The sequence below is a fragment of the Jaculus jaculus genome, chromosome 10 (genome assembly GCF_020740685.1).
Source record: "Jaculus jaculus isolate mJacJac1 chromosome 10, mJacJac1.mat.Y.cur, whole genome shotgun sequence".
In the NCBI taxonomy this organism is placed as follows: Eukaryota; Metazoa; Chordata; class Mammalia; order Rodentia; family Dipodidae; genus Jaculus; species Jaculus jaculus.
In genome coordinates, this window is record NC_059111.1 from 23,321,759 (window position 1) to 23,898,474 (window position 576,716).

Consider the following 576,716-nt stretch of genomic DNA (forward strand, 5'->3'; position numbering starts at 1 on the left):
GACACACAGAGAAAATAGGCGCGTAAGGGTCCCCAGCCACTGCAGACAAGCTCCAGATGCCACTCCACTGTGCACCTGGCTTTCCTTGGGTACTGGGGAGTCACACCTGGGCCGTGAGGTTTTGCAGGCAAGAACCTTAGCCACGGCATCACTTTTTCGGCCCCAAACTCACCTTTTAAGCTCTAGACAATCAGTAGAGGGGCTTGCTGTGGTGGTTTGATTCAGGTGTCCCCCATAAACTTAGGTGTTCTGAATACTAGGACCCCAGCTGATGGAGATTTGGGAATGAATGCTTCCTGGAGGGAGTGTATTCTTGGGGGCGGGCTTATGGGTGTTATAGCCAGTTTCCCCTTCCCAGTGTTTGGCACACCCTCCTGTCCCTGTTGTCCACCTTATGTTGGCCAGGGGGTGATGTCCACCCTCTGCTCATGCCATCGTTTCCCCCTGCCATCATGGAGCTTCCCCCTTGAGTCTGTAAGCCAAAATAAACCTCCCCCCCCCCAAAAGCTGTTCTTGGTCAGGTGATTTCTGCCAGCAATGCAAACCTGACTGCAACACTTGCTTAGCATCTATGTGCTGCGTCTCAAATGAGCATGCCATGAGACCTTTGATTCCCTGTCCCTCCCAGCTCCCGCAGCCTGCCCTCCTCCAGGCTCTCAGTGCTCGGTCCCTCCCTCCCACCTCTAGCCCATCTTTTTTTATTTATTTATTTATTTATTTATTTGAGAGTGACAGACACAGAGAGAAGGACAGATAGAGGGAGAGAGTGAGAATGGGCGCGCCAGGGCTTCCAGCCTCTGCAAACGAACTCCAGATGCGTGCGCCCCCTTGTGCATCTGGCTAACGTGGGACCTGGGGAACCGAGCCTCGAACTGGGGTCCTTAGGCTTCACAGGCAAGCGCTTAACCGCTAAGCCATCTCTCCAGCCCCTAGCCCATCTTTTATCTTTCTCATTCTTTTACTAGACTAGCTTTATTCCGTTCAACAAACTTCCTTGATTCCTCACTGCTGTAGCCTTAGGAAGAACCACGCCACCTCTAGCAGCCACAACTGCCACTGGCCTTCTTGTTGGTGTCAGCTCTCTACTATACGCACTTACTCTTTGGAGAGAAGCCACAAAAGTTATTTATTTATTTATTTTGGTTTCTCGAGGTAGGGTTTCACTCTAGTCTAGGCTGACTTGGAATTCACTCTGTCTCAGGGTGCCCTTGAACTCACAGCGATCTTCCTACTTCTGCCTCCCGAGTGCTGGGATTAAAGGCGTGCACCACCACGCCCAGTTTATTCATTTAATTTTGAGGTAGGGTTTCGCTTCAGCCCAGGTTGGAGTGACCCAAAACTCACTCCAGCTCCAGGCTGGCATCAAACTCAACATAATCCTCCTACCTCAGTCTCCTGAGTGCTGAGATTAAAGGTGTGCACCACCATGCCTGGCCTTTTCTTTCTTTCTTTTTTTTACATAAGATTTTTTTCCCTTCCTTTTCTTTTCTTTCCCCCTTCTTCCCTTTCTCTTTTTTCTCTTTCTGTTTCTCTCTCCCTTTTCTCCTCTCTCCTTTCCTTTACTTGGTGTTGGAGTTAAACCCACAGCCTGGAACATGCTAAGCAGAGATTTTGACCACTTAGCTACATCCTCTAGCCCCCAGTTTAAGTCTACAAATTGGATTGTATCAATTTCATCTTTGAAATCTTTAGCAGATTCTCCTGCACTAGAGAAACATCCCCCCATCTTAGGATGACCCATGTGACTTTCCTTCTCCCTCCCTCGCTCTTGCCATTCTTTGTTCAAGCTATTTTTGTTTTGCCTCATGTAGTCCAGGCTGGCCTTGAACTCGAACTTGCTACGTACCTGAGGCCATCCTTGGATGCCCCATCCTCTTGCTGGCATGTCCCAAGGGCTAGAGCTCTACAAGCGTTTGCTGCCACACCCAGCTTCCCTTTTCTTTCAGTTTCTCTAAAGCAGAAACAGAAGCTGCCTTCACATTCTTTCCCTGACTTCACCCAAGTCCCCTCGCGTTTTATTAAGGACCATCCTGCTGCTAGCTCATGGGAGCCTTCGCTGACCCCACAATCTAAAGCAAGTCTCTTACTCCCTGCCAACATGCTCTTGTATACGACCATTCTTCCTGCATTTGATTCCCCGCGGAAGTACTGTATCAACGTCTATGTTTTTAAAGTTTTTTAATTATTCATTTGAAAGGAGGGAGAGAGCACCAAAGCCTCAAGCCACAAACAAACTCCAGACGTATGCACCACCTTGTGCATGCTGGGAATTGAACCTGGGTCCCTTTAGCTTTGCAGGCAAGAGCCTTAATGGCTAAGCCATCACTCTAGCCCCTCAACTTCTATTTTAGTCACACTTCTCCCACTAGATAGTAAGTGCCATGAAAGCAGGAATAACTGTTCCACTTTATTCCCAGGGTCTGTCCTGGAGGGTGACATATATTAGCTGAGCAAACCAATGTAACTGACTGTGTAAGGATAGCTGTCTAAAACATTTACGCTGCCTTCTCTCTGCACTGGACTTGACTGGGCAGCCTCGGAGTTACTGGAAATTGCTCCAGCATCACTCCCTGAGGGTTGAGAGAAACCAAGCAAGGGCTTCTCCACTTTGCTCCATCTCCGTTGCAGGCTCTTCTTCCCTCTTTGTTTGCTCAGCTTCCTAAGCAGCCTGTGTCCACACCACCCTGAATTCAGGAATACTGACCCTAAAGATCACAAATATGGGTGGGGAACAATTACGTCCTGATTTTTCTCAAACTGCTAATAGAAAACTTACCACCACCAATAGAATCAGTTTGTTCCTTCCTTCTCCTCTTTGTCTTTGATAATTTTTCTTTGCAATTTTTTTTTTTCTTTTTCTTTTTTCAAGGTAGGGTCTCCTTCTAGCTCAGGCTGATCTGGAATTCACTATTCTCAGGGGCTTGAACTCATGGCAATCCTCCTACCTCTGCCTCCTGGGTGCTGGGATTAAAGGCATGTGCCACCACACCCGGAAATTTTGTAATATTTTATTTATTTACTTGCGACAGGCAGATAGAAAGAACGGGCATACCAGGGACTCTAGCCACTCCAAGGAATGAACTCCAGACACACGTGACACTTTGTGCATCTGAATTTACACGGGTGCTGGGGAATTGAACCCGGTCCTTGGGCTTTTCAGGCAAGCGCCTTAACTGCTGAGCCGTCTCTCCAGCCCCTTTTCAAATTTTTATTATTCGTGTACATGTCCACATGCCACAGTGTGTGTGTGGTCAGAAAACAACCAAGGTGTTTGTAGTCCACCTTGTTTGAGAAAGGGTGTCTTGCTGCTGCAAACAAACAGCCAATCTACCTAGGAGCTCTGGACTGTCTTAGGGGCACTGGGATCACAGACATATATACTATTTTGCATCTGGCTTGTGTAGGCGCTGGAAAATTGAACTCAGGCTGGCAAGCTTTTTTTTTTTAATTATTTATTTATTTATTTGAGAGCGACAGACACAGAGAGAAAGACAGATAGAGGGAGGGAGAGAGAATGGGCGCGCCAGGGCTTCCAGCCTCTGCAAACGAACTCCAGACGCGTGCGCCCCCTTGTGCATCTGGCTAACGTGGGACCTGGGGAACCGAGCCTCGAACCGGGGTCCTTAGGCTTCACAGGCAAGCGCTTAACCGCTAAACCATCTCTCCAGCCCCTGGCAAGCTTTTTAAGCAAGCCTCTTAAACTGCTGAGCCACCTACCCTGCCCGTCTGCTCCATTCCTACTTCTTTCTTTCAGCCCTGGGGGCCCAAGCCAGTGTTCCCACACACTCCAGGCAGGTGTCCTATGACTGAACTTCGTCCCTAGACTTCTTGTTTTTTTTTTGTTTTTTTTGTTTTCTTTTCCTTCAGTAACCATTATAGCAGATGTTAAAATATCATTCATGGTTATTCTTTTAGGGGCAGGGGAGATGGCTCAGCAGCTTGCAAAGCCTGCTGGCCTGGGTTTGATTCTTCAGTACTCATATAGGGCCAGATGCATGCATCTGCAGTTTGTTTGCAGTGGCAAGAGGTCCTGATATGCCAAATACCCACACACTCACTTTTGCAAATAAATATTTTAAAAAATTAAATTTGAGTTATTATTGGAGTTGTAACTAGATCACTTTATTTATTTATTTATACAGGGACTCCTATAGCCCTGGTTGGCCTTGACTTCACTAGGTAGCTCAGGCTGGCTTTGAACTCCTGATCCTCCTGGGTGCAAGGATTATAGGCATCATGCTCATCTTAAATCGTGTTACTTGCTGCTCCTTGTTAGTAAGCACAAATATGCCTATATAGCACATTTTGAATATTTTGGTATCTGTATCTTAATATGGTAGATTTCCTTTGAAACTTTGTGTTTGAAATCCTTACTCTTAGAAGTGTTGGCCCATAGCCTTGATTAGATTGCCAGAGGGATTCATGGCAGAAAAAACACCAAGAACCTCTGGGCTAGATTTTAATTTATTTGCATGCAAAGAGAGATTAAAGAGAGACAGACAGAGAGAATGGGTATGCCAGGGCCTTCAGTTGCTGCAGGTGAACTCCAATTTTTGTTCATATTTCTAGTTTTTGAAAACAGCTGGGATGCCCTTTCCTCTACTACTATAAAAGGAAAACCCCTTAGCATGGAATTTAAGGTCCATTTATAATCACTTCACGGTCTTGTTTGTTTGCAACGCTGGGGAAGAACCTGGGGCCTCACACATGCTAGGCAAGTGCTCTACCACTTAGCTACCCATCAGATTTCTAGCTTCTTTTAGAGAACTATTCAAAATGTTATCCTAGTAAAGCCCTCTTTTGACCTCCCTGCAGCACCACCACCGAACCCTTCCTTTGTGTGTCCCACAATGCTTTGCTCACAGCTGTGTGATCACTTATCAGACCCATTGTCGAAGCTTTTCTATCTTTTTTTATTGTTGTACTGTGATTTAGCTCCCTGAGGAGAGAGGATTCCTCAACTTTCCACTCAAAGCCCATAGTAAGTGCTTGGAAATGTTCGAATGAATGGCTATGTTGAAAATGCTCATTCTCCTGAGGGGTGAGTAAAATCCATAATGACCACATTAGTCTGTCCTTAAAAAACAAAAGAAGCAAAATAAAAAACCCAAGAACTTCTTCTGATAAATATAACATAAGCCGACTTAAAAAAAAAAGTCTGCCAGCTTTAAGAAAAAAAATAGGAGGTTATCATCTCACATTCCACTGCCTGGGCTCAGCTGCCTTGAAGGGGGCAAAACCTCCACAGCAGCCCATTTGCCTAGAGGATAAACCTCTTGGCTGTATCACTGATGTCTTCTCACATTACCCTTCTTTGAATGATGCCAAGTGTATTTCTGGCCAGTCTCCTAGGCAGATGCTTTCCATTACTTACATAGGATTTTTCTAGCCATCAGATTGGGATATGATTTTTTTTTTCTAGAACTCCAGACACGTGCACCCCCTTGTGCATCTGGCTAACGTGGGTCCTGGGAGTCGAGCCTCGAACCAGGTTCCTGAGGCTTCACAGGCAAGCGCTTAACCGCTAAGCCATCTCTCCAGCCCTGGGGTATGATTTTTATATCCTACAACATTCAGCTGCTTTGGGCCAAACTTAAACAAATGCAGATGCAAGGCTTAAAACATTTCTTTTCCTAAGGAGCTTGAAGAATTAAAAAAGGAGACCATTCCTTAATTTCATAGTTCAACGAGCAGCTTGAGTAACTGAGCCTACGTGCATGTATGCACTAAGCATGGAAGGAATGTCAGCAAACAGCGACCTGGACTTAGAATCTTAGAAACCACAGGCTTTTAAGAGCTGAAAGGAATTTTTAACTGATACCAGGGAGATTCAAATTTGCTGCTCAGGGCTAACCTCAGATCTAGCTAGTCTGAAACCCCTTTTGTTGTTATTTTTTATTTATTTATTACAGAGAGAGGGGGAGGGAGAGAATGGGCGTGTCAGGGCTTCCAGCCATTGCAGTGGAACTCCAGACACATACGCCACCTTGTGCATCTGGCTCATGTGGGTACTGAGGAATCAAACCTGGGTTCTTAGGTTTTGAAAGCAAATGCTTTAACCACTGAGCTATCTCTCCAGCCCTTACTATTTTTGAAGACAGGAAAGATCTCACCATGTAACCCAGGCTGGTCTGGAACCTGAGGCCCTTCTGTCTCTGTCTCATCAGAGCTAGGAAAACAGGCATGCACCAACAACCCTAACTAAAACAGGACTTTGTGTGTGTGTGTGTGTGTGTGTGTGTGTGTGTCTGAGTGTGGAGGGTGGGGAGCAGGGTCTCATGGAACCCAGGCTGGTCTGGAACTTGCTTTGTAGCCAAAGATGACCTTAAACTCCTGATCCCACTACCTTGAAATTACAGGCATGACCCACCACATCCAGTTTATGTGGTGTTAGGGATTGAACCCAGGGCTTCATGTCTGCCAGACAAGCATTCTACCAACTGAGCTATATCTCCAGTCCTCAAAATCCATTTTAACACGGTGAGTCAAATGTCAAAGTCTGAGAATCAGACGTGTTATGACCCTAGGGAGCACCATTCAGACAGGTCATGGTGAGTGGCACCTCTGGAGTCCTGTGACGTGCTGTCCCTGGTTTAGAAAAGTCACTTCTCTCTGGCTCTCATTTTCCTGTCTGCTATAAGGAGACAGCGACGCTTGTCTCTCAGCTGCTATGCTGCTAGGCAACCACTCTACTGACTGAGCAGTACCCACAGCTTCAAAACAAAAATCTCCATCTTGCCTGGCGTGGTGACGCACGCCTTTAATCCCAGCACTTGGGAGGCAGAGGCAGGAGGATCTCCATGAGTCCAAGGCCACCCTGAGACTACATAGGGAATTCCAGGTCAGCCTTGGCTAGAGTGAGACCCTACCTCGAAAACAAAACAACAAAAAAGTCTTGACCTTGGGGCTGGAGAAGTAGCTCAGTGGATAAGGTGCTTGTCTGCAAAGCCTAACGACGGGTTAGATTATCCATGTAAAACCAGACACACAAAGTGGCACTTGTGTCTGCCATTCCTTTGCACTAGCTGGAAGCCCTGGCGTGCCCATTCTCCCTGTCATTCTTCTATCTCTCTCTGCTTGAAAATCAACAGAGAAATAAAAATATTAAAAAAGATCTCTTAAAAAGATCTTGGGCTGGAGAGATTGCTTAGCGGTTAAGGAGTTTGCCTGCAAAGCCTAAAGACCCAGGTTTAATTCTCCCGTGCCCACGTAAATCAGATGCACAAGGTGGTGCATGTTTCTGGAGTTTGTTTGCAGCCACTGGAGGCCCTGGCATGCCCATCTTTTTCTCTCAAATAAATAAATAAAAATAAAATATTAAAGAAATCCTTTTTTTTTCTGCTTTTTTGAGGTAGGGTCTTACCCTAGCCCAGGCTGACCTGGAATTCGCTATGTAGTCTCAGGGTGGCCTTGAACTCACAGTGATCTTCCTACCTCTGCCTCCCGAGTGCTGGGATTTAAAGATGTGTGCCACCACGCCTGGCATTTTAAAAAAAATCTTGATTTTCCTCCATGAAACCATTAATCTCAGAGCTCCTTGCCCATCCCCCTCTCTCCTTTACCACCCCATGAAAATCAACAGATCTAGCCAACTTGGCTCCTTCCCTGAGCACTAGCCCACACTTCCAAAATGCCCTCCTTCCATTGGGCAAGTCACCAAGCCCCAAGGGCGTGGGGATAAAAGCCCAGGTGCCATTCTTCCTCTTTCTGGCCCTCCTTCCTGAAGGTGTGTTTCTCCGTCTCTTTCTGTACCTGTATCTCCACCTCTCTCCGAGACACACACACACCTCTCAGCTTGCTTCCAGCTTCACACTGCGCTCCCCTGCCTTCCTAACCCACTGCCAAACGCTGCCACTTCCAGGCTGGAAGCGATGTAATGTAATCCACCACTGAATTCCCGGTTCTTGCCTTTCCTGGTCCTAAAGTACCCTACATGGGAGACAGGAGATGCCATCCTCCTCCACAGCAAGCACTGTGTGCTGCCAGCTGCAGTCCCTCCCCCACTCTCCGCCCCTCCTCTCTTCTACCACCCAGCTCTGAGCGGTTAATAACAATAATGATCTCTAATAACCCACATACTGGCCCCAGAACCTCTATATTCCAACCTTCCAACAAGATGCCACCTTGAGCCATTTCTTCAGTTGCTCAAAACAAAAAATTACCAGGCGTGATGGCACACGCCTTTAATCTCAGTACTTGGGAGGCAGAGGTAGGGTTGCTGTGAGCTCGGGGCTAGCCTGAGACTATCAGCCTGGGCTAGAGCAAGACCCTATCTCAAAAAACAAAACAAAACAAAAATATTCCAGTGTGTGTGAGTATGCAGCCGGACCAGCGCTGGGGATCAAACCCAGGGCCTTCTGCATGCTAGGCAAAGTGTTCTACTAGTGAGCCATTCCCCCAAATGGAATCATTCTTTATTCCTTTTCTTTCATTGTTCACTCATTTCATTGTTCTCTGGTTAACTTTGGTCCATTATATTGCTCACATGTATCCGGGAACCCTTAGCTCTTTCCCTTTTCAAAACTGCCGCTGCTTTAGGCCATGGTGCTGTTACTTCTCACTGGACTCGAGTCAGTCTTCCAACGCGTCTCGATTCTTCTCTTGCTTCCCAAAAGTTCTCTACGCAGCCTTCAGATTCTTGACTCTGTCACGCGCCTGTGTGGAAATCTCTTCATATTGCACTTAGCGATGTTTAAGCCCTTCCCCACTCCTTACAGGGCTCTACATGACCCGCTTACGGCTTCCTTCTTGCCCCTCACTGACTGCCCCTGTCCCACCAGCTTTTCCCTTCTTCTAAGCCCAGAGTCCTTACCTGTCTCAGGATGGTGGCCTTCCTATTTTTTTCAATCCTTCATGGGACTGGCTCCTTCAGATCAATCTGGTCTTTCTCCAAAAGGTTTTTCAGGATGTTTCCTTTACCCCAGTTCACACCGTTTCTTCTATTTGCCAAGTGGCCGAGATAAGCCTGCTAGGTAACTTTATAGAGCCTCTCCCTCCTTAGCAGCATGCAGACTCCACAGGGACTGGAACTGTTCCTGACACATTCAACCAACATTATGAATAGGTCTAATTATGTTTATTTTTATTTATTTGAGAGAGTCAGAGAAATAGGCAGATAGAGAGAATGGGTGCGCTAGGGCTAATAGTCAGTGAAAAAGAACTCCAGATGCAGGTGGCAACTTGGGCATCTGGCTTACATGGGTACTGGGGAATCAAATATGGGTCCATAGACTTCATAGGCAAGCGCCTTAATTGCTTAGCCATCTCTCCAGCCTGGATAGGTCTAATTCTAGTTCTCAGACCCACCACACTAGCTGATTTTTGAACTCATACCAGTCTCAAAGAGCCCAGTGAGGTAGCACACACTTGTAATCCTAGTAGTGCTTGGGAGGCAGAGGCAAGAGGCTCAGGAGTTTTACGGTTATCCTTGAAACATAGTGAGTTCTAAGCCAGTCAAAGTTACATGAGACTCTGTTTCAAGCATGTCCCTCCCCCCCCAAAAAAAATCTTGAAGAAAACCCTCTGGAAGAGTTGTAGTTATGGTGGAATATGGAGCCAGAACTATAGGGTATAAATTCTTTCCCTATCTGTTTGTAGTTGTAAAACTAAGCAAACTAGTTATTCCTGAGCCTTCGTTTACTTAGTGGGTACAGTAGTCTTATTCTATAAAGTTGTGGTAGGATGAAATGAATCTTAATATTAAAAAATAGGCCAGGTATGGTGGCGCAAACCTTTAATCCATGCACTCGGGATGCAGAGGTAGGAGCATCACTGTGAGTTTGAGGCCAGTCTGGGACTAGAGAGTGAGTTCCAGGTCAGCCTGGGCTAGAGTGAGAATGTATCTAAAAAACAACACAACACACACACACACACACCCCAACCAATAAAAACTAGAACAGAGTCTGTCATTGTGACACATACCTTTAGTCCCAGCACTCCAGAAGCTGAGGTAGGAGGATTTTAGTGAACTTGAGGCCAGCCTGGGGCTACAGAGTGAGATTGTAAGGTCCAGGTAGATTAAGAAAAAAAATGTAGAACAGAGTACTTGACCTACAATTTTTTTTTTTCTTCTTCCTTTTTGAGGTAGAGTCTCATTCTAGCTCAGGATGACCTTGAACTCACAGTGATCTTCCTACCTCTGTCTCCTGAGTGTTGGGATTGAAGGTGTGTGCCACCACCATCAGAATAGAGTGTCTTCCACAAATTGTAAGTTTATAAATTTTGTTAGTCCACATACAAACTCTACAGTTCTCACTTTGGCAGCACATATATTGGGCTTGGAACAATATAGTGAAAGTTAACATGGCTCTTGTGCAAGGATGACACATGAATTTGTGAATCATTCTGTATTTCAAACAAAACAAACTACAGAGGCCTGGGAGTATAGCTCAATAACAGAGACTGCCTAACATGCTTGAGGCCCTGGGTTTATTCTCCAGCACTGTATTACATTCCGGACCAAGTCCTTACTAGTTGAGATACTAATTCTCCTGGCACTTAGGTCTACTACTCCCACACCTTTTTTTTGAGGTCAGGTCTCACTGTAGCTCAGGCTGTCTTGAAATTCACTCTGTAGTATCAGGGTGGCCTTGAACTCACAGCGATTCTCCTACCTCTGCCTCCGGAGTGCTGGGATTAAAGGTGTGTGCCACCATGCCCTTTTTGAACATTGGGAAAAACCAGCTCATTAGGTGACATTCAAGCAACTCTCTTATTCCTCGGGGGTGGGGGGGAGTTTGTTTTACCTCAATGAAAAAAACTCAAGTTACCTTATCCTAGAACTAGGAAACCTTGTTCTTTATTTTGTTTTAAATTTATTTATTTGAGAAAGGGAGACAGAGAGTGAGTATGGGCGTGCTAGGACCTCCTGTGACTACAAATGAACTCCAGACTCATATAGCACTTTGTGCATCTGGATTCATGTGGGTACTGGGGAATCAAACCCAAGCCATCAGTCTTTAACCACTGAGCCATCTCTCTGGCCCCAAACCATGTTTTACAGACATTTCTGTAGTTATAGATAGTAAACTGAAGTGAAATAGATTGGAGCTGGTTATAAAGAACTGTGCCTCTTAGGTGTTGGACAGGGTGCTGGAGATTCAAATGTGAAAACATTGACACCCAAATTTCTATCTTCCCACGGATCCAGTATTCTGGGTGACTTACTAAACTCCTCCTGGGAAATCTGCATTGCCTGTTCTGAATTTCCCAGCACCATCCCTATACCCTTGGGACACCTCTGTTCTTCCTTTTCCTACAATACTGCTTCTGGCAAGTTTCTCCCTGTGGCCACATATTCCCATGAAATGGCTTGTAGATGAGTGGATGGATATTAGCATTCTCATCTGATCTTTCAGACTCCCGATCCCTATCTTTTTTATGAGCTAGCATGTGAACTAGTGTTTACAGATAAAGTACGCATCTGAGAGCAGGTTATGAGAGAAAGATAAATAAACAACGCATAGAAAAAGCCCCTGACTTGGAACTCTCATTGCCAGGCAGGAAATTCTTTCACAGGGCAGGAAGTAGCCACAGCTTTTCTGCCAACCAATAATACTTCAACATCTCCATCCTCAGGGAAAGATTATCCTGGTGTTGTTTTAATACAGCAGATGCAGACAGTTAGAGGAAGGGCACACACATCTAGGGCAAGTATTACCACCTGTTTGTGTTGACTTTTACTAAACAAGCCTGGTCACCAGCTGTTGCAGCATGGGGCGGAGCTAAGGTGTGTACAGGAAACGCCAACTCAGGCTGAAATTCTTTGCTTTCCAGCTGTTTGGAAAAATAAAATGCCAAGGAAGTACACAGTCATTTTCAAATGTCCGAGAGGCAACAGAGAGGGTATCCCATTCATCAATATATGAAAATCTCTGCAGCCTCCCCCATGTTCCTTCCTCCTTGAAAACTCGTATTACTGAGGCTGTAATGTCGATACAGTGATGATATTTCTCAGTATCTCCAATACCTAGGGGCTGGGTTCTGGCCACATTGGGTGAAAGTTGAGTGTGATTTCCAGGGAAGACTCTTGGAAATCTGTGCGTGTCCTTTTTGTCCTTGCTTTCTTTCCATGCTGCCAGGAATTTCAACGTGATGGCTGTTGGCCAAGTATCTATATTGGTCACAAAGTGACCTTGAAAAAGATACCATGTTGTGTGTGGTACAGGCAGGAGCTTCCATGCTAGCCATGGACTGGCTAATTTTGGCCTATTTTTCTATGAGACACACACTTTTAAGCCATTGCTGATTTGGGTTTCTGTTAAATATAGTCAAACCAAATCCTAATACAGTGAAGATTCTTGGAACTTCATATCCTCTAAAGTGTGGTGGTTTCTATCACCTCATTCTTTTTTATTTTAAAAATTTTATTTTTATTTCTTTATTTTTGTGTGTGTGTGTGTGTGTGTGTGTGTGTGGGAGAGAGAGAGAGAGAGAGAGAGAGAGAGAGAGGGAGGGAGGGAGAGAGAGAAAAATGGCACACCAGGGCCTCTAGCCACTGCAAACAAACTCCAGATGCATGTACCACTTTGTGTATTTGGCTTACATGGGCTCTGGGGAATTGAACCTGGGTCCTTAGGCTTCCAAGGCAAGTTCCTTAACTGCTAAGCCATCTGTCCAGCTACATCTGATTCTTTTTTTAAAAAATTATTTATTGAGAGAGAGAGAGAGAGAGCACTAGATGCATGCACTATTTTGTGCATCTGGCTTACATGGGCCCTATGGAATTGAACCCGGGTCCTTTGCCTTTGCAGGCAAGCGCTTTAACTGCTAGCCATCTCTCCAGTTCAATGGTGATTCTTTTTCTTTTTCTCTTTTTGGTTTTTTGAGGTAGGGTCTCACTCTAGCCCAGGCTGACCTGGAATTCACTATGTAGTCTCAGGGTGGCCTTGAACTCTCAGTGATCCTCCTACCTCTGCCTCCATGCACCCCATGTCAAGCTGGTGTTTATTTTTCAAAGCAACTTATTTCTTCTGTCAGAAGATCAACTATCAAGGGACATTAGAGTTACTGACTTTAAAAACATCCTTCTAGTTGCCTCCCTCCATGAATGCCTTCACATAAAACAAATTAGAGCTCACTATTGTTCTAACATACATTGAAAGAGCTGAATTGCCAAACAGGTAAAGACACATTTTGAATAAGCAATTTGTAAAATGAATGTGTTATTTTAAAAGCCTAACAGACTTGATTAATGTAGAGTTGATGAAGTCTTTAAGAGGAAAAAGCAGAAGTAGGACTTTTTTCCTTACACTCCAAGTAAAAAAGCACTATGTGGATTCAACATAGAAAAGTTTTAATGAGACAAATGTCAAGCAAGCAGATCAACTTCTTAAAAAAATAACAGCAACAAAAAAATCTAGAAGTTTAATTACAAAACACCTATACAGAAAACTTGGCATTTCAACAGTTCCAAACACATGTACACAGTATTTCTTTTTCTAAAACGTGTCAGAAATAAAACACCTTGTCCCCCTCTCCTCAGCTGCTCCTGTGTTTAAATAAAAAGAAAGGAATCTGTAACACTGAATAGGCAACAGCTTATTTCTACCCCCAATATTACTTTTCTCAATTGATAATTTTCATACTTGAACATAATTTGATCATAATCCTCATCTAAGCAATAGCTTATTTCTGGAGAAGCATTTGTAAGTGTAGTAACATCTATGAACTTACTGGGAAATAAGTTCTTCAACAGCCTTGACCTCACTTATAACCTCGTCACTGAGCACAGAGCAAAGAGGCGGCGGCACAATCCTGCTCTGCAGAATCTGCACAGGGCTGGGGCAGCTGGATCCCAGGTACCAAGGAGTCAGGTGTGGAGCTGGTGGAAATGCCAGCATTTGAAAGCAATTTACTGCTTTTGTGACAATGGCCCTCTTGCCATCTTGCATTTTGGCTCTGAAATGTGTTTAGTCAAGGTAAGTATCTGATCTAGTCAGGGGAATGATGAACTTTGGACAAAGTCAGTCTTTTCTGGCCACAAAACCAGTGCTACCCAAGCTGCACAAGAGGGAGAAACAGCAAGAGCAGGGAAAGGAAGGAAGGAAGGACAGGAAGCATCTGGCAGGACGCAGACACAGACTTCCATCTAGAAGCAGCTTGGATGTCCTTCTGCCACAGACAGTGAGTTCTAGCTTGGCCTTAGCAGGCAAATGTCCTAAGAGAAGTGGCAGAAACAGCCGATGAGATAAGGGAAATAGGAAAATACAGAGGCAGTGGAGCTGGCTAGTTTTATAGCAACAGATAAGAGGGTCATATTCTAAAGTAGTGGTATGTGGTTTCAGTGCATAGAGATTTGCCATGTTCACATGAGACATTAAAAACAGCTTTTTGTTGTCATTGTTACTATTTCCTTTGGACTAACTACCAACGCATGGCAGATCACAGGGCTGAGAGACAGGATGTGCAGCCACATGACAGGGGCTCTGGCTCGCACCTTGGCTTCTAGGCACATTGTGAGAGGGGGCCATGCTTCATCCCCTTACCTTTGGTGGCCTGGTGCCTAGATAATGGGCTTAGCATGCTCTGCTTTGGTTCCCAAAGATCTTAGCTGTTACCTTTAGCCTTGTGCTGTAGAGTGCAGAGGAGAGAATGAGAACTCCTTCACTTTTGCTGATAAATAAAAATCCTCTAAGGGGAGGGGAGGAAGGGAAGTATTTGTTTTCTTTTTCACATAGATTCACCAGTTAGTGACTACAGAAGACAAAGCATACGAGAATTGCTCTGTGTCCTGTCAGCTCAAGAGACTATGTCCAATGGTGCCTACACTATACTAATCTGAACACAGAACCTGTTCATCTAAAGACAAGGAGGCCCGTCTGTTTCCTCTTAGGCTAAACTTTGGACTTTTTTCAAAGTGTACTACACTTGCTTCCTCCTTTTTACCAATGACCTTTTCCTCAGCAAAGTGCTCCACAAGACACTGCCAACAGATGGGGACAGAAGAGCCTTGCTGTGGCTGGGACTCTGAGTATGAGCAGGAGCAATGATCGGAGAACAGCAGGTAGGACTAGGGAGGAAGGAGAGAGCATTCTCCTTCAGGGTGGCAATCACGGAGCCTGCTGAGGGCTGGCACCCACTGAGTACCACGTGGGCCAGGGAACACAGTCTTGCTCCACAGGGCACTGTCAACAAGAAGCTCCTTTCTTTGGAGTCACAGCAGGGCAATGATGGGAGAAGACTGGGCCCATCCAATGAGAGAATTCTCCTTCAGAGTCCTGCTGAGTAATGGAGCCCAGAGGTCAGAAAATGGAGATGTATAATTTGGAGGGGATGAAGGGAAGAAAAAAAATCACCCCCAAAGGCATTTTAAAAAGCGATCTCTCGGTAAGAAAACTGGAGCCTCACTGATAAAAGGTCCAATCAGAACTGTAACAATGAAGCCTTCCACTCTGCTGTGGAGAAGATGAGAGTCTCAGGGTCACCGAGGTCAGCAGAGTGCACGTGGGTCCACTCCAGCAGAAATGGAAATGAGGAAACTGCAGGCTTGGGAGAGGGGATGTACACTTCCAAAGCTTCACAAAGGACAGTCCCATAACAGGTTCATATACATGCGCCTTCACTGCTCCTTCATCCGGCTTCCTGGGGTGAAGGCATTTCACTTACTGACAATTCTGTCACCAGGATCTGCAGTCCTTCTATGCCACACTCAGTTCAAATTTCCATGGATGGCTTCTCATTCCACACAAGTGAAAACATTATGGAACATCTTGGAGTTCTAAGATCTGTAAAAGTTGGGGGCGGGGGAGTAAGATACCAACTTTAATCCCAGCACTTGGCAGGCAGAGGTAGGAGGATCACTTACAGTTCAAGGCCACCTTGAGACTACATAGTGAGTTCCAGGTCAGCCTGGACTACAGTGAGACCCTACCTCAAAAAGCAAACAAACAAAAAGATACAAAAAGATAACAACTACTGACCAGAAGGGATATTAGGGTCATTAATTAAAAAAAATGCTTTGCTTTATTTTTGAAAGGATTATATAGCAAGGAACAGGGCATATGTAAGATAAAAAGCTCATAAAGCTGCAAGCAGGCACCACTGACATTTGTCAGGTAACACTTGAAATGTGGCCCTGCGCCAGTTCTGAGAGGTAAGAAATCGGCAGCTAACTTCAAAATGCAGTAGTCAGGGACAAATCTGACTTTAGTCCCTACAATCAATGCATGATCAATCAAAACCAGTTCTTCTCAAGCAGAAATCCAAGGATATCTATCTGTGTAGAAATATGTATTAATACATGAGTGGCCATCTATTAACAAATATCATAACTGCTACTTTATTATATTTAAAATATATTGAACTTGGTAGTCCAATGTGTATTTTGAAAAAAGAATTTTTTTCAATACTATTTTTCTCATGAAAATCTCACAGCTTAGTTGTAGATTATGTGAGAAAAGATGATCATTTTGGTCAGAATGATATTTGGTAATGGTAACTTGTTCATTATTTGTTACTGTTGAAATGTGTATTTTTCATTTAAGCTTTTACAGTTGACTATTTTGATTTGTTTTATGCCTTCAGTTTAAATTATTTCAGGATTGTTTTGATATGTTTAATTAATGATGTGATAATCATTCAGGATGGAAATGTTACCCTCTCCATAAAAGATATATGTATAACATATATGATCAAGATTTTTTCTGACATTGGCAAAATGCAATTACATAAAGATTATTATTATTTTGTTTTTATTTATGTGACACAGAGAGAGAGAGAGAGAGAATGGGCATGCCAGGGCCTCTAGCCACTGCCAATGATGCATGTGCCCCCTTGTGCATCTGGCTAACATGGGTCCTGGGGAATCGAACCTGGGTCCTTTGGCTTTGCAGGCAAACACCTTAACCACTAAGCCATCCCTCCAGCCTGTGATTATTATTATTATTATTTTTGAAGCAGGGTCTCACTCTAGCCCAGGCTGACCTAGAACTCACTCTGCAGTCCTAGGCTGGCTTCAAACTCACAGTGATCCTCTTTCTTCTGCCTCCTGAGTGCTGATATTATAGACATGTACCACTTTGAGGTACTGGGAATTAGACCCAGGACTTTGTGTATGCTAGGCAAGCACTCTACTAACTGAACTACATCCCAGCTCAGATTTTCCTCAGTCTTCAAACAGCCAAATTATTTGGTTCAACAGGAATTGGATAATACAATTCAATAGTTATATGTAAAAGTGGTTACCTTTCAAAATAACCACCATGGGGCTGGAGAGATGGCTTAGCAGTTAAGCCTGTGAAGTGCTTGCCTGTGAAGCCTAAGGACCCCAGTTCGAGGCTCAATTCCCCAGGTCCCACATTAGCCAGATGCACAAGGGGGCGCACGCATCTGGAGTTCGTTTGCAGAGGCTGGAAGCCCTGGCGCGCCCATTCTCTCTCTCCCTCTATCTGTCTGTGTCTGTCGCTCTCAAATAAATAAATAAATAAATAAATAAATATAACCACCATGGCTTCCTCCAGGGTTCACATGGGTCTGAGTACTAACACAAACAAGACAACAGCTAGGATAATTTTTCATTGTGTTTCTATCAAAATATTTTAAAATGGGCTGGTCAAAATTTTGTAACATAATTACTATACTGTGGCTTCCCCCCCCCCCCATTTAATACTTTTTTTGCAAGGGTTTCAGTGTTTTTGCCCTATCCAACCCCCTGTCTTATTGCGAGCATGTTTTGGAAGGTACTGAATGACAGTTTAGACATGTTTCAGCCCTAACTTCTGAACCCATCCGCCTAGGCACTGTCACTCGAGATGCCTACGTCGCTGGGACTCAGCTTCTTCCTGTACAAAATGGCGAATGCTGAGGGCCCCTCACAGTTGTTAGGCTCCTCTAAGACTTTCAGGCTATTAGCTCCACTTCACTCACTGGCTTCTGACAGTGGAATGAAACCTTTGCCAAGCTCATGTCAGAGTAATTAATTGCACCATGAATGCTAGGGACATCAGGCCTAGCTGTCTGTACATATTTGTATAATAAGGCCAAACTAGTATTAATCTTAGTCTTTATAACTGTTTCATTTGACAGTTGGGAAGGAGTATAAGGAAATGCCTACTCTTAGTTATGTTTGCATGGTAGACTGTAACAATGCGCAGTAACATAACAATTCACATTTTCAGGTAATTTTATCAAGGACAACACAGTTTTTGTTAAAATTGAAGTTTGCCAAACACTCTTCAGGGAGCGGACACTACAGATTCATGTCGTCATGACGGAAAGCTTTAGCAGAGTCTTCCTGGCAGGTACTCAGAATGGAAACTACTTCTAGTTCCACACTCTTAGTCACTGCCCTATTCCTCACATGGGGTTATCAGTTACTGCTGTTTTCACAGTCTTCTACAGGGTCTCCAAGCTCTCCCTTTTCAAGACTACAAGAGTACTAACTGAAAACACTATGAAAAAATGAGGACTGTGAGATCCTGGAAATCCCAGCCTAGAATTACAAGCTGTTCCCTTCATAAGCAGCAGCAGCAGCGGCGGCGGCGGCAGCGGCGGCGGCAGCAGCGGCAGTGGCGGCGGCGGCAGCAGCAGCAGCAATGCTAGCTCTTCATTCTGCAGGGAGTCCAGCTAGCTTATAGTCCATTCCATCTGGCTACTGACTAGAAGGACAGTAATCCTGACCCCATCGAAGAATGGCTGAAGCTTAAATATAATGAACTGTCTTTTACAGTTATCATCCAAGACCACAAACAAGAAGGATAAAGATTTTTACCTTTGTCTCTGCTAGCAGATGCTGCCTTATTATTTAAAGAATCATAGGTTTCCTTTTCTTTTTCTTATTTTCCTTTTTGGTTTTTCAAGGTAGGGTCTTGCTCTGGTCCAGGCTGACTGTGAATTAACTACGTAGTCTCAGGGTGGCCTCGAACTCACGGCGATCCTCCTACCTCTGCCTCCTGAGTGCTGGGATTAAAGGCGTGGACCACCATACCTGGCTTTTTTTTTTTTTTTTTTAAGGTAGGGTCTCATGCGATCCCAGACTGACCTAGAATTCACTATGTAGTTTCAGGGTAGCCTTGAACTCATGGCAGCCCTCTTACCTCTGCCTTTCAAGTGCTGGGATTAAAGGTGTGCCACACTTGGTGTAATTTTTTTTTAGGTATTCAAAATCAAGGCATGACTGTTTCACTATACAGTTTAGTTTACATCAACAATTAACATACAACAGTCAATCTGTTATTGAGTGGTGAGAACACTTCTTGCTTAGGTAGGCTTAAATATATATAAAAGGCTTCAGTGACTACTTATAAATTATCATTGATATTCACTTGGGAAAAGAAAGATTACCAAGTAAATGATACTTGTTTTGTTCTGAGAACACTTTGGGGGTGATTTCTTCTAAAGTTTCCATGCAGTATTCAAAACCCATTTTGGAAACACCTGAAAATAAGCAATAAAGGTAGAGCCGAGGTCCAAGTTCTTTCCATTAAACCATTCTAACACATGCATGACAATAAGTGTCACGGGCTGGAGAGATGGCTTAGTGGTTAAGGTGCTTGTTGGCAAAGCCAAAGGACCCAGGTTCAATTTCCCACTACCAATGTTAAGGCCAGATGCACACGGTGGTGCATGTGTCTGAGGTTCATTTGCAATGGCTAGAGACCCTGGTGTGGCCATTCTCTCTCTGCCTCTCTCTTTTTTATTTTTTAAAAAAGTCTTGGGGCTGGAAAGATGGCTCTGTGGTTAAGATGCTTGCTTGAGAAGCCTAAGTACCCAGGTTTGATTCCCTAAGACCCATGTAAGCCAGATGTACAAGGTGGCGCATGCGACTGGATTTCGTTTGCAGTAGCTGGAGGCCCTGGTGTGCCCATTCTCTCGGTCTACCTCTTCCTGTCTCTCTCTCTTAAATAAGTAAATAATTTTAAAAAAGTCTTGATTTGCTAATATTATTATTATTATTCTGGATTTTTTTTTTTTTTTTGGTTTTTTGAGGTAGGGTCTCACTCTAGCCCAGGCTGACCTGGAACTCACTATGTAGTCTCAGGGTGGCCTCGAACTCATGGCGATCCTCCTACTTCCACCTCCCAAGTGCTGGGATTAAAGGTGTGCGCTACCACGCCTGGCTTTATTCTGGATTTTTAAAAGTAGGGTCTCACTCTATAGCCCAGGTTGGCCTTGAACTCATAGTGATCCTCCTACCTCTGTCTCTTGAGTGCCAGGATTAAAGGCGTGAACCACCATACCAGCTTTTTTTTTTTTTTTGGATTGTTTTCTAATATTATTTTGAAAGATTTGTAGCTACCATATAATAGAAATCTTAATCAAATCTCCACTTCCCTTCCTTAGTATAATTTCAGGTTTCAGTGGTCTCAATGGACTGAGGACATCTTACTTTTGAAGAAGGATAGCTGGTAAGTACCCTATCAGTGAGCACTCACCAGTGCCTAACGATCAAGCCTGTTCACAACCTCTCGAACTGTAGCTATGAAGTTTTCATTGTCTTGGGGATTAGCTAAAATAATACTGTGCAGTCTGTTCATATAGGAGTCAATGGTGTCCACCGTTGGTGTCTCTCCACTTCCTGAAGTGAGATAAGAAGACAGAGTAAGAGGCTTCCCATTCAGTTCATTATAAGACATTTAAGGGAATGTACACCAGAAGAAACTGGGACTAATGGGATTTGCTCCATAGAAATTTTAATTTCATAGGAGAGACTTAAACCCCAAGAAATGAAACTAATCCATACTCTAGGAGCACATGAGCTATAAGCAGAATATATGAACAGCTGCATTATCAGGAAGGTAGAGATGGTTAGTTTTCTGCTGTGACTATCATCCAATGAAAGTGCCTATAAGAAATACTAGTGATGCTATCCTTCACATTAACACACAGACATAAGGCAAGTGTACGTAAGAGAAAGTGCTTGCCTTAGGACTTGTTAGTTTCTATTGTTGTGACCATCAAATTAAAGTTTAACGGAAAGAAAAATAGGTTATATTTTTTAAAAATTGGACATAAATTTATATGACCAGAAAGCCTGAAATTTGGGAAACTTTTAGCCAGTATGGACATTATTACCTAACCCATAGAAATTTTCGAGAGGAATAGCTTTTGATTTTCCTCCTTAGAGAGAGTTCAGCTTCCCCAGAGTAACACTAATACAGCATCCCACCCGCCTTCCTGCCACTGAATGTGTGTGGGCAGGATGGCGACATTACCAGGCAGGGGCATGCTCGCAAAGCTGTTGGTCAACACCTGCCGCAGGGTCTCCAGGTGCTGCTGCAGGACGGTGTTGCGGCTCCGCTCCTGAATCACATCCACCTCCAGCTTCTCCACTGCTGTGCGCATGCTCTCCACGTGCTTTTGCAGGGCTGCATTCCTTTCCTCAAACTCCATGTTGGATTTGCGAAGCTGGCGGAGCTCTGCCTCACGAGCTGAGGACACATGCCCCCCAGAACACATGCATCAAGAGAAAGAGCCTCTGAGGAGTCCAGTGACTCTTCTAAGGAAGTTCGTTTAGCTCTCTCTCATTAGCTACCTCCTCATCTCCCAATTCTCATTACAGCACTCCAGATAGCAATTTCAGCAATGAAACGCCTGGCTCCCCAGAGCTATTTTAATTCTTAAAGAAACACACTCTGTACATACAATGATAACAACAGTGGCAATTCTCAGCATTTTTTGTTAAGACTCTGTTTTTGAAATTGTGCAGTGAGAAGCCTGAAGGGCTTCAAGGGGATCTTAGAAGATTAGCCAAGAACAGCTACGGGTACCTAGCTGTATTGCAATGGATCAGTTTTGCAATTTCTTCCTTTAGATTTTTGACTCCCATAAACGTTCATTTGCACAAAGGGTTCCAACCAGGCTACCCATCTAACAGTAACTGTGTTAGTGATTCACATACTTTTTTTTTCTTTCTTTCTTTTTTTAACCAGAGACCAAAGAAGTTCTGACAACACTAGCCTAGCTGGTCTTTTAATGCCTGCCTTTATCAGACAGAGTGAGACAGAAACAGTTATTCGTTTTCCAGACTAGTGCTAGGGAGGGCTATCACTGTCACTGCTTTTTTTTTTTCCTTTTCTTTTCAGGTAGGGTCTAACTCTGTACCAGGTTGATCTGGAACTCACTCTGTAGCTCAGGCTGGTCTCAAACTCACAGCTACCCTCCTACCTCAGTCTCCCAAGGTGGCAAGGTGGCAAGGCTCCCTTGGTGGCAAGGCTGGCTGCCACTGGTTCTGAGTAATAAACTCCTCCTGAGAACTAAATCCCCTGCCAGAGACCCAAGGAACACAAAAAGCGCTGCAAGTCACCTTTACTGTGGTTCAGGAATTCTTCTGTAAATATAGGAATGTCAAAAACAGACCGTTCCTTTACCTCTGCTTCTTTCTGTGAATCAAGAACAAAAGTTAACTCTTAGAATTCAATGACGCATTGGAGGTGCACTGATCTTGTCTTCCTTAGCAAAGCAGCTGGTGATCAGGAGTCCATCCAGGGGATCATTCTCCTTCCTGTAACTGAACTTGCAGAGAGCAAAGCAGGGCAAATACTTAGTTCTTAGGTGCATGTATGGCTGCTGAGTAGTGAGAAACCTTACAATGTCCCTAGATACATTGCTCGAATGGAGAGTTTGGAAGTCATTTCTTAGTCCTGGGTTTTAAATAGTCAATAGCATACAGTTGTGGGAGTGGCTGGGTCAGGAATTGAGAAACATTTTTTTCAGTCATTTCTATTGGTTATGCATTTAAAGATAGGACTAGGTAATATAAACTTTCAGAGTGAACAATAAGAATCTGAAGCAGAGATCTATCAGCCATGAGCAATAATAATGGTATTCCATTGGTATTTCTATTTATATATGAAGGGACAGTCTATCTTTAGGGTTCAGGTAGACATTTTTTTTCTGACACAGAAAAAACAAACAAACCCAAGTAAGAAATAGCCAAGCTCTATAAATGAGAAAGCTAAGAATTATATGAGATAGGAAAGCATAACAGAGCCTAAACTTAATCCACCAACAAACCATTAAGATAAGAAAGCCTTACAAAACCATAGCAAAATACATTCAACAATGATCTTTAAGGACAAAATCACGATTTCAAGATTCTTTGGCTGCCAATTCTGAATTTGAATTTGAAGTTGAAAGTATAATGAATATAAATTATAGATATCTTGGCATAGTGTTCAAAATTTTGCATAACATAAAGAGAACAGTGGGAACTGAGTACTGAAGAAACTACCAGTGGAATATGAAGATTCTGAAACCTCTGTAATAGGAAAAGCAGTAAAGAAAATAACTAGAAATCATTTCTATAAAATTATCTCTAAGGCTAGAGATAAAATGTATCTTTTCTAGTTTTTGTTTTGTTTTGTTTTTTTGAGGTAGGGTTTCACTCTAGCTCAGGCTGACCTGGAATTCACTATGTAGTCTCAGGGTGGCCTTGAACTCGTGGCGATCCTCCTACCTCCACCTCCCGAGTGCTGGGATTAAAGGTGTGCACCACCACGCCTGGCAAATTTTTTCTAGTTTTTAATCTTTGACTACAAACATGATTTGTGCCCAGTAGAAGGGTTAACTAGTCACAGCCTGTGAAGGAATCCCTACAGTGATGACCCTTTTCACACTGGGGTCTGTCTAGGAAGCGGGGTGAGCTGTGTGAATTGCCTGTTGATGGCAACAGATCAAGATAAGGCATTCAGGATGAAAATCTGGTGGTACAGATTTGTAGCTGCAACACTTGTGAGAGGAACCCTGTCCCAAACAACAATAATAAGTAACAAAACAAACCAATCCCCCCAAAAACAACACATAGAAATTTGAAAACCTATGTATTTGTCTGAGGCCCATTTCAGAGCACTTATTTCACCCCATCTTTTTTTTCCCTAGTGAAAGAAAGCAAAAGCTCTCCAAACAATTTAGAAATAAACAAACAAAAAAAAAATCAAAATTATCATCAAATGCCCCAAGTTTCAACATGTATGGCTATACCACAAGACAGTGTCTAGTGAATTTCAATGAGAACTAATATATGAGCAAGAAAGGTTGGTTCTGGAACCCTAGCCACAGATCCCAGTAGCTGATTATAGATGACTAGCTTGCCATATGTTTCAACTCTGGAACCAGGAGGCTATAAGAGGATAGGAAACTCTTGGCTCACAATCCCAACATGCACAAAGTACAAGAGGTCCAGTTTGCAGTCCTTAAGTAACTTAGGACAGCCTTTTAACTTTAGTGATCCTACTTGTTCAAGCCTCCTACTTAACTGCGCAGGCACCTCGCCATGGGCTCCAGTGTCTGCCAGCCAGGGGTAAGAGGTGCCTGGCTCCCATTACCATGGCACAAAGAGCCTTCTGCAAGGTTTGGACTTTCTTGGATTGAGAATTCCATTCTCTTCTTTGCCAGAACAGTTCAAACCCAACTCATTATGTAAGGGCAAAGGCTAGCAGCATACAGGTGTATTATATACTGCCCCTTGATATAGATTCTTTAGTACAACATAAGAAACATTAAAGCAATTAAACAAAATTCAGTCTCTCAACGCAACGGAGAAATTCTACTTAGCGGAAGAGTGGTAATAAGAACCATCGGCACTCTTCCATTACTGAGTACATTACTCGGCGTGGAGAGGATCTCCCGGGGGCTCGGATATACTTAAGCTGCTCCGATGATGGCTCAAGGGATTAAAATCATAAGGATTTGATTACCTCCTCATTGAAAGGGTCTAATTTGTTCAGGCTGAGTGTCATTTTGTCATTTTTCATGAATTAAAGGAGAAACAAAATTATTGTATCTATTTTAGCCTCACATGAGTTGTAGACACTTTCTTGAGTAACACTTACTGACTCCTGAGCCCAGAGAGGTAGCTTTTGGTTTGACAGGACAAAAATGCTTTTCATGTTATTTTTTCATTCTATATATTGAGCAGAGGACAAAAGAATAGTGTCTTTTATACTGAAGCTGCTTCCTGTGATCTAGGTTCAGGGCCAGCATGTCAGAGCATATGATGTCTCTCTCAAGTGCCCTTTACTTGGGGACCACTCTTGACTATTTTGGGCTAGGCTGCAGGGCCTCAGTGCTATGCACAATGGCTTCTAGGAGAATATTCTGCCAGGTCTCAGTACACCATCCATACCTGCTGGGTAGCAATGACGTAGGGATTCAAGTTCCTTTTAGAAATGCAACCAGTTTCTTTACTAGGCAGCAACTGAATAATTTGTCTTCACTAGCAACAGATTTTCCTGACATCTCAGGCATTTTCATTTTCAAACTGTTTATTCTATAAAGGGCATTGTGCTGCAGAGAGAGTCTGATGGGGATGCAGAAAACCTAGGTGTTAACCACACTTCTGCCTCTAACTTAATCTGATAAGCGACTCTTGAGTAAACTCTTTCCCATCTCAGGCAAGTCAACTCCCTCACTGACAAAATAAACTGGATGGGTTCAATTTCCCAGTTGTCTATGTAAAGCTATGGGCATTTGTGTGCAGTGGCAAGAGGCCCTGCCATGACTTCTACCTCATGCAAATAAATAAGTAGAAAAGAATCCAAATCAACAAGCTGACAAGTTGAGAAGAATTCTACAGCCTTAGTATTCTAAGATGCACTTGAAATCTGTTCTATTATAGTTCTCCTTTCACTCCTTATGCAGGAAATAAATATGTTCTTAAATCTATAATGTTGGAAGTATTTTGCAAAACATTTTGTTGTATTAACTTACTCATAGTTGTATTCAAAAAACCCCCATAACACCTGGGGCCTCTTAAAGCACAGCTCCAGTTTTCCCTTCTATCAGGCCTTCTGTGGCTACTTTTCACTTATAGTGCTCTCTTATTTTTCTGAATAAGAAGTCCTGTATATATATAAAAAAATCGCTGTGTAACAGTTTTTAAAAAACCCTTAACGGATGGAGAGATGGCTTAGCAGTTAAAGGTGCCTGTTTTCAAAGCCTGCTGACCAGGATTTGACTCTCCAGTACCCACGTAAAGACAGATGCACAAAGTGGCACATGCATCTGGAATTCATTTGCAGCAGCAAAAGGCCCTGGTGTGCCTCAACTCTCTCTTGCAAATAAACATGTTTTTATAAAAACACTTAAAAGGGCCAGGCATGGTGGTACATGCCTTTAATCCCAGTACTCTGTGAGGCAGAGGTAGGAGGATCACCATGACTTCAAGGCCACCCTGAGACTACACAGTGAATTCTAGGTCAGCCTGAGCTAGAGTGAAACCCTATCACAAAAAAACCAAAAAGAAAAGAAACAAACAAGCAAGGAAGCAAACAAACAAACAAACAAAAAAACAACCCTTGAAAACTTTCCAATCAGTTCTCTTATATTGCAATGTTTTGAAACTACCTAGTTTAGGAAGAACATTATTCAATGAAAAATCGAAAATTGACAAAAGTGAGGAAATTAACTGGGTAAACAACCTGACTATAAGATTTACAGATTTTATATTTACATTTTAGAAGCTACTTCTAATTCTTTACCTACTCATCTTTCTTCCCCACTACAGAGAGAGAGGCAGATAGAGAACTGGTGTGTCAGGGCCTTTAGCCACTGCAAATGAACTCTAGATGCATGTGCCACTTTGTGCAACTAGCTTTGCGCGGGTCCTGGGGAATCAAATCTGGGTCTTTTGGCTTTGCTGGGAAGTGCCTTAACCACTGAGCCATCTCTTCAGTCCTAGAAAAGTAAGTTTTTATGGAATATCTCCTCCATGCAAGAGCATCATGCTGGGTGGTACAAGGTTGGATAAAAAAGTGGAAACAAGAACTGGAGAGATGGCTCAGTGGTTAAGGCACTTGTTGGAAAAGCCAAAGGATCTAGATTCAATTCTCCAGGTCTCACATAAGCCAGCTGCACAAGGTGGTGCATGAATCTGGAGTTCATTTGCAGTGGCTAGAGGCCCTGGCATGCCCATTCTCTATCTACCTCTTTCTCTCTAATAACTAACTGTGGTTTGATTCAGGTGTCCTCTATAAACTTGAATACTAGGTTCCCAGATGATGGAGATTTGGGAATTAACACCTCTTGGAGGCAGTGTATTGTTGGAGGCGGGCTTAAGGGTATCATAGCTAGTGTCCCCTTGCCGGTGTTTGGCACACTCTCCTGTTGCTTTGGGCTGCTATTGTTCACCTTATGTGGGCCAGGGGGTGATGTCCATCCTCTGTTCATGCCATTGTTTACCCCTGCCATCATGGAGCTTCCCTTTGAGTCTGTAAGCCAAACTAAATCCATTTACCCCCCAAACTGCTCTTGGTTGGTTGATTCTGCCAGCAATGCAAACCTGACTGCAACAGTAATGTTGGTACTGAGAATGGCGTTGCTGCTAGACACCTGACTTGTGGCTTTGGCCTTTTGGAGCTGATTTCAAAAACAATGTGGGAGGATTTGAAATCTTGGCCTAAGAGATGCCTTGTGGTCCTGTAAGTACAGCTTGATGGACTATTCTGGTCAGAGGTGAAAGGCCTGAATGCAGTTAAGAACTATGGACTGTGAGGCTTGGCTTGTGAGGGTAAGGAAGAGCTTTGCTTGGACTGGGCTAGAAGCAGTTTGTGTGAGAGGCTTGCTGTTATGTCCATGTCCTAAGTACTTGTGCAGGGTTGCTTTGCGTAGAAATGGGACTGGTGTGAGCAGAGGGATATGGTACAGAAGTGAAATCTTTGGGCTGAAACTTCTGCCATTCAGCTTCAATTATATGAGAGATTACAACCTTTGAGATGGGACAGCTGACCTGCACTGAGACAACAGGAAGAATGTAAACTCTTTTGAAGGGGCCTGAGTGCTCAGAGTGTCCTGTTCGTCAAAGTCTGCTTTATTCCCCCTGGATTAACAAACTTGGCACCCTAACTGGTATTGTGGAGTATTAAGAAATGCAGGAGAGGGTCACTGAATTTACAACATGATCTTGTGTTTTGCAAATGGCCATGGGCAGTGTGAAGCAGGTTTGATGGATGCCTGTGTGGAGACCTGATGGAGCCATGAGGATGGACTGTGGGTTGCAGTGGGGACCCAGTGGAGATGCCGGGACCATGAGATGGATGCTAAGGAAAGTTGCCAACCCCGGACAAAGTTTTCCAGGACTGTGAGTAGCCTAGCTGGAGGGGTGGAATTGGAACTCCAGAAACTTATTGCTGGTTAGAATTATCAGACTTGGAGACTTGTCATTGACTAGAGTTGTTGGACTTGGATCTACAGAGTTTTTTGTTTGCCCTGTTTAAATCTTGTATTCGTTGAATATTTATCTGCTATGCCCAATGCCATCTTTTGCAGTATGAATGTTTATTCTGTGCCACTATGGGTTGTTTTTTTTTGGGGGGGTAGATTTTTTTGTACTATGGCTCCGTTCAAATATATTGGATTATAGGAATGTTTGAATAACACTGGGATTGATAAAAAACTACGGGGACATTTAAAATTGGACTGAATGTATTACATTTTACATCATGGATGGTTACCAGTTTATGGGGGCCAGAGGCGGAATGTGGTGGTTTGATTCGGGTGTCCCTCATAAACTTAGGTGCTCTGAATGCTTCCTAGCTGATGGAGATTACTGCAACAGGTACTGTAGCAAGTTTCCCCTTGCCAGTGTTTGGCATACCTTCCTGTTGCTATTATCCACCTTATGTTGCCAGGAGGTGATGTCCACCCTCAGCTCATGCTATAGTTCTGCCCTGCCATCATGGAGCTGCCCCGCATGTCTGCAAGCCAAAATAAACCTTTTTTTCCCCAAAAGCTGCTCTTGGTCAGGTGATTTCTGCCAGCAATGCGAACCTGACTGCAACACTAACTAAATAAAAATATTTCTTGCTGGGCGTGGTGGTGCATGCCTTTAATCCCAGCACTCAGAAGGTAGAGGTAGGAGGGTCACTGTGAGTTCAAGGCTACCCTGAGACTACAGAGTGAATTCCAGGTCAGCTGGACTAGAGTGAAACCCTACCTCGAAAAACAAAACAAAACAAACAAACAAACAAAATTCTTCAAAAAAGTGGAAAGTAGGCCAGGCACGGTGGCATACACCTGTTGGGCCTTGAGAGGCCCGGACGTGAGGCCTAGTGGAACTTCCTGAGCCTAGCTAAAGTTTGGCGACCTGTCTCTGGCCAGCTAGGACTCAGCAGGACACCTAATGGCCTCAGGCCTGCTACTTCTGCATTGGAAGTTGGAGTTCTCTCTCGTGCGCTTAGAACCAATCATCTCAAAAGTCACAGTATGCTATTGGCCCTTACATCTCACCCTATCCTAAAATCCCCACCCTTGTTCTCAAAGCTATATAAGCACCTGCCTGTTACAATAAAGTGAGTTCCTGCTTCGACAAGACTACCGCCTCGGTGGGTCGACACCCTCCCTCCTCCTCAACCCCTTCGGAGGAACCAGCGGGCCTGGTCCTTCCTCAGCACTCCCTGCTGGGGGAGCCCAGCATACACCTTTAATCCTAGCACTTGGGAGGCAGAGGCAGGTGGATTGCACTGAGTTCGAGGCCACCCTAAGACTACGTAGTGAATTCCAGGTCAACCTGAGCTAGAATGAGACCCTATCTTGAAAAACCAAAATAAAATAAAATAAAAGTGGAAGCTAGACCAGGTACGTCCTCAGAGGTCATACATAATCCAAGAATGTGAATGTTAGCAAGTACTTGGAAGAATCCGAACACCACGTTAGATCAGCTACTTGTATGAAAGAAGTGTAGCCCATGGTGTGTGTCAGAGGAAATTGGAGGAAAGAAGAAAGTTTGGAGGATGTAAAACTTAAATAGAATTTGAAAGATAACTAGGATTTTGAGGCAGAAATAGGTGGGAGATGAAAAGTATGAGGGAAAGTAGTCTCACGAAAATAACACTAGGAACACAGGTGCGTGGTGGAGAGCAGAGCACTTGGAGGACAGTAAATAGTGAAGGCGTTTGAGGCGCTGGAATGAGAAGTACAGATCCTGACTGCGGATTTTGAATGCGTTTTGGTAATGAGCAGTAAGTAGCAACTGACATTTTTTGGGGGTGTATTGGTGGGGTGTGGGTGTGCGTGCATGTGTGCTCACGCACATGGAGGCCAGAAGTGATGTAGGGTATTTTCCTCAATTACTCTGTATTTATTATATTGTTATTATTTTTCTCTTTTTTAGAAGCAGGGTCTTACTAGCTCCTGACCTTGATTACACTCTCTAGTCCCAGGCTGACCTCAACCTCACAGTGATCCTCCTACCTCTGCCTCCCAAGTGCTGGGATTCTAAAGGCATGTGCTACCATGCCTGGCTTGCACCTTATTATTTCTTTATTTATTAGTACCTTTTTTTTTTTTTTTGGTTCTTCGAGGTAGGGTCTCACTCTAGCTCAGGCTGACCTGGAACTCACTATGTAGTCTCAGGGTAGCCTCAAACTCATGATGATCCTCCTACCTCTGCCTCCCAAGTGCTGGGATTAAAGGCGTGAGCCACCATGCCTGGCTTTACCTTATTATTATTATTTTTAGGAAGGTTCTTTCACTAGTTTTAGTGAACACTGATTCAGCTAGATTAGCTAGCCAGCAAATCCTGGGAATCCTTCTGTCTCTGTCTCCCCAGGACCCAGACATATACCATCTTAATGGAATTTTATGAGCCAGTTATAGTGGCACACACCTTTATAATCCTGGCACTTGAGAGGCAGAGGTAAGAGGATTGTTGTGAATTCAAGGTCAACCTGGGACTGGGACTGCATAGTGAATTCCAGATCAGTCAGGGCTAGAGTGAGACCCTACCTTGAAAAAAATAATCAAAACTGAAAGAAAATAAAAAATTAAATCAACTGGCATTTTATGAGTGTAGGGAGTCTGAACTCAGATCCTTAACTTGTGCAGTAAGGCAGCAAGTGCTTTACCAATGAGTCATCTCCCTAGCTCTGTCACTGACATTCTTTCTCTCTCTCTCTCTTTTTTTTTTTGTTTTTTTTGGAGGTAGGGTCTTACTCTACCCCAGGCTGACCTAGAATTTACTATGTAGTCTCTCAAACTCACTGCCACCCACCTACTTCTGCCTCCCAAGTGCTGGGATTAAAGGCATGCACTACCATGCCTGGCTTATTATTATTTTAAATATTTTATTTTTATTTATTTGAGAGTGAGAAAGAATGAGAATGGACGCTCCAAGGTCTTTAGCCACTGCAAATGATCTCCAGATGCATAAGCCAATTTGTGCATCTGGCTTATGTGGGCCCTGAAGAATCAAACTTGGGTCCTTTGGCTTTGCAGGCAAGCACCTTAACCACTAAGCCATCTCTAAAGCTTTTTTTGAGGTAAGGTCTAGTCCAGGCTGATCTGGAATTCACTATGTAGTCCCAGGCTGGCCTCAAACTCACAGTAATCTTTCTACCTCAGCCTCCCGAGTGCTAGGATTAAAGGTGTACATGACCAAGCCCAGTTGGCTGTCACTGAAATTTTAAAGTGTGAGTTGACCACATTTAATTTTCTTACAACCCTATGTGAGTAGTAGACTTGTGTCTTAGACACACATGGGAACACAGGCTAAATCCTATCCACAGGGTTGAAGCAAATGAAGGTAGAAGCCAGTAGATAAACATGTGAGGGAAAGGAGCTAGTGGAATGGGGCTTCTGTCATTCGTGCTTTATTGGCATTATAGTTGAACGGATTTAGCCAAATGATGGAGTCCCTAAATAACACCTTTCTGAAAGTGAGACAGCAGTATTTGTTGATGATAAACTATGGCCAAGTTGTAGCCTCTAGCTGGTTCTCATTTTTGTACCTTATTCTGAATTCCAACCATTTTTGGCATTTAAAGCCAAAAAATTCTTAGCCCACAGAACAGACTGGGGTTAGGGATTGTAGTTCAAAGACAGATTAACGACAGAAGTGTCTGCCATATGTTAAGAACTTCTGAGCCAAAGCAACTCACCCAAACGGAATTATGAAATAAGAAAGACTGTGCCATTCATAAAAAAGTAACAGCATTTCAAAGAGCAATATTATTATATATGTGATATGTAGACAGAAGGCTAATTACCTCATGATCATGAGTAGCCTGTCGGGCTGCATCTAAAAATATAAAATAAAGAAAACATTTACTTGAAATATGAAACAATAACAAAACCCAAGTATATCACTATGCCAACTATGAAACCTGCTAGAGAGTATGGACTCTTACAAAATGTGGTATTTTGACTCATGGCCTTATTAATTATTCAGAGAACAAGGGCTAAAGGAACCCCACACCTACTGAATACACATTCAGCACCAGAGAACAACACCCATAGTTCGTACCTTTGAGAGAACAGGGTAGGAGCGTAGGCATGAAATACATACCAAAGGCTGTTTGCACAACACCATGGTTTTAGCAGCCTGAATGCCTAAGTGTGGGGAAGATGCCATAACTAAGGAAGACAGACTAGTGTGGGTGGCATGCCTTTGGCAGAGCTTCCTGAAGAAGGGGAACTTGAAGGAGACTTGTGAGGGTGTGATAAACCATCTAAACAGGGGGAAAAAAAAACCATGAAGACATGGATTTTGTCTATTTTGTTCAAGGCTATATCCTTAATACCCAAGGAAAGCCTGGAATTAGTAGAAGATGGTCAATAATTGGTTTTTGTTTCACTTTGTCATTATTGTTACGCGGTTGTGTGAGCTCTTACAAGGCACCATGTGCTCGCTCAGCTGGGGTGGCAGGAGCAGAAAGCAGGTGTTCCACTCCATCACTCTTCCACCCATTCTTGTTTGAGCTGGGCTTTCTTATTGACCATGGAACTTCCTGTTTTTTCATAAGCTTCATTTCTAGGACTCTGCCTGCACCCCCCCTCCCCCCAGCACTGGGGTTACAGGCATACGAGTGGCTGTTTAGCAGGGGCTCTGGAGATTCAAACACATTAGGGCAGTCTCAAGCCCCAGTGTTTACGCGGGAAGCACACTTAACTGCTGAGTCACCTCTCCAGCCCTATTTTTGAACTTATGTGTGGTAGTTTTAAGAAGAGGTTCTCAGAGGCTGGGAGCAGTAGCAGGTACATTGCTTATCATTTGTTAGAGGCTTAAACTAGGAATTAGGAAAAGAGTAGCAAATAACAACCAGTAGTTATAGTGCATGAGCCAAACTGTTGAGCCTGGATATGGAAACCCAGTCAAAATACACAAATGACCACAATGTGACTAGAATAAAATTTAAGGTGATATCTCTAAGTGAATACAAGATAGCAGAGAGACGACAGAAACACATCTTTTTCTTTTTTTTTCTTTCAGTTTTTCGAGGTAAGGTTTCACTTTCTCAGGCGGATCTGGAATTCACTATGGAGTCTCAGGGTGTCCTCGAACTCACAGTGCTCTTCCTACCTCTGCCTCCCGAGTGCTGGGATTAAAGGTGTGCACCACCATGCCTGGCTAGAAACACATCTTTTGTATTTGCCACTTTAAAAGACGACTTCATGGCACTGCACCAAGCATGGAAAACCACATTGATTTTAGTCATGATACCTTGTCGATGAGATTTGCCTTTCTGACGATCCTGGGCTTTCCTGCTGAAGACCTTGTAGGCCTCAGTTTTTTGATACTGCTCCAGTTCCTTCATGTAACGCTCCTTATCTCTGTCTGCTTCATCTAGGTAGCGCTAGGAAAGAAATGTGGGATTATTATCGAGGAACTGAGATCTTATTTAGGTAAAAATACAAAATATCTATTTGAAGGTAATAGAAAAACCAGAACATAGAAATACATAGGAATATGCTGTAGGGGAGAATCAGAAAAGCAGTCCTATCTATGAAATAAAATCTCTCAACTATAAAAGAGTGATTCTCATTTTCCAGATTATGCATTGCCTTTCCTAGTTTAGTGAAGATAAGCTCTATTGGGATCACTGTGATAAAAAATTCATGACGGTGATTACAGTTATTCCCTTAACCTTACAGACACAATTCCAGATGGTCACTAGTCTTTAGGAGGTCTGCATCCCATATAGGCACAGTTTCTTCCCAGGGGAAAGGGAAAGAGTATATAACTTTGTTTCTCTATCCCCAACCAATTTTTGAGGGAATGATCTCATACATCAATTGACCTTTTAAGAGCCAGAAGAGTGGAGCATTAAAGCTGGGAAACACAGAAAGAGTGACCTCATCCTATAGGCCTAAAAACGGACTACTCAGAGAGCTATATCCATATGCCTTGATTGTTTTGTGCTATTAATTATTTAAGAAAAGCCCATTGATCTACCAGGATTATTTTGCTTAATGTCTTGTCTATTTCATTCATCAAATTAGGTATAAGAAGGTATATAGATATTGCTTTATAATGCACACAACCAGAGTCAGAGGTTTTGTTAAAAGCCCTGTCCCACACAGAACAAATGTAAGATATACCCAGTAGGACAGATCTGGGACAATTAAATACCAAAATAATTAAGATGAAAAACAATGGATGAAAGAAAGTCATAAGGGCTGGGCATGGCAGCACATGCCTTTGATCCCAGCTCTCAGAAGGCAGAGGTGGAGGACTGCTGTGAGTTTGAAGCTAGCCTGGGACTACAGAGTAGGTTCTAGGTCATCCTGGGCTACAGTGAGAGCAATAGATATAAATGATTTGTGACCATAATAATAATAAACAGATAACACATATGCAAAAGGAGGGGGAAGGAGAGCTCTTACTTAAGTTTGAAAATTAAGGGCTAGCTAGTAAATGTGCGAGGAGGGCTGGAACTGGAAAAATTTACTCCCCCCCCCCCCCCAGATAGGGTTTCATTCTCGAGCCCAGGCTGACCTGGAATTCACTCTGTAGTCTCAGGCTGGCCTCGAACTCACAGTGATCCTCCTACCTTTGCATCCCGAGTGCAGAAATGAATGATATTTTATCAAAAGTAAAACAGAACCCAAAAGGTATCACGGTGCTGAGAAGAAGTGACAGAGCACTGAAACATCTCTATCACACCTTCCAAGGTTCAGAGTCCATTGAGGAAGAGGTGGCAGAAAAAATGCAAGAGCCAAAGGAAGGGTAGGACTCCTTACAATGCAATTGTTCAGGCTGAAATGGCCTCAATATCCTTGACCTCGCAGTGCCTGGTACTACCTTCACAAGACCTTCATAATAGGCGGAAAAGATGATAACATCAAAATAAAAGAGACTGATTGAGGGGGGAGGGGATATGATGTAGAGTGGATTTGTGAAGGGGAAAGTAGAGGGAATTATCATGGTTTATTGTCTATAATCATGGAAGCTGTCAATAAAAGAAAGGGGGAGAGCAGAGTTGGGGAGGGAGAGGGATTATATTCTTTAAAAGTATACAGTTTGGGGCTGGGAAGAGATGGCTAGCAGTTTAAGATGTTTGTTTATAAGCTTGCCAACCCAAATTCAATGCTTCCCAGCACCCACATAAAGTCAGATACAAAGTGACACATGTGTTTATAATCCTAAAATGCCTACATTAATAGGAGGCAGATCCAGGAGAATCTTGAAATTTACAGATTAGCTACTCTGGCATACATAGAGGTAAAATAAAAAGAAATTGTCTCAAAGAAGGTGGAAGGTGAGAACAGATACCTTCAGTTTGTCCTCTAACTTCTAAATGCATGCCATGACATGTGTGCACACACTAACTGTTATAAAAGGAATGATGTTTATTTCAATATATGGGTGTAGATTACAATATTGTGTTAATATAAAATTATGAACTTGTTAACTATATAAGAGAGTATCACTATTTTCAGAAAATATACATTAAAGTACTCTAGGGGCAAAGGGTCAGGATATATGTAACCTTATGTGATTCAGAAAGAAACTGAGAAAGGAAGAGAGAAGAGGAGAGAGGGTATATGAGAGCACAGGGGCAAAGGTGAGTGCATATGCACATGGAGGGGTGGGCACAGATATTACTAACAGCTGCAGTTGCATAAAGGTACCTGGATGTTCTCTGTACTGTTTTTTTTTTAATATTTTATTTATTTATTTAACTCATTTATGTGCAGAGACAGAGAGACTGGGAGCACCAGGGTGTCTAGTTACTGCAAACAAACTCCAGATGCATGTACCACTTTGTACATCTGGGCTTTACATGAGTACTGGGGAATCGAACTTGAGTAGTCAGGCTTTGCAGGAAAGTGCCTTAACCACTGAGCCATCTCTCCAGTCCATGCACTGTTTTTGTTTGCAACTTTTTGTGCATTTGAAATTGCTTCTAGCTAAAAAGTTGATAAAACCAGGGCTGAGGGCATAGCTCTTGTTTACATGCATAAGGTTTTAGGTTTGAACCCCTCAGTATCACAAAACAAACAAATCCCCTAATGTTCACAGCTCAATCTTACTGGGCACCCACTGGTGTTTCTAGAATAAACACAAAGCCTCTGTCCTACACAACCAACCATGGTTATCACTAGAGAGAACCTTTGTTATTTTGCTTCTAGTTTACATACTTTTGTTATTATCTAACATTTAAACAATCAGCATGCATTAATTTTAAATAATAAGAAATAGTAATCATCTAGTATGTTCAGCCTATGATCCCATAAAGTCAAAACAATGGGTGGTATAAACTGCTTTCCATTAGCTTGCTACCACAAACACAAGGCTTCAAATTGAAACTTAATCTAATCTCTTTGAATATATTCGAAATCAATTAATTCCTGAGAGAGTATTTTTCAATTTGGTTTTAGTTTGTGTTGAATCCATTTTAAAGATTGTAAGTCATAAAAGAATTCCAGACATAAAAACCATAGATCTTTCAGATGCTGGGAAGTGGGGGGGGGGTGTCTTTTAACCCCAAAGCCAATCATTACTATCATTACTTTGCTTTAGTGGCCTTTCACCCAGAACAGGGCTATCTTGTCCTTAGTCCCCTACAAACTCTCTAATGAATGGATTTGTTTCAGTTTGGCAATAGGGTTAGTTTCTGTCTTAGAAGAAAGAGAATTCAAGTAGTTATTGCTTTATTTTCTGTAATGGGTTAAATTTTCCAGTGCTCTAGTTAAAAAATTCATTAAAGCAATAAAATCTTTTTCTTAAACAAAATTCTTATGTGAGCTGTAGAGTATTATCAAATGATTTTTTCCTCATTTTTATTCATGACTTTTCATTTAGCTTAGTGGAATAAATTACCTTGATAGATTTCTTAACAGTGAACCACTTTTCAAAATAATCCTCTGTGAACTCAGTATACATATCAAATAAAAGTGGAGCTGCTTTGGATGGGGAGGGTCCTAGAGGCCCTCCTGCTTCCACCCCTAAAGTAAATCCAGGGACAGTTTCTACCTCACAGTGCTAGAAAAAGGAATAGAAGGACCCTGCTATTCTATTGATCTATGCACTGTGACAAAACTGAAGAGCCAGCCGTCATCATCTTTGCTTTTCTGACAGAAAGTATTTTTTGAGATATAATCCAATGCATGCAAAGGACCAGGAACAAAAACTATCACCTGCTTTTCCTCAGGAGGAAGTTTACTCCATTCATTGCCCAACATCCGTGTGATTTCAGGAAATGGGACTTCTGGTCTCTTTGCTCGAAGCTGTTCTCGCCGCTCATTCATGAACCGAACATATCCGGTAAGGGGAGATTTGGGTGCATTGCTGTCTCGAAGAGGTTTCTTTCTTTTTCTCCCTTTCGACCAACCTCCTCGTTTACTTCTTTGCTATAAAACAAAGCAAAATAAAAAACAAAAACCAAACAACAGTCCGCCAAATAATCCAACAACAACAACAACAAGAATAAACAGAACATCAGAAGAGGAAGAGCGCTGCGCTCTCCTGTGGCCCTAGGTAGTCGAAGCTTTGCAGATGTGCCGCTGCAACGAGTGGCTCCCCTGCGAAGTAAGAAGGGAGGTCGGGTGGGTCATCTGCACATGCTTTTCAGCCATCACGGTGCCAACTGGGGTCCTAAAGGGCTATCTATTTTCATTCTTTTCTTTTGGTATTTCTGAGGCAGGGTCTCATTCTAGCCCAGGCTGATCTGGAACTCATTCCGTAGTCCCAGGCTGGCCTAGAACTCAGTGATCCTCCTACTTCTGCCTCCCGAGTGCTAGGATCAAAGGTGTGCACCACCACACCTGCTTACTTTTTGTTTTATGACAGGGGACTTTAAGTAGCCCAGGGTGGTCTCAAATTCAGTGATCCTTGTGCCCCAGCCTCCTGAGTGCAGACATTATAGGCATGAACCACCACTCCTGGTACATAAAGAACTTTTCAGTACTAATTCCAAAAGATGAGAATAAGGGGTGCCACGACCAAGCGAGCTTTGGCTTTCCTATGCTCTTTCTGATAAAGAATATTCTAAATGAGATTCAGCCATGCACAGCACTGTTCCAGAGATGCAGATGGGACAGTGGGTCAGAAGAAGATACTGTCACATGCACTGAGTGAAAGAAGAGACAAGCTGCAGCCCAATGACTAAAAATAATGCATGAGGTTGCTCTTCATTGATACCAATGTCCAGTTTATTTTACACAGCAAACGGCAGAGGCATTTAAATTGGTATTTAAGTCTTAGGAAAATTTCAATAACATATCCAAATGAAGAATAGTTCTTTGGCTTGATGATTTGGTCCCTAATATGTGTATTTTACAAATAGAGAGGTCTTTATATGTTGAATTGTTAGTTAGGTGAAAGATTAAGTCAGTTTTTAAAATGCTGGTGTTTAACCATAGCCTTTCTTCTTGATAAGGAGATCTAAGCACACCATATTTCTGCTCCATAATTTAACAAATACAAATAGCCTATTGAATGTTTTAGGCATATAAAAATTCTTATTTTAGAAGAGACTCCCCCCCTCCACCAAGATAGGGTCTCACTCTAGTCCAGACTGACCTGGAATTCACTACATAGTATCAGGCTAGCCTCAAACTCACAATGATCCTCCTACCTTAGCCTCCCAAGTGATGGGATTAAAGATGTGTGCCACCACACCTGGCTTAGAAGAGATTTTTTAAAAAGGACAAAACAGGGCTAGAGAGATGGCTTAGCAGTTAAGGTGCTTGGCTGCGAAGCCTAAGTCCCTTAACTGCAGTGGCTAGAGGTCCTTGTGCGACTATTCTCTTTCTCCCTCTGCCTCTTCCTCAAATAAATAAATGAAAATAATAACTTTAAAAAATGTATTTTATTTACTTGAGAAAGAGAGAAAGAATGGGCACACCAGGGCATCCAGCCACTGCAAATGAACCCCAGACACATGTGGCCCCTTGTGCATCTGGCTCACAAGGATCCTGGAGAATCGAACCGGGATCCTTTGGCTTTGCAGGCAAATGCCTTAACCACTAAGCCACCTCTCCATCCCCAAAATAAGATTTTTTTTTTAAAGGGCTGGAAAGATGGCTCAGCCATTAAGGTACTTGCCTTCAACACTGAAGGACCTGGGTCCAGTACCCACATAAAGCCAGATGCACAAGGTGGCACATGCATCTAGAGTTTGTTCCTTGCAGTGGCTAGAGGCCCTGGCATGCCCATTCTCTATCTGCCTCTCTTTCTCAAATAAATAAATAAATAAAATATATTTAAAAAAGGATGGGATGGAGAGATAGCTTAGTGGTTACAGCACTTGCCTATGAAGCCTAAGGACCCATGTTTAGCTCCCCATTCCCACGTTAAGCCAGGCGCACAAAGTGATACATGAGCAAAGTTATGTGTGCACACAAGGTGGCAATCTGTTTTTCATTAAAAACAAGAAAAAAACCCAAAAAAGCCAAAAAGGACAAAACAAGCCAGGTGTGGCGATGCACACCTTTAATCCTAGCATTTGGGAGGCAGAAGTAGGAGGATTGCTGTTGAGTTCCAGGCCATCCAGAGACTACATAGTGAATTCCAGGTCAGCATATAAATTGATTTGATAATTCTCCATTTAGCAAACAGTATATTAAATATTAGCTTTTTGGGGGGTAAACTTATTCACATTAACCTATTGAGGGGCTTAGGGATATAGCTTAGTGGAAAAGTGTGTGCTTAGTATGCCTGAAGACCTGGGTTGAATCCACAGTACCACACATACATAAGCAATCAAAGCTACTGGACTGGGGAGTTGGATCATCAATTAAAAAAGTGCTTGTGGGGCTGGAGAGATGGCTTAGTGGTTAAGGCGTTTGCCTGCAAAGCCAAAGGATCCTGGTTTGACTCTCTAGGACCCACGTAAGCCAGAGCACAGGGGGGCACGTGCATCTGGAGTTTGTTTGCAGTGGCTAGAGGCCCTGGCATACCCATTCTCTTTCTCTTTCTCTCAAATAAATAAATAAATAAATAAATAAAATATTTAAAAAACTTTTTTTCCATTATTTTTTTTTAGTATTTATTTATTTATTTATTTGAGAGCAACAGACACAGAGAGAAAGACAGATAGAGGGAGAGAGAGAGAATGGGCGCGCCAGGGCTTCCAGCCACTGCAAACGAACTCCAGACGCGTGCGCCCCCTTGTGCATCTGGCTAACGTGGGACCTGGGGAACTGAGCCTCGAACCGAGGTCCATAGGCTTCACAGGCGAGCGCTTAACCGCTAAGCCATCTCTCCAGCCCTTAAAAAACTTTTATAAAAGGTGCTTGCTTGCAAATAAAGCTATTAAGGACTTTAAAAAGCTTTAAGCATTCATTATTGTCATTAAGAATGTTAATGGGATAGTTGAACTAGTCTTTTCATATAGAAGAATGTCAAAAATCAACAGTACTAGTCTCTTCTGTCTTAAAACTGTATTTTAAATGCATACAATGTGATCAGTCATTTGTAAGCAAGACTGGAAGTCCAACAAGAGCGCGTGGCTGCTCACATTCATACTGAGTGAGATTTTGTGTGATTTAGAGATGACCGTCCCACGGGAAGGTGAAGGAATCTGGAAGTGAATCCTCTGGGTACAGATGGCTCTGTGATACAGGGCTTGGTGAGTAGCATGTGCCCACGAATTAGGGCATGAGGACTTAGTTATTAGTTATTTAATTATATTATCCATTCACTCATAAAGCAAGCATTTGCTGAAGCCGGATATTGTGGGCATGCCTATAATCCTAGTACTTGGGAGATGGAGGCAGGAGAATTAGGAATTCAATACCAGCCTTAGCGACATAGCAAATCTGAGGCCATGAGGGCTGCATGAGATGGTCTTGAAATAACAAAATGAACAAACAAGCATTTCTGACATCTAATAGGAGGTAGCTACATTTTTTTTGGGTGGAGGAAAGAAATTCTACCTGTTTCTAAGCCAATAAAACCATAACTATGGGTCTATGAGAAACAAAAAATATGTAACAGAAAACTAAGGCAGGTACCAGCTGAGGAACACAGAAGCCAGATGATAAACAGCCCAATCAGCACCTCCTTTGCAGCCTGTGTTTGCTTAGAAGACTTCAGCTTACCTCATCTTCATGCCTCTGCTCACTGCCTTCTGCAGCATTTGAAGACTCATTCTGAAGCAACTGACCCTGGGAGAGATCTTCCACAAACTCTGGATTGTTGGTGGACGGTGTGGCTCCACTTCCATAGGGAACCTCCGTGTGTGTTAACCTGAGGTAACAGGCAGAAGGGCAAAAGTTCATTGTGGACAGCAGCAAAAGCTTCTCTTGCTTACCAGGTTTAAGACAAATTTCCCTGCTAGCCAAAGCACATGCAGTACTTGAATTCATTCCATCACTGCAACCTGTGTAAATTATAAACGTCCCCACAAACATTCTGGAATGTTAAAAAAAAATTGGTTTGTGTGTTATTAAACCACACCAGTTCCTTGCAGTATGTCCCACAGATACCTGGAAATGTGGTCTGAGAGACAGAGTAAAAAGGGTGACACATACCCCCACCCCCACATTTGGATGCAAGGGAACAATCGGCAGTGCCAGATATTCTCCTGATCAACAGTGGGAAGAAAAGTCATGATGGAACATGGATGGCTGACACTATTTTAGGAGCAAGAGTCAGAGATGCTCAGAAATGAAACTGAAGAATTAGAACAATAATGTGACAGATAAGGCAGGGGAGGCTTTAAGCCGTTTGTGTATGCAGACAGTTTTTTAAAAAGACTGTGCTAAGTTTTGGTATCTGAAGGTCGCTGTCAACTTCAGGGCATATAGCTTTAATGGAATTATGGGATTAAATACCAGATTACAGTGGATGGAACAATGAATGAAATCAGATGTGGTAAATTAAATTTCTACATGAGAGAAATTATGCTTTTCTGATCCTTTCTAGGAAACATCAGTAATTTTGAGTAGTTCCTACAGTTTTTAGTTTTTTAAATAAGAGTATGTTTTTAAATAAAAACTATGAAATTAACACAAATCATGTTCTTTAAAATGAAATGCCATTGGAGATCTAGTTTGATTATTTTCCAAACATTTCAATCAATTTGAGTATATTAGGCTACTTGTTTTAAAAAAATTTTTTTTTGTTTATTCTTATTTATTTGAGAGCGACAGAGAGTGAAAGAGGCAGAGAGAGAGAGAGACAGAGAGGGAGAGAATATCGACGCGCCAGGGCTTCCAGACACTGCAAACGAACTCCAGATGCGAGTGCCTCCTTGTGCATCTGGCTAACATGGGTCCTGGGGAATCGAGCCGTGAACCGGGGTCCTTAGGCTTCACAGGCAAGCACTTAACTGCTAAGCCATCTCTCCAGCCCAGACTACTTGTTCTTTTACTGTAACTTTCATTTTAACTATACTATAAATTTTTAAAAACCTTTTATTGACAGTTCCTATACATATTCATAATATGCCCTGCATCTTTTTTTTTTTTTTTTTTTTTGAGGTAGGGTTTCACTCTAACCCAGGCTGACCTAGAACTCACTCTATAGTTCCAGGCTGGCCTTCAACTCACTGTGATCCTTCCACCTCTGCTTGCTGAGTGCTGGGATAAAAGGCATGCACTACCATGCCTGGCATCAATTTTTCAAAAAATATGTTTATTCTTTATTTGCATTTGCAAGCAGAGAAGGGAGGGCAGAGAGAGCAAGCCAGGGCCTCTTGCTCCTGCAAAGGAACTCCAGATGCATGTACCACTTTGTGCATCTGGCTTTCAAGCAAGCACCTTAAGCAGTTGCTCAGCCATCTCTCCCCACCATCATCAATTTTTTTTTTTTTTGGTTTTTCGAGGTAGGGTCTTACTCTGGCTCAGGCTGACCTGGAATTCACTATATAGTCTCAGGATGGCCTTGAACTCTGGGCGATCCTCCTACCTCTGCCTCCCGAGTGCTGGGATTAAAGGCGTGCGCCACCACGCCCAGCTCATCATTTTTTAAGTTCCTAACTTTTATACATTTTTTCTTTCAGTAAAATATCCAAGTCATGTTTGGGAGGAGTGGCAATCCTATCAGTACCCAAAGGGAGTATGCAGAGGCGCATACTTCTTCCAAAGCCAACAAACCTTCCATTTCTATCCTTGACTTCATTTTCTTGGATACTCAAGGACTGCAGCAATTCTGTCTTTCCTGGCATCACCAGTTCTTTCTTTCTACAGGATTAGCATCTACAGATACTGGAGTATTATTACTCTTACTTTTAAGCAAAATGAAACAAAATGAAGATACTGTCTCCATCTTACTTCTAGTTAAGGTCTTTATTTTCTTTCCCCTTCCTTTTACTCTATAGCAAAAGTCCTGGAAAGAAGTGCTTATACTTACAGACTTAAATTTCTCTCTTCCTAACTTCCTAAAGCCATGTCACAGGAGATTGGAGCTTACAACTCTTTACCTACCTACCTACCTACCTACCTACCTACCTACCTACCTACCTACCTATCTATCTATCTATCTATCTATCTATCTATCTATCTATCTATCTATCTATCTATCTATCTTATCTAGGCCACCAGTGAGCTTCCTGCTAAATCCAGTCATTTCTCAGTTCTCATCCAATCTACCAGAAGAACCTGACTCGGTTTTCCTTTTTCTCCTCTTCCTGGGCATACTGTTGACTCTGCTTCCAGCACTCTGTAAGCCTTTGCTTCTTCTGTTACCTCTTACCTACTCACTTTGGCCTTATCAGATTCCTCCTCTGCTGTCCTCTAAATGCTAGATGCTTCCAGAGCTCAGGCTTTTCATGGTTTTTTGTTCTTCCTTTCTGTGCAAGTGCCAAATGCCTTGGTGATTTTACAGCCTCATGGTTTTACATGTTAGCTACATGCTGATGGTCTCAACTTTTTCCTTCTCATCTAACCTCCCCTAACTTCAGAATGGGGCCAAACTCCTTGACAGCTCTGCTTCAATCTTCAGGAAGTCCCTCAGATTTAGAATCTCTCACCTGAGCTTCCTTCACTTTACTCCCTAGCACTTAATGCAGCTCCATTTCTCCAGTTATTTAGGCTGAGACTTTGGAACTAAATGTCTTTGCTGTTTTCTCTTTTACATTATTCACTTGGTCTTTTAGGCAAATCCTGTTCTATTTATCTTCAAAACAAATCTAGAGTCCTATACTTTTATTAAAAAAATTATTTATTTATTTATTTGAGAACAAGGGAGAGGGAAGGAGAGAGAGAGAAAGAGAGAGAATAGGCACATCAGGGACTCCAGATGCATGCGTCTCCTTGTGCATCTGGCTTAAGTGGGTCCTGGATAAGTGAACTGGGGTCCTTTGGCTTTGCAGGCAAACACCTTAACCACTAAGCCATCTCTCCAGCCCCTAGAATCCTATACTTCTTACCATCTCCATTTCCATTTCTTAGAAACACACTCCAATGAGGTGTTTTCTCCATTATTCCACCAAAAATAATTAAAAAATAATTCTTGTCCAAGTGACAGATGATGTTCTTCATGTCATCATCTCTCATCTGAATTACTTTTTTTTTTTTTTTTTTGGTTTTTTCGAGGTAGGGTCTCACTCTGGTCCAGGCTGACCTGGAATTAACTCTGTAGTCTCAGGGTGGCCTTGAACTCATGGCGATCCTCCTACCTCTGCCTCCCGAGTGCTGGGATTAAAGGCGTGCGCCACCACGTCCGGTGTTAAAATTACTTTTGATAGCTCCCTAAGTGTTCTTCCTCCAGTCCTAGATCCCTTCAGTCTATGGGCAACACAAGACTTGGAGGGATCCTATTAAGAAATAATTCAAGGGCTAGAGAGAGATGGCTTAGAAGTTAAGTCATTTGCCTGCAAAGCCAAAGGACCCAGGTTTGTTTCCCCAGGACCAGCCAGATGCACAAGGGGCACATGCGTCTGGAGTTCATTTGCAGTGGCTAGAGGCCCTGGCATGCCCATTCACTCGTTATCTGACTCTCTTCTCTCTACCTCTCTCTGCTTGCTAATAAATAATTTGTTTTTTTAAACAGAAGCTGCCTGGCATGTGTGGTGACTCTACCTCGGGGGGGGGGGGGGAGAAAGAATTCAAGTTGGACATAGTAGTGCACTAGTGCCGACCTATAATCCCAGCACTTGGGAAGCTGAGGTAGAAGGATCATCATGAATTTGAAGCTAGGTTGGGGCTATAGAAGAGTGAATTCCAGGTCAGCCTGGGCTACAGTGAGATCCTGCCTTGACTCACATACCAAAGTGGAGCAAAACAAAAACTCAAATAAAATGAAATAAGTCAGAACACGTTATGCTGCTCAAATTCTTTCAGTGGGGCCGGAGAGATGGTTAGTGGTTAAGGCCTGCGAAGCTGAAGGACTCAGGTTTGATTCCCCAGGACCCATGTAAGCCAGATGCACAAGGTGGCACATGCATCTGGACTTCTTTTGCAGTGACTAGAGGCCATGCCACACCCATATTCTCTTTCTCCTCTTAAACAAACAAACAAACAAACAAAAAACCCTGGCATGGTGGTGCATGCCTTTAATCCCAGTACTTTGAAGGCAAGAGGTAGGAGGATTGCTATGAGTTCCAGCCCACCCTGATACTACAGTTGTGACTTCCAGGTTAGCCTGGGCTAGAGCAAGACCCTCCTTCAAAAAACAAAAACAAGGGCCGGAGAGATGGCTTAGCAATTAAGCGCTTGCCTATGAAGCCTAAGGACCCCGGTTCGAGGCTCGGTTCCCCAGGTCCCACGTTAGCCAGATGCACAAGGGGGCGCACACGTCTGGAGTTCGTTTGCAGAGGTTGGAAGCCCTGGCGCACCCATTCTCTTTCTCCCTCTCTGTGTCTGTCGCTCTCAAATAAATAAATTAAAAAAAAATTAAAAAAAAAAAGAATACGAAAATAAAACAAAACAAAAATGCTCCAATGCTTTGCTCCCTCTCTTGGAAGTAAAAGATAAAGGACCTCAGAGGCCCTGCATGGTCTAGAGCCTCAGTACTCAAAACATGGGCAGTAACTGGGAGCTTGTTAGAAACAGATCCTTTGGACCTAATTCGTAATCTGTGTTTCAATAAGCTCTCTGGGCAGTTCATAGGCACACTAACGTACTGCCCCTCATCCTGGAACCTGCTGCTCTCCTCACACTATCCTTCTGGGAGAAACACCCTGACCTCAGGGCTTCTGCTTTGACTACTTCCTCTGCCTAGAAAAGCCTTCCATAGACATTTCCTTTGGGGGTGGGGTTATGACTCAGATCACCTTCTCATGAAATGTTTTCTGGGCCATGCTCTAAAACTGCATCCTCAAACCCTTCCAATTTCTCTTCCCTACTTTCTTTTTAAAAAATTATCATTTAAATGCTGGGCATGGTGGTGCATGCCTTTAATCCCAGCACTCAGGAGGCAGAGGTCGGAGGATTGCTGTGAGTTTGAGGCCACCCTGAGACTTCATCGTAAATTCCAGGTCAGCCTGAGCTACAGTGAGACCCTACCTCAAAAAAAAAAAACAAAAAAACAAAACCCAAAAAACCCAAAACAAAAAAAAATTAATTAATGTGTGTGTGTGTGTGTGTGTGTGAGAGAGAGAGAGAGAGAGAGAGAGAGAGAGAGAGAGAGAGAGAGAGACAGAGACAGAGAGAAAGAGAGAGACAGAGAGAGAGAGGGGGAGAAAATGGGCACACCAAGGCCTCCAACCACTGCAAATGAAATCCAAACACATGTGTTACCTTGTGCATCTGGCTTATGTGGGTACTGGGGAATCAAGCCTGGGTCCTTAGGCTTCCCAGGCAAGTGCCTTAATCACTAAGGCATCTCTCCAGCCCTTAAGATTTTTTATTAGCATAACGATATAGGTCAGGAGCAAGGTAGTCTTTTCTCTTTTGGGTAGTTAGCTAGAAACTGGTCCACTGAAACATGGATGCTAACTCACCTGTCCTGGAGAACTAAACCCTTGTCTGATGCCATCCAAAATGGCTGCAATCAACAACTCCTCAGCAACAGCGAGCTTCCTTCTTTCTCAGCTTAGCACACCTGTGGGCTGGCTCTTCCTGAGTCAGTCTTTTGAGTACACCAACCAATCAGGTCCTTTCCTTCTGCACTTGAGTCTGCTGATGAGGCTCATCCTAACAGGGTGTTTGATCCATATAAATGAGCCTGATCGTGTGTGTGTGAGCCTCTCTTGGTCTCATGGCACCCCCTTGGCACTTGGCACCTTCCCGCTCTCTTAGCTTGCTCTTTCCCTATGTGAGGAGGATCTTCCCAGTCTCCCCTCTTGATTTCTTTTTGTCTGGGTGATTTCCTGCTTTCCTACAGTTGTGATCTTAAGCTCTGAGAACCTTACTTTCTCTTAGTACTACTCTCTGACCCCCTGTGCAAGGGGGATCTTTGGACTTGGGCACTGCTGCTTTGTTTGGCTTTCCACATAAGAATTCTTTCTGGAGATGTGAGGGATTCTCTGTCTCCCCTCCTGCTTCCCAGCAGGGCTGGGAAGGGGGAGAATTTCTCTGGGCTTGGGTCTCCATGCTATCCTTCCTTCTGAATCCTAACTCTCCCCCAAATAAGCCTTGTAATTCATAATTTCCCTTCTTTGAATCTGTGTTTTCAATTCTTGATAATTTGGACAAGGACTCGAAGTTGGGGTTTATGGGCCTAGAATCTCCTGCATCTTTATGAAGATCTAATCCCCCCAGGACTCTTGCATTAATACAAAGAATTAGGTTTCATTATGGTGCTTTCAAATTTTTTTTGTTTCCCTTCCCCCTATCCTCATGTTCAGCCTCTGTTTTGCTTTCGTACCATATGTCTACAGTTCTTATCAATGTGTTTTCCTTATTTATCCCGTTCTGGGTCCCATCTTCCCATTAGAAACTGAGCTCTAAAAGGACAAAAGGAGGTTCTGTGGTAGCAAAGGCATGTAACCCCAGCACTTGGTTTGCAGAAGCAGAACTGCTGCATGAGGCCAGCTTGCTTGTTCCCTTCTTGTTGCTGGTACAAAGCACCTGATCAAAGGAGCTGGTGGGAGGACAGGGTTGATTGTGGTTTACGGACTCCATGATGGCAGGGGAAAACTTGGCCTGAGCATCACTTCTGCTGCAGCAGGTTATGAGCAAGATGAAGTTGGCTATAATAACCCTGCCTCCCCCAAACAAATCTCCTCCAGCAAGGGTCCAATTCTCAAACTGTTGTCAGCTGGTTATCAAGCAATTAGAACACACGAGTTTATGGTGGATACCTAGTTCAAACCACCACATTGCTCTACACAACAAATTCCAAGCCAGCCTGGGCTACATGGTGAGATCTTGTCTGAAAAGAAACAAACTCCCCCCCCCCCCCAGCAAATAAAATGAAATTCATTTCTTTGACTTAGTTTGTTCTATTTTCTAACCACCGCTTTAGTTCTAATGCCTCAAACATGGTCTGGTACACATAAATTCTAAAAGTTTTCCTAAATGAACTAGACTTAGTAATGAAGCAGGCTTTGGAAAGTCTTACATAACAGTTTCATTCATCTAAGTAGTTGTGGTGGTTTGATTCAGGTGTCCCCATAAACTTAGGTGTTCTGAATGCTATGTTCCCAGCTAATGGAGATTTGGGAATTACTGTCTCCTAGAGGCAGTGTATTGTTGGGGGCGGGCTTGTGGGTGTTATAGCAGGTATCCCCTTGTCAGCATCTGGCACACTCTCCTGTTGCTGTTGTCCACCTTATGTAGGCCAGGGGTTGATGTCCACTCTCTGCTCATGCCACTGCTTTCCCCTACCATTGTGGAGCTTCCCCTCGAGTCTGTAAGCCAAAATAAACCTCTTTTTCTCACAAGCTGTTCTTGGTTGGGTGATTTTTACCAGCAATGCGAACCTGACTATAACAGTAGTGAAGTAAGAATTGAATGTGAGGGAAGGACACAAAATTACAGAGTGTAGGTTATTTTCTTAAAGTACTCTAAAGAATTTTAAGATAATTTACCTTGGGCTAGAGAGATGGTTTAGTGCTTAAGATGCTTGCCTGCGTGCCCATGTTCAACTCTCTAGGTCCCATGTAAGCCAGATGCACAAGGTGACAGTGTGCAAGGTTTCACAAGTACACAAGGTGGTGTATGCATCTGGAGTTCAAATGTAGTGGCTGAGGCCTTGGTGTACCAATTCTCTCTCTCTCATAAAAAATTATATTAGGGATTAGGTAGCATTATAATTTAGCAGTAAATATATTCATTCTTTGGCAAGCAGCTTCTAAATTCCTAGACAAGACAAAAATTTAGTGGAACAGAGGTTTTCAAGGTAAGAGGCAGATATGCTTCTATTAAGTCTTTTCTATATAAACATTTTTTTAAACTTTATTTTTATTTATTTATTTGAGAGGGGGGGAGAAGGGAGAGAGAGAATGGGTGCACCAGGGCCTCCGGCTACTGCAAATGAACTCCAGATGCATGTGCCCCCTTGTGCATCTGGCTTACGTGGGTCCTGGAGAGTCGAACCGGGATCCTTTGGGTTTGCAGGCAAACACCTTAACCGCTATGCCACCTCTCTAGCCCTTAACTCATTTCTATATTCCTTTACATGTTTGTCCAAAGGCCCAACAAACAGAGGTGGGGAAAACACAGGGACCAGAAGTCAGCTAAAGCTCTGAAGCACCTTGACCAAATAACCATATTAAAAAAATCTGACTTTTGAGAAAGATTATTTTAATAACTGTGACAATATGAAAAGAAAATGCACTTGATTTTTAGAGCCAGCTCTGCGGCAGGCAATTTCTTTGCTAGTCCCACAGTGCTGTTGTACCGGTTCATGGAATCAGACACTGGAGACAGCTAAAAACACATTACCAAGTGGTTCACAATGGCTCTCGCTCTCTTTGAAATGCACAAGTACTCTTATGGTATGAAACTGCCTTGTTAGCACCTCATACTTGGTCAGAGGCTTTGTTCTGAAGGCTGTGCAAAAGTCCAGTGTCCCAAAGCAGCTGCTTACCCTGTTGTAGCCAGATCATTACTCTCTTTGGAACCATCTTCATCTGCAAAAAGAGGCTGCAGGGTGGAACTAGTCATCAAGCTTTCCATCTCCCTGAAGAGATAATAATAAAAAAATTAATGGCTTAATTACTTCTAGTTCAAGTCCGACTAATTTAAGAGCTAGCCTTCCTTATCTTTATCACATTGTAGCCGAAGAAAAAGTGACCTAAATATTTATTTTCTTGACTTGGACTCGGTGGTTAATGAGCTTTTTAACTCTGGTCTTATCAACCAACCAAACTAAAAACAAGTTCTGTTTTAGCAAGTGGAACACAGTTTGGAAAACTCCTTTTTAAATTTTTATTTATTTATTTGAGAGAGAGAGGGAGAGAGAATGGGCATGACGGGGCCTCTAGCCACTGCAAACAAACTCCAGACCCATGCAACACCTTGTGCATCTGGCTTATGTGGGTACTGGGAATTGAACCTAGGTCTTTTGGCACTGCAGGCAAACGTCTTAAGCACTAAGCCATCTCTCCAGCCTTGAAAAATCCTTTTTATTCAGCTTCAAAAGTTTCGGCTGGGCATGGTGGTGCACACCTTTAATCCCAGCACTAGGGAGACAGAGGTAGGAAGATTGCCAAGAGTTCAAGGCCATCCTGAGACTAACTACATAGTGAATTCCAGGTCAGTCTGAGCTAGTGTGAGACCCTACCTCGAAAAACAAAACAAAACAAAAAAGTATTTGTTTAGAAATTGTTAAGCAGAGTAACCCAGTAGCACTGTAATCCTGAGTAATGTATCTAACCTCTTTAAGCTGCAGTTCCACCATCATAGACACAGACAAAATTGCTGACTTAACCTATAGGGTTGTTGAGGGGGATTAAACCGAAAGCACTTCATAAACAGAGACCCCCTGCTTTGAGCGTTACTCTATGCAGCATTGCTATTATAGCATTACTAGTTCTCAGTCCCACATGAATCATGCCTGGATTAAATGGTGACAAACTGAGCTCACCAAGAGGAAATAATGCAAAGGAAGAAGAGGACGGAAGGCATACTGATGTGGTCATGAGTCAAAGCAGCCACACTTCCAGGTCAGAAATATGCTCCACTTAACTGTCGTAACCAATAGCAGAAATAGCATACACCTGGGTACAGGAAACAGCTAAGCTTAATTGAAGAAAACAAATAAATCATGAGAACCCGAGGTTATCCAACTGAAAGGATGAAAGGACAAAGTGACAAAGAGAGTAATTTCATTTAGCATATCACTGTGACAAAGATTTTTCTTTTTCAAGGTTTACCACGAAGGGCTTCACCCCATATAGCTAAAAGCAGCAGCATCCCATTCATCATGAAAGTGATAGTCACACAAAACATTCAATAGTGATCCAAATATCAGGCACTTAAGTGGAACTGCAAAGCACTCAAGAGAAAGGCCCTCAATCAACGGGCAAGTTGAGGAGTAAATGATGGGATTCACTGAGGAGGCCCTTGGCAGTCCTCTCGGCGCTGTGGTTAAGGAGCGGGAGTGAGGGGCGATGAAAGGCCAACCCAGCAGCCACCCTGGGCTCACGTTCATCCTACTCCGGGAAACAGGAAGAAATAGCAGGTGACACCTATGTGCAACCTCAGTGTTCAGTGAATTGGTTTAGTTCCCCAAAGCTAACACGGCTGGCTGGCTCATGTCTCCTCTTGCAAGCAGGGAGAGAGAAAGAAAGGGAGGAGGGGTGTGATCAGGACCTCAAGCCACTGCAAATAAACTCCAGATGCATGCACCACTTTTTGCATAGTGGGGAAATCAAACCTGGGTTTGTTAGGCATTGCAGGCAAGTGCCTTAACTGCTGAGTCATCTCTCCAGCCCCCAATGTTTATTTTAACCAAAAGAAAACAACAACAACAACAAAACTATCAGATACCATACACCTAACTTTTGTGAGCAAACATTCATGTAGTCAGGTATATGCTCCCAAACCACTGTTTCTTTCCAAAAGTGTCCCTAGAAGTCATGGGCTTTCAAGAACCTTATGATTCAGCATTTGAAACTCTTGTCATTTCCCCCACCTCTCAAAAGGTGATAAATTATCTGGTAGAAGATAAATGAAGTATCTTTTCATTCACCATGTCAACATGGCCCTCTTCAAGTGTTCCCCAGATATCTACAGTCATTTTTGAAATGTAGGGAGACAGCTGGATAATACAACCTTAACAACATATAAACAAATCATATAAACAAAGGAAGTTCAGAGAACATGCATTTCTTCTCCACCCCCCCAAGTTTGTTTTACTCAACCCATATGGCTTCAGATGCATTTTCTCAGTGTTAGTGAGCAGTCAGGCCCATAAGAAATGAGTAATAAAGTGGGTGGAAGATGAAGGGGCCAAGATCAACAAAAGAAGGAAATGAAGAAAAGTCCAGTGAAACCCAAAGGCCTCTAAAGTAGTTCAGTAAGTTGGAAAATAAAACGATTCCCAAGAACATGGCTTGAAGCCCACGAGAATGAGCTTTCATCTGGTCCATGAGAGGGTGATTCAAACTGAATCATGGCTACTAAGCCACTGAATGCCAAAAGCCCTTCAAGTGCAGCATCTGTGCCTGATAATGTCCCAGTACAGAGGTCACACTGAACTTTGAAATCCCATACAAAGCATTTAAGAAATTTAATGAATGCTACTCTGGGAGGGGAAAAGAACTTTGTACAAAGGCAAAGCAACTATACAAATTTGCTTCACTGCAGTTTACATAAATATCATGCAAACTTCCTTACAGAGGAGACTTACTAAGGGCTCTGGCTATAGGCTTCAAAAATGGTATTACTGGGGCTGAAGAGAAAGCTCAGCAGTTAAGGGGCTTGCCTGCTAACCCTAACAACCCAGGATTGATTCTCCAGTACCCATGTAAAGCCAGATGCCCTCACATACCCATTTCTCTCTCTGTCCCCATCTCGCTCTGCTTACAAATTTAAATATTTTAAAAAATGATATTACCAGTGAGTGTCCCGAGGGGCCCCTACCCACTTTCAGTGACTCTTGAATTTTTGTGTTTATTTTTCCTTATTTATTTGAGAGAGAGAGAAAAAGAGAGAGAATGGGCGCACCATGGCCTCCAGTCACTGCAAATGAACTCCAGATGCATATGCTACCTTGTGCATCTGGCTTACATGGGTACTGGGGAATTGAGCCCTGAACTGGGGTCCTTAGGCTCCACAGGCAAGTGCTTAACTGCTAAGACATTTCTCCAACCCCACTTTCAGTGACTCTTAAGAGAAGCACTCACCCATGCTCTCAGGCACGTCTGTCTTTTCTTTCTGAATGCCCTTTTAAAATCTCATGCTTAAGTGTATATTAAAATATCTTTAGGGCTGGAGAGATGGCTTAGCGGTTAAGCGCTTGCCTGTGAAGCCTAAGGACCCTGGTTCGAGGCTCCGTTCCCCAGGACCCACATTAGCCAAATGCACAAGGGGGCGCACACATCTGGAGTTCATTTGCAGTGGCCATTCTGTCTCTCTCTCTCTCTCTCCGTCTGTTGCTCTCAATAAATAAATAAAAAAATAAAATATCTTTAATAAGACACCAACTTGGATTATAAAATGTGATATGACTTTGAGCTTCACAGTTTCTTATTTATTTGACAGAGAAATAGAGGCAGGTAGAGACAGAGAACAGGCACACAGCGCCTCCAGTCACCTAGGTCCTTGGGCTTTGTAGGCAAATGCCTTAAATACTAGACCATCTCTCTAGTGTTTTCTTTCTTGAGACAGGGTCCCATGTAGACCAGGCTGGCCTCTGTGTGCTATGTAGCCAAGGATTATCTTGACCTCCTGATCCTCTTGCATCTACCTCTCACGTGCTGGGATTACAAGTATGGCCACCACACTTGTCTTGAAGCTTACATTTTGAACCAGAGTCTGAATCTTAGTTTTGGAAGTGTATTAATCCAGCATTCAGGAGGCAGTGATAGGAGGCTTGCTGTGAGTTCAAGGCCAGCCTGAGACTCCCTAGTGAATTCCAAGTCAGCCTGGACTACAGTGACAACCTACCTCACCCCCTCCAAAAAAAAAAAGATTATAGGGAAACCTATTTATTAAGCAAATGTTCATTGGCTATCTACAATTCTAGGTTTTTTGTTTTGCTTTGTTTTTTGTTTTTCAAGGGAGGATTTCAGTCTAGCCCAGGCTGACCTGGAATTCACTATGTAGTCTCAGGGTGGCCTTGAACTCATGGCTATTCTCCTACCTCTGCCTTCCAAGTGCTGGGATTAAAGGTGTGCGTCACCATGCCCGGCTCTGTTCTAGGTATTTCTATACACTGGGGATATGATATAGCAGTGGTTCTAACAGGTTAACAATCCCAACTTTTTGGAGTTCACAGTGTACTGGGACAGACAGAGCAAAACTGTTCAAATATAATGAATAATGATACATAATGACAACCACTAAGAAAAAGAGAAAGCAGCATGGAAAAAAGGTTAGGAAGAGTTCAAGGCCTATGCTCGGGGTGACTGGAGGAGGAGGCAAACAGCTGAACTGAGACAATGACAAAGCAATAATCTCAGAAGAAGAATCCTCAGACCACATCAAATTTTGAAGGATTTTGGCTTTTGTTCTAAGATGAGAAGCTACTAGAAGACTAAGTAGATAAGGCGTGGGGTCTAGCATTTTCATAGGATCCCTCTGGCTGCAGACAAGTGGAAGGAGAGATTATGTGAGATGCTTTTGAAAGGATTCAGCAGAAAGATATTAGTAGTTTAGGATGGAATGCTGGCAGCATAAGGCTTGTGAAATAGATTCTTGAATATTGTGATGGTAGACTCAGCTTCTAAGCTCAAAATAACTAAAAATAATAGGGACAAAATCTACAAACTGTGGCCTGCACACTCATTAACTTTACCTTGTTAATCTGATTATTAATAAAGGGAGGGTTATACTGAAAATATACTACTTGCAATTAAAAAAAATTATTTGTGTGTGTGTGTGTGTGTGCGCGTGCACGTGCGCACACACACAAGGATCTCTTGCCACTGCAATTGAATGCATGTCTGGCTTTATGTGGGTGACTAGGGAGTTAAAACCCAGGCCATCAGACTTTGCAAGCACACTCCTTTAACTGCTAGCTATCTGCCCAAGCCCATTACTTGAGAGAAAACAGGTTTTTTTTTTTTCTGTCACAAACAATCTACAAATCACAAATTTTCAACAAACATTTGTTGATTTCACTTACCATGTAATCAAGTCTGTGCTTGGTATCAAACAGTGAGTAACTCTACTTCACAGAATTTTGTGTATATTTTTGATTTATTTTTATTTGCAAGGAGAGAGAAAATATGTACTTGCCAGGGCCTCTGGCCACTGCAACCAAACTCCAGATGCATGCATCACTCTGTGAATCTGGCTTTATGTGGGTATTGGGGAATCAAAGCCAGGCAGTCATACCTTGCAACCAAGGCCTTAACTACTGACCCATCTCTCCAGGCTTGAGATGATGTTCTTAGAAAACAGAACACAGAGACTGGAGAGATGGCTCAATAGTAAAAGTGCTTGTATGCAAAAGCTGAAAGCCTAGATTCGATTTCCCAGTTCCCACATAAAGCCAGATGAACAGAGTGGTGCATGCATTTGGAGATCACATGCAGTGGGCAGGAGGCCACAGTATACTTGGCAGTGATGTCTCCTTCTCCTGGGGTCTTAGGATAGGGCCCTGCTAGCGTGTTGTTAGTACTGTGGGAGGCTGCCCATGCCCCAGTGGTACTAGGCTGTGAGATGCCCTTTGCAATTGCTGGATTTCCAGAGCCTCTGCGTTGGCTGCCAGCATCCTTACCTTCTTTTTAAAATTTTTATTTATTTATTTAGTTGAGAGAGAGGGAGAGAGACAGGGAAAGAGGCAGAGGGGGGGGTTGGGGGGGAAGAGAGAGAGAATGGGTGCATCAGGGCCTCCAGTCACTGCAAACGAATTCTAGATGCATATGCCCTCTTGTACATCTGGCTTACGTGGGTCCTAGGGAATAGAACCAGGGTCTTTTGGATTTGCAGGCAAATGCCTTAACCACTAGGCCATCTCTCCAGCCCCACCCTCACCTTTTAAATCTGCCATCTTTATGATTCTTCAAAGTAAAGATTTCATGAACTTTTGAATCAGTTATTTTCTCAAAAACCACAGGAAGCTGGGCATGGTAGCACATGCCTTTATTCCTAGCACTTGGGAGGCAGAGGTAAAAGGATTGCTATGAGTTCAAGGCCAGCCTGGGACTAGAGTGTCAAAAAAGCAAACAACCACTCCCCACAAAAGCAAACCCATAATGGCACTAGATAATCAAAAGAAATTGTTCAACATTTAGGTTTCATTTCCCACAGGAGGATAACTGCACATGCCTCCCACCCCAGTGGAAGTCTAAGGAGAGTTGTTACTATTAGGACACAAAATGTACTGGGAGGAAATACTCCCTCAAACCTAAAGAAACAAATAGTGCATTAAAAATTTTTGTTTATTTATTTGCACACAGAGTGTGTGCACTAGGGCCTCTTGCAGCTGCAAACAAACACCTGCCACTTGAACAAAGTGTTTGTATCAACTTTATTTATGGCACTGTGATAACACAGAGGAAATAAAGCAAACATACAAATAACTCTTTAGGAGCTGGAGAGATGGCTTGCCTGTGAAGCCTAAGGACTCATGTTCAACTCTCCAGGTCCCATGTAAGCTAAACACAGTGATGCAAGCATGAAAGACACACATAAGCAAAAGGGTCTTGAGTTTGATTGCAGTGGCTGGACACCCTGGCGTGCCAATTCTCCACCCTCCTTGCACTTAAAAAAAAAAAAGCCAGTCTGTTGGGCTTGCCTCAGAAAAACTCTTTTGCCAAAACAAAATGTATCTTTTTACAAGCAAGGTGTCTTGAGGGCTCCTCCACTTACCTGGCCATACCCCTGCCAGTATTTTATTCCAATTGTTGATGGATTTTTATTTGGCTATTTTACAGTGCCAGTTGGCCCCAAGCTGCTTGTTCTACACAGCCTATCTAAGATTCTTTTTTAATTTTTTGGTTTTTTAAAGGTAGGGTCTCTCTCTGGCCCAGGCTGTCCTAGAATGCACTATGTGGTCTCAGGGTGGCCTCCAACTTATAGCAATTCTCCTACCTCTGCCTCCTGAGTGCTAGGATTAAAGGCATGTGCCACCATGCCCAGCTTAAGATTGCTTTTTTTCAAAGTTATTTTTATTTATTTCAGAGAGAGAGAAAGAAAATGAGAGATGGGGGAATGGTACACCAGGGGCTCTTGCCACTGCAAATGAACTCCAGATGCATGTGCCACTTTGCGCAGCTGGCTTTATTTACATGGGTATTGGGAAATTGAACTAAGGCTATCAGGCTTTGTAAACAAGCATCTTTAACTACAGAGCCATCTCTCTAGTCCCTAAGCACTGTCTTTATTAGTAAATGAGGAGAAGAGGAACTTGGACCAATGCAAGAACTAAGAGTTAAGGTGATCCAATAAAACCTGGCATTACTTCCTCAGTGAAAGCACTTTCCTCTTTCCTGGGACACTGACACTCTGTGAAGCAGTGAAAAGGTGGGTGTGTATACAGGGGACGGGTGCTGGTCTACCCATATTCTCGTTAGAAGAACATGTGATACTGATACATACATTTCCCCCCTCTCTTTCTGGTGGTGAGGGTGAGGGCGAGGAACCCAGGGCCCCCCAGAACACTAGGCAAACTCTGCTCTATCACTGAGCAATACCCTAAGTCTCCATACGAGGCATTTTTAATGGCATTCATTTGTATATATGGAATGAAGAGCCAAGCTTGTTTTAATTACTAAGTATAGAAAGTCTATGTTCTTTTTTGGTGAAGGACATATAGTTTTCACTCCCTTTTGGCCATTCTCAAGAAGGGCTTGTCAGGATAGGGAGTTTAAAGCTAGGTGTGTAAGTATGTAACCACAGCACTCAGTAGGTGGAGGATACGGTTATACTGCAGGAGGAAGGACTACACAGGAATTCTGAATAAGGTGGGGAGGACTGTACAATACATCTAACATCAACCTCTGGCCTTCTCTCTCTCTCACACACACAAACACACACACATGTGCTCCACACACATCACACATACACATGCAAAAAGGGCTGAGAGGGCTGGGGAGATGGCTCAGTGGTTAACAGTGCTTGCTTGTAAAGCACAAAGTGGTATATGTGTCTGAAGTTCATTTGCAGTGGCAAGTGGACCTGGTTCACCCAAACTTCAGCTCTACCTCTCTCTCTGCTTGCAAATATAAAAAATTTCACTGACAATTTTCATATATGTACATAACATATTTTGATCATAATCTTGCACTTTACCTTATATTGTCCTTCCTCTCTCTGCTCTTTTAAAATATTTTTATTTATTTGTGAAAGCAAGAGAGAGTGAGAGAGTGAGAGAGAGAAAGACAGTGTGTGTGTCAGGGTGACACTGGGTGTGCTCTTCAGTCGCTCCTCACCTTACTCTTTCAGGCAGGGTCTCTTGCATAACATATAGGTCACTCTTTCAGCTGCACTAGACAGAAACAACAGCAATTTCCTGTCTCCATCTCCCAGCTTTGGGATTCTAGGCATACACCACACCGGCTAACATTTTACGTGGGTATATTGTTTTTCCTGGCCCCTTTCTCTTCCTCCTAGACTTCTTTCTTGCCTTCCTTCCTTAAACTTTCCAGCTGCCTCACTATGTACTTTCACCATGAAATTCACTCAAAGTGATGAGACAAAGTAACCATGAACTGGAACCTGTGAAACCACAAGCCAAAAGAAATTTTTCCTACTTTAATTTGGTTTTTCTCAGTTTTTTTTTTTTGGGGGGGTCATATCAATGAAAAGCTAACAAATATCAAATCTATGGAAGAAGTAAATACAATGAAACAAAAAAAGAACAACCAACTCATGTTATGGTTTATAATCTAGTTAGGGACAGGCAAACAGCTACAAAGTTTGTGGGAGGGCGGTAGTGGCTGATGTGGTAAAGGTATATACTTAAGTATATGAAAACATCAGGGATGGGATACAGCTAAATTCAATGACTGAGGTAACCAGCTATGATAACCACTAATTAGCATAGTACATTTATAGTACCTTTACAGGAGAAGTGAAAGACACAGAAAACAATAGCTGAGTTTATACCTGAGAAGGAGCAACTAGCTTAGCATACTTAAATGTTAAAAATTCATTCCATGCCAAGGTAGACAGTTCCAAAAACAATATGATTCAATGTTGGAGTCTTAGGAAAGCAATACATAAGAAGCATGCCTTTAATTCCAGCACTCGGGAGGCAGAGGTAGGAGGATTGCCATGAGTTCAAGGCCAGCCTGAGACTACATAGTGAATTCCAGGTCAGCCTGGGCTAGAGCGAGACCCTATCTTGGAAAAATAAAATAAAATAAAAAAGCAGAAGCAATAAAGGGCCTAAATAAAAATGTAAGTAGTTAGTAGTTCTAGGACAAGGGTCCTTATAGGTTCAAGGAACACTGCTTCTCTGTTTCCTTACGCCTTATCAAACTTTAGTGAGCTCAAATCTGTAGTGGTAAACACTAAAAAGGTGAGAGGAATGCTTTTGTTTTTGCAAATATGCAGTATACTTAAAATCTTTTACATTTACCTGGGCGTGGTGGTGCACACCTTTAATCCCAGCACTTGGGAGGCAGAGGTAGGAGGATTGCAGTGAGTTCAAGGCCACCCTGAGACTATGTAGTGAATTCTAGGTCAGCCTGGGCTAGAGTGAAGCCCTACCTCAAAAAAAACTTTTACACTTTTAAAAACCAGTGAAGAGGTTGAGGATGTAGCTCAGTTGGTAGTGCCTGCTTAGCATGTACATACACGAGGCCCTGTCTCTATACAACCAACCAAACAAAAAACAAACCCCTCTCACAAGAACCAAAGCCAAAGCAAAGAAACAAGTCCCCCCAAACCCAAAGGACATTGGGTAACAGGGGAATTTTCTCAGCCCAAAGTTGAAGACAAAAATAAATAAGTGAGGGCTGGAGAGATGGCTTAGCGGTTAAGGTACTTGCATGAGAAGCCTAAGGACCCAGGTTTGATTCCCCAGTACTCATATAATCCAGGTGGTGCACGCATCTGGAGTTTGTCTGCAGTGGCTGGAGGCCTTGGTGGGCCCTATCTACATATCTGCCCCTTCCTGTCTTCACCTCAATCTCTCTCAAGTAAATAAACACAACATTTAAAAATAAATAAATGAATAAGCAACCACTACCACCTTGGCTGCAAGGAGGCCAAGAAAGCAGTTTGTTGTCTTCATATTGTGAACAATAAAAGGAAATTCCTCACAAAAGAAACAGGTACAACTGTGATGGGCTTAACAGTGTAAAAAGAAAGAAATTTAAAAATACTGAATTATTCTGGCTATATTGTGCTTTTCACTTATAAAGATGACAGTGCTCATGACTTTAGAAAGTTACCAAATAGCCACAGAAGTCAAATTTGATGTATTAAAAGCGGCTGGGGACCAGTTTCCTAGAAATATTTTTCCACTAATAACTTGTTCAACCTATGGCCTGCCTCACTTTTTCCCCACAGCCCACTATGGTCCTGGGGATGAGTGGTTAGATGAAACCTCCTTGGTTCCTCCATTAAACTATGGCAAGATCAGAACCCAGAGAACTAGAACTTGCAGCTTTGTTTTGCTCTGTTTTTTTTTTCCCCCACATTAAACACACCCATCTGCCTGTGTTAACAAGGTCTTATGCCATGAACAGAAATCTAGTTTGCATCAGAGAGACCCCTCAAATGAAAACTGGGCTAATCTCTACTCGTTTTACCTCAAAGGGATATTGTGAAGATGAAATAAAATATTCTATATGTTCTGCAAACAAGAACACCAAAGCTATTTTTGTCTTACAAAGTCTCCAATAAAATATTTATGAGCTAGTATATCATACAGATATATAGGAAAAAAGATTGGAAAAAGATGCCAAAATGTTCAAAGCTAGTTATGAGTATGGAATTATTATTTTTGCTTCAATGCTTCAATTTTCAGAAATATGCTACTTTACCCAAAGTGGAAAGACAGGCATGGGGGTTTATGCCTGGAACCCCAGCACTGAGAAATCTGAAGGGTTGCTGTGAGTTCAAGGACCATGGGATAGGAAATGTGAAACTCTGTTTAGCAACCCTACCCCCCCCTCAAAAAAAAAAAAAAAAAAAAAAAAAAAAAAAAAAACCCTACCATCATCAAGAATCAGATTTTGGACTAGAGAGATGGCTTGGTGGATAAAGTGTTTGCTATGCAGGTTTGAGTACCTGGGTATGGGTTCCCAGAATTTATGTAAAGCCAGATGTGTGCTGCAGCATGAGCATCTGGGATCCCAGTGCACCTATGGTAAAAAGGGGGCCAGAGACAGGAGAATTGCTCAGATGCATGAGGGACGCTAGCCTGGGGAACGCAGTGGTGAACAATGAGAGAACCTGCCTCAAAACAAGGTGGAGGGCTGGAGAAATGGCTCAGTGGTTAGGCGTTTGCCTGCAAAGCCTAACAACCAGGTTTGATTTTCCAGTACCCATGTAAAGCCAGATGTATAAAATGGTACATATATCTGGAGTTCAGTTGCAGTGGCTGGAGGCCCTGGCACTCCCATTCTTTCTGTCTCTCTTCTATCTCTGCTTGCAAGTAAATAAATAATTGAAGAAACAAACAAACAAGGTGGAAGGTGAAGACTGCAGTCCTCTAACCTCCAAACATGTGCCATGGCATGTGTGTGCCCACACTCACAAACATGAACATGTACACGTGTAAAAAGAGAATCAGATATTTTAAGGAAATTATTATTTGCTGTGTATGTGTGGGTATGCAAGTGCCACAGCACAGGTGTGGGGATCAGAGAACAACCTCAAGGATTCTGTGTTCTCCTTCTACCTGCTTTGAGGCAGAGTCTCTTGCTGTTGCAAACCAATGCCGGTCTAGTTGACCTGCAAGGTTTGGATTCTCCTGGCTTTGCCTGTCATTGTTGTAAGCATATTGGGATCACAGACACATGAGCCACTTTGCATCAGACTTTACATGGATGCTGGGAATCAAACTCAGGATGGTAGGCTTTACAAGCAAATACCTTTAATCACTTAGCCATACCCCAGCTCCATATCATAGACTTTTTTAAAAAAAATTAATTTCACATTCAATATGGAAATAAAGTTTAAAAATATGAGTACACACAGGAGGAGGCAGGAGGACTTAGTTTCAAGACAGCACAAGCTGCATAGCAAGGCCCTGTCTCACAGAACACAACACAGCAACCAAAACCAGAAGACCTCACATCCAACTAAAATCTCCTTTGATTAGATTCTACAATGCCCCTCAGGAAATACTCTTATGTTGGAGTATCTTTCTCAAGAAAATTTATTTATTTGGGAGGGGGAGAGGATATAAGAATGGGTACACCAGGGTCTTAAGCCGTTGCAAACTCCAGATACAAGCACCATCTTGTGCATCTGGCTTATGTGGGTCCTGGGGAATCGAACCTGGGTCCTTTAACTTTGCAGGCAAGTGCCTTAACTGCTAAGCCATCTCTCCAGCCCAGAAGTTTCTAGATTATTGCAAAAGAAGTCTCACTGATAAATTTCTATACTGTTTGCCCATCATTCTCTCTTAAGTTAGTCCTATAGAGTAGAGGACAGTAAATATGTGCAGTAGGTAAAGAGTCAGCATAGTTTATAAAGAAAGAAGACCAGGGCTGGGGAGTTAGCTCAGTGGTTAAGAGTACTTGCTGAACAAGCACGAGGATCTGAGGGCCTTAAATCACATGAGTTTGCGAGTCCAATTCAATATCCCACACCTGCATCAACATCTGGGTGAGGATGCTGTAACACCAGTCCTGCAGAAGATAATCACTGGTGCTTGCTGACAGGGGTGGGAAGGCAGGGTGGTAGTGAAAATGCAGCTCTGGACTGAGTGAGAGACTGTGTCTCAAGAAAACAGATGAGTGAGCAGAAGGCACCCAATATCTTTCTCTGGCCTCTGTACATGTGCATAACTGCACACACACACACACACACACACACACACACACACACACACACACACACATACGCTACATAAACATCCTATCACATTCCATATCACACATACTCTTCACACAAAAGACATTTTTGGGGGCGAGGTAGGGTCCACTCTATCCCAGGCTGACCTCTATCTCAGGCCAGCCTCAAACTCATAGTGATCCTCCTTAACTCTGCCTCCTGAGTGCTGGGATTAAAGGCATGTGCCACAATGCCTGGCAAAAAAACAAACTTAAAAAAAAGACAAATCCTATTTTAAAAATTCAGTTAAACTTTACACTCATTCTTCTTTCTTTGTTTTCTTTTCTTTTTGAGGTAGAGTCTCATTCTAGGTCCAAGCTATCCTGGAACTTACTTTGTTCAGTCCAGGCTGGCCTTGAACTCTCATGGCAATCCACCTACCAAACATCCTGAATGCTGGGAATAAAGGTGTGAGCAATCACACTTGGCTTTTATGCTCAATTTTTATAAATTGCATATTTAATTTTATAAAAGTTAATGCTTTAAATTATAGGAGATCAGGAAAACAATAAAGGGATAAAAATACTGTGACGTTTAATTCCTTCTCCACTAACTGGCAATATGATGAAAAATTTCCCTTATTGGTTAGAAATAAATGATTAGCTCAATTTATATCATTTAACTCACAGATGAAAATACATTGAAATTACCATATAAATCCTCATGTACTTATGGGAAAACAGACCATGACAATTAAGTTGGGATTTCCTTAAGAGATTAAATTTAAAAAAATAGAAACAGCTGAGGTTGATAAATGAACATTCGTATTTCACTGGGAGGAAAAATATCTTTAGAAATCAGCTGTTTTCCTTCTTGCTACTATACTTTAAGACAAATCTCCAATATAATATATTTGATTTCTCTAGAGATCCATTGTTATGTCTTTACTTTCAGAAATTTGGCTCCAAATTGCTTTGCATGAAAAAGAAAAGCTATTGGTTCTCTTAAGCTTAGCATCACAATGCTTTCTCACAGACACATCTTCTGGAGTCATTTATCTTTGCTACAAAGTCTCTCCATATATCTAATTGGCTTTGGGTATTTAGTAATATCAGAATATCTAAAAGATGACTGGGCTGGGCGTGGTGGCGCACGACTTTAATCCCAGCACTCTGGAGGCAGAGGTGAGGATCACCGTGAATTTGAGGCTACCCTGAGACTACATAGTGAATTACAGGTCAGCCTGGGCCAGATTGAGATCCTACCTTGAAAAACCGAAGGCGGCGGGGGGGGGGGGGGGGGTGGGAGGGGGGAGGGGGAGAACAACTGGGGTTGAAATGATGGCTCAGTGGATAAAGCACTTGCCATTAAAGCCTGAGCACCAAGAGTTTGATCCCCCGACCTTAGGTAAAAAGCTGAAAACCACTGGCAGGCTTCTGGAATGCCAGCATGTTGACAGTGAGATGAGAAGTGGAGCCAGGAGAAATTTCCCGAATGCTCAGAAGCTCACGGCTGTATAGTTAAGAATGGGGAGAATGAGAAACACCTCAAAAATGGGATGGGAAGTAAGGACTGATCTGCAAGTTGTTTTCTCACCTACACATGTTCAGTGTGGTGGGCATGGGGCATATGTAAATATACATGAAGAGTATTTTAGACAAAACTGGGGCCTGGGGAGATAGTTCAGTTAGTAAGTGCCTGCCTTGCCCACATGAGGACTTGACTTTGATTTCCAGAACCCAGGTGTAGTGGCATGTGCTTCTAATTCCAGAACTGGGGAGGCAGAAAAGTTGGCTGGCATGCCAGGGTAACTTAATTGGCAAACTTCAGGCCAATGAGAGATCCTGTCTCAAGAAAACAAAACAAAACAAACAAACAAAAACAACAAAAAAAGGGTGAATGGTATTCCTGAGAAATGACACCCAAGACTGTCCTCTAGCCTCTATGTGCATGCACATACGCAAACATGTGCATAAAGAGGACAAACCTGACCTGGGGCTGGAGAGATGGCTCAGTAGTTATAGCGCTTGCCTACAAAGCCGAACAACTTGAGTTCAATTCCTTAGTACCTACCTAAAGCCAGATGCAAAGTGGCACATGCATCTGGAGTTCATTTGCAGTGGCTAGATACCCTGGGGTGCCCATTCTCTCACTCTTTCTCTGTTTGTAAATAAATAAATAAATGAAATATATCAAAAGAGTGGCTTCAAAATTCTCTCACTTAAAAAAAGGACAAAAGTGAGCCGGCCATAGTGGCTCACACCTTTAATCTCAGCATTGGGGAGACTGAGATGGAACAATTTCTGTCACTTCAAGACCAGCTGGGGCTACAGAATGAGTTCCAGGTCATCCTGGGCTACAGTAAGATCCTTCCTCAAAAACAAAAAACAAAAAACAAAACAAAACAAAAAAAAAAAACAAAACAAAAAGGACGAAACTGTAAATTACAATCAAGATTCAGCAACTGTTAGCACCAGGGGAAAATGCCTACCTGTGGTTTTCAATAACAAATTCACTTAAAATTTGGCAGGAAAAACAAAGCAATTTGAGCTTTTGGTAAAGGGCTATATACAATATAAAACTATTGGGAGGGAAGCAACATGATCCTCAAGACTGAACTGAAGTCAGGAAATCGAATTCTCCTTTTCTTTCCCCCGCTTTTGTTTTGTGCCTCTTCCCACTGCTGCTTGGGGTTTCTGGTTTCTCCTGGCTGTAGCTCCCATTGCCACAGGCACACTGGGATTACAGATGTGTGTGTCACTTTGCATCTGGCTTTACATAGGTGCTGTGTGAACCTGGCAGGCTTGAAAGCAAGTGCCTTTAACTACTAAGCAATTTCTCCAGCCCCAGGAAACCTAGTTCTTCATGTAGGACAACTAGCTATGGCTTGTGGGCTCACTAAACCAAGTTTCTCAGCTGCTAATGGACAAAATCAATTCTAAATTTGTTTAGGTGTAAAATACACAGAGTGTTATGAAATAGTTCATCTCATTTGATGACATGAACTAGAAACAGTTTTACAAGTAGGCAGAAAATAGAAATAAAATAAAAACACAACCGCAATTATATATGTACACACTACTGCAGGATCTTCTAAGCACAGCGTACAGCTCTGAATTCCTCTACTTACTCACTTATCTCATTGGGAGGCATAGTACTGAAGGTTGTGGAGTCAGACTGCCTGGCTTCAACTCCCATCTTATTAGCTGTGAAACTCTGGCAAGTTAAAATCTCTAAACCAAACTTTCCACATCTATAAAGGAGGAGAGCAATAGAAAATACTATAGCAGTGATTTAAAGAGGCAACCCACGTGATGAATGAAAGAGGCCATATGTTGTCATCACATAGTAAAAGCCCCAAAGATGACGATAGTAATAACATCAAACATTTTTCCTTTATGAAGCAACACTGTACCAAACTCTAAATAAGAATTTTACATGTATTTTACCATTTAATGCTCACAACCACCAAGTGAAATATCTGCTATCATTAGTGCCTATATTATAATGAACAAGCTGAGCTGCAGAGAGGTAAATATGCCAACTGTGATAGTCACTGTGGCTACTTATAAATGCTTTTAGTTTTCCTTTCAGGAACCTAGTGGACTGTAGTTCCTTAATCCATCAGTTACATTCTTATTGCTGGAACATAATACACAACCAGAGCAGCTTATGGAAGGAAAAGGGTTTAATTCAGTTTATGGCTTTGAGGGGAAGTTTCATCATGGTGGGGAAAGCATGGCAGGAGCAGAGAGCAAGGTGTCACATCAGCTACAAGGAAGCTGTAAGAACGAGCTACTCAGCACTAGCAAGGCCAGTCTCTAGAGACCCACCTTCTCCAGCACAGCTCCACCTCCCTAAGGCTCTATCAGCTGGGGACCAAGACTGAGGCTTAATCACAAACACTTGAAACTATGGGGAACACTTCACATGTACTCATCCCACCATCTCAATGTGGGGTGAATGATTTTGTTATCTCAAAGCTATATCCAATAAAACTGGCACAACATATGACTCTTCTGGGCAGAAGCTCTGAATCTTTATGTAATTTCCTGTGCTGCCTGCTCCTTAATACAGTGATCATCAAAGTATACTCATCTCAAAGGAGTTTGCGGCAGCATGGTTGCCAAAGTGACCTAAGTAGCATACCTCTCTATTGACCCACTTTGGGCACACAGCATAAATAAGAAAAAAAAAAAAAAAAAACCAAGTAAAAAACCACAAACCTACACAATTAATACATTTCAGTTTTAGTAGTATTATCTACTTATTAGTAGCTATTTCCAAAAAAATGTAAGAGTTATGGGAGAAAACAGCACAATTCTATCGAATGACTCCCAGGAGGCAGGAGGGCAGAGGTAGGAGGATCACCATGAGTTCGAGGCCACCCTGAGACTACATAGTGAATTCCAGGTCAGCCTGAGCTAGAGTGAGACCCTACCTCGAAAAACAAACAAAATGTTTCCTTATAAGATGACTGAAAAAAATGAATAGGTAAACCATAAATTGAGGTTGTATTTATAATACACATAGATAGTAAAGATTCATAATCCTTAGAATATACAAAGGATGCCTGAAGTCAGGAAGACAGATGACTCAATCAAAAGGGATATGAAAGCCTGGTGTGGTGGTGCACACCTTTAATCCCAGCACTCGGGAGGCAGAGGCAGGAGAATTGCTGGGAGTTCAAGGCCACCCCAAGTCTTCATAGTCAATTCCAGGTCAGCCTGGACTAGAGTGAAACCCTACCCGGGGGGGAGGGGAGGGAGAAGGAATATGGGACTGGAGAGATGGCTTAGTGGTTAAGGGGCTTGGTTAGGAACCTGGTTCAATTCCTCAGTCCTCAGGTAAAGCCAGATGTCGCCTGGTGCTACAGAGTTGAGTTCCAGGTCATCTTGGGCTAGAGTGAGACACTACTTCAAAAACAAGCAAACGAAAATATTTATCAATGTACTTTGCTTACATTCATCCCCCACTGCCCTCTTTCCACTCTCGTCAAATAATTTTATTTCTGCTTTTGTCTTATGTATATCTATCTTTAAGTTCAAATTTCACGTGAGGGAAAAAATGTGATTATGTCTTTCTTCTCTCTCATTATCCTCTCTTGTTACCCTTCCTCCTTCCACTAGTAACATTCCTTCTGCCAAATACTATCATTTTACTTTCATGTCTCATTAATTTTTTTCTTTTTAAATCTAGATTCCGCATATGAGAGAAAATACGTTACATTTGTCTTTCTGAGTCTGGGTTTTGTTGTTTTAATATGACGATCTCCAGTTCCATCCATTTTCTTGCAAATGCCATAATTTCATTCCTTACAGAGGAATAAAGTTCCACTGTGTACACATACCATTTTCTTTATCCACTCATCTATTAATGTACATTGAGGCTGATTCCACACCTTGGCCTCTGTGACTATTGCTGCAATACATATGGATGTGCAGGTATCTCGTATGTTGGTTTTGATTTCTTGAGGCATATAAACAGGGGTAGTACTGCTGGATCATATAGTAATTTCATTTCTAGGTTTTTGAGAAACCTCCGTACTGATTTCTGCATCACTGGGAAATCCAAAAGTCTTTACAGAATCCAAGTTTAGTAAATATAAATAAGATTTTCACAACTTCTAACAGTTTATACTATCATTTTCTCTCTTTTGCTCTTCTCCTTTCTCTCCCTCCCCTCATTCCCTTCTTTTCCTTCTCCTCTCTCTCCCCGTGTATCTCATGTGTTCTAAACTGGCCTTAAATTTGCTACAGAGGAAGGATGACTCTAATCTTCCTGCCTCCACCTCCCAAGTGCCGGGATTACAGTAGTGCGCCACCATGCCTCATTTATGTGACGCTGGAGACTGAACCCAGGGCTTTGGACATGCTAGGCAAGCACTCAACCAAATGAGCTACATTCTCAGCCCTACTGGGAAACAATAATTGAAACAGAATTAACTCAATGTTATTGATAACATGATTATACAGAGTAAATCTTGATTATGAGTGTAAAATGTATTCATGTCATGACTCTGGGGAAGTTTTGAGGCAGAATATGTAGTAAGAATGAAAAGGGAAACCGGGTGTGGTGGCGCACGCCTTTGATCCCAGCACTCAGGTGGCAGAGGTAGGAGGATGAGGATCACCTTGAGTTCGAGGCCACCCTGAGACTCCATAGTGAATTCCAGGTCAGCCTGGGCTAGAGTGAGACCCCACTTCAAAAAAAAGGAAAACTTGCTTGTGGTAGTGATACACTCTTGCATGGCTATGCTAAAAGAAAAGGTGTTACAAAATCATATTATGTTTTACAGACTGAACTTTCCAGTCTTCAAGTGACTTTATTTTTTATATGTTTTTATTCATTTATTTGTGAGAGAGAAAGTGGGGGAGAGAATGGGTGTGCCAGGGCATCCAGTCACTGCAAACAAATTCCAAATGCATGTGCCTCCTTGTGCATCTGACTTACGTGGGTTCTGGAGAATTGAACTGGGATCCTTTGGCTTTGCAGACAAGCGCCTTAACCACTAAGCCATCTCTCCAGCCCTTTATTTTATTTGGTATGAGACAATGTTGCCCTCCAGGGCTTACAGTTACTGCAATTTAACTCCAGATGCATGTCACCTTGTGTGCATGTGTCACCTTGTGTGTCTGGCTTATGTGGGTTCTGAGGAGTTGAACCTGAGTCCTTAGGCTTTGCAGGCAAGTGCTTTCACCACTAAGCCTTCTCTCCAGCCCCCAAAGGACATTAAAAAATATTTTATTTTTACTTATTTGACAAAGAAAGAGGGAGAAAGGGTGAGAGAATGGGTGCACCAGGGCCTCTAGTGCAAATGAACTCCAGACACATGTGCCCCCTTGTGCATCTGGCTAACGTGGGCTGTCGGGAATCGAACCTGGGTCCTTTGGCCTTATAGGCAAATGCCTTAACCACTAAAGCATCCTTGTAGCCCCAAATGACATTTTTAATCGTTCCTCTAGTTTCTTTTTCTTTCTTTTTTGGCTTTTTGAGGTAGGGTGTTGCTCTAGCCTAGGTTCACCTGGAATTCACTTCCTAGCCTCACGGTGGTCTTGAACTCACAGTGATACTCCTACTTCTGCCTTTTGAGTACAGGGGTTAAAGGTGTGTGCCACCACACCTGGCTTCATTCCTCTAGGTTCTACCTGGCATTTGATGTTGTACAAAACTCTTTCTACAAATTTGTTTCCTACTACTTCCTGCATGCCCGGAAGTATATTTATACTTCCTATATATACTATTGTTCCTTTTATCTCTTTAGTCATTTTTTTCTGCTCTTGCTCGTCTTCTACTTGTTTTCCTAGTAATCTCTTTCAGTTACAATGGTTTTTTTAAAAAAATATATTTTATTTATTTATTTGAGAGTGACAGAGAGAGAAAGAGGCAGATAGAGAGAGACAGAATGGATGCGTCAGGGCCTTCAACCACTGCAAACGAACTCCAGACGGGTGCGCCCCCTTGTGTATCTGGCTAATGTGGGTTCTGGGGAATCGAGCCTCAAGTTGGATCCTTAGGCTTCACAGGCAAGCGCTTAACTGCTAAGCCATCTCTCCAGCCCCAGTTACAATGTACAATTTGTTTTGATGACATTTAAACCTAGCTCTTTTAAATTCTGGGCCTGTATTTCATGTGAACACGATTCCTTGATGTGCCACATGCAACTTGCACATAAAAAGCTGAATACATATTCTTTTAAAATCGGTTCTATTTCTCAACTTCTCTAGGTCAGTTGAGGGTTTTCTTTCTTTCACTAAGGGCAAAATCCTAAGTGTTTTTTTCAACACTTCCTCCACCTTAACCCATCATAACTAATCCCTCACCAAGCTCAGCTGACTGTTTCCTTTTCAAGGTTCTCATTATTACTGTCGGAATTAAATAGCTAAAGCCTTTTGTTTAACTTGCCCTGATTACTCTAACAGCCTGTCCTTCCAGCCTCCAATTTGTTTTCACACAGCTGCCAGTGACCATATTAAAATACCAATGTAATTATGGATGTCACCCCTTGTTTAAAATCATGGTAAACTGCCTTCATGAGACTTTTTTTTTTTTTTTGCAATGGGGCCTCCGACATACTAGGCAAATGTTCCACCACTGAGTTACAACCATCTAGCACCATTCTCCTTTTATTTTTTTAAACTTTTTATTCTTAGCCAGGGTCTCATTAAGTGTGCAGGCTGGCCCTGAAAATGCTATCCCGCCTGCCTCAGCCTCCTGAGTAGTTGAGATTATAATCCTGTGCCACCAAGACCAATGTATCCATGGGATTCTTCTTTTAATTTCTCTGTTTAAAAGTATAAGTGGGCTGGAGAGATGGCTTAGAGGTTAAGCGCTTGCCTGTGAAGCCTAAGGACATGGGTTCGAGGCTCAATTCCCCAGGACCCACATTAGCCAGATGCACAAAGGGGTGCACGCATCTAGAGTTCGTTTGCAGTGGCTGGAGGCCCTGGCACGCCCATTCTCTCTCTCCCTGCCTCTTTCTGTCTGTTGCTCTCAAATAAATAAATAAAAATAAACAAAAAATTAAAAAATAAAAATATAAGTAAATGTTACTGTTGATACGAATGTTTAATTATGAATTATTTTAAAATATTTTTATTTATTTGAGCATGGGTGTGCCAGGGCCTCTTGCTACTATAAGAGACACACGTGCTATTTTGTGCATCTGGTAATATGTGGGTACTGGGGAATTTAATCTAGGCTTTTAGGGTTTGCTAGCAAGCAACTTTAACTATTGGGTCATCTCCCCAGTCCTGAATGTTTTATAACAAAGAATTCATCATGTGAATAAACAACAAACAAATTTGGTCCCAAAGTAATGAATGACCACTCATAAATTAGATTTAGGATCTTAAAAAGGGAAGAGGTAGGAGCTAGAGAGATGGCTTAGTGGTTAAGGCATCTGCCTGCAAAGCCAAATTCTCCAGGACCCACCTAAGCCATATGTACAAGGGGGCACATGCATCTGGACTTTGTTTGCAGTGGCTAGAGGCCCTGGTATGCCCATTCCCTCTTTCACTCTCTCTGCCTCTTCCTCTCTCTTAAATAAATAAATAAAATAAATAAAAAAATAAATATTTTTTAAAGGGAGAGGTGCTGGGCATGGTGGTACGTGCCTCTAATCCCAGCACTCAGGAAACAGAGGTAGGAGTATTGCTGTGAGTTCGAGGCCACCCTGAAACTCCATAGTGAATTCCAGGTCAGCCTAGGATAGAGTGAGACCCTACCTCGAAAAACCAAAAAAAAAAAAGGAGGGGGGAGGGGAGGTGACTTCTAGGTAAGATGGCAGCATAGGAGCCACACCAAAGCACCCGGGGGAAGGGGGAGGATAAGCAGAGAAACAACAAAATAATCTCTTCTACCAAAATGTGAAGGAGTATAATCACAACAGAGAAGGAGGAGAGACCTAGAGCTTCTAGAGACTACAGAAGCAGGCAGAAGTGGCTCCAGGAGTAGGCTGCACACCTGCCAGGTTCTACCAGAATTGCAGGAGAAGCCAGGTGAGATTTTCCATACACACCAGCCTCCTCACAAACTCAAGAAACCTGAAGACAACAGCAGGGGCCAGCTGAGTGGCTCATGAGGAAGAGGATCATGGGGACCAGCTACTCAGCTTGGGTACAACCTCAGGCACCCTCCATAGCCTCCACTTCCCCAGCGGCCAGCACTAGCAAGCACCAGAGACCTGGGGAAGGGAACTCAGCTACCCAGCACCCAACACAGGCAATCAGAGCAGCCACCAACCCAGCCAGCCTACCTGAGCCCACAGGACAATAAAGAGGGATCCAAGTGGATACACCACATAGCTGCAACCAAAGCCATTCCAAAAGGTAACAGGGCCTACTTACACCAGGTTAGTACCCACTGACAAAGCCTGGTATATAGGCCTACACTGGAAGTGCTAATCACCCCTTCCATGTCAGAGCAAGTTACGTGTTAAATCTGATGGATGGTCAGATTTCCCATTCTTAAATAAGCTATATTTGGGGGTTGTCATTTGTTGCTTCCTGATTTATAGTGCCTGTGCCTCTTCTTCTGTCATTGTTGCCACCCGGCCACAGGTTGATGTGGAACCCATTACAAACCAGAAATTTCAGCTTTCCAGTTGACAGGATTAAGGATGTGGGGCAACACACATTCATAGGGACTTTGACGCTGTTGGATGATCTGTTTGTTTTAATACCCACTCTTACATAAATACTCCATGTGGTTTTGATTGATCAAATGATGTATATATTGATCAGTTGAATTTTAGAATTTTGTATTTTGCTATACCCAGCCTAACTAGAAAATATGCACAGCAGCAAACCCAACAGCTAGGGTCACTTCTGCTGTTACTCTGAGAGTCATTTAAGAGACACATCTGACACCTTTTACCCGGAAGGTAAATAATGTCAGATTTATACATCTAAAAATACTGCAGATAATTAGAAACCCAAGCATCAAATTTACCCAAGATGCAAATATCTCTACATTATAATACAAGGAACACAAAATATCAAGACAATATAGTTCCACCAAAAATTGTAAGTCTACCAGAAATGGCCTATAGTGAGACTGATTTAGCTGAAATGCCTGAGAAAGATTTCAAAAGAATGATTATAACTATGTTCAAAGAAATCAAAGAGGAAATCAAAGGAACCAAAGAAGACACAGAAAGCCAATTTAATTAAAGAAGGAGGTCAATATAAGACATTAGTAAGAAAATACAAATACTGAAGAAAAACCAATCAGAAATACTAGCAATGAAAAACAGAGTAAGTCAAATAAAAAAACTCTGAATAAAGCCTCACCAACTGAATGGGTAAAGGAGACAACAGAATATCTAAACTAGAAGACCATGTGTCAGATCTAATATAGTCCAACAAAGAGAAAGGCAAGCTAATATGAAGGTATGGATGGGAATTTCAAGATTATCTGGGATACTGTGAAAAGATCAAACATAAGAATCCAGGGTATAGTAGGAGAATAATTTCACTCTAAAGGCATAGTAGGTGTTTTCAACAAAATCACAAAAGAAAATTTCTTCTAAATTGGGAAAGAGATGCCAATGTAGATACAGGAAGCTTTTAGAACACCAAACAGACAAAACCTGGGAAGAACCTCTCCTTGCCATGTTATAATTAAATTACCAAACACCCAAACCAAAGAAAATATATTGAAAGCAGTTAGAAAAAGTAAATTACTTATAAAGGCAAGACCATCAAGATAACAGCAGATAACTCAACACAAACTTTAAAAGCCAGAGAGCCTGAAATGATGTATTATACCAAGTTCTGAAAGATAACAATTGTCAACCAACAATACTTTATCCAGAGAAGTTATCCATACAAATTGATGGAGAAATAAGGACATTCTACAACAAAAATAGGCTTAAGGAATATATGACCACTAAGGCAGTTCTACAGAAAATACCTGAAGGGATCCTCTACGCTGAAAAGAAAGCAAAGCACACACATGAGGAAACAGGAAGAAATAAACCATACTCAAATAACAGTTAATACAAGAAAGTAAAACAGAATGCAATACAAAACAAAGAGAATGGTGAGAATATACATGCCTTTCAGTAGTAACTCTTAATAACAATGGCCTCAATGCCCTAACCAAAAGATACAGGCTTGCAGATATGATTAAAAGTCAGGATCCCCCCAAAAAAAGAAAAAAAAAAAAGTCAGGATCCTTCTGTTTGTTGTCAACTAGAAACTCACTTCTCCATAAAAGACAGATACTATCTTAGGATGAGAGGATGGAAAACAAATGGACCTAACAGATATCTATAGAACATTCCATCCAAATGCTTCAGAATAAACATTTTTCTCAGCAGCACATGGATCATTCTTCAAAATAGACCATATATTATGACAGAAAGCAAATCTTAACAAATACAGGAAAACTGAAATAATTCCTTTAACTCTAACTGATCACAACAGGATTAAATTACAAATCAGCAACAAGAAAAAGTACAGAGCATATGCAAAATCATGGAAACGAAACATTGCATTACTGAATGATAAATGGGTTATTGAAGAAATCAAGAAGATACAAAAATTCATGGAATCAAATGATAATGAATACACAACATACCAAAACCTTTGGGACACAATGAAGGCAGTCCTAAGAGGGAAATTTATAGCTTTAAGTGCCTGTATTAAGAAATAAGAAAGAGCCGGGCGTGGTGGCACACGCCTTTAATCCCAGCACTTGGGAGGCAGAGGTAGGAGGATTGCCATGAGTTCGAGGCCACCCTGAGACTCCAGAGTTAATTCCAGGTCAGCCTGGCCCAGAGTGAGACCCTACCTCGAAAAACCAAAAAAAAAAAAAAAAAAAAAAAAAAAAGAAATAAGAAAGGTTGTAGGTAAACAACTTAATGCTTCACCTTAAGGCCTTGGAAAAAGAAGAACAAGGCAAACCAAAATTCAGTAGATGGGAAGAAATAATTAAGCTGCACAGCATACAGCCCTTTGGGAGACAGAAGTCATCAGCAGTGAAAACAGCGGGCACTGCAAGCCTCAAGTCTGGCCAGCTAGGCCAAATGAACAAATGGGTGTAATAGTGGCATGTCTGTTATGGGGGAAAACAACTGCTCTTTAATTGGACTGGAGGCCCACTCTATGGGAGGGAATACATGCCTGGTACTGAAAACCTAATCAAAAGCCTATGGTGGGTGTGGTGGTTTGAATAGAATAGATGGCCCCCAATATATTCAGTTTTTTATTGCTTGTAGTCTGCATCTGTAGCCACCTGGCTGGAGGTAATGTCACTGGGTGGATCTTAAGGTGTGGTGGTGGGTTTCAGATTTCAACTTAAAGATATTCAAAGTGTGCTGTGCTATGTGGCTTTTGGCTTTTACTTCTCTCTCTCTCTCCACCTAATCCTGTGAAGGCAGGCCAGCTTCTTCTGCCATTTATGGAACTTTCCCGGGATCTGTAGGCTTCAATAAATATCCCTTCCTCCATAACTGTGCCTGGTCTGGAAGTTCATCTCAGTGAATCTGAAGCTGTCTGATAAAGTGGGGGAGGTTATGAGCTCAGGCATGTAACACCTGCTCCTGTCTGGCTAAATGCATATATTATGTTCACCAAACTGCCCTGTAAGTTGTAGCACTTTCCTCAACGTTCATACCCATATACCCATCCATATCATAACGCTACTCTCACTTCTGGTTAGAGAAGCTTCTCTTTCCAGATGGCGGTGACCACTAGGATGACCCAAAAGGCACCGTGGTGCTGAGAAGAAGTAATGGAGGAATGTTCAGTGCTGAAACATCTCTATCACACCTTCCAAGGCTCAGGGTCCATTGTAAAAGAGGTGGTAGAAAGAATGTAAGGGTAGGACTGCTTATAATGCAATTGTTCAAACAGAAACTGGCCTCAATATTCTTGACCTGGCAGTGCGTAGAACTACCTTTACAAGACCCTCATAATAGGAGGAAAAGATAATGACATCAAACTAAAAAGACAGTAACAAAGAGAGAGAAGGGATATGATAAAGTGTGGATTTGTACAGGGGAAAGTGGGGGAGGGGATTAACATGGTTTATTGTCTGTAAGTGTGGAAACTGTCAATAAAAAGGTTAAAAACGGGAGGTGTGAGGGAGTGACAGAGTTTGAAGGAGAGAGATCGAGATCTTGACACATTGAAACAAAACATAACAAAGTTTATAGCAATATATCAACACTAAATCTTCTCACAGTGCATTCACATCTTTGGAATCTTTTATGCTTGAGTAAAGTATCTTACTTATAAACTTGTCCCTTTTGGAAGTAAGATCCAGCTGATTGTTATAATACTAATATGAATATAATAATAAAAAGGGTTAGCCATCATTCTTTTTTTATTTTGTTTTTTGAGGTAGGGTCTCACTTTAGTCCAGGCTGGCCTGGGATTCACTATGGAGTCTCAGGGTGGCCTCGAACTCATGGTGACCCTCCTACCTCTGCCTCCTGCGTGCTGGGATTAAAGGTGTGCACTACCACTCCTGGCTTTTTAAATTTATTTTATTTTATTTTATTTTATTTTATTGCTGGCCATCATTTTTACAAAATAGTAAAATAGATCGAATAGCTTCTGTCTAGGAAAGAACCCAGTTATTAAGACAAGAAGTAATAAGTGAATACCATATCATAATATTTAATATTTAATTTATAAAACCAATTACATGGAGTTTTACTCTAATATTTCAAACTAGGAACATTACTTTCCACAGTCTCATAGCTAATACATGTTTTAGGTCTCTACATTACCAGATTATCAGTCAGAAGTTATTTCTAGTCTCTTTTACAACTCATTCTCTTTATTTTTTTTCCTTCTTTTTTTTATTATTTATTTAATTATGCAGGTAGAGAGAAAGAATGGGCACACCAGGGCCTTCAGACACTGCAAATGAACTCCAGATGCATGCACCATCTTGTGCATTTTGCTTATGTGGGTCCTGGGGTATCGAACCTGGGTCCTTTAGCTTTGTAGGCAAGTGCCTTAACTGCTAAGCAATCTCTCCAGCTCTATTATATTCATTTTTTGCAGCCGAGAGAGAGGAGAGAGAGAATGAGAACGGGTGCACCAGGGCTTCTAGCTACTGCAAATAAGCTCCAAGATGCATGAGTCACTTTGTGCATCCGACTTTACGTGGGCACTGGGGAATTGAATCCAGGTCGTTAAGCTTTGCAGACAAGTGCCTTAACCGCTGAGCCATCTCTCCAGCCCTCTTCCTTCTTTTTTGAGGTAGGGTCTCACTCTAGCCCAAGCTGACCTGGAATTCATTATGTAGTCTCAGGCTGGCCTTGAGCTCATGGCAATCCTCTTACCTCTGCCTCCCAAGTGCTGGGATTAAAGGTGTGTGCCACCATGTTGGCTTCTCTCCCAACCCTGTTAATTGTAATATCTATCTTATTCCTGAATACCTCTCTTGTCATCAAATTGCAAGATCTCTTGAGAGTTAATGACATTCAATACTCTCATACATGCATTATCAAGTAAAGTTAGGAAAGTTGTAAAATAGGGTCCCATGATACTATTTATGTCTCAATTTTTCTCCCACTGACTTCCATACATGTTAGTTCTAATGTAAAGTGGATTGATTGAAGTTTTGGTTGATGTGATGCTTGAAAGACTAAAGAACAGAGTATAGAAAAGACTGTTATAAGCTATAGCAGAGTTGACCAACAGCTACAATTCATCATTATTAGAAATATTTACCAAGTACCAAACAACAAACATAAACCCCAGTTAAATGTTGCATCTGCCAGGTGAAATGCATGCCTTTCTTGCCTTTAAGGGAGAAAAACAAACAAATAAACAAACAAACAAACAAGCTAACTAACAATCCTAGAATTCACTATGTAGTTTCACTCACAGTGATCCTCTCACCTCTGCCTTTCAAGTACAATTTAACTATTAATTTAAGTATATGGGAGATAAAAGTTTCCAGAGTCATTACAGTTCATAAAATAATGCATTGACATATCTACTTGCTCTATTTAAATAGTCTTATCTTTGAACTCAACTATCATACTGGATGCCAATCAACTGTTAATGGTATATTACCTTTGATATATAAACATTTTTGCCAACCATTGTTTAACCACTGGCTAGGCATTTTCTAATTTTTAATAATATGGATGCAATTATACCAATTAATAATAATTAATAATTATTATATTAATTATTTTCTAATTTTTAATAACACGGATGCAATTATAACAATTATAATAATTAACAATAATTATAATAATTATATTAATAATTATACCAATTAATAATAATTAATAATGCATTCTTTACAAAAAGAAATGTAACTCTGTGAATGTGGACATAGGTATAGAAAGGTTATAAAAATATACCCACTCTTTGCAAGTAACGCTGATGTTAAGAGAAAACTGCTAAAACAAATAAGAAAAGATACATAATTAGTAAAGGCTGAAAGCTAGAAAAGAAATAATTGACTCAACTCTTTCTATGTACAATAAGTGAATCTATATGCTATCTTCAGTATCATGTATTGCTAGAGAAAGATTTTAATTAAACACCAGGGAGAAAAAAAAAATCTGCAACTCAGAATAATGTAAGTAAGTTTGTTTTGCTAGGAAATAAATGATTAGCAGACAGCTCTGTATTTCTGGCAAAATAAAGCTACTATTTCCCTTTTTGAGAAATGGACATAAAATCCACTCTGTTATGCTTACTGAAAAAAGTTCCTATGGGCTGGAGAGATGGCTTAGAGGTGAAGGTACTTTCCTGTAAAGCCTAAGGACCGAGGTTCGATTTTCCAGTACCCAGACGCACAAAGTGTTACATGCATCTGGAGTTCATTTGTAGTGGTTGGAGGCCCTGCCATGCCCATCCTCACTATCTGCCTCTTTCTCTTTAAATAAATAAAAATACAATATTGAAAAAAAAAGCATTTTAAAGAAGTTTCTGTCTAGAGAGATGGCTTAGCAGTTAAGATATGCCTGCAAAGCCAAAGGACCTAGGTTTGATTCCCCTGGGTCTACATAAACCAGATGAGGTGGCCCATGTGTCTGGAATTTGTTTGCAGTAGCTGGAGCTCTAGAGCACCCATTCTTTCTTTCTCTCCCTTTTTCATTCTCTCAAATGAATAAATAAATAAGTAATATTTTTTTTAAAAGTTCCTAGAGCCAGGCTTGGAGGTATGTGCCTTTCATCTAAGAGGCTGAGGTAGGAGGATCATTGTGAGTTTGAGGATAGCCTGGGAATGCAGAGTAAGTTCCTGGTCAGCTTGGGTTAGAATGAGACCCTGGAGACCCTACCTTGAAAAAATTCCCTAAGTCTCTAAATTGGTAATTGACTTAGTTAAAAAAAAAAACAAAACCAAACAGTGCTCTACTCTCTCTACAACCCAAATGCAATATATTCATATAATACTATAGTCCTCGAGAAGGAACTTCACCAGCTCTAGTCAGTGCTCTATATTTTAAAAACCCACAGAAAGGGCTGGCGAGATTGCTTAGAGGTTAAGGCATTTGCCTGCAAAGCCAAAGGTCCTCGGTTCAATTCCCCAGTACCCACATAAACCAGATGCATAAGGTGGTGCATACATCTGGAGTTTGTTTGCATTGGCTGGAGGCCCTGGTGCACCAATTCTCTGTCTCTTTCTCTCTCAAATAAATAAATAAAATTAAAAAAAAAAAAAAAACCAAACAAGCTGGGTGTAGTGGCGCATACCTTTAATTCCAGCACTTGGGAGGCAGAGGTAGGAGGACTGCCATGAGTTTGAGGCCACTCTAAGACTACATAGTGAATTCCAGGTCAGTCTGAGCTACAGTGAAACCCTTACCCTGAGGGTGGGAGGCAAGATAAAACAAAAAATAAGGTCTCAGGTATAAAAAATATCTGTCATATATTTTATCATGTAAGTCATATATGAAGATATTAGTATATGAAATGTGGTCATTTATGCTTTATTTCAATTAACAGGTATGCCATGTACTTATAATGGTAGCACAATGGTGTATTTTTGTCTAAAGCAGCTAAAACTCTATGCACAAATAATATTGTCAATCACAAAGGCAAGCAAATGCAATTATACGTAACACCTTTCCTTTATGGAGCCACAGCATTTTGTAAAACATTGAATTCTAGAAAAAAAGGACAAATTGCTTGGCCAACACTACCACTGAGAATTCTCTGTCTTTCGTTTTCAAGAGCTCCAACCTAAGAAATGTGGGCAAGTGCACATTCCTCTGTGGGGGCTTAAATAAAACTCGCCCACATTGCCAATTTAGCTTAGCACTGCTAAGGTCTGGCTGATCATCAAAAACTGTCTCCAGGCATACAGCGATTATTCAGTGCTTTTCTCAAGAGAGTGGTTTTGAAAGGACCAAACTAGAGGAAATAAGCAATCTCTTCATGTTCCCAGGGCACAGGACACACCTACAAAATGCTCACAAATGCACAGTTTCAGGTGCCATGATATTTTCTTATTTTTCATGTATTTTCTACACACATAATATATATCTTAACATGGTTAAGACACCTGCAATATAATGGTAAATGGATAGTCTTTGCACTCATGAAAAAATTACATTTTGAGGTGTAAGACATTAAGTTCATATACCAATAAGCAAAATTTAAACTTGTGAAAAATCCTATGAAGGGAAAGACTACAGAAAGCTATACATAACAATGGGAGATGTAATTCAGATGAGGCCTAATACATCACTGATTTACTAGGTGCAGCCCATGGCAAGAAACAAGCTTATCAGACCCGAGGTGAGGGAGGAGTTGGCGCTCTGGAGAAAAATGAACTGGAGTGGCAAGAAGTTGAGAGAGGAGAGAGGAGAGAGGAAAGAGGAGAGAGGAGAGAGAAGAGAGGAGAGAGGAGAGCGCGTGAGCCATGAGCCAAGTCTCTGCAGACATGAAGCTATGGTAAAGACCTGAATTTTTCCTAGAGTACAGAAGAAAATGTGAGAAATTTTAAGCAAGAACTCTAAGAAGGAGTATGACATGATACTTTCACTTTTATTTTCTTGAGGCAGGGCTAACCTAGAATTCACTCTTTAGCCCAGAGCCAGCCCCAAACTCACTGATCTCCCAACCTCAGCCTCCACAGTGCTGGGATTATAGGTGTGAGTGACCATATCCTGCATAGTTTGCTTTCTAAAGGATCATTCTGACTTTGGGGTGAAGAATGATGTGTAAGAACGCATATATTTAAGACCACTGGGAAGCTGTAGCAACAGCATGATGCTGACTTAGAATCAAAAGGATGGGTTTGAGATATTTAAGAAGTGGAATCAGGGGCTGGAGAGATGGCTCAGCAGTTAACAGTACTTGTTTGTAAAGCCTGATAGCCCAAGTTCAATTCCCCAGTATTCCCCAGTGTGCATGAGAAGTCTCAAGAATGGTACCAAGATTTTTAATTGAGAAATCAGTAGTTTGAGATGCTAAAATTAGGGGAAAAAGACCCAAGAGTTTAAAATTAGATATGTTCATGTTAACAAAATGGATATCAAATGTTAAAGTTGGAAACCATGTAATATAGGACCCTAGAAGAAATGTTTGGGATGGGGATAGTTTAGGCACTTTCACTAGGCATGGCAGGAAATCCTTTCAATCAGGCATAGCAGGCATGATGTAGGGAGAAGTAGATTAAGAAAGAGGATCCTGTCTTGAGGAATGTAAGAGTAATTAGATGGATAGAGAAAGAGCTTGCAAAGGTGGCCCAGGTGACATAATTTGTAGGCAGAGCAGCAGAAGTAATGTTATACTACTTCCAGGGGGCAGAAAGACACATCCAAATGCTAAGATTAGAATGAGACTGTGAAAGATAGGAAAGCAAAGGGAGAAATGATTTTTAAAAATGTACTTATTTTGTGTGTGAGTGTTGGTGCACACGTGCCATGGTGCACACACGAAGATTGGAGGAAGACCCTCAGGTCAGTCCTCGCCTTCCACCTCATTTGAGGCAGGGTCTCTTGTTCACTGTTCTCTTCACAAGCTTCTGGGAACACTGTTGAACAAGGTATATTCTGAGAAATTAGTAGCAATAGGAATTGTCACTGTGTGAGCATAACACATGAATTTACACAGATCTATATGGTACACCTCATTATACTTCTCCCTCCTAGGATGGGTAGAGATTATATATATATACACAGACATACATACATACATACATACACACACACACATCTACATATACATATATATATATATGTATATAGATAGATAGATAGATGTGTGTGTGATATACAAATTTTATAATATATTTATGGTACATAAAAGCCCTTAGTTGAAGGCCAGGTGTGATGGCGCATGCCTTTAATCCCAGCACTTGGGAGGCAGAGGTAAGAAGATCACTGTGAGTTCAAGGCCAGACTGAGATTACATAGTGAATTCCAGATCAGCTTGGGCTAGAGTGAGACCCTACCTCAAAAAAAAAAAAAAAAAAAAAAAAAGAAGTCCTTAGTTGATGGAGATGTTATATAGTATGTGATTAAATATCTGATACCATTCATATTAGACTCAAAGTTACTATATAAAAAGATGACTTTATGGCACTTGCAGCCCTTTCTATCATCAAATAAATCTCATTGCCCAAAGGCAGTTGCTTTTCTCTTTTTAAAAAATATTTTAGGGCTGGAGAGATGCCTTAGCGGTTAAGCTCTTACCTGTGAAGCCTAAGGACCCCAGTTCGAGGCTCGGTTCCCCAGGTCCCACGTTAGCCAGATGCACAAGGGGGTGCATGCGTCTGGAGTTCGTTTGCAGAGGCTGGAAGCCCTGGCGCGCCCATTCTCTCTCTCTCCCTCTACCTGTCTTTCTCTCTGTGTTTGTCGCTCTCAAATAAATAAAGTAAAAATTTAAAAAAATATTAAAAAAATATTTTATTTTAGAGCCGGGTGTGGTGGTGCACGCCTTTAATCCCAGCACTCGGGAGACAGAGGTAGGAGGAGGATCACTGTGAGTTTGAGGCCACCCTGAGACTACATAGTGAATTCCAGGTCAGCCTGGGCTAGATTGAGACCCTACCTTGAAAAACAAAGCAAAACAAAACAAAACAAAATTTATTTATGTGTGAGAAAGAAACAGGGAGGGAGAGAGAGAGAATGGGTGCACCAGGGCCTCTAGTCACAGCAAAGGAACTCCAGGAGTATGTACCATCTTGTGCACCTGGCTTTTCTACCAGTACCTTCTTTCCTTAACCCTTTGCTCCTATCATAAATTTTGGAACAGTATACATAGGATCATCAGACAGGAACAAAGATTTTTGAAAATGTGGATTTGAGCAGGGCATAGTGGCACAGTCCTTTGTCCCAGCACTTGAGGAGAGCCTGTGACTACAGAATGAGTTCCAGGTGTGCTTAAGCTAGAACAAGACCCTCCTCTTAAACACTGGGAAGTTAGCTCAGTGGATAAAGGCACTTGATTGCAAATCCTGACATGACTACCTGTGTTTAGTTCCCCAATATGCATATAAAGCAAATGCACAAAGTGGCACATGTGTCTGGAGTTTATTTTCAGCAGCAAGAGGCCCTAAAGTGCCCATCTCTCAAATAAATAAATAAATAATTTTTTTTAAAAGAAAAAAAAAGTGGGCTCAATTCTACCAAAACCTCCCTCTTTAGATACTAGAACTTCACCAGTAAAAAATACCCACCAAGCAACTTCTGGATAAGATGGCTGCAACAGAGTCACACCAATCCAGCATAGGGAGGGATTTCAGCAAAACCACAGCAAAATACACTCTTCATGCAAAAAGTGAGGGTGTATAGGTTGTTATCAGCCACAGGAGAGAAGCAGGAGAGAATAAGATATATAAGAAAGGAGGAAACCAGGCCAGAATCTTATTGAGGTGCCTGTAGACCTGGACCTGATCTGCATGGATGTGCTGCAGGAGCAGAGACCAAACAAGGGGATTTTGCCACCTCAAGAAAGTCAAGAAACCTGCAGGGGAGACAGTAGAGACTGGATGAGGCGCTGCTGAAGGGGACACGGGTGGGACCAGCTGAGCAGTTCCAGTACAACTCCAGGCTTCCTGCACTCTCCCGTCCCCCAACCATTCGAACCATGAACCTCTAGAGGACACATTCAGCTCCTGACAGCAGGGCATTCAGCACAGCTAATGAGAACACCAGATTTAAAGCACAACACCAAGGGATCGAGGTGAGCACTCAGCATTGGTGAGATTTGAAACACCCCAAAAGGCAAAGAGGCCTACTGACAAAAAATCAGGTACATAGGCCAGGGAAGTGCTAATCTCTCTTTCCATGTCAGGGCAGGTTATGGGTTACGTATTCATGGTTGGCTTTACCATTCTCAAGTACGCTGTATTTGGAGGTTGACTATGGTTGCCTTTGATGCTTTCAGATTCACAGGGCCTTTGTCTTTTTCTTCTGTCATTATTGGGGGCAGGATCTGATTCAGACCCAGGCTGAACTAGAACTCATTTCAGAACAGAAATCTCAACCTCCCAGCTGACAGGATTAAGGGTATACAGCAACACTCACCCTTAGGATTTTTGGCTTTATAAGGTTATCTGTTTGTTTTAGTCCCCACACTTGCACACTCTGTGCTGGTTTTTACGGAATATTGCCCAGTTGAATTTTAGAATTCACCAGTAAATTGCTCCACCTCACCCACTAGAATACTTGAATAACAGGCAAACTCAACACCTAGGATTACTTCTGTGGTTGGAGTGAAGTATGAGAGCTACTCTTGGCATCTTAAACTCATACTCTGCAGGTACATAAGGTTGGATTTCCAGTTCTAAAAGCACTGCAGATAAATTTGAAAACCCAAGCATCAAATCAAATCAGGATGCAAAAACTGCAATATTATAATACAAGAAATACAAAGAATCAAGACAATAGAATCCCACCAAAAATTATACATCCATCAGAAATGGCCCCCAATGAGACTGTTTTAGATGAAATGCCTGACAAAGATTTAAAAAATGATTTTATCTATACTCAAAGAAATCGAAGAAGAAATCAAAGGGATCAAAGAAGAAAACAAAGGAATTTAAAAAGACGACAAAGTCTGAAGAAATTACAAGAGAACACAGGGAACCAGTTTAATGAAATAAGGCGGTCATTACAAGACATGAGTAAGGAAACAGAAATACTGAAGAAAAACCAGGCAGAAATTCTAGCACTGAAAAACACAGTTATTCAAATAAAAAAAAAAAAAAAAACTCTGTGCAAAGTCTCACCAGTAGAATCGATGAAGGAAGAACAGAATATCTAGACTAGAAGACCTCATAGAGTGGCAGACCTCATAGAGTCCAACAAAGAGAAAGACAGCTAATAAGAAGGTATGAATGGGAATTTCAAGATACCCAGGATACTATGAAGATATCAAACATAAGAATTCAGGGTATAGTAGGAGAAGAATTTTTTTTTTTTTTTTTTTTTTTTTTCGAGGTAGGGTCTCACTCTGGTCCAGGCTGACCTGGAGTTAACTCTGTAGTCTCAGGGTGGCCTTGAACTCACAGTGATCCTCTTACCTCTGCCTCCCGAGTGCTGGGATTAAAGGCGTGCGCCACCACGCCCAGCAAGGAGAAGAATTTTAATCCAGAGGCTTAGTAGGCATTTTCAACAAAATCACATTAGAAAAATTTCCCCAAATAGGGAAAGAAATGCCAATGCATATAGGAAGCTTTTAGAGACCAAACAGACAAAACCTGAAAAGAACCTCTCCTTGCCATGTTATAATTAAACTACTAAACATGCAAACCAAAGAAAATATATTGAAACTAGTTGGAGAGAAAAAGCAAGTCAAGTATAAAGGCAAGCCCATCAGGATCACAGCAGATTACTCAACACAAACTTTAAAAGCCAGAAGGGCTTGGAATGATGCATTCCAAGTTCTGAAAGATAACAACTGTCAACAAAGAATACTTCATCCTGCAAAGCTATCTATTCAAATTGAAGGAGAAATAAAACAGGCTAAAGAAATTTATGACAACTAAGCCAGCTCTACAGAAAATACTTGAAGGAATTCACACTGAGGAGAAAGCAAAGCACACACATGAGGAAATAAGAAAAAATAAACCACACTCAAATAACAGTTAAAACAAGAGAGTAAAGGGAAATAGGAAGCACTACAAAACAAGAAGAATGGCAAGAATAAACACATACCTTTCAATAATAACTCTTACTATCAATGGGCTCAATGCCCCAACCAAAAGACACAGGCTTGAAGACTGGATTAAAAGGCAGGATCCTGCTGTTTGTTGCCTCCAGAAAACTCATCTCTCAATAAAAGTCAGACAGTCTTAGGGTGAAAGGATGGAAAACGGTATTTCAAGTAAACAAGAAGAGGTTGCTATCCTAATATCTGACAGGATAGACTTCAAACCAACATTAGTGAGGAAAGATGAAGAAGGTCACTTTATACTTTTATTTGATTAAAGGAACACTCCAACAGCAGGACATTAAAATCATAAACGTATATGTACTTAACATATGGACTCCCAATTTCATCAAACAAACACTATTATACTTAAGGTCACAGATAACACCAAACAATTGTAGTGGGTGACTTCAATGCCCCACACTCATCAACTGAAAGGTCATCCTGGCAAAAAACAGAGAGACACCTAGATTAAGTGATGTCATGGAACAAATGGAGCTAACAAATACCTATAGAACATTCCATCCAAATGCTGCAGAATGCACATTTTTCTTAGCATCACGTTGTTCTTCAAAATAGACCATATATTATTAGAACACAAAGCAAATCTTAACAAATACAGAAAAATGTAAATAATCCCAGGTACTCTATCTGACCACAATGGGATTAAACTACAAATCAGCAACAAGAAAGACTACAGAGCATAGAGAAATCCTTGGAGACTAAACAGTATACTATTGAATGATGATGGGTCATTGAAGAAATCAAAAAGGAAATCAATGAATTAATAGAATCGGGGCTGGAGAGATGGCTTAGCGGTTAAACGCTTGCCTGTGAAGCCTAAGGACCCCGGTTCGAGGCTCGGTTCCCCAGGTCCCACGTTAGCCAGATGCACAAGGGGGCGCACGCGTCTGGAGTTCGTTTGCAGAGGCTGGAAGCCCTGGCGCGCCCATTCTCTCTCTCTCCCTCTCTCTGTCCTTCTCTCTGTGTCTGTCACTCTCAAATAAAAAAAAAAAAAAAATAGAATCAAATGATGATGAGAACACAACATACCAAAAACCTTTGGGGCACAATGAAGGCAGTCCTAAGAGGGAAATTTATAGCTCTAAGTGACTATATTAAGAGATTAGAGGGGCTGGAGAGATGGTTTAGCAGTTAAACGCTTGCCTGTGAAGCCTAAGGACCCCAGATCAAGGCTCGATTCCCCAGGACCCACATTAGCCAGATGTACAAGGGGGCGCATGCGTCTGGAGTTAGTTTGCAGTGGCTGGAAACCCTGGCATGCCCATTCTCTCTCTCTCTTTCTTCCTCTCTCTCTCTCTCTGTCACTCTCAAATAAATAAAAATGAACAGAAAAATTAAAAAAAAAAAAAAAAGAAATTAGAGGCACTGGGCATGGTGATGCACGCCTTTAATCCTAGCACTCGGGAGGCAGAGGTAGAAGGATTGTCGTGAGTTCAAGGCCACCCTGAGACTCCATAGTGAATTCTAGGTCAGTCTGGACCAGAGTGAGACCCTACCTCAAAAAAAAAAAAAAAAAGAAAGAAAGAAAGAAATTAGAGAGGACTGGAGAAATGGCTTGGCAGTTACAGCATTTGCCTGTGAAGCCTAAGGATCGGGGTCTGATTCCCCAGGACCCACATAAGCCAGATGCAATAGGGGGCACAAATGTCTGGAGTTTGTGGGCAGTGGCTAGAGGCCCTGGCATGCCCATTTTCTCTTTCTCTCTATCTGACTCTTTCTCTGTCATAAATAAATAAATATTAAAAAAAAAAGAAATTAGAGAGTTCACAAGTAAACAATTTAGTTCTTCACCTTAAGGCCTTGAAAAAATAAGAACAAGTCAAACCAAAAATCAGTAGATGGGAAGAAATAATAAAGATTAGGGTGGAAGTTAATGAAATAGAAACTGAAAAAAAACCAAAAAAACAAAAAAACAACCCAATGCATCAATGAAACAAAGAGCTGGTTCTTTGAAAGGATAAACAAGATTGATAAACCCTTAGCAAATCTGACCAGAAGAGAAAAGAGACAAAAATTAATAAAATCAGGGTTGAAAAAGGCACCATTACAACAGATACCAAAGAAATTGAGAAAATCATAAGGACAAACCTATAGTTAACATAATACTAAGTGGGGAAAAACTGGAAGCTTTTCTGCTAAATTCAGGAATAAGACAAGTGTGTCCACTGTCTTGTCTGTAGTACTAGAAGTCCTAGCTATAGCAATAAGGCAAAAGACACTCATAAAAGGGATACAAATTGGAAAGGAAGAGATCAAATTATCATTATTTGCAGGTGATATGATTCTATTCATAAAGGACCCTAAAGACTACCAGCAAACTCTTAGAGCTGATAAATACTTTTAACAACATCACAGCAGGATACAAAATATACAACTAAACCGGGTGTTGTGTAGCACGCCTTTAATCCCAGCACTCAGGAGGCAAGGTAGGAGGATTTCTGAGGGTTCAAGGCCACGCTGAGACTACTGAGTGAATTCCAGGTCAGCCTGAGCTAGAGTGAGACCCTACCTCGAAAAACAAAAACAAACAAACAAAAAAAAAAAAACAAAAACAAAATATACACATAGAAATCAGTAGCTTTCCTATATACTAACAACAAAAATGCGTAGGATGAAATCAGGGAATATCTCCCATTCACAATTGCCTCAAAAAATAAAATAAAAAATAAAATAGGGCTGGAGGGCTGGCTTAGTGGTTAAGGCATTTGCCTGAAAAGCCAAAGGACCCAGGTTCGATTCTCCAGGATCCATGTAAGCCAGATGCACAAGGTGGTGCATGCATCTGGAGTTTGTTTGCAGTGGCTGGAGACCCTGGCACGGCCATTTTCTCTGTGTCTGTCTGTCTGTCTCTCTCTGACTCTCAAATAAATAAAATTTAAAGAAAAAATAAAGTACCTTGGAATAAACCTAAGCAAGGAAGGAAGGATGTCTACAATGAAAACATTAATACACTCAAGGAAAAAATTGCAGAAGACACTAGGAAATGGAAAGACATCCCATGTTCTTTGATTGGAAGAATCAATATTGTGAAAATGTCAATCTTACCAAAAGTAATCTACACATTTAATGTAATCCCATTAAAATTCCAAGGGCATTCTTCACAGAAATAGAGAAAACAATCCTAAAATTCATTTGGAAGCACAAAAGCCCCTCAAATAGCCAAAACAATTTTGAGCAACAAAAATATGGCTGGTGGTATCACCATACCCGATTTTAAGCTATATCACAAAGCCATAGTAACAAAAACAGCATGGTACTGGCCTAAAGACAGACACATAGATCAATGGAACAGAATAGAGGATCCAGATGTTAATCCAAGTAGCTACAGCCGTCTGATTTTTGACAAAAATGCCAAAAGTATTCATTGGAGAAAAGACAGTCTCTTCAACAAGTGATTCTGGGAAAATTAGATATCTATATGTAGAAGGATGAAAATAGATCCTTGCCTTTCTCCGTGCACAAGAATCAAGTCCAAATGGATCAGGGACCTTAATATGAGACCTGAAACAAACTGCTAGAAGAAAAGGTAGGGGAAACCCTTCAACATATTGACATAGGCAATGACTTTCTGAAAATAATCCCCATTGCTCAGGAAATAAAACCACTAATCAACCACTGTGATCTCATGAAGTTGCAAAGCTTTTGTACAGCAAAGGACACTGTGAATAGAGAAAAGAGACAACCTACAGAATGGGAGAAAATCTTTGCCAGATATATATCTGATAGAAGGTTAATAACCAGAATATACAAAGAACTCAAAAAACAAAACAAAAAGAAATCAAACAACCCAATTAAAAAATGGACTATGAAACTAAATAGAGAGTTCTCAAAGGAAGAAAAACAGATGGCATATAAACATCTAAAAAAAGTGTTCTATATCCTTAGTCACCAGGGAAACACAAATTAAAACTACATTGAGATTCTATCTCACTCTTGTCAGAATGGCTACCATCAAGAAAACAAGTAATAGTAACTGCCGGCGAGGATGTGGAAAAAGGGGGAACCCTCCTACACTGTTGGTGGGAAGGTAGTCTGGTGCAGACATTGCAGAAATTAGAGTGGAGGTTCTTGAGACAGCTAAAAATAGATTTATCATATGATCCAGCTATAGTACTCCTAGGCATATATCCTAATGACTCTTCTCACTATTGTAGAGATATGTTTATTGCTACTCTATTCACAATAGCTAGGAAATGGAACCAGCCTAGATATCCCTCAATAGATGAATGGATAATAAAGATGTGGTATATTTATACAATGGAATTCTATTCAGCGATAAAAGAAAAATGAAATCATGATATTTGAAGGGATATGGATGTAACCTGAAAGGATTATACTAAGTGAGGTAACCTAGGCCCAGAAAGCCAAATGTCACATGTTCTCTCTCATATGTGGATCCTAGCTACAAACGTTTAGACTTGTGGATGAGCTGGAACCAAAAATCAGTAGCAGAGGCCAGTAAATTAGAAAAAGACTATAAGGGCCAGGCATGGTGGTGTATGCCTTTAATCCTAGCACTCAGGAGGCAGAGGTAGGAGGAGCACAGTGAGTTGGAGGCCAGCTTCAGATTACATAGTGAATTCCAGGTCAGCCTAGACTAGAGTGAAACCCTACCTTGAAAAACAAAACAAAACAAAAGAGAGAGAGAGACTATAAAGGAGGGAGGAGAGGGAAGGACTTTAGGGGATGGTACTGTGTATATGTAAGTAGAAGAACAAATTACAGGGAGTGGAATAGCCTAAGTGAGGGCAGGGGAAGAGACTGAGTAAGAGAAGGTCAATAAAAATTCAAGATATTCTGAATAAGACATATGAAAGCCTACTTTTTTGGGTAATGGCACATCCAGCAGTCATAGATTGCTACTAGAAAATTTTTAGTGCCAGGGATAGGATACTTCCAGTGAGTTGTTGGTCAAGGAGGTCACTGTTGCCTTCAAAAACATTATAGGCTATTGCTAAGGTGCTTGGTTTCCCAAGAGTAACAGAGGGTAAGACCCTACTGCTGAAGACTTCACATGCCTGGGTGGCAAAGTCACTGAGAAATCAAGCTGGGGCTGAGCTGAAAACCTTGCTGTAGACCAGCCAACTAAAAGATGGAAAACGCTGCACTGCATGCAGCCCTATCGGAGACAGAAGTCATCAGCGGTAAAATGAGTGGACACTTGAAGCCTTAAGCTTGGCCAACCAGGCCAAATGACTGAACAGGTGCAATAATGGCATGTCTGCTCTCTAACTGGACTGGAGGCCTGCTCTATTGGAGGGAGCACATGCCTGGTATTGAAAACCTAATCAAAAGCCTATGGCAGGGCAGGTCATGAGCCTTAGGGGTACAAAGCCTGTTCTTGTATGGTTAAATGCATATATTACTCTCACCAAACTGCCCTGAAAGCACTACACTCAATGTTCATATTCATATGTTAATGCTACTCTCACTGTTAGAGAAGCTTCTTTTTTCAGATAGTGGTGACCACTGGGATGACCCCAAAGGCAATATAGTGCTGAGAAGAAGTGACAGAGGAGTGTCCAGCACTAAAACATCTCTATCATACCCTCCAAGGTTCAGGGTCCATTGTGGAAGAGGTGGTAGAAAGAATGTAAGAGCCAAAGGAAGGGTGCCACTCCTTACAATGCAACTGTCCAGACAGAAATTGGCCTCGATATCCACAACCTTGCAGTGCCTAGCAATACCTTCATAATAGGAGAAAAAAATGACAACATCGAATTAAAAGAGAGACTCATGGAGAACAGGAGGGGATATGGAGAGTGGAGTTGTGAAAGGGAAAGTGGAAGATAAGAGGGAATTATCATGGTTTATTGTTGAAAGTATAGACATTGTCAATAAAAAATTAAAAAAATTTCTCCCAACTAAAACACCACCACCACCACCCATCAGGAGGCTGGGGATGTAGGTCAGCTGAGAGAATGCTTACCTAGCATGCACAAAGCCTTGGATTTGATCCCAGCACTGCATAAACAGGTGGTGGTGCATGCCTGTGATTCTAGCATTCTTAGGTGGAACACCAGAAGTTCAAGGTCATCCGTGGCTACATACTGAGTTTGAGTTCAGCTTCTGCTGCATTAGACTTTGTCACCAAAACAAACAAACAAAAAAAAATCCAAACAAGAAAAAAACCAATATCTTTTATAATTGTTCCGTATGTATATAGGTAAGTCAGTGTCTGCTTGGGAAGTTCCATTTCAGATTCCTTTTCCAGGTTCCATTAGATTGCAGTTTTTTATTATAGATGGAAAATGAAGTATAATCATCACTGGCTTGAGGAGATTTGCATTCAAATCCTTCATTACTTGTTGGTTAAGAGACTTTGGGCCTATGACCTAAGTTTTCTAAGCTTCAACCTTTTTTACATGCAAAATGCCAATTAGAATTAAGGTAAAATGTGAAAGGCAGGAGTGGTGGCTTGTCATTCTAGCACTCAGGAGGCTGAGGCAGGAGGAGGAATTTCAAGGCTAGCCTTGAGCACCTATTAAGAGTCTGGAGGAGGGCTGGAGAGATGGCTTAGTGGTTAAGAGCTTGCCTGTGAAGCCTGAGGACCCCAGTTCGAGGCTCGATTCCCCAGTACCCACGTTCGCCAGATGCACAAGGGGGCGCACGCATCTGGAGTTCGTTTGCAGAGGCTGGAAGCCCTGGCGCTCCCACTCTCTCTCTCTCTGTCTATTTGCCCCCCCCCTCTCTGTCACTCTCAAATAAATAAATAAAAATGAACAAAAAAAAAAGTCTGGAGGAGTGGGGTGAGAAGATTGCTCAGTGGTATTGTGCTTTGCCTAGCATGTGTGAAAACCTCAATTTCTCCTACCCTGTCACCCCCCAAAAAGTCAGGAACCAGAGTGAAGACTAATTAGCCAAACGTTTTCTGCTGGTAAACTGTGTGGTAAACATATTTATTGTTGGTATCAGCAAAAATTACCATAAAGAGGGCTGGGGAGATACTCAGTAAAGTGCTTGAATGAGGATCGACCTTCCATGTCCAGAGCCATGAAAATACAGGTGTGGTGTCACATTTGTAATAAAATAAAAATAAAATAAATAAATAAATAAATAAAATAAAAAGTGATGGGGAGGTAGAGACAGGCTGACTCCTAGGGCTTGCTGGCTAGCCAATCTAGCCTAATTAGGCGAGTTCCAGGCTAGTGAGAGACCCTTCTCAAAAAGGAGAACAAGAAGTAGGGGCGTGGTGGCACACACCTTTAATCCCAACACTCAGGAGGCAGAGGTAGGTGGATCACTATGAGTTCAAGGACAGCTTTGGACTACAGAGTGAGTTCCAGATCAGCCTTGGCTAGAGTAAGACCACACCTTGAAAAACCAAAAAGAAAAAAGGGGGGGGGGGTCAGGGGTCGGGCCTTGTAAAATACTTGCTAGCAAGCATGAGCATCTAAGTGTCATTCTCAGGGGATTGGATGTGCCTGTAATCCCAGAGCCAGGGAGGCAGAGAGAGGGAATCCCTGGGGTTCACCGGTCAGCTCTAGGTTCAGTGAGAGACCCAGTCTCAAAGAATAAAAGTGGAAGGAGATCAAGGAAGATATCAGATGTTTAGCTCTGACCTACATACACACATCACACATGTACCCACAGATGAGACAACATCCACATGAACACATATACATGTACCCATGCTACAAATGTACAAAGTTGGACAGCACCTGAAGAACGACTCTTAAGGTTATCCTCTGGCCTCCATACACATGCACACCATCCCCCCACATGTGAAAGAATACACTGCTGGCCCCACATAGTGGTGCACTCCTTTAATCCTACCACTTGGGAGGCACAGCTAGGAGGACTATCATGAGTTTAAGGCTACCCCGTGACTACACTGTGAATTCCAGGTCAACCTGGGTTAGAGTGAAAGCCTACATTGAGACCTCCCATCCCCCACACAAAAAGTTTTTTTTAAAACGAGCACTGTTGGAAATACTACTGAGCCATATGTTAAGTTTTATCACTGCTATGACAAACACTTAATGAGAACAACTTAAAGCAGGAAAACTTTAGTGTGGCTTATGGTCTACGATGGCTTCCTCTAATGGCTCTTGCTTGGGCCCGTGTGCTTGGGAAGAGTATCAGGGCAACAGGAGCGTAGGGAAGTAGAAACTTTTCATTTCATGGCAGACAGGAAGCACAGGGAGTGGCTGGGAACCAGACATAACCTTTAAAGGCATGCTCCTAGTGACCTACTTCTTTCTGCCAACTAGTCCTCATTTCCTAAAGCTTCCAGAATCTCCCAAAATAGCGCCACCAGCTAGAAGGCAAGCATTCCACAATGTGTAGCACTTGCTATTTAAAGCACAGTCCTATTTAGTAACTAAAACAGAATGGTATAGGCACAAAATAGGCATGCAAACCAATGGAATATAATATAAATCAATGCAGTGACAAACGTGATTCTCTACAAAGATAGGGAAGGGGAGAAACTGGGTATCTACAACTACAAGACTGAAATTAGATTCTTATTTTCCTCAATACCCAAATCAACTTAAAATGGATCAAAGACCTTGAATATTTAAAACTACCAAAGAAAAACATGGTGCTTACTTTTTTTTTATTTTAATTTGGGAGCGACAGACACAGAGAGAAAGACAGATAGAGGGAGAGAGAGAGAGAATGGGTGCGCCAGGGCTTCCAGCCTCTGCAAACGAACTCCAGATGCGTGCGCCCCCTTGTGCATCTGGCTAACGTGGGACCTGGGGAACCGAGCCTCGAACTGGGGTCCTTAGGCTTCACAGGTAAGTGCTTAACCGCTAAGCCATCTCTCCAGCCCAAATATAATTTTTTTTTTTAAAAAAACTTTTGCACAGCCAAAAGAATTATCAGAGTGACAGGTCATTTTACAGGGGTGAGAAAATTTGCTACTTACTCTCTGATGTGATTAACATAAGAGTATATAAATGACTTCAAAAAAGTACAAGAACAAATATTCTAATCAATACATGGGCAAATGAACCAAACAATTTTCAAAAGAAGTACAAATGTTCAATAAATACATGAAAAGTTCCTATGTTTAGTCATCAGGGAAATGCAAATCAAACTACACTGAGATGTCAGCTCACTCTAGCCAGCATGTGTATGGAGACCACAAACAAATGCTAGTGAGGGTGCAGCTGAAAACTGGATCCTTATAAGGTGTTGATAGGAATGTACATTAGTGTACCCACTAAAGAAATCTGTAAGGAGGGTCCTCAAAAGACTAAAAATAGAAATAGCATATGATTCTGCTAGACCAATCCTGGGTATATAGCTGAAGGAATCTAAGTCAAAAGATTCCTACAAATCCCTGTTTGTTGTGGCACTCCTGACAATAACCATGTCAGGTACCCAGTCTAGGTGCCAATCAGTGGATGAATAGATAAAGAAAATGTGGCATATGTACACACTGGAGTATTCAGCCCTAAAGAAAAAAATCCTCCCGGAGATCATTATGCAAGCAAAAGCCAGATTTAGAAAGAAAAGTATCACGTGTTTTCTCTCACATGTGGAGTTTGAGAAGGTTGGGGAAGGAAATATGAAAGTAGCAGGGGGACTATTAGGAAAGAAGATCAGGAGAGGGAGATACTGGCAGGTAACGAGGATAATATGATTAAAATGTTTTATGCATGTCAAATGATAAGATATATTTGGTGTGTTCAAACAGTAGAGAGTACATCTACTATCACAATCACTTATGAACTGACCTTCCCATCCTACCCCTACTCAAACACCTGAAGTTACAAGTTACTTTAAAAAAAATTTTTAATTTTTATTTATTTATTTGAAAGTGACAGAGAGAGAGAGAGAGAGAGAGAGAGAGAGAGAGAGAGAGAGAGGGGGGGGGGGAGGGAGGGAGAGAGAGAGAAAGAGGCAAATAGAGAGAGAATGGGCACGCCAGGGCCTCCAGCCACTGCAAATGAACTCCAGATGTGTGTGCCCCCTTGTGCATCTGCTTAACGTGGGTCCTGGGAAATTGAGCCTTGAACCAGAGTCCTCAGGCTTCAGGCAAGTGCTTAACCGCTAAGCCATCTCTCCAGCCCACAAGTTACTTTTTTTTTTTTTTTCTCCCAATTAAGCTGCCAGCAAGGATCAGTTCCCAGAATGAAAGTTTTATTTACTCTCTCATTCTACAGATATTGAGTGTCTAATGAATGCTGGCCACAGTGCTTTATGCTGAGCATGAGTTCTGTACAGAAGTTCTATATTAATTTCATCATACCTCAAGTGCCACTTGAACTCCATAAATATTAACTGAATAACTATGATGTGAGTAGAACTGTTCCAAGCTGCATATGACCCAGAGAAGAATATATTATCTGTAGCCTTTTCTGAGAGGACACATAAACTCGGTATGTAATAATAAAAATAAACAACAGCGGGCATTAAATACAGTAAGAAATACCTGGGAGGTCAATAGAAAACACACATGGTTTTAGAGAGTGGAAAGAGACAAGGAGAGGCACCAGAAATTTCTTGAAGAAATCTCTTGAAGGTGGTATTTGAGAAATGAACTCAAGGGTGGCATTTTGACAGATGGCAGATTCCTAGGAGAAGAGGAAGAAGTATATCAGGCAGAAGATTAACATGAGCAAGTGAGAGGCTGGTGTAGCACAGCATTCTTTCTCAGAGATCACCCAGTTTTGATTGTGTACATGGGTGATGAAATACATGGTCACAGTGAGAAGGGGCTTAGTACATAAGAAAGCAAGTTGAAAGTTTTTCTGGAACAATTCAATGACTCCTTGTTTCTTTAAACGTTCCTACTATGTGTATTTTGTTAAGTGGCTGCAGACATTAGTGATTTCTCCCCCCCCCCCAAAAAAAGTAAACTTTGACAACCTAGTGAGCATGTTGAAGGTTATATAAATGAGCCCACCATGTTATTTCATACTTTTGGGAGGCACAATCCCAATAGCCTGAAAGGGCTAAATAATAGCATTTATTCAGTTTATAGCATCAGATGATTTACATAGAATACATGTTCCACCAAAGAACTCCACTTAGATTTAAGGAAACTGACGCTTAGGGAGGTTAAGTAATCTCTTAAGATTATGAAGTTCATCAACTATAAAGACCAGTTTTGAACCTGGGCCTGATACCCTATTTTGTCTACTTGTTTACACAGTACAAAGAAAACTAAAAATGGCAAGATCACAATGCATGTGTCAATGAAGGAGACCTTCCAAAGTGGTTTTAGAATGGCTTAGAGATCAAGATCAAGAGAGATCAAATTTAGGGCTGCATCTTGAGCTGGTCTGAGCAGTGATCATAACACAGATCTGACCGGAATACCAAGGGAGTCAAATTCCAGTTTGGAGTCACTGACCAGGAAGCAAACTCCAAGAGAATATGGATATTTGTCTGTATTTACTGTGCTCAAAGTCCCTAGAGCATGATTGGCACACAGTACGCACTCGATTTTTGTTGAAATCATGAAAAAAATCATCAGAGGAATTCTCATTTGAATACTTTTGAAAATTCATAAAGACCAAAGTAATAATACATTTAAAACTGCATAAGCTGTTAAGGTGCTCCCTTTAACCTTCAAGTGTATGGCAAAAAGCAAAACACCACCACCACCACCAAAACACTAAGTAAAACAGCAAGTTATGAAACATTTGTGTGATATTACAAAGAAAGGTGGGTCAATGAATAAAAAGAGACTCTGGCATTAGTATTAGCATCTCTTTGAATAATCAAATTTTCAATGAGATGGACTCCAGAATTTTTTTTTGTTTTGAGGCTTAGCCTCACACTTTAGCTCAGGCTGACCTGAAACTTACTCTGTAGCCCAGGCTGGCCTCAAAATCACAGTGATACTCTTACCTAAAGGAATGTGCCACCACACCCGGCTAGGACTATAGAATTTTTTTTTTTTTTTTTTTTGAATTTTGAGATAGGGTCTCACTCTGTAGTCCAGGCTGACCTGGAATTTACTATGTAGTCTCAGGGTGGCCTCGAACTCACAGTGACCCTCCTACCTCTGCTTCCCAAGTGCTGGGATTAAAGGTGTGTGCCACCACAGCTGTCAGGACTACAGAATTTTGACCTACTGTTTTAAGGCTTCAAACTGCTGTGAACAGTAAATCCAACAACTGCTTTAGGAAAAGAAAAATTCTAAAACAGAATCAACAATTTCTTTATATGGTGAGTAATGGAGAGAAAATCTAAACTTCATTAGCTAAAAAAAGAAACAACATATATTTACAAAAGGCTTTATTTCCCCAACTTTAACATCAGAACATTAAAAAAAGATGCAACAAAAAGGATTAAGGGGGAAAAAATCATTTGGAAGACGGTAAGCCTCTTTAGAGAAACACTTAAAGAAAGACAAGAACAGGTTCCACAGGCTTTTCTCTTTTTCACAAGCTTTTCTAATATTTCTTTGATGGAACCAATGAATAGCTGTCACTTATCACAAAACAACTTACAGATATGTTACTTTATATATTGCTTTCTTCTCAACTGGCAGTTCTTCAAGCTGCTCAAGTCTTTCAGCTTCATTTTTTAAAAAATTTCTACTATGCTGCATGTGTTCCACTGAGTATCTTAAAGACCAATTTAATAAACTCCTTTGTTTTTCAAAACCATTTCCAAAAAGCAGTGCTATTATACCTCAATCAATATTTCACCATCATTCTCTCTCTCACTTAATCTTCACAGACTTTAACAAGTTTAAGTACTATAGCTTAATTTTTAGGGTGACCAAAACATATTTTCTAGTATACTGCATTAATACAGAATATAGTGAATACCTTCTCTCTAGTCAATACCTGTTTGGTACAGCATGCATTCTTTTATTAATTAATGACCAAATAGGCATTATTTTGTTGAACAGAAATTTTGTTGTATTTGAAAAAAATAGCTGGGGCTAGACAGATGTCTTAGTGGTTAAAGCACTTGCCAGCAAAGCCTAAGGATCCAAGTTTGATTTCCCAGAACCCACATAAACCAGATGTACAGGATGGCGCATTCAACTGGAGTTCGTTTGCAGTGGCTGGAGGCCCTGATACGCCCATTCTCTCTTTATCTGCCTCTTCCTCTCCCTCAAATAAATAAATAAAACATTTTAAAAAGAAAGAAAGAAAACAGCTGATTTCTGAGTCTTACACTTTTTTGTGGTGAAAGGGATGAAACCCAGGGGCTCTCATGTGAGATAAGTTTTCTATCACTAGGTTACATTTCTACCCCAATTTTCTCCTTTCAATTTCCCTTTTCTCTCCCCTTCTCCCATCCCCTCCTCTTTCTTTTTTAAATTTTATATTTTTTACTTTTTTTTTTGAGGTAGGGTCCCTAAACTGAGGCTGACCTGGAATTAACTATGTAATCTCAGGGTGGCCTCGAACTCACAGCGATCCTCCTACTTCTGCCTCCCGAGCGCTGGAATTAAAGGTGTGCACCACCACACCTGGCTTACATTTTTATTATTCATTTGTAAGGGGGGGGAGAGAGAGTAGGGAAAGGAGGGAGGGAGGAATTAGGCAATGCCAGGGCCTTTTGCCACTGTAAACAAAACTCTAGACACATGTGCCACTTTATGCATCTGGCTTTTACATGGGTACTGTGGAAACAAACCCAGGCCGTTATTTTTTTAAGCAAGCACCTGAGTTCCTCCTTTTTTTATTCTTCTGTTTTGCAGTGCTGGGGATCAAACTCAGGGTCTCATCCCTACACTTTAAATTGATGAATGAGTTTTTTGAAAAAAAATTTTGTTTTTTTGAGGTAACGTCTCACTCTAGCCCAGGCTGACCTACAATTCGCTATGTTGTCTCAGGCTGGCCCTGAACTCAGAGCAATTCTCCTACCTCTGCCTCCCAAGTACTGGCTTTTTCTCCAAACTCTCCACCCCACCAAAGGTGGGGTTTCACTCTAGCCCATCCTAACCTAGAATTCACTCTGTAGTCTCAGGATGGCCTTGAACACATGGTGAGCCTCTTACTGCGGCCTCCCAAGTGCTAGGATTAAAGGCATGTACCCCCAAGCCGGGCTACAATATTCCTTTTAAAAATACTTTATTTAGGGCTAGAGAGATGGCTTAGCAGTTAAGGCACTTGCCTACAAAGCCTAAGGACCCAAGTTTGATCCACCCATACCCATGTAAGCCAGGTGCACAAGTCGGAGCATGCGTTCATTTGCAGTGGCTAGAAGCCTTGGCACACCTATTCTCTCTCTCTCTCAAATAAAAGAAAAAAATTATTTAATTTTATTTGCGAGAGACAGACAAGAGAGAAGGAGGCAGACAGAGAAGGAATAAGCACACCTGGGCTTCCTGCCACTGCAAATGGACTCCAGACATATGCCGCTTTGTGTATCTGGCTTTATGTGGGTACTGGGGAAATGAACTTGCGTCATTGGGCTTTGCAAGCAAGTGCCTTTAACTGCTGAGCCATTTCTCCAGCTCAAAGCTTTTTTTTTGTTTTTTTTTTTTGACACAGGGTCTCACTCTAGCCCATTCACTATGTAGTCCCATGCTGGCCTCAAACTCATAGAGATCCTCCTACCTCTGCTTACTGAGTGCTGGGATTAAAGGTCTATGCCCCTATGCCTGGCCTTACAATATTCTTTCTTTAAAAATTTTTGAGACAGAGAGCGAGCGAGCGAGTGAGCAAGCGCATGCCAGGGCCACTAGTCACTGCAAACGAACTCCAGACACATGTGTCACCCAGTGCATCTGGCTTATGTGGGACCTGGAGAATTGAACCTGCATCCTTAGGCTTCTTAGGCAAGCACCTTAACCGCTAAGACATCTCTGCAGCCCACAATCTTCTTAAACTCTAAACCAGAGGCATCTGTAGTTTGTAGTAGGTGGAGGTCATGGTATGCTCATTACCTCTGTCTCCTCTCTTTGCTTGCAAATAAATAAATAAAAATATTTTAAAAACTCTCTAAATCAAATTGTGTTTTAAAAGACTTAGAATTAAAACAATTGCAAACTCTGAGACTAGATTAAGTAACAATTTGATGGACCTTATTTAAAATATTTTTAAAGACATTGCTATTGATAGTCTAATCTTACAAAAAATGGTTGAGATTTCACATAGCAACTGCAAAAAGACTGATTTCTTTAGCAAATATACACCCATGTATTGTCTTGCTTGATAAGAGCATCCAAGGAATCAAAATTGTTCATTATCACCTCCAATACAGCTTCTAACAAAAAACGGAGAATACTGGAAAACAGAAAGTTCTATCCTATTCATCCTGTTTCTTGTGAGCATTTCCCCCTTAAAATGTGAGCGAACCTCATAATCTTTGTGCCATGCTTTAAACCACAAGGAACAAATGAAATTAAATTACAAGAGGAGAAAATGTAGTAAAATACATCTTTCACAAATGCTGAACAGAAGCTATATGGAAAAAAATTTTAAGGCAGATGAAGTTCTTCTCCTGCATGGGACAAAAATCTTTGGTCCCAAAGCCAGAGGTCTAAGAAAGATACCAATTATATCAAATTTGAGTACTCCAGTATATTTTCCGTTTGCAAAAAAAAAAAAAAAAAATTAAATGAGAATGCCTCCGTAATTTATGTGAAATATTCAATCCTCTAATAAACCACCTCCATCGCATGCCTAGGCAGAGAACGCTATTAAGGATGAACTTAAAGGAGAGGGGCCAGAGTCACATTACAAAGTTGCAAAGTGTTTCAAATTCTTTGAAGAAAGCATTGAGACAATTTTGCAGGGGGAGAAAATTTCCATCTTACCCTTGAAAACAGAACACAATTCTAACTGTGGGCTGGTGATCAACACAACTTGGCAGCTTAACCTCACTTTCTGATATGAGGAACACATCCTCAAAGCTGTAAGACATCCATCTCTGCAAATGGCACAAGGTAACACCTTTTTTTTTTTCTTTCCTGGCCCTCATCAGCACGGGAAATGGGTTGCACACCCCAAAACCATCCTCCTACCCGCCTCCCCCCTTACTACCCACAGGAAGTGAGTTATGTTTCCCCCTCCCCTATGACGGTATTTCTCCCTTCCCCCCAACCGGAAGTGAGTTGCCCCCATTCAGTCGGCTTCAAAAACCAAGACAGATCAATAACGGCAGCAAAACACAGGGATGATGATGTTCAAGGGGACGAAGGACATCTCGACGGTGGCCACCCCCAAGTTCGCCTTGCTTACTGACCTGCTGACGACAGGGGCAGGCGGGGGCCTGGGGCCTAATGAAAGTCCCTTGGACTGAGGACAATTCCCTCAGCCCCTCTCAATCGCCTTCACTCTTCGCACTCCGTCGTGTCACAGCTCGACAGAAATTCCTCCGCAGCACCTTATTTTGGTGTCCTTTGTCTTTCCGCAGTTGCCTGGACACCCGTAGATGGGCAACTTCTTCTCATAGCGGTAACATCTAGAAGTGCTCCGGTGAGGAGAAAAGTGAAGTCTTATGCCGGACACCTTCAGAAAAAAAAAATAATAATAAAAATGAAGGGATTATTTTGTTCCTCTGCGGCGAGAGACTACGTGAGTACGCAAGGTGAGAACCCAATTTTCGCAGAGGTTCCTGGGAGATGTAGTTTTCTTTATTTATTGCTGAAGCTCACGGAAATTAGTGGGACTTAAATTGGTGATTCGTGTATACCGGAGTCTTTAACACACTTATTCTGTACTCCGAGGCCGGCTCACGTGGACGGGATTCGGCTTCCACAAGGACCAAAGCTTTGCTGCCGTGTTTCCTACCCTAGTGCTTAATTGGACCCAAATTGCGCCTCACGCGGGCCCAAGGTCCCGCTCTGACCCCGCCCACTTGCCTTGGCCCCGCCCTTCAGCCAATCAGATGCTCTCTAGGTTTCGTCCTCCGGATGTCGGCACGCAAAGAGGCGGGGCCTCCAAGTAACTCCTCCCCTCGGAGGGTGCTGAGGGGCGATCTGGGAGAAGGCCGCGGCGTGTGTGTGTGTGCGCGCGCGGCGCGCGCTCTCGATCCTCAAGGAGCGAAGCGGGCGAGGGTGCGCGCTCGGCGGGACGGCGCGCCGCCGGGCTGGGAGGAGCGGGCAGGCTGGTGGGCTGGACGGGCGGCGAGCTGCGAGCGGCCGGGAGCGCGCCGTGGACTCGGCGGCCGCCAGTAGTTAGTTAGTTGTGTCAGTTGCTCGGCGGCGGTCGCGGTCACCGGTGAAGAGGACGGGACGGAGCAGGCGATGGTGGTCACCGCAGCGGCGGGTGCGCCCCTCAGGTAATGAGGAGCGGGGGGTAGGGTTGCTTGCGTCCCCCCCATCCCCGGTCCGGTCCCTTTTCCACGCGCACCGGCTTATGGGGGACCAGGGTCGCGGTGAGGTGAGAAACGCGAACCTGGGGCGGGGGAGTCTGGGCGGGGTGCCACCGCGGGGTTCCTTCCCCTCCCCACAACCCGCCTCGTCCCCGGCGCCCCGGTGTGCGTCCTGCCCGGCGCGGGTTCTAAGCGCCCCGGCCACCCCGCGCCCCGCCGGCGCCGCGCGCCCCTCCGTGCTCCCTGCTGGCCCCGGGCGCCCCCTCCCTTGACGGCGATGGCCCCGGTGGCGCGGCGCCCCCCAGAGGAGGGAAAGTTGGAACCTGGAGGCGAGCGACTCCCCTCCGGGCTCGGCTGGGAGGCGACCCGGGGAAAGCGTAGCTCGGACGCTTGGGACGCTGGGGAGACTGGAGCAGGAAGGGCTTCGCTCGCTCGGGCTGTGTCTATAGGGTCATCCGGCTCCCAGCCCCGGGGACATCCGAGCCGGGTGCAGCCTCGGCCCGCCCGCGGCGTCAGACGTTGGAACCCGGGGCTGTCTGCTCCGGCTGGTGATTCCTCCGACACCCCCCTCCCCACTCCCCATCCACCCCGACGTGCGTGCGGGCTTTGCTAGGTGGGTTGTGGGGTTTGAGATGCGGAGTTCGTTTGTTTCCTCTTTGCCTTTGACTCGTGGGTTCTCGCAACTTTTCTTTTCCTCCTTCGAAGAGGTCTTGCTGTCTGAACCCTGGCCCCCCTCCCCTTTTCCCCTGTCTTACGCACCATCGGTCGGAGAGCTTCAGAGGGCTCCCTTAAATGTTACTTACTTCTCAGGTCTGCTTTTTTAAGACCCAGATTTAGGAAGCAGAGCTGAGGAATGGAGTTATTGGAAGGTTGTTGAAGGATGGAGATGAGTTAGAGGAAAAGTATGATTTCATCTTTATTGGCCTTACCATAGAAAACCTAATACGTTTTTTCCCCTTGTCTCTGTTGGATGTGGTAAGATGATAGTTTGAATTAAATACTTGGAGACTTACATAAAAGACTATCTTTAGGTCATTGGATGATGTACATGAACTGCTTTTTCCACCTGAATTGCAGTTCCTTTGAGTATCCTGTCTTGGGGCCTACCTGCTGATTTTTCTCTTTCCAGCCAGTTTTTTTCCCCCTTCCTCCTGATAAATGAAGTGTGTAGTTAAAAGAGCCCATCTTGCTCTCTGTAATGTGAAAGTGGAAAAAAAAAAAAAAAAGCCCAAACTTGAATTATCCACAGGGGTAAAACTTTCCATGAGCAATCTTGGATACTAACTTCATGATGGCTTCTTTTGTAATCTCAGAGCTTTCTAGATCGCTCAGTTCACTGACTACCCTAATTACTTTCTGAAGTGCCTGGTACTTCTCTTTGGTGACTCGTTCAGTAAACTATAATTGCAGGTAAGGTACATTTTCTTGACTTCAAAGATAGGAGCTAATAGTCTTATCACAGAGATTAACAGTTAGCATTGGAAGCAGAATTTGTACCCCTGCTAGTGAGTTTTGGCAATGACCAACTCAGAAACTATGTGAAAAAACAAACATCCCTTTCAGAGGGTTAAGAGGAGGAAATATTTTATCATGTCTTTATTTTATTTTAGTTTTTTTTTTTTTTCTTTTTTTTTTCCCTCCAAGGTAAGGTCTCATTCTAACCCAGGCTGACCTAGAACTCTGGTCCCAGCCCTGGCCTCAAACTGAAGGCAGTCCTCCTTCCTCCGCCCCCTGAATGCTGGATCAAACGATTTTCTTTAAAGCTTTTTGATGTGTGGTCCTCCTTTCTCTCATATATGTTTGGCTGGTTTCCAAGGTTGGAAGAGAAATGTTTCGGTGAAAGGAAAAGATAAGATTGCTTTGAAAAGTTATGATACTATGACGATTCATTTTGCCTAGTAATAGTGCAGAGGAACTTCCACGGTAATGTTTGTACCCCATTAACATTCTGTCCGATTTCATTTTTAAGAGTCTATCCTGAGGCTCATAAAGAAGTAATGCCACTTCATAACTGTTTCCTGACAATCACATTAAAAAATGTGTTCCTGAAATGCATTATATGGGTACTCGAGTAAACATTTATCTTTGTACATTTATGGTAATGTAAATATTTGAGTCTGAGCACTTAAAAACTTTTATTTGCTTATTTGCATACATGGTTTTTAACATCTAGCAATGCCAGCCATATTTGCCAAATAAGTATCAGCCATAAATTCATGCTTTGGCACATTGCATATAATAACTCTTCTAAATTACTCCATGGTGAAGCATCATGAGATTAGCATTTGCTTCATGAGAGAGATTTGTTGTTGTTTTGAACCATAATGATGTGCTGTTTAAGTGGAACAGGTGCTGGGCTCTGGCTGGTTGTGGTGCAACCCGCCAAATCATACTCTTTCGTTGGATGGCTTGTTTGAGCAATTTAGGAAGCAGGCTGTGGCCCCTTGCATGCCAACTGTGCGTTCAAGGCTCTGTATCACTTTTGCAAATCCCTGTTTTTCTTTTTCTTTTCTTTTCTTTTTTTTTACCATAAGAGGGAGGGGCAGGTAATGAGCTTCATTTTCTCACATCCCAATCTTACGGTGATCCTTACTTTCTCTATAACTCAGTCTTTTCATTATTAGAGTAATGGTTACATTGAGGCTCCGTCCCCACTGGTTGGTTTTCCTTGGAAAATTAGAACTTATAGTACCCTCCAGGCTAGAAATAGGTAGTTCACTGATACATGGTAAATGTTTGAGTGCCTTTTAAGTGCCAGGCTGATGGTAGGACTTGCAGTAGATATAGAGTGATACCTCTTTTTGCCAGGAGCTCCCACTTTAGGAGAGATGGCTGATAACCAGTAATTACAGTATGATGTGCTATATGGCAGGATATGACAGGTAGGTGCACAGGTGCCTATGAATGGAAGTACAGAGGAGGGTTTGTGACTCAGACTTGTACTCTTGGTGCTGGAGGATGTCCTGGAATCTCAGCTAATCTTGACTAATACGTGAGCTATTTAGGTTTAGAAAAAGGGAAGTGCATTTTTACACTAGTGTTATTAAAAAACAAATCACAAATTTTAGTCATATGTGTAATTAAAAATTTCTGGTAATTCTATTTTAAACAGTACAAAGTTAAAAACATTTTTAAAAAGTAAAAAGTAAGGGGCTAGATGGATGTTTCAGCGGTTAAGGCACTTGCCTGCAAAACATAATGACCCGCATATGATTCTCCAGTACTGACATAAAGCCAGATGCATAGAGTGGCACATGCATCTAGAGTTCATTTGCAGTGGCAGGAGGCCCTGGCACACCCATTCTCTCTGTCTCTATCTCTCCATGTGTGCAAATAAATAAAAATATTTAAAAAGTGAAATCTATAATATAAAATCAGCATATTTAAAATAGTTTCAACATGTGACCAGTACAAAACAGTAAAATTGAGATATTTGGCACTGCCTTTTTCATTCTAAGTCTTCAGAGCCTGGTGTGTATTTTAGACTTGTAGCACATTTCAGTATGGAGTAGCTAAATTTATGTATTCAGTAGCCACACACTGATAGCACAGCTTTAGACTTGGGGTACATGAACAAGCTGAATCACCAATTGTGAACCAAGCTTGGGAATTTTTTTGTAATATTTTATTTTTATCTATTTGTGTGTGTGAGAGAGAGAAATAGGCAGATAGACACACACACACACACACACACACACACACACACAATGGGTGTGCCAGGGCCTCTAGCTGCTACAAACAAACTCCAGACACATGTACCACTTTATGCATCTGGTCTATGTAGGTTCTGGGGAATTGAACCTGGGTCCTTTGGCTTTGCAGACAAGCACTAAGCCATCTCTCCAGCCCAAGCTTGGAAATTTTAACTTTGTCTTGAAGGCTATGAAGATTTATTTATTTATTAAAGCCATGCTGTTGTAGAATTGGATTTGTGTTTTAGTCCTGTCATTTTGGCAGAGCTAGGTTTGCAAGTGGCAGAAGTAGAAGCAAGACCAGCTAAAAAGCTCTTCCTGGCGAAAAACGATGAGGGTTATAGAGAAAGAAGGGGTGGCTATAGGAGTCATTTCAGAAGGATTGTCAGGGGCCAGGTGTGGTGGCGCACGCTTTTAATCCCAGCACTCGGGAGGCAGAGGTAGAAGGATCACTGTGAGTTCGAGGCCACTCTGAGACTACATAGTGAGTTCCAGGTCAGCTTGGGCTAGAGTGACACTCTACCTTGAAAAACCAAGAAAAAAAAAAAGGATTGTCAGCAGGATTGGGTAAAGGGATTACAGAACTGAGCAAAGCTGGAGATGTAGGATGACTCCTCCATTTGTGTTGTGAGCTGGTAGGTGGACAGGGCAGCAGCTAGGGGAAATCACCCGTGTACCAGATAGACCAAGAATGGATAAAGGAAACTATGGCTGGTTTATCAGGGAGCTGAGGGAGTAGGTTATTCCAAGGACTGGTTGTCACCTTGTATCAGGCCGTGAAAAGGACAAGTAAGATAAGGACTGAAGGAAGTCTCTGAGACTTGGCAATTAAGCTATATTAATGTAACAAGCTAGAGCAGTGAGCTACGTCTGTAATGCATTGAGGAAGTTGAAGAGTGTATGTCAACTAAACGTATAGCTAATTGACAGGAACCAGTACTTTCTTTCATTTTTCTTTTTCAGAGAAGTAACCCTTTATTTCCATATTTTCCAAATAAAGCTGCCTTTTTGGTTGCCTTCTGGTGATTAGTCAGAGACCGAATCCCACATCCTCCGCTCCCTCCTCCAACTCTTCCTTGCGTTCCACCTTGGCTGGGGCCATGGAGGCAGCGGGAGCAGCAGTAGTGGTGGCAGCCATGGGGGCAGCGGCCACAAATGCCGATGATCAGCCAGAAAGGCCTGACCTTCTCAGCAAGTGGGAAGGTGTGCTCAGTCTCCACGAACAAAGCCAGGACCCACTTGTACCACTGACAATAGAATGAGGCATTAAGGCAACAGCCGGGCAACTGATTTGCAGACATACAGTGGCAACATTGCAGACACCCTCCAAGAAGCGAGAGTGCAGGGTATCCTCTGTGATGTCAAGCACTTCGGGGTTGTAGATGCTGCCATTGTCAAACACCTGCTGGATGATCAGCCCAAGGGAGAAGGGGGGATGTTCAGCGTGCTGGGCAGGGTGACCTCGCTGGCTCCCACTTTGTCTCCAGTCTTGATGAGCTGCACATCACTCAGCATTTCAATGGTGCCCCTGGAGATTTTGGTGGTTGTGCCTAAAGCCTGAAAGAAGGAAGTCTTCTCAGGCCCCAGACTGATGTTTGGGCTGGCACAGTGACTTCGCAGGGGGCAATGGCACCAGCACGGGCGGCAGCTGACACCTTACTGGCCAGCAGCATGTCCCTGATCTCAGTGAGGTCCCTCTTGGTGAACACAAAACCCACATTCCCCCAATACGAGAGCTGGGTTGTTCTCCAGGTGCTCTTGGGTGGCCTTTGTGTCTCTTGGTGTTCTTTCTCAGGGAGGTGTGCGGACCTGCTGCATCTGCATGGAGCCCACATTGTCTGCTCCCACGACGAAGCATTTTGGATAATCATCCAAGAGTTGGATGACCTTATGAAAGTAGTTGGAATTCCAGGTTGTCCTGTCTTTCCTGGGCATCACAGTCAGAGATTGTCATGTTTGGTTTAGAGATGATGTCACTCTAATGAGGATGCCTGGCAAGAGAGCTGTTTTTCTTTCTTTCTTTTTTTTTGGGGGGGTTTCAAGGTAGGGTCTCACTGTAGCCCAGGCTGACCTGGAATCCACTATGTATTCTCAGGGTGGCCTTGAACTCACAGCGATCCTCTTACCTCTGCCTCCGGAGTGCTGGGATTAAAGGCATGCTCCACCACCACACCGCTCTTTCTTTTTTTTCTTTCTTTCCTTTTTTTTTTTTTTTTTGTTTTTTTTTGTTTTTTCAAGGTAGATATCAGGCTGACCTGGAATTAACTCTGTATTCTTAGAGTGACCTTGAACTCACACAGCAATCCTCCTACTTCTGCCTCCCGAGTGAGGGGATTAAAGGCGTGCACTACCAAACCTGGCTTCTGTTTTTCTTTTTTGAAATGGGTCTCATGTATAACCCAGGCTGGCCTTTGATTTGCTATGTAGCCAAAGCTGATTTTGCACTACTGATCTCCTGCCTCTGTTTCCAAAGACCTGGGATTATCAGTGTGTGCAACCATGCCCTGGAAATACCGTATAAAGGGAGATGATGGGATTTAGAGAAGTTTGCCTTAAAATAATTGTAAATGGAGAGGGTCTTGGCATGCTTATATGGAATTGGACAGAACCAATGGAGAGAAGAAATCAAATGAGGGGAGAGAGGGGATAGGAAAGATGATAAAGGGAGACGGAAGAGGGATGGGAGAAAGTGAGCATGAGCAATTGGGTACAGGTAGAGAAATTGGTCTTGAGTGGGAAGTAGATATGTATATATATTTTTCTTTTTCTTTTGGTTTTTCAAGGTAGGGTCTCACTCTAGTGCTAGCTGACCTGGAATTCACTCTGTAGTCTCAGGTTAGTTTTGAACGCACAGCAGTCCTCCTACTTCTGCCTCCTGAGTACTGGGATTAAAGGCATATGCCACCATGCCCAGCTAGTAATAATTTTTTAGTAAGCAGGAAAAGAAGAGAAGGTGAATGGCAAAGTGAATAGGTCCGAATCTAATAGGGAGTTGATGACATATCTTCTATCATGTTTTTAAAAAAAATATTTATTTGCAAGCAGAGGGATACAGAGAGAGAATGGGCACACCAGAATGTTACATTATTAAGTTGTCAGGTCTCCTTATCTCTCGTATTATATGACATTTTCTTGATCTTTTATCTTTTATGACCTGGATATTTTTAGAGACTTTTGGCCAGGTATTTTTTAGATGTTCTTCAATTTAGGATTTAAGTTTGCCTTGTGTTTTATTTTTAAAATACTTAATTTATTATTTATTTGCAAGGAAAAAGAGGGGGGAGAGAAAGAGAATGAAAATGAGAATGAATGGGCACAGCAGGGCCTCTTGCTACATGCAGCACACAAATACCACATGTATGCTCCACTTTGTGTATCTGGCTTTACATGGGTACTGGGGAAGTGAACCCAGGCTATTAGGCTTTGCAAGCAAAATATCTTTGACTTTTGAGCCATTTTTCCAGCCCTGCCCTGTGTTTTCTCATGATTAGACTGGGATTATGAAGTGTTGGGAAAAAAAAAACACACAGGTCAAGTGCCCTTATCAAATCATACACAAGGCACATTATATCAAATAACTGTTGATCACTTTGTGAAGGTGGTTTCTGCTAGGGTTCTTAATTGTAATGTTACTGTTTGTCCTTTCTGATCTCTGGCCATGAGAAGTAAGTGACTATGTCTAGCCGACAAGCAAAGGGAAGGCACCTGCGCTTCGCTCCTTAGAGGGAGAAGCTCGGTGGTAGAGTGCTTGGCTAGCATGCATGAGGCCCAGGGTACCATCCCTGCTCCCACATGAATGAATAAACTAATTTAAAGAAGACAAGAAAAGACTGTGAACATATCTTAAAAATAAGCACAGCTGATACTTTGGGAGAGATACTTTGAGACTTTGCCAATATCCTTTTTCTGCCCACTAATTCTTGTATTTATCAGATCTTGCTTGTGATCATTATTGCTATAGTGTTGTACAAGTAGTTTTGTATTTCGTTCATTCTTAATTTATTAGCTGGAGTTCTTCTGTAGAGAAGGTTTGTCCTTCATCTGTCTGTAATTATTTTTATCAATAAAAATTCATGAGCATTTTGTACTTATGATTATAATTTAAAACCATCATTATTCAAATTATTCTGACTTTGGCCTTTGGGAGCTCTTTTAGGTTGACCTCTATGTCCTTTTGATATGCTCCTAGCTTTGTGTATGCATGTGAATATTTAAATACTTCCTGAACTACTAGAAACTTCAGGCGCATCTTGTTTTTCTGCCTTTACCTTAGAATCAATCATTTCTTTAAAGAAACTTATTTTTCTTTTGGATAATTGTATTTAGAAGCTAAGATCTGAATACTAGGTATAATCATTGCTATGGAATGTCACTGCTTCTAAGTCTGTCTGTCCGTCTTTAGAGGCAGGGTCTCACTGTAGCCTAGGCTGACTTGGAACTCAGTACTACAGGCTAAACTAGAACTCATGGTTGATTCTCCTACCTTAGCCTCCCTGAGTGCTAGAACCTAAAGGCATGAGCCAGCACATCTGGTTTAATTTTTTGCTTTTTATGAGGCAGAATCTCACTTTAGCTCAGAATTTAGAACTCTAGCCCAGGCGTCTGTACCCATAACAACCCTTCTGCTTCAGTTTCCCAAGTGCTGGAATTACAGGCATGATCCACTATTGCAGTCAGCTTTATGTTGCTGGCAAAAAATGCCCGACCAAGAGCAGCTTGTGGGAGGAAAGGTTTTGTTTTGGTTTATAGACTTGAGGGTAAGCTCTATGATGGCAGGGAAAAACATGGCATGAACAGAGACTGGATGTCACTTCCTGGCCAATATCAGGTAGACAACAGCAGCAGGAAACTGTGCAAAACACTGGTAAGAGGAAGCTGGCTATAACCCCTATAAGCACCACCCCCATAATACATTACTTCTAGGAGGCTCCAATTCCCAAATTGCTACCAGCTGGGGACCTAGCATTCAGAACACATAAATTTATGGGGAACATCTGAATCAAACCGCCACAGCCACCATGCCCAGCTTCATACCTATTTCTCTGATGCTAAGTGTGTTTTGAACCTAAAGGACTGGTGTATGAGTGAAAGGAGAGAAGTAAAGGATAACTCCAAGGATTTTGACAAGCCAGAGATGGCTTGGAGGATAGAGTTAAAGATGGTTCTGGGAAGGGCAGAGATTGTTTCTGGGGGGTGTCCAGGTGTTCTGTTCCAGACTTGTAAAGTTTTTGCCATGCTTAATGACGTACTAATGGAGATGCCAACTTAGCAGTTGAACTTATGAATCTAAAATTCAAACAATGGGCTAGGTTGGATATAGATTAGATAACCTGAGGTATTAGTATAGCTGGAGTAAAGAAAAGGCTCAAGGACCTTATTCATGAATAATTTTCATCAGAGATGAAGAGGAGCAGTTTGTTAGAGTAGTCACCATATCCATCATTAATGAACCTTTACTCAGTACTTAATATTTGTAAGGTACTGAAATATGTCTCTTAAGTAAAATTAAAACCTTGGATGAAGTAGCAATAGAAGGGAAATACCAGATACTAGTAGAGACATGAAGTACTAGTGAAGCATATTAGAGGAATAGACAAGAAATGATAAGCTCCAACATTTGCCAGCTACATTTAAATGTTGTTGTAAGCATGTGAGTTGAGAAATGTGTCAGGGTTTCATTCATGCATTAATAAAATACCAGCCAGCGAAAGTGTGTATGTGATGTGTGTGTGCATGCATGTGCATATATGGTGCCCTGTGTGCTTATCTGGAGCTGGGTGTGGTCTCTTGCAGCAGCTGTTCTTTTTTGTGCTAGAGTCTTAGTAATTTTTTTTCTGGTGATTCTCAGAACTCTGCTTTCTTATAAGGTGGATTACAGATTTGTGTGACCATGTCCAGCTGTTTAAGTGGGTCCTGGGGATCAAATTTGAGTGTCTGTCAGGCCTCCTCAGGCCCTCTTACGCTTGCTCAGAGAGCGCTCTTAAGCACTGAGCCATCTCTCCAGTCCCTCTATAATATTTTGACCTTGGTTTCTTAGGTTGCTTCTGCTATTTTTCCCCTTCCATTTTAAGGCAGTGGGTTGATAATTTTGCCTGTAGCCACTGACTACCAATAAAGCCACTCAGTATACTGGTTTAGAGTGTTTCTGTTACATTGATTTTAACTTTTGGCTGTCTGCCACTTTTTCTAGCCAACAGAATCTGATTTAAGACTGCACACAATCAAATGTCATCATGAAAAATCAACCACCTTTAGTGGGTATGCTCATTAATTTTAAAACATTTAAGCTCTTGTTATAGGTGGTCTTAGACATCTACTGTTTACCATCGAGTATTAAAGTAAAACCTACAACCTAAATTTAGAATTTTAAAACTAATTTAAACATATAACCTAATAAACTGAAGTTTTAGTAAAAGAAATTATAATTTCAGTTCCTTTGTACTAAAGAATTGTCAGTTTCTAAGAGGTGGTATAGCCTGAAGCAGGCAAATGGTTATCTAGTAATTATTTAGATGTTAGTCACTCTAAAGGAACTGTAAGAAGAGTCAGGGATTTATATACTGTGTAAGACAGGGGGCAGGTAATCACAGGATTGCATTCTCACTTCTGTCATTGAATGGTAGGCTAAGTTGTTACTCATTTTTATATCCAGGATGTTAGATTTATTGGTTGTGAGAAACCTGATATACTTATGTGCTGCATGGAATGAATCCTTGTGTTGAGTGCAAAGACTGTTAGCTTAGTTTCTAGCACATAGTAGATCCTCAAATGTTTGTTGGATGAAGGGTTCTCATAAGATACTTGACCCTTATTAAAGAAGACATGAAGATTTAGTTAGCTTGTTCAAGAGAGAACACAAGACACTAAAAATTTTAGGTGTCTGAGTCAGACTCAGGTCAAAATAAAATAGATCTGTATACTTTGTACACATTTTAGGCTAACCCATACAATACTATTATGTAGATAAATGATTACCATCTTTGAAGAACCTGACCTCCAGAAGTAGTAAAGAATTTTGGTTTGAGAGTCAAACTGCCTGGATTTGAATCTTTGGTTCAGCTATTTTCTTAGTGACTTCAAGTTTTTAAAATATACTCCAACTTTCTCATATATAAAGTGAGGATAATATTTATAAGTTTTTATGGGGCTATGAGATGAAATTAGAATATATTTCACATACCGAATCATAAATACTTGGCATATAAGAGTTTACTTAATCTAAACTGTTATTCTAAAAATGCTAGAGATTGTTATCTTAGTTTTTCATTTTCTAGAAAATCACATACATAGTGTTAATTGACAAATAACCTGATGGGATACAAATATGCCTGTTTATTCCTATTGATGTATTGGGCTATGAGTAATTGCTGTAGTCAGGTTAACATTGCTGGCAGGAAACACCTGACCAAGACCAGCTTGTGGGAAAAAAGGTTTATTTTGGCTTATAGACTTGAGGGGAAAACGATGGCATGAGCAGAGAGAGGGTGGACATTACCGTCTGGCCAACATCAGATGGACAACAGCAACTGTGCCAAACACCCATAAGCCCGCCCCCAACAATACACTGTCTTCCAGGAGGCTTTAATTTCCAAATTGCCATCAGCTGGAGGCCTAACATTCAGAACACCTACGTTTATGGGGGCACCTGAGTCAAGCCACCACAGTAAAGCATATTTTACTTTTTGGTCTCTCAACTTTCCCTCTCTAGTTTATTTAGTAGATTGCTATTGAATGTTTAACTGTGGGCTCTCCTGAACATACTTCTTTCTGAGTAAGCACAGCATTGTAGTAAAGGGTGTGGATGGATTCTGGACTCAAGTTGTCTGGGGTTAATGCTCATCTTGCCACACATACAAGCTGTGTGACCTTGGGAAAATCACTTGCCTTTCCTATACCTCTGTTTTTTCGCTGTCACTCAAAGGCTCAGAGGGCTTTTAATAAGCTAATATATTTGAAAGGCTTAGAATGATGGTGGAGGTAAAGTTAGTATCGTGTTAGAAATATTACACTTAAAAATAAACAAAACTAGCATTTTGGGGGCTGGAGAGATGGATCAGTGGATTATGTGCTTACTTGTAAAGCCTAAACGCCTGGGTTTGATTCCCCAGTACCAGTGAAAAACGCCTCTCTCATTCTCTGCTTGCAGATAAAAATATTATTCAAAGCCGGGCGTGGTGGTGCATGCCTTTAATCCCAGCACTTGGGAAGCAGAGGTAGGAGGATTGCTGAGAGTTCGAGGCCACCCTGAGACTACGTAGTTAATTCCAGGTCAGCCTGGACCAGAGTGAGACCCTACCTCGAAAAACAAAAAACAAAACAAAACAAAAACATACTATTAAAAACTAGCATTTCCACATGAGGTTGGCAAGAGCTCTACACATTGTTTAAAGTTAGTGCTCCTACCTTTGTGTGTGTGTGTGTGTGTGTGTGTGTGTGTGTGTGTGTGTGTGCGCGCGCGCGCGTGGTTTTTCAAGGTAGGGTCTTGCTCTAGCCCAGGCTGATCTGGAATTCCCTGTGTAGTCCTTGAACTCATGGCAACCCTCCTACCTCTGCCTCCTGAGTGCTGGGATTAAAGGTGTGTGCCACCATGCTCAGCCTAAATAAATAAATAATTTTTTTTTGGTAGGGTCTCACTTTATCCCAGGCTGGAATTTACTATGTAATCTCAGGGTGGCCTCAAACTCTAGGTGGTCCTCCTACTTTTGCCTCCCAAGTGCTAGGATTAAAGGCATGTGCTACCATACCTGGCCCCCACCTTAATTTTTAAAGTAGATTTGTTTACCTTTCTTACAAGGGAAGATGCCTGGGTATAACTCTTAAGTAGCTTTACATAATAATCTGGAAAATGAGGAAGTGTCTTCTGTACAGGTGTGGGGCAGTCAGTTTGGAATTTATCTGGGTATGCTGTAGGTGTAACTGTGGGAGTTTGTGTGAAAGAAGATTTAAGGTATTTGAAAAGCAATCGAAAGTATTTTGTTAATGCCAGTTGGCTTTTAAAGTTATTTTTGCAGCAGTATCCCAGACTTGTTTTGCCTTTTGGGGACTGGTTGCACCATAATGCTAAACCTTTGAACTAAATATTTCAAGAAAACTGCTGTATGTTAATTCAACTATTGGTTCCTAAGTTTAAAAAGCTTGCTGATTTCCAGAGTGAACAAGGAAGTTCATGTGATGAGTGATGAAAGGGAGAGAGGAGAAACCTGTAATTTGATAATCTTTTCTCATCTATGCAGCATAAGAACACATTTAAATGGTTTCTTTTATATACCTTTCCATACAATTGTAGGTTGTGGAATGAAAACATCTGAGTCTGTAAACCTTACCATCTGCAGCATAGAATTAATCTATAGATGCAGTAATTTGTAATTTAGGGAGTTGAAATTTTGAGTTTGTTAACTTTGTGTATTTTTAATTAAACTATGCAAGTAACATTTGAATTCTATTATAAACACAATTTGTACTTTTCTTGTCAATTTTGCATTCTAAATGTCTAGTTAAAAATTTTTTCATTTGGAAGCCAGGCGTGGTGGCACATGCCTTTAATCCTAGCACTTGGGAGGCAGAGGTAGGAGGATCGCTGTGAGTTCAAGGCCACCCTGAGAAGACAGAGTGACTTCCAGGTCAGCGTGAGCCAGAGTGAGACCCTACCTCGAAAAACAAAAAACAAACAAATAAAAAAATCATTTGGGAAAGGCTATGTTTTGTATTCTTTTGCAAAAGGCAACTACAGGACTTTACAAATGAGTGAATGCTAATCCTCTCTTATCTCTTGTGAGTCTGCATTTTTATGAATCTGCTATCTGACTAAGAAACTCTTCTACTGTACTGTGACTTCCTTCTAATTCTCTGTCCTTTTTTTGGGCTGAAGATCTGAAGTGTACTATGTGTACCCTTTGCCTGTGCTGCTGGCTGTGCTTCCATCTGTCCTGTTTCTGCTATTTGTGGACATTGGAACCTACTTCAGAAGCCTTCTAGCATGGACCAAAGTTCAGGGGGTCTCCAGGAATCCTTCAGGCCGTACATGCCAGATTGGGACTGCAGAGTCATCCAGCCTCATGGGCTGAGTAGCTGCGGGGCCTCTGATTCTCCAGCCTGCAGGCAGCTATTGTTGGATTGCCCAGTCTATATCTTGTAAGATCTTGTAAGCTAATCAGTAAATTTCCCATTCCTGTTCTTCCAGAGAGGAACCATGCAGGTTGTAGGAGTGGTTCTAGAGAATCAGAACTATAAGGATGAATTTCTCCGGTGGGCTCACTGTTATCTGTAGCTGGCTCTCCAACTCTAGATCTCCTGGGCACTGATAGAGGTATTTGATTATCCTCTTGTGAGGAGTAAGAAATTGAGTAACTCTGCGTATATAAAAACTTCCGAATATTTGTGGAAAAGTTAGAAGTACCATGTTGGATGGTAGCCTCTAGTATCTCCAGATTAAGTAAAAAGGGAAAATAATAAGCTCAGGATGAAATTTCCTGGTTCCAGGTGTGCATAAATGAGTTAAAGGTTTCCAAGTCCCCTGGAAGAGATGCTTCTGTTCAGCAGCCCTAGAGCTCAAGTTGCAGAAAACCAAACCCAAGCTCTCATTACTTACATACAACACAAGTTCAAGCCTCGGTCTCAAAAAATGTCTGCGCTTAAAATGGGGATGTGGATTGGAAAAGAGTGGGAGTCCTGTGATATAGGGTGGAGATTTGTGGGAGGGCCCTGATGAAGCTGAGTCCCTGATCCCAGTGGAAGTAGCCTCTCATCCTTAACAGCAGTTTTCCCCATCCCACCCCTGGCTGTGTTATTCTCCCCCTTGCCTGAGGGAATTAATCCTGCATTGTCTGTGAAATTGGCATTGACCTTCCCTGGAAGTTCCAAGGAAGACTATGTTGATGCCTCAGTGCCCTCCTATGTTCTGGGCCTATGACCAGACTTAAGGCTAAGTAGGCCCCTCCAGGTGAGGTAGAAAGTGTGACACACATGGCAGTGTGATGCACCCCTAAAGAACTTCATGAATTTTAAGAGTGTGAGAAGATGGTGGAGGAAGGAACAAAACACTACTAGATCATGATGATTTTATTGATATTGACACACTGAGCAGAGATTCTAGGTTTAATAATACTTTGCTGCTCAATTAAATTAATTAATTGTACAATTAACACATGTGTTAAGAGTTTGATTGTCTGGCTGAAGTATGGGTCAAAAGATAGTCTACTGTGAATGAACTGGAGCTGCTTGATGTCCTTTGGCTTAATGTTGGTGAAAGGATTGAAAGGCTCCTGGAAATTGGAATGCTGCAGTGAATTTACCATGCAGAACCTAATCTTCCACAGTGGGAGGTCACTAAGACTATAAAGAAACAGATTTGTGAGAACAGCAGCATGCTAGAGGAGCCCAGTCATTGCTTTTCTATGTAATGCAGACCTTACAGTGGGAAAGTTGGATGATCTGTATGCAGTGGTCTAACTAGATCCTAGAGTAACAATGGACCTAATTGCAGTACTGAATGGCCAAAGGTGTAGTGTGTGCACTTAACCTAATGGATATCATAGGCAAAGTGATCGTACTCTTATAGACCTTTGGTATTGGCCAATTAATCATAGTGTCCCCAAAAGTGAAATAGATAGGAAGCCTACTACAAAGTTCTTCCTCGATTTGTATAAGCAGAAAAGTTTCAGAGTGCACGAACAAAAAAGTGCTTTGATTCATAGCAACAGAGAATTATGGCCCCTTAACCAGTCTTCAGACTTGAGCCAGTTTACAGACCCAGTACCCCTCGAATGAAGGTGAGGCCAGGTCCCCTTATGGAATGATTCTACAATTCCAGAAAGTTTTAATATTACTCTCTCTCCCATCCTTCTCCAAAGGGACCTACAGCCTTTTACTAGGGTAACTATACATTGGGGAAAAGGAAACAGTCAGACCTTTTTGAGACCTACGAGATAATGGTTTTTAATTGACATTGAGTTGATTCTAGGACTCCCCAAACAACATCATTGGCCCACCAGTAAAAGGAGGGGCTTGTGGATGTCACTTGAACAATGGAGTTTTAGCCAAGCTCAGATTCATAGTAGGTCCACTGAGTCTTTGAACTCATCCTGTAGTTTCTTCCCCAGTCCTAGAGTGTCCGTACTTAGAATAGGTGAAAGTTGCAGAATCCTCACATGGGTTCCCTGACGTGTGGAATGAGGGCTATTAAAGTTGGAAAAGCCAAATGGAAGCCATTAGAGTTGCCTGTACCAGGGAAATAGTGAACCTAAAACAGTATCCCAACCCTAAAAAGATTGCAGAGTTTAGCGCTTTTATAAAAGACTTGAATTATGCACGAGTGGTGGCTCCCTCTACACTTCCCTTTAATTCTCCTATATTTGGCCTATTCAGAAGATAGACAGATCATGGAGAATAACCATTGATTATCAGAAATGTAATCAAGTAGTGACTCCAATTGCAGCTGCTGTACCAGATATGGTTTCCTTCCTTGAGCAGATTAACACATTTCCTGATACAGCTATTGATATGGAAAACCTTTCTTCTCCATACCTGACTATGAAGACCACCAGAAGCAATTTGCTTTCAGCTAGGCCGTAATATGTCTTTATTGCTTTACCTCAACATTATATTAATTCTCTAAACCTATGTCATAACTTAATTTGTAGGGATCTTCATCACCTGCCCCTCCTATAAGGTACCACGTTGGTCCATTATAGTGATGATGATACCCTAAGTGCACCAAGGGAGCAGGAGGCAGTGTTCACTCACCAAGGTTGACCTGGCTATAGCTGCTGCTGGGTGCCAGATCTGCCACCAACAGAGACCAGCACTGAGCCCCCAATATGGCTCCATTCTCTGGGGTAACCTGCTGGCAGGTTGACTACATTGGACAACTTCCATCATGGAGAGGGTAATGTTTTCTCCCTACTGTAATAGACATTTATTCTTGGTATAGATGTAGTTTTCTTATATATAATGCATCTGCCAAAATACCATCTGTGGACTTATAGAACACCTTGCCCACCATTATGGTATTCCACACAGCATTGCTTCTGACCAAGGAACTCATTTCACAGCCAAAGAAGTGTGGCAGTGTTTTCATGTTCTTCAAATTCACTGGTTTTACTATGTTCCTACCATCCTGAACAGCTGGTGTGATAGAACAGTGGAATGGTCTTTTAAAGAAAAGGTTATTGAGCCAGATAGGTGATAATATCCTAGAGGGATGGGACAGGGTTCTCCAAAAGTCTCCAAATGTTGCCCAAATCAGCACCCAGTGTCTGGTACTGTTTGTCTTATAGTCAGGATTCATTAGTCCAGGAACCAGGTGGCAAAAGTGGAAATGATACCACTCACCATCACTCCAAGTTACCTTCTACCCAAAGTTTTGCTTCCTATTCCCATAGTCTTGTGTGCTGCTAGTCTTGGTTTCAGAGGAAGGACTGCTTCTATCTAAAGGCACTCACACAAACATTTTCATTGAACTGGAGTCTAAGACTTCCCTCTGGTCACTTTGGGCTCCTAGTGCCCTTAAGTCAAGAAAGGGGATACAGGGCTGGAGAGATGGCTCAGCAGTTAAAGGCACTTGCTTGCAAAGTCTAATGGCCTGAGTTTGATCCCCCATTACCTCCATAAGACCAGATGTACAAAGTGTGTTTGGAGTTCATTTGCAGTGGCAAAAAGTCCTGCCAAGCCCATTCCTTGTCTTCCTGCTTGCAAATAAATAACTAAATAATTTTTTTTTTTTTAAGAAAGTAGTTGCCAGATGTGATGGTGCATGCCTTTAATCCCAGCTTTAGGGAGGCATCGTAGTGAGCTTGAGGCCACCCTGAGACTACAGAGTGATTTCCAGGTCAGCCTGGGCTAAAGTGAGACCCTACCTCAAAAAACACACACACACACTGGTGGGCTGGAGAGATGGCTTAGTGATTAATGTGCTTGTCTGCAAATCCAGAGGACCCAAGTTTGATTCCTCAGGACCCATGTAAGCCAGATACACAAGGTGACACCTGCGTCTAGAGTTCATTTGCAGTGGCTGGAGGCCCTTGCTCACCCATTTTTTTCTCTCTCTCTGCCTCTTTCTTTCTCAAATAAATATTAAATAATTAGATAAATATTTTATTAAAAAGCAGTTCCAGTGCTAATGGGTATGATTGGTCTAGAATACCAGGGTGAAACTGGACTGCTCCTTCACATTGGAGGTAGGGAAGATGATGTTTGGAGTGCAGGAGATCCTTTGGGGTGCCTCTGGGTGTTAACATGACCTGTCATCAAGGTTTGTGGAAAACTACAACCACCCAATCAAGGCAGGGTGATAAATAGCATAGAGTTTTCAGGAATGAATGTGTGGGTCAAGAAGAAAGACCTGCTGAGGTGTTTGAGGAGGGAGGAGACAATACAGACTGGGTAGTAGAAGCAGGTAGTTAGTTCCAAATGCCTGTGAAGGCCATGTTACCACTTACAGAAATGAAGATTGCATGAGTGTGTCTGTCACGTTAAGAGTGATTATGTATATGTGCACATAAGATACCTTTGCTTTTTTTCCTGGTTTCCTCACTATCTAATCAATGAGTTAAGATACTATTAGTAGCTAAGTGTTGTTAAACTGTATATTTATGTTATTGGGTATTAGAGACAAAGCATTCCTTAAGAGACTTTGCTGTGTATTTATGGGGAAAGCATAGTGTTTCTGGTTATATGTTGGACAGTTTTATCATGTTAAGCAGATTTATGGCCTTGTTATCTTCATTTGGAACTTAAGCCAGACAATAAGAGAACTTGGTTTGGTGTCAGGTTGACCAGGGATGGACTTGTGATGGTCACACTCTGCTATCAACTTGATCAGATTATGAATCACATAATAGAAACACCACCTTGGGCAGGTCTGTAAGGTCATTTCCGGAAGGATTGATGGCATTAGGGACGTCCTCCACAGTGGTTGGTCTTTCCAGTGGTGAACTATAAAGATGATCCAAGAGAACAGTGGGGGTTTTTTGCCTGACTGCCTATTCTGCTCACTGGTGAGCACATCTACCCTGTTGGTGGCATCCTTTGTGCATACTGGAACCCATTTTCATGAGCCTTCCAGTGTGGACTGGAGACCAGCAGCTCTCCAGTATTCCTCTAGGCTATGAGTGCCAGATGGGGTCTGCTGAGACATCCAGCCTTGTGGACTGAGTAGCTAGTGGGCTCTCTGCTTCTCCTACCTGCAGATGGCTATTGTTCACTGCCTGCCCACTCTGAATCCTTTAAACTAATTCAATAAGTCCCTAATATGTATTCTTTCTCGCAATTCACTTCCTCCAGAAAATCTTGACCAATACAGACATTACATATTATAGCACACATCTTTTATTTTATTTTATTTTTCAAAGGTAGGGTCTCACTCTAGCCCAAGCTGACCTGAAAGTCATTATGGAGTCTCAGGGTGGCCTCGAACTCACAGTGATCCTCCTACCTCTGCCTTCTGGTGGAGCTGCCTTATTTGATAGAGTGCTTGCTTCTCATGTACTACATAAACCAGGTATTGTGGCACACACCTATAATCCCAACACTTCAGAGGTTGAGGCAAGAGGGTTAGACATTAAGTCATCCTTGGTATATAGTGAGCTCAAGGCCAACCTGATATACGTGACAGAGAGAGAAAGAGAGATAGATAAGTAGATGAGAGGAGGGGGAGAGGAACAAGCAGGAAGAGAGGAGAGAAAGATGCCTGGCATGTAGCAAAGCCCATACATATTATTGAATATTCAATATCTGAACAGCTCGTCCCAAAGACTGAATGAAGCTTTACTGCACATGTCTGCTTTGGAGCAAGAGCGTATACTCCTATTTATCTGTGAGGCTGTGTGGTTTCTGTGTAGCTCCATACCAGCGACCTGGTACTGTGCTGCCTCATGAATGGTGTCACTTGCCAGAGTTACAGAGAGGATTTAGCTTTCTCTGCTACTCAGACACAGGGAGAAAGGTCATGAATGAAGTTTTCTAAGCCTTTGGGATGGGGATCTTTAACTGAATTTTTGGTGGGGCGTGGAGACTGTTACTGTCCTAGCAAGCCCTTTGTGTTCATCCTACAGAGGTAAAAGTTACCTTTTTTTTTTTTTTTCCTTTGGTTTTTTGAGGTAGGGTCTCATTCTAGTCCAGGCTGACCTGGAATTCACTATGTAGTCTCAGGCTGGCCTAGTACTCATGGCGATCCTCCTACCTCTGCCTCCCAAGTGTTGGGATTAAAGGTGTGTGCCACCACGCCCACCTAAAAGTTACCTTTTTGGTTGCAGGTATTTGTTGGAGTTGACCTGTAGTATGAGGCCTTGGTCCTGAGAAAGTTGAGAGTCAGTTTATTGTCTTGTTTAAGAATATGGGATCTGCCAGTATACCTCCTTATTGAAATTTTAGCACTGCCATTTCTCTTATGTGTAATCATTAGCACATTGCTTCTTTGTTTCTCAGTTAACTCATCTATCAAATGGAGATAAAATACCTAATTAATAGTATAATTTTTGAATTAGTGCAGGCAAAAGTCTTAGAATGTGTCTTGTGTAATTCTTCAATGAATATTAATGTTTTTTTATTTGATAGAAAAAAAATCATACCGGTTTTTTCTTCATTGTGATACTAGGGATTATGCTCAGGGCCTCACACATGCTAAGCAAGCCCTCTACCACTGAGCCGTATACATATATGTCCCTACCCCTCATACTCTCTTCTTAGTGTGTTTGTGTATGTGAGAGCGGGCATGCTGGGTGGAGCTCATAGGACACAACCTGGGATGTCACCTTGCCTTCTACCTTGCTTTGAGGCAGGGTCTGTCATCCACCATTCACCGCTGCATTGGCCAGGCTAGCTGCCCTGTGGGTTTCTGGGGTTGAGGATCTTCTGTCTCTGCCTCCCATCTTGCCATAGGTGAGCTGGGATTACCAATGTCCTCTTTAAAGTCTGACTTTATGAGAGTGCTGGGGCTCTGAACTCTGCTACTTATGCCACCACTTCAGGGTTTTATTTACTGAGCCATTTCTCTAGCCCCTTAAGCCTCTGTTTTATCATTTTCATTCGAATCCATTTTCCTAAGAAAGCCCAGGAAAGTATTAAGAATGCGTGTGATGAACTGGGAGTTTCATGTAGGTCTGTCTGCATCCATGGAGATCTGTTGTACCCGTAATGGCTCATGGCGTCAGCTTCTGATGCCCTCATCTATCACTTTGTGTCAGGTGGAAAACAGGTTGAGAACCTTTGCCCCGAAGAGCTCTCATTATCTTCAAAGCAGGCATGCTCAATTTGCCAGTCATAATTTTTAATATTTGAAAATTCCAGAATTGCTACTTATGAAACATCACCTTTATTGTAACTCTTTACTGCTGGAACTTTGTGTATGAATAGACAAGATTGGATGCATTCAGCGTGGTATGGCTGTAGACTGAGTCTGAATAGAATGTAGTAAGTGTAACCTTCACTGATAGCCTGTAACCTGATAACAGCCAAGGCTTTATTCTAAGGCATACAAAGATACGGGAACACAGTATGCTTTGAAGTTTGACTTTCCTGGCTTTGTATTATAGCTGCTTTCTGTCCAGATTGTGTTGGCTAGATTTTCTTTATATACTCCCCTTAATAACTCCTACAGTAAAGAAATGTAGCTTATACTAATGCCCTTGAATTGAGGATAGAGGTAAGAAGTGCCTTTTGTTTGAGCAGCATAATTCTCAGCTGTCATGAGTTCATTTTTTTCTTAGCATTCAAAATTTATGCATAACCATCAGATATCAAATACTGTTTACCAGTTGGATTTATTTGTTTTCTTTTAATTTGAAAGGGTAATAGGGTACGTTATAGGATGGTATTATCTCCCATTTATAGATGAGGAAACTGGGGCTCCAAAGATTAAATCATTTGCCTGACAGTATAAGCTATTTAGTGAGTCACAAAATTGATTAACTTCACAGCTTTTCCCAGTTGTTGTTTTTTTTTTTTTAATTAAAAGTCACAGGCCTAGGGTGTAGGTTAGTGGTAGAACATTTGCCTAGCATGTACAATGCCCTCATTTGATGCTCAAAAACAAAAACAAAAAAACTGAATCTCAAAATTAGAGTCAAAATTTTTCCTAGAAAATCTTATAAAGGTATGATTGAAAAAGAATAAGCAGGGCTGGAGAGATGGCTTAGCAGCTAAAATGCTTGCCCGTGAGGCCTGTGGACGCGTGTTCTACTCTCCAGGTCCCACATAAGCCAAACACACAAGGTGATGCAAGTGCATAAGATCACACATATGCAGAAGGTGGCATATGTGTCTGGAGTTTGATTGCACTGGCTGAAGGCCCTGCTATGCCAATTCTCTCTCTCTCTCATTAAAAAAAAATACAAAAAAGAATAAGAATAGGCAAATGAAGTCACACAAGTAGAAGATTAAATTAATAAATGTAGACCAACCAAAAAAGAATAGAAATAGCAGAAAATATTCAGGCCCCTTTGGTATTGAAGCAATTCATAGAAGACTTGTATGATGAAAGATGATGATTATTTTTTGAATTTTATTTGAGTGAGAGTGTGAGACAGTGGGTCCTCCAGGGCCTGTAGCCACTGCAGACAAACTCCAGATGCATGTGCCACCTTGTGCATTTGGCTTATATGGGTACTGGGGAATCGAACCTGGGTCCTTAGGCTTAGCAGGCAAGTGCCTTAACTGCTAAGTTATCTCTCCAGCACAATGATGATGATGATTATGATAGTGTGCAGTTTTAACTTGGATTATTGGTCTGACAAAATTCGACCAAAAGCCAGGTGTGGTGGCGCACACCTTTAATCCAGGCAGAGGTAGGAGGATTGCTGTGAGTTCGAGGCCACCCTGAGACTTTGTAGTGAATTCCAGGTCAGCTTGGGCTAGAACAAGACTCTACCTCAAAAAAAAAAAAAAAAAAAAGGGTGAGGGGGGAGAAGGTGAGCAGAGTACCAGCATTCCTCTCTGCTTCCTGAGGGTAGGTACCACGTGACCACTGCATCATACTCCTACTGCCATAACTTCCCCACCATGAGGAACTGTACCCTCTCACTGTGAGCTGCAAGAAACCCTTCTTTCCTTAAGTTGTTTTTGTCAAAAAAAAAAATTGGGGGCGTGGGGAAGTAGTTTCAAGCTGGCCTTGAGTTTACAGTGATCCTCCTACCTTGCCCCCAGTGCTGGAATTAAAGGCATGCACCACCATGCCAGGCTCTCCTCTTTATTTAGTGTGAGACCCTAACCCCTGGAATGGTCTTACCCACATTCAAAGAGGGCCTTCTCTCAGTTAAATCTTTCTGAAAACACTCTTATAAGACACACCCAGAGGTGTTTCTATTGTGATTGTAAATGCAGTCAATTAACAGTGAAGATTAACCACCACACTAGGTAACTCGGAATTTATGCCAAAATTATCTAGAAGATAGGACAAAGAGGATCTAAGTGGTGGAAGGAGAAGTGTAAAAATAGAAATTTTAGGTATATTTAACAGAAAACAGTGTTCAAGATGTGGTACTAAGTGGTGATTTAATGTCAATTTAGTTAAAAGAAGGTTAATTGCAAGTATTCTTTGATGCAGGAAAAAGAGGTTCCTGGTTTGTTGCCATAGTATTAAATTATATCTTTCTAGAAATACAGTTCCAATGTGAAGCTTCCATCTATATTTGTACTGTTTTAGTGTGTGTGTGGTGTGGGGGGTGTTGGCTGGCAAGGAGGTAAACACTGATTAACTGCTCTGTCTGAAGAAGTGTTCAGATAGAGGATTCATTAGTTATATGTTAGTATGTCTAGTATGTCATATCAAAACTTAGCTGCTGCCGGGCGTGGTGGCGCACGCCTTTAATCCCAGCACTCGGGAGGCAGAGATAGGAGGATCGCTGAGAGTTCGAGGCCACCCTGAGACTACATAGTGAATTCCAGGTCAGCCTGAGCCAGAGTGAGACCCTACCTTGAAAAACCAAAAAACAAAACAAAACAAAAAAACTTAGCTGCTGCTTAGAAATCTCATCTTGATGTCTTAACATTTCATATGTTTGATCCCTTATAAAAGGCTGGAGAGATGGCTTAGCGGTTAAGGCATTTGCCTGCAAAGCTAAAGGACCTCGGTTCAATTCTCCAGGACCCATGTAAACGAGATACACAAGGTGGCACATGCATCTGGAATTCATTTTCAGTGGCTGGAGGCCCTGGTGTGCCCATTCTCTCTCTGTTGGTCCGCCTCTCTCTCAAATTAAAAAAAATAATAATAATAAGGCACCTTTAATTTACCTGTGATATAGCAACACATAATGCATATTAAGTGTAAACTAGTCCACTTGCTAACATTAGTCATAGCAGGGTAACACTGGCCTTGTTTCCCTTCCTGATCCATTAGCTCTCTTCTCACTTAGGGACTTCTCTGTCATGAAGACCATCATCTGCATAGTTACCTTGGCATCGGGATGCTGAAGTCACTTTTCATTCATTGCTACTTGACTTTCATAGTTCATTTCATTTCATTTATTTTCCTATGAAAGAAAAGATAATTAGTGCTTACTTTGGGGGAAATTTCTCATAAGTCTCCTCAAGAACTTTGTAAGGCATTTCTCTGTGTGATTAGTACCTTTTCGTTGCTACTTCAATTTAGTCATTTAACTTTATTTTATTTTTTTCATTTTGGCTTTTCAAGGTAAGGTCTTGCTCTAGCCCAGGCTGACCTGGAATTCTCTATGTAATCTCAGGGTAGTTTTGAACTCACAGCAGTCTTCCCACCTGTGCCTCCAGAATGCTGGGATTAAAGGCGTGCGCCATCACACTTGACTTAACTTTAATTTTTTAAAATATTTTTTCATTTAAGAGAAAAGGGAGAGAGAGAGAGAGAGGTATAGAATGAGAATGAAAATGAGAGAGAGATATAGAATGAGAATGAAAGTGAATGGGTGTGCCAGGGTAGTTGAACTCCATATGCATGCACCACTCAGTGCATCTAGCTTTGTGTGTACTAGAAAATTGAACCCAGGACCAGCAGGCTTTGCAAGCCACTGCTGAGCTATCTCTTCAGTCCTTTAACCTTAAGTTTGCTACCAGGTGTACTGACAAATTCACTTTCTGTGGTTTTTTTTTTTTTTTTTTTTTTTTTTTTGGTTTTTCGAGGTACGGTCTCACTCTAGCTCAGGCTGACCTGGAATTCACTATGGAGTCTCAGGGTGCCCTTGAACTCATGGTGATCCTCCTCACTCTGCCTCCAGAGTGCTGGGATTAAAGGCGTGTGCCACCACACCCAACACAAATTGACTTCCTATTGGAGCAATAGTAGTTCTCTTTTCTCTTCCTCTCCTTCCCTCTCCCTTACATTCTTCTCCTCTCCTCCCTACTTCTTTTGAGGCAGGGTCTTACTGTAGCCCAGGCTAACCTTTAACTTATTCTAGTGCATGCTAGTCTCAAATTCACTTGAGTATTGGGATTACAGGCTTGAGCTGCCATACCTGACTTGTTGCTTGCTTGCTTTTTTTGTTGTTGTTGTTGCTTTGTTTTGTTTTTTGAGGCAGGGTCTTATATAGCCCAGACTGGCCTCAGACTTACTTTGTAACGAAGGATGGCTCTGAACTCCTGTATTCTTGCCTCCTGGGTGTGGGCCACCACACGTAGCACAGCAGTTCTTTGTTTTGCAGCAGGGTCTCACTCTATGTAGCCCAGGTTGCTCCAAAACTCACTGTGTAGTCCCAGCTGTCCTCAAACTCACAGCAGCCTCCTACCTCAGCCTCCCGAGTGCTAGAAATAAAGGTGTGTTCCCACCATGCTTGACTGCCATAGTTCATTTTTAAGAGATACACACAGTAAGCAGGGTTGGCGTAAGAGGAATTGAAGACATAGCTATTAACAGGTGATAAAATCACCTTCCATATGTGGTTAATTTGAATATGAACAACAAATCTATCTGTTTTGTCTTAAAGTGGTTTGACGACAAATAATTTGTAACCTGCTGTGAGGAGATTTCTATTTATGAAATCATTTTAGAAGAAAGGTAATGGTGTTTTATACCCAAATAATAAGGCATCTTATAAGTTGCCATTTTGAAAGTGTGTTGATTATTTTTTCAGTGAATAAAGTATTTTATAATTTATTAATATAACTTAAGGAGGACAAATGTTTTTGTAGAAAAGGTCGTCAGGAATATAAGACCTTAATGGCAATTTTCTTCTGGGATATACAGGAAATGGGAGATGATTTCTCTTACAAGTTTATTTTATGCTAAAAACACAAAGAGTTCTGAAGAGCATTTAGAATTTTTAAAAATTTATTTGTCTGCATTTTGTTCAGAGTTAATAAGCTTATTAGTACAAATATGTTCATTGAAATACTTGGGTAAACCTGGCATGATGTCACATCAACACTTGGGAGGTTGAGATGAGGATTGCTATGAGTTTGAGGCCAGCCTGGGCTACCTAGTGAGACCCTGTCTCAAAAAACCAAAACCAAACCAAAGTGAAATAAAACTTTGGTAGAGCTCCCTTTCCATCTGCTGAATTCTAATCCATTTCTGTTGGGCAACAAACTGTGTGTCTTCTTAGCTGAGAAGTTAACTTTGATGAGTTTGCAGTTCAGTAGGACTGCCAGAGTGGTGTGGTGGAGGGTTCTCTTTCATTCGGAGTGACATGATGGATGCGTGGCCCTGGGACATTGGGGAAGGGTACACATCTCTCTTGACTTCTGTTTCTACACTGTAAAATAAGGGATTTTGAACAATGACCCTTGTAGCTTGGAGGTTGTTATTTGTGATGCTACCAAAATTCCTTCTGAGCTGTTTTCTTGGAGAGGTGTTTGTTCTATAACCCTTTCTAATCTTTTACTTGATTCCACTTCTGCTGTGTGTGTGAATAAAACTTCCTAATGTTTCTGAATTTATGATTTTTCTCCTCTCTGATTGAAGTTTAAATGTCATAGAGAGATAATGAACCTAAAACTGTTATCTTACTAGCCTTGTGCATCCAGTAGCATTTACCTTTGGGCTAGGGTTGTTTCTAAACAAAATTATTAAAATTCAAATGCTGTTGAAGTCTTCAAAACACTTTGCTTTATGTAGCCATTCTTAGGAATACCTGGGATAGTCATTCTAATGTATAATCAGGTAGTTAAGCGTATACATGCTGAACCTTACTACCTGTGTAAGGATATTATCTGGCTGTGCTACTTTCTAATTTTGTGATCCTGGCCAACTTACAAGTACCTTTCTCATAGAGTGTTTAAGGAATATAGTCTTGGCCTATAGTCTTTTATATATTTAGCTGCTATTACTATTTTTACATTCTAGGGGCAGACCCTGTAGTATCTCCTTTATTATAATAATATGAGTATAGCTCCATCATAATCCTTATGATTGAGGCACAGAGAGGTTAATTAATTGGCACAAGGCCACATAGAAAATGGGTGCTAGAGTTACGGTTCATATTAGGTATTTCTGACTTATTCTGGAGCCCAGGCTTTCCTACATTTATGCTCCTCTAAGCCCAGTCCTTTGGAAATTCTAAATGTTAACTAGTTAGGAGGCAGTTAGTATGAGAAGACCAGAGGCTCAGGCGACAGCTTAATAAGTGTTTCTACCATCACCAAGATGAAATGATCTGACCAGCCCTCCCCTACTTAAAAAATATTTTATTTCATTTTATTTATTTGAGAGAGAGAGAGAGAAAGAGGGAGAGAGAAAAAAAATGGGCATGTCAGAGCCTTCAGCTACTATGAACAAACCTCAGATGCATGTGCCACATTGTCCATCTGGCGTATGTGGGTCCTAGAGAATCGAACCTAGGTCCTTTGGCTTTGCAGGCAAATGCCTTAACTGCTAAGCTCTCTCTCCAGCCCCTACTTTTTTTCCTTCTCTTTTTTGTTTTTTCAAGGTAGAGTTTCACTGTAGTTCAGGCTGACCTGGAGTTCACTATGTAGTCTCAGGGTGGCCTCAAACTCAGGGTGATCCTCCTACCTCTGCCTCCTGAGTGCTAGGATTAAAGGCATGTACCACCACGCCTGGCTTCACTTGTATTTATTTGCTGTTTAATAGATGTGCCTTTTATGCTTTAGGGTTTTCTATGCATATTTTTGTACAATGTGACTGTTTTGTTTTGTTTTGTTTTGTTTTGTTTTGTTTTGTTTTGTTTTGTTTTGAGGTAGGGTCTCACTCTAGCTCAGGCTGACCTGAGATTCTTAGGGTGGCCTTGAACTCATGGTAAACCTCCTACCTCTGCCTCCTGAGTGCTGGGATTAAAGATGTGCACCACCACGCCCTGCACAATATGACTTTAAAAAGTAAATTTATGTGTATGTATGGGCACATGAGCCACAACACATGTTCACAGGTGAGAGGAGTTGTCTGTGCTCCCCCTTCTTTGAGACAAGGTCTCTTTTTGTAAATGAGTCAGGCCCATGAGCTTCAGATTATCCTGGTCCTCCACTGTGGCATGCTGGGATCACAGATGTCAGGCTTTTTACGTGGGTGGCTGAGGAATTGCTTTAAAGGCAAGTAAGCACTTTGTGAGCCATCTTCCCAGTCCCCAGTGTGACTTTCTATTGTCTGTTCCTTCTGCAGAGAAGCAGCTTTGGCACCAGTTCAGAGGTACTTTTCCTTATGACGTTGGCCTTAGGAAATACCTGAGCTGTGCTGAGGTGGGGAAGACTTTTGCAGATCTACTTTCTTGATTTGCGATTGTGAAAAGTCATTGCCATGAAGGTATTAACCTGAGCACACACAGGGCTATATTTATTCATTGGATATTTATTAGCTGTCTTAGGCATATTGACATTTTGCTCTGGAACTTAGTCTTTGGAATTTTCACTTGAAAATTCCAAAAATGACTTTATGGGAAATAGTATCTTGACAATGTAACATGAGTTATTTTCTATTTACAAAATGTAAAAAGTAAATTTATTTTAGTCACCTTTAGGCACTTTTGTTTTTCACTTGAAAAATCCTTTGGCGGAAACAATAGTATGCAAATAGACTTCAGTCATTACTCAACCTCCTTATGACAGTACCATGCTGAGTAATAGTAATTAGGGTGGTGCTGGGCAAGACATACTGCATTTGAAGTCCCACAGTTCACTTCACTTGCGTTGTTGAGTGAACTCTACTTTGTTTAGTAGTTCAGGAAAGTACATTATGTTGATAAGTGTTATAAATATTCAAAAGTTAATTGCAAGAATCTGTAATAAACTACAAATGCAGCTTTTTTCATTCCATGGATGAACAGTAAAGACAATGGTAAGGGAATTATATCCAAGTTATTTTGAAAAAGTCGGAGTTGACATATATTTTGGTAAAGAGCCAGGCGGTTTGTGTCACAACTCTGTCAATATAGAGCAAAAGCACTTGTAGACAGCACATGTAATAACTCCTTTTTATTTGTGGGGACAATATTTCTAAAACACTTAATGGATATCTAGAGCCATGGATAGACCTGAGCTCCATACCACAGTTTCTCATTTGATGAATACAAATAGCCAGCATCACTGTCTACTTCAGGGCCCTGTGAAAGTAAAATAAAGGTTACTGGAACAAAGTGCTGTGATGCTTCAGCCAATCTGAGTACTGCCGTGACCCCTGCATGACTGAGGGGCGGGGCAGCATATGCGGTGAGGATACAGAGCGAAGGGTAAGAGGAGTGGGAAGATGTGAGACTCCATCACGATACTCGGAACAGTACACAATTTCAAATTTATGAGTTGGCTTAATTTTGGAAATTTTCTTTAATCTCATCTGTGATTGACTAGTGACTGAAACTGTAGGAACCCAAACTGCAGATACAAGAGGACTGCTCTAAGTGGGCATTATCATTTAAATGAACTCTACTTAAGTAGGCCTGCTTTGAGACCCTGAATGAATCCTGGGTAGGGTTCAGTAATAGCAGTTAGCATACATGTTTATGACAATAGTTGTTTAAACTTCTAGCAAAACTGGTTACAAGTTATAAAGTTGGCACCATAGTGTTCACATGAGAATAAAAGGGGTGATTTGACTTATCACAACTATTAAGGACACTTCCACAAGGAGTTATTGCCAAAATGAAATAATTGTACTTCCACTATATGCTTAAGAATCTTGCCTACTGTATTATTAATTTGGGAGCTATTATTTGCTTGGCTATACGTACCAATCTGCGATTTTCTTTGTATGTTTCAAAATGATAAATGAGGGGGTCTAGAGAGAGAGTTTAGCATTAAGCCACTTGTCTGCAATGTCTAATGACCTGGGTTTGATTCCCCAGTACCCACGTAAGGCCAGATACACAAAGTGGCACATACATCTGGAGTTCAATGCAGTGGCTAGAGGCCCTGGCACACCCATTCTCTCTCATGGCCTCTGTCTCCTAAATAAATAAATAAAATATTTAAAAAACAAAACCAAGATGATAAATGAAAATGCAGTACCACTCAAAGGAGGAACTACTCAGTATTTCAGTAGTCATTTGCCAAATCAAATTTTGGGTTGAGTTTCTGTTTTTAACTGATATCCTGACTTAAGTTTGCCAAAACCTGATTGCATTTGGAAGAAGAATGCATTGTTACTATTTCCTCTGCATAAGATCATCTAGAACAGGTGGCTGGCATCAGGTGAACAGTGAAGATAAAGGACAAAAAAACAGTATTTGTGAGTTTGTAATTTTCATTTTTTACTAAATTTCAGATCTGCTTAGATATTATTTTTGTTCATTTTGATTTAATTTATTTTCTATTTTCCTCATTGGTCCTCAAATAAACAAGAGACAATCTTGAGGTTGCTAACATTTTTATTATTGCAGTAAATTATTTTGTTAGAATTTCACTTGATTCAGGCTGACTACTGATTTTCTTTACAGTGTTTGCATTATAATGTTGAATTGTTTTATCTTTAAAAAACAAGTCCTCTCTATGTGGCCCAGGCTGGCTTTAAACCCACCATATAGCTCAGAATAGCTTTGAACTTCTGATCCTCCTTCCTCAGTCTTCTGGGTGCTTGGATTATAGGCATCATCTCTTCTACTGACTCTTATGTGTAATTCTAAGTGTGGTCTTGTTAAAGCGTAGTTAGATGCTAGAGATGGAATTATTTAGCTAAGGTATACCAAACAGTTTAGAAAATACTTTTAAGTAGTTGTATTTATAACTGTTGTATCTTATAGCTTAAGAAATTAGATGGGTTAAAGCAAGGCCTACATTGAGTATTTTAAACTACTGTTTAAAACTTTTATGCTTTTTGTAAAAAATATCTTCATTTGTATGTGTGTGTTCCTCTTAAGTACCAAGATCACTGATAGGAGCCATCATGCCCAGCAGTTGTTTCAAGTTTTAACTATGATATTTCTTCTCAAAGTAGGTACAGTGGTTTTATTCAGGTGTCCCCATAAATGTAGGTGTTCTGAAAGAATGCAGCTAAGACACATGTAACAGTAACTTAAATGTTAACTTATATATTTTGAAACTATATTCATATACCAGTTTGTAGATGATCAAAAAGTAGAAAAAGTGAAATCAGTCTGTGGATGGGTTGGTAGTGCATAACTGTAATCTCAGCACTCAAGAAGCTGAGCCAGGTAGATCACTGTGAGTTAGAGGCCAGTCTGAGCTACATCGTGAGACCCTGTCTCAAATGAAACAAAAAAGTTCATATCATTACTTTAAATAGAGGATGATATCTACACTACTAAGAAACACCTACTGTTGCAGTCAGGTTTGCGTTGCTGGCAGAAATCACCCGACCAAGAACAGCTTTTGGGAAAAAGGATTTATTTTGGCTTACAGACTCAAAGGGAAGCTCCATGATGTCAAGGGAAAAAACAATGGCATGAGCAGAGGGTGGACATCACCCCTGACCAACGTAAGGTGGCAATAGCAACAGGGTTGTGACAAACACTAGCTAGAGGGAGCTGGCTATAACACCCATAAGCCCGCCCCTAACAATACTCTGCCTCCCAAATCTCCATCAGCTGGGAACCTAGCAGATTCATGAAAATTCACTTTTGGGGTCAGATGAACCCATGGAGCCCTACCTGGCAAATCTGTACATTTCATGCCTGTCTCCCTTGCAGTGGAGTCTTACTGATTCTGGAGCTTGCTGTTTGCAAGCAAGCCTTGGAAATTTTCTAGTCTTATGCTTCCCGCAGGACGAGTTGCAGATGTTTGTGGCCACACCAACCTGTTTACATGGGTTCTAGAGATTCTCACTCTGCCAGTCTCAGGCCTTCATGCTTATTCACAAAGTATACTTAACTGCTGAGCCATCGCTCCAATCCAGCATTAATTAATTAATTATTTTTTTAAGATTTATTTATTTGAGAGTGACAGAGAGAGAAAGAGGCAGATAGAGAACGAGAGAGAGAATGGGCGCACCAGGGCCTCCAGCCACTGCAAATGAACTCCAGACACATGCATCCCCTTTTGCATCTGCCTAACATGGGTCCTGGGGAATCGAGCCTCGAACCGGAGTCTTTAGGCTTCACAGGCAAGCGCTTAAACGCTAAGCCACCTCTCCAGCCCTATTCTATTTATTTATTCACTTATTTATGAGAGAGTGAGAGAGCAAGCACCTTTAGCCACTGAGCCATCTGTACAGCCCTAATTTCTTAATACTTGAGCAGTGGCGTTATTATTATTTTTACATTTTCTTCTCGAGCTCTTAAGAAGAGAGTCACATTTTCTTGTGACATTGGGTTGCATGGAGATTACTAATTTAAGGACTTTGGAGAAGGACTGCTAGAGAGTTGCCTTGGTGGACATTCTTAAATCTTGAGTTTCTATTTAAAATACCTAATACTGAACTACTTCTATTTCATTGGAGAAAATGTTTGTATTATCTCTTGTTGCAGTCAGGTTCACATTGCTGGTAGAAATCTCCCAACCAAGAGCAGTTTGTGGAGAAAAATGTTTATTTTGGCTTACAGGCTGGAGGGGGAATATCCATGATGGCAGGGAAAACGATGGCATGAGCAGAGGGTGGACATCACCCCCTGACCAACATAAGGTGGACAATAGGAACAGGACAGTGTGCCAAATACTGGTAAGGGGAAACACCTATAAGCCTGCCCCCAGAAATACACTGCCTCCAGGAGGCGTTAATTCTCAAATCTCCATCAGCTGGGAACCTAGCATTTAGAACCCCTAAGTTTATGGGGGACACCTGAATCAAACCCCCACACCTCTGTTTTCAGTACTGCTATAAGTTGCCTTTTTTCTTCCTGTTACCTATCCGAACAGTTAATTCATTGCTAATAAAACTTGTAGTTTTATTAGAGAGGCCTGCAGTCCTTCTAAGCAAGCTTCAGTTGAGCAAATAGAGTTCTTTAAAAGCAAAGCAATTAAAGATAGCCTCAGCTGAGTACAGTTGTTTCCTGCAGTCAAGGGAAGATGAGGTGGAGGAAGCATAATCCTTGGACTGAAGCAGTCCATGTTCCTGCCAACATGCTTCTGCTTGGCTAGGGACGTGCCCATGATGATTGTGTTTGCTGTGAGTGGCCGGTGATTGAGTCCACAGTTTTTCTTGGTAGCAAAGTTTGGGAGACTTTTTGTAGTTTGACACAGATTTGATCTTCAGTATTCAGTAATTCAAATGTATCTTTATTTGTTTTAACCTCTGCTTGATATTTTAGCATGCCAATTTTCTAGGGCCAAGGAACTGTCAGTTTTAAAGATACTTTTATTTGCAAGCCGAGACAGAGAGAATGGGCACATCAGGGCCTTCCGCCACTGCATACGAACTCCAGATACATGTGCTTCTTTGTGCATCTGGCTTTATGTAGGTACTTAGGAATCAAACCCAGGTTGTTAGGCTTTGCAGGCAAGTGCCTTAAGCACTGAGCCATTTCTCCAGTCCAGAAATGGCATTAATAATTTTAAAATGCAAACATAACAAGCTAATTAGATGTGATTTGTTATTGTATAAATGATAACCTGATAGAGTAATATTTCAGGTAGTTACAAAAGTCCTTCTTTAGAGCCGAATGTGGTGGTGCGTGCCTTTAATCCCAGCACTCCAGAGGCAGGATCACTGTGAGTTCCAGGGCCACCCTGAGACTACATAGTGAACTCCAGGTCAGCCTGGACTAGAGTGAGAAAAAAAAAAACCCAAAAAACAAAAAACAAAGTCCTTACTCTAGAGCAGGGTGTGGTGGCGCACACCTTTAATCCCAGCACTCGGGAGGTAGAGGTAGGAGGATCACCATGAATTCGAGGCCACCCTGAGACTACATAGTGAATTCTAGGTCAGCAACCTGGGCTAGAGTGAAACCCTACCTTGAAAAAAAAAAACAAAAAAAAAAAACAAAATTCCTTATTCTATTAGAATCAAGAATTTCTGTGAAGCATTTTATTTAGCTTCTGCTTATATCTCACATTTTCTAATACGTGCCAGAGAGATGTAGCTTGTTTGTCTTAGAATTTGTTGTAGAAATGAGATGCTTCATCAGAAGTGAAATCAAAAATATAAATTATTTACTTGCTTAATTTTTATGGCCAATACATAATGCTACCATGTAGAATTAGTGCATTCCTTAGAAGCTTATAGTTTTAGGAACTACAACAGGAGGGCAGGTTTTTCTTTCTAAAGTCATGTCTAACATAATAGCATATTCAAATTCAAATTTGATATAATGCAAGGAAGTCACCCTCAATTTTAGCTTGCCTAGTCCTCTAGGCAGTGTTGTGCTAGGAAAAGCTGTATCTTGTATATATAGCCTGTAAGAATCAGCTGGTAAGAACACTTGCTGTGCAAGCATAGGACCTGAGTTCAGTCCCCAGTATCCACGAACTGTGTTGGTCATTTAAGCCTGCAAACCCTGTTCTGTGGAGACCAGAGAATCACTGGTTATTTTGACTAAAAATAGCAGCTCTGGGTTCCTTGAGACTCCATCTGAAGAGAAGGGCCGAAGAATGGAGGAGGATACTTGACATATCCTCTGGCTTATGTGCCTATGTGCACGTACACCACATACACAAAAACAAAGATTTGACTCATTTTTTTTTATGAGAAAGAGATAATGAGGGTGAGTTAATAGGATGGGTATGCCGGGGCCTCCTGCCACTACAAACTCCAGATGCATGGACCACTTTGTGTGCATGGCTTTATGTGGGTACTGGGGTATTGAACCCAGGCTATCAGGTTTTACAAGCAAGCACCTTTAACCACCGAGTCATTGTAGTCCTGCATTATTTAAATGGTCATCTAAGTTTCTAATTTAACAGTTGTCCCCCTTCCCTCACACATCAGAATGGTCTTACTTAATTCACCTTAAATAAATACATGTTGCTTTTTTAAAAATTTATTTATTTATTTGAGAGCGACAGACACAGAGAGAAAAACAGATAGAGGGAGAGACAGAGAATGGGCGTGCCAGGGCTTCCAGCCTCTGCAAACGAACTCCAGACGCGTGCGCCCCCTTGTGCATCTGGCTAACGTGGGACCTGGGGAACCGAGCCTCGAACCGGTGTCCTTAGGCTTCACAGGCAAGCGCTTAACCGCTAAGCCATCTCTCCAGCCCACATGTTGCTTTTTGAACCAGAGATTTTTGTCGTCATATAGAATTTTGTATTAGCATAGTATGCAGCACAACTTGGTTTTACAAACATGAATGTTGGCTGAATGGGACAGGGTTGAAATTTGATCAGATTCTGCTGTTGCTGTGCTTCCCTTCTATTGTTAGTTTAGAAGCTTAGTATTGGGCTTTTTGAAACTCTACAGCATGACTGAAAGATGAATTTTCTACTAAAAGTAAGTAGCTTCAGAAAATTATTATATCACCTTTTGTAAATTCAAAATTATTATTTATTTTTTATCATTAAGGTTATATATTCATTCTTTCTGCAATGCACTTGCTCCGTTATGGCTTTTTTAATGATTCTCTTATCCCTTTAGGAATGTTCCGGGTGACTTGATTTTAATGCTATATATATTTTATTGATGATTTTGAAAATAATTATCATATATTATTGAGTATTCAATAAATTATAAAGATAACTTAAATTCTGATTTTTACATACTCAGTAAATTTCTGTGATTAGAAAATTCTCTCATGGTGTTCTATTTATAATTAATATGGTAAGTAAATCTAATTAAAAGTATTTGAAGCCCTTAGCAAAATCTGTAATTAGACATGCCGCTTATAATTAACTGACTTCTCATTATTGCCCTTTCCTTCGCTTGAATTAATCACTGTATTCCTCTTTAGTGCTACCTGTTTTTCTGACCAAGACACTGACTAGAGTTCTACGTTCACTGTGGATTGTTATGGAGGCTGGTTTCAAAGAAACTTAATTTTAAAACATCATTTAAAAACCAAAATAATAAAGCCGACTGGTGGTGCATGCCTTTAATCCCAGTACTCGAGAGGCAGAGGTAGGAGGATTGCCATGAGTTTGAAGCCACCCTGAGACTGCATAGTGAATTCTAGGAGAGCCTGAACTAGAAGTGAAATACTACCTCGAAAACCAAAAAACCAGCCAAACAAAAAAACTAAAATACTCTATAAAGTAGGACATGGAAGATTTTTGTCTCATTATCAAATTAAGCATTTTTTAAAATTTTTATTTATCTGAGAGAGAGAGAGAGAGAGAGAGAGAGAGAGAGAGAGAGAGAAAATGGATGCCTTAGGGCCTCCAGCCACTGCAAACGAACTCCAGATGCATGTGCATTTGGTTTACGTGGGCATTGGGGAATTGAGCCTCGAACTGGGGTCCTTAGGTTTCATAGGCAAGCGCTTTACCATTAAGCCATCTCTCCAGCCCAACTATTTTTTTTTAAATCAGAGGCTGAAGACAAACATAAAATAAGGCAGACATGACTTCCTTTGGTAGTGCCTAAAGACCTGGAATTTTCTTTCAAGTTTGGTGATTATATAATGTTGAAATCATTCCTGTGGACATTGGGTCTTTGGAATGACTGATAGGTCTTCATTTTGTCTGACAAAGTACTAGAGGTTTACTATAAGCTAGGTCTAACCCTAACCCTCATCTTTGTAATGCAAAGTAGCAAGAGTGATATTTAGAGTATTTATCAGTTAGTACTACATAAGCATCAGCCAGGCAAGATAACCAGAGTACTGGGTCTTGAAGGATCCTTCCAGTCTTTTTTCTGTGTCAATTATTCCAGTTTGTTTGCTGGTTTTCGCTAGTGGAGAGTATGAGGCAGTGACGACTGACTACATTACAGAAGTATTTGGGTACTTCAGTATATTGCTTCACAATGGGCTGTAGTGTGCCGTCTTAATAACTCTGCGTGGAGGTGTTCAGTCACTGCCTGTAGAGAGCTTATAGGTCTCGATAAGAAATAATTATAATTCAGCTTGAGAAGTACTTAATGGGAGAGTATAAAAAGTATATAGGGTTGGAACGGGCATGGTGGTGCATGCCTTTAATCCCAGTACTTGCTTTGCAGAGGTAAGGGGATCCTTGTGAGTTTGAGGACAGCCTGGGACCACAGAGTAAGTTCGAGGTCAGCCTGGGCTAGAGTGAAACCCTGCCTCCATAAAACAAACAAACAAGTACGTTATTTGCTATATGAGAGAAAATGGAGTTCATCATGTTAAGCAAAATAAACCAGACTTAAGCAAATACTGCAGGTTTTCTTTCATATGCAGAATCTAGGTTTTAAATAAAAGGAATTGAAGGTAGAAAGGGCACTCACTGTTTAGGTAGAGGAATGGACTAAGGGGTGAGGGCACTGGGGCAAGAGAGATTAAAGGGGGATGTGAATGCAGTCAAAGTATATGCACATGTGAAAATGTTTTTGTACCATTAATAACTAATGAAAAAGTTTTTAAAAGTTTGCAGCAACTGAAGACCTTGGCACACCCGTTCTCTCTCTCTCTGCCAGGCACAATGGTGCACACCTTTAATCCCAGTGCTCGGGAAGCAGAGGTAGAAAGTAGGAGGATCACTGTGAGTTTAAGGCCAGCCTGAGACTACAACAACATAGTGAATTCCAGAGTAGCCTGGGCTGGAGGGAGAGACTGCCTCAAAAAAAAAAGTTAAAATAGAAAAAAAGTACATAGGGCAAGGATTATGTGATCTTTTGGGGAAGACAAGATAAGATTTCTTTTGTTGGTAGGAATTTGCCAGGTAAGCATTTTGGAAGGGATTCTTAACCGATTGGTGGCGGGTGTAGGGTGGGGATGGGCAGAAAGGCAGGTGGCCAAGAGAACTAGAGTGCATGGCCGCTAAAGAGCTGTAAGAGCTGTAGCTGAACAAGGTCTCTTTAGCCTGACACTAGCTTTTTAAGTCGGGTGCATATAATGGTATTTTATTTTATTTTGGTGGTTCTTTGAGATTTTTTTTTCTGTTTGGTTGTTTTGGGTGAGTGTGTGTCTGAATGTGTGTGCATGCACACAAACATGCTGTGTCCATTTGATATATACGGGTGTATGTGCATACTGGTGTGGAGGCCAGAGGAGGACATTGAGTATTGTCTTCTACCTTACTTCCTTGAGACAGAATCTTTCTCTGAACTTAGAGCTTCTGCTGTTAGACTGGCTGACTAGTGAGCCCAGAGAATCCTATTTCTGCCCCCCCTCCTCAGCAGTGTAATTACAGGCACATACTCCCCTGTTTTTATGTTGGTGGTTGGACTTAAACTCTAGGCCTCCTGTGTAATGGTTACATGGATTGTGAACTTGACTGGACCTAGAATCTCCTGTGATTAGGTAAGCCTGTGAGCATGCCTGTGAAGGATTATCTTGATTGGGTTAATTGCATTGGGAAAACCCACCTTAACTGTTGGCACTATTTCTTGGGCTGTAGTCTTGAACCATATAAAAAGCAGAAAACTAGCTGAGAATCCGCATTCATTGCTCTCTGCTTCCTCACTGTGGGCTGAATGTGACCAGCTCTGCTTCAGGTTCTTGCTACTGTGCCTTCCCCACTGATGTACTATAACCCAGAAATGTAAACCAAAGTCAGCTCTTCCTGTATTAAACTGATTCTTGTCAGATATTTTGTTCCAGCAACAGGAAAGTAACTAATACATCATGCTAGCGCAGCAGGTGCCCTTACCCATTGAGCCATCTCTCCAGCCTGTCATATTTTTTTTTTTTTTTTTTAGTTTTTCGAGGTAGAGTCTCACTCTGGTCCAGGCTGACCTGGAATTAACTATGTCATCTCAGGGTGGCCTTGAACTCATGGCAATCCTCCTACCTCTGCCTCCCGAGTGCTGGGATTAAAGGCGTGCGCCACCACGCCCGGCCTGTCATATATTTTTTAATAACTTCCCTTTGCATAGAGAACTGTTAGTTTCTTCAACTGCATCTAAATTATTTTAGACATGGGAAAAGAAGGAGGGAGTGTGGGAATTTGTTATAGTTCAGGGTTATACTAAGCATTGATGGAGCAAGAGTGCAATTAAAACCTTTCTTCTGATTCACTGAGAGGCTTCTAATGAGCAAACAGATTAAAACAGATTGAAGATGCTAGTTGTTTTTAATGACACAAAACTGTTGCCTGTGAGGCTTTTTGGCTGACACCATGAAACTAATTTTGCTTAATGGCTGTGGAGGCCTACAAATTCAAATGTGCAGCAAATGCCATAAACAACTGGCCTGTCAGATTCTGGTTGCCTGTCATCTTTTACCTGAATAGTAGCTTTTGTTTCCAGATTGTCAGGAGCAGATATGTGAACCCCTTCACGATTATATCTGTACATGCTTTATAATTTAATTCAAAGCCATCTAAATATAGCAGATCAACAGTGGTACAGAATAAGTGCTGCTTCTTATCTTTGTGGAATTAGAGAACGCATGTATGCATATCTCTTGCCATTTCAGAGAGCTCTTAACTGTGTCAGGCACTTGTGGTGGTGTAGGCTCTGATGTATTGTCAGAATTGACTCCTATCTTTGAAATACAAAGTAGAGAATACATTTTCTCTGTACTGTTTTATTTATTTATTTATTGTTATTTTTATTTATTTATTTGAGAGTGACATAGAGAAAGAGGCAGAGAGAGAGAGAATGGGCACAACAGGGCTTCCAGCCACTGCAAATGATCTCCAGATGTGTGCGCCCCTTGCGCACCTGGCTAACGTGGGTCCTAGGGAATTGAGCCTGGAACTGGGGTCCTTAGGCTTCACAGGCAAGCGCTTAACCACTAAGCCATCTCTCCAGCCTTATACTGTTTTCTTTTTTATTTATTTATTTGAGAGTGACAGACACAGAGAGAAAGACAGATAGAGGCAGAGAGAGAATGGGTGCGCCAGGGCTTCCAGCCTCTGCAAACAAACTCCAGACGCGTGCGCCCCCTTGTGCATCTGGTAACGTGGGACCTGGGGAACCGAGCCTTGAACCGGGGTCCTTAGGCTTCACAGGCAAGCGCTTAACCGCTAAGCCATCTCTCCAGCCCTATACTGTTTTCTTAATGAATGATTTGAAAGCATCCTTTCTGTGCTGTGAATTGTGTAGAACACAAAGGTGAATAGTGTTTTCTGGATATCAAATTCTGATTTTTCACCCATAAGATATACTTAGTGAAAATGATTGGCTTGGTGTGTGTTTGTATCTGGTGTTAAAGGTCACACTAAAGATTTGTATTACTTTCTTTTTTTTTTTAAATAAAGAGCTGTTACCTTCCTGAGGCTCTGCTCTTTTTTTTTTTTTTTTGTTTATTTTTATTTATTTATTTGTGAGCAACAGACAGAGAGAGAAAGAGAGAGAATGGGCGCGCCAAGGGCTTCCAGCCACTGCAAACGAACTCCAGACATGTGCGCCCCCTGTGCATCTGGCTAATGTGGATCCTGCAGAATCAAGCCTCGAACTGAGGTCCTTAGGCGTCACAGGCAAGCCCTTAACCTCTAAGCCATCTCTCCAGCCCTTGTGTTACTTTCTTTTTTGTTTTTTAATTGGCCATTTTGTCTTTGTGTTTTATTTTGAAAGTATTTATATTATATGGATATTTATGTTCAAACTGGTAGTTTAATATAATTAGTGCGTCTGAGATTTCAGTAGTTCTTTTTTAAATTTTTTTTATTAATTAGTTTTGTATTCAGCAAATACATTCAGTTTGGTACCATTATTAGGTTCATCCGTGACCTACCCCCTCCCCTTGGCCCCTCCTTGTTGAGGTATATGGATCATGCATTATGGAGTTAGCCCACAGTTAGGGGTAAAATAAATGTCTCTGCATATCATGACCCAACATGTGGCTCTGACATTTTTTCTGCCCCCTCTTCTGCAAAATTTCCCTGAGCCATGTTGGGTTCATTTTTGGTCTGCTTCAGTGATGAGGTATTGGGTGCCTCTGGGTCTCTGGCTCTCTGATTTGGTAGGAGTTGATTTTTCTCTGTGTTGATCTATTTCCCCCTTGTGCTGGTTTCCCATTTCACCAGGAAAACAGCACCCTTGCTTGTTTCGCCAATTTTTCTTAGTTTCAGCCGGGGCCTTTTTGAGGTATGATGGGGTGGCTCTTTCCTTAGGATCTACATCTATCGGAAAAAGAGAAGCAGATTCTCCAACAGAGAGGACAAATGAGATAAACCTTACTTTTTTTAATAGAGAATTTAATAGGTATAGGCCCTCTTGTGGCCCATGATTGATGGTAGCTTGATAATGGAGAGTGAGCTTATGTTTGGATATGGTTCTGACTTGTTTCCCAGCTCCAGCTATAGGTCCCATACCACTGAGGGGATCAGTTAGCCAAATCAAGAGCATTTGGTTCCCCACTATGGCTTTGTGCCACTATTGCACTTGTGTGGGCATCACAATAGGTTATTTGCTGCTAAGTAGGTTAGACCATGAGTTGCTTGGACAGATATTGGTCATTTTCCCACAGTTGCCCATGTGGCACCTTCTGGCACTAGACGTGCTGACTGTCTGGGGACTGACTCTCTTCCAACTTCCAGCCATGCCATTCCATTTTCAGTGTCAACCACATAAGGTGTCTTCAGCAGTAGGGTCTTACCACTAACCTTTGGTGGGTCATCAAGTACTCTGACAGAAATCTGTCTGTCTTTTAGGAAACCTTGTAGGTATCTGATCAAAAGCTCATTGTGGAAGATAGCCCCATGCTGGTACTGGGTGTTACAGGTCAGTGCCCACTAAGAAAAGGAGGAAAAAAGATAACTAATATACAAGAGCTAGAGAGAAGGGGTGGAGGAGGGAAGGAGAGGGAGGGCAGGAAGCTGTAGAAGATTAAGGTTAGTCTTCATCATACCCTCTCCAGTGTCTTGTGGTTCAGGGGTTCACTCTAAGGGCCTGATGAAGGTTCAGCCATTTGGTCTGCCTTTTCGGAAGTAGAATTTTGTGGTGCCATTGCCGCTTGTGTTCCTTTCTAATAGTGTATATTTGTTTCAAAGATGATTTGGAATCAGATACACTGCTGTTGCACCACAAGGCCGGTCTCATTGATGGTTTGGAAAAGAATGGTTTAAGTTTTCTGATAGCTTCATTCTTATAACACTATCAACTAATGCTGTTTATCTTTTATTTATTATTATGCTAAGTAATAAAAATGTTTTCAGTGAAGTTTATATTATATTCCAATATCATTAGTTAAGCATGTACTAAATAGCATGTATTAGGTGGTAGATTTGGAGTGAACAGACCATCAGCTGTTGCATTTGGTAGAATAACAGTACTCAGTAAAAAGGAAACCAGAAAAGCACTAGGGAGATGACGCACTCAGTATAATGCTCACCCTGAAAGCATGAGGACCCGAGTTCAGATCCCTAGCACCGGCTGGCCTCGAACTCCTGATCCTCTTGCCTCTGCCTCTGCCTCTTCAGCAATATCCTACTGGCGTGCACCACCACAACCAGCCATTCTGAGACTACGTAGTTAATTCCAGTTCAGCCTGAGCCAGAGTGAGACCCTACCTCAGAAAGCAAAAAAACAAACAAACAACAACAACAAAAAAAACAGATCCCCAGCACCCATGTAAAATCTAGGCCCGTTCATGATATTGAATAATAAGGTCCAACGTCAACATTTAACCTCCGCATACATACACAAAATTTACACACATACACACTCAAAAATAATAAAAAGCAAATTATAAAACATACACCCTTAATAATTAGCATGTGAAAAGTTTTAGCTGTCATGGTGTACTTAATGTTTTGAAGACAATAATTCACTTAAATGTATAGAATTTGTTTTGTTTGCAGGTGTGTTGCATTTCTGTGGTCCTAAAGGTGACCTGAAATTTTACCAGAAGTAGCTAATGCACTTTGAATACTAATGACTTAGTACATTAAAGCTGTGGGTTTTGGTAACTTGTAATTCAGTATCATGAGTGGACAAAGGACCTTAGTAATGAAAGGTTTTCTGAGGCCCTTCTAGTTCAATGGGAGAGCACATGCTAAGATATTCTGGGTTCAATCCCTACCACCAAAAGAAAAAGAAAGCAGAAGTATCATCTATCATCATATCATATGTTTAGAGCCAAATCTAGTTAAAAAAAAAATAAAAAAGAGGCAGTGAGACTCCCTGTTATGCTTTTGTATTCTTACTCATTTCATTTCTTTTTTTTTTTTCCAACAGATTGAATTATTTTTTTTTATTTTTTTTTTAATTTAATTTATTAGTTTTCTTTTCAGTAAATACAGGCAGTTTGGTACCATTATTTAGGCTCATCTGTGATCTACCCCCTCCCATTAGACCCTCCTTATTATTGAAAATGGGTCGTGCATTGTGGAGTTAGCCCCCAGTTATTAGTATGATAAATGTCTCTGAAAATCATGACCCAACATGTAACTCTGACATTCTTTCCGCCCCCTCTTCCGCAAGATTTCCCTGAGCCATGTTGGGTTCATTTTTGGTCTGCTTCAGTGCTGAGGTGTTGGGGGCCTCTGAGGCTCTGGCTCTCTGATTTGGTAGGAGTTGATTTTTCTCTGCATTGATCTCCTTCCCCTTTGTGCTGGTATCCAGTTCACAGGAAAACATCACCCTTGCTTATTTCGCCAGTTGTCCTTAGTTTCAGTACTCATTTCTTTTCTATTGACTGAAATGCCCCTTTTTTTCTTCACTCTGTTCTTTCTTTCTTTCTTTGTTTATGGGGGGGGGGAGGGAGAGGCAGAGAGAGAGAATGGGCGCACCAGGGCCTCCATCCACTGCAAATGAACTCCAGATGCATGCACCCTCTTGTGTATCTGGTTTATGTGGGTCCTGGGGAATCAAACCAGGCTCCTTAGGCTTCACAGGCTAATGCCTTAACTGCTAAACTACTTCTCCAGCCCTTCACTGTGGTTTTTAATATCTTACTGACTCACACACTTGCCCAGAGTTGTACCCAAGCATTTCTCTCTGAGGTGATATTTTGCTCCTTGTTACAACCTTCAGGATATTTTTACTTTTTTGTGAGTACTTAAACTGTGCTGCTTCCTATTGGGTGATAATCATGGATATTGATTTGAACCATGAGGAATTTGGATAGGTGGAGATGAAAGTATATGTAAGAGACTGCACTATTAACCAAGGTTAAAGAGAAGGCAAGGTTCCTTTTTTGGAATGCTAAATTGATTAATTTCCTTCGTGTGTAGAATATGTGAATAGAGAGATGTAGCTGGGAAAATAGGACATGGCCCTTGAGAGTGAACTGGTGAAACAAGTAGGATGAAGACCAGCGCTTACTTTGTTTAGTTGGTCATTTATATATAGCAAGGGACTCAGCACACAGCTGGAGAAGAACACACTCGCTCTTCCATTCCTCCCTTTAATTGCTGGAGTACTCAATTTAAAAAGAAAGGAGCCAGTGTGGTTTTGGCATAGAAAGCGCATTGGGTCCAGGAGCAATAAATCTGGAAGACTGAAATCTCTGGACCCTACCTCTTTTGTACTATGATGGGGAGTAGACATGGTCTTAGAGTTTCCTTCCAGTTCAAATATACAGTCTGGCCATGGTCTACTTCCAAGTCTCTGGAGCAGAGCCACCACCAAGAACTGTTTTATCTGTTTCTAAATTATGTACTTCAGAGGGCAGCAAAAAAAAAAAAAAATTTTTTTTTTTTTGGTACAAAAGCCATATAATGTTTGAAGCTTTGTGGCCATAGGATATCTCCATTGCATATTCTCATTTGTTATAGTGTTTTAAATATAGATAGATAGATGGATGGATGGATGGATGGATGGATGGATGGATGGATGGATGGATGGATGGGTAATTAGGTAGGTAGGTAGGTAGGTAGGTAGGTAGATAGATAGATAGATAGATAGATAGATAGATAGATAGATAGATAGATAGATAGATAGATAATTCTTAGCTCACAGTACAAACAGAAACAGGCCATGGGATGGATTTGGTCTTCAGACTGCAGTTTGGTTCCCAATTTAGGGCTATGGTGCCAACTAAATTGTACGATTTAAGAACTAAATGGTCTGGAGAAATGGCTCAGTGGTTAAAGCTGATTGCTTGCAAAGCCTGATGGCCAGGGTTCAGTTCCCAATATCCACATAAAGCCAGATGCACAAAGTGGTGCTTTGTCTGGAGTTCATTTGTAGTGGCAGGAAGCCATGGTGTGCTTATTCTCTCTCTCTCAAATAAATAAATTATTTTTAAAAAAGAAACTAAAACTTGTTTGATGGTGCTGTTTTTCAATGTTTGTGTTTTCATGGTCTGCTCATGGGTAATATTTTCCAATACTTACAGAGACTTCTCCATTCTCTTTGTTACAGCCTTGTATTTCACGGTGTCTTCCATTAATAAGTCCCTTGAAAACTTCCTAACGTATGATACCATCTTAGTAGCTGTACCCTGGCTAACACACTTTGTTCTAGCCTTAATGGTTTATTTGTATTTTACCATGAATTATGAACAATTTAATACTTTTTGGATTTAACAAAGTTCAAACATTAAACTTGAGAAATAGTTCTAGTATGGTTGTAATTAAATATAGTGATTTAATTTCATTGCTCATTGGTTTAAAGCCATTTCTGGTTCTACATATATTCATCTTTTTTATTCATACACATTCTTATAATAAATCAGGTATGCCAATTTTCTTATCATGAGAAATTAGCCGTCCCCAATACTTTGAATTACTATGCTCAGTGCTAAAACAAATATTTCCATAATATATATGTATATATATAATAAAATATATATTTATGAGGATAAACTACCACTTATTAATGATATACATCTGGCATTTCCATTTGTGTAATCCAATATTTTGTTTGTGTACATAATCTTTTTTTTTTCAAGTCAATATCTCACTCTAGCCCAGGCTAACCTGGTACTCACTCTTATAGTCCCAGGCTGGTCTCAAACTCAAGGTGATCCTCCTACCTCTGTCTGCCAAGTACATGGCTCTATTTTATATTTTTATATATTAATTTGTGAGCAAAGGAAAAGAGTGAGGGAGAGATGGGCATGCCAGGGCCTTCTGCCACTGTAAATGAACTCCAGACATATGGATCGCTTTGTGCATCTGGCTTTATGTGTACTGGGTACTGAGGTATCAAACCCAGGTTGGCAGGCTTTGCAAGCAAGCCCCTTTAACCACTGAGCCATTGCCCCAGCTCAACCAGTATTTCTTGCTTTTCTTTACTTTATTCCTACTCTGTTTATCACTTTACATGTTTCACTTATACTTTTCTACAATTTCATAGAATTTTATACACTTTTATATTTTTTTTCCTTTAAAAAATTTTTTTTCAAGGTAGGGTCTCACTCTAGCTCAGGCTGACCTGGAATTCACTATGTTGTCTCAGGGTGGCCTCGAACTCACAGTGATCCTCCTACATCTGCCTCCCAAGTGCTGGGATTAAAGGCATGCACCCCCATGCCCAGCTCTACTTTTACATTTTAGAAAACGTTTTTATTTATTTATTTGCAAGGAGAGAGAGACAGACAGACAGACAGACAGACAGACAGAGACAGAGAATGGGTGCACTAGGGCTTCTAGCCACTGGAAATGAACTCCAGATGTATGTGCTACATTGTATATCTGTTTCTGTATGGGTACTGGGGAATTGAATCTGGGTCATTAGGTTTTACAGGTAAGTACCCTAACCTCTGAGCCATCTCTCCAGTCCCCACTTTTACATTTTAAATATTTTTCACATTTTCAGAATCTTTTTAAAAAATATTTTATTTATGTATTTATTTGAGAGAGACAGAAAGAGGCAGAGAGTGTTGTAAAATCTTTTAATCCTTTTAAGAAATGCTCAAGACTCATCAACTTATAAGTAGATGGCCATCAATGCATACAATCCTGATAAGCATATTCACATATTATAATACACTTAAAATATTTGATATATTCAGTTAAATACTGTAGAAAATTTAGGCTTATTTTCAGAAGTATTAGGTTCACAAATAATCATTAATGTAAAGAGGTCTTATAGTCACACCTGTCAGTTGTCATTGTAAACATTATAAATGGACAGAAGTGGTTGCAGTGATGCTTGGCTCCTTGAGTCTGGGGAAAATGCACTCAAGGGCAGATGCATTCTTCTACCACACAAGCTGCTATTTGTTCATGAAGGGTGCAATAAGTACTGAATGAATAAATTATTCAAACCTCCAACTGATTCTGGGCTTTACTGGGTCCTACTAAAATACCAACAAGTAAGACCTTAAAATATATAATCACAACATTTTGAAAACACAGAACTTATGGGAAATATAAAATTACATATATAATCTTTATGCAAAGTAAAGAACTATTAACTTTCTATTTCTATGCAAATATATATATTTTACACAATTCAGTTACTCAGATTTTTTTTCTGTCATTGAGAAATTTTACTTTCTTTTAAAATTAATTCCGCTTGGGCTATAGAGGTGGCTTAGTGGTTAAGGCACTTGTCTGCAGAGCCAAAGGACCCAGGTTTGGTTCCTCAGGATCCACATAAGCCAGATGCACAAGGTGGCACACACATCAAGTTCGTTTCAGGGGCTGGAGACCCTGGCGTGCCCATTCTCTTATCTATCTGCCCCCTCACAATATTGATTCTTCCAATCCAAGAACAAGGAATGTCTTTCCTTTTCCTAGTGTCCTCTGCAATTTCTGTTTGGAGTGTGTTAAAATTTTCATTGTAGAGATCCTTCACTTCCTTGGTTATGTTTTTTCCAAGATACTTTATTTATTTATTTATTTATTTATTTATTTATTTATTTATTTATTTTTGAGGCTGTTGTGAATGGGAGAGATTCCCTGATTATATCCTTAGCATGTTTGTTATTAGCATATAGAAAAGCTACTGATTTCTGCCTGTATATTTTGTATCTTGCTACATTGCTAAATTCAGTTATCAGCTCTAATAGTTTCCTGGTAGTCTTTAGGGTATATAATTAAAAAAAAATTTTTTTTCCCTATTTATTAGCGAAAGAGAGAAGGAAAGAGGCAGGTAGAGATAAAGAGAGAGAATGGGCACGCCAGAGCATCCAGCCACTGCAAACGAACTCCAGACACGTGGGCCACTTTGTACATCTGGCTTACACGGGTCCTGGAGAATTGAACCTGGGTTCTTTGGCAAGTGCCTTAATTGCTAAGTCATCTCTCCAGCCCTAGGGTATATAATTTTTACCCTAATCTTGATCATTTCTTCCCATCTACTGATTTTGGTTTGCTTTTTTCTTCTTTTCCTAAGGCCTTAAGGTGAAGCATTAAGTTGTTTACTTGCAACCCTTCTTAATATAGGCACCTAAAACTGTAAATTTCCTCTTAGGACTGCCTTCATTATGTCTCAAAGGTTTTGTTCTGTTGTGTTCTCATTTTCATTTGATTCTATGAAGGAGGGAGAGAGAATGGGCACATCAGGGCCTCCAGCCACTGCAAATGAACTCTAGATGTGTGTGCCCCTTGTGCATCTGGCTAATATGGGTCCTAGGGAATTGAACCTGGGTCTTTTTGCTTTGCAGGCAAACACCTTAACCACTAAGCCATCCCTCTAGCCCTGTTCTTGTTATTATTTTTCAAGGTAGGGTTTCATTCTAGCCCAGGCTAACCTGATATTCACTATGTAGTCTCAGGGTGGCCTCCTATTTCTGCCTGGGATTAAAGGCATGTGCCACCACGCCTGGCTTGTAAGACTTTTTTTTTTTTTTTTTTTTTTTTTTTAAAGACTTTGCCTCTTGCTTAGGCTTTATAAATGTGTTAATGGCTTACCTATACATTTCCTGGTTTTCTGATTTTGTATGTATATGTAACATTGTTGGTCAGTATAGTAGTATAAGGCATGTAGACTTTTAGAAAAATCTTTTTTGAAGATTTGATCTTGTGAAGCAAACTGACTTCTGTTAATAGAAGTTTTGATAATTTTTTAAATTTCAAGACTCATTGTTAGCATTGAATAATTAGGGTAGGAATATAGTTCATTAAGTAGCACTTGTTTAGCATGTGTGAGGCCCTGGGTTGTTTAATCCTGCCAGCACTAAGAAAAACAATTTAATCTCAGGCAATTGAAAGTCTAGCATAAGTTCTTTTTCTTTTTCAGTTTTATTTATCTATGTATTTGAGAGAGGGTAGAAGATAGAGAAAAAAAGGGGGCATACCAGGGTCTTTAGCTATTACAAACAAACTCCAGATACATCCTCCACCTTGTGCATCTGGTTTGCATTGGTACTAGGAAATCGAACCTGGATTCTTAGGCTTTGTAGGCAAGAGCCTTAACCACTAAGCAATCTCTCCACCATTGTTTCTTTGTCTTTGATATAGGGTCTCATGTAGCCTAGACTTCCTTCAAACTTAGGATCTTCCTGCCTCTGCTTCCCAAGGACTAGGATTACAGATATACACCATAGTATCTGGTGATACAGTTCTTAATTTTTGATATTGGGCATGCTCCTAAACAATTTGAACTCAAAAAATTAAAGGTTAAATACTTAAGTTAGGATTTTTATATTAAAACGAATCAAAGTCCTGACTCAGATTTAGTTATATTCACCATGTTCTTTTTCTTTCTTCATTACAGGTATCTACCTAAGCTGGGTCTTATGCTGTAGATGTTTCTTTGTGGGTTGTCTGAGGTGAGATCTTTTATGAATGCATTTGCTTCTTTAAATATATTTTATAAGAAGAATGATTTGCTTCTGAAAAATTTATTTAAAATTGTTTAAAGATGCTAGTGTCTTTTCCTGAGTGTTTTAATAGAAAACAAAACTTCATCATGAAGCTGCATATTAGCTTGCTTACAATTATTTGAAAGAAATAAATCTGGTTCAAGTGGTACTGCTTTTGAAAAATTGACTTTATTTATTGACAATTTTACATGCTTATGTAATATATTTTGACCCTATTTACTTCCCACTACCACCTTCTCTAGTTCCCCCTTCCACTCCTGCTAAACATCTTCCAAACTGTTCCCACTTCTAGTTTGATTTGTTTTTTTACTTTACAATTGTTTTTATTTATTGACAATTTTATACATGAGTAAGATGTATTTTTGTAATGCTATCTTCGCTTACCTTCCCTTGTCCTATCTCTCCGGCTGAATACTCTTCCTTCCAAGTATTCTTACTCCATCTAGATGTCTTTTCATTTTCTGGTGACCCACTGAGTTTAATAAGGGTTGTTTGCATGAACATGGATGTGGGTTATTTACCAGAGCATTGGCAACGTACCAGTGGCTACCCCATAGGAAGAAAACATCTTCCCCTCCCCGAGTACCTGTTAATTGCCATTATTTCCTCAGGGAGGGGTGAGGGCCTCCCAATTTCCTGCACCATCCATGAGAGAATGCTGATGGGCCCAATTTTGTGCAGAGAGCCATAGTCACTGTGAATATATGTATGCAGTGGCCATGTCACATCCAGAATGCAGTTCCACAGCATTCCTCCCCATTCTCTGGTTCTTACGTTCTTTCTGTCCCCTTTTCTGTAATGTTCTCTGAGCCTTGAGGGTTAAGTCCATGTCCAGCTTAATCCTGAGCACTCAGCAGTCACTTATTTACAGCACGTTTTTAAAACTCCCCGGTAGTCACTGGCCATTGCAAAAACAAAGCTGTTCTGTCCGAAGGTGAGAACCTATGAGCATACACGTAATTGTTTTGAAGGCAGTTTGATGATTACAACATATCCAGTTAGCTATATGACAGTAGGAACTTCCTTCCTTCCTTGGGCCTATAACCTTTCCCAGCTGCAGGCTTTTGACTAGGTTTTTTAGTACCAGGCATCAATTCTCTTCCTGTGAAGTGGGCTTCAAATCTAATCAGAAAGCAGTTGGTTATACCCCCCTAACACTCAAGCTCAAGCTACTTTGTATATCTTTCTCCTGAGAGAAAGTTGCCTTAGGAGGAGGCACTCCTCAGGATACAGGTGCTCAGTCTTGAGGGTTACTTTGGAGAAGAGGGTTGTGAAGCAACAGCCAGGGGAGGTTAGTTTGTAGCCAAAGTTTTTCTCAGAACCTGGTTGTTTTCCTGATGACCTGAGGTCATGTTTTTAATCATGTCCATATGGGGCCAGGTTGTGTGCAAATGGGTACTAGGACACAAAGAAAGCAAAATAGAACCTTGGTGTTTCTTTCTCTGGTCTTTCTTCTGTGTGCTGGGCTGGTTCTTATCTCAGGCCACAGCCACTCTTCCATACCTGCCAAATCAAAATGAGTCCTAGTGACCGTGGTGTGTTCCCACAGATCTCCGTTTCTCTTGTGTAACTTCTTCAGGGATGATGATTCTGTGAAGGAATCAGCAGTTGTGCTGATATAGTATCTTTGCAGGTACTGGAGCCAGTGTAAACTTCCTGGGCCTTCTGACTTCTTTTGAAATTACTGTTATTGTTTTATGATTTCCCAACTAGATGGGTTCACAACTCCTCTGTCCTTTCTAAGACTTTTGTTCTAGGTTTAAAGCCTTCTTTAGAAGCCATACAGAGGTTTAGGCTAGCTTTAGCAAAAGATCTTATAGACTCTTGGATTGTTTATTGGTGGTTCTCTGAATGTTCATCTAGTCAAGGTTGATTTTGGGTTAGGTAGGGTCAGAAGTCTCTTTTGTTCAATTCCGAGAGGTTTTGTGACTTAAAAATGGCTCCTCTGCTGCTTAATAATATCATTTCAATATCTAACTCTTCTAACTTTAAGTCATTCTTTGCCCAGAACTGGTTCATGAATTTTTTAAGTCTTTATTACATCTAGATAAATTTGTGTTCTACATATAATAACTATATTAGTACTATATTAAAATTCTTGAATTTACTTACATCAAAGAAACTTGCTGTACCAGCAAAAGGTATTTATTTTGTTCTGCTTATTGCCTATCTTATCTGTCTGCCCCCATCCAAGGATTCAATTTACCACTGCATTCTACCTTCAGTTACAAATTCCAGTTCTTTACTTATTTTCCTTTGTGTGTGTGTGTGCTTTAAGAGGGAAGTCCCTTTTTTTAGCCCTGGCATAGGGCCTTCCACATTTACGACTGAGTAGGTGTTCTTTAATTGTTGGGTTTGAATAATTTTGGTGATTTGAATATAAAATTCCCTTGGCTCATGTGTTTGAATATTTAACCTCCAGCTAGTGGCTCTGTTTAGGAAGGATGTGAACCTTTAGAAGGTAGAACCTTGCTTGGGGAAGTGGGCCACTGAGGACAGGTCTTGACAATTTTGAACTCAGCCCCATTGCTGTTTGCCTTCTGCTCCTGCCTGCTGGGGTGACTATGGCTCCTCATTCCAGCCTTCCATGCCTTCTCCACCATGGTGAACACTACTGTCTGGAGTTATAAACCAAATTCCACACTTTTCATTCTGTAAGTTGCTTCTGGTCAGGTATTTGTTCCTAGCAATGAGAAGTAACACACAGAAAATTGACACCAAAAGAGGGATTGTTGATGTACTTAGCTTGACCATGTGCTTCTTAGTCTTTGAGAACTGGTTTACAGGAGGAGGCCATTCTGGTAGAAGTTTGAAAGACAAGAAAGTTAAAAAGAAATGTGCACTGTGTAGGCTCAGCTTGTGAGGTTTCAGAGAAGGCTAAGGACTTCACTGAGAACTGGGCTAGAGGCTGTCCGTGTGGTATTTTGACAAAGAAACAGGCTGTATCCCATGTGTGCCTGAGAACGTGTGTGAAATTGAAGTTAAAATAATGGATTCATGTGTTTGACAGGAGAAATTTCAAGGCAGAAAAACACTGAGTTTGTGCTATTGCTTCTCTTACCTGCTGTTATTCAGATCTATGATGGAAGAGCAGAAAGATATTAAAAAAGTGAAGCTTGACATAAAAAGATATGTGGTCAAATTTGAAGTCCAAGGAGCAGAGGCTATAGCCACTTATATTGTAATTGCAAAGGGAATTGATTACACTATTAAAGAGAAACCTACTCTGCCCTGGAACAACAGGAAAGATGTTCTGAGGGTAAGGTCCAATCTATTGAATGCTCACTGTGGTAAGCACGTGAATTTTTTTCAGAAGAAAAGGCCTGAAGAGAGAATGCTAAAGGAATTCCCTGTTCCCTGTGGTCAGCATATAGAGGTTGCTACTACTGTTGCCCAAGGCTAGACTTCATCCTAGTCTTAGAACAGAAGTTGGCAGCATTTCCCACATGATACTGATTTTGGAGGCATGAAAAATGCAAGATGAATGGGTCATGAAGTATTTCACCCTGATGCCAGAGAGCCTGTGGGGCTAAGCAACATAAGGTAGGGTCAGAGACCCTACAGAGAGGCCTTGAGAGGCATGAAGCTATAAAGGTAAATCCTAGTTACAATGGATACCCCAGGATGTTGGGGGTGCCAAGACCATGGGATAAGTTGTGGGCTCAGGGTAGATCCGGCCTATGAGAGAGATATTAAAGGTGACTTAAAGAGGAGCAGACAAAAATCCTTAAGGACATCTAGATTTAATGAACAGTTACATAAAAAGGTACTGGGAAGATCAAAGAGGAGAAGCCATGGGAGAAGCTGGTCACAAAGACTTTTATGTAACACCCTTGGTTTCATGTGATCCCAGGGCCAGATTTCCCATTCTGCACCTTGAATTTGACTTTTCTCTTAAGTATTCTCTGCCAGGAGAGATTGTGGATGAGAAATAGTTCTATTTTGGAATCCAGCACTTGCTGGCTCTCATAGTTCCTCTTAATTGTGCTTGAAAACAAGTAGTTCATTCTTTAGCTCATCTCCATCTATACAACCATACATGTAAAAGAAATCAGTTTGTACTTTGGACATTTTGCTTGGAAAATACCTTAGCAAGAAATAATAGTTCACTGCCAACATCTTTTGTTCTTATTTCATCACACAGACAATAGTTTGCCTTTTCTCTTTCCTTTCTTTCATAGGGTAGTTCCTGATATGCATTGGATAGGATTATAGCTAATAAGCAAGACCTCTAGGCTATAAGGGTTTGCACAAGGAGTTAAGATGTTTTTACTTCAAACAGAGTTTAAAGGCTTATATCTGGGACAGGAGTAAGAGGTCATACATGCTTAGGTTGCAGGCATGTTTTGTTGCTATTTAAACATTCTTTGAAAATATCTTCATATACAAGGAATATTGAACCTGTGTTTGGCAACCTCAGCATGTTACCTGTGTTCGAATTCTTGATTCTCAACTGGCAAGAGATTGGTGTGAGGGTCTCTTTTTCCTTCCTGCGTCCCCTTAATTTTCCATGTCTTTTTATCCTGCCTTAAAATGAGGACAGAAGGGCTAGGGAGATGGTAGAATAGGTACAGGTTTGTGATGCAAGCATGAGTTCCTGAGAGGGCCTTGTTTGCTCTGAGTTCAATTCCCCAGCACCCCTGTATGCAGCTAGACATGACCACACACTCCTGTAACCCCCTGTCCTATGGGAAACGGACACCAGAGAATTTCTGAGGCTCACTGGTCAGCTAGTCAGGTTGAAAACAGCAGCTCCATGTTCAGTGAGAAACTGTCTCAAGGAAGCATACAGATGAGTGATAATGGAGGAGGATACCTGTGGTAGTTAGAATGTGATACTGGAAATGTATGGGTCCATAGACTCAGAGTTTCATTAAAATTAAATGTGTAACTTGGGTCTCCAGCTGGAGGATATGTCAACAGGGCTGGTGGGGCGGTGGGGGGTGGATCCTGGAGCCCACCCCTAAGGTGTGTGTGTTTGGTGGTCAATCTTCATTCCAGCCCAAAGGTGTGACAAGAACATTTTGAGCTCTGGTGGTTGTATGCTTGCTGGCTTGTGGTGTTTGCTGCTGTTGGTGGTTTCTCTCTGCTTAGAGCTATTGAAGGGAGCCAGCTTCTTCAGCCACTGATGGAACTTCCCCTGGGTCTGTAAGCTGAAATAAGCCCCTTCCTCTCATAAACTCTGTCTCCTTGGAAGTTCATCCCAGCAACATGAAGCTGACTACAATATACAGCATTCTCCTTTGGCCTCCAGATGCATGCACACGTGAAGTGTACATCTGTACATATGTACATATACCACATCAGCCATGACATGCAAAAAGAAAAGTAGGGAGAGAAAAAAGTGTCCTACTAATGTAAATGATTTTATGTGGAAGACAAATAGCCTCCTTTGGTATGTGTGTGTTGTTTAAAGTGCCTGCCTTAGACCAGCCATTCTCCTATGCATGAAAACTGATACAAAGACTGGTGGAGCAAAAGTAAAATGGATTTCTGTGTTGGCCTTTGCTTATTTACAGCTAACTCTTTCTAAAGGTCTTGTTCAGCATACACGATTAATACTTGGCATGTCTTTGTCCCAAAGTAACGTGCAAACAGAGGAGCTGCTTCTTTGTGGCTGATCGGGGTGCTATTAAAAAGCAGTGCCTGTGTTTCCTGCTTCTATGCCTACAGCTGGATGGAATTAGCCTGAATGGGCCCATGGTCTTCTTTGTCATTAGCCAACTGGTGCTTGCCTACAGTGATTTTCTTACTGACTCTATTTAATGTGAGGATAATGCATCTCTGTATGTTAATGAGGAAAGCAGTACAATACAGCACCTCATTTTATTTTTCTTTTGGAGATAGGTTCTTAGGAAGCCTCAGTTGTTCTCAGACTTATCTGTGTAGCCAGGGATAACCTCGAACTTCTGATCATCCCGCCTCCACTTTCCAAGTGGTGTGATTTTATACGTGAACCACCATGCCCGGTTTACAGTGCTGGCAGTTGAATCAGGTTCTCATGCATGCTAGGTAAGCCCTCCAACAGCTAAGCTACATCTCTGGTTTTTGTTCTTAACCATGCTGTCACCAAGATTTGTTTGACATACCTATCCTTACTTTGATTTTTCTAATACATTGGTTCTGACTGTTGATTATCTTTCTTTGTAAGGAAAATATTCTTTATCTGTCAAAGAATTATTTCCTATCTTGAACATTAAAAGAAATAAAAAGGCTGGGAGAAATGGTTCAGCAGTTAAAGGTGCTTGCTTGCACAGCCTACTAGCACAGGTTCAGCTCCCCATAGCCATGTAAAACCAGACTTGCGAAGTGGCTCATAAGTTTGGAGTTTGTTTGCAGGGGCAAGCAGTCCTGGTGCATCCATTCTTTCTTTCTCCACTAAAAAGCATACATATTTTAAAATTTTACGCTTGAGGTCAGTAGTGTATATCATAAGTAACCTTAGGTTTCTAGGCACCAATAATCCAGCTGTGTACAAATATGATATAAAATTATTAGTTCCAAATTTTAACATCTCTGTGTACCTAAAATTTATGTGTGTGTGATGTGTGTTCAGGTGCATGAATGTTATGAGGTGTATATGCGTATCAGGACAACTTTCAGGTCAGTCCTCATTTTGAGGCAGAGTCTTTTGTTCTGGCTACTGCTGTTGTCAGCTGCTGCGCTTTCCAGGAGTCTCTGCTTCCCATCTCTTGTTGCATCCAGCTTTTTAACATGGGGTCTGGGGATCTACCTCCAGTATTCAGGCTGCAGTGGCAAGTGCTTTCTCCACTGTGCTAGCTCCCCAGCCCCTATTTTTTAAAATTACAAATGTATTACTTTCGTCCTGGAGAGATGGCTCATTGGGTAAGAATGCTCGCAGCACAAGCATGGGCTGGAGGGCCTGATTGACCTTGTGCTTTCCCATGTAAACAGCTAGGCATGGCCCCGTATCCCTTTAACCTCAGTCCTGTAGGGAGCCAAGACCAGAGAATCACTGAGGCTCATGAAAATGGCAACTTCAGGCTTGGGAGATAACTCTGTGGTTGAAAGTGCTTGCTTGCTAAGCCTGCCGGCTTGGGTTTGATTCCCCAGTACCCATGTAAAGCCTGCCACAGAAAGTGGGACAGGCGCTGACATACACACACACACATACGCAAAAACCTGTGAATAAAACTTAATTAAATACAAACAAATGATAGATCTGGATCTGGGGGGGGCGTTGTCTCAAAGGCAGTATTTGTGGATGAACATTAGAGGTAAATACTTAATATTCTCCTCTGGCCTCTGAGGACCCTGCACATCCATCTGCATACAAGTATGCTCACCTTCTCTAGTTTAAAGTTAAAAATAATATATATACGTTTTATACACAGCCCCCATCACTCCTCAACACCTCCCCTGTAAACCTAGTGGTGTGTACACTGTAGGGAGACCTATTCTGGAAATAGACTCAGGTGTCAGTTGGACAGGTTGTTCCTGAGCCCCAGGGAGGAGGAGAGTAATCTCTGGAAGTGAGACCCAGTAAGGCATTTCCTATTGGTGCTCCTCACTGCTCCCTACTTGAGGAGAGGTGTGGTCACAGAGGACCATGTTCTCTACCTTGCTCTCTTAAGTAGTGCTTTTCACTACATTTGTTTTGTTTTGTTTTCAAGGCAGGGTCTTAGCCCAGGCTGACCTGGACCTCACTCTGTAGCCCCAAACTGGCCTCAAACTCACATTGATCCTCCTACTTCAGCCTTCTGAGTGCTGGGATTAAAGGTGTGTGCCACCATGCCCAGTACTTTTAACATATATGTATATTTTGGTTTTCCAAGGTAGGGTCTCACTCAAGCTCAGGCTGACCTGAAATTCACTATGTAGTCTCAGGTTGGCCTCGAACTCATGGTGATCCTCCTACCTCTGCCTCCTGGGTGCTGGAATTAAAGGCGTGTGCCACCATGCCTGGCTTTTAATAATAATTTAATAGGTCTGCCAGACTTGATTCTTTTCAATTTGTCTTTTGGTTGTATGAACAGAAGGACTTCTCTAAAACTCTACTGTTTTCATCCCCTTGCTTAAAATCTTTGCCTCACATTTTCATTAAGTTCAACTACTCATGTGGCTTTTTTTTTTTTTTTTTTTTTTTTGAGGTAGGGTCTCACTTTTGCTCAGTCTGACCTGGAATTTACTATGTAGTCTCAGGCTGGCCTTGAACTCATGGCAATCTTCCTACCTCTGCCTCCCAAGTGCTGGGTTTAAAGGCGTGCGTCACCACCCCTGGATGTTCACTTGGCCTTTTGAGAGTTTTCTGTGTTGTACTGTGAGTACCAACTTTTTCATCCTTACCTATTTTTCAGGCCTTTAAAAAAAAAAAATACTGACAAATTTATATGTCATAGCCAGGCGTGATGGTGCATGCCTTTAATCCCAGCATTTGGGAGGCAGAGTTATGAGGATCACCAGGAGTTCAAGGCTACCCTGAGACTACATAGTCAGCCTGGGCCAGAGTGAAACCCTAACTCAAAACACCCCCCCCCAAAAAAAAATTGCTTGTCATCCTTGTGCAGGGGCCATGCTAATCTTCTCTAGATCGTCCCAATTTTAGTATATGTGCTGCTGAAGTGAGCACCAGGCTCTTTTTTTGACAGATCAGGTAATTGTTCCTACCTGGACAGCTTTGCACACACATCAAGCAGGTGTATATATTCTTAACATTGTTCACATGCAGTCTTACAAAAAATGTGACCATTATTTAAATCCTGTATTGTTCAGTTGGCAAGTTTCCACTTGAATTCTTTTCTTTTAATCACTTTTCCAATCTACCTGTCCCTTCAGCTGTATAATAGTACAGCATTTGCAAAATAATTATTTTATGAAACTCATCTTAACTAAGGACAAGAACTGATTAACCTATTTGCAGAAGAGTTGTCTTGAAAATTCTGTGCATGAAAGAAAGAAATGACAATTTAAGAAGGCTTGATTAAATAATTTTAAAGTATATGAGTATTAGTGCCATTAATGATAGAAATAATGGTCTTTTTGATTATGATAAAATATCCAGTAACTCAGTACTTGAGCTATCCTGTTGAAATAATCTATGAACAACAGAATTAAAATGATTCTTCTTACCTTGTACTAAGCCAATATTAATTGAGGCTTTAGTTTGGGAAAAAGGTCTAAAAATCTTTTCTTTGGAAACTTAATTTATTATGAATGTTTTTGTGTTAAGCTGATTGATTCTGTCAAAAATAAAAGGATGGAAGCATCTTTAAGACTAAAGCATCTGTAAGACTAAAAATTATTAACTGAATAAAAAAATGACTGCTGCCTAAAACCTGTTTCTTTATATTAGTCAGGTTATGAGTAAGAAAAACTTTCAGTCTGGTTTTTTGAGAATTTTAATGTATGTACATACTATAATTTGATCACAATTCCCATCATATTGTCTTCTTTTTGTCTCCCTTCCCACACTGGTCCACTAAACCTCCTTTAAAAATTGTTTTTATTGACAACTTCCATAATTGTAAACAATAATTCACGGTAATTCCCTCCTTCCTCCACTTTCCCCTTTGCAACTCCACTCTCCATCACACCCCTTCCCCTCTCAATCAATCTCTCTTGTATTTTGATGTCATGATCTTTTCCTCCTATTATGATGGTCTTGTATAGGTAGTGTCAGGCACTGTGAGGTCATGAATATCCAAGCCATTTTGTGTCTGGAGGAGCATGTTGTAAAGAGTCTTCCCTTCCTTTGGCTCTTACATTCTTTCCTCCACCTCTTCCACAATGAACCACCTGAGCCCTTGAAGGTGTGATAGAGATATTTCAATGCAGAGCACTCCTCTGTTACTTCTCAGCACCTTGGTGCCTTCTGAGTATCCCAAGGTCACCACCACCCGAAAAGAGAAGCTTCTCTAACCAAAGTGAGAGTAACATTAATATATGGGTATGAACATTAAGAGAAGTGCTTCCCTGGGCTATTTGGTGAGCATAGTATATACATTTAGCCAGATAACCAGCAGATATTATATCCCTAGGGCTCATGACTATCTCTTTTGTAGGTTTTCAGTATCAGGGATATAGTCCCCTTTTTTTTGAAATAGTCCTTCTATTTTGATGTCTTGTGCTTTTTGTCCTCCTCTAGCATCTGTGTGACGTTTGTGGGTCAATATTGTACAGGTCTTGCAACAACATTCACTCTGAGGTCATGAGCATGCACCAGTCAGTTCATGTCTGGAGTACAGTACTCCAAAATACTCTCCACCCTGTGGCTCTTTCATTCTTTCCATCCCTTCTCCATCTCTCCAGTGGATGGAGTTCCACTCTCCATCTCTATTTTAAGAGACACACAGTGTAAGTGTCATAGGTTTTAGTCATAGTTATAATTAATTGGGCTAGCTGATCTTGGGACCTTAGACTTTTTTCATGAGCCAAATTAATTATCTTACCATGGAGATCAGTTGGAACAGATAATGTGAAAGTACTGTATGAAAGATATTTCACAATTAGAACTTAAGCAAGATCTTAGCCCCCTTTCCTGTCATCTTTTTAATTCCAAGCTCAAGCAAACTGCTTGAGCTTTTGCATATAGGTAAATATCATTTATATTAACTTCTAACAACTCCTAACAATACCACATTTTTCTGTTTTCTATCACATGCTTACCTTCAGTCTTTTTGTATTGTTTTTAATAATTTTTATTTCAGAGACAGACAAGTATGAAGGCAGACGGAACAAGAGTGCGTATGAGCATGCCAGGGCCTCCTGCCCCTATAAACAAACTCCAGATGCATGCACTACTTAGTAATCTGGCTTTACCTGGGTACTGGGGAATCAAACCCAGGCCACCGGGCTTTGCAAGCAAGTACCTTTAACTGCTGAGCCATCTCTCTAGCCCCATTCTCCTTGTTGACACCTGGATTATCAAGTAATAAGACTGGATTCCATTGATCTTCACTTAGGTTGTTTCTTTTTTAAAAAAAATAATTTATTTTTTTTGAGAGAGAAGCAGATAGAGAGAGAATGGGCACACTAGGGCCTCTAGCCACTGCAAACGAACTCCAGATGCATGTGTCACATTGTGCATCTATCTTTACGTGGGTACTGGGGAATTGATCCTGGGTTCTTTGGCTTTGCTGGCAAGTGCCTTAACTGCTAAGGCATCTCTCCATCACCTCATTCCCCCCTATTTTGTTTCATTTAATAATTACTGTGAATCTTGTGTGGCAGGAGGTATTGGTCTCATTTTACTGATGAGGAAAACCTGGGACTCAGAGAGTTTGTATATTCCAGTTCAGTTTTCTAGAGACAGTGTTCTTTTGAAAAGCAAGGGGCTTATGTGAGGGCACATCAGCGTGTACCTCAGCTAAAGCAAGCTTTTAGGCTGGCCATGGTAGTGCACGCCTTTCGTCCTAGCACAAGTAGGAGGGTTGTCATGAGTTCGAGGCCACCCTCAGACTACATAGAGAATTTCAAGTCAGCCTCGGCTAGAGACCCTATCTCAAAACAAAACAAAACAAAAAACCCAAGCTTTTGATCCCCATTGGTTTTCTTTCTTTCTTCCTTCCTTTTTTTTTTCCCCCCATCAGACTGGCTAGAGTCTTAACTGCTGTTGTGGAGAGAATGTATATGTTCAATAGCAATAAGCATAATTTGGGTTTTTTGAGTGTGTGTGCATATGGGTACAATGCACATGTGTGTGTATAGAGGCCACAGATTGATGTTGGATATCTTCTTCAGTTGCTTTCCACCTTATTTTTTAAGACAAAATATCCTTCACTGACCCCAAAGCTCACTGATTGAGCTGGACTAGCTAGCCCTTCAGCTTCAGTGATCCCCTGTCTCTGCCTCCCCAGTACTAGGGTTATAGATACAAGCTGCCACACGTAGCATTTACATGGGTGCTGGGATCTGAGCTCAGTCCTCATGCTTGGCAAGCACTACTGACTGAACCAAATCTTCAGCCACCATAATTCCGAATTTTTTTTTTTTTTCGAGGTAGGGTCTCAGTCTGGTCTAGGCTGACCTGGAATTCACTATGTAGTCTCAGGGTGGCCTTGAACTCATTGTGATCCTCCTACCTCTGCCTCCCGCTGCCCACCACACCCAACAAATTCTGAAATTTTAACATTACATCACCATTACAAAATGTCTTGTGAGTGTTATGTAACACATGGAGAATATCTGGGCGTCTTTCAAAACTGAAAAATATAGTTTGTCTTTCAAATAAAATGAGCTAATTCTTTTTCCCATTTTCAATGTTTATTTCTTCAGTTAGCATACAAAGTAATGGGTTTCATTGTGCCATTTTCATACATATGTGCTGTACTTTATACTAATTTTGTCCTCAAGCTAATTCTTTTTTAATAGGCATGCTTTATTTTTAACACATAGCATCATTTATTATAGATGCTTGTGAATCTAAAGTGTGTTTTGTGCTTGTTAAAGAAGGGAAGCAGACCAACTTGCTTAATTTTTTTTTCCATTTAAAAATCCTACAAGAGGGCTGGGGAAATGGGTCAGTGGACAAAGCACTTGCTTATAATTTTTATTTAGTTGAGAGAGAGTGAGTGTGGTGCTTGTTATCCTAGCGTGCCTCGGTTGAGAAAGGAGTGGAGGCAGCTGACTCCCCTGGAGTCTTGCCGCAGTGAACATGGAAACCAGAGACTTTCCTCGAGGTGGAAGGAAAAGACTGACACCTGCACTTGTCCTCCAGTCTTCACCTGTGCGCTGGGGCAACCGTGTGCCCGCCCCCACACCACCCTTGCCAAGTATGGTGATGCATGTCTACAGTCCCATCCAGGAGGCAGAGGATGAATTTGAGACTAACTTGGGGTACATAGCAAGACCTGTTTGAAAACAAAATAGTCCATTTTGTTTTGAAATTTTTAGAAAAATGTTAAACATGGAATTTTCCTGTAATTTTCTTTGTTTTTATGGCATATGTTATTTATATTAAATTAAAAAATATCTTGGCTGAAGAAATGGCTCAGTGGTTTAGGGTCATGCCTGCAAAGTCCAAAGGCCTGGGTTCAATTCCCCAGTACCTATGTAAAGCCAGATGCACAGTGGTGTGTGCATCTGGAGTTTGTTTTCAAGCAGCAGGAAGCCCTCTTTTCCTCCTTCCATCCCTCTATTGCGAATAAATAAAATAATTTTTTTTTAATCTCTATGCTGGGTGTGGCAGGGAGGCAGAGGCAGGAGAATCACCATGAATTTGAGACCAGCCTGGAGCTACAGTGAGTTCCAGGTCAGCCTGGGGTAGAGTAAGACCCTACCTAGAAAATAAAATAAAATTCTCTAGACTCTCTGAAAAGTAGGTCAAGCAACAATTGGGACAAATGCATCCTGAACCATTCATTTCAATCTGGGTTTCATTCATGATGCTTTGCTTCAGCATGTCCTATTATGAAACTCAGCCAGTGTTAAGGCACACAGGCCTGGATACTGATCTTAGAATGCTGTTGTTTTTGGTATGAATCCCAGCACTGATTCGTCCAGGACTGTCATACATATCTGTTCTGAAATGTCTGTCCTGGCATTATTTCTTTTTTTCTTTTTTAAATTTTTATTTATTTATTTGAGAGCAACATACACAGAGAGAAAGACAGGTAGAGGGAGAGAGAGAGAATGGGCGCGCCAGGGCTTCCAGCCTCTGCAAACGAACTCCAGACGCGTGCGCCCCCTTGTGCATCTGGCTAACGTGGGACCTGGGGAACCGAGCCTTGAACCGGAGTCCTTAGGCTTCACAGGCAAGCGCTTAAGCGCTAAGCCATCTCTCCAGCCCCTGGCATTATTTCTTAACTGATTTTTTTTGTTGTTGAAAGTTTCCATCTAAAATCAAATTCCTATAAATAGTTTATTGGTCATAGTTATATTTTTAATTTTCCAAGTGATGACTTTGAGATAGCTATATTACTTTGAGATCTTATTTGAAGTTGTTCTTATAAAACACTGAGGTTCATAAACCTTTTCTTGCCAACTTACTGTCAATTTCTATACTCCAACCCTCCTTATTATATGACTGTGCTTTTTTTTCTTAGTACCTAATCACTACTTGATACTTATTTCATGTTCATCTCCTATGGACACAAAGGACAGTCTGTTTTTTTTTTTTTTTCTAAAAGATATTTATTTATTTAAGAGAGAGAAAGAGAGGAAGAGAGAAAGAGAGAGAGAGAGAGAGAGAAAGGAAGGAAGGAAGGAAGGAAGGAAGGAAGGAAGGAAGGAAGGAAGGAAGGGTGTGCCAGAGCCACCCTGTGCATCCACCTTTACGTGGGTACTGGGGAATTTAACCTGGGTCCTTTGGCTTTACTGGCAAGCACCTTAACTGTTAAGCCATCCTTCCAGCCTGACAGTCTATTTCTTTTAAGCAATATTTTTATTTATTTAATTTATTTATTAGACAAAGAATGGGTATGCCAGGGCCTCCAGCCATTGCAAACAGACTCTAGGCACATATGCCACCTTGTACATCTGGATTCCGTGGTTCTGGGAAATTGAACTTGGGTCCTTAGGCTTCTCAGGCAAGCACCTTAACCATTAAGCCATCTCTCCAGCCCCTGACAGTTTATTTTATGTGCTGCTGCTGTAGTAGTGATCCTAGAAAATATTTGTTGAATAACCAAATGAAAAAATAAATACATTTTCTATTGAATACTAACAAATATTTGTCCTTTGTCCATTCTTTCCTTCCTTTGCTAGGAAATACATTCTATTTTTTTTTTTTTTTTTCAGCCACTGTTAATGTACTCTTGACATTTTTCTCCTTCTTTGCTGTTCTGTCCCCAGTAGGGCTTTGTTGGAGGAAGGGAAATTCCTTGTAATTCTTAAGCTGTTGAGCTGTGGCTGTTTCAATCTGTCTATTGCTTACCAGGTGGGTGTTGGAGCTGGTACAAGCTAGTCACAAAAGCAATTAATAGACAGGAAAACAGACTCCCAGCATCTGCTTCAGTCTTGCTTGAGTTGGCCCCTTCCGCAAGGGATCATCACTGTCAGCTGAACAAAATGAAATTCCCTTCTTACAGACATTTTTCTGTAGATTTATAGAATAGAAACAAATTGTTAGTTTACAAAATGAATTAAAATGTGCCAACAGAATAGAACAGAATAATGTCCTGCTGCTGCAACTTGAATTCTGAGTCAAGTCAAGGCAGCAACATCTATTTTCAGGAGATAGGATATTGAAGCTGGGCCACTCTGGGTTGTATTGAAACGCTAATGTTATGTCAAAAGGGTAGATTTAATAACATTTATCAGCACTGGTAAAGAAAATGGCAATTGCATAAAATACAGTTTTGACCCTCAGAGCTTTGGTTTATGTCATAGTCCTTGAATCTTTACTTCTTCAGTTAACATATGGAAAGGGGAAGACATTTTTAAACATCTTATTGAGAGTTTTAAAATATGTATATAATGGATTTTGATCAAACCCCTTCCCATCACACTTTTGTACCCTCTTCCCTATATCCCTTCCACTGAACCTCTTTGATGTCTTTCTTTTCTTTCTTCTCTTTATCCTCTCCCTGCTCTTCCTGACTTCCTTCCTTCCTTTCTGTCTTTCTTTGTTATCTATGATGATATGTCGATGGAACCAATATTATTTCAGTAACCAGCACCACTGTGAGCTCATGAATGCAACAGCCACCTCTGTCTGGCACACAATATTCCAAAGCACTCCTCACCATCTTCTGCTCTTACATTCTTTGTGCCCCATCTTCTGCAGTGTTTCCTGAGCATTGGCAGGTGTGATAGGGATGTCTCCTTTAATGCTGAGCATTTAACAGTCACTTCTGAGCACTTTGATGAGTTTTGAATCTCCCCAGTAGTCACCACCATTGTGAAGAGTCTCTGATCAAAAGTGAGAGTAGCGCTGGGCGTGGTGGCTCACGCCTTTAATCCCAGCACTCGGGAGCCAGAGGTGGGAGGATCACCGTGAGTTCGAGGCCACCCTGAGACTCCATAGTGAATTCCAGGTCAGCCTGGGCTACGGTGAGACCCTACCTCGAAAAGCCAAAAAAAAAAAAAAAAAGTGAGAGTAGCACTACTATAGGAGCATAAGCATTAAGAGGGCAATTTGATAGGCACAACATAGCTATCCATCTCGTTAGACAGCAGTAGCAGCTTATCCTCTAGGGCCTGTGGCTTGGAAGGCCTCTAGTACCCACTTTTACTAGAACTAAAAATTCAGTGCTAGGATCTGCGTATGAGAGAGAACATGCAGCATTTATCTTTCTATACCTGGGTTGCCTCTCTTAATATAACATTTTTCAGATCTATCATTTTCTTGCAAATTTCAGTTTTCTGTATTGCTGAATAAAAATCCATTGTGAATATGTACCACATCTTCATTACCTATGCATCAGTTGCTGGCTATCTGTTGATTCTATTTCCTAGCTTCTGTGAATAGAGCAGCAATAAACATGGTGAACAGGTATTTCTATAGTAAAGTTATGAGTCCTTAGGGTATATGTCTACCAGTGGTGTATAGGTGGGTCATATGGTGGATCTATTTTGAACTTTTTAATAAATCTTCGCACTGATTTCCATAGTGGCTGCACCACTTTACTCCCACCAACAGTGGATAAGGGTTCTTCCCCTACATCCTTGTAGCATTTGTTGTCATTTGATTTTGATTTTTTTTTTTTTTGGGGGGGGGGTAGGGTCTTGCTGTAGACAAGGCTGACCTGGAATTCACTATGTAATCTCAGGTTGGCTGGCCTTGAACTCACAGTGATCTTCCTACCTTTGCCTCCAGAGTGCTGGGGTTAAATGTCTGTGCCACCACACCTGGTTGATATTTTAATGATAGCTATTTTGACTGGAGTGAGATGTAATGTCAAAGTACTTTTAATTTTGCATTTCCCCAATGATGAAAAATCTTGGACACTGGTCATTTGTACTTAACCCTTTGAGAACTCTTGGTTCAGTTCCCATAGCTCATTTTTATTGGATTTTTTTCTTGCTTAGTTTTTGGAGTTCCATATATATTCTAGAGATTAATCCTCTGTCAGATATATAGCTGGCAAAGATTTTTTTCCACATTCTATAGGTTTCTCTTCATTCAATTGACAGAAGTTCCTTAGCTGTACAATAGCTTTTTAGTTTCATGAGGTCCTCTATGTTGTTTGTCTTATTTCATGGGCTACCAGAATCCTATTAGGACATTCCTAACTAAAACCTATGTCTTGAGGCGTTCTTCCTGCTTTTTTCTCTAGTCACTTCAAGGTTTCAGGTCTTACATTGGGGTTCTTGATTTGGAGTTATTTCTTTGCGCATAGTGAGATAAAGGTCTGGTTTCAGTCTTCTGCCAAGGTGGTATCCAGTTTCCTCAGCAACATTTATTGAAAATGCTATCCTTTCTCCAATGTGTGTTTTTGTCTTCTTTGTCAAAAGTCAAGTGGCCTTGGTTGAATGAGTATGGGAAGGCATTTGTTTAAAAAGGTATTTATTTATTTCCAAGGAGAGAGAGGGGAGAGGGTAAGAAAGGATATGAATGAACATGAATGGGCACGCCAGGGCTTCTAGTGCTGCAGAGGAACTCCAGATGCACATGCCACTTTGTGCATCTGGCTTTAAATGGGTACTGGGGAAGTAAACCTGGATTGTTAGGGTTTTCAGGCAATCACCTTAACTGCTGAGCCATCCCCTCCAGCCCCTCTGAAGACATTTTTGAATGAAGGCTACTTAATCTCTTTTGCATTTCAGTCTTCCAGTTTTTACCTCAATCAATATGGATTGATTTTGTAATGCTAGATCCTAATTATTGTTATGTGCCATAATCAAAGTATAGATGTAGGTTTTAAAATGTACTTAAATGAGTTTTATATATTGGCTTGCATTGCATATTGACTTACCCTTCAGTGATATCAAATATGGTGGTGATCTGCCTTGATCATTTTTGTTATGTTTCATTTGACATGATTTCTAGTCTGAGCTAGTAATAAAATATGCTTCCTCTGAAAGCTGATCTAGTCAACTAGTCAATATCCTTTTTTTCCCATCCCTTTAGAACTTTCAACTTTCATGTCTTTCATGAAGCTCATATGCCATTAAATTCTACTTTAAGTATTTTATTACAAAAATTAAGAGAAACGCAATGCAAAGTGAGGGTAATAAATTCTCTTTTTTTGGCATGTGTGTGATGTATGATGTGCACACATGTGACATGTCAGTAAAGGATATCATGTGTCCATTCGCTTTTGCTCCCCACCTTATTTCCCTGTGGCAGTCTCTCACTGAGCCTGGAGTTTGCTGTTTTTCAGTTAGACTGGCTGACCAGCAAGCCCCAACGATCCTTCTTTCTTTACCCCATGGAAGCTGAGATTATAGGCATTTGCAGCTGTGCTCAGCTTTTAATGTGAGCACTACGGATCAAAATCAGGTCTTCATGTTTGTTTATCAAGCGCTCATACCCACTGAGCCATCTCCTCAGAAATCTGTCATCAGAAGCAGTAGTCTAATGAAGAACAAAAATCATGTAATACCCTCAATTGGTTCAGAAATTTGTCAAGAGTTAACATCTGTTCATGATAATTATCAAACTAGGGATAAAAGAAAACTACTTCAGCCAATAAAAACCATTCATGCTAGGTGTGGCAGCATGTGCTATTTTTTATAAAATTTATTTATTTATTTATTTATTTATTTGAGAGAGAAAGGCAGCTACAGAGAGAGAGGGAGGGAGAGAATGGATGCACCAAAGCTTCCAGCTGCTACAATTGAACTCCAGAGGCATGAACCACTTTGTGCATCTGGCTTATGTGGATACAGGGGAATTGAACCTGGGACCTTGGGCTTCACAAGCAAGTGCCTTACCCACTAAGCTCTCTCTCCTGCCCTGCATGTGCTTTTAATCCCAGCACTGAAGAGGAAGATCCCAGAGACTTGCTCACTGACTAGTCTAGCTGACAGATTCAATGAGAAACCCTGTCTCAAAAAATAGAGTGGAGAGTGACTGATTCGAAGACACCTGTTGATGACTGATGGTCCTCATGCTTATGTGTACATATGTGCATGTTTCCCCACCCACAAGTGTACCCTCCACACAAGTGTGCCTACACATACATGCAAACATGAGTACACACACATACACATGCAAAATAATTTGGACCCTTAGACTGTATACAAAACTTTGCTCAACATAGCCTGAATATAATATAAGAAGTAAAATTATAAAACTTAGAAGAATACAGATGAAAAACCTAATGACATTGGATTTGGCAATTTCTTGGCTATTACACTAAAACAACAGGCAAAAAAAGGAAAATGAATGTTAGACTTGCTCAAAATGAATAACTTTTACATCCAAGGAAACTATCAATAGTGTAAAATGGCAACCTAGAAAATGAGAGAACATACTTGCAAATCATATATCTAATGAAGAATTGGTATCTAGATTACATAAAGCACATTAAGCATGTTTGGAAGTCTTACATTAGTAGTGTTGAGTGTGTCGTGTATGCAGATGGGTGCTTTTTGATATGATGGGATGTAAAAACAGTTACTCAGAAGATGCTGGCAGCTGGAGAGTATTTGTTGCTTACCGTTGTAACCCCCTGGCTAATGATAAGCTACGGCCTGCTGCCATTTCACAGCATCATGAGTGAGTATCATCCCATCTCTCAGTCATTTAGGGAAGATAACAATTGTAAATCCAATTTATGCTGAATGTATCACTTTTACACCACTGTACAATTAAAAAATTAATTCAAACCATCATAAGTCAGGGGCTGGATTACATGCATGTCTTTGCTTACTTTTAAAACTCAACATTACTTTTGAGATTTAATTTTTTGTTTAAGCCATACAGAGAGCCATACTTGATGTTTTAAGTGTAAGCACTAAGGAGCCTGAGGTAGGAAAATCACCATGAGTTTGAGGCCATCCCAAGGTAGAATGAGATTCTGCTACAAACCTACCAACCATAAAGAGAATGTTTATTTTTTATTTATTTCCATTATTACTTTATTATGTATTATTATTATTGCATGTGTGTGTGTTAGCATGTATGCACCCATGAAATGTTCATGCCTGTAGTGTGGTGTACTTCCCTGTTTTGGCCTGAAGGGAATGCCAGTGTTCTGATCTAACCCTCTTCTGCCTGTTCTTATTTGAGCTGGGGTCTTACTTATCCTAGAACTTGCTCCCTTCCCCTTTTTTCCCTTGAGCCACGGCAATTCCATTTTTTGTTTCCTATGGGACGGAGTTGCCAACACACGTGTGTGCCCATACCCAACTGTTTATGTGAGTCCTAGCGCTGGAACCCTTAGGCCTTCTCAAGCCATATGCTTGCACAGGAAATGCTCTTAGCTGGTAAACCCATCTCTCTAGCATGAGAGGACGTTTATTTTAAGGTAGTTTAGTGGTAAAAAAAAAATAAATTGCACTAAATACTGATTTTTTTATTGCCACAGATATTCAGGATTCTTACAGTAACAGCAATAGAAAAATCCATGGTTTTCTCTGGAATCTCCTTTGATTTACTTCTGACCTGACAGTTAATTATGTGATTTTTTTTTTTTTTTTAATTTTTGAAGTGAGGCATTACTGTAGTTCAGGCTGGTCTTGAACTCATGTTGATCCTCCCACTTCAGCCTTCTAATTGCTAGGATTATAGGTATGAGCTACCATGCCCAATGGAATTTTTTTTAAGATTTATTTTTATTTGTTTGTTAGAGACAGAGAGAGGGAGAAAATGGGCATGCAGGGTCTCTAGCCACTGCAAACAAACTCCAGATGCATGCACCACCTTGTGCATCTGGTTTATGTGGGACCAGGAGAATTGAACCTGGATCCTTAGGCTTCACAGGCAAGTGCCTTAACCACTAAGCCATCTCTCCAGCCCTGGAATTTTTTTTAAAAGAGGCTTTATTATATTGATGTCAGAGAGAGATTTTCAGTTTTATGTTTTTATTATTATTCTATGTGTACTCAATTGGGATTAGATTATTTTGTAGTATTCCATGGCTACTACCTTTTAAGGATAAGCAGTAAAAGCTTAGAAAGACTAAATTATTTCACATATTCCTCTAGTTGGAGAGCATACCCTTTTCCCTTTTGGTGTTCAAGTTACATGTTTTCTGTACCATAAGCATCAGTTTTTGAGAGAGAGCATCATTTCTAGATTAAATTAGATGTTCTGTGTAATTCCTTTTATGTGAAGAAAGTCATTTGGAATGGAGAGCACTGGACCTAATCTTTTTTTTTTTTTTTTTTTTTTTTTTTTTTTGGTGTTTCAGCATAGGGTTTCACTCTAGCCTAGGCTGACCTGGGATTTACTATGTAGTCTCAGGTTGGCCTTGAACTCACAGTGATCCTCCTAACTCTGCCTCCCAAATGCTGGGTTTAAAGGCATGCCCCATATTTATGAGGGTGAATGCAGCATGGCTTATCCAGTAAAAGAGAAGCTGTCATTGTCTTTGGCAAATTTTTAAATCATTTTTTTTTGTTTTGGTCAGATCTGTCACATAGAGTATTATAGTCTTTGGAGAAGGCTACTTCCACTGTTGTCTGCTTGTTAGCTGTCCATGGTAACTTGTCAGTACAGATTAAATGCTTATTGCTCACTTTATGAACTTGCACTGCTGTTTTTGAGTGTAGCAACAAACAAAAACCTTGAATCTCTACCATTCTATACTTTTCAAAGATAATGACCTCCTCCTCTACCAAGACAATTACTATAGGCTTTGGAAAGCTGTGCGGTAGTTCTTCTGAGTTTTATCTATCAAACCTGTGAAATATTTATTTATATTATAAAGTACTGTTGGTACATTCAGATGTCATCCTTGATTGCTTTCCACATTTCATTCTTTTCCCCTCAACTATTACTTTATTTTTATTTCCTGTGTTTAAGTTACATGGAAAAAGGCAACCAAGCAGTTCTGCCTCATTTCAGAAAGTTTCCATGAACACCAATTATGTGGTAACCAGTGGTGACATCTTTGAGTCAATACTGACAAGGAGGGTTCGGCTATGCTGCTACAGTTCATCTCCCCCAGGAACACGGCCTCCTGGCCACACAGGCTACACTAACCCTGAGCTTCAGTGCGTGGCACAGACTCCGATCTAGCCTCCGAAGCTCTCAAGTTAAGTGAGATAACTGGGTTTAGAAAATGTTTAAAATGGGGCTGGAGAGATGGCTTAGCGATGAAGGTGTTTGCCTGCAAAGCCAACGGATCCCTGTTGGACTCTCCAGGACCTGCATAAGCCACATGCACAAGGTGATGCATGCATCTGGAGGCTCTGGCACACCCTTTTTCTCTCTCTCTCTCAAATAAAAAATGTTTAAAATGAAACCCAGGTAAGTTTCAAAATCATGCTCCTTTAAAAAAAAAATTATTTATTTATTTATTTATTTATTTGATAGCGACAGAGAGAGAGAGAAAGGGCACGCCAGGGCCTCCAGCCACTGCAAACGAACTTCAGATGCGTGCGCCCCCTTGTGCATCTGGCTAATGTGGGTCTTGGGGAATTGAGCCTTGAACTGGCTCACAGGCAAGCACGTAACCGCTATGCCATCTCTCCAGCCCCAAATCATGCTCTTAACATATTGTCTATTCAAAATTTACATCCAGCACATTCTGGAATCACATGGCCTTCCTTATAAAGTTGGCTGTCTTCAGTGGAAAACTCAGAGATCCAACCCAATGTGCTACTGCAATTTTTGCAGTTCACATCTCAAGCCGTGGCTGCCAGTGAGCATGACCTGATCTTGAACTTCACTGTACTTCAGTCTGTTGGCTACCTTGTTAAAAAGAAATACTCAGCCAGTGGTACCTGTGAACCAAGTGACATGAGTTCTAAACCATTGTTTTGGATTGTGTGCACAAGAAAACAGACAAGAACCACCAGTATGATGAAGGAAAATTCTGCCATTTTGAAAGCTGACTTCTAAAAACCCTGAGCAGTGGGCAGTAAGACTTCTGCTGTGAGCAGCTGTTGCTCTTCAGCTAGGTTGGCCCCATTTACTGAGAGAGGGCTTCCTGCTGGACTAGAGCTCACCAATTAAGCTAGACTAGTCAGCCAGTGAGCCCCCAGGAGCTTGTGTCCACCTCCCCAGCACTGAAATTAGAGGTGCACGCCGTGATGCCCAGCAAGACCTGTACTCCTCTGCCCTTTCGGGAAATCTGTCGTCTTTTCCTCTAAGAACTTGGCACTTGCTGTACAGTCTTTCAGGGCAGCTTTCTTTGTGTCACTGTTAATTCTTCCTTTTCTCTTCTTTTTTTTCTGAGGTAGGGTCTCACTGTAGCCCAGACTGACCTGGAATTTACTATGCAGTCCCACGGCTATTTTGCTTTCTAAAATTAAAGCATGTATTAATTGATCCTTCAGGAAGCTGTTGTCATCACACCTATCCTGGTAGAAGATTCCCTGGGAAGGAATGATGTTAATGTGGCATTTCTTTCTTTTAAAAGAAGTGCTTTTTATTTGCAGGGGCATGGGGTAGAGAGAAAACACACACTAGGGCCTCTTGCCATTGCAAATGAACTCCAAACACATATGTCACTTTGTACATCTGGCTTTATGTGGGTACTGGGAAATGGATCCAGGGCCTATAGGGATTGCAAGCAGGTGACTTTAACCACTGAGTCATCTCCCAGCCCAGCATTTATTTCTTACACTTCAATGATTGTAGTGGGGGATGGTGAAGTACTAATAAGTACCTTTGAATTGGTGAGGGTAGAAATTGTGAAATATTACCTATAAGCATTGATTAAAAATAATAAGCTATATAATATATAGTCCTAATAATAGCAAATAGTGTTGGAGAAAATAGCAGAATAAGTATGGCTTCCAAACTTCACACTTTTAACTTCCCATTAAAAATAGTAGTAAAAGCTGGGCATGGTGGCACACGCCTTTAATCCCAGCACTTGGGAGGCAGAGGTAGGAGGATCACTGTGAGTTCGAGGCCACCCTGAGACTACATAGAGAATTCCAGGTCAGCCTGAGCTAAAGTGAGACCCTACCTCATAAAAAAAAAAAAAAATTAATAAAATAAAATAGTAGTAGAGAGCTGGGCATGATGGCGCACACCTTTAATCCCAGCACTAGGGAGGCAGAGGTAGGAGGATTGCTATGAGTTTGAGGCCACCCTGAGACTACAGCGTGAATTCCAGGACAACCAGGAAAAAAATAGCAGTAGGAGGCTGGAGGAATGGCTTAGCGGTTAAGGCATTTGCCTGCAAAGCCAAAGGACCCAGGTTCAATTCCTCAGGACCCATGTTAGCCAGATGCCCAAGGGGGCGCATGCATCTGGAGTTCTTTTGCAGTGGCTGGTGGCCCTGGCGTGCCCATTTTCTCTCTCTCTCTCTCTCTCTCTCTCTCTCTCTCTCTCTCTCTCTCTCAAATAAATAAGCAAAAATGAAAGATTTTTTAAAATAGTACTAGAAAATGGGCATGGTGGTACCATTAGTCCCAGCATTTGGGAGGCTAGATAGAAGGATCACCATGAGTTTAAGGCTAGCCTGGGACTATAGAGGAGTGAATTCTAGGTCAATCTGGACTAGGATTGAGACACTGCCTCAGAAAACCAAAATAAAAACCAGTAGATATCTGTGGATCCTAAATCAAATAAAACCCACAAATCTGCCCCCCCCAAACATACATGTGTACTAGAAACTATATTTGGTACTGCTCACCAGCAAGCCTAGAATAACTGCTAGGCAGCATTGTTGATGGGCCTAGGGTGAGAGATCCATTCTGAGAAAGCATCTTTAACCTGAGCAAAGCTCTTGGCTTATGGCCCTGAAAGGCATAGTACTTAAGCTGTATTCTTGCTTCTCAGACCAGAAAAATTGGTGCTTTATGAATACTGCTCATTGATCCAGAGTTTATTATAGCACCTCCCCAGAAAGAAGCCTATCTAAAACATGTCGCCTTGTCCCCCAGTTCCCAGTTACCCCTGCCTCCAATCCAGACTAAACTGCTAGATTTCCCTAGTAATAATCAGTTGAGGTTTTGGTTGTTATAGCAGATCATTAAGTTGTCGTCAGAGCTGTGCAAGCTGAGTATGAGCAATGAAAAGAGCAGTCTTAAGATTCTGAATGCATGAAAACCAGAGCTGCCAAATTGAACTCTGTATTAGAAAGCTGCCGAAAGACAAATTTGTGAAATCTTTTCCAAACTATAAAGGCTAAAGATGAGGGAATGATAATAAGATAAAGGAAGATAGGAGACTTAATGTAAAATTAGTAGCAATATCAGAAAGGAATAGAGCCCATGCACTGAATGGAAGAAAACATTGCTGACCTTAAATTATCACAATGAAATATGAAAATATTTCCTGATGAATTGTTCAAAGTCATAGGCATTTCTATTAGAGGGAATTTGAAAGGACCTAAATTTTGAAGGCATTAGAGAGAGCCAACCCATAAAATCTCACATGAAAGAAAAGCCTCCTGGGTCTTAAGTAGCGAAAATGTTGAATAGAATATCCAAGTGTCTTCTAGAATAAAGGATAGTCAGGACTTGAAAGACTTTATGGTTGAGTATAGTCACCATTTGAAGATATGATTACCTTAAAATCTAAGGAGATTATTTGGAAGCCTGTTTGAACTAAGTTATCTAGTTCACTATGATCTAAATATACTAAAATCAGCATTTTTCAACATTGAAGCAATAAATAGATGCTACAATGGAAAAAAAGAAATTTTTTAAAGGGTGTAGCTGGTTTTTTAATTAATTATTTATTTATTTGAGAGCGACAGACAGAGAAAGAGGCAGATAGAGGAAAGAATGGGTGCACCAGGGCCTCCAGCCACTGCGAACGAACTCCAGATGCATGCGCCCCCTTGTACATCTGGCTAACGTGGGTCCTGGGGAATCGAGCCTCGAGCTGGGGTCCTTAGGCTTCACAGGCAAGTGCATAACCATTAAGCCATCTCTCCATCCCAGAAAAAATTTTAAAGTATTTAGGAACAAATAAAAATGTGCTGAAAATTAAAAAAAAAAAAGGGGGCTGGAGAGATGGCTTAGCGGTTAAGCACTTGCCTGTGAAGCCTAAGGACCCCGGTTCGAGGCTCGGTTCCCCAGGTCCCACGTTAGCCAGATGCACAAGGGGGCGCACGCGTCTGGAGTTCGTTTGCAGAGGCTGGAAGCCCTGGCGCACCCATTCTCTCTCTCTCCCTCTATCTGTTTTTCTCTCTGTGTCTGTCACTCTCAAATAAATAAATAAATAAATAAATAAAAATTAAAAAAAAAAGTGCTGGAGCCGGGCGTGGTGGTGTTCACCTTTACCCAGCACTCAGGAGGCAGAGGTTAGGAGGGCTACTGTGAGTTCAAGGCCATCCTGAGATTACATAGTGAATTCCAGGTCAGTCTGAGCTTAAGTGAGATCCTACCTTGAAAAAACTAATAAGTAAGGAAATGAATGAAATGCTGAAATAGTTTCTAAAAAACTCAATTTTGAAGCCTGGTGTGATGGTGCATGCCTTTAATCCCAGCACTGGGGTGGCAAGGTTATAGGGATCACTGTGAATTCAAGACCAGCCTGGGACTACAGAGCAAGTTCCAGGTTAGCCTGAGCTAGGGTGAGACCCTACCCTGTAAATAAAAAAAGCACTTTAATTTTGGGCTGCCAAGATGGATCAGGAGCTAAAAGTGCTTGCTTGTAGAATCTGATGGTTTGGGTTCAGTTACCCAGTACGCATGTAAAGCCAGATGCACAAGATGGCACATGTGTCTTGAGTTCCTTCTGGCACAATCAACCATCCTTCAGCCTCCCTTCCTCCTTCCTCCTTTCTTCTTCTCTTCCTTTTACCCTCTTATTCCTGTAGGAAATAAATAATTTTAAAACTGCTTTTTGAAGAAAGCCCAATATTATATGGTTTCTCCCCAAATTTACAAACTTAAATACAATTTCAGCCAAAATACTAATTAAAATTTGAAGGGGGCAGATAGAGAGATGGGGGAAGGGAGAATGGGCACATCAGGGCCTCTTAGCTACTGCAAATGAACGCATGTGCCACCTTGTGCATCTGGCTTACGTGAGTACTAGGGAATCAAACTTGGGTCCCCAGGCTTTGCAGGCAACACCTTAACCACCAAGTCAAGAGTTAAAAGTTCTAACTTTTAAAATTTATTAGGAACTTTAGTATATGAACATTGTAACTAGGTTATGTTCCAATTCAAAAAGAAGTGGGGTAGGAAAGGGAAATTGATTTAGAATAAGTTTAAAAGATTTTTCTGTTTTTGTAAGTAGAGTTTCACTCTAGCCCAGGCGGACCTGGAACTCACTCTGTAGCCTCAGGCTGGCTTTCCTCCTACATCAGCCTCCCAAGTGCTGGGATTAAACTGTGTGCTACCATACTCAGCCCAATTGAGAAATTTTGGAGAAATAGATTTATGAAGTTAGAATTTTAATTCAATGTATTAGAAGAATTTTTAAACTTGCTATAATTAAAACCATACGAAAATTATTAAGGATGGAACAAATTAGGGTTCTGAAAATGGATTTATCACTGTGTGGCAATGAAACCATTTCATTGAGAGTAATGAATTACTGAGCAAATAGTGCTAGGAATATTGGTTTCGAAATTACAGGAATATAAAAGTAGTAGTATACTTCATTCTACAAATTAAGATTTAAGATGTATATAGTAATGAAATATTTTAAATTGGAATAAAAGCTCAAGAAAATACATGTGTGAATATGTAGTCAAGTTGTATATTTTCTTTCTCCCTCTCTGTCTGTATTGGTACTGGGGTCATGGAGCTGTACTTCCAGCCTTTTCCTGTTATTAACATTCAAGGAAATATTCTTGGTACATAAACATATATAGCTATTAGTGAAAAGAAATATATAAACAAGTATAACAAAACACTCAGCATTCTATTCAGCTAGAAACCACTGGTTGTATATGGGAAGACTTTTAAATGTAAAAGTACACGTAAGAAGGGATTGATCTGGTGTCGAAATACCATTAATATAATTAAAAGGCATATTTCAAATATGAAGAAATATTTATGCTTTGTGACAAAATTTAGCCCCTTAATATATAAAGGACTTATATATATCAATAAGTAAACAAACACCTGAGTACAGAAGTGGGCCATCATGACTACACAGTTCATTAAGAAAAACAGAGGAAAAAGCCAGTAAGAGTGGGAAATCATTGTTGATCTCATGAGGAAGCAAAGAAATTGAAAGTAAAATAATGGGGTACCTTTTTAATAGCAAAGCCTTTTAAAATGATAATCCTGGAAATGGGAGAGTATTTGGAAACCTGTCACTGTCTTTAGCTACTAAAATATATATTATCAGCTACTAAAATGTATATTTTCCTCCAGCTTTTCTATTTTAAAAATTAAAAAAGAAGACAAGCACACATTACTATATTACAAGGCACTTTAAAAAATATTTATTTAGGGCTGGAGAGATGGCTTAGCGGTTAAGCGCTTGCCTGTGAAGCTTAAGGACCCCGGTTCGAGGCTCGGTTCCCCAGGTCCCACGTTAGCCAGATGCACAAGGGGGCGCACGCGTCTGGAGTTCGTTTGCAGAGGCTGGAGGCCCTGGCGCACCCACTCTCTCTCTCTCTCCCTCTGTCTTTCTCTCTGTGTCTATCGCTCTCAAATAAATAAATAAATAATTTTAAAAAATATTTATTTATTTATTTATTTGAGAGTGGTTATGTGTTCTGCTGTGTGTGTATGGATGTTCCAGGGCCTCTTGTTACTGCAGACAAGCTCTAGATGCATACTTCTCTTTGTTTTTCTGGCCTTATGTGGGTCTGGGGGGGGGGACACCCAGATCAGCAGGCTTTGAAAACAAGTGCTTTTAAGTACCCCATCTTCCCAGTCCAGTGACTATGGATTTCTTTTTAGTTCTACACACACACACACATACACACACACACACACACCATCAGCTCTTCATGTTTTGGTTAAAAAAGAAAAGATTCAAATACTCATTATTAGCAAGGAGTAAAGTAATATGTTACCCTAGTGTTGTAATGAATTTTGATACAGCCATACTTGGCAATTTAGAAAAATATGTTTAAAAGCATTGATAATGTAATTACCCTTTGAGAGTTTTACCTTAATTTATTCTAGAGAAAATACTGGTTGGGCAAGAAGGCATGCCAGTAAATACAAAGATTTTTATAGTATTGCATATTTAGGAACACCTAAATATTCAAAATATAAAATAGGTAGAATATACTATAGTATATATTTATAGTGGCATGCTTTGCAACAATTACCAATGCTTTACAAGATAACATTAAATGACAAGAACTGAGTATTGAGTTTCGCATACACTCTGATCCCAGTTATTCATACAAAGAATACTCACACAAGAATACTTAGTTCCTAAGTTCCTGCAGTACCCTGGGCATTGTTGTAGGACCTAGAGAAGCGAGGAAAAATAAAGCTGGCCATTTGTTTGCTTCCATGAGCTTACATTTTAGTCACAAAGAGAAAGCAATAAACAAGTAACTTGTCAATGGGTCATAAGTGCTGTGGAAACAAAAAGTAACACAGTAATGCTGATAAAAGTATACCAAGGGAGGGCTGAGGATAAGATCGCTACTTTACTTTATAAGGTAGGTCGTAGAAGGCTCTGCCAAATGGCATTTGATTAGAGACTTGAACCAAAAAGCTAGCGTGAAGAAAGCCATATTGCTCTCTAAGGGAAGAGCTTTCCCTATGTTCCATCAGGAGGTTGGAGGTCAGTTTAGCTGGCACAGATAAATCAGAGGGAAGAGTTTGTAGGAAATAGGCTTAGCTTGGAGGTAAAAATTAAGGACCTTAATGGGACGTAAGCACTTTGGCTTTTACTCTGTGGTGAGATGAGAAGCCACTGGGATTTAGCGGAGAGGATTGATATATGACTAACGTTTTCTAAGATTGTTTGGCTGTTTGGAACATGATGGACTGGAGAGCAGCAGGAATTTGGAAGCATGGAGGTAAACTTGTATCTTGTACCTTGTCGAGAGATATGGCAGCATGACCAGTGAGGAGAAGTGATTTGATTCTGGATTTGCATCTCATATACATAGTCTTATTTGAGGAAATAATTAAAGTAACAGTAACATGTTAATAGCTATCAACATGTTGGGATTGCTGATGATTTGTGGGGGGTTTTTTGTACATGAATATAGTGTAATTTGATTAAAAGCCCCTCCTATTACCTTCCTTTGTTTCCCTCTCCCTCATTCTACTGAACCTTCTTTCCAGCTAGCTCTTCTATTTTTATTTCTTTCTTTTTTTTTTTTTTTTGTCCCTCCTCATCCATGCTGAAATGTTGATGGGCTCAATATGGTGCAGGTCTTGTGAATATAAAGATAGCTGACAGCTGCTGCTTTGATATCATGAATGTCAAGGCCCCTTCATGTGTGGAAGACAGTGTCTCAAAGTACTTCTCCCTGTCTTCTGGCTTTTAGTTTCTTTCTGCCTTCTCTTATACAAGATTCCCTGGACCTTGGGGAGTATGCTAGAGATATCTCATTTAGCATTAAGCATAAAACAGCCACTTATTCTCAGCTCTGGTGAATTTTGAGTCTTCCCTAGTATCTACCTCCTTTTGTGAAAAAGGCTTCTCAGGCCCATAGTGAGAACAGCACTGATCTGTGGGCATAACATAAATAGGAATTTTCTGAGGCAATTGGATGAGCATATAATATATCCATTTAGTCAAAGGACAGTAGTAGCTTCTCCTAGTACTATTCATGGAAATCGAAAAATTAATATTAAAAATTCATGTGACTTGTGTTTTTAATTTTTTAAATAACTATTTTAAAAATCAGAAAAGTGGGGCATGGTTCATGCCTTTAGTTCTAGCACTCAGGAGGTCAAGGTAGGAGGATTGGGACTACACAGTGAATACCAGGTCACCCTGGGCTAGAGTGAGACCCTACTTTGAAAAACAAACAAACAAAAAATAAAGATAAACAAGGGCTGGGGAGATTGATCAGTGGTTAAAGATGCTTGTTTGCAAAGTCTGCTGGCCAGGGGTTCCATTTCACAATACCCACTTTAAGCCAGATGTTCATCTGGTGTGTTTTTGTAGCAGCAAGAGACTGTGGTGCACCTGTGCACTTTTGCCCTCACACACATGTATGCTCACACAAATAAAGATATTTTATAAAATCAAGTAATTTCTGCTCCTACATTTTTTCTGATATCAAACTATTTAATGTGTTTAAAATTCAAGAATTTTCTTTCTTACAATGTTATTCATTCTTTCCTATGTTGTAATGCAGAGAGTAGTCCCAGACCTAAGGTTAGAGCCAAAATGTTAGTTAGCAAATTAATGAAACTGATTGAAGCAGGAAATTGTATTTGTATTTATTTATTCATTTACCTTATTTTATTTACTTATTAAACCAGAGAACTATATCCAGCATTTCCCTATCATGTTTGTTTCCTCTGTGCTTTAGCTAAACCTGCCTTATTACATCATTGATATATATGTGACTGAAAAATACATTTTGATTTATTTGTTCTGCCTTACTTAACTCATCACTAGTGCAGAATAACTTTATGAAAAGTTACTAGTAATAGTTCAAAAGAATGGTCATTCCAGGTCATCCTTACTAATAAAAGTGAATTGTGTTATATCGATTGTTAGAAAGTTTTGGTAAATTTCATTACAATGAACTGTGGTTTTCTTCTCTGACTTTGCTCTGGTTTGCTTGATTATACAGAACAGAACATTGTCAAAACCAACTCATCCCAGCCCTGATGAGATACTTGCAAGGTGTGCTGGCTGACAGGGAGGTGTGGAAGAAAAGTAGGCTGTAAGTCAGCCTTGGCTGGAGAGCATCTGGATTGTTTGGGTTTCTAAACAGCAAATAAAGAAAACCCTTTGTTTATCTCAGGTCATGAAAACACAGCCTGAGTGTTCTATTAGCTAAAACCAGCGGTAGAGAGTCCTGTCATAGCAGCTAGGAAGTAGAGGTTCTGGGGTTGTGCTTTGGAAAAATCCTCTGCAGGTAGATTTAAGGGTCACCGTGGTCAAGATGAAATTTTCTTGTTTCACTTTGCATTTTGTTTTCAAACCGTGCTTTACAAATAAATTACAGATTTGTAATGGTACTTGTTATATAAACAACAAAATTATTTCATGGCCTGTTGGCTATACTTTAGTCCATTAATGAAAAATAAATGTGATTTGTTTCTTTTTCATGAAACTAAGTTTCTTGTGTTACATTTTTGACTGAAGAAATTTCACACATGACCTGCTTTACCCATCATCTGTATCCTCTGTGCTGACCTCCCAAGCAGCCTGCATGGTGAATCCATGCTTTCTCTGGGACTTGCCTGCCTGATTCTGATTGGCAGCCTTCCAGTGGTCCAGAACAAGTGTTTTGTTGTCTCTATCTGAACATTTTAACTGAAAACAATTCCTGTGTTTCAAAACCAGCTGACTGTCCACAATACCAGTGCTTTCCCAATTTCTTAGTTATTTCTGTGAATTGTGTATCGCACTGTGCAAAGAATCCTTTTTGGTACCACAGAGACTGGATCGAGTCTCAGCACAGGCACTGCCAAGCCGTCAGAGCCTCTGTGTCCTTAGCAGTAAAACACCTAATTCAACACTTCTTGTGCTGTACCTCAAGCACAATGGCTAGTGTGTGGCAGTAAGTCTGATATTCTTCTGTTTCTTTTCTTTTGTATTTAAATTTTTTCTATTTTGGTAGTTTTCTTACCATTTAAGGTAACCCAAGTTTATGGTGAATGAGAAGGATGTCAGCTACATGATGCCAGAGCTCCTATTTAAAAATAAAATTTTTACAATATTTGTTTCAAATATTTTATTTTTGTTTATTTATTTATTTGACAGAGAAAGAGGGAGGGGGGAAGGGAGAGAATGGGCATGCCAGGGCCTCCAGCCACTGCAAACAAACTCCAGATGCGTGTGCACCCCCTTGTGCATCTGGCTAACGTGGGTCCTTGACCGCTAAGCCATCCCTCCAGCCCCCAAAATGTTTTTTAGAGATATGGTCTTATGTAGCCTAGCGAAACTCATGTAGTTGAGGATGACCTTAGCCTTCTGAACATCCTTCCTTTACCACTTGAATACTGGGATTACAAGTGTGTGTACTGCCATGCCTAGTTTTATGTGGTACCTAGGACTTTGTGAATGCTAGGCAGGTACTCTGTCAACTGAGCTATATCCCCAGCTCTTAAACTCTTTTTAAATATCTTTTTTTTTTTTGGTATAATTTTGTAGTTTATTAAAAATGTATAAATGTGCCAAAAATTATGGAATATTTATCTGGCTAGAGTCTTGTATGTGTGTGTGTTATCTTTACTCCTCACAACTACATAGGTAGGTAACATTTGTATGTTTTTTCTTTTAATAAAAAATCTAAGAGTTTTGGGCTGGAGAGATGGCTTGGCGGTTAAGCGCTTGCCTGTCAAGCCTAAGGACCCTGGTTCGAGGCTTGATTCCCCAGGACCCATGTGAGCCAGATGCGCAAGGGGGCACACATCTGGAGTTCCTTTGCAGTGGCTAGAGGCCCTGGCTATCTATCTGCCTCTTTCTCTCTCTGTCTGTTGCTCTCAAATAAATTAAATAAATAAATAAATAAATAAATAAATAAATCTAAGAGTTTAATGCCATGGGTGGGAGAGTAAAAGCAGGTAAGGGGGTAGAGAAATGGGAAAGAGGAGGAAGAGAAGGAAAATTAAAGCCCAGTGAATGTACTAATAAAGAATTAAAAATGCATAAATGTGAGAAAAGTAGTTAAGAGATAGAATATAAGCTCCTTCAAAAAAAGAAGAAATTGAGGATCATATCAAGAATGCTTCTTTCTTTTTTTGGAGGGGGTTGTCAGAGTTTCATTCTACCCCAGGCTGACTTGTAACTCACTTTGGAGCCCAGGCTGGCCTCAAACTCATTACCTCAGTCTCCCAAGTGTTGGAAGTATAGGTATGAGCCACCACTCCCAGCTTAAGAAAGCTTTTTAAAAATGTGTACTAATGGATCAATCAGTAGATTAAAGTCCATTTGGTACCTTGTAAAGTAGTCTTATGCCAGGTTACTGGAGAATTACAATTCCATTATTAAATTAGAGCGAGTTCCATTGGGACTAGATGGTAGTGGTCTTAGGATTGTGATATCAGAGCATCCTTGAAGTAAAAGTGAACTGTTGCTGTTTGAAGTTACTGTGACCAATGTATGTTTCTTTTTTCTTTCTTCTTCTGTAATGTGCTTATTAGTTTTTAATCTTCCAAGCATGAATACATTCCTTAATTTTAATCATTTTGTCTTTGCCTTTTGTAGTAATATTGTATTCTGTAGTGACTGATTATATCAAAATGGAAAATCTAGCATTTATATTGATTTAAAAAATATTTAGTATAGTGTGTAGTTTTTCAGAGTTCACATAAAAGAATCCAACTCAATATATACTCAGTTTTTCTTTTCTATTAAATATATATGGTAATAGGCTTTGTATTTTATTATTGTTGGCATTATGTTCCACTAAAGCTTAATATTGGTCAGTATCATATATATTTCTATATGCTATAAAAATGAATCTCTTTCATAATTATTTAACCCTTACTTATATAAAATATAGGTAATAGTAATAAAATAATAATAAAATAACATAGGTAAGGGACATAAAAAAAGCAGTGGGTTGGACAAAACTGGAATTTCAGATCATCATTCATCTTAAAAATTGAGAAAATTTGATTAGTATAGTACTAAAGGAAATTATTTCAAAAATCTCACAAATACTTTTAAAAAACCAGTTCCAACATAGAAAGATAGCACTTCCTCCTGAGATTTTTGTTGTTTTTGTTGTTTCTCCAGGGTTTCACTCTAGCCTAGGTGGACGTGAAATTCACTTTGTAGTCTCAGGGTGGCTTTGAACTCTTGGCAATCCTCCTACCTTTGCCTCCCAAGTGCTGGATTAAAGGTGTGCACCACCATGCCCGGCCTCCTGAGCATTTTAATTTACCAAGGAGACATAAACTTTACAAGGAGATTAACTACTTCTGGCTTTTCAGTGGCCTTGTCACTACTTCTTTTTCTCCTCTATATAAAGTGTTTGACAGCTTCTCTTCATCTGATTGCCATAGTAAGAGTGATTTCAGAGAATGTACTGTAGCTGACTTTTGTTTTCCATTTTATCTTCAGATTTTATTGTATATTGCACTTAGGAACTCAATTCAATTTGATACATCATTGCTTGGCTCCAAATGATTTCATAAACAGTAAGGGAACAATATTTCAGTGCTTTTCTACATGTATTATAGATATGATATTAGAAATTATTTTTAGCCACTATGAAAAGCAGCATGAAAATATACTATAGATTTAAAGAGAGAGAGAAATATACTATAGATTGATTTATTAATACATGTGCTGAGCAAAATTTATTGAACTCACATTCTATCATCAAATATTAGAAGTACAGTGATAAATAACATGATTTCTGCCCTTAAAGATCTCAGTATCGCCGGGCGTGGTGGCACACGCCTTCAATCCCAGCACTCGGGAGGCAGAGGTAGGAGGATCGCTGTGAGTTCCAGGCTACCCTGAGGCTCCATAGTGAATTACAGGTCAGTCTGGGCCAGAGTGAGACCCTACCTCGAAAAGCCAAAAAAAAAAAAAAAAGATCTCAGTATCTACCTTTCAAGTCTTGAATTTGGCTACAAAGAAATAAGAGGCTCAACTAGCTATCTTAGATAAGGTGGTCTAACTTCCAGTTATAAAAACTGAACTACAGAAGAAAGCACCAATTGTTGGAGTGGATATTCTATTTTATTTTATCTAAGAAACCTTGGAAATAAAATTCTAGTAAGCATGGAACTGATCCTTTCTAGAGGGTTTTGTCATGATGATTAAATATTTTTTATAAACATTTCTGTATGGCCTGCTGTCTGCAAGCCTTGTGCTCAATACTGGGGATAGAAAATTTATCATAGTATTTTATCTTTGAAGAGGCATGTGTGTGTCTGTGTGTACATATACATAACAGTACACTGATGGACATAGACATTTTATTATAATTTTGTTTCAAGTTATTTCTGTTGCTGACATTTTCTTTAGAGAATAAAGAGACTAAGGTCAGGAGTTTTCTTGGTAGCAGTAAGACTAAGGGGAAAAAGGAGAGAAACTAGGATCATGAGGCCAAATTCATGGTTGTTGAGAGAGACCTTCCATGATGAATCTTTCACAAGCCCTTTATTAATATTCCATGATACTTTAGCAATTACAATGGCAAGAAAAACCAATTCATATACAGTGGGAATCATAAGAATATATTTTTATTATGTATGTATGTATGTATGTATGAGCACATATGCCACACAGCATGTTGTGGAGGTCAGAGGACAACTTTTCAAGGTGTCTGTGCTCTACCTTCTTTGAGACAGGGTCTCTTTATGCTGGCCCCCTTGCTTTGGATCCTGCTGCCTCTGCCTTTCATTTTTATGGCCAGTGGGATCACAGAAGCATACTCCACTTTGCATCCAGCTTTATGTGGGTGCTGGGGAATTGAACCCAGGCCAGAAGGCTTTTGAAATAAGTGCTTTTAACTGCTGAGTCATCTCCCTCGCCCATGAATATTTCCATTGCAAGAAGGCATTTTGGAATTCAGGATAGTATAGTTTTATGTTGGCTCTGCCTTGTTACTTAACCTTAACAATCTTTTCTGTTAGATAGAAACAGCTTCTCTTTTGCAAAGAAAGTGAACACACAATAATAAAGATCATGCATAGTGATACTGCACTAATGGCAGTCAGTTTGCTGTGCTCTGATTGAGTGTGTTGTTATTTGAGTATAGGAAGGCCTGTGTCATGAAGAAAGAAATAAGTATTTGAGAGTGATTGATGATGCATAGAATTACAGAGGTTTATATCCAGTATTTGTATTTTGTATGTTGGCTAGTTGAAGTGATTAATATCTTTTCTTATTTTTAAAAACATCTTAAAAAGTGAAACACTCCAAGAATTTTTATCTCCATGTTCCAGGTCTGTCTGTTAGCTGAAGTATAACTTCCTATTAGTATCATAAGCAGTATCCTCCTACACTTTTTTTGTGCACTCAACAAAGGTTTCCTGTCTGGCAGTTATAGCCAATTTTGGCTTCCTTCAACTTTATTTATTTATTTATTTTTTTGGAACTTTAAAAATTAGTTGGCTATTTCATAGATAATGATTTGTTACTAAGGTGCACAGATTTATTTCCTTATATAGAGATTTTATTCAATAATTTAGCTAAGTTAAAATTAAAATATTTTTTAAATTTTTATTTATTTATTTGACAGAGAGAAAGAAGCAGAGAGAGAAAGAGAGAGAGTGAGTGAGAAAGAGAATGGGTGTGCAGGGCCTCCAGCAGCTGCAAATGAACTCTAGATGCATGCTCCACCTTATGCATCTGGCTTACGTGGGCCCTGGGGAATCGAACCTGGGTCCTTTGGCTTTGTAGATAAGCACCTTAGCCACTAAGACATTCCTCTAGCCCAAATTAAAATATTTTTAAAGCATTCAAAAATAAAAACAAAGCTTTGAGTTTCACAAGCAGTGCATGGTTTGTTTTGTAAAACCTGTTTGAGTAAACTATTGTTAACCTTCTATTTGTCAGAATTTTACAGTTTTATAGACACCCCTTTTCTGTAAGAGTAATTATGTGATATTATGTGTGGGTAGGAGAGGAATTTAAAGAATAAATCTACTTTATTTTATATAACAGGTTATACACTATTGTTCCCTCACCCCAACTCCCATTACCCTGGGGGCCCTCCTCAGTGGGGTTGTGGTAGTCACTGTGAGGTCATGAGCACCTCAGTGAGTCCCTGTGGACATTACACACTTAACTGTTCAACATCTTTAGACATCAGAGAAATGCAAATAAAAGCAACTCTCAGATTTCACCTAACTCCAGGCAGGATGGCATACATCAAAAAGTCAAAGGACAACAAATGCTAGTGAGGCTGAAGGGGAAGAGGAGCCCTTCCTCGCTGCTGGTGGGAGTTCAAACTGGCACAACCACTATGAAACTCATTATGGAGACTCCTGAGAAAGATGGCAGTAGATCTACCATTTGACACAGCTATACCGCTCCTGGGCATGCTCCCTAAGGACTCCACTCTTTGCTGCAGATACTTGCTCAACCGTGTTTGTGTCAGTTCTGTTAACAGCGCAGATGTAATTGATGAATGAAGAACAAAGATGTGTTACAGATACACAATGGAGTACTACACAGTGTAAGGAACCATGAGATAATGAAATTGGCAGAAAAATTGATGGAGTTGGGAAAAAAAATCATTCTCAGTGAGGTCACACAGACACAGAAAGACAAATGCTGCATGTACTCTCTCAAAAAGAGATGCCTACTGGAATTTAGTGGAGATGAGTTCAAATGGTAACTAAAGGCAAGAATATGGGCATGACGCTAGAGTGAAACTAGCTGGACAAGAATAAGTCTGATTTATCTGAGAAATGAAATTCTAACCAGTTGTAATGGGTAATCTCATTTGTCAATTTGTCAAGATTTAGATTCACCTTGGAAACATATCTCTGGGCCTCTCCCTGAGGGATTTTCTAGATTAGGTGAATTGAGGTGGGAAGACCCACTTGAAAAAGTGGGTGATACCATTTCATGAGCTGGGGGTCCTGGGCTATATGAAAAGGAGAAAGTTAGAGGAGTGCCAGCATTTATAGACTGTGGATTCAACGCGATCAGCTGCTACCGCTCCTGCCGCCTTGCCTTCCCCACCATGATGGACTGTATCCCTTTAAACTATATGCTACAATAGACCCTTCTTTCCTTCAGTTAATTTTGTTTAATATTTGTTACAGCAATGAGAAAAGTAACTAATTTTCGGGTTGCTAGTCAGGGTGGCTGTTAAAGTTTAGAGTGGCCAAGCATGGTGGCGTACACCTTTAATCCCAGAATTTGGGAGGCACAGGTAAGAGGATCACTGTGAGTTCTAGGCCACCCTGAACCACATAGTGAATTCCAGGTCAGCCTGAGCTAGAGTGAGACCCTTCCTTGAAAAACAAAAAACAAACAAACCAACAAAAAATTTTAGAGTGTAGTAGCACAGTGATTAGGATTATTGTCACAGCTGATGATTACAAGATTATTAGTCTTGGTTCTACTTCAAGGCTTGGTTAAACTTTCCGTTTTGTTTTTATAGTTTTAAATATTTTGTTAATTAGTTAATTTGAGAGAGAGAGAGAGGTAGATAGGGAAAGAATAGGTGTGCCAGGGCCTCCAGCCACTGCAAACGAACTCCAGATGCATGTTGCACCTTGTGCATCTGGCTAATGTGAGTCCTGGGGAATCGAACATAAGATAGGGAAAGAATAGGTGTGCCAGGGCCTCCAGCCACTGCAAACGAACTCCAGATGCATGTTGCACCTTGTGCATCTGGCTAATGTGAGTCCTGGCGAATCGAACTTAGATCCTTTGGTTTTACAGGCAAGTGCCTTAACTGCTAAGCCATCTCTCCAGCCCAAAACTTTCCTTTTTGAATGGTTTTAAGCTTACGGTTTTGGTATCTTCAGAAAGCTTATGTAATATTGACTACATTGTTAGGTGATTTGCAGTATAGGGAGGCAAATACCACCTCTGGTGGGTAGTAAATGGCTTGGAGGGTACATTTGAGGAGGAGTTCGTACAATCCCAAGGTGTAAAGGGAGGGAATAGATTTGTGTTGCTTGTGCCCATGTTTAATAAATTGATAAGGAAACTTTAGAATAAGCAGTCCCACTTGTAAACTCATGATACATTTTTTGTTAAATTTTATTTGTTTGTACACACATGTGTGTATGGACATTCCAGGGTCTCTTGCACTGCAAGCAAACACCAAACAGATGGTCACTTTTTGCATTTTGTTTTACATGGGTGCTAAGCCAGCAGGCTTTACCAGCAAGCATTTTTAACCACTGAGCCGTTTCCTTAGCCCTCATGATTCATTCCTTTTTAAAATATATTTTATTTATTTATTGACACAGAGAGAGAGAATGGGCATGCCAGGGCCTCCACTGTAGACAAACTCCAGACATATGTGCCCCTTGTGCATCTGGCTAATGTGGGTCCTTTGGCTTTGTAGGCAAATGCCTTATCCACTAAGCCAATCTCTCCAGCCCTCATGATTTCATTCTTAACCATATTCGACTTAAGAAAAAAAAAAATCATCCTTCCTGTTCCAAAACTTCCACCAGGAGGTTCATTACCTGGCTGAGATACCATCCTACTGGGCAACACAGATCTGTTAGAAATTCCCTCCTATGGTATCACTTTACTTCACATCTGTTTAGTCTTGGCCTTGAACATTCATGAAATCTTAATTTACATAAGGAGTTTCTGGCAAGGGTAAGTTTTGATGTTCCTTTTTAAATGTTTTGTTTATTTGCTAGGACAGATACACACACACACACACACACACACACACACACACACACACACACACACACAGAGAGAGCGAGAGAGAGAGAGAGGAGAGAGAGAGTCAGACAGACAGACAGTGGGTATGCCAGAACAAACTCTGGGTGAATGTGAAATGTTGTGTGTCTGGCTTTATATGGGTAGTGGGGAATTGAACCCGCACTGGCAGGCTTTTCCCTGGGCCAGTGGCTATTCAACACTTTTAACCTCTGAGCCATCTCCCCACCCTATGTTTTTTTATGTCATTATCCTGCCTTTCTTACTCATTAAAAAAACAAACAAACAAACAAAAAAAAAACCTTCAAAATAGGCATAAAAAATTCAAAATAGAGCAGAGTTCTTTCCTGTATACTTTTTACCCAGGTTTTTTTTTGTTTGTTTTTGGTTTTTCAAGATAGGGTCTCACTGTGGTTCAGGCTGACCTGGAATTCATTATGTAGTCTCAGGGTGGCCTCAAACTCTGGGATCCTCCTACCTCTGCCTCCCAAGTGCTGGGATTAAAGGCATGCACCACCATAGCTGGCCTCTTTTGTTTTTTGTGTTTGAGATAGGGTCTCACTCTAGCCCAGGCCAGCCTGGAATTCCCTGTGTAGTCTCTGGGTGGCCTCAAACTCATGGTGATCCTTCTATACCTCTGCCTCCCAGAGTGCTGGGATTAAAGGCCTGTGCCACCATGCCCAGCTTCCAGTTTTGTTTTGTTTTGTTTTGTTTTGTTGTTTCAATCAATGATAATGTCCTACAAAATCATTAAATTAACATTGGCATGCATATTATGTTGTTCAGATATCACCCACTTCCTCTTTATCTTCCTCCTTTCTTCTCTCTTTCCCCCTCTTTGCATTTGTAATTTTGCCTATGGAGGTTTATCTAATTGTCAGAACAAACAAGATTCTTAACTGTTTTATACTCACAAAGATCTCCTCATGCTCTTCCCTCTTTATAATTTCATTATGTATATTCCGTGTGCTTTCATTCAGACATATTTTGTTCAAATTTTAAAGAAATTTTAGGCTGGAGAAATGGGCCAGGGGCTGAAGACACTTGTTTGCAAAGCCTGCCAATCTGGATTCAGTTGCTCAGTACTCATGAAAAGCCAGACACACAAAGTGGCACCTGAGTCTGGAGTTCCTTTGCAGCGACAGGAGGCCCTAGATATTCATTCTCATTCTCTCTCAAATAACTAAAAATTTGCTTTTATTTATTTGCAAACAGAGAGAGAGACAGACAGAGAGAATAGGTGCACCCTGACTTTAGGTGGCTTTAAGTGGGTACTGGGGAATTGAACTCAGAAAGAATTTTTTTTCAGAAAGAATTTTTTTAAAAAGTATTTTATTTATTTATTTGAGAGAGAGAGAATGAGAGAGAGAGAGAGAGAGAGAGAGAGAGAGAAAGAATGGGTGTGCCATGGCCTCTAGCCACTGCAAAGGAAGTCCAGACGCATGCACCCCCTTGTGCATCTGGCTTATGTGGGTCCTAGAGAATTGAACCAGAATCCTTTGGCTTTGCAGGCAAATGCCTTAACGGCTAATCCATCGCTCCGGCCCTCAGAAAGAATTTTTAACTTTTTGTTTTTGTTCCTTATTAATATATGTGCTTAGTTTTGGTAAAGCCTTCCCCTTCCTCCTTGAAATGTTAACTTTGATTGTATATGTTTTAATGCTAATTGATTTTCTATATTAACACATATTTTATTATTATTTTCTGTTTATATAAATAATTCAGAGTCTGGGGAGACAGCTTAGTCAGTAAAGTTCTTACTGTACAAGCATGAAGACCTGAGTTTGGATGCACAGCACTCACATAAAAGCTGGGCATGGTGGTCATGCCTGTCACCCCAGCACTGAGAAGGCAGACAGTGGGAGGCCTAATGGCCAACTAGTCTAGCCGAGTCAGAGAGCTCCAGGTTTAGTGAGGGGTCCCTACCTCAAAAAATACAGTGGAGAAGGATTGAGGGAGACTTCTGTTGTACACTTTGATTTCTGTACATATGCACACAAATGTGTAGGCAGATCACACATGTGCACTCTAATGTATACTGATTAAAAATGGAAAGATGGCAATATATGTTAAAGGTGAAAGCCTACTGAAATCTTCCCTCAGAGTTGATTGCTATGAACTGTTAGGTGTTTTTGCTATTTGTGAACACCTTGTAAGCTTTTGTTATTCATTATTGAAACAAAAATAGGGAGCTGAGCTGTGTGTGGTGGTACATGCCTTTAATACCTGCATTCTTGAGACAGAGGTAGGAGGATTACCATGAGTTTGAGGCCACCCTCAGACTACTTAGTGAATTCCAGGTAGCCTGGGCTAAAGTGAGACCCTACTACTAAAAAAAAAAAAAAAAAAAAAGAGAGAGAGAGAGAGAGAGAAGGAAAAAGAAATAGGAGGTGGCGCAATGGCTTAGCAGTTAAGGCACTGGCCTGTAAAGCCAAAGGATGGAGGTTCAATAACCCAGGACCCATGTAAACCAGATGCACAAGGTGGCACATGTGTCTGGAGTTCCTTTGCAGTGGCTGGAGGCCCTGAGACGCCTATTCTCTCTCTAACCACCCCCCTCTCTCAAATAAAAATAAATAAATAAAAAATAGGGATTTGCTGTGTACATCATTTTTGCATCTTGCTTTTTTAACATCTTAAACATTTTACACAATTCCATGTGTGGTTTTTGCGTGCTTGTTTTGTGAACCAGTGAGTTTTATTAGGGTTGCTTGCATGCACATAGATGGGAATTGTTTATTAGAGGGTTGATAGCTTACAGTGGCTACATCATTGAAGAAAATGACTGCCACCCCCTCAGCAACCATTCACCCCTACTATCTACATGTAGTTTAAAAAAATATTTTCTTTTATTTGAGATAGAGGCAGACAGAGGGGGAGAGAAAGGATGGGCATGCCACGGTTTCCTGCTACTGCAGACTAGCTCTAGACACATGAACCACTTTTTGTATCTGGCTTTACATTGGTACTGGGGAATTGAACTTGAGCCATTCTGCTTTACAAGCAAATGTGTTTTAATTGCTAATCCCTCTCTCCAGCCCTGCATATAGTGAATTTTTTAAAATATTTGTATTTATTTGCAATCAGAGAGAGAGAGAGAGAGAGAGAGAGACAGAAGAGACACAGAGAGAGAGGGCATGCCAGCCTCTACCCACTGCAGACGAATATGAGACACATGCACCACCTTGTGCATCACACCCGGATCACTGGGCTTTGTAGGCAAGTGCCTTAACCCCTGAGCAATCTCTCCAGCCCCTACGTATAGTTTTAATAGCTGCATAATCACTTTATTACTTACATGTATTCATTTGTTCAATTACCAATTGTTGAATGTCTACTGTGTTTACAGTACCATGCTGAGAAAACGATGATGAATAATATATCATGCTTACATTTTAGTAGGAAATCATTCATTCATAATGATTAATTTTCAATTGATAATTTGATTACTAATGTGGTAAACACTAGGGAAGAGCTGTCAGTGCTTGGTCTGGGAACCTAGAAGGGTTTCCCCAAAAGGTAGCTTTTGAAGTAAAATCTAAGCATGCTTATGTGTGCACTCAGAAAAGGGTAATGAAGGAGTTGTATGTAGATGTTGCAGTCAGGTTTGCAAGGCTGGTAGAAATCACCCACAGCAGCTTGTGGGAAAAAGAGATTTTTGCTTACAGGCTCAAGGGGAAGCTCCATGATGGCAGGGAAAATGATGGCATGAGCAGAGGGTGGACATCACCCCCTGGACAACAATAGGTGGACAATATCAACAGGAGACTGTGTCCAACACTGGCATGGGGAAACTGGCAAGAAAACCCAGAAGCCTGCCCCCAACAAAACTCCCTCCAGGAGGCTTTAATTCCCAAATCGCCATCAGCTGGGAACCTAGCATGCCGAACACCGAGGTTTATGGGGATCACCTGAATCAAGCCATCAAAGTAGATGAGCAGATATATACACACAGCTGGAAGGCTACATATTTGCAATCATCTTTATTTATGGGAATTGGCATCAAACAAACTTTTGAGTCTATGTTTTCTAAAATAAAATTAACCGAGATATATTTATGTAACTAAAAATAAAAGCTATAAACCTACTGGATATATGACTATACATGTCATTAGAGGGAAACAAGAGATTAAATATGTCTCTGGTATTAATAGCTTGGTAGCTTTACAACCAGATAGTCTTCCAGATAACAGACCAAACCTGTCTCTTTCTAACTTTTATGCACTGCCTTTGTTTCTTAGCACTGTGTGGAGTGACAACTGAGATTTTTTTTTAGTTTTATTTATTTATTTATTAAATTTTATTTTATTTTTTATCTTTTCACAATTTTTATTAACATTTTCCATGATTACAAAAAATATCCCATGGTAATACCCTCCCTCCCCCCCGCACTTTCCCCTTTGAAATTACATTGTCCATCATATTAGCTCCCCGTCTCAATCACTCTATTTACATATATACAATACCAGCCTACTAAGTACCCACCTCCCTTCCTTTCTCTTCCCTTTATATCTCCTTTTTAACTTACTGGCCTCTGCTACTAAGTATTTTCCTTCTCACGCAGAAGCCCAATCATCCGTAGCTAGGATCCACATATGAGGGAGAACATGTGGCGCTTGGCTTTCTGGGCCTGGGTTGCCTCACTTAGTATAATCCTTTCCAGATCCATCCATTTTTCTGCAAATTTTGTAACTTCATTTTTCTTTACCGCTGAGTAGAACTCCATTGTATAAATGTGCCACATCTTCATTATCCACTCATCAGTTGAGGGACATCTAGGCTGGTTCCATTTCCCAGCTATTATAAATTGAGCAGCAATAAACAAGGTTGAGCACATACTTATAAGGAAATGAGATGAGTCCTTTGGATAGATGCCTAGGAGTGCTATAGCTGGGTCATATGGTAGATCAATCTTTAGCTGTTTTAGGAACCTCCACACTGATTTCCAGAATGGCTGGATCAGATTGCATTTCCACCAGCAGTGTAGAAGGGTTCCTCTTTTTCCACATCCCCGCCAACATTTATGATCATTTGTTTTCATGATGGTGGCCAATCTGACAGAAGTGAGATGGAATCTCAATGTAGTTTTAATCTGCATTTCCCTGATGACTAGTGATGTAGAACTTTTTTTAGATGCTTATATGCCATTCGTAATTCTTCCTTTGAGAATGCTCTATATAGCGCCATAGCCCATGTTTTGATTGGCTTATTTGGTTCCTTATTATTGAACTTTTTGAGTTCTTTGTATATCCTAGATATTAATCCTCTATCAGATGGTGAAGATTTTTTCCCATTCTGTAGGTTGCCTCTTTGCTTTATTCACTGTGTCCTTTGCAGTGCAAAATCTTTGTAATTTCATGAGGTCCCAGTGATTAATCTGTGGTTTTATTGCCTGAGCAATTGGGGTTGTATTCAGAAAGTCTTTGCCAAGACCAATATGTTGAAGGATTTCCCCTACTTTTTCCTCTAGCAGTTTCAGAGTTTCAGGTCTGATGTTAAGGTCTTTAATCCATTTGGACTTAATTCTTGTGCATGGAGAGAGAGAAGAATCTATTTTCTCCTTTTACAGATATATATCCAGTTTTCAAAACACCATTTGCTGAAGAGGCTGTCTCTTCTCCAATGAGTATTTTTGGCATTTTTATCGAATATCAGGTGGCTATAGCTACCTGGACTTACATCTGGGTCCTTTATTCTGTTCCACTGATCTACATGTCTGTTTTTGTGCCAGTACCACGCTGTTTTTGTTACTATGGCTCTGTAGTACAGGTTAAAATCAGGTATGGTGATACCACCAGCCTTATTTTTGTTGCTCAGTATTATTTTAGATATTCGAGGTTTTTTATGATTCCAAATGAATTTTTGAATTGTTTTTTCTATTTCCATGAAGAATGCTTTTGGAATTGTGATAGGGATTGCATTAAATGTGTAGATTGGGCTGGAGAGATGGCTTAGCGGTTGAGCGCTTGCCTGTGAAGCCTAAGGACCCCGGTTCAAGGCTCGATTCCCCAGGACCCGCGTTAGCCAGATGCACAACGGGGTGCATGCGTCTGGAGTTCGTTTGCAGTGGCTGGAAGCCCTGGCGTGCCCACTCGCCTCTCTCTCTTTCTCTGCCTCTTTCTCTCTCTGCCTGTCACTCTCAAATAAATAAATAAAAATTTAAAAAAATAAGATAAAAAAATGTGTAGATTTCTTTTGGTAAGATTGCTATTTTCACAATATTGATTCTTCTAATCCAGGAACAAGGGATGTTTTTCCTCTTTCTAGTGTCTTCTGTAATTTCTCGCTTGAGAGTTTTAAAGTTCTCCTTGTAGAGATTCTTTAATTCCTTGGTTAGGTTTATTCCAAGGTACTTTATTTTTTTTAATACAATTGTGAATGGAAGTAATTCTCTGATTTCATCCTCTGTGCTTGTTGTTAGCATATATGAAGGCTACTGATTTCTGTGTATTTATTTGTATCCTGCTACATGGCTGTAGGTTTTGATCAGCTCTAACAGTTTGCTACTAGAGTCTTTAGGGTTCTTTATGTATAGAATCATGTCATCTGCAAATAATGATAACTTGATCTCTTCCTTTCCAATTTGTATCCCTTTTATGTGTGACTCTTGCCTTATTGCTATGGCTAAGACTTCCAGAACTATATTAAATAAAAGTGGGGACAGTGGACACCCTTGTCTTATTCCTCATTTTAGTGGAAAAGCTTCCAGTTTTTCCCCATTTAGTAATATGTTGGCTGTAGGCTTGTCATAAATAGCTTTTATTATATTGAGATATGTTCCTTCTATTCCCAGTCTCTGTAGGACTTTTATCATGAAGGGATGTTGGATTTTTCAAATGCTTTCTCTGCATCTAATGAGATGATCATGTGATTTTTGTCCCTCAATCCGTTTGTATAATGTATTGCATTTATAGATTTGTGTATATTGAACCATCCCTGCATCTCTGGGATAAAACCTACTTGGTCAGGGTGAATGATCTTTCTGATATATTCTTGTATTCTGTTTGCCAATATTTTGTTGAGAAGTTTTGCATCTATGTTCATGAGGGAGATTGGTCTGTAATTTTCTTTTTTTTTGTTCTATCTTTGCCTGGTTTTGGTATCAAGGTGATGCTGGCTTCATAGAAGGAATTTGGTAGAATTCTTTCTTTTTCTATTTCTTGGAAAAAGCTTAAGAAGCAATGGTGTTAGCTCTTCCTTGAAGGTCTGGTAAAATTCAGCAGTGAATCCATGTGGGCCTGGGCTTTTTTAAGTTGGGTGATTATTGATAACTGTTCAGATCTCTGTGCTTGTTATAGGTCTATTTAAGTGATTAATCTCATCTTGATTTAATTTAGGTAAGTCATATAGATCAAGGAAATCATCCATTTCTTTCAGATTTTCATACTTGTGGAGTATATGCTTTTATAGTATGTCCCTATGGTTTTTTGAATTTCTCTGAAATCTGTTACCATTTTCATCTCTAATTTTATTAATTTGTGTCTTTTCTCTCTTTCTTTTGGTCAGAATTTCTAAGGGTTTATCAATCTTGTTTATCCTTTCAAAGAACCAACTCTACAACTGAGATTTTTGAAGACAGCCACCATCTTTCTCTAAGGATAGACATAGTTTTTCATATATCATGGCTTAATGTTCTTGTTTTTTAATGGCTTAAAGTTCTTTAATCTCATTTGGATACATAAAGCTATAAATTTTAATTTTCTTGATTTCTCACCACTGTGTCCTTGGCTGTTAGTATGATGATAGTGAATTTAAATCAAATACATGAATAGATTTAAATGACAAACCAAAAGTACTTCAGTGCAAATTAGCTGAGAGAACTTAATTAAATATTTGATATTTGACTCAAAATCAAAGCAAGCTATTTACTTTTTTAGTGGGCCAAATGAGGTAAGGCTAGAGGATAGTTGGGTGATAGAAAGTGATTACTTATCTGCCTCATGGCCACTTCTTTTTTGCAGCATTACATTTGCATATTATTATCATTTTCAATCTATAATCAACTACTCAATTTTTTCCAACCCACCACATGTAGGTTATTGGTTTATTTCTTTATTGGGAGGGGGCCATAGAGTTGTTTTCTTTTCTGGAAAGCACAGTTTTTGTTATGACATATAATTTGTGGTGGCAGCCTCATGTGTCATTCCTCCTGTCTGTGCAGAAGTACAAATTTACCACTTGCTTCTTGAATTAGAGTCAAGGATAGTGTCAGCCGCTGAACTTTGTATGAACTACAAAGCCTTGGGCAATTTGTCAGGGTTTTCTAAAGCTTTGCCTTTAACTTTCACCTTTCTCTAGGGTACAACCCTTATAAGTGAGAGAACAGTGCTCTATTTTTAATCATGATACACTCTGCTTCCATTATGATCTTTTACTAATTTAATCCTATATGACTGAAGTCAAATGAAAATTATAAAATGTCTTTACAAGTAACTTATTTCCAGCGAAAGTTAGAAAAGGATCTGAGGACTTAGTTCAGAATTAGAGTGCTTGCCTAGCATGTTTGCATCCCTGGGTTCAGTCCCAGTGCTGCAGGCACCAAGCACACTGCAGCAGGACTAGTCTCCTCTACTTGATGTTTCGTTTTCACTGTGCTTCTGAAACGCAGACATTCTCATTGGAATTTATTATCTTTTCAAAGAGTGGCCTTTTCTAGGTTCCTATTTTTCTTTGATCTTTGTTTCTTAAAATGTAAAACTTGAGGCTGGTACAATTCTTAAGCCTCCCATGTGTAAGCTGGATGTAAATAGTGGTACAAATTTATGGTGTTTATAGCAGCAAAAGGCCTTGGCATACATGCATGCTTGTGTGCACACACACCAGATATAAATGAATAAAAACAATACAGTGGGCCTGAGGATATGGCTAGTGGTTAAAGGCACCTGCTTGCAAAGCTTGCTGACCCAGGTTTGATTTCCCAGTATCCATATGAAGCCAGGTGCACAAAGTAGTGGTCACATGAATCTGGAGTTTGTTTGCAGTGGCAAGGGACCCTGGTGCTCACATGCTCACACACTCACACACTCTTCCTCTCTCTTTCTTCCCCCTCTTTTTCTAGCAAATAAATAAAGTATAAACATGTAAAACTTTTGTATGATGTCATCTTGTTACCTCACTTTTGAGCAGAACTTCATCTACTTCAATAATTTAGCTACCCTCTTGCACTGTGACATTTGTTGAAAGGTATATAACCAGCAAAGATCCTTGTGTAGCATAAATAAGCATTTAATTAAGGGGTAATGCCAATGGTACCAGAGTATGTGAAGTGAAACAGAGAAGCTTAATCAGCCACAAAAGCTATTTACTGCTTCGTAAACCTCAGTGCCCAATATCATAAACACTGCCATTTTAGGAGTTCAGAAAAGCAATGAAATACCCCAACTGTTTTTTCTCTACTGTTAAAGGGCTGAAGGTTTTCCTTCTCACAGAACTTGTGATGAAGCTGTTATTTGGGAGCAGCATACACAACTGAAATTTATTAACTGCTTTGTGATCAGTGGGACTTAAATTCAAACGAGAAATACTGAAAATGAATCAAAGTGGACCAGGCTTATCTCTAATAAGTGACGTTATATTCTTAACAATAGGTTATATAATATCATCCATGGTAAGGCATGGGTTAATACTTGCTTTCCATACATTAACTTTAATCTTTATAGCATTCTGGTAAACTTGATTGGTTTCAGTTTTACAAATGAGGATAGAACCTGGGAGTGATTAAGTCAAATAGATGTGCTGTGTTTTTCCAATACCTCTGATATCAAATGAAAAATTACATTAAAATAGCCACTTTAAATATTTGGCCAAATTCATGTTAACACTTGAAATGTTAAATTGTATCATAACAGTCCTTAAATTTTAAAAAAATTTTTATTTATTTATTTGAGAGTGACAGACACAGATAGAGGGAGAGAGAGAGAATGGGCGTGTTAGGGCCTCCAGCCTCTGCAAACTCCAGACGCGTGCACCCCCTTGTGCATCTGGCTAACGTGGGACCTGGGGAACCGAGCCTCAAACCGGGGTCCTTAGGCTTCACAGGCAAGCGCTTAACCGCTAAGCCATCTCTCCAGCCCCAATCCTTAAAGTTTTAACATTTATTTTATGTTCAACATTTATTAATTAGTTACTATATCCCTAGCAGTCATTAGATATTATGAATTAAGAGGATCTCATATTCATCTTTGGGTTTACAAACTGAATACTCCAGTCTTTGTACAAATTTCAAGAGCGGAATCATAGAGCAACATTCCCATTCCAGTATTTTTATTTTATTTTGTATTTTTATCTTTTAAAAATCAGTACCAAAGCTTTTGGTAGGCAGGTTGATGAATGAGACCCAATGTGCCTGTGGTAGTAGTTGTCAAGATATCTCTTGGCCAAAGAATGGCCAGATACCAAAGGTGAGTATGCTAGAAGTGTTCCGAATGACTGATGGCAATTGCTGGTTCTTTGCATTCTCAGCCTCCTTGTAGTCTGAGCTGACACCAACTGGAATGCTCCAGTTCTCACAACCTTGTGTAGGATGGCAAAGGTGCTGGCTCTAACCCTCTGCTGTCAATCCTGCACGAGTCCAACCTCATGCCTGGATGTCACTGGACCCTCCAGTTGTCCTCTGTTGACACCACCCCCACGGCAGGCCTGGACACCGAGCTCCAGGCTGCATGGGCCCCGGGCTCCAGCCATTCTCCATGGTGCCATGAGGAAGAGGGCTATTTTTGTTTCTGCGGTAGGGTCTAACCCAGGCTGACCTGGAATGCACCGTATAGTCTCAGGTTGGCCTCGAACTCACAGTGTTCCTCCCACCTCTGTCTCCCAAGTGCTGGGATTAAAGGCATGTGTCACCACCCCTTCATTCCAATACATTTTATTTTAGAAAGAGAGAGAGAGAAAGAATTGGTGCATCAAGGCCTCCCCAGCCACAGCAATTGAACTCTAGACATTTGTGCCACCTAGTGGGCATGTGTGGCCTTGTGCTTGCCTCACCTTTGTGTGTTGGTCTTACTTGGGATCTGGAGGGTCAAACGTGGGTCCTTCAGCTTTGCAGGCAAGCACATACACTCTCTCACTCCCTGCCACTGCAAATGACTCCAAGTGCATGTAACACTGTGCATCTGGGTTTATTTGGATACTGCGAATCAAACCTTGTCTGGAAACTTTATAAGCACCTTTAATATTTCTCAATCTCTCTCTCTCTCTCTCTCTAGGCCTCTCTCTTCTCTCTGTCTCTCTCAGACTAATTAAATAAATAAAATATTTCTTTTAAAAGAAAAGGGCATGATGGTTAGTGATTCCTGAATAATAAAAAATAATTTTTTGCCTGGCATGGTGGCACACGCCTTTAATCCCAGCACTCAGGAGACAAAAGTAGGATTGCCATGAATTTGAGGCCTCCCACCATAGTGAATCCCAGGTCTGCCTGGGCTAGAGTGAGACCCTACCTCGACCCTCCCCCATATAAATAAACAAAATAAAAAATTTTGGCTAGGCATGGTGGTACATGCCTTTAATTCCAGCACTCAAGAGTCCCCAATAGTCCCCACTCAAGAGGCCAAGGTTAGAGGATCATTGTGCATTAGAGGCCAGCCTGAGACTACATAGTGAATTCCAGGTCAGCCGGGGCTAAAGTAAGACCCTATCTTGAAAAATCAAAAACCATTATAATAATTTTTAATAAAAACAATTTTTATTTTCATTTGTCATTTTTTCCTTGGTTTTGACTAAAGAAATATGAGGAACAGGCTGGAGAGATGGCTTAGCGGTTAAGCGCTTGCCTGTGAAGCCTAAGGACCTCAGTTTGAGGCTTGATTCCCCAGGACCCATGTAAGCCAGATACACAAGGGGGTGCATGCGTCTGGTGTTCATTTGTAATGACTGGAGACTCTGAAGCAACCATTCTCTCTCTCTCTCTCTCTCTCTCTCTCCCCTCCCTCCCTCCCTCTTTCTCTCTGTCTCTCTTTCAAATAAATAAAAATAAAGCAAATTTTTTTAAAAACTGAAGAAATAGAAATATCTAATGTAGACTGTAGAAAATATTTTAGGTAGAGCATATGGGACTTTTACTTCTGAAGGTTCCTTTGTAAAGGCACTTAATTTCTGAAGAGACTTATGTACATGTCACCTCTATTATGTATAGTGTCGTGTGAAGACAGCAGATTTAATAAAAAGCCTTAAGCGGAGATGATGCTGACAGTAGAACTTGTAAGCTCAGATTTATTCACACGCTCTCTTTTAATGGCCTTATTAACTGAAGTGAATTTGATAGGTAAAGCATGAAGTTATGGAGTGTTTGGAAGGGGGATGCCTTTAGTTGGCTGTTATGATGATATATTTCAACCTTGAAACTGAGCCTTGATAACAGAGGGAAGGAGCTCACACACGAGAAAACGCCAGAGAGGCAAAATAACTATCTACTCTATAAAAGGAATGGTTGAGCAGTTCAAAATGCAAATGTCAAATTCTATCATACAAGTCATTTCCTGGGATTGTAAATGGTCAAAACTATTCCCAGTGTCATAGGACAGTATTTGGTGTCTACCATTTAGCTTTTGGGTAGTTCCACCCAGGATATAGACTCGTAGATGAACCAAATGGTTTATGAAAAATCTTGCAAATCATCAGAAAAGGATGAAAGGTATCTTCAGAATTTCCATGGTTAAATCCAAGAGAGACTTGAAACACATGAGGTATGACTATTTCCTTTTATCCCTTTAAAATGTAACAGTGTTTGCCTAACATTTACACAGTTTTGTGTTTGCTCCGCAGTACCACCACCCATATACACAGAAAGAAACATTGGGGGTTGGGAATATGGTTCAGTGATTAACGGAACTTGTTTGCAAAGCCTTGTGGCCCAGTTCCCTATAACCCTCATAGAGCTGCATGCAAAAAGTAGTGTGTGCTTCTTGCGTTCTTTTGCAGTGACAGGAAACCCTGGCACCCCTTCCCCATGTACAGGTAAATAAATATTTTAAAAATAATAAAATTAGTCTTCTTTCAGCATCTTTTTTTTTTTTTTTTTTTTACTTATTTGACAGCGACAGGCAGAGAAGAGAGAATGGGCACACCAGGGCCTCCAGCTACTGCAAATGAACTCCAGACGCGTGCGCCATCTTGTGCATCTGGCTTTCATGGGTCCTGGGGAATCGAGCCTCAAACTGGGGTCCTTAAGCTTCATAGGCAAGCACTTAGCGACTAAGCAATCTCTCCAGCCCCTCAGCATCTTTCTTAAAATGCTTAAGAAAAACAGGATCAGGATGCAAAAAATCAAGATGGGTGCCATGGCTCATACCTGTAATTCTAGCACATGGGAGGCTGAGGCAGGAAGATTGCCATGAGTTTCAGGCTAACCTAGACTTATAGTGAGCTCTAGGCTAGTCCAGGCTACAGAGTAAAATGACTAAGCAAAGATGTTCATATGAATACCATTACCAAGAGAAAAGAAAGCTAGTGGTAATTTATGTACTAGTTTTTGCTAATAAGAATAATTAACAGTGGGGTTTTGTATGGTGGCACATACCTTTCATCCCAGCACTCAGGAGGCAGAGGTATGAGGATCCCTAAGTTGTAGGCCAGCCTGAGACTACATAGTGAATTCCAGATCAGCAAATTAGCAGTATACATACACATATATACTGAGGTAGTTAGGGTAGATTATTTCTAAGTTTCTTGTTATAAAATTCCTGCAATTCCCTTATAACACTATTCTCCTTGTCACCTACTCACTCTCTATTTCCCTCTGTTCATTAGGAAGATTAGTTTCAGAAAATGGTGATCAATTAATGTGGTGGTTTGAGTCAGATATTCCCCATAAATTCCTGTGTATTCAATGCTTGTCCTAGCTGGTCCCTAGCTGGTGGCAGTTTGTCAGCCTCACTGGAGGAGATGTGTTTCTGAGGGCAGGCTCAGGGTATTAAAACCAGTTCCCCTTTCTCAGAGTTTGGCTAACTACCTTGCTGCTGTCTTCCACCTGCTGAGGCAGAGGTGATGTCCAGTCTCTGCTTGGGCCATGTTTTCCCCTGCCATCATGAAGCTTCCCCGTGAGACTGTAAGCCAAAACAAAACTTCTCTTCTGTTAGCTACTTTTGGTCAGGTGGTTTTGTCCCAGCAACAGTTAAGTACCTTTTCCTTTATCCTGACTAGGAACTTTAAAAAAAATTTTTTTTTGTTTATTTTTATTTATTTGAGAGCATCAGAGAAAGAGGGAGAGCAAATGGACACACCAGGGCCTCCAGCCACTATAAATGAACTCCAGACACGTGCACCCCCCTGGTGCATCTGGCTAATGTGGGTCCTGGGGAATCAAGCCTCAAACCGGGGTCCTTAGGCTTCACAGGCAAGCGCTTAACCACTAAGCCATCTCTCCAGCCCATATCCTGGCTAGGAACTTTTTGTAGCTCCTTATTACATATAAAATTTTGTCTCTTGGCTGGGGAGATGGCTCAGAGTATAAATACTTGCTGTTCAAGCCTGAATACCCAAGAAGATTAGGTGATTTCTAAATGACAGTCTGTAACCTTTATTTATTATTATTATTATTATTATTATTATTTGTTTTGTTTTTCGAGGTATGGTCTCACTCTGGTCCAGGCTGACCTGGAATTAACTATGTAGTCTCAGAGTGGCCTCGAACTCTCAGCAATCCTCCTACCTCTGCCTCCCAAGTGCTGGGATTAAAGGTGTGTGCCACCACACCCGACTTAGTCTAACTCTTTGATCTCAGAAAGTACTATTTACAATAGCATCTTGGGCTAGAGAGATGATTTAGCACTTAAGACACTTGACTGTGAAACCTGAGGATGCAGGTTTGATCTCTTTCCAGATCCCACATAAGCCAGATGCACAAAGGTGAGGCAAGGTTGGATATGCCTACTAGGTAGCACAAGTGTGCAGTTCAATTGCAATGGCTGAGGCTGTGGCATGCCAATTCTTTTGTTCTGTCTGTCTTTCTCTCTCTCCCTCTCCCTCTCTCTCTCTCTCTCTCTCTTATTCTCTTATTCTTCTGTCTCTCCACTCTCTTCTGTCTCTTGCTCTCTCTAAAAAATGCCATAGCACTCTAAAATAAAATATATTTTTTAAACATTTTTATTTATTTATTTGACAGAGAAAAAGAGTGGGGGAGAGAGAGAATGGGTGCGCCAGGGCCTCAGCCACTGCAATCACACTCCAGACACATGTGCCATCTTGTGTGCAACCTGTATGCATGTGTCACCTTGTGAGTCTGGCTTATGTGGGTTCTGGGGAGCTGAACCTGGGTCCTTAGGCTTTATAGGTGAGTGCCTAAACCGCTAAGCCATCTCTCCAGCCCTAAAATAAAATATTTAACTGTAATAAGTCCAAGAAAAATATATGTGGCTTATAGGAGGAGAAGTCCAAAGCTCTGATAAAACAAAAGTCTGCAGTCTTATTAGAGTGAGACTTCATGCTCTTGGAGCGAGAGACTCAATATTGTTTTGGTTTTGGTTCTTTTCAGGTGATCTACAAATCCAACACAGTTCCATTTAAAATCTCATCATGGTAGTTTGTAGATGTGAACACACTGATTCTGAAGTTTATATAGAAAGCAGGAAACAAAAGGAACGATAACCAATAAAATAGTGAAGAAAGTAGACTAGCTTAAGATAAGGCACAGTAATGAATACATTGTGGTATTGGTAACAGAAGGCACATAGATTAACAAAACAGTCCAAAATACATCCATACAAGTATAATCACATGATTTTTAGCAAAATAGAGTGCAGAAAGGATAGTCCTTTCAATAAACAATGATGCCGAAATTGGTTGCTCATATGAAAAACAGTGAATCTAGCCATAGGTCATACAATTTATAGAATAATCCAAAGTAGATCATAGGCAAAGTGTAAAATGCAAAATTATAAAGCTTGTTGAAGAAAACAGAAACTCTGAATGACTTTTTGTTTGGTGATGAGTTTGAAAATACAGTATCAGTTAACCTAAACTAGAAAATCTGTCACTGACATTCTCAGAGATTTGTTTCTTTCCATGGTGATTCTAAATCCTGGCAAGTTGACAACCAGAGATTAACCATCCCAAATCCAAATCCATACATGAAAAGAAAGCTGGATAAATTGGGGCTTAGTCAAAACTTTTGCTCTGCAACATTAAGAGAAAGAACAGACAAGCCACAGATGGAGAGGAAATGTTTACAGAGCACCTGTCTTAGAAAGACTGGGCATCCAAACTGTACCCTGCACTCCAAGAGAAGATGTAAAACAGCCAGATAAGCATACAAAAAGATGTTAAGCACCACAAGCCATTAGGAATTACAAATTAATGGTAAGACATCAACTACTGACCCTTAGAGGAGCTAAAATGCCAGCTACTGGCAAAGCTAGATTTTGGTGAGGATGTGGCGCAGCAGGAACTCACATTCCTTGCTGGTGTAACGGCTAATTGGCCGGTGTTTGGAAGTCAGTGGCAATTTTCTTACAAAACTAAAAACTCTATTTGCATTTTTCCAACTAATTAAAAAGTTTCTATCTACACAAAACTAGCATACAAATGCCTATATTAAGTTTATTCATTTTCAAAAATCGGAAGTAGATGTCTTTAGTAGGTGGATTGATGTAAACTGGTGTATGCATGTACGACATATATACATACAATAGTTGTTCCCAAAAAGAAATGTTATGAAGTCTTGAAAAGATATTGGTACATTTTAAATATGTATATTGCTGGAAATGCTAGTCTGAGAATGCCAGATAAATTCAATAATATGGCTTGCTAGAAAAGAGAGCAGATGGGGGCTGTAGAGATGCTCAGTGGTTAAAGGCACTTGTTTACAAAGCCTGATGGCCCAGGTTCAGGTCTCCAGTACCCACATAAAGCCAGTTGCACAAACTGATACGTGTATCTATAGTTCATTTGCAATGGCAAGAGGCCCAGATGTATCCATTCTTACTCCCTGCTTACAAATAAGTAGGTAAAACTATTTTTTAAAAAGAAAGGACAGAGTCAGATGAGAACCATGCAGCCACAAGCCAAGGCAGTCCTCTAGCTATCAAGAGCCCATGAGTTAAAGAACGTTCTTCTCGTGACCTTCTGAGGGACTATAGCTGATCTTAGACTTCTCTCCTTTTTTACTGTACAATGATACATTTGTGTGTGCCGTGTCTGAGTATGTGTGTGATGAATGTGTGTGTACAGGTGCACATGTGTGCATATGTAAACCAGATGTCAGTGTCAGGTGTCTTCCTCCATTGCTTCTTACTGTATTTTTAAGATGGAGTCTCTCACTGAACCCAGAACTCACAAAATCAACTCGATTAGCTAACCAGCAACCCCCAGTAACACCCTGTCTCAGCATTCCCAGCCCTGGGGTTAAATACCGGTGATTTTTAATGCCAAGCTTTAAACAAAAAAGAATCTCATTGAGTATTTTCATACCTGTACATACATAATGTATTTTGATTATAATCCCTCTGTTACTTTCTTTCCATTCTCCTGCCCCCCCCCTTACATAAACCTCTTCTTCTTTCTAATTAGCCCCTCTTCTACTTTGATTTTTTTTTTTTTGCCTCCTCTGCCGTTCACGACCAAACATCAGTAGGCTCAATATTGTGCGGGTCTTGTGCAGGTAAGGACAGGCACTGTGAAGTCATGAATGTAACAGTCACTTCATGTCAGGAAGATAATGTTCTATGGGACTGCTCCCCATCCTCTTCATTCATTCATTCTGCCCCTTCTTTTGAGATGTGCACTGAGCCTTGGAGGGAGGCTGATAATAGATGTCTCATCCAGGGCTGAGCATTCAGTAGTCACTTATTCTCAGTACTTGGATGAGGCTTGAATCTCCCAGTAGTCACCTTTTTACTTGGGTGAGAGGCACCCAAGCTTTAGGTACTCATGCTTGCACTACAAGCACTACACCAACCGAGCCATCTCTATAGCCCCATTTTTTTTTTTATTTTCTAAGGCATTAAAATTTTATTAATTTGTTAGAGCATTCATAGTAAAACTAATACAGTCATCATAAACAAGGAAGGCATGAGAAACTGTCACATCTAAGAGGACCCTAGAGAGACAGACTGTAATTACTAAATGTAAGTTTTCTTCTTAAGAAAACAACCATCAGGAGAAAACCTAGAAGATTTAAATGAATGTGTGCTTTAGTAATAATGTGTTTATGTTGCTTTATCAAATGTGACAAAGGTATATTAATGTTAATAGGGGATTTCGGTTGCAGGGCACATGGAAGTACTTTATTTTATTTTCACTACTTGTTTAAACATCTAAAACTCTCATAAAATGAAATACTATTAAAGAAAGACAGGAGGAGCTGGGTGTGGTGGCGCACGCCTTTAATCCTAGCACTCAAGAGGCAGAAGTAGGAGGATCGCTGTGAGTTCAAGGCCACCCTGAGACTACATAATAAAATTTCATTCAGGTCAGCCTGGGCTAGAGCGAGATCCTACCTTGAAAAAAATGGAAGGAAGAGAGGAAGGGAGGCTGGAGAGATGGCCAAGCAGTCAAGGTAATTGCTTGCAAAGCCAAAGGGCCTGGGTTTGGTTCCCCAGTACCCACATAAAGCCAGATGCACAAGGAAGCACATGCATCAAGAATTTGCTTGCAATGGCTTAGAGACCCTGGTGTACCAGCTTTCTCTCTTTGCCTGCCCCTTCCCTCTCTCAAAAAATAAATAAATAATTTAAAAATATTAAAAAGAAAGGAAAGCCATGTGTCATGGCTCACACATTTAATCCCACCACTCAGGAGGCAGAGGTGGGAAGATGAGTTCAAGGCCACCCTGAGACTACATAATGAATTCCAGATCATCCTGGGCTAGAACAAGACTCTACCTTGAAAAACCAAATAAACAAATAAATGGAAAAGGTGTGGGTGTGTGCTTGTATGTAGCAGCCAGAGGATAACTATGGGCATTGTTTCTCAGGAGGGACTGCGTACCTTTTTTTAGAGATCACTCATTAGGCTAGATATGCTGTCCAGCTAGTGAGCTTCAGGGATCTGCCTTATCTCTGCCTCCCCAATGCTAGGGTTACACACCAGACTTTTTTTGGGGGGGTTCCTGGAGGTTGAACTCAGGTCCTTGTGCTTGCAAAGCAAGTTTTTTACTATTTCCCCAGCCCCCAAAGCACTTCCCTGAGTAATAAAACTAACCCAGAATATTCAAGCCCCAGAAAGCACAGGTTTCATTACTTTGGTAATTTTGTACTGGCAAAAGTACTTCTCTCTTCCCTCAGCAGTCAGCCTTATTGGCTAAGGCAAATGAGACTATTGAGAAAATGGTCACATCCTGAAAACTAGAAAAAAAAATGAGGGCAAACAGAAAAATCAGTGTAAGTTATCCATTCTCAATAAAGTAGCTTTTTTTGTTTCTTTTCTACTGCCATTTCTTCTGGAATAATCCTAAAAGTTTTTAAATGGGTCCCACAAAACTGTTTGTGCTCCATCTTGGTGAAATATAACTGATTCTAGAACTGAAGAAGGGAGCAAAAGATAAGAAGTACTGGATTTATTTTCCTATATCTGAAAGTAGGGAAGAGCTCAAAGGAAGAGGGGTTTACATCTAAATGATACAAAAGCCATCTTTATGAGCCACTCATTGGCCAATTCTTTGAGCATTAAAAACATATCAAATTAAAAACATATCAAACTCACTGAATAAAACAGGAATCAATGAGTCCATAGTAATGGAATATATTGTAGGGGGAAAAGGAATAATGAAATTAGAAAAATTATTTGGAAACCATTGTATTACTAGTTTATACATGAAATATCAGTAAGTGCTAAAATTAATGAGCAGAAGTGTGATGATGGATGTGAAGCAGGATGGCCTGTTCACATAGTCGGGAATTTTCACCTCACAGAGGAAATTATGAAGGAAAGAGGAAGCGTTTGACAGGGAAGGGACCCAGCAGATGTTCCTAGAGTCAGGAGACAAACTGCAGTGAAAGGCTGCAAGGTAAGGAGAATGGTATCACTTCTGGGATTATTCTCCTTATAAATGCATGACCAACATCTAATCTTGAAGAAAGGCTAAAGATTTCCAGTTGATGATTCTCACTCCCCTCTATTCCCCCTCCCCTCCTGCCTGCTAATTCCAGGTGTCATGAGAAAAAGACTGCAAGCTATGATATACTTATGTGATGCTTAAACACTTAGAAGGCTCACAGAAGTCAAAAGAGTGATTCTGTTTGGGGAAGGAGTACAGCAATATTGGGAAGGGGCCCAAGGGAACCTTCTGGGATGATGGAATTGTCCTGTATCTTGATTTGGATGTTTATGTGTGCATATGCACATATATGCATAAAAAGTGTCAGAAACTTACCAAAAAGAAAAGAATTCTGATTAAAGTTACCCAGACTGTAAGCTTTCTACTTAAAAAGAGAATAAAAATTTAAGGACCGCTCCTGGTTTTTGTTTGTTTGTTTGTTTTGCTCCAGGTTTAAGGAGACTACAGAAACATAACAGCTAAATGAAACTCATAATACTTAACCAGATCCTTTTCCACAAAAGACATTAGGAAGGTAATTGGTGACACTTCAGTGGGGCATGTAAATTACAGGAAAGTAACATATCATTGTTAATGTGTTAATTTTGGTGGCCATTATCTTGGTTTGTTGAGAGTATCTTTATTAGAAGGGTTATAAGCCTAAGCCTTTGGGGGTGATGGAACACACCAGCAATTTACTCTCAAATGGATCAATATGAAATTTTTTTTAACTTCATATGAATTCTTTATGTTCTTTGCTGTTTATTTAAACTGATTTTGAAAGTTTTAGGAGGCCGAGGAGAGGGTTAAGTGGATATAATCCCAGCCCTAGGGAGGCCGAGACCAAACGCCCAGGGCAAACTGTCTAGCTAGACTAGCTGAATCTGGGAGCTGTGGGCTCACCTGTGTGCACACACTTACGAGCGAGCATGCACTACATACAACATATACTTGCAGAAACTTTTTAAAAGCCATTATGAATTGAGAGAATGACAGGAGATCATTAAATAGCTGATTATTTGAAGACACCCAGACTTTGAGGAAAATTGAAGACATTAATGGAAAATACTAAGATAATTTTTTAAAAAGTCAATTTTGAAGCAATTGTGAAGGAATTTTGTAAGAACAACTTACCGATTACCTTTGGAACTTTATATTGGGTGAAATTTGGGAGCTGCTGGTTTTTGCTGGCCTGTTGCATTGTCCAAGGCGAAATGGGAAGTGTAGGCTCTTTCCTGGGCCCCACCGACATGGTTGGGTTAGAGGAGGAAGGGATACAGGGTGCCAGCCCACACCATTTTACACCCTTCTCAGGTTCCACTGTTCAGTGGGGTCCTTGCTAATGCCAGGGAACCCGGGGGAGGGAGTTTTTGGCAGCATGGAAGGAACTTGACTTTGAAATGATACATTATTTGAGGAGACACTGCCAGTGTTGAAGAAGAGAAATCACGAGTTAAAATTTATAGAAAAGTCCAAGGATACATTTTCCTACCTTCACCTAATATCTTCATCTTGATATCTCAAGATACAGAGATTACAAGTTTCATGTTGATTTGTAAAGGACCATTCAAGCCATTATATTCCTATCTATTAATCAGAGTCTAGGTAAGAATTGTGATAAAGGATAGTTATTGGTTCTTCTCACAGTTGAAATTAAGGATGCCAAACAAAAAATTATAGGACTTTTTTCAGAAGTAATTAATATGGGGGCTAGAGGGATAGATCAGAGGTTAATGGTGCTTCCTTGCAAAGCATCCAGGCTGGGGTTTAATTCTCCAGTACCCATGTACAGCCAGATGTGCAAAGTGGCATGTGTGTTTGAATTTTGCATGCAGTGACTGGAGTCTCTTGTGTGCCCATTCACAATATTGTGTGTTTACTCTCTCTCACACACATACACACTTTCTCAACAAGTAAATGAATAAATAAAATTATTTCTTTAGAAAGAAATAATTAATATGACTAGAGAGCAAACAGGTTGTTTGCTGTGACCTGACCTAAAATACCAACATTACTGGGATTTTCTTACTAGAGAAACTACAGGCAATGACTATAAATCAAAACTGTAACTGTGCTCCATAGTAGGTTTGTTCTGCTAAAACTCAACATAGGTAGAATTGATCACAATTGGTAACAACAGTATGATGTTAGTCTATTGAACATGGCCGGGTTTTCTTTTCTTTTCCTTTTTTGTTTTGACAGCGTTTTGCCACTGCAGTGGCCGTGTGAACCTTCTGTTCCAGTGCTTCACTTAAAGGCATGTGCAGCCATATCAGGTTGGCTGAGATGTTTTTTAATTTAAAACTTGAAAGCCTAGGACATAGCAATAAAAATAAACTACTTCTGTGAAACTATGTGATTAATAATGTCTTAAAGATTTTTTTTTAAAACACAGTGTTTTATGTTCTTTGGATGACTGACAAATCGATTAAAGTATCTAGAACACAGTAGAGTCAGTAAATATTTGGAATGCAATAATGTTGAATAGTCTAAAGATTGGCATTGTTTTCTTATTCAGAAAGAAATAAGTGTTTTGTCCATATTATTGAAGTCTTAATCTCTCCTCAGTAAAGAATTTGGGATATGGTATAAGACTCAAATTAATTGTGAAATCACATAGGGGGGAAGGAACCTAACAATCTTTAAACAGTAAGATCAATTTAATTTTTCTTTGCCACAATTTTAAAAAGTGTAAGCTATACTATCATTGCAGTGACTACTGCCAATTTGAAGAGACTTAGACTTTTAAAATCTATTGCCATTAGAAAAACTCGCATTGTCTTATTGCATGAACCATTCTTGGGGAAATTAGAACAAAAGTCTACTCACCCCAGATAGGGCACTAATGACATACCAAAGAAATGATTATACCCAAGTCTAGCTTGGTGAACTCATAAGTTTATTGGGTTGCTTACAGAAGCATGAGTGACCCACAGATAAGTCCATCTTAGCCTAGGTGGTAACTTTTCCATGGTTGGGCAGATGGAGACCCCTGCCCCAACTTCAGTTAAACTTTTACCTCTTCTAGACTAACACTTCCTGCGAACATATTCAGCACTAATACATATAGCTGGAAGGGGGCAATAAAAATGAATGGCCGGACTCTCAAGTGATGGTCTAATGACCCTCCCTTACCTCCTCCTGTGAGGGAACATCAACAGTCTCAGTGCTGAGGGTCTCTTGAAGTAATCACGTCTGCTCTGATTAAGATGGTTGATGGCTGTTAAGCTTATACTCCACAACACATCCATATCTGGTTGCAATAGGAGAGAGTGATTGACATGGTATGTTGCCCAGTTTACATGTTCAACTCATAGAAGAAATTATTTTTAGCTTAGAAATTTTTTATATTATTAGATTTTCCATAGCTGCTAGAAAAATTGGAAACAGAATTCCTCTTCTGATTGATTTTCTTTTTACTCAAGCTAATCTCTCCAACCCCACCCAGGTCAATATTGTGAGAAGATTGGTTCATCTGAGCTTGTAAGATCTGGAATCTTTCTTCAGTTTACCCAACCAGATGTACAAATATCTTGGTTAAAGGAAATAACAATTGATTCAAGTCATGTAATCTTATCTTATAGAAGTAGAAGTCTGAAATGTGATAAAGAACATGACAGATTTTTCTGTTTTTCCAGGAAGGAGAAGCTAGCACTGTACTTAAATTTTATCTATGGATTCTTTGAGTTTTAGCTAGATTACCTATTTTAAAGCTCTTGTAATTGAAGCTAAGTGTGATGGCAAGTGCTTGTAATCTTAGCACTTGTGAGATGGAGGCAGGAGTTCAAAGCCAGCTTTGGTTATGTAGCAAGTTGGAGGCAGCCTTGGCTACTTGAGACTATCTAGTAAAAATAGAACATCTCAGATGGGTTTGGTGGTGCACACCTTTAATCCCAGCACTTGGGAGGCAGAGGTAGGAGGATTGCCATGAGTCTGAGGCCAGCCTGAGACTACATAGTGAACTCCAGGTCAGCCTGGGCTAGAGCAAGACCCTACTGTGAAAAACCAAAACAAACAAACAACCCAAAAATCTTTGTCCAGGATTGTGATTAAGTAATGGTAAGCATAATTTGGGTACAATGCCTCAAATCGATAACCTTGCCATATTGTTTTTATTTAAATGAATAGATGAAGAAAAAGTGGCAGTCTTTAATTGTTAAATGTTTCATAAATCAATAACTATAAGATTTGTAAAAATATCTAAACCAAAAATTTCTTTTAATAATCTAAATTCAATCTACTTATTTTCCTTTCAAATAATAATTACTTGAAATTTAGCACAGATAGAAAGTGGATGCCAACAGTAATTAAAATTTTTGGTATAACTGCTGTTAATTCATTTGGTTATAATACAGTAGTGTTTATCAGATTACAGTTAACAAAGCATAGATTCTGTGAATCCAGTGGATTTTGTCCTTTATAAAACAGTATCATTGAAACTTCAAAAATTTTTCATTTGAGAACTTTTATTTATTAGCATATTACAAATTGGTCTTATTTCCATCGAGTTACACTCTTCGGTTCCCTCTCTCCTGCCCCCATCCCCCTGAGGGCCCTCCTCAGCTGGGTTATCAGTAGTCATGGTGGGATTATGAATGTACCATTTAGTCCGGGGAGGCAGGAGCACAAGGAACAATGCCTCAGAGTACAATCATTAGAACTTTTGAACTTAGAAAACCTAGTAGAGTTTTTCCAACGTACTCAGATTTCATGTACCTATAGAGTTTCTATATGGTACAGAGAGTTCCTTGTGAGAACTATTTTCACTTGCTTGATCAGCACCAGGGACAGGGTGATGGACTTCTTCCACGGAGGATGAGCTGTGAGGTCTATTGACATGACACAGGCTCCAGTGAAGAGGATACATGCTTCCGTGTACTGCGGACACAGGCATGTGAGAAATACGGCTTTACGATTTCAGCTTTAGAGTGAGTGTGGATATTTGGAAGTTTATTTATTTTTTTTTTAATTTTTTATTTATTTATTTGAGAGCGACAGACACAGAGAGAAAGACAGATAGAGGGAGAGAGAGAGAATGGGCGTGCCAGGGCTTCCAGCCACTGCAAACGAACTCCAGACACGTGCACCCCCTTGCGCATCTGGCTAACGTGGGACCTGGGGAACCGAGCCTCGAACCGGGGTCCTTAGGCTTCACAGGCAAGCGCTTAACCGCTAAGCCATCTCTCCAGCCCGGAAGTTTACTTTTAATATTAGAAGCAATGAAAATGCTGTCAGTATCACTATTAAATACATGCTTTTTTTGGTGAATGGCAGTAATAATTCCCCATAGCATCTATCAAGTAGGTAAGAACATTCTGGGTATATTTTAAAGTCTTAATTTTAGCAAATTTAATTTGATATCCTAACCAGGAACATCAGGGGAGTGTAGTCTGGTCTTTCAGATCTGCATTAAAAAATATTTTATTATATTTATTTTGGAGAGAGACAGTCATCATGCCTGAGCCTCCTGCTGCAAACAACTCCAGATGCATGCATTACTTTGTACTTCTGGCTTTATGTGGATTCTGGAAAACCAAACCTGGGCCAACAGGCTTTGCAGACAAGTCCTTTAACCCCAGAGGCATTTCTCAGCCTCCTTGTTTTGTTATTCCTTGATACTTCTGGTTAAGTCTAATTTTGGCATTTGGACCAAGTTGGCATTTTGATTTTGATAGTGACTGATCCGGAGTGTTTTCTGGGCTGTAGTACTTGTACTTGAACCAAGATTCAGAGGCTTTGTGTATATGTGAGCACAAGTCCTTCATTTTCTGTACTCCTTTGTAATATCATCATTTTTCAGTTGTAAGAAGACAAATATGGGCCTCTTAAAATAAAAGGTTTTCTCAGAGCCATTCTATCATCTGTTAAACTAGATAAGGATTAAATTTGCTCTCCAGCTTTTCAGAAATCTTTATACGAGAAAGGTAACTCATATGGCAAAGAAAAATTGTCATCCTTAACTCATTCTTTTTTGTTTGTTTATTTGTTTTTATTTATTTATTTGAGAGCGACAGACAGACAGAAAGAGGCAGATAGACAGAGAGAAAAAATGGGTGCGCCAGGGCCTCTAGCCACTGTATACAAACTCCAGATGCATGTGCCTCATTGTGCATCTGGCTAATGTGGGTCCTGGGAATTGAGTCTTGAACCAGGGTCCTTAGTCTTCATAGCAAGTGCCTAACTGCTAAGCCACCTCTCCAGCCCCTTAACTCATTCTTTTCCCCCACTAATCTATTCCATCTATTCCCTATCTCTATTTTGCTGAGTACTGAACTCAAGGCCTCACACATAATAGGTAAATACTTTTACCACTTAGCTATATCTCCAGGCCTTTTTTTTTGGGGGGGGGGGGGTAGGAGAGGGAGGGAGAGAATTGGCACACCAGGGTCTCCAACCACTGTAGTCAAACTCGAGACACGTGTGCTGCCTTGTGCACATGTGTGACCTTGCACACTTGCATCACCTTGTGCTTCTGGCTTATGTGGGATCTGGAGAGTCAAATGGGGGTCCTTAGGCTTAACAGGCAAGCAACTTAGCCGCTAAGCCATCTCTCTAGCCTTCCTTTTAGTTTTTAATAAGAAAACTTTTTTTAATGTTTCAAAGAATATGCTGGAGTGATGGCTCAGCAGTTAAAGGCACTTGCTTGCATACCCTGATGGTTCAGATTCAGTTAGTATCCAAGTAAAGCCAGATGCACAAAGTGACACATGCATCTGGAGTTCATTGATAATGGCAGGAGGCCCTTGTGTGCCGATTCTTTTTTTTCCTCTCTTTTTCTCTCTCTCATATATAAATATTTTAAAAATATATCAAAAGGCAATAAGTTTATATATTTTCTTTCCATGTGCAAAGTTAGATATTTTAAATAACCCTTTATTATCACCTATAATTTTTTCACTTAGAACTTTTAATTTTATAAATATTAGCACATTAACCAATACCCCAAATTTTCTTTATAGGAAAAAGATTCACTGTTCATGTTTTAACCAATGAAGGTATATATTCAGCTAAAGCAGGAAGAGAAGCAAGCATTCTCTATTTCTCCTCCTGTTTTCAAAACAAAAAGCTATATAGTTGAAACTGTGTAGATATTGCTATAACCATAAGTTCATTTCTATTGTTCTGACATTTCTTACTCTTGTTGAAATGTAAGATCCTTTTACAGACATAACTGTAAGGTAGTAAGTCTGATCCACTCTGGGATTTTTCAGTTCTGCTTATGACCTCATGATACTTTATGTACTGCTGTGCTGGGATTTACCAGCCTACAGTCTCCAGGCCGTTTTGTATTAAGATGAGTTCATTTAGACATTAAATCATTTTATGGTAACCTACACAGAGAACAGTTTCTGATTAAATGAATGAGAATATATGGTGAGTCCTTAATGATGAGGTTAAGGTTGTTGAATGTCTGAGGAATAAGAGTTAATTAAATGGACTTGACCGAGAACTATATTATTCTTGAAAGCATCTGTTGTCTGCAGATCAAGTGAAGGTAAAGATGCCTCAGTTTTCACTCTAGTACTCTAAAAGAGACTTTTGATTTAGAACCATCATCTGTTTTCCTTAGCACTTGCTACTGTTAATGTTGTACACACCATGCTTATTTTAATAAAACACCCTTTCAGATGAAGAGATGCATAGCTTAGTTAAATTTGGAGAACAGGCCATTGAGATCATTTATGGAAATAGTTCTGACTACCAGTGTGGCCTGTGTATGAGCCGTAAAGTCACCCTGAGAGTTTTTCAGTCAAGGATGTTAAAGCCAGTACTTGTGCTGTTTGATTTTGCACTTGATTTAACCTGGAAGTCCTTTAGAGCATTGGCCTACGTTAGTACTTTTCATTCTTTTGTGGCTATTATTAATTGATGAATTTGGACTTCACAGTTCTATTAGTTGATTTTTTTTGTTTTTCATGTCCTGCTTTCAAACTGTGTGTATGTGCAGTGCATGTGTCTGGGGGGGGGGGATGTCACAACAAGACACTCATTTTATTTGGTAAAGCATTCTTTTTCTTAGTGAATTGTAGATATAAGGTACATTTAGTTTAGTTCCCCATAGCAATGAAAGAACAAAGCTCAAAATCCAAAATTTATCTAGCCACGATCTAGTGTCCAGCACCCACTGTTGGTTTTAATAACGTTTAATTAGTAATTCATATTATTGTGGGGCTGGAGGGATGGCTTAGCAGTTAAAGTGTTTGCCTACAAAGCCAAAGGACCCAGGTTCTATTCCCCAGGACCTATGTTAGCCAGATGCACAAGGGAGCACACACATCTGGAATTCATTTGCAGTGGTTGGAAGCCCTGGTGCGCCCATTCTGTCTCCCTCTCTCCCTCTTTCACTGTCAAATAAATAAAAAGTAAAATAATTCATATTATTGGTTATGTGAGATACTTTACATAGACTACATAAGAACTTCAAGTTTCCTTTCAGGACTTAAAAGCCATTGTTTTTACAGGACCTGTGCTTATAGCATTTTACACGCTTCATGTTTATTCATATTATTTATATTTCCTTTAGTAAAACAACCTCAGGAAATAAACATTGTCTTTTATGTAGGGTGAGATTCAGTGAGATTGAATGCCTTGTATAGACATAATTTCAGACCTCTTGATTCTTTGTTAATACTCCATCTAGTATTCTACAGAGAAAGTAGTAATCATTATTATTTCATGGTAATAGATGTCAAACTACTATAACAGCAACAATCCCCTATTTATTTATTTATTATTTTTATTTTTTTGTTGTTTTTCAAGGTAGGGTCTCGCTCTAGCCCAGGCTGACCTGGAGTTCACTAGGTAGTCTCAGAGTGGCCTCAAACTCAGTGATCCTCCTACCCCTGCCTCCCCCAAGTGCTGGGATTAAAGGCATACGCCACCATGCTCAGCTGATAATCCCCTATTTATATAGCACTAACAATAAAATAAAACCTGTATTTAAAAGAAAATTAGGAAAGAAATGGAGTTCTCAAGATGTTTTGCATATTAGTTTCCTTTGTTAAACTCATACATTCCTTAGATACAACCCGCCTCTGTGTAGATACTAGACTGGTAGCGAAAGGACAGAAACAGTCTCAGCCCTTGAAGAGATGAGACCATCAAGACACTGTTGACTTACCCTATGGGTGTTAATAATGAGATACTAGCCAGGTTTGCTGCAGACTTCAGCAAATAGTCTTTATTTTTACTATTAAAAGGGTAGTCCTGTGATTGGTACTGTCTTTTTTCCTACCATGAATTTAGAGTTAATGCCCAAGTCTACAGCACATAGCTTTGAAGTAACATCTCCACATACAATAACTAAAAGAACAGAGCCTTGGACTTGATGACCCTCTTAAGCATTTTTGCTAAGCCTATACTGCCTGCCACTGTGCATTTATATGGGGGAACACTGTTTTTGTCACCCATAAGTCTGACTTTCAATTAAACATAGTGTGTCTGCCTCACTAAGGTGTTTTTTTTTTACTTTTTATAGTGAAAATTTAATATTCATTAGAATAGATAATGGCATATTGATATTCTTGTACTTTCTTAGTAATTATAACTAAATTTAATAGCTCTGTATTTGAACTTTGAACATACTGGGAAAAAGAGTGACAGAATTGGTCAGTGATGAAGACTATGAGGAAAGGCTCCACAGAGGTAACTTGAGCATTACAGAGAAAGGAAAAACAAGAAGAAAACAATAGACAAACCTTTGGAATCCCATGTGGGAAGACTAACATCTAAAGGGTTATTTTAAAACATGGTCTAGCTCTATAGCTGGAATATAGGCTTTATCAAAACAAGTGTTAGTTAGTAAATTTGTATACAGATGTGGTTTGGGGTCAAATCATAAATGGTTATATGTGCCATACCAAGAAATTTGAAATTACCATATGGGTACAAGGAAGTAAGGATTGTGGTTAGGTTAGGGTTTTAGGAAGAAAACACTGACAGTAATATAGCCCATGATTTTAGAGCATTGGAAAGAGGATGAAGACAGAACTGTGCCAGTGGTCCAAATGGCAGCAGGCCCTAGTTGGTAACTTTAGTAGGGAAAGATAGCTAAGAGATATTTCAGGGAGAGAATTATATGATTTAGTGCCTATCTTGGATATGGAGAAATGAAAGAGCACAGAATATCTTGAGTGGGTGTAATGATGCTTTTAGGTTGGAAGTGTTACTATGACACCAGATAGAGGCATCTAGTATAGCCATGAGTCTCACACTAGAGAGTTCTACAACTCATCATTCCTTCCAGGTATGTCATATGTCAGATATTCATATATGCCTGACATATCCATGCACAGTTGGGTCTCATCATTCAGAGTCCATGCTTGCAAGTTCACCTATCTACTGGAATTTATTTGTAATCCTCAAATCAGTATTTGTGGTACTTGGAATTAGAAACATGCAAAGAGGCAGAAAATTCATGTCACCTACATAACAGTCTCTGCTACGTTCAAACAAGATGACATTCTGCCTTCTTTTTGAGTTCTTATACTGTAAATAAATATCCTTTTTGCAGTCCATGTAATGCCATGTGTTCATGCCTTTGTGTGCTTTATGTTGGTGAGTTTGCTGTTTAAAATGGCACCCAAAGGGTTGTGCTAAGTGCAGTGTAATGTTCCTAAGTAAAGAAACCTATGGTATATCTTATGGAGGAAATACATATATTGAGCAACTGTTGCGCAGATTTTTTTCCTCTCTATACATGTCCATGAATAGTTTCAAAAGCATGAGTTAGGCCATTGGCTATGAGTTCAGTGTCAATGAATCAATCAGCCTTACATATTAAATGAGACATCTTTAAACAGCAATCCACATAAAACAAGTTTATATATTGATTAGTTGATGAAAGTGTGATCAGAGGCTCATAGAATTCCAACCCTCTTGTTTCCTTTTCCCAGAAGCACTGGTTCAGTGTTACTGCCATAAATGACAAGGATCAACTATGGGTATATAAAATACTTTCTTTTATAAGTAATTCTTACATTTGTACATTGTAAATAGGAGTCCTAATTTATCCTTGAGATTGTAGTCACAAGAAATAGGTAACTTTTTTGGTGTGTGTGTGTGTGCATGTAGAGGCCAGAGAGCATCCTTAATTGTGACATTCCTCAGGAATGCCATCCACCTCTTTTGAAACAGAGTATCTCATTGACCCAGAGTTTGCTAACTAAGCTGAACTGGCTGGCCGGTGAGTCCCAGAAATCTGTCTGTCAGTGCCTCCCCAGTGCTGGGATTATGACTGTGCCACCATGCTGGCTTTTTTTGCATGGGTTCTGGGGATGGAACTCAGGTCTGCATGCTTGATTTGTAAACACTTTACTGAATGAACCATCTCACCCAGCTCTTGGTAACTCTTTTTTTTTTTTTTTTTTTTTTTTTGGTTTTTCGAGGAAGGATCTCACTCTAGCCCAGGCTGACCTGGAATTCACTATGGAGTCTCAGGGTAACTCTTTTCTTAATGAAAAGCAAATGCATATAAAAATAGTTTGCTGTTTACCTTAGGTTGGTGATTGCATATACTTAGGTCGGGGGTTTTCATAAAATAGAGTATTGAAGAAATATGGGTGACATTAACTGACAGCATCTAAATGATGATCTGCATCGTGCTTGAACACAACATGATCATCATTGTTACATAGGTGCACTGCCAGTTTCTTTTGTGCCTCATGTTACCTTCTTTAGCAAGCGTAAAATATTATTAATCCTTCTTCTCTTAGTGAGATTTATTTGATAATGGTGTTTATGTGCGAGGAGATTTTCTAATCAAGTACTAGTATGTCTGCATTCACATCTGTCAATTGGCTTAAATGCAATAGCTCAGAAGGATTTTTTTAACCTGTCATTCACGAATGCTGGTTCGTATCAGTATGGGTATTTTAAAATGACAGGTATTATGTGAGAATGAGAATTTTCCATACGTCCTGACATGCTATCAGTGTTGTATTAAAAGTTAACATTCAGCTTTGTATCTCATTTCTATCTTCTACAAAGTTGGAAGCAGGAGATTGGCATATAGAGAGTCAAGGGCAAGAAGTCATAACCCCACACAATGACTTTTATGCTCCAGAGTGATCCTGTGTTTGGTGGACTTGTGATCCTGCATTTGTGCTTGATGCCTCCTCATCACCTTTTTGTTGCTATAAAAGAAGTGTCTCACATTTCCTTACACAGCTGTACAATTACATGTTTAATGTAAAAAACGACACATTTAGAGATGCTTGGGGTGGCTGATTTGTCTGACTTAAGGTTTATGGTAAATACTATCTGTTTTTTATTGCAAGCAGTAGATTTTATATCTAAGAGTGGTTATGAAAATACTTGTTTCTTTATTTTTGCTAGCTGACTTTAATCTTCGTCCTTCATAAGTAATACTTTGAAGATCTGTTTTTCTGTACTATGGCCAATGTATTTGAGGATTAAATAGTCTTTATATATAACTCACATTAATGTAATACAATCATTATATGGTATTATAATTAATGACAGTTAATATATTATTATAATCATTATATTAATATTGATTTAATATATAAAGGCTTTAATTTTTGACTACTTATCTCTCTTTTTTTCTCCTTTCAGTTTTTCAAGGTAGAGTCTTACTGTAGTCCAGGCTGACCTGGAATTCACTATGTTGTCTCAGGGTGGCCTTGAATCCACCTACCTCTGCCTCCCGAGTGCTGGGATTAAAGGCGTGTGCCACAACACCTGGCTTGACTACTTATTTCTGTAAAGAAATTATTAAAACACTAACATTTATTCATCAATTAATCTAGTAATATTAAATCAAGTACTTTTCTCAGAGTTTATTTGATTATATAGTAATTTGGGGTTTTTGTTATTTTTTCAAGGTAGTATCTTGCTCTTTAGTCCAGGGTGGTCTTGAACTCACAGCGATCCACCTGCTTCTGCCTCTCAAGTATCGGGACTAAAGGCATATACCACCATGCCCAGCTTGATTTTTATTTCTCTATCTCTACAACCTGGTTTCTGTGTCAGGGTACTTTCTAAAAATGATTTAAGTTCTTAAAGAATATATGGAAGTTTGAGAAACTCTGATCTCTTTTTTTTTTTTTTTTTTAAGACCAATAGCTTTATTAGGAAAAGAAGGATGACTGTTGTATCTTAGCTATAGGATCTCGAAATTCCTGTCATCATTTTCTGGAAGACTTGACTCCTTTCTTTGCATCTTGGTTACTCATCAAATACTAAGTGTAACATACAGGATTCTGATCTTGTTTTTTTCTTTTTTAGTTATTTGAGAGAGAAACAGAAGCAGGCAGGCAGAAAGAAAGAGAGTATGGTACTCTAGGGTCACTGTCACTGCAAACTCCTGACACATGTCCCACTTTGTACATCTGCCTACATGCAGGTACTGGGGTAGTGAATCTAAGGGTGGGAATATGGGAAATATGGAGGTGCCAATTTCTGTGTATATATATCTGCGCATGTTGTGCTCTATGTGATCTCAACATCCAGAAAGAAAAATAATTTCACCTGATTTTCAGCTTCATTTCTGAACTGGCTATTGTAAACTTTAACATAATGATGGAATTATAGAGACATATACATTCGTTTTCCTCTTTAAGGTGAACTTAACAATGAAATGACTCCAGTGTTGCTCAGGACATCACTTATGTTAGTATTATTTTCAAAAGAATGGGTTGCTTTATACTTTAATAAGTAGAGGTAGAGGAAATAAATAAGAACTACAGGATCTGCTGGCCTACATTTTTAAGACCATTTCATAACTAGCTGCTCTTTTGTTTGGATTTAGAAAAAAATAGTATCAATCAAGTATAAGTCTTTGTGATGCTAATTCAATTTTTGGTTAGCATCTATATATGCCACCCTTATCTTTCTTTTCCTCTTGAAGTAAAAAGATTGGATGATTTCTATAAATATTCAAAAGTTATTCTGCTGTATGCAGTTGAGTATTGTTGAACTAGATAATCATTAGCTCTTGGATCTTTATATTTGTTATGCAAAAGCTCTCTCCAAAAAATTAAAAAAAAAAAACAAAGACCATCAACTATAGTTTGTTTTCTTTGAATACTGAATAAATTTCCATTTAAAGTTATATGAACTATTTTGTTAGCTTAGCTTGTTCTTATCTATCAACAGGGCATTTTAGTATCAGATTTGTAGTCTGAAATGTTGCTGATCTGAATATCTTATATAGGAATAATTGTAAAAAAATCAGGCAATCAAAGTGTATAGTTTTATATTCTGGTCTATTCTTGCTCTTGTAGATCCAGTAGATTTGGACAACTGCATAATAATATGTATGTATCATATAATGTCATGTGAAGTATGCTCACTGACATAAAAATACTCAGTGTTCTGTTTATTCATCCCTCCCTTCCCCCAGTTCTTGTGGCAACCTACTGATCTTTTTAATGTTTTCACAGCTTGACCTTTCCAGAATGTTAGATGTTTGGAGTCAAATAATATGTAACCCACTCAGATTGACTTCTTGGTTCCAATTTTAGCTATTATGAGCAAAGGTATTTTTGATCTTTTTTTAACTTTCTTATTGACAAACTCTGTACATACAGACAATGTACCATGGTCATAATCTCCTCCCACTGCATTTTCTTCCCCCCTCCTGAGTTCCCCCTTAAGTCCCCCCCTTTTTCCATTTAGTCTCTCTTCTATTTTGATGTCATCATTTCTCCCCTCCTATTACACAGGTCTTGTGTAGATAGCATTCAGCCACTGTGAGGTCATGAATACTGTGGCCACTTTATATGTGGAAGGCAGTATTGTAAACACTCCTCTCCTTCTTTAGGTACTTAAATTCTTTCTGCCACCTCTTCTACACTGGTCCCTGAGCTTTGGAGGGTGTGATAGAGATATCTCACTTAGCAATGAACACGCCACTGTCACTTTGGTGAGTTTTGAGCTACCCCATTAGTCACCATCATCTGAAAAGAGAAATTTCTCTAATCACAAGTGAGAGTAGCATTAATAGGTGTGCATAAACATAAGTATTTAGAGGGCATTTTTTTGGACATACTATATGCATTTAGCCAGACAACAGCAGTAGTTAGTCTCTGTTGTAGTCCAGTTCGCCTTGCTGGTAGAAATCACCCAACCAAGAGCAGTTTCTGGGAAAAAGAGATTTATTTTGGCTTACAGGCTTGAGGGGAAGCTCCGCGATGGCAGGGGAAAATGATGGCATGAGCAAAGGATGGACATCACCCCCTGGCCAACATATGGTGGACCACAGCAACAGGAGCGTGTGCCAAACACTGGCATGGAAACTGGCTATAAAGCCCATAAGCCCGCCCCCAACAGTACACTCCCTCCAGGAGGCATTAATTCCCAAATATCCATCAGCTGGGAACCTAGCATTCACAACACCTAAGTTTATGGGGGACACCTGAATCAAACCACCACATTCCGCCCCTGGCCCCCATATACTGATAATCATACATGATTTAAAATGAGATGAATGCATTGCATTTTACAAGTCCCCATAGTTTTTATCAATCCCAAATATGTTCATACATCCCCATAGTCCAGGATCTTTTAACTGAGCCATAATACCAAAAATTAACCTCAAAAAACCCATAATGACACAGAATAAATATTCATACTGCAAAAGATGGCATTGGGCATAGCAAAGAAACATTCAACCAATACAAGATTTAAACAACCGGGACAAACAAACTCTGTAGCTTCAGGTCCAGCAACTCTAGCCAGTGACAGATCTCCAAGTTCAATAATTCTAACCAGCAACAAGTCTCTGGCATTCCAATTCCGCCCCTCCAGCTAGGCTACTCACAGTCCTGGGAAACTTCATCAGGGCCGGCAGCTCCTTGGCAGCCATCTCATGGTCCCGGCATCTCCACTGGGTCTCCACTGCAAGCCATGGTTCATCCTTATGGCCCCATGGGGACTCTATGCAGGCAATCAGCAAACCCACTTCACACTACCCATGGCCATTTCCAAAACACAAGACCGTGTTGCAAACTCAATGACCCTCTTTCCAGCATTTCTTATACTCCACAATACCAGGTAGGGTACCAATTTGTTAATCCAGGGGGTATTAAAGCAGACTTTGAAGAACAGGACTCCTTGAGCACTCAGGCCCCTTCAAAAGAGTCGACATTCTTCTTGTTGCCCCAGCGCAGGTCAGCTAGCCCAGTCTCTTAGGATGTAATCTCTCAGTTGCAGCTGAATGGGCAACAGTTCACCCAAAGATTTTTCTTTCTGTTCCATATCCCTCTGCACACACCAGTTCATTTCTAAGCAAAGCAACCCTGCACAACTTCTCAGGACATGGGCATAAGAGCAAGCTTCTCACACAAACTGCTAGCCCAGTCCAGGCAAAGCTCTTTCTCACCCTCATAAGCCAAACCTCACAGTCCATAGTTCTTACTGCATTCAGGTCTTGCAGCTCAGACCAGAACAGTCCATCAAGCTGTAGTTACAGCACTGCAAGGCATCTCTTAGGCCAAAGTTTCAACTCCTTCCACTTTCCTCTTGAAAATCAGCTCCAAAAGGCCAAAGCCACACAGTCAGGTTCTAGCAGCAACCCCACTCCTGGTACCACTTTACTGTTGTAGTCCGGTTTGCCTTGCTGGTAGAAATCACCCAACCAAGAGCAGTTTCTGGGAAAAAGAGATTTATTTTGGCTTACAGGCTTGAGGGGAAGCTCCGCGATGGCAGGGGAAAACGATGGCATGAGCAGAGAATGGACATCACCCCCTGGCCAACATATGGTGGACCACAGCAACAGGAGCGTGTGCCAAACACTGGCATGGGGAAACTGGCTGTAAAGCCCATAAGCCCGCCCCCAACAGTACACTCCCTCCAGGAGGCATTAATTCCCAAATATCCATCAGCTGGGAACCTAGTATTCACAACACCTAAGTTTATGGGGGACACCTGAATCAAACCACCACAGTCTCCTACCTTCCAAGGCTAATATCCTCCTTGATCATGATGCTTTGATTAGGTTTACAGTACCAGGCATGGATTCCCTCCCATGGAGTGGACCTTAAGTACAGTCAGAGAGCAGTTGGTTTCCCCGTAACAGATACACCACCATCGTACTATTTGGTACATTAGGCCTGGCTGGCCAGCCCTAAGAACTTGCAGGGTCCACTGCTGGTTACCATTGATGACTTTTTCCCCCACCAGGATCACGACAGCTAGTCAACAGGGAGGGCCTTCCAGCTCAGCTCCTGCCTGATTTTTTTAGTGAGCTGCAGCCCAAGCGTGTGGTGTCTTCAGGAATAGGGCCTTACTCTAGTTTAGGTGGGCAACCAAGAACCTTGGCAATACTTTGCAATGTTTTGGGAGCATTAGGGGCCCCCCTAACCAACCTAGCCTAGGCACTGAAATTTTTTTGTAACAATCTCTGGCTTCTAGGTTATTAATTTTTTTAGGGAAGGAAAATTTTTTACTTATGGATAGAAGACATTAATAATGAGTGCCTTAAAAAAGCCACTGTAAACCAACTCCAACTCCAGACAGATGTACCACCTTGAGCATCTGACTTACGTGGATACTGGGGAATTGAACTTGGGTCTTTAGTCTTCACAGGCAAGAAGCACCTTAAACGCTAAGCCATCTCTCCAGCCCCGACTTTTTACTTTTATATTTTATATTTTATATTTTTTTATTTTTTTTTATAAGTTCACAGGAAGTTATAAATATAACACAAAGAAATCCTGTCATTGGGCTGGAGAGATGGCTTAGCAGTTGAGATGCTTGCCTGGGAAGCCTGAGGACCTAAGTTCAATTTCCCAGGACCCATGTAAGCCAGGTGCACAATGTGGTGCATACATCTGGAGTTGGTTTACAGTGACTAAAGGCCCTGGCAAGCTCATTTTCTCTCTCTATCTGCCTCTCTCTCTCAAATGAATAATTTTGTTTTAAATCCAATCATTGAGTTCTATTATACCTTATGTAACTTATAGAATAATATCAAAGCCAGGAAACTAATATTGATATAAATGATTATATAGTGTTGTAGCAGTCATGGTACAGCATTATTACATCACTGCCATGTTATTTCATGAATTATATCTTCATAAAGCAGTATCCTACCATATCAACAGGGAATACTGTATAGAACATCCCCACACACACAAAGTGAATGTGTAAAGCCGAAGAAAATACCAAACTATAAATAGTGTGACAAGAGCTACTCACCATGTGACTTTCTCAATAAAAATTTATTTATTTAAGAGAGAGAAAGAGACAGATAGAGAGAGAATGGGTATGCCAGGGCCTCTAGCTACTGCAAATGAACTCCAGATGTATGTGCTGCTTTGTGCATTTGGCTTAGCATGGGTCCTGGGGAATTGAACCCGGGTCCTTTGGCTCTGCAGGCAAGTGTCTTAACCACTAAGCCATCTCTATAGCCCCACCATGTGACTTTTCACCATTTTACTGCAAGTGTTTTATGGCTTCTCTTAGTTGAATGGAGACAGTCACCTGTGTCATCCCTTTCATCTCTTGACAGTTTGTCTTTTCTTGTTCAGTCTGGCTACAGGTTTACTAATGGTTTCTCAATTAACATGTTTTAGCTTATTAATTTTTCTGGGTTTTTTTTCAGGTATTTACTTTGATTTCTGCTTGTTATTTTATTGTCACCTACTTTTGTTTAGTTGTCTCTTTTTTTTTTTTCCCCTACCTACCTATGGTAGAAACATAGATAATTGCTTCTGGACTTTGTACTCCCTAATGAAAGCATAGAAAACTAGAAATGTGAAAGCACGGTTTTAGCAACTTCTTGCAAATTTTGTATGTTAGATTTTCACTGAGCTCATAATATTTTCTAATGTCTTTTGTGATTCCTTATTTATTCCATAGACCATTTTAGGAGTGTATTGTTTTATCTAACTATTTGGGAACTTTCTGGTATCTTTTATTGATTTCTACTTTAATTCTGTTGTGATAGGAGAATGCACCACACATACTTTCAGTGCTTTGAATTTGTAGACTTACTCCTAGTTCAGCTGGTTGTCTTGATAAAAGCTCCATGGACATTGCCTAAGTTCCCGAGTGCACTCTGAGTCTCAGTTCATCTGCTCGGGTCTTCATCCATGCTTTTGTGGTACTTGTTCTTTCAGTCAACTGCTGTTGTGTTTGTTTTTCTGCCATTTCTACCAGGTTTTGCTTCATATATTTTGTACCAATGTGTCTCTCACAATTAGGATTGTAGGGTCTGGGCTGGGTGTGGTGGCGCATGCCTTTAATCCCAGTACTCGGGAGGCAGAGGTTCACCGTGAGTTCAATGCCACCCAGAGACTACGTAGTAAATTCCAGGTCAGCCTGGGATAGAGCGAGACCCTACCTCAAAAAACCAAAAAAAAAAAAAAAAAAAAAAGATTCTAGGGTCTGGAAAGATGGCTCAGTAAGTAAAGCTATTGCCACAAAAAACTTAAGATATAAGTTCAGACCCTCATCACTCACATAAGCGTTGGGGAAGCATGGCACCCTACCTGTAATCCCAGAGCTCTGTAGAAGAGACAGGATCCCCAAGACGAGCTGGCAAGAGATGGTCTCAATAAGTCAGGTAGAGAGTGATTGAGGAAGTCACCCAGCTTTGACCTCTGGCTTCCCCATGAATGTGCACAAATATGTACTCTCATGTGGAACACACATGTATCACACATTTGCAGGAAAAAAAAAATGCAGCCTTATGCCTTTCTACTTTTAACTCTTTTTCCTTATTTTTTAAGTGTGAAACATTATTTTTTATGAACCTTGCTTTTTTTTTTATTCTTTCTTTCTTTCTTTTTGGTTTTTTTTTTTTCTTTTTCTTTTTTTCTTTTTTTAAGGTAGGGCCTCACTCTGGCCCAGGCTGATCTGGAATTCACTATGTAGTCTCAGGGTGGCCTCAAACTCATGATGATATTCCTATCTCTGCCTTCCAAGTGCTGAGATTAAAGGTGTGTGCCACCACACCTGGCTGAGCCTTGCTTTTTGATATGTCTCATTCATTCATTGTGAGACATCTTTGTTTTATAGCTCAGACTGGTCTCAAATTCAAGGGCCTCCTTTTTCTGCCTCCCAAATATTTTTTTTTTCTTTTTCTTTTTTTTTTTAATTTTTTTTTAATTTTTTTATTTTTTTTAAAATTTTTATTTATTTATTTTTTAATTTATTTATTTGAGAGCGACAGACACAGAGAGAAAGACAGATAGAGGGAGAGAGAGGGAATGGGCACGCCAGGGCTTCCAGCCTCTGCAAACGAACTCCAGATGCGTGTGCCCCCTTGTGCATCTGGCTAACGTGGGACCTGGGGAACCGAGCCTCGAACCGGGGTCCTTAGGCTTCACAGGCAAGCGCTTAACCGCTAAGCCATCTCTCCAGCCCTGCCTCCCAAATATTTGTATGCAAGCATGTACCACCATGACCCACTTACATGTCTGTTAAATGGAATATTTGTGACTGGGAATGTAGCTTAGTGGTAGGATACTTGCCTTGCATGTACCAGTCTTTGTCTTTATTTCTAGCACCAAACAAAAAATATCATAATGTATTGGTACGGTTTGCATAAGTCTGTCTCCTTGCCATCACTTGTATTCTGTTAGCCTTTCTTTGAATTATGTTTAAGATTCCATCTAATTTCTTCTTTAGGCTTATTTAGGCCCCATTGGCTTATTATTATTTGTTCTATTAGTTTAATTCTTGCTGTGTGAATATACTATTCTTCTTTAACCTACAAGACACTATTAAATGGTATTAAACACTTCTATGCAAGGTAAGACTTTTACAATAATGTTCTTTTTTTTTTTTATAAGAATGTCTTAGTTTTGGGGCTGGAGAGATGGCTTAGTGATTAAGGTGCTTGCCTGCAAAGCTAAAGGACCTCGGTTTGATTCCCCAGAACCCACAAGCCAGATGTACAAGGGGCACATGCACCTGGAGTTCATTTACAGGGCTGGGGGCCCTGGTGCGCCCATTCTCTCTCTCTCTCTCTACCTGCCTATTTCTGTATCTCTCTCTCTCAAATAAATAAATAAAAATGAAATGAAAGAATGTCTCTGTTTTGTTTTCTCTCTTATCATCATTTTTGGTAAATTATGTTACTTTATCTTCATGTTCACTACTGTCTTTTTTTTTCTTCGGCATGTAAACTATTGTAAACTATCTAGTCTGGTTTTAAACATTATAATCTTTATATCTAGAAATTTTGTTTTGAAAATCCTTCATTTCACTACTCACCATATCTCTGCTTTATTCATATCCTTAACTATGTAGAGAGCACAACAAAAATAGCCCTTTTAATGTCTTTGCCTGCTAATTCCATCATGTCTGCCATTTCTTTCTCCAGACTGATACTTTTCTGGTGTTGAATTTCATTTTTCCTGCTTCTTAGAATGTTGGGTTATTTTTTAATTAAGTGACAAATACTTGTAAATTTTCTATTCTTGCATTCTTAATTAATTTTAGTTCTTTAAAGAGGATTGGGACTTTTTCCTAAAAGACAGTTTTGCTGGTTACATATTAGTTTTTTCCTTTCTAGGCTTAGCTTACTTTAAGACGTACGTGCAGCACTTTTGGGATCTTAGCTGACAACCTGTGCATTCGGTGAAGTTTCTCCTTTCTTACTAGAGGAACTTGGTGAACTTCTGATCCAGTTTCACCTTTGAGAATCATTTATGTTACAACAATCTGGTTACTTTTGTCCTTAAAATTTTTTCTCTGTCCTCTAGAAGTTTTACCCTCCTTATACACAAGTATCTATGCAGCTAAACACTCAAGAGAGCCCTTATTCAAATTAAGACAACTCTTTCCATCCTCTCTGGAATGCTGCTCCAGAAGTGACCACCTTGGGAGTGCATCTTTTTCCTCTGTCTCAAGTCAACAAGACTGCTCAGCTTTACTTGAGTTCTTCTTCACATGCTGCAGTGGTAAATTGCTTCCTGACTAAGAACTGTTTATTTCCTTTTCCTCCACATTTACAGTCCAGGTCTGCCCGTTTCTGAAAATAGACCTTTCCTATATTTTGTATTGTGCTGTGGTTGTTTTCAATGGAAGGATCATTTTGGGCTTATTCATGGTCAAAGGCAGAAGTTAAACCATTCTAGAATGAGTTTTAATGCAACCTTCAAAAAATTCAGAAACTCTTAAAATTATTTTTCCTACCATTTAACCGTTTATTTGTTTTCCCTAAATATTATTTTAAATAGCTTGCATCTTCTGTGCAAAGTATTTGTTTTTCAATTCAAAGAACCCTTAGCAGATTCTAAATCAGAAACTGATCAAAAGAAAATGATGTTATCATACCTAGTGAACTTTATACGTCAAGAAAAATGATTTCTTGAGAATATAAGAATTATGTCAGGGAAAATAATTTTCAATATAAAAATTATTTAATGTTTTCATTAGAAACATCAAAGTAGGGCTGGAGAGATGCCTTAGCAGTTAAGCGCTTGCCTGTGAAGCCTAAGGACCCCGGTTCAAGGCTCGGTTCCCCAGGTCCCACGTTAGCCAGATGCACAAGGGGCCGCACACATCTGGAGTTCGTTTGCAGAGGCTGGAAGCCCTGGCGCGCCCATTCTCTCTCTCTTCCTCTATCTGTCTTTTTCTCTGTGTCTGTCACTCACAAAAATAAATAAATAAAAATTTTTAAAAAAAGAAACATCAAAGTATAAAATACTAGTGAGTAAGCAACAAAATGATCTGTTTACTCTTGTTTTTTTAAAAAAATATACATTCTATGGTATCAGTGGATAGTCATGTTGAATTTAATTTAATTTATATCAGGAATTGGCAAACATTAGTTGTAAAGGACCATTAAATAGTGTCTATTAAGATTTTGTAGGCATTTAACCTACTGACATATCCCAGCTTCTCTGCTTTGTCCTTCCGTGGTACAAAGGCAACCACAGACAGCATATAAACAAATGAGCTCGTTGGGTTCTGGTGAAACTTTATTTCTAGACAATGAAATTTAAATCTCATATAATTTTCATGTCTCAAAATATTTTTCTTTTGATTTTTTCACAACTGTTTAAAAATATATAAACTATTCTTAGCTCACAGAACATAAATAAACAGGTGGCAGGTTGGATTGGGCTCATGGGTCAGCTTGACAACCCCTGCACTGTATGATTAAAAGCTCCCAGCAAACAAAAAAAGCTCCCAGTAAGCTTTTGGATTCTTAGATCACTGGATTTATTTTTACTTGAAGTTATTCTCTGTGATCATGTTAAGTAACAAAGCAGACAAGATTCTATTGTGTAAAAGGTTATATCAGAAACTGGCTGTGATGGTATGCACCTATATAGTCTCAGCTTACTCAAGAGGCTAAAGTGGGAGAATAGCTTAAGCAGAAGAGAATGATACCTACCAACGTGGTATAGTGAGACCCCATCTCAACAAAAAACAGGGGAAATCCATCAGAGATATTCTTAGTCAGGAGGAGATGAGGAACTAGCACCTAGATTATTGTAACTGCCTACTTGCACCTTTCTCTTTGAAGCCTGAAAGGCTAAATGTTTTCCTCCCTATCCAAAATTAGCACTCATCTATATATCATAAATTTAGATATTTTATAATAAAGTTGGACTAATTTTAATGAACAGAAAGTTCCTCCAATCATATATCATTTTCAACCTTATACTTACAGCTTAGAAGATTTTGAATTTTTTAACCCTTAGTTTCCAGTCTTGGACTAAAAAGCCTTCTTTCCAACTGTGGAGTAACACATAAATGTGAGTGGCCGTATACTGGGTACTCTCCTGCATTTTGTGGAGTCTTCCAATACATCCCATCTGCAAAAAAAAAAAAAAGGCATCATTTTTTCCATGTGTAGAGAAAAAATAAAAAAGAAAAGAAAAAGGAATTAGTGCCAGGTGCACACATCTCTAAGCTTAGCACTAAGGCTGGAGGATTGAGAGTTTTCTCTCTCAATTCTGACTCAAACTATAAATGAATGGAAAGTCAACACTCAAAGAAAAATTTCACTGTTCGTAAAGATGCTAGAATATTAAATAATTGTTATTTCATTATTGCCATGACCAAATCATACGTTTAAAACCAGGCCAATTTAGAGAAAGGGAGTGGTATAGTACTTAAGAAACTTCTCCCACATTATTCTCATTGTTTCAATAGTTTAGAAACTTTCTGTGACCATTATAAGCTCATTTCTATCTTTATTTTCTGTTTCTTTGCATATTTAAGTTTCTTTTTAAAAAAATATTTTATTGGGCTTAGCAGTTAAGCACTTGCCTGTGAAGCCTGAGGACCCTGGTTCGAGGCTCGATTCCCCAGGACCCACATTAGCCAGATGCACAAGGGGTCATACGCGCCTGGAGTTTGTTTGCAGAGGCTGGAGGCCCTGGCGTGCCCATTCTCTCTCTCTCTCAGTCTCTTTCTCTCTGTGTGTCTGTCGCTCTCAAATAAATAAACAATAAATTTAAAAATATTATATGTTTAAATATATAAATTTATGAATATATATGAGAGAGCAACAGAAGGAGACAGAAATAGTATGGGCACATCAAGGCCTCCTGCCACTGCAAATAAACTAGATGCATGCACCACTTTGTGTATCTGGCTTTACTTCAGAAATCTAACCCTGGACATCAGGCTTTACAAACAAGTGCCAGATGCACAAGGTGGCACACGCATCTGGAGTTCATTTGCAGTGGCTAAGGCCCTGGCAGGCCAATTTTCTCTCTCTCATAAAAAGATGCAGTACATTGAATGTTATTGCAAGGTTTTGACTTGCTTGATTCACTATTATAACTTTAAGTAAACTGTGATATTGTAAGAATGCCTGCTGTCATTCTTAGAATGTCACCCTCCCTCTGTACAGAAAGGTATAGAGTAATTAAATGAAAATATTGAGAAATAATTAAAATATTAAATATCTATAAGTATTAAAATATTTAACTGAAATTAAGGCAAGAAAGAAACAAAATAAACCAGAAAAGAGCACAAACAACTGAAATAGAAAACATCCAAGTGATACTTTGAACCTAGTCTTTTTAGTAGTTGCATGAACTATATACGGACTATACTTTCTGTTTAAGAATCAGAATCTGCCAGGCGTGGTGGCGCACGCCTTTAATCCCAGCACTCAGGAGGCAGAGGTAGGAGGATCGCCATGAGTTCAAGGCCACCCTGAGACTACAGAGTTAATTCCAGGTCAGCCTGGACCAGAGTGAGACCCTACCTCGAAAAACCAAAAAAAAAAGAATCAGAATCTTTCAGACTGGATAAAAAATTAAGATACCAACTAAATCTTGTCTGCAAACCAGGCATTTAAAATGTAAGATTTAATTAAAGCATTTATATCTTTTTATATTTTATACTTTGAGCTTTCAATGACTCTATTCTCCTCAAATCAGAGAATCAAATGTTTGGCACATTTTGGAAGTGCTTAAGGCAGGTAGGGCAGATTGAATAAAAAGAATATAATTAGAACATCATATTGGAGGTCGCATTGCAATATGAGTTCTTTTTTCAGGTTTTAGTAGCCATACCTGCCTTTGGGAAATTACTTTTCTGATATTTTGTACTTTCCTAGGTTATTAATATTTGTATACTCATGTATAGTATTTCCATATTCAAATTTAAAACTAAAAAAGCCGTAAGGTACATTTTTTTTTTCTTTTCTAAAGACATGGTGGAAACAGACTAATTACTTCTGTCACTGATCTTCAGATGTATATTGGAGAATCTTTTTGTTTGGCATGCCTTCATACTGTACTTAATACTTTTCCAATGATACAGTGCTGTGAACACTAACAACATTGTAAGAGTAGCAGTTGTGTTGAATTTAGATATTATTTGATATCTACAAAAAAACCTTTCATTTTAAAAGTGCTTTTTTGTTACCTTAAAATATTGAAGGATTTGATCCTATACCATGTTAGCACAGTCAGGGATTGTTTTATAGAAGTAATATCTTTCACATTTTAATTAATTTTCTGAGTATTATTCTTTTGCGTTGTACAGAAACAAATGGGGGTCCAGCATGGTGACGTATGCCTTTAATCCCAGCACTCCACTGGGGAGGCTGAGGTAGAAGGATCACTGTGAGTTAAAGGCCAGACTGAGATACATCATAGTAAACTCCAGGTCAGCCTGGGCTAGAATGAGACCTTACCTCAAAAAACCAAAAATTCAAATTTAAAAAATGAGGATCTGACCAGTTTTGAACTCTTAATTTGGGAGAATTATCTTTAGCCAGTTAATAAATATATTTTATACTTAAACTAAAATTGCAAGTTGCTAATCACATATTTGCATTTGGAGATAACTTTTTTAAAATATATTTTTATTTATTTATTTGAAAAAGAGAGAAAGAGGCAGGGGGTGGGGGGAGAATGGGCACACCAGGGCCTCCAGCCACTGCAAACTAACTCCAGATGCTTGCGTCACCTTGTACATCTGGCTTATATGGGTCCTGGGAAATTGTACCTTTGTCCTTAGGCTTTTCAGGCAAGCACCTTAATTGCTAAGCCATCTCTCCAGCCCTGGAGATAACTTTTGATACTGTACAGAGACTGCCAAAGTTAGACTTAGTGGCCTTTAGAATTATATTTACGTAAAGTACAATTTATTGATTTCCCATTCAGTTAGTGTCCATATGCTTCTAACAAAATGAATCTATAAGGACAACGAAATGAAGTTTAAAAAAATCTCTCTGAGCCAGGGAATAGTGGCGCATGCCTTTAATCAATCCTAGCACTCAGGAGGCAGAGGTAGGAGGATTGCCATGAGTTCAAGGCCAGCCTGAGACTACACAGTAAGTTCCAGGTCAGCATGCTCTACAGTGAAGCCCAACCTTCAAAAACAAAAACAAAACAAAAATCTCTGTGGGCTGGAGAGATGGCTTAGCAGTTAAGACGCTTGCCTGACAAGTGTAAGGACCCTGATTCGATTCCCCAGTGCCCATGTAAGCCACATGCACAGGGTGGCACATGTATCTGGAGTTTGTTTTCAATAGCTGGAGGGCCTGGCATGCCCATTCTCTCTTTATCTCTTCTCCTTCATAAATAAATATTTTTTTAAAATCTTTTGTGTCATCAATGTTATTTTTCTTGGACAAATGTTTTTTAGGTATCCCAGGGAAGTTCTTGAATATGTGAGGTTGTATCTGTCTTCACTTAAAGAAAATAGTGAATTAAATTAATTATAACTCCTGACTGATGGTAAAATTAGGACTATCTAAAGGGAAAGAAAATACCCAGTGTAGTTAAGATCACTTCCCACCATATATATATTGTGTTTTTTTTTTGTTTTCTTGTAGCAAATATTGCTCCCTTCAGCATACAAGGAATGAGAAGCAAGGAAAAAAGGACAGTCATCTTAGGAAGAGTCAAAGCTATTTGAAATTGTAAAGAAATGTAATAGGATCTACTAAACTGCCTTCTTACCAGAATGAGTGAAGTGCTTCACATTTAAATGGTAAGCAGAATTCTATCATTTTGCTTCTACCAAGAACTTTAGATGATTTGAAAGGATTTATTTTTAAGTTTTAATGTTTACCTTAACAACTGCCAAATGGTTGAAAAACAACTGCTAATTTTATAGTTTAGCATTGCTAGGCTTACTTTTTTCCCCCCCTCCAACTTCTTTTTAAAAACATTTGTATTTATTTATATGGGAAAAAGAGAGAGGGAAAGAATGGGCATGCCAGTGCCATTTGCCTTTACAAAAGAACTCATGCACAACTTTGTACATCTGGCTTTACATGGGTACTGAGGAATTGAACCTAGGCCAACAGTCATTTCCCCAGCCTTCATCCAACTTCTTAACTTTGAAACATAATCTTATTTGAGAAAGAATATGATATATACTTTAAAAAATAAACAAAATAAACCCGGTATTGTGGTGCATACCTACAACCCCACCACTTGGAGGTGAAGGCAAGAGGCTCAAAAGTTCAAGGTCATCCGGGGTGTATAGTGAATGCAAGGCCATCCTGTCCTCTGTCTGTCTCAAAGAAACAAAAACTTAATGTAATCATTATTCAGCAAACTTGATCTTAGGTCAAAATTATTTCAATGCATGTTTTACAAAGATTCAAATAATTATAATTTTATGGAATCCTAGTGAACAATTACTTTTATGTAATGGTATCATTCATTTGATTTTAAGGGATAATCATGTGTTTGCTTGAGTCACTATGTAATACTAAGTAGTAAATTGATATAATTGCCCTAATCTACTCCCTTGCTATAAAATTAAGTCATTTGAAAACTTAATCAAATTATGGTTTTATCTAGTAGTCCTGATGATTCTAAGGAATACAGGACTTGTTTTGAGGAAATATTTAAGTCAATATGTATAGTACAGAATAAATCATATGCCAGTGAATGAAGGATCTAATTACTGATTCCTGTACTTATATAAACATTTATAAGAATATCCTCACAGTGGGCTGGAGAGATGGCTTAGTGGTTAAGCGCTTGCCTGTGAAGCCTAAGGACCCCGGTTCGAGGCTCAGTTCCCCAGGTCCCACGTTAGCCAGATGCACAAGGGGGCGCACGCGTCTGGAGTTCGTTTGCAGTGGCTGGAAGCCCTGGCGCGCCCATTCTCTCTCCCTCTCCCTCTACCAGTCTTTCTCTCTGTGTCTGTCGCTCTCAAATAAATAAATAAATAATTTTTTTTAAAAAAAAAAAGAATATCCTCACAGTGATTTAAAATTCTCTATATTTTGGTTAAGCCTCCTTGTATAATTAGAGCTTTTCTATGACCTTGTCACTGACAGTATGGCCACGTTTAGCCCTTTTGAAATGTCCAGTTAATTCTTTATAGTCAACCATTTAAGAAAACTTAGTTTGTATAAGAAACTTCTGAAATAGAACAAATTAAAATGCTGAATGTTCACTTATTCGGGTGTAATATAGAATGCCTTCAGATTTCTGTGTCATCACTGCTAATTCTGTAAGTTGACTGCATTTAATTATATCTGACTCTTTAATCCTTATAGATTTAGCTTCATTACAGAACAAAACCCATACAGTATTGTTAGATATTTTACTGTAATCTTTTTACCATATTTCATAGAATTCCTAATATCATTTAAATCCATCTCCCAATGCATTTTGGTAACTACATAGGATCATTGAAATCCATAGGTAGTATGTTTTTCTAATCATTAATTTCCATGTTTTAAACTTCTGGATTTGTTCTCAGGGTTAAAATATTACAAAGGAAAATATATTACAAAGGAGCAATTAAAACCTTACCACTCTACAAAATAAAGCCAAAGAACCACCTTATTTATTTCATTTAGCCCAGTTCAGAAGTCATGTGGCTCAGCAGCTAAATGTGCTTGCTTGCAAAGCCTGATGACCGAGATTTAATTCCTCAGTACCTACTGAAAGCCACGTGCACAAAGTGGTATATGTATCTGGAGTTCATTTGCTATAGCAGGAGGCCCAACTCACCCATCACTTTCTCTTTCTCTCTATCTCTCACGCTCCCTCTCCCCCAAATAAACAAAAATGTTTCAAACAAAACAAAACATTGGAGGGCTGAAGAAATGGCTCAGCAGTTAAGGCACTTACCTATAAAGCTTAACAACTCAAGTTTAACTTCCCCAGTACTGACATAAAGCCAAATGTACAAAGTGCTGCATGCGTCTGTAGTTAATTTGCAACAGCTAGGCCCTGGCATGCCTATTCTGTCTGTTTCTCTTTGTGTCTGTGTGTCTGTCTCTCTCTGCTTGCAAATAATCATTTTCTTAAAAAAAAATTAGAAGCCAGAGGATGGTGGGCAAATATACACAATGTGTAAATAGGTGTCTCTATATATGATGAAATTATTTTGGAGAAGTATGAATAATATTTTATGGGAAAAGGAAAGTCTTCAACAAATGATCCCAGGATACGATGTTTATTGGGAAAGCACTGTCTATAATGCAAAGAATAAACTTGAACTTGTAACTCATGCCATAAACAAAATTAGCTCAAAAGGGGTTAAGGACTTAAGAGCTAAAACTTTAAAACTCATAGATGGTTAGTTAGGATAAAGGTTTTATGACATTGGATTTGACAACACTATCTGGATATGACAGCAGAGGCATAAATGACAAAAAAAAAACTATACAAATTGGATTTTGTGAAAAATTTATCAAAAATAACTGCTGAGCTTTGGGGATGGCTCAGTGGTTAAGAGCACTTGCCACTTAAGGACGAAGGATAACTACCAGCCAGGTGTGCAGGTGCACACATTTAATCCCAGTGCTCAGGAGGCAGAGGTAGGAGGATTGCCTGGAGTTTGAGTTCAAGGTCAGCCTGGAGCGACAAAGTGAGTTCTAGTTCATACTGGGCTAGAGTGAGATGCTGCCCCCCTCCCAAAAAGATACTGAAACTTATGAAATGAGAGAGAAAAAAAGTATTTGTTAATCATATACCTATAAACAATATCCAAAATTATATACATAACAGGAAAAGAAAAGTAGACAAAAAAATCTTGATTCAAAAATGGTTAAATTAGTTAAGTAGTAATTTTTTAAGACAGACAGACAGACACACACACACACACACACACACACACACACACACACGCACACGGCATAGTGGTGCTCACCTTTAATCCCAGCACTCAGTTAGGCAGTGGTAGGAGGATCACTGAGCTCAAGGTCAATCTGACACCACAGAGTGAATGTCTGGTCAGCCTTGGCGCTAGACATACATATGTGTGTGTGAGCACATGCACATACTCATGCACAAACATGCTAAAATGATGAGGGAGTTATAAGTGAAAATGTCATTGAGATTCTGCTTGACACTCACTAGAAAGGTTTCTATCAATAAAATAGAAAATAGTGTTGATGGGAATATGGGAGAATTGGAATCTTTGTAAACTATAGGTGGGAATGTAAAATAGAACAGCAGCTATGGAAAGCAATATAGAAGTTTCTTACAAAATTAAAAGGTGCATTATATTAAACTTCTATAATTCCACTTCTGAGTATATGATCTATAGAACTGAAAATGGGGTCTCAAAGAAATATTTGTACATCATTTTCATAGTAGCCTTGTCCCAGTGGCTAAAGTGTGGAGTCAACTTAAGTCTCCATTGACTAACACGCAAAATAGGTTATCTGTGTGATGATATGGCATTCATCCTGAAAAAGGAATGATTCAGAAATATACTACAACATGGGTGAAGTTAAAGATATTTATTCTCATTGAATTAAATGCGTAACAAATACTGTGTGATTTAAATTATGTGAAGTTCATAAAAAAGCATAGAGACAGAAAGTATATTTGTAGTTTCCAGAGGCTGAAGTGAAAGGGGAATGGGAAATTTTTAAAGCAATAGCATTCTGATGTTATAAAAGATGAGAGTTCTGGAGATGCATAGTGGTAATAATTGCACAACATAGTGAATATTACTGCTTCCTAAACCCTTAAAATAGCCCTCAAGATGATAAGTCCTAGCCTCTTATACCAAGATTTTTAAAACTTAGGTAAAATATATGAGGCATGTATAATTATGTATTTATTATTATTTTAATTAAGGACATTTGGGAAGAATGTTTACCAGAATGTCAAAAATGTTGCATAGCAGGTCTCAGGTCAATTATTTATGCTGTTGTAAAATACTTTTCCATTTGTTTCACATATACGTATATACATTTGGTATGTATGCATGTGTTTGTATCTGTGTTGACACATATGTGAACATGTAGAGGCCAGAAGTCGATGTTTAGGTCTTCCTTAATCACACTCTACTTATTTTTGAGGCCATCTCACTGAATCTGAAGCCCACCGATTCAGTTAGACTAGCTAGTCAGCAGCTTTAGGGATCTTCCTGCCTCCTTCTCCCAGCACTAGGATTACAGGCATGCATCACTGTACCCAGCTTTTACATGGGTGCTGGATATTTGAACTCAGGTCCTCTGAGTCATCTCCCCAGCCTTATAGAATTTTTAAAATATTTGCATCCTTGCTGGCTTGTGCTTTTTGTTTATTTATTGGTTGGGTTTGAGGGTGTTTTTCTTTGTTTTGTTTTGTTTTGTTTTTGTATGGGGGAGGACAGGGTCTCATTCTAGCCCTAGGCTGACCCAGAACTTACTGTCTAGCTCCAGGCTGGCCTCCAACTCATGGCAATCCTCCTAACTGAGCAGCTCCAGTAATAGGATTATAGTCTTAAGCTGCCCATGCCTGGCTTTAATCTTGTGGGGGTTTTGCTTGTTTTTTTCTTTTGTTGTTGCTTTATTTTAGAGAGATACAGAGAGAGGGACAGTTGGTATGCCAGGGCCTCAGCCACTGCAGTTGAACTCCAGATGCTTGCTCCATCTAGTGGGCATACATGACCTTGCACTTGGCCTCACCTTTATGCATCTGGCTTACATGGGATCTGGAGAATCAAACATAGGTCCTTAGGCTTCGTAGGCAAGCACCTTAACCACTAAGCCATCTCTCCAGCCTTAGCTTGTGTGTTTTTTTTTTTAAATTTTTTCTTTATTTATTTGACAGCGACAGACACAAAGAGAAAGACAGATAGAGGGAGAGAGAAAGAATGGGCACGCCAGCCTCTGCAAATGAACTCCAGACGCATGCGCCCCCTTGTGCATCTGGCTAATGTGGGACCTGGGGAACTGAGCCTCGAACCGGGGTCCTTAGGCTTCACAGGCAAGCGCTTAACCGCTAAGCCATCTCTCCAGCCCAGCTTGTGTTTTTTAACATTAGATAACTATTGTTAATTTTATTTCATGCACACATATATATGATAAAAAAGCAGGTGATGTTCTGCCATGACTTTTGGAGATATGCTGCATGTTATGGCTTTGTCCTTGCTACTCAACCTACCACCGTTTTGTTAAACCTGTGTTATGCTTTGAAAGGATGTGTTCCTTAGTTTCTCAAATGCATTTCTATGACTTTTGTTGGAAAACAACCATTTCTGTGGGCTTATAGCTACTCTGACATAAATTTTTAAACATTCTTTGCTGCTGGGATAATTGCAGCAGAAATACTTTCTGGTAGGGTAAATGACCAAGAACTGAAATGTATCATGGTATGAATTCCTTCTATATACTTGTATTCTCTGCAAGATAATGCAAGCAGTACTGTGTAGTAAGAATCCAGTCATGGGCTGGAGAGACGGCCTAGCAGTTAAGCACTTGCCTGTGAAGCCTAAGGACCCCGGTTCGAGGCTGGGTTCCCCAGGTCCCACGTTAGCCAGATGCACAAGGGGGCGCACGCGTCTGTAGTTTGTTTGCAGAGGTTGGAAGCCCTGGCGCACCCATTCTCACACTCCCTCTATCTGTCTTTCTCTCTGTGTCTGTCGTTCTCAAATAAATAAATTTAAAAAAAAAAATTAAAAAAAAAAAGAATCCAGTCATGCCAGGCGTGGTGGCGCACGCCTTTAATCCCAGCACTCGGGAGGCAGAAGTAGGAGGATCACCGTGAGTTCAAGGCCACCTTGAGACTCCATAGTGAATTCCAGGTCAGCCTGGGCTAGAATGAGACCCTACCTCAAAAAACCAAAAACAAACAAACAAAAAAAAAAATCCAGTCATGATATATGGGAAGAGTTCACATCTGAAAACACCATGGCAGGAAGACCCAGAGCAGGGATGTTTATTGGGACTGTTTCTGAGGGTTTTGTTTTCGGTGATGGTAGTTGTATTTATTGTTTACTTGTTTATTTTTTTTAAGTGGCATCACTTAGTGCCTAGTCCTATTAAGGAGTGCTAGAAGAAGAGGTTGAGCCTGTAGCAGTTGTGAGGAGTTGATTGCTACGAGTGCTGAGACCATGTTTTTACCCTGATTCATTATGCCCACTGTAATTAGCAGGAAATGTTTTAAGTTCATTCCAATCAGCCAGAATATCACTAAATACTTGAGTGATTGAAGATAATAATAAATGCAGGTGTCCTCATTTGTTTCTAGAAGGGGATTCACTCTCTCTGTTCTTAGAAAATGAAAAATTGGAAATTTGCAAAAGTGCTCCTAATAGACACTCCACCAATTTCCAATCCTACCAGAACTTCTGTGCGGAAGTAACTGTCCCTGTATAGTTGCAACTGAATACTGCAGGAAAAAACAGCATTATCATTCTGGTTTGTACCTTTCAAAGATTAACATTTTTGGCACATGGCCTTAGGAAATCTTATCTAAAACTGCCAAATTATAAAAATGAAAGGAAACTTATCACTGAAGAAACTCATTTTTCTTGGAGTCAGGCCTAGCTTTTGTTTTTTCCACTGGTTTGGCATATAAAAAGGAAAGAAAACAAAACATTCTGGTTCTTTAGCATGCTGTGGTGATTTATGATAGGCAATTGCATACCTTGTGCTAAAGAACTGTTGAAAAGAGTACAAGACACAAATCCTTTGTTTTGGTGCAAAGAGGGAAATGCAGTGAGTGTCTTCTTTTCCAAGACACATTTCTTCTCTGTTCCATTGTGTATTGGCCAAGGATGGAAACCCACCAGGACTCCAGAAAATTTATACAATCTCTTCAAATTATCAGGCAAGTTTTAAAAAGAATATGACCAGCCACAGTGAGATACCACTTTACTTCATACTCACAAAGGTGGCATAAAGACAGTTCAGTTTTCCTTCCTTTTGACATGTCAGACTCTTAGAAGAAAGCAACAGAAAATAAGAAGTATTGGCAATAACATAAAGAAATTGGAGCTTTGTGTATTGTTAGTGGGAATGCGAAATGTTTGCCTCATTGTGAGAAACATTGGTGATTCATCAAGAAGGTAAATGTAAAATTACCATATGACATAGTAGTTCCAATTGTAGGTATACATCTAAAAGTATTGAAAACAGGGTCTCAACAAAAAACCTTGGACACAAATGTTAGAGCTATACTGTTTATCACAGATAAAAGTAGCCTAGGCTAGCCTCAAAGTCACTCTGAAGTTGAGTGACCTTTACCTCCCGAGTGTACCACTATGCCCTGTTTTACAATGTGATGCTGGGAATTAAACTCGGGGATTCATGAATGCTAGGCAAGCACTCTACCAACTGAACTCTATTCCCCAGCTGTGGTGGTTTAAGTGTAAAAATGTCCCCATAGACTCATGTGTTTGTAATTGTCTCATATTTAATCCCTACCTGGTGAAGCCTTTGGAAGATGGAGGCTTGCAGAAGGAGGTGTGTCACAAGGGCCAGGTCTTGGGATCCAGCTCTACTTGTCAGTACTAATGTGTTCACTCTTGGTGCTTCCTCTCTGCTGATGTGACAAAGTGTGATACTAGCTCTCTGGTTCTAGCAATCTCTCCCCACCATGATGAAACTTCCTTTGTAGTTGTAAGCAGAAATAAACCTCTTCCTGCCATAAACTGCTTCTAGTTGGCTTTTTGTCCCATCAACAAAATGGTAGCTGCAACAGAAAATTGGTACAGTGAAGTGGTGCCATAGCTGTGTAAACTTTACCATGCGGTTTTTAGTTGTTTTGAGCTGGTTTGTGGGAAGAATGTGGAAGGATTTGGAACTCTGGATTAGAGAAGCTTTTACAATGCTATAAGCAGAGCTAAATGCACCATTTAGGCGACAGTTTGAAAGACCAAAATGCAGAGAAAAGATTGGACTGTGGAGGCTTGGCTTATGAGGTTTCAAAGGGGAAGTAGGACTATCAGGAACTGGGCTACAGGAAGTTTGTGTGTGTTTTGGCAGAAAAGCTAGTTGTGTTCTGTTTGGGTCATGAGAACTTGAGCAAAGTTCAACTTAGAAGTAATGGAATGGTATGATTCCTGGAGGGAAATGCAGAGTGGAAGGACATGAAGGAAGTGTGGGCATGTTTCAGGCCCAGGCCCAGGGATGGAGCCCCTGAAGCTGCAGCTGTTCCAGAGATTGCCCTAAGCAGATTCTTTTGACCACAAGGGCCCTGAGGGAAGAATCCTGGAGCAGTTTCCTGCTCCTCAGTCTTGTTTATCCCTACAGGATTTAAAGGTCTGGCAGCATCACTCATCTGGAACTGACTTTTCGAAGCATTAAGATGTTGGAAATGTATGTTCGTGAAGTGTACAGTGGTTCTGGGGAGCCACGGAGGCTGAGCAGTGTGAGATAGTGTCAAAGTCCCTGCCAGGAGGCTCTGAAAGGCCCCAGGCTGATGGAGATGCTGCGACCATGGGCCAGCACCAAGGAAAGTTGCAGGCTGAGGTGGATTTGGGAAGCATGTAGTACAGCTGGAAAGGCAGTTCCCCAAACCTTTTGGAGCCCAATGGATTTTGTGAGGAAAGAAAAAGGAACAAAAGTCATTAAAAGAAAGAAAACAAAAGCAATAAAATAAGTGTAAAAAAGAAGTTGGTTCTTTGAAAAGATAATACCCTTTTAAATGGCCAAGAAAAAAAGGCCATAAATTATAAATGTCAGAAATAAATAAGGGAATATTACTACACATCTAACAAATATGAAAAAGATAATAAAGGAATAGTATTAACAAAATATTATGCCTATAAATTTGAAACCTTAGAAGGAAACATTTTAGTTAATAAAGTTAATAAAGCTTAATCAAGAAATAATATATAATTTAAATAGCCTTTTATGTATTAAAAAAATTAAAACTGGGATTTAAAATTTCCTGGTAAAGAAAACCCCAGGCCCAGGTACCTTTAACTAGAAATCCAAATCAACAAAATGCTTACTACGAGTTCTATACAAGTTCTACCAGCAAATGAAAGATTTTCCACTCATTATGTAAAGTCAGTATTATAGCAGGATAACTTAAAAGAGATTCAAGGGAGTAAACTAAAGTTAGAGGCTCAAAAATCCTCCAGAAAGTATTAACAAACCAAAGCAAGCAACAAGTACAAATAACAGTGTGTCATGTCAAAGTGGGCTTTATCCTAAGAACATGGGTCATTTCAGTCTTCAGAATGAATCATTGCAGTTCTGCATCTCAACAGAATACAAGAACATTTACTCTATCTGAATGATTTTTATTAGCCATTTGAGCTGGACTTGGTGGTGCACGCCTTTAATCCCAGCACTTGGGAGACAGGTAGAAGGATCGCCGTGAGTTCCAGGCCACCCTGAGACTACGTAGGGAATTCTAGGTTAGCCTGGGCTAGAGTGAGACCCAACCTCAATAATAATAACAATAATAATTGATACTTCCAGACATGGTGGCTCATGCCTGTAATCCCTGCACTTGGGAAACAGAGGCAGGAGGTTTGGATAAGCCTGGGCTACATAGTTATAGGTAAATCTTGGCTACCCTGTTTCAGTAATGATGATGATGATGATATTTGCTGCTGCTATTGTAAAGTATTGCATCATTCCTAATAGAAAAGAATCTCAGGAAACTAGGAATAGAAATTCCATAACCTGGTAAAGAGCAAAAATAAATATCCTATCATCCTTTGAAATGAAAACACTGAATGCTTTCTTTCTAAAATTGGGAACAAAGGAAAGATGTCATAGTCAGTTTAGTAAGACAAGAAAAGAAAGTAAGAGGAATATGCAGATTGAACAGGAAGAAGTAAAGGACTGTGCCATTTGCAAGTTAAGTCATTTTCTATATAGAAAAAAATTAGAAGATCTAACCCCCAAACCTACAAGTAATAATAAATGAGGTAACAAAGTCATAGAATTCAAAATCATTATACTGTATTTCTGCTTGTCACTAATTAGAAACTGAAATTTAAAAAATACCATTTATAATAGTGCTTTGAAATATATGAGATATTTAGTATAAATCAAAATGTGCACTGTCTGTGCTGAAAACCTACAGGCATGATGGAAGAGATCAGAGGCGCTCCTGATGGGTAAAGACACTGTGCTCATCTGTTGGAATGGGCCATATTGTTAAGTGTTGAGTCTAAAATCACTCTTGCATGACTAAAATCTTAGTAGGAATTGTTTTGGAGTAGTCAAAAAGCTGAATTTTTGTATTTATTTATTTCCTTGTGCATGTTAGGAAAGTACTGTACCACTAAGCTATATACCTAACCCTCTTTTCACTTTTTATTTTGAGACAGGGTCTCACTAAGTCGTCCAAGAGTTAAAGTTGCTATCCTTCTGTCTTAACTTTCCTTGTAGCATGACTTAATTGGCCTGAGCCATCAGGCCCATCTAACAAGCTGATTGTACAATTTATTTGGAGAGTTGAACATGGTGGCATTTGATTGTAATCTCAGTGCTTGGGAGACAAAAGCAGGGGGATCAGGAGTTCAAAGCCATCTTGAGCTACATGAGATCCTGTGTGTATGTGCATTATATATACAGTCATGCATACATATACACATATAATATGCATACTATAGTATATATAATAGTAAAAATTAAAATAAAACAAATTTTGGAATGATATAGGAACTAGGAAAGAGTGAACAATTTTGAATAATAACTAAGTTGGAGAACTCACACTACCTGATTCAAGAACTGCTGGAAAACTACTATAATCAAATAGTATATTATTGTTTAAAAGATAGCTTCCTAGAAAAGAATAAACCATCTACACATACACAGAATTAATTTTTAGCAAAGATGTAGAAATAATCCAATGAAAAAGATGCCTTTTCAACAAATGGTACAGGAATAGTTAGCCATGCATTTAAATACAAAAAGAGGGCTGGAAGGATTGCTTAGTGGTTAAGGCATTTGCTTGCAAAGCCAAAGGACCCAGGTTCGATTCCCCAGGACCCATATTAGCCAGATGCACAAGGTGGCGCAAGTGTCTGGACTTCATTTTCAGTGGCTGGATGCCCTGGTGCGCCCATTCTCTGTCTCTGTATTCCTCTTTCTCTCTGTCAAGTCAAGGAAGAGAAAGGGAGAGATAAAAAAGATAGAAAGAAAGAAAGATAGATCAGATCTTTGGTATAGGCCTTGGAAAAATAAATGAGGTAGGGAGGACAACAGATAGGAGGAGATTGACTGTAGAAAAGTCTGCAAGGTGAATTGAATATCAAAGTGATAGGAGGATATATTGCACAATAGTTAAATCTTTCTACTAAAGAGCCCCACACATTGCAGAAAATGTACATACATTTTAAATGAATACTCTACTTATTAAGCATCTTAGTCCACTCATGGAGTACTGTGAACAATGGCCATTATATAGACCATACCAGGAAATCCATGCATGAACAATAACACAATAGAAATAAACACTACCTTAGGGCTGTCAGGAGTACTCCAAGGAGGGAGTATTGAACACCACAGTCTCTGCTCATCCTTACTAGGCTTCCCTAACCAGCCAGCCAGCCTTGCCCTGAATGTTGTGAGTATAGTGAAGACTTGAGAACTGGGGTATTCTCAGCATTGAAGAATGTTCAGTTTGATTGAGTTCAGTTGATCCACTGCCCTTTAGGTGACCTTGATAAATTGTTAATTTGATAGCTAAACTCCATTGTAGTGCTACTTCAACTTGCATCTGTGATAATGCCCTCGGATCCAGTGGTACACTAATGGAAGTGGATGCGGCTTCCTTTTATCCTTCCTTTTGGCTGCTGTTTGAATCAAATAGACTTTTCCTTGCCTATAGTTTTTAGCCATTCTACACAAACCTTCACAAAGAAACCAGTAAGGATTTTTCCCAAAGACTACCAAGACTGTAGGAATGAATAAAATTTTTCTCTCATAAAGGGGCCTCCATCATCCATGTGTGCAGAAAATGGCCGTAGCAGTTGCATGTGATCTCTTTAGCCAAGCTTCTGGGGTTTCTGATGCACCTCTCTTTGAGGAATTCGCTGCTACTTGTACTCACACTTTCCTTAAAGGCAGCAGTGCTGTTCTCCCTATCTTCTGTCACGTAGCAAGAGCGTTGGCAGAAACTGCTTTTCCATAAAAAGAACTGTGCCACCTACTCTTCAAATGCCACTGATCAAGAAACCCATTGATTGATTTTTTCCTGGGGAATAAATTAGGCTGTCCCCTGAGAATGGAAAGAAAAAAAATAGTGGGATGTAAAGATTGAAGATGACTGTGTGTTAAAAAGGAAATGTTTAGGCAGTTGCCATGGAAACAACATGTAGGCATTAAAAACAGGTGCTTATGTCTCTGTATTTGTCAAATATGAATCAGATATGGGTTGCATTTAATCTCTTTCTCAGCCTAATTTTAGTTTGGCACATATGCTCATATCAAATATGTTCCTGCTTTAATATATTTGCTTAATGTTTGCAATAGTGGTATAATACATGGACTGCCATGCTTAAAGTGATATACTTGAGACACAGAAATAAATTTAGAGAAGCAGCCTTAGCAAATAATTCCTCAAAAAATAAATGCCAGTCTCAGTACAGTGCCCACTACTGGACTTTCCTGTGACTTTCATAATTAATGGAACTCAGTATTTATGTCAATCAAAATGTATTTGTAGTATTGGATCTAATTGATACTGGCTAATTCTTTTTAAGTGCTATCAAAGACTCAAAAGACATAGTTTGATGGTCTATTTTTTAAATTATTAAATATTTTCATCTTAGAGAGGAAAAAGTATGGGCATGCCAGGGCCTCCTGCTGATGCAAAGGAACTCCAGACACATGAGCCACCTTGCACATGTGGGTACTGGAGCCTCAGACCCAGGCCATCAAGCTCTGCATGCAAATGCCTTCAAACCACGGAGCCTTCTTTCCAGTACTTGATGGTCTCTTGTTTATTGTATGTGAATTTATTAAGAGGAGTAAGGCCCACAGTTCTGCATGATTATTGAATTTTTTAAAATCAGAAGCAGCAGTTGTTTTTAATTTCATGATTTATAAGCAAGGCAGGATAGAAATCCAAGAGGATATCTTGATTTTTAAGACTTCTCTGAATGTGACAGAAAATTTCTGAGAACTTTTTTATAACTAATTACAAAGGTGTAATATAGAAAATGCAATCCCTGGGTTGGAGAGATGATTCATGGTTAAGGTGCTTGCCAAAAAAAGCCTAATGATCTGGGTTTGGATTCCCTAGTACCCTCATAAAACCAGATGCACAAAGTGACAAATGCATTTGGAGTTCATTTGCAGTGGCTGGAGGCCTTCTCATGCCCATTCTCTCTGTCTTTCTTCTTGCTCTCTCTCTCTCTGTTTGCAAATAAATAAATACATAAATAACGTTTTTAAAAAACAAGGAAAATGTTATCCCTACCTGAAACCACTGCCTTTTAATAGGTACAGTAAGAAGAAAACTAGAATATGCTGCTTTTATGGGAAACTGGGTACAACTCACTTGTCTCTATTACCTTATCCTTTCACACCCACTTTGCTGGTCCCTCAGAGCCCATCAGTTCATCACTCTGTGTATTTTCCCGCCTAGATTCCCTCACATACATATACTTAGAAAGCGGATGGCTTACAGGCATTGATACAGAGCTACTAATTCATAAATGTACTAGAAATTTACTGAGTCCAGAGAGTTGTACAGATTAAATACTGGGAAAGGGGCTAATCAGAGAAAGTTATTCAGAGAAGGTAAATGTTTTTAAATTATTAAATTATTATATTTATTGAGAGAAATACAGAGCTAAGAAAAGGTACTCACGGGTTAGAGATCCCATGTGGAGGGCCTGGAAAAACTGTAGAAAATTCAAGGAGTTCCTGCCATGTAGGGAGCTAGAGGGGATAAAGAACCCACATGGAGAGTAAGGGCAAGAGGGGTGCTCCCCTCAGCTCAACCAGCTAGGCCTGGGCTCACCCACAGCTGGAAATTCCAAAGTGAGAGAGCCTGCCCTCCCCTTGCAAAGGTATTTATAACCTTATAGTGGTGGCTTGTCCTCCGGCTCAGGTGAACCAGAGGGACAGCTTGGCTGGTCAGGGCTAGAGGCTGTCTCAGGAAGAGGCTAGCCCTGCCACCAAGTTCTGGGTGCTGAACTTGACCAACTGCAGTGTCTTATGAAAGGTATCCCTCCTAGGAGTGGCCCTGGTTATTTGTGTAGAAACAAGTCTAGGGAACTAGGCAAGAGATACGAAGTCAGTTTATCTTTGATTTCTAGCAAGTGCAGACTTTCCTGCATTTTTCTTACTTGCATGGGTCCAGTCACCCTTACTATAGCCCCTTCTCATTCCCCCCTCTCATGAGAAGACACTCTAGCTGCTGTTAGAGGACAGCGTGATGACGTTAGATCCTGACTACATCCAGCTGAATAGGGGTGTAGAAATATGGCAGTTAAAGAGTCTCTGAGAGACGGGAACTAAGCTATCTCTCCAGCCCTGTATTTGAGGTTTTTGATAAATATATTCAAAGTACTCTAGAAAAAAGGTTTACTCTTAAATTCTGACTTAAAACTCACCTCCTCTAGAAATAAGAGGCAGAGAGAGTATTTTTAATATTTTTATTTATTTATTTGGGAGATAGAGAAAGAGAAGAAATGGGCACACCAGAGCCTCTAGCCACTGCAAACAAGCTTCAGACACATGTGCCATCTTGTGCATCTGGCTTATGTGTTTCCTGGGGAATCGAACCTGGGTCCTTTGGCTTTGCAGGCAAGTGCCTTAACCACTAAGCCATCTCTCCAGCCCCCAACTTTATTTCTTATATAAGCAATATACTAAAGAAAGATGAAAGCTTTAAAAAAATACTTTTAGGCTGGACGTGTGGTGCACGCCTTTAATCCCAGCACTCAGGGGGCAGAGGTAGTAGGATCACTGTGAGTTTGTGGCCACCCTGAGACTACAGAGTGAATTCCAGGTCAGCCTGGGCTAGAGTGAGACCCTACCTCAAAAAGCCAAAATAAATAAATAAATAAATAAATAAACTTTTAGGAGCTGGAGAGATGACTTAGTGGTTAAGGCGCTTGCCTACAAAGCCAAAGGACCCAGGTTTGATTCCCCAGGACCCACATAAGCCAGATGCACAAGATGGCACATGTGTTTGAAGCTTGACTGAAGTGGCTAGAGGCCCTGGCATGCCCATTCTCTCTCTCTCTCTCTCTCCCTCTTTCTCTCTTTCTCTCTCTCTTAAATAAAAATAAAGTTAAGAAGAAAAACAAAGAAATAGAGTTGATGTTATATTGACCTTGCATCCTAAACTATTTAAATTATAATTGCAAGTAGGTACTTTATTATGAGATTGGGATTTTACGGTACACAGTTGTGTCATATACAAATGGCACCATGTCATTACTTTCCAATCCACGTTTTTTATTTCTTTTCTTGCTGCTTACACTGTTCAGGATTTGAGGGATATGTACCATGGGAACCATGGGGATGTACTCGCCCTTGTCTTGCTCCTCCTTTAGCAGGGAGAAGGCATACAGTCTTTCAATATTAAGTACAATGCTACCCTTGAATCATATGGAAGAAATTTCTCTTCTTTCATTTATTATTATTGTTATTTTGTTTTGGTTTTCAAGGCAAGGTTTTGCTCTAGCCCAGGCTGACCTGGAATTCACTATATAGTCTTACGATGGCCTTGAACTCATGGAGAGCCTCCTAACTCTGCATCCTGAGTGCTTGGACTAAAGGTGTGCACCACCACGCCTGGCCAGAAATTTCCTTTTGTTCCTAGTTTTCTGATCATTTTCATCATGCTGGATGTTAGACTAAAACTTCTGTGTCAGTTTGTATCATGGATTTTCTTCATTGAACTCTTAATATACTGAACTATATAGGATAATTATTTAATTTTGAATTTATATTCCTGACATGAACCTCACTTGGCTATGATACATTATGCCTTTTATATATAATGAACATCTCATGGGGAAATTTTGTGTTTATATTTGAGAGATTTATTCTACAGCTTTTTTTTTTCAATACTGTTTGCCTGTCATAATAGCATTAGGGCAAAACAGATTTCATAAAATGCAGAAAGCTTTTATGGAAGCTTTTTTTTCTTTTATGTTTTTATAGCATAGATTTCCAGAATTGGTGTAATTTCTTCTTTAAAAATTGGGGAAAATTGTCTGTGAAACCACATTTGGTCCTGGAGTAAGTGTGCATGTTTAAAAACATTACTGTGAATATTTATTTTAAAAAATAGTTCTTGGGCTGAGTTATAGCTCAGTTAATAGAGTGCTTGCTTAGCTTACATGAAGCCATAGGTTTGATCCCCAGCACCCGATAGAATCATGCAATGTGTGTGTTTGATTGATTGATTAAAAACAAAACAAAACAAAAAACAGGTCTTACAATGTAGCCCAGACTAACTGGTCTCAAATTAGCAACGCTTCTGTCTATGCCTCCCAAGTGCTGAGATTATAAGCATACGCAGTACATCCAGCTAAAATTTTGCTGTTGTATAGTAGTTTTAAGTTCACTGTAAAGTTAAAAGGATGACATACAGATTTCTTGTTTGCTCTTTGCCTCAACATATACACTGCCTGCCTCATTACTGTCACCATCCCCCACCACAGTGGTACATGTGATGTACTTACAGTTGATGAACGTGTATTCATTGTCATAACTACTCAAACACTATAAGCTTATATTAGGGGTTTGCTCCTGGTATATATTCTGTGGGCTTAAACAAATGTATAAGGACATATGTACCATGACAACATCATAGAGTTTTCATTGGCCTATCGTATCCACCTTTTTATCTTCCTCTCTCTTGAATAGCTGATGCCCACTGATATTTTGATGATCTTCATAGTTTTTCCTTCTCCAGAAAAGTTATCATGTAATATGGAGACTTTTCAAGTGGCTTCTACCACTTTATGTAATATGCAATTAAGTTTTCTCTACATCTTTTCATGGCTTAATGGCCCATATCTTTTTAGGACTCAGTAACATTCCAATGTCTCAATGTTTCATAGTTTATCCATTCATCTCAGGAACCTTGGGGTTGCTTCCATGTTTTGGCATTTATGAACATGGCTGCTATCACCATGCTCAGGGTTTTGTGTAGACATTAGCCTTCAACTTTGGATACATAGTAAGGTGCCTTGTTGCTGTAGCATATGGTAAGAGTATATGTAGTTTTGCAGACTTTCAAAAGAGTGTATGTAGAAACTTCCAGATTGTCTTCCAGTTGTGGCTATTTTGTATTTCTATCAGCAATGAAAATGGGTATCTGCTGTTCCACATAGTTTCTAGTATTTTGTGTCCTAAGAATGATGTTAAGAACTATAGGTGTTCTAACAAGTGTGGATTGCACCTTCCTGTTTTACTGTCTACTTCCCTGGTGACCTATGACATGGACAATCATTTAGATCATACTTTATTTGCCATGTGTATCAAGGTATTTGTTCCATTTTTTAGAATCAGGTTATATTCTTTTTCTCAGGAGTTAAAAATCCTTTGTATATTTTGAATAGTAGTCCTATTTTAAATACATATTTACAAATATTCTACCAGTGTGTAGCCTTTGTTCTTGCTCTCTTCACAGTGTCTTTTCTGAGTAGTTTTTAATTATTAATGAAGTCAGTTTATCAGATTTTTCTGCCATGGCGCATACCTTTGGTGTCACAGTCTAACAGGCTATCACTAAACCCACGATGTAAACTGTACTTTCTACATTACATGATTGGGCTATTGTAGTTTTGCAGTTGACATTTAGCTCAGTGACTCCTCTTGAATTAATTTTTATGAAGTATGGAAGGTCTGTGTCTAGATTTACTGTTTTGCATGTTACAGCTATTCCATCACCAGAGATTGAAAAGAACATATTTTCTCAATTTTATAGCTTTTTTTCCTGTGTTGATGATTGTGTCTTGATGAGTGAGTATTTGTGGGTTCCCAGTTCTATTCCATTGATCTGTTTATCTTTTTAAATTTTTATTTATTTATTTATTTTGCTAATTCAACTGTCTTGGTTTCCATAGCCTTTAAGTAAGTCTTGGATTCTTAAGTCTACCCTCCAACATTGTTCCCCTTCGATATTATGTTGGCTAATTTGGCTCTTTGCTTCCCCATTAAAAAAAAAAAAAAAAAAACCTTTAGAATAAGTTTATTAACAATAACTTTCTGGAATTTTTATTAGGTAATCTGTAAAGTTGGGTGTAAATCATACCCATAAACTGAATATCCTTCATTTATTTAGTTCTTTTTTATGTTTCTTTAGTCATCATTTTATAGTTTTCCTTTTCTACCTTGGGAAAGTTTTGATGTTTTTATCCATTTTGTCAAATTTAAGTTTTTAGAGTTTTTAATGTTCCCTTTTTACTTTTTGCTCAGTATCTTCAAGATCTGTGGTGCTATCACTCATTTCTCTGATGTTGGTGATCTATGTCTTATTCCAGTCAGTCTCACTAAAGACTTATCAAGTTTATTAATGTTGTCAAAGAACCAACTTTAGATTTCATTTGTCTTTCTGTTTCCTGCTTAAGTTGTTTCTGCCCTAATACATAAGGTTTCCTTCCCTTTGATTTACTTTGTCATTTTGTCATTAAATCATAAGGGCTCCTTGTATATTCTGGATAGCAATTTGTTATCACATATGTGATTTTAAATATTTTCTTTTCTATAAGTTCTTTTTACTTTTTTATAGTGGCCTTTTGTGGGCTAAAGTTGTTAATTTTGTGGTTTCCAAAATACATTTTTTATGGCTACTATTGTGTTTTGTGCTTTATCTGAGTGTGCTGTTGCCAAATCTAGCTCTATGGTGCTTTCCCATGTATTTTTGTTTTTCTAGAGGTTTTATGGTTTTAGGATTTGATCCGTTTTTAGTTAATTGTGTATGATATAAAAGTGAAGTCCAGTTTCATTCCTTTACATGTGGATATTTGGTATATGTTGAGAAACTATTATCTTCCTACCGAATGGGCTTGGCATCATTGTTACCATTCTATTGACGGTAACTGACTGGATTCATCTCTTTAGATTCTCAATTCAAGTCCATATGATTATTTTTAAGTTTATCACTACATATTTATGTATTACATACATAAATAGGACTTTTGGAACTTTCTTTAAAAGTCCTCTCTTTTTTAAAGTATTTTATTATTTTATTTTATTTATTTGCAAGCAGAGAGACAGAGATAGAAAGAACAGAGACAGACACAGAGGGAATGGGCACACCAGGGCCTCCAGCCACTGCAAATGAACTCCAGCTGCATGTGCGTATGCATCTGGCTTACGTAGGTACTGGGGAATCAAACTTGGGTCCTTTGGCTTCATAGGCAAGCACAGTAACCACTAAGCCATCTCTCTAGCCCTGAACTGTTTTTTTTTTTTTTTAAAGAATGTTTTGGTTATTTTGTATCCCTAGATCTAATATGAATTTTACACTGAGCTTGTTAATTCTGCATAAATAGCAGCTGCAGTTTTGACGACAGTTACATTGACTCAATGGATCTGTTTAAAGAAATTTCCATATTAATTATATTGTCTTCCAATTTATGGGCATAGGACATTTTCCTGTTATGTTTCTTTCATCACTGCTTGCTTATCTCTTGTCTTTCTGGCTACATCCATTCTTATTGGAGAAAGGTAACTCATTGTGTTTTGTTGGTGGTGGTGGTGATGGTGATGTCTTCATTGTGTTTGGTTTGGTTTGGTTTTGAAATTCTCTCACTAAGTAGATCAAGCTGGCCTAGAACTTTCTATGTGGCCCAGGCTGGCCTTGAATTTGTAATCTTCCTGCCTCCACTTCCTAAGTGCTTGGATTACAAGTACACACCAACACCTGACTTATTGTGGATCTTGCTTACAGTTCCCTGACAATTAGTGTTATCAAATTTTGTGTATATTTCTGGTGACCATTTGTATGACTTTTTACTTGGGGGCAGGGTGGTCGAAATTGAAGCTACGGCCTTGGGGATGCTACATGTTCCCTGCCACTGAGTTATACCAGCCCTGCATGCCTTGTTTTAAGAAATGTCTGTTTTGCTGTATCTCTGGGTTTGTGTGTGTATAGATATGTATTATGCATGTCCATGTATATATAGTCATACATGGGTGTGCATGGCACCCATACATGTGTATCCACGTGAATATGCAGGCCGGAGGACAACCTGGTTTGTCAATCCTCAGGAACACCATCAATCTCCTTTTAAGACAGAGTCTGTCATTGGCTTCTAGTTTACTGATCAGGCTAGACTGGCTGGCATCTGAGCCAGGTCTCCAGCCTCTTCACTGCTTTTAAGATTAGTTTATGTAGGTTTTACTCTTAAGTTTTTGGAGTTTCATATATGTTCTGAATATTAGTCCTTGTTTGATATATAATTTGCAAATATTTTCTCCCATTCTGTAGGTTGTATCTTTATTCTGATTGCTTCCTTTGCTGTGCAAATCTTTTTTTTTTTTTTTTTTTTTTTTTTTTTTTTTCCTTTGGGTAGGGTCTCACTCTGGCCCAGGCTGACCTGAAATTAACTATGTACTCTCAAGGTGGCCTCAAACTCACGGCAATCCTCTTCCCCCTCCCTCCCGAGTGCTGGGGTTAAAGGCATGTGCTACCACGCCCAGCTTTGCAAAGCTTTTTAATTTGATTGTTTTGTAGTTTTTAGCATATAATCTTGAGCCTCCTTGTTTTGAAAGTGTTTTATTTTTTCCTTATGCTAATATAAATGAAAATATTTTCTTAATTTCCTTTGCAAGTTATTCCTTGTTTATGTATAGACATCAGCTGATTTTTGTATGTTGATTGTGTCTTGCAATTTTGCTCTTCCCTTGCTCTAATTTTTATTTGTATATGGGTGTGTTCTATAGAATTTTCTATGAGCCCGTGACATATGAGTAAGGCTACTCCTTCCTGTCTAATATGTTTGCATTTTTAATGTTTTCCCTTTGGTTGGTTTGCTGTGGCTAGAACAACCAGGGCAGTGTTGGTAGGAATGGTGAAAGTAAGAATCCTTTATCTTACTCCTGGCTTTTAGTGAAAACTTTTATCTGCAGAGTTTTCACAGATGCCTTTATCATGTTTCACTGCCACCCTTAAGATCTGAGAGTTCACTACTCTCTATCTTTTCCTTCATTTGATATTGTTGAATGCTATCTTACTGGGATTTTAACTTGGATGTCCCTGGTGATTAAATGCACCAAACACCATTCTGTGTGACATGTAGGGAGGCGCAGTTCACTTACTCTGAAAATTAGGGTCAGGTAATTCACCATGTAAAAGAATATTCAATTCAGCTGAAATCAGCTCCTTTAAGTGTTTAATTTAGCCCACTAAATTAAGTTGTGGTTAATTTTACTATTATTGCAGCTATGGATTTACTTTTATAATAAAGGTCTGAAAAATAGAGCTCTATTATATATTTCATATGATTATTAATAATTTATAAATGCTTACATATTGTTAAAGGAACAGGAGAAATTTTTTCTAGTGTTGAAATGGTGAAGCATTACAGCTATATTTAGAAATGAGTTAAAATTTTTAAAGTATTTATTTGATGTACTTATCAAAATTTATTTATTTCATTTATATATTTTGGGGGGGTTGAGGTAGGGTCTCACTCTAGCTGAGGCTGACCTGGAATTCACTATGTAGTCTCAGGCTGGCCTCGAATTCACAGCGATACTTTTACCTCTGCCTCCCGAGGGCTGGGATTAAAAGGCGTGCACCACCACGCCCAGCTTCAAAATTTGTATTTTGTGGAGTGGCATACTAGTGTTTCTCAATAATGCAAATGATGAAGATACAAACATTTACTTGCTAGCAAATGGGCTTCACTGTGCTAATGGTCTAAGCATCCCTAAAAATGAAACTATGTCTAGCTGCACATAATTAGGATTGAATTGTTTCATGCATGGGCGATTATGAAGTTTCTGAAATTTCTGGGATGGACAGCCCTATAGCTATTCTGCTCATTTCCTGTGACTTAAGTGTTCATCTGTTTCTCAAAATATTCAAATAGGTACAAACAAGCATATAATCACATAGCTATTACTATGAACTTTCATTCTCAGATTTGGAAATGTACTATTAAGGAGAGTATTCTTTTGACACATGGTTTGAAAAAAAATTACTTTTTGGTTTTGTTTTTTGAGGCAGGGCCTTACCTATGTCAGGGCTGGCCTGTGTAGCTAAGAATGACTTTGAACCTCTGGTGCTCCTGCTTCCACCTCTGGGAGTCCAGCTGTGCGCCTCCGAGCCTGGTGTGTTAAGCAGTATTATCAGGGCTTCCTCGTGCTTTACCCACTGAGCCGTTCCCCAGCTCTCTATCTCCTTCATTGCCATGTGTGTGGGGTTTTTTGTTGTTGTTGCTGTTGTTTTTGTCTCCTTACTTACAAATAAACAGCTTTAAAAGAGCTTGAGTGAGGGCTGGAGAGATAGATGGCTTAGCAGTTAAGGCGCTTGCCTGTGAAGCCTAAGAACCCAGGTTTGATTCCCCAGCACCCACATAAGCCAGATGCACTAGATGCTCATGCATCTGGAGTTCATTTGAATGGCTCTGGTGCAAAAAAAAAAAAAAAAAAATTCTCTCTCAAATAAAATAAAATAAAGCATTTTAATAAAAAGAAAGAGCTTGAGTGATACTACAGTCTCTTAATATTTCCTCCAATTGCAGCTAAAGAAGCTAAAGCCCAAGAATGTAAAAACAAAACTCATCGCAGAATTGGTGATGTAGGTCTGCAATCCGGTACGTGGGAGGTAGAGGCAGAAGGGTCAGAGGAGGTCAAGGTCATCCGGTGCTACACAACAAACTTAAGGACGGCTTGGACTGCATGAGACCTTGTCCCCAAAAACAGGGCTGGGGAGATGGCTTAGTGGTAAAAGAAGCTTGTTTGCAAAGCCTGCTGGCCTGGGTTTATTCCCTAGTACTTATGTAAATCCAAAAGCACAAAGTGGCAGTTTGTGTACAGCTGTAAGAGACCCTGACACACCCATTCTCTCTTCCTCTCAACTAAAGTCACAGCTAGTGAATGGTGATTTTTAACTCGTCTGATCCCAAAACATGTAGTTTTTAATTATACTAATGTTTCTCACCATACTCCAGTTAAAAATAGGGGCTGAGGAAGTGCTTGCCACCAAGTGAACGTAGGACCTGAGCTTATATCCCCTATACCCATGGGCATGGCAACACACATCTGTGATCCTGGCACTGTAAAGGCCAGGACAGGAGGACTCCTAGGCCTCCCCAGCTGGCCAGGTTAGCTAAGTCAGTGAATCCCAAGTTCAGTGAGAGACTGTCTTCAATATTAAGATGGAGAGCAACTGAGGAAGACACTCGGCACCAACCATTGGCCTACACACATGCACGCATGCACACGCACTAAAAAAAACAGAATTTCTGGAGTTAGAGAAAGAAATTTAGTCAATATATACATCTAGTGTCAGAAACTACAAACAGACAGTACCTACTAGTATGAAATCATACTTCAATAGAAATGAAAGTATAGAAAAGCAGACATTTTTCTTTAAAAAATATATGTAATATCATCCAGTTATCTCAGCAAAACATAGCTGTTTGAAACTTCCTACACAAGATGGTATGTTGAAAACTTACTGTAGCCCACCCCCATTACTACTTCACACTGCTAAAAATAGTCCTGTTCTCCAACAAATACATAGTATCAAAGACAGCTGTGATAGAAAGAAAAAAAAAAAAAACATGAAAAACACCAGAAAAAGGTACTGGGATGCTGATAAGAACTATAAACTAAACTATGCTTAATAGCAGGGTGCCTCATGTCTACCCTGGAGGACAAGAAGCCTGAGGACAGCCTCATGCGCTAGCCTCACGCGCTAGCCTCTCCTCAGGGGTCAACACCAACCATGTCTTTTCCAGACAAGATCTCTCATTAGCCCAGAGTTCACCAGTTAGGGTAGCCTGGCCTGCCAGCAAACTTTAGGGATCCTCCTGTCTTTGCCTCCCTATCCCTGAGATTACAAGGCAAGCCACCATCCCTAGCATTCTAATAAGTACTGAGGAACAAACTCCTCATGCATCTAAGGCAAGCACTTCACAGACTGAGTCATTTCCCTGGCGCTCTCTTCCCTTCCTTTTCTATTTGCCTACAAATTGACTTTTTCAGATAATTAGTAGAACAGTGCTCTGTAGCCAAAGTGCTTCTGTATTTCTTACAGTGTTCCAGCCCTTTTACATGCTTAGGGCTTTCATGCTGATTAAAAAAAATGGAAGACTTAATGCATACCTGCAAGATATGCAGTAAATCAAGTGCAGTCCTGATACTGCCCATCATTTTTGTCAATGACAGGCCACATGTCCAGTAGTAGTTCCATATGGTTATATTGCCTAGTGATGCCTGTTTTTTATTAAGTACACTTTATGATGTTCACACAACAAAGTACCTTCTAACACATTACTCAAAATGTAGCCCTGTCATTAAGTAATGCATGGCTGGTTTACCAAATGACAAATTCCTACTACATTACCCTGCTTTTCTTTTCCAACCTGGTAATAATAAGTTCTTATTCTACTCCTCAAACTGTTGCTGTGATCACCCTCCTCATCCTCTCCCTCCTCACTTTCTGACTCCTTTTATTTTTTTGCAATGCTAGGATTTAAACCCAGTTCCTCATGCATGCTAGGCAAGCATTCTGCCACGGAAATATACCTTTAGCCCTCTAAACAGCTTCTTAAAAATAAACGTGCTGACAGTTCTGTATTACACTGACTGGCGTAGAATCTATGTGGATATAACCCAGGTGTTTGTATTTTTAAAAATCCCAGATACTTGCAAAAAGCACTAAAGGTTGAGCACTACTGCAGTACAGAAAACAGGAAGATGGATTTTACAGTTATATATATCTGAGTCTGGAGTTCACATCCAGCACAATATAGGCACATGGCCCAAACTTAGGCCAGTAGTCCAGGTCATCTATTTGAACTTCACCTTCCTTGTCGGTAGAATAGGAATGTTGATTCTTTCTAAAGGAGTGAGGGAGTCAAGGAAGATAATAGATAGAAAGGGCTTTGGTGTACTGTAGGTGGTGGCCCTTGTTATTCTGTGGCATGAAGGAAGCCTCCATTTCCATCTACAAAAGTGAAGCTTCACGCCTTTAATCCCAGCACTCGGGAGGCAGAGGTAGGAGGATCGCCATGAGTTCAAGGCCACCCTGAGATGACAGAGTTAATTCCAGGTCAGCCTGAACCAGAGTGAGACCCTACCTTGAAAAACCAAAAAAAAAAAAAAAAAAAAAAGTGAAGCTTTTTTTTTAAAATATATTTTATTTTTTTATTTGAGAGCGACAGACACAGAGAGAAAGACAGATAGAGGAAGAGAGAGAGAGAATGGGCGCGCCAGGGCTTCCAGCCTCTGCAAACGAACTCCAGACGCATGCGCCCCCTTGTGCATCTGGCTAACATGGGACCTGGGGAACCGAGCCTCGAACCGGGGTCCTTAGGCTTCACAGGCAAGCGCTTAACCGCTAAGCCATCTCTCCAGCCCCAAAAGTAAAGCTTCTTATGTGCTCCTTTTCTACATCTAAAAGAACATTTATGCAGAACTTCCTACAGGTACCTTTTCTTTAAACCGGCTTACTTTGGTCTTAGAATTTGCCCTGAGGTTTACATTTGGACTACTCAGAAAACAATGGCAAAGAAAGTAGGTGGCATCTTGGTCTTCAGTCCACTGGAGTAGTTAATTATTTTTGGCTTCAGTTTCAAAATTATTGGCTTGAGAGCAGGTTTATGGTATTGTCATGAATTTAGGACATTGGGTTTTGTCAGTGGAAGAGAGTTTTTTGTTTTACTTGGAGTATCTTTAGAATATGTAACTAGCAATGTATTGCAAAAAAAAAAAATTAAAAGAGAAGTTACTATTCTGTTTCCTGCTAATGATCTTTCCTATTTCTATAACATTACTTACATATTCTTTTATTTTCAGTCATTGTGAACTCAAAACAGAGTTTTGATTTTTTTTCTTCAAGTTTAATTACTTAAAGCATAATGCGAAGCATAAATATGTAATTTACTTAAATGAACTTTTTTTCGAGTTAAGGTCTCACTTTAGCCTAGGCTGACCTGGAATTCACTATGCAGTCTGAGGCTGACCTCGAACTCACTGCAGTTCTCCTACCTCTGCCTCCTGCATGCTAGAATTAAAGGTGGGCACCACCATGCCCAGCTAAATGAACTTTTTAACCTAACATTTACTAAGGTCATGGCTGGTTGCATTCTCTCATGAAATGAGTATAGTGAGTATATTAAATGCTTTGAATGTTAACATTACAAGTGTTAGAGATTATATAGCATCATGCTTGTGATGTCACAAGTGTCACCCTTTTAACTTTTTTATTTCTAGGATTGATCTATATATGCTTTACATACACAGATCGTCCCTAACCTAAAAACACCAAATCTGAAATACTCCAAACTCTAAAACTTTGAACTCAGATGTAATGTCAATTTTTGGAAAATTCTAGAAATTGAAACTTTATTCATGTATATAATTATCTAAAATATTACATATAACTACCTTCAGGCTGTGGGCATAATGTATGAAACATAAATGAATTTTGTGTTTAAACTTGGGTCCCATCTTCAAGTTATTACATATGTATATGCAAATATTCCAGACTTTTTATCCTACCATCAAAATCTGAAATCTGAGATTTACTTCAGATAAGAGATATTCAACCTGCATGTATAAAGTCTTATTTTTTTAAACCTAGGCTCCAGTTGCACTACCACATATTTCTGGGCTAGAATGCTATAGAAACTTACATGCCACAACCAATTTTATGGGGAACCAAAAGCAAATAAGGTTATATATAGATAATCACCTATATCTTAAAAGATCTTGCCAAGCAGTTGGAACCTTGGCATTATGATTTATCTGTACAACTCTTCTAGTATGATACCACCAGCCAATGAATTATATTGTCAACTATGTGAATTTACTAAAGAAACAGACTGTCTTAGAGTATAATGTAGTTAAGGAAATAATGTGGAGACACATGTAATACAATTCCAGGGTTATAGTCACGCATTAACAGAGGCAGTATGTAAACTGATGCTTGAGTGTTACATCTCTGGAATCACATTGCATGCCCCTAATCCCAGCTCCTCTAACTCAGTGACCCTGGGTAAATTCCTTCAAAGTAGAATGAATTAAGCTGAGCGTGGTGGCACACACCTTTAATCCCAGCACTAGGGAGGCAGAGGTAGGAGGAACACCATGAGTTCGAGGCCACCCTGTGAATACATAGTGAATTCCAGATCAGCCTGAGCTAGAGTGAGACACTACCTCAAAAAAAAATATTATTAATATGAAGTTTGGAGAATTTTGCAGCCAGAATCCAAGAAACTTGGGGCTCACATGCTTAAAAATAGGGAGCCACTGTGAATTTTTGGAAAGATAAGGAACTGAGGAACATTGTTTTATTGGCAGTGAATGCAGTGGGATGGCCTAGTGGCAAAGACTGCAGCCAGAGGACTGCCTGAGCAGTGTAGGGGTGAAAGGTGCGGCCATGTAAGTGGAAAGATGGACTGGACAAGACAAAAAAAAAAAAAAAATGACTCTGAGGGGGGAAAAAAAATCACTCAGATTTCTTAGGATGCCTTTAAAAACCCCTTCCCCTACAAATAGCATAATTCAGCAAAATCTTAGAAAATGCTGGCATAGCAGCTCAGTGGAAATTTCCTGTTAGTGCTGTCAGAAATTATAAACTCTGGGGACTCCAGCTGATAATGTGTGCATTTACTTACAGCTTCCTTTGCCCCATTGTACCCTAGAGCACCACAGGAAATATTGGCTTATCCCCGTAGGAAATTATCTCTATGGGGCATGCTTACTGAACTGAATGTCTTTGTTTAGAACTAATTGACCCATCTAAAAAAGCACTTTTTGTTTTTAGAGCTAGCTCAGATTAGTCACTTTACCAATCTGATATGTCAGACACAAATCAGCACTTACGCTGGAGGAGAAAGTGCAATGTACTAGTTTAAAAAAAATACAATGAAGAACTAGTCTAAACATTGAATTGTATCACTATTCCCAGCATTATGTTAGCTGAATGAACCACTTTTTTTCTCTGTCCTGATTGTTGGAGAGTATATGTAAGGCTGTTTACAAGGTTATAAAGTGGAGACGATTCTGTTTACAAGGTTATAAAGTGGAGACGATTGGAGTTAAAAATGGAATTAGAAACCAGACTATATCTTAGTCTCTTGATCTGAATTTTTTCTTTGGTCAGATTCATTAAGGTAAAAAGAAAAAAAAATACTTTAAAAGCAAGAAAATGACTAAAATTGAGAAAATTTCCTCAAGGTATGCCCAAAGGATAATTTTTAAAAAATATTTATTTATTTATTTGAGAAAAAGAGGCAGGAAGAGAGAATAGCCACACCACAGCCTTTAGCCATTGCAAATGAACTCCAGACACATGCGCCAACTTGTACATCTGGCTTATATGGGCACTGGGGAATCGAACCTGGGTCCTTTGGCTTCACAAGCAAGTACCTTAAATGCTAAGCCATCTCTCTAGTCTAAAGGATAATTTTTTTAAATATTTTTATTTGTTTGCAAGCAGAGTGGGAGAAGATGGTACTCTAGGGCTTCCTGCCACTCCACATGAACTCCAAATCATGTGCCACTTTGTGCATCGAGCTTTCTGTGGGTACTGGAGATTCATATTCATTTTGCAAGCAAGTGCCTTTAACCACTAACTCTCTAGCCCCCAAAAGATAGATTTTTGATGCAGTTTTCATTGTTCATAATGGGTGTTTTTAAATAAACCTAGCAAATGTAAATAATAAATATGTAAAACAAACCAGAGCTATTGAACCAGTCTGTGTTTTAGTATACATATCTAAGCTTGATAAGCAGTAATTTTTTAAAATTTATTTTTGGTGTTCAGTATTGAGCAGGGTCTTGACCGTGCTAAGCACTTGTACATGTGGTAACCTACATTTCTAGCTCAGTGACTTTAATTATAATTAAGCTAATAGTGACTAAATGATGACCAACATTGACCTGAGATAGAAATTAACCTATAGCCATAAGTGGCCTCTGGGAATATCAGGTACATTTATTCATTTCTATCATTTGGTTAATAATATGAGTTGTTAATGTTGGCTTTTACTTCTCTTGCTTCCATTCTTTTATTCTAACCTGGAAAGAACCTGGCTTCACCTCCTACCATTCACTGTCTCTTCCTTAGCTTCCATTCAAGTATCAACAACAAACCAACCGAACAAACAAACAAGCTGTAGCAGATGCCTCGTCAGAATACTCCATTAGAATGATTAGGGTCTAGGTTTGTTCTGTGGTGATGAAATGCATCTGTAAGCAAGGGTTGTCCTCACCCAAATTCAAGTGTTTTCCTTATGATTTAACTACCACAGCATACAACTTGGGTATTACCTTATGAAACATTTATTACCCATTGGCTTCCATATGCATGTTCATACATGTGTACCCACACAAATACAAACATATACATACATAGAAAATAAAATAATAAAACCAAAAAAGAACAATTATGTAAACTTTTTACTTCTCATAGTCCAACAACCAGCAGCATCAGTAGAGCCTTGTGAACTTGTTAGGAATATAGTATTCTGGTCTTCTCTAGAGCCTTATACCTGATCCTCCTGCCTCCACCTCCCAAGTAGTGGAGGAACATGCCACTATGCTTAGCTAAAGAGTTGGTTTTGGTACATATAGCACCTGGCTCCACACTCTGTATTTGACTATTTGCCTATAAAATTCACTATTTGTGTCCTTCAGTTTGTTATTTTGAAGGATTTCATACTTACTTTTTCTATGGCAAAGAAAATTAGCTCTGGCAAACCTGTCTCTTTAGTGGTAACTGTGCTTTGTTTGAGAGTTGCAGTGATATGCCCAGAGGAACCTCTCCTTGCTTCTCTTTAAGAAAATTGAGTCACTGAGATCAGTTCATTAACAGATTTCTTACTTTCTTACGGAGCGTGGGTTTTAGAGTAGGATCTGGACTGTGTGACCTTGGGCATGCTACTTAGTTTCTTTGACCTTTAATTTCATAGTCTATAAAGCCAAAATAAACCAAAATTCTCTTAGACTGCAAAATGGTAAAGTCATTTGAATAATTACTATGTAGCAATAATGTCTGTTAATGGTCTAATATGCTACATGACAGAAGACATTTAACACTGGATAGCTAACACCACTGCCACTGAATGGGTGAAGCAAGCGTGAAAACTACTCAGGCTCCTCAGTGCCAGGCATTCATTAGTACGAAGCTAGCAAAGAAAAATGCAAATTGTTTTGAGTTTTAGTTTCTTTGAGATAGAGTCTTGCTATGAAGCCTAAGCTGGCCATGCCTGTCTCAGCCTGCTACACACTGGTGACTTTATTTCTGTGAAAGAAAATTAAAGATTAAAAACATGCTTTTATCTGGGTGCCATGGTGCATGCCTTTAATCCCAGCACTTGGGAGCCAGAGGTAGGAGGATTGCCTTGGCGTTTGAGGCCAGCCTGGAACTATAAATTGAGATCCAGGTCAGCCTGGGCTAGAATAAGATGACACCTTAAAAAATTTTTTTAAACTTTGTGTTTTACTTCATGTTTAAACAAATTGTTTGATCCTTTGAAAGATTTCTTAAAGAACATTAGAGTCCATGTGATTCAGAAAAGATTACATTTTAGATTCCCAACTTTACAGTTTTTAAATATTTTATTTGTTTATAAGCAGAGAGACAGACAGACAGACAAAGAGAATGGGTGCACCAGGGCTTCTAGCCACTGTAAATGAACTCCAGATGTATATGCCATTTTGTGCATCTGGCTTTACATGGGTCCTGGGGAATTGAACTTGGATCATTAAGCTTTGAAGGCAAGTGCTATTTCTCCAGCTCCCAACTTTAGTTTTTTTTTTTTTTTAATTTATTTATTTGCGTACGACAGACACAGAGAGAAAGTCAGACAGAGGGAGAAAGAGAGAATGGGCGCGCCAGGGCTTCCAGCCTCTGCAAACGAACTCCAGACGCGTGCGCCCCCTTGTGCATCTGGCTAACGTGGGACCTGGGGAACCGAGCCTCGAACTGGGGTCCTTAGGCTTCACAGCAAGCGCTTAACCGCTAAGCCATCTATCCAGCCCCCAACTTTAGTTTTTTAAAGGCATTGATCTGTTCTATTTTCTTGCCTGGATTTCCTGGGCTGACACATGCTAAAATACTGGCACCTGCTTGCATCTTCTTGCTAACTACTGTGATACAGGGGTAGCATAGCTGCATCTTGAAGAGTACAACATAGAATTGGCATTGTAATGTTAAGCTTGGGAAAGCCAGCATTTCTGCATTTACTTACCTTTTCAGGTAGCTCCTTTGATTTGGCCCGCACCTACTACAGGTTTTCAAAGAACTGTTTTATTTGCTGCCAGAACCCTTTACAATACTTTACAGTACATCCTGGGATGCAGGCATATAGGATATAGTGGATCTCCCCCCTTTCTCTGTCACAGTTGCTAGTTTTCTTATAGTGGGCATAAAATGCTTTCTCAGTGAGGTGCTTCATAGCAGAGATTCTTTCCAGGAGCACATGCATTCTGGAATAACCTATTAGTCTATGATATCAGTGACAATTCTAGCTGATGGAGTACTCATCTGTTAAAAAAATTCTCTCATGTCCTTGGGTTTAGCTGTGCAGATCCTCACTGTCATCTGTTTTACTTCAAAGCTAATTGAAATCACCCAGCCTATATTTCAAAATATCTGCACATATTACCAACCACCGGGCTGTTTGAAAATGATGGAGACATTTACTGTAGAACCTGGTTAATGCACTGCCTTCTCTCCTCTGGAGAACAGATCTTGTGTAGGTCACACATAGTCTTTCTTCAGTATCAGGCTGCAACAGGGCAGTCATTTGAGGCCCTCAAACTCATAATAACTTGATGTAATTCCTCCCAAATGAATGGCCATGTATTAGATGTTCAAAATGATTTTGCTGTTACCACTCAGGATTTTGCAAAGATAGCAAGGTTTATGGATGACCATCACATCTAGAATATCTACAGTTCGTTGCACTGAATAAAGGACATATCCAACTGTGTATAGTATATCAATGTTTCCTCTGATTATTGAAGCAAGAAATATTAAATGAACAAATGTATTTAGGGTGGAAAATTTGGAAAATATGTATTTTCATTTAACATTTTCCTACTAATATTTCAGTCTTTATTTATTTATTAGTTTTTCAAAGTAGGGTTTCACGCTAGTCCAGGCTGACCTGGAATTCACTGTGTCATCTCAGGGTGACCTTGAATTTATGGCGATCCTCCAACCTCTGCCTCCCAAGTACTGGAATTAAAGGTATGCCTAGCATATTTCATTCTTCTAAGTGTATTTTATATATTTATTTATTTGAGAGAGGGAAAGAGGCAGAGAGAGAGAGTGGGTATGCCAGGGTCTGTAGCCACTGCAAACAAACTCCAGACTCATGCACCCCCTTAGGCATCTGGTTTACTTAGGTCCTGGAAAATCAAACCAGGATCCTTTGGCTTTGCAGGCAAACACCTTAACTGCTAAGCCATATCTCCAGCCCTATTTCAGTCTTTAAAAAAATATTTTATTTATTTATTTGAAAGAGAGCAAGCAAGCGCAAGTGCCAGGGTCTCCAGCCGCTGCAAATGAACTCCAGATACATGCACCACCTTGTGCATCTGGCTTACATGGGTCCTGGGGAGTTGAACTGAGGTCCTCTGGCTTTGCAGACAAGCTCCTTAACCACTAATCCATCTATCCAACCCTATTTCAGTCTTTTGTTTCAATGTGTTTTTGAGGAAGGGTTTCACTCTAGCCCAGGGTGACCTGGAATTCACTATGTAGTCTCAAGGTGGCCTCAAACTCATGGTGATCCTCCTACCTCTGAGGCAGAGGTGCTGGGATTAAAAGCATGCACCACCATGCCTGGCTAAAAACTTGACCTTTTATTGTCTCCTTAGAAGTGTATAGAATATTGTGGGCCAGGCACAGGTAGGAGGAGATAGTAAGCTGGTTCCTCAGTGTTGTTTAGTTTGAATTTCTAGTTTATGTGTAATGCAATAATTATTCTTCCTGAGAGGTTTATGGTGAATTTTTTATATATCTATCAGTTCTAATCATACATTAGGAAAAGGTGCATATCCCCTATTTGAATAATATATTCTAGGTGATAATAGGCAACACTGTGTTGCAGTTATTTTTGTTGTTGTTGAGGGGGTTTTGTTTTGAGGCAGGATCTCATCCTAGTACAGGCTGACCTCAAGCTCACAGCTATCCTTCTACCTCTTCCTCAACAGTGCTGGGATTAAAGGGATGAGCCATTGTGCCCAGCTAAGGATTGCAGCTTTTTAGAGTCATTATGCCTCAGTAAAAGTTTCAGGTTTTTAAAAAATCTGCCTTGTGCGTGCATGCATATGTGTGTACAAGTATGGGCATGCCACAGTGTGCATGTAGAGATCAGGGGACAACCTCAGGTGCTAACCCTTGCCTTCCACTTTGAGGCGGGGTTCCTGCAGCATTCCCCAGATCAACTGGCCCAGGAGCTTTTCAGGTCTCCAACTCCCATCTCACCATAGGTGTGCTGGGATTATAGACATGCTGCCAAGCCTGGTTCTTATGCAGATGCTGCAGATTTGAACTCCAGTACTCCCACTTGCAAGGCCAGGGCTTTATTCACTGAACCAGCCCCCCAGCCCCAAAAGTTGTGACTTTTAAACCAATCATACTTAAATGCATAGTACATTTTTATTATTCATCTCTCTAAAACCAAAGAATTTTACCAAGATCTGTATCAGCTTTGTTCCCAGATTTCAACTTCACAATCATTTCACGAAAAAGCACAACTTTCATCCAATTTTCATGTTAGTCATGGCAGTCTTTTCTCTCTACCATCTCCCATCTTTCCTTGTAATGCTGCCTATTGAATCCAGGTCCTCCTCCTTCTTTAGAAATCAAAAATTTTATTTTACTTTTGTCATGCTTAACTTGCTAACTTCTATGAAAATGGTCATTCAAAAAGAAAATAAGGGTTGAAGAGATGGCTTAGTGGTTAGGGTGCTTGCCTGTGAAGCCTAAGGTCCCAGCTTTGATTCCCCAGTGCCCATGTAATCTAGATGCAACATGGGGTTGCATGTGTCTGGAATTCATTTGCAGTGGCTGGAGGCCTTGGTGTACACATGTTTCTCTCTCGCTCTCACTCTCACGCTCATAAATGAATAAAAAAAGAATTTAACAATTGTAAAAACAAAATATTTCCTATTAATACTGAATGTTCATATATACAATAAGAACAGGACAGAGCTCTAGTAAAAGCACTAAGTTTATAGGCTTAGGTTAGCTAGTGAAGGGAAGTGCTTTGGCGGTAATGAGCACTGTTTAAGTGCTTTGCATTGGTTTTTATGGTTTTACTCTTGTGGTAATGATAGCTTGAAAGTCACCGCCAGTTGTATAGGATCTCAATCAAAATCAATTTTAGTCTTTTTCCAGTCTTCACAGCGCAGACCTGTGGTGCGTGTGAACACTGATGGGGCTGTAGTATGGACAGTTAGTTGTGTAAGAAGATTTGCTTAATCACAGCTTTGCATTCTACTGGAAAGTAGATTTGGAAAATAAGGTTAATTTTAATGTCTTACTATATAGGTATATTCTGACTAAAGAGCACTTATATAGTATCTGGCTATCAAAGTCCTTTTAGCCACAATCTATAATTTCCATAACCAAATGAATCTGGCTTATATATAGAAAGACAAATTTTATATTGCTTTTTATAAAATAACCCCCAGTATTTAATAGACAATGAGTATACTCCCTATCACATAGTAGCAGTTTTTAATCTTGAGATAAGTTATTGAAGGATTTTAGGATCATCCATCAGTCATATGCTGGATCATCTCACTTCCGTTTCCTCTGCCATCAGCCTAGTTAGGACTTCATTGCCTCCCACCTGCACGTCTAGAAATGCCTCCTCATTAATGTCCAGTTGTTACTCATATTGCAGCTCATATATACAGTACTCATAGATTAATCTCAATCTAAAATGTAAGTATGATTACTTTATCCTACCTAAAATTTATCTTTGATTGGCCATATTCCTAGATCTTGCTAGCATTCAACACTTTGCAAGATTTAATCCTAACCTAGCATTGCAGTGTTATTTCCCACCTCACTACATCTCATTGTACATATGACTCCTTACCTTCAGACCTTTCTTTCAAATAGCCCTTTACATCTAACATTTATCTCTTCCTACGATTCCACACTTACTTGAAGCCAAACTTATTGCAGTCTGTTCACTATTGCATGGGTGCAATATTACATATGTTAAAACTTATAGCCTTTATGGTCTTGTGAACCAAGAAAGGGAAACTAGAAAATTGTGGTTGCTTAAGAGAATGTGGCTTGTAAGAATTACTGACTCATTCTTAAGTCTTACATGCTCAGAATAGACTCAGAGCACTCTGACTAAAAGCAAAACATCTGCTACATGAGGGGGGAAAATGAATGTTTGCAGTTAAAGCTTAAAATTACCTATTGAAACATTTCTCACTGGAGAAAAATAACCGATCAAGAATCTCTACAACTCAGGATAAAATCCAAAATTGAGGCTGGAGAGGTAGTTCAGTGGGTAAGACCTCTTGCTATGCAAGCATGAAAAACTGAAAACAGCTCTTCAGCACCCAAGTAAAAAGCCAGGCACGGCTGTGCATACACTTGTAATCCCTGTGTTGAATTGGATGGAGACATGAGGGTTGGAGGTGCTTTTCTGGTCAGCCAGTTTAGCTCAAAAAATGGTGTGAATTCTAGGTTCCATGTCTCAAGGGGATAAGGTGGGAAAGCAATAGAAGACACCCTGTGGTCTCTGGCCTCCACATGTGCATAGGCACATACAAATACACTACACACACACACACATCACTTTCACAGAAAAATCCAAAATTACTTGACATACAAATAACCAAGAAAATTGAACTGTTGAAAGATGATCAATCTATTCTAACCCCAAGGTGAACAAGGTGTCAGAATTAACGAATAGATAGTATAGATGTCAGGAAAATAAACAAAAGCATGTTTTGGTGCATGAAAATCTCAGCATAAAAATGAAGTCTTGGGCTGGAGAGATAGCTTAGCAGTTAAGGTGCTTGCTTGCCAGCAAAGCCCAAGGATCCAGGTTTGATTCACCAAAACCCATATAAGCTAGATGCACAAGGCAGCACATGCATCTAGAGTTTGTTTGTAATGGCTGGAGGCCCTGGCATACCCATTGCCTCTCCTATCTGACTCTCTCTCTCAAATAAATAAATAAAAATTTTTAAATGTATAAAAATATATTTTAAAAAGAAAAATGAAGTCTTAATATGAAAATGGAACCAAAAATAAACTGGGACCAGGCGTGGTAGCGCACACCTTTAATCCCAGCACTCGGGAGGCAGAGGTAGGAGGATCGCCGTGAGTTCAAGGCCACCCTGAGACTACAGAGTTAATTCCAGGTCAGCCTGGACCAGAGTGAGACCGTACCTTGAGAAACAAAAAAACAAAAAACAAAAAAACACCAAACTGGGCATTCTAGAACTAAAAAATACTAATTCTGAACTGAGTGATTTAACAGGAAAAAGTAAGTAGTCTCAAATTACTCAAAGTATAAACAAAAATGAAAAAGGGATACACACACATATATATATATGAATTCAGAGATCAATTAGATGGCATTTAATGGTCAAATTACATGGAACTGAATATCAAAAGGAAGGAGAGAATGAAACAGAGTCAGCAGTTAAATAATACTTGAATTTCTCCCATATTTGATGAATGGTAACAATTTGCAAATATAAAATGCTAATTAAACCAAGCCAAATAAATACACAAGGAGACCCACATAAGCCGCATAATAGTCAAATGTTGAAAACCAAAAAGAACATGTCTTGAATGCACCAAAAAAAAATGACATGTTTATATACAAAGGAACTGTTTAATCTGATTAATGGTTGGCTTCTCTTGAGAAACCTTTGAGGGTCAAGGAGAGTAGAACAGCAACTTTCCAGTGTTGGCCAAAGTAAACTGTCAACCAAGGGAAAATACTGCTCAAGGATGGTAACAAAATAAAGGCATTTTCAGATCGAAAAAACTGAAAATAATTTGATACCATCAGAATAACACTACATACACACAAAAAAAAAAAAAAAAAAAAAAAAAAACAAAGTAAAGGGAGGCTCCTTGGGCTGAAGATAATGATTCTAGATGGAAAGTTGAACCTTTAATAAAGGAATGAAGAACATAAGAAATGCTAAATAATTGGGTAAAAGTCAGTGACTTCTTTTTAAACCCTTTTCCTCTTAATTTATTGCTACTTGGTATCATTGTGTAAAACCACAAAATTACATCATCTTTTGGGATTTATCCTGTGGCAGAGTCATATATGCCTATAAGATTAAATACTGTTACTTTATGTGAAATAATCCATAACTAGAAACATCCTGCAAATCCTTAAGGATACATATTATAATCCCTAGGGGTAGCTATTACAAAAAGAATGTGAACTATGATAGATAATAATTCAGTGGAAAAATGAAACTTAGATTCAACAGGAACACAAAACAAACATAATATGTTTTGCTCAGTAACTCAGGGACTGCTTCAGAAGGTATGAAGCAGGATTAAAGAGCAAAATACTTCCATTATCATACTTGATTTTAGCATGATGGTTTTGTCAATCAAAGAAACATATAGATTTTCTGAACAACATTGTCCACAACCTAGCCTTAATTGATGGTTACAGACCTTTACACCAAATAATGCCAGAATACACACATGGTACATTTATCAGAATATAGTCTAACCTATGCCAAAAAAACAAGTCTGAAATATAGAAAAATTGAATCATAGGGATAGTTTTTAAAAAATTTTTTGTTCATTTATTTATTTATTTATTTGAGAGTGACAGAGACAGAAAGAGGCAGAGAGAGAGAGAAAGAGAGAGAGCATGGGCGCGCCAGGGCCTCCAGCCACCGCAAACAAACTCCAGATGCGTGCGCCCCCTTGTGCATCTGGCTTATGTGGGTCCTGGGGAATCGAGCCTTGAACCGGGGTCCTTAGACTTCACAGGCAAGCACTTAACCGCTAAGCCATCTCTCCAACCCAGGGATAGTTTTTTAACCATGGTTAGATTAAAATAGAAATTAGTAGCAAGACAATGAAAAGTATAACTTATTATTTATACTGTATATGTCAGAACTCACAAGATAATTAAATATTTTAAATTGATAATGAAAATCTAACATCAGAATTTTTATTTTTTGTGGGTTTTTTTCCTCAATTTTTATTAACATTTTCCATGATTATAAAAAATATCCCATGGTAATACCCTCCCCCCCCTTTCCCCTTTGAAATTCCATTCTCCATCATATCCCCTCCCCATCTCAATCAGTCTCTCTTTATTTTGATATCATGACCTTTTCCTCCTGTTATGATGGTCTTGTGTAGGTAGTGTCAGGCACTGTGAGGTCATGGATATGCGGGCCATTTTGTGTCTGGAGGAGCATGTTGTAAGGAGTCCTACCCTTCCTTTGGCTCTTACATTCTTTCCACCACCTCTTCCACATGAGACCCTGAGCCTTGGAAGGTGTGATCGAGATGTTACTCAGTACTCCAGTCACTTCTTTGCAGCACTATTGATACCTTCTGAGTCATCCCAAGGTCACTGCCATCTATCAGAATTTTTAGAATGTGCAAAAGTTGTGGCCAGAAAGAAATGTGTTTTTAAAAGCGTGTATTATAGAAGAGTAAAGTTTTCAGTCATGATCTAATTGATGAGCTGATGCTAAAATTCATATTAAAATACATAAGGACTAGAAACCTCAAAACAACACTGAAAAGAACAAAGTTGTAGGAGTTTGTACCATCTAATTTTAACACTTACTATGAGGTAATCTAGACAGTATCATACAGGGTAAAGAGGAATAAACAGATCAGTATAAAAGAAAAGAGGGGACTGGAGAGATGGGTTAACAGTTAAGTGCTTGCCTGTGAAGCCTAATGACCCCATTTGAAGCTCAATTCCCCAGGACCCACGTTAGCCAGATGCACAAAGGGGCACATGCACCTAGAGTCCGTTTGCAGTGGCTGGAGGCCCTGGCGTGCCCATTCTCTCTCTATATATATATCTGCCTCTTTCTGTCTCTCTCTCTGTTGCTGTCAAATAAATAAATAAAAGTAAACAAAAAATTTAAAAGAAAAGAGGGTCCTCGGGCTGGAGAGATGGCTTAGCGGTTAAGCACTTACCTTTGAAGCCTAAGGACCCCAGTTCGAGGCTCGGTTCCCCAGGTCCCACGTTAGCCAGATGCACAAGGGGGCGCACGCGTCTGGAGTTCGTTTGCAGAGGCTGGAAGCCCTGGCGTGCCCATTCTTTCTCTCTCCCTCTATCTGTCTTTCTCTCTGTGTCTGTTGCTCTCAAATAAATAAATAAATAATTTAAAAAAAAAAATTTTAAAAAAGAAAAGAGGGTCCAGAAATAGACCCACTCCTATATGGTCAGTTTATTCAATTGTCTAAACAAGATGCCACAATGCAATATAGGGTATCAGAACAATCAGCAATTTGGACAGAGACAGACAGGCACTATGTGAGGAAGTTGTGGGGAGGGGGGCCAATCTGTGCATTTACCTCACTAAAAAAAAAATTAACTCAAAGTAGATGATAAATCTAAATGTAAGGAGCTAAAATCAGAAAATATAAAAGTGTTAGTGACCTTCAGTTTGTTGCTGAAGATTTTTAAATCAGACACAAAGGCACAAAATCTTTTTTTTAATATAGCTCATAAATCATCTGGGTCAGAGATCAACAGACTCTATTGTGGGCTAAAAGTAACCTGTCCTCTTGTTCTTGTAAGTGATGGTAAAGGGAGAAAGGGCTGAGAATCGTGGGCATATGCTGCATGTTCATTTATTACATGTAGTCTATAGCTACTTTCGAACCATGGCAGAGTTGAGTATGGTGACCTCATAGCCTGCAAAGCCTATATTTATAGCTATCCTTTTAGAAAAAAAATGTTTGCCAATCCCCAGCCTAAGCTTCTGTTTTAACAAACTGAAAATGGAAAAACAAATTCAACTCAAACCAAACAGAAGGAAACAATTGCAGAAATTAATTAAATCAAATTGGTAAGATGAAAAAAATAAAGACCAAAAGCTGGTTCTTTAGGGGAAATTTTTAAGAGAGAAAACACAAGTTACCATTTAAAAAGAGACATTATTGAAGACTCTCCTGACATTGAAAGGATAGTAGGGAAAAATAGTCACATACTTAAAATGATTCATTTTATAATGATGTTAAAAGCGATATACCAGACATGGTGGTGCACACCGTGAATCCCAGCACTTGGGAGGCAGAGGTGGGAGGATCGCTATGAGTTAGAGGCCACCCTGAGATGACATAGTGAATTCCAGGTCAACCTGGGCTAGAATGAGACCTTGAAAAACAAATAAACAACAACAAAAAAGCAGTATATATTCTGGGCTGGAGAGATGGCTTAGCAGTTATGGCACTTGCCTGCAAAGCCCAAGGACCCAGTTCAGTTCCCCAGTACCCACATAAGCTAGATGTACAAGGTGGCACAGGTGTCTGGAGTTTGTTTGCAGTGACCAGAGGCTCTGGCATGCTCATTCTCTCTCTCCCTCAAGATAAATAAATAAAATATTAAAAATGATACATGGGGCTGGAAAGATAGCTTAGCAGTCAAGGCACTTGGCCTGCAAAGCCTAAGGATCCAGGTTCAGTTCCCCAGTACCCATGTAAAGCCAGATGCACAAGGTGGCTCATGTGTCTGGAGTTTGTTTGCAGTGGCTAGAGGGCCTAGCCTGCCCATTCTCTCTCTGTCTTTCTCTGTCTGCCTCTCTCTGTGTACATCTCTCAAATAAATAAAATTTTAAAATCTTTACAAAAAGTACACATTCAATAATAACTACCCTGTGAATACTGAAACTTGAACTTTTTCCACCTCTAGAAATATTTGGTGTGGTGCTGTCATGATTTTGGGCAGTGTATCCAATGCAAAGGGGCACAGGGACACTTTTCTGAATGAAGGAATTATTCTACCCCTTAATTGTTGTTTTTACACCTACATACAGGTAACAAAAGCAGCAAATTTTTATTATATGTAAATAATGATTGGATAAACATCATTTAAGCCCAGGCTTATGGCTCCTCCTTATAAAATCTTCCTTTATTCTTGCTGCTAGAAGCAATATTTCATTTCTCTGAATTCCCAGAACTCTATTCTAGAAATCTTAGGATTCTGCTTATCATTTTCTATGTTTTGTTATTTGTATATTTACAGTCCTTTGCCAGATAGTAGGAACTGTCTCTCATTTTACCCTAGTTTCCCCAAAGCCTAATTTTTACATGTCCTATTCCTTTTTCTCAAAAACATAGGTCAGGCGGGCATGGTGGCGCTTGCCTTTATCCCTAATACTTGGGAGGCAGAGGTAGGTGGATTGCCATGAGTTCAAGCCTGCTCTAAGACTACATAGTGAATTCCAGGTCAGCCTGGGCTAGAACAGACCCTCAGGAGATTGCTCAGTGGGTAAAGCACTTGCTGCACAAGCCTGATGACCTGAGTTTAGATTTTCAGAACGTACATAAAGCCAGGCACAACAGCGCACATCTGTAATCCCAGAGCACGTGTGCTAAGATGGGAGGCGGAGACAGAGTCATTGGAAGCTTGCAGGCCAGCTAGCCTGACCTGTGCAGCAGGAAACAGCATGAAACCCTGCCTCAAGTAAGGAGGAAGGCAAGGACCAACACCACAGGTTGTCCTCAGATCTCCATGAGAATGCCCACACACATGCACGCACAGATTTAAAAAAAAAAAATTGTAGATACAGGATAGATCATCATTGTGTTTCAGTGTTAACGGGGCGCAACTATGCTGCTGTAGAAACAGATTCAGCATAGAGAATTGCGATCTCCGGGTGGGGAAGATGGCCCACTGGGTAAAGCACCTTCTGAGCAAGTGTGAGAACTGCAGCTCAGCTCCTCAGCACTGCAGTAGATGCCAGGTGGGTGTGATGATGGCCTGCCTATAATCCCAGTGTTTGAAGACATAGGGGATGCTGAGGGTAAGCTTAGCTAGCTAGACTAGCCACAAGCAAGCTCTGAATTCAAGTGAAAGGCCTTACCTCAGTAAATAAAGAAATAATGTGGAGAACAATCAAGGAAGACACCCGTGTCAACCTCTGGCCTCCACATGCACATGCACCCACACACACTCATGCATACATACAAGCATGCACATATACACATATATACACAAAAAGCAGTTTAAGCATATATGTCCTTTTATATAGTTTCCTGTTGCTGATAAAAAAAAATTTAACTTGATTTTTGCTGATACTGAGCTCTACCAACTATTCTGTGGATCATTATGTAAGGGACTTTTGGGTAAATAACTCAGGTTGGTTTTTTACCACGAACTAGAAATGCTCTCTGATTAGATGCTTCTTTTATTAGTCTATAAGAAGCCAGGCTTCTAACAAAAATGAATTGATTAATTCAATGATTTATTTATTACCCTTTTACTGAATTTTTAAGATACTAGTACCCTTGTTTATTACTTACAGTGATCTATATACAAGTGCAGAGGTTAGTGAAAGAAACAGATGCCTAAGATAACCCTTGTTTAGTCTCCACTGCATTAGAAAAAGCTGGATTGACTCTATCAAGTTTTCTTATGAGTTTCTCTGAATATGCCTATATCCTACAATGTTGGTTCCAGAAGAGACAAAATTGTATAGTACCAGAATTGATACTGTTATAAAAATTTAGGAGCCTGATTTATCTTTTGGCTCCAACTTGGAACTCTTCCACTTCCCTGTGGAAAGTACCTATAAACAAGACCAACTTTTCATTTCCTTGAAAGAAGCTTTGAGTCTGAAGGACTTGAACAAATATTTAGTATACACCCTATAGTTCTATACTAAAGAAATAGTGAATCTGAAAGCATTATGAAATAAGAAAAACAATACAAAGAGAACCTTGGAGACAAAAGCCAGGATTAAAGTCCCAGCTAAGCCACAAGTTTACTCCAACAGTGAAACCTTGGAGAGAATATTTACTTTCCCAGAATCTAATTAAGAAATCTTTCTTCATTACTTTTATTTTTTTGGTGGGGGCGAGGGTTTCAAGGTAGAGTCTCACTGTAGCCCAGGCTGACCTGGAATTCACTCTGTATTCTCAGGGTGACCTCGAACTTAAGGCGATCCTCCTACCTCTGCCTCCAAGTGCTGGGATTAAAGGCGTGCGCCACCACACCTGGCTCATGAATTTACTTTTAAAATTCAGTAATTGTACATTTAGTTCTTGCAGCATCTTCATACCCAATGCTAGCTCTTCTCCAGACTGGATCATAAGAGAAACATGGCTTAGTGATTAGAGGTGCAATTCTAATTAGGTGTGATGGTACACCCCTCTAATTCCAGCATTCCATAGGTGGAAGCAGGAGGGATCACAAGTTCAAGGCTAGTGGAACTAGATAGCAAGTGCCAGGACAGCCAAGGATACAGTGAGAACCTCAATACTGTCTCTCAAAAGAGGTACATACTCTTGGTAAGATGAGGAACTGAAGTAATATTAATGAGTAAATGTTTTATAAAAACAACTAGAGGGCTGGAGAAATGGCTTAGCAGCTAAGCACTTGCCTGTGAAGCCTAAGGACCTTGGTTCGAGGCTCGGTTCCCCAGGTCCCACGTTAGCCAGTTGCACAAGGGGGCGCACGCGTCTGGAGTTCGTTTGCAGAGGCTGGAGGCCCTGGCGCGCCCATTCTCTCTCTGTCTTTCTCTCTGTGTCTGTCGCTCTCAAATAAATAAATAAAAAATTAAAAAAAAAAAACTAGAGAAGGAAACTTTTATATTACTTTTGGCCTTAAGCATAGTTTCATTGTCTGTTTTAACACTCTTGCTTGACGCATCTCTTCGAAAACAGACTGTCTTAATACAGGCAGTTATCACTGCAATTTTGACCTTTTTAAAATTTTTATTTATTTATTTATTTATTTATTTATTTATTTATTTATTTATTTATTTGCAAGCAGAGAGAAATAGAAGAGAGGCATACCGAGAATGGGCACGCCAGGGCCTCTAGCCACTGCAAATGAACTCCAGATGCATGTGCCCCTTGTGCATCTGGCTTACATGGGTCCTGGAGAATTGAACCTGGGTCCTTTGGCTTTGCAGGCAAACACCTTAACCACTAAGCCATTTCTCCAGCCCAGTTTTGACTTGTTCAGTTGTGCCAAAACTGTTAACTTTTCTTTTTTTTTTTTTTTAAACACAGTTTCACTATATAGCTTAGGCTGGTCTTCAACTCACAATCCTCCTCCCTTAGCCTCCCAAATGCTAGAACTATAGTGAAGAGGTTGGAGTGAAGGGAGCTGTTTCCAGAGAGGGGTAAAGTCCTTGGGGAGAATTGCATCATTGCCTTTTGCTTTGCCCACACTTGGCTAGTCAGCAGGAGGTCCTAGCAGCACTGTGAGGTGAGTGCAAGGACCAGGCAGCTCGCAGTTGGGAAAGCACAGGTGGAGACCGTGTGGCACTTACTCACGCTGAAGGTAGGCACTCTAGCTGGGCTTGCCACTCACACTGCATGTACCTGATCTAAGTTGCAGATAGATATGTTTTCTATTTATTTGTTTGTTTGAAATCGGGTCTCTGTCTGTCCCTCCTTCCTCAGCCTCTCAAGTGCTGGGATTATAGACTCACAGGCTCACACCATGCCCATCTGGAAGAGGTAGGTTTTTAATCACATTTACTTTAGGCAACCCCAACAGACTAGCCTTCTTTTTTGTGGGGGGGGGGGGCGAGAAAGAAAGATAATTGGCATGCTAGAATTGGCCACCGCAGTCGATGTGTGTACCCCTTGTGTGCATGTGTGATCCTGTGTTCTTGCTTCACTTTGTGCATCTGGCTTATATAGGACCTGCAGAGTTGAACCTGAGTCCTTAGGCTTCTCAGGCAAGTGCTTTAACCACTAAGCCATCTCTCCAGCCTCAAAACTGTTAACTTTTCAACAAGCAAGAAATGCAACCAAATTCTGAGCACCAAGGAGCTCCTTTTCCTATCCATGCCCCTTAATTTCCCATGTTTTCTATCTTGCTTCCATTTGAAGCCATCTTTTCCTGAAAGATAAAGACATAATTTAACAACAGAATCAAGTCATGACATTACAGTAGATGTGACCATAAAACAAATAACACAGAATGCTTATATTTCTCGTAACTTTAATGCTAGATGTTTAAATGAAAACTTCTTGTGTCTGTGGAAACTAAGTTAGAGGCAGATGATTTTTTTTTCCCCAAGGTAGGGTCTCTCTCTAGCCCAGGCTGACCTGGAATTCACTATGTACTCTCAGGGTGGCCTCAAACTCTCAGCGATCCTCCTACCTCTGCCTCACAAGTGTAGATGCAGATTTTTGAAAAATAATTTCACTATATTGCATTAGTATAAACATAAATAAATATAAGGTTACCACTGTGTTTGTTTGTTTTTCGAAGTAGGGTTTCACTCTAGCCCAGGCTGACTTGGAGTTCACTCTGTAGTCTCAGGGTGGCCTTCAATTTATGGTAATCCTTTATGGTAATCCTCCTACCTCTGCCTCCTGAGTTTTGAGATTAAAGGCCTGTGCCACCACGCCCAGCTCTAAGGTTACCACTTGTATCACTTATTCAGTACTATTCGATTATCCTGTTTGACCTGTGAAACAGAGCTAGTTACTCCTGCTACATGGGGAAAGTACAGGTAATCAAGGATTCCTAAGGCAGGGTAAGTATCAAAGCTCAGACTGAACCCTATTCATTATTAGTTTCTTATTGTTGCTATAACAAATTACCACAGACTTAGTGGTTTAAAACAACACAGATTTATTGCTTCACAATGAGGCTAGAATAAAGATTTGGTAGGTTGTGCTCTTCTGAAAGCTCATCCTATCTAGTAAATAAAGGATCCTTGAGGCAGAAGGAACATGTGACTTTACCACAGTTTTGTAGCTGTTTAGCTAGAAAGGAATCTTTTAACCTAGAAAGTTTCTACAAGATTATTTTTCAATAACATTTTTATCAATATTATGAATTTGATGCTAATATAGGTTTATTGCCTCCATATTTCTAGATAATCAGACTTGAATTAAGCCCAAATTAGACTTGATTCAATGCCCTTACCATCTGTTAGCTTGTTTGATAGTTTCTGGTATAAAGGACACCTTTTCCTGAAGGGTTGAAGAAATAAGCTTAGGATAAAATGGATGCAATGTCTTGACCTCAGTCAGGTACTTTGAACAATGTCTTAACTGGGGCTGGAGAGATGGCTTAATGGTTAAGGTGCGTGCCTGCAAAGCCAAAGGACCCAGGTTCAATTCCCTAGAACTCACAGAAGCCAGCTGTACAAGGTGGCACATGCATCTGGAGTTCATTTGCAGTGGCTGAAGGCTCTGGTGCACCAATTCTGTCTCTTTCTGTCTCTCAAATAAATAAATAAATGTCTTATTGATTGACTTTAGACACAATAGTTGAAGGTATATAGAAATCTTAGACTTTTCTAAATATTTATCATATGCAGTTTTAAAATTTTATATTAAAAATACATAAAGGCAGGGACTGGGTAGGAGGTTTAGTAAAGTGCTTAATTTAAGCATGAGGACCTGAGTTCCTTCCCCAGAACCCATGGAAATATGCTAAGTGTGGTGGTACATGCTTGAAATCCTAGCACTGGAGAGGTAGAGACAGGAGGATCTCTAAGGCTTACTGGCTAGTCAGTCTAGCCAATTAGTGAGCTTCAGGCCAATAAGAGAAACTGTCTCAAAAGGAAAGGAAAAGAAAAGGTATATGACATTCGTGAGGAACAATGTGCAAGGTTGTTCTGTGGCCTCCATAGGCACACATATGCACGTGTACATTCACCCACACAAGTACACTCACACACAAATATATATGTACATTTTTTAAAAGACATAAAAGGGTGGTCATAGACTAAATCTTGTAAATATTTTAGATCTGGTATCAATTTATTGCCCTCTTTTTTTCTGATTTTTTGAGTTAGGTTATCGTTCTAGTCCAAGCTGACCTGGAATTGACTATGTATTCTCAGGGTGGCCTCGAACTCTCAGCAATCCTCCTGCCTCTGCCGCCAGAGTACTGAGATTAACAGCATGTGCCACCATGCCCAGCTAACTTATTGCCTTTTATAGGTCTTTTTTAACACTTACTTCATATCTATCCATCATGCCAGTAGGCAGTTTAATCTATACTGCAAACTTTTGTAGACAACCTTATCCTTATTTTCAAAACTAGCAACAATATATAATATCCTTCAAAATGAATAATAATTAAAAGGAACCCTTTAGGTAATTTATAGCTTTGTTTGTTTTTGAGATAGGTTAAGGTAATTTATAGCTTTGTTTGTTTTTGAGATAGGTTATTACTTTATAGCTTCAGGCTGGCCAGGAATTTATAGTGTAGCCTAATCTCAGCCTTCCAAGTGCAGGGATTACAGGTATAAGCTACCATGCTCACTTGGTTATATATTTGATAGCTTCTGAACAACATAGTAATAGGCAAGGTGACAATCTTATCATTTCATAACTGCTTCTTTTCTTAGGCCATGCCTTCAGTCTTTCACCAGTTAGTTTTATACAGCTAAGTGTTCCTATCATACTATAACAAGGTATTTTGGGGAGACCTCAATCAGAAGGAGTTGGACCCCCCCCAAAAAAAGCACAGTATTTTTATACACTAGACTTTTACCATTTCAGGAGCCGTACTTTTTTAACTCTTTATTAACAGCCTCCTTACATTCAGACAATATACCATGATCATAATCCCCTCTCTGCCTTCCCCTCTCTCCCTCTGAATCTCCCCTCCACTGAATCACTTCTCCTTTCCAAATAGTCTTTGTTTTGATGTCATAATTTTTTTATTATTTTGTTTTAAATAGCAGGGTTTTGTTTGGTTGGTTTTTAGTCATTTCCTAGCTTTGCACAAAGGATAATGTATTTTCCCTATGATATTTTGCCTAGACTCCAGTTATCCTAGTTAGTGTAAGCATCTTCTAAGAAGAATGTAAGAGAAAATGAGTATGGTATGTAACCATGACAATCATCACACTGAGAGAACCTTGCTGGCCAGTCTGATATAAGTTCTATTGAAATAATATTGACTAGAGGTGTCGTTTTCCCAGAAATACTAATGGCTGTAACCAGGGGAGTGCCCAAGTACAGAATGGAATAGGAAGTACTGAGATGAGGAACCAGAGAAGACCTGTGAGGGCCGTCAGAGAGTTTAGAAACAGCATGATTCAGCAGAGTTGAATGGGACTATTTAGTGAGTCAGCCCTGGGTTCACATTCCATCCTGCTACTCACAAGCTGTATAGCACTGGGCAAGGAATTTAATATTCTCAATCCTTCACTACATCATGTTCTGTAATGGCAACTATTCCTGCCCCTCATTATTCTTGTGTAAATTACAGATGTGGCATCTAGTACTGCTGGAAACACAGTAAATAGTAGTTACAAAGATGAAAGCCATAGACTGAACTTGATAGGCAGAGTTTGCTTAACAATAGATTTTTCTCACCAACTCTGTTTCACATCTTAGCAGGAGGAGCGTGGTACCTGATTTCAGGGTGGTGTAGATCCATTTGTAGCCCAACCTGGCCCCAGTTCTACACTGAGCCTGGAGCTAAGGAGGAGCAGTGTGAGTCTGCACAGGAGAACTCAAAGCTTAGATGGAATTAGAAAACATAGTACCTTGCTTTGAACCCCATCAAGCCTGCACATTCTCCTCTAGCAACCCGACCACCACCAGGGGCTCCTTTCATGGATTCTACTGTTGCAGGAAGAACTCCTCCCCATCTGGTCAGTCACTCACCAAAAGTCCTTTGGGAATCAAATGCCATTTTAAATGTTGGGGGGGAAAATTGTTTTTTACAAGCTTGATGGCTAGGTATGGTGGCCACTCCTATAATCCCAGCACATAAGAGGATGAGGCAGGAGAATTGCTGTGAGTTTAAGGCCAGCCTTGGTACATGGTGCATTCAAGGCCAGCCCTGTCTCAACTCTGTCTTCCACCTTAAAAAAGAAAAATTTGTGCTTTCTTTTATAAACCCAAATAGTCTTACTACTATATAGTGCTGCTTTAGCTATGGGTATTCTGTGCTTATAGCTAACCAGTAAGTCTTCAAGGATCAGCTATATGTGTGGTCTTGTGTTGGTATTTATCTGTAGGCTTTATTTCTAAGAAGAGTTTTCAATTCACTGCAAAAGTGAACGTACTGGAGCCGGGCATGGTGGCGCATGTCTTTAATCCCAGCACTTGGGAGGCATAGGTAGGAGGATCGCCTTGAGTTCAAGCCCACCCTGAGACTACATAGTGAATTCCAGGTCAGCCTGGGCCAGAGTGAGACCCTACCTCAGAAAACAAAACAAAAACTGAATGTACTGATTTTCTTCTTATAACACCTTACCCTCCCTGTCACATACGTACTGTCTCCTGAGAAATCAAAATTCTACACACTAGGATGGTACTTTTGTTAGTAAACCGACATTGGCACCTTACCGTTCAAAATCCACAGTTTATTCTGTGTTACGTAGTCTGTGAATTTTGACAAATGTATAACACCATGTATGCACCACTCATCGTAATAGTGTGTAGAATAGTGTCACTACACTAAAATTGACTTCTCCCTCACTGAATAAATAAATAAAAATTTATGTTCTCAGGGCTGGAGAAATGGCTTAGTGGTTAAGGCTCTTGCCTGCAATGCCTAGGAACCCAGGTTCAATTCTCCAGTACCCACATAAGCCAGATCTACATGGTGATGCATGTGTCTGGAGTTCATTTGCAATGGCTAGAGGCCCTGGCACACCCATTCTCTCTTCCTCTATCTGCCCCTCTCTCTTTCTCAAATAAATAAATAATAATAAAGTATTTTTAATACATTTTTTAAAAAGTATGTTCTCCATGATTTTTCAATATATAGTGTATGGCCCCTTCAGATTAGTTTCCTTCACTTCACAATGTGCATCTAAACTTCTTCAGTGTCTTTTCATGGCTTGATTACTTATTTTTACCACTAAAAATATTCCATCACATAAGTGCTGTGATTTGAATGTGATTGGATTCATTCTGAGGGAATAGATTAGTGTGTAGCTATAAAGTGGATTAGCTCCTTCGTACCCGTCCCCCGTGTCCTCTGCACGCACTTGCTTGCAGCTGCTGTGTGCACTCTTACCATGTGTTCTAACTGCTCTGGTGAGATGCAGCATGAGGCTCTCACCAGATACAGGACCCAAACCTAACTTCTGTTTCCAGAACTGGGAAATGGATAAACACACCTCTTTAGAAATTCCCCAGGCTCAGGTATTCTGTTGTGGCAATAGATTCCTAAAACAGTGGATATAGCACAGTCTATTTATCCCTTGACCTACTGAAGGACATCTTCTTTGCTATAAGTTCTGGCAACTATGAGTAGAGAGCTACCATAGACATGTGTGTAGGCTTTCTTTACACATGAGCTTTCAACATTTCAGGAAGCTATCAAGATTGATGGATTTTATGTTAAAATGGTATTTCTTTTTTGGTTTTTGGTTTTTGGTTTGGTTTTTCATGGTAGGGTCTCACTATAGCCCAGGCTGACCTGGAATTCACTGTGGAGTCTCAGGGTAGCCTCGAACTTGTGGCGATCCTCCTACCTCTGCCTCCTGAGTACTGGGATTAGAGGTGTGCGCCACCATGCCCAGCTTGGCGTTTCTTTTTTTTGTAAATATTTTATTTATTTATTTATTTATTTGAAAGAGAGAGACAAAGAGGCACAGTAAGAGAGAAAGAGAATGGGCGCACAAGGGTCTCTAGCCTCTGCGAATGAACTCCAGATGCATGTGGCCATCTTGTGCATTTGGCTTTATGTGGATACTGGGGAATCGAACCTGGGTCCTTTGGCTTTGCTGGGAAGAACCATAACTGCCAAGCCATCTCTCCAGTTCATGTTTTCTTTTGTAAGTAAATTGCCAAACTATCTTTCAAAGTCACTAGATTATTGTTGCATTCCCAGTAGGAAAGAATGAGTTTCTGTCACATCACATCTTTGCCAACATTGACTTCAGTATTTTGGATTAGCCAGTCTAGTAGGTATGTAGTACTGTCTTCATGTTGTAATTTGTAATTCCCTAGTGACAGATGCTGTAGCATTTTCTTACGCTTATTGGCCAGCCATCGATTTCTTCATTAGCCCTCTCTTCAGATCTTTTGCCCATTTTTTAAGTTGAGTTACTTGTGTTCTTACATTGAGAGGTTAGAATTCTTTGTAAATTTTGGATAACACTCTTTTATCATATATGTCTTTGGCAAATTTTCCTACCAGTATGTATTTTATGTTCTAAGCCTCTTCATAGTATCTTTTACTGGGCAATATTTTTTTAATTAATTTATTATTTTTAACTTTTAATTAACAACTTCCATAAATATAGATAGAATACCATAATCCCTTCCCACCACCCTCTGTTTTCCCTCTCCCAAATCCCCTCTCCATGAGTCCTATATTTCCAACTAGTTTCTTGTCTAATTTAATGTCATTTTTCCCCTCTTATTATGCAGGTCTTGTGTAGGTAGTGTCAGCTACTGTGAATACTGTGAGGTCATGAATATCAAGGCCACTTTGTATCTGGAAGACAATATTGGAAAGAATACTTCCCCTTCTTTTGGTTCTTACATTCTTTCTGCCGCCTCTTCCGCAGTGGTTCCTGAGCCTTAGAAGGTGTGATAGAGATGTCTCACTCCCTGCTGAACCCTCCACTGTCATTTCTCAACACTAGAGTGAGTTTTCAGTTACCCCACTGGTCACCACCATCTGAAAAGAGAAGTTTCTCTAATCAAAAGTGAGAGTAGCATTAACTATGGGCACAAACATAAGTCTTTGGAGGGCAATTTGGTGGGCTAATATACGCATTTACCCAGACAATAATAGTGGTTTTCCCATAGGGGTCTCCTAGCCATGGGCTTTTGATTAGGTTGTCAGAACCGTCAGGAATTCTGTCCTGTGGAGTGGGCCTCAAATCCAATCAGAGGGTAATTGCTTTCCCCTATAACAGACATGTCACCATTGTACCCGTTGTTACATGTGGCCTGGCTGGCCAGCTTTGCTTGCAAGGTCCACTGCTGGTTAAGACTGCTGATGACTTCTCTCCCCAGCAGGCTGCATGGCTCTTTCCAGTGTCCTGACAGCTAGTCGGCAGGGTGGAGGCTTCCAGCTCAGCTCAGCTTGATTTCTCAGTGACCTGCAGCCCACACATGTGGGGTCTTAATTCCCTCCATTCCCATTACCCCCTCTCAAACCCACCTTCCATAGAATTCCCTCCCCCTATCAATTAATCTTCTCTTACTTTGATATCATCATCTTTTTCTCCCATTATGAAGGTCTTGTGTAGGTAGTTTCAGGCACTGTAAGGTCATGGATCTTTTTTAACATATATATTTAGCTAGCAAAGGGATAGGTTTCCATATGGCTTATTTATAATTACTCAATTTTGATTAACCCTCCCCCCTTCTCTCCTCCATTCCCTCCCCTGACCCCATTTAGACCATTTCACACCCCCCATTCTGTCCCTGTACTTGCATATCTATTTTACTCTTCCCTTAAGCCTTTCCTTCTTCCTCCTCTCTAATAATAGTTTTATGTTAATGAAGTCCAGTTCATCAGTTTTTGGCTTTTATGGATCATGCCTTTGATATTATAGCTCGTAAGTGATCACTAGGCCTGAGACAATTAGATTTTCTCTTGTGTTATCTTCTAGCTGCCTTAACAGTTTGCATCTTACACTTAAGTCGCTGACTCACTCAGGTTATTAATTTTTATGAGATTATAAGATGTGTATCTAGATCTTTTTTACATGAGGATGTAGTTATTCCAGCACCATTTGTTGAAGATAGTATTTTCTTCACTGTGTTGCCTTTCCTCCTTGTCAGACATCAGTTGACTATGTTTGTGTGGATCTATCATTTCTTGACTCTTGTTTTCCACTGGCCTGCTTATTTGTTCTTTTGCCAGTACTACACTATCTTGACAGCTATAGCTTCACAGCAAGTTTCGGTGTCCAGAAATGTCAGTTCTCCAGATTGGCTCTTCAGAATTGGGTTTGTTCTTGATTTTAGTTCCACAGACTTACGCTCTGTAGTGTAAGGTAAAAGTTCCATTGTATTCTGCTTTTGCCCATCTAAAGATTGGGTGCCAATAATTTTCCCCTTGTGCTAGGAATAAAGTCCCCGGGGCATTGCACATACTTTCCAAGCAAGGGACCACCACTGGGCCCCAATTAAGTTACTTCTTCATAATTCTTATAGCCATTTCCTAGATTTCTATCATTGCCATATGCTGCATATATTCCATTTTTAAAGTTGGCGGGACACACATGTGGAAGTCAGAGGACAACTTTGAGGTGTCTGCACTCTACTTTCTTTGAGACAGAGTCTCTTGCTACTGCAAACGCCTTCCAGACTTGCTGGCCCATGAGCTTCAGATTCTACTGGCTCTGCTTCCCAGTGTTGTAGGTATTTGGGATCACGGTTGCATACACCACTTTTCATCTAGCTTTTGCATGGGCACTGAGGAACCAAACAGGCTTTTTGTAAGCAACCACCTTGAACTACTGAGCCATCTTATCTCTATAGCTCCGTATGCTCCATGTATGTATTCTTTAAAAAGCTCACAAGTAAGGTCTGGAGGCTAGGGAGATGGTTCAGCATTGAAAGGTGCTTGCTTGCAAAGCCTACAGGCCCATGTTCAATTTGTCAGACCTACTTAAAGCCTGAAGCACCCTTCTTTCCCTTCCTTCCATCTATCTCAAATAAATAAGTAAAAATATTTTTAAAGTATGGTTTTGTGGCCCTAGACCTAGTGAATCAGAATCTACATGTTTACAAGATACCCAGGTGCTTGGCAGGCAGAGTAAAGTTTAAGAAGTATACTACTTAAAAATACCAACCTTTGAGCCAGGCATGGTGGTGCATGCCTTTAATCCTGGCACTTGGGAGGTATAGGTAGGTGAATCACTGTGAATTCAAGACCCTCCTGGAACTACAAAGTGAGATCCAGGTCATCCTGGGCTAGAGTGAGACCCTACCTTGAACTTACCACCACCCCCCAAAAAAGTTTTGACTATTTTTTTTATTTTTATTTATTTTATTTATTTGAGAGCGATAGACACAGAGAGAAAGACAGAGGGAGAGAGAGAGTGGGTGCGCCAGGGCCTCCAGCCTCTGCAAACGAACTCCAGACGCGTGCGCCCCCTTGTGCATCTGGCTAACGTGGGACCTGGGGAACCGAGCCTCGAACCGGGGTCCTTAGGCTTCACAGACAAGTGCTTAACCGCTAAGCCATCTCTCCAGCCCAAAAGCTTTAACTATTAATCTGCATAGTGCTTTCAGGTTTCACAAAACGTCACAATTTGAGAACTACATTCAGGATTTGAAAGATTTTTCACTTATTTTGAGAACCTGCTCTATTTTAGAACTACTGGTCAGACAATTACAGGATAAGTGATAAAAGTGAATAAAGTACATGCTCAGTGGAAGCTTTATTTGATTGTTTCATGCCTGAAAAAAAATTCTGGCAAGGTTAAATGTGTTTCATATCATTCTGCTTGGTATTGAAATGGTTCCATTTCTTGGGCTAGAGAGATTGCTTAGCAGTTAAGGCACATGCCTAAAAATTATGATGGTAATTTCCTCCTATTACCCTTCCCAAAGCCACCTTCCATTGAATCTCTTCTTTCCATTTACTCTCTCTTCTATTTGGATGTCATTTCCCACCCCCTCTTTTATGAAGGTCTCATGTAGGTAGTGTCAGGCACTATGAGGTCATGAATATCAAGGCCATTTTGTGTCTGGAAGACAGCATTGGAAGTCTTTCCTTTGGTTTTTACATTTCTGCCATCTCTTCAACAATAGTTCCTGAGCCTTGAGGAGTGTGATAGAGATGTCTCCATGTTGAACACTCTACTGAGGAGACAGTCTTAACCAGCTTTCACCACTGTCTATCAAACGTTAAGATTAACCTCAGATTTTATTGTATAATTTAGTAAGGTTTTGCTTTTTAATAATACTGCTTCCCTATTTTCAGACATACTTTATTTTATTATTTGCAAGCAGAGAGAGATAGAGAGGAGATAGAGAAAAAAATGGGTGCACCAGGACCTCTAGCCACCACAGTGAACTTCAGATGCATGTGCCCCCTTATATATCTGGCTTATGTGGTACTAGGGAATTGAACCTGGGTCCTTTGGCTTTGCAGGCAAGTGCCTTAGCAGCTAAGCCATACCTCCAGCCCCTGCTGTTTTTTTTTTTTTAATAGAAAAATGTCTCCCTGTGATCAGTTAAGGCTCTTTATAGAGTTGAAAGTACTTTATGGAGTGGAGTATATTCTAAATATTGTCATTTCATCATTTTGTATATTATCAGAGAAAAACTAATTCAGAATCTGCTCATATTAATATATTCATGGCCCTTTTCCAAAAATTTCAAGCACTTTGGAAGTGGCCTAACATTTAGCCAAAGGCAAAAATGACTAATTCAGAGTTTCATCTTAAAGACAGAAGCACTCCAACCCTATCTGTGTTAGATGTCATCCTTAAATCACACAGCTCCCTTGGTATATATGATTCATCTGCTTGTTGTCAGGATTAGTGTATTTTTTTACTCCCATGTTACTTAACCAGGTAAGGCTTTCATATTAATGCAGTCTTCTGGTTAGAGTTGCCTGTGACTTGTGAATGGATGCTGTTTTCTTGCAGGTATTGATATTGAGCTGTTTTCATCCTCTGTAAGAGCCAAAGAAAGGGTAAGACTCTTACAGTGCTATCTTCCAGACACAAAATGGCCTTGATGTTCATGACTTCATAGTGCCTGACACTACCTACGCAGGACCTTTCTAAAATGGGGGGGGGGGGGTGGCATCCAAATAAAAGAGAGAGTAAATAGAAAGAAGAAGAGATTCAATGGAGGGTGCATCATGTTTTCTGGTTTTTGGTTTGTTTGCTTGCTTGCTTTTTTATAGATTTGTGAAGTATTAATCAATTATGTCTTTTTGCAGTTAAGCTACATGTTATTTTTCAGAGTAGATGGAAGTTGTCTTGGTCTACTTAAGGTGTTATAAATCTTTGCTTTTCCCCTAGTTAGGGTTCTCAGTCTTTCAGTGTGGTTCCTCCAAGTGCTTAAACTTCAATTTATGGTTGGTTTTAGTATCTTACTTCTTAGAACATGAAATTCTTTTTCTTTTTTGTCTTTCTACAATGTCAGAATTTATTGAACAACAATAAATTCATAAGCTACAACAGTAGCTGTTACTCACTGGGTACTCCTGTTTCACTCATGGTTACTGGTAAATGTGGGTTCTTTTATACGATTCCATTCTTAATTACTGATTGTTATCAGTCATATTACACCTAGCATACAGGTGACGGAATGGCTTAGCCCCAGTGAAAGGGGTCTCACTGAAGGCCCTGGCAAAGAGCTGATATTAAGGCAAAGAAAGTCACCGTGGTAACATACAAGCCCAGTCACAGAGCTGTTCCGAGTGGCTTCTCAAGGGAGAGATTAGCTGAAGGCAGAGTGGAGAGCATAAGATTCTTATTAAAAAAAACAAAAAAACTACCTGTCTGCTGAACACTCTACCCACAAAATATTAACTTGTCTAGAAAAACTGGAGAGATGGTTCAGTGGTGAAAGGCACTTGCTTGTAAAGTCTGATGGCCTGGGTTCACAGTACCCCAGTATCCACATATAGCTGGACACACACAGTGGCACATGAGCCTGGAGTTCCTTGGCAGTGGCAGAATGTCGTGCCCATTCTCTCTCTCTTTCTCTCTCTCTCTCTCTCTCTCTGTCTTTCTCAAATAGTTTAGCATGACCAAAATTTTAAAAATGTAACAAATTTTATTAAACCATACTAATAGAAATTTTAAAAAAGATTTTCAAGATTATTTATTGAGTAAAATGCCTGTTTTTTGTTTTGTTTTTGTTACTTTTGTGTTGAAATTAATTAAGTTCTGTTTGATTAATGTTTAAGTTCTACCTCCTGAACTTAGCAAGAGCCTAAGGAAAAGAATAAAATAAAAAAGGCCTTTGCCCCAAGAAGGTTATTCTGGTCTTTTAACCACATTTTAAAAAATATTTTATTTATGTATTTGCACACAGAGAGAGGGGGGGAGAGAGAGAGAAAAAAATGAGCCAGTCAGGGCCACTATAAAGGAACTCCAGGTGCCTGGGCCACTTTGTGCATCTGCCTTTATGTGAGTATTGGGGAATTACCCAGGTTGGTAGGCTTTGTAAGCAAGTGCTGTAACCACTGAGCAATCTCTCCAACCCCGTGACTACACTTTTTGTTGTTTTTATTATTGTCATACCCTCTTCTAAGGATTCTTTTTTGTTGAGGTAGGTTCTCACTCTGGTCCAGGCTGACCTGGAATTAACTATGGAGTCTCAGGGTGGCCTCGAACTCACGGCAATCCTCCTACCACTGCCTCCCGAGTGCTGGGATTAAAGGAGTGCGCCACCATGCCCAGCTTTAAGGATTCTTTTTAATAATATTTTCATTTTAAGTAATAACCATTGCCATACATTACAAATATGCATCAGTTTCTCAAAATTCTTCCTTCTAGGTTTATTTTTAGAAGGCAAAATATATTGTACATTTTAAAGGTGTACCCCTAAATCATACTTTTTGTTGTAGTCCTTCAGTTCTCCAAAAATAACACATTTAGTCGTCTTCTTAGTTTAGGTTTTTCTTCCAGTGGGCTTTTCAGGGAGTAAATTTTGCCTCCCATTTTGTTATTGTCTGAGAGAGAAAATGAGTACGAGGTAGTGTTTGCTGTGCACTAGGCAGGCTTGCCTCACAGCTCTCCTTTCTTCTCCTTCCTCCATGTTTTCCCTTGCTGCCTCCTTTCCTGATCTGCCACCTGATTTTCATTGCATTTAGGCAAATCCAAAAGCATTATTTCCTGTAAACCTACAGAGATTTGGGCAATTTTCTGCTACTAGAATTGGTTTGAAATTGTAGTGATCCAAGAATATAAAATAGTCTGGTGAGTATGAGAAAACAAATAACATTTTAGTATTTCTTAAGTCCTAGTAGTATTTGAAATCTCTCAATAGGTTGTACATTTCTGCCCAATGCTAACAGTGTCTGAGGAACACCTGGATTCCATTATGCTTTGTTAATCCAACCCTTCAGTTAGCAAGCAGTGTACCAACCCCTCACAGCCTTCACTAGAGGAAAGTAGTATTCAGAGCTCTATTTGACCTGTCCCTTTAAAAAGCATCCTTGATGAGATTGTAAGAGCTTCTCTGTAGCAGAAAAACTGTAGCCCCCATGTTTAGCTGGCTTTTCCTTACGAAGGTTAAACAGATTAGAGAGGATAGCAGGGCTCTTGGCTGCTTAACATGAAATATCGAGTGATCCAGAGGGAAACACAAGACTGATGGTATTGCTGCTGCAAATAATTGCCCGAGACACTTGTGAGCCATGCACAGTAAATCTATGCCTTCGTGGGCGCAGATTCCAGGGTGCTTCCTCAGGATGAAGCACCGGCAACACATGTCTAATAGGTGCATTCATTTTAATACGCTCATTCATTGAATAGTCCTGATTAATTAGTACATGTCACCATCTGGTACTTAGTGAGACTATTCATTTTTAAAATGTTGAAATTGCAGGGAATGGTGCACACCAATTAAAACCATTTTAGCTGGATTGTGTTGGTATAAAGTGTTCGTGTAGGAGGACTTCATTGGAATTCAGCTTGCATCTAAGGGGACACACACCAGCCTGAAGTCAATTAGAACAAAGGAAGTCAAGAGAGGGGAAATGAAAGAAGAGCTGTCCTTTTTATGAATGTATCTGTACCTGTAGTAGCCTTTCCCTTTTGAGTTTCCCCTCATTTTCCTTGACTGCCCGCCCACATTTTGGTTTATTCTGAACTTCTCTTTCTTCATCTCCTGCCTTCTTTTCTTTATCTTTTCGTTGTTGTTGCTCCCCTACTACCTCATCTCCTCCCCAGCTCAGTCACATATTAAAAAGGAAAATTAAGTGAATAAGTTTATGTTGACATAGTAAAATCTTGACTCTCTGTGTATCTTGAGAAATTGAGCTCCACTTAGCCAAATTTTCTGGATAGCTACGTTTGAGATCTTTAAGAATTAAAACATTTTTGAGCTGGACACACAATGATGCAAGCGTGCAAGGTCATCCATGTGCACAAGGAGAGTTTGATTGCAGTGGCTAGAGGCCCTGACATACCAATTCTCTCTCTCTCCCCCTCTCTAGTTGTCACATGAGAAAAACAAGGGGGCAGTCTGTTGGGCTTGCCTCGAAAAAAAAAAATTAAGACATTTTAACTAGAATAGTCATTTGGTGCTGCCATGACATGATTTCTTTTGTGCAGAGTATGATTTGGGATGTTTTTGTCCTATATACTAGATTTGCTGTAATGAGTATTTTTACAACCAAATAAATTTTATTTAAATTTTAACAAAAATTTATTTTATTTAAATGTAAATAATTTATATTTAAATAATAAAGGTATTTATATGAAAGTGTTTCAAAATATATTTTTGTTTTTGTTAAACATGGGGCACTCATCATAATTTAACTTTTTTTTATTTTTGGTTTTTTGAGGTAGGGTCTCACTGTAGCCCAGGCTGACCTGGTATTCACTAGGGAGTCTCAGGGTGGCCTTGAACTTACGGCATTCCTCCTACCTCTGCCTTCCCAGTGCTGGGATTAAAGGCATGCGCCACCACACCCAGCAATTTAACATTTTTTATCTTGCTATTGTTAGTGTCAACATCAACCAATGCTCTTCTACAATATAGTTATGCCTTTAAGGAACATAGAGCTGTCTACTCAAAGCTGAAATGCTTTTTTGAGTTCTTAAGTTGGGTTTTTCATTTTCCTTTCTCCCTCTTTGCTGTCAGGTATTGACTTTTCACTTCCATTTGTGTGAATGCTTCTGCCTTCTAAGTTAGTTTGATCTGTGAAAGCAGATAGCAAAGCAGCATTTATTTATCTGCTAAAGAAACACACAGTGCCAAAGATGAGTGAGAAATGTCTCCCACCTTCAAGGAATTAAGATTAATGAGGAAGGGAGCATACAAACAGCCAAAAATCCCATGCATTAGATAGCTGGAGAAATGAACAGTTAATTCTGAGAAAGGATGTGAGCCTTCACAGGGAACTGACATTTGACTGGGTCTGTACAATTCTCAACAGTTGTTACATGAGTGGACTTGCTTTTTCAGAAATGGAAAGATAGAGGTTAGCGAGATAGCTCCGTGGGTAAGAGTGCCTGCCATGCAAGTGGGAGAATCTGAGAAGGCTTGATTCCCTTACACACGTGTGTGTGTGCACACACACAGACAGCATGGCCATACATGCCTGTAATCCCAGTCCTGTGGGGAGTAGAGATAGGAAAATTGTTGGTGCTCGGAGTTCTGTCAGTCTGACTGAAAATGGCAGCTCTGGGTTCAGTAGATGACTCTGTCTCAAGGAAATACACTGATAAGCAATAGAGAAGGGTACCTGACGTTCTCCTCTGGCCTCTAGAGGCCCATGCACAGGGTGCACACTTCTGCACACACACATACTGTATATATACACACACATGCACAGAAAAATAGTGTTATGATGAACATTTGTTATAGTTTATTGTAAAGAGCTTAAGTGTATTATATAAACAAAGGGACGTCAGTGGTTTATGAAGAAAATAGAGTTGAGCTTTTAAAATTTTCATTCTCTCAGTATTTCATACAAAAAACAATAACAATAAAATACAGGACCCATGTGACTGTGGGGGCAGGGGACTGAACATGTTTTGGATGAAAGATAATTAGTTCTCTGTGGAGAGGTCTACTACTCAGCTAGACACCAAAGTCTGGAGCGTCAGCAGAAAGGAGCCTGAGACTGCAAAATCATTTCACCTCTAATGTTTGAGAGTAGACAAGATCACAGAGATGTTAGAAAGAGTCATTTTGTTTTGATTTTGATCAAACCTAGGGCATCATGTATGTTAGGCAAGGCAAAAACCACTGAGCCACTTCCTCAACACTCCCCTCTGGTTTTTTAGCTGTTTATTGAAAACTTCTGTACAAATAAACAAAATACCATTATCATTCCTCTCCCAACACCCTTCCTCCTTCCCTTCTGGAATCCTCTCCCCACATACACACACACACACTCTGAATCATTTTTCTTCCCAGCTAGTCTGTCTTCAATTTTGGTGTCATCATGTTCCCCCGCCTATTATACAGACCTTGTGTAGGTAGTGTTAGTCATTGTGAGGTCGTGAATATCGAGGACACTGTGTCTGGAAGAGTTCTGCAGAGCACTCCTACCCTTCCGTTAGCTCTTACGTTCTCTTTCTGCCACCTCTTCCACAATGGCCCCTAAGCTTTGAAGGGTGTGGTAGAGATGTCTCACTTAGTGGTGAACACTCCACTGTCACTTGTTCCCAGCACTTTGGTTAGTTTTGAGTCACCCCAGTGATTACCACCATCTGAAAAGAGAAGTTTCTCTAACCAAAAGTGAGAATAGCATCAATTATGGGCATAAACATAAGTATTTAGAGGGCAGTTTGGTGGATATAATATATGAATTTAGCCAGACAACACTAGTAGTTTCCCCCTTAGGGCGTATGATCTTCCAAGCCATAGGCTTTTGAAATATTCTTTTAAAAAAAAATTTTCATTCATTTATTTATTTACGAGCGAGTGAGAGCGAGCGAATGTGCATACCAGGGCCTCTAGCCACTGCAAATAAACTCCAAATGTATGCGCTACTTTGTGTGTCTGGCTTTACATGGATACTGGGGAATCGAATCTGGGTCCTTAGACTTTGCAGGCAAGTGCCTTAATCACTAAGCCATCTATCCAGCCCTGAAATATTCTCTTAATGCATTTTAAAGCTACTATTAATTGTATCAATTATAAAAAATAATTCTTACATATATACGTATATATTCAGACAGGTCCTGTATATTCCTCCACCAGAAAAGGCTAGCTTGTTATTGTACTTCCATTTAAGCAAAATCAGTAAATCTGTGTTTCTTCAAAGTATTATATAACTCAGACTTTCTTTCATTCATTCAGAAATATCTCTTGTCTTTAAAAGCCTAAATTATAAATATTTTATACTATGTATTGCTTAACTCTTTTATAGCTAAGGAAAGTAAAATTTAGTTTAATTGGAAAAGTAATACTTCTTACTTAAGGCACAAGTCTCTGGATAATGATGCCTCCAGAAATGGCAGTCACAATGACATTGCTTTCTCTCTGATTATGTTGCTATAAACATGTAAGTGAGATTTTTTTTCATAGAATAATTGACTTTTCATATTTTCCTTCCTGATTTCATTTTCCTCCTTCTCTTTATTCCTTTCTCTTCTCTTTCTTACTCCTTTTTATTTAATCTAGAGGTAACCTTTCTTCTCAAATAACTGTGACTCTCTAATTAGCATTCAGCCCAGCTTTCTTCACTTGACAGTTGGCTTTGAGGTTGGGAGCAGTGGAGAATTAGGGGCCAAGCAAGGCAGCTTCTCTCTCTACTTCAGCACTTCGGTACACCCCTCAGTCAGGGGGCTCTGACTTGGGCTGGGCAGGATGCAGGATCATGTTTCATTTGCCACATAATATCCACTCCCTGCACACTCAGAAGCATAACGTGGGGGTAGCCCGTGAGCTAAATATGTGCCCATCAATTTATACCTGTTCTGGGAAGGTGTGAGTATGCCTACTTTTTAGTACTTTTTCATTTGTTGTCAAACTCCACAATGGTGGACCGTGCTGTTGCTGCTGACAGACCTTTAGAATGGCAATGCGTATGTCTAAACTAGCTTCCAGTTGTCATGGATAGCTGACTTGCACTATTTCTGTATTACATGCATTCAGCTATCCTGTTTCTGTCATTTATTAGTTAAGTGGCCTTGGGCAAGTCCCAGTTTATTACTCATAAAAGTAGGCTAAGTAATACTGTGTATATCACAGGAATTTTAAAAAAAATAATTAGTCTTCATGGGTAAAGTGTCTCAAATAGTTTCTGGTACTTACTAGAATTCATAGAGCGTGTTCTTATATCTAGTGGGTATTTTTTTTTCAAGCAATTCAAGAGATGCCAAAATAAAAATGACATGGCCCTGTCTTCCTAGGACTTAGATAATTACAGTGCAGTGCAAGAGTATAATAATGTTTCTTACGTAGTCTGAAAAGCTTCAGCACAGAGTAAACTTGAACTGGAATATGAAGGATAAATAATTTTGCCAACCAAAACAGCATTAGAAGAAGGAAACAGAGTGTGAAGAAACGAAAACTGTGGAAGATTATGGAGTTCTGGGTTACTATTCAATAATATTTTAACTTCTCTGATACATAGCTTCAAGGGCTTAGAGGACATTCTGGAACTTCAATCTTAAAACTTCTAATCCTTACCAACTTCTAATCAGGAGTAATGCCGGTTCCTTAGTGAGCTTAACCTTAAAAACTGAGCTGGGGGCTGGAGAGATGGCTTAGCGGTTAAGCGCTTGCCTGTGAAGCCTAAGGACCCCGGTTCGAGGCTCGGTTCCCCAGGTCCCACATTAGCCAGATGCACAAGGGGGCGCACGCGTCTGGAGTTCGTTTGCAGAGGCTGGAAGCCCTGGCGTGCCCATTCTCTCTCTGTCTTTCTCTCTGTGTCTGTCACTCTCAAATAAAAAAAAAAAAAAAAAAAAAAAACTGAGTGGGAACTGAGCAGCGCTGCTGGGCTATGGCACACTTGCTGTAGGACTGTTCTTGCCCCGAGATGACTACCTCTGACAGGACCAGTAATTATTACAGCAAACCCATGGTCAGAACACATGGGAGGGCTTGGGCTGCTCCTCTCTTGCAAGGGGGTGTCCGTTAAGTTTTCAGAACAAGGCAGCCTTCACTTGGGTTTGTTCTTTAGATAAGAGAACCTTATGTCTTAAGATCTTACCTCCCCTAGCATTTCTGCTTGTGTGCAGAATGAAAGCTGTGTTTTATCTCCTAGGAAGCCTCTTCCTACAGCTTTGCTCTCACTTCCTCTCCCCTCCCTGTCAGCCATGTGCTGAAGGTTTTGGCAACTGGTAGTGGTGCCAGGTCAGCAGTTCTCACTGCGGAAGAAGGAAAGGTGGAGAACAATGACATGGGATACTTGTCACATTTTCCTTTACTTTAAAAAAATATATATATGTAAGTGAGCCACATGTTCCATTACATAAGCCAAATGAGAACCTTCCCTTAGATATATATTTACTGTGGCATCCTGGAGATTGACTGCTATGTGGGATGACATCTGGACAATAGCTCGCCAATGTGTGTCCTTAAACGTCCATGTACAGCAATGAGGATTCTTGACTCTGCCACCATGGAAATATGACAGCTTTAATAGAGAAACTAATGGCCTTGGGGAGTTACAAGACTGGGGAAGGAGCTTAACAATCCATTCCCCATTCTCCTTTATCACTAACAGATTTTTCTCTGGGTGCCTTTAGGGAATGCTCTCTGTATGGTATCTAATAGACCACCTACACAGCCCATCTTCACAGGCAGGACTTATATCCATCTTTAGGAACTCTAGCTCTTCTTGCTGACCAGTTTATTTCAAGATTGAAATCTCTTGGTTGTTTTATACCAAATCTGCGTGAAACTGTTGGACTAAAGCAAACTAAATATCATTGTGCAGCAGCAAAAAAAGTCAAAGGCAGGTTCTTAAGAGGCTGTCACAATTTGAGGTGAAATCAGCTACTCTTGAATAGCTTTATCTGAAGTTGGAAGGGTTTGGTCCTGAACACTGTCAGACATGAAATGGGTTTCTAGATCATGGGATCATGGGTAGCTTCTGGGGACAGCTTCAGCCACTAAACTCTCACAAAGACCATTTCATGTGGGGATTTGCTTTAAGATTATAAGGTCTATGGAAGCAAATGAGTTTTTCTTTAACCAAACATTTCATTTGGGTGCTCTGAATCAGACCTGTTCTGGCAGGTATGTAGACATCAGCAGAGAGACATTTCTTATTTTGTAGGCATAGCTTTGGTAGCTAGAACTTTCTGTTTGGGGAGTATCATTGTTGAGCAGGTAAAGCTGCTAGGTAGCATCCATTGTCATTGAAGTCATTCCCCACAGGCAGTAAAGTCGAAGGATTGCTCTTTGGACAGACCTGCATGTGGCACCACTTCTTCTTCCAAGAGCCTGCTGCAAGTGGATATGGTTGTGGCAGTGCCTTTAACTGCACATCTTTGTCTCCAAACATAATTAGTGTTTCAAATAAAGTCTTCAAAGTTCAGGTTTTGTGGCTTAGACAGCAGCTCCATCTGGTGCTTGCTAAAGGTGCATGCTCAGTTCATCTCTTAGTTTTATGATAACATGAATACAGATGTACATAGAACTTGAAAAGGAAAGGCAATTCCAAGATGGGTTTCTGTTGCACACAATACTGACATAAGCTAATTGTGTTCTTAATGAATCTCATTTGGCAATTTTGCTGATAATGTGATATCTGCTCATCAACGCAGTAGCTGTCTTTTGACTGAGTTTATTCTTATGCTTAAAGTGGGGAATTATTTTTCATATATATTAATCTTGGAAAAAGAAAACATGCTATACTATTTACAAAGAACAAAACATATCTTGGTAGGGGTAGGATAACAGTCAACAAGATATTGGCACGTGATATCTTCATTATTCAGTGCCATATAGTGCAATGTACATAGGGTAGGGTTTTTTTAAATATATTTTATTTATTTGAGAGAGAGAGCATGGGAATGCCAGAGCCACCACAGCAAACAAACTATAGACAGATGCTCCACTTTGTGCATCTGGCTTTATGTGGGTACTGGGAAACTGAACCCAGGCCATCAGGGTTTGCAAGCAAACTCCTCTAACCACTTAGCAATCTCTTTAGCCCAATAGGGTAGATTAAAATAAATTCTTGATGACTGGCAGGAACTGCCTCAAACTGTTTATAGAAATGACTTTTGAATAATACAAAATTTCTGTTTTACTTATGCTTTCTGAATTTCTCCACTTAGTCTATAGTAAACAAAAGAAGTAACTAAGGAAAGAAAAAATAGCAAAATTAAAATAAGCTGGGCGTAGTGGCACAAACCTTTAGTCCCAGCACTTGGGAGGCAGAGATAGGAGGATCGCCATGAGTTCAAGGCCAGCCTGAGACTACATAGTGAATTCCAGGTCAGCCTAGGCTAGAGTGAGACCCTACCTTGAAAAAAACAATAAATAAAATGAAATAAAACAAAACATACAGAGGACAAGCTATACCCTGAAGTTTCAACTCTGGGTCTCTTATTTGCTGTGTAAACTTAGGAAAGTCATTTCCTCTTTAGGGCTTCAAGTCCCTTGTCAATAAGATAAAAGGACTGAACTAGGGCCTTCACACAGTTTTAGCGTTCTAGAATTTGTAATTATCCCCTTTTTTCCTGTCTTTCCAGCCTCTCCCTCTTTTTATGTTCCCCCAACATTATCATTCAATATTATTTACTTTCTCCTATCATTTTTTAAATTATTCTTTCATTTCATTTGCAAGCAGAGAGAGAAGAAAGAGACAGGAAGAGAGATGGGGAAGGGAGGGAGGGAGAGGAAGAGAATGGGCACACCAGAGCCTCTAGCCACTGCAGACAAACTCCAGACACATGCGCTGCTTTGAGGTTACTGAGGAATGGAACTCAAGATGTTAAGGCAAATACCTTAACTATAGAGCCATCTCTCCAACCCTTTCCTATCTTAAAATGAAGAAATTCTTTCTCTCAGTTCTTTCATTCTTTAATTTCCCACTTAAAAATTTCAAGAAGTTATCCACCATTTTTTTGCCACCTGTTCTTCAATTGGCTGCAGTCTAGATTCATTCCATCCTTATAACTCCACCTCATTTTCCACTAATTCTCAGCATGGTTGTCTACTCCCTTATTCAGTGACATTCCCTTCTCTGGTTTCTGTCTTTTCACATGGTCACTTGCTGGGGTGGGGGTGGGGGGTCGGTGGCCAAAATGTAGCTGGGTTCTTCTTGCTGGTACCCCACCAAGAGCTCCTCCCTAGCTCCAGTCTCTGTAATGCTTTATATTTTCTTCTTAGCCTAGGTATTTCTCTGATAGTAATTCCTAAACAGATGAAACTGAAGACTTCTCTTCTGTGTTCCAAGCTCCTAAAATCAGCTCTGCCTACTCTATTATCGGCATGCTCACAAAATTTGGATTGATAACCATCCCACACGAGTTGTGTAGTGTTGTAGTGTTGGTTGTCGGACTCAGTAAAGGACCCCACACATCACTGGAATGCATAAGCCCTAAATCTCAGGGTCTCTTGTTCTCTCCAGAGTTCAATCATTCTTTCGTCTACCTGCCCTTATGTGAATCCGTTTCCTAACCCAGATTCTAATCAGATCTCAACATGTCCACAGCAGCTCTTTAAGCAGTCCTTTACGTCTTGTTCCCCCTTCCAAAGTCCAGTTTTCTGTCTAGCCAAAACTGTCTTATAAGTCAGGTTTATTGAAGCTTAATTTACATATAGTAAAAATCTACCTTTCTGGTATACAGTTTTATGAGTTTTGACAGATGTGAGCAGTTGTGTAATTACCACCACACATTTGGAATATTACCAGTTTTTGTCTATAAATCTTTGGAAACTAGTTTTAGTATAAAACAGAAGTTTTCATTATCTTTGGTAAATACCTAAGAATGAGATTAAGCACAAAAGCAAGTTGATGTTTAACTTTGTAAGAAACTGCCAAACTGTTTCCCAAAGTGCCCGAATCATACAACTTCCCACAATTGTTCTGTGTGCTCACTAGCCCCTTCTACTGTAATTTCATTTTTGTTTTAATCATGCTAGTCAGTGCATAGTGATACCTTGTTGTGGCAGTAAGAGTGGCATTTCCATATGACAAATGATCTTTAGTCTTTCATATGTATATATATACTCCACATATCTTTTTAAGCTTATTGACAATTGTCATACATGTACATGATGTTTTGTTCATAATCCCCTCATATTACCTTTTTTAAAAATTTTTTCTTATTTTTATTTATTTGAGAGCGACAGGGCAGAGAGAGAGAGGCTGATAGATAGAGAATAGGCGCGTCAGGGCCTCCAGCCACTGCAGATGAACTCCAGATGCATGTGCCCCTTGTGCATCTGGCTTACACGGGTACTGGGGAATCAAGCCTTGAAGCGGGGTTCTTAGGCTCCACAGGCAAGTGCTTAGCCACTAAGCCATCTCTCCAGCCCCATATTACCTTTTTTTAAGTTTATGGTTTTCTTCATTTTTATTTATTTATTTCTATTTATTTATTTGAGAAAGAAAGAGGAAGAAAAAGAGAGAATGGGTGCTCCAGGGCATCTGGCCACTGCAAACAAACTCCAGACACATGTGCCACTTGTGCATCTGGTTTGTATGAGTTCCAGTGAATTGAACTTGGGTCCTTTGACTTTGCAGGCAAATGCCTTAACTGCTAAGCCATCTCTCCAGCCCCCATTACCTTATTTTGTCCCCTATACCAATTCCACTGATCCCTTCCTTCTAACTAGCTTGTTTTTGTTTGTTTTTTTTTTAATCCTTCATCATCCATGACAACATGTTAATGGACCCAATATGTACAGTTAACAACTGCTGTGAGGTCATGAATGCAAGTCATTTTGTGTCCTGAAGGCAGCATTCTAAACCACCTCCCCACCTATTAGCACTTGTGCTTTTTCTGCTACCTCTTTTACATTTTCCTATGAGCCTTAGAAGGCTTCATAGAGATGTTTCATTTAATGGTGAGCCTGCAGCTATGCTCTGTTCTCAGCACTTAGACAAGTTTTGAGTCTCCGTAGTAGTCATGAGTCACCACCATCTGCAAAAACAAGCTTCTCTGACCAAAAGTAAGAGCAGCACTAATCTATGGGAATAACAATTTTATGGGCATAGTATATTTAGCCACAACAGTAGTAGCTTTCCATTTCCCTACCCCCAGGGGCTGTGACCTTCCCAGCCATAGAATTTTGGCTAGGTTTATAGTACCAGGCATGAATCCCCTCCAATGGAGTAGGCCTAAAATTCAGTCAGAAAGCAATTGGTTGTCTCCATACCAGTCCAGTCATACCACTATTACAACAGCCCATGTATCTTTAGTTAAGTACTTCATATACCTATTTTTGTTTTCACTGATGTATTTGATTTCTTTTTCATTGTTTTTTTTTAAGCTATGAAAGCTCTTTGTATATTCTAGATACAAAATCTCTTATGGAATAAAATGTACTTGGCAAACGATTTTTCTCCTCACCTGTCTTGACTTCACTATCATCAGCAGAACAACTGTTTTTATGTTAAAAGCCTGCACGTGCTCATATGTGTGTATGCATACTTGTGTTTTGAACCTGCAGCACTGTGTGTGTTAGATAAGCATCCTCTCACTGAGGTACACATCTCCAGCCCAACATTTTAAATTTTTAAAATTTATTTAAAGGGAGGCAAAAAGTGGGACATGCCAGGGCCTCCACATGCTGCAAATGAACTGCAGATCTATGCACCACTTTGGGCATCTGGCTTTATGTGGGTACTGGGGAATCAAACCTAGGTCATTAAGCTTTGCCGGCCAGCATCTACTAAGCAACTACTAAGCCATCTCTTCAACCCCAACATTTTTTTGTTTTGTTTTGTTTTGTTTTGTTTTGTTTTGTTTTGTTTTGTTTTGTTTTTCGAGGTAGGGTCTCACTCTGGTCCAGGCTGAACTATATATTCTCAGGGTGGCCTTGAACTCACAGTGATCCTCCTACGTATGCCCCCCAAGTGCTGGGATTAAAGGTGTGCGCCACCACGCCCGGCTAACATTTTTAATTTTGATGAAGTCTAAATAATCTGGGTTTTTTTTCATACTTTTGGTATTATATCTTTAAACTTTTCTCAATCTGACATCACAAAAATTTCTTTCCTTTACTTTCTCCTTTCCTCCTTCCTTTTCTTTCTTTATGTGCGGTGGGGGGGAGGGCACTAAACCCAAGACCTCAGGCATGCTAGGCAAGTACTCTATTGCTGAGTTACACTCTCCAGCCCGGATTTTCTTCTTATATTCTACTAACTTTTATAGCTTTGCATTTTGTATTGTCTATGATTCACCTTGAGTTAATTTTTTATGATAGTGTGAGGTATAGGTTGAAGCTCATTTTGTTGCCTACAGATAACCAACTTTTGTTAACATTGTTAACTTTTTAGAGACCACATTGTCTGTACCTACTTGTGTGGGTCTATTGATGATTTCTATTATTCACTGTTCTGTTCTGATCTGTGACAGGGGTCAACACCGAACTGTGTCTATAAAGAACTAGATAATAAAGCCGGGCGTGGTGGCGCACGCCTTTAATCCCAGCACTTTGGAGGCAGAGGTAGGAGGATCGCTGTGAGTTCGAGGCCACCCTGAGATTCCATAGTGAATTCCAGGTCAGCCTGGGCTAGAGTGAAACCTTACCTCGAAAAACCAAAAAAAAAAAAAAAAGGGAGGGGGGAAGAACTAGATAATAAATATTTTAGATTTTATAGACCAAAAGACCAAGTTAGATATATTATTTAGGTACTTAAGAGAGAGAACATTTCTATCAAAAAAAAACTTTTTTTTTTTTTTTTTGGTTATTTGAGGTAGGGTCTCACTCTCTAGCCCAAGCTGACCTGAAATTCACTATGTAGTCCCAGGTTGATCTCAAACTCCCAGTAATCCACCTACCACTGCCTCCCAAGTGCTGGGATTAAAGGTGTGCACTGCCTGGCTTCTACAAAATTTTAATGAAAATCAAAATATAATGAAATGGCATTTTTGTAACACATGTCATATAATAAGAAGGGCACTCATTTTTAGAAGATGGGTAACATTTTGCTTAATTTTCATTCAAAGTTAATGTTTCCTTATCAAAATTATTTACAAATACTCATTTATTACTGTGCAACCTGTACTGAAGAGACATATAACTAGCTTTGAAAATGCCTTTCACACAGATGATGCAGTGTACCAGTGTACACCCTGCAGTTTGTAGGGTGCTAAGAAGTGCTACAAAGCAGGCTCTGTCATAACTGCTCATGTCCATCGTAGCACAAGTCAGCCATCAACCATTCGTAAACAAGTGACTGTATTTCACACTTCAGTACAGCTTCCTTTGTAGGCACTAAAATTTGAAGTTCAGATAATTTTCATTTGTCACAAAATATTCTTTTGATATTGGAAAGTGTCAAAAGCATCCTTAGCTTAGGATACAAAGACCAAGGCAAGCTAGATTTGCCTCCTGGCTGTAATTTGCTTACCCACTTACTCATCCCCCATTCCACACTGTAACCATTCACTTTGCCTGGCAGTCAGAGAGATTGGAGTCCTCCAACTTTTTCTGAACATTTTTTGGCTTTTCTAGTTCCTTTATCTTTCCCTACAAATTTTAGAATTAACATTGAACTCTACAAAAAAATTCTTCCTCTGATTTTGACATTTTATTTAAATCTGTGAGGCAATTTGGGAAGTTTTCCCCAGTATAGGTTTTCGGTTTTGCACATATTTTGTTAAATTAATACCTAAATATTTTATGTTTTTTTTATTAGAGCTGTCTTTTAAAAATGAAAATTGGATCATGTATATTCCCCTGTTTAGAACCCTTCAGTGGCTTCCCTCTGCTCTTGGGAAAAGCTCTGGTCATGTATCTGTGTGTGCATGTATGTGCATACATGTGGAGCCTGAGGACAACCTCAGATGTCATTCCTCTGGAACACTGTCCCCCCATTTCTTTTTGTTTTCTTCTCTCCCTTTCTTTCTCTCCCTTCTTTCCTTTCTTTCCAAAGACAGACAGAGAGAGACAGAGAAAGAGAATGAGCATGCCAGGGCCTCTTGCCACAGCAAACAAACTCCAAATGCATGTGCCACTTTGTGCATTTGGCTTTATGTGGGTACTGCAAAATTGAACCCAGAATGTAAGGCATTGCAAACAAGAGCTTTAACCACTGAGCCATCTCTCCAACCACTACCTTTTTATTGTTTTCATTTTATTTATTTTATTTTTATTAGTTATGTATATAGTGTGTATACAGCCATGATGGTACCATCTTTAGCCTTCTCCCAGTAATACCCCATGGGGATTATGGGCCTTGCATTGTGGGGTTGGCCATCAGTTATAGGAGAGAGGCAATGTCTCTGTGCATAATATCCCAATTTATGGCTCTAACAATCTTTCTGCCCCTCCCCTGTGAATTTCCCTGAGCAATATTGGGTTCATTTTAGGTCTGTTTCAGTGACGAGGTCTTGGGAGTCTCTGTGTCTCTGGATATCTGATTTGGTAGGAGATGAGTATTCTCTGTGTCTGTCTCCTTCACCCTTGTGCTGATACCAGGTTCACTGAGAAAGCAGCTCTTGCTCATTTCCTCACTAACTGTCGCTTCAGCTGGTGCCCTGGTGAGGTGCAATGGGCTGATTCTCTCCTCAGGTTCTGCATCCATCTTAAGGGTCTTGCTTTTCCTTCCCTGTGAGGTGAGGCAAGGTTAGGCGGATGCCATCTTGACCAAAAGTCACCTTTTTAATTTTTTTTTTAATTTATTTGTAAGGAAAAGAGAGAATGAGAACACCAGGGCCTCTTGCCACTACACATGAACTCCAGATGCATGTGCTACTTGATGTACCTGGCGTTACATGGATGCTAGGGAATTGAGCCTGGGCCACCAGGCTTTGTAAACAAGTGTGTTGATTTTTTTTTTTTCTTTTTCTTTTGTTTCTTTTTTAGTTTGTCAAGGTAGGTGGCCTCGAACTCATAGCGATCCTCCCACCTTTGCCTCCCGAGTGCTGGGATTAAAGGCATGTACCACCATGCCCAGAAACTGGCCTTTTTTTTTTTTTTTTTTAATGAGAGAGAGTGAGTGAGAGAATTGTCACACCAGGACCTCAAGCCACTATAACTGAACTCCAGATGTATGTGCCACCTTATGCACATGTGTGACTAGACTAGATGCCAGCAAGCCCCAGGACCCCACCTGTGTTCACCTTCCCAGCACTGAGATTACAAGTGCATGCCACCACAGCTGGCATTTTTAAATGGGTTCTGGAGATTAAACTTGGGTCCTCATGTTTACAAGGCAAGCACTTTGCTTACTGAGCGATCTCCCCATCCCATTTTCTATAGCCTTTAAAAGCCTAAAAGGTCCATATAATCTGGTCCCTTCTCTCTTCAAGGATATTTTATGATACTATTATCCTCATTCACAATATTCAAGCCTGAAAGTAGGAGGAATGACTTTATCTGCTACGGGATATAATTTTTAGAATAACTGAAAGAGTATATAAATATTTTTAGACAATTAAAGAATATATATTAACCTCCTGAGTTACTAAACTATGTAGACTTGGTCTCTTAAGTCTGTAATTCTACTACAGAAGAATACTTTGTAAGTACTGACTTCATTTATGCACATTAGCTATAGAAAATATTTTCATTCCTTAGAAACATTCTGAAACTGAGCCAAAAAGGCTATTTAAAAAAAAATCTTTTGGGGGCTGGAGAGATGGCTTAGCGGTTAAACGCTTGCCTGTGAAGCCTAAGGACCCAGGTTTGATTCACCAGGACCCATATAAGCCAGATGTACATGGTGGCACATGCTTCTGGAGTTTGTTTGCAGTGGCTGGAGGCTCTGGCATGCCCATTCTCTCCCTCCCTCCCTCCCTCCCTCTCTTCCTCCCTCTCTCTGGTTGCAAATAAATAAAAGATTTTTTTCTTTTTTTTTAATTTTATTTATTTATTTATTTGAGAGCAACAGACACAGAGAGAAAGACAGATAGAGGGAGAGAGAGAGAATGGGCGCGTCAGGGCTTCCAGCCTCTGCAAACGAACTCCAGACGCATGCGCCCCCTTGTGCATCTGGCTAATGTGGGACCTGGGGAACCGAGCCATCTCTCCAGTCCCAAGGCTGGGTTTTCGACAAATTTACTTTTTTTTTACTTTCAACTGGTTATAATATTCCAAGTAGAAGCATAGGACTGTAGTGGTGAACCGTGGGAAAACCTGTAGCTTTGAACCCAAGACAAGAGAGCATCACAATTTCATTGTTTTAAACATGTGCACGCTGACATTTAAGAATCAATGTTCTAGGTAAAAGAAAGTCGCAAGCTAGTTTAACAAGATGATCACATTAGAATGTTACGAAATTAAATCTGATGGTGGTGTAGAGCAGTAGAATCACCTGAGATTGAAATGCAAGTTCAGTAGGTCTAGGGTTGGACTTAGGCTAACTGCATTTCTAAAAGTTCCAGATGAAGCTGATTTGCTTATCTGAGAGCTTCACCTGAAGAAGCAAAGAGAATGGAGAATAGGTTAGAATGGGGTGAGACTCCAGCATGTAGTTCAGCTAATAACCCATCCAGTAACCTAGGCAAGAGGTAGTATCTAAGCAACTAAGTGTCTGGTGACAGCAAGAATGGGTTCCAGTGAAATGTAATGGAAAAAAAAAATGACAAGACTAACCTTTAGGAAGTTAGTAAGATTCAGAATTTGAATTTAAAGGGGGGAAAGTATTGAGAATGGTCTGAAGGTTAAAGCCTGGCTGTCTAGATGGATGTTGCTGACATTAACTGAAAAATGTAAGAGAGCTGTGGAGAGGGCTAGTGGCAAAGTGTTCCCCTGGCATGTACAAGGCCCTGGGTTTAATACCCAATACTGTAGAGAGAAAATAAAGAGATTTATATAGGTTACTTGAGCTATGAAAGAGCACTGGTTAGAAGAGATAAGTTGTTTTTACTATTTATTCATTTATTTGCAAGCAGAGAGAGAGACAGAGAGAATGAGTGCACCAAGGCCTCCAGCTGCTACAAACGAACTCCATATGCATGCATCACATTGTGCATCTGGCTTTACATGAGTACTGGAGAATTGAACCTGGATCATTAGGTTTTGCAGGCAAGCACTTTAACTGCTGAGCTATCTCTCTATTTCGAGAGAAATAAGGTTTTTGAGTTGAGAAGTGGGGTAGGCAGAGGAGGGTTTGTTTTGAATGTATTGAATTTGAAGAGTCTATTAAGTATCTTAACATTTCAAAGGATGGGTGGAAAAAAAGGACCCCATAAGAGACTAAGAAATGTTAAAGAGATTGCTTGTCAGAGAAAGAACAGTATCAAAGGCATTTCCAAGGGTCTGGGAGTGTAGCTCAGTGGTAGAAGATTGCTGAGGAGCATGTATGTTACCAGATTTTCTCCCCTAGCAAAACACATACACACAGGCTTTTCCAAGAGAGGAGAGGAAGACCGTGATGTCATGGCCACAGAGACATCAAGCTAAAAACGACATATGATTCACAAAGAGTACATAAACTTGTAAGTTAAAGGCTTAACTTTTCCAGATGCTAAATGGCTAAAGGAAAAGTATAAAGCCCCCAGATTAGATAATCTCAGTCTTTTAAGGAAAAAATTAGGAGTAAAGCCAATTTTTAAAGTCACTCATAAATAAACTTCACAATGCTTTTTCCATTCATATATTTTTCTCTTTCCTGACCCCCCACACAGATTGATCATACTTAGAAGAGCTGCTATAACAGCATAAGGGAGGTGAAAACTAACAGATGAAAGTTTTGCTATGCACTGAAGAAAAAGCATTGTCTGTGAAGTCTCTATTTAAAGATGTCTGCTTGTAACACCTTTACTGAACACGTTTGGAAACCTGGTGAATGCAAGAATTGCTTCAAACCTAAAAGCTTGCACCAGCTTCCTGCAGATTCTGAGAAAGCACCCATCACCCATGGTAATGTGAAAACTAATGCCAATCACAGCAACAACCACCGTGTCAGGAACACCGGAAACTTCCGGCCTCCTGTGGCTAAAAAACCCACTATAGCTGTGAAGCCCACTATGATGGTAGCAGATGGGCAAAGTGTATGTGGTGAGCTTAGCATCCAAGAACACTGTGAGAACAAACCTGTCATCATGGGATGGAACCGAAACAGGACTGCTTTGAGCCAGAAATCACTTAACAATAATAATGAAGATGATATTGAAGGATTTAGCCATGGCCCTAAGCAGTATGGCAATAATGATAGTGCAAAGAAGATATCAAATAACAATAATGGACTAACTGAAGTGTTAAAGGAGATAGCAGGCCTGAATACCACTCCTCAAAGAGGAAATGAAACAGACTCCAAGGAAACGTTCTTGGGAAGAATAAATGACTGCTACAAACGATCACTGGAAAGAAAGATTCCACCAAGCTGCATGATGGGTGGTGTGAAGGATACTCAGGGCAAGCATGTTATTCTGAGCGGGAGCACAGAGGTAATCAGTAACGAAGGGGGACGGTTCTGCTACCCAGAGTTCTCTAGTGGCGAGGAGAGTGAGGAAGACGTGCTTTTCAGTAACGTGGAGGAGGAGCATGAGAGCTGGGATGAGAGTGACGAAGAGCTGCTGGCCATGGAGATTCGCATGAGAGGGCAACCTCGCTTTGCTAACTTTAGGGCAAACACTCTATCGCCTGTTCGATTCTTTGTGGGCAAAAAGTGGAATACCATCCCCCTTCGGAACAAGTCTTTGCAGAGAATCTGTGCTGTAGACTATGATGACAGCTATGATGAAATCCTGAATGGTTATGAAGAAAATTCTGTGGTTTCCTGTGGTCAAGGAAGTGTTCAGAGTGTGGTGTCATCTGACTCCACATCACCAGACTCTTCTTTCACAGAAGAGTCACGTTCCGAAACAGCCAGCAGTGTACCACAGAAGCTTTGTGATGGAGCGGTGTCTCCTGGTAACCCAGGAGACTCTACGGACATGAAGGAAATTGAGTCCAATTATGAAAGTCTCCCTGGTAATAATCAGGAGGACTCCTCACAGACTTCCAAAAGCTCAGCAAAAGTCCCAGAGACACACAAAGCAGTCCTTGCTCTCCGATTAGAAGAGAAGGATGGCAAGATTGCTGTACAAACGGAAAAACAGGAAAGCAAGGCCTCCACAGACATTGCTGGGCAATCAGTAACTATTAACCTCGTCCCTGTGGAAGAACAAGCAAAACCCTACCGCGTTGTCAATCTGGAACAGCCACTGTGCAAGCCATATACGGTTGTGGATGTGTCAGCGGCCATGGCCAGTGAGCACCTTGGGGGCTCTATTAGCAGCCCCAAGATAAGAAGCTCATCTTCTACTCCAAACTCTCCAGTGACATCACCTGCACTGACATCAGGACAAATAAGTGCCCATTTCCAAAAATCTAGTGCAGTCCGATACCAGGAAGTATGGACTTCCAGCACCAGTCCACGACAGAAGATCCCCAAAGTAGAATTAATTACCGGTGGAATTGGACCAAATGTCCCTCCAAGGAGAAGCTGTCACAAATCAGCACCAACTTCACCAACAGCTACAAACATTTCTTCCAAAACTATCCCTGTGAAGTCACCTAACTTGTCTGAAATAAAATTTAATAGTTACAACAACGCTGGTATGCCACCTTTTCCAATTATCATTCATGATGAGCCATCCTATGCTCGGAGCTCCAAAAATGCTATCAAAGTCCCCATTGTTATTAATCCAAATGCATATGACAATCTAGCCATTTACAAAAGCTTCCTGGGTACAAGTGGAGAACTCTCGGTGAAGGAAAAAACCACAAGTGTAATAAGCCATACTTATGAAGAGATAGAAACAGAAAGCAAAGTGCCTGATACCACCACTCCCAGACCCGCTGACTGTCCCCAAACCAAAGGATTTTCTAATAGTATAGAGCATAAAAGGGGCTCAGTGGCTCAGAAGGTTCAAGAGTTTAACAATTGTATCAACAGAGGTCAGTCTTCCCCACAGAGGAGCTATAGTTCCAGCCACAGCTCGCCAACCAAGATCCAGAGGCCCACCCAAGAACCTGTGGCCAAGGCAGAGGGCATGCTGGAGACTCAGGCAGGGGCCAGCAGTGGCAGCACGCGGGAAAAAGCGAGCACTGTGCTTTGTCAGATTGTGGCGTCTATTCAGCCTCCCCAGTCTCCTCCAGAAACGTCTCAGTCTGGACCTAAGGCCTGCAGTGTGGAAGAACTTTATGCCATTCCTCCAGATGCTGATGCAGCAAAGAGCACGCCTAAGAGTACACCAGCCCGGCCCAAATCGCTCTTTACTTGTCAGCCTCGTGGGGAAGCAGAAGGCCAGCAGACCGCAGAAAGTCCTTCCTCAAAAGTACACAAAGATCCGCTCACAAAGCCAGTCACTTCCCCTAACTCCAAGTCAGTGACCAGCCCCCAAGGTGAGCCCCCACCTCCCTTTCCCCCGCCACGCTCCACCTCCTCCCCTTACCATGCGAGTAACCTTCTGCAGAGGCATTTCACCAACTGGACCAAGCCGACCAGCCCTACCAGAGCCACAGAAGCCGAAGCTGTTCTGCACTCTGAAGGCAGCAGGCGGGCAGCTGATGCGAAGCCTAAGCGTTGGATATCATTTAAAAGTTTCTTCCGCCGCCGGAAAACAGATGAGGAGGAAGACAAAGAGAAAGAGAGGGAGAAAGGGAAACTGGTGGGCCTGGATGGCACCGTCATCCACATGCTGCCTCCTCCCCCAGTCCAGCGCCATCACTGGTTCACAGAGGCAAAGGGAGATTCCAGGGAGAAGCCTGCCATTGTGTTCATGTACAGGTGTGACGCTGACCAAGGCCAGCTCAGTGCAGAACAGAGCAAGGCTGGGGCAGGCCAAGCAGCAGTCACAGAGAAGGGAAGAACAGAGGACGTGTCCCCACCAGACTCAGAAGAAAAGAAAAGTAGCCATTCTTCTCCATCACAGGTTCCTGAAAAAGTTCACAGGTATGTAACAGAAACTAGTAGAATATGGGAAATGTTTTAAAGTACATTTTCAGGTGCCAAGTTTTTTATATTTTTTAGATTGCACAAGAGCCTTTTCTGTTTGTAAGTAGCACTTTGTGGCCATCATCCATCTTTGTAACTACATCCCAAGATTAGAATATTATTAAAGTGATCTTACTGCATTGAACAAAGTTTATGGCCTTGGATCCCTCACTAAAGTCGTACATTGCATTCTGGTAAATGCAGAGGAGCTTTAACATAGAAAAGTAAATCCATAGCACTGTAATCACAATAAATAATATGTTCTGAAATGCTGTGGTGGTATGAGGAAGAAGCAGAATCAAATGAATGCTCTTTCCCTCACTGTAAATGAAATAAAATTGTTGAAGCAATTCCTTGTGGCTTTTACCAAGGTGTTATCCCATAAGGATTACTTAATTTTAAGGGGATACTTGGTCTTTTTATTGCTTTTTTTTTTTTTTTTTTTGGCCTTTCAAATGTTGTGGGGAAGAGTGGGAAGTAGAGAGCAAGCAGTTTATAGATTTTTAAAACATGTATGAGAATAAGAGAAATGGGTTATTGAAAATGAGACCAAGTGGTATAGTGCCCAGTTCACCTAGGCAGATTGTATACCTCTGTGATTTCTCTAAGCATTAGTTTTAATATCTTAATAACAATTTTTTGATCACATACTCTGTGCTTGGTACATCCCACATGTTTTTATTAGATACTGCTAAAGCCATATAAATGGGCTATATTCATTAGGTGAAGAAACTAAAAATCAGAAGAATTAGCTAGCCAGGTGTGGTGACACACACCTTTAATCCCAGCACTCAGGAGGCAGAAGTAGGAGGATCACAGTGAGTTCCAGGCCAGCCTGAGAGTACATAGTAAATTCTAGGCCTACTTGGGCTACAGTGAAACCCTCCCTTGAAAAAAAGAGTTAGGGCTGGAAAAATGAATCACTGGATAAGAGTGCTTCCCACATAAGCATGAGGGCCTGAGACTGACTGCCTGAGTTCAATTCCCCAGCACCCACATAAACAGCTTGGCACAGCCACACACATCTGTAACCCTAGTCCTATGGGGATCAGAGACCAGAGAATCATTGAGGCACACAAAAATAGTAAGCTCCAAAATCAGTGAGAGATTCCATCTCAAGAAATCATACAGATTAACGATAGGAAGGACACCCTCTGGCTTCTATGTGTACATGTGTGGTGACAGGTTCTTGCACAATCAAGTATGTCACCTGAGTTGACCAGAGTTGCAAGGTTAGTGTTTGTCACAGTTAGAATTTACATTCTGATCTGGTCCTAGAGATGGTTTTCTTCCTAAAATGTCATTTAAAAAATATTATTTTTTATTTATTTATTTGACAGAGAAAGAGGCAGACAGAGAGAGAGAGAGAGAGAGAGAGAGAATGGGCACAACCAGGGCCTCCAGCCACTGCACATGAACTCCAGACATGTGCCCCCTTGTGCATCTGGCTTGCGTGGGTCCTGGCGAATCGAACCTAGGTCCTTTCGCTTTGCAGGCAAACACCTTCACTGCTAAGCCACCCCTCCAGCCCCTAAAATGTCACTTTTTTGGTTTTTCAAGGTAAGGTCTCGCTCTAACCCAGTTTGACCTGGAACTGACTATATAGTCTCAGGGTAGCCTTGAACTCTCAGTGATCCTCCTACCTCTGCCTCCCGAGTGCTCAGATTAAAGGTGTGCACTACCACTGCCTGGCTCAAAAATGTCACATTATTAATGAGCTCAAAAGTCAAACAAAGTACCTGGGGGGGGGTTCAGCCCCAGAACTATTCCCCCCCCAAAAAATCTATATTTACTTTCATTTATATAAACATTTATGTTTTAGGAACCTAAATTTTCTTTTCTCATTTCTGTTATAAGTAAAGTCAACTGCCCATTAAACAAGAAGTGTTTATCCCAAATTTATGACTAGTAGGATTTCCTTATACTCTATTTTATTCTTTTTAAAAATATTTTATTAATTAATTTATTTATTTGAAAGAGAGAAGAAGAGGCAGATGGAGAGAGAGAATGGGCATGCCAGGACCTCCAGTTACTGCAAACAAACTCCAGACACATGTGCCACCTTGTACATCTGGCCTATATGGGTACTGGGGAATGGAACATGGATTCACAGGCAAATGCCTCAACTGCTAAGCCATCTCTCCAGGTCCAAAATTTCAAGTTCATCTTTTTTTGAGGTATAGTCTCACTTTAACCCAGGCTGACCTGAAATTCACTATATAGTCTCAGGCTAATCTCAAACTCACAGCGATCTTCCTGCCTCTGCCTCCCAAGTGCTGGGATTAAAGGTGTGCACCACCATGCCTGGCTCTTTTTTTTTCTTTTTTTTGTATGTGTATGTATGTGTTGTGTGTGCATGTGTGGTTGGGGGGAATGCATACATACAGACCAGAGATTGATGTTCCCTTCCACAATCACTTGTCACATTATTTACTGTAGTCTCAGGATAGCCTCGAACTCATGGCAATCCTGCCTCTGCCTCCCGAGTGCTGGGATTAAAGGCGTGTGCCACCACACCCAGCAGGAACTCTCGCTTGAACCCAAAGCTTGCTGATTCTAGCTAGTCAGCTTGCCTCCATCCCTTCCAGGATATGCTGTCTCCACCTTCTGAACAGTAGAATTACAGACAGGCTACTCCCCAACTTACATTTTTGTGGGTGCTGAGGACTTAAACTCCAGTCCTCACACTTGCATAGCAAGTGCTTTATCCAGTTCATTTTATTCTTAAACAGGGCTGGGACTTGAGTTCTGTATTTTTCTAATAATGAGTTGGCCTTCTCACTGGCATAGACACCAGCCTTTGATTGATGTGGCAGATTCTCTTACCAGTTTTTGTCAGAAAAGTATAAAGAAAAATGAAGAGAGTATTTCATACCTTTACTTTTCCTAGTAAAAGTCTTATAGATGTAAAATGAGCTTGGTACATATCTCCAAATGGTTATCAAAATGCTAGCAAGTCCTTGTTTTCTTTAACTCCGTATAATAACAAAGTAACTGGAGTAGTGTTAATGCATTCCTGGAACAATAGTCTTCTTGGTAGTTGAATGTTGTATTCCACTTGTAATGTTCTCATTGATAGAATGTTGTACCTTAGTAGTAATAAAATGTAAGTATTGTAGGTCAGGGCTTATTTAGAAAAGAGGCAATTTAAGTAGCACATGGCTAGAATCACCTAGGAGGAAATGAAAGATAGATCTTGCAGATCAATAAGTGGCTTTGCTCCTGTCTGGCTCTGGTAGATTTATTCACACTCTGGCAGTCAGAACCAAGGAATGATATGGCCACTCTGCTGTAGCATGCATCTCCTTCCTTTAGCTGTATACCAATGTATGTGGGCTTGAGGCAACCCAGGCCGTGGGCATGGCAGACCCCTTCCTAGTGAGCATCTATTTTCACAGATTTAATAATACATGAGCCAATTATACCCATTAAAAAGTTTATCAATTTCAATTTCATTCTCCCCCCGCTTTTTTTTAGGAAGGGTCTTGCTCTATCCCAGGCTGGCCTTGAAGTCACAATGATCCTTCTACCTCAGCCTCCCAATGCTGAGAGTAAAGGTATGCACCACCATGCCCAGCACCAATTTCTTTATTTAAAAAAAACACTGCAAATCCAAATGACGCAGATGACTTGCTGCATTGATCCTAAGATTTAGCTGTTTTACAGCTTTCTGGAGAGCTATTAAAACAGACCACCAGGGTCTACTGCAGGTTCTAATGCAGTTGGTGTGAGGTTCTAATGCAGTTGGTGTGAGGTGTATCCTGTTATGTGTACATCCAACAGGCTGATGGTGCTGGTTCCTGGAGCACACGTTAGAACCACTGGTCTCAACCATGCACTATGATTTAGGTATTAAGCCATTCTCCTCTAGGTTATTTTTAGCATTATAAAAAGTTTAAAACATGAATATGCATATTAAAAATATACTCCATTTGCTGTTTAAATAATTACCTCATTTATTTGGATATGCCATTGGTATTTACTTGAAGCAACTTTGAGAGAAAAAACATTGCAATCAAATGTCAACGTTTATTTTTCTGGCTTGATGACATTGTGATCATTAAATTACAATCCCATGCTTGGGAACACATTGCTGAAAGAAATGAAACTACAGTTTTTTCTGTAAATAAATGAAGATGCCAAATCTAAACTGTCTGTAAGGAATAAGAATGAAAAATGCCAGACTGGAAGCTAAACTCCGGGCCCTGAAAAATGAGAGATTTCACAGAGCCTTTCATTATGGAGTTAAATTATTTTTAACACTTATATGACTGTGCCAAAGACATAAATTGACTATGCACCATTTTGGCCTTGGAACAAGTAGGAAGAAAAACATAGCTGGAAAAATGGACTTACGTTTGATTTCAGCTATCTGGTCCTTCAATGTACTGAGCCACAATGATACTTATCACATAGAACTATTGTGAAGATTCCATGAGAGGACATAAAATAGGCTAAGCCCAGCAGCTGGTATATTGGATGTTTAGAAATCTCAGTAGCTCTTCTGTCCTTCTGTCTTCAGTGTGATAAATCATAGATCTATATAATAATGCAGAAGCACAAAACACAGAGTAATTAAATCAGTGTAAAAAAGACCTCTCATTTGTAATTTTAGCACTCAGCAAGCTGAGGTAGGAGGGTTGGGAGACCATCCTTCGCTATACAGTGGGACAACATCTTAAAAAAAAAATAGTAAAGTGGAAGAAAAATGGAAAGAAGGGGCTGGACCTGGTGGCAAAGACCCATTCTCTCTCTATTTGCCTCTCACACTCAAATAAATAAATAAAATATTTTATTTTTAGAAAGGTAGACAGTGCCTGAGGAATGACACCTAAGATTGCTCCCCTTTTCTTCACATTCACACACGTGCATACAGGGCTGAACTCACAGAAGGGGAGAGTAGAATGGTGATTATCCACAGCTACAATGCTAGAAGAATGGGGAAAGAGGAGAGATGGTGGTCAGAGGTACAAGGTTTCCATTAGGATGAATACACTTTAGTGATCCATTGTACAGTGAGATGGCTATAGTTAATGTATTATGTATTTCAAAATTAATGAAAAAGTTATTTTAAACCTCATTAAAAAATAATAGGAGGGCTGGAGAGATGGCTTAGCAGTTAAGCACTTGCCTGTCAAGCCTAAGGACCCCGGTTCAAGGCTTGATTCCCCAGGACCCACGTTAGCCAGATGCACAAGGGGCGCATGTGTCTGGAGGTCCTTTGCAGTGGCTAGAGGCCCTGGTGTACCCATTTTGTATTTGCCTCTTTCTCTCTGTCTGTTGCTCTCAAATAAATAAATAACAAAAAATTTAAAAAATAATAATAATAATAGGAGCTGGAGCGATGGCTCATCAGGTAAGAGTGCTTACTGCACAAGCATGGGGGCGGGGTGTAACAGAGGTTGCCTGAGTTCGATTCTCCATAATCAGCTGGGTGTTGTCATGTACCTCTATAACCTCAGTGCTATGGGGAGCAGCAGAGATCAAAATTGTTTGGGGTTCACAAAAAGAACAAGCTCTGCAATCAATGAAAGACTCTATCTCAAGGAAACACACAGGTGAGCACTGGAGGGAACATGCACATCTGCACACACATGTGCATACACCACACATACCACACTATACCCATGCAAAAAAAGTGGATCCGGTGAGGAACACAGTAATTAGCTTTGATTAAATCTTTCTATATCTGCATATGTCAGTGTACACACATACCACATTGTGCCTCATAAATATGTACAATTATTTGTCAAAAATAAAACTGGGTCTGGAGAGGTGGCTCCACAGTTAAGGTGCTTGCCTGCAATGCCTAAGGACCTGGGTTTGATTCCCCAGTACTCATGTAAAGCCAGATGCACAAAGTGGTACATGCATCCAGATGGAGTTCTTTTCAGGGATTAGAGGCCTGGGCATACCCATTCTCCCCTGTCTTGCTCTGTGTTTGTCAAATGAATAAATAAATAAATAGTTCAGTGATTCATAAAATATGACCATATGTGGGCTAGAAAGATGGCTGTATGGTTAAAGGTACTTGCTTGTAAAGTCTACCAGCCTAGATTTGATTCCCCAGTACCCATATAAGGCCACATATACAAAGTGGCACGTGTGTCTGGAGTTTGTTTGCAGTGGCAGGAATCCCTGGTGTGCCCATTATCTCTTTCCTGTCTCTCAAATAAAGAAACAATTTTTCAGCTGGGCGTGGTGGCGCACGCCTTTAATCCCAGCACTTGGGAGGCAGAGGTAGGAGGATCGCCATGAGTTCGAGGCCACCCTGAGACACCATAGTGAATTCCAGGTCAGCCTGGGCTAGAGTGAGACCCTACCTCGAAAAACAAAACAAAAAAAAAAAATTCAAAATGGTTTTTATTCATTAAGATACATATGTATATATTCTAATGTGACCATACAAAGATCACTATTTTCATAATACTACCACTGTAGTTTGGTCTTGAACCCACTCCAAAAGTCCCATGTGTTTAAAGGTTAGTGACCAGCCTGTGGTGCTCCTGAGAGGTATGGATAGAACCTTAAAAATATGTGGCCTATTGAAAGGAAGGTAGCTCACTGGGGAGCATGCCCTGGAAGGGAATACTGAGACCTCAGCCCCTCCTTCTTCCTTACTGTTTGCTTCCTGGCCACTAAGAGGCTAGCAGCTTCCTTTCCTACAAACTTTACATTATGGTATATTCTATGTCACCACAGGCTGAAGGACGACATTGGCAAGTCACTAAAATTTCTGAACTGTAACCCAGAGTAAGTCTTTCCTCCTTTTAAGGTAATTATCTTGGGATTTCACAGAGATACAAACCTAATCAACAGAAATTTTTTTTTCACTTTGTTGACCTTTGAGCTGGTTATACAAAAATAATTTTGAGTAAAATTGCTTGCACCATAGTCAACTCAGAGCCAGATTGTACTAGGAGGTTAAAAGGAAAAATTACTTATGCTTAAGTATGTCCTTAATGGAGTAATAATTTTTTGAAGTCTTAACTCTTGATTACCTGTGACCATAGTCAGCTTCACATTGTTGGGATGCACTTCCAAATCAGGCACAAGTTTCTGGGGGAATGGGATTTATTAAAGCTTACAGATCCACAGGAAGTTCCATAATGGCAAAAAAGAGAAAACCCATCACAGCACCATAAGCAAGCACACTCTAGGAACTCCAGGCAGAGCTCAAGCACTCTGCGTATCTTCAGTCCGAAATTCGGATCCATCCCCAGACACCTTAGGGTAGATCCCCAGGATCCACCCACAGTGATGCCTCTTCCAGCCAGGAAGCTGGAAATCCAAGAAGCTTCAACAAAACTGAATCTATTGGGGGACATCTATTCAAACTACCACACCTACCTTTGTTTTTCTTTTTTAATGTTTTATTTACTTATTTGCAAGCAGAGAGAGAGAGAGAGAGAAGGAGAATGGGCGTGGGGCATGCCAGGGCCTCTGGCCACTGCAAATGAACTCTAGATGCATGCGCCACTTTGTGCATCTGGCTTTATATGGGTCCTGGGGATGCAAACCTGGGTTGTTAGGTTTTGCAAACAAACAGTTCAACAGCTGAGCCGTCTCTCCAGCCCTAGGTTTTGTTTTTAATCTAAGTGATGAAATGGGAAGTACACATATACATTTCAGTCACATGCCAAAGGTCATACTTGTCATAAGAGAAAACACTTGTGAGCCAGTGTGAGTTGCAATGTCTGAGTTAGATGCTTAGCCCCTTCTTTCACTGGCCACCACTGAAAGCACAGCTGGTAGACCAACTGTTAAACAGGGAATAAAGCAAGCCTATTAATTCCAGAGAAACAAATTATGTTTGCTGTCAGGAATAAAGTACAAGATTTCAGACAGAATTTGTATATGATGGTAACCCTGGCAGCTCCCTAATCCTTAAAAACATTTGCCTGATGAGATTGGTAGTAAAGAAAGGGTTTTTTATATATATATATATACATATAGCCTATAGTGGAATGTATCAAGATTTGGTGGATCTGCATAACTTAGCAAACATAACTTCCGATGATCACCTGTATAATATGACAAAATTGTGCCTGAGATCCAAACTGTAAGGTGAATCTGTAGATTTTGATGTATCAACTACATATAAAAAGTTCATTAATATGGTTTCTGATCCCAATTTCTTTATTAGGTATTTAGAGAGAGAGAATGGGCATGCCAGGCCTTCAGCTGCTGCAAACTCCAGAAGTGTGTGCCCCCTTGTGTGCACATGTGACAGTGTGTGTTTGCGTCACTGTGAGCCTGGCTTTGTGAGACCTGGAAATTTGAACATGAGTTCTTAGGCTTTGCAGGCAAGCACCTTAACAGCTAAGCCATCCCTCCAGCTTTCTGATCCCAATTTTTTTAAATTATTTATTTATTTATTTGAGAGCGACAGACACAGAGAGAAAGACAGATAGAGGGAGAGAGAGAGAATGGGCGCGCCAGGGCTTCCAGCCTCTGCAAACGAACTCCAGACGCGTGCGCCCCCTTGTGCATCTGGCTAACGTGGGACCTGGGGAACCGAGCCTCGAACCGGGGTCCTTAGGCTTCACAGGCAAGCGCTTAACCGCTAAGCCATCTCTCCAGCCCTCTGATCCCAATTTTAACTATCCTTTAGGAAGATACTGGTTATCAAGTTCATTCTTTTTTTAAATAATTTTTAATACTTCATTTATTTGAGGAGGGGTTGAGAAGCAGATAGAATGGGCATTCCAGGACCTCCCACCGCTGCCAACAAACCCCAGATATATGTGCCACTTTGTGTATCGAAAGTGATGCCCTGTAGATTTCTGCTGGAGAAGATGTGATCTTGAGTCCAGCCTTTCGGTGTGTTCTCAGCCAGCTTGAACTGTTCTCTTTATTCTATGGATGATGAAATGAGCTAGCTTCTTCTGCCATAGTGATGTTTCCCCTGGAGTCTGTAAGCCTGATATAAGCCCTTTCCTCCCATAAACTGCTTCTGGTTGGGTGTTTGTATTAGCAATGAGAAGGTAACTGCAACAGATGGCAATACACATAACCCACACAAACAAGAGCCCTGGTGGTTCTCAATTTTTAAGAGCTTTACATACTGAGACCAAGAAATATGGACTGGATGGATTAGCAGTTAAGACATTTGCCTACAAAGCCTAAAGACTCATGTTCAACTCTCCAGGTCCCACATAAGCCAGACATACAGTGACACAAGTGCTCAAGATCACACATACGCACAAGAGGACATGTACATCTGGAGTTCAGTTGCAGTGCCTGAAGGCCCTGGTGCTCCAGTTCACTCTCTCTTTCTGTCATTTAAAACAAAGGCAGTCTGTTGGGCTTGCCTCAAAAAAGAAAAGGAAAGAAAAAGAAATGTGAGACCCACTGAGACAGGTTGTAAAGAGCCTTGCATGATATGTTCAAATGTTTGACCTCATCTTGTAGGTTTGAGGGAGGAAACAGTTAACTGGAAAAGTGCCATATTTTTAAAATCTTTTTGTAGTTTTTTAAAAATATTTACTTATTTGGGAGAGAGAGGCAAGATATAGAGAGTGGGCACATCAGGGCCTCCAGCCACTGCAAACAATGCAAACAAACTCCAGACACATGTACCACCTTGTGTATCTGGCTTACATGGGTACTGGGAATTCGAACCTGAATCTTTACAAAATTCTGCTTAAGAAGGCAAAATTTATAATCTTCCTTATTTAATGTTTTGATCCTTAACAGTCTGTTGAGAAAACTGCATACCTGTTCTGAGATGTAAATCCAGTCATATACTTTTACATTGAAAAAGGCCTCCATTTTATGTGACACCTTCCTACCTGTTTAATCTTACACTCTTAGTCATGAACCTCTAGTTATTATACCTTCCTTTTCTTCTAAGTGCCTTGTATATATTGTTGACACTAGAATTGGTAATACAGGATTACATTTTAATGGAAACTGTCTTAAAATGGGGCTTTTTATTTCTAACTTCCTTGGGTAGAAAATTTTAAACATATATATATGTGTGTGTGTGTGTGTATATATATATGCATATATATACACACACACACACACACACACACACACACACATATGTAGACAGATTAAAAAAACATCGCTTGCTACAAATCCACACTACACTAATTATCCATTTTTTGTGTGTGTGGTATAGTCTGTATCCTAGCACTCAGGAGGCTGAAGCAGAAAATTCATGAGTTCTAAGCCAGCCTGGGCTATATACTGAAACCCCATCTAAAAAATAACTTAAAAATAAATAAATTTATAGTTAATCTTGTCACTTTTATACCCCATCTACTTTTAATTTTAAATGAGATATGTCCAGAACAGAGCACTTGATTTTTCCCTACAAATATGTTCTGTTCCAAGTTTTTCCTTCTTATAGATGGCCCACCATCCAGTTCATTTGATCATACCAGAAAATAGAGTCTTCTTTGGCTCCTAAATGTCAATAGTCTTGTGAATTTAACTTGCAAAATATATCTCAAACCTGTCTTCTGTCTCATCTGCTTCTTCCATCCAGATCCATATTGCTAATGCCTTTTACCTCAGTCACTAAGGTGTTTTGCTAATAGCTCTTAACAACATGCCTCTTCTCTAGTTTTTGTGTATAGGTGTGTTTGTATGTTCAATGCATGTCAGAACACTTGGATGCACATGTATGTGTGTGTGCATGTGGAGGCTAAAGGTTAACATTGATGGCTTTCTAAACTGTTCTCTATTTACTGAGAGAGGCTCTCTATGGGAACTAGAGCTTGCAAATTTGGCTATCCTAGCCAGCTAGCCTGCCCTGGGTCCCCTGTCTCTATCTCCTGAGTGCTGGGATTATAGGGAGACTACCACACCCACTCAGTGTTATATGTGTGCCAGGGATACAAACTCCTGTCTTCATACCTGCTTAGCAAGCACTGCCCTTTGTGTCTTTAGAACAGGGCAGAACTCAAACATTGTTTCACCATAGTAAAGGAATTCTCTGCATAAGATCTCAGCCTATCAGGTTAACCTATCTCCTGTTATTCATCCCCTTGCTCATGAACTTCTCAAATCACTAGCTTTCTGTTCCTCAGACATGGCAGATACAATCCTTTGTTAAAACTCTTTTATAGCTGTCCTCTTTGTGTGGAATTCTTCCTTCAGATCTTTGCATGGTTGGCTCCTCATCATTCAGCTCTTAATTTAAATCTCGTCTCGTCAGAAAATTCTCTGCTGACTTCCCAATCTAAAGAAACTTCTAACCTGTCACATCGAACTTTTATTATGGTAGATTTATCCCCATTTCTAGATTCAATTTCCTTCTTCCTGACATAACCCTTACAGTATTCCATTCAAAAAAAAGTGGTGGTAAATTCTTGGTCAGTGACTAAAATCATATTTATTTGCATGTTATTTTAGTTTTCAAAGTTCTGTGTCCAAATTATGTCCCTAGACATAAAAAATATCACCAAACACAAATTTAGTTTAGTCCCTTGGTCCTACTCTTATATGTACAAGCGGGAGGAGTCATGATTAATAGAAAAGATCTATTTCCAGACACATAAAGGTCCTTAAATTTGTAGTTCAAATTTTTTCCAGTGAATATGTAATCTACTCATTAAGAATCTAGCCAAGAATAAAGGTATCATTTGCCACCCAAATGACCACTTGACATTAAGTTAGCAACAAAAATCTGTGGTAGCATATACTCTGGGACCCTATGTAAGTCAGGGTTCTTTAAGACTTGCAGAACCATCTCAAGATCCTAGCTATGTCTTAACACATCAGGAATTCTAGCCAAACCTCAGCCAACTCCTGATTTGGACAGGCACATTGGATCTGGCCCAGCTTTACTCCTTTAGGAATGCTATTCATCTGTAAAACCTTCCTTTAGCCTTTCAAGGTCTTCTAGATTTTAGAGACCTTAGAGCTAAACAGTATTCTGCAGTAATCCAGCAGTCAGTCTTGAGAGCACTCTAGTCAGCTCCAGGGTTCAAGGGATTGGGCTCGGAGTTGGTTACCTATGGTCTTGGGCTAAATCCAACCTGACAGCAGTTTTTGTAAATGGTGTTGAATTGGAGAACCACATTCTTCTTTTACATGTTAACTGGGGCTGGTTTTATACTGTAACAACAGGATTGAATAGTTGAATACAGACCATATGGCCCATAAAGCCTTTGATATTAACTATCTGACTCTTTGCCAAAAGAAAAAAAAAATTGATGATTCTCTGGCCTGAGCTCTAATTCCTGATTTGTCTGTGGTTGTTTATAGCCATGCTAGCCAAACAATAGAATGGCTTGCTACTAACTAAAGTAACCAGAACCTGGCTATTGTAGTATACATGTGTTTTGTTGTTGTTGTTGTTGTTGTTGTTTGTTTTGTTTTTGGAGGTAGGGTCTCACTCTAGCTCAGGCTGACCTGGAATTCACTATGTAGTCTCAGGCTGGCCTCAAACTCACAATGATCCTCTTACCTCTGCCTCCCAAGTGCTGGGATTAAAGGCGTGTGCCACCACACTCAGCTTACATGTGTTTTTATGTAGATGCAATGTAGAGGTATGATAAAATGTAATGTCCTTCTCTCTGGAAAAATCAGTTAGTTTATCACTTCTTGGCCTTGTGATTAAGGTCAAGTGAAAAGTCAACTAGAATCTTGGCTCATTTAATGTGTATGGTCCAGTAATATCTTAATTTGCATGACCTCTTCTCCTTGCTGTGAGAATCCTGTCCAGCATCTTTGCATATTTAGGACCAAACTGGCCTCTGATGATCAAATTCCTATTTTTTATAAAGGAAAAAAAAAAAAAAAAAGCATGGGAGCCAGAAGCTGGAAGCAGCTGTGTGCGCTTCTGGTCACATGTTCTTTTCCTCTAAAGACACTTCTGAATGGCCAGCATGCATATATGAAGATCATAGCTCCATTTGGGAGCATTTTACTCCTGAAGTTTGGATTAGTTTATGATGTATCCTATTGAATTTTTAATTTATTTTTACTTATTTATTTATTTGACAGAGAGAGAGAGAATGGGTGCGCCAGGGCCTCCAGCCACTGCAAACGAACTCCAGACATGTGCGCCCCCTTGTGCATCTGGCTAACGTGGGTCCTGGGGAATTGAACCTGGGTCATTTGGCCTTGCAGGCAACACCTTAACTGCAAAGCCATCCCTCCAGCCCCCTATTGAATTTTTAAATGAGTCTGTTTTAAAGAAAACTGATAAATATCCTAATCACAGAACAGTACAGAATAGCTATGTGTATTGGGCCACCATGGATATGGTCTTCAGACAGCTTTATGTTTCTTTTCCTTTTTTGGCAGGGGCGGGGGGAAGGATCATCTAGCTTTAGAGAAGTCAGTGCATTCCAAAGTGAGGACTTAAAACTAAGAAGCCCCCACTTGTATTAGCCTTGTTTGCTTGTTTCCTTAATGAATCTGAAGTTAAGCTGCAGTACTAAGTAATTCTTACAACACTTTCACCGCATTATGTCAGTTGTTCCAGCAGTACTTCCTTCTAGTTATAGAGAGTTGAGAGAGACAGAGGCTCATCTGCTCTCCCAGGGCTGCTCTGCAAGTCCTGCTGTGACTTCAGGGGCTATTAGAGTGATTTATGTTACACCACTGTGTTGATTGTTGAGTCTTCTAGTGTTTTCCATCCCTTTTAAAGTTAGCCTGAGTGAAGAAAGCATGTCTGTGATCAGTAAGGGCCACAGTGGTGTACACTGATTCACCGACCTGTCAAGTATTGTTTTTTATGTGTGTATATGGGAACACATGTGTGTGAGAATGTATGTGCACTTCTGTTCATGGAGGCCAGAGAACAACCTCAGGTATCATCCTTAGAAACACTGTCCTCCTCTTGTGAGACTGAGTCTCGTTGGCCTGGAGCACGTCAGTTAGACTACTCTGGCTGTCAAGGAAGGCCTGCACTGGGATTATATATCACACCCAGCATTTTCACATACACGTTAAGGATGAAATCCAGGTCCTCATGCTTGTAAGGTTGTACCGATTGAGCTATCTCTGCAGCCCCCTCATGTTGTTTTTTTTTTTTTGTTGTTGTTGTTGTTGTTTTTAAGGCAGGGTCTCACTGTAGCCTCAAACTCACAGTGATACTCCTCTTAAGTGTGGTGATTATAGGTGTGACCCACCATGCCGGGCTTCAAGTACTCTGAAAGTATTCAACATTGACATAATTTCTCATTCTCTTAAAAGACATGACTATTGCCGGGCATGGTGGCATACACCTTTAATCCCAGCTCTCAGGAGGTAGAGGTAGGAGGATTGCCATGAGTTCAAGGACACCATGAGACTGCATAGTTAATTCCAGGTCAGCCTGGGCCAAGGTAAGACCTACCTCAGGAAAAAAAAAAAAAAAGTCATGAGTATCTTTAAGATACTTTATATGAGTGCTGATTTTCTTAACATCCACTTACCAAGTACTTACTGGAATCCTCAGTCCCCTGTAGGGTGTTCTGAGAAGAAAGAACCCTAGAACATAAAACATTGTGAGTTGTAGAGGAGAGTAGTGCAAGTTTAGAATAGATGGACTTATCTGGAGCTGGAAGGTTACATCTCAGATAGTTTGAATGAGGATGTAAACATACATTGTGGCCTTGTGCACTTACAGGTAGCATCTGGGTGGCTGTGAGGAGCTGTGGGTGATGTAGAACACAAGAAGAGCAGATCAGTATTTCTGATCACTCTGCTAATGTCTCGTCTGTTTTACAAGCCATAAAGAAACAGATTCAAGCCATGTCAAACACTACTGTGCCATTCAGTAAACAGTTCTGGAAGAAAATCTCAGCCAGCTCATTCTCAGATGGTCCAATTCCATCTACCTGGGCTAATGCTCCCCAAGGCCTAGAAGTCCACAAGAAGGAAAACCCTGAGGAGACCAGTTTGCCGGGTGCTCACTCCTCATTAACTCCTTATTTTTACTCTTTCCCCCCAATATTTTCTTCCAAGATTATCTCCTGCACTCAATCAATACACTTTCAGGTCCCTTTAGTTCCCTTCTCTGGGAAAGACTCTCTAACTGCCACAACTCTGTGTCCCATTTAGCAGGAAATAGTTCGTGGTCTGATGTCTTCACCCCTTGTCCTCTAACAGCAGTTGAGTGTCTTCTCATGAGAGGAAAGTACAGTTATGGTGACTGGACCCCTAAAGGTAAAAAAATCAGGAAAGTTTGTACTTGCTGCAAATCAAAGATGATGATCTGACTTCTTACGTCTTCCCTAGACCTGTTTTTCCACAAACAACCAGGAGGTCTTTTTATAAGATTTAACATTATAGTTGGTCAAGTTCAGTCCCCGGAACTTGTTGCCAGGGTTAACCTCTTCCTGAGACTGCCCCTAGCTCTAACCAACCAGCTGATCCTCTTGTTCACCTGAGCCAGAAGGGTGGTCTTCAGCTTACTACTGTAAGGTTATAAATATCTTTGCAAGGGGAGGGCAGTCTCTCTGACCACCTGGAACTTCCATCTATAGGTGAGTTTTTCCCTCAGCTGGGCCTGGGCTGGCTTGGCCCAGGCTCAGGCCCAGCAGGAAGGGCCTCCTAGCCCTTATTCACCACATGGGCTCCTTCATCCATGCCTTCCAGCTCCCCACATGTCAGGAGCTCCTTGAACTTCTTTCTTTCTGCTTTTTTTTCCAGGCCCTCCACGTGGGATCTCTAACCATGTGGGTGCCTTTCCTTGCTTATGTACTTCCCTTGATACACATAATTTAATTTAATTTAAAAAAAAATAGCAGATCACACCAGGTGTGGTGGCACATGCCTTTAATCCCAGCACTCGGGAGGCAAAGGTAGAAGGATCACTATGACTTTGAAGCCACCCTGAGAATACATAGTGAGTTCCAGGTCAGCCTGAGCTAGAGTGAGACCCTACCTCACAAAACCAAAAAAAAAAAAAAAAAGCAGATCAAAAGAGGTGATTTAGGAAGAGGTCCCTGGAAGGTGGGTTCTTGTAGCAGCTTTGCCACTCTCGGGAGCTGATAAGTAAGTCATTGCTTCATGCTGGTAGACTTGATCTACTACTGGTCTACAGAGTGGTCTTCAGCCCATCAGTACTTACAGCAAATTATACACATTAGATACTAGGACAAATCTTCATTTCCTAACGTGTGGTGAGTGTATATAATTGTGTTCAAAGAATAACTGTTGGAAGTTTAGCAACAGCTTCAAAGTATTACCCCACTCCTTCTCAATAGCCCATTCTGAATTTCTCATCAGTGACTGCTTAGATCATTTATGTTACATTTTCTGTTTGTATCACTTCTGAGAAATGATGCTTCATTACTTAATAACTTTCCTACTGTTCCCATTTTCCTTCTATACCTACTGCTTCACCTTCTGGCAGAAGGAAGGCCATGAAAAACAAGTTTCTGGGCTGGAGAGATGGCTTAGCGGTTAAGCGCTTGCCTGTGAAGCCTAAGGATCCCGGTTCGAGGCTCAGTTCCCCAGGTCCCACGTTAGCCAGATGCACAAGGGGGCGCACACGTCTGGAGTTCATTTGCAGAGGCTGGAAGCCCTGGTGCGCCCATTCTCTCTCTTCCTCTATCTTTTCTCTCTGTGTCTGTCGCTCTCAAATAAATAAATAAATAAATAATTTTTTTAAATTAAAAAAAAAAACAAGTTTCTCAGAGTGTAGTCCTGGAATCAGCCACATCAAAATCACCTGGAGTATTTAAAGGCCGATTTCTCAGCCATACCCCAAATCTGTTAAGTCTAAACCTAGAGATGAGAGCTGAGAATGCATCTTCAAAACATCTCCCTAGGTAATTATTGGGTAAATTCAAGTTTGGTAACTGTGGTTGTTTGAATGTGATGGTATAAATGTATGGCCCGGTAGACTCAAGTGTTTTATTAAATTACAACACAGGCCCCTAGAATGCAGATCTCTGCGACTGGGGGCGGGTCTTAGAGTCTAGCCCTAAGGGGTATCTGCACCACCCCCATCTAAATTCCAGCCCAAAGGTTTGTGGAGAGCAGTTTGAGCTCTGGCTGTTCACATCTGTGGCGCTGCCTGTTGGTGGTGTCTCTGCTTGGAGCTGAGTGGGAGCCAGCTGTTTCTGCCGTTAGTGGTGTTCCCCTGGACTCCATAGCCTGAAATAAATCCCTTCCTCTCATAGCTGTGTTTGGTTTGATGTTGGTCATAGCAACAAGGAGCTAAATACAACTGTAACCAGTAGAATACTATTTTAGCATGTAGGCTTTGAAGTTGCTCAAGTCTGGGTTTGAATTTGCTTTTTGCTACTTAGCTATATCATCTTGGACAAGGTACTTGAATTCTGCTTGTGAATTTCCTCTATAAATTGAAAGGCAGAAGAATGTAGTTGAGGGCTAGATATATGCCTGAGTGGTTAAGGTGCTTGCCTGCAAAGCCTAAGGACTCAGGTTTGATTTCCCAGTGTCCACATAAACCAGACACACAAGGTGGCACATGCATCTAGAGTTCATTTGCAATGGGTAGAGGCCCTGGCATGCCCATCCTTTCTCCATCTATCTGCCTTTTTCTCTCTCTCTCTTTCTGTCTCTCAAATAAATAACATTAAAAAAGAGAGAGAGAGAGAGAACTGGGCATGATGGTGTATGCCTTTAATCCCAGCACACGGAAGGCAGAGGTAGGAAGATCACCATGAGTTCAAGGCCACCTGAGACTACATAGTGAATTCCAGGTCAGCCTGGGCTAGAGTGAGACCCTCAAAAAACCAAAAAAAAAAGGAAGAAGAAGAAGAATGTAGTTGAGGGCTGGAGAGATGGCTTAGCGGTTAAGCGCATGCCTGTGAAGCCTAAGGACCCCGGTTCGAGGCTCAGTTCCCTAGGTCCCACGTTAGCCAGATGCACAAGGGGGCGCACGCGTCTGGAGTTCGTTTGCAGAGGCTGGAAGCCCTGGCACGCCCATTCTCTCTCTCTCCCTCTATCTGTCTTTCTCTCTGTGTCTGTCGCTCTCAAATAAATAAATTAATTAATTTAAAAAAAAAAAGAATGTAGTTGATTTAAGAAGACACTGAAGCTAAACAGCAGGGTTTGACTTTAGGCTGTGGCGAGTGACTAAACCCCTCTGAGTTGTACTTTCTTCACTAAACCCAGATAATAACCTACCTTGCTAGATTGTTGTAAGATGAAAATGAATTTATCTAAAGGGCCTAGGAAAGAGGAAGGGTTTTTTTTTTTTTTTTTTTTTTTTTTTTTTTCCTCACAAGGCACAGTTGACAAAGTCTAGAAACATTTTGGGTTGTCAAAATTCAAAAGGCAAGGGCAATTCCAGCATCTAGTATGTGTAGAGGCAAGAAATTCTAACATGACCTCCCCCCCCCACCCCCCGTGTGGACAGCCCTCCACAACAACAAAAGAATGATCTGGGGGCTGAAGAGATGGCTTAGCACTTAAGGCACTTGCCTGTGAAGCCTAAGGATCCAGGTTCAATTCTCCAGGTCCCATGTTAGCCAGATGCACATCATGGCACATGCATCTGGAGTTCTTTGCAGTGGCTAGAGGCCCTGCCATGCCCATTCTCCCCCCCCCCCCATCTCTCTATATCTAATAAATAAAGTGATTAAAAAAATTTTTTAACAAAGAATGATCTGGCCCCAAAATGTCAATAGTGCCATTTTGAGAACTATGGCTGTTAGGAAACTAAAATGCTGTTCTCAAGAGTTATTGTTAGAAGATAAATATTTAAGCACATGCCTAGCACTCTGTAAGCATAGAGGTGCTGGCTAGAGGTGATTGTTATTAGGAAAGCAAATATCTGTAAATATTCTATACTAGAAGTGCTCTTATTTAAGGAAATCCTTTTGTAATATAAATAATTACCTTTTGTTGATTTAGAATTTTTCAAAATGAACACATCTATAATCATTATTAACTCATTTATTTTTTCTTTTTTATTACTTTTTTAAATTAGCATATAAAGTAACTGGTTTCATTATGACAGTATATTGTTCTTGGTCTTTCTCTCTCATATCCCTGTCCCCTTCCTGCTGATCCTCTTTCTTCCCACCCCCCTCGCCAATAGTCTCCCTTCTGCTTTCAGTCACATGTATTCTAGAACTTCCTTCCCCACCCCATGGCCACCTTTCATGACCCTCACCCTCTGCACATACATGCATATACACATATAAAAATTTTGAAATTACTTCATGTTTCAATCCTACCAGTATTCTTTTTAAATCACACTTACTTCCTGATCTTATTAATCCAGCCTCTACAATACCCCTAGCCTCATCTTACGCTACCTTGTTTCAGAGTTAGATAGCTTAAGTTCATATCCCCACACTACCACCTAAGTAACCCTGCAGTCTTGGGCCCTTTACTTTTTTCGGTCTTTTTCCTGTTGTGTAAGGTGAGAACAACTGTATTTCCCTATTGAAGAGTGTTGGTGAGCTAAATGCAAGCTGCACAGCTTATGCAGTGTGGAATAGGTGTACTTCAAGGTACCATTTCTAGTGTATGACCACACTGTTAGGGTTTCCTACTGCTCTCCTGCTCTGACTCAAAGGGCAAAGGGAGATAAGAAGAGAGAGGAAAAGGTTTTTCCAGTGCTTGTGGCCCTGTGCAAATAGTCCAGGACCCCCTGTTCTTCCTGGGCTGGTACCCTGGGTGAGAGATGTAGATATCTTGACTTGTCAGGAAATGTACATCAGTATGTCCTCCCATTCTTCAAAATGAGCTGAAGAGTTACTTATAAATCTCTAGTATTGAGGAAGGCAACCAATTTTAGTGCTTTTTTACAAAATTGATTTATCTTCTATTAATTTGCACAAAGCCACTCTGACTTTCTATTTCATAAGATTTTAAAACTGTAATTTTTCTTAGTATTATCAAAGTGACAGTGATTTACAATAGCCTGTATTCTTATCTGCTTTGCTGTCATGCAATCTGGTGCCCTTAAAGACACTTTAATTGGCTATTCACATCTTTTTTTTTTTTTTAGTTCAAAATAGATCTCTATGCAGTATCAGAAAATTAGAGCCTATTAAGACCTTGCACAAGGCTGCCAGTTTTCCCCATTCACACCTGTAAGAGCTACTTTGTTGGACCATGCTGTTAGACATATTAGCAGGAACTCATCAGATCTCACGGAAAGGTTAATCTCAGTTCCGGATAAGAAGTTTGACGTTTTCCACTAAAGACTACAGAGGCTTAGTGGAAAATTGGACATGCTAGATAGTGATCAGTGAACACATTTTCCTACCTGAGAATGCCAATGACTAGAAAATGTAGCAAAAGCAAGCTGGTGGCCTGGAAACCAAGGTAGGATTAGAAAATGTCACCTTGGCAGGGGGTCCAAAAGATGGAGAGACAAAAAGAAATAGAGTTTGGGTTTGGAGGGTTTTTTTCCCCTCTTCGCTACCAATAGATTATGAAGATGGGTATGATAGCTTTGAGCTCTCCTCCTTGCATTTGGTGTAGATCTCATTTCTGCAAAGGCTGCTCTTCCCCCAACAACTTTAGAAACCTACAGTGCAGAAGACCATTAACAAAATCATGAAACATTGTTTCTGATGTCCTTAATAAAAGAAAGCTTTAAAATCACATTTGCATATTGGTGGTTTGGGGCACCTTGAGGCGGATATAGCTGCTAAGGAAAACTGACAAGTAGTAATTTAGAATACCATTTGCCCCACTTGGCCACTGGTCTCTAGAGGAGTCTGATTTCATTTTCTGTCCTTTCTGAAGCCAAATGAAAGTGGCTGAATGTGAAGCTAATGTTGAACTAAACTTATGGAAATATTTGGATAGAGCCTTTTTAAAAAAAAAAAAAGTACAACCTTTTTAAAAAGTACATTTAGCAGAATTTCTACAAAAATCTGTCTTGAACAAATTTGCCAGGAAGAAAGGATAGTTTCATTTGATAGTATAATGATTAATCCTACCACCTAGATAAAGCAAGTGAGCTTCCCATAGGAGATTGCTTTTGTGAGTTTGAATTATGTATGAATATTGCAAGCTGATGAGATATAACCGTCTAAGGGATTCACTTATATAACAGTAACAATGTTACTGTTTCCTTTGAACACCTTACGTTCATTCAGCAAGCTCAGAAGAATTGTCTTTGCAGAGATTATGACATGGTTTTTAAGTGTCAGGTCAAGCATAACCAGCTGCCGCTAAAAACCTGATTGCTAATGAAAAGTTGGCTAAAGAGTTGAAAGTACAGTCACCCTCAATATCTGCTGAGGTTTGGTTCAGATGCTCAAGTCCCCTGTGTAAATAATGTAATATTCATTGTACATACATCCTCTTGTAGACATTTTTTAGACAGTAAATGGCCAGGTAGTCTAGGGTACCCTTGAACTCTCTATGTAGCCAAGGCTGGCCTTGATCTCTTGGAGATCCTTCTGCGTTAGCCTCCCAAGTGCTGGAATTACAGAGTATCCCACCATGCCCAGCTCTCTTTAGACTTTATCTTCTTTAGATTTCTTATAATAATATAATCCAATGTAAGTGCTATATAACTAGCATTTTTCTATTTTGTTTGGAGGATAATGACAAGAAAAGAAAATGGTATGCATGTTCAGTATAGATCCAATTTTTTTGAATATTTTCAATCTGCGGTTAGTTGAATCTAAAGATTTAGAACTCAGGTTCAGACAGATGACTATCAGATGATAGTCAAACGTGCATTATGAAAGTACAATGATTGCTGGAGGGTCTAAGACAAAAAAGGCTAAGGGCTTGACATAAATTAAAAATTAAGTAGTTGGATATCATTACAATAGTTATTACAGACTTGCCAGGTTATATTATAAGACTAAAGAATCTCAACGTGAATTTAAATAGAAGAAATATAAAAGTCTTAACTTCGTCTTCACAGACCATTTATTACTTCAGCACAGTTCTGTTTTCTTGTAATGAATATGAAATGTACTTACCTTGAAAAAAATTAGTTGGTCATTATTTTACTATTTCAAGACGTACATAAGAAATAATCACAAATTCTTATAATTATCATTTTATAGGATTTTTTACCATCTATCGCTTGGGTGGTGTGGTTGAAGGTGAAAGGATACCCTCTCCTCATAGGTTCATGTTGTTTCAGCACTTGGTACCCAAAAGGTGGCACTGTCTGGGAAGGTAAATAGTGGAACCATTAAAAATTAGATCCTGTCAGTCCCCTCTCTCTCTCTCTTTCCCTCTCTCTATCTCTAATAAATAAATAAAAATAAATTTTTTTAAGTGGTGGGGCTAGAGAGATGGCTTCATGGATAAGGCACTTGCCTTCCAAGTTCAGGGACTCAGGTTCGATTTTCCAGGTCCCACATTACCAGATGCACATGGTGGTGCATGCATCTGGAGTTCGTTTGCAGCAGCTACAGACCCTGGTGTGCCCATTCTCACTCTGTCTCCTCACTCGCTCGCTCTCTTTCTCTGCCTCTAATAAATACATAAATAAAAATACATCTTAAAAAAATTAATATGATGGAGAATGGAATTTCAAAGGGGAAAGTGGGAGAGGTATTACCATGGGATACATTTTATAATCATGGAAAATGTTAATAAAAATTGAGAAAAAAGGGCTGGAGAGATGGCTTAGCAGTTAAGCACTTGCCTGTGAACCCTAAGGACCCCGGTTCGAGGCTTGATTCCTCAGGACCCACATTAGCCAGATGCACAAGGGGGAACACACGTCTGGAGTTCATTTGCAGTGGCTGGAGGCCCTGGTGCGCCCATTCTCTCTCTCTGCCTCTTTTTCTCTCTCTCTCTCAAATAAATAAATATAAACAAAAAAGTTAAAAAATAATTTTAAAAAATTGAGAAAAAATATTAGATCCTTGTTGGAGGAAGTGGGTCATGGTAGGTAAGCCTTTGAGCTTTTATAACACAGGCCCCCTTTTTTTCTTCCTTCTTTCCTTCCTCTCTGATCACTCTGTCTCTCTTTGCTACTGTGGATGCAATGTGGCCAGCTGGCCTCCTGCTTCTCCCACCATGCCTTCAAAACTGTAAGCAAAAATAAACCTTGGGGCTACAGAGATGGCTTAGCCATTAAAGTGCTTGCCTACGAAGCCTAAGGACCCATGTTGGACTCTCCAGATCCCATGTTAGCCAGATGCACAAAGGTGAGGCAAGTGCAGTGTTGCACATGCTTAGTAGGTGGCACAAGCATCTGGAGTTTGATTGCAGTGACTGAGGCCCTGGAGCACCAATTCTTTCACTCTTACTCTCAGTCCCTAAAAAAAAAAATTAAAAAAAAAAAAACAATGCAGTAAACCCTTTCTTTCCATAATTGGTCACAGCAATGAGTAAAGTAACCAATACAAATGAAATACATAATTTTTTTTATTTTTCTGTTATCTTCCTCCTTGTATCAAGTTTGTTCAGATCAGAGTAATAGGGAAACAAAACACAGGTTATGGACTGGAGAGATGGCTTAGCGGTTAAGGCACTTGCACTTGCTTGCAAAGCCAAAGGACCTCTGTCTGATTCCCCAGAACCCACATAAACCAGTTGCACAAGGTGGCACATGCATCTGGAGTTCATTTGCAATGGTTGTAGGCCCTGGCGCACCCAATATCCCCCCCTTTTTCTCAAATAAATAAATAAATGTATCTTTTAAAAAATAGGTTCTAATTCCCACTTGAGTATATTCTCCATTATATTAAAAATTTCCCTATTAAATGTTGGTGGGTAAGCATTGTGTTAGGAGATAAAGCCTGTGTATAGTAACATTTTAGCATTGAAGAGGGTTTTCTGATTTTATGTCTAAATATGAAGCAAAATAAATAATCAAAACTTAAATTCTCAAATTTATATCCCTATTGCTAAATTAATAATAGTAAGGTTTTACTTTCTTCTTTTCCCAGATTTGTCTATTTATGTTTATACATATGAATGAGTCAAATCTTCTCTTATGCTGGTTTCCTTTCTTCTCCCCCAGCTTCTGGGGTAGGGTTTTGCTCTAGCTCAGGCTGACCTGGAATTCACAATGTAGTATCAGGCTGGCCTCAAACTCATGGCAATTCTCCTACCTCTGCCTCCGGAGTGCTGAGATTAAAGGCATGTGCCACCATGCCTGGCTTCTTTTTCTTTTTCCTTTGTTTTTTCAAGGCAGGTTCTCATTCTAGCCCAGCTGACCTGGAACTCACTCTGTAGTCCAGGTTGACCTCAAACTCATGGTGATCCTCTGACTTCAATCTTCCTAGTGCTGCGACTAAAGGCATGTGCCACCATGCCCAACTCTTTGTCATTTTTTAGTCTTGGTATGTTACCACACATATATTTGAACTCTCAAAATCTCTCTTTTTTTCTCTCTATTTTAAGAATACAAAGAACTGTTCTTCCCTCAAACATGGAGACAGATATCCTTGATGCATTAAAAAACAACTTATTTCAGATACTGCTGTTACTATAAATGCAGATTAGACATTTTTGGCATCCATTTGCAAATCTGTGACTCTTTTGACAATTATTATAATTGGTGACCTAATACACTAACACATTCATTTAAGATGTATGTATGAAAATTCACCTCAGTAGGACTGTAGCTGTGTTATCCTGGTCCTCAATGAGTTAATAAAATTAGCTTTCATTTGCCTAGCTCCTCAAAGGTAATTTGGCGCATTTCCAAGGCCAAACCTCAAAGGCAAAGGTCGAGGTACAGCGGGTGGCAGGATGCGGAATTCAAGCCTCTTTACATAGCTTGTCCACTTTGTAGCTCTGCAGAGCTCAGTGGACTCTGGCCCATCAGTTTTGGAATATGACTTACAGACTCGAGGAGACCCTGTGAAAATTTTCTTCAATGGGGAATTGTGTGAGTGAGTACAGTGGGTGAGTCTTCGGTATTTCTTGCTTTGTAGCATCCATGTTTTGTTGGGTCAAGCCCTTAGAGCACAGGCCTGTTCTCGAAGTGTGCAGACTTCCAGAGGTTAAGAGAAGCTACTCTTCCAGTGGTTCTCACAGTAGCTAGGCTTCAAGGAAATGCCCATCGCCTGGAAGGGACATAGACCAGCGAGTGTAGAGACATGTCTTCTGGCTCCTTTACCAGCCCTTTTGCAAAAAAGGAAAGGAAGCTTTTGGGAGCAGCAGCCAGGAGATTGGGAGAAAGAAAGAAAGGGGGCAAGAGGAAGGTTGCCGAGATGAGAAGCAGCAGATAGTTCGCATGGTCATTTTGGCAGTATTCCAGGACCTCCCTTACTAAGCAGACACTCTTCCCATGAGCTTTATCTCCAGCCCTTTTTAAAGCTTTTTAGTCTTGCTCATTCTGTACACCAAGCAAGCCTTGAACTTTGAACTCTTTCTGCCTCAGCCTCTAGAGTAGCTGTACCACCAGGCCTGGCCCCAAACAGCTTTTTAGGAAACCACTAAAGCTGACTTGAAGGGTCATGAAGATGGCTCAGAGGTTAAAGGTGCTTGCTTGCCAAGCCTATTGGCCTGGGGTTCAGTTCCCCAGTGCCCATATAAAACACAAAGTTGCACATGCATCTGGAGTTTGTTTGCAATAGCAGGAGGCCCTGGTGCACACATTATTTATCTTAACCCCGTCTCTCTCCTTCTCTAATAAATAAAATTAAATATTTTTTAACTTTGAAAAAAGAAAGTGTGGGGAGCTCCTGCAATGTGGAAAGCAGGACCAGGTAAGGAGCCCCCATGGAACTAGAGGTCCCCAAGTCTCAGTTCGGCAAAGCCAAGGTGAGGGGCCCTTACCAGAGCAGGACCTGAAAGTTCAGGAGAGGTGAAAAGCCAGCAAACAAAAGGCCTTGCCCACCTGGTAAGCATCTATTTATAATCTTACAGTAGTGGGCTTTACCCTCAGACTCAGGTGAGTCTTAGAAAGAGCTGATTGGTGGACTCGGGCTGGAAGAAGCCAGCCATGACACCAAATTGAGGGCTCAGCTTAACCAACAAGAATTCTAGGATCAGATTGAAACCTTATTTTTAGAAAGGGGAACTCTTGGAAAGAGAGGGGATCAGGTTGTTCCTGGAAAAACAGATCTATGTAACTCCTTTAAGCAAGAAAGAGGGAGAAGCCAGATTCATCTCTGATCTCTAGGAATGTAGAGACTGCAAAGGCAGACCCAAAGACATCCTGCTTTTATTTTTTTTATTTTTTATTTTTTGGTTTTCCACTCTAGCCCAGGCTGAACTGGAATTCACTATGGAGTCTCAGGGTGGCCTCAAACTCATGGCAATCCTCCTATCTCTGCCTCCCAGTGCTGGGATTAAAGGAAGGCATGCACCGCCTTGCCCAGCAACAACCCTGCTTTTTTTATTTTTTTATTTTTGGGACCAAGTAACCCCAACTGCCACTAGGAAATTGGGATGTAGACCATCTGGCTTCTTCAAGTTGAGTGGGGCCATTAGGTATGACAGTTGGGAAACTTCTCCAGTGGAAATATCTGAGAGAACCTGAAGTTGCATTGGTGGAGTTCAGGAAGACAGTCCTGGAAGAAAATGTTGGGGAGAAAGAATAAAAGGAGTTAAGGGGGAGTGGGCACACAGAAACCTGGAGGTCTTTAGGGTTTCCATCCATTGTAGACTTTTAGGCCTTGGCGGGAACCCAGGTAGATGGAGCCATATTGTCTCAGTACTATCTGAGTGTGAGCTGACTGTAAATGAACAGAGATTAGGGTAAAACAGTGACTGAGTATACAGGATCCAAAAAAATCAACAGGATACCTATAAGCATTATGATAGATACAGTGTTTTTCCACCATGAAAGACCTGAGATCCACTCCTAGAACTGTTTACCAAATGGCACTGTAGTGTCTGACATGTTCTGAATCTATTCCTATAGGTTTTGTAAATAAGATGAGACATTAGCAGAGTTATGAGAATATATATATATATATATATATATATATATACACATATATGTATGTATATATGTATATGTATGTGTGTGTATATGTATGTGTGTGTGTATTATATATATATATATAATATATATAATACACACACACACACACACACAATTTAGCTCTGATAATGGCACACATATCATCCTATGCTATTGTGAGGATGTCTAAAGCCCTGTGACTTTGATGATTGCCTTTTTATCATTTGAACCTTAGAATTAAGGGTGATTCCCTTAGGTGGGCCATTAAAAGCCTTTTGGGTATATTTAGTGAGTTTGGATATATTTAGTGCATTTCTGTGTGCTAGATGACATCTTCTAAGCCAATAGATGAAATAAAAACAGAGACTAAACAATCATACCAGTGAAAAATGCTCCTAGTACATAGGTGTTTTAATGCAGGTAAATTGGCTGGGCATTCTAAGGTTTTTACTTGTTGCCCTTGTATCCAAGGAAGTCCCAGAGTGCATATTCCAGTCCATTAGGGGATGATAGCCAGGCAAATAATTTTTTACGCTGACTTGAACTAGAGGAAAATGTTTGGAGCATTAGCATTTTCCTCTTAAAGGAAAGATGTATTTTCAAACACCTTATGCTTATTGCCTTGCAACTAGAAGTGGGTTATATTAACTTCTGCCCAGCAAAGAGTTTTCTCTGTCCTGAAGCATGTGGATGGCTTGACTTGAAGCATGCCTGAGAATGTTTCGGAAGTGCCACTTTGCTTTGTCTTTACCAATGCATGAAAGCAGAGCTTCTCCTTCTCTCACTTGCTCTGACGATTCCATGTTGTATGTGGGGATGACCTAAGGCAGCCCATCCAGAACAGGCAGCATGCTTTGTACCTACTACCCAATTGACTGCTATAAAGTAATTCCTTCCCACCCCTCCTGTCCCCAAGAGCTGGATCCCACAGTGAACTTCTAGTCCAGTGCACATCGCTGGCATAGAGAGACCTCTGGCTCTACCAGGTTTGAAGGAATATTTTACTTATTTATTTATTTATCCAAGAGAGAGGCAGAGAGAGAATGGGCCTCTAGCCACTGCAAACAAATCCAGACACATGTACCACCTTGTGCATCTGCCTTTACATGTCTACTGAGAAATTGAACCTAGATCCTTAGGCTCCACAGGCAAGTCCCTTAACTGCTAGGCCATTTTTCCAGCCCACAAGAATATTTTTGAAATTGTTTGCCCATCAGCTTTATTTTTCTACCCAGGCACATGCATAATTTTCACAATTAAACATTGCCAAGAAGGAATCCTTTTCCTTCAAATCTGCTCTCTTTAGTCTGCAGGTAATGTGATCTGATGATCAATAAAATACCTCTCTTAAAGAAACATGTAACTGTCACTAAGACTCACTGCCACTTTAAAGATTCAGAAATAGCGTATAGTAGTAAAATGTTTCCTATCCTTGACTCTCTTTGCCCATAATGAAATCAGAAGAAGAGCTGGGGAGATGGCTCAGGGGATAAAACACTTACTATACAAATATGACTACCAGAGAGACACACATAAATACTGGACAGGGTGTGCTGGCCCACCTGTAATCACAGCTCTCAGAACGCAGACAGTGAATCTAGAGACGGCGTGCTGGCTAGCTAGGCTAACCTAGTAGGCAAACTCTTCGTCCAAATAAGAGACCTTGCCTCAGTAAATAAAGCGGAGAGTGACCAAGGAGGGCACCAGATATTAACCCCTGACCTCCACATGCACACGTACACACATAACATCTGCACAGTATGCATCCAGACATGCGAACCTTCACACGTACAGACCCCCACACACACACACACACAGGAAGGAAGGAAGGAGAGCTAGTAAGTATGTGGTGGGCTGAGAACACTTTTCAGTGACCTAGAAACCTTTAAAAATACCTAATCTTGAATGCATTTCATTGAGCAGCTCATTTAGAGTTACTGATTAAGATAGTCCATACACAAAGTAGCACATGTATCTGGAATTTGTTTGCAGTGGCTAGTGGCCCTAGCACACCCATTCTCCCGTGTGTCTGTTTCCCTTTCTTCTCTTCTCTTCTCTCCCCCTCTTTCTCTTCCCCCCCTGCAAATAAATAAATAAAATATTTTTTAATTCCTTTAGGTCAGGTGTAGTGGCACACACCTTTAGTCCCAGCACTTAGGAGGCAAGGGCGAAGGATCCCAAAGAGTTTGAGGCCAGCCTGAGACTACATAGTGAATTCCAGGTCAGCCTGGGCTACAGTGAGACACTATCTCAAAACAACAACAACAACAAAAAGCAAAAAACAAAAATCCTTCTTAAAAATGTATAGAATGTAAGAGTCAAAAGAAGGGTAGAGGGCTGGAGAGATGGCTTAGCGGCTAAGCGCTTGCCTGTAAAGCCTAAGGACCCTGGTTCAAGGCTCGATTTCCCCAGGACCCACATTAGCCAGTTGTACAAGGGGGCACACGTATCTGGAGTTCATTTGCAGTGGCTGGAGGCCCTGGCTTGCCCATTCTCTCTCTCTTTCTCTATCTGCCTCTTTCTCTCTCTGTCACTCTCAAATAAATAAATAAAAATGAACAAAAAAATATAAAAATAAAAAAAGAAGGGTAGAGCTTCTACAGTGCACTCTTCCAGACACAAAAAGACCATCATTATAGGAGGAAAGACCTCAAAATAGAGACTGAGTGAGGGGGGAGAGGTATGATGGAGATAGAGTAGCTAAGGAGAAAGTGAGAGGGAGAGGGAATTACCATGGTTTATTGTCTATAATTATGGAAGTTGTCAATAAAAAAAAATAAAATAGGGCTGGAGAGATGGCTTAGCAGTTAAGGTGCTTGCCTGCAAAGCCAAAGGACCCAGGTTCAATTCCCCAGGACCCACGTTAGCCAGATGCACAAGGTAGCTCATGTGTCTGGAGTTCATTTGCATTCTCTGCAGCCCTCAGGCTCTCCTTTGAGCCTGCCCAGCTGGGTTCTTCAGGTGTGCCAATCAAGGTGAACCAAGTATCAGCCAAGATTAGGTACTTGGTTGTGTCCAGACAAGTATGCTGGAGCTTATGACCCACTGTTGTGACTACAGGACTAGAAGTAAGTCTACCATAAATGATAATTTTAACAGAACTTTTGAACGCTAGTGTGACGGGTGGTCTGATTTGTTTCAGTCATGTGACCCATGAAGTACTGGAGGAATTTTCTCCTCAGGATCCAGGGACTCTCATTGTGAAGCAAGATGGCATTTCAGTCACACCAGTATTGCCCCCACCTGACCTGGAAAGAGAAAAAGAAAAAGAGGATACTTCTGATCCTGTAGACCTAAATCCTTGCAGTGCAACATACAGCAACTTGGGTAAGTGACATGTCCTGCAAATGGTATTTGAACTTTGCCTTTTTATGCACAACCCAAATGTTCTATTTTCCTGAAGTTGGACCACTGGAGTTATAAATTTTAACTCAAATTTAAAAAAAATCATAGTGTGCTAGGCTTGTATTAAACACCTGCTACCATAAGCCTTGTACCATGTACTAAAATGCTAACTTGGTCCCTGTCTTTAGGGACCCAACCTGCAGAGAAAGAAGGGAGCTTGCTAATAAATTCAGTATAATGTGATAAATGCAATTGTAGAGATACACATAAAATATCTTTGATGTTACACAGAGGAGAATGTCAAAAGATGTCTTCCTGGAGACAATTCCTGAACTGATTTAACTGGTTGACAGAAGAAAGACTTGGCAGCCAGAGACAATAAGTGAACAAAACTGTAGAGATATAAAATATCAGTACATGTGGGGACCACAGCCATTTAATGTTGCTGAAAATTGAAGTGCTAAGTTAGGTAGCATCTCAGGGTAAAACCTTAGGTTTTGGTTTTGGTTTTTGTTTTTTTCTGTTTGTGGCAGTGAAACATCAAAGAGGTTTCAGGAAAGAAATGGCAGGATGAAATTTGTGTTTCAAAATATCTCTACATTAGAAGCTGCTCTTTGAGAATATATTATTTGGTAACAAGACATCTAGGTGTGGGACACTATTGCAGGACCACATCATGGGATGAGAAAAGGAGGCCTCACCCAAGATAGGGGAGAGGGAATGGTGGACAGATCTGAGGAGTACAACGTGAAGAATCTATGGTGCGGTGCAGATTGCTGGCTTAGGTCAAGCAGACTAAAGGAAATGAAATCCCCACCGTTGGGAGAATTTAGGCAGAGGCTGACAGGCCATCTCTCAGAGTGGCTGTGAAGGAGAATTGTACACTGCAAGGGAAGGCTAAGCTAAATTGCTTCAGACGTGACTGCCAGTGCGAAGATTCAATTCTTTGATCCTCTGCACTGTCTGTGAAGTTCCCAGTGACTTCTGATCTCCCTCCCTCGAGTGCCACAGTTTCCTTCCTCCTAAAAAGCAATGTCTGGGGCAGAATAAGGTTTTCTTGTTGTGCTTCTCCCGTGGTGAGGTGAGAAGTGAGTAGAAACCACAGACCCATTCTTGGATCCTGTTTGGGAACCCCTGCAGGCTGTCACTGAAGGGTTCTTCTACCTACTGTCTCATCACCTTTCTTCTTTGCCTTTTTCTACATCAGGTTATATTAAGGAAAAATCATTGGAAGATGACTAATATATTTTAAATAAGGGATGCCTTAAGAACAGTGATAGACTGAAGCAACATTGTAGGAGAAATACTTTAATATCTCTTTTGGGGAGACTTAGTCATAGCAGCCCACAAATAAATACCATAAAATATATCATTCCATTAAATGTTTTAACTCATTTCTACTTTTCTTCCTCCTCATCCTCTCTCTTTTCTCTTTCTACTCTCTTTCTCTCGTCTATTTTTTTTTTTTTTTTTTTTGAAGGCAGTGTCTCATTTGCTCAAGCTAATCTGGAATTCATTCTCTATTCACTCAACCTCCCGATGCTGGGACTAAAGGTAGAAAAAACAACAACTGGATTGAATTTTTGAAAAGTACACTATAAAGTGGGTTTGCGGGGAGTACTGAAATATACCAGTGGAAAAGATAAATTGGATACATCAGAGAGACACATGTTTATTGCAACCATGTCTCTGCCTACCTACCTCTGTGATTTCTGGACAGCTTTAAAATCACACAGCTTCTGGAGAGATGGCTTAGCAGTTAAGGCGCTTGGCTACAAAGTCAAAAGATCCCGGTTCGACTCTCCAGAACTCACGTAAGCCAGAGGCACAAGGTGGCGCATGCCTCTGGAGTTCATTTGTGGTGGCTGGAGGCCCTGCCGCACCCATTCTCTCCCTCCCTCCCTCCGTCCCCCCTCCCTCCCTCCGTCCCCCCTCCCTCCCTCCCTCCCTCCCTCCCTCCCTCTCTCTCTCTCTCTCTCTCTCTCTCTCTCTCTGCCTCTCTTTTAAATAAATAAAATATTTTTTTTAAAAAATCACACAGCTTCAATTTCCTTATCTGAAATGAACGAATAGTAGCTGACATCTGCTTTGTGAGGCTAGTGGTAGAAGTAATTGTGGTTGCATTATTTTTCCTCAAAAATATGCTCTTCTTTAAATCTTTAAATATGTTGGATAGACTAGCTAGAAAACGTAGAACAAAGTGAAAAGATTAACTAGAAATGTTTATTAGATGATGTTGAATAAGCAGAATAAAAAACTGTAAATCCAAAATAATTATAAGCTGCCTGGCTCATACAAATAATCACAACGTTCAGGAGGCAGAGGCAGGATGATCAGGAGTTCAGGAGCCAGCCATGGCTACATAGTGAGTTTGAGGCCAGTATGAGTGCTACAGAGACCTTATTTCAAAAAACCAACCAACCAAACCAAAAATAAATAAATAAACACTCCTTAAGTTACTATTACAATAAAGCTATAATTCATTCATTTATTCTCATAGAAAGCTGCTGGTGTATGGAGCCATACAGTTTTATCTCTAACCTTAGAGACATTGTGTTCCAGGGATAATTCAATGCCATTTTCCTTGTCTTTAACATAAGTAAAACTACTTTCGTTCATAATTGAAGTGTCAGATTTTAGTGCTCCACTATCCAGCATACCAGCCACTCACCACATCTGACTATTTAAATGTAAATTCATGAGCACTTAAATAAAAATTTCATTCCTGGTTTTCACTAACATTTTAATTCCCAATAGCCACATGTGGCTGACTAGTAGCTAGTGTATTATCATAGCCATTAGGACATTTTCATTGTCCCAGAAAGCTATGCTTTAAAGAATTGGTTTTGGATGGGCTTGTTTCTGTGTTCCACAGAAATCATAATGGTCTTTAGGCAGCTTGATAATCCTGTGAGGTCTCTCCTTATACAGATGACTTTACTCTGGGTGGTGATCACATGAGATCACTGAATGAGCTGACCTTTAACATCTCAATCATACCCAAACTGGATTTTATAGGTTATCTGTCACCCAAAATGATTTTCCAAGAAAATGATAAAATATCGCTTTTTGTCAAACTGTCAACTGTTTCCTGTGTCTATCTGAAAACATCTTGAAGAAAATGTCTGTTTGCTTTTTTTTTTTTTTTTTTTGTGGGCATATCTGACTATTCTATCACCTTTCTAAAATCAGAACCATGTAATGAGTTCTGTTGAAATCAAGTCGGAGGCTTTAGCTCTCCATTCGTTCATTTCGTAACTGCAAACTCTCTGCATTGCTCCTTTAACAGATCTGTCAAGTCTCCCTTTACTACACATAGTTTTGACTTGCTCCTCTTCTGTACTACAACCTAACATCTAAAACACACAGAAGGTGCTAAGAATGTGTTTAAATGAATGGGCTAAAAATGACTTCTGTGTTTGATTTTTGAAGATTCCCAAAAGAAAGAAATTTAACTGTGTCTGGAAAAGTTCGTGAAATTTTCAAGCTATAGTCAAATTTGTTCCATTGACCTATTTAATCTGGCTGGCTTTTTCTAATACGGGATTTAATCTATAGGTTGTCTACCTAAGGAATTACATAAACCTTGCCTCTATTTCCTTCCTGTATGTGCCCATAAGAATCTCTTCACATTTCTCATTAGCTACTTTGAGCAGATCCTTAAAACTACACTATTCAAACGCTGAAAGAAAATGCCTAACAGCATTCTGTTCTCAGGACACAGTGCAGTGTATTGATTGTCAGTGTTGAAGATAAAACAGTGAATGTACTTGAAAAAATGTCAGGGACTGAGGATAGAGCTCAGTGGGAGAGCCCTGCATAGCATGTATAATGCCCTGGGTTCTGTCCTCAGTGGGAATAAAAGAAAAAGAAGCTAGGTGTGGTGGCCACGCCTTTAATCCCAGCACTCGGGAGGCAAATGGAGGAGAATTGCCATGAGTTCGAGGCCACCCTGAGATTACATAGTGAATTCCAGGTCAGCTGGGCTAGAGGGAGACCCTGCCTTGGAAAACCAAAATAAAAATAAAACTGAGATTGATAGCTTTGAACATTTGCTTTTGAGCATTTGTTGTACTTCCTAAAATTATAGTTATTTCTCTTTTAAAATATCATGGATTATCCCTAAATTGGCTGCATGCACAATTTAAAATAGTATCCTGTATCTTAGAAGTACTTGACAGAGTACATGTTCAAATTGCGTGGATAACTTACCCCCAAATAAATAATGTCTGGTTTTGGAAAGGTTTCAGTAAGGAAGCCATATAAATATCAAATCTGTCAGCTGCTGTGCAACTGGTGCTCTTTAAAGTGGCCTGTCTTCCTATTTGAAGATATGTCCAAACTGGTCTTTGGAGGTCAGCATGTTTTACTATTTGACATGAAGTTGTACTCCATGGTTTGTCAGTTGTTGCTTACATTTGACTGTGGTGGGTGGGGCCCTAAATGCCTTGGTATATTAGGTATTTACCTCCTGAGCTTCTGATGCCTGCTACCAGGAAACAACATAGAATGCTGGGTTCAACCAACAAGAAGCCCTGTTTGTTTGGCAAGGCTGGTATACACTGGTGGCATATGACCTCTATATCTATATTTACAAGCTATAGTGCATATTCCATATTTGAACATGAGTATATCTTTTATTTTTCTTTTCTAATTTCATGTATGTTTACTTATTTTGAGATCTGGGGTAAAATCAGGAGTGAAATTTGACACATATTTGTCAACACTGACTGTCTCCCTAGCACCAGGCCAAGTTGCTTAGAACACTAGCATAGCCTTCAAGGGCTCTCCATCTTTTGGAGAGAAAAACCTAAGGCTGGACATGAGGAGTCACTGTAATAGTTGCATGTATTTCAAGATTTAATGAAAGCTCTGTTCTGAGGAATCTAGGCCACAAACAATATGTCTTTTACCTGAAGGACATGGAGAGCCACTAAAGCTGCCTGTGGTATGACTGGAGGCAGAAAGGCTTACCAGAAAGCCATGTCATTCTTACTGGATTAAGGAGCTAACTATGGTCAATGGACAATTCTGTCTAAATGGGTCATTATCAAGTACCTTTAATCCCCAAGACCCTACTACTGTAATGTTATCAGATCACAAGCAAACATTTGTTACAGTTTGTTCTTTGGTGTATTTTTATAGTATTCTATTCCTTATAATGACGTAGTTACTAGTTCATGTTTTCTGGAACATAATCTTAAAAATACTGATTTTTGGAAATTCTTATTTCTTTTGCATTTATTCTAGTCTTCTATTTTGTAAGAACCATATACCACCCCCATATGAGGCATTTTCCTTCCTATAGAGTTTTTTGTTTTTGTTTTTTGTCAAGGTAGGGTTTCACTCTGGTCCAGGCTGACCTGGAATTAACTATGTAGTCTCAGGCTGGCCTCGAACTCATGGTGATCTTCCTACCTCCACCTCCTGAGTGCTGGGATTAAAAGCATGCACCACCAAGCCTGGCTTATATAGAGTTTTAAGTGCCTTTTACTTCTTTGAATTAGTCTCATTGGGCCTGGGGAAATGGCTCATTGGTTTGCCACTTTTTTGAATTAGTCTTATTATTTCTTTTCATTCACCTTTCATCATTTTCTTTTCAGAAGATGATATGAAATAGGGCCTCATCTGTCAGTCTGAAACCACTTTTAAATGGAAAGTCTAGGTAGAGTACAGAAGTTCTAAAGAAGAAAGTAGAGGCTTGGAGAGATGGCTTAGTGTTTAAGGTATTTGCCTGCAAAGCCAAAGAACCCAGGTTCGATTTTCCAGAACCCACATAAGGTAGATGCACAAGGTGGCACATGCGTCTGGAGTTCGTTGGCAGCGGCTGAAGGCCCTGGTGCACCTATTCTCTCTCCCTCCCTCCCTCCTTCCCTCCCTTTCTCTCTCTCTGCCAAATAAATAAAAATTTTAAATATGTATATATTTTAAAAATAATTTTAAAAAGGAAGAAAGTAAGGTTTTGACTGTAGCTTAGTCCAACATACTTATCTGAAAGAACTTTTTTAGCTTATAGCAAAGGCAAGATTTAGAACACCATCTATTTGTTTCTGTTTAGAAAGCTGGTATGCCGCAAAAATGTAGAGTATGTGATGTTATATCTGGCCTGCTGAAAACTGAGCTTTGGTGTCTGGATCCCAGAGGCTTGAGAGGAACATACAGGATTAAAAGCTTAAAATAAAAACAGCTAAGATACCAAACTTTCAAAACATTGACCTGGATGATTAGAATTCAGTTAAGAGAACATGTCTTCCTGGAGGAGGAAAAAAAAAAAAAACACAAAGCACTTTTAGATTTAGGAGAATGTTCGTGGTTTCATTTGGAATGCCTAAGTTTCTGATTCTCATGTGAATGTCTCCTTGGCTTCCTGGAGACCATATACTGCTGTTTGAGAGAAATATGCCATTTTAATTATCTTCATTTTCTTGCTTCTTTGGCTATCCCTTTCCATTTTGGAATAATGACCATTTTGCTAACTCTCATTTGACCTTCATTTTAGCAGCCATTTACTGTATGCATGCTGTTTGTCTCACATTATGCGAGGTTATGAGAGGACGTATACACACACACACACACACACACACACACAATTAAATGCTGTAGAGCAGAAGTGATAAGAGAGCACAGGAAGAAGTGATGGTTTCTAATTTGAGGTGGGAGAATAGAACATAAGGAAGCTTTCAGTAGATAAAGGCCACTTGAGCTGGGCCAAAGACATAACACATCTTTACTAAGGGAGAAAAACAGGGAAAATAAAACCATATTAAAAGAACAGGAAATGAAGGCTGAATATGATGGCACATGCCTTTAATCCCAGCACTCAAGAGGCAGAGGTAGGAAGATCACTGTGAGTTCAAGGCCAGCCTGAGATTACATAGTGAATTCTAGGTCAGTCTAGGCTTAAAAGAAAAATAAAACCAAAGAAAAAAAAAAGAACAGGAAATGAGTGATTTGTGTGGAAGGGTCAAGGAGAAAGCATGGTAGATGACAAAGCACCCTTACCAGTTTGTAGAAAAGTCTGAACTATATTCTGGAAGCAGTGGAAGTGGCACCCGCAGCCCTCTCCCACCTTCTGAGAAGTACAAGCTAACCTCGCCTGCTTGCTGCTTCTGAGATGACTGAAGAAGGAAGAAATAACAAGCCTGTGACCTTTACTCTTCCATCTCCATAATTATTTTTGTTTGTTCTAATATGGAGAATGGGTAGAAAATGGCATCCAGAAAACCTTTCCAGGGGCTGGAGAGATAGCTTAGTGGTTAAGCATTTGCCTGTGAAGCCTAAGGACCCCCGTTCAAGGCTCACTTCCCCAGGACCCACATAAGCCAAATGCACAAGGTGGTACATGCATCTGGAGTTTGTTTGGAGTGGTTGGGGGCCCTGGCGTGTCCACCCCCTCCGGCCTTTTTTTCTCTCCCTGTCTGTTGCTCTTGAATAAATAAATAAAAATAAACAACAACAACAACAAAAAAAATTCCAGGACCTACACTGGAATGGATCAAATAAGTTCTCTGTTTGTCTGTCTCTATTCTCAGCCAGATTCCTTTTTCTGTAAATTTTTGTTTATTTACATATTTGTTGGGAGGACTGTGCCACCGTGCACTTGTAGAGGCCAGAGAACAACTTTGAAATGTTTGTTTTCTACCTTCTTTGAGACAGGGTTTCTTGTAGCTGTAAACAAACCACTAAACTGCAAGTGAACATCAGACTAGTTTACCTGCAAGCTTCAGATTCTCCTGGCCCTATCTCCCATTGTTGTAGACACCTTGGGATCACAAATGTATAAACCACATTGCATCTGGCTTTACATGGGTGCTGGGGACTTGAACCCTGGCTGACAGGCTCTGCAAACAAGTGCTTTTGCCACTGAGCCATTTCCTCAGCCAGAGTCTTACTTGGTCCTGCATATACAAATGAGACACAGTCACACAGTCCGTACCCTCAATGAACAATCCAGTGGGGAATTCAGACAGGAACCTGGGACGACAGCTGTGTATGCTTAGAGAAAAAATGTTCACGGGGCATTATCTGAGAAAGGAACAGTCAATTTAGGAGACTATACTAAGAAATACTCCCCAGAGGCAGACTATTTAAATAGGGCTGGGAATGTAACTCAGTGGTAGGAACCTACCCACCCTACCATGAGTAAGAGACCCTGAGTTTGGTCTCCAGCACTGAAAGAAAAGCAAAAACAGGATGAGAGGAGTAGGAAACTATTGCTTATTAAAGACACAGAAACAGAGGAAGGAGCCAGACGTAGTCACATACATTTTTAAACCCAGTACTTGGAAGGCAGAAGTAGGAGGATTGCTGTGAGGTCAAGGCCAGCCTGAGATACATAGTGAATTCCAGGTTAGCCTGGGCTAGAGCAAGACCCTATCTTGAAAAAACAAAAAAAAAAATAAATAAAAGCTTTAAAGGAAGGGCTGAGAGATGACTCAGTGGTTAAAGGTGTTTGTTTACGAAGCATGCTGGCCCCAGCACCCATGTATCCCCAAATAAAAAACTGGTGCATGCATCTAGTATTCATTTGTAATGGCAAGAGGCCCTGGTGCACTCAAACACACACACTAATTAGTTAATTAATTTTTTAAAAAAACCAAAGTGTCTATAGATACCAGAGAAACCACAGTCTTACTTAGACTGCAGAGGAAATACTCCAGGCAAGAGATAAACATACATGTGGGCCAGGCTATGAAAGGTTTGCTTGCTGTATTTGAAAATTTGGGTTTGATCTTGAGGACAGGATGGATAAGGAGACAAGTGTGCCATGTGATCTGTTTTCCCATTTGGTTATGGCGGGGGAGTCTCTGGTACCTAGTGAAATGAGGAAGGCAAAAAAGGAGACAACAGGAAGGGCTGTCACAGTAGTCAGGCGAGGATAAGAGATTGAGGTGCTGCAGTTCACCATTTCTATGCTTCTCTGTGACACTTCATTTCCGAAAGGTCCTAGGCCAGGAACTGAAAGATGAGGGCTTGTTACAAAGCATGCCTCTGTTATCTTGTAAATAAGCCATGGTCTGACTTCTCACAGTAACCAGGGAAATCTAGGGCTGGGGCAGCTCTGGGAAGAGGCCTCACCATCACAGAAGAGTTAATCAGTTCTGAATCTCAATCTCCTTGGAGCACAAAGGCATAGAGAAGTAAGAAGATAACTAAAAACTGAATTTATGATCACTTCTAAGAATGGATTATTATTTGCTTCATTGAGATGCAACTTGCAAGCTGCACCTTTAACTGCTGTGCCATCTTCTCAGCCCTAAGATATGATTTGCAGTACACACACACACACACACACACACACACACACACACCCTTTTAGAGGGTACATTTCAGAGTTGTAGTATATTTACAGAATTTTGTAATACGTAGTCATTTCTGACTTGCTTCTTTCACTGACCATAATTTCGAGTTTTATCCATGTAGTGTGTATGAATATGTTATTCCTCTGTATGACTGAATAATATTCTCTTACAGGTAATACCATATTTTGTTTATCCATTCATGATGAGATGGGTATTTGGGCACTCTGGTGGTGTTGTGAATAATACAACCATAAGCGCTCTTGCACACATTTCTGTGTGGACATGCTTTCATTTCCTTCAGCTGTATGTAGGAGTAGAAGTGTTTGTATGTGTAGTGACTGTGTTTTAAGTTGTTGAGAAACTATGCTCTGCTGTCCAAGTTACCTATACTACCTTAGGTTCCTACTGGTTGTGTATAAGCATTTGAATTTCTCCACATTCTCACATCCTCACCAGTTTATCTGGGCTTTGGGGGGGGGGATTATTATTATTACAGTGATCCTAGTAGTTGTAGACTAGTTGTCTCCTTATGGTTTTGATTTTTATTATACTTAATGAGCAATGATTTTGAATTATTTTCCATGCATTTATTGGCCATTTATATTTCATCTTTGGAGAAATGTCTATGTAAATCTTTTGCCCATTTTTCATCTTCTTTAAGTTCTTTTAGCCAGGCATGGTGGCTCACACTTTTAATCCTAGCACTTAGGAGGCTGAGGTAAGAGGATCATAGTGAATTCAAGGCCAGCCTGAGTTGCAGAGTAGGTTCCAGGTCAGCGTGGGCCAGAGTGAGACCTTGCCTCAAAACAAAAAGAGTTCTGTATATATTCTGGATACAAGTGTCTTATAGATGATACATGATTTGAATAGATATTCCTCTATTCCATGAGTTGTCTTTTCATTTTCTTCTCTGTATCCCTCTTCTTTCTCTTTATATCTCTCTAGGCTCTTGCTATATAGCCCAGGCTACTCTAAGCTTCCAGGGTGGTAGGGTTACAGGGGTGTGCCTCCACGTCTGGCCCTGTCTTTTTGCTTTTGTAAAGCTATCCTTTGAAGCATACAGATTTTAATTTTTATTGACTCTTACCATATCTATTTTTTCTTTTGTCACTGTGCTTTAAGTGTTATATCTAAGAACCCATTGCCTGATTCCAGATCACAGAGATTTATTCCTGTGCCTTGTCTAAAAAGCTCTGCAGGCCTTGGGGTACGCTTCCATCATAGAATACTTACCTAGCATGCTAGGTTCAATCCCCAGGGTCATTAGTAATACGCTTTATAGTTTTACCTCTTATACTCAGATCTCTTATACATTTTATTTTTATGTATAGTATGAAACATGGGTCCAGCTTTTTTTTCCATGTGAATATCTACTTGCTACAGCACCATTTATTAAAAGACTATTCTACCCCCATTAAAGTATTTGGGTAACCTTTGTCAATATCAACTGGCCATTAATATAAACATTCCTTTCTAATCTCTTAAATCTTTTCCATTCATTTGTATTTCTCTTCTGATACTAATACCACACAATTTTGATGAATATAGTTCTATAATAAGTTTGAAAACCATAAAATTAATTCTTTAACTTTATTGTTCCAAGAATATTTTTGGTTATGCTTACTTACCTCTCTTGTATTCCCAATGTGAAGTTTAGGAGCCTCACATCAGTTTCTGTAAGAATTTCATCTGGGATTTTGATAGAGATTACATAAATTTGTAGATCAATTCACGAAGTTTTTCCATCTTAATACTAAGATTCTGTTCCATAAGCTCAAATAAGGACTGCATAAAATTAGCCATTTTAGTAATGTAACTGATTTTTAATAATGAATAAAAAATATTTCGGTACTTTACATTTTTTTAGCAATACTATATAGTTTTCCATGTACAAATCTTGTTCAATTAAATTTATTCCTGAGTATTTTATTCTTTTTTGGTGATATTATAAACATACTTATTTTCTTAATGTCATATTTGGATTGCTCATTACTAATATATAGAAATTGCTTTTTATATATCGCTTTTGTATTCTGCAGTCTTACAGAATGAACATACTGCTTTTTGGAGGTTAGGGTCTCATGTACTCCAGATTGGCCTCATCTTGCTACGTAATTGAACATCATCTTGAACTTGGTCTTCCTGCCTCCACTTCCCAAATACTGGGATTAAAGGCATGTGCCACCACACCGATCTCTTCTTTCCATTTTATAAGAAACTCTGAAGATACCAGCAAACCCCTATATGTGTTTTTTGTAAGAATTTTTTAATTTTATTTTTATTTATTTGAGAGAGAGAAAAAGAGGCAGAGAGAGGGAGAGAAAATGTGCATGCCAGGGTCTCCAGCCACTGCACACGACCTCCAGACGTATGTGCCCCCTTGTGCATCTGGCTTATGTAGGTCCTGAGGAATCGAACCTGGGTCCTTTGGCTTTGCAGGCAAGCCCCTTAACCACTAAACCATCTCTCCAGCCCCTACATGTGTGTGTTTTTTTTTTTAATATTTTTATTTATTTGCCAGGAAAGAGAGGGGAATATGTACAAGCCAGGGCCTCTTACCACTGCACACAGACTCCAGATGCTGCCACTTTGTACCTCTGGCTTTGTGTGGGTACTGGGGGATTGGATCTGGGCCAGCAGGCTTTGCAGGCAATACCTTTAGCCAGTGAGCTGTCTTCCCAGCCTCTGCATGTGTTTTATCTTCTAAGCATAAATATTGTATACATAAACTATATGTGCATATATGTGGTGACAAGTGCTACACGCAGTGTAAATCTGGGACAGTGTTATCAAAATGGAGCACAATGTCTGAGCTCCCGTCCAGTGTTCCCACTGCTAGTTTCAATTCTGTTCAGTAATGCTTCTGAGTACTTTCTTTTTTTTTCCCAAGGTAGGGTCTCGCTCGAGCCCAGGCTGACCTGGAATTGGTAGCCTTGAACTCATGGCGATCCTCCTACCTCTGCCTCCCGAATGCTGGTATGAAAGGCATGTGCCACCATGCTCAGCTGCTTTCTTTTAAAAAAAATTATGTATTTATTTATTTGCAAGGAGAGAGAGAGATGAAGAGAGAGAAAGAGAGCAGGAATGGGCATGCCAGGGCCTCCAGCCCCTGCAAATGAACTCCAGGCATATGTGCCACCTTGTGCATCTGGCTTATGTGGGTACTGGGAAATCAAATCTAGGTCCCTTATCTTTGCCAGCAAAGGCCTTAACTGCTAAGCCATCTCTCCAGCCCTCCAAATACTTTCTTAATCCACAAATGCTATCACTGTATTGCCACAGTGCAGGGGTTATTTGGTATCTGTCCTTTTCTTAGGATTCTGTTGTGAATGACAGCACTGTTGGGGACAAGGCTGGAGAATCTGGATTCCTTCATGAAATCAAAGCCCATCACCTAAGCTAGTATCCCATTCTCTGACAAAGACATCATTCATATTTGTTGTTCTTGTAAAGTCTTGGATTCATACCTTCAGTACTTAGTGGTTTTCCCATTTTCAATGAACACATTGACTTGACACCCCATGCTCAAGTTTCAGTTAAGAAATGAAATTGAAATTTTTGCTTAATGTCTTTTTTTCTCTTTCTTTAAAAATAATGCAGGGCAATCTAGAGCAGCTATGATACCTCCCAAGCATCCACGGCAGCCCAAAGGAGCTTTGGATGATGCCATTGCCTTTGGAGAGAAAATAGACCAAGAAGTGCTAAATGTTTCTCAACCCACACCACCCCCGCTGCCAAAGAAAATGATCATAAGAGCCAATACAGAGCCAATCTCCAAAGACCTTCAGAAGTGCATGGAAAGTAGTCTTTGTGTCATGGCCAATCCTACCTACGATATTGATCCCAATTGGGATGCCAGTAGTGCTGGCTCTTCTGTTAGCTATGAGCTCAAAGGGCTGGACGTTGAGTCTTGTGACTCCTTGGAAAGACCTATGCACAAGGAGAGGCCTGTCCCTTCAGCAGCAAACAGTATCTCCAGCTTAACCACTGTCAGTGTTAAGGACAGATTTTCCAACAGCATGGAGTCCCTGTCCAGCCGACGTGGTCTGTCCTGCAGACAGGGTCGAGGCATCCAGAAGCCACAGAGACAAGCATTTTATCGAGGACTTGAAAGTCGGGAGGAAGTGGTAGGTAAAATCCGAAGCCTTCATACAGATGCCTTGAAAAAACTGGCTGTTAAATGTGAAGACCTCTTCATGGCCGGACAGAAAGACCAGCTTCGCTTTGGCGTGGACAGCTGGTCAGACTTTAGGCTAACCAGCGACAGGCCGTGTTGTGAAGCAGGTGATGCCGTGTACTACGCTGCCTCCTGTGCAAAAGACCCAGCTAATACCTATGCTGTCAAGGTAAGGAGGTGTAAATCTCATCTTACCCTAGTGGGCACGCGGTGACTGCAGATGGGTCCATTCTTCCTTTCCCTCTTCTCGCCTCCAGTTCCTCCATCCTGCAGAAGTTAGTGAGCATCAGCTACCCAAGACCAGACCTCTAATAAATAAGAGACTTACTTATTCTCTAGAGGAAAAATGGACATTGAAGAGGAAGTTATCATACTATATTGTATGCTAAAATATGGATAAACAGAAATTCCATGGGAGCCTGGAAGGACCTTAACTCAGACCCTAGAATTTAGAGAAGTCTTCTTAAAGGAAGTAACCTTTGAGCTATGTCTGTTACAAAGGGCACCTATAAAAATTAGGGTTATTATATGTGTTTCTTTTTCTTTTTCTTTTTTTGTTTTGGTTTTGGTTTTGGTTTTTTGAGGCAGGGTCTCACTATAGCCCAGGCTAACATGGAATTCACTGTGTAGTCTCAGAGTGGCCTCAAATTTATGGCCATCCTACTTCTGCCTCCTGAGCGCTGGGATTAAAGCATGAGCCACCACGCCTGGCTCATTCTGTTTTTCTTTGTTTTCTTTTTAATTTATTGAGAACTTCAACATATGAATATACAGTAATTTGATTGGGTTCCCATCCCTTTATCCTCTTTTGCCCTCTCTCTCCCATACTCCCCATCCCCTCAGGATCCTCCTCTTTCAAGTAGTTTTGGTTTTGGGTTTTTTTAAAGCAGGATCTCACTCAAGCACAGTCTGCCCTGAAACTCATTCTGTAATCGCAGGCTGGCCTTGACCTCACAGCAGCCTGCCTACATATGCTTCCTGAGTGCTAGGATTGAAGGTATGTGCTACCACGCCCAGCTTCTTTCCTCTGGTTTTTTTTTTTTTTTTTTTTTTGGAGGGGGGTATAAATATTTTATTTATTTATTTGAAAGCAGATAGAGAAGAAAGAGAGAATGAGCATGCCAGGGCCAGGGCCTCTAGCTGTTGCAACGAACCCCAGATGCACACACTTCTTTTTGCACCTGGCTCTACATGGGTACTGACCCAGGTCCTTTAGGCTTTACAGGAAAGTGCCTTTTCTCTGTTTGACGTGTGAGGAAAATGGAGCTCAGAGAGGTAAACTAATTTGCTTAGGGCCATACAGCTAACAAGTAGTAGGTCTGGAACTTAAACACAGGTATCTCCACATCTTGAGCTTTGCCCATCATGCCCTTCAGTAAGTTCTCACATGTACCCCATCCTTTCTAAACAGCCCACCACTTGGATGTTCAGAACTCGACATTGATTCTTGCCCAGTTACATTCCCTGTAGCAGTAAGACATGTAGGTTCCATGAATGCAATAAATATGACATAGATTATGATGTCCAAAAGATTTGGGAGTCAGATCCTTGCTTTACCACATACATAGTAACTTTGTCAGTGATGGCACCTATCTACGAGGAAAGAGAATAAATTGTCCCTGGCCAGGGTTCATTTCTTCCACTACATTTAGCTTCTTCCTTTGAGAGTAAAAATCCTTGGGTCTCCATTTCCTCTTCTTTTAGATGTTTACATTGATAATCCAAGTACTTTATGGGACTGAGGGTAAAGATCAAGTGAGATAATGCAAGTGAAAGGGCTTTAAAAGTACAAAGCTCTGTATTAAACAAGGTAATGTTCCTCATTCCCATTGTCTCCTTCACTAATTCTATTCACAGGCTAAAAATCAATTAACATATCTAAATGACTCTTACATGTTAATTTGGCTTAGGGAGACCAGATGGTATCTTAGTAAATTAATGGGGAAGGTAAACAATTGGCCTTACCTGTCTGTCAAGACACTGTGTGTCTGGACCAAGGCTGGCTGCTCTCTGCAGTTGCAGCACCTACATGACTTGACTGTCTCATGGCACTGACAGCCCACACCTTTGAAATGAAACCGAAGGAGAAGCTGCAGAGAGGCCTAAACTCAGTGAGTTTATAAAAGCATTTTGAGATTCTCCATAGCACTCAAGAGCTATTACATGAGTTGGGGTTACAGTCCCTTCTCTATCTTGGGTCTTTCTAGCTACAAGATTACCAATGCAGAATGAGCCCCTATTTCAGAAAGGGCATAGAATTATCTGTCCTTTTGAGACAACTGAGAAGAAGGACTTGACTAGCTTTATGCACTGTTGCTGTACAATCTTGTCCTTCCTAAATCAATGGTCTGGTATTGATTTCTTTGCTTGTAATGAGGCAAAAGCAATCTCAAAAGAACAGGTGGCAAGTGATTATATACTAGAAGCTGTTGTCAGATTTGGAAAAGGGTGTTTTACACTAAATTCTGAATATAAATGTTTCTTCGAAGACCTTCTGGGCATTTCCAGAAGTGCCTAATTGATTATACAACCTTAGAGGAATAAACTACAGTAACTCTGAGGGACCTCCTTTTGCCCATACAAAGCACTCTTTTAACTATTTGTTTTCCTGAAAAGTCCATTCCCATATTAATGGAATTTAGAGTAGGCTAATAGCTGTGAAGTTAGCTTGAAAGGCAGAGGATAGTACCTCCATATTCACTGCAGTGAGAAATTATTGAAATCTTTACTTTGCACGTCATTTTTCTCAGGCTGCCAAAACAAAGTGCCATAGGATGAATAGCTTAATCAAGCATGTGTGCATGCGCACACGTGTGTGTGTGTGTGTGTGTGTGTGTGTGTGTTTTGCTGCACTCAAATGCAAGGCTTTGTAAATGCTAGGCAGGCACTTTACCACTGAGCTACATCCCTAGCCCAACAATAGAAATTCACTTTCTCATGTTTCTAGAGATTGAAAAGTCCAAGGTTGGAGTTCTGACTTACTTGGTTTCTGGTAAGGGCTCTTCCTGGCTTGTAGACAGCCACTTTCTCTTTCCCATAAGAGTGAGAATCACCAAGAGAGAACAAACTGCTCTGGCATCTCTCTCTTTGGAAGGTCCTGTTGTATCCAGACCCCAAACTTAGCCCTTCAACATACTAATTGGAGGGGACAAATTTAGTCTATAGCATACCATCCTCCCCTGTTCCCAAATTCATGTCTTTGTCACCTGTAAAATTCATCCCCACAGCCGTATAAGTCTTATTCCAGAAAACACTAACACCCAAAACCAAAGTCTCCTCTAAGTATCTAAAACCAGATGTGGATGAGACTCAATATGACTCGTCCTAAAGTATCATTCCTCTCTAGCTGCAAGCCTGGTAAAGCCAGCAACTTATTTGCTTCCAAAGTACAACTGTTGAAACAGATAGAACACATATTTCCATGCCAAAAACAAGAACTCAGAAGGAAGAAGGGAAGAACAGATGAGTTCTAAAAGGTCCAAAATTTAGCAATTCAAATTCTATTAACTCTTAAGAAAAAATAAAACTCTTAGGTTTGGTATTTTGTCCTTCAAATCCACTGGGGTAGCAGCCATCAATCCTATGGCTCCACACGGGGGCTGCCCCCACTCTGAGCACTGTTCACAGCCCTCCCAGTCTAGAGAAGCAGTACCTGGGAGGGAACACGATACTCTCTGGGCCAGCCCTAACCTCTGTCTCTCATCTGCAGGGACATTCTTCCCTCTCCTTGAAGAATACTGCATTGCATACTCACAGCCAGAGAGCATTGTGGTCCAGTCCTGTAGAATTCAAGATATCTGGTAGCTTTTTTAGTCTAACCCATTTTCTCTGTCCCTGTGGGCAGAAACCCTCTCCAAACTGGCACTGTCTGCTGGTATACTCCCATCCCTGTTCCTTCCTTTTTCTATGATGGTTAATGAAGACTGTGAGCTGTGCCTATGAGCTCTTTGTTAAATGATGGTTCTGCCCTCACTTCATTTAAAGAGCAAACTTTCAAGCCTGTAATCCTAGCACTTGGAGGCAGAAGCAGAAGGATCAGCAGCTAAGCCATCCTCAGCCTCATAGTGAGTTCAAGGACATCCTGAGCTGGTCAAAAAGAAAAGGAAGGGAGGCAGGGGGAAGAGAAAGAAAAAAAAAAGCTTACATATCTTTTGCAATGTGAAGAAACTAAATTTTCCGCATCTTCAATGTTTGGTTCGTTTCTGCTAGACACTTCCTTTTTTATTTCATCTTTCTCCTTTCCCATTTTCCTATAACCAGGAGAGACCAAGATGCTCCTTCAGTGCCCGGTTTGTTAATTCCAGCTAAACATCCAACTTGGTCTTTTGCTAGCTCTTGAATCAGATTCTTTGCCTTTTTGCTTCAAGTCTCCTTTCTTCGAGTTTCCAATAATGAGCTCCCCATTTCTATCAGGGATGTCACCATCATCTCCCTTGACATCCATATTTACAGCAACTGTCCATGGTTAGTTATCAAAGTGGTCTTTCCTGCAGCAAATGTCTCAAGATTCCTCCGGCAACTCCCCAGTTCTAAGGCTGCTTCTACAACTAGTTTTTGCGCAGACACCCCACTTCTCAGCCTCACAGTCACAGTTTTCTTAGGCTGCCAGTAGAGCTATCAAAGACTTGCTAGCCTAGCCGAAATTTATTTCCTCACAATTCTGGAGTCTGGGAAGGCTAAGGTTAAGGTTATGGCTAATTTTGGTTTCTGGTGAAGGTTCTCTTACAGACTTACAGGTAGCCATCCTTTCACTACCTCTTGACATCACAGTGAAAGCAGGTGAGCTCTCTAGTGTCTCTTCTTTCAAGAGCACTGGTATTCTTATACAAGGGTCCCATTCATGGCTTCATTTATCCTTAGTTACTGTCTCCAGGGACAGTCATACTGGAGATTAGGATGTCAGCATGGGAATGGGGAGGGGAGACCGTTTGCCCCATAGCCTGTTTCGTATTGGCTTTTATTATAAAATAAGTGGTTGTAACTCAGGACTTTTTCTGGATTTCAGGGTCTTCCTATCTCATACTTATTCTAATTTTTACCATTTATACTGATCTTAAACTAAAAGGCATTATAATAAAAAAAAATGGCAAGCTATGGAGTCATCTAGATCCAAGTTTTGAAATCTGTTCTATTCTTCAATATGTCATGGAACTTTCCTTGATTTTTAGATCAGCAGGAGGTATGCCTGCCATACCTATCTCATAAGACTGCTTTAATGATGTTTATGTAGTAAAACTGCATTTATAAACTATAAAATACAATGAAATAATGTATTGTCATTAACAGCAATGGGAAATTACTGCTCCTCATTTTATAGATCACTTGATATTATTCTTTAAAATTAGGCATAGCCTGAGCATATTTAGATAGGTTCTTCATTTAAATATCCCCTTTCTCATTACTTCAAAGATGTAAGCATCCTTTTTTTTCTTTAAGATTATGAGCAAAGGCTACCAAATATAGCAGCCTCCAAGAATTTCAGTGCTGCCCAAAATTGGAAACAAATTAAGCTCCTGATAATAAGGAAATGATTTAATAAATTTGTGGCACATCAGCCCAATGGAATGTTTGTAGCCATTAAAAGTGGTAATTACGAAAACTATATAAAATGAAAAACATTTGTTATAAAATGTCATAGAATACCAAATAATATAATCATACCTTTTTTGAAAATGACCTGTAAAGTGGCACAACTTTCTAAAATAACACCACCAACAGAGACCAAGTGTTGGAGCACATATGGGTGACATTTTACATTTCAAACCATAATGTTCTGCCCCCATTCCCTCATAGCCTTATGGCCATCCCATAATACAAAATGTATTCCGTTCCACTTCAAAAGTACCCATGTTCTTCCAGTTCCTACACTATTCACAGTCCAAAGTCTCTTCAGAAAATACAGGCAGTTTCTTTACTGTGAGACCATGTAAAATCAAATAAGTCACGTTGGCACAGAGTAAACATTCCTATTGTAAAAGGGAGGGATGAGAATATAGCAAGGAAAGACTGAACTAAACCAAGACCAAAGTCCAGCAAGGTAAACATCAAATGTTAGAGCTTCATGCCTAGTATCCAGTGCTCATGGTGACTTTCTCTGGGCTCCTTCAGGCTTCGTTCCCTCACTACTCCAGCCCCGCGCTTGAGCAGTCTCCATTCAGTGCCTGTAGCTTTCCTTGGCAGATGCTCCATGTTCCTGGCATATAAATATCTTGGATTTCTACTGCTTTACACAGCGGCCAATCCTCTCACAAGTTGCCTAGCCTCAGTTACTCTGGAACCTTGGTGCAAATCTCCTGGAGCCCATAACTCTTTGCCTTTTGCATGTCTCCAAAGCCATTGCCACATGATGCTGGTGCCAAATTCTAGTCACTTATGAGTACCTGTGTGGGAAAACACTTCTCTGTGTCTCTGCTGAGTGGATGCTCAGTCAGTGTGTAGATATTTTCTTTTCAAACCCAAGTTTTCTCCAGGGGGCTTACATTGGTATACACTGGAGCTTCTGATGGGTAGGCTCTTTGCCCTCAAGGCACCTTTCCTCTTGTGTCAGTACAAAGTAGCAGGTTTCTCTTTGTGCTCATCTCTTTAACAACCAGAGCTGCTTTATCCACCCCTGCCTTTTCTGCCCATCTACAATTTTAACCAGTTCCATGCTCCTTTCCTGCATGTTTTTCACTTCTGTTCCACTCTCTACTTCCTGTCACTGGATGCTATGCTGTCTTGAAATTTCCTCTGCCAAACAAATTAGTCCTATTCCTTTTGAATTCAGCCTCATTCAAAATTTGAGGACACAAACAGAATAGAGCCAGATGCTTTGCAAAAAATGTAACAAGGGGCTAGAGAGATGGCTTAGTGGTTAAGCTCATGCCTGTGAAGCCTAAGGACCACAGTTCGAGGCTCAATTCCCCAGGACCCATGTAAGCCAGATGCACAAGGGGGCGCACACGATTGGAGTTTGTTTGCAGTGGCTAGAGGCTCTGGAGTGCCCATTCTCTCTCTCTCTCTCTCTCTCTCTGCCTCTTTCTCTCTCTGTCTGTCGCTCTCAAATAAATAAATACATTTAAAAAAAAATGTAACAAGAATGGCCACTAGTCCAATACCCAGTTGAGTTCTTACTCCCCTCTGAAACCTTATTAGACTGGCCCTGATTGTCCACACTTCTCTTGGCCTTCTGGTCTTCCAGTTCCCCCACTATTCCATAGACTAGTCTCCCTAGACTAGCCCATTTAGCTGTGCTTATAGAATTCCAAGTAGTACTTCCAGCCTGCAGCTCCAAACTCTTCTACATTCCTCTTGAAAACCTGTTCAAAAGGTCTGTAAACTACATGGTCAGGTCTCTCACAGCAAGTACCCTATTTCTCAGTTCCAATTTGCTATATTGGTTACTTTTTTCATCGTTGTAACCAAATGCCTAACAAGAAGACAGTGAAGGAAGGATTTGTTTTAGCTCATAGTTTGAAGGTACAGCCATTATGACAAGGAAGATGAAGCGCTAGGTAGGAGTAGCCTGTAGACCTAGTAGCAGGAATTTGAGGCTGTTTGCTCACAACTCAGTAGACTAGCATGGAGAGAGACAGAGGCAGAAGCTGGAAGCAGAGCTAGGCTATAACTCTTAATACATGCCCCAGTAGTCTACTTCCTTCGTAGAAGGAAGTCCCATCCACTAAAGATCCCACAACTTCTCAAAACTTCTCAAAATAGTGCCACCAGCTTAGAACCAAGTGTTCAAACACTTGAACCCTTGGGGACATTGCACATTCAAACAATAAAAAGCCATTGCTAAAAAAAAAAAAAAAAAAAAAATCATAGGAAGTCTGAGCATGGGCACATGCCTTTATCTCTAGCACTTGGGAGGCTGAGGCAAAAAGAGCTTGGGTTGGAAGTCAGCCTGCGGTACACATAGCGAGACATTGTCTCAGAAAACTTGAATATGTACATAGTAATATGTATAGATAGCCTCATTTGACATAAAAGTGAAGCATTCAGTCAGTGATACTTAGTCCTCCATTCGCTTCTCAAGCACCTAGAAAGAACCTAGCTCTGTGATTGTGTTAGCTCCTGCCTATGTACTCATAAGATATCAAGTGGCTTTTTCTATCATTTTATTGTCATGCTAAGTTGTACAAGGAGGTAGTATAGTGCTTCCATTATATAAGACCAGAATGTATTACCCACTACTTTTGACCACCACTGCAAAGATTGTGGTTTATTAATCCTTATTGCTTAGTGTCTCTTACAATATTGTGGGCATTCAGTAAAATAATATATAAGGGCTGGGGAGATGGCTTAGTGTGTAAGCATGAAGACCTGAGATTAAACCTTAGCATCCACATTCAAAAAAAAAAAAAAATGTCAGACATGGCCACACATGCCTGTAACCCCTGTGTTGAGGGACACAGAGATAGGAGGTTATTGGAGATCACTGGTCATCCAGCCTAACCATAAAATGGTGAGCCCCAGGTTCAGAAAGTTCCAAAGACAGATGTATCCATTAAGCCATAAGTCTCCTCATGAGCTCCAGGTTCAGTGAGAGACTGTTGCAGGGAAATAAGACAGAAGAGAACACACAACATCCTCCATGTATGCACACAGACACCATAGGCTACATACATACAAAATAAACATATGTACATATAGTAATACATACGAATAAGATGAAGGCCTTGCCCTCAGAGACCTTTTTATTCCAGAAGGGAAGACAAAAAAAATAGCTGTTAAATAAGAGAGTATACTGAAGGTTCAGAATGGTACATAGAGATGTAGAGATAAATAAAGATTACGAATAAAAGGAATCATCTGTCTGGAGGCCATAAGAAAGGCACTGGCCTTTAATCCCAGCACTCGAGTGGCAGAAGTAGGAGGATCACCATGAGTTCGAGGCCACCTTGAGACTACATAGTGAATTCCATGTCAGCATGGGCTAGAATGAGACCCTACCTCAAAAAATAATAATAATAAAATAAATAATATAATTGAATATAAAGTTAAGCATGAGCTGAACTTCTCTGCTATCTAAATAAAACCTGCACTGCTCTCTCTCTCTCCCTTTCAAAGAATCAGGTAGCCATTTACCAACACATACTAGTCAGTGTTAGAAGGGCCTCCACTCTTCTGCACATGAGGAAACTGAAGCCAAAGAGGTTAGTCAGTTCTGCAGAGACTCATGACAGACTTCCTGTGATTCCTAAGGAGAACCTTTCCTGTTAATTGCACTTGAGCTGGGAAGTTGGACCTGCTGTGTCTTGGTTCATTCCTTTTGCCAAGAAGAAGCAGGGTGGACACTTGATAAGAGTATGGCTTGGTCTCAGGAGAGCTTCTCCTTTTTATACTTCTCTCATGAGATAATGTTTAACAAATGCTGCCACACAAGAATAACATCTATGATAAGTATGGGTAAAGTTATTTTGAATTAAATGCATAAAGTCTCACATAAACAAAAAGTATAACTTCCTAAGATTTGTCCCCATCAATTCCAAAGTTGGGATGGTAGGTATCTTCTCTTTTTAAAGTAGTCTAGATCTTTGTTCTCAAGGATAGCAGACACAAAGTCCAGTAGAATGTATAGTGTCCTTTTACAACAGTGGGACTGCTTACGTGCTTTCAGTTATACCAGAGTCTTGTACGGGCTTGTAATAAAGTTGAGGTAAACTGTGGAGACCAGTATCTTGTATTGCTTTATTTAAAAAAAATATTATTTATTTGAGAGCAACAGAGAGAAAGAGGCAGAGAGAGAGAGAGAATGGGTACAACTGGGGCCTCCAGCCACTGCAAACGAACTCCAGATGCATGTGCCCCCTTATGCATCTGGCTAACTTGGGTCCTGGGGAATCAAGCCTCGAACCGGGATACTTAGGCTTCACAGGCAAGCGCTTAACCGCTAAACCATCTCTCCAGCCCCTTGTATTGCATTTTTGACTCAACTCCTGACTTATCTCAAATGGATAGGTGCTGAGAGAGCAGGAAATTAAATGAAAAAGTATTAGGAATTTACAACTAGTTAGACTGTCTCCATAGATAATTAGTAGCTGAGTAGTAAGGGAAAATTTAGACAGGAAACCATTTCCACGTTCATAATTCAACACAAATACGTGTCCAACATTGAAGCTTTGCAGAAAGTGATTGATCAGCTGCCAGCTATACATATGCATAGCCATCCTAGGTTAGTGTCAACTTCATTTCATGGCTCAGCGCATGCAGAAGTTCCAGAGTCTCTTCTGGAAACTGGCTTCAAAGAAGAGAGTTGGGATGCTCATATAAACCTAGAATCAAAATGAGCTGCTTAATAGGAAAATAGGAGCCACAGCTTTAAGGAGGTGGGAGAACATATTGAGAATTACAAATTGAGGGTAAAATTAATTGAATTGCCAATCTAGGCCCTGAGCTGATTATTGAAGCACTCTGTGCCTCAGTTCCTCTAGTAAGAGCATCCTAAGGCATCATTGTTTTAGCCTAAATTGTTGGTTTAGGTATACAAGTGACTGTCTCCTGATCCACATACTGAATAAGTAAAAAGATTTGATGAGTAGAAGTTACCAAATGATAAAACCTTATGCAATTGCCTTCTCAAATATCTCTAGACTCCAAAACGGGTTTCTTGGGCACATGAACGTGATTGCAGCCCTTCAAGCTATGAAACACTAGCCTAGTGACAGGCCTCATAGCAGCTTGTTACAGAGTGGAGCGTGAGTACCTGGGTCCAGGTAGCATTTTGTAGATTAAAAGCTTATCTGTTTTGAATGTAGTGATAACAGTGTTGCCTGGGGGCAGAGGTCTTGCCTTTCTCTGTAGCTGCAAGCAAAGCAATATTCCTCAGCACATGGAGGAATTATTCCTGTTAGTCATTAGCCTTTTCACTAGAGTGGTGTACCAAACACTGAGTGCCAATTTAGAATTTGCACTTTTTCATTCTACACTCTTTCCCATTGGCAATTATGCTTTCGTACAGTGCAGCAAAATAGCACAGATGGCATACTGTGTGTGATCTTCAGTGTTTCCCATTTTTGTCCCTCTACAATTCATTCCCTACGATATCCATCTCACTTAAGGTTTACTGAGGCACTGTGAAGTGTGTGGTATAAGATGGAAATGAGGTTCCCTGCTGATAAAGTGGAAGTAGGCTGAAGGCACACTGGGCCCATAATGGAAAAATAAAAGCTAATGTCGACTATTTTTGAAGAGACCTGAATTTTGTAATTATTACTTTCTTTAGGGAAAAGGAGAGAAATGTAGTTTTGTGCAGTACAAAACCAGTGATCCCCCAGGGCAGACTAGACACAGCCCTCACTGATCTGATTTTACTCAGTTGTGTGGTCAGGTCACTCATGAGTGTTGATCATTCAGGTTTGCCCACCATTGCCTCCTCCCCATTATCTTGCCAGATTCCATCTGTTTCATAAAAGCTGGGCATACCCTCTAGCCTCTCTGAGTGAAGAAACCATATAGTCACACTGAATCTAACTGTGCCTCTTTTTGGTGCTTTGTATAGACATGTGGAGCATGTACTGTGTGCCTTGTTCTATGCTAGTCCCTAGGATACAAGGATCTGTTCTTCAAGTAGACCCCCTACACACAGAGAGAGAAGAGCTATTTGTTATAAGAGATGTATACCGGTAAAGATGTAACATAGAAGGGGGCTTGGAGGACTTGCTTTTTTTTTTTTTTTCCTTAACAGAAGTGATACCTGCCAATGGCTTTGAAAGGCAGATGAGGAGTGAAGATTGGGCCCCAAACAGGAGGTCTGGGCAGCATGAGGGGCTGGCTGTAGATAGTGCAATATGATAAGAGAAAATAGAAAAGTGGTAGGATATTAACTTGTAAAGAAAGGCAAGGCCAGGACTTTATCCTGAGAAGAAAATGAGAAGTTTCTAGGATGCTTAATTGGACAAGTAATAGCAGATTTTTAGGAGATAGCTATCTGAGGTTCTATGGAAGGTATATTTTTGAAAATTATTTTGTGTATGATATGTACGTGTGAGCACAGATGTGTTTTCATGTGTATATTTGTATGTGAGGTTAGAGGACAACCTCAGTTGTCTCCCTCAGATATACCATCAACCTCTTTTTGAGATGGGGTCTCATTAGCCTAGAGCTTTCTGATTCTCCTAGACTGGCTAGCCACAAAGCCCAGGAATGTCTCTTCCTCTCCAGCCCTGGGAGTTCAGTCACACACCACCACACCTAACATCGTATGTGGGTACTGGGGACCGAGCACAGATCCTCATACTTGAGAGGCAGGTGTTTTACCAACTGAGCTATTTCCCCAGTCCTGGGAATATACATAAGGAAACCTACAGGAGAGACAAGGAGATGCATTGGAAAACTTGTGTGGTGGTCCAGGGAAGTGATGATGATAACAATAGAGATGGGGAAAAAAGATCATTGCAAAGCTATTTAGGAACAAGATCAGTAGGTGTTAGTTAGTACATCAGATGGACGTAGGGAGTAGAGGTGAAGTCCAGAGTGAAGCTGACGTTGGACGATAGACCACCACACCGGACAGTGAAGCCATTCACCAGGACAGAGAGGGGAGAGCAGGGGGGTTGGTGGGAAGAAGAGTTCACTTTGGCCAGGTGTGGTGGCGTACGCCTTTAATCCCAGCACTCGGGAGGCAGAAGTAGGAGGATCGCCATTAGTTTGAGGCCACCCTGAGACTACATAGTGAATACCAGGTTAGCCTGGGCTAGAGTGAGACCCTACCTCAAAGGAAAAAAAAAAAAAAAAGTTCACTTTGGGTTGTATATGTTGAATTTCAGGAGTCTGTGGGATAAGACACAGAAAGAATCAATAGACCATTGAATGAAGAGTAGGACTCGCGGAGATGATGTGGGTACAAATGCAGGTGTGAGATCAACAGCATGTGCTAGGTGCTTACTGGTGAAAGTGTTTCTTACAAACACCAGCATCTCAAGGAACCACTGGGAAGAAGCGTCAAGACAGAATGAGGAGTAACACTCTGTTCAACAGGGTATTCACGCCACCCAGTCTTGCCAAATAGCCACTCTTTCCCACCATGTCTCTCTGCTTTGTGTCCTTAAAGTGAACATCTGCTATTGAAAGGGCAGTAAGATGTAGGTCCCTGTGCAGGTCCCAGGCATGGAGGCATTAAAGAAAGGGTCAGAAGTAATAGATGGGCATGCTGACCTTCCCTTCCCAACTGCTTATAATGTGGCTTTGCAGCCACAGCCTCATTCTCCCCGACCATGGTCTGCTTTATAAAAGTTAGCTGTCTAGCTTGAGATTCTTATTACAAATAGGAAGGCTTTGCCTCAAAGGTATGCAGAACAGTTGCCATGAACAACACAGAAAATGAGTCCCTTAACTGAACTGAATGTTTGGAATGAAACTTTTCAGGTTGTGCATGAGAAACCATTGTCCATCCCTATTTCCCTGTTAAGACTGGGCATGTAAGTGTTGTGTACCTTGACCTGGATCTAAGAAGGTCTCAGGAGAGGGTAATTTGGCCCTGATTCTGGGGTCTGTGCTTTGTTTTTCCATTTCCCAGCAGATAGCTTGTCAGTGGTTAAAGTGTCCCCACCCCAGTTTGGCAATCTTGTCCGATTGCTTCAGGATGCCGTGTCCGATACATGGGAAGCCCCGTGGAGACATTGTACTTGTTGGAATGCTCAGTTCATAAGAACCCATATGTCACCTTCCTACACTGTGCCCTTTACCAGCCAAAACAAGTACCCATTTTGCCCTCAGGCCCCCATTTTACAACAGTGTATTACTCATGTTGAGGGTCATGTACAAGCTGTCCATTTTGAGAGTGACTCAAGCCAAGATGGGCTTCTGCTCCCACTTGTGCTCTTCACTCGAAGTGCTCCGCTTACATGAATTCAGGATCTCCACCCTCAGAACTGAAAATTTGTCCAGAAAGAGGCCCCATGGTGTATTTTGCCAGATGACCCACCCTTCACAAGCTTGGTTGTGCTGCAGTGTGCAACTTAACGGTGCTGATTTTGGTATTACAGCGCCCCCTCGTGTCTCTGCAGCGCAGCCTCACGGTGTTCTGCTGAAAATGTAGACATTTAAAACAGAACATGAGCATTTTCTCATACATAGAACATATAAGAGGGGATTTTTCTCCCATTAGGAAAGAGAACTTTATATGAATATATGAGGCCATAGTAGCTCCAATGTACTTTTTTTTAATCTGGGATATTTTAGGAATTCTGTGGGACTCATTCTTCTCAGAAAGTAGAATCTTCCCAGAGATTGCTGTTCAGACCATCTACCATTTATAAGGAGAGTGAGAATTTTGTTCCAAAAAGATCGAAGGTTCCAGGAGTGGTGGTGCATGCCTTTCATCCCAACACTTGGGAGGTAGAGGTAGAAGGATCACCATGAGTTCAAAGCCAGCCTAGGACTACAGAATGAGATCCAGGTCAGCCAGGGCTAGAGTGAGGCCCTACCTTGAAAAAAAGAGTGAACTGAGATATTACTTTGATCCCATGTATGGAAAATAATGGGAAAAGGAAGAAAAAAACTGCCATTAAGAGTCCCATCCATTTGTTCTAGAAAGAATGGCTTGTTTTCTGAAATAACTTTTGGGCTAGAAATTTGTCATCTGAAGTCAGACCATTTTAAGGGTTTTTTAAACCTAAAATAGTCAAGTTATTAATATTTGAAAAATAGCTACTGTGTAGTGCACAGAATAATATAATACAGCTACCTAAATTAACATTGCAGGCTCCATAATAAAGATTTATGAGATACCTATCATGTGAAATCCTATTATGGAAATCTCCATAAGTCTGTGTTTGGGTTGCAACTGGCTTCCATGCTTATGAACCAATTAAAAGCCCAGTATTTCCCCCATTTTACACTCCAGTCTTCTCCGATTTTCATTTGCCCTTAAATTTGATTGACCCATTATTCTTCAGCCTGCCTATGAAAAATACAGAGATAAAGAAGTGCTGCCTCCTCAGGTTGGTTATCTGCACAGACCATCCAAAATGGGGGGCAATTTATCACTTCTTCCTGAATCACTCTGATGCTTTATCTCAAGTTGATCTGTGAAGCCCAACATAAATTCTGGTTGTAGTGATCATGTTCTTATCTACTCCCAAAGCTATGGGAGACCTTATGAAAATTGTATGTCTCCAGGTATATGGACAGCCAGATAAAATTAGAATACCACAATCAGAGTATCTTCTCTGCTTCTTTTACATTTTTACTTACTTATTTAAGAGACAGAGAAGAGTATGGGCACACCAGGGCCTCCTGCCACTGCAAGTGAACTCAAGATGCATGTGCCACTTTGTGCATCTGGCTTTACATGGGTACTGGGAAATGAACCCAGGTCTTTAGGCTTCACAAGCAAGCACTTTTAATTAACCACTGAGCAGTCTCTCCAGCCCTCTTCTTTATTTTTGATGTTAAACTACCCAGTGGTGAGTTCTCTCGCGTGTGGCTTGATTTGGCTAGGCTTAGGCGAGAACATAGTGCTGGTCTTCACATATTAGAGCTGACTCCAGCATGAAGGCTGTGGGGACTCACTCCTGTAGTTTAGCACTGAGAAGGCTGAGGCTCCAGGGTTGTGTGTGATGGTTGTGAATCTGAGACCAGCCCAGACCACAGAGTAAAGGCCTTACTTATCTCAAGAAACTGGAGGAACCAAAGAAAAAAAAAGACATAAAGCCTGGCTTGGTGGTACACACCTTTAATTCCAGTACTCAGGACGGCACCTGGGAGGTAAAGGTAGGGGGATCACTGTGAGTTCAAGGCCAGCCTAAGATTACATAGTGAATTCCAGGTCAGTCTGGGCTAGAGCAAGACCCTACCTCAAAAAAAAAAACCAAAAGGAAAACAAAGAAAGAAAGAATAAAAACAAAAAGTGGTACCCTCCAGCTGTCCTCCGTCAGGCTCAGAGCCTCATCACTGTGGCAAGTGGCACTGGAACTTCAAAAATAATATATTTTTCTCTCTTGTTCTTTCTGAAAAAATATAAAGATTCTATAAGATTGCATCATTCTTAACACTTGAACATTGTCTGAGTTGTTGCCAGTGTTGAACTTGAGCAGCTCTGTCCCATATGGATTACTGTACGTTCTGGGGCCCGTTTACCCTTACGCTACCCGCACAGTAAGGTTCCCATAGTCTTTGCATCGGTTCCTTTAATAGGTAGACTAAGACCCAGAGAAACTACGTGAGCGTGCCGAAGGTTACACAGCTGTTGGCGAGGCAGAAGCACCACGTCCTTGTTGCGCATCCTTCACATAGCATGACAGCTAGGATTTAACTTTCAGTTTCGTTCAGCTGCACTCAGTGGTAATTTGACTTTTCAAAGACTAAGGAGTTGGGACCCTTGAACTTGCAGTCTAGCAGGTAATGTGGTATTGAGCAAATTATTTAAACTGCCAATGAAGGTTAATAGTACCATGTGCCAAATCCAACTCCTATACCACTAAATTATGGCTGGTATAGGACTTAAATACCTGGTGACACATAAACATGAAATATTGCCATCAGTGCATTATAGAAAGAATTCGTATGATTGATGAGCATATAGGATATATTACACTGATGTGCTTGAGACTTTGAAAGCCTTCCAGAGATAATGTTTTCTGAAAGATATATGTTTGCACTTGAACTCAGACTGGGGACATGTATTTCAAGACTAGAAGTTTGCTCTGAAAAGTAATACGAAGTATTTGTCAAACTGATGAGGCGGGTAGGTGGCAGAGGACTTAAAGGAGCTTGTTGTCCGGGTCACGCTCCATCCATGCGTGCTTCTTTCCATGGCAGTGGCCAGTGAGAGGAGTCTCTGACTGTGATGTGCACATAGTCAGTGCGAAAGACGTGCTCTTCTCTCTGGAAGTGAGAGGCGAGGGGAGAGCTCCACTTCCATACATGTCATCACTGGTGGCAGAAGTTCACTTTTACGAATATACATAAACCACATTTCCTTTATCCATCCTTTAGTTGATGGACCCTTGAGTTTCTGTTTCTTGGCTCTCACAGATAGTAAACTTGAGTGCAGTTATCCTTTCAACAATACTACTTTCATTTCCTTTGGATGTGCAGTGGGATTGCTAGATCGCACAGTGGTTCTATTTTTAATCATTTCAGGACCTTCTACACTTCCCACAATGGCTGTACTCTTACATTCCCACCATTAGTGTGTGAGGGTTTCCTTTTCTCCATACCTTTGCCAGAAGTTTTTTCATTTTGATAAAAGCCATTCTAGGGGGCTGGGGAGATGGCTGAGCAATTAAGGCACTTGCCTACAAAGCTTAAGATACCAGGTTTTATTCCCCCAGAACCCACATAAGCCAGATGCACATGGTGGCACATGCTTCTGGAGTTCATCTGCAGTGTCTAGAGGCCCTGGCACACCCATTCTCTCTCCCTACCCCCTGTGATAAACAAAAAAACATGTAAAGCTCATTCTAATGGGAAATAGGTGGTATAGTTTTGATTTGCCTTTCCCTAATGATCAGTGATGTTGAAATTTTATTTATACACACATATACATAAATTTATTGTTGGCCATTGTATATCTTCTTTTGTTCATATTTTGATTGAATTATTTAGGGTTTAGTTATTTTTATTTGGTTTTTTGTTCCTTGTATATTCTGACTGTTAGCTCCTTGTCATATTTTAGTTGAAATATTTCTCCTTTCTGTAGTTGTCTCTTCAGTTCACTGGTTGCAGTCCTTCACTGTGCCAGAGCTTTTTAGCTTGATGTAACCTCATTTGTCTACTTTTGCTTTTGTTGTCTATCCTTTTGGAACCTCATCCAAAAGTCGCTTGCCCGTTCCAATTTATCTTTTCTAATATTTATTTATGTACTTATGAGAGAGAGAATATGTGTACCAGAGTCTCCAGCCATTGCAAATGATCTCTACATGCATGCATCACCATGGCATCTGGCTTACATGGGTTCTGGGGAATTGAACCTAGGTCCTTAGGCTTCACAGGCAAGTGCCTTAACAGCTAAGCCATCTCTTCAGCCCCTCTTCTAATATTTTTCTTTATTTATGAGAGAGAGAGTGTGTGTGTGTGTGTGTGTATGAGAGTGGGTATGGGTGCTCTAGGACCTCCTGCCAGTGCAAATGAACTCCACACCCATGTACCACTTTGTGCATCTGGATGGGTACTGGGGAATCAAACCCAGGCTATCAGGCTTTGCAAGTAAGCACCTTTAACCACTGAGCCATCTCCAGCCCCTATTCCAATGTCTTGAAACATGTTCTTCAGGCTAGTTTTTATAATTTCAGGTCTTAAATTGAAGTATTTAATTCATCTTGAGTTGACTTTATAACTGGTGAGAAATAGAAGTGTGGTTTCATTCTATTGCATGCGGCTATCCAGTTTCCTTAATATTATTTGTTAAGGGCTCCCAGCCACCTTGAAGGGCTTGTAAAAAGACTGGAGAAGGTACATATAAACTGCCGGTCACAACCTGGCATGCGCAGGGTCATGAGAAATGGTTATTACCAACAGCATTGTCACTGACCCGGGGGCTGCCAGAAAACCTTTCTAAAGATTCCACTGTGTGACTTGCCTAATGAGTCACCTGTTTAATCATTGTTAGCCCATCACGGGTCTGGCTATGGAAGCAAGCATTGTAAGCCATGTCACTTGCTTTCTTTCAGATATGTAAGAGCAAAGCTAAAGAGTCTCAGCAGTATTATCACAGCCTGGCCGTCCGACAGAGCCTGGCCGTGCATTTTAACATCCAGCAGGATTGTGGCCATTTCCTTGCTGAAGTTCCTAACCGTCTGCTTCCGTGGGTGGATCCTGATGCCCCTGAAAAGGCCGAGGATGAAATGGAAGAGAGTGAGGAAGACGTGAAGGCAGGAACCAGTGGGAGAAATCCAGAGCCCTGCTCTGAAATGGACTCCTCCCAGAAGGAGAACCCAGGAGTCACAAGCAAGAAGCAGCGGAGCCATGTTGTGGTCATCACCAGAGAGGTCCCTCGTCTCACTGTGGCTGATTTCGTGCGGGACTCTTTGGCTCATCACAGCAGGAACCCTGACTTGTATGAGAGGCAAGTGTGTCTGCTGCTCTTGCAGCTGTGTTCTGGCCTGGAACACCTCAAGCCCTACCATGTCACTCACTGCGATCTACGCCTGGAGAACCTGCTGCTTGTCCACCACCAGCCTGGGGGAGCTGCCCAGGGCCTTGGGCCTGCAGATCCTAGCCCCACTTCATCTTGTCCCACAAGGCTGATTGTGAGCAACTTCTCTCAGGCCAAGCAGAAGAGTCATCTGGTGGACCCCGAAATCCTGCGAGACCAGTCCCGCCTGGCCCCAGAGATCATCACAGCCACCCAGTACAAAAAGTGTGATGAGTTCCAGACTGGTATCCTCATCTACGAGATGCTGCACCTGCCCAACCCCTTTGATGAGAACCCAGAGCTGAAGGAGAAGGAATACACGCGCACAGACCTGCCTCGCATCCCTCTCCGCTCCCCCTACTCCTGGGGCCTGCAGCAGCTCGCCAGCTGCCTCCTGAATCCCAACCCTTCTGAACGCATCCTCATTTCCGATGCCAAAGGCATCCTCCAGTGTTTGCTCTGGGGCCCCCGTGAAGATCTCTTCCAAACCTTTACTGCTTCCACAAGCCTGGTGCAAAGGAACGCGCTGCTCCAGAACTGGCTGGACATCAAACGAACTCTGTTGATGATCAAGTTTGCCGAGAAGTCCCTGGACAGGGAGGGGGGCGTCAGCCTCGAGGACTGGCTGTGTGCTCAGTATCTAGCTTTTGCCACTACAGACTCCCTGAGTTGTATTGTAAAAATCCTGCAGCACCGTTAATGCGGCCCAGATGTTGCTTTGACTACATGTCCACCCTCTTCATGTGGCCCCACACTTCCCTATCCTGATAGTCACTCAGAATTCAAGGAGAGGAGAGCACCCAGCCTGCCGCCTTCGCCCATGAACAGATGGAAAGGCTGTCCACAGTTCCAAATCAAGTAAGAAACTGAGTCTGTCTCAACTTTACAGAAATTCAACTGCACAATCTTGCAGTTGGCTTCCCTAGTAATCCTATAAACATGGGGTAAGAAAATGAAAACGCACATCTGTGAAAGACCAGCTCCTGTGGTGTGAACTCGGCGTTCTGTGTCCAGCTCTTCCAGAACTCTTGACACTCACCTGTCTTTTTCGGCAAGTATTCAGTCTCACTAGCAATAGACAGATGTCAGCAACCTCTGCTGTCATCCAGTAAAGCTCTCAAAACAGACTCCCTCCTTTAAAGTTTCAGTAACTGTCCTTATCAGGCAGACCTGCCATTCTTAGCATCAGCCCAGTCTTGGTGACCAGGGATTATCCTTTGTTCAAATAAAAAGAAAAGAAAAGAGAGATTCCCATCTCTTGAGTCATAGGCCCACTATCATTTCTAATCTCAGTGTATGTCCTGCATGGAGAACCACCCTGATATCCTTCTGCTGCCACTTCCCCGTCCTCCTGGCCTCTGCTCTGTCCCCACCTGCTGATAGAGTTTGGGTTTTTCATCCACTTGTGGCCCATTCCAGAGCTGACCCAAGGTAGTGTCACCAATGCTGCAGTAGGATAGGATGCAGTTCAGAGCTTATGAATAGTAGGACATGAGGAGATAATTTCCTTGCATGTGCAATTCTCCAGGGGCCATCAGGAAATAGACTTTAAAAGTACCGATCTTTGATTCCTGTCAGAGCTGTCAGTGTTAGCAGCCAGGGCTGGTGGTACCTGGATCAGAGTTCCCACGTACCCCCACCTCAGCAGTAATTGGTCAGCTTCCTTCAGTCAATAGCCAGTATTAACTAGTGCACCAAATGCTGTAGACAACAGCCCTGAATAAAACGGCTGTCAGATGAGTACAGCAGTCTCTGAGAGAACTGAGAGGCTGGCTGTCGGAATGGCCAGATGCAAGGGATGGGGGGAAGACGACTGCAGTGGCTAACCTGCTGCCCAGAATACCAACTTCTTCCAGAGACGGCCTCCGAGAGTGAATGGCACATTCCTTCTACGAGGGTGAGCGGTTCTGGAGTTTAGCTCACAGGAAGGCTGATGGCTGAAGTGAATGGCTGAGAGCTGTTCCCCATGGAGCCTGTGTTCCTCTCCAGTGGATATATGTGCAATTTTGTATGTATTTTTTTAGCTGTATATTACAGTGTTTATGTTGCAACTTTACCTGAAGCCAGATCTACGGAACTCTTCCCTTCTTCCCTTGGCACAAATTTGTGCCAAGGGAAGTGTTCTTTCCGTGTGTGTGTGTGCGTGTGTGTGTGTGTGTGTGTGTGTGTGTGTATGCACGCGCGACCATGTGCTTATTTTATTCAAAACTGTGAGTATCTGTTTACTTCAACCTGGAAATCCCAAGAGTCACTTGAACAGTGTGTATACATGTGTGCCCCTGTGCATGCACACGTATGCTGGAGATAGAGGCCAGGCCTCTGGGGAGGCAACCTGCGGCAGGGTTCTCAGCACCTTGTCAGTGAGGGAGCTCTGAGACCACGCACCTGCGCAGAGCGTTCTCAAAACCAAGACTGACTGTGCAGTATTACTTAGGTGGCACATTAGTGGCCTTGGAAATTTCTAAACTTTAACATTTTTAAACAGCCTTTCATGTGATTCGCCTGCATCAAAGAGGATCAAGAAAGGAGAAGAATGTATTTTATTGTGCTTTGTTTTTGTTCTCAAGAGGATGCTGTGTTGAGGTTCCACATGGAGAATGGTCTTGCCCTCCTGGCCAGCACTTCAGGACTCCCAGGAAAGGCTGGCCAATCCACGGAGTGTCTTGCCTTTTCTAGCCAGAATGGCCTTGGAGCAGGCCAGCAGTCTCTTCACTCAGTATGAGCCTTGGCTGCATCATGGTTGGCAGGCTGGGTTTGGATCATCTTAGCATAGTCCATGTGCACATAACTCCTTGCCTAATTATGCACTGACCCTGCAGCACACAGACCACTGACCATGTCAGCTAGACAGCCCCTGTCCACTCCCCCACCCGCCGCGTTTGCAAATTGAGATGTACCTTCTCAATGTCACTCTCATGGTGCCTTGCCCGTGTAAATTTGAATGTGATTGTTTAAGGTTACATATTTAATAATGCAGAATGCTCCCTGGTCCCTCTGTTTGTTCTGTCTCTATGCATCTTTTTCTTTACCCTGTTACATCTTGGGTTTAGCTTTTCCTCCCCCTGCAGAAGAACAAGCATGGCCTCACTACTGGCACCTCACAGCACTGGTAACCCGAGCACCTTCCACACCATGTGCTTTCCTCTGTTGTGTTCGTGCTTGCAAAGGGCAAAGGATGAACGCCAACCAGCCAGAAAAGGGATTCAGGCTTCCCAGAAGTAGGTGGCTGTGTTAATTCTGTCCGGGATGCAGCCACTAGATGTGAGAAAGGAAGGGAAGGGGTACTCCAGTCTAGGGCAGAACAGAGACAAGAACTGTGTTTCTCGGCACATTGATGATCCTCAGAGCATTTCCCAAAATAATGAAATTTAGTCCATCTCACACTACCTTAAATGTTTTACATTGATTTTTTAATTGTGGCAGGAACTTTGAATTTATTCATCAACTGGAAAGAAATACTACCCTCTATAGACACAGATGCATACACATTTTATATGCACACACACACACACATATATATGCACACATATATGAATTTTGGAGTGTGACTAGTATGGCACTTTAAGTTTTCGTAAGTATCGAGTTATTATTCTTAATACTGATTGGAACTTTTTTCTATTAAGGTGTATGCTATAGATTCTTCCATTTTATATTGAGTCTGTACAGTTAAGCCCCTATTGGGACTTTTCCTTAAGCCACAGAGCATAAACAGTCTCACAGCACATGTGGGTGCTATAGAGACAAGACTGTGGCTAGAGCAGGCGAGAGCAAGAGTGAATGTACCTCAGAGTGCCTTGTTAAGTAGTGACAGCCGTGGGCAGAAGAGGTGGGCATGTTCCACAGAGGGCCTAGGACTACCAGTAGCCTCCCGTGCCACAGAGAAGAGCCCTTTGAGGAAGCATACGCCCACGTGATGTGCAAAAACTGATCATGAAGACCAGCAGCTCAATGAGAGAAAGAGCAGTTCTAAGCTATGGTGCAAGAACATGAGATTCTTGAATAAAGTCCACCGGCCCCAAGGTGGAATTAGAAGTAGAAGCCAGAGATGTGGGTGAGTTTGAGGATTTGCCTTCAAACGAGGGACTGGGTGAGGTCTGGAGGGAGCATAGCACCCTTACTCCCCAACCTGCTGGTGCTGAGGGACAAAACGAAGACTCCAGAGCTTAGCACAGCGTCCACTGTCAGATGAGATGCGGCTGCCTTTGCTTCCAAGCTCAGTGTATGGTTATGAACATAGGAAAGTCTAAGAAGAAATCCAAACCTGTAGAAATATTGGTGAGATTTCTGGCAGTAAAATGACCTAGCCTTGTATTTTGAAGCTTCTAAATTTGCTAAAGTCCCATGAAAAGCCCCAGGCCCACTAGGTAGTAGGTCATAGCAGGCTGGCAGGCAGCTTTCTCACTTTGACTTAGAGTACTTCAGTACTGGGAAGTCACCTGACATTAACTCCACAGGTAACTTGCACTTGGTACTTTCCCCCTAGCTCTCACCCACAGTGATCGGAAAAAGTCTCAAAGTGGGATGGATTTAAGAGTCAGCATTCTGTGTGAGTGGTTGTGGATATATGCAGTATGAACACACTTGGAGAAGGGACGAGAGCAACTTCACCCCTGGGCCCACTCTGGCCTGTTTGCCATTCTCCTCACTAGTGGACAAGGACTGGAATCTCATCCAGCCTAAACAGTGAGCAGGGTGGCTACCCATAAAACGGGCTTGTCAGGCTTGCTTCCCGGAAGCTCGGATTCTCACAGTGCTGTGCTGAGACAGTCCACGCGCTGCCCTGCTGAAGCGCCCGGATGCCCATCTGCCCATGCGACAAGTAATGCTCAGGTGGGGATTTCATGACGACACCTGATGCCCCAAGGGAAGTCAGAAGAGCCATAATGCAAGATGCTAGACAGGTTATACCAAAGAAACCAAGCCATTTTTCCTGATGCTTCTTAGATGGTGAGGTTGAGTTGTGACAGATGACAGGGGAGGGAAAGTCATATACATTCCATGTTCAGGGCGTTTATTCAGCTGATAAAGACACCCTCAATAAATGCTCTATTTTTTTTTTCAAATCCATTTTGTACATGAGAAGAAAAACAAGATTGTGGTGTTGGTGCTGGAAGAGGAGACAGTGGCGTGCTCCAAAACTTCCCCAGAAGGACCTCAGCCCATGCAGCCTGACAGCAGCCATTGCCCAGACCTTAGTGTGAGACTAAGCTGAGATTTGTTCCAAAGGGTTTATTTAAAGAACACTTGGAAACCTCTTAACACATTGTACTGTTTTTATAAGCCTTCCTACTGAGGTGTTTATCATCAGCATCACTGTTATTTAATACATATATCTAAGTGCCCAGACAGTCCGAGGTGCTATGCAGCTGTTACACACCTACTCTCTCAGCTGTTTGAAATTAGAGTCGATTTCTGCATCAGCCACTGCTAGAAGTTTTGCCCACTTAGCCACAGGGGTCTGCATTCTGAATATCCCTTTCATGTTCCTACTCTAAGAGCCTCCACTTTTCTTCCCATATCTCACCCTCCCCACCTCGCCCACCCTCATGGTTTTGTAAATCAAGAAAGTTTCAGGGAATCAAAAGAGGTCAGAATTTTTTTAACAGCAGAATAACAGAGTTCTATATTTTGCTACGAATATTCATGTAGTACAGAAAATCCACTTTGCCCATTCGTGTGTGTGGTTGGTCTGTGGGTGTGCACGCTGGGTAACCTGAAGGATGAGCCGGCTCTATGGCTTTAGTGTAGCATTGGTGAAAAGTTAAACCCCACTGTTTCAAATACTCCTTTGCTGTCCCTCCCCTTAGCAATTCTAAAGAGTGTCGTGTGTGAACACGCTGGGCTGGGTTTTCCGTTCATGATACGGTGGGCATTGGGGTGTAAGACTAAGGCAGAAGCAAGATGTCACCGTCTCAGTGATCTGAATCATGACAGTCCTCATCCAGTCTCTCTTAGGTTTTTCCATGGCATCGCCCACACTCTCCCTTTGAAAACCTTGTTTCTCTAGCTCTCCTCAGAGCTTTGTCCCTCACTTACCAATATTAACAGTTGAGTAAATCTATCAATAACAGGTCCCCTGTGTCACTAGTGGTGCCGCCCTTTGGTTTGCTGTGGTACTTTGCTGTGTACTCTGGCCTCACGTTACTATGTAAATAAACTCAGTTTAATATACATTAAAAATTAGACTTCAAGCACGTGTTCTTTCAGCGACTCCTCCACACTGACATGCTGGGGAAGGTTAAGTGGCAGATATCTTGCTCATCCGCAAGGATAGCTTTAGCCACCTTGCCTTCTGCCTGCTAGAGTCAGGGTCCCTGCTGACATGGACAGCGTTGGCTCTTCAGTCCCTCTCTACATAATCTGAGAAAACAAGGAGGCCTCAAGGAACAAGTTGTGGTAACTCAGTGCCCTCCACCCACCCCACATTCCCGTTGGAGGCTGCACATTAGCTGTATGAGATCGCCCTCTGGTGACTAGTCACTACCTGCTGCCTGGCTGCAACTGTGAGATTGGCTGACTCCCAGTGGAAGCCACAGATGTGCGGAGAAGAGCAAGGGCAGGGCCCACACAGCAGCACAGCACCCATACGCATTTGACCTGTTCCTTACGTTGTCACACACGACTTCCTCCCAAAGGCTGACAAGCTAACAGGCAGGCAGATAGCAGAGAGGAAGCCACCTGGCTTGAGTAGAAAGTCAGAAATGGTGAGCCGAGTGTGGTGGCGCACACCTTTAATCCCAGCACTTGAGAGGCAGAGCTAAGATGATCGCTGTGAGTTCAAGGCCAGCCTAGGCTAGAACGAGACCCTACCTCAAAAAAAAAAAAAAAAAAAAAAGGCGGCGGCGGAGGCCAGCCGTGGTAGTGACAGCTGCTACATTATTGAAGTAGGAAGATGAACATACAAACAGCCTTTAAATTCAGACAAGATGGGAGAGCTGTGGCCTTTAGGGTGGGTGGTTTCCAGCAGTGTTCCTGCTCTCTTCCGCTAGCAAGCCCTTTGGAATTTGCCATACTCCTAAAAAGGTGGCTGCCAGACTTTGTCTTGTGTTGCCGAGGAGGAAATGCCAGGCTAATGTGTCAGGAGACAAACTAAACGGACAGTGCCCAGGGGCACGGGCTGTCAGCACAACGCGTGGACCAGAGTGGGAAGGTAAAAGTCGACACTGAAGCCTGGTGGTCACAGGACTACTGGGGTTGGGTCAGTGCCTGACTGTTGTGGCCAACTGTGCTACATGAGTGGACACCCCAGGTTCCTAAAAGAGTATGAGCCAGGTCAAGTTTGGCCTGAACAACAGACTCCAAGGAGGTGGAGAAGGCCAGAGGACATTTGAGCTCCTCCTCATCAGTAAGTTTGTCTTTTAGCATGAGAGCCTAGGGCAAAGTCCTTCGCTGCCTTACCCAGCAAGGAACCCATTCCAGAAAGTTCCATCAGTGAGACCACTCTTCTGTGTTCAGAAATGATAGGTCGCTTCCATTTGGCATCTGCCTGCCTGCCAAGTGACTTCCTTCAACCCACACCACAAAGAATCTGGTTTCTTTCCTATCTGGAATAAGCTGGCCCCTGCAGTTCTGTGAGCGCCCCGGGGTCTTACGTGTGTGCCCTCCGCTCCTGGAGCTCTGCCTGTTCGCCCAGGCCCAGCAAATGATACCTCCTTGTAAGGAAGCCAGCACTCCACCGGGGAAAGAGCTTCATTAGTACCTTAGGAGCCAGGAGCAGCGGTTGGCAGATCACAAGTTGTCATTAAGAGCAGCTCAAGGCAATTACAGCTCAAACTTAAGAATTGGATTTCACATTGGGTAGGAATGGAGGAGGGGAAGGGCTGGTTGCCAAGATTCAACTCTCAAAATGCACAATTTCAAAGACGAAAACACTGCCTGAGCATGGCTGGGTTTCCAGAGACCCCAGATAACCCTCGGAATATTCACCTACATACACTTTTTATCTAATGGCTTCCTTGCCCTCTGGAAGGGGTATGGAAGCAGCCAGAAATCAGAGTTGGTGATCACAAGTAGGAACTGGGGAGATAGCTTAGGGGACACAGTGCTTACCTTAGAAGCATGAGCACCTCAATTGAGTCCCCAGAACCCACATAATACTGCCTGGTGTGACAGCATGCAGCTGTAGTCCCAGCTCTGGGGAGGAGAGATGGGAGGATCCCTGGGCCTCACTGGCTAGCCCATCAAACTGACTTGCTGCGTTCTAGGCTAGTGAAAGACCCAGCCTCAAAACAGGTGGATGGTACTCCTAATGACATGTGAAGTTGTCTTCTAGCTTCCATATGTACGTGCACCTGCACATGTGTGTGTACACACATCCAGATGTGCATGCATGCACCACACATGCACAAATTCAGGGGCCAGGCTGGGGAGAGAGCAGTTAAGGCGCTTGCCTGCGAAGTCTAAGGACCCAGGTTCAATTCCCCAGGACCCACGTAAGCCAGATGCACAAGGGGGCGCATGTGTCTGGAGTTCATTCGCAGTGGCTGGAGGCCCTGGTGCACATGCACGTGCGCACACACTCTCCCTCTACTTCTTTCTCTCAAAAAAAAAAAACGCCTGGGGAGACTGCTCACCTGTTCAAGGCATTTGTTTGCAAGGTTCCAGCATCCATATAAAGTCAGATGCAAAGTGAAATATGCATCTGTGGCCTTCCTGCTACACTGGGAGGAGGGACCAGAGGAATGAAGCTCACGGGCCAGCTAGTCTGATGTTCATTTCATTTGCAATCTGGCTGTCAAAGAAAGTGGACATAGACACCTTGAAGTTCTCTGACCTCCACACATGTACTGTGGCATTGTGCACCCCTCACAATTAATTTTATATATATATTATGTATATATATATTATATATATGCATACATATACACATATACATTATACACACACACACATATATATATATTTTTTTAATCCAAGTGGGGGCTGGGGAGCAATGAAAGATGCTTGCTTGAAAAGCCTGTCTGCCTGGATTTTTGATTCCTCAGTACCCATGTAAAGCCAGATATCCAAAGTGGTGCATATGTCTGGAGTTCATTTGCACTGGCCACAGGCCCTGGTAATACCCATTCTTCATTCCCATCTAACTAGCTAGCTCTCTGGCTCTCTTTCACAATCTCAAATAAATAAAAATGTTTAGCCAGGCGTGATGGCACATGCCTTTAATCCTAGCACTAGAGAGGCAGAAGTAGGAGGATCGCTGTGAGTTCAAGGCCAGCCTGAGACTACATAGTGAATTCCAGGTTTGCCTGGACTAGAGTGAGATCCTACCTTGAAATACCAACAAACAAAAAGACAAAATTAAAAAATAAAATCCAAGTTAGACTAGAAGTCCTCTGAAAAAAACATACAAGCAAAAGGGCCATGGGCTTCTAAAGAAGTAATCTGCCTGTTGGGAGGGGAAATACAAGGCCTCTGCCTCCATTACATAAGGACAGTGTTCTCTGCAGATCTGTCCCCACCACCCCCATTGCCCAGCAGTCTCTGCTTGAGCTGGAGTCAGAGGGAGAGTAAGAACCTTCAAAGCCTGTGGTTCATCTTGCCTCTCACCACTGCCCGACAGATAGGTGGAGTGATGTCTCCAGTTCTCTAGCCTGTGGTTTGGCAGCATGGTTTCCATCTCTATCCACCTGCCTTCCTCCTTCCTCCCCGCCTCTTCCTTCTCTCCCTCTCTTACGGGCTTTGTGATGCTGGATAAGCATTCTATAACAGTGAGCCGCAACCTTCTCCCATCTCTCCATCCTGAACAAGTCTGACCCCAACACCAGTACATGGCCACTTCTCTTCCCTCTTACTGGCCCTGCTTAGTTCATCAGCCACCTGATGCTTAGTACAGAGCCTGATCTAGGCTCAGTAGTTCTCCCCTTTCATGCCCAGAGGGTCTGAGCTTCTAGGCATCTCCCACCAACTTCTTTCTTGTTGTTGTTGTTGTTTTGAGAGAGAAATAAAGAGGCAGAGAGAGAGGAAGATAGTTGTTTTTGTTTTGAGAGAGAGAGAGGAAGAGAGTGGACGCCAGGGCCTCCAGCCACTGCAAACGAACTCCAGATGCGTGTGCCCCCTTGTGCATCTGGCTCACGTGGGCCCTGGGGAATTGAACCGTGGGCAAGTGCCTTAACTGCTAAGCCATCTCTCCAGCCCTCCTACCAACTTGTTGATCTTTTGGTCTTCCTGAAGGATAGGGAAACAGGCCTCTCCCAATCACCTCTGTGCTTCTAACCTGGGTACTGTACCTAAGAGCCCCAAGCTGCAGCCTAGAATTAACAGTAATGAGCCTCAAGTGCTTTTCACATACATTCACTTCAACCACTAATGCAATAGCTTCATTCTTAATCTTTTTTTTTTTCCTCTGACAGAAATGCCTATTTTTTACTCAGTTAATCAAAATCAGGGTTTGAACCTGGATCTGTGTGACCCTGATCTTCACATATGGCGCTTTCACTGCCACCTCACTCCTGCCAGCTGTGCCACAAGGACACCCAGAGAACAGTGGGCATTCAGAGAGCAGAGCGGGGCACCCGGGGCGGGGGTGTGGAAGCCTTTTCTGCTCCTGTTTTCCTGCTTAAGTGTCATGTGCTGGGTGCTCAGTGGTGGGCTTTGGAATCCAACTCCACGTCTGAGAAGCTGGCCAGGAATGCCCACTGGAGGGCAAGCCTTGGACAGCAGTCTGGAAGGTCCAGAATGAATTGTCATCCCTGAACACCAAAGGCCTGTGTGTTGTTTACTCTGCGGCAAAGGTCTGGAAGCCCATTCTGGACCCTCAGAACGCTACATACACTGAAGCCCTGATAGAGGATTATGGAATAGTGGACCCCCAGCCCCAACCCACCCCCAAGACCTGCTTATATGATCTATGCTGGGCTAGCCAAACCCTTCTTTCCTCCAGGAAGGCAGAAACCTGTTCTGGAAAGATCTTCAGTAAATATATTGACCCAGTGTTAGTCTGAGGATTATTTTTTGCTTTGCTTGTTTGCTTTTTTTTTTTGTCAATGTGACAAAATACCCAAGAAAGGGCTGGAGAAGTGGCTCAGTGGTTAAGGCATTTGCCTGCAAAGCCTAAGGAACCAGGCTCAATTCCTCAGTACCCATGTAAGCCAGATGCACAAGGTGGCACGTGTGTCTGGAGTTCATTTGCAGTGGCTAGATGCCCTGGAGTGCCCATTCTCTTTCTCTGTCTGCCTCTTTCTCATGAATAAAAAAATAAATAATTTTTTTTAAATACCTGAGGAAAACAATTTAGGGGGGAAAGTGTTATTTTGGCTTGTGGGTTTTGAGGTTTCTATACATCATTGAAATAGAGCAATTCGCCTCTCAACAATCAGGAAGCAGAGGCGTGCCTGGACGAGGCTTCCATGGGGGCCGGCTACTGGATGGTGCCACCTGCACTCAGGTGGGTCTTCCCCCCTTAGTTAACCCTTTCTGGGTATACCCTCACATACATACACAGAGGTGCGCTCCTCACACCCTTCTCAATCCAATGACATTCACCAGATTAGCCATTCCAAGTCCTCCCCTTGTCAACTTGACACCCAAATACATCTCCTTAAGTCATCCTGAATCTCCAACTAAAGACAACCACCGTGTCGTAATTCCACCTAACACGGTGTTACCTAAAGCACACTCGCGGCCCTCCCACCGCGTGCCCTCAGCTCCAGTCGTGTGCAGAAGTTCAAGTTTGAATGTTTCTCTGAGGCTTGAGACAAACTCTTAGCTGTGAACCCCTGAAACATCCTGAAAAGTTATGTACTCCCAAGCTACAACGGCACAAAGTAAACATTCCTATTCCAAAGGGAAGAGACAGAGGGTAACGAACGGGATGAAAGCAAAACCACAAACTCCGCAGGGCAAGCAAGCATTGCATCCCGTGTCTGACATCCAAGGCATGTGATGCGATGTGTGCTCCAGACAGCTTCGGCAGCCCTGAGCCTGTGGTCTTGCCACCCGCACCTCCTGTAGCCCCTCTCTTAGGCTATAGTTCTGTTCATTCTTTGCAGCTTTCCTTGACAGACATTCCACATTACTGGCATATCCAATGCCCTGGGTCTCCATCATTGGCCTCACCCTTCCAGGAGCTATTCACAGGAATGTTTACCTTGTTACACATTACCTGATCTCCCACACTGCCTTTCAAACGCTGGGGGGAAGCCCCCATAATCCCGAAACTCTCAGATTCAGCATGCCTGCAAAACTAGCATCATGTGGATGGCACGAAAGTCTGCCCCACCAGCTTGAGCAGTAACAAGGGCCCCTTGGACCACAGCTGCAGGGCTTCTATGTGCCTTGCGTGGTTGAATGCAGGAAAACACTTCGCTAGGCAGTGCTGTGCAGCCAGGCACCCTTGAGCTTTCTTCTCAAAGCAGTGTTTCAAAGGGGTTTTGCCTTTGAGCCGATGATGGATGAGGTCTGGCCAACTCTTTCTTTTTTTTTTTTTTTTTTCCTTCAAGGTGGGGTCTCACTCTAGCCCAGACTGACCTGGAATTCACTATGTAATCTCAGGATGGCCTCAAACTCACAGCAGTCCTCCTGCCTCTGCCTCCTGAGTGCTGGGATTGAAGGCAGTGTGTGCCACCACACCCGGCTTTGGCTTTTTTTTTTTTTTTTTAATGACCCATATATTTTCAGCAGCTATAATTTCCTTTACCTAAAATTTAAAAAAAGAAAAAACTTTTTTTTTTTTTTTAGTTTTTAGTTTTTAGTTTTTAGTTTTTCAAGGTAGGGTCTCACTCTGGTCCAGGCTGACCTGGAACTCATTGTAGTCTCAGGGTAGATTTGAACTCACAGCAATCCTCCTACCTTTCTGGCTCCCAAGTGCTGGAATTAAAGGTGTGCGCCACCATGCAAGACTTTGTCCTCAATTTCTTTTTATATTTTATTTTTATTTATTTATTTATTTGACAGAGAAAGAGAGAGAGAGAGAATGGGCATGCCAGGGCCTCCAGCCACAGCAAATGAACTCCAGACACATGTGCTCCCTTGTGCATAATGTGGGCCCTGGGGAATCGAACCTGGGTCCTTTGGCTTTGCAGGCAAATGCCTTAGCCACTAAGCCATCCCTCCCTGTCCTCAGTTTTTTATACACTTCTTTTCTGGACCAACTGCAGTTTTTCCAAACCTGTCTGCCCTGCTTTTGCGCACCATTCTCATTGTGAACTTGGCGAGAAGCATCCAGCAAGAACCATGCTGCAGTCTAGACGCTGAGCTGCATGTTAAACACGATCCAGCTCCACACTGTGGGGACAGGAACAGAGTACAGACCAGCTCCAGCCAGAATGTGACATGCATGGCCTCTAGTCTGGTTCCCAGTAGAGTCCTTGTGCCCACTGGAAACCTCCTGAGCACAGCCTTTCCTGTGTACATTCCTGTCTGCATTGTAGCCTTCCGAGTTCCCACCGGAACCACGCACGAACACAGACAGCTTCCAGTGCCTCTCCAGTCTACGCCTCCAAGCGTTGCCAGATTCCTCCTCCAAACCAGGTCTGAAGTCTTCTGAACATATTGTCAGGTAAAGTCACAATCACAATCTCACTGGTACCCATGCTCTGTGCTAGACCTTTTTTGTCACTGTGACAAATACCTGAGAAAAACAATATTTACAAATGAGCCAGAGCCGGGCTGAAGTAAGAGGATCACTGTGAGTGTGAGCTAGACTTGGACTCTGCTTCAGAAAAAAAAAAAAAAAAAAAGGAGCCAGGTGCATGCCTGCCTTTAATTCCAGCACTTGGGAAACTGAAGTAGGAGGATCACCATGAGTTCAAGGCCAGCCTGAGATCCTGCTTCAAAAACAGAGAGAGAAGGCTGGGGAGATGGCTTATCGGTTAAGTTGCTTGCCTGTGAAGCCTAAGGACCCAGGTTCAATTCTCCAGTATCCGCGTTAGCCAGCTGCACATGGTGACACATGCATCTGGAGTTCCTAGAAGTATCACCATCTTACCAACATGAAAATAAGCAAGAACCACTAGTAAGGGAGCTAGATTTGTTTTGAAGCAGTCTGAGTCTGCCTGCCAGCATTCTCCCACACTGTCCTGATGCCACCCTGAGTCGTCAACGACTACATAGTGCCCACAGAGGAACACCCAATAGCAGTCCTGCTGACTGCTGACCAGGACTGCGCAGCAGTGAGACTCTCCATGCCCACATTGTTCTTGTCCTTTTTCTCCTTGTTCTTTGGGGCCTTGTGATGGTTTGGATGCGAACCGTCTTCCACGACCTGTTGGGTTTGTGCTGAAGCTTCATACTTAATCCCCAGTTATTGGAGCTTTGGAGGGGTTATGTCACTGGGGTCAGCTCTTGGGAGTTCACAGCCCCACCTCCTTGCCAGTGCCCCTGCCTCCTCCCAGTTGCTGCTGCGATGTGATGCTGTGACCAGCTTCCTGCTCCTGCTGTGCTTCCCCTGCCGTGGAGAAACATCCGCCAGTGACAGGAAACCCTTCCATAGGCTGGTTCTGGTTGGGTGTTTTGTCCCAGCAATGAGAAGAAAACTGCTGCAGGGACTATGCACCTGAGCGGCTTTGGGAGGAGTCCAAATGCAATGTTCCCTCACCCACATGAAATGCCCATCTTGCTGCCCAGACTCTGCCCCTGGCCTGATGTGCAGACGGGGATGTGCCTCCCTGTCGCAGCCAGCTTCACGTTGCTTGGATGAACCTCCAAAGCGGGCACAGCTTATGGGAGGAACAGGGTTTTTGTTGTTGTTGTTGTTGTTTGTTTGTTTTTTTTTGTTTGTTTGTTAGTTTTTCGAGGTAGGGTCTCACTCTGGTCCAGGCTGACCTGGAATTCACTATGCAGTCTCAGGGTGGCCTTGAACTCATGGCGATCCTCCTACCTCTGCCTCCCGAGTGCTGGGATTAAAGACATTCGCCACCACACCCAGTAGGAATGGGCTTTATTTGAAGTTTACTGATCCAGGGGAAGTTCCATTGTGGCAAAAGAAGCTGCCCCCCCCCTTTTACCAAATCCACACAGAGAGAAAAACCCATCCCCAACAACACAAGCAAGCACACTCTAGGAACCCCAGGCAGAGCTCAAGCACGCTGAATACCTTCAAGCTAGAAATAGACCTGCCCCCCAGTAACACCTTAAAGCTGGACCCCAGCCTCTTTTAGCCAGGTGGCTGGAAATCCAAGTTATAGCTGTAGTAAAATTCCTGAATCTGGGCTGGAGACATGGTTTGGTGATTAAGCACTTGCCTGTGAAGCCTAAGGACCCCGGTTCAAGGCTTGATTCCCCAGGACCCACAGAAGCCAGATGCACAAGGGGGCGCACGCTTCTGGAGTTCATTTGTAGGGAGGCCCTGGCGTGCCCATCCTCTATCTCTCCCCCTCTTTCTCCCTCTGTCTGTCTCTCTCAAGTAAATAAATAAATAATAAAGATAAATAAGTTCCTGAATCTACTGGGGGACATCTATTCAAACTACTACAGTCCCAGATGTGAGCACCCCAGGAAGATCGGGTTTCCACCACTCCGCCTGCTGTCCACTGTGTCCCAGTCAGTCCCCCAGGAAGGGAGCCGAGAGAGCTTCTCGTGCCCTCCCTCTGGGCTAGGCTTTCCCCGCAGCACTCATCCAGTGCCCTCTGCAGTCCTGCGGGCAGGTGAGGACGTTGAAACTCATTAGCCCACGCCATAGATAGCTGGCAAGGGGAAGAAGGGCTGAAACGTGAACCTCAGTCTGCGTAACCTGACGGCCACCATTTCCCAAGTCCTCCTTCTTGTCACCTAGGTTTAAGAAGCAGCAGAGTTGGGCAGCCGAGGAAGGCTTCTTGATGTGGGCAGAGAGAGGGAGCCAGCCCAAAGAGGTGGCCCGTCTGAATCCACAGGCACTGGATGGGCCTGTCATCACGACTCTAACCTCCACAGATGAGAAGAGCCAAGTGTGGCAAACAAGTACCACTCGGCCCTCGTACCCAGTGGGCACCTGCTGCCTTCGCATCTTCCCTACTGGAAGCCTCCCAGGCTGCTTTGGGGACCAAAGTAGCAGCTGGGAAGAGAGAAACTGGCAGTCTGCTTTTCCTTCTTATTATTTTCTTTCTTGCTGTGGTGGTTGGGTCATCTGAACCCCACACCTCTTCACTCCTACCCTACCATGGCAATAAATCACGGTCATAAAGCCCTGTAGTTCCGTCCTTGCAGATGTCCACACAGAACACACACACCCGTGATATGTGTGTGCTCAGTACTCTGTGCATTGCTTTCCTTTCTTTTTTTTTTGAAGGTGTATAGTGTGTCCGTGTGTGTGTGTTCATGTGTGTGGGAGCACATACCCTGGCGCACATACATGTGTGTGCATCTGTGTTGGATGTCTTCCTCGCTGTCTGCCTTATGTTTTATTGTCGGGTTTTTTTTGTTTGTTTGTTTGTTTGTCTTGTTTTTTTTAAGTAGAATCTCACTCTAGCTCAGGCTGACCTGGAATTCACAGAAGTCTCAGGGTGGCCTTGAACTCATGTCGATCCTCCTACCTCTGCCTCCCCAGTGCTGGGATTAAAGGCGTGCGCCACCACACCCAGCTTCCCACCTTTTGTTTTTGAGACAGGGTCTCTCCAATTTGGCTAGACTAGCTGGCCAGCATGCCCCAGGGATTCCCCTATCTCTGGCCCACCCGCTCCCCCAGTGCTGGAGTTATGGGTATTCGCCACAAGCGTTCAGATTTTGTACAAGCGCTGGAGAGCCAAACCCAGATGGTATAGGGAAGCCCTTCCCCCAGCAGCCCGCTCATCACTTTTCTTGCTGACAATACATCATAGACTTCTTGAAAGGCGGCTTCGCCCACCAAAAATAGTAATATCATGTAACACACATGAATTGTATTGTTATCTCTACTTCTCTAGGCATCCACTTACAAAGTGATGACTGAAAAATAAAATATGAGGAGTTGGAAGGATAGCTCCGTGGGACAGTGCTTGCCTAACAGATGCAAAGCCTTGAGTTTGAGCCTCAGCACCATAAAAAAAATTAAAACTTGCATATGAAGAAATAAAATATGAGGGCTGGAGAGATAGCTTGGTAGCTAAGGCACTTGCCTACGAAGCCAAAGGACCTAAACTCAATTCCCCAGGACCCACGTAAGCCAGATGCACAAGGTGGCACATGCATCTGGAGTTTGTTTGCAGCAGCTGGAAGCCCTGGCGCATCCATCCCCCCTCCCCCCTCTCTCTCTTTCACACACACATAAATACATATAATTTTGTTTAAAAAAAGGAAATAAAATATGAGAAACTCGAGAACTCTCCTGAGCACTGTAAAAGGAGATTACGTAATTATGAACATCGGGCTGTCTTCTCAAATATCTTCATGAAATTTGAATTTAAAATAGCCATGTTTTCCCCTTGGGAGAGAAATCCAAAATGGTTCTCAGAGTCACTTGGAAGAATGAAGAGAAGAATTGTGGAAAATATTGAAATTAGAGAATCATGGGGGAAAGCTATGATTAGTAAAGCCATATGATGCAGGCACAAGCAAAAGGGGGGAAAAAAAGGGTCAGTACAACAGGATAGATAGCCTGGAAATGAAGCTGATCAGTCAACATGTAATGCGGCACAAGTGAGGCTTTCCTTCCTGAGAAGAGAAGGTGCCTCAGTTAACCACACGGGTTCAACTGCTGAGCTGTTTGCAAAATCATTATTCTGCATACTATAAGCCCATCTGAATCCAGACAGATCACACTGAGTTATAGAACGCAAGGGAAGAAAAGGGAGAAGACCTCATAAGAGCTAGAAAGGATGCTAAGTCAATACGTGTTTTATCTCCTGTCAAACAGGATTCTGTAAGCTCAAAAGCAATGGGAGTTATCTGGAAGGGAAAGATCAATAGGTTGGACTGAAGATGATAAGCCTTTGCCCACTAAAAACATTAGAAACCAAATTGAAAAGTAAATAACCAAGAAAGCTATTTCAACAAATATAACAGTCATGGGTTAAAATCCTGAGTTATAAAAAGTTTATATAAATCATTAGAAACATAAGACACTGATAGAACAGACAAGTCATTTTTAAAAAATCAAATGGTTTAACCTTTCTAGAATGAGATAAATGAAATACGAAGATGGCATTTCTAAAATGTCATATTAATAGTCCTTCTGATTGTGAACTCCATCTCTGTGGTAGATAGTGTGGAGAATAGAACTGACCCACTAGGTCACTTGTCCAGGAATGACTGCCCACTGGCCTCCTGTCTAACTGCCCATAGCTCAGCCTCTCTCTTTCCTTCCTGTCTTTCAAATGCACAAAACTCTTTTTCAAACTGACACTCAGGCTAGGCATGGTGGCGCACACCTTTAATCCCAGCACTTGGGAGGCAGAGGTAGGAGGATCTCTGTGAATTGGAGACCAGCCTGAGACTACATAGTGAATTCCAGGTCAGCCTGGGCTAGAGTGAGACCCTACCTCAAAAAAAAAAAAAAAAAACTGCCACTCAGGGCTGTGGTGGTGATAAATATAAATCAATTTCTGTGTAAGGACCAGAGTTCAGATCCCCACCACCTACCTAAATGCCAGTGCGCATGGTGGTGGCCTGCCTGTTATTCCAGTGCCTGAAGGCAGAGGCAAGGGATTTCCAGGACAAGCTGGTCAGCTAAACTAAATAAATTGGTGAGCCCTGGGTTCAATTGAGAGACCCTGCTTCAGTCAGTAAAGTGGAAAACAACTGAGGAAGACACCCAACATCATCGTGTAGCCTACACGCACACACATGCATGCACACATGCATGCATGTTGTGCGTGGACCCACCACATGCAAATATGCATTCACACATCAAAAAAAAAAGTTAAAAGAAATCTGCTTGATGTTGGCAATAATGCATATGGTTCAGTCTGTGTTGGTGCAATTGAATCAGATGGAAAGAGGGGGCCTAATTCAGCCCAGCCCCTCCTGTACTGTTGGACAGGGGCTCACGTCATTAGACTGGATAGGACATAAGGATTTCACATCCTCCATGTCAGAGTTGTAGGGACCTTTTCAGAATGAGGTCCTCGGAGGCCTCACCACCCCAAGGACTCAAAGGCCCCCCTCCAAAGGTTTCCAGTTATTGTCAGCTTGCAAGGGTCTCCGTCTGGGGGCTGCCAAGGTTTGGACCTCCTATGTCAGCTTCCACTAACCATGTGAGCTCACGTAATCTCTGCGCCGGGCTTTCCTGGGGATTTCCACCTCACAGGGTCTTGCCAGGATGAAAGGATGTCGTCTGGCGATGTTTACGGCTTGGAAATAGTGGGTGCTCGAGTACGTTAGCTCAGAAGGACGAACCAAGTGGGTATTTGCTTTCTGTTCTTATAACCAGGGACCCACTGAGGGATTTTATGTAACAAAGGCTGTGTGAACTCAAGTCTCTCCCTTATGGGAGTCAGAGAACCGCTTGCAGCTTTTGGATGGCAGTTTCCCCAGATTGCCAAGTGCCTCCTGGCAGGATCTCAGAAAGTCCTGCTAACAGTCCCTGTGCCTCCACCTGCCCAAGGGGACACAGCATGTCAGAAGTGGCCCAGGAATGCCCCCTCACACTGGGCTGATGAGAGGCAGAGGGCTGCAGTCAGAAGTGCCGTGAGGGTGAAGGCAGGTGCCAGGTGCTCTTCAGCTTGCTAAAGGGTCACTGGTCAAGAAGCAACCCCTCCTTCCCCTGAAAAGGGGCTCCACCAGTACCGTCATACCCTGCCACCTGCCCTGGCCCTGCCTCACTCAGCATGTGTTGCCCACATGGGAACTGGCATTTCAGTCTCCTCATGATGCTTCCTTGGCATAATAAACTCTGCAGTTTAACGTACTTTATTTTGAGAAAAGTCATTAAACCACTTTTGTGGAAACATTTTAATTGAATTAGATTGTTTTCTGATTGTAATAAATGTTAATTAATTGAGTGGGCCGGGTACCTTGGATCTGGCTGGCTTCTCTTAGTTTAATTAGGAGGTGAGTGTGAGCTTACTTCTGTTTGCCATGAGTCTAGGCTTTGAATTTATTTTGTGTGTGAAGAAAGTGGCCATGCAAATGCAAGATTATTTCTTTTATCTGAAGTCTAATAGCTGCCTCACTCACCCAAATGGAAGACTCTGCTTGGCATCTTTGGGGTACGACCCAGGTCTCCCATCTCACTTAATGAAGGCTCACATGTTCTCTTGGGGAAACGAGAGTCTTAAACTTTGCAAAAATACTTTTGCTTCTCACCAGTAATAGTCACCTTGGGGGGAAAAGCTACTGGTTCACACAGATCCATAGACACAGTGGACTTGAGTGGCAGGGTCTGTCTGTCCACTGCTGGCACCAGCAGACTGGCCTGAGGCAGTGACTGAAATTTAGACCAGCCAAGAGTCCCAGGGCCGGAGAGATGGTTTAGTGGTTAAGGCACTTTTCTGGGAAGCCTAAGGACCCAGGTTCGATTTCCCAGTACCCACATAAGCCAGATGCAAAGGGTGGTGCATGTGGATGGCGTTCATTTGCAGTGGCTGGAGGCCCTGGTGTGCCCATTCTCTCTCTCTCCCCCTTTCCCTCTCAAATAAATAAATAAAAATAAAAATATTTTTAAAAGAAACCCTGAAAGTTTCCTCACCACAGAGCTGTGGAGACTGCAGCTCAGGGAACGGATGGGTATGCCCAAGGCCACCATGGTTCTGGAACATCACCTACGTCCAGTAGAATCTTTAACAAGTCCAGTTCAAATTAACTTACACTGACAACAGACAGCCCTTGATAAAGTCTGAGGGAACAAGCAGGTCCAAGGCTGGTCCTCAAGAAGGCTGCAAAAGGTAAGTGATGAGCTGGAAAGATAGCTTAGCAGTTAAGGCATTTGCCTGCAAAGCCTAAGGACCCAGGTTCAATTCCCTAGTACCTACATAAGCCAGATGTGCAAGGTGGCACATGTGTCTGGAGTTCTTTTGCAGAGGCTAGGGGCCTTGGCACACCCATTCTCTCTCTCTCTCTCTCCCTCCTTCTCTCTCAAATAAATAAATAAAATATTTTTTCAAAAAGCTAAGTGATGGGGGAGGGAACTAAGGTTGATGGCTTAGCAGCTAAAGATACTTACTTGCAAAATCTGCCCACCCAGGTTCAATTGCCCAACCACCCATGGAAAAGAAGTGACATACGTATTTGGTGTTTGTTTGCAGCTTCAAGAGACTCTCATAGTACACACACATGTGAAAATAAATAAATATTTTTTAAATATTTAATTTATTTATTTACAAGCAGAGAGATTCCCAGAGAGAGAATATGGGCACACCATGACCGCTAGCCACTACAAGGGAACTCCAGATGCATGTGCCACTTTGTGCATCTGGTTTCACGTGGGCACTGGGGAATCGAACCCTGGTTGTTAGGCTTGGCCAGCAAGTGGTTTAACCACTGAGAGCCACAAGAGACTCTCAGCAGAGGCAATCAGATTTGCATTGTGGGAAGGCTCTGTCTGGATTTAGCAACAAAGGAGGGCCCAGAGGTGATTCTAGAGAGAAAGGCCAGCGAGCCCCCCTCAGCTTTTTCCCAGGGCCATGGAAAAACAGGGCCAGATCTTGGTCATATCTAGGAGGTAGTCACCAGTTCCTAACCAAGAATCCGAAGGAGAGTCTGGCAGGGAGCAGTGAGGAGGAAGGAGACAGGTCGCTCTCCTTATTAGACAGGCTCCTGCTCTCCTCTGCACCTGCTTCTGCAGGTGACAGACTCACATGGAGTAGCTGTCTGCCACCAGGTCCTATCCCTTGAGAAATGCCCATGCATTACCTCCTCAAGTCAGCTCTGTGCAGCCATCCATTCACCCGATTACACCAGTGAGGAGAGCTGAGCATGCAGCCACCAGTGATTTGCCAAGGTCAACACACTTAGAAAGCGGGAGAGTGAGCGGGGCGTGGTGATGCTCGCCTTTAATCCCAGCACTCGGGAGGCAGAGGTACGGGATTGTCATGAGTTCAAGGCCACCCTGAGATACATAGGGAATTCCAGGTCAGCCTGTGCTAGAGTAAGACCCTATATTGAACCCCCCCCCCAAAAAAGAAAGGGCTGGAAAGATGGCTTAGCAGTTAAGATGTTTGCCTGCAAAGCCAAAGGACCTAGGTTCAATTCCCAGGACCCACATAAGCCAGATGCACAAGGTGGCACATGTGTCTGGAGTTTGTTTGCAGTGGCTAGAGGCTCTGACATACACATTCTCTCTCTCTCCCCCCCCCCAAAATAAAATAAGTGGTAGGTATGATGGAACACACCTATAATCCCAGCAATGGGGAGGTAGAGACAAGAGCATCTCTGGGACTCACTGGCTCTAGGTTAATGAGAGACCCTATCAAAAAAGATGAGCAGCAGCTGGAGAGATGACTCAGTGGTTAAGGTGCTTGTTTGTAAAGCCTGATGCCATTGGCAATGAGAGACCCTGGCATTCTCATTCTTTCCTCCCTCCCTTGCAAAAAATAAACATTTTAAATTTCATATTTATTTATTCATTTGAGAGAGAGAGAGAAAGAAAGAAAAAGGCAGAGAGGGAAAAAGAGAGAGAGAATGGGCATACCAGGACCTCTAGCCACTGCAAACAAACTCCAGAAACATGTGCCACCTTATGCATCTGGCTTTACGTGAGTACTGGGGAATCAAACCTGGGTTCTTTGGCTTTGCAGGCAAGTGTCTTAACCACTAAGCAATCTCTCCAGGCAATTAAATTTAAAAAAAAAAAAAAGAGCCAGGGGTAACACACCCCTTTAATCCCAGCACTCAGAGGCAAGGTAGGAAGATCGCCATGGGTTCAAGGTCACCCTGAGACTACATAGTGAATTCCAAGTCAGCCTGAGCTAAAGCAAAATCCTACCTCAAAAAAACAAACAAAAAGAAGAAGAAAGGCAATGTTCCTAAGGAGCAACACACAAGGTTGTCCTCTGGCTTCCCTGTGCCTGAACACTATACACATACATAGACACACATACATGTGCACATGCTTACACACATACATTACAAAAATTAAAAACAAAAGAAATCAAAAGAATCTGTGGCACCAAGCATCTGTCTACAGAGCACAGCCACTCGGATCTTGGAGTCTTACCTCTCCTTGCCTGTGCCAGGCCCTTCCAGTGTGGAGGGAGTGAAGGGTCCTGGCTGGGCTTCCATCTCCTGAAGGCCCCACAGTATAGCAAGAAGGACCTGGTTCCAATACACTAGCTCCCTGTGGGACCCTGGGCAAGTGTCTTCCTTTTCCAGGCCTCAGAAAACAATAGCATCACCAGACTCACCAAGGGCCAGCATTGGGTCCCCAGGGAGGGGCACAAAGGTCGGGCTCTTGGTGCCCAGTAGGTGATGGCAGAGGTAGGAGGATCTCTGTGAGTTCGAGGCCACCCTGAGACTACATAGTGAATTCCAGGTCAGCCTGAGCTAGAGTGAGACCCTACCTCTAAAAACAACAACAAAAAAAAAAAGTGTCTTGGGCTGGAAAGTTGGCTTAGTGGTTAAGGTGCTTGCCTCCAAGCCTAAGGACCCATGTTCAACTCTCCAGATCCCACACAAGCCAGACTCACAAAGGTGAGGCAAGCACAAGGTCGCACATGCGCACTAGGTGGTGTAAGCATCTGGTGCTTGAATGCAGTGGCTGAGGCCATAGCGTGCTTATTCTTTCTCTGTGTCTCTCAAAAATATTTTTAAAGGGCTGGAGAGATGGCTTAGCAGTTAAATGCTTGCCTGTGATGCCTAAGGACCCCAGTTCGAGGCTGGATTCCCCAGGACCCACGTTAGCCAGATGCACAAGGGGGTGCATGCGTCTGGAGTCTGTTTGCAGTGGCTGGAAGCCCTGGCGCGCCCATTCTCTCCCTCTCTCTCTCTCTCTCTCTCTCTCTCTCTCTCTCTCTATCTGCCTCTTTCTCTCTCTTTCACTCTCAAATAAATAAAAATAAACAAAAAAACTTTTAAAAATATATTTTTAAAGCTGGGTGTGGTGGTGCACACCTTTAATCCCACACTCAGGAGGCAGAGGTAGGAGAATTGTCATGGGTTTGAGGCCACCCTGAGACTACATAGTGAATTCTAGGTCAGCCTGGACCCTACTTTGAACCCCCCCCAAACATATATATATGTTTATATATATATATACATATATGTGTGTGTGTGTGTGTGTGTGTGTGTGTGTGTCTTAACCACTAAGCAATCTCTCCAGCCAATTAAATTAAAAAAAAAAAAAAACAAGAACCAGGGGTAACACACCCCTTTAATCCCAGCACTCAGAGGCAAGGTAGGAAGATCGCCATGAGTTCAAGGCCACCCTGAGACTACATAGTGAATTCCAAGTCAGCCTGGGCTACAGTGAGACCCTATCTCCAAAAAACAAACAAAAAGAAGAAGGGCAATGTTCCTAAGGAACATTGTATATATATATATGTATGTATGTATGTATGTGTATGTATGTATGTATATATATATAGTGTGTGTGTATTACTTTTAATTAAAAAATTTTTAAGTGTCTTCATAAGGACACAGCCTCTAGCCTTAGAAATTGGCCTCAGGACCTACGTTCAGGATGAGCCCACTGTTTGTAGACCACCTTCTTCTTCTTCTTCTTCTTCTTTTGGGGGGCTTATCAAGGTAGGGTCTCCCTCTAGCCCAGGTTGACCTGGAATTCACTATGTAGTCACAGGCTGGCCTCAAACTCACAGTGATCCTCCTACCTTGACCTCCCAAGTGCTGGGATTAAAGGTGTGTGCCACCACACCCAGCTATTCTTTTTTATTTATTTATTTTATGTATTTATTTGACAGAGAAAAAGAGTCAGAGAGAGAATAGGTGTGTCAGAGACTCTAGACACATGCACCACTTTGTGCATCTGGTTTACGTGGGTCTTGGGGAATCAAACCTGGGTCCTTTGGCTTTGCAGGCAAGTGCTTTAACTGCTAAGCCATTTCTCCAGCCTGAGCCCTTCTTTTTTATTTTATTTATTTACTTGCAAGCAGAGAAAGATAGAGAAGAGGAAGAGAGAGAGAGAATGGGAGTGTCAGGGCCTCCAGCCATTGCATACAAACTCCAGATGTGTGTGCCACCGTGCATCTGGCTTTATGTCAGTACTGGGGGACTCAAAGCAGGCTTTGCACAGAACAGCCTTAACCACTGAGCCATGTCTCCAGCCCTAGAGCCCTTTCTTGACTGGTTCTCTTCTCCATTTACGAGCAGCCTCGGGGGGGGGGGGGGTCTAAACCTTAAGCACTGCGACCACGCCTTCCTTATCTGTTCACATACTGCCCTCTCTCCTGCAGCAGGATCCAGCTGGTAGTCTTGTACCCTCTGCCCTCCAAGGCCTTCATCCAGCCACCTCCTCATTAGCCCTCAGGGTGCCTCGGTGGACATCTGCCACCACTCTGTCCCTGGATGCTTGTCTAAAGCTGAAGAGCTTCAGGGCAGGCCCATGCCTCGGCCAGAGCCTAAGCCAGCCAGGGCCCTTCTCTAGGTACCCGCAGTTGGGGGCTGTGGGTAGACAGAAGAGGAGACATGTCCTCCCTGCCCTAGGGCACATGTGCAAACACACACACACACACACACACACACACACACACACACACACACACTCCCGGCTCCCGGTCCACATTCTGTCCCCACAGCTGGCTGCCTCTTCGGCTCTGTCTCAGACCTCTCCTTACTGTGCTGTGCTTCTAACCAGGATGTTCCAGATGCACACACCTGCCCTTCCACCGGGACAGCCCCTCCCCCCAGATTGGAGCACGGCTGGCCCTAGACAAGGTGCCACTGGTATATCATGCCAGCTCATGCCCGAGAAGACAAGGGGGGCATGGGCTGAGAGTGGGTCGTCGGCTGGCTTTCAGAAGACTACTTACTGTACACCCAGAGAGGCAGTGCAGACCCTTCTGGAATGTCCATGAGAGTGGTTCCGAAAAGTGGGGTCGTACTTTTCCCCTCCCTCCCCACTCACTTGCTGGGGGAGCAAGGCAGCAGGGTCGGCTGTCCCCAAGTGACAGGTTTCCTGCTACCATCTCTCCTTCTCCTGCCCGATGGACCAAACTGTTGGTACCAGATTAATGGCTACAATTAAGGACAAAATGCCCTTGCTGTGGCCGGCTGTCCTCCCACACCTGGAAGCCCAGAGGCTGAGCTCACAGCCCTGGGAACAGGAGATTTGTAATGAAATCAGACAGTCCTCTTAACCGCTGATGGTATCTGGGCCCAAGGGAAATGCAGACTTATTTCCTAATCTCCTGCAGAGCATCTGTCAGCCCCACCACACAGCAATGTCATTCCTGTATGCAGCAAGGACCCTTCATGGGACAGACCATCAGCTGCCTGCCTGTCTGCCCATCAACACCCCCCCCCCCCAGCCCCTCACCCAACCCCTGCTCCTTGCCTGGGCTCAGGCTTCACAGGCATTCAAACTCTCTCTCTCTCTTTCTCTCTCATTCCTACAGCCACCCTAATTCATTCATAAATTGCTTGCTTTGTACCAATTGCATTAGCCAAGGGAAAAGAAAATCACAGACATCAAAAAGAGAACTACAAACGTCTCTTCAGCAGTGTTGGAAAACAAAAGGGCATGGTCAAGAAAGCTGCCGTTCTGAAGCCCATGGGTGCCACCCAGCTCGCCACCTGCCAAGCAACTCTGAGCACTGCCACCCCAAGTAAGGCACGGAAAGCCCAGTGGCTCCTCAAAAGGTAAGGCATGTGGGGGGGGGGCTTTAAATGCATCAGCTGGGCTCTGTGTGTGCGCACGCTGTGTGCATGTGTGTGAAGATGTGTGCTCCCTAGGCACGTGCATATGGAAACCGGAGAAGGGCATCAGGCACCCTCCTCCATTGCTCTTGCTCTCCATTCCCCTGAGACGGAGTCTCTCACTGAAGCAATTCGGAGCTGCCCTTCTCCAGTTAGACGGGCTGACCAGTAAGCCCCAGCCACTCTCCTGTCGCTGTCCCCTCAGGACCGGGGTTATGCATACGTGTGGCCATGCTCAGCTTTGCGCATGGTGCCGGGGATCAAACTCAGGTCCTCATGCTTGTGAGCGGCAAATGCTCTTACTCACTGAGCCATCTCCCCAGCCCCAGCTGGGCTTCTGTCCCTACATTGTGTGTGAGTCAGTGCGAGCTGTGCACAGGACAGGACCCCACAGAGGGAAGCAGTAGGGCCTGGGCTCAACAGAGGCAATTCCTAACATGCCAGAAACTTCCTTCCTCCTGTATTGCTGTGATGGCCCAGCCCTACTCTGACGTCCCGTTAGCAGAGGTTGGAGGTGGATGGTGGCAAGCAGGTGACATGCCCCGGATTGCCACACCCACTCCAACACTCTGGGAGCAGGAAGTATTCCAGGACACCTGAGAGCAGACTTTTGTCCCTACATGGCCGTTGTTCCCATTTTGTGCCCTTGGAATGGAACATTGCCTGCACATCCTCTGCCAACAAGGCTCAAATTAGGCTGGAAAATATTTAGAATAAACAGTGCTGGTATGGCCGAGCTTGCTAAAGATCCTCAGAAGTCTTGCAATTACTGTCATTGTGTAATTTACATTTAATGCAGCTGCAGACAGATCTCAATGTTTGGTTCAATGAATTGTTGTTTTGTTTCGTTCTGTTTTACAAGGTAGAGTCTCACTCTAGCTCAGGCTGACCTGGAATTCACTATGTAGTCTCAGGGTGGCCTTGAACTCGCAGGAATCGTACGAACCTCTGCCTCCTGAGTGCTGGGATGCAATGAATGTTTTTAAATTTTATTTTATTAGTTATTTATTTATCTATTTGAGAGAGAGAGAATGGACACTCCGGGGCCTCTTGCTACTGCAGATGAACTCCAGACACATGCATCACCTTGTGCATCTGGCTTATGTGGGTCCTGGGGGATTGAACCTGGGTCCTTTGGCTTTGCAGGTAAACACCTGAACTGCTAAGCCATCTCTCCAGCCTGGTTCATTGAATTTTGACAAAAGCTTACACTCATGTAACTCACAGCTGCATCTACCTTCACCATCCTCACACTTCTGTTCCCCCTCCTCACCTCCTTGGCAAACACTTTGGTGGGTAAAACAATATATTAGTTTTGCCTGTTCTGAAGCTCATGAAAATGCATCCTACCACAGCATGTGACCTTTATGTCTGGGCTTTTTCATTCAGCACAGTATCTGGAAAATTCATTCAACGTGATGTATGTCAGTAGTTCATTACTTCATTTTTAAAGTTTAAAAAAATATTTATTAAAAAATTTAAAATTTTTTTAAAAATATTTTATTTATTTATTATTTATTTGAGAGAGAGAAAGAGCCAGAGAGTGAATGGGCATGCCAAGGCCTCCAACAAACAAATTCCAGACATGTGTGCCACCCTGTGCATCTGGCTTACGTAAGTGCTGGGGAATCAAACCTGGGTCCTTAATCTTCACAGGCAAAAGCCTTAACCACTAAACCATCTCTCTAGCCCAATTTTTTAATTTTTAAAAATATTTTTATTTATTTGCAAGCAGAGAGGCAGGGGCAAGGAGAGAATGGGTATTCCAGGGCCTCTTACCACTGTAAACAAACTCCAGATGTGTGTGCCACTTTGTGCATCTGGCTTTATGTGGGAACTGGTGAATAAAACCTGGGCCACCAGGCTTTGCAAGCAAGTGCATTTAACCACTGAGCCATCCCCCAGCCCACATTTTATTATTTTAAAACATTTTTTAAATTTTTATTTTATTTTATTTATTTGAGAGAGAAAGAAAGAGGCAGGGGAAAGAGAGAAAAGAAAAAGAGAAAGAGAGAAAGAGAAAATGGGCCACTATAAAGGAACTCTAGACACATGCACTACCTTGTACATCTGGATTGTGTGGGTACTAGAGAATCAACTCTGGGTCTTTAGGCTTCGCAGGCAAACACCTTAACTGCTAAGCCATCTCTGCAGCCTGATACATTTTATTATTTCAATAACTGTAAGCATAGGTTCATACAGTTGGTTTCCTTTCCTGCTTGTTAATATTTGAGTTTTCCCAGTTTTCACTAGGAGCTCTGTATACCCAGTTTTCCTGGGCAGGTATCTCTAGGAATGGAACACCCAGGTGTGTGCACACTGCCAGACTGTTTTCACCAAAGTGATAATTTACACCTCTGCCAACCCCCCACCCCCCGTGGCTCCACATTTTCACCATTATTTGGTGTTACTTTTATAGGAACTTTAAAAAAATGCTTCAACTCATCATTCCACAAACTTACTGAGCCACTGCACTTTCAAATGTGTATACACACACACACACACACACACACACACACACACACACACACCTGTTCTCACATCCCATGAAAATACCATGCCATAGACCGTATTTTGTTTTGGTGAGTGTGGAGAAATCAAATAAATCACCAGGCAATGAGAAAGAGAAGCTCCGAAGACAAGCAGAGGAGCCTGAAGCTGAGGTCTCCAGGGATAAGGAAGTGAGTCCAGTAAATCAAGCCGTCAAATTCAGATTAGCATTTTTGGAGAGATTCAAGCAGATGTTGCATACATAAGGCTAGAGTGGGAAAGAGAAGGAGCTAAGGAAATTACCAAGATGGCTGGTAAAACAAAAATTTGAAAGTTAATGAGCCACAAAGCAAACTGCTCCAAATTTGTGATACGTGTGGTTGAAAGACAGTGAGGGCGAAGTGTCCTGACCCCTCTCTCCTTTCTCAACCCAGTCAAAAGCTTTAAGAAGGGCTGGAGAGATGGCTCAGTGGTTAAGACGCTTGCCTAAAAAGCCTAATGACCCGGGGTTCGATTCACCAGTGCCCATGTAAGCCAGATGCACAGAGGCATGTGCATCTGGAGTTTGCTTGCAATCAGTGGAGACCCTGGTACACCCATTCTCCACCCCACCCCCACGACACCATTGCAAATAAATAAATAAAAATATTGTTTAGCCAGGCGTGGTGGCACACACCTTTAATCCCAGCACATGGGAGGCAGAGGTAGGAGAATTGCTGTGAGTTCCAGGCCACCCTGAGACTACATAGTGAATTCCAGGTTATTCTGGGCTAGAGTGAAACCCTACCTCAAAAAACAAAACAAAACAACAAACATGTGTGTGTGTGTGTGTGTGTGTGTGTTTTAAACAAGAGAAAAAAATAGAAAAGGGAAGCTTGGGCCCACTCAAACTCAATCCTTTTAAAAAAATATTTTATCGGGGCTGGAGAAATGGCTTAGCAGTTAAAGTGCTTGCCAGCAAGGTGAAAGGACCTATGTTCAATTCCCCAGTACCCATGTAAAGCCGAATGTACAAGGTGGCATATGCATCTGGAGCTCATTTGCAGTGGCTAGAGGCCACTCTCTCAAATAAATAAATAAAATGTTTTTTTTTAATATTTTATTTATTTATTTATTTGGCATAGAGAGAGAGAGAGAGAGAGAGAGAGAGCATCAGAGCCTCCTGCTGCTGCAAACAAACTCCAGATGTATGTGCCACCATGTGCATCTGGCCTACATGGGTTCTGGGGAATCAAACCTAGGTCCCTAGGCTTCACAGGCAAGCACCTTAACTGCTAAGCCATTTCTCCAGCCCAGATCAAACTTCTTTTGTTGTTGTTTGTTTTGTTTTTCAAGGTAGGGTCTCACTCTAGCCCAGGCTGACCTGGAAGTCACTATGTATTCTCAAGGTGGCCTCGAAGTCATGGCGATCTTCCTACCTTGGCCCCCTTAGTGCTGGGATTAACAGCATTAAGCCACCACACCCAGCTTCAAGCTCAATTCTTGAGGGAGTACGCCCTTTCTCCCGCCACAGCCCATGGAAATCAGCCTCCATCTTTGACCATAGACTCAACCAGGGAGCCTTCAACTTGGAACTGGCTGTCTTGTCGCTCTTCCTTGTTTTGAGCCTTCCAGCTCTTACACTGAGCAGCTACTGGGGTCTCTGCCTTCCAGACTATGGACTTATCCAACCTCTGACTGTGAAAGCTAATCTGATCAATTCCTTCTTATAAATATACATACATCCTACTCGTCCTGTTCTTCTAAAGAATCTTCACATAAAGGGGTATTATAGCAGTACTGTAATAAATCATTCCAAATTCGGTCGCTTAAGCAATAGAAATTTGGCTGGGAATGTTTGGGTGTGTGCTGTGTTCAATCTTCAGCACAAAAGCTAAACAAAACAAAATGCATGGCATTGCTTAACACTTCTGGAGGCCAGAAATCCCAAATTAGTGTTTCTGGGCCAAAATGAAGGCATTGGCAAGGCAGGGGTCCCTCCAGAAGCTTAGCAGGGCATCTGTTTCTTATCTCTTCCAGCAACAGGCGCCGTTCCCATTCTGTAGCTTCTGACCACATCATTACAATCTCTGCATTAGTGGCCACAAAGCCACCTCATCTTTTGTCTATGTGTTAAATTTTCCCCAACCTCCTTCTCATCGAAACACCGATGACTGCATTCAGACCTCACCCAGGTAATCTTCCATAATTTCTTCTTCTTGTAATTCCTAATTATGCCACAGAGACTGTGTCATTAATGCTGACATTCACAGGTTCATCTCTTTGGGAGTCATTATCTAATCTACTACAGAAAGTGTTGTAAGATGCAGACCAAATGTAAGCTGCTTTCCACCTCAGCCAGCTGTTCGGGCTTCTTCCCTCCTGCTATCCTACAAAAACTGAGCTGGAGGGCTGGAGAGATGGCTTTGCGGTTAAGTGCTTACCTGTGAAGCCTAAGGACCCCGGTTCGAGGCTCGGTTCCCCAGGTCCCATGTTAGCCAGATGCACAAGGGGGCGCACACGTCTGGAGTTCGTTTGCAGAGGCTGGAAGCCCTGGCACGCCCATTCTCTCTCTCTCCCTCTATCTGTCTTTCTCTCTGTCTGTCACTCTCAAATAAATTTTTAAAAAAAATTAGAAAAAAAACTGGGCTGGAGAGGTTGCTTAGTGGTTAAGGCACTTGCCTGCAAAGCCTAAGGATCCAGATTTGATTCTCCAGGTCCCACGGAAGCCAGATGCACAAGGTGGCACATGCGTCTGGAGTTTGTTTGCAGTGGCTAGAGGCCCTGGCATGCCCATCCTCTCTCTGTATCTCACTTTCATAAATATATAAATCTTTAAAAAATGAACAAGCAGGGCTGGAGGGATGGCTTAGCGGTTAAGGCATTTGCCTGCAAAGCCAAAGGACCCAGGTTCGATTCCCCAGGACCCACGTTAGCCAGATGCACAAGCGGGCGCTCACGTCTGGAGTTCATTTGCAGTGGGTGGAGGCCCCGAAACACCCATTCATTCATTCATTCCCCCTCTCCCCTCCCCCCCTCTCTCCCTCTTTCTCTGTCAAATAAATAAATATATTTTTTAAATGAACAAGCAGGAAACATGTGACCATGTTTTCTCTCTCATTTGTCATTCTTAGATACATACACTCAGCATCATATATGCCCATACTGCATGAAAGCCGAAGTGAAGCTGGGCGAATGAAGGCCAATAGCAGGAAGATGGGGGAGAAGAGGGAGGGTCGGGCGAATAAGGTCAAAGCACGTGACATGCTGAGAAACAGACCCGATAGAATGAGTATATTTCCACAGGGAACATCTTAGGTTGGCTTACAGGTGGGTGTTAAGCAGTGAAACCACAACTGTCTGCACACTGGAGAGGCTGCGAACCCATCGCTGCTCAGTCCGCAAGGCTGGATACCTGGGCAGCCGCAGACTAGCCCTGAAGGCCGGGAGGATTCTTGGAGATCCACGGGACTTCGGTCCACTGTGGAAGGGTGAAGAATTCCCTATCTGCAAGGGATGGCAGCCACGGGGTCGATGCACTCACCAGCAAGGAGCAAAGGCAGGCAGGCAAAAGCAACACTGCTTTTCCTCAGACCTCTTCAAGACTAGGCCGACACCCACTGGGAGGTACTGCCTCCCTGGGGAGTTCTTCCCACCTTAGTTAATCCTTCCTGGAAATACTCTCACAGAGCTTCCCAAGACAAGACCTCTCTCTGAGCTCCAATCAAGTTGACAACCAAGTTCAACCTTTATGGGCTGGAGGGATGGCTCAGCAGCTAAGGTGCTTGTCTGCAAAGCCTAACGACCCAAGTTTGATTCTCCAGTGCCCATGTAAAGCCAGGTGCACAAAGTGGCACATGTGTCTGGAGTTTGTTTGCAACAGCTAGAGCCCCTGGTGCGTCCATTCTTCTCTCTCTCTCTCTCTCTCACTCTTTCTCTCTCTCTCTCTCTTTCTCTCTCTGTGTGTGTGTGTGTGTGTGTGTGTGTGTGTGTGTGTGTGTGTGTGCTTGAAAATAAAAATATTTTTAAAAGCTTAACCATCACAACTTGTATGAAAATTTCTTTACACAACCCACCACATGTGTAATGAATATATGCAAAATCTTTATATAAAAATGACAAGATCAAATGTTAAATCATTACAGTGTAACTACATCTTTATTACATACCTCTCCTAAAGATAAAGACCCCATCACCAAGCATGCTTACACATGTGCCTGTGAACATGCACACACACTGCTATGGCTTGAATACAGTGTGTTCCTCTGAAACTCAGGCTGGAGTCTAATCCCTCTTGTGAGCAGTGAAGAGGGGCCAAGACTCAGAAACTTATTCTAATGATGATGTCTAAAGATGGGGTCTTTGGGAGATGATGAGCATTAAATAGATGTGGGGGCCTCCATGATTGAGTCCTTGTGCCTTTATAAGGAGAGAGAAAGACCAGAGAATATACCCACAATAGTGCCTGCCGCTCACCATGTGCTTCTCTGCACCTCAGGACTCTGCCAACAAGAAGGTCATCATCAGACACAGTCATCAGAACCAGGAGCGAAACTAAACCCTTTAATGTATAAATTTAACTTGCCTCAACTCTTTGAATATAATAATGAAAAATGGACTAAAGTACATACACACTCTCACACAAACCCAACTATGATACCAGTTACAAAATACTCACTTCAACAACAAAAATTAACATTCAAGGTCTGTCAAAGACATCACAGGCAAATGCTGACAAAAAGAAGTACCTGAGGGCTGGAGAGATGAATTAGCAGTCAAGGCGTTTGCCTGCGAAGCCTAAGGACCCGGGTTTGACTCCCCAGAACCCACGTAAGCCAGCTGCACATGGTGGCACATGTGTCTAGAGTTCATTTGTAGTGGCTAGAAGCCCTGATGTGCACATTATCTCTCTCTCTCTCCTTCTCTAATAAATAAATAAAATATTTTAAAAAATAAAAAAGAGGGCTGGAGAGATGGCATAGCTGTTAAGGCATTTGCCTGTAAAGCCAAAGGATCTCAGTTCAATTCCCCAGGACCCAAATAAGCCAGATACACAGGGTGGCGCATGCATCTGGAATGTTTGTAGTGGCTGGAGTCCCTGGCATTCCCATTCTCTCTCTCTTTCTCTAATAAGTAAATAAAAAATATTTTTTTAAAAAATGAAAAACTGATAAAGTATAATTCAAGGCACAGTGCATTAAACATAACAAAAACTTTTTTTTCCAAATAAAAAGTGTGACAAGAAGCCAGGTGTGGTGGGTGGCACATGCCTTTAATCCCAGCACTCGGGAGGCAGAGGTAGGAGGATTGCTGCGAGTTCAAGGCCAGCCTGAGGCTACATAGTGAATTCCAGGTCAGCCTGGGCTAGAGTGAAGCCCAACCTCGCAAAACCAAAATAAATAAATAAGTAAAAGTGTGCCAAGAAAATGAGTATTGAAAAGACCTCATCCAAGCATAGCCTCAGTCCAAGTTCTTCAGAGTAAAACGGGATAGAGCAAAAGCCTGAACATAAAATTTAATAAGCTTCATTTGTAGCTCAAAGCAAGTCATTTTCTTTTCAAATCCTCAGAGAATGATAACAAAAATTGATCACAAAAATTGGTCATAAAAAGCAGAAATAATATGTACCATATAACCCTTATCATACTGTAGTAAATATAAAAGTTAGCAATCAAAAGATAATGCCTTTGCCTCAAACTTAATCACAAATTTTCCACATTCCTCTAAATAGCTCATAAAATTAAAAAAATTAAAACTCACACTATCTAAAACTATTAACAATGAGAGTGTTTCATGTCAGAACTGGAAGATTTCTTTGGAGAAATGGTCATGGTCTTAAACAGTATGTCTAAAGTGGACAGCTCATTCGGTCATTCCACAGATATTGTCTCTGTGTCCTTTATACATACATCAGCACAGCTCGGGATGCTGGGGGAGCAAGCATAATCAAAAGAGAGAAAAATTCTCTCTGTATAGCTTACATTCAAAGGAATGATTATAAAAAGTACTTTCCAAATGTCAATACTTTTAAAATATTCAACTTAAGAAACTAGGAGACACAATGAAAACTAGAAAAGGTAAAGAAAGGAAAATACAAAGTAATGACTTTAAAATTTTTTAAAGATGTAATTAGACTCTGCCAAGTCTAAGAAAAATGGCCACAAACATGTCTCATTAGAAATGAGGGGCTGGGGGCTGGAGAGATGGCTTAACGGTCAAGAGGTTTGCCTGCAAAGCCAAAGGATCCCGGTTCGATTCTCCAGGACCCACGTAAGCTAGATGCACAAGGGGGCACATATATCTGGAGTTCATTTGCAGTGGCTAAAGTTCCCTGGTGCACCCATTCTCTCTCTCTCTCTCTCTCTCTCTCTCTCTCTCTCTCTGCCTCTTTCTCTCTCTCAAATAAATAAATAAATAATTTTAAGAAAAAAGAAATGAGGGGCTGGAGACATGGCTCAGTGATTAAAGACCCCCGCTTGTAAAGCCTGGTGGCCTGAGTTCGATCCCCAGTACCTACATCAAGCCAGATGCACAAAGTGGCACATGTGTCTAGAGTCTGTTTGCAGCAGCAGGAGGTCCCAGTGTGCCCATCTTTCTCTCTCTCCCTCTCTCTCTCTCTGTTTCTTTCTTTTCCCTCTTTCAAATAAATAATTTTTTTTTTAAAGCAATGAGGTGCTGGCAAGACGGCTCAAGGGGGTGAAGCCCTTGTCATGCAGGCGCGAGGACCAGACTCCAGAGCCCCCGGCCAGGAGGCGGCTAGTGTGGGCCTCGGTGAGCTCTGGCTTCGAGAGAGACCCTGCTCCAGGAAATCATGCGAGTAAGAAACCCAACATCAGCCCTTGCCTTCCCTACGCACATGCACACACATGCATGCATAGCTGCACACCCACACACATGTGAACATATCTACATCGTTGCACACGTATATGATAAAAAGGTGAGGTGATATTCCTGCAAATACAAGAGAAACAATATATTTCATAAGCCAGTAATCTTTACAACACGTCAAAAAAGAAAGGGTAAAATTAGCCGGGCGTGGTAGCACACGCCTTTAATCCCAGCACTCGGGAGGCAGAGGTAGGAGGATTGCTGTGAGTTTGAGGCCACCCTGAGACTCCATAGTGAATTCCAGGTCAGCCTGGGCTAGAGTGAGACCCTACCTCGAAAAACGAAAAACAAAACAAAGTTAAAATTAGATAAGAATAAAATGAATGCATTTGTGTAAATGCAAATGTGTAAATTACTGAATGGCAGGACACCTAAGTGAGCTGAGAGAAAGTGGAAAGCTTGCTCAGGTTCTACCTGCCAAGACATAGAAACACCCAGGTGATTTTTATTTATTTATTTTTTTTATTTGTTTAAGAGCGACAGACACAGAGAGAAAGACAGATAGAGGGAGAGAGAGAGAATGGGTGCGCCAGGGCTTCCAGCCACTGCAAACGAACTCCAGACGCGTGCACCCCCTTGTGCATCTGGCTAACGTGGGACCTGGGGAACCGAGCCTTGAACCGGGGTCCTTAGGCTTCACAGGCAAGTGCTTAACCGCTAAGCCATCTCTCCAGCCCCACCCAGGTGGTTTAAAAGCCAAACTTGGCCGGACTGTGGTGGTAGAGCACCTGCCTAGCAGGAACAAGGCCCTGGGTTCAATCGCCAGCCCTGGGGAGAAGTAAGACTTGGCAATGATAATCGTATACACATTGCGATAAACATAAAGCTAAGGGCTCTTTTCCAGAGCCGACACACAGCTGACACTGGAACTCAAACGGCCAGCAGAAAGACTGGGGTACACACTGCCTCCCACACCCCCACACACACCCCCACCCCCCCCACTCCCCGAGGAAGAAGTCGTTGCAGTTGGAAGCACTCTACTGCGTATGTTCACCTGGAGGCATAGCAAACATGGGACCCGTCCCCCCTGCCAGGCAGGGAGAGAGGGGGCTGGGGCCGCACAGTGCGTGTCTGGAAGCCTGAATGCAAGGGTGTGTGAGCTGCATTCTCCCAGGCAGGCTCCTGTCCTGTGGCAAGGCGGGCACCTAACTCTGCTGCCACCATGCCCAGGGTGGATCACATTGAGATCTGGGTCAGCTGCAGGACTTTTCAATAAGGGGTGAGAGAGAGGGGAGGGAGTGTCACCCCCACTGGAGGCCCAAGTGACAGGACCCTGCAGGGGTACCGAGCACCACAGGAGGCTCTCGTGACGTGTCAATCAGCAGCTTAGTGCTTAGTAGGGCCCTAAGATCCTACAACATGGAGGTGTTCCCTAGGGAAAATCATAAAACTTATAGATACAAAATCAGGTAAAAACACATAAGTAGTAATTTAAAATGAGAAAAATCAAAACAACCTACAAGTAAGAAAAACTGACATGCTATGAATATTATCAGATCCCCCAAGTAGCATATTTTTTATTAAGTAACACACACACACACACACACACACACACACACACACACACACACACGGTGGTGTTGGAGGCAGTGTTAGGGTTAGACTCAGGGCTTGCACGTGCTAGGCAAGTGTGCTACCACTGAGCTACATCCCCAGCCTCAGGTGGGTGGAAGGTTGTTTGGTTTTCAGACAGAGTCTCACTATATGTTTGGCCTAAGCTGGCCTTGAACTCACCATCCTCCTGCTTCCTCCTCCAAAGGGCTAGGATTATAGCTGAGTGCCACAGTGGCCAGCTCCTAACACACTTTTGTAATACACCTGTGCCCCCCCCCATTTCTGGGTATGTATTTTTTGAAAATATATTTTTTAAATTTTTATTTATTTATTTGAGAGCGACAGACACAGAGAGAAAAACAGATAGAGGGAGAGAGAGAGAATGGGCGTGCCAGGGCTTCCAGCCTCTGCAAACGAACTCCAGACGTGTGCGCCCCCTTGTGCATCTGGGCTAATGTGGGACCTGGGGAACCGAGCCTCGAACCGGGGTCCTTAGGCTTCACAGGCAAGGGCTTAACCACTAAGCCATCTCTCCAGCCCTGGGTATGTATTTTTGATCACCTCTTTATGTGACAGAATTTTTTGTGCTGCCATTTCCTATAGAAGATAAAAAAAAAAAAGAGATAATTCAGGGGCTGGAGAGATGGCTTGGTGGTTAAGGCACTTGCCTGCTAAGCCTGGGGGCCTGGGTTCAGTTCCCCAGTACCCACGTAGGCCAGATGCACAGGGTGTCACATACGTCTGGAGTTCATTTGTTCATTTGCTAGAGGCCCTGGCATGCCCATCTCTCTCTCCATCTGCCTCTTTCTCTCTCTCAAATAAATAAGTAAGTAAAACATTTAAAAAAGAAAGATATTTCAGGGCTTTCTATGATGTAGTTAGCCCATTGATTATTTTACTTAAAAAATGTTTATTTATTTGAGAGAGAGAGAGAAAGAGAGGCTGAGAGAGAGGGAGAGAGAATGGGGGCACCAGGGTTACCTGCCAGTGCAAATGAACTCCAGCTGAATCTGCCACTTTGTGCATTTGTCTTTTTGTGGGTACTGGAGAATCAAACCCATGCCTGCAGGCTTTACAAGGCAGCACCTTTAACTGCTGAACCATCTTCCCCAGCCCTTGATTATTTTATTAATGAAGGTTTTGGGAAGTTTTTTTCAGCTCCATGACTGATTGGTAAAGTCATAAACACTTTTTCAGGATTGTTGTCAAATTGGGAGAAGTCTCCATCAGATTTCTTCTATGCATGGAACTATACGTGAAGAATGTTTCGAGTTTTCTTATGTGAAGGACCAATCTTAAATACTCGAAATGGATGGCACTCGTTAACCACGGCAATTCAGACGCATTTTAAAATTGCCACTACATTGCTTTGAGCCACATAATTGTGTAATGAGATTACTTTTATGTTGCACGCACTGTACTTATTGATGAGTATGTGTGGGAGTCGTGTCCCTAGTCACACTTATTTCTTCAGGCTGTCTTGCTGAGTTGGTGACAATTTTCTGTGCCATTTCATCTGGAACTCCCAGCCCTCATCAGGACAAGATGCCAAGACGTGGTTCTCTATATTGAGATGCATAAAACGTCCAACTTCACACACACACACACACACACACACACACACACACACAAGCACTCCGGGTTTGTAGACCTACTCGGATTTCCTAGCCCTATAGACCCTGGAAGACTGATGCGCCTTAATTTGCATGAGTCCCATTAAGGAGAATCAAAACGTGTGGTGCATCTATGATTTCCCAGGCAGCGCTGACAAGGAGAGACCTTCCATTGTGACAGGGCATCCACTAGAAGTGAGTCCCCCTCTTCTGATGGGGGAAGAATTTTCCACAGACTGGCATCTGGCTGTGTACTGGTGTGCCTCACTTCTCGTGCTGGGCGCTGACACGCTTGTATTTCAGTAAGGCCCCTGCCCTGCCCCGCTCCGTCAGGATGCAGTCAGTGGGCACTGATGGACAGGTGGACTGCTCCTGGGACAATACCGAAACCAGAATGGCTGCAATAATTGAACTGTATATCAAAGTGACTGTAGACTACATCAATATACGCCTCTAAACAAGCTGTAATCCAGCTGACCCTAGCCAGACCCCCAAAATGCTCATGACCATTCATCATGGAAGAATGTAGGACAGACAGGTTGGAGCAGAAACGGTGGAGGAGTTGGTGTGTGTGTGCGCACTTTTTGTTGTTATTTTTCTTTAAATATTTTTATATATTTGTTTAAGAGAGAGAAAGGGCAGATAGAGGAAGAGAGAAGGAGGGAATTGGCACTCCAGCGCCTCCAGCCACTGCAAATGCATGCCAGACGCGTGCGCCACCTTGTGCATCTGGCTTTGCATGGGCACTGAACCCTGGTCCTTGGGCTTTGCAGACAAGTGCCTTACACTGAGCAATCTCTCCAGCCCGTTTTTTTTTTTGTTGTTGTTGTTGTTTTGTTTTGTTTTTTGTTTGCTTGCTTTTTATGTAGCATGGGATAATCTTGAACTTCTGATCCTCTGCCTCCACCTCCCAAGTACTGGAATTATAGGCCTTCACCACCGTGACCAGTTTATGTAGTGCCAGGGATCAAAGCCAGGGCCTCCTGCATGCTAGGCAAGTACTCTACCAATGGTGCTACATCTTTGGCATCAGCAATCTTAAGTTACTGTGGTCGAAACACTTTGGGTCTGTTAGGTTGTACGGTTTCATCCTGACAGTGTGAGGTCAGGGCACGGACTCTTGCCGGCGCACTGGAGGGCTCATTGTGCCTGCGTTCAATGAAAACATGGCGGCGCCTGTTCTCTGGCTTGAGCAAGCAAGGTGGGAGCCTGGAAGACTGGACATAGTCTCAATCCACCTCACACAATGTCACCCAAGAGGCCTCACACTCACCCTCTTGTTTCCACTCTACAACCTTGATAAGCAGCTGCTGTCACCCCATCCCACAGGCGAAAAGTGCAGCCCCTGAAAGGAACGGGAAAGGCGGGGGCCACATCGGGCATACGACAGAGCACAACTTTCTGATGTCCTGGTCTGTGGCTTAGTTCCCATCAGAGCTGTCTCATGTCCCCCATGGTCAGCCTGACTAGGAGCAGGGAGAGGGCCACGTCGCCAGCTGACAGAGGAGGTGACCCTTATGTTCCTCGCTCCGCCTACACCCCCAGAAGTACCGACAAGGCACTTCTGCACGCAGGTTTGGTTAAGCTTCAAGGCAACCTGCATGGGGTGCCAGCCCCATTTGTTGGTGGCAATGGAAAGCTGACTGACACAGAACCTAGCGGGCACTCAGAAAGCCATCTAGCCCAACAAATCTTGCTCCACAAATAGGAAACTGAAGCCCAGAGAGCAGAAAATGGCTCAATACAGCAAGCTGGGAAAACTGATGATCCAGGGTCAAGTGGATCTCAAGTTGGGCCTTTGCCCCTGATCTTCCAGCGACCCATCCACCCAACAACCTTGGCCTGTTACAGTCTTCCTGCACAAAGTCCCCTCCAGTGACACTGTCTCTACCTGCTGCAGTCAGGGTCTCATTGCTGGCAGAAATCACCCGACCAAGAGCAGCTTTGGGGCGGGGGGGAATTATTTTGGCTTACAGACTGGAGGGGAAACTCCATGGTGGCAGGGGAAAATGTGCCATGAGCAGAGGGCGGACATCCCCTCCTGGCCAACATCAGAAGGACCACAGGAGAGTGTGCCAAACACCCACAAGAGGAAGCTGGTTAAAACACCCATAAGCTTGCTCCCAGCAATATACTACCTCCAGGAGGATTCAATTCCCCAGTTGCTATCAGCTGGGAACCTAACATTCAGAATACCTAAGTTTATCAAACCCCCATAGCCACTCAAAGGCCCTGCTGAGGAGGGGAAAGGGGAGTGTCCAGCAGCCAACGGTTTTTCCAGGGAGCCAATGCAGTAAAGCTGGCAGACCGAGTTGGGCCCTCCAGCCCTGCCGCAGGAGTCAGCGGCAAGCTGGGGCAGTAGAAGTCCAGACGCGCAAGAGCAGATGGGATGACCCGCTGGCAGAAGGGCAGATGTGCAGGCAAGAACCCGGGGCCCACGGGGAGCCCCTGTCCCACAAGTCTCCCCTCCCACAAACCCTAGCCGAGGCTGGATGTTTTTCATATCATACTCATATTAACATATTTCTCTATGAGTAGGTTTTTGTGGCATGTGATGTAGATATTGTAGAATTATTCTTTTTCAAACCCGTGGTTTAGCCAGGCATGGTGGCGCACGCCTTTAATCCCAGCACTTGGGAGGCAGAGGTAGGAGGATCCCCGTGAATTCAAAGCCAACCTGAGACTACATGGTGAATTCCAGGCCAGCCTGGGCTAGAGTGAGACCCTACCTCAAAAAAACAAAAAGAAAAGAAAATCCTGTGGTTTACACATCAGAAGAAAATGAGGGGCTGGAGAGATGGTTTAGCGGTTAAGTGCTTGCCTGTGAAGCCTAAGAACCCAGGTCCAAACTTGATTCCCCAGGACCCACATTAGCCAGATGCACAAGGGGGCGCACGCGTCTGGAGTTCGTTTGCAGCAGATTGAGGCCCTGGTGCACCCATTCTCAATCTCTCTATATCTGCCTCTTTCTCTCTCTCTCTGTCACTCTCAAATAAATAAAAATGAACAAAAATAAATCAAAAAGAAAAAGAAAATGTGAAGACTTGGGGGAAGCCTCCCTGTACCACTGTCCATATATACACTGTATTCCTTAGTCTCCAGTAAATTACCTCTTCATTCATTTCTCAGGTATCTTTAGTAGCAGCATTTGATGCAGATATAACCAAATGTATACCCTTACTTCATTTCACCCAAAGGAAGCATAGATGTGTGTTCTTTGTAAATCTGGTGCCCTACTTTTTTGCACTTAGTAATCCCGGAGATCTTTCCATAGGGCAAAATGATGTGTTTTAAATTCCACTTAAATCAGGATGTCCTGGGCACTCTGCCATTGAGATTCCAGAGGCTAAAGAGCCAGGCTTTGATGGGAAATGCCATTGTGTCCCAGATTCCAGAAGTCCCCTTTGCCTCTGAGTCACAGCACTCAGAGACGGGGAGTCCAGTCTGCTGCGAGCCCTCCTGCAAGCGGCTCTCTCCTGGAGCAGGGAGGAGGGAGGGGGGGGGTGTGATCCCATGCACAGGCAAGGACAAAAGCCAGGCACGCTGGGGTGACCCTGGCACCCAGGAGACAGAGGTAGAGTGACAAAAAGGGGCTGCAAAGATGGCTCGGTGGCTATAGGTGCTTTCTTGCAAATCCTGCCAGTCTGGATTTATTTCCTCTGTACCCACATAAAGCCAGACACCACAAAATGCTGCCCGCACCTGGATTTGTATGCAGTGGCAAGAGGCCCTGGCTCACTCTCTCCCTCTGACTCTCTCTTTCCCTTTCTTGCAAATAAATTTTTAAATCTTTTTTACAAATATTTTTTATTTATTTATTTGCAAGCAGAGAGAGAGAGAGAGAGAGGAGAGGACAGTCAGAGAGAGAGAGAGAATGGACAAGCAGGACCTCTAGCCACTGCAAACGGACTCCAGATGCATGAGCTACTTTGTGCATCTGGATTTATGTGAGTCCTGGGGAACTGAACCAGGGTCATTAGGCTTTGCAGGCAAGTACCTTAACTGCTGAGACATCTCTCTAGCCCACTATATGTATGTATGTGTGTGTGTGTATATACATACATATATATATATATATATATATATATATATATATATATATATATATATATTTTTTTTTTTTTTTAAAGGCAGCCAGGCATGGTGGCACACACCTTTAATCCCAGCACTCAGGAGGCAGAGGTAGGAGGATTGCTGTGAGTTCAAGGCCACCCTGAGACTACAAAGTGAGTTCCATGTCAGCCTGGGCTAAAGTGAGGGCCCACCTTGAAAAACCAAAAAAAAAAAAAAAAAAAAGGAGGAGGAGGAAAGAAAGAAAAAGAAAAGTCGGCTGTGAGAGGTCTCACTGCTCTTGGGCTTGAAGTCCTGGATAAAGAGGGTCTGTAACCTCAAGGGAAGCAGAGAGCCAACAAGAGACTGTTTCTTTAGAACCCTTGGGTAAAAAACTGTCAATATCTTAGAAGCCAGCAGATCCTGCTGCCAGATGACTGGGTCACTTGATGCAAAATGGGAGTGCAGAGGGACTGTAAAAGGTTGTTCTAGGTCCACAATGCACGACCCATATACCTCAACAAGGAGGGGCCAATGGGGAGGGGTTAGGTCAAGGATGAGCCTAATAATGGTACCAAACTGCCTATACTTGCAGAATAGAAAACTAATTAAAAAAAAATTTTTAATTTAAAAAAAAAAGATTGTTCTAGGGCTGGAGGGATGGCTTAGCAGTTAAGGTGTTTGCCTGCAAAGCCAAAGGACCCAGGTTTGATTCCCCAGGACCCACGTTAGCCAGATGCACAAGGGGGCACATGCATCTGGAGTTCGTTTGCAGTGGCTAGAGGCCCTGGCGTGCCCATTCTCTCTCTTTCTCTGTCTCCCTCCCTCCCTTTCTCTCTCTCTGTCAAATAAATAAATAAATACTAAAAAAGAGAGAGAGAGAGAGATTGTTCTAGACCTTCTTTGGGGTGGAGGGGAGGAACACAGAGGAGACAGCCAGGCTTCAGCCAGGCTCTGCAGGAGCCAGGGGCATGTGGCCTGGGCTTAGCTGTGGCAGGATAAAAGCCCACCTATCTTCTGCAAGGTGCTGGCCCCTCAGTGCCCTGCCCCGAGCTCGGCTCTGAACCGGGCTTCTCAGCTCCGCAGATCTCACTCTGCTGTTTTGTTCTTGGACCTGGTGGCCTGGTGGCTGGGAAACTTGAGTGCTGCCAGAATGTCCCTGGCTTCCCCCCTTCCATTCCCATTTCTGCTGGGTCCCTTGTCCCCCTGGTCCCCAGAATCCAGGTACTGTGGCACCAGGGGCCACATGACCCTGACCAGCCACAGCTGCCTTCTCCCTTGGCCTAACCCCTGTTCAAGAAGCTGTGCCTTCCTCCTCTGAGCCTCTCCAGGAGCTGCAGCTTAACACCTGAGCCCTAGGACAGTCACTGCAAATGGCAAAGTGGGAAGGGGGTCCTCTGTCACCCAACTCCAGACTCCCCTGGCCCCCGAGCAGTGCCCTTTTACTCTCTCCTACCTGCCCAGCGCCCAGGGGATTCTGAGCCACCGAAGCTCCTTGACCAGTCTCGCCCACTCAGTCTGCTCTTTATTCTTTCCCACGGTATTGTGTTCTGCACACTGCGCTTGTCGCTCCCTCCAAGGCTCAGAGAACATGGCACGTGGGGAAGGAGGCCCCAGAAACAATGAAACAAAGTAGGGAACCTGGAGGGAGATGGCTCAGTCGCTAAAGCGCTTGCTGCACAATGCTGAGTGCCTGAGTTCGGATCCCCGGACCCCGTGTGAAATCCAGATGCTGTAGTGGGCCTCTGTGATCCAAGAGTGCACAGGAAGGGAGGCAGAGACAGAACCTATAGCAAGAAAGGAGGCTCATGACGGGAGGAACGAACAGCAAAGAGAGACCCTGCCTCAAAATGGGTGGAAGGAAGGTTCACGCCTACACTCACACACATGAACACACGCAATAAATAAACACATGTATGTATGTGTGCGTGAATAACCTTCTGAAAAAGTGCCTTTTCTTGGCTTTTCTGCATCCCCAACACTTCACTACAAGTCCTCTCCTCTTGCAAGGAAGTTGTGGTGGTTTGATTCAGGGTCCCCCATGAACTTAGGTGTTCTGGATGCTAGATTCCCAGCTGATGGAGATTTGGGAATTAACACCTCCTAGAGGGAGTGTATTGTTGGGAGTGCACTTATGGGTGTTATAGCCAGCTTCCCGTTGCCACTGTTTGGCACACTCTCCTGTTGTTATTGTCCACCTTATGTTGTCCAGGGGGTGATGTCCACCCTCTGCTCATGCCATCGTTTTCCCTGCCATCATGGAGCTTCCCCCTTGAGCCTGAAAGCCAAAATAAACCTCTTTCTTCCCCACAAGCTCCTCCTGGTTGGGTGATTTCTACCAGCAATGTAAACCGGACTGCAACAGTAAAGTGGTACCAAGGAGTGGGATTGCTGCTAGACACCTGACTATGTGGCTTTGACCTTTTGGAGCTGATTTTCAAGAGGAAGGTGGAAGGATTTGAAGCCTTGGCCTAAGAGATGCCTTGCAGTGCTGTAAGTACAGCTTGATGGACTATTCTGGTCAGAGTTGAAAGGCCTGAATGCAGTAAGGACTATGGACTGTGAGGTTTGGCTTATGAGGGTGAGAAAAAACTTTGCTTGGGCTGGGCTAGCAGTTTGTGTGAGAAGCTTGCTCTTATGCCCATGTCCTGAGAAGTTGTGCAGGGTTGCTTTGCGTAGAAAAGAACTGGTGTGAGCGGAGGGATATGGCACAGAAAGAAAAAAAATCTTTGGGTGAACTGCTGTCTGTTCAGCTGCAATTGAGAGATTACAACCTTTGAGACTGGGCTAGCTGACCTGCGCTGAGGCAATAGGAAGAATGTCGACTCTTTTGAAGGGGGCTGAGTGCTCAAGAAGTGTCCTGTTCTTCAAAGTCTGCTTTATTCCCCCCTGGATTAACAAATTGGCACCCTACCTGGTATTGTGGAGTATAAGAAATGCAGAAAAGAGAGGGTCATTGAGTTTGCAACATGGTCTTGTGTTTTGGAAACAGCCATGGGCAGTGTGAAGCAGGTTTGCTGGATGCCTGCATGGAGACCCTTGGGGCCATGAGGATGAACCATGGGTTGCAGTGGAGACTCAGTGAAGATGCCAGGACCATGAGATGGCTGCCATGGAGAGCTGCCAGCCCAATGAAGTTTTCCAGGACTGTAAGTAGCCTAGCTGGAGGGGTGGAATTGGAACTCCAGAGACTTGTTGCTGTTATTGGACTTGGAGATTTGTCACTGACCAGAGTTGTTGGACTTGAAGCTACAGAGTTTGATGTTTGCCTGGTAGTTTTAAATCTTATATCGACCAAATATTCTTTGCGATGCCCAATGCCATCTTTTGCAGTATGAATGTTTAGTCTGTGTCATTATGGGATTTTTGAGGTTACTTTTTGATATTATGGCTCAGCTAAAAGACTTTAGATTATGGGGATGTATGTACATCATTGGGATTGATTTAAATATATATATATATGGGGACTTTTAAAGATGGACAGAATGCATTGCATTTTACATCATGAATACTTATCAGTTTATGGGGGCCAGGGGTGGAATGTGGTGGTTTGATTCAGGTGTACCTCATAAACTTAGGTGTTCTGAATGCTAGATTCCCAGCTGATGGAGATTTGGGAATTAACACCTCCAGGAGGCAGTGTATTGTTGGGGGCAGACTCATGGGGGTTAGAGCCAGTGTCCCCTTGCCAGTGTTTGGCACACACTCCTGTTGTTGTTGTCCACCTTATGTTGGCCAGGGGGTGATGTCCACCCTCTGCTCATGTCATTGTTTTCCCTGCCATCATGGAATTTCCCCCTCAAGCCTGTAAGCCAAAATAAACCTCTTTTTTTTTTCCCCCACAAGCTGCTCTTGGTTGGGTGATTTCCACCAGCAATGCAAACCTGACTGCAACAGAAGTCCAAAGTGTTCCTTTTCTCTCCCTCTTTGCTTGCCTACATTGTCCAGGCTTTGAGGCCATTAATTAGAGCCAGGGCACCTTTCCCCAGAGGGAATGTTGCTTCGGGGTGTGTGTCCAGTGTGTCCCTACATCTGAGAGGGGTGAGGGGTGAGGGATGACCATTTTGTGTGCGATGCCAGGTTAGCAGGCAGTGCCAGTCCCTTCTCCATGCACTCCTCTTGTCAGGCAACAGTCCTCAGCCCCTGGCTGGCATAGTGCCCCACAGAAGTGCAGAGCGCTGCTGTAGGCCTCAGGAGGCTCTGGTGTGCTGAGGAAGACAGTTCCCAATCAATGATAATAGGGGACTGCTGCTTGGATTTCTTGTGAAAATTTCTCCCCTTGATAATTAATTTTAAGCATTTTTTTCAAATTTATTTTGCAACTGATACATAAAAAACTGGCCAGGCATGGTGGCACAAGCCTTTTTTTTTTAATTTTTAATTTATTTATTTTAGAGCGACAGACAGAGAGAAAAAGAGGCAGAGAGAGAGAGAGTGAGAAAGAGAGAGAATGGGCGCGCCAGGACTTCCAGCCACTGCAAACGAACTCCAGACGCGTGCGCCCCCTTGTGCATCTGGCTAACGTGGGTCCTGGGGAATAGAGCCTCGAACCAGTGTCCTCAGGCTTCATAGGCTTAACCGCTAAGCCATCTCTCCAGCCTGCGCATGCCTTTAATTCCAGCACTCGGAAGGCAGAAGTAGGAGGATTGCCATGAGTTTGAGGCCACTGTGAGACTCCATAGTGAGTTCCAGGTCAGCCTAGGCTAGAGTGAGACCCTACCTTGAAAAAAAAAGATAAACAAAACTGTACATGAGAATGGAGCACCCTCCCATAATTGGAGACGTGTACATATTGTGTATTGTTTAGATCAGGTTAATTTATCTATCTCCAACATTTATCATTTCTTCATGATCAGAGCTTTTAAAGATGGGTTGGAGAGATAGCTTAGTGGTTAAGGCACTTGCCTGCAAAGCCAAAGGACCCAGGTTCGATTCCCCAGGACCCACATAAGCCAGATGCACAAGGTGGCACATGTGTCTGGAGTTCGTTTGCAGAGGCTAGAGGCCCTGATGTGCCCATTTCCTCTCTCTCTCTCTCTCTCTCTCTCTCTCTCTCTCAAATAAATAAATAAATAAAAGTAAAATAAGGCAAACAATACTTTTAAGGCATTTTCGATGCTGGCAGTAGTGGTGGAGGTATGTTCATTTTCATGTGCGCATGTGTGTCTGCACATGCTTGCTTCCCACGTGCACACATGCAGAGGAGGATGCTGGATGTCCTCTGTCACTCTTTTGCCTTATTTATTCCCTTGGGACCATCTCTTATTGTATCTGGAGCTTGCACCAACTGTCGGTTAGATTGGCTGACAGTAAGCCCTAGCAATCCCCCTATCTCTGCCTCCCTCAGAGCTGGGGTTACGTGTGTGAGTGGTCATACCCTGCTTTTTATTATGTGGGTGTGGGGATTGAACTCAGCTGATCCTGCTTGTGCAGCAAGCACTCTTACCCACTGAGTGTCTCCCCAGGCCCGAAAACGGGTTTTTTTTTTTCAATATCTTTTTTTTTTTTTTTTTCGATGTAGGGTCTCACTCTGGTCCAGGCTGACCTGGAATTCACTATGTAGTCTCAGGGTGGCCTTGAACTCATGGCGATCCTCCTACCTCTGCCTCCCAAGTGCTGGGATTAAAGGCGTGCACCACCATGCCCAGTTAATATCTATTTCCCAGGCATTATACTGAGATTTTACCTTTGTTACCTCTTTTCATTCTTATACCTCTTTCAAATTGTTTACACCTGAACATTTTTTGTTATTTTATTTTTATTTATTTGTGTGAGAGAGAGAAAGAGTAAGAAGCAGAGAGAATGGGCACACCAGGGCCTCTGGCCACTGCAAATGAGCTCCAGACACATGCACCACCTTATGCATCTGGCTTATGTGGGTCCTGGGGAATCAAACCGGGATCCTTTGGCTTTGCAGGTAAGGGCCTTAACCACTATGCAATCTCTCCAGCCCCCACCTGGACATTTTTAATGCATCTTTGGGCATGTGTATGAAGGTGTATGTGTGCAGTTTTTCATGCATGTTTGTGTATGTGGAGGCCAAAAAATCCTCAGGTATAGTTTCTCAAGAATGCAGTCTGCTTATTACTTTTTTTTTGGCATGTGCTTATGTGTGTGGGCCAACATACACATATGTGCACATGGAGAACATGTTGAGTGTCTTCAGTCACTCTCTGCCTTGTGTTTTTTTAATATTTTATTTCATTTTTTAAAATATTTTATTTATTTATTTGACAGAGAAAGAGAGAGAGAATGGGTGCACCAGGGCCTCCAGCCACTGCAAATGAACTCCAGATACATGTGGCCCCCTTGTGCATCTGGCTAACATGGGTCCTGGGGAATTGAACAATTGAACCTGGGTCCTTTGGCTTTGCAGGCAAATGCCTTAACCGCTAAGCCATCTCTCCAGCCCTAATATTCTATTTTTATTTATTTGAGAGAGAATGGGTGCACCAGGGCCCACTGCAAATGAACTTCAGACATTTGTGCCACCTTGTGCATCTGGCTTATGTAGGTCCTGGGAAATTGAACATGGGTCCTTAGGCTTTGTAGGCAAGCATCTTAACCGCTAAGCCATCTCTCCAGCCCCACCTTGTGTTTTTGATATAGAGTATCTCAGCGAAGCTATAGCTCGCAGCATTCAGCTAGATTCGGTAGTCAACAAGCCCTAGGGATCTGCCTCTCTTCACCTCTTCAGCAACACAGAAGTGTGCCACCATGGCCAGCATGTTCTCCCAAAGGTTGGGGACCCAAACTCAGGTCCATAGCAAGCACTTCACCCACTGAACCACCTCCTGAGCCCACAACCCACCCTTTTTTGAGACAGAGTCTCTCATTGGCCTGCAGCTCGCCACTTAGACTAAACGAACAGGTCAATGGGTCCTTAAGATCCACCTGTCTCCCTAGCACTGGGACTACAAGCATACACAGCCACAACTGACATCTTTATATAGGAATCCGATTAGTCTCTCAGGCTTACAAGGAAAGTACTTTACCAATGGAGCTATCTCCCTAGCCCCACTCAAGTGATTTACTCTGGATCTCACCTAACTGATGAGTAAAGTGGTGCCCAGAGAGGTTGAATAACTCGTACAAGGAGGTCACCGTAGTAAGTGTGGAGCCTGACACCAGGGCTGAGCTGCTTCTGTCGATGGACATAGACCTCTATCACTCTAGCAGAATAAAGGATCCGTTTTCACAAGATCTCCCATGCTCGGATTCTTAACCCACACTCCGTACAATAGAGCCAAGCCCCAGAGGATGGAGGAGAGCAGTTGATCTGGTTAGGGGTAGATAGTAATATTTATTTGTTTTCCCATGTAGATATGGGCATAGCTGGTAGAGGCCAGCACAACGAACAGATGCATGAAAAGCCCTGTCTCCAAAGGAGTGGACAGAGAAAATGGCTTGATAGAGGAATGTATGGGGACTTTGGAAACTCTGAGAAGAAGACTTAGCCCAGCTTGAGGAAGAAATCAAGAAGGCTTGGGCTGGAGAGATGGCTTAGCGGTTAAAACGCTTGCCTGTGAAGCCTAAGGACCCCGGTTCGAGGCTCGGTTCCCCAGGTCCCACGTTAGCCAGATGCACAAGGGGGCGCACACATCTGGAGTTCGTTTGCAGAGGCTGGAGACCCTGGCGAGCCCATTCTCTCTCTCTCCCTCTATCTGTCCTCTCTCTGTGTCCGTCACTCTCAAATAAATAAATAAAATTTAAAAAAAAAAAAAAAAGGCTTGCTGGGTGAAGAGTACAGATAAAGGAGCCCAAGAGGGCTGGAGACATGGCTTAGCGGTTAAGCGCTTGCCTGTGAAGCCTAAGGACCCCGGTTCGAGGCTCAATTCCCCAGGTCCCACGTTAGCCAGATGCACAAGGGGGCGCACGCGTCTGGAGTTTGTTTGCAGAGGCTGGAAGCCCTGGAGCGCCCATTCTCTCTCTCTCCCTCTATCTGTCTTTCTCTCTGTGTCTGTCACTCTCAAATAAATAAATAAAAAATTTAAAAATAAAAAAAAAGGAGCCCAAGAGAGGATCTTTCTGACCAAGGGGCCTCGTGTTCAAAGATGAGAGGGGAAGGAGGACAGGACAATTTGAGAAAACTGAATGTAATTCAGTATGGCCAGAGATTGGCCAGGCATTTCATTACTCAGGAGAAAAGTAAACCCTTGTATGCACTTGGTAGGAATATAAATTAGTATAGTCATTATGGAAGAGAATAAGGAGGCACCTCAAAAAAAAAAAAAACAACTAAAATTAGAATTAACATATGACCTAGTGATCCCACTCCAGGGTATTTACCCAAAAGATTTGAAAACAGTGTGTCAAAGAGACAGCTGCATCCTGTGTTCACTGCAGAATTATTCACAGCAATCACAATACGAAAGCAACCTAAGTATCCATTAGCAGATGAATAAAAAAAATATATGCACAGTAGAATATAGCCTTAAGAAGGAAGAAATGTCCAGGTATGGTGGTGCACACCTTTAATCTCAGCACTCAGGAGTCAGAAGCAGGAGGATCGCCATGAGTTAGAAGATAGCCTGGGACTACATAGTGAATTCCAGGTCAGCCTGGGCTAGAGTGAGAACCTAGCACAAAAAGGGCGGGGGGGGGGGGGGCTGGAGAAATGACTCAGCAGTTAAGGTGCCTGCCTGTGAAGCCAAAGGACCCACGTTCAACTCTCCAGATCCCATGTAAGCCAGATGCACAAGGTGATGCATGTACAAGGTCATACGTGCACACAAAGCGGCTCATGAATCTGGAGTTCTATTACAGTGGCTGGAGACCCTGGTACACCAATGCTCCCTCTCTCTCTCTCTCTCTCTCTCTCTCTCTCTCTCTCTCTTCCTCTCTCTCATTAAAAAAGGTCAGTCTGTTGGACTTATCTCAAAAAAAAAAGAAATGCTGTCATTTGTCACCACCACAGATGAATTAGAGAACATATATGATAAGCAAAATAGGACAATCACAGGAAAACAAATACTGCATGTTTTTATTTATCCGTGGAAGCTAAAACAAGTATGTTATAAACGCAGACAGTAGAATGGTGATTGCCAGGGGATGGGAAAAGGACAGGAAAGATAGTCAAATAGCACAGGACCTCAGTTAGTGAGAATAAATTTGATTTTTTTTTTTTTTTTTTTTTTTTTTTTTGGTGGTACTAGGGAATAAAATTAGGGCCTAATGCAATCTGGCCAAGTGCTCTACCAATGAGCCTTGTGGTTTTTTTTTTTTTTTTTATTTTACTTAGCATATGTATACATGTGTGTACGTGTGTGTGAGTATGGGGACACGTGTGCCACAGCACACATGTGGAGGTCAGAGGACATCTGGATGAGTCCTCACTGCCCACCTCATTTGAGGCAGGGTCTTCCTTGTTCCCAGGTGATGCTATGCTTCTGAGCTGCTAGGAACCAGACAGGAGAACCTGTCTCTGCCTCTCTTCATTTTATTTATTTATTTATTTATTTTGGTTTTTTGAGGTAGGGTCTCACTGTAGCCCAGGCTGACCTGGAATTCACTATGGAGTCTCAGGGTGGCCTTGAACTCACGGCGATCCTCCTACCTCTGCCTCCCGAGTGCTGGGATTAAAGGCGTGCGCCACCACGCCCGGCTTTCTGCCTCTCTTCTGGCTACAAGTGTACTAGGATTACAGAAGCCTATCACAGCTTCTGGCTTTTACATGGGAATCCAAGCTCAGTCACTGCAACTACATTATCCACTGAGCCATTCACCTCTCCAGTCGCTGTTTTTTTTTTTTTTTTTTGTGTTTTCTTTGTTAAATTTTATTTATTTATTTACTTGAGAGAGAGAAAGAACATGGCCATGCCAGGACCTTCTGCAACTGCAAACAAATGCCAGGCACATGCACACCTTGTGGATCTGGCTTTATGTGTGTACTGGGGAATCAAACCTTGGGCCAGCAGGCTTTACAAGTAAGTGCCGTTAATCACGGAGTCATCACTCTAGCCTCGTGGTTGTTTATTTTTAATTTTTAAAAATTTTGTTGTCTTTTTGATAATAGCCCTTCTTTAATTAATTCATTCATTCACTAATTGTGTGTGCATGTGTGTGTATCAGAGTCTCTTGCTGCTAAAACAAATGCCTATCTGGCTTTATGTGGATGCCTAGGGAATTGAACCCATGCCAGCAAGCTTTGCTCAGCAATTTCCTTTAACCACTGAGCCATTATCCCAGCCCCTTATATTTTTATTTGATTATCACATTCAACCTAGTTTTTTTTTTTAAAGAACATACATTCACTTTCTAAATATTTTACTTTTATTTATTTATTTGACAGAGAAAGAGGGAGAGAGAATGAATAGGCGTGCCAGATCCTCAAGCCTCTGCAAAAGCGCTCCAGACGCATGCGCCCCCTTGTGCATCCAGCTAACGTGGGTCCTGTGGAATTGAACCTGGGTCTTTTGGCTTTGCAGGCAAATGCCTTAATGGCTAAGCCATCCCTCCAGCCCGTGTTTTGTTTTTATTTTGAGACAGTCTTACTAAGTTGCCCAGACTAGCCTAAGCAAGACTAAAACTAACCTTGGCTTCCTGAGTTTTGTTTTGTTTTGTTTTTTTAATCTGTGACATAGCCTGGTGAATATGGCCAGTAACTGAGTATTGTACATTTCAGTCTCACTAAGAGAACAAATTTCGGCCAGACCGCAGCCATCGCAAGTGGAATGCACGCTCCCGGGAAGGGCCTGTCCCAAATCGGCTCTGCCCACATGCTGAAGTTGATGGAAAGAGCCCATTTACAAAGTGGCCAAGAAGAGCCTGACCCCCTCACACGTCAGTGTGACCCTGAGGGTCTCACACGGCGTTGCACAAGTGCGCTTTGTGACAAGTGATGAAATCTTGTGAATCTTGAAGTCCAAAGGACTGGCTCCTGCTGTTCCTAAGGACCTCTACCATCCAATCAAAAAAGCGGTTGCTGTCCGCAAACATCTTGAGAGGAATCGAAAGGATAAGGATGCTAAGCTCCGGCTGCTTCTGATAGACAGCTGACTTCACTGGTTGGCTCCTTACTGTAAGACCAAGCAGGTGCTTCCTCCCTCCTGGAAACATGAGTCATCCACAGCCTCTGCCCTAATGGCATAAATTTATCTTGTATACTCCAGCAGCAAAATCTCTTGAAATAATAAAAAGGGGGAGCTGGAGAGATGTCTTAGCAGTTAAGACGTTTGCCTGCAAAGCCAAAGGATCCAGGTTCGATTCTCCAGGTACCACATAAGCCAGATGCACAAGGGGGCGCATGTGTCTGGAGTTCATTTGCAGTGGCTGGAGACCCTGGTGCAACCATTCTCTCTCTCTCTCTCTCTCTCTCTCTCTCTCTCTCTCTCTCTCTCGCTCGCTCTCGCTCTCGCTCTCTCCCTCTTTCTCCCTCTCAAATAAATAAATACTATATTAAAAGAGAGAGAGAGAACAAATTTCAAATCACAAAAGCCACTTCACAAAAATGTTAAATATTTAAGACGATGAGTATGCAAACTAGCTTAATTATTTTTATGTAATTTTATTATTTATTTGAGAGAGGCAGATAGAAATCGGGAACACCAGGGCAAAGCTATTCTGAAAATCAAAATTGACAATCAGTTTCCAAAATCTGAAAGCAAGACAGTGGTTTGTGGTGCTTCAACGAGGAACAGAGCAATGCACGCGCACGCAAACAGGGACACCTGGAGTCCTGCGGTCCTGTGCGCCGCACATCTAACATCTAGAAAATTGCACGACTGCCCCTTCATTATAGATGCGCTGCTTTCTGAGGCAGCCCCCGCCGTGTTCTCAAATTCTTCTGCTGCTTTTACCCTTTTTCTAAAACTAAACGTGGTTGCAACTCCCAAAAGTAACAAAAGGACGGAGAATTGGGGAGACTGGGACTAGCGCTTACCATTCCAGAAGGAGGAAGCTGAGCCAGGCAGAGGCAGCAGAAACAGAAGGGGTGCAGTTGTTCACTCCACAGACGGATGAAGGCAGAGACTGGACTGGGTGATGGGAACAGAAAGGAACCCTCACCTACAGAGCAACTTACTAGGAAAATAGCTGCAAATTAAGCCCGAACAAAACAGAAGGAATCCAGCAAACAACAACGATGAAGGAAATGGGAAAACAAACTGGGGCTGGGGAGATTCGTCAGTCATCAAAGGCACTTGCTTACAAAGCCTGCTGGCGTGGGTTCGATTCCCAAGTACCCATGCAAAGCCAGGTGTACAAAGTGGAACATGTCTCTGGAGCTCATTTACAAGAGCAAGAGGCCCTTGTGGGCCCATACATAGTCTCTTGTTCTCTCTCTCTCTCTCTTCCTCTCTCTCTCTCTCTCTCTCTCTCTCTCTCTCTCACACACACACACACACACACACACACACACACTCATTCACTCACTCACTATTTATATGCTTGGGAATAAATAAGAAGAAAAAGACCAAGATAAACTCTGAAAGACAAGTAAAATTATACACATCTGAAAACAAGGGAAAAGTCACAAAGGCTGTATTAGGAATAGCTATTGTCAAGTTCATTGGATTAGGAATCAAGTAAAAGACACTCCTCTTGGGCAAGTCTACAATGGCATTCCCAGGAGAGATTAACTGACAGGGAAAAACCTACCCTCAGAGTGGGAAGCCCTTCTGGTGGTAGTTTATACAGAAAGAAGTTCGGGGGGAAAAAAAGTCACTCTTTCCCCCTGCCTGTGATAGCCCCTTGCCAGTGAAAGCAGCTACCTTGTTCTTTTTTTAAATTTTTTTTTTAAATTTATTTGAGGGCAACAGACAGAGAGAGAAAGAGACAGAGAGAGAGGGAGGGAGAGAATGGGCGCACCAGGGCCTCCAGCCATTGCAAACGAACTCCAGATGCGTGCGCCCCCTTGTGCATCTGGCTAACGTGGGTCCTGGGGAATCGAGTCTCTAACCGGGGTCCTTAGGCTTCACAGGCAAACACTTAACCGCTAAGCCATCTCTCCAGCCATTCTTTGCTGGCATTGGAATCCAGATCTTCAGCCTTCCAATGTAGACTGAAGACTAGTGGCTGTCCAGAAATTCTTTAGGCCTTCAATACCAGGTTGGAACTGCTGAAGCGTCAGCCTTGAAGACAGCAGCTTCAGGATCTCAGCCTCTCCAGCCTGCAAATAGTCATTGGTGGACTACCAAGCCCACATCATGTAAGCCAACATAATAAATCCTCTTTATAGTATCAGTTCTATTCCTCTGGAGAACCTTAACACAGATAGTATTTTTAAAAAAAAAAAGTGGGCTGGAGAGATGGCTTAACAGTTCAGGTGCTTGCCTGTAAAGACAAAGGACCCAGGTTCAATTCCCCAGGATCCATGGAAGCCAGATGTACAATGTGTCTTAAGTTCATTTGCAGTGTCTGAAGACCCTGGCATGCTGATTCTCTCTCTCTCTTAAATACATAATTTTTTATTTTTTTGTTTTTTGAAGTAGAGTCTCACTCAAGCCCAGGCTGACCTGGAATTCACTATGTAGCCTCAGGGTAGCCTTGAATTCATGGTGATCCTCCTACCTCTGCCTCGTGAATGCTGGGATTAAAGGTGTGCGCCACCATGCCCGGCTTTAAATAAAATATTTTTTAAATAAAATAAAACTATATTGTGGGAAAATTGATGCCAACAAATTTGACAATTTAGATGAAATGGAAAAAGCTCATTGAAAACATAATTCCTCAAAGCTGACACCAAAAATAATACATACTATGAACAGTCTTATAATCATTAAGGAGGATTCATTCATTATTAAAATTTTTCATGCTGGGGCTAGAGAGATGGCTCAGCAGTTAAGACATTTGCTTGCAAAGCTTAACAAGCCAGGTTTGATTCCCCAGAACCCACATAAATCCAGATGCAAAAAATGTCACCTGCATCTGGAGTTTGTCTGCAGCAGCTAAGGCCCTGGCACACCTATTCTTTCTCTCTATCTCCTTGCAAATATATAATATTTTTAAAAAATTTTCATGATAAGAAAACCAAAAGTCATGTAGTTTTACCACTGAATTTTTCCAAATACTAAGGGAAGCACTGTTTTTATTAATATATGTTTTATTTTCATTAGTGTATATTCATTGTATGTGGTACTAGGTTATATGTTTTCTTTTATTTATTTACTTATTTTTTGGTTTTTTGAGGTAGGGTCTCACTCTAGCCCAGGCTGACCTGGAATTCACTCTGTTTTCTCAGTGTGGCCTCAAACTCACGGCATTCCTCCTACCTCTGCCTCCCAAGTGCTGGGATTAAAGGCGTGCGTCACCATGCCCAGCTGTCTTTTTTAAACCTTTATTTACATGTATTTTTATTTATTTGTTGTTGCAGTCTCGTTTGCATTGCTGGTAGAAATCATCCAACCAAGAGCAGCTTCTGGGAAAAAAGAAGTATTTTGGCTTGTAGGCTCGAGGGGAAGTTGCATGATGGCAGGGGCAAATGATGACATGAGCAGAGGGTGGACATCACCCCCTGGACAACATAAGGTGGACAACAGGAACAGGAATGTGTGCCAAACACTGGCATAGGGAAGTTGGCTATAGCACTCATAAGCCTGCCCCTAACAATACACTCCCTCCAAGAGGTGTTAATTCCCAAATCTCCATCAGCTGGGAATCTAGCATTCAGAACACCTAAGTTTATGGGGGACACCTGAATCAAACCACCACATACATACATACATTTATTTATTTATTTATTTATTTATTTATTTATTTATTTATTTATTTATTTTACAGAGAAAGAGAGAGAGAGAGAGAGAGAATGGACACACCAGGTCCTCCAGCCACTGAAAACAAACTCCAGATGCCTGAGCTCTCCCACCCCCTTGTGCATCGGGCTAATGTGGGTGCTGGGGAATTGAACCTGGGTCTTTTGGCTTTGCAGGCAAATGCCTTAACCGTTAAACCATTCCTCCAGCCCTGGGTTTTATATTTTCATGCAAGTTTATGGTGTGCTTTGAAGGTATTTTCCTCCTGGCCCCCATCTTCCCCCTTTTATCTCTCTCCCTAGCATTAGTTCCCTTATTCCCATAAATACTTTTACTTATGTGCCATATATACATTCATGATTTTACATCTCTATATAAAATCTAGGAACCACAAATGAGAAAAAATGTGATACCTATTTGAGACTAATTAATTCATTTCATTTGATTATCTCCAGTTGCAGCCATTTTTTGGCAAATGATATAATTTCATGCTTCTTTAGCTGAAAAAATCTATTATATATAAAATTCCATTATCTATATGTATACACAAACATATATGTGTGTATATATATATATATATATATATATAGAGAGAGAGAGAGAGAGAGAGAGAGAGAGAGAGAGAGAAAGAGAGAGACATTTTCTTCATGCATTCCTTTATTGATGAATACCTAAGTTGGTTCCCTAACTTAGTTATTGTGAATAATGCTGCAGTTGACATTGAAGTACAAATATCTCTGTTCTTTGGGTAAACAACCCAGAAGTGGTATAGCTGAATCCCAAGGTAGATTTTTTTAAAATATTTTATTGATTTATTTATTTGAAAAAGAAAGAGAAAGGGCATGCCAGGAAATCTGGCCACTGCAAACCAACTCTAGATGCATGCACCACCCTGTGCATCAATGGTTTTACATGGCTACTGGGGAATTGAAACTGAGTCCTTTGGCTTGACTGGCAAGTGCCTTAGCCACTAACTCATCTCTCTAGCCCAAACTTACCATAGTTCTTACATGAATGGAGCTTAACCAATACACGTTTTCCTCTGAAAGACACATCATAGTCTTGCAGTTATACACACGAGATAACATTTCAGCTCTATGACACTAAGGTAGATTTATGTTTAGTTTTTTGAGGAAACAGCATACTGATTTCCATAATGACTGGACTATTTGACATTTTCACCAGCAGTACATGAAGGTTCCTTTCTATCTACATCCTCACCAGCATTTATTGTTATTTGTTTTCTTTTTTATTATTTTTTGTTTTGGTTTGGTTTTTTAGGTAGGGTTTCACTCTAGCCCAAGCTGATCTGGAATTTACTTTGTAGTCTCAGAGTAGCTTCAAACTCACAGCGATCCTCCTACCTCCACTTCCTGAGTACTGAGATTAAAGGTGTGTACCACCATGTCCAGCTATGTTTTCTTTTTATTTAATTTTTTTTGTTTATTTATTTGAGAGCAACAGACAGAGAGAAAGAGGCAGATAGAGAAAGACAGAGATTGGGCACACCAGGGCCTCCAGGCACTGCAAATGAATTCCAGACGCGTGCACCCCCTTGTGCATCTGGCTAACGTGGGTCCTGGAGAATCAAGACTTGAACCGGGGTCCTTAGGCTTCACAGGCAAGCACTTAACCACTAAGCCATCTCTTCAGCCCCAGCTATGTTTTCTTAATGACTCCTATATTGACTAGGATGAAATCTCAGTGTAGCTTTAATTTTCATTTCTCTGACAACTAATGATATTGAGCATTTTTTCATATGCTTATTGGCCACTTGAACTTCATCTTTTGAGAATTTCCTGTGCACTACATGAATCCACTTACTGACTGGGTTATTTGATTTTTTTGTTATTTCGGAATATTTTAACACTTTGTGTATTGTAGGTATCAATCTTCCATCATAGTTAGCAAAGATTTTCTTCCAGTCTGTTGACTATCTCTTCATTTGATTATTTCCTTTGTGGTAGAGAAGCTTTTTAATTTCATGAGGTCCCATTTGCCAGTTTTCAGCCTTATTTCCTGGGTAACCAGAGTACTGTTGAGATAGCTTCTGTCTATGGCCATACCACCATGAACACGCCTGGTCTTGTCTGATCTCAGAAGCTAAGCAGGGTTGGGCCTGGTTAATACTTGGATGGGAGAAAGTTTCTGATAATATCAACATCTTAATGTGTTTTGCCTGAGTCTTGAGCAGTTTCAGAATTTATGGTCTTGCATTAAATTCTTTAATTCACTTGGTGTTGATTTTTGGGCAAGGTGAGAGATAAACATCTAATTTCATTCTTCTACATGTGGATATCAAGGTTTTTCAGCACCATTTGTTGAAGAGGCTTTCTTCTCCCACACATGTATTTTTGGCATCTTTGTCAAAAATCAAGTGGCTGTGGGACTGGGGAGATGGCTCAGTAGTTAAAGGTACTTGTGGCCTCAGTTCAACCCAGGTTCAAAGCTCCAATACCCATGTAAAGTCAGATTCACAAGGCAGTGCATGCATCTGGAGTTTGTGTTCAGTGGCAGGCAGCCCTGGCATGTCCATTCTCTTTCTCTCTCTTTCTCTTTTGCCCCATGAATAAATATTTAAACAACAACAACAACAAAAATCCCATGGCTATAACTTTGTGGATTTATATGAGTTCTCTATCCTATTCCATTGATCTACATGTCTGTTTTTGTGCCAGTCGCATGCTCTTTTTGTTACTATTGCTCTGTAGTCTAACTTTAAATTAGGTATGGTAATACTTCCTGAATGATTTTTTTTGTTTGTTCAGAATTGCTCTGGATATCTGAGGTCTTTTGTGCTTCCATACAAATTAATTTTTTTCTATTTCTATAAAAATGGCACTGGAGGGCTGGAGAGATGGCTTAGCGGTTAAGCGCTTGCCTGTGAAGCCTAAGGACCCCGGTTCGAGGCTCGGTTCCCCAGGTCCCACGTTAGCCAGATGCACAAGGGGGCGCACGCGTCTGGAGTTCGTTTGCAGAGGCTGGAAGCCCTGGCGCGCCCATTCTCTCTCTCCCTCTATCTGTCTTTCTCTCTGTGTCTATCGCTCTCAAATAAATAAATAAAAAAAAATGGCACTGGATTGGATTGAATCTGTAGATTGCTTCAAGTAGTATAGTTGTTTCACAATATTCATTTTTCCAACTCAAAAGCATGACAGGTATTTCCATTTTTCAGTGTCTTCTTCATTGTAGAAGACTTTCACTGCTGTAACTAACTTTATTCCAAGGTAATTTCTTTTCTGAGGCAATTTTTAAATTTTATTTCTTTATTTAATTATTGGAGAGAGAGAGAGAGAGAGAAAGAAAGATAGAGGATTGGCACACCAGGGCCTCCAGTCCCTACAAACTAACTCCAGATGCATGCACCACCTTATGCATCTGGCTTTACATGGGTAGTGGGGAATTGAACCTGGTGCCTGTGGCTTTTCAGGCTGGCGCTATAACCACTAAACCATCTCTCCAGCCCTCTGAAGCAAGTATTAATGGGATTGTTTTCCTGACTGTTTTCAGCATGTTTTTTTTTTTTTTAAATTTTTTTGAGCAAGTGAGTGAGAGAGAAAGAGGGAGGGAGAGAGAGAGATTGGGCATGCCAGGACCTTTCAGCCGCTGTGAACAAACTCAAGACGTGTGTGCCCCCTAGTGTGCACATGCGACATTGCATGCTTGCATCACTGCACTGGCTAGGTGGGACTGGAGATTCAAACACACATTCTTAGGCTTTGCAGGCAAGCATCTTAACCACTAAGCCATCTCTCAGCCCATGTTTGTTATTTTTATAAGGAAGGCTACTGAGTTTTATTAATTTTGTACCCTGCTACTTTGCTGAAAGTGTTTATGAGATCTAAAGCTCTAAGAATTTTCTGGTGGAGTCTTGAGGGATTCTTACATAGAGAATCATATCATCTGCAAATCAGGATTTTTTGACTTCTTTCTTTCCTATTTATATCCTCTTTATTCGCTTCTCTCGTCATATTTTTCTAGCTAAGGCTTTAAGCACTATATTGAATATGAGTAGAAGTAAATACCTTCGTGTTGTTTCTGATTTTAGTGGAAATTCTTTCAGTTTTCCCCCATCTAGCATAATGTAATACATAAAAATAAATAGAGAGAGCCGGGCATCGTGGCGCACGCCTTTAATCCCAACACTCGGGAGGCAGAGGTAGGAGGATCGTCATGAATTCAAGGTCACCCTGAGACTACATAGTGAATTCCAGGTCAGCCTGAGCTAGAGTGAGACCCTACCTCAAAAAAACAAAAATAAAAATAATAATAATATATAAATAGAGAAAGATTTGCAGGAGTACAGGATCTGAATTCAGTGTCTTACCTGCTTGCTGTTTCTGGCCTTGACTCTGGGTTTTCCTTTCCTGTCAAACCTCTGTACAATCCTTTGAAGATCAGATCATAGATACTGGTCCAATCTTCAAACTAGAGCTATATGAACATTGCCCACTCATTCTGACAGCTGTTATACACTTTCCCCAGCTTACTGCCCAACGAGTCTCGTAGAGTGCTATGGATCATTTGCTGTCTTCTAGAAGTCTAAAGGAAGTGTCTCCCAGGTGACAGGAAAGAGAAAGCACTTCCCATCACATTTTACGAGGCAACATAAGTTTGATACAAAAACCTGACATCAACTTTAAGAAAAGGAGAGTTGTAGGTTTACATTTCTCATGAACAAAGATGCAAAACTTCCAAGTAAAATACTAGTGAATTTGTGTACACTGACATAAAATGGATAATACATCATGACCAAGTTAGGTTTATTTCAGGAACAGAAAAATGGCTTGAAGGTAAAAAAAATCAACATAATTCCTCAAATCCACCTAGTAGAGAAGCCATCACCCTCAATAAATGTAGTAAAAACATTTACTACAATTCAACACCTATTCATAATTTAAAAATAAAAATGCCTTAGCAACATGGAATAGAAAAAAATGTAATGTTGTGATAGATAGTATCCAGAAAACTATCAAAAATACCATATTGGGCTGGAGAGATGGCTTAGCAGTTAAGGCACTTGCCTGCAAAGCCAAAGGATCTTGGTTCAATTCCCCAAGGACCCACATAAGCCATATGCACAAGGTGGCGCATGCATCTGGAGTTCATTTGCAGTGGCTAGAGGCCCTGGTGCACCCATTCTCTCCCTCTCCCTCTCTCTCTCTCTCCCTCTCTCTCTCTCTCTCTCTCTCCCTCCATCTTTCTCTCTCTCAAATTAAAAAGAAAAAGAAAAAGAAATACCATCTTGGGCTGGAGAGATGGCTTAGCAGTTAAGGCGATTGCCTGCAAAGCTAAAGGACCTCAGTTTGATTCCCCAGGACCCATGTAAGCCAGATGCACAAGGATGGCACAGTGGCTGGAAGCCCTGGTGTGCCTATTTTCTCTCTCTCTCCCTCTTCCCCTCTCTCAAATAAATAAAAGTAAAAATTTGTAAATGCCATATTTAGTAATAAAGTATTGACAGATTTCCTCTTAGACTGGAATTAAATCAAGAAGCCCTGCTAGCACTGTTTGTATTCAGCCTTGTGCTTGGACTTAACTAGTGCAATAGGCTGGAGAGATGGCTTAGCGGTTAAGCACTTACCTGTGAAGCCTAAGGACCCCGGTTCGAGGCTCGGTTCCCCAGGTCCCACGTTAGCCAGATGCACAAGGAGGCGCACGCGTCTGGAGTTCGTTTGCAGAGGCTGGAAGCCCTGGTGCGCCCATTCTCTCTCTCTCCCTCTATCTGTCTTTCTCTCTGTCTATCACTCTCAAATAAATAAATAATAATAATAAAAAGGCATATGCTACCATGCCTAGCTTCTAATAAAGAAGTTTTGAAAAAAAAAAAAAAAGAAAGCAATAAGGCTGTCAATAGGCAATGTGCTTATGTGCATATAAAAATAGCCAACAGGGCTGGAGAGATGGCTTAGCAGTTAAGGTGCTTGCCTGTAAAGCCTAAGGACCCAGGTTTGATTCCCCAGGACCCATGTAAGCCAGATGCACAAGGTGGCACATGCGTGTGAAGTTCATCTGCAGTGGCTAGAGGCCCTGATGCACCTATTCTCTCTCTCCTTCTTTCCTAAATAAATAAATAAAATTGTTTTAAAATACCAGACAGACCTTTAAAAATACATAAAATTTAGCAAAGTAATTAGATATACTGTCTATATAAAAGAAAAGCAGCCAGGCATGGTGGTGCACGCCTTTAATCCCAGCACTTGGGAGGTAGAGGTAGGAGGATTGCTATGAACTCCAGGCCACCCTGAGACTACATAGTGAATTCCAGGTCAGCCTGGGCTAGAGTGAGACCTACCTCAAAAAAATAAAAAAAACAGAGCAATAGCAGGCTGGAGAGATGGCTTAGCGGTTAAAGGCAATTATTCACAAAGCCTTACAGCTTGGGTTCAACTCCCCAACAGCCACATAAAGCCAGAAGCACAAAGTAGCACATGGGTCTGGGGTTCATTTGCAGCAGTTCTAGGCCCTGGCATGCCCATTCTCTCTCTCTATCTCTTTCTCTCTCTCTCCAAATAAATAAGTTATTTTTTTTTAATTTTTTTGTTCATTTTTATTTATTTACTTGAGAGTGACAGAGAGAAAGAGACAGAGAGAGAGAGAGAGAATGGGCGCGCCAGGGCTTCCAGCCTCTGCAAACGAACTCCAGACGCGTGCGCCCCCTTGTGCATCTGGCTAATGTGGGTTCTGGGGAATCGAGCCTCGAACCGGGGTCCTCAGGCTTCACAGGCAAGCGCTTAACCGCTAAGCCATCTCTCCAGCCCAAATAAGTTATTTTAAACAATAGCATTTCTACTAACCAGCTACAGTTCTAGTCTCCAGCCATACTGCCCTGAACATACCCGATCTCATCTGATCTCTGAAGATAAGCAGGGTCTGGCCTGGTTGGTACTTTGATGGGAGAAAGTAAACTTTTAAAATAGACTATTTACAATAAGACTCCCCCCCCAAAAAAAAAGCAATAGTGTCTAAGAGTAAAGCTAATGGAAGAGGTATAAGACCATATGCCACATTACTGAGAGACATCAAAGAAGTCTAGCTGAAGAAAAGAAGGGTCCACAATGCTCCTGGATCTGAAGACGCAGAATAGTCCAGCAGCACTGCTCCAAGTGGTGCAAAATTAGAAACAACCCACATGTCCTTCAACTATAGAAGTCACTGTGCCACAGCCATGCAATGAAATGTAAATATACATTAGAACGATGGGCTGGAATAAGCCGGGCGTGGCGGCGCACGCCTTTAATCCCAGCCCTCGGGAGGCAGAGGTAGGAGGATTGCCATGAGTTCGAGGCCACCCTGAGACTTCGTAGTGAATTCCAGGTCAGCCTGGGCTAGAGTGAGACCCTACCTCAAAAAAAAAAAAAAAAGAAGAAGAAGAAGAAGAAGAATGATGGGCTGGAGAGATGGCAAAGTGGTTAAGGCGCTTGCCTGCAAAGCCAAAGGACCCAGGTTCAATTCCCCAGTACCCATGTAAACCAGATGCACAAGGTGGTTACATGAGTCTGGAGTTCGTTTGCAGTGGCTGGAGGCCCTGGTGTGCCCATTTCCTCTCTCATAAATAAATAAATAAATAAATAAATAAAATATTTATATTAAAAAAAAGACTGAATGGACATGTAAAATATGTAAGGTAGTTGAATAAAAGTTTTAGGACTGGTAATATTTCTCACTGGTTAAGGCACTTGCCTGAAGAGCCTAAGGACTCAGGTTCAATTCCCCAGTACCCATGTAAAACCAGATGCACATGATGGCACATGCATCTGGAGTTCATTTTCAGTGGCTACAGGCCCTGGTGTGTCCATTCTTTCTCCCTCTCTATCTGATTCTCTCTCTCTCATAAATAAATAATAAAATATGTGAAAAAGCCAGGCATGGTGGCGCATGCCTTTAATCCCACTACTTGGGAGGCAGAGGTAGGAAGATCACCATGAATTCAAGGCTACCCTGAGATTACATAGTGAATTCCAGGACAGAAAGACCCTACCTCAAAAAACTTATATATATATATATATATATATATATATATATATATATATATATATATATAAAAAATACACACATAATACATAAAAACTTTTATATATATATATATACACATACACACATATGAAACAACAAAAATGAATAAGTCAATAAAAATTTAACAAAAGAAACTTAAACATTAAATAAAAAGAAAAAAGTCAGGATAGCAGTTACTCTTCCTAGGTAGGTAATGCCTGATGCTGAATAGGAAGAAAGATTTTTTTTAGCGAGGGGGGGGGGTCTGGCTATCTTTTTTTTGAAGTAGGGTTTCATTCTAGCTCAGGCTGACCTGGAATTCACTATGGAGTTTCAGGGTGGCCTCGAACTTACAGCAATCCTCCTACCTCTGCCTCCCGAGTGCTGGGATTAAAGGTGTGCGCCACCATGCCTGGCCCTGACCTAGAACTTTTTTTTGTTGACACCTTCCATAAGTATAAACATATACATATAATAAGATCACAATCCCCTCCCACCACCCTCTCTTTTCACCCTCCTAAATTCCCCCTCCACTGAATCCTTTCTTCTTTTCAACTAGTCTCTCTTCTATCTTGATGTCCTCAATTTTTTCCTCCTATTATGCAGGTCTTGTGTAGGTAACCTCAACCACTGTGAGGTCATGAACTAGCACTTTTGATCCTCCTGCCTCAGCCTCTTGAGTAGCTTGGATTACAGGCATACACTACCATACCTCGCTCTCTGCACTCTCACGGTGAAGACAATATTAGCAAATATTAATTTCTCATTTTGCAGATGAGGAAACTAAGGCCCAGAAAAATTTAAGATCATAATGTATTTCATTCAGGGGCTAAAAATCCAGAGTCAAATCTCGGCAGGTTGACTGTACTTGTTTTTTGTTTTTGTTTTTATTTTTTCATTTTGCAATCACTATTTTTTTTTTTTTTAATTTTTCAAGGTAGGGTGTTGCTCTAGTCCAGGCTGACCTGGAATTCATGATGCAGTCTCAGGCTGGCCTTGAACTCATGGAGATCCTCCTACTTCTGCCTCCCAAATGCTCGGATGAAAGGCAGGTGCCATCATGCCCAGCTTGCAATCACTAATTTTATTTGTTTAAGAGCTTATGTTGCAATCATTAAGCAAGCCTGGACTTTGATTCTGTGAGCTCATATCACATATTTGGAGGAAGTAAACTGTGATTCACAGTTGACTTTATATGTAAAGTACTTTTTATATGTGGATGAAGACTAAAGATTCAGTTGATCAGGCTGGAGAGATGGCTTAGCAGTTAAGCGCTTGCCTGTGAAGCCTAAGGACCCCTGTTCGAGGCTCGACTCCCCAGGACCCACATTAGCCAGATGCACAAGGAGGGGTCATGTACCTGGAGTTTGTTTTTAGTGGCCGAAGGCCCTGGTGTGCCCATTCTCTCTCTCCCTCGCTATCTGCCTCTTTCTCTCTCTATCACTCTCAAATAAATAAATAAAAATAAACCAAAAAATGTAAAAAAATATTCAGTTAATCACATTGTAGTTTTTAGATTTCGATAGCCTGTAGCCCAGGAGTCACAGGTGACATAGCTTCTTCTGGATGTCCCACAGGGTATCTGCACTATACTTGAGCTATAATTTACCTTGATGTCCTTTAGCTTCTGGTTGATAATTCTTGGCGTGTTCCCAAGCACCGGGGATTCAAGGTTGACTCTGGAAGACTCCATTGTCTGTGCCATACATTCCCTTCACCGCAGTCCTCATTGGATGAACCTGAGATGGATTTGTCAACATGGATTCAATGTAGCCAGCTACTCCTAACACAGTGGCCCAGATGGTTTGTCCTGTTAGCTCAGTGACTTCACTGGTGCCTTCTGGCAGCATCGTACGCACTTCCTTCCAGTTTCCACTGTCGTCCGTTCCTGTTTCTGGATTCAGTTCTGGGAGAGCAAGGCCTGCGTTAACTCCACTCCACACAGCCACACTCATTGCCGGGTGACCTCAGGATCTACCCGTGGCAGCTGCTGGGATGAACGCCGAGGTTTTCAGCCATCAGATAGTAATATCTAGTAAAATCCAGATTATACCACTCCCAGTCACACAGTGTGATCCGCTTAGTGTCCACGTAACGTAGGTGACAAGGGGCACTGGGTGGGAAACCATCATGATGATGCGGCCAATGCTGAACTTGATGAGCTGAGGAATGGTAAACTCGGTGTTCACATTTCCCTGCCTCTTCCTGCTGATGGACTCCTGCAGTGACCACCACAATCTTAACACTGTCGTCCAGGAGTAATCTTCACCTGCCACAATTTTAGGTGGGTGAAGAAATAAGCTTCAGGGTCTCGGATCCATCACCTTTTCCTTGAGCTTGTGTCCCAAGATAGTCACAAGGGCAAGTTCATCCACTTTCCCAGAATGCCATGCCAACTTGTCCCACACGCACTAAAGTGATCTTATTCTTTGAGACAGCTGTCTCTTGTTCTACAATAGGTGCCATGAGTTTTTTCTTAGGGGTTTTGCCATTTTACCCAGGCAAGAGGAGGCTCTGGAAAGCCAGGGGTCAGGAATTGAAGACAAACTCAGCTGAGTGTCTCCTCCCAGGGCACATGATCTGCGAGGAAGGAGTAGAGACAGGGCCCTGCCCCCTCCTCGGGAGCAGGTTGCTCATAGACTGATGTATTTTTGACACCCTGCTGAGTCAGCCCATCAGCTGTTTTGTGTTCCACTCCCTTTTCAGTTCCAGGAAAAGTTTTCTCAAGCTTCATAATCCATGCATCATCTTTGCCCTGTTTGATGACATGAAAGACACTAACGACTCCTATCATGTGTCAGCACTTGCCAGTAATGGACACAATTTTCAAGGGCTTGGCATGACGGTACTAGGAAACTGGCTGAACAAAGAGCCTCTGTGCTTCTGTCAGAAGGAGCAGAGTTGTGACGGGCAGCTCAGTGTGCATTTCCACTGCCAGAAAAGAGCAGGAGGCTCGTCTGCATCTTAAAGCCCTGAATCTATTAAGACTTTCACTGGCTAAGAATAATACACTGTACAAACAGTAGTCATTGCCCATCCCCTGATATCTCTTTGTGTCGTCTTTTTCTGGATTGGCAAAATTTATCAGTTAACTATGTACACCAGTCAGCCTCTGGTCGCTGGGATGAACTTCCAAACCAGGCACAGTTGTGGAGTAAGGGAATTTATTTGAAGCATACAGATTGAGGCAAAGTTCTAGAATGGCAGAAGAAATTGGCCCCTCTTCCACACGTCCAAGCAGAGAGAGAAAAGCAAGAAGCCAAGCCAAGCGTGGTGGTTCATGCTTTTAATCCCAGCACGCAGGAGGCAGGGGTAGGAGGATCGTTGTGAGTTCAAAACCAGCCTAAGACTACAGAGTGAATTCTGGGTCAACCTGGGCTAGAGTGAGACCCTACCTCAAAAAAGAAAAGCAAGAAGCCAAGCCACCAACAGCAGCACATGCAAGCACACTGCAGGAACAGCAGGCCAAGCTCAAGTACTAGGCATATCTTCAGACTGGAATTCCAAATCCACCCCTACACCTTAGGGCTGGACCCTAGGCCCTGCCCACAGTGACACCTCCTCCAGCCAGATAGCTGGAGATCCAAATTACAAGCTTTAAGAACATCCAGAGGGCTGGAGAGATGGCTTAGCAGTTAGGGTGCTTGCCTTCAAAGCCTGAGGACCCATGTTCGATTCCCCAGATCCCACGTTAGCCAGATGCACAAAGGCGAGGCAAGCTCAAGGTCGATATGTTCACTAGGTGGTGTAAGCATCTGGAGTTTGACTTCAGAGGCAGAGGCCCTGGTGTGCCAATTCTCTCTCACGCGCTCTCTCTGTGACACTCTCTCTCACTTGCTCTTTCTAAAAATAAAAAAATAATAATACTTAAAAAAAATCCTGAATATATTGGGGGACATCCATTCACACTACCACACTATGTATATACACATTTGGGGCTTTGGGGAGATGGCTCAGAGGGTAAAATGCTTTCCGTGCAAGCCTAAGGACCCAAGCTTGGGTCCACAGAACCCACATACCGCCAGAAGCCGTGGCAGGCGTCCGTAACCCCAGCATTCTTACAATAAAGGAGACAGACAGAGGAATCCTCAGAATCTCACCGGGCAGCTAGGCTGGCACGTTCAAGGGCAAACAACTCAGAACCCTGTCTCAAACAAGGAGGAAGGCAAGAACCAACACCCAAGGTTGCACTCTGACCGCCACACATGTGCCGTGGCACATGCACACTGTGGCCTACGTGCACACTCACACACACTCACACACACTTATATACACATGCGCACACAAAAACAAATTTGAAATGACCAAGATATTCTCAGCTATGTATAAATGCAGGTTTTAGAAAATATCCCAACTTTTAAAAAAAAATATTTTATTTATTTATTTGCTAGAAGAGTATGGCTAGAATCAAGTGATCAGTGCTGTGCAAGCTAAGAGAGGAGGGTTATTTGGTGGGGGGGGGGGTTGAGGTAGGGTCTCACTCTAGCCCAGGCTGACCTGGAATTCACTATGGAGTCTCAGGCTGGCCTCGAACTCACAGCAATCCTCCTACCTCTGCCTCCCGAGTGCTGGGATTAAAGGCGTGTACCACCACGCCCAGCCTGCAGGGAGGTTTAAGAACGGAGAAGTTGGGAAGGAAGATGGTGCAGTGGGTAAGAGCACTGGTTGCATGAGGATGTGCTGAGTTCAGCCCCCAGCACCATGGCAGAATCTGAGCACAGCCACGCATGTCTATTACCCCAGTGCCGAGGGAGGCAGAGAGAAGAGGGTCACTGGGGTCCACTGGCCAGCCAAAGTAAGTGAAAGACTGTGAGCTCTAGGTTCAGTGAGAGATTCCTGGCAAAGAGCTATAGAGGAGGACACCTGATGCCTTCTTCTGGTCACTGCATGTGCGCACCCAAGGCATGTGCATCTGTTCATCTGCACACACATGTGCATATGTCACACATACCACACATACTACGCACACACAGAGAGAGAAAACATTCCTTTAAAAAAAGAAAAGAATGGGGCTGGAGAGATGGCTTAGCAGTTAAGCGCTTGCCTGTGAAGCCTAAGGACCCCGGTTCGAGGCTCAGTTCCCCAGGTCCCACGTTAGCCAGATGCACAAGGGGGCGCACGCGTCTGGAGTTCGTTTGCAGAGGCTGGAAGCCCTGGCGCGCCCATTCTCCCTCTCTCTCCCTCTATCTGTCTTTCTCTCTGTGTCTGTCGCTCTCAAATAAATAAATAAATAATAAAAAAAATAAAAAAAAAAAAAAAAAAAAAAAAAAAAAAAAAAAGAAAAGAATGGAAGTCAGGCATGGTGGTGCACACCTTTAATCCCAGCACTCTGGAGGCACAGGTAGGAGGATTGGCAAAAGTTTGAGGCCACCCTGAGACTACATAGTGAATTCCAGGTTAGCATGAGCTAGAGCGAGACCCTACCTTGAAAAACCAAAAAAAAAAAAAAAAAAAGAATGAAGAAGTTGGCAGCTACTTGTAGACCTTCACTCCTAAGCCTACAGGCTCTTCTGTGTTCTAACTCAAAAAGTGTATCCTAAGTGACAATCACCTAGACCAGCCTAGAAACTAGAACCCCTAGACCAGTAAGCCATACAAAAAAAAAAAAAAAAAAAAGAATTGTATGCTGGGGCTGGAGAGATTGCTCAGTGGTTAAAGTGATTGCCTGTAAAGCCTAATGACCCAGGTTCGATTCCCCAGTACCCACGTAAAGCCAGTGCACAGTGCACATGATCAGGAATTTGCAGCAGCTGGAGGCCCTGGTGTGCCCATTCTCTCTCTCTCTCTTGTTTCCTCTCTTCTATCTCTCTGTTTGCAAATAAACGAATAAAAACATTCTTTAAATGTAGCTGGGAGTGGTGGCACACGCCTTTAATCCCAGCACTTGAGAGGCAGAGGTAGGAGGATCGCCAAGAGTTTGAGGCTACCCCAAGACTACATAGTGAATTCCAGGTCAGCCTGAATTTGAGACCTTACCTCGAAAAACCAAAAAAAAAAAACCTTTTTTTTTTAAATGTATGTTTTCCTTTTATATTTCTTAGGATACCACCTGAAATCATAAATATGTTTGCCCTGACACTTGTACTTTCTCGCTGTTTTCTTGATAAATAACCTTTGCTTTAGTTTTAAAAAAAAGTGGAGAAATTGATGGAGTCAAGTGTTGATAAGTCTTGTAAGATTATGAGCACTATTGATTGTGACGTGTGTGTTCTGGAATTCATCTGACAGGAAGCCTGTGAGCTTGTTTGATTCTTACAGTAACACTGGGATGCATCACCACCCCTATCACCATCATCGTCACTACCATCATCACGCCCTCCCAAAAATGAGGCCAGGGAGGGCATTGATAGGTAGGAGGGTGGCATTGTGGACCTGGGCTCCCTGGAGCCTGGGGTTTAGGCTCACAACCAGGACTGATGCCTTCCTTCAGGCATTTCTTTTGCTAGAACAGGGTATCTAATCCAATTAAGACAGGAAGACAGTTTATTTTGACTCACTGTTCTAGAGGTTTGAGGAGTTTAAGATCAGGTGACTGCATCTGGTGAGGGCCTGGCGCTGTTGTGACTCCTGGAGGGAAGAAAAAGGACGAGATTCTGTTAGAAGCCAAACATGCCAGGAAGTCTGCCTTTATGACAACTCGATTTCTTCAGAGCAAGCACTCATGTTAAAAAGAGGTAGAGGAAAATATACATTTCAAGATAGCATAGGCAAGGACTTTTTTGTTGTTGTTGTTTATTTTTATTTATTTATTTGAGAGCGACAGAGAGAGAGAGAAAGAGGCAGATAGAGTGAGAGAATGGGTGCGCCAGGGTTTCCAGCCACTGCAGATGAACTCCAGACGCGTGCGCCCCCTTGTGCATCTGGCTAACGTGGGTCCTGGGGAATCGAGCCTTGAACCGGGGTCCTTAGGCTTCACAGGCAAGCCCTTAACTGCTAAGCCATCTCTCCAGTCCGCAAGGACTTTTTGACAGGACGTCAATAGCACAGGAAATAGCCCCAAGAATTAACAAGTGGGGCTCTATGAAATCGATGTTTCTGCACAGCAAAAGAAACCACCAGCATAGCGGACAGCCTAAAGAATAGAAGAAAATCTTTGCTGGCTAGGCTTCAGATAGGGGGATAAATATCCAGAATCTATAAAGGACTGCAAAAATTAAACACCAACCCTCCAAAACCAAACCAACCAATCACCAAATAAGCTAACAAAATGAATAGACAGGTCACAACAGAAGAAACAGAAATGGCCAATAAATATTTTTAAAAGTGTTCAACAAGCCGGACATGGTGGTGCACGCCTTTAATCCCAGCACTAGGGAGGCAGAGGTAAGAGGATCGCCGTGAGTTCAATGCCACCCTGAGACTACATATTGCATTCTAGGTCAGCCTGGGCTAGAGTGAGACCCTACCTCAAAAAACCAAAAAAAAAAAAAAAAAAAAAAAGTGTTCAACATCCCTAGCTATCAGGGAAACACAGGTCAAAACCACTTTAAGATACCATCTCACTCCAGTCAGAATGGCTCTCATCAAGAAAATGGACAACAAAGGCTGGTGAGGGTGAGGGCAAAGAGGAACTCCTGTTCACTACTGGTGGGAGTGTAAACTAGTGTAACCATTATGTAAATCATCATGGAGATTCCTCAAAAAAAAGTAGAAATAGGGGGCTGGAGAAATGGCTCAGCAGTTAAGACACTTGCTTGCAAAGCCTAAGAACCTGGGTTTGATTTCCCAGTACCCACACAAGCCAGATGCCCAAAGCGGTGCATGCACTTGGAATTCGTTTGCAGTGACTAGCCCATACTCTGTCTCTCTGGCTGTATCTCTCTGAATGCAGATAAATAAATAAAATACTTGGGCTGGAGAGATGGCTTAGTGGTTAAGTGCTTGCCTCTGAAGCCTAAGGACCCCGGTTCGAGGCTCGATTCCCCAGGTCCCACGTTAGCCAGATGCACAAGGGGGCGCACGCGTCTGGAGTTCGCTTGCAGAGGCTGGAAGCCCTGGCGCGCCCATTCTCTCTCTCTCCCTCTATCTGTCTTTCTCTCTGTGTCTGTCGCTCTCAAATAAATAAAAATAAAAATTAAAAATTAAAAAAAAAAAATAAATAAAATACTTTTAAAAAATAGAACTAGATGGGATTGGGAGATAGCTCAGCAGTTAAAGGTGCTTGCTTGCCAAGCCTAATGGCCCTGGGTTCAAGTGCCCACTACCCATGTAAAGCCAGATGCATGAAATGGCATATGCATCTGCAGTTTTTTGTAGGCCCTGGTGAGCCTACACCTCTTTCTCTTTCCCTTTCTCCATCTCTCTCTCTCCTTGCAAATAAATAAATAATTAACAAAATAGAACTAGAACTGCTGTGTGAGCCAGCACACCACTCCTGAGTGTACACCCTAAGGACTCCATGGTCCACTGCTTGCTCATCCATGTTTATTGCTGCTCTAGTCACACTAGCCAGGACTAGAACCAGCCTAGAGGGCCTTCAGATGAATGGATAGTGAAAATGTAGTAAATACGCACAATAGACTTTTACTCGGCAGTAAGTAAAATCAAAAGTATGAATTTACAGGAAAATGGATGAACTTGGAAAGAATTTTATTAAGGGCTGGAGGGATGGCTTAGCGGTTAAAGCATTTGCCCATAAAGCCAAAGGACCCAGGTTTGATTCCCCAGGACCCACGTAAGCCAGATGCACAAGGTGGCACACGCGTCTGGAGTTTGTTTGCGGTGGCTAGAGGCCCTGGCACACCCATTCTCTGTCTTTCTCCCTCTTTCTCTGTCAAATATATATATATATTTAAAAGGAATATTAAACAAGGTGACCAAAATTCAAAGCCCCAAATTACATATTTTCTCTCATATGCAGATCCTACTTTATAAATATATATAAAATATACACATACATGTATATACATATATATGGGGGATTAAAAGCCTAAGAAACTAGAATGGTGACCAAGAACAGGAAATAAGGGATGACAAGAAAGGGGTTGGGGGAAGGGCAAAAGGCACATATGATGTATAAACAGAAAGGAGGAGAGAAGTACAAGAAAAGATAGAGGGGGAAATGAGACAAGAATCAACTAACATTGCATTTGAAAATGCCATAATCATATCTAAAACTTGGTATGCTAACTAAAAAACAAGTTAATTAGAAAAATATATAAGAAGAGACAGGCATTAATCCCTGTCAATAGGCTTGGTGGCATAATCTTATGATCACGTTTATTCAGCAGGCTGAGGCTAAGGCAAGAGTTCAAGACCTGCCTGAGTAACTTAGAGAGACCCTGTCTCCAAATAAAAATGAATCAATCAGTCAAGACCCAGAGTTCTATATTCTATACCGCAAGGTATAAAAAGGCTTTTCTTTTTCTTTTAATTTAATTAATCAATGTGTGTGTGTGTGTGTGTGTGTGTGTGTGTGTCTTGCCCTGCAAACAAACTCCAGGTGTATGCGTTACTTTGTGTCTAGCTTTATGTGAGTGCAGGGGAATTGAATCCAGGCCAGCAAGCTTTGCAAGCAAGCACATTTAAGCGCCGAGCCATCATCCCAACCTATTGACCACCCCTTAAGGGCCTCACTTCTCAGCTCCAAAACAATGGCGCTCTAATTAGAGGTGGTTTTGTTTTTGTTTTTCAAGGTACAGTTTCACTCTAGCTCAGGCTGACCTGGAATTCACTATGTAGTCTCAGGGTGGCCTCAAACACAAGGAGATCCTCCTACCTCTGCCTCCCGAGTGCTGGGATTAAAGGTGTGCGCCACCATGCCCGGTTTAGAGATGGGATTTACCAAGAACATACCATAACAAATTTGGTCCCTGAGAACACTGGCAAGAGCACTTTCAGTGGCACTATGGAGCAATGCCACAGTCCAGTGAGTTGGAGGACAAGGGTCAAAGCCAGAGGTACAGCCACTTGCTACAGAGAATGGTCCCATTGCATAGACGTCATCTGGGAAGATGTGCGACCCAAATCAAATTCTGTGTCTGAACACGATTGATCCTCAAGGGATCATGCATCAGTGAAGTCAGAAACACTGGGCAAGTTGAGCCTTTCAAGAGAGAGAGAATCAAGTGCTGAGTGAGAAGGGTTTCTTTGTTTGTTTGTTTTTCTTTTTTTTTTTGTTTTTCGAGGTAGGGTCTCACTCTAGCCCAGGCTGACCTGGAATTCACTATGGAGTCTCAGGGTGCCCTCGAGCTCACGGCAATCCACCTACCTCTGCCTCCCGAGTGCTGGGATTAAAGGCGTGCGCCACCACACCCGGCTAGAAGTTTTTGTTTCTAGGAGAGATATGTTTTTGTGTTTTTTAATTTTTTATTTATTTGAGAGAAACAGGCATAGAGAGAGAGAGAGTGGGTGTGTCAGGACTCCTAGCCACTGCAAACTCCAGATGCATGAACCACTGTGCATCTGGCTTTAAGTGGGCACTGAGGAATCGGAGTCTAGTTGTCAGACTTTGCAGGCAAGCGCCTTAACCACTGAGCCATGTCTCCAGCTGTTGTGCATTTGTTTTTGAGACAGTCTCATATAACCCAGGCTTGCCTCAATCTCACTATGTAGACCAGAATGACCTTAAACTTCCGATCCTCCTGCCTCTACCTCCCCAGTGCTGGAGTTACGGGCATCCTCCACTATGACTGCTTTGTGAGGTGTTGGGGATGGAACCAAGGGGCTCTGTGCATACTAGGCCAGCACACTACCAAGTGAGCTTTATTTCCAGCCCCATGACTACATTTCCTAATGTAGAGCAGTGTTTTGCTCCCCCCAGGAGCATGTTAGAATCATTTGTGATTCTTCCTAACAGTGATTCTCTAAGGCTCACACCTAAAGCACCCAATGGAGTGTTTCCTTGTGGCCCAGGTGATTCTCGTGTGTGTTTGTTGGGGGAAGGGGTGTGTCTAAGGCCCATCTAAGAAGAAATTGCAGGTACAGCAGATAGGGTAGGGGTGTTGCCTAAGAATGGATAGTGGGTCTTCTCAGGGAAAAGAGAGGGGCTGAGGATGAAGAAATGCAAAAGAGATGTTTGGGGCAAAGAGGAAAAACAGGTAGAGAAGAATAGAGAGATTAGTTTACAGAGGGTTGGGGCAACAAGGGGTAGACATACCAGAGACATGTGGCTTTTTTTTTTTTTTTTTTTTTTTTTGGTTTTCCAAGGTAGGGTTTTACTCTAGCTCAGGCTGACCTGGAATTCACTATGTAATCTCAGGGTGGCCTTGAACTCATGGCAATCCTCCTACCTCTGCCTCCTGAGTGCTGGGATTAAAGGCGTGCACCACCATGCCTGGCTCCATGGCTTTTTTATTGAGAGTTTTAACCTGGACATGCAAGGTGTGGCAAGAACAGTAATTTAAGGGATGGAAAGATGGTTTAGTGGTTAAGGCGCTTGCCTGCAAAGCCAAAGGACCCAGGTTTGAGTCCCCAGGACCCATGTAAGCCGAATATACAGGTGGCACATGCAGCTGGAGTTTGTTTGCAGTGACTGAAGGTCCTAGTGTGCCCATCCTTCTTGCTGTCAAAAAAAAAATAATAATAATAAGGCTGGAGAGTTGTCCTAGCCGTTGAGGCGCTTGCCTGAAAAGCCAAAGACCCTGGAGGCTCAGTTTCCCAGTACCCAGGTAAGCCTGATGCACAAGGTGACGCATGCATCTGGAGTTCTATCTACAATGGCTGGAGGCCCTGACACACCCATTCTCTCTCACTCTCCCTCTTTATCTGACCCTCTATCTTTCTCTCAAATACATAAATAGATAAAATAAAATTTTAAAATGTGGCATGGGGTAAGCACTTAAAAATGCTTGCTGTTATGATCCATCCAAGAATGAGGGAAGAATGAATGTGGAAATGTTGCAATATACAAATATGTGTCTGTAATTGTATGTTACTCTGGAATAGAGTTGATAACTATCTCTGCTTTGCTAATGCCCCAGCTTTTTCTCCTCTGTTTATTTGTTTATTTTGGCTTTTTGAGGTAGGGCCTCACTTTTAGCCCCGGGGTGACCTGGAATTCAGTATGTAGCCTCAGAGTGACCTCGAACATACACGGAGATCCTCCTACCTCTGCCTCCCGAGTGCTGGTATTAAAGGCGTACGCCACCACGCCCCGCTTTTTTCTCCTTTTTTGAGATGGGATCTCATGTATCCCAGACTGGCCTCCTTGCCAAGGTTAACCTTCAGCTTCTGCTATTCCTTCCTCTACCTCTTAAGTGCTGTAATTACAGGTATGCGCCCCTTATGCGGTGCTGGGAATCGAACTCAGGGCTTCCTCAATGCTACGCAGCTCTCTCCCAACTGAACAACTTCAGCACCGCTTTCTCCTTTCTGATGATTCTTTCTTCTGAGAGCTAGCAGAGCCCCATGGAGCAGTTGTCAGTAAACATATATTGATGTCCACCGTATTTCTCCTCAACTTGAACAAAGGGCTGCTTAGGTGTAACTTCATAGTCAGAAAAAAATCTCTATGTGGTGTGAGAGAGATTAGCCTTGGACGTTCCTAGGGGAATGTGTTTGATCCACCAGAACTTCAAGGACGGCCCATCTCCAAAAAAAAAAAAAAAGCGCTTCGGCTCCTTTAAGAGGCGAGGTCTGGCTGTAGCCTCCAGAGAAGTGATTGGCTGAAGCTGCTGTCCGGGCCGCGGGGGGCGGGCCTCGGTTGCTAGGGGACGGGCCCAGGGAGCCGGTGGCGGCTGCGCGGAGCGGCGAGGTGCTTGCTGGGGCCGTGTGCGCCGAGGCGCGGGGGGCTGCGGGCGTCGCGGCGCAGGCCGAGCGCTTCCCAGCCGCAGGCTCAGCCGCCGCCGCCGCCGCCGCCGCCGCCACTGCCGCGTCGCTCGCTCGCCGAGCCGGGCCGCCGGCACCATGGGCCAGTGCGGCATCACGTCCTCCAAGACCGTGCTGGTTTTCCTCAACCTCATCTTCTGGGTGAGCGAGCGGGCCCGGCCGGGTTGGGGGGTGGGGGTTGGCCTCGGCGAGCGGCCCTCGGGCCTGGGGCGAGCGGAGGGGTCTTGCCGAGGCCCAGGGCCCCGGAGGCCGTTTTCGTCGGGGGTGGGGGGGAAGGGTCCCGGGGGAACTGGTTTCCCCTCCCTTCCACGCCGCGGCCTCGGCGGTCGGGCTCTGCAGGCGCCGTGCCGGGGACTCCGCGTCCAAGACTGGGCCGACCCCCCTCGGTGTCGGCCTCGGCCGCCGGACCGAGAGCTCGCGGCGCACGTTCTGGCCGGACGTCAGGCCCGAAATTGGATACTCCCCCGGGAGTCAGGCTCCGCTTTCTTTGTCTGCGCGTGCTCCCCCGCCCCCCGCAGAGCCGGTGGCTGTCCCGGGGCGGGAGGAAGGGCCCGAGGGCGTGCAAACCGAGCCCGGATACGTGAGAACGCTGATCGGGGCCGCCGGGGGGCCGGGAATTTCGATTTAGAGCTCTTTTGTGTAAGTATTGGTTGGCTAGAAACCAGCCCAGGAAACTGAAGGACTTCAACTTGAGACGCCAGATATTTCTTTGATCGAGGGGAAAAGGAAAGAAAAAAGAAAGAAAGAAAAAAAAAGCTTTTATTTGCTGTGGTCATGGGGATGGGTTAGCCTGAGGTTGTAAACCTTGAGTAAAGAATGTAGCTTCAACTTGTCACGAGGTTTTCTTTCTTTTTTTAAAGCGATGAATTCGCTTTCACAGAGGTGGCTTATGAAAAAGTCTTCATGGCCATCGCATCTAAGGGTCAACGCCTTCTCGCGCATCGGGGACTTTTGTGGTCGCCTGTTGCTCCACCCTTCAGTCCTCCCGGACCTTGCACCCGGAAAAATCGTTTTAGCCGTGTCTTCCGTAACGTTATTTTGGTTTTTTTTTCCTCAAACAACACACGGCCTTTGCCGGTAGAATACAGTTCAAAGTGTTTCACCCGGTATTGCACCTGGAACCTGGCGATTGGTCCTGCTGTCCGGTCGCCCCCAAGTCCCCTTTCCCCCTTCACGGCTTTGTCCTGGACAGTTGTCATCCTGTAACCCACCACCCAGAATATTCCTTGAACATTCCCCCTAACCATACTTCAGTGTATCCCTTTCGCTGTTCTCACTGGTGCTTAGCTCAGGTTTTTCCTTCCAAATATGCACACCTGTTCTGGAAAGAATGTTCTCATCCTAACCTTTGCAAGGAGCGAGACCATGCATATCCCGAGTGCCACAGCTTTTATAAAAGGGTGTGTTATAGAAAATAAGGTTCTTTTGTGGGGTGAAGGAAAAAGTCCTGACCAGAAAGTAATTCTTGTTCAAAATTACCCTTATGACATTGGGCTGCTTCTTTTCTAGTTAGTGTTTCTCATACTTCAATTAACAGACCTTTTTTAAAGGGGGGACTCTGGCCTAGGAATTAGCAGTTAAGCGCTTGTCTGTGAAGCTTAAGAACCCCAGTGTGAGGCTCCATTTCCCAGGATGCACAAGGTGTTCATTTGCAGTGGCTAGAGATACCCTGATGTGCCCATTCTTTATCTGCCTCTTTCTCTGTCTGCCTGTCTCTCTCAAATAAATAAAAATAAAGGGCGGAACTCATCAGAGATTCCCCAAATAAGAAATACTTGGCAGCTATTAAGGTTCATAAGAGATAGAATGTTAGGGTTTTTTTTTAAGGTTTATTTTAAATTTTTATTTATTTATTTATTTGAGAGCAACAGGCAGAGGGAGAAAGAGACAGAGAGAGAGAATGGGCATGCCAGGGCCTCCAGCTGCTGCAAATGAACTCCTGATGCGTGCACCCCCTTGGGCATCTCGCTAACGTGGGTCCTGGGGAATTGAGCCTAGAACCTGGGTTCTTAGGCTTCACAGGCAAGCACTTTAACCACTAAACCATCTCTCCAGCCCAGAATATTAGTTTTATATCCTTGTGAGTTTATGGGCATGACTATTTGGCTTTGAGGACTATGTATTAAGTGAATTCTAGGCCCTTTAAGCTGACATCAGTGGGAGAAAATATTGGAAATACTTTTGTTTTGTTTTGTTTTTCGAGGTAGGGTCTCACTCTAGTTCAGGTTGACCTGGATTCACTATGTAGTCTCAGGGTGGCCTCCAACTCACAGTGATCCTCCTACCTCTGCCTCCCAAGTGCTGGGGTGTGCACCACCGTGCCCGGCTACTTTCTATTTTTTTAAGTTTTTTAAAAAATTTATTTAAGAGCAACAGACAAAGGAAGAGGCGGAGAGAGAGAGAATGGGTGAACCAGAGCCTCCAGCCACTGCAAATGAACTCCAAATGCATGCACCACCTTGTGCATCTGGTTTATGTGGGTACTGCGGAATCAAGCCTCGAATTGGGGTCCTTAGGCTTCATAGGCAAGCACTTAAGCACTAAGCCAGCTATCTCTCCAGCCCAGAAATTCTTTCTTTCTTTCTTTTTCAATATTTTTATTCATTTATTTGAGAGCCACAGACAGAGAAAGAGGCAGAGAGAAAGAATGGGCATGCCAGGGCCTCCAGCCACTGCAAATGAACTCTAGACCCGTGCGCCCCCTTGTGCATCTGGCTAACATGGGTCCTGGGGAATCAAGCCTCGAACCCTGGTCCGTAGGCTTCACAGGCAAGAGCTTAACCGCTGAGCCATCTCTCCAGCCCCCAAAAATACTTTCTTTAAATAACTTTTTCTTCTGAAGTATTCATTAAGTCTAAGTGATTTCTTAATTAGTTCTGTTTACTCCAGCAAAGAAGGTTGTGTTGTTGAACTTCATCGTGCATTCTTGCTAAGATCAAAGTCATAGTGTTTGGTACCCTTTGTCTGGGTTAGTAGGATTGTTAAACTTGTAAGCTGTGAGAAAGGTTTCACAGCTTACAAAAAAATGTGGCACGGTGCAGTGTAATTGAGAGACCAGTATTAGGTGTGTCTCCTGATAAATTATTAGCTTATGGAACTACTGGAATCTGACAGTAGAGGTACTGCCTGACGTTTGAGTGCTTTCTGCGTGCCAGTCAGTGTGTGCTAAGAACATGGACTGTAATCTGGCAGGGTGTGTTACTGTGCTCTGTGAGGACATAGACACTTAATGAGTTAAGGTAGCACATCTTAAGTGCGGTAGGACCCAAATTCAAACCCACGTTGTCCCACTTTAGAGCCTGTTAGTGCAGAGGAAGCTGTGATTTCAAAAGACTTGGAGAGGGGAAGGAACATGTTTGGCCATGATAGGAGACACCTTCTCCAAAATGTACTGGTTTTAACTGAGTAGCAACTGAGCCTGTACTGGTTCTTCCTTGGAACGTGAAATGCATCCTCAGCTCTTGTAAGTATATTCTTACATAGTGGCTCCTTGCCTAATAATGCCAAGAGATGTAAAAGTGGAATAGTAAACATCCCCTGCGTGGATGGAGCGTAGCAGAAGTTTTGGCTCCCTTGGGCAGCTTGAGTTGCGCTGGCTGTCACTGTCAGTGGTGGTGAAGTGGAGTGTGAAAGTTTGCTTTGGCAATACCTTCTTATGTATTGATATCCCGGTTCCTTTGGCAGTTTGTTCAATGAACTGTGATGTGGAAATAGATCTGTGCCAGAAATACTCAGGCTTTAAATAATCTGACAGCCAATGCATTGTCCCACAAGAAAAATGGTCATTGCTAAATAAAAATAGTTCCACACCAAATTCCAGGATATTATGACTTGTAGCTTGAGAGATAATTTTGAACAATGGAAGGACATACAACTTAAATCTTGTTTCTTTGTTTTTACAGAGTAGTGTAGTTTTACATATAATTGTATTATTGCTGCACTCATGGCCACATATTAATGAGGTAAATGGCTGAATTTTGAAGGTTATTATAATAGTTAGCTTATCCTGCAATAAGCACTTTTGTACCACGGTCAGACAGGAACCTTAATTAGGTCCCTGGAGGACTTACCTTTTTTGGGGGGGTCGTTCAAAATAGGGTCTCACTCTAGCCCAGGCTGACCTGGAATTCACTATGTAGTCTCAGGGTAGCCTTGAACTCATGCGATCCTCCTATCTCTGCCTCCTGAGTGCTGGAATTAAAGGTGTGCACCACCAGCTGGAGGACTTATCTAAAACAAATTTAAATCAATACTTTGTTGTTTTTTTTTTAATCAATACTTAAATTTTTTTAATATTTATTTCAAGTGGGTGGGGGAGAGAATGGGTACACCAGGGCTGTAACAACTGCAAATGAACTCCAATGCATGTGCCACTCTGTGCACCTGCCTTTTATGTGGGTATTGGGAAATCAAACCCTGGTTGTTAGGTTTTGTGGGCAAGAGCCTTGACCACTGAACCATCTCTCCAACCCCCTAAGATCACATTTTATTTCATATGAATGACTAGTGAAGGCATTCTACTAATTAGGTAGCTAATTAGGTACTTGCTCAAGTACTGTGTAATTTTTTCTGCCCTGTTTTTAAAAAGTTTAACTTGCACATACTTATTTTGGGCATTACAGGGCTGTAAGAGAAAGTTTTGTCTATGCTTATAGAATATAATCTTGCATGTGTATTTCAGCTGTTTTGTTTCATGAGAAGTGATACTAACACTAAGCCTGTGGAGGAGGGGAAAGTACCACCAGAAAGTTGAAAACCTTCCCTAGTTATTCATATGAAATACCCTATATGTAAGAAGTTGTATTTGAAAGCCACATACAGTTCTAAAGTTTATCCTGCTTAAAAAAATAACATATTTCCCATTCAGTGTAACAGATTAAGGAAGATTGTTTCATTAAAAAAATGCAATGAATTATAAAGCACTTGCTTCTTTCAGAAAAGTTTACAAGTACAGCAAGACAGGCAGCTGTGAATAGATGGGAGAAATAGCAGACAGTGGTAGCTTGCGCAGAAGGTAAAACCAGGGTGCTGGATTGTGATTTAGTGTTGCTTGGGGTTGATAGGGAGGCTTCTCCAAGGAGGTGAAAGTTTGGGGTGAATTCTAAGAGGCAGGGGCTTCAGGACTGAAGGAGCAGACTGTAGGTCCTAAAGCAAGGACACTATACTTGATATATTCAAATTACCAAGAAAAGTCTATTTGAATACTTCATGTATTTTTTTATTATTAACATCGTACTTTATTTCTTTTTTGTTGATATATGTGTGGTCTGTGTACATGTGTTTATGTGTATTCTTTTTTTTCACATTTTTATTATTAACTTCCATGAAAAAATATAAAAAATATCCCATGATAACACCCTCCCTCCCCCCCCACTTTCCCCTTTGAAACTCCATTTTCCATCATACCCCTCCCCTTCTCAATCAGTCTCTCTTTTACTTCATGTACTTTTTAATATCATAGTGAAATATTTCAAGTGTTTTTCAATTTGTGACAACCTTCTTGCATGTACATTGTGTTTTCTAACACATCCTGTAAGTTGGTCATATAAATTTGGTATTTTTATTTACTGGAAATTGTTTTTCTGTTTCCTTTATTTCTCTGGTTTTGTGGGACTGGTCTGACAAAGGTTATGTGGTTGTAACATGCCTTCAGCTAACAATTTTTTTTCAATAGTTTTTTTCAGATCACTAGAAAAAAAAGTTAACTTCATTAGGAAGCAGATCATGGTACACAGTAGAAATATATATCTGTTTGTCTTTGGCAGTTAAAAAATGCATGTTAGGTTGGAGAGATTGCTTAGTAGTTCAGGCACTTCCTGAAAGCCTAAGGGCCCAGTTTTGGTTCCCCAGTACCCACGTAAGCTGGATGCACAAAGTAGTGGTGCATGCATGTGGAGTTCCTTTGCAGTGGCTAGAGGCGCTGGCACACCCATTCTCTAGCTATAGCTTCTCTTTCTCTCTCTCTCTTTTACAGATAATAATAATAGTTTAAAAAAAGAAGATGGATGTTCCTCAGTCTTACTGCATTCTTAGTCACCTGTCTTCTGACCAAGAAGCTTGTGGCTCTGAGTAACCAACCATTAGAATGTAGAATCAGCAGGAGAGCTCTTGATAATAGTTTTAAAGGAAAGGGTTTTTTCTTAGCTTTCTGGGATATTTATCACTGTTTGAAGCATCTTTAAAAAAAATTATTTGAAGCCGGGCGTGGTGGCGCATGCCTTTAATCCCAGCACTTGGGAGGCAGAGATAGGAGGATCACCATGAGTTCAAGGCCACCCTGAGACTCCTAGTGAATTTCAGGTGAGCCTGGGCTAGAGTGAGACCCTACCTCGAAAAACCAAAAAAAAAAGAGAAAAAAAAATTGGGGAGGTAATATGATGGAGAATGGAATTTCAAAGGGGAAAGTGAGGAGGGAGGGAGGGAATTAACATGGGATATTTTTTTATAATCATGGAAAATGCTAATAAAAATTTTAAAAAAGAAAAAAATTATTTGAGAGAGAAAGAGGTAGATAGAGAGAGAAAAAGTGGGCATGCCAAGGCCCCCAACCACTGTGAATGAATTCCAGATGTATGTGCCACCTTGTGCATCTGGCTTACATGGGTCCTAGAGAATAAAACCTGGGTCCTTTGGCTTTGCAGGCAAGTGCCTTAACTGCTAAGCCATCTCTCCAGCCCCTTTGAAGCATCTAGAGTCCCCCCTCCCCCCTGAGGTAGAGTTTCACTCTACCTTCAGCTGACCTGGAATTCACTATGTGGTCTCAGGGTGCCCTTGAACTCAAGGCGCTCCTCCTATCTCTGGGCCATCCTCCTACCTCTGCCTCCTGATGGCTGGGATTAAAGGCATGCACCACCATGCTGGGCTTCATCTTAAAACATTTTAATGCCTTAAGGTTTTATTCATTAAATTTATTTTTGTTTTTCCCAGAAAATTTATTCCATAAAATTTGTACTTTGAACCAAACCACGTATACTCTAAAAATCAGTCAGTATGGTTGTAGAATATCTACTGTACCTGTTACAGAGACATACAAAGTAAAAAGACATTGTCTGTAACAGCTAATGGGGAAAGAGACAGACTTTCTTTTTTTTTTAAGTCATTTTTCTTGGTTTTACTAAATTTTATTTATTTACTTATTTGTGAGGAAGGGGAAGAGAGATGGAGAATGAATTTCATCTTGTGTATCTGGTTTTATGTGGGTATTGGGGGAATTAAACCTGGGCAGTCAGGCTTTGTAAGCAAGCACCTTTGACTGTGGGCCATCTCTCCAGCCCCATATCTGTAGTCCAGGCTGGCCTCAAATCCTTGATCCTCCTGCCTCTTCCTTTTCAGCATGTGCCAACTGAAATTTGTTTTATTTGAGAGAGAGTATGGGTGCACCAGGGCCTCCTGCTGCTATAAACAAACTCCAGACCCATTTGCTGCTTTGTGTGTCTGTCTGCAAGTGTGTACTAGGAACTTGAACCCCAGGCCAGCAGGTTTTGTAAGCACCTTTAACCACTGACCCATCTCGCCAACCTCAAACTTTTCATTGAATTTAATTTCTCTGTGTACTCACACATACCTCCAAATGTTCCAAAGTCTTTTAATTTTGTTCATTTTCAAGTGTCATTTTGGTTGTTTCTGAACTTATAGTTAACAGATTTTACAACCATGAATTGCTGTGTGATTTTCTCATAATAAAAGTAAATGTTTAGTTTGGAAAGAAAAAAAGGCATTTCTTACTTCTCCTCATTCCCTTCCTTTTAATAGCTTGGTAGAGTCAATAGATGAAAAAAATTTGCATTTATGTATTTGTTTTTAATCTACTAAAGAGAGTCTGTAGTTGACATACTGTATTTTGCATTGCTTCTGCTATTGATTAAGCACACAATTCAAATCTTAATATTACCGAGCGCCTCGGACTTCCACAGTGATCACTGATCTTTTGCAGTTAGAGTAGGATGGGCCAGCAGAGGGTCCCAGAGAAAACACTTGTTTAAATTCCATCCTTTTCAAGTCTGGAAATAGCCGCTTTCCATGACGTTACAATAATTTAATCTCCAATTTCATTCACCCCCAGAATTTTGGGTCTTTTGAGTGGCAGGTATAAATTGGATTGAATAGAATAACAAACTGGATGCACAATGATTACTAAAAACAAAGAAAAATAAGAGTAGAATTGAGAATTGTGACCTTTAGAATATTATCAAAGTAATAGCAGTTTGAAAGGACTGTACTGTTCCTTATTTAAAAATAATGGTAATAACCAGGCGCAGTGGCGCACACCTTTAATCCCAGCACTCGGAAGGCAGAGGTAGGAGGATCGCCGTGAGTTCGAGGCCACCTGAGAATACAGAGTGAATTCCAGGTCAGCCTAGACTAGAGTGAAACCCTACCTCCAAAAACCAATAATAATAATAATAATGACCCTGTTGTCAATAATGTCAGTGATACTGATGGCAGAAGATAAGTGAGATACTGACAGGTGCCTGAAATTTGAGATTGAATGAGATGCTTACATGGGTGGATAAGGACAGACATAAAGAAGAATTCATTTGAATTTATTTGAAAACAAACGAAAGGACTGAAGAGATAGCTCAGTAGTTAAAGGTACTTGCTTGCAAAGCCTGTCAGACCACCTGGATTCAATGCCCCAATATTCACATACAGCCAGATACACAATACTCACTCATTTCTCTCTCTTTTTCTTTCTCTCCCCCCACCCCCATTCCCTTACACACACACATACAGAGACACAGTTGTTGTTTTTTTTTTAAGAAATAGTCTTACTGTCTTGGTGATTTGTATTTTCCCCTTAACCTAACTACAGACATATGACCTCTGATTGGGGCAAGCAGGCTCACTCTATTTTTTCTGCTAGTTTAATTTTGTTGTACCACTTAAAAAAATATTTTATGTATGTGTGTATTTGAGACAGAGAGAGAGAGAGAGAGAGGCTGATGAGAGAGAGAGAACGGGTGTACCAGGGCCTCTAGCCCTGCAAATGAACTTCAGATGCTCACACCACCTTTTGCATCTGGCCAACGTGGATACTGGGGAATCGAACCTGAGTTCATGGGCTTCCTAGGCAAATGTGTAACCACTGAGAAATCTCTCCAACCTTGTTGCACCCATTTTGATGACATTCTCTACACAGTCGTTATTTCCATCTACTTAGAGATTGATGCCTAGAAGGATAAAGCATAAATGTGGAAGCCTGTATGTGTTGCCAGATTGTTTCTTTTTTTTTTTTTTTTTTTATTTATTTGAGAGCAACAGACACAGAGAGAAAGACAGATAGAGGGAGAGAGAGAGAATGGGCGCACCAGGGCTTCCAGCCTCTGCAAACGAACTCCAGACGCATGTGCCCCCTTGTGCATCTGGCTAACGTGGGACCTGGGGAACCGTGCCTCGAACCGGGGTCCTTAGGCTTCACAGGCAAGCGCTTAACCACTAAGCCATCTCTCCAGCCCGTTTCTTTTTTTTTTTTAACTTTATTTTTATTTATTTGAGAGAGAGGGAGAGAGAGAATGGGTGTACCAGGGCCGCATGTACCCCCTTGTGCATCTGGCTTACGTGGGTCCTAGGGAATCGAACTGAGGTCCTTTGGATTCTCAGACAAAATGCTTTAACCACTAAGCCATCTCTCCAGCCCCCAGATTGTTTTCTAAATAGATAATTGCGGGTGTTCTATACTTCTGCCCATCACATTGTTTTCCAAGTAGATAATTTTGTATGATCTATACGACTGCCCATCTAAGGGCTTAGTATCTGGGCCCTCACATGTCTTTGAATGCTGTTTGGCTTAGTTATTGACTAATTTGCCAGTTAAAAAATATCATTATTGGGCTGGAGAGATGGCTTAGCGGTTAAACGTCTGCATGTGAAGCCTGAGGACCCCGGTTCGAGGCTCGATTCCCCAGGACCCACGTTAGCCAGATGTCCAAGGGGGCACACGCATCTGCAGTTCGTTTGCAGTGGCTGGAGGCCCTGGCGCGCCCATTCTCTCTCTCTGTCTGCCTCTTTCTCTCTCTGCCACTCTCAACTAAATAAATAAAAATGAACAAAAGAAATTTTTTAAAATGTCATTATCGTAATGACTTCAGAAGATCTTGGTAAGAGCAGCCTTAATTTCTGAGAGGATTTAAAGTTTTGAAATAGTCTTACTTTTTTTAAGTTGGTATGAGAGTAAATGAAATAAATATGCAGGCAGATGTAGTAAAAGAATAATTGTGTTTAGTGAATAAACTATTTCATCAGTTAGTCCAGTTGAAACAAGGTATGACTGGCCTAGCTGATACTAAAGAATGCTGAAGATCTAAGAAAGTTGTAATGGCACAAAGCTAATAGTTTGGAGATATTTCCCCCTCCTCTAGAAATGTAGTATATGTCTGGAATTGACAAAATCTAAGATGGCTATACAAGAAATTCAGAATTAAATGTTAAAGGATGTGCATATATAATGAATGTTTGCTGCTTCTCCCCTGCTTTGAAATATAGCTTCTTCTTTTTTTTTTTTTTTTTTTTTGGTGTTTTGAGGTAGTGTCTTGCTCTATCCCAGGCTGACCTGGAATTCGCTGCGTAGTCTCAGGCTAGTCTCAAACTCACAGCAATCCTCCTACCTCAGCCTCCTGAGTGCTGGATTAAGTGTGCACCATCACAGCCAACGGAAATTTAGCTTTTTATAAAGTTTAGAGTATATAGCAGTTATGCCAGTCTTTCTCTCAACTTTTTTTTTCTCCCCAATTTTTATTTCTGCTTTACCAGTTAGTTCTTCGAAGCAAAAAAAAAAAAATCACTCCAAAGAAGGTCGCAGGCTAGTACAACTTTTCAGCACTGACGCCCCCGTCTTAACTAGTTCTAGGCAGGACCATGCATGTCTCCCCCATACCACTGCGAGACATTCACTTGTGCTGTTTGCTTGTCTTCACCCCAGTGTTCTGTGGGGTGCTTTCATTTTCACGTCCCTCAGTTTGAATATAGAAACACTTGACAGCAGAACAGTTTTATCTCCCAGTCTGTAAGAAGTCGTTCTGAGCTTTAATAGTGCCACATTCCAATGTTGGCTTTCACTGTACTTGATCAAAATGGAGGAATTTAATAGACTTGTGGGTTTTGGAATTATCAGCTCATCTGCTTCCTTTGTGGAGGATTTGAATTGCCTCTCCCCAGACTTCCCCCCCAAAAAAACTAGTTTCTAATCATCAAAATAGCAATGTTATATAAGAATGAAATGTCTTACTTTAAGAGATTCACATTTGTGTGTATGTAGAGGGAAGCTAAAAGGATAAAATGTAGTAGTGTGCCTTGGAAACTCATAAAATAGCTTTGCTTTTAGAGGACCAGCTCTGTGTTTTGGAAAAAGCACTGGCTCTCCTAAAGTTGTAAACTTCTGTGACTTAATTAAAGCATATTAAAACATAAACAGTGATTTTTCAGAATCCTCAGCCTCTCCCCTAAATTTCTTTTTACCCCTTTGTTAAAAGGATGGATATTTTTAGTGTGCTGTCTTGGCACAAATGTGAGCAGGCTCAGATTCTCTTAGCGGTGACTCCAAGCCCTTTGGCTGCTTCCAAGTTCTAAATTTCCTGCCCCCTCCCCCATCCGCCGCAGCCTTGTTGGACTTGCAAGGATCCTTAGACAGACTCCAGTCCCATCGGAGTCCTTCAGGAGGATTTAACCACACTTGCCTTTTCTTTAGCTTTTCTAATAATAGTTACAAATCTCATGAAAAGTCTGAGTGACTACAAAGCCCCTCCCACTAGTGGGAGTTACCTATAACCTTTCTCTCACTGGCCATGCAAATTCGTGGTTCCCTCATTCTTTTGGACATTTTTGTTTTTTAAATACTGATGGTTTGATGCCATTGAGGCAAATGCTTGTAGTGGTTTGGGTGTTTTCAACCATTGTTAATACATCTGTATTCAAGGTAACTTGTCATTTAGTAACTAATATACAACTGAAGGTAAAGCACTTATATACAGATTTTATTAAAAAGAAAAAGTTGAAGTTGTCTCCAATTTGTAACATATAGCCTCTACTTACAAGTGATTTGAGTCATACAGTGATATCAGCAGTCAGTACAGTTTCTGCTTTGATGGGTATAACTTATACTGGTTCCTACTGATGCTTACAGAATAGAGCACTGTAATGTTCTCGTCTCTTCTTGGAGAACTGGATGTTGAATGGCTTGCAGCCTGGGAAAAGAAGCAGCTTTTGTCCTTTAGACAAGAGTAGGCAGCATTTACCAGTGGTACCTCCTACCTTGCCTTTCAGTGCCCTTGTTATAAATCTGATTGTATCTGTTGGCTTGTTTCCTACAGTCTCGCAGTCTCAGTTTCATATGGTGGTAGGGGCAGCACTGAGACAATTCTCCTGACCCATTCCCAGGCCCACCACATGAGAGCCTCAGAGGAATCTCAGGTTTAAAAAAGCTGGTCATTTTATACCTAAAACACATTTCCCTGTGCTTCAGATTGATTACTGAGAATATATATCCTCTAGCTTTATCATTTTCTTTTTCTTTTGTGTGTATATGTACTATACTATGTAGTAAAGAAAAAGTAGTATTTTAATAAAAGGACACTTACTAGAGTCCACATGCTTTGAAACTATTGAACTGTTTCTTCCCTCTTCCCTGACAGTGTTTACTGTCATCCCATAATAGCATGCCCAGAAAAGTAAGTATGTAGATTAACTTTGAGGGCCTTTCAGCAGGCAGGTTGCTATAAGCACAGCATTTATTTTAATGGAGGAGTACCACTTACAGACTAATCTATTCCAGATGTGGCTATCCAGAATTCAGTAAGCTGGATTAGTTGCCAAATCATCCTTGAGTAGTGAACGGAAACTGCTGGAAAAAGCGCATACAAGCCAAATATCTTTTAGGTAGAGGTGGGAGGCTGATTTTAGAAGAGACAAGATGAGGCTTGTTCGGGCAAATGTGCTGGTACTTGCGTGCACCCGGCACTGTTGGGGGTGATACATGGCCATGTGGGGCTGGAAGGTGCATAGGTGCAGTGTGTGTCCGGAAAGCCCTAGTAGAGTATGCTCAAGAGGGCTTCTGATCCATCTGGGAGAGGTCAAGAATGGCTTCTCCCGGGAAGAGGTGACACACAAGCTGCCTCCTGGCAAGTGAGAGGCCACTCTGCAGAGGACAGCAGAGGTGTAGAGAAGTGAGGGGTTATGTGTACATTTGGCTGTCAGTTGCCTATTGTTGAAGATGTATGAAGGGTAATGAAGTATGGGGCTGAAAAATAGACAAGCAGCTTAGGCCATTAAGCTTATTTGCTAATCTTTTTTTTAATTTTTTTTTATTTTTACAAGTTCAGGCCTTGATCTGGTGTTATTTTGTTTTGTTTAATGAGGTGATGCAAATGCAGGGTCTCACATGTGCACAAGGTGGCGCATGCCTCTGGAGTTGGATTGCAGTGGCTGGAAGCCCAGGCACACCCATTCATATCCTCCCTCTTTCTCTCTCTCTGCTTCATTCTCTCAAATAAATTAATAAAGGTAAACTATTAAAAAACTGCTTCCAGTCTCTTTTTGTGGGGGTGGTTGAGGTAGGGTCTCACTCTAGCCTAGGCTAGAATGGAATTCACTGTGTAGTCTCAGGGTGGCCTCAAACTCACAGGAATCCTCCCAAGTTCTGGGATGAAAAGCATGTGACAAGGGCGGGAGAAATGGCTTAGTGGTTAAGGTGTTTGGCTGCAAAGCCAAAGAACCTAGGTTCGATTCCCCAGGACCCATGTTAGCCAGATGCACAAGGAAGCACATGCATCCGGAGTTCGCTGCTTTGGCTGGAGGCCCTGGCACACACATTCTCTCTCTCCCTCTTTCTTTGTCAAATAAATAAATAAAATAATTAAAAAAAATAAAAGCATGTGACACCATGCCTGGCATTAGTCTCATTTTTTAACAATGCTTACATTTATTTGTGAGAGAGAAGGGGGTATGATGCACCGGGGCCTGTTGCCACTGCACAGTAACTCCAGGTGCATTCACCACTTTGTGCAGCTGGCTCTGTGTGGGTACTGGGGACTCAGTCCTGGGCCATCTGGTTTTGTAAGCAGTAAGCATCTGTAACCAACGAGCAATCTCCACAGCCCATCTATTCCCATTTTTAAAAACCCATGATGCATAAGTGTGTGTGTTTGTGTTTTAAATCAGGTTACTTTCTCCATCTTATATAATGGAGCCTTCTTCTTTTAGATCCAACAGTGATTCTAATGGCCTGATGTAGGAATATGTATGTAGTGATGATGTCCAAGTTTTTGAGTCCCCCAGGCTTAGGAAATGAACTGAGTCTTCAGGTTCAGAGAAGTGAAGAAGGAATCTCTGAAATAGCTATGGAAGCTATTTGCTAGTTGGAAGATTTATATTTGAAAATTCTAAGAGGTGGTGAAATAATCATCTTCCTGTGAAAGCACTACAAATTAATATTAATCAGACCAAATGTTTTAACACAACCTGCCACTATTTACTTATTTGTGTGTAAAGTGGTATTGGCTGTCAGCATAGAGTAGGTAACCAGTGACAGCAAAATTGACAGTGACAGGAGAATGTGTAAAATTGCTCCTGGAGAAGGAGCAGCAACTTAAATAAGGTTTTCTGCACTCGCTTTCTCCTAGGTGCTCCATCACTCCATTGCTCTAAGCGTGGCTTGAGAACAGCAGCATTAGCATTACCTGGAATATGTTAGAGATGCTGCCGCACCTCAGGCCCACAGGAGGCTACTGAATCAGAATCTGTACTTAACAAAGCTCACATGATCGCTGTTCCCAGTAGAGTTTGAGGAGTGCAGGGTTCTTTACTGACTGGGCCCTGTGTTCTACCATTCCATTCTCTAGGACAGCAAGATTTGAGAGGGTGAGAGAGAGGGAGGGAGGGAGGAAGAGAATGGGCACCCAGGGCCTCCAGTCACTGAAAACAAACTCTAAACACATGTGCCACCTTGTGCATCTGGCTTATGTGGGTCCTGGGGAATCGAACCAAGGTCCTTTGGCTTTGCAGGCAAACACCTTAACCGTTAAGACATCTCTGCAGCCCTAGTGAAGAAATTTTCTAAAAAATATTTTATTGGACTGGAGAGATGGCTTAGCGGTTAAGGCACTTGCCTGCGAAGCCTGAGGACCCTGGTTCAGTTCCCCAGTACCCACGTAAGCCAGATGCACAAGGTACTACATGTTTCTAGAGTTCGTTTGCAGTGGCTGGAGGTCCTGTTGCACCCATTCTGTCTGTTTCTCTCAGTCTGCCTCTTTCTCTCAAATAAAATATTTTTTTAATGAAAATAAAGCTGGGCGTGGTGGCACATGCCTTTAATCCCAGCACTCTGGGAGGCAGAGGTAGGAGAATCACCGTGAGTTCAAGGCCACCCTGAGACTACATAGTGAATTCCAGATTAGCCTGGGCTAGAGTGAGACCCTACCTTGAAAAACCAAAAAATAAAAATGCAATAATAATAAGTAAATTCAAGAATATTTTACTAATTTATTTGCAAGCAGAGATATACAGGGAGAAAGAGTCTGGTCATGCCAGGGCCTCTAGCCACTGCAAATGAACTGTAGGTTCATTTGCTTTACTACTTAGTGCATCTGGTTTAGGTGTGTACTGGGGAGTTGAACCCTTGTCATTAGGCTTTGCAGGCAAGCACTGTAACCGGTGAGACATCTCTCCATCCCCTAGTAAAGTATTAAAATTGTGTATGGTATGAGAGTGTATGTGTGCATGAGCAGATGGGTGTGCATTTGTGTGGAGGCCAGAGGTTGATGTCAGGTGTCCTCCTCGGCCGTTCTTCACTTCATTCTTTGAGACAAGAATCTCTCCCTGAACTTAGAGCTCACTTACTCAGTTAGCCCAGCTCGCCAGTGAGCCCTGGGAAGTCTTCCGGTCTCTCTCCCTACCACTGGGTCGTAGGTGTTTTAGTTTTACTGATGTGAAAGTGATGGGAGCTCATTACAGTACAGCATTTACCCTGGCAGGCTTAGAGACCGGAGCTGTGACCTTGTTTTTCTAGGGGGCAGCTGGCATTCTGTGTTACGTGGGAGCCTACGTCTTCATCACGTATGATGACTACGACCACTTCTTTGAAGATGTGTACACGCTCATCCCTGCAGTGGTGATCATAGCTGTGGGAGCTCTGCTTTTCATTATTGGACTCATTGGCTGCTGTGCTACAATCCGGGAAAGTCGCTGTGGACTTGCCACGGTAAGCTAGCACTTAGCTGCATGTGTTGTCAGAGTGTGATGGGATGGGTCATCTCTCACTCTTTTTTTTTGTTTTGTTTTGGTTTGGTTTGGTTTTTCAAGGTAGGGTTTTGCTCTAGCTCGGGCTGACCTGGAATTCACTATGTAGTCTCAGGGTGTCTTCGAATTCATGGTGGTCCTCCTGAGTGCTGGGATTAAAGGTGTGCACCACCACGCCTGGCTCTTGTTACTCTTTCTTGAATTGAGTCTTAAACTGAACACATATAGATAGATGCCTTAGCTCTTACAATTGGAACTGAATTAGCATGTCTTAAACTTGTAGCAGTTATCTCTGATAAGTGATTTTAATCAAAAGAATATTTAGAGTTTTTTTTAATCTCTTACTTATTTTTTGACAATATTTTCTTACAGTTTGTCATCATCCTGCTCTTGGTTTTTGTCACAGAAGTTGTTGTCGTAGTTTTGGGATACGTTTATAGAGCAAAGGTACGTTGTCGACTGGAGTTCACATACTGCTCTCAAAGGTGATTGACCCTGTTCAAGGAAGCCGAACAAGTTGGTTTGCTCAGTGCCAACATTTTCTTTTGCTTCAGCTCAGTGAAGCTACTGCTTTAGTATCTAAAGTTAACTAGAAATTATTTACATGTCAAGACTTCAACTCTGTTGTTCTTTGTTTGTTTGTTTGTTTGTTTTTCAAGGTAGGGTCTCACTCTATCCCAGGCTGACCTGGAACTTACTAGGTAATCTCGGGGTGGCCTCGAACTCATGGTGATCCTCCTGCCTCTGCCTCCCGAGGGCTGGGATTAAAGGTGTGCGCCACCACGCCCAGCTCAACTCTGTTATTCTTAATTGTGGATATTTAATTTCCTTTAAATGATTTCACACCCAGCTGTGAATGAATAGTTTGCAAATGAGAAGTTCTTAGTTTTTAGCTTGTAAAGACCTTATACTGGGAAGGGTGTGGAGTACATAAGTTTTCTATTTTCTAAGGATTTACATTTCATTGCCTCTTTAAAAAGGCCTTGATTCAGGACTTAAAGAAAGGGATGCCTTGACTTGTGAGTCTGCCTTTACCTGCCTCCCAAGAACCAGGGCTCTGGCAGTGCAGATCACTAAGCCCTTGTCAGCAGTTCGCTCTCACCCCTCCTTTCACTTAGTTACTCCTGCTGCTTTTCTCATTTTTTTTCTAACCTACAGTATTATTTAAGGCTAAAAAGTCTGCTTGAAGTTAATTTTGTATGACTTTAGAAGCACGATAAAGATATAATAGAACCATCCCCATTGTAATTTACAGTGTTGTCAAAGGCATGACTCATGCCCAGCTGATACTCAGTCCATTGTACAGAAGGACATGTTAAACTGCCCCCTCCCAATTTTTTTGCAATGAATTATGTCCCTGCCTTTGATAAAATTGTCAGTTTCAGGTCTCAGCCCAGCACTGTTACAAGTACTACATAGGTCCAGTCAGTTTAGAAAGGGGCAAGGAGAATCTGGTACAAGCACTTATTTATTTATTTTGGTTTTTTGATGTAGGGTCTCACTCTAGCCCAGGCTGACCTGGAATTCACTATGGAGTCTCAGGGTGGCCTTAAACTCACGGTGATCCTCTGCCTCCTGAGTGCTGGGATTAAAGGCAGGTGCCACCACGCCCGGCACCAGCACTTATTTTTAAGTCAATGACACTTAGGTATGACTTGTATAATTGGCAATAATAAGTTTAACCGTTTGTTTCCTGTCTTCTCTTTGATGTACATAAATCATTAGGTTTTTCATATAGTGTCAAACCCACGCAACTTTTTTTAAACTTTTTATTTATTTTGGGGGCGCTCAGAGAGAATGGGTGCACCAGAGCATCCAGCCACTACAAACTCCAGATGCATGTGCCCCCTTATATATCTGGGTTATGTGGGTTCTAGGGAATTGAACCAGAGTCTTTTGGCTTTGCAGTCAAACACCTTACCTACTAAGCCATTTCTCCAGCCTCCCCACACTCATGCAACTTTTAAGGACTGATTTTGTTGTTGTTTTGCCCTGCTAATTACTTTTGCACTCTGGCCAAGTCTAAACATTGAATAAGTAAAATAAAAATAAAGTTGGTCTTTGTCCTAAAAATATCTTGCAAATACTTCAAAGTTTTTGCCTGTTTCAGGAAAGAAAAAGTGTGTAGGTCTTATGAGAACACACCAAAAGCTGAAGACATCCATATGTGACATTTAGGGCATCCACCCTGATGTGCAATTGCTCTCTCCCTCCTGCGTGGATCGTTCGTTTCCATTTTGTGTATAGTCTCCCTTTTGATGCTTTTAACCTATATGATTTAACATATCTGAACTGTTTTCTGTTAGTTTGAATATCTAGAGGCAAGAAGTCTCACTGTTTCCTAAAAGAAATACGCAAAGTGCTGTAGTAATTGGCAAACATGCTATTTAGAAATTTTAGTTGAAACCTTGACTGATACTTTGAATAGTTGAGGACTGAATTCTTTGTTTTGATACAGGTGGAAAATGAGGTTGACCGCAGCATTCAGAAAGTGTATAAGACCTACAATGGCACCAACCCTGATGCTGCTAGCCGAGCCATTGACTATGTACAGAGACAGGTAAGCTTGCCTGAGGGCACTGACATCAAACTAGCTCTGTTCTTTCTGAAAAATTTGGTGTGTCCCTTTATGACCATGATGAAGGTGTCATAATAGATTTTGTCCCTTTAACCCTGCCCCCAAATTTATCAGCTTTTACCACTCTTGTGTCAACTATTACCCATACACTTTTTGCTTTGTTTTCTTAAAGCAATCCCCAGACATTTCAGACAAAAAATTTTAAACACTTTGAAATTGGAAATACTTAACTCAGAAATAATTAGCATGTAAGATATAAAGAGTTTCCTTAAATGAGAAACTACCTCTTTCAGGAAATGTCCTTTTTGTCTGGAGGGCCTAAAGGCAATAGCCATGTGTGACAATTTAAATTAAAATTGAAAATTTGGGGCTGGAGAGATGGCTTAGCAGTTAAGGTGTTTGCCTGCAAAGCCCAAGGACCCCTGTTCAACTCTCCAGGACCCACGTAAGCCAGATGCACAAGGGGCCATGTGCACCTGGAGTTCATTTGCAGTTGCTGGAGGCCCTGGCATGCCCATTCTCTCTGTCTCTCTCCCTCCCTCCCTCTCTCTCTCTTTCTCTAGTAAATAAATAAATAAATAATTTTTTTGAAATTGAAAATTTGGTTCTGCAGTCACACTGACCAATTTTAAGTGCCCAGTTCATCTTCGTGTGGCTGAGGTTCTGTGTTGTACCATACATAGTGCTTCCTTCATTGCAGAAGTTTCTGTTGGACATCACTTGTGTAGGGTAGCTTATTTTACAGCTCTCTAATGCAGGAACTCCAAATTCAACCCAAGTTTCTGCATTGGATTTCTAATAAATATTTCTTTTTGTCTAGTTGCACTGTTGTGGAATTCATAACTATTCAGACTGGGAAAATACAGATTGGTTCAAAGAAACCAAAAACCAGAGTGTCCCTCTTAGCTGCTGCAGAGAGACTGCCAGCAGCTGTAACGGCAGCCTGGCTAACCCCTCCGACCTCTATGCTGAGGTGAGTCTCTTGGCCAAGACAGGCATCTGGCCTGGTGTCTTTCACTATCTTATCACTGCCTGGAACTTCTTTTTGACCTTTTGCTTGTCTTTAATGACATTTTTTTATATAAATAATTCTTAATACATTACCTTTTGTTTTAATTTCATGTCTGTAAGTTGCTTTAATCATGTCTTTTTTTTTCCTACTTTTTATATTTTTATTTTTCATTTTACCCATGAATAATAATCTAATCTGTCTCTGAAGCTTTCACTTTTAAAAAAGCTTGCTAATGAAAATGACTGTGTTTTACAGGGGTGTGAGGCTCTAGTTGTAAAGAAGCTTCAAGAAATCATGATGCATGTTATCTGGGCAGCACTGGCCTTTGCAGCCATCCAGGTGAGCTCAGCTAGCTGAAGAGCTGTTATTGGAACTAGCTAGTTTGCTGGTGTCAGCCCGAATGCTTTTAACTGCTAAGTAGTATGAGGTCTGTGTGGATATATGTTAACTCAGAAGTGATTCCCTTAGCAGTCAACATTTCCAACAGCTCCTTGTGTTTGGCCTGGACCCAGAATGGTCTAAGCAAGCAAACAGAGTTCAGGATGGAGAGGGGTTGTGTGTTTGGAGACTTCTTGCCTTATTTTCCTGCTTTGAGTGAACTCTTCAAAATATAGACAGACACAGATTGGCCACCATCATGAAAACAAATGATCATAAATGTTGGCGGGGATGTGGGAAAAGAGGAACCCGTCTACATTGCTGGTGGGAATGCAATCTGATCCAGCCATTGTGGAAATCAGTGTGGAGGTTCCTAAAACAGCTAAAGATTGATCTCCCATATGACCCAGCTGTAGCACTCCTAGGCATATATCCAAAGGACTCATCTCATTTCCTTAGAAATACGTGCTCAACCATGTTTATTGCTGCTCAATTTATAATAGCTGGGAAATCGAACCAGCCTAAATGTCCCTCAACTGATGAGTGGATAATGAAGATGTGGCACATTTATACAATGGAGTTCTACTCAGCAGTAAAGAAAAATGAAGTTATGAAATTTGCAGAAAAATGGATGGACCTGGAAAGTATTACACTAAGTGAGGTAACCCAGGCCCAGAAAGCCAAGCGCCATATGTTCTCTCTCATATGTGGATACTAGCTACAGATGACTGGGCTTCTGCGTGAGAAGGAAAATACTTAGTAGCAGAGGCCAGTTAAGTTAAAAAGGAGACATAAAGGGAAGAGAAAGGAAAGGAGGAGGGTACTTAATAGGTTGATATTGTATATATGTAATTACAATGATTGTGATGGGGAGGTAATATGATGGAGAATGGAATTTCAAATGGGAAAGTGTGGGGGGTGGGGAGGGAGGGAATTACCATGGGATTTTTTTTATAATCATGGAAAATGCTAATAAAAATTTTAAAAATTAAAAAATATATATAGAGAGACAGACAGACATGTCATAGAATATTCTCTTTTTTTAAAATTTTTGTTTATTTGAGAGCGACAGACAGAGAGAGAAAGAGGCAGAGAGAGAGAGAATGGGTGTGCCAGGGCCTGCAGCCACTGCAAATGAACTCCAAACGTGTGCGCCCACTTGTGCATCTGGCTAACGTGGGTCCTGGGGAATCGAGCCTCGAACCAGGGTCCTTAGGCTTCACAGGCAAGCGCTTAACCGCTAAACCATCTCTCCAGCCCTAGAATACTTTTTTTTTTTTTTTTGGTTTTTCGAGGTAGGGTCTCACTCTGGTCCAGGCTGACCTGGAATTAACTCTGTAGTCTCAGGGTGGCCTTGAACTCATGGCAATCCTCCTACCTCTGCCTCCCGAGTGCTGGGATTAAAGGCGTGTGCCACCACGCCTGGCTCCTAGAATATTCTTGAAAGGTATTTTAATAGAAGGTTTTTTTTTGTTTTTTGTTTTCGAGGTAAGGTTTCACTGTAGCCCAGGCTGACCTGGAATTCACTATGGAGTCTCAGGGTGGCCTCGAACTCACAGCGATCCTCCTACCCCTGCCTCCCAAGTGCTGGGATTAAAGGCGTGTGCCACCACGCCCGGCTTAATAGAAGTTTTTAAAACACTGCTGTATTTCAGTTTGGAAGTCCACACACACATACAAAGAGAATAATTTATGGTCTTAGTACTAATCTAAGTCTTAAAGGAACAGTTTTACTGCCTTACAGAAAAGACCTCCTAGTAAAACTTGAGATTCTAGCCTTTTTAATATCTGTGGAAATATAGAGGTGTACATTGTTGTTAGCTGAGGGGGCCTATTTTTCGAACTCTTACAATGAAAACAATCTTTGTATTCCCCTTATAATAGTTTGTGCAAAGTAGCTGGTAGTTACCTCATCTCTCATTCTTAAATTTCTGTATACAGTGTATCCTAGGGAAATGCCTTAGAAATACTCTTACAGCTGACAAGAGCCAGATGTTTTCAAATCCTTTTTGTCAGATCTTGTTCTCAAGGTGTTTTTTTCTTTTTTTCTTTCCATTCTTAAAATTGGCTTCAGGTCTAGAGAATGTTTTTTAAGAAAATCTTCTAATTGTTAGGTTAAAACCAATGTAATTACTAGCTTAACTGTAAGTTATTTGGACTGCTTGCTCTTTGTATATTTGAGCAGAAGCTAGTATATTTAACAGAAAGTATCTTAAAATGACAAAAGGTTAATTGTTTATTTTGCTGGTATTCAAACAGCCCTGAAACAATTCATTAAAAAGCCTAGCTCCATATTTGCTATGGTTTCTGCCCCGTAAGCATTTATTTTGTGGCTTAGCATAGCAGTAATCTGGTGATCAGCAGGATATGTTCCATATTTTGATAATATATGCAAACACATTTACTTAGCTGAAAATAATGAAATAGGAAGTAAGTCTCTTTTCCCAAATGTAAAACTGATCTGCACATTCTTACTAATTTTATGTTTGATAATAAAGCTACACCTATTAGAATGCAGCAGGAAAGCTTTGGATCTGTATGGTATATGAGCTCATGAAATATGCAATATGTGTATAGAAGACTGATGAAAAGCACCACTTTAGCCATATCCTTTATGTAATTAAGCTTATTAGCCAGCCACCTATCTCTTTATTAAGTATTTTTCTTTGGGGCTAATAAATATTTTAACTTCTCCCTTAGTTTAAGTGTGCCTGCCGTATGTTTTATATTTAAAATCATCCTGACTTAGGTAATAACTTTAAAAAAAATGATTTTTTTTTCCAGTTTAGCAAGACAGAGTCAGGGATTCAGAGCTTTCACAGACTCCAAACCTAGTAGTTTTGAAAAAAAATTGGTTGTAAGGGGGAAAAAATTAAAAAAAATTGCTGTTACATTTTTTCTCAAGAGTACCTGTAAATGCCGGGCGTGGTGGCATATGCCTTTAATCCCAGCACTAGGGAGGCAGAGATAGGATCACCATGAGTTCGAGGCCACCCTGAGTCTTAATTACAGGTCAGCCTGAGTTAGAGTGAGACCCTACCTTGGAAAACCAAAAAAAAAGGAAAACTAGAACAAAGGCAGAATCTTGATACAGAAATTTAGAGATGTTTAGAGATTCTCCAGTCTATTCCTTTTGTTCTGCCACAAAAAAATCAGGAAACTGGGATTATCAAATTCCTAAATGCTGTTTTCAGCCCTGATAATTATCACTCGAGCTGAGTAGAATTCTGGCAGACATGAAATGGTAGCATTGAGTGGTTGTAGCAAAGACCCTGTTAATCCTCTTGGTTTGCAAGGCCCTAAAGATGTGCTACATGGCACTTTAAGAAAACCTTTTCTATAAATAAAATATATATTAAAAAACTAAAATTAGAGCCGGTATGGTGACCACACCTTTAGTCCCAGCACTCGGGAGGCAGAGATAGGAAGATCGCCGTGAGTTCAAGGCCACCCTGAGACTACATAGTGAATTCCAGGTCAGCCTGGGCTACAGTGAGACCCTACCTCAAAAAGGGGGGGCACTAAAATTAAAAGGGCTGGAGAGATGTCTTAGCAATTAAGGCATTTGCCTGCAAAGCCAAAGGATCCCAGTTTGATTCTCCAGGACCCACGTAAGCCAGATGCACAAGGGGGTCCATGCATTTGGAGTTCATTTGCAGTGGCTGGAGGCCCTGGTGCACCCATTCTCTCCCTCTGTCTGTCTCTCTCTGTCTCTTTCTCTCAAATATATAAATAAATTTTTTTTTTTGATTTTTCGAGGTAGGGTCTCACTTTGGTCCATAAATAAATATTTTTAAAAAGAACCTTTCCTGATTCAGTCTTATTTTGTAATGTAGGTTTGGATAGTAGCAAAATGATCTCACGTTAGCTTATGAACCAGCAAAATGTTAATTTCTTTGCAAATAGACAGAATGACCTCCTACGAATTTTGTATTTAAGGCCACACACGTCTAGGTTTTGATTTGTTAAGCTCTTGAGCGGCCGCCGTGTCTGCTGCGAGCAGGCAGTATAGGGAAGACAGACTGCTAGTATTCAGAGTACAATGGTCCTGAAGGCAGGGCAGTAAGAAGAAACTTTCACAGAGGACCTCCTCAAAGCATGCTGCTTTTTCTGGTCTCTCTACCAAGTTTAAGGAAGGCTAGGGCCGTTCTTTTTTCACCACCTCTTTCTTGATTACCAGTTGTTCTTAAAAATGAGGGAAAATTCATAACCACACATGAGGGCTGGGGATGGCTCGTGGGTGAAGTGCCGGCTCTGCCAGCGTGAGCCGCGGAGTTGGGATCCTCAACACCTCCATGAAAAGCCCAGCCCTTCCCTCTCCCCCACCTGGGTGGAAGGAAGGAAACTTCTCTCGGCTCGGGCTCTTTCTTCTCTTCCTCCTCTTACCTCAACTAAAATAAATCTTACAATTCCCTCTTAAAACAAAAACCCAGCCACTGCAGTGCACGTCTGTAATCCCGGTGGTGGAGAAACAGATAGGATTCCCAGGGCTTGCTGGCTCACTAGTCCAGCACAGTCAGTGAGCTCTGGGTTCAGTGAGGGAACCTGTCTCAAAACAGGAAAATGAAAACTAAGAATAGAAAGCAATAAAGGAAGGCACCTTACAGTGACCTCTGGCCTCTACTCATCTAGGCATGCACGTGTACACTTGTACACACACACAAAAAACAAGCAGGCACGCCACACCCACATATATCACCACATGGGAATGAAGATTAAATACTTTAATTCTGACACTATTAAAAAAATTCAAATAATTCTCCTTAAAAACTTCAACCCAGGGCTGGAGAGATGGCTTAGCAGTTAAGCGCTTGCCTGTGAAGCCTGAGGACCCTGGTTTGAGGCTCCATTCCACAGGACCCATATTAGCCAGATGCACAAGGGGGTAAACGCGTCTGGAGTTCGTTTGCAGTGGCTGGAAGCCCTGGCCCATTCTTTCTCTCCCTTCCCCCCTCCCCCCCCTCCCCCCTCCCTCTCTCCCTCCCTCCCCCTCTCTCCGTCTGTCACTTTCAAATAAATAAAGAAAATTAAAAAAAAATCTTCAACCCAAAGCCAGGTGTGGTAGTGCATGCCTTTAATCCCAGCACATGGGAAGCAGAGGCAGGCGGATCACCGTGAGATTGAGGCTACCCTGAGACTACATAGTGACTTTCAGGTCAATGTGGGCTAAAGCGAAACTTTACCTAAAAAAAAAAAAAAAAAACTCAACCCGGCACAGGGGTTAAAGGCTCTTGCTTGCAAAGCTTACCAACCTGACCTCAGTTCAGTGTTCCAGTACCTGTGTAAAGCCATATGCAGTATCACGTGCATCTGTAGTCTATTTACAGCAGTTGCAAGGCTAAGCCTAGAACCAGGAGTTCAAGCAAGTCCCTGACTCCAAAACAGCAATAACTCTGACACAGTTACATGTATTTATAGGGTACTATTTGATAATTCAGTGCATATATGCATTGTCTAATGAGCAAATCAGAATAATTACCATTTCTTTCCTTAATCAACATTATGTATTTATGTGTTTAGAACCTACAGACTCTTTCGGCTTTTTATTTTTTTTTTAATTTTTTATTTATTTATTTGAGAGTGACAGACACAGAGAGAAAGACAGATAGAGGGAGAGAGAGAGAATGGGCGCGCCAGGGCTTCCAGCCTCTGCAAACGAACTCCAGATGCGTGCGCCCCCTTGTGCATCTGGCTAACGTGGGTCCTGGGGAATCGAGCCTCGAACCGGGGTCCTTAGGCTTCACAGGCAAGCGCTTAACCGCTAAACCATCTCTCCAGCCCTCTTTCGGCTTTTTATAAAACATAGTAAGTTATTGTAAACTACAGTAGCCTTACTATATTATATAACACTAGAACTCTTCCTTTCTGGGGTTTTGTTCTGTTTGTTTTTGTTTTGTTTTTGCTGTTGTTTTTTAATCCAACTTTCTTCTATTCCCCTTCCCTTTCCTCTAGTAATCAGTGTTCTGCTGTATTCTTCCGTGTCTTTGCATTTTCTGTATGTGAGGACATGTGGTGTTTTCTTCGTCTGTTGTTCCACTCATTGCCCTCCAGGTCTAGTCATTATGCTGCAAAATGATGGGCTTTCACTCTTTTCTGGCCAGATAATATTCTCATATTATATACCACATTTGAGGATTGCCAATCTCAAGTTTTAGATTTTTTTACATTGAAAAGGTTTTTTAAGTTGTTTTTTTTTTTTTCATGACAAAGATTTGGGTAAAGGTAAGGTACCCTTCCAATCTTGTTCCCAATGCTTGAGCCCTCTCTGTAGAGGCAGCCATTGCTGTCAGTTTTCATTTACCTTTCTAGAGGTAGTTTGAATGTTGTCCAACTACCCTTAATTTTTCAGGCAAGTAACAGCTTGTAGGGTGTAACTTTGTCCTTGCTTTTTGTTTTAAGGTACTTGTAGATTTGCATGCACTTTTTTTTTAAACTGCCCTACTCTGCAGCACAGGCAGTCCACTCACTAGAGAGATCTTTGAACTCAAGGTCGCCCGCCTGCCTCAGCCTCGAGAGGTGCTGGGATTTTAGACACAAGCCGCCATGCCCAGCTGTCTTCATGCACCTTTAAGAAATAATATAGTGAGATCCGCTGTGGTCTTTGCCCACTCTCCTTCAGTGGTAATGGCTTGTAAAACTATAATATATACCACAATAAGGATATTGGCATTGATGCTGTCTACCAGTGCTATCTAGGTTTCTCAGTTCTACACAACCTTGTGACCTGAGTAGGTTTCTGTATCCACCACCACAGTCAAGATACTGAGCAGTTGTAATTCTACAGTGTTCCCACCTGTTCCCTTTTTATAACTTTACTCCCACTTCATACCTTAGAAACTAATGATTGGATGGATCTATATTGCTAAAATGATAATCATTTTAAAATATATAAATGGAATCATGTAGTTTGTACTTTGTATTTTAAAAACAAATTGGTATCTTTTGGATATGGATCTCCCTTTATTTCATGGCTACATACTATTTCATTTTAAGGATATACTTCAGTGGGCATTTATTAAGTCTTGCTGCTATAAAAATGCAAGTAGTGCCAGGCGTGGTGGCTCAAGCCTTTAATCCCAGCACTCGGGAGGCAGTGGTAGGAGGATCCCTGTGAATTCAAGGCCACCCTAAGATTACCTAGTGAATTCTAGATCAGCCTGGGTCAGGGTGAGACCCTACCTCGAAAAACAAAACAAAAACAATGCAAGTAGTGATTTTCCTGTGTTCTGCAAATTCATAATCTATTTTTAGCAAAAATATATAGCTGTGAAACTGAGGGGTTGAAATATATGAATGAATTTTGAAAGGTACATCTAAACATTTTCAAAAAAAGGGTGTTAGCCGGGCGTGGTGGCGCATGCCTTTAATCCCAGCACTCGGGAGGCAGAGGTAGGAGGATTGCCATGAGTTTGAGGCCACCCTGAGACTCCATGGTGAATTCCAGGTCAGCCTGGGCTAGAGTGAGACCCTACCTCGAAAAACCAAAAAAAAAAGGGGGGGTGTTTTCAGTATAAAACACTTCTTAGTGTTGTGCAAAACATTTTCCCACACATACAGCTACAATGATTGTCACAGAACATCTTACTTGGACAGTTGTGTTTAAATCACCACTTAACCTTACTATAATAAGTGTCTTTTACATTTATGTAATTGTTGGTATTATATTCAAGTTAGGTAGAAATTAATTCCCATGAGGTTTTTATTGTAAGAAGTAAACTGACACTAATTTATTCATGTGATAATCAATGAAATATTATTATAGCAGAATGTTAGAAGTGTGCCTGTAATACTTAGTAGTGAAGATAAGAAGTTACTGGAGGCCGTGGCGCATGCCTTTAATCCCAGCATTTGGGAGGCAGAGGTAGGAGGACCTCTGAGAGTTTGAGGCCACCCTGAGACTACATAGTACATTTCAGGTCAGCCTGAGCTAGAGTGAGACCAAAAACAAACAAACAAACAAAAAAAAAAAAAAAAAGGAAAGAAATAGAATGTATTTTAGACTTCATCTTCAAAGTGCTGACTCCTCCAATGGAAGTTAACCAGCTGAGAGTAGTGAGGAAGTGGGGATGGGAAGAGAGATTCTCCCCCCTTCTAGCAAATAGTAATTTCTTGAGTTTAGCATTTTTATTGCTCAGTTTAACATTGCCTGGGAACATAAATGTGTTGGTTTTATAGCTGTTCTAAGAATGTTTTAATGTTCAGTGAACAGAAGAATATCTCTAGAAATTACTTATGTCTTAAGATATTTAGTAAACTTTTTTTAACAGTATCTACTTTTAAAATGTCTAGTAGCATGAGTCTAGCAGTCTGATATATTAGCATAATGGCACCATGATGGATTTTAAAAGCAGCTGCATGGCCTGATTAGGTGGAGTAGAGGCTAATGGAGGGCAGACTGGAATGTACGGCTCTAAACTATGCAGAGTTCACATTGAGAGCATCTTATACTCTGTATGTGTCTCATACTTGAGACTTTGGAAGTCTGTTTATCAGCATTTGCTGAAATTAATATGACTTCATATGTACAGAGAACCTTGCCTTTAAAATTATTATCATTATTATTATTGAGGTAGGGTCTCACTCTAGCTCAGGCTAACCTGGAATTCACCATGTAGTCTCAGGGTGGCCTCGAACTCACAGTGATCCTCCTACCTCTGACTCCTAAGTGCTGGGATTAAAGACATGCGCCACCACACCCGGCAGGACCTTTCCTTTTAAAATCAAAACATCTAGGCCTTGTCAGTAAGGGGTTAGGACTGTAGATTCACGTTACTACTGTGTCTGTTTTGTGAAAAGCATTAATTTGTGAGTAGAGTGAGAGAAAGCATAGGTGTACCAATCCCCCAGCTGCTACGAACTCCAGATGCATGCACCACTTTGTGCATCTTGCTTTACGTGGATATTAGGGAATTGAACCTAGGCTGACAGGTTTTATAAGCAGGTGCCTTTATCCGCTGAGTTATCTCTCCAGTCCTGGAATTGTTCTTTTTAAAAAATTTTTTGTTTTTGGTTTTTGAGGTCGGGTCTCACTATAGCCCATGCTGACCTGGCATTCACTATGTAGTCTCAGGGTGGCCTCGAACTCACGGCTATTCTCCTATCTCTGCTTCGAGTGCTGGGAGTAAAGGTGTGCACCACCACTCCCGACTTAAATTTATTTTTTATTTGTTTGTTTGAGAGAGAGAGAAAGAGGCAGATAGAGAATGGGTGTGCTAGGACCTCCGAGCAAAGGAACTCCAGAGGCTTGTTCCACCTTGTGCATTTGGCTTACATGGGTCCTGGGAAATTGTACCTGGGTCCTTTGGCTTTGCAGGCAAGTACCTTAACCACTAAGTCATCCCTTCAGCCCTCGAATTGATTTTTTTTTTTAATCCATTTTAATCTTATTTCTTAACCCAAATAACATGGTATGCCCTTATTACTATCCTAATATGTTACATCAGAAAAATTCGGACTTTTTAATAAGTTTTAATTTATAAATAAAATAATGAAGAGTGGCTTTTAAAAGCTAATATGTATGTAATACCACAGACCCAAAAGTAGTATAAAAGAAATAAGTCTTTAAGTTTTTGGCATTGAGATTGGTTTTCCACCACACGGGTTTGTTAATAAGATCTTTTCCCCCCAAATCCAGGAGCCTAAACCATTAAATACATGATGATTCTCTAGGCTTGCACTATCCGGTGTAAAATACAACTCCGTAGTGGCAGTAGCTACATTTCAAGTGCTCAGTGGCCACATGTAGTTAGTGGCTGCTGTATTTGACAATGCAGACACAGACCGTTTACGTCAACTAGGAAGTCACTTTGGATAGCACGGCATGTCAACTAGGAAGTCACTTTGGATAGCACGGCTTTCTCTTTATTGATAGCAGGGGCAGCAGTAAAACCCTTGAGTTTCTGCTGGTGTCACCGAGTGCCTGGGCAGGGAGGGAAGCTGAAGCTTGGGGCTTAAATGCCCCCTTTGCAGATTACGTTTTCATAAGAAATCACCTCTTCCACTGTCACTGCTTTCTTATTATTTGAGACTTGAAATTTGAACCAGCCCCATTGCCATTAGAGAAATGCACACTTGCCATAGTGGGTTTCAGCCTTCTCCCTGTTGTTTCTTTCCACAGCTGCTGGGCATGCTGTGCGCCTGCATCGTGCTGTGCAGAAGGAGTAGAGATCCTGCCTATGAGCTCCTCATCACTGGCGGCACGTACGCATAGAGGCGGCTGGAGCCTGAGATAATCTGAGTCGTCTCGTTCTGATTTGGAAGGTGAATTGAGCAGGCTTGCTGCAGTTGGCCTCCCGAGTTCATCTAGTTAAAGCACACGTACACTGGTGTTGGACGGAGCAGCTTGGCTTTTCATGTACCCACCTACTCGCCTACCCGCCTCTGACTCTCTCTCCCTGTTCTGGCTGACTCTCCATGCCCCCGTTTCAGAACCGTTTGCAAGTTGCTTAGTGTGGTAGAATTAAAGGAGGATGTGGGCCTGCTTCTGTTGCTTCCAAGAAGTCTTGGGACTGATGCTATAGTATCACCGGGTCTTTTAGTCTTCACAATGGAGAGCTCTTGGCCAAAGGTTTTTGGGGAAGGGGAAGGAAGCCAGCTGTCTGGTAAAAGGTAATACCAGATGGTGCCCCTCATCAGTGTCCTTTAAAAAATATATTCTGTAGTACAATAAGATAGCAGTTGTACAAAATGGCTAACATAGATTGTAGAATCATACAGTATTTGTCTTTGTTCATCTTCAGAATCAGAGACTGATCTTTGAAACTAGTGGTTTTTAATCGAAGCTGGCTTTCTAGGAGGAGGATAATGTATGCACTACTGTTTCAAAATAATTAGTGTGAGTGTGTGAGGGTTTTTGTGTGATTGAGCCCATTCATCACAAGTCTTAAACTCGTTACAGATAATGTCCCCATGTAGACTAGCAACATAGTATGTAGATGTGATCTCAGTTGTAAATAGAAAAATCTAATTCAATAAACTCTGTATCAGCCCTCAACATGTAGTTTTTAATTGTTTTGGGGATATTTCAATTCCAGAGCAGCAGTATAATGTTTCAAATGTAGTTCATCACGAGTCGCGTGGGTTTTCATATGTGCTGCCAAATTCAAAAGGCCATGGTATTCAGAAAGCCGCAGATGCTTTCTAGTGTAGTAGATCTTCAAACCATAGAGCATCTGCTATGCACAAGGCATAGGGACACAGAGACGGTGCTGTCCTTGTCCTCAAGGAGTTTGAAGTCCTAGAGTGGGAAATGTACAGAAACAGATGGTTTCCGTGTGGCACAGTGATGGAAGTCATGGAGCCTGGGAGCAGCCCAGAGGGGACGGGCGAGGAGGGCAGGGCACTGAGCTCATGCATGGTGCGCTGTGGAATTGCATATGCCAAGGGCTGTGAATAGCGTACTGTGTCTAGGGAAAGAAGCTGGACAATGACGAAGCCCCGATCCTCTGTCCTTGCAAGACTGCCTGTGCAGGTCAGTGTTCACTCGTAGGCAGAGGCGGCTATGAAAGGCTTGACGTAGTTAAGCAGAGTGTAAGCGCATGCGTGAAGTAGGGCACTCTTGGTGGAGGGCTGTGGCGTGGGTTCAGGGGGAAAGTAGCTGAGCTCCAGTTGATTGGCTGTGGGGCAGGGAAGAGGCAGGAAGGAAGGAATCTAGGATGAGTCTAAGATTTCAGGCTTAGTCAGCTGGAAACAAAGTCAGTCATAGACCAAGAGAACAAGTAGGGATCACATCTAGTGCTGTGACTTCATGTTTGGTTTGGGGCCTTTCAATTTTGAGGTGCCAGAATGTCTTGTAAGTCTTGAAAATGGAGACAACGTGCATAGGAGAGGCGTAAGCACTAAGTCCTGTTCACAAAGCAGGTGTGGCGCAAGCTTTTCTGACTTTGGCTTTACTGTGGATTGGTTATGTTGCCCTTGACCCATCCCACCTGTTGGTGGGTGGGCGAGGATGTTTGTGACCTTTCACTACCATCCCCACTTTTTGATATGTATGAGCCTGTGGCTCCCCTGACACACGTCGTGGGAGCTGAGGTGTGAGGTGTTTGATCTGTGGCATTGGTCACCTTTTTGTGTGATCCAGTTAGCCTCCATTGCTAGTCCAGTTGATAGCCCACTGGGACTTCTCTGTAGGGCACACCCCACACAGCCGACCTTTGCTCTGCTTGTTGGTGACAAAGCCAGTGTCCGTCCTCACACGCCGGCTAGACCCTTGAGGGAAGCCAAAATGGGGGTGGGGAGGGTAGTTCATTCTTGCTCCTGCCAGCTGCAAGTTAGGTTTAATTCCTAGCACTGTGGTCCTGGAGATGCCTTTTCTCCTGGCTTGAGACCTACTACAAGGAGAGTCTCTCCATTGTTTAGTGCCAGAAATTCAACGTCTCCCTATTTACTTATCTGCAGTTTCTGTCCTCATCTTTATGGCCGTGTGACCCTGTCCCTAGTGCTTGGCCTTCAGATGGCAAAGGTGCTACTCCTGTGCCTGAAATGTAATGGATAGGCTTTTCTGGGACCCAGTGATTCTCACCTCTGTCTACATGTCATGGTGTTAGAACGTCACTAGATAAGAATATTTCAGCTCCATTGTAATCTTGTGGGGCCACCTTTGAATATGCAATCTGTTGCTGATGGAAACTTAACACGGTGCTGGCTATGCTGTCGGGCATTTGGAGACTACATTCAGATGGCGTCAAATTACCATTTATTTTATTTTTATTTACTTGACAGGGAAAGAGGGAGAGAATGGGTGTGTCAGGACCTTCAGCCACTGCAAATGAACTCAGGATACGTGTGCCCTTGTGCATCTGGCTAACGTGGGTCCTGGGAATTGAACCTGGGTCCTTTGCCTTTGCAGGCAAATGCCTTAACCCCTAAGCCATCCCCCAGCCCTCAAATTACCATTTAAAGTAAACCACCCAGGGGCTTCAGTATGCTCACAATACTGCTTACCTAGTTCCAGAGCAGTTTTCATCGCCAACTGTTAGGCAGTTCTTGCATATACTCAAGGATAGTTTTTATTGTTGTTTATTTATTTATTTATTTTTGAGGTTGAATCTTGTTCTAGCCCAGGCTGACCTGGAACTTACTCTGTAGTCCCAGGGTAACCTTGAACTCATAGAAATCCTCCTACCTCTGCCTCCCAAGTGCTGGGACTAAAGGCCTGTACCATCACACCCAACTTGTTCTTTGTTTTTTTGAGGTAGGGTCTCACTCTAGCTGAGGCTGGCCTGGAGTTCACTATGTAGTCCCAGGGTGGCCTTGAACTCACAGTGATCCTCCTACCTCTGCCTCCTGAGTGCTGGGATTAAAGACGTGTGCCACCACACACAACTCACATCTTGATTTTTTTTGGTGGCGGTGGGGGGGGGGTTCGTGAGGTAGGGTTTTACTCTAGCTCAGGCTGACCTGGAGTTCATATCACATCTTGAATTTTTAAAACATTTTTATTTATTTGAGGGAGGATGTGGGCATACCAAGGCCTCTTACTGCTGCAAACAAACTCTGGATATATGTACCACATTGTATATCTGGCTTTATGTGGGCCCTGGGGAATTGAACCCAGACCTGGAGGCTTTACAGGCAGGTGCCTTTAACTGCTGAGCCATCTCTCCAACCCTTGAGTTTTTAATAGATATGTCCAGTTGCTTTCCAAAAAAGATTGCACTAACTTTGGTTCCCACTAGCAGTGCATGAGTGTGCATTTCCCAATACCTTTGTAGACTCTTGGGGGTTTGTTGACCTTTATCTTTTTCTTCCAGTCTAGCAGATGAAAATATGTGTTTATTTGGCTTTTAGCCAGTGCCAGGGCTCTTTAAAGTATCTAAGCTATTTATATCAACTAACTTTTCAGTTTGTATCCTTTGCCTTGCTTGGTCAGTGGTTGTGTTTCCTTTTGTGGATCTTAACGGAACTCACTCTAGGAAGTTCTCTGAAACTATTGTTGCTAGTGTGAGTTGGAGAGTTGTTTGTTTGTGATGCACTTCCTAGTGGGCTGTTGGTACGGTGTGGTGTGTGTTGGTGTGCACCTACTTTGCGAGTGTATTGGTACTAAATTTTTAAAAATACTTTATTTATTTATTTGACAGAAAAAGGGGGAGAGAGGGAGGAAGGGAGAGAATGGGCACACCAGGGCCTCCAGCCACTGCATACAAACTCCAGACACGTGCAGCTTCTTGTGCATCTGGCTTACGTGGGTCCTGGGGAAGCGAACATGGATCCTTTGGCTTTGCAGGTAAATGCTTCAACCAGTAAGCCATCCCTCCGGCCCAATACTGCAGTTTTTGAAAAGAATTTGTGTTCTCTCTGTCCTTCTAGTTCTACAACTTTGGGGTCCCCCGAGGAAATTATATTGTAACTTTGCAGTAGCTGCCTGAGTTTACCCACTGGCTTTGTTAGGACTGGGGGTGTTGCTAGTTGTGGGGAAGTTCACCCAAACAGTACCCTGCTCTCCCGAGCTTATCTGGTGAAGAAAGTAAAACATGTGAGAGTTACAGTGCAGGGTAGAAAGATGTGTTTGCGTTTGTGTCCTCACCATCTGCCACATAGTGAACACTGGTGGTCTAAAGTAAGTCATAAGAGTATTTTTCAACCTTCTCCCACCCCTACCTCCAAATAGCTGAAGGACTCAGTAACCAAGAGCTTCTCAAGTAGGCGACATACTGGAATCGCCAGACTTGATTTGGGTTTGAGGTGAAAGTGGCTCCCCACGCGAGCCACCTGGGCCCCGCAGCACTGCTCATCCAGTGAGTGCTCCTCCAGCCGGCTCCTCCCATGCCCCCGCCCCCCAGCACAGTTGGAAAGCCTGTTCCTGAGTTCCTTGGTAGCCCTGTGAGGATGCTGAGGTGGTAAGCCTGATTGCCTGTGGTGACTTCTTTGGGGCTTGAACCAGTACTTAGAGCATATGCCAGGAGATGGAGGCAGACGTCCAGAGTCAGCCAGACAAGCCAGCCAGACCATGCTGAGCTATTTCCAGCCAGCAGTGGCTCAGTGGGGGCGGGGGAGGTGTCAGTTAAGTACAGGACACCAGTGGTGCAGGTGTCTGGTCAAATAAATGATGGGCTGCTTCTGGTCCCCCTGAGGAGGAGTCACTGACAGCTGGCCCAAAGGCATGCTGCGTGAGCTGCTCTATAGCCAAGATCAGGCGCTGTCGACAGTGGCAGCCCTGGCTTTTAATTTGTACCCGTGGGAGGTATATGAGGTAGTGGCCTGCAGGGGCGCTTACTGCACCCACTGTCCTGATGAGGAAACTGACGCCCAGAGAAGTTGTGACTTGTCTACGACTGCCCAGCAGACGCTGGTGTTCAAGAGGCGTGCTGCTTCCTGCATCCGAGTGGCCTCTGCCAGGGAGGGGTCGCTGTCAGGTATATACCGACCCCCCCCACACAAACACATCTGGCACTGTATCCCCATGCAGTTGGTTCCCAGCCACTGAGGCTGTGACCTGATGTGCAGGAGAATGGAGAAAGCTGCAAAGGCGATGAGTCTGATTTCAGTTTGCTTGCGGGTCGTGTCGTGTGTCACCCTCCATTGTGATCCCAGAGTTGCTTTCCATGTCATTCCCTGGCTGCCTGGCGGAGAACAGGCTTTGTTATCTAATACTCTTTACCCATCATGCACTCGGGCCCTCGGGCACTGCAGCACCTGTCAAAGGCAATGATAAATATCTAGGCCAAAGGTTTCTAAAAGTCTTTGCAGTGGAATGGGGTGCTCAATCAAGATGACAGGGCATTTTCAAGGAAGAAATAAAGCACTGGTACCTAACTTTCTATTCTTCTTTCCTCCTTGCTGCCACACATGACCTGGACCCTTGCCTGGGCTCGGTCACCTACTCAACCTGCCCCTTGAAGGCCCAGCTCAGAATTCACTTCTCCTCGCTCCGCTCCTCCTGCCCCGTCTCACATCCCCTAAGCTACGCGTCCTATGCACCTATTTCCTACATTCACCCAGAATTGTTCTCCAGCCCAGTTGCCACCTCACAGACAAGCCACCATCCTCTGTAAGCAAGCATATTTAACCACTGAGCCATCTTCCCAGCCAAAGCTGCCAGCCTCTGGATGGGACCGGCTGTTTGCCAGTTTCCTGGCCTCCTTTGACTCTCACCGGCTGCCTTGAACTCTAGGGGAAGCTGTGGCTGCATGCCCCTCTGGGAGGGTTAGCTCTTTCAGGTCGTTTTGGCAAGTGCCCCTCCTGTGCCATGACCAACCAGAAGCCATCAGGGCTGGCTGGGTAGGTGTGCCCAGGGCAGCAGTTTTGGCTTGGGCAGCTTTGTTGAGATTCACTTCAGGAAAGGACACCAAGCAGTAGATTACATCACTGTCTCCAGACATCCCATCTGCAGATCTCCAGTGTGTCAGGGACAGGTGTGGGGTTTGCTTAGCTCTGGCAGGATGCACGTGATGAGGCAAAGAGCACTTCAGGAACCCCAAAGCCCTTTTCTACTTTGCCGTACCCCCTGGCAAGAAACAACAATGGGCCCTGGTCTGAGGAGCTGCACCCCAGGGCCTTCACACCTCTGCCTGACCCACGTCCTGCAGGCTAAGATGGGGTGAGAGGCCACAACCCAAAAGGCATTTGGTGCCCTAAAGAAGCCCATCCCCTTCTTCACCGTGCACTAATGCCCAGGTGGGATGAAGCTGAGGGCATCAAGACAGATGTCTGTCAACCCCCCTCGTCAGATCCCCCTTTTTTTTTCTGGAACAGAGCTTATTCACATTTGCCTCTGGCATGTGACATTTGTTTGGGCACATAGGATAGGCCTTTATGCCAGCTGCCAAATGGGCAGCTGGTCTGGCAGGCAGGATCAGTGGGGAAGCCCCAAGCCCACATCTAGCTTCCATGTCTGCTATATCTAATGGGGGTGGCAGGTGGGTGAGGGAGTTGAGAGCCACGCACACCCCCAAGCCTCTTGACCCTGTCTTCTCAAACACTGCACTTCCCACAGGCTTGTCGCCTGCTTCTTGTTCCCAAAAGCCTGCTTATCCCCTGAACGCTTCCTCCGCACTTAGGCCCACACACTTCCTGTGTCCTGATTGCTGCTGTCTATCGGGGCCCTGCCCCCATTTCCTTTCTGTAGGAAGCCTGACCTCACACCCCAGCTTCCCTGAACCCCTGTTCAGTCTCCCTTACTCTGCGTCCTCCAGCTGCCCAATGTGCAAATGAGGTTCTGGAAGCTTGGGATCTTGAATCAACTGGGGCCAGGCCCCTCACTGACCAGCTAAAGGCTTGTCTGAAAGTGGCAGAGCTCTGTTCTCCCAGACTGTTCCCCCACTCCTTGGTTTTTTAATTGAGCACAAGAGAGAAGAGACACCAGCAGATGAAGAGTGGACTCCTTTATTCCCTCGGGGTGGAAGTCGGGGGCGGGGGCAGCCAGCACCTGTCCCATCTCCAGGCCAGGAGGGCCAGGCTTGCTTCTGGCCCTGCAGGGCCCTGGCAGTGGTGGGAACAGTCCCGACTTCTCAGGCAGGGTTGGTCTGGGTGGGGCGGCTGCTGTCCCTTCCTCAGAGCTTCTCCAGGTAGGACCCCGGGACAAAGCCACGCTGTCCATTCCGTTCCACTGTCCACCAGCCATCCTCCCCTTCCGAGATGACTGCAAGGATATCCCCTGCAGAAATGTCCAGCTCCTCAGAATTCTGGGCAAGAGATAATGGGTGTGAGGTGGGAGGAGCTTCTTGGGAGGGTTCTGGTCTGGTGTCCCTTGCCTTAGCAGTGAATGCGAGCTTGTCTCCCAGGGTACATGGTCAGCTGAGTCACACCTATGCCTCCTGGGTTCCCCCTTTCAAGACAGATAAGCTTTAGGGTGCCTCCAAGGGCCTTGGCCACTGTCTCGCTCAAGTTACCATGGAAGCCTGTGGCTTGGGCTTCTCTCACTGCCAACCTTACCACAGCACCCCACGTGCTTGACACGCCCTATGGGCAAGCTCCCAAAGGCCAGCTACACAGCCACCTCTGCTGCTGAAGCCAGAGCATGCCAAGGATGTCAGAAAAACCAGCATGGCTGAAGGATTCATTTTGGCCATGGTGGATCTCTGCACTCAGCCACCGAGAACAAGGCCTGACCGTCACCCCATAGGCAGTCCCAAGCTGCCGGCCTGTGCACGTGTGCATGTCACCCAGCCCCACGTGCGGATTTTAGCAGTTGTGGGCCCTTAGACTGTCCACCCTACTCAGCAGTTAGGCACTGAGCTTTACACTAAGCTCAGGGTACTGTTCCATGTGCTCACAACACCCTGCTTGTTCCCAGCACATGTCCCCTCCTGAACAGGAGGAAGGGGGGCCTCACCTGTGCTGTGTAGTCATAGAGCGCCCGGTAGTCCTGGGTGGATGGGCCAGGGTTCTCCTGTGTGCCCTGCACTTTGATGGCCGCGTAGACGAACTCACTCTGCTCATGGGTGGAAGCCAGAGTCTCTGTGGAGGCTGAAAGGGTGAGGCCCTGCTGGGGTGGGTCTTCTCTGTGCTGGGCCCTTCCTTCTGCCACCCTGCTATTGGAGGTTATACCTCTTCCCTTTGGGGAGCCTCAGTGGCCCCACTTAGGTCATGTAGGAGTGAGTCTTCTTCCCTCTGGGGTCACGGTGCTCAAGGACCACCACCCGCCCGCCCCTACGTACATACATGTTTCCCCCGTTACCAGCTGGAGCTTGCAAGGGCGTGGTCTTAGGACTTCCGTGCAGCAGTCCAGAGAACCTAGAGGCACAGAGGTAAAAGGGGAGGTCCCTCTCGTCTGACTGCAGTGGAAGGGAGAGTTAGAGGACCCCGAAGCTCTCAGACTCCCCCCTGCTAGGCTGTGGCCTCCCAGAGGACATTCACAGCAGCTTTTCCGTCCCAAAAGCACTGCCTTCCTGCTATAGATCTCATAGGCCTCTGGCCAGGGGGAGAAGCTGCCACACTTCCTGCCAGGCCTTTACTACCCAGGGCCAAGCCCTTGGCCTGGCAGTGCCCGGACGCAGGTCGCCCATGGGGGCATAACACTAGGATGTTGGCAGCTGACCACAGCCAAGCCAAGTGGCCCTGGACAAATCTGGTGGGTTCTTACAGTGTCTGGGCTCTGAGCCCTGTTTTTATGCCACTTGGAGAGTGTCACCTCTATGGCCTGACAGTCCGGGACACTAACCTGCCTCGTAGTGGGGGCAGGGAGACCAGCCAGCATAGGTACCTGCTCAGGGCTCCGAGCTGTTGCTGGGGAGTGACTGGGCTGTGATTAATGAATGCCTGGATGCTCTCGGGCTGAGGATTCCACTCCCTAAGGGCTGACCGAGCCTGGCACAACTCTACAGAATGCCCCACACCAAAACAGAGCACTGCCCTACATAATAATAATGCGTGGGAGGGTCCGGGACACCCCAGGCAGCTGACGTGTGGGTGCCTCACCTCTTTATCATACCACAGGATGGCTGCACACTGGGGCTGCTGAACGATGGGGTGACCTCCCGGTCATAGTAGTTCTGGTAAGACACCGGAGCTGCAGATGGCAAGCCCGTGAGGCCCCGAGCACTGAGGGCAGGGCCGGCAGCTCCTGTATCCCCTGACTGGGGTTCCACTTGGCCATTCTGGCGCTCCCAAGTTGGAATGAATGGCTCTGGTGGATTCGTCTAGTCCTTGTCCCGTCAGAGCACTGGCCCTCTGGGAGGAGCAGCAGGCCAGGACTGCGTTGTTCATGATCCCTCCCCCAAGTCTGACCCATCACCCCCACCCAGAAAGGAGCTGTGAGCAACCCTAGGTCACAGGGGTACCAGGCTAGCCTGAGAGGCCGGACTGCCTTCAGCCCAGGCCTCACCTGGGGGCTCGGTGCCTGTGCTCTTGGCCTGGATGAAACTGTTGATGTCGGTGTCCACGCTGCAGCCTTCAAGAGTCAGCCGTACTTCCTCGTAGAGCTGGTGGTGAGGAACGAGCACCGATTGTAGTGAAGCCTCCTCACCCACAGGCACCCTTGCCGCAGGCCTGCCCCCTCTACGGTTTTGGACCCCATGGCCCAGCACCAGACAGGAGAACTTGGGGTGTCACTGCCCAGGCTTACCTGAAGGGTTGGAGCCCTGGCTAATGTTGGTTTCCTCAAAATCCCTCACTTAACCCCCTCCCTTGATGCTCACGGCTTTCCCTGCTTTATAGATGGTGGGACTCAGAAAAGCAAGGTGGCATGCCACAGCCATAGACAAGAACGTGGTAGGGTGGGTTTAGGGGGAGGGGGGAGTCAGAGAATCCAGAACCCACGCCTTCTGCTGCTGAGGAGGCTACCAGGGGTCAAGTCATTTGGAGTTAAGCTCATGGTGGTTGATGGCTCAGGCCACCTTGACCAAGGCCAGGGCTCCTGGAGTAGGTGGCCCCTTGGCTCAGTAAGGTGATGCAGAGCCTCTGAAAATACGAGGAGCAGGTGGAGAAGTGTGCCTGGACCCAGATCCTGCCAGCACCAGGCCTGGAGCAGAGCCACAGGGCCCTCCAACCCCGTGCAGGTCTTGAGTCTGTCCTGGAGGAAGGGCAGGAGTTTTCTTTGGGAGTGGGCCAGGGACTTGGGCAGACCGCAGGAGCTCAGTCCACCAGACAGCAGCCCCGCTCCCTGTGCCCGGGAGACTACTCTGGGCGGACTACAGAGGTCTGAGTATGGATGGACTGACAGCATCCTATGACCCTGAGCATGCTGTGCGCAGGGCCAGCCCTTCCTATACACACCGCCTGCATCCCCACCTCATCGTCCTTGACGCACTGCATGGACAGCTGGTTGCAATGCACCCATAGGGCGTTGCGGAGGATGGTCAGCCGGTCAAACTCCTGCAGCTGGAAGGCCTGGGGAGGGAGGGAAGGGAGTCAACCTAGTCTAAAGGGAAGATGTCCTTCAGGACGTGGTGGCGCACACCTTTAATCCCTGGAGGCAGAGGTAGGTAGGAGGGTTGTGAGTTCAAGGCCAGCCTGAGGCTACATAATGAATTGCAGGTCAGCTTGGGCTAGAGGGAGACCCCACCTCAAAAAAAGGGGGAGGAGGGAGGATAGTTATATTTATTATTATTATATATATATATTATTATTATTTATATTTTTTATAATCATGGAGTTGTTAATAAGAAATTTGAAGAAAGAAAAAAGCACCAGGCCACTTCCTGGGTTGCTTGAGTCCTCTTCACTAGAATGGCCCACCACCCTTTGGCATTGTATCCAAACCTTTACTCTTGCTTTGCTCCTAATAAAATTTCTTGCTGCTTAAAAAAAAAAATGGCTGGAGAGATGGCTTAGCGGTTAAGCGCTTGCCTGTGAAGCCTAAGGACCCCGGTTCGAGGCTCGGTTCCCCAGGTCCCACGTTAGCCAGATGCACAAGGGGGCGCACGCGTCTGGAGTTCGTTTGCAGAGGCTGGAAGCCCTGGCGCGCCCATTCTCTCTCTCTCCCTCTATCTGTCTTTCTCTGTGTCTGTCGCTCTCAAATAAATAAATAAAAATTTAAAAATATATTTTCAAAAGCTGTCCCGTAGGTCCTCACCCTCTGCTTTTGGGGTAGTCCCAGAACTGCTGGTGAGAGGCACAGAACTGCCTCCTGGGCTGTCACTCAGCAGGGCCCAGGGCGGTGGTGGGGAGAGTTGGTGTACACTGAATAAATGGCAGCCCCCCTTCCCCCACCGCCATGCCCACAGTCTCCTGCAGCTCGAGGAGGGTGGGTGGCTCCACGTGTGGCTGGGGAGGGTCTGCGCTCGCCCGTCTCACCTCACAGGTGGTCCGGTGTTCCTGCTCCCACTCGCAGCGCGCTCTCTCCAGCTGCTCGATGCTTTGTCTGTACACGCGTTCTGGAGATGGAGAAAGTACAGGGGCCCTGGGCAGGCCTGGGACTCTGCCAGTGGCCACCACACTTGGCTCCTGCACAGCCCCCTCCTGGCTGGCCTCTCCCAAGACCCTAGGAGTCTCATCCCTAAGGGTTTCTGCCTGGCTGTAGGTCAGCACCCCCATAATGGCCTTTTTCAGGGTGACCGCTTTCCCATTATGCTCTGAGCTTGAAGGACCCTAGGTGCACAAGTTCAGAGAGCCCAGGCCACTCATTTTCTGTGGCTTACCCTCACTTTCCAGGTGGGAAACTGAGGCTCAGAGAGGGGAGTGTGCATTGTGCCCGGAACAGTTGCACTGGGAACCAGCATGGATTCCTTGGGTCATGACCACTGGCCCCCAGATCTCCAGGATCAGCTGTCCCCTGCTGAGGGAGCATGGGCCTGGGAGAGCTGGAGCAGAAAAGGAGGTGCCTTCCCAGGGAAGGAAGGGGGGACGCATGCTGGCACAAGGTGGTTAGAAGGGTGAGACCCAGAAAAGGTTGAGTGTCAACACCATGTCAGATGAAAGCATCCATTTCCAGTCTGGCCCTGAGGCCAGAGGACCTGGATGAAAATGGAGTCACCACTACGTACTGGCTGTAGACCCTGTGCGGGTTACTAAACCTCTTTGTACCTCGGTCTCCTCTGTTAAGGGAGGGAGACCAGTCACAGCCACCTCAGGATGGCTGAGGATGAAACACACAGTGGCATGGACAGTAGTCCCTGCACGTGGGAGATTCTGCCTGTGGGGCAAGTGGCAAGCGGGTGACCCCGCAGTCAGGCGGAGGGTGTGTCCCCACAGTGGAAGGAAGAGGGCTGGCTGGGCTGCCACACAGTCTGAGGCGGCGGCGGCCAGGAACACTCACCTGCCTCTGTGGCTGAGTCCTTGCACTGCTTGGCTTTGTTCTGGCTCTGAGGAGACAGGGCGATGTCATGTGAGGCCCTGTCCTGTCCTGGGAACCTGGATGTAAGGCTAACTTGGGAGACATCCAGAAGCAAATTATGGGCAAACTTCCACCATTCACTGGCAGACTTTGCCCTTATAAAGGGATCAAGAAAGGGAATGTCAGCCCATGGCTACGAGGAGACACATGCAAAGCAGATGCCAAGGCCAGTGGGACAAGGTGTGTGGCCCAGGCAAAGCCACTCGGGGCCGCTGCTGACCCGCTCACGGAAGCCTGGGCTCTGCCCCCAGCTCACCTACAGGCTCCCGCCCTCTCGGGGCCCGTTTTCAGTGAGTGGCGTGCATAAAGGCCTTGGCGGCTCTGCCACTACCACCTTGTCCAGAGCGCTTGAGCTTGGGCTCTGGCCAGCCTGGGTTTGAGTTTTTGCTCTGCAACCTCCTGCCCCTCAGATACGGACAGGCCATTCACTGTCCTGAGCCCCAGACTCCTCCCTGTGGCTTGTGTCTGCCAAGCTCTTCTCCCAGAGTTGTGTGTGACCTTGAGGCTGGTGCCCCAAAGGACCTGCTCTGAGGAATGGGTTCTTGGCTACAGTGAAGGGCATCAAGTGAGCCTATATTGGCCATGCCTAGACATTTTGAGGACATTCGTTGCACAGGCTGACATGGAGAATAAGGGGGGTGGGTGGCCAGTGTGTCCCACTGGAGATGTCTGTGGCATTCCCACCCCGCCTTATCCTCCAGGGACACCACATGGCCCCCAGAGCCCCACACACCTTCTCTACTTGCTTCTGGTGGCCGTTGGCACTGATACGCTCGAAGGCCTGTTCAGCATCGTCCGCGTCCCGGCACTTCTGTTCATAGCTCTTCTTGGACTGTGAGTTTGGAGGGGGGTGTACAGTCCCATTCTGTGGTCCCCCTGGAGGGACTCCCTGAGCCCAGCCTCCCTCCTTATAGGGGGTTGTGGTGGAGTAAGGTGGGCCCCCCAAAGGACAGGAACATGTAGGGGCTGGGAATGGAAAAAGTGTGTGGGGTGGGTCCACAGGGACTTCTGGCCCTGCCTGCATGCCCAGCTCTGGGGTGTGATCCCTGAGGAAGTATGGAACGTCACCTGACCACATCTGGGCACCCCTCAGAGCACCTTTCCTCTTTTGGGGGAGAGGGGAGGGTTTCATTCTAGCTCAGGCTGACCTGGAATTCACTATGTAGTCTCAGGGTGGCCTTGAGCTCACAGTGATCCTCCTACCTCTGCCTCCTGAGTGCTGGGATTAAAGGCAGGTGCCACCACGCCCGGCCTTTCCTCTCTTGTTCAGTGTCCTACAGATAGATACTGCTCAGGCATACCCTTTCCCTCTACTTCTAGAGTCTTCAGTTCACAATATGGGCCATGGGGGGAGGGGACTGCCTCTCAGCCCTTCAGGCAGGAGCCCTAGGCAGTGTTTGATCTGATGAACTTGGGACCTGGACATCCACTGCAGCCTCCAGCGGCTGGGTACAGGCTTCTGGACGGAAGTGTGAGGCAGGCTCAGCCCAGGCTTCCCACAGAGGAGGCTGCTGTGACCCTGTCTACTCACCTCCATGGTCTTCTTGTAGAGTGACAGCTTGCTCTTCTGGACCCGGTCCATGACAGCCTCATACTGCAGGGGACATGAGCCTCTGAGCAGGGGTGGTGGTGGGCGGTGGGGGGTGGGGACTCCGGCCTCAGGATGCTCCCGTAGGCCAAGAGGATGGGTTGTCCCTGGGATGGGGTGCAGTGTACCCCTCCTGGCTGGGGGAGGGGGAATGGGGCAGACAGGATGTCCCCCTCGTTTAGAGCTGTCTCCTTCACAATTACACCCAGGCTGTGGTAGGGCTGGTGTGTCTGCACTGGGAATCCCAGCCCAGCTGGTTTCCAGCAGGAGACACGCAGGTGTGATCACACACACACCCCTCACTCGTAGGCCTCTGTACACATCACAGTGGCTCACACGGCTCCTTCTGGCACAAGTATGCACACCGGGGTCCACGGGCACACTCGGAAGTACACAAAGCTCCCATCCCCCAGCTGTGCACAGACCCCACATCTCAGTTTTCACCCATCACAACCACAGGCCAGTCAGTACAGATGAACAAGCCCACACACACATTCCTAGCACGCTGCAGGCCAGAGGCCACCGTCCCCTTCACCCCAAGCTTCCTGTTCAAATGAAGAGGGTCAACCAGCCAGCAAAGAGGTTGGGAGTCGGGTAGGAGGAGGATTAGAAGTAAGGTGCCCCTGGCATTAAGACTGGAGCTGGCTGGGTATGGTGGCACGTGCCTTGATTCCTAACACTCAGGAGGCGTAGGCAGGGGCACCACCGTGAGTTTAAGGCCCGCCTGGGCAACTGGAACTACAGAGCGAGTTCCAGGTCAGCCTGGGCTATAGTAAGACCTACCTCAAAAAAAAAAAGACCGGGTGTGGTGATGCACACCTTTAATCCCAGCAGAGGTAGGAGGATCGCCATGAGTTCAAGGTCACCCTGAGACTACATAGTGAATTCCAGGTCTGCCTGTGCTAGAGTGAGACCCTACCTCAAAAAGCAGAACAAACAACAACATAAAAAAGGCTGGGATTGGTTCGTGCTTAGGGTCCCAGGTAGGGTCTGGAAAGCTACCTGGTTATATGGCCCGGTGCAGACACAAACCCACATGAGCCAGCTGAGGTCTCATATCTACCCCTCTTGCGTTCACATATGCACAGGCCCCGTCAGGGTCACCACACTGCGTCACAGCTCTGCTAGCAGCAGGGGCCTGGCCTCTGGGGAAGGAGCTCTTCTGTCCAAAACACCACACAGTGCTCAGAATGGAATGACCAGAGCCTCCCCAGTACAGCAGGGGCTCCACGTGTCTTTTGGCAAGTTCCAGCTCAGAGGGGTCACCTGCTCCAGCACCCCAAGGCCTGGTGGCTTCTGGGAATAGCTTTGGGGACTCTTATCTATTCAGGAAGCTAAAGGCCTGTGCGTAAAGGAGTGAGTTCCCATAGCTAGGAAGTGGGCAAGACTGTCCCGTTGTAACCGGGCCGTGGTGACGCACACTAATCCCATTATTCAGGAGGCACAGATAGGAGGATCACTGTGAGGTCGAGGCCTGTTTGAGACTACATAGTGAATTCCAGGTCAGCCTGGGCTAGAGAGAGACCCTGCCTTGAAAAAAAACCAAGAACAAAACAAAAAAGAATATCCCATTGAGCAAGAGGGAAACGAAGGCACAGAAAGAAAGGAAAAGAGTGACCCCAGGCCCAGCCCACTTCAAAGCTGGGGCCTCTTAGGCTTCACAGCCTCACTGCGTCTTCTCCATCTTCAGCACCTGGGGCCTGTACAGTGGTCCTTCCTCCCTAAGTGAGCTGGAGCTGTGTCTGCTGGTCCTATTTATTCCCCCTATCTCGGGGCCACCCTCCATCCCTGAGCCCCTCCCCACCTGTCCAGGCCCAACCTCCTAAGCCAGCCTGCATCCTGCCTCTCCTTCCAGAGGGCCAAGTGCTCAACCAGTTAGAGTCACAAGCTGGGGAGGGGTTCCCCCACTCCTACCCCCCACCCCCACCCCCGCCTCTGCCCTGACCAGTTTCGTCCACCCAACCCATGGTGGAGAGCTCAATTCCTTGTCAAGAAGCCAATTCATCTAGTCAGCCATGCCCTGCCCTGCACCCCTGCAGTGGTACCACCCCCTGCTGGGCAGGGCTGCAGAGTAGTGGCCCCCAAGTTAACTTGTCTTCAGTACCAACAGCCCTGATCCTTGTGTTGAGGACCAGCCTCCAGGAGCCACAGAGCTTAGGCTGGCTTCTCCAGACACACCAAGCTGCCCTGACCCTCTAATGTGGGTGTGGTAGTGTATCCAAGAAGCCTGGCATCCCCGGCCCCCCTTCCCAGCACATGGAAGTGTCAGGGCAGGACCTGGGGGGGGAGCAGGGCCCAGAACAAGGCTTTTTCATGCCTTCCCCCCTCCATCAAGTCCCAAGCCCAGGTACTGGCCTCTAGAACTTGCCTCCTAGCACAGTGATAGGGAATGGTCGCCTTCACCCCAGCTCCCACCTCACCTTTTTTTGGGGGGGGTATTTTTTTTTTATTTCAGAGCGACAGACAGTGAGAGAAAGAGGCAGAGAGAGAGAGAGAGAGAGAGAGAGTGAATGGGCGCACCAGGGCCTCCAGCCACTGCAAACGAACTCCAAACGCATGCGCCCCCTTGTGCATCTGGCTAACATGGGACCTGGGGAATTGAACCTCGAACAGGGGTCCTTAGGCTTCACAGGCAAGCGCTTAACCGCTAAGCCATCTCTCCAGCCCCACCTCACCTTCTTCCGCTGTTCCTTCTGCCTCTCTCGGAATTCCTCCAGGCTCCGCAGCTCCTCACGCAGGGCCAGGGCCAGCTGGATGTGCGCGCTGCCTACGTTCTCTGTTTCTGGGGTGACAGCATGGCCTCAGCCACCCCGGCTTACCCCTACCCGGCACACCACCCTTTATCCTGTGCTCCTGAAACACTGCATTGGCCTCTTAGCCTGGTACAAAGCCGGGCCTCTGCTGAGCCCACCGTTCCTGGCTAGAACCCACACAGCTCTGTCTGGGAGGGACGTGGGTTTTCCTATCAGGTGACCCTGTCACCAGGCAGCCCAGGGTGGGGAGTGATGGAACTTACGCTGCTTCAGGGAGTCAAAGGAGGTCCTCAGGGAACTGCAAAATAGAAGTCCAGGTCAGCAGGGAGATGACACACTGTGCAATCCTGAATTCCTCTTTGGCCTATGAGACTTTGATTTTGGAGGGAGGACCCTAGGCCACTAAAGACACTTTGCTCTAGACCAAGGAAACTTCAAGCCAGATGGTAACCGTCAACATAGACACCAGGGCTGGAGAGATTGCTTAGCACCTAAGGCACTTGCCTGCAAAGCCAAAGGACCCAGGTTCAATTCCCCAGGATCCACATAAGCCAGATGCACAAGGTGGCTTATGTTTCTGGAGTTCATCTGCAGTGGCTAGAGGCCATGGCACACTCATTCATTCATTCTCTCTCTCTCCCCCTCTCAAATAAATAAGATATTTTTAAAAAGACATATCAAGCCAGGCATAGTGGCTCACACCTTTATTCCCAGCACTTGGGAGGCAGAAGTAGGAGGATCATTTGTGAGTTCAAGGCCACCCTGAGACTACAGAGTGAATTCCGGGTCAGCCTGAGCTAGAGCAAAACCCTACCTCAAAAAATAAAGAAAGCCGGGCGTGGTGGCGCACGCCTTTAATCCCAGCACTCGGGAGGCAGAGGTAGGAGGATCACCGTGAGTTCGAGGCCACCCTGAGATGACAGAGTTAATTCCAGGTCAGCCTGGACCAGAGTGAGACCCTACCTCGTAAAACCAAAAAAATAAAATTAAATTAAATTAAAAAAAAGAGAAAGAACAGACATATCAAACTGGAATTTCTGGAAAGCAAAGATATTTTTGGAAATTATAAAGTAATCAAACTTTCCCACACTAGCAGAAAAAGGCATTAACCTCCCACCCCCGGAAGTCAGCATTCTTAGAGAAGAGGGGGCATCTTTATGTCCCTGTGTTCCCTACACCCACACCTACAGGTACCCAGTGATCCTGGAGCTGGTGCTCCTGGCATGAACCTGAGGCAAGAGGGCCGCGAGCGGTCGCTTTCAGCAGGGGCAGGTGCTTAGGAGAGTGGAGCGGCAGGGGCCCGTGTGGGAGAGCTGAGGTCACTACCTGTTCATGGAGCGGAAGCTAGCGCCTAGGGCATGGGTGCAGAATGGTGCCCAACCAGGAAAGGTGCTTGGATGAAAGCATGAGGGAGGGCAGCCAGGCAAGGTGGTGTACCCCAGAATCCCAACACGCAGGCAGGGAGGCAAGCGGATCATGAGTTCTAGATGAGATTTGGTCTCAAAATAACCTACTCCCTGGGGGAGAGGGAGGGAATTAACACGGGATTTTTTTTTTATAATCATGGAAAATGCTAATAAAAATTAAAAAAAACAAAAACAAAAACCTACTCCCAAGCCGGGTGTGGTGGCTCCCAGCACTCGGGAGGCAGAGGTAAGAGGATCATTGAGAATTCAAGGTCAGCCTGAGCTAGAGTGAGACCCTACCTCAAACAAACAAACAAACAAACAAATACTATTCCCACAAAAGAAAGCCCCACTGGACCCAGTGTGCCGGAACCTCAGATAAGCAACAAATACTTCATGCGGATAAGTATGCCCCACCTAACAAATGGCACACACACCAAGAAGCACTTGCTGGGCTGGGGAGATGGCTTAGCAGTTAATGGCGTTTGTTTTCAAGCCCTCCAGCTCAGGTTTGATTCCCCAGACGCACAAAGTGGGGTGCACATGCATCTGGAGTTCATGTGCAGTGGCAAGAGGTCCTTGTGTACCCATACTTCTGTCTCTCTCCTTCTCTCTCTTTCTCTAATAACTGTATATATTTTTTAAAAGCACTTGCTGTGTATCTGAAAGTTAGTGAAAATGAGACCCTATATTCTCTGGGAAGAGCTCACCTCAGAACAGGATGTCACAAAGGACTGAGCTAAGGTACCAGGTACCGGAAACTCCCACCCCAGGATTCTGTCCCCTCTGCTTTTGGGTAAATGAGTCCCTGAGTAGAAACAGGAATGGCGAGGGAGCGCTCTCCAGTAGAGGGGCCTTTCAGAGGGGCAGTTCCCCTGGAGAAGGGGAAAGACAAGTGCCAGAGGTCTTGGGACCATGCCCGTAGCCCCTAACTAAGCTAGTTCAACACTGAGTAACCCTCCTCACCAGGGGGCCTCCGAATCCTGTTAGTTGAGGCATGTGGGGAAACTGAGGCCAGAGTTAGGCTAGCTAGAGTCCTGCAGAATCAGTCGCTTCCATTCTGTTGTTGCATCCCGCTGCTGCCAGGCAGAGAGCTTCACGGCCTCTCTGCAGGGCGCTCTCCTGCCCCCTGGTGGCCAATTGACCACGTGACACCTACCACATGAACCAAGGAAGGGGATTCAGACCCAAGAGAAGACTACGGAGTTCCCGGCCCCGAATGAACACCACCAGCAAGCAGCAGCAGCTGCAGTCGGGAGCCAGGGGCATTGCCTGTATCCAGGCTGCTCCCAGGCCTGCTGTGTTGGTGGACCCGGGACTGTGTTTCCATATCCTCCAGGGACAAGCTGACACATTTACAGTAAGCCCAAAGGATTACAGCCTCAACACCACAAGGCATCGTACCTTGAGTGCCCCATTTTACAGATCAGGAAAAATGAGGGTCAGAGAGGCAAAAATACAGACACGCCCCACAACAGCACAGCTGGTAAGAGGCGGACCCCCATGGCTACACCCCCTCGGCTTCTGTACAGAGGGAGGGGAGGGACGACCATTGTGGCGAGCCCACCTTCCCTGCAGCAGTGGGGGTCAGAGTGCTTGTTTGACTTCTGTCACCCGTCACTAATGCGCACATGTGTAACTTGGCCTGTTGCCCCTTTTCAACGTGGCCAGAAATTCTGAGTGCAAACAGTCTAGCGTCCCAGTGGTAAGTGGCTCCTCCAGGATTCTCCCCATATCACATGGCGTGCACCACCTTAAGTCTCTGCTTGGGGCACCCATCCCTTACTCACCTGGTGGCCAGCAGGCTAAGACTTCCCAGCTGGAAGCCGACCCTGTCACCTCTATGTGCCTGCGTTGGGACAGGAAGAGTCTATCACCTGAATCTACCATCTTCCTCGGTGTCGAGATTGTGTGTGGGTGTATGTGTGTGGTGGGGGAGGGGAATACAATCTCTTGGACAGGAAAACCTGTGTTTAGGTTTGTGAGGAGCAGAGATAAGGTGGGCAGTGAGGTGTCTCTGGGGAACTGTCCTCCGTTACCTGTGACCACAGAGGGGCTTCACAGGAAGCTGGCCCACCCCCTCCATTTCCTGAGGCACCCACAAGCACGCTCCCTGCCTGGGGCGGGAAGAACAAGAGAGGGAGAAGATGACAGCTTCCTGTGGAAGTGGTGGTTCAGGCTGACTGCCGGGAGAGGAGAACGGGGCGAAGGCACGAGGCTGCTGGGGCGGTGGGGGGTTGCAGGTAAACCTGCAGGGCTGGCCACGGCCTCCTTGAGCCTCTGCAATATCCTGACAGGGCTTCTGAGGGCTTGAGGAGGTTTGCTGAGTTAACATGAAAATGGGTATGTGATTTTGTTTTGTTTTTTTTAATCATTTAAAAAGCTACTAATTTTGCCTGGAGAGATGGCTTAGCCTGCAAAGCCCTTATAAGGACTCATGTTCGATTCCCCAATACCGATGTAAGCCAGATGCACAAGGTGGCACATGTGTCTGGAGTTTGCAGTGGCTAGAGGCCCTGGTGAGTCCATCCCCCCCCCCAATAAATGAAATTTTTGGGTATGTATGTGAATTTTTTGAGGTAGGGTCTCACTCTAGCTCAGGTTGACCTGGAATTCACTATGTACTCTCAGGGTGGCCTTGAACTCACGGCGATCCTCCAGAGTGCTGGGATTAAAGACATGTGCCACCACACGCAGCAAATATAATGAAATTTTTTTTTAAGCTACTAACTGATTATTTTATTTGTTTGGCCCAAGCTGGGGTGTGAGTGAGGCCCCTCCTGGAATGAGGTCAGGGATCACTGGTCTTCAGGCCATGTGGGGCAGAGCAGCCAGCTTTCGTCCTTCCTGTTCACCCCGTTTTGCTCCCAACCCCTCTGCCTGCCCTCCAAGGGCAGCTTCCCCAAGTGTCCATGACAGGGGGAGACGATACACGTGTCACGCACACGGTTCCACTCACATTTCTTACCAGGAGCCCCCTGGTTTGGTATGGGGGTGATCTAGTCTGAACCCTTCCCCTGACAGTGAGGTGAGGCGGGGTGTCAGGAGGGTTTCTGGCAGGTTCTGTCTGAAGGGAAGGTCTGTGGCAAAAGGGATGGCTGTCACCTTAGTGACCTGAGTGGCTGCAGGATGGGGTGTGTGGCAGGTGGGGGGTACATGCATGTGAGCGTGTGCACCAATGTGTATGCCCTGTACCTGTGTGTAGGGACAGAGGAGGGTGTGGGGTGTCCTCTATTGGTCTTCCTTCCACCTTGTTTCTCTAAGACAGTCCCTCACTGACCCTCATGCTCACTGTTTTTGTTGTTGTTGTTGTTAATATTTTTATTTATTTATTTATTTGAGAGAGAGAGAAAGAGGCAGATAGAGAATGGGCGCTCAGGGCCTCCAGCCACTGCAAACAAACTCCAGACGCGTGCGCCCCCTTTGTGCATCCTGCTTATGTGGGTCCTGGGGAGTTGAACCTGGGTCCTTTGGCTTTGCAGGCAAACACCTGACTGGCTAAGCCATCTCTCCAGCTCTCACTTTTTTTTTGTTTTCCAGACTGGCTACCCAGCAAGCCCCAGTGACTCTCCTTTTTCTTCCCACACCACCATTAAAATTTGTTTTTTGGATTTTGGTTTTTTGAGGTAGGGTCTCATTCTGGTCCAGGCTGACCTGGAATTCACTGTGTAGTCTCAGGGTGGCCTTGAACTCACAGTAATCCTCCTACCTCTGCCTTCCAAGTGCTGGAATTAAAGGCGTGCGTTACCATGCCTGGCTTTGCCCCGCCTTTTTTTTTTTTTTTTTTTTTTTTTTTTTTGGAGAAAGACAGAGAAAGAGGCAGAGAGAGAGAGAGGGAGAGAATGGGTGCATCAGGGCTTCCAACCACTGCAAATGAACTCCAGATGCATGTACCCCCTTGTGCATCTGGCTAACGTGGGTCCTGGGGAATGGAGCCTTGAACCAAGCTCCTTAGGCTTCACAGGCAGGCGCTTTACCGCTCAGCCATCTCTCCAGCCCTGCCCCTCTTTCTACATGGGTGCTGGAGATCAAACTCAGGCTTGTGCAGCAAGCACCCTTACCTGCTGAGACATCTCTCCAGCCCCTTGATTTTGAATCCTCCAATCTCCCTTCCACCAGGCCATGACACAGAGCAAGCAGCTCTGCAGGGGCCTCAGCCCAAAGCCAGCTAGGGGGAACTTAGCCCAGCTTCCACTTCCTCCTAATGGAGGGGAGGAAGCCAGGCCGCCGACCCCTCGGCCCCGCCCCTGGATCCCCTCTGCACAGAGGCTCTCTGCAGGACCCCAGACCACAGCTTCTCCTAGGGCTTTGGTGCTGTGTGGCGGGGCCGATCTGGTTAAGATACCGCTGCAAACCGAGCGCGCACCCCCACGCATGTCACCATGAGCGTGCTTAGGGCCTCTCTAGTGATCGCCTAGGAGAGACCGGGGACCCAGACAGGGACCTTCCCAGACTCACACAGAAAATATAGCCCACCCAGAGCCTCGGCCCTGCCAACCGCATGCTTCTAAGGTCAGCAGGAGATTGTGTGCGTCCCGGCTCGCTGCTCTCCCTTGGTGGTGTCCCCGATTCCGCCGTCAGCCTCAGGTGACTCACAACCCCCTGAGCATGCCTCACACAGACCCACTTCCTGCCGGGAACCCTCAGGCCCTGCCTGCACTTCACCCCCATTCTCCTGATCCTGTGTCCTTCCCGTACAACAGGGAGGCCACTTCTTTCTTGGAAAGTTCTAGAATCACAAGAGAGCCCTCCCCCAGAGCGTTTTCCTAAGCCACGCTCTCCTGAGCACAAGGGTACTACCTCCTGCCTTGCTGTCTCCTTCAGCTCCACCGTGAGCCCTAGGCTTTTTCAGAGTCGAAGATGGGTTCCAACAGGTGTCTGTCCATCCTTTCCCATGTCCTGAGGCTCCCTGGCGTCCATCTTGCACCCTGCTTCCAGCCCTGCCTTTGGGAGGTCTCATGCCATCTCCTGTTTGTCTGCCCCCCTGCACACTGCTACCAGCTGAAAGCAGCAACTACCAGGGGTCGTGTGTGTGTGTTTTGTGTGTGTGTGTGTACACGTGTGTGCATGCTTGTATATGTGTTCGTGCACTCATGTGTATAGGTGGTGTGCTTGTGTATACATGTGTGTGCGCAGACAATCTCGGGTGTCAGGACCCCACCCACCTCTTTTGGAAGCAGGGTCGCTCATTGACCTGGAGCTCATTAAAAAGGCTAGACAGGTGGCCAATGAGCCCATGGATCTCTTGTCTCTGCCCCCCCCGTACTGGAAATACAGGTGTGTGCCAGGCACCCAGCATTTTTACACGGATCCCAGGGATCAAATTCAGGTGCTCGCATCTGCAAAGCAAGCACTTTACTGACTAAGCCATCTCCCCAGATCTGGGTCATTAAAAGACCTGATCAGGGCTGGAGAGATGGCTTAGCGGTTAAGCGCTTGCCTGTGAAGCCTAAGGACCCCGGTTCGAGGCTCGGCTCCCCAGGTCCCACGTTAGCCAGATGCACAAGGGGGCGCACGCGTCTGGAGTTCGTTTGCAGAGGCTGGAAGCCCTGGCGCGTCCATTCTCTCTCTCTCCCTCTATCTGTCTTTCTCTCTGTGTCTGTCACTCTCAAATAAATAAATTTAAAAAATTTAAAAAAAAAAAAAAAGACCTGATCAGGCACTGCCTCTTGGGTGGTATCAGGCATGGCTTAGGCAGGACCCAAGGAACTCAGATGCAAGAAAGATGGGTCACAACGCAGCTGTAGGCTTAGGCCTTGGGGCTTTGTGTAGGTACAGCCCTTTTAGAACCTGGAATCCAGTGTCCACTGGACCCTCAAGCCTGCTCTGCCCCACCCAGGACAGCATCTCACTTTCCCCAGCTGTCCTCTCCCACCCGGGCTGGCTATGCACATGCGTGGAGAACCGACAGCTCATCAGGGCAGCGCCCACAGCCTTCTTTGAGCCACGGCCGTACATCATCCTCCAAAGACTGCTGTAAGGACTGGAGATAATGCACCGGACCCCAGCTCTCACAGCTGGTAGGTGAGAAGCATATATTTATGCCCAGGTGTGTCCTCACCTGGCCTTACTTACTGCAGGGAATTGAGCCAGACAGGTGAGGGGCCTGTTAGCTGCCCCTCAGGCATTGGATCAAGGACAACTAGGCAGGTGGAGGCAGGGCTGCAAGTGACAGGACTGGTGGCTCCTGTGTCCCCTGTCCCAACCCTTCCTGGCCCAATATAGACTCTCATACAGAGCCTGACCTCACAGGATTCCTTACAGCAAAGCAGGACACCAAGCAGGATCCCAGAACCCCTACCCAGCCTCTGCCCAGGCTACCCCATGACAGGAAGCTGCAAGCCCTGTGCCAAGTCCAGAAGGTTCTCCAGAGGCAGGCCAGGGGCCGCCAGTGTTCTTACTTGGTCTCTGTCTGCCCACCAGCCTTCCGGGCGATCTGCACCAGCTCCTTCCCGTACCTCTCCTCTGCCTGGGCCCTGCAAGGATAGAGCAGGCGCTGTGTCCCCTTTGGGCTGCCACCCATGGCCCCAAGGTTGCAACACAGAACCTGACATCCCACACCTGCCTCTGGGAGCCGGACAGCTACTGAGGAAACTGAGTCCTGTCCCTAGCTGGGACTAAACATCGGCCAAATACAGGCCCATCTGAAGGGATGCTGGAGGTGTGGGAAACCCAGGTCTGTGGGGGGGGGGGCATTGCTGGGAGAAGTGGACTCATGGCTTTTGTGATTATGATTATTTGGTTGTTCAAGGTAGGGTCTCGCTGTAGCCCAGGCTGACCTGGAACTCACTATGTAGTCTCAGGTTGGCCTCAAACTCACAGCAGTCCTCCTGAGTGCTGGGATTAAAGGCATGTGCCCACACACCCAGGCTCATGGCTTCTAAAAGCAGGGCCACAGGCTGGAGAGATGGGTTAGGGGTTAAGGCGTTTGCCTGCAAAGCCAAAGGATCCTGGTTCGACTCTCCAGGACCCACATAAGCCAGATGCACAAGGGGGCGCATGCTTCTGGAGTTCGTTTGCAGTGGCTGGAGGTCCTGGTGTGCCCATTCTCTCTCTCTCTCAAGTAAATAAATAAAATATATATATATTTTAAAAGCAGGACCACAAAGCAACTGGGCTGCACTGGGTGCTCCTCAGCCGCTTCCTGGGGTGCTGGGGAAGGGTGGCCTCCCACCCCACCTGCCCATTCTGCCTTGGCTCACCTCTGCCTCAGCAGCTCCTCCACGTCCTTGCACATCTTCCTGCCATCCAGCAGCCGCTGCAGCAGCACCTCGTAGCCCGTGTGGGCTGTGAAGTCCCTGCACTGTAAGCAAGACGTGTGTGAGGGCCCCAGCTGGACATCAGGGACTCTGCTGACCATCTACAGAAATAGCCACCTCCCTGGTCTCCATGTCCTCATTCAAGGTGAAGCACTTGGAGCTTGGGACCAGATTTCAAGTGGACACATGGTGAGTGCTCCCCACCAACCCAAAATGTGGTGACCCCAGAACCACAACTGGCCAGGCAGGGGTTTCTAAGCCTAGCATCAGAGCTCAGAGTACAACACACATCAATGGTTTGGGAGAGACGCCCCCACCCCCACCCCAGGCCCTATAAGGACAGCTAGCCCCCAAATTCAATCTCTCACACAGTGCCTGGTACAACTTGTGCCTCCATAACTTTATTATCACAACTAGAAAGAGAGCAGGTCTAGGAGGTGGAAGTGGGAGCTAGACATAGAAGGCTAGCCATTTGGCTCAAGTTCCACTCTTTTATAAAAAAAAAAAATTTATTTGGGCTGGAGAGATGGCTTAGCAGTTAAGTGCTTGCCTGTGAAGCCTAAGGACCCTGGTTCAAGGCTTGATTCCCCAGGACCCACATTAGCCAGATGCACATGGGGCACATGCATCTGGAATTCCTTTGCAGTGGATGGAGGCCCTGGCACGCCCATTCTCTCCCTCCCTCCATCTCTCTCTCTGTCTCTTTCTCTGTCTGTCGCTCTCAAATAAATAAATAAATAAATAAAATGAACAAAAAATTTATTTATTTATATGGGCATGCCAGGGCCTCCAGCCACTGGAAACAAACTAGGAACATATGTGACACTTTGTTCATATGGATTTGTGCAGGTACTGCGGGGGAGCTGAACCCAGGCCATCAGGCTGTCAGGCACTGCCAGGCACAGGCTGGAGCCTTCAGGGGAGGGGCCTGAGCTGCACGGCTAAGGACCCCCGGGCTACAGGAGGCCACTCCCTCTCCAAGCCTGGTGCACCTGAACTTGGGCTTTGCCCAGAGCCCTCTGACCTTTGACCAGTTGCCTAAGAGACTCCTTATCGGCCAACAGCCTTCACGCAGCCCATCCCCCGAGACCCTCTTCCCGCCACCATGTAGATCACCTGACTCTCCCAATTGCTGGAATGAACATCCCTAGGCATCAGCTAGCAACCTTTGAACCCACCAATCCCCTTAGGACCCTCTTTCAGCTCTCAGCTGCTTATAAACCCACTTCCCTGACGAATACACGCGCTGTTCCGAGACTGCCCCAAAACCGCGGACCCTAGGATCCGGGGACCCACAAAGGGCTTTGCAAACAAGAACCTTTAACCACTAAGCTACCTCTCCAGACCAAGTTCCACTCTTTACTTCCACAATATGTGGCCTCAGAGGGCACCAGCTGTGTCCCAGTACCATGCTGGGTTCTGTGGTGTGGGCTAAGGTCACCGACCCACTGATCTGGCATTGAGGGTGGTTTCTGCGGTGACCAGGTCACCTGCCTTGTTTTGCTGTGCTATGATCAAGTGGTCAAGCACATGTTAAATGCTTTTCCAGTGACCTGCAGCCCCAGCCCCGTGTCCCCTCTTCACTGGGGTGAAAAAAGAGCATCATGGGGGAGTTCTGGGGAGCAATTGACTTTGTTCTCAGAACCGGTCCAGCCAGTCCTAGTGCCCTCTGACAAGTCTGACACTCCACCCCACTCCCTACCAGTAGATTCTAGCAGGGTTCTGAGCTGCCAGTGTAGGAAGCGAGGAGAGAGAGAGGCAGAGTCCAAGGACTGAGGAGATAAAAGATCCTACAATATCAAGCTGGGCATAGTGGCACATGCCTTTAATCCCAGAACTTGGGAGGCAGAGGATCGTCGTGAGTTCGAGGGCACCCTGAGATGACATAGTTAATTCCAGGTCAACCTGGGCCACAGTGAGACCCTACCTCGAAAAACCAAAGAAAAAATTATATCTACTACAATATCTGTAGGCATGGACCTTCCTGAGCCCCGTATGCCTAGCTGACTCCAGGGGGACATCATGGAGCCAATGTTCAGGCCACTCCAGGAGGCAGGGGTTTCTGTCTCTCACTGAGGTCCCACATTCATCAACCGTCCCCAGGGAGTGGATCCAAGAGAGATTGCCAGGAAAGAGTTGGCATCTAGGCTGTCTCCTTTTCTGTCCCTTGAGCCCTCCCAAAGCCTCAGAGGCTCCAAGGAACCCCAGCATCCGTGGGCACGCACATCACATCCCACACGGTGAAGAGGTCAGTGAGGCCCTACTGAGTTCATCCATGCTTAGCCTGTGTCCCAAGTTAAAACTGGAATCTTCCTCAAATTACAGATGTGGGAAACACGGGTGCCATCAAAATCAAGAAGAGGCCAGGTATTGTGGCGCACGCCTTTAATCCCAGCACTCGGGAGGCAGAGGTAGGAGGATCCCCATGAGTTCCAGGCCACCCTGAGACTCCATAGTGAATTCCAGGTCAGCCTGGGCTAGAGTGAGACCCTACCTCAAAAAAACGAAAAAAAAAAAAAATCAAGAAGAGGTGTTGGTGGTATGACTCAGCGGTAGAGTACTAGTTCAGCATGCAAGAAAACTTGCACTCCATCTAGTATCACAAACAAAACAAAACAAAACATCAATCTGGAGAGATTAGTGGTTAAAGGCAGTTGCTTGTGAAGCCTGCTGGCGCAGGCGCAGACTTGATTCCCTAGCACCTTTGTAAAGCCAGATGCACAAAGTAGCACGTGCATCTGGGGCTTGTTTGCAGTGGCAAGAGGCCCTGGAGTGCCTAATCTCTCTCTCTCTCTCTCTCTCTCTCTCTCTCTCTCATAAATAAACATATTTAAAACAAGCCAGGCATGGTGGCACACACCTTTAATCCTAGCACTTTGAGAATCACTCTGAGTTTGAGATCAGCCTGGGACTACAGAGTGAGTGACAGGTCAGCCCAGGTTAGAGTGATACCCTACTTCAAACTGCCCCCCATAATAATATTTAAAAAAAAAAAAATCAAGGAGAAGTTCTTTTTTTTTTTTTTTTTTCCCCTAAGGAAAAATTTTTGCAGGAGGCATTTGCACTGGGGCTGTGGAAAGAAGACACAGTGTGCTTCGAGATGTAAAGAGCATCAGATGCTGGGGAAGGGCACAGATGCCCACACTCCAGCCCCAGCCCACACCCAGCCAACTGTGCAGGGTCAAATCCCTAAGTGCCCACCCATCTCTGCGAGCAGCCTGGAAACTCCTGCAGAGGGCCTGGCCTGGGTTCAGATGACCACAGGGAGATAATCCAAGGGTCTGGGCTTTGGCTGGCCACCTGGGACTCCAGCATGAGAAAGTTGCCCCTCTCTGTCCCCACCTGCTGCTGACCCATTCCGGGCTTCTATCAATGGGCCATCCAGGGCCAGGCTTCCCACTTGTGGGAAGCAGCAGACCACAGCTTCCCAACCTTGACCTCCCTGAACACTCCCTATGGAGTTGGGAACCTCAGATCCTTCCCTGTAGGGATCACAGCATTCAGACCACAAAAACGCTAAAACCCAGAGCTGGGCGATCTCTGTCCAGTGAGTGCCACTCCCAACTCAGGTGACTGGGGCCCAGAGAGGAGAAGGGCGTGTCTGGCACTGCAGTAAGAGAAATCTGACCAGGGCATGGCGGCACACACCTTTTAATCCCAGCAAAGGCAGAGGCAGGAGGATCACCGTGAGTTTCCAGGTCACCCTGAGACTACATAGTGAATTCCAGGTCAGCCTGGGCTAGAGTGAGCGCCTACCTTGAAAAACCACAAACCAAAAACCAAACTTGAGGCCACCCTGAGAGTACATAGTTAATTCCAGGTCAGCCTGGACCAGGGTGAGACCCTATCTCGAAAAACCAAAAAAGAAAAGAAAAAGAAGGAAGAAGAAGAGGAATCTGCACCCCCAGGACCCCATGTTCTACAGCACCTCTGGAGATATGGAGGGTTTGAGCAAGGAGGGTCAGCGGGATCTGTGCCTCTCTCCCTCCACGCTGACCCCCGAGTTCTCCAGGGGCCCCCTTCTTCTGTCCTCTATGTCCCAGAGTAAAAAGAGGAGGTAAACCAGACCCACGCTGGCCATTCTGGAGGAGGTGGAGGGCAGCAAGGGGCGCAGCAGCGCAGGTCCTCAGGAGCTCGGTCCGTGTGTCAGGCTGCGTGTGACTCTCAGCCGTGAGGGCCCGCAGTGGCAGCAGGGGCTGTGACTGTGCATGAGCCACAGTCACAAGTGATGAGGCAGTTCTGAAGAAATTCCTGGCCCCTCAGAGCTGCTCACTCTGCTGCCCAGCCCCACCCCACCCCCGCCACCCCCCTTCACCTCCACACCAGCCAATTTCTGCAGGGGGCTGGGTTCTGACTCATTGCTCAGTATGCCTTTAAGAAAAGCAGCAGCCATGATTCTATCAGAAACCACCCTGCGGTTGGAGAGATGGCTTAGCAGATAAAGCGCTGGCCTGCGAAGCCTAAAGACCCAGGTTTGATTCCCCAGAACCCTCATAGCCAGATGCACGAGGGGGTGCACACATCTGGAGTTAATTTGCAGTGGCTAGAGGCCCTGGTGAACCCATTCTCTCTCTATCTCTCTCATAAATAAATAAAATAAAATATATTTTTTTAAACCCACTCTGGGGCTGGAGAGATGGCTTAGCGGTTAAGGCGCTTGCCTGAAAAGCCAAAGGACCTCGGTTCAATTTCCCAGGACCCACATTAGCCAGATGCACAGGTGACGCATGCATCTGGAGTTCGTTTGCAGTGGCTGGAGGCCCTGGTGTGCCCATTCTCTCTCTCTGCCTCTTTCTCTCTCGTTCTCTGAAATAAATAAATAAAAATTTAAAAATATATATTTAAAAAATACCCGCTCTGTTGGGATGGAGGGATGACTTAGCAGTTAAGGCATTTGTCTGCAAAGCCAAAGGATTCCAGTTTGATTCTCCAGAACCCATGTAAGCCAGATGCACAAGGGGGTACATGTGGTTGGAGTTTGTTTGCAATGGCTGGATGCCCTGGCATGCCCATTCTCTCTCTCTCTGCCTCTTTCTCTCTCAAATAAATAAATAAAATATTTTTTAAAAGGGGGCTAAGGAAATGGCTTAGTGGTTAAGGTATTTGCCTGCGAAGCCTAAGGACCCCAGTTTGATTCCCCAGGACCCATGTAAGCCAGGTGCACAAAGGGGCGCATGTATCTGGAGTTCGTTTGCCGTGGCTGGAAGCCCTGGCACGCCAATGCTCACTCTCATTCTCTCTCCCTCTCTCTCTGACTCTAATAAATAAATAAAAATAAAAAGAATAGAAGAAAAAAAGTGGTGGCGCAAGCCTTTAATCCTAGCACTCAGGAGGCAACGGTAGGAATATTGCTGTGAGTTCAAGGCCAGCCTGGGACTACATAGTGAATTCCTGATCAGGCAGGGTTAAAACACGAACCCTACCTCGAAAAATCAAAAAAAAAAAAAATTCACTTTCTTTTTATTTTTTAGAGAGAGATGAGAGAGAGCACACCAGGGCCTCAGCCACTGCAATCAAACTCCAGACTCTTGCGCCACCTAGTGGGCAAGTGTGACCTTGCGTGTGCCTCACTTTTGTGTGCCTGGCTTATGTGGGATCTAGAGAGTCGAACATGGGTCCTTAGGCTTTGCAGGTAAGGGCCTTCACCACCAAGGCATTTCTCCAGCCCAAAAGTAACTTTATGTACTGTCCATTATTAGTTCTCCTCTAGTTTTGCTGTGCTGACCCGTCCAATGTGTAGAGCATGGTAACCACTTATTCTTTTGAGCCCCCACAGATGTCCCATGGGTGACCTTTTGACATTGAGACCAGAAGTCCCTCAGATCATACTAGTGTCCATAAAGAGATATGTGTCCATGAAGAGACATAAAGTTTGACTGACATGCACAAACCACTGATGACTTCACCTCTGGTCTTCCTTCCCCACACCTTGAATCATCCTACTTCCTCACTCCATAAAATACCCCTGTGGCGGTTTGACTCAGGTGTCCCCCATAAACTTAGGTGTTCTGAATGCTAGGTTCCCAGCTGGTGGAGATTTGGGAAATGATGCCTCCTGGAAGCAGTGTATTGTTGGGGGTGGGCTTATGGGTATTATAGCCAGTTTCCCCATGCCAGTGTTTGGCACACTCTCTGTTGCTGTTGTCCATCTAGTGTTGGCAAAGAGGTGATGTCCACCCTCTGCTCATGGCATCGTTTTCCTCTGCCATCATGGAGCTTCCCCTCAAGTCTGTAAGCCAAAATAAACCTTTTTTTTTTTTTTTTTCCCCTACAAACTGCTCTTGGTCAGGTGTTTTGCCAGCAATGTGAACCTGACTGCAACAACCCCCAAGCCCAACTTGGGGGGGGGGGAACAAGTAGATATGAGGCTTGGGATTTCCTGTCTATGTTCAGCCCCCTTGTGAATAGCTCTCAATGGCTTATATCCTAGGTGGCAGGGAAATGACCTGCTTGGTCATTAGCTCTCCGTTTGCCACATACTATTCCAGAACAACCTAGCCATCGCTGTGGTAGGCAGGCAGACATTAGGTTGATGGTCACTGAAGGACAGACCTCTTATTTCCCTGGTAACATTAGAAAAGGAAACATCTCAAACACCCCTCCATAGGGGAGAGCCACTTCCTCCTGACCAGAGGAACGAAGTCCTCTGGTCCTGTGTGGGAGCCTGTCAGTCATTCATCTGGTCAAGGGACCACCCCTCACCTACAGACACACTAAGGAGGTAGAAGCAAGTTATCCCCTTAATGAAATATTGTACCATACCCCAGAAACCCCGACCTCAATCCAGCTGCTCACAGACCTTTGCAAAGCCTGCCTGCTTTCTGTAGTACTAACTCCGAAAGTCTAACTCCCCCATTCTTTCCCCCCTTTCTTTCACATCTTTGAATGATAGCCAAAATTTTAAGCATGCTTGCCCTCTCTGGACCTTTTCTGCCTTTTTCTTAAAAAAAAAAAAAAAATTAAAAAAAAAACTCTTTTGCTTTACTCAAACCTGGTTATCTGTGTGCCTAATTTTTCATGGTTACAAAAAAAAAAAAAGAATTGAGCAATATGAAAATCTGCAATGTTACTGTACAAAGAGGCCCAAAGAGGGCAAGTGATGCCCAAGGCCACTGGACTGCTGGTAGTTACCTTCTTGTTGCTGGGCAAACACCTGACCAGAAGCTGCTCATGGGAGGAAAAGGTTTATTGCTGTCTTTTTTCTTTTGGTTTTTCGAGGTAGGGTCTCACTCTAGCTCAGGCTGATCTGGAATTCACTATGTAGTCTCAGACTGACCTCAAACTCATGGCGATCCTCCTATCTCTGCCTCCTGAGTGCTGGGATTAAAGGCGTGCGCCACCACACCCAGCTTTTTATTGCTGTCTCTCTCTCTCTGTGTGTGTGTGTGTGTGTGTGTGTGTGTGTGTGTGTGTGTGTGTGTTCGAGGTAGGTATCACTCTAGCTCAGGCTGACCTGGAAGTCTCAGGGTGGCCTCCAACTCATGGCAATTTTCCTACCTCTGCCTCCCAAATGCTGGAATTAAAGGTGTGCACCACCACACCCAGCTTGATTGCAGCCTTACAGATTCCAGGGGAAGCTTCATGATGGCAGAAGAAGCTGGCTCACTCCATCATCACCACCAAGCATAAGGGATTGGAAGGGCCCCAGTAAAAACAGATACATGCCTGCTGTGGTGGTGCATGCCTTTAATCCCAGCAGTTCAAGGCCAGACTGGGACTATGGAGTGAGTTTCAGGTCAGCCTTAACTCAATTAAAAAAAAAAAAAAAAAGCAGATGCATGGGCATAAGAGGGGTATCATGCAGCTTTTCTGAGAGAGCCTAGGCTAGGTGTTGGAGAGGGAAGGCCTGTGGTCGTTTGAATACATGGCCCCATAATCTTGGGCTTGCTCCTTGTGTCTCTACTGGGAAAGAGGTATGTCCCTGGGGGTGGATCTTAAGCCCAGCCCTGAGGTGTGGAGGGCAATTTGAAGCTGCTGTGGTGTTGTGGTGCTGGCTGTTGGGGGAGTCTCTCTGCTTAGATCTGTGGAAATGAGCCAGCTTCTTCGGGTCATCGGCGGTGCTCCCCTGGAATTCAGTTGTTTATTCCAGCAACAAGAAACTGACTACAACAAGGTCAAAGGCAAAGACAAACTTTTTAGAGAATATGGCATGTTAACATAGGTAGATGTGTTTCAACTGAAGTCCTGGGAGGAGGAGGTCACCTTACCTGTGTTAAAGAATCTATAAGGGGGGTGGAGAGACGGCTTAGCGGTTAAGCGCTCGCCTGTGGAGCCTAAGGTCCCCGGTTCGAGGAGGCCCCGGCGCGCCCATTCTCTCTCTCTCTCTCTCTCTTGCTCAAATAAAATAAATAAAAGGTTAACAACAACAACAACAAAAAGAATCTATAAGGGGCTGGTGGGACGGCTCAGTTAGAAAGGAGCTTCCAGAGTCACACAGCCCTTCCTCCACGTCCAGGCTTCCTCTGACTTGGCAGAGCCCCTCCCCTGCCTTGCCCAGCCCCCCCCCCCAAGCTTCTGAGATACTCTGGCTCACTTTGGGGGCACAAATAGCTGAGCGTCACCCTGAATCTTCCAGGGGCCCTGTCTGTCAGAGAAAACCCTGTGAGCCTTCAGGGAATTTCATAAAACCCTAAGGAAAGAGAACCAACTGCTCACAAGCCTGTTCACATGGGTGTGGTCCTGAGGATAGAAAAGTGGGTGGGAGAGAGGTCACATTGTACTGGGTGTTAACCAAGGTCTGTCTGGCTGATAAGCTTTGTGCTGTATTTATTTATTTATGTATGTGTGTGTGTGAGAGAGAAAATGGGGGTGCCAGGGCTTCCAGTCATTGCAAATGAACTCCAGTTGCATGCACAACCTTGTGCATCTGGCTTACATGGGTACTGGGGAATCGAACCTGGGTCCTTTAGGCTTCACAAGCAAATGCCTTAACCACTGAGCCATCTCTCCAGCCCCAAGCTTTGTGCTTGTAAATGGACCTCCTCAGTTATAAGGAAGGGAAGGTTTCCCATCCCTTCCCCCCGGAAGGCCCTGGGAGGTCCCATCAAGTCTCAAAGGCCCAGCTCACTTCCCACTTCTCCCTTCTTGCTTTAGGAAACCAAAACTTAAGTGATAGGAAAAGGCAATGGGAAAACAGCTGAGGGTCAGAGGCCAGAGGTGGCAGTGGACCCTTCGGGTGGAGGACCCTGGAGGTCATTGCAGCCGCCAGTGGAGGTGGGTAGAGAGAAAACAGGTGTCTAAAGAAGTAGCATGAAGCTGGCCAGGGACGAGCCAGGTCAGGCAGAGCGAGGGACAGGAGCATCCCAGGGGACACAAAGAAAGGGGCTGGTTCAGAGTTCGGGTGAAGGCAGCTGGGAGGGAGGGGCAGCTACTGGGACGCAGACGGCACGAGGCCAGTGGCCTTGTACGGGTCCTCAGAGAACCTGCCAAGTGACGCTGCACCGCGACTCCCCCATCACAGAGGAGGAGCTTCGGCTCAGTGAGGTGGGTGACTTGCCATCCACGTGGCCCCCACCGTGTTGATTCAGTAGTCCTGAGATGGAGGTTAATACAGAGAAAGAAGGGACTCAAGACGGCCAAACCCCTGAGTCCTAAAGGAACAGTGACTCTTTTTATTTTTTTTTTAAATATTCTATTTATTTTTAAGCAGAGAGAGATGGACAGACTAACTCCAGATGCACGCACCACTTTGTGCATCGGGCTCTATGTGGGTACTGGGGAATCGAACCCAGACCCCACCCATGGCTGCCACAGCTAGATCAATCACACGGGGCTCCTTTGAGCCTGTGAGCAACTCCCTCATCTCAAGGACTAGAACCAGGTACCAATGGTCCAGGCATTGTCCCTGCAAATACCATCTCCAGCTATCACCCTCCCCTCCTCTCCTCCTGCCAGAGGGCAAGCCAGGGACCGCTGCGCTCGGAGGGAGTTCTGACAGCGAGTGTGGAAGCGCTCAGGCGCTGGCTTCTGACTCTTGTCAGTTCAAACCACGCAGACTGTGACCTCACACCAGTCACTTAACCTGGACAGCCCGAAGTGAGGAGGAGCAGGCCACCCTCTGCCAGAGTCTCTGAGGACCAAATAAAACCATTCACAAGGCTGGAGAGATGGCTTAGTACTTAAGGCATTTGCCTGCAAAGCCAAAGGACCCAGGTTCAATTCCCCAGGACCCACGTAAGCCAGATGCACAAGGAGGCACATGCATCTGGAGCTTGTTTGCAGTGGCTAGAGGCCCTGGGATGCCTATTCTCTCTTTCTTTCTCTCTCTAAGTCTCTTTCCCTCAAATAAATAAATTAAATATATTTTTAAAAAAATTTTAAGCTGGGCATGGTGGCTCACGCCTTTAATCCCAGCACTCGGGAGGCAGAGGTAGGAGGATCACCATGAGTTCAAGGCCACCCTGAGACTACAGAGTTAATTCCAGGTCAGCCTGGACCAGAGTGAGACCCTACCTCAAAAAACCAAAAAAAAAAAAATTAAATGAAGGTCATAAAAATGCCACAAATTCAAAAGAATTAAAAATAAAATAAAATGATTCATGAAGAGATCTGGCAAAGACCCTGATGCACTTCTGGAAAATGGTATCTGTTGTGGTTAACACATATTAACTAAGTCAACCAGAAGGGAAATAGAAAAGGAGAACTGGGGCTGAACCTTGGCTGTGACACTTACCAGCACTAGCGACTTCCAGTCTCTGGGTCTCAATTTTTCTATCTGGAAACTAGGCTGAGCACACACACCTTGTGCTTGAAGGGCTTCAATGAGAAGCCCGGCTCTGTGGCTGTGAACTGCCGAGACAGTGAGACTGGAAGCCTCGTCTGGGCTTGGGGTTTTCTTAAGAGACAACAATGGACTCCTGGAGGCAAAGGGGAGTCCACCTCTGTTCCACCCCTACAGCCTCTGGAGACCCCCGCCCCTCAGCTTCCTCCATAGCCTTAGTGGGTTCTGGGTCTCAGGGCTGACCTCCACTCTGGCTGAACTGCTCCCCAAGGCTGAGGCTAGCTGGGCTCTGGCCCCTGCAGTGGGTGTGAACCTGGGTCTGCTTTCCCTTGCTAGGACAAGTCTTGAATGTCTCCCCATCCCAATCTTCTAGCTGTACAAGTTGATTTACACCACATGTGTACATAGACAAGAAGCCAGAAATGCAAAAAGTTCGGGCTCAAGGGGGTCTACTTGTGGATGTAATAAAGTCAAGGCAGGGGATTCACTGGGCTCTAAGATCAGAGTGAGAGATAAAGATTGTCCTAGAAGGGCAAGAGACATGGTTTAGTGGTTATGGCACTTGCCTGTGAAGCCTAGAGACCCATGTTCAATGCCCAAGTACCCATGTGTGGTGGTTTGATTCAGGTGTCCTCCCCTCTCATAAACTTAGGTGCGCTGAATGCTAGGTTCCCAGCTGATAGAGATTTGGGAATTAACGCCTCCTGGAGGCAGTGTATTGTTGGGGGCAGGCTATGGGTGTTATAGCCAGTTTTTCCTGGCCAGTGTTTGGCACACTCTCCTGTTCCTGTTGTCCACCTGATGTCAGCCAGGAGGTGATGTCCACCCTCTGCTCATGCCTTAATTTCCCCTTGCCATCATGGAGCTTCTCCTCAAGCCTATAAGCCAAAATAACACCCCCCACACACACAAAAGCTCTCTTGGTCAGGTGATTTCCACCAGCAACGCAAACCTGACTACAACAGTAATGTTGGTGCCACGGAGTGATGTCATTTGCTGCTAGACAAGTGACTGTGTGGCTTTGGCCTTTTGGAGCTGATTTTCAAGAGGAATGTGGAGAGATTTGAAACCTCGGCCTAAGAGACACCTTGCAGTGCTGTAAGTACAGCTTGATGCACTATTCTGGTCAGAGTTGGAACACCTGAGTGCAGTAAGAACTATGGACTGTGAGGTTTGGCTTGTGAGGGTGAGGAAGAGCTTTGCCTGGACTGGGCTAGAAGCAGTTTGTGTGAGAAGCTTGCTGTTATGCCCGTGTCCTGAGAACTTGTGCAGGGTTGCATTGCGTAGAAATGGACTGGTGTGAGCAGAGGGATATGGCATGGAAAAAATGAAATCTTTGGGCTGAAATTTCTGCCTGTTCAATTGCAATTAAGAGATTACAAAGGTTGAGATTGGGCCAGCTGACCTGCATTAGGACAACAGGAAGAATGTAGACCCTTTTGAAGGGGACTGATGCTCAAGGAGTGTCCTGTTCTTCCAAGTCTGCTTTATTGCCCAATAGATTAACAAACTGGCACCCTGCGTGGTCTTGTGGAGTATGAGAAATGCAGGAAAGAGAGGGTCATTGAGTTTACAACTCAGTGCCTGTTCGGTGTGACTCAGCTTCCCGTAGCAAGATGACACCCTTCAAGGAGAGGGCTTCAGGTTGAAACAAGGAAGTTGCCTTGTCCTTCCCGTCACAGCCAGTGGGCATTTGTAAAAAGCCACACTGTGGGAAAATACATCTTTAGACAGCAAGTACTACCTCCTGGGCCCTGCGGAGCTGGGGTGGTTGAGGGAGCCCTGAGCATTTGCTGTTTAACCATGCTTTCTTGGGCTGGGGGTAGCTCAGTGGTAGAAATGATAAAAGCACTTGTTGCCCAAGCATGAGGACCTGAGTTCATTCCCCAGCACTCAACGTAAAAAGCCTATGCATGGGCTGGAGAGATGGCTTAGCGGTTAAGCGCTTGCCTGTGAAGCCTAAGGACCCCGGTTCGAGGCTCGGTTCCCCAGGTCCCACGTTAGCCAGATGCACAAGGGGGTGCACACGTCTGGAGTTCTTTTGCAGTGGCTGGAGGCCCTGGCACACCCATTCTTTCCCTCTCCCTCCCTCTTTTTCCCTTTCTGCCTCTTTCTCTCTCTCAAATAAATAAATAAAATATATTTTAAAAAACTCTAGGTTCAGTAAGAGACTGTGTTCTCAAGCAAATAGATGGAAGTGTGATAAGGAGGACATTTGACATCTTGCGATCTCTGCCCACATGCATTTGGATACACATGTGCATTCAGCCCTCTTCCCCCAACACACTCGCACTAAGAATAAGAAAAAAAGGGGGGGGGTTGGAGAGATGGCTTAGCAGTTAAGGCGCTTGCCTGCAAAGCCTAAGGACCCATGTTCGACTCTCCAGATCCCACTTAAGCCAGATGCATAAGGTGACGCAAGTGCAAGATTGCACATGCCCACTAGGTGGTACATGCATTTGGAGTTCAGTTACAGTGGCTGAAGGCCCTGGCACACCAATTCTCTCTCTCATTAAAAAAACAAAACAAAAAAAAAAAAAACACAGGCTGGAGAGACGGCTTAGCAGTTAAGGTGCTTGCCTGCAAAGCCAAAGGACCCAGGTTCGACTCCCCAGGACTCAACTAAGCCAGGCAGATGCACAAGGTGGCACACACATCTGGAGTTCCTTGGCAGTGGCTGGTGGCCCTAGCGCACCCATTCTCTCTCTCTCTCTACCTGCCTATTTCTTTCTTTTCTTTTCTTTTTTTTTTTTTTTTTTTTTGGTTTTCCGAGGTAGGGTCTCACTCTAGCCCAGGCTGACCTGGAATTCACTATGGAGTCTCAGGGTGGCCTCGAACTCACGGCGATCCTCCCACCTCTGGCTCCCGAGTGCTGGGATTAAAGGCGTGCGCCACCACGCCCGGCACTACCTGCCTATTTCTGTATCTCTCTCTCATAAATAAATAAATAAATAAATAAATAAATAAATAAAAACAGTTCCCTCAGTTGTTAACACTCAAACCAGGATTACTGAGTCTCTAGGTCTGGGAAATATCTGCAGACTGGGATGAATTCCCCTAGTTTTATAGTAGCTCCTGCCCTGCACCAAGGCTCATTCTGATCTTGTCTGAGCCATATTCAATTCTTTGATTCCAGGGCCAATGCCTATTGTTTTCTGCATCTAAGTGAGAATCATCGAAGGTACCAACACAACGCCTACCCCAGTGCTTCCCTGAGCTGGGCAGACTCCATGGCCACCCGGTTTTGCTCAAGAGGCATGCAGCTCCAGGGGTACCTACTCACCACCCCTAGCCCTGCTTGCTTTTCCCATGCCCAGATGACCTCAAGACCTTCCTACTACCTCTGGTCTGGAATCCCCATGTGTGGGAGAGAGGCTCTGAGCTGGTCCAAGGCAAAGGACAGGTGTTCAGGAGGCACCAAGAAGGGAACCCCATTTGCTTCAGAGGTTATGGAACTGCAAAGTGCAGGATCAGAGGTCTGACCTTTCGCAGGCTCCTCAAGTCCAGGCAGGCAATGGCAAAGGTGGACCTTGGTCCCTAGCAAGGCCTACAAGGTCCATGAAGGAGGTTGGTGACCTGGATTCCCAGACTTCCTCCAGAGCCTCCTTGAAGAAGGATGAGGATAGGAGAGACCTCAAGGAAGCCTGGAAATCCGGGGCCTACCAGGAAACCGGAGGTAGAGCATACCAGGAGGAACCAACCACTCTCGGGGTCTTCTCTCTGTTGTAGGGTGTGCCCCTGTGTACCCACGGTGGGGCTGTGATGGGGAAGTTGTCATAGGTGGGTAGCCAGGCCAAGCTGGGTACCCTCAGGAAGGCTCAAATCTTAGTCTCCTCACTTATAGAATGAGAGCAACCAAAGCACCTTACAAAGAACACAAGGTATACCAAATGATCTGCAAAGATCAAAGTTTGAAGGTTCAAACTTCTTTTTTTCTTTTTTTTTTTAATTTTTATTTATTTATTTGAGAGAGACAGACATGAAGAGAAAGACAGATAGAGGGAGAGAGAGAGAATGGGCGCGCCAGGGCTTCCAGCCTCTGCAAACGAACTCCAGACGCGTGCGCCCCCTTGTGCATCTGGCTAACGTGGGACCTGGGGAACCGAGCCTCGAACTGGGGTCCTTAGGCTTCACAGGCAAGCGCTTAACAGCTAAGCCATCTCTCCAGCCCAGGTCAAACTTCTTGATGACTGCAAAGCAATCAAAACTGTGGTACTGGTACAAGGGCATTTACCATTATATATCAATTATATATTATATATTGTATGTTATATATTATATTGATCATATTATATTGCAATGGAATAGAGTAAATAGAGTAGAATAAACAGCCCAGAAAAAAAACCCTCACATATATTCAATTGATTTTGCAAGGGTGCTAAGACTATTCAATGGGGGAAACAGCAGCCTTTTCAATCATAACAATAGAAACCATGAAAGAACAAAAACATAAGACAGGCTGGGCATGGTGGCATACGCCTTTAATCCCAGCACTTGGGAAGCAGAGGTAGGAGGATCGCCATGAGTTTGAGGCCACCCTGAGACTCCATAGTGAATTCCAGGTCAGCCTGGGCTAGAGTGAGACCCTACCTCAAAAAAAAAAAAAAAAGACAATGGGCTGGAGAGATGGCTTAGTAGTTAAGGTGCTTGTCCATGAAGCCTAATAAGAACTCATGTTTGAATCTCCAGGTCCCGCATAGCCAGATGCACAGTGATGCAAGTGCGTAATGTCGCACGTGTGCCGCAGGGGAATGTGTGTGTCTGCAGTTCATTTGCAGTAGCCCCGAAGGCCCTGGTGTGCCCATCCTCACTCTCTCTCTCTCAAAATAAATTAAAACAAAAAAAAAAAAGGTCAAACAAATGCTGGGAAGGTAGGTATTCACAAGTAAAATAATGAAGCTGGGCTAAAGAGATGGTTCCGCAGTCAAAGGCACTTGCTTACAAAGCCTGATGGCCCCAGTTTGATTCGCCAGTACCCACGTCAAGTCAGACATACCAAGTGGTGCATGTGTCTGGAGTTTGTTTGCAGTGGCAAGAGACCCTGGTGTGCCTATTTTTTTTCTCTCTCTCTCTTTCTCTCAAAAAGGAAATAAGGAAAGGAGGAAGAAAGGAAGGAAGGCAGGTAGGAAGGAAGGAAAGAAGGAAGTCAAAGCTGGGGAAATGGCTCAGCAGTTAAGAATGTTTGCTGGGGCTGGAGAGATGGCTTAGTGGTTAAGCACTTGCCTGTGAATCCCAAGGACCCTGGTTCGAGGCTCAATTCCCCAGGACCCACGTAAGCCAGATGAACAAGGTGGTACATGCATCTGGAGTCTGTTTGCAGTGGTTGGAGGCCCTGATGTGCCCATTCTCTCCCTCTCCCCGCCTCTTTCTCTCTCTGTCACTCTCAAAAAAATAAATAAATAAAATAAACAAACAAACATGCTAAGCCATGAAGGCCTCTTGGGCTAGAGACCAAGTTTGACTCTGCAGAACCCATGTAAAAAGCTGGATGTGGCCACATAAGTGTGTAACCATAGTCCAGAAGGGGAGCTTGCTGACTAACAACAGCTCTGAGATTTTCCTGTGGCCTCTGCATACACACATATGAGGCATACTCATCTGCACATACATGTGCACACACTATACATCATATATACCACACACACCACACCACATATACACATACACCTAAAATAAAGATTTTTAAATTATTTTTTAATTTGTATTTTGCCCAGTATGGTGGCACATGCCTCTAATCCCAGCATAGGTAGCAGAGGTAGGAGGACTGCTATGAGTTCAAAGTCACCCTGAGACTACATAGAAAATTCCAGGTCAGCCTGGGCTAGAGCAAGACTTGACCTCAAAAAACCAAAAGAAAAAATAGGGCTGGAGAGATGGCTTAGCGGTTAAAGTGCTTGCCTGCAAAGCCTAAGGACCCATGTTCAACTCTCTAGATCCATGTAAGCCAGACACACAAAGTGGCTCATGTGTCTAGATTTCTTTTGCAGTGGCTGAAGACACTGGTGTGCCCCTTCTCTCTCTCTCTCTCTCTCTCTCTCTCTCTCTCTCTCTCTCTCTCCCCCTCTCCCTCTGCCTCTTTCTCTCTCTCTCCAATAAGTAAGTAAAAATAAAATATTTTAAAATTTAAAAATCTCAGGGTGTACGTGGTGAACATGTATCTAGAGTGGCCAAATTTACAGTCACAGGAAGTAAAATGGAGCTGGATGTGGTGGCACACGTCTGTAATCCCAACACCCAGGATTCAAAGGCAGGAGGACAACAGTGTTCAAGGTCAGCCTGGGCTACATAGCAATTGTTTCCAAAAATCCCAAGAGCTGAAGATGTGATGTATCTCAATGAGAGTGCTTGCCTAGCATATACAAGGCCCTGAGATCAATACCCAGAATATTAAAAATAAATAAATAAATAAATAAAGGTCAAGTACAGGATGGGGTAAGAATGTTCTAGTTTATTTATTTATTTATTTGGTTTTTCGAGGTAGGGTTTCACTCTAGCCCAGGCTGACCTGGAAGTCACTATGGAGTCTCAGGGTGGCCTCGAACCCACAGCAATCTTCCTACCTCTGCTTCCTGAGTGCTGGGGTTAAAAGCGTGCGTCACTAAGTCTAGCATGTTCTAGTTTAGATAGGAATGTTCTCTCAAAGGGCTGCACGTGTTGAAGGTTTGGCTGTAAGCCTGAAATGCCATTGGAAGAGGGCTGGGAGAACCTTTAGGAGGTGGATCCTAGTGGAAGGAAATTGGGGTCCACTCCCTCCCTCCTCCCTCCCCCTTCTCTCCCCTCTTTCCTTCTTGGTTGCCATGAGGTGAGTAATATTACTCCAGTGATGTTTTGCCTCACCACAGGCCAAAGCAATGGAGCCAAGTGACCACAGATTGACACCTTTGAAGCCCTGAGTCAGGAGTAAATCTTCCCTCCTTATAAGCTGATTTTCTCAGGTGTGTCCCAACAGTGGCAAGCCAGCACCGAGCGGGTGGGAAATTATCTCTTTTTTTGTTGTTGCTGTTCATTTTTAGTTATTTATTTTGAGAGCAACAAACAGAGAGAGAAAGAGGCAGAGAGAGAGAGAGAGAGAGAGAGAGAGAGAGAGAGAGAGAGAGAGAGGGAGAGAGAGAGAATGGGCGTGCCAAGGCTTCCAGCCACTGCAAACGAACTCCAGACGCATGCGCCCCCTTGTGCATCTGGCTAACGTGGGTCCTGGGGAATTGAGCCTGGGTCCTTTGGCTTTCCAGGCAAACAATGCCTTAACCACTAAGCAATCCTTCCAGCCCGAAAGTTCTTTGTTTGTTTGTTTTTTGGCATACAGTCTCAAGGGGAAGCTTCATGATGGCGGGGAAAGCACAGCATGAGCAGATGACAGACATCACCTCTGCCACAGCAGGTGGAAAACAGCACAGGAGAGTGAGCCAGGGGGTGCTGGCTATAACACCTCCTCAGCACACCCTCAAAAATGCACCTGCGCTGGGCGTGGTGGCGCACGCCTTTAATCCCAGCACTCGGGAGGCAGAGGTAGGAAGATCACCATGAGTTCGAGGCCACCCTGAGACTACATAGTGAATTCCAGGTCAGCCTGGGCTAGAGCGAGACCATACCTTGAAAAACTAAAAACAAAAAAAAAATGACACCTTCTTCAGCAAGCCTCCACCACCCAAATTGGTGTCAGTTGGGGATCAGGCATTCAGAGCGTGTGAGTCTACGGAGCACATCTGATTCAGACCACAGTGTATTCTATAATACCCTTCAGTCCACCCCCAGCAAGGCTCCACCTCCCAAACCACCATCAACTGGGAACTAAGCATTCAGAGCACATGAGTTTCTGGAGGACATCTGATTCAAATCACCACAATGTATTTACGACCAAAAGCCAAAACACATACACCAAATCTCCAAGCTCACTTTCTGAGTTTGAAAGCCAGTTGGATGCTCAGCCAACAACTGGACTCATCAACACAGTGACCTGTACCAGTGGTTCTGAACTTGCTCACACTTTAGAGACACTGTAGAACTTTGAAAAATCACATGGTCCAGGCCTCGACCCCAGAAATTTTAAATATTTTATTTTTTTATTTATTAATTTGAGAGAAAAACACAGGCAGAGAGAGAATGGGCGCCCCAGGCCTCCAGCCACTGCAAACAAACTCCAGATGCATGCGCCACCTTGTGCATCCGGTTTATGTGGGTCCTGGGGAATTGAACCAAGGTCCTTTGGCTTTGCAGGCAAGCACCTTAACCACTAAGCCCCAGAAAATTTAATCGAAATAGCCTGGAGTCTGGCCTGGGCACTAGGGTTTTGTTTTTGTTTTTAATTTTTATTTACTTATTTGAGAGTGAAAGAGAAAGAGGTAGATACAGGGAGAGAGAATGGATGCACCAGGGCCTCTAGCCACTGAAAACGAGCTTTAGACACCTGCACCACTTTGTGCATGTGGCTTACATGGGTATTGGGGAAATCGAACCGGGGTCCTTAGGCTTCACAGGCAAGCGCCTTAACCGCTAAGCTATCTCTCCAGCCCCAGCACTAGGGTTTTTAGGAACTGCAGTCCTGCTGTGGCTAGGATCTTAGCTCCATTGGCTGACTGGCTCAATCCTTTCCTCCAGCCACATGGGTCTCCTTGCTGTCTCTTGAAGAAGACACCCTCATGCTTGCCTTGACCACCGTTCTTTCTTCCTCTCCAGCTCGGTTCCATTTCCTGTTCCTGTCGCTGCAGCTGGGAAGCCCTGAGTTCCTGGCACCTTATCCCTACACTGGTGACGAGTCCCTTGGGCTACTTTTGTTACTCAGTGGTGTGGGAGAAGCTGTCATTTGTCTATCTGTTTCATTATTCAGAGTGTAAGGCTTCAACAAATCACCATACACTCCCAATATCCGAAAGGGCTCTCTGACCCAGGTATTGGAAGCTGTGGCCAGACTCCGCCAGGGCTTAGCGTCCAGCTCCAGGGCAGCCCTAAGCCTACACACGTCCACACACACGTGCCAGCCTGTGTGCCCTCTGCCAGGACCACCAGCCTCATCACGGTAACATACCTCCCATTCCAAAAGGCTGGAGAAAAAAAAAAGGAGTTGGAAGTTCTCACCAAGAAGAGATGATATGCTTGGCCTGTTTTGAACATTATACACTTAATACATTATCAAAACATTGTGGGCTGGAAAGATGGCTCAGCAGTTAAGGCACTTGCCTGCAAAGCCTAACAATCTGAGTTCATTTCCCCAGTACCCCCATAAGATGTACAAGGTGGCACATGCATCTGGAGTCCGTTTGCAGCTGCTGGAGGTCCTGGTGTGCCCATTCTCTCTGTATCTCTTCTATCTCTCTCTGCTTGCAAATAAATAAGTAAAAATATTTTTAATTGCATAGTGCCTCATTTATAGGTACAATTTTTATAGTTTATATATCACCGAAAGATTTCTTTCTTTTTTTTTTTTTTTCTTTTGGTTTTTCGAAGTAGGATTTCACTCTAGCCCAGGCTGTTCTGGAAGTCACTATGTAGTCTCCAAGCTGGCCTTGAACTCATGGCAGTTCTCCTACCTCTACCTCTCAAGTGCTAGGATTAAAAGCATGCACCACCACACCTGGCTTCAGTTAAACTTTCTTTTTGTTTGTTTGTTTTTTTTTGAGGTAGGATCTCACCCTAGCCCAGGCTGACCTGGAATTCACTCTGTAGTCTCAGGGTAGCCTTGAACTCAAAGCAATCCTCCTACCTCTGCTTCCGGAGTGCTGGGACTAAAGGCATGTGCCACCATGCCCGGCTTTTTTTTTTTTTTTAATTCTTTTTTTGCCAGGCATGATGGTGCAGGCCTTTAATTTTATTTATTTATTTATTTATTTGAGAGCGACAGACACAGAGAGAAAGACAGGTAGAGGGAGAGAGAGAGAATGGGTGTGCCAGGGCTTCCAGCCTCTGCAAACGAACTCCAGACGCGTGCGCCCCCTTGTGCATCTGGCTAATGTGGGACCTGGGGAACCGAGCCTCGAACCGGGGTCCTTAGTCTTCACAGGCAAGCGCTTAACCGCTAAGCCATCTCTCCAGCCCTTTTTTTTTTTTTTTTTTTGAGACAAGAGCTTAGTATGTAGGCCAGGGTGGCCTTGAATTTATGATCTCCCATCCCCCAGGCTGGGATTACAGGTATGTGTCACCATGTCTTGTCTGGAAATTTTTTGTTGGTTTTTTTCAAGGCAGGGTCTCACTGTAGCCTAGGCTGACCTGGAACTCACTCTGTACCCCCAGGCTGGCCTCGAACTCACAGTGATCCTCCTACCTTAGCCTCCTGCATACTGGAATTAAAGGCACGCACCACCATGCTAGGCCTTGAAAAAAAAAATCCTGTTTTCAATAAAGAACACCACTATTATTGGACTATTATTGGAGCTAAAGAAGATGACATAGGTCATCTCATTACTTGAATCCAAAGGAATGACTCTCTAGGGTGGAATGGAACATGTACTGTGGATAGAGTTAAAGAGGCACACTGGGCCTGGAGAGATGGCTTAGCGGTTGAGGCACTTGCCAGCAAAGCCTAAAGATCCTGATTCGACTCTCCAGGACCCATGTAAGCCAGATGCACAAGTGGGTGCATGTATCTGGAGTTTTTTTGCAGTGGCTGAAGACCCTGGAGTGCCCATTCTCTCTCTCTTTCTCTCAAATATATATATATATATATATATATATTTGGTTTTTGAGGTAGGGTCTCTCTGGTCCAGGCTGACCTGGAATTAACTATGTACTCTCAGGGTGGCCTCGAACTCATGGAGGTCCACCTATCTCTGCCTCCTAAGTGATGGGATTAAAGGCATGCACCACCACACCCGGCTAAATAAAATATATTTTTTAAAAAGAGGCACACTGGAAAGATGTACATCCAAGGCTCACTCAGAGGCACATATCCAGTTATATATCTGGACCCAGCTCACTGTGATGGGCGGTAACTGATCCCCCAGCCCTGCCCAGAGCCTCCCCATCCTCCAGGCCCTCATCCAAGCTGAGAACAGCTTTCATGGCTTCAAAGCAGATCATCAAAGTGGGGGTCACAGAAGGAAATTATTGCCTCCAAGGTCAACCAGCTCATGAGGGTGGAGCCAGGTAAGGCTTCAAAATGCTCATTTCCTTGGGAATCTAGGAACAGGGGCAGCTGAGCCTGTGAGGGAGTGGTCCTCACAGCCAACACCCAGGGAAACCTTCCTGTAGGCACCACTTTCTCCAGCCAAAGCAGTTCCAGCTTCCACCAGTTCCTTCCCCTGTGTGCCCTGAAGCGTAAGTCAGACCCCACCTCAGCCTGTAGCCACCAGGCCCTTCAACACAAGAGGAAGCAGGTACCACAAGAGAGGGTCAAAAAGGACATGATAGACCACGGCGCGGTGGCAACACCTTTAATCCCAGCACTCGGGAGGCAGAGGTAGGAGGATCCCCATGAGTTTGAGGCCACCCTGAGACTCCATAGTGAATTCCAGGTCAGCCTGGGCCAGAGTGAGACCCTACCTTGAAAAACAAGACAAAACAAACAAACAAACAAAGGATAGACACAATAGGATCCAGAGGGCTGCATCCGTGGACAAAGTATTTTTTCATGCAATCCTGAGGACAGGAGTTCAAAGTAAGTTCAAGTCCCCAGCATCCACATAAGTGTTGGGTGGGCATGGCTGCCAGCCAGCAACATCAATGATCAGGAAGTTAAGGTGATTGCCAACAAACCCAAAGGACCCAGGTTTGATTCCCCAGGACCCATGTAGAGGCTGGATGCACTCTGGAGTTTGTAGTGGCTAGAGGCCCTGGAGTATCTGTTCTCTCTTTATCTGCCTCTCCCTCTCTCTCTCTCTTTCTCAAATAAATGAAGTATTTTAAAAAAAAAAAAAAAGAAAGAAAGAAAGAGCACTGGAAAGATGGCTTAGTGTGTAAGGCAGTGCCTACAAAGTCAAAGGACCCAGGTTTGACTCCCTAGAACCTATGTGAGCCAGATGCACAAGGTGGCACATGTGTCTGGAGTTCATTTGCAGTGGATAAAGGCCCTTGTATCCCCATTTTCTGTCTCTCTCTTTCTCAAATAAATAAATAAAAATAAAAATAAAGACACCTGACATATCAACCTCTGGTCTCCACAAGCATGCACGCACATGTGCAAACATGCATTCACACATACACACACACACACACACATAAAAGGCAGAATAAGGTAGGAGGACCACCATGAGTTCGAGGCCACCCTGAGACTACATAGTGAATTCCAGGACAGTCTGGGCTAGAGAGAGACCCTACCTCAGAAAAATAAACAAACAAACATAAAAGAAAAAGGTAGAATAAAACATGCCTGTCAGAGCCTTTCGCAATCCAGCTGGGGCCTCCCACTGTTTGCAGAATGCCCGCTGTGCCCACTCCCCTTCCACATCTCTGCCCTGCCCCCCTGCCACCCTCTAGCAGGGCAACTGCTTTGGCTCGTGGGGCCTGAAGCACAAAGCAGGTCATCAGGCATTCATCTTGCTTTCCTCTGTGAGTGAAATCGAAAGTGGTGCTAAGTTCTTTTTTTTTTTTTTAAGTTTTTATTTATTTGAGAGTGACAGAGAGAGAAAGAGGCAGATAGAGAGAGACAGAGAATGGGCGCACCAGGGCCTCCAGCCACTACAAACAAACTCCAGACGCGTGCGCCCCCTTGTGCATCTGGCTAACGTGGGTCCTGGGGAATCGAGCCTCGAACCGGGGTCCTTAGGCTTCACAGGCAAGCGCTTAACCGCTAAGCCATCTCTCCAGCCCCAAAAGTGGTGCTAAGTTCTTGACCCAGCGGCACCTGACAGCCTGAGAACCTGGAGGTGTCCACGCACAGGCACCACAGTCCCTGGGCCACCATGGCCAAACCTCTGCAGTCGCCTAACACCTTCAGATGACTCCCTACCTGTGCAGTGATCCCAGTGGCATTAAGGTCTTGGTCTCTGTTGCCCCCATGCCACAAAGCGTGCATAGCTTGTGAAAGAGGCAACACTGTCCAACCACAGACCTGGCTTGAAAGCAGAAATTGCTTAGTTTTGTTTTAAAATGTTCTCCTTTTCGTTTTCTTTTTCTTCTTCTTTTTTTTTTTTTTTTTTTTTTTTACGGTAGAGTCTCGCTCTAGCCCAGGCTGACCTGGAATTTGCTATGTAGTCTCAGTCTGGCCTTGAACTCACAGCGATCCTCTTACCTCTGCCTCCCGAGGGCTGTGTGTGTGTAGGACAGAGGGCGGCAACCTTGGATATCATCCTTAGAAATCCTGTCTGTTTTGGGTTTTTCCTTTTTTTTTTTTTTTTTTTTTTTTGGTTTTCCGAGGTAGGGTCTCACTCTGGCTCAGGCTGACCTGGAATTCTCTATGTAGTCTCCGGGTGGCCTTGAACTCACAGTGATCCTCCTACCTCTGCCTCCCGAGTGCTGGGATTAAAGGCGTGCGCCACCACGCCCGGCTTTTTTTTTTTTTCTTAAACAGCCTCACTCATTGGCATGTAGCTGACCAATGAGTCTAGACTATTTGGCTAACAAGGCCCAGGGTTCCTCCTGGCTCTGCTCCCCAGTGCTGGGATTATAAGTGTCTGTGATCCCACCTGGCTTTTCTTACCTAGGTTCTGGGGATCAGCTCCTCATGCTTACCCACTGAGCTATTTCCCCAGCCTGAGCTCTGCGCTTTTTAAAAAAGTATTGATTTGCAAGCAAGAGAGAGAGAGAATGGATGTGCCAGGGTCTCTAGCCACGGCCAACGGACTCCAGATGCACGCACCACCTTGTGCATCTGACTTTAACTTGGGTACTGGGGAATCAAACTTACGCCGTTACACTCTGAAGGCAAGCACCTTAACCACTGAGCCATCTCCCCAGCCTGAACTCTGCACTTTTTACACATAACGAATCCATCTTACTAATGTGCTCAGAGTATCTGTCCTCATTCCTCCTGATAGCCACAACTTAAGGTGGGGGGCGGCGGGGAGTGTGGAAAGCAGTTGGTGACAGCAAAGGCAAGACAGACATGGCACTGTCCTCTCAGCTCCTGTCCTGTCCTGCCTACAGGCTCCTCAGCCACTGGCCCCTTGGTCTTCAAGTCCTTTCTCAAAGGCTTATAGGCTCTGGTCCTGGTCAACAGGTCCAGTTCCTTCCAGGTCCCTCTGGTCTCTTCTGCCAGTGTTAAAAGGCTCTTACCCAGCCAGAAGACTATCAGATGTCTCAAAGCATCCATTCACGCCAAGAGCTAGGGAACTGGCGGCAGTCTTTAAACCAGAAGTGCTCAGTCTCCCAGCAATCTACTCGAGGAAATCACCATCAAGTGAAAAGCTTTTATAGTCAAAGGCTTAGGCCCTTGTATGGCTGGCCAGAGCAGTAACTGGCAGGATCCTAAATGTTCAACACTAGGAGACTGGATAAATAAATCATAGCACGTCTATCAAATCCAGATGCTGAAAGGACTATGGAGCCATTCACAATGGCCCTGCTGAAGACCAGGAAGGTATATTCACTCCCACAGGCGCTCATGTATAAAAGCTCTGGCACACCCATGCTCCCCATCTTCTCTGTGCTTGCAAATATTTTTTTTTTTAAGTTTTTTTCAAAATGTCCCTCTGTTGTTTGGTTTGAGTCATGGTCTCACTGTGTAGCCCAAGCAAGCAGTCTCAGGACCTCATGCTTATGCAGGAAATGAAGTCATCTCTTCAGCCCAACAGTGTGGATATTCTTTCTTTAAATTTATTTTAAATACTTTATTTATTTATTTGAGAGACAGAGCGAGAGAGAGAGAGGCAGATAGAGAGAATGGGCGCACCAGGGCCTCCAGCCACTGCAAATGAACTCCAGAAGCATGCACCAGCTTGTGCATCTGGTTTGCATGGGTCCTGGGGAATCGAACCTGGGTCCTTAGGCTTTGCAGGCTAGCGCCTTAACCATTAAGCAACCTCTCTAGTCCCCAGTGTGTATATTCTTAACACAGTACACTTAAAAATGGTTACTATGGTCTAGGCATGGAGGCTCACATCTTTAATCATAGCACTTGGAAGGCAGAGACAGGTAGGAGGATTGCTGTGAATTTGAGGCCAGCCTAAGACTACATAATGAATTACAGGTTAGCCTGGGCTAGAGTGAGACCTTACCTCAAAAAAAAGAAAAAAGCCGGGTGTGGTGGCGCATGCCTTTAATCCCAGCACTCAGGAGGCAGAGGTAGGAGGATCACCATGAGTTCAAGGCCACCCTGAGACTACATAGTGAATTCCAGGTCAGCCTGAGCCAGAGTGAGACCCTACCTCGAAAAACCAAAAAAAAAAAAAAAAAAAGAAAGAAAAGAAAAAAATGGTTACGATGGTAGAAGGCCAAGTAAGTATTCAGTGATAGAATACTGGCCTAGCGTGCACAAGGCCCTGGGTTTGATACCCAACACTGGAAAAAAAAATAATGTTATTTATTTATTTATTTGAGAGCGAGAAAGAAACAGAGAGAAAGAGGGAGAGAACGGGCATGCCAGGGCTTCCAGCCATTGCAAACGAACTCCCGACGCATGCGCCCCCTTGTGCATCTGGTTTACGTGGATGCTGGAGAATCAAACCAGGATCTTTTGGCTTTGCAGGCAAATGTCTTAACTGCTAAGCCATCTTTCTAGCCCCCAAAGATGATCAACTTTAAGGGTCAGTTGTGAAGTGTTTATTCCTGCTCTGCTGGACCAATTCTTGGAGGGAAACACATGGTTTTGATATCATGGGCACCACCCAGCTAGTGGCCACCTTGGGCCTTGTTGGTGACCCTTGGGCCCAAGCCTGGTTATCTGTTTTACAATGCAACGTTCAACCTGGCTCTACCACTCACTCTGCCTCGGGGGCTGTGTGTTACAGCGTTCAGTGTCCCCGAGTGCTCATATGTCATCCCAAGGGCTGCTTCATGTCACCTGTGTTTCTGTTTGTTTGTTTGTTTGCCTTGAGACAGGATCTCACTATGCAGCCCAGGCTGGCCTCAAACTCCTTAGGTAGCACACAGTAGACCTGAACTCATGAACCTCCTTGCTTCAGGCTCCCAAATTCTAGGATTATACACAGGCACCACCGCGCACGTCAGCTCTTGGCATGCATACTGCAAACAGCCAATCCTATTGAAGCAGATGTACAAGGAAAAGGCGATCACGAGGCATCAGGGAGTCATATTCAGCCAAACTATGTTGCACAGTTTATTCAGAAATAATATTTCAGGGGGGAGGGAGGGCATTACCATGGGATATTTTTTTTTAAATTTATTTATTTATTTATTTGAGAGCGACAGACACAGAGAGAAAGACAGATAGAGGGAGAGAGAGAGAATGGGCGCGCCAGGGCTTCCAGCCTCTGCAAACAAACTCCAGACGCGTGCGCCCCCTTGTGCATCTGGCTAACGTGGGACCTGGGGAACCGAGCCTCGAACCGGGGTCCTTAGGCTTCACAGGCAAGCGCTTAACCGCTAAGCCATCTCTCCAGCCCCCATGGGATATTTTTTATAATCATGGAAGTTGTTAATAAAAATTTGGAAAAAAGAAATGATATTTCTCAGTTCCTTTTAACTATACGTATCAGAATAATGTCCTGATGATTAATGTATAATTATTATAACATATAATCTATAATTACTACATATTATAGAGTTCAGTGACACATATCCAAAGATAAATTCTTCAAGTGGCTATTAGAGAAACAATGAAGTCAACTGATCCATTTTGTGTTAGGCCTATTTTACCACGATTTAAAGCAAAAATTTGAAAGTAGAAACAAAAGGGGGGAAACACAAAAATGTTTATGGTATGTTTGTACCTTCTTAAAATAATCTTATGGATGCTGGGCGTGGTGGCAAACGTCATTAATCCCAGCACTCAGGAGGCAGAGGTAGGAGGACTGCCATGAGTTCGAGGCCACCTTGAGACTCCATAGTGAATTCCAGGTCAGCCTGGGTAGAGTGAGACCCTACCTTGAAACACCAAAAAAAAAAAAAAAAAAAAAAAAATCTTATGGAAATAGCAAAATATTACTGTTGGTCTCTATGTGGTGAGACCTAAGTGCTTTCCACTGAATTTTTTTTTTTCCATTTCTCAAGACAGAAAAAGACCTTTTAGGGTCTTATATTAATTGACTTTGTTTCTTTGGAAGACATATCCATAGATAGAAGAGACCAGTACAACATGCTACCAGTCCAGAGGATATCAACTTATCTTGATTCCTCAGGTCCTGGGGTGAGGACAGGCAGCTTTATGGGAGCAGATGTGGGGCTCCTCCATCCTCTTTTCTGAGCCTCCAAAATGGGGAACCTCAGAGTCTCAGGATCAGGAAGAGGAAGAGGCCAGCAGCTGAGGGGACGGCAGGGAAAGCGCAGCACAGTTCTAGCTTCCACATCACTGTGTGCTCTAGGAAGGCCCTTCCTGGCCAGCAGCAATGCCCTCACCTGCTTGGTGGGCTTGGAGAGGCTGAGCTCCTCCAAGTCTGGCAAGGAGGTTTTCAGATAAAGCTGGAGCCTAGCCTCAGAGATACAGACGTGTCCACGCAGCAGAGGGGGAAGTACAGTCCTGTTGTCCCTTTAGCCCCAAACAGCAAGAGGTCAAACCAACATGAGTGGAAGTCATACCAACACATGTGGCCCAGTCTCTTCTAACTTTTACTTTTAACTACCCCCAAGGGGATCAGATGTGGTTATTTTCTTTTTCTTTTTTTAATTTTAATTTATTAAAGAGAGAGAGGCAGACAGAATGAGAGAGAGAGAGAAAAAATGGATGCACCAGGGCCTCTAGCCACTGTAAACGAACTCTAGACATATGCACCACTTTGTGCATCTGGCTTATATGGGCCCTGGGGAATCAAACCCGGGTTCTTTGGCTTTGCAGGTAGAAGTGCCTTAGCCGCTAAGCCATCTTATCTCTCCAGCCCTTGATGTGGTTCTTAATAAGACCTGATCTAGAGCTAGATTTTCCCTATTAAAATACTGTCAGGGCTGAAGAGATGGCTTAGTGGTTAAGGAGGTTGCCTACAAAGCCAAAGGCCCCAGGTTTGATTCCCCAGGACCTGCATAAGGCAGATGCACGAGGTGACACATGCATCTGGAGTTCGTTTGCACTGGCTGGAGGCCTTGGAGTGCCTTTTCTTTTCTCATTTCATCTCTTTTTGTTTCTTCTCATTTCTCTTTCTCTCTTTTATTTTATTTTATTTATTTATTTGACAGAGCAAGAGAGAGAGAATGGGCGCACCACAGCATCCAGCCCCTGCAAATGAACTCCAGACATGTGTGCCCCCTTGTGCATCTGGTTTACGTGGGTGTTGGCAAATCAAACCAAGGTCCTTTGGCTTTGCAAGCAAATGCCTTAACCACTAAGCCATCTCTCCAGTGCCTCTTTCTCTCTCTCCTAAATAAATAAATAAACAATACCATGCGACACCTTTAGCAGAGGCCTTTGGTTGTACAGGTCTCAGCAGGCCGAGATGCCAGGGTGGGGAAACACCACTTAGATTCCGCTGCTCTCAGGGCAGACCGTGCCCGCTCTGAGCCCGCCAGCTCTAGCACTGAGCTGTGACATCCTTGAGGACAAGATGGCTTCATTCATCTGATCAGATGTGGGAAGTGACATAGGAATTAGGGCTCCTCTGCAATTGCACCAATATGCACCAATGCACTGATAGGAGAAGCTGGGGGTGGGTGGAGTGGTCCTTGGATTCTTGTCTTATAACTTTAAAGAATTGAAATCCACAGACCAGAAGGTAAAGTTTAGAGTCTTTATTAGATTAAAAGAAGCATGGGGCTGGAGAGATGGCTTAGCGGTTAAGCGCTTACCTGTGAAGCCTAAGGTCCCCGGTTCGAGGCTCGGTTCCCCGGGACCCACGTTAGCCAGATGCACAAGGGGGCGCACATGTCTGGAGTTCGTTTGCAGTGGCTGGAAGCCCTGGCGCGCCCTTTCTCTCCCTCTCCCTCTATCTGTCTTTCTCTCTGTGTCTGTCGCTCTCAAATAACTAAATAAAAAATGAACAAAAAAATAATTAAAAAAAAAAAAGAAGCAAAGAAGAAAGACTATACTTTCAGGGATCATTTCTATAGTTCGTTACTAGAGAAGTTTCTCTGACTGTGTAAAGCACCGGAAACCACGAGGAGGAGGTGTAGCGTTCTCTCCTGAGCGTGAAGCCGGCTCTTGGTGTTGCTTTTCTGCAAGTGCCATTTGCCATTGATGATCGTTCCTTCTCCTTTTGGGGAGTTGGAGGGAGAGGACGCAGTCTGAGTGGCAAAAAAAAAAAAAAAAAAGAAGCAAAGAAGAGACAGCATACAGAGATCCTGCACACGACAAAGCAAGAACAAGGTAAAACCCAATGTATAGAAAGCTTCTGCCTGTGAGAAGCCAAGAGATGGAGAAAAACTCAGAACGTAAGAGAAGGAAACAGGACCAGAGGGGGTTTAGAAGCCCGCCTGCAGACTCAGGTTGCGAATGTTTATGTGAGCCCCATGGGTGGGTAGCTGGTTTAGCCAGCCTAGTCCTGACATCAGGTGTCTTGGGGTCAATCTTTCCAGAAATGTTAACTCTCTAGGTGTGGAAAGACTCCCTAAGGGGGGCAGAAATAAGGAAAAGCCAAGACCTTCCTGCCTTTCCCGACCTGTAGTGAAGTCTAATGATCTAGGTTTCTCCCTACAGGCCCAAGGACAATTCCTTAGCAAAGAGATTCACTCTGGGGCCCTGTCACCTCTAAATTGCTACAGGACCAAAGCTCAAGGGGTCCAGCTTAGGCCATCAAGCAGGGATTTCTAGTCAAAAAATATTTATAGGGGCTGGAGAGATGGCTTGGCGGTTAAGATGTTTGCCTGCAAAGCCAAAGGATCCCAGTTCATTTCTCTAGGACCCACATAAGCCAGATGCACAAGGTGGTGTGTGAATCTGGAGTTTGTTTACAGTGGCTGGAAGCCCTGGTGTGCTCTCTCTCTCACTCTCTCTCTCTGTCTCTCCCTCTTTCTCTCTCTCAAGTAAATAAATAAAATATTTAAAAAAATAAATAAAAATATTTATAAGGCCGGGCATGATAACACATGCCTTTAATCCCAGCACTTGGGAGGTAGAGGTAGGAGGGTCATCATGAATCAAGGCCACCCTGAGACTACACAGTGAATTCTAGGTCAGCCTGGGCTAGAGCTAGACCCTGCCTCAAAAAAAAATTATAAAATATCAAAGACAAAACAAAGATAAAATTGGTTCAGGAAGGCAAATGGAGAATGGGGGCTCACAAATCATCTACTTTGTGAACATTTACTTAGGTGTGGTCCCCTGTAGCAGTTCCTTCCTCAGTGATGGGGCAAAATACCAAACTAGAGGCAATTTATGGAAAGAAAGCACCTGTTTCCTGGCTTACAGTTTGGATGGAAGTTTCCTCACAGTGAAGAAAGCATGGCAGGAGCAGACAGCTGGACATCTTCACATGGGCAGGGAAGAAGTGGCCAGTACAAAAGCACCAAGTGGGACCAGACTATCACATCCTGTCCACAGCAACATACCTCCTCCAGCAAGGCTCTACTTCCTAAAGGTGCCATAAATTTCCCAAATAGCACCACCATTTTAGGATTAAGTATTCAACACATGAGTCTATGGGGGACATTTTACATTCAAACCACCACAACCCCACTCAATCTAAACTGAGGATACAGATGGACATTTATTTATTTATTTATTTATTTATTTATTTATTTATTTATTTATTTTATTGGTCTTTGTAGGTAGGGTCTTACTCTAGCTCAGGCTGACCTGGAATTCACTATGCAGTCTCAGGGTGGCCTCAAACTCATGGCGATCCTCCTACCTCTGCCTCCTGAGAGCTGGGATTAAAGGCGTGTGCCACCATGCCTCACCAGATGGACATTTTTTAAAATATGTTTTATTTATTTATTGAGAGAGAGAAAGAGGCAGAGAGAGAGAGAGAGAGAGAGAGAGAGAGAGAGAGAATGGGCACACCAGGGTCTCCTGCCACTGTGAACAAACTCCAGACGCATGCGCCCCCTTGTGCATCTGGCTTACATGGGTCCTGGAGAATCAAACGGGGGTCCTTTGGCTTTGCAGGCAAACGCCTTAACTGCTAAGACATCTCTCTGGCCTCAAATGAACATTTATTACAATAGTGTTTGCCTGCTGAGGCGCTGGCCAGCTGGGCGCAGGGTGGTCTGAGCTTTCTTGTACTTGTGACCAAGTGCTACGTTGGGTTTGCTATATGAGATCTAAGCTCCTTGCAGCGGTATCCCCAGCCTCTTTCTTTTTTTTTTTTTTTTTTTAATTTTTATTTATTTATTTATTTGAGAGCGACAGACACAGAGAGAAAGACAGATAGAGGGAGAGAGTGAGAATGGGCGCGCCAGGGCTTCCAGCCTCTGCAAACGAACTCCAGACGCGTGCGCCCCCTTGTGCATCTGGCCAACGTGGGACCTGGGGAAGCGAGCCTCGAACCGGGGTCCTTAGGCTTCACAGGCACGCGCTTAACCGCTAAGCCATCTCTCCAGCCCCCCAGCCTCTTTCTAGTCTTGAGTGACAGGTCCTGCCCTGAGGCTCAGCCACAAACTTCCTGCAGAGCGGCAAAATCACATGTGTGAGGAACAGCAATCACATCACCCCTTCCTTCCTGCTATGGCCAGCACACCCTGCTGGCCATAAGTCCTAAGGCAACCCACCTCTGAATGCTCTTCCACTGCTAGAAGGCTGTAAGTAAGTACTGTGTGGCTACATGGGCAGAATTACAAACACAGGGCTACTGGGGAACAAAACTGTGTGTGTTCCCACGCTAAATGTCCCCCACCACTTCTAAGCCATTACAGCTGCCTTTGGGGAAGAGAAGACTTGAGACAGGATCTTGCTGTGTATCTCAGGCTAACCTCTAGTGCCTCCATAGCTATGTGGCAAGACTATCTTACAATCCTCCTGCCCTCACTCTTAGGTGCTGGGATTACAAGTATGTGCCACCATGTCACACTAGCCCCATGATGTCTGCTTTTCATAGTTCTGTCTACCTTACTGTCGAGTTACAGCGGTCTCTGAGAATGCCTCTACGAAGTTAGCCCCATCAGTGCTTATCCATCATCAACCATGACTTAGGTCCCAGTGTGACCTCTACCTTTATGGCTATATCTAGAGGACTCCCTGAATACATGTGTTCAAATTGTGGATAAAATTAGAGCTCATGGACCCCAATTAAAAGTTTCGGGGGGGGGGCTGGGGAGATGGCTTAGCTGTTAATGCGCTTGCCTGTAAAGCCACAGGACCTTGGTTCAATTCCCCAGGACCCACGAAAGCCAGACGCACAAGATGACGCATGCATCTGGAGGGCATTTGCAGTGGCTGGAAGCCCTGGTACATTCATTCTCTCTGTCTCTCTCTCCCTCTCCCTCTTTCCTTCTCTCAAATAAATAAGTAAAAATAATTTTTTTTTTAAACTTTCTGGGGATCTGAGACTACGTAGTGAATTCCAGGTCAGCCTAGACTACAGTGAAACCCTACCTCGAAAAACCCAAAACAATGGCATAATAGAAAAACCAGTTGATTTTCATATCTATGTTGAGGTATATTAAGAACATCCAACTTCATACAAGTGGGTAGTTGAACAAGAGAGTTTTTATTTTTTTATGAGAGAGAGGGGCATTAGGCATTGAAAAATACCTGTCCTCCGAATATCTGAAAATCATCCTAATTGACATACCATCAGCCTCATTATAATAATCACTCTTTGGGAAGTGTACTGTGGTAGATGTAAGGTTTCTAAATTAATTGTGGTTTTAATTTGAAAGCAAAATTTTATTACTGGTAACGGAATGACTATTAAATTTCTATGAAATGAAAAAAAAAAAAAAAAAAGAAAAACCCAAAACAAAAAAATTCTGGGGAGTGCTGGGTATGGTGGTGCACATCTTTAATCCCAGCACTTGGGAGGCAGAGATAGGAGGATCACTGTGAGTTCAAGGCCAGCCTGAGACTACATAGTGAATTCCAGGTCACCTGGGGTACAGCAAGCCCCTACCATGAAAAAAAAAAAAAGTCCTGGGGATCTGGGAGATAAATCATGAAATTGCTAGGCATGATGGCATGAGTCCATAGTCCCAGTGCAGATGAGGACGAGATGGGTAGGTTCCTGGGGCCCACTCGCCAGCCAGTCTAGTCTAAGTGGCAAGCTCCAGGCCAATGAGAGACCCTGTCCCGAAAAGAGGTGGACAGCACCTGAGGAGCGGCACCTGAGGTTATCTTCTGGCCTCCACACATGTACTCACATACATACACAAATATACACTGCATGTAAAAATGAATAAATAAAAACTCAGAAAGCCGGGTGTGGTGGCGCACGCCTTTAATCCCAGCACTCGGGAGGCAGAGGTAGGAGGATCGCCGTGAGTTCAAGGCCACCCTGAGACTACATAGTAAATTCCAGGTCAGCCTGAGTTAGAGTGAGACTCTACCTCGAAAAACTAACCCCCCCCCCAAAAAAAAAACCCAAAGTTAAAATAAAATAAAAGGGCTGGAGAAATGGCTTAGTATTAAGGCAATTGCCTGCAAAGCCTAAGGATCTGGGTTCAATACTTCAGGTCCCACATAAGCCAGATACACAAGGTGGCATATGGCTAAAGGCCCTGGTGCACCCATCCTCTCTCTGTGTGTGTGTCTCAAATAAATAAATATAAATATTTTTTAAAAAATAAATAAAATAAAAAATAAAAGCTCAGAGCATCTCTTATGAGTACAGTATGTAAGTGTTGGTGAGAGCTCTTATAACCTCATCTGCAAGTCCTAGGAAACCATCTCTCCTTCCCCTCTTATGATGAGCTGATGTCAGAAATGGCTGGCTCCCACCTGCATTCTGGGTAGATGAGACTGGCAGATAATTAAAGTACTCTGGGGTTAAAGAGTTTCTATCCTCTACAAAGCTCAATGGGCTCCTTCCATTACTTAAAGACTAGCCTTTTTTTTTTTTGAACCAGGATCTTACTATGTGGCCCAGGCTGACCTTGAATTTGTGGTAGTTCCAAATCTACTTCCTAAGGGCTGAGGTCACAGGTACACGTCACCACTCTCCCAAGATGAGTTATTTTCAAACGGTGCGCTGCCAGGCTACCTAGCTCAAGCGTGGTGTCTTGAGCTGGGGTTTAGGAAAGCCTGGGAAGCGGGTCGAGTGAGTGGGTCTGCTCCTAACACACCCTCTGCCAAGCAGTGTGCTTCTGATTTGCACACTTGTCTGTATACTGAACCTCCAAATACTGTGTGCTATCCATCTCATCCGATCTTTCCCTGTGAGAGGTAAGAGGACAGACTTTTTTTCCCCCTCCATTTTCCCAACGTGGGCCCAGAGGCCCCAAGATCAGTGACATGCCAGGTGGACAGAGGGACAAGGCAACACCCTTCCTGCCACTGGGGCAAGTCGCTTAAGCTCTCTAAACTCTGTTTACTCGTCTGAGGAATAATAATGGGGTTAACAATAGTAGTTATTTCATTGATGTTGTGGTGAAAACGAGTGAATATGCTGCATCCCTAAAATGACGACGAGTGAATATGCTGCATCCCTAAGATGATGACACCTGGCTCCTCTTCCCTTAGCTGTTATCCTGCATCAGGCTAACTGAGTATTGGAGACAAGTGCTGGAATCCAGATGCTGCCAACACTGACCTGAGACATCTGCCTGGACAGTACGAAAGGTGGCTCCCTCTGGCAGCTTCTCTCCCCATCTTTGCCTTTCCTGGAAAGTGGTCTCCTCATTCTAGGTGCAGGGAGCCTACGGAGCCATCCATGGGGGAGAAAATGTATCTGCCCGCAGTAGCCTCGAGGTGTGGCAAGTGCAAGGTGTGGGTGGGGACCCCACCCAGGAAGCTACCCTGAAGTGAGCGGGTACTAGCACCAGGGCCACACCCTGCTCCTTTAAACCCCATCCTTCTGCCCAGACCCTGCTACTGCCCTAGGGTAGGAGGCCCAGAGACTGTGTGCCGGGATAGAGATGCCAGGGGTAACATGATAAAGGTTCCTGGCCTGCTCTGGGCTGCAGAACTCCAAGTCAGGGTAGTAATATGGTGACTCACCATCCACCCCCCACACCCCCCACTTCCTGAGGCTCTGCTGCCAGCCTGAACCGTAAGCACCGGGGTGAAGAAGATGAGAGAACCGTTTCTGCTTCCTGCACTGGTCCTACACTCTCTTTAGAAAGATGAGATCGCTGAGGTCCAGAGAGGCAAGGGTATTCTCCTCAGACAAGTCCTTCTGCGCCGTAAGCCCGGGGGAAGCAGGCCACTCGCACGCTGGCCATGGGCCCCAGGCAGGGCTGGCCAGATGGGAAGGAAGGCCTGGCTCATTACTTCTCATCCTTCTGGCATCTGGCCCCGGGGAAAGGGCCCCTGGAGAGCCAGGCTGGGCCCCAGGCTGAGCCAGCTGGGTGAGGAGGGTTAGAGAATCCTCGCTGAGATTGGAGGTGACACCCTCAGGAGAGACACTTTCCCAACTTTAGCAAAAGAGGCCTCCACTTGTCCCCAAGAACAAGGGAGACAGCCAGGACTAGAGGAACAGAGGGAAGGCTGAAGGGAAAGTGAATAAAATGAGAGGAAGAGGGACAGGCTATGCCAAGCACAGTTTACCTGTACGACTGGCCAAATGCCCTAATTTCATGGGCGAAAAGACTTGATTTACGCCTGTGCTGAGTTTCAGTAACCAAGCAAGGAATGGCTTAGCCCAAAGGCTTCCTTCAAGGCCCCCTGACATCTGCAGGGGACCAGGGGTTGGGTGGAGAAAGAGAATCATCATTTGGTGGGCCGCCAAGGTGTGAGGGCTTTCCTACTGGGTCACCTCCAGTAGGTAGGTTTAGGTCTATTTATCTCCATGATAACAAGATGAGGAAACAGAGGACCAGAGACACAAAATGCCCCTATGCCAGCCTGTACAAAGTCAAGACAGCAACCCAAGTTTGTTTGGTCCCCAAGTCTCCAATCTCTCCCTTAATGCAAACTTATTTGTCCAATTCACCCAGCCCCCAACGTTAGAATGTCCTGGAAAGTTACTGCTGTGGGGAAGGGGGTGCCCCAGAGGCAGTGAGCCCAGGATCACAGACGACACCCCCGCCCTTTACCTTCCAACTCCGTAGCGTCTGTGACCCAGGCCACCTCCAGGGCAATTCAAACCGAAAGCCCACACAGGAGCTGCACACCCATCAGCCACCACCCAGGGACGTGTCCACCTTGCTGGACCAGTTCCACTCGCTCTCTGGCCCTCTGCGATTCTAACTCACCCAGAAGGCATCACGGAACTGAAGCTGGGGAGTCATCCTCGGACGTCTGCCTGCCCTGCCGCCGCCGTGATCGCTGCGCTGAACGCGCGCCAGGAGCCCGGAGCCCCGTCCCAGTCCCGCGCTCCCCTCCTCCCAGCCGGCGCCGGCTGCTGGACTCAGAAGGCAGCCACAAGCCAGAGGCGACTGCCCTGCCGGAGGGAGGGAAAGGGCTTAACCTGCTTTGTTTGAGGCTAGAATCAGCAGTCAAATGAGGAAGGAGCCTTGCCTAGAGATGGGAGCGCGGGCCAGCCCCTCTCCAGCCCCAACCATGGAGGACACAGGCTGGGACCCCCAGAGAAGGGCAGCTTGAGTGGGCAGCAAGGACCAGGGTAGAGGCAGGCTGTGCATAGGCCAGGAAGGCAGGGTAGCCTGAGGCCAACCCAGGAAGGTTTGTGCAACCTCCCCTGGGGGAAGGGGTAGGGCCCTCACCCAACAGGAGGAAGTGGAGCTGCTGGCTCTTCTGTGAAGCTCCGCCCGCCACCTGTCACCCTGCTTGCCAGGTTATCCCCAGAGCGCACAGGGCCCAAGACGTCAGGTTCCTCGAAGGTGAGATTAAGAGGGTTCCCTTAGGCACAAGGACATCTGACATTCATTTAAACTAGCTGTTCCGACCCCTAGACCCGGACCCTGTCCCACGTTGCTCACACAGTAAAGGGCAGACACAGTTCTACCAGGCATGGGGACCCGAGGCCGTGTGGATCCAGCCCCAGTGCAAGACCCTGACTCACTTCACCATGTTCACTCCGTGAATGTGATTGGTGAGGGGGGGGGGGACCGGACCCAGGATCTGGCCAAGTTGTTTTATTTTTTTAATGTAATTTTCATTTTAACGATTTTTGGTTGTTGCTTATAGTGCTAAGTCCAAGGATGTAAAGACTTTCTTATATGTTTTTCTTTTTTGACTTTTGTTTTGTTTTGTTTTGTTTGAGGTACTGCCTCACTCTAGACCAGGCTGACCTGGAATTCACTATGTAGTCTCAGGGTGGCTGAAAGCCTCCTACCTCTGCCTCCCCAGTGCTGGGATTAAAAAGGCGTGTGCCACCATGCCCGGCTTGACTTTGTTTGTTTATTTATTTATTTACTCATTTATTTATTTATTTGAGAGAGAGAAAGAAGCAGAGAGAGGGAGAGAAAGAATGGGCATGCCAGGGCCTCCAGGCTCTGCTAATGATTCGTGTGCCCCCTTGGTGCATCTGGCTTTCGTACGCCCTGTGGAATCGAACCGAGGTCCTTTGGCTTTGCAGACAAACGCCTTAACCGCTAAGCCATCTCGCCAGGTTTCTTAGTTTGGACCCTACCCTTCCATGGCTCGAGGGACCTGGATTGATCTTCCAATGCTCTGAGCCTCAGCCTCCCCACTGGCAAGGACACTTCCGGGATGTAGGGCGGGTCCTGGGAACGCCGTCCTGAGACGGGGTCTGCCTACTCGGCAGAAGAGGAAGGTCGAGATTCCCAAACCCAGGGTGGGCTGGTGGAAAGGATGAGTCAGGGATTATCCACAAATCACCACCCTCCGCCTTACAGTTGTCAGGGCTGATGAGATAGATGGGTAGCCAACGAAGCACCCAAATACCACTTACGCATGCCAGAGCTTAGAGAAAGGGGGCACGCCCAGGCGTCCCTGACAGCCACCCAAGAGAGAACCCAGGGGCACTGGCCTGGAACGCCCCTTACTTCCATGATCAATCCTTAGCCCAGCTAGTAGACATCTGTAGCACTGTGGTTTCTGTTACTCGCGGCCACGGAGTGGAGTCACAGTGGTACAAAGTCACCTCGAACTCCAAAGGCCCTGCGCGGAAGCTGGCCCTCTCCTCTGCGTGGCACGCCATGACGCAGGCCTCCTCAGTTCAGTTTGTTCACCTATGAAATGGGGTGAGACAGACCTGAAGCCCTCCCGTATGGGGAACCTCCTTTGTATTGGCCGGTTTCCCTTCCGGCCTGCTCAGGTGTTCTTTCCATCTCCTCCCACGAGTCTGCGGCATCAGTTAGGACTTCGCCCTCCCTGACAGCGGGGCAGCTTTCCTACTCCACTTCCTCCATCTTGCTCCCCTGTTCCACTTTTCCTTCCCTCCTTCCTTTCTTTTTCTTTTTTTTTTAAATTAATTAATTTATTTATTTGAGAGCGACAGACACAGAGAGAAAGACAGATAGAGGGAGAGAGAGAGAATGGGCGCGCCAGGGCTTCCAGCCTCTGCAAACGAACTCCAGACGCGTGCGCCCCCTTGTGCATCTGGCTAACGTGGGACCTGGGGAACCGAGCCTCGAACCGGGGTCCTTAGGCTTCACAGGCAAGCGCTTAACCGCTAAGCCATCTCTCCAGCCCCCTTCCTTTCTTTGTTTTTTTTTTTTTTTTTTTTTTTTTGGTTTTTTCGAGGTAGGGTCTCACTCTGGTCTAGGCTGACCTGGAATTAACTCTGTAGTCTCAGGGTGGCCTCGAACTCACGGCGATCCTCCTACCTCTGCCTCCCAAGTGCTGGGATTAAAGGCGTGCGCCACCACGCCCGGCCTTACTTTCTTTTTTTAAAAAAATTTTTGTTTGTGGCCTAGAGCTGGCTTAGCGGTTAAGATGCTTGCCTGCGAAACCTAAGTATCTATGTTCCACTCTCCAGGTCCCACATAAGCCAGACGCACGAAGTGAGGCAAGCACAAGGTCACACTTGTGCACAAGGGGGTGCACAAAGGAGCGCATGTGTCTCCAGTTCGATTGCAATGGCTGGAGGCCCTGGCATGCCAATTCCCCCCCCACCCTCTCTCTCTCTCTCTCTCTCTCTCTCTCACTCACTTTCACTCTCATTTACTCTCTTGCATGAAAAAAAAAAAAAAACTTTTTTTTAGTTTGTTTTTCGAGGAAGATCTCACTCTAGCTCAGGCGGACCTGGAATTCACTACGTAGTCTCAGGGTGGCCTCGAACTCCCTGCGAACCTCCTACCTCCTCGGCCTCCCAAGTGCTGAGATTAAAGGCGTGCACCACCACGCCCGGCAATTTTTTTTCTTTGTGTGTCTATGCGTGTGTGAGAGTCTGGTGTACACATCCCACACATGCATGTGGAGGTCAGAGGACAACTTCCTTTTCTACCTTCCTGCTTTTACATGATGTCCGAGGGTGACTGAACTAAGGGTGGAGTGACAAGCATTTTATTCACTAAGCCATCTCCCCAGACTCTCGTTTTTTTTTTGTTTTTTTGTTTTGTTTTGTTTTGTTGTTGTTCTTACATTGTTTTGTTATTTCAAAGTAGAGTCTCTCACACTAGCCCAGGTTGACCTGGAACTCACTCTGTAGTCCCAGGCTGGCCTTAAACTCACAGTGATCCTCCTACCCCTGAGTCCTAAATGCTGGGATTAAAGGCATGCGCCGCCATGCTGGGCCTCATATTTTAAATATTTTTATTTTTATTTATTTATTTATTTATTTAAGAGAGAGAAAGAAGAGAGGGAGGGAGGAAGAGAGAGAGATACAGTGGGCACGGCAGGGACTCCAGCTGCTGCAAACGAACTCCAGACCTGGGTCCTTTGGCTTTGCAGGCAAGTGCCTTAACTGCTAAGCCATCTCTCCAGCCCCTCTTGTTTTTTCTTTTTTCCCTGTAATGTCATTTATTTTATTTTATTTTAATTAATTAATTTATTTTTTATTTTTTATTTTGGTTTTTCAAGGTAGGGTTTCACTCTGGCTCAGGCTGACCTGGAATTCACTATGAAGTCTCAGGGTGGCCCCGAACTCGCGGCGATCCTCCTACCTCTGCCTCCCGAGTGCTGAGATTAAAGGCATGCGCCACCACGCCCGGCTTATTTTATTTTTATTAACAACTTCCATGATTATAAACAATATCCCATGGTGATTCCCTCCCTCCCCCCACTTTCCCCTTTGAAACTCCATTCTCCATCACATCCCCTCCCCATCTCAATCAGTCTCTCTTTTATTTTTTATTTATTTATTTTTTTTATTTGAGAGCGACAGACACACAGAGAAAGACAGATAGAGGGAGAGAGAGAGAATGGGCACGCCAGGGCTTCCAGCCTCTGCAAACGAACTCCAGACGCGTGCGTCCCCTTGTGCATCTGGCTAACGTGGGACCTGGGGAACTGAGCCTCGAACCGGGGTCCTTAGGCTTCACAGGCAAGCGCTTAACCGCTAAGCCATCTCTCCAGCCCCTCTCTTTTATTTGATGTCATGATCTTTTCCTCCTCTTATGATGGTCCTGTGTAGGTAGTGTCAGGCACTGTGAGGTCATGGATAGCCAGGCCATTTTGTGTCTGGGGGATCTTGTTGGTTTTTTGAAGCAGGGTCTTATTTAGAACCCAGGCTGGCCTCAAGCTAATTATGTATCTCAGGCTGACCTTAAACTCCTGATTCTTCTGCCTCTAGCCCTGACTGCTGGGATGACCGGTTGTGTGCAGCACCATGCCCGGACACCCCAGCCCTCTTCTGGCACGCCTCCCTTGGTCTTCATTCCTAGGACACACCCTCCCATCCCTCCAGGCTTCCACACCCAAGCCTTCCAGGCTGTCCTGACTGACAGCTGCGCAGGTTGGGGGTGGGAGCAAGTGGGGAAGGAAGTAATGGGAGGAACATCTGAGGCTCTGAGCTAGAGAGAGTTCTTCCTGCTTCCAGCCCCACCCTCCACCTTCCTTACGTCTTGCAACTTTGGGCACCCAGAGCAGCCGCCAATTTGACTCTGGATCACTTACTAAGTGCTAGGGAGGTCATTGAGCTTTAAATTTTTTTTTTAATTTTTATTTATTTATTGGGGGGAAGATAGAGAGAATGGGCACACCAGGGCCTCCAACTGCTGCAAAAGAACGCCAGATACTTGGGCTGCAGAGATGGCTTAGCGGTTAAGCACTTGCCTGTGAAGCCTAAGGACCCCGGTTCGAGGTTCGATTCCCCAGGACCCACGTTAGCCGGGGGCGTACACATCTGGAATTCGTTTGCAGTGGCTGGAGGCCCTGGCACGCCTATTCTCTCTCTATCTGCCTCTTTCTCTCTCTGTCTGTCACTCTCAAATAAATAAAATTTAATTTAGGAAAAAAGAACTCCAGATGCATGCGCCACCTTGAGCATCTGGCTTACATGGGTCTTGGGGATTTGAACCTGGGTCCTTTGGCTTTGCAGGCAAGCGCCTTAACCACTAAGCTATCTCTCCATCCCCCCCCCCAACTAAGCTTCTTGTATGGCTATCTCAATGGGTCCTTGTTCATCCTGTGCTCATCCTTCAGATGAGCAACAACTAATGTAATTTTCATTGCTCCCTCAAGTTCTCAAGGCCAAGGACAGAGAACTAGCGAGGTCCCAGATGCGTCTGATGCCAAAGCACATTCTCCTAATCTCAGCAGTCATCTTTCCCCAACCAACAGACAGAAGAGCCAAACTCAAGCAGGCTGCTGGGGCTGAAAGTGCTTCGGGGCTAAGAATCTAATCTTGGTTCATGCTCTTCTGTATTTGCTGTGTTACTTGTATCTGCTGTGGTTTCAAGGAACTAAAACCAGAGTGTCTGATAGGGAGAAATCTACTATTGTTGCACAAGAGGTCTGGAAGGAATGGGGTCTCCAGGTCTGGCAGATTAGGGCACCAGCTCCGTTTCTCTTGAGTTTCTCCCCCATTGATGGTCTTCCTCCTCCTCGGGAGCTGCAGCCTAGTCCACACCTTCCAATGCAGCCACGTCAAAGTAAGGAAAAAGACAACTTTTTTTTTTTTTTTTTCTTCTCTGAAGTCCAGCCCTTTCAGCCTGGAAGACCTCATTGATGTCCATTGGCCAGAAGCCATCATACTTCTCCATCATTGTCATGGGAACAGATTCCTTGATGGATGTTGGGAGCAAACCACAGTGGTCATGGGGCCTTCTCAGCTCACATCCACAAGGCTGTGGGATGCTAATTCCTGCCAGGACTGGAGCCAGGTGGGGTGACAAACCTATGTTCTTGCATGAGGGGGCCTGCATGAAGGTTCTAGAAAGCTCTCCCAGGCTGGAGGGATGGCTTAGTGGTTAAGGCATTTGCCTGCAAAGCCAAAGGACCCAGGTTTGATTCCCCAGGACCCATGTAAGCCAGATGTACAAGGGGGTACATGCGTCTGGAGTTTGTTTGCAGTGGCTGGAGGCCTTGGCACGCCCATTCTCCCTCCCTCCCTCTTTCTCTGTCAAATAAATAAAATAAATATTTAAAAAAAGAAAGAAAGATTTCTTTGGGGAATGGATTGAAGTGGGTTAAACCAGAAGACAGTGCTGTGCTGAAAAGATAAGTGATAAGGAGGGGAGGCAGATGTGTGAGGAGGATCAGGCCTGGATGGGCAGCCAGGAAGGATGAGTGGACTGGTGAGATAAAGGAGAAAATTTCCCCTCCCTCACTGGTCACCCCAAGAACCCTGTACCCCCACCCCTTAAGCCCAGGCCCGAGGGAAGGGAATCTGATCATGAAAATCACAAGTTTTTAAAAATATGTTTTTATTTATATATTTGAAAAAGAGACAGAGAGAGAGTTGGAGTTTATGGGCACCCCAGGAGCTCTTGCCACCATAAATGAACTCCAGACACAAGCTTCACTTTGTGCATCTGGTTTTACATGGGTGCTGAGAAATTGATCCTGGGTGGGGCTATCAGGCTTTGCAAGAAAGCACTTTTTTGGGTTTTTTTAAATATTTTATTTTATTTTTAAAATTTTTTATTTATTTATTTGAGAGCAACAGACACAGAGAGAAAGACAGATAGAGGGAGAGAGAGAGAATGGGTGCGCCAGGGCTTCCAGCCTCTGCAAACGAACTCCAGATGTGTGCGCCCCCTTGTGCATCTGGCTAACGTGGGACCTGGGGAACCAAGCCTCGAACCAGGGTCCTTAGGCTTCACAGGCAAGCGCTTAACCGCTAAGCCATCTCTCCAGCCCTAATAGTTTATTTTTATTTATTTATTTGAAGATAAAGATACAGAAATAGGCAGGTAGAGGGAGAGTGGGTGCACCAGGGCCTCCAGGCACTACAAACGAGCCCCAAATGTGTGTTCCCCTTGTGCATCTGGCTAACATGGGTCCTGGGAAATTGAACCAGGTTCCTTTGGCTTTGCAGGCAAATGCCTTAACTGCTAAGCCATCCCTCCAGCCATGTTTTAATTTTATTTATTGATTTATTTCGTTTTTCAAGGTAGGGTCTTACGGTAGGGTCTCACTCTGGTCCAGGCTGACCTGAAATTCACTCTGTAGTCTCAGGGTGGCCTCGAACTCACAGTGATCCTCCTACCCCCGCCTCCCGAGTGCTGGGATTAAAGGCGTGCGCCACCACGCCCGGCTCAAATCACTACTTGTAAATAACTATTTCTGCCGAAAAAAAAATAAAATAAATAACTATTTCCGTTGCTTCAAAACACAATTTGCCTTGAGGTCTGGCGGAGCCAGACTAGGGGAGAAGAACCCCGCCTAGGTGATCCCAGCCTGTTTGGCATAGTATTTGAACACAGCTGCTTGAAGTATTCGAGAAGTCCAAAGATTGAGAATAAACTGCAAATTCAGTTGCTACAGCATGGACTGTTCCAGCCAACTCCTAAAACCACTTCACCCATCCTTTAGAGCCGTGAAAGCACTGGAAACAACAATACCGGCCGCCCGGGTAGGGAATACTAATATCTGTGTTATTTAAGGCACGGGGATGGGGATATTTGAGGAACAATTCCCATCCCCACCTCTATCTCTCGGCTTGGTTATGCATGAAGCCCATCAAGTTCTGGGTTTCTCTGGCAGGTACCAGACTGGCCTGTGTTCTGGTGGAGATGATGAGGGTATGAACCAGCTGTTTCCTTTTCTTTCTTTTTTTTCTTTCTTTCTTTTTTTTTTTTTGTTCTGTTTTTTTGTTTTTTTTTCAAGGTAGGGTCTCTAGTCCAGGCTGACCTGGAATTCACTATGTAGCCTCAGGGTGGCCTTGAACTCATAGCAATAGATCCTCCGACCTCTGCCACCGTGCCTGGCGAGCCAGCTATTTTCATTTCCCATGACCCCGCTTCTCTAATCCTCGGTGAACAGTTGCCAACACTGCTGCATACGCCATGGCAGTACACGCTAGATACGTGGACCGGGAGTATGCCTGCTGAACGTGCCATGGCATTATCCACTTGGGCCAGGGGCAGCACAGCCATGCTTCTTCCTGGGATGCTCCTAAGGATGCACTTGACCCCGAGTCTCTGGACACCTGAAGCTGGATCGCTGCTGCTGGAAGCAAGAGACAGCTGGCCAGAACTGGGAGGAGAGAGACTGACAGACAGTGAGTGGGAAAGTTACCACACACAAACCTAACCCTTGATGCCTACTTCATCAAGTTGCAACAGACTGCACCTAAAAAAGTAAAGATAGGGCTGGAGAGATGGCTTAGCGGTTAAGCGCTTGCCTGTGAAGCCTAAGGAACCCGGTTTGAGGCTCGGTTCCCCAGGTCCCACGTTAGCCAGATGCACAAGGGGGTACATGCGTCTGGAGTTCGTTTGCAGAGGCTGGAAGCCCTGGCACACCCATTCTCTCTCTCTCCCCCTATCTGTCTTTCTCTCTGTCTGTCGCTCTCAAATAAATAAATAAATAAATAAATAAATAAAAATATTTTTAAAAAGTAAAGATAAAGCCAGGCGTGGTGGCGCATGTCTTTAATTGCAGCACTTGGGAGGCAGAGGCAGGAGGATTGCTGGGAATTCGAGGCCACCCTGAAACTACATAGTGAATTCCAGGTCAGCCTGGACCAGAGTAAAACCCTCCCTCAAACAAATAAATAAATAAACTAAAGATAGCCAGGCGTGGTGGCTCTCGCCTTTACTCCCAGCCCTCGGAGGCAGAGGTAGAAGGATCACTATGAGGCCAGCCTGAGACTACATAGTGAATTCCAGGTTAGCCTGGGCTACAGTGACATCCAACCATGAAAAACAAAACAAAACAACAAAGCCAGGCGTGGTGGCGCACGCCTTTAAGCCCAGTACTCGGGAGGCAGAGGTAGGAGGATCACCATGAGTTCAAGGCCACCCTGAGACTACATAATTAATTCCAGGTTAGCCTGGCCTAGGGTGAGGCCCTACCTCGAAAAACAGAAAAAAAGTAAAGATAATAATCATAATTTGAAGAACCCATGCCAGACACCAAACCGCAAATCAGCTCACTTCTGAGTCTCTGTGCAGGAAGGTGCCTTGTGCATCCATGAAGCCAGACCTACCCTGTTGTCTGCTCTCCACATCAGCAGAATGGTATCTTCAACCCCAAACTTGGCCATGTCACCTTCTGACTGTCACCTTGATATGCCAATGTATGTTGTTCTGAAGTCATTGGTCATTGTCATTACGTAGCCCGCAGACCCTGCATGACCTGACCTTGGCCTGCTCTTCAAAGCTTTCCTCATACTTCTCTTTCAACCGCTTCCTGCGTTCTTTTTAGTTGCCCAACTTGCTTCATTCGTTCTCTCTCAAGTCTTTTTTTAAAATTTTATTTATTTATTTGACAGAGAAAGAGGGAGAGAGAGAGAATGGGCGTGCCAGGACCTCCAGCGACTACCAATGAACTCCAGACGCATGCGCCCCTTATGCATCTGGCTAACATGGGTCCTGGGGAATCGAACCTGGATCCTTCGGCTTTGCAGGCAAGCGCCTTAACCGCTAAGCCATCTCTCCAACCCACCAGGCCTTTTGTTCACATGCTTCCCCCAGTTCATGGGAAGTGTCTTCCTCTACCTTGGCCCAGCTAACCACTCCTCTTCAGATGTCCCTGCTCCTCAGATGTCACTTCTTCAGAAAGCAATGCACAGATGGACTGGTGGGCAAAAATGCAGACAACACATGCCCTATGTCTCAGTCAGTCTTCCAGAAGGCTCTCTGAAGCCTTTGTGGTCTGACTCAACAGATAACAAAACAGAGGCCCAGAGAGGTGAGTTATCTTGTTGGTATCCTATTGCTAAATATGGTCTTTCCTTGCCAGTTTGGGCTGGTGAAGGGACCAGGGCCTGAACAGAGGCTGGATGAGAAGGAAAGGGAAGGAAAAACAGGCTCTGCTCCTCCTCTACCTTGCCCCAGGGTCCTCAGCAGGGGCTCAGGGGTGGCTCTGTGTGACCTCAGCTCTGGGTTTCAGCTTGCCCTGGGGGCAGAAGTTGCAAACATAAGGCTCCTCCCCAGTCACTGAGCTTTTCTGAGCTTTCAGATTTACTCATTTTGTAGCCAAAGAGAACATGACTCTGAATTTCCAGATACTGTCTGCCTTAGGATTCTTTTCTTCACAGTTTAAATTTTTTTACTTATTTACTTGCAGAGAGAGATAGAGAGGAGAGAGACAGATGGAATGGGCACACCAGGGCTTCCAACCGCTGTGAATGAACTCTAGATGCATATGCCACTTTGTGCGCCTGGCTCTATGTGGATACTGGGGAAATGAACTCGGGTCGCTAGGCTTTGCAGGTTGTCTCTCCAGCCCTGTCTTTAGGGTTCTTGAAAGCCATCGAAGAGATACAGAATGGCCCATTGGCAGCTGGCTTGTTTGCAGGTGAAAGCCTTTCACCTTTTCCCTTCTCGTCTCTCCAAACTTTTCCTGTATTTCCTCCTCTGCTCAAGGGAAGTACCTGCAAAGACCACCTGCGGTTCTCAAATGACGGAACCCCTGCGGGACTTTGTCAAGGTATCCAAAGACCAGTTCCCAGTCTACCCTACTGACTGGGAGGGGCCAGGGAGTCTGCAGTTTATAGGTTTCAGACATACAACCTTGGATCAGAGAACTTCACCGCCTGTCTTAATTGTTTCATTTCACAGATGGGAAAACTGAGGCCCAGGATTACAGCAGATCAGTTGAACTGACTGACAGGAAAGGAGAGCATAACTTAACCAAGAACCTCTGCCCACTCCATACCCTTTTCAGCCTCTTCCACTATAGTTTCTCCGCCCTGGGCACCTGTCTCTCAAAAGACCTCCTCCACTTTTCCTCGGCATCCTCTCTCCGGTTGGTTTGGTTTCAGTTTAGTGGGAATATGACTCGTTCACAGTGAAGCAAAGGTTGACTTCAGCCCGGTTCTTGTCTAATTGGCACTGAGTACCTGGGATTCAGAAGTTAGACATCTTGACTTCAGTCTTGGCTTGGCCAGAAAATCTATAAGCAGAGACTCAAGGAGGGTCCTCTGGGCAGACAAGGGCAAAAGATGGGCCCAGGCATGGAGTGCTCAGGCTGGGCATACCTATGGAGCTGACGCTTAAGAGTGGGCCAGCCCAAGACTGAGCCAAAGAACTAACTGTAGACTCGCCTTGTGGAGACTCATGCTCAAAAACACAAGCAAGAAGTGTATAATGGGCCAGGCGTGGTAGCGCATGCCTTTAACCCCAGCACTCGGGAGGCAGAAGTAGGAGGATCACTGTGAGTTCGAGGCCTCCCTTGAAAGGCCCAAGAATACAGAAGCTCAGAAATACTATCATGCTCCAAGGGGAGCTTAAGCGGGCTCCCTGCATTCCTCAAACTCCAGGCTTTACTCTCTGTTGGAAGCAAGTAAAGAATCCCTCTTCTCATTATATCAGAGCCCGCTCCTAATATAAAACTAGGTAAAAAGGGCATGAGATAGCCCTCAAGGATGGGAAATGAGTAATGAAGTGAACCACTTATTTGGTTTCTGTAAATAGCCTGCACTATAAGCCCTACACTATAAGCCTTAATAGCCCACACTGTTAGCCTTAGTAGCTCGCACCATAAGCTGTAACAGCCTGCCTCAGACCACCAAGGTCACAGGAGGCTGATACCATACTCTGCTACCCCCACCTAAGGAATTACACAAGTGCTGACCTCCAAGGTCATAGGAGACTGGAACCACACTCTGCTACTCCCACCCAAGGACCTGCACAAATGCTGACCACCAAGGTCATAAACTAATTGGCTTAGAAACTATGGGGTGGCACCAACTGACTGGCTAACACCCTGCGGGGCTCCTAATATTAGAAAATGATTGGTCTAAGGCACAGGCTTTGTTAGAAACCCTATAAAAACTGTCCTGTTCCTGCATTCGGGGCTCTGCAGTCCTCTACCCCTGTGAGGTGTACGACTGTGGGCCCCAGCGCGCTTGGAATAAAATCCTCTTGCAGTTTGCATCAAGACCGCTTCTCGTGAGTGATTTGGGGTGTCGCCTTATCCGGGCAGAGCGTGGGGGCCCCCTGCGGGGGTTTTTTCCTACACCCTGAGACTACATAGTGAATTCCAGGTCAGCCTGCACTAGTGCGAGACCCTACCTAAAAAAAAAAAAAAAAAATTAACAGCAAGAAGTGTATGATGTAGCCAGGTTTGGTCACGGGTAAGGGTACTAGCAGGGCATAGAAGGCCCTGGAGAGCAAGAGGGCTCCTTCCTGTGTTACGCTTTTTGAAAATATTTTATTATTTATTTATTTGAAAGAAAGAGAGAGAGAGAATGGACCTGCCAGGGCCTCCAGCCACTTCAAATGAACCACAGACACATGCGCCACCTTGTGAACCTGTCTTATATCCTGGGGAATTGAACATGGGTCCTTTGGTTTTACAAGCAAGTGCCTTCACTGCTTAGCCATCTCTCCAGCCCAGAGGGTTTCTTCTTATGAGGACTCAGCTAGTGTCTCTCCTCATCCCTGACTTCAAGGCTTTGCGGCTAAATTATACAGAAATAGGGAAAGAAGGGGAAATTATGTTCTTTGCCTGAAATAGAACTTAAGAACAATGTGTCACTTTGACCCAGCAGAGTGCATATTAGCAGATCTAGGAGCTCGCACAGGGGTGGCAGAGGGAAGTGGTAAGATGTGACAAGCCTGGCATTTCAAAACTGCCAGGCCAGAAAATCAGGAACCAGCAGGCTCAGAGGAGCTAATTCTCCTGACCGGAACTCCCTCAATACAAACGCAGCGATGCTTTCTTCATTTCCTCTTACCTGTGCACACTCCTCAAAACATCCAGTCAGGGCTGGGGAGATGGCTCAGTGGTTAAAGGTGCTTGCTTGCAAAGCCCTAATGGCTTGGGTTCAATTCCCCAGTGCCCACATAAAACCAGATGCACAAAGTGGTGCACACATCTGGAGTTTGTTTAAAGTGGCAAGAGGCCCTGGTATTCTCCTTCATTCTCTCCCCCTTGCAAACAAATAAATTAAAATAGTTAAAAAAAAAAAAATCAGGCCAGCTGGGCATGGTGGCGCATGCCTTTAATTCCAGCACTTAGGAGGCAGAGGTAGGAGGATCACGATGAGTTTGAGGCCACCCTGAGACTACATAGTGAATTCCAGTTCAGCCTGAGCTAGAGTGAGACCCTAACTCGATAAAACAGAAAAAAAAAAAAAAAATTAGGCCAAGCATGGTATGGAGCACCTTTAATCTGAGCAGTCAGGAGGCAGAGGTAGGAGGGTAGTCATGAGTTCAAGGCCAGCCTGGTACTATAGTGAGTTCTAGGTCAGCCTGAGCTAGAGTGAGACCCTACCTCAAGAAAGAGAGAGGAGGGCTGGAGAGATGGCTTAGCCGTTAAGCGCTTGTCTGTGAAGCCTAAGGACCCCGGTTCGAGGCTCGGTTCCCCAGGTCCCACGTTAGCCAGATGCACAAGGGGGCACACGCATCTGGAGTTCGTTTGCAGAGGCTGGAAGCCCTGGCGCGCCCATTCTCTCTCTCTCCCTCTATCTGTCTTTCTCTCTGTGTCTGTCTCTCTCAAATAAATAAATAAACTCCATAATGCACAACCCATGTTCATTAACAAGGAGGGTCTAATGGGAGAGAGTAGATCACAGATGAGCCTAAATAATGGTACCAAACAGCCTGTATTTACTGTAAAGAAAACTAATAAATTAAATTTAAAAAAATAAATAAAATGGAAAAAACAAATAAAAATAAAAATAAATAAATAAATAAAAATTTTTAAAAAAAAAGATGCCTAGTCCTTGCTGGATGGTGTCTGTCCAAAAAAAAAAAAAAAGAAAGAGAGAGGAAAAAAAAATCAGGCTTATAGTCCATAGTTTTTCTTCTACAGGACCCCATGCACACTTGAATAGGTGCTTCGCTGCCCAAGATGGAAATGTGTGGCCCAGCTCCGCCCTCAGCTCCCAGCTGCAGACAGCTCATACTGTCAGTTCTACCTGAGCCTGCATCAGCTGCAGAGCCGCCTCAGCAGAGGGCCTGTCCATCTTGGGGTTAACTCACACCAGGTGTCTATGCAAAGCAGGGATGTCAAAGCCCATCCAGAGACCGCACATCACCAACGAGCAGCACTCCTTGCTCCCGGGTGAGCTGCCCACGGCAGAGCCCTGGAGGGGCTGGCCTCGCAGGTTGACTTTCCTGTGCCCAAGCCCACTTCTGCTGCCTTCCTCTCACAGGTGGGGGTCCCTAAAAGCATCCTATGCTTGGTGTTGTTTTCTGCAGACCTAGCCAGCGACATGAGGGCATTGAGCCAAGGGAGACGAGTGAAGGGTGAAAACGGGATCCGCCTTCTTATGCCAAGGGACAGGAGCATGAAACTTCATCTGCCAAAGCAGTCACCGCTTTCTAGGTTTTTCTTTCTCTTTCTCTCTCTCCCTTTCTCTTTTGCTTTTTCGAGGTAGGGTCTCACTCTACCTCACTCATGCCTGGCCTTTCTAGTTTTTTTTTTTTGGTTTGTTGGTTGGTTGGTTTTTCAAGGTAGAGTCTCGCGCTGGCCCATGCTGACCTGGAATTCACTATGTAGTTTCAGGCTGGCCTCGAACTCCCAGCAATCCTCCTACCTCTGCTGGGATTAAAGATGTGCGCCACCATGTCTGGTTCTAATTTTGTTTTGTTTTGTTTTCTTTTTTCCTTAGGCCCAGTGTGAGCTGAGGTTTTTTTTTTGTTTTGTTTTGTTTTGTTTTTTCCGAGATAGGGTCTCACTCTGGTCCAGGCTGACCTGAAATTCACTATGTACTCTCAGGGTGGCCTCGAACTCACAATGATCCTCTTACCTCTGCCTCCCGAGTGCTGGGATTAAAGAAAATATATATATATATATTTGTTAAAAAAAAAAAGAAAAAACAAATAGGAAGTGTGAGTCCTCAGTAGCACCGCCTCCTCAGGGTGCCCCCCAGCTCTTGGCTATTTCTACTCTGAGGGTGTCTTTTTGTGTTGTCTCCCTGCTCACTGGACTGTGAACAATTAGGGTGGGGCAACTGAGGTTTAGTGCTCTCAGTACAGCATCCAGGACAGGATGTGATCCCAGGTTCGATCCATCTCTGTGGAACAAAAGAGCAAATGAATGAAAAGAAGGGCGGAGACAAGTGGCCCAAGCCCCAAGCCACTCACTTCCTTGGAATCAGCGCTTCCTTGACGGGGAGCATCTTAGAACTCCCCAACTCCTGCTCCAGGCCTACAGCCTTCTGGTTTCTTTTCCTTTATTTAAAATATATATATTTACTTATTTGAGACAGAAACAGACACAAAGAGAGAAAGGGTGTTCCAGGCCCTCCAGGTGCTGAAAAACAAAAAACACCTCCAGATGAATGCACCACTTTGTGTATCTGGCTTGATGTGGTAACTGGGCAATCAGGCTTTGTAGGCAACTCCTTTAACTGCTGAGCCATCTCTCCAGCCCCCTACTGGTTTCTTCACTTCTCAGTTTTTTGTTTTTTGTTTTTTGTTTTAATATTTTTTATTTATTTATTTGAGAGTAACAGACACAGAGAGAAAGACAGATAGAGGGAGAGAGAGAGAATGGGCGCGCCAGGGCTTCCAGCCACTGCAAAGGAACTCCAGACACATGCGTCCCCTTGTGCATCTGGCTAACGTGGGACCTGGGGAACCGAGCCTCGAACCGGGGTCCATAGGCTTCATAGGCGAGCGCTTAACCGCTAAGCCATCTCTCCAGCCCACTTCTCAGTCTTTTGTGATCCAGGCCAGTGTGAGGCCTTACTCTGAGCGAGCAGGCTGTCTGGGAGAGCCACTGCTGTCGCCCTGGGAGGGAGCATGGTGCTGGATGCCTGTGCAGCCACTGGGCCCCCGGACACACCACTTCCTCAGATCCTCAAGGCCAAGAAGCATTAGGACTGGACTCTCCACCAACCTTTTCAGAAACGAGGCCCAGGGCTTGCAATTTGCTCAAGCTCTCTTCTAGTTAGAGCTGAGATTTAAACCACTGTCTCTAAAATCCATACTCGTGTCGTAGAGGCAAGACTGCAGAGGGGGTCCTGGCCAAGTTTCTTCTCCTTTCCCCACTGGGAAATGAGGCTCCTGGCTCTTGGTAGGCCAGCTATCCCTTTGCACGCAGATAGTCCATGATGATAACAACGCCCCCTACACACACACACACACACACACACACACCACCACCACCCCCCGCCCCCCCCCACCACCCCCTCCCTGAGTCACTGGAGGCAGCATAGAATCTTGGGGAACTCAAGACTGCAAATTGCCCAAACAAGGCCACGATGACAGGTGGCCATGGGCTGAAGCAAAGCTGGCATCCAGTCAGGTGTGATAGCACACACCTTTCATCCCAGCATTCAGCAGACAGAAGTAGGAGGATCGCCTTGAGTTCAAGGCCACCCTGAGGCTACCTAGTGAATTTCAGGTTAGCCTGGGCTAGAGAGAGACCCTATCTTTTGTTTGGGTTTTTTTTGCTTGTTTGTTTGTTTTGAGGTAGGATCTCACTCTAGTCCAGGCTGACCTGGAATTCACTATGTAGTCTCAGGGTGGCCTCCAACGCACAGCGGTCCTCCTATCTCTGCCTCCCGAGTGCTAGGATTCAAGGCATGTGCCACCATGCCTGGCTAGAGAGCCTGTCTTGAAGAAAAAAAAAAAAAAAAAGCAAAGCTGACACTCCTCAACCCTGACAGAGTGTGGGGTTTCCTCACCCGGTCCTCATGCATCTGTGAACTGGATAGCCATTGCATATCCCACTCTATCTGCCACCTCACCTCCTCTGCTGGCGTCTGAGGGTGATGGGTGATGAACATGCCTCACACTGGCTTGGAAACTGGCAGAAACCCAATTGCCCAGCACTTGGGAGGCAGAGGTAGGAGGATCGCTATGAGTTCGAGGCCACCCTGAGACTCCATAGTGAATTTCAGGTCAGCCTGAGCAAGAGCAAAACCCTACCTCAAAGAAAAAGAAAAGAAACTCAACCCCCAGCGGCAGTACATGTCCTGCCCCCAGGAAACCATCTTAGCAGCATGGCATCTCCCATCACAGCCCAGGAAAGAGCAACAGGCTGTTTCATAGGTGGGACCTTTGGACGGGCAGAAAGACGGTAGCTTTAGGCAAGCCACCCAGCAGTTAAGTGGCAGTAACAAGACTGAGTCTCCCCGAGTCTGTGTTTAGTGCTCTCTTCCAGAGCCTGTGTTTATCTCCTTCCTGTGGCAGAGTCACCTTGCCCCACAAGGTCAGTTGAATAACGACAGCTGTTTGGTGCAGGAATGGTTCTCAGAGCCAGGCCATGGGACACGGGTTCAGAGGTCAAGCAAATCCTGCCCCACCGCGCTTCCACAACTGACTGCAGCTTGCTAGAAAAGAGCAGGCAAGGCAGGGAAGGAAGCCCAGGACCAGGCAAGGTGCTGGGAGTTCCTTCCTGGTCTCTCTTGGACCACATTTGGTGAACAGACTTTTGAGTCTGGGGAGAAAGATGGAGCTGCTGGAACAAGGCTGCCCACCAAAAGGAGTTGTTCAGATGTGAGATCTGCCTGGACCAGTTTCCCTTGATTCCTCCTTAACCTTTTATCTGGCTGGTTTTAGCTGTGCTGGGAGGAGCCCTTGGTTCAGGTTCAGACCTTGCAATGCTGGAGGAACAGCGCCCCTAGAGGCCAGCAAGAGTCCAGCATCCTCTCCTGGCCGAAAAGCCTGGTACTAAAAAAAACCAAGGTGCTTCTAACCTTTCTTTTCTCTTTTCTTTTTCTTATTTTTTTTTCATATTTTTTTTTTCAAGGTAGGGTCTCATTTTACCCAGACTCTGAAACTCACTCTGTAGTCCCAGACTTGCCTCAAACTCGGCGATCCTCTTATTTCTGCCTCCTGAGTGCTGGGATTAAAGGGGTGCTTCCAAGCCTGTTGGGTGCAAAGAAGGCCATGGCTTCAGTCTATCAGCTCCCCAGACTCGCCCCGTGGGGGAGGGGAGCAGAGGCGGCTGCAGGGATCCTAGAGGCATCCCCTGATCCCAGGGTGATCCAAAGGCTCCTCTTCTGGCCGCCTCCCTCCAGCCCTCCTGAGCCTTGAGAAAAGTGGTGAGGCAGTCTCCAGTAAGTTCAGTGTCAAGACACACATGACAGTAACTCACCTACATCATGTTTTTTCTCTTTGTTTGTTTTTCTTCTTTTTGTGTTTCGAGGTAGGGTCTTGCCCAGGGTGATCTGGAATTCACTATGTAGTCTCAGGCTGGCATCAAACTCACAGCCATCCTCCTACCTCTGCCTCCCAAGTGGGATTAAAGGCATTGCACCACCAAACGTGGTAAGAATGCTTTTTCTAACAGCTATCATATGCATAAAAGTTATTTACAGGAGTGAAGTTTAGCCCCAAATCTTCATTTCACCCTCAGGAGCTATATATACCACAACACTCCTAGTTGAGCCCATAGAAAGGTATGCAAAGTTGTTGCTTCTTGAACAGAAAACTCCAATTAAATAGAATCTGGCCAAGAACAAAGCCCAGTATCCTCTTAAAGCTTATTTATTTGTTTTGGTTTTTCTAGGTGGGGTCTCTCTCTATCCCAGGCTGACCTGGAATTCACTACGTAGTTTCAGGGTGACCTCAAACTTGTGGCAATCTTCCTACCTCTGCTTCCCAAGTTCTGGGATTGAAGGTGTGCACAACCATGCCCAGCATTTTTTTTTATTGACAACTTCCATAATTATAAACAATATCCATGGTAATGTCCTCCCTCTCCCCACTTTTCCCTTTGAAACTCCATTCTCCATCATATCCCCTCCCCCTCTCAATCGGTCTCTCTTTTATTCTGATGTCATCATCTTTTCCTCCTATTACAACGGTCTTGTGTAGGTAGTGTAAGGCACTGTGAGGTCATGGATATCCAGGCCATTTTGTGTCTGTAGGAGCACGTTGTAAGGAGTTCTACCCTTCCTTTGGCTCTTACATTCTTTCTGCCACTTCTTCTGCATTAGACCCTGAGCCTTGGAAGGTGTTATAGAGATATTGCAGTACTGAGCACTCCTCTGTCACTTCTTAGCACCATGGTGCCTTCTGAGTCATCCCAAGGTCACTGCCATCTGAAAAGAGAAGCTTCTCTAACCAAAAGAGAGAGTAGCATTAATATATGTTTATGAACATTAAAAGGAGTGCTTACTGTGCAGTTTGATAAGCATAGTATATACATTTAGCCAGACACAAGCAGACATTACACCCCTAGGGCTCATGACTACCCCTGTTGTAGGTTTTCAGTATCAGGGATGTATTCCCTCCCATGGAGTGGGCCTCCAGTCCAATTAGAGGGCAGTTGGTTTCTCCCATAACAGACATGCCACTATTGCACCCATTGGCTCATTTGGCCTGGCTGGCCAAATATGAGGTTTGCAGTGTCCACTGTTGAGTATCTTCACTGGTGATTTCTCTCTCTGCCATTGATCTGCATGCAGCATAGCTTTTTCGAGCTTTCTGTCAGCTAGTCTACATGGAGGAGTTTTCAGCTCAGCTCCAGCAGGATTTCTCAGTAACTTTGCAGCCCAAGTATGTGGAGTCTCCTCTTAAATCTTAATATTCTGTGTGCATATGAATAAAATCTAAAGATGTATTATAAGCTACTCCATTCCCATTGTAAGTTAATATTAAACTCAAATTTTATTTGTCAACAAATTGTAAGAGGACTGGGGAGACAGCTCAGTCAGGAATGTGCTTGCTTCATAAGCATTAGGACCTGAATTTGATGTGCAGAACTCACAGAAAAAAAGTGGTGGCATACACTTGTAATCCCAGCACTGGGAGGTAGTGGCAGGAAGATACTTGGAGCTCACTGGCCAGTCAATGTAGCCTAATTGACCAGCTCCATGCCAATTAGTGACCCTGTCTCAGCAAAAACTGGGTAGTGTGTCTGAGGAATGACATCCAAGGTTGTCCTTTGACCTCTACACACACACACATGCACCTGTGCACCGTGTTCATGCACACACACACACACACACAGGTATGTGTATAAAGTTGTGAGAAGGGGCTCCGTGGCTCAAGGTGCTCCCTCCACAAACCAGTCAACCAGAGTTGGGATCCCCAGCACTCAAGCCAGATGCACAGTGGCTCAGACATTTGTCATCCTGTCATACCTGTGGCAATAGGAGGTGGAGTGAAGAGAATTCAAGATATGGTGGGCCAGCTAACCTGGACTTCCTGCGGCAAACAACAAGAGAGCATGTCTCAAGCAAGGTGGAACGAGAGGACCAGCACCCCCAAAGTTATCCTCTGACTTTCACATATATGCTGTGACATGCATGCTCGCCCACACACACCACACACAAATAATTTTTTGAAAGTTGTAATAAGCACATCAGCATTTACAAACCCCACGAAGCTATGCATAAATATAATCCACATACTTAACATACTGTTTCCCTCAGTGCAGAGCTCCCCTGAGGGCTTGGGGATGACAGGCAGGAGTAACGGCTTCATGCCCTTCCCAAGTCTCCCCAGAAATCAAGATCTGAAATAAATATGCAAATAACCCTTTGGTACCTCAAAGGAATATGCCAGTTCTGTTTGTTTCTTTTTCTTAAATATATACTTTTTCTTTTTTAAAAAATTTATTTTTATTTTTTTGCAAACAGAGAGAGATAGAGAGAAGAGTGACGAGGAGAATGGCACAAACTCCAAATGCATGCATCACTTTGTGCATCTGGCTTCATGTGGGTATGGGGAGTTGAACCTGGGTTGTTAGGCTTTGCAGGCAAGTGCTTTAACCACTAAGCAATTTCTCCAGTCCAGGAATTGTTTTTTTTTAATTAATTAATTTTTTATTAACAACTTCCATCATTGTAAACAAAAATAAATTTTTATTTATTTGCAAGCAGGGAGGTGGGGAGAATGGCATGTCAGGGCCCCTTGTCACTGCTAATGAACTCCAGATGTAAATGCCACTTTGTGCATGTGGCTCTATGTAGGGAGCCAATGCAGACGCCATTACAAAATGGCGCTGGCTTCCTGCCAGTCTTTAGGTAAACAATTCCACTGCAGAGGGCTAATGCAGACGCCATTACAAAATGGCGCTAGCTTCCTGCGAGTCTTGAGGTAAACAATTCCTTATTTGGGCAGCACCTTGTCCTGAGCCTATCCCGTGGCTCCTGTTTGGGTGGGTGAGCCTATGGCAGCCAATCAGCAGGCGCCCCATAGTATTCTGCCCTATAAAAGCAGCTACACTCCTGCACCCTTTGCCCCTCGCCATCAGCTTTCCTGTTAACCAAGAGGCTCTCCAATAAAGTGTGATCAAGAAGGATCTTCGTTTGCTGGTCGTTCTTCTCCTGCTGGTCAAGGGGTTCGCCGCAGCTCTATGGTACTGAGGAATCAAATCTGGGCCAACAGGCTTTGCAAGAAAGTGTCTTTAACTGCTGAGCCATCTCTCTAGCCCTGGAACATATCATTTAAAACACTCACCCATTTAAAGAATTATGGCTTTCAGGCTGGAGTGATGTCTTAATGATTAAGGCACTTACCTGCAAAGCCAAAGGACCCAGGTTTGATTCTCCAGGACCCACGTAAGCCAGATGCACAAGGTGTCACATGCATCTGGAGTTCGTTTGCAGTGGCTAGAGGCCCTGAAGCACCCATTCTCTCCCTCTCTCTTCCTCCCTCCCTTTCTCTCCATCAAATAAATAAATAAATACTAAAAAAAAAAAAAAATTAAAAAGAAGGCTTTCACCAGGCATGGTGGCACACGCCTTTAATCCCAGCACTCGGGAGGCAGAGGTAGGAGGATCGCTATGAGTTCGAGGCCAGCCTGACTCCATAGTGAATTCCAGGTCAGCCTGGGATAGAGTGAAATCCTACCTTGAAAAACCAGAAGAAAAAAAAAAAATGAAAGCAAGAGGCTTTGTTTTCATGGCTTTGCTTCTTAAAGCCTGGAAGTTCTCTATTTAGGTTTCATGTGTGTCAGAAACCACCTGTGACAAACTTCTCAGCACATAGATCCCTTGCTCGACTCTCCAGGTCCCATGTAAACCAGTCACACAAAGTGATGCAAGTGTGCAAGGTTGCACATTCACACAAGGGGGTGCACATGTCTGGAGTTCAATTGCAGTGGCTGGAGGCCCTGGTGCTCCAATTCACTCTCTCTCTCTCTCTCTCTCTTATTAAAAAAACAAGTCCCAGCATATGAAAATGACAGGCAAAGCCAGGAGAACCTGGAAGCCTGAGGGTCAGCTAGACAGGTGCACATTCAAGGGCAAAGAGAAGACCCTGGCTGGGCCGTGGTGGCGCACGCCTTTAATCCCAGCACTTGGGAGGCAGAGGTAGGAGAATCGCTGTGAGTTCAAGGCCACCCTGAGACTACATAGTGAGTTCCAGGTCAGTCTGGGCTAGAGTGAGACCCTACCTCAAAAAAACAAAACAAAAC

At 42.8% G+C, this 576,716-nt stretch overlaps 4 protein-coding genes, 3 non-coding genes and 2 pseudogenes across 10 annotated transcripts; 4 read left to right on the top strand and 5 right to left on the bottom strand.

Annotated features, from left to right (window-relative positions):
- The first annotated feature begins 10,247 nt into the window (after nucleotides 1-10,247).
- On the top strand, nucleotides 10,248-10,354 carry LOC123464240. The gene has a single exon (XR_006639473.1). It is a non-coding gene; the product is annotated as a U6 spliceosomal RNA (small nuclear RNA).
- Nucleotides 10,355-13,277: 2,923 nt separating this feature from the next.
- Nucleotides 13,278-102,944, bottom strand: Hmg20a (high mobility group 20A). The gene is made up of 10 exons (XM_004660421.2): nucleotides 102,729-102,944; nucleotides 50,018-50,110; nucleotides 41,200-41,347; nucleotides 37,294-37,506; nucleotides 33,374-33,506; nucleotides 31,920-31,951; nucleotides 22,244-22,319; nucleotides 21,153-21,368; nucleotides 20,373-20,515; nucleotides 13,278-15,725 (listed from the first exon to the last, which is right to left on the bottom strand). The coding sequence occupies exons 2-9, from the start codon at nucleotides 50,104-50,106 to the stop codon at nucleotides 20,379-20,381; spliced, it is 1,044 nt and encodes a 347-aa protein (XP_004660478.1). The 5' UTR covers nucleotides 50,107-50,110; nucleotides 102,729-102,944; the 3' UTR covers nucleotides 13,278-15,725; nucleotides 20,373-20,378.
- Peak1 (pseudopodium enriched atypical kinase 1) lies at nucleotides 102,665-388,918 on the top strand. 4 transcript variants are annotated; one of them, XM_045160221.1, is made up of 6 exons: nucleotides 102,665-103,073; nucleotides 153,282-153,336; nucleotides 316,831-320,084; nucleotides 349,997-350,181; nucleotides 363,102-363,847; nucleotides 382,275-388,918. In XM_045160221.1, exons 3-6 carry the CDS (start codon nucleotides 316,945-316,947, stop codon nucleotides 383,436-383,438), a joined length of 5,235 nt encoding a protein of 1,744 aa, XP_045016156.1. In that variant the 5' UTR covers nucleotides 102,665-103,073; nucleotides 153,282-153,336; nucleotides 316,831-316,944; the 3' UTR covers nucleotides 383,439-388,918. The 4 variants fall into 4 exon arrangements, with proteins under 4 accessions (XP_045016156.1, XP_045016154.1, XP_045016155.1 ...); XM_045160219.1 differs by lacking the exon at nucleotides 102,665-103,073 and adding an exon at nucleotides 103,636-103,766; XM_045160220.1 differs by lacking the exons at nucleotides 102,665-103,073; nucleotides 153,282-153,336 and adding exons at nucleotides 240,907-241,058; nucleotides 297,073-297,119.
- On the bottom strand, nucleotides 108,522-109,426 carry LOC101608891 (annotated as a pseudogene).
- Nucleotides 161,873-161,980, bottom strand: LOC123464209. The gene has a single exon (XR_006639447.1). It is a non-coding gene; the product is annotated as a U6 spliceosomal RNA (small nuclear RNA).
- A 61,380-nt stretch (nucleotides 388,919-450,298) lies between the features above and the next one.
- On the bottom strand, nucleotides 450,299-461,479 carry LOC101604475 (annotated as a pseudogene).
- Tspan3 (tetraspanin 3) lies at nucleotides 461,388-492,587 on the top strand. Its single transcript, XM_045161049.1, has 7 exons — nucleotides 461,388-461,540; nucleotides 477,397-477,588; nucleotides 477,999-478,073; nucleotides 480,085-480,186; nucleotides 481,025-481,177; nucleotides 481,472-481,555; nucleotides 491,712-492,587. Exons 1-7 carry the CDS (start codon nucleotides 461,478-461,480, stop codon nucleotides 491,802-491,804), a joined length of 762 nt encoding a protein of 253 aa, XP_045016984.1. The 5' UTR covers nucleotides 461,388-461,477; the 3' UTR covers nucleotides 491,805-492,587.
- Nucleotides 492,588-498,912: 6,325 nt separating this feature from the next.
- On the bottom strand, nucleotides 498,913-554,097 carry Pstpip1 (proline-serine-threonine phosphatase interacting protein 1). The gene is made up of 15 exons (XM_045160508.1): nucleotides 554,069-554,097; nucleotides 517,255-517,355; nucleotides 516,454-516,528; nucleotides 508,910-508,944; nucleotides 508,569-508,675; nucleotides 505,837-505,899; nucleotides 505,039-505,137; nucleotides 504,228-504,273; nucleotides 503,267-503,346; nucleotides 502,262-502,360; nucleotides 501,357-501,453; nucleotides 500,951-501,041; nucleotides 500,211-500,266; nucleotides 499,866-499,999; nucleotides 498,913-499,215 (listed from the first exon to the last, which is right to left on the bottom strand). Exons 2-15 carry the CDS (start codon nucleotides 517,287-517,289, stop codon nucleotides 499,084-499,086), a joined length of 1,149 nt encoding a protein of 382 aa, XP_045016443.1. The 5' UTR covers nucleotides 517,290-517,355; nucleotides 554,069-554,097; the 3' UTR covers nucleotides 498,913-499,083.
- Nucleotides 547,021-547,234, top strand: LOC123464133. The gene has a single exon (XR_006639380.1). It is a non-coding gene; the product is annotated as a small nucleolar RNA U3 (small nucleolar RNA).
- Nucleotides 554,098-576,716: the final 22,619 nt, after the last annotated feature.

Coding starts and splice junctions, on each gene's coding strand:
- Tspan3 (XM_045161049.1), top strand. CDS start 461,478: ATGGGCCAGTGCGGCATCACGTCCTCCAAGACCGTGCTGGTTTTCCTC. Junction 480,187..481,024: donor TTGACTATGTACAGAGACAG/GTAAGCTTGCCT, acceptor CTTTTTGTCTAG/TTGCACTGTTGTGGAATTCA. Junction 481,178..481,471: donor CCTCCGACCTCTATGCTGAG/GTGAGTCTCTTG, acceptor TGTGTTTTACAG/GGGTGTGAGGCTCTAGTTGT.
- Pstpip1 (XM_045160508.1), bottom strand. CDS start 517,289: ATGTGCAAGGACGTGGAGGAGCTGCTGAGGCAGAG. Junction 505,138..505,836: donor TCTACAAGAAGACCATGGAG/GTGAGTAGACAG, acceptor CCAAACTCACAG/TCCAAGAAGAGCTATGAACA. Junction 501,042..501,356: donor CACAGGCACCGAGCCCCCAG/GTGAGGCCTGGG, acceptor TGCCATCTGCAG/CTCCGGTGTCTTACCAGAAC.
- Hmg20a (XM_004660421.2), bottom strand. CDS start 50,106: ATGGAAAGCTTGATGACTAGTTCCACCCTGCAGCCTCTTTTTGCAGAT. Junction 41,348..50,017: donor AATGATCTGGCTACAACAGG/GTAAGCAGCTGC, acceptor CTGTTACCTCAG/GTTAACACACACGGAGGTTC. Junction 33,507..37,293: donor TTCCTCCTGAGGAAAAGCAG/GTGATAGTTTTT, acceptor TTTCTTTCCTAG/CGCTACCTAGATGAAGCAGA.
- Peak1 (XM_045160221.1), top strand. CDS start 316,945: ATGTCTGCTTGTAACACCTTTACTGAACACGTTTGGAAACCTGGTGAA. Junction 320,085..349,996: donor GTTCCTGAAAAAGTTCACAG/GTATGTAACAGA, acceptor GATTTGTTTCAG/TCATGTGACCCATGAAGTAC. Junction 363,848..382,274: donor CTAATACCTATGCTGTCAAG/GTAAGGAGGTGT, acceptor GCTTTCTTTCAG/ATATGTAAGAGCAAAGCTAA.